Source organism: Schistocerca cancellata, chromosome 3, assembly GCF_023864275.1.
Source record: "Schistocerca cancellata isolate TAMUIC-IGC-003103 chromosome 3, iqSchCanc2.1, whole genome shotgun sequence".
NCBI classification, from domain to species: domain Eukaryota; kingdom Metazoa; phylum Arthropoda; class Insecta; order Orthoptera; family Acrididae; genus Schistocerca; species Schistocerca cancellata.
The window spans coordinates 477,774,440-478,351,155 of NC_064628.1; the positions used below are offsets into that span (position 1 = coordinate 477,774,440).

The 576,716-nt window shown below is 41.8% G+C and overlaps 1 protein-coding gene across 1 annotated transcript; it reads left to right on the plus strand.

Moving 5' to 3' along the window:
* The first annotated feature begins 6,935 nt into the window (after positions 1-6,935).
* LOC126176371 (neuropeptide F receptor-like) lies at positions 6,936-433,724 on the plus strand. Its single transcript, XM_049923527.1, has 3 exons — positions 6,936-7,774; positions 377,824-377,960; positions 432,297-433,724. The coding sequence occupies exon 3, from the start codon at positions 432,339-432,341 to the stop codon at positions 433,722-433,724; it is 1,386 nt and encodes a 461-aa protein (XP_049779484.1). The 5' UTR covers positions 6,936-7,774; positions 377,824-377,960; positions 432,297-432,338.
* The last annotated feature ends 142,992 nt before the right edge of the window (positions 433,725-576,716 follow it).

Here is a 576,716-nt window from a genome sequence, read left to right on the forward strand (position 1 = left end):
TTACCTCCGAAATATTTTACCCAAGAGTACGTCGTCGTCGTTATTTAACAGTACAGTAAAGCTGCATGCCTTTGGGAAAAAATTACGGCTGTAGTTTCCCCTTGCTTTAGCCGTTCGCATTACCAGCACAGCAATGCTATTTTGGTTGATGTTACAAGGCCAGTTCAGTCAATCATCCAGACTGTTACCTCTGCAACTACTGAAAAGCCTGCTGCCCTTCTTTACGAACCACACATTAGTCTGTCCTCTCAACAGATACCTTTCCATTGTGGTTGCCCGTGCGGTACGGTTGTCTATATCGTTGAGGCACACAAGCTCCCCACCAACGGCAAGGTTCATGGTTCATGGAGGTATGTTGAGATATAAACATAGGGTAAACGAAATAAGATAGACTAAACAAGTATACAAGACGACTGTGGGTAGGTTATTTGGAAGGAGATGCCTTAGTAGATTCATGTCAGTCAGAATGAGATTTTTACAGTGGGACACTTTAGCAGTGCCCTAAGTTAATAATACTGTACCCTTATAGCTACCGTTAAAAAAACTGGCTGCAAAATAAATTCATTTGTTGTACTAATATATTAGGCTCTGTTCACTGACGTGTTTGACAACCAGAGGCAGTTACTCGCCAGTAGAGGTCGTGTCTCGTGTTGTTGCTGCGTTCTGTTGGGATCTGAGGACTGGCAGCCAGGAAGGGGAAGTCTGAATCCCTCCTCTCTGTTCACGTTGTTAGAGCGTTATATTATTTCTATGGCTTCTCTGATCTTGCGTTTCAATCGCAGTTGCTTGACCAGTACGGATGCTTCCTTAAATTTTATTTTCTTGCCGCAACGTTACTGTTGTTCGGGCAGTGCAGATTTGCTGTGTTCCCCTAGACAAATATAGCGCTCGTGTTCCCTAATGCGTGTTACTATAGGCCTATCGGTCTCACCGGCGTATAGTTCTCCACGCTGACATTTATCCTTGTACACAACCACAGTGTGCAAAGCATCTACTTTGTCTATGGTGGTGCCTAGCACATCCTGCATGCTGCGGCTGCTGTAATAGACATGCTGGACATCAGCCCAGCGAAGGAGTATACCAATCCAATCAGTGAAATATTTCACATAGGGTAAGAGCACTGCCAGCTGCAGTTGGCCGATTTCTTGTCTATCTATCTTTCTCTGTGTCTTACCGTTGCTGTTTTTATCGATTTATGGTTGTAGTCATGAGCTACTGGCCAAGCATCCGAAATCGTCGAAACGCAAATAGTTGAAGTCAAAGAAACAATAACACATCCTAACAATATGAACAGCGAGGATGGACTCACAAGAAACGCCTTGAGTGCTACGTCACAAAAGGCCATTGATGTTAACGGCATTCGATATCCCACTTATTGTCTACTATGCTGCCACAGTATTGGTTGCTAATGGCAACAGGGGACAGAACTGGAAATATCCGATAGTGAGCGCAGCATGCGGCTATGGAGCGTAGGTGAAATGTTTAGTCGACGTGTAAATCAACCCACTAATACAGCGCTAGTGGTGTTACATTTCGTGAGAAATGAGCACGGCTTCTGGCCAATGACTGGAGAAAATAACCCGCTTTTTGTTGATTCCTGATCTGCATATTAAAATAATATTGCTTTAGAGCTAACTATCCCTCCTGAAAAGTGTTTAACTTTGGAATTGATACTACCTGAAACCACTGGACAAATTCAGCCTCTGGGTGTTTTTTTTCCGCGCTTGTAAAACATATTAGCGCTCTATCTGCAGAGCCCGTTTCACTGTAAAATCCACGGCGTATTTTCGCATTCGGTTCACGCCATCACATTACATCAGTACTCATCTCCCCTTTACACGAATATGATTCTATATGCATTCTTTAAGTGCGGACATCTAACTGAACATTTTTCACGGTTTGCCACTCCCAAGGAGTTCGCCTTTGGTCTTGATCGTGCGTACGTTTGTGATTGCTGTAACACGTCATTTTTCATTCAAACAGGCCTCACGAACAGTTCGTGACACGAATGCTGCTCGGCGAGAGAGGAAAGCAGCAGCGTATGCCTTATTAACAGCAGAAGGCCAGTCCTAGCAAGCATTGCAAGAAGTAACAAACAACAGCAGAACCCCACTGCCTCCACTATTGTAGGAACCTCTTATCATAAAGTTCACGTTCCTTCCACCTCGAGATACCAACCAACAAGTGGTTCAAATGGCTCTGAGCACTATGGGACTTAACTACTGTGGCCATCAGTCCCCTAGAACTTAGAACTACTTAAACCTAACCAACCTAAGGACATCACACACATCCATGCCGAGGCAGGATTCGAACCTGCGACAGTAGCAGTCGCGCGGTTCCGGACTGCGCGCCTAGAACCGCTAGACCACCGCGGCCGGCACCAACCAACACTACGATCCATAAAAACTGCGACGTAACGTCATTCTCATTGAGTAACTACGATGATGATGATGATGATGATGATGGTGATGATGATGATGATGATGTTTGGTTTGTGGGGCACTCAACTGCACGGTCATCAGCACCCGTACACATTCCCAATGTGTACACAGTTCAATCTAGTCACTTTCATCAGTGATGATGGAATGATGAGGACAACACAAACACTCAGACCCCGTGCATAAGAAATCCCCAAACTTGCTGGGAATCCAACCCGGGACCCCGTGATCCAGGGGTAGCAATGCTAGCCACTAGACCACGAGCTGTGGATAGTGAGCAGCAATGGCAAAGTGTAAGCGACTCCACACAGCTAAGCACACCAGTAGAACCAGAAGAAGGCCACTGTAACCGCGGCCAAACGTTGGCTCTCCAGTACAGTTTTTTACATTATGTGGCGGTACGATAAGCAGACATATTTTACGTCAGTTGACTCTGGCCGCAGAAGCCGACGCAGTTATATGTTCCATTCGGTAAACAAAAGTGGATATTGAAGATAGATTGCAGTAGTGACTATACCGCCTCAACAGTAGCCCCGATCACTTCCGATCACTTATTGGAAGCCACATCAAGAGTGAATTCTGATGCTTTTAATGCGCAGCGAGCATGGCTGATAATGTATAGGGGACGTCACAGATAATATTGACGTATGGAAATGTCACTTAAATTTTTTAATTACGCTTTTACTTAGTGGCTTTTACGTAATGTTTATGACTTCCTCTTCTTAACATCAAAGTATGAGAAACGTCTTCTTACTTAAGGAACTCCAGAAAACTACTAAATATGTTGTTTAGAAACACCAGTGAAACATCAGTATGCATAGATTCTACATAAACGTTGTTTCTTTCCTTTAAAAATATCATGACACAACACTGATTTTTTGCAGGTTGGATTTCTAAAGCATCTACTAAACGAGAAAAAAATAAATAAGTAACGAATACGCGTTTTCACGAAACAAACACATACATTCGTACCATTATTACAGTTAAAATGGTCAAATATCTTTCTGCTGCTACAATAGTGACAGACACTAACTCCATTCATGCAAAGTAAAGAAAAGAAGGTATTTGATCAAAGATAGTTGTTCCACATTACAAAAACGTAGAGTAAATAAAACAGAAGAAGATCTAAAGATCTGAACGCTTTTAACGTTCGTCTATCTCAGTTACGGAAAAACCCGCATCCAAAAACCATAGTGAAGTTTCAGATACGCGCTTGCACGGCAATAGTAATCCTAAAACTTATTTATGGATTCTTCTGTTACTTCTTGGTAGGAGAACTAGATATTTAATGTTGAATAACGAGTACACACTTTTGTTTGTCTGATTTTTGTTTATTTCAAACTAGGTTTCACGTTATTGTGCGAACGTTGTTGAACAAGGGAGCTCCTCAGCAGACAAGTCCTACGTTTCCCACGTTGAACCATACACACGTCAGTTATGCTTGCAGTGCGCATGAAATAATCAACTTTGGTGCATGGGACAATGGAAATATTTCGTGTGGTCGGATATTTCACGGTACTTGTTCCACCAGGTCTTGTTCAGATTTGCAATCATCCAGACGGAAGGCTAGTCGAAACATGTACTGCGGAGAGGTCACAGGCCGGTAGAAGTAGTATCATGACATGGCGGACATTCACCTAACCTTTCATGGGACTGGTATTTGTAGTCGAAGGTACCATGACAACCGTAGATCATGTGAACATTATTGCAAAAGACCTGCACCTCTTCATTCTTGATGTCCTTCCGGGCGTGAGAGGGATCTTCGAACAGGAAAGCTGGTCACGTGGCTGGAAGTGCTATAGTGGCTTGAGGAGAATGACAGTGAACTCACGTTGATGTTTATGCCACAAAAATTCGCCTGCTCTGAACCCAATGTTTTGCTGGGACGCTTACGCATGACAACTCCCCACCAAAACCATCGTCACAAAATTTAAGAGAATTACGTGACCTGCGCATAGGCATCTGGTGTCACACCCCTTCCAGAAACGACCAAAGACTTACGACATTTATTCCAGGCAGAATCACAGCTGTTTAGCGTTCCAAAACAATGACCAACAGGCTACTAAGCATAATGTTACAGTGTTTTGTGTCATCAGTGTTTGTGGACAAATGTATTTTGCTGGCTCCTTCTTCCTTAGCATTTATCATGCGTGATGGAAGCATCTGCTCGTTTGGATCTCTGTCGCCATTTTAGCCGATTTGGCCTGACCAGGGTGAAGGCTTGAATCTTGAGATGTTACTGGAGGGCTTCAAGCCAGCACTGCCTTGGTCGTCCTTCCTACCATTTACCATTTAATCTCAAATTAAAGTCAATCTTTACAATTGCTGTTGCCTCTGCTCGAAGAACATGCTCATACCAACGTTGATGGCTTTCACTAACCTTGTCTACTATTGGTGTGACTCCATATAACTTACGAACTTCATCATTTGTGACTTTCCGTGGAGTATTAATCCAGTTTTTAACCTCAGAATGTTTGTTTCCACGGCAGCAAATCGTTGTCCAGTTCTTTTGCTTAAGGCCATGCGGTGCAACTTAATGGAATGCACATTGGTATACTTTCGCCATGAGTCTGTCTGGCATCTGCCAGGCACGGAGTATACCAGTGACAGAACCCCATATCAACTATGTGCTGCACGGGAGGTTAGAGATTTCTGCACCGAAAATACCGTCAGTGGCGATTGTCTATCCTAGGCACTTAAAAGTAGTTGTTGTGGGAAGGTCAACACCATTAATTCCGATGATATACAACAAGTCTTTTAGATATGTGGCAAGATGGATCATCTGATGTGACACTCAGTCAAATGTCTTTTCGAGGGTGAAGAAGGCAAGGTGAATGTGCCTTGAATTCTCAAGGTGTTTTTCAATGAGCAGGTGAATATCATTTGTCGTTCGATTTTGTACGCTCTCTCTCTCTCTCTCTCTCTCTCTCTCTCTCTCTCTCTCCCCCTCTCCCTCCCTCTCTCAATAGGAGAGTGAATGATATGTGTGCTCTGGTGTTTTTGCAAATTCAGATATGAAATGTACCTACTCACAAAATGTTTATCGTAGTTCATTGACATAAAACGGCATTGTTGTTGAGGTCTTTTCTCTGATATAATGGATTCTTCAAGCTAGTCTATTCTCTGCAAACTTCTTCACTTTTGCATAGATGCTACAGTGTATTTCAGCCTATATCTATGAAACCTGCCTACTGAAACCGAACCCTGTTATGAATTTACAAATTTTACCTCCAAAACTTCCAACATTACCAAAATGACGATTTCTTGATACTACAGGATTTATCCTGTCAACCGTTTAAATAGGTTATGTAATAAATTCATTTTTGCCCCAGTTCGATTCAGTACCTCCTCTATAGTTATTAGATCTCCCCCTGAAACTTTCAGCATTCTTCAGCAGCCCACATGTCGTAAGCCCCTACTCACTTCTTGTCTGAAGTATTCATCGTCAATGTCTCACATCCATAGAAGTTCACTCCCCAGGATCTCCTTTTTGCAAGTTCTTCTGTGCTCTTCTGTTGGAAATCTGCACTTTATTCACTCGTCTTCGACCATCATCATTTATTCTGCTGCCCAAATAGAAAAACTCACCTACAAGATTTAGTGTCTCCTTTCTTAATCTAATTCCTCAGCTTCGTCTAATTTGACTCCAGTACATTCCAGTGGTAGGACAAATGGCGGCCGGTTTGGCCGAGCGGTTCTAGGCGCTTCAGTCTGGAACCGCGCGACTGATACGGTCGCAGGTTCGAATCCTGCCTCGGGCATGGATGTGTGTGATGTCCTTAGGTTAGTTAGGTTTAAGTAGTTCTAAGTTCTAGGCGACTGATGACCTCAGATGTTAAGTCCCATAGTGCTCAGAGCCATTTGGAAGGACAAATATGTATGATTGTCTATCATTGCTAGATTCACAACGTCTCACTTTAGAAGTCGGACATTGGGCTGCGTATTGATTCCATATGTTTATGCTCATTCTGCTATTGCATCTCTCTTTAGTTCATCAGATTTTATGTTACTAAGTCAAATAGGAAATGGGAAAGATTTGCCTGTTAGGTCTCAACGACAACAAAGCAGTTAAATTGGTCATGGATGGGGACTACAATTGCGTTAACATGAACATATTAACGAAAAGCAGTAACAACATTAATCTGTATTATTCAAAGAATGTTCGAAACGCGCTGCTCGTAAATACGCATGCATTTCCTTAATCAGCGCGGTCCCTCGATTGGTACCTATTATGTTCACTCCTTCAGGCCTCATGATCTGCAGCGCTTTGTATGCCGCCTCAGTCGCGGACGAGGACAGCGGCGGCAGGTAGTAATTGCCAGCCACCTGCTGACAGCCGCGCCACGTCGCTTCACCTTGCGTCCTTCCGCCTCCCCCGCCTCCCCCTCTCCATCGCAGAGCCGAGGCAGTGCGCGCGCGCGGGCCGCCCGCCGGCTGCTTGCATATAACGCGCGCCGCACGCTGCGCGTCGCAGAACCCGCCGCCAGCCAGCAGACGCCGTAGCACCGCGGGGACGACGACTCCGACAGAGGACGCGGCGACGAGGCTGGCGAACAGCTGCGAAGAGCTCGTCTCGTAGAAACGCGCACGGGAAGCGACCCACTACGCCTGCGAGCTGCGACGGCGACCAGTCCGCAACATTAGGGAAAGTCAGTTCGTATAATTCTGTCACTGTGCCTCAATAGTAAGTAACTAATTTGTGCACAAGTCGAATTCAGACTTACGTGGAAGGAATGTGATTTACACGGACATTTGACATGGAGGGGTTTGTTAAACTCTTGTGATTTTACTTCTAATATGATTGAATGCTAACCAGTGACTACCTGTGATCGTGTCCTCTTATCCACAACATATGTGTTACCTATTCGGAACTGATACGGATTAAGCTCCACTATTCTATATAATACTGAGGACTGTTGAGACAGAATGATTTGACTCATATACCGAATCACCTTGTGTCACGAAATATCTAAGGACTCAAGTATACTGAAATGTGCTCCGTTTGTTTTACTTACGCATATAAAAGAGACAGACCACTCTTTGAGGAAAAAATATTAAGAAGCGTCACCAACAGTGTTGCGAAGCGCTTTACTTTCCAATCTTGGAGGAAACCTTGCTGTTCCATATAAATACCCCAACGTAATACATTCAATAATTCCATCGGTTTTATATCAAGTGTCTTCAGCCAGACCTGCAAAAATGTAATCCAGACATTCTTCCTACTACAGTACGAAGATAAGAAGACAGTTATGAGCATGGGCATCTTCGTCGTGTAGTTGGAATCGCCCATCGCCGACTGGGGAAACGCCCTCACTGCCTACCTGTTTTGCAAGCCGGTGAGTACTAATCCGTCTGTTGCTGTTTACCATGAACACTCCTAATTGGAAAGTACTACATTTACTGTATATGTTCCAAGAATATAGGGTATTTGTTATCCAGTGCATTTCACTGTGACAATCTACAGTCAATTGCTCTGATGTTGTGGTACGGATTTTTAATTCCGGTGCTAGCACTGCATATGTTATGCGCTGACGGACTATGTTCTCTCTTTGAAGCTCACAGTGTCAAAGTAATTTATTCCTTTCCACGACATGTCTTTCCCCGACATGTCTTTCCACGACATGTCTCCTAGTAATGATGTGCCAAAATTAAGTTATCTTACATTGGCTAATTCATATTTAAGTACGATTTCAGAGCCATTGTTTGTGTGACAAGACAGCCAATGATGCTTGGCTTAAAATTTTTATGCATGAGATAAAAATAAAAGACAGAATGAAAGAGTGATAGAGTAAAACCGAAAAACAAGGTACAGAAAGCATATTGCTAATATAGGTCAACGTATGAAATACATGTAATCTATTGAATACTGCGGAATATTTTATTGCCATGCAACACAATGTGCTAACATTTTGCATCTTTATCTAAGTATCATATTAATTCGACTCATTTTCATAATTCGGACAAATTTTCAGCTTAAATGGTGAGCAGAAACTCTACTTCATACTACTAATGAACCATATGTAATTGAAAGTAATATATTTTTTGTGTACAATGAAACACTAATATCATACAGTAACGCGACGAAATAGAGAAAGAGAGTTATACGCTGTAATGATTGAAATATCTTTCTGTATGAGGTAAGCTCTATGCAACACAGAAATTATATGGAGTTGGTCTATAGGAATGTGCTTGTATCAAATCATAGTCACACACTTATGTGCTCTGTTTATCTTTTTTCTTAATCCTACACCACGTGGTTGTTATACACTAATGTAAAGATTTTCACGCTTTCTTATTGTACTGACAGATGAATAGTGTACTTGGAAACCGTTAACAAAACTGAAAGATCACAAAACAGTTGTAGATTTTCTCATTGTAGGATGTAAGACTCTTTAAAAAAAACGTGCCAACTCCAGACTTTATATTCTTCCTACGCCCATATCTTTTCAAAACTACCCTACTGGAAGTTATATGTCGCATTAGTATTAAGTTTGTAGTAAGTCCAGTTAATGTATACTTCCCTGCTGTAGTTTACGTCACATAACTATAATTAATTAGATCATCATGCAGTGTGTGTTCTAAAAACTCACAATACTTTGACAAGAAAGATCAACCCCAAGGACAAGAAGAATCCACCTCGCGCTCGCGCACGGTAGTGTGTGAGTATGTGTGTGTGTGTGTGTGTGGGTGTGTGTGTGTTTGTGTCGGCGCATTGTCTCTGGTGTTTCGGTAGATTTCTGCAGTTTAGTTTCTGCCAAAAGATATGCCACTCATCACGTCTTTCATGACATGCACAGCGTCGCTGGAACCTGGTTCAAACAAAATTATTTTTAATGTGGAATTCTGTTTGTCCATTCGGTAAACCGATCCCAAATTAGTCTACTGTGATATTTCTTTAATTGGTGTGTGTCAACCGACGTTCAAACAATAATAACCAACACCCCAGCAGCGGCAGTGCAGCAAAGCTGCCTGCAGGTAGCAGTCAGCTCGGACCAGGACAGTGCTGTCACTGCTGCAGTACTGAATATTCTTCTTGTTTTCCTCTCCCTATTAATACATATCAACAAAACCAATATTGCACTAGATTAATTTGGGACGCTCTGTCTGATGGGCGCATAAAATGCTGCTTTAAGAAACATAATTTTGTTTGTAAATGGAACATATCGAGCTCGCATAGAAAGACGTGACGAGTAGAATTTTTTTGGGTCAAAACAAAGTTGCAATTATCTGTCGAAACATGAAAGATAGTGGGCCTAACCGGCGCTAGGAGGAACGCCCTGTGCGTGCTGCATATACACGAGTATCTACCCTGCTTCCCCTCCACATACATGGATAAACACACGAACACAGCTACTTGTGTGCATTGTCTTCAACGCATATTAAACAAATTGTCAGTTTCATTTTTTTTCATTTGTAGCGTAGTGGGAATTCCACTTGAGCTGAAAAGCCACAAAACCTTCTAATTACGTTCTTGGATATGCACATTTCACAGAACGGCCTCCTAATAAAATTCTGAACTAGAGTGGGTTCGCACTATAACTCGGTGCATCTTAGCTTTCAGCAATCAGATGCTAAATACTGACAAGTTGCGAATGTAATCGGCCACTTTTCCTGACAAACTACTGACGTCATCTTTGTATTACATGACTATAACTTCTAAGAAAAACTCTTTGTGTTCATTACAATCCGCTCATTTCTGAACCTATGTCCATTGTCACGGCCTCAACTGATCTGTCAGAAAAACAGACTTTTCTGTAATAAAACTCCAGCTTAAAGAAGAAAAAATGACGTAATTTAACAACTTCGTAAATTACTTCAGCTTCGAAGAATATTCTTGAACAATCTTCCAGAATTCAGTAAGCAGTCGAAAAGAAAAATAGCCACTGGATATAAGTCCGCCTATGTCTGCAACAGAACACGATTACGTCTGCAAAGTTAGAATACGTATCACCTTTATAGCCAGATAATGATTTTCATTGTTTGACAACGCCTGGATGGCTGAACGCGTATTCTGTGTAATCGGCCGTATTGATTTGTCACTGTCCGAGGGAGGCAAACGCAAAGACGTCAAATGAAAGCATCAGCGAGCAGTTTTGATACACTGAGAGTATAAAGAGAGCGACGATTTAAGATAAATATGTTAGTAAGCGCTTAGAATGTTGCACATTTGGAAGGAGCTGACATTAGTGCAGGATGGAGATGAAAACAACTTTTACTGTCATTAGAGGGAGACACACTGTATACTAAACAGCTTTTGAAGGTCACGGCCAGCAGCTGCTGTGTGTTCTACGTGGGTGACACACAGATGTCTAGATGTGCTTCATTGGCGCTACTGGTTTCGCTTGATAGTCATCATTACTGTCAAATAGTTCATAAATTATTTACGTGTAACGAACGTTTTATTAATACCGATAAACTTTAAACAATAAATGATTTTGTAGAACGTATAAGACATCGCAGGCAAGATAACAATGCATATCGGTTACTACTAATCTCCAGTAACAGTATGGCATTGCTTTAACTGGCTAGATGGTTTATCAGTTCTGTTGGTTTTTTCACAGCTTCTGCGGGACTAAACGTGATTCTGCCACACAGCGCTATTGCGTCGAATGACAACAACAAATGAACCTAGAGAACACAATCGCGATCAAGAATACCTTGTGTTTTTGTTTCTGCTAAATAACGCTCGCCGGTAGCTTCCATTGAATTCCTTAACGAAAGCAAATATAATTTGAAATCATTCATTTACAGCAGTTAGTGCATGAAATTAATCAGTCCCTCCCTCCTCCGAATGTGGGATGCTAAGCTGCTACCACCGTGTGACAAGCAGCACATGTAAAGCAGCAACGACTCTTCATACGTACCAAATGTCATTGCGCCTGTCTATAACGATAGCATAAATGATATTTGTTTATTTCAATTTTGTGTAATGATACAGTCATCCAAAATAAACTGATTGGACTCCTGTCACGAATGTCTATATTCGTGGAAAGTCTTAAGGTATTCCCTGACAAAACCGTGACAACAGTTTTAGACCTTAATGTGGAACATAAACACTCAGTTGGATCAAGAACGGCACTCGACGTATTCGCCGCTTGTCTTTCACTCCCAGCTATCTACCGATATAATCCAAGAAAACAGGAATATGACTAAAAAATGGTTCAAATGGCTCTAAGCACTATGGAACTTAACATCTGACTTCCTGTCCCGTAGACTTAGAACTACTTAAAACTAACTAACCTAAGGACATCACACACATCCATGACGTAGGCAGGATTCATACCTGCGACCGTAGCAGCAGCGCGGTTCCGGACTGAAGCGCCTAGAACCGCTCGGCCACAACGGCCGGCCAGGAATATTGAAATAAAACAGTAATAAATGGAGCTGTACCAATTTGCTACAGAATTATTGAGCATATTATTACTAATTTAATGCATTTACTTGATACAGAAAGGCTTCTATGCACAGATCAAGACAGATTCATGAAGAGTAGTTCGTCTGAAACTCAGCTTGCCCTCTTCTCGCAAGACATCCTGCGAACCATGGATGAAGGGCCACAGGGAGATTTCTTTTTTCTAGACTTCAGGAAAGCGTTTAACACAGCGCTGCAATGCAGTCTGTAAAAACATCCAAGCCTTCCGAACAGGTTCTCAGATAAGTCAATGGCTCAAAGACTTTTTAAGAAAGACGTTGTCGTGAACGGAGAACGTTCATCGGAAAGAAATATATCATCAGGTGTGCCCAGGGTAGTATGATATGACCACACTTGTTCTCTGTTATTATATATAAACGTATGACGGATAGGATGAGCAGCAAGCTTCCACTGATTGCTGACTGCACTGTAGTGTAGGGGGGTACAGGATAAATTGGGCAGAATATCAATTTGGTGTAGTGAATGGAAGCTTGCCATAAATGTAGAAAACGTAAATTAATATATGAAAATAGCAAAAATAATTCCATAATACTCGAGTACAGTAGTCGTGATGTACTGCATAACACAGTCACATCGATTAAATTTCCAGGTGTGTTGTTGCAGCCGGCTAGTGTGGCCGAGCGATTGAAGGCGCTTCAGTGTGGAACCGCGCGACCGCAACGGTCGCAGGTTTAAATCCTGCCTTGGGCATGGATGTATGTGATATCCTTAGGTTAGTTAGGTTTACATAGTTCTAAGTCCTACGGGACTGATGACCTCAGACGTTAAGTCCAATAGTGTTCAAAGCCATTTGAACCATTTTTTAACTTTGCAAAGATACTTGAAATGAAATGAGAACGTGAGGTGGATTATAGTGAAGACGAATGGTCGACTTACGGTTAATGGGAGAGTTCTAAGCCCGTATAGTTCATCTGTAAAGAAGACCGCATATAGAACATCTGGGACGCCTATTCTACAGCAGTGGTCAAGTATTTGAGATCACCAATGGGTTGGACTAAAGGAGCACATCGAAAAAATTCATAGGTGTGCTGCCAAGTTTATTACCGTTCGGACAACATGCGAATATCACGGAAATGCTACGCGAAGTTAATCTGATATTGATCAGAAATACGATACGATGTTCCTCCGGGTATGCGTGCATATACGAAGGAACAGGCACTGCGGCGGCTACGGCCGTTATGATGTGCATCAAATGTACTCGTTGTTGCGAAAATGGACAACAGTCAGCAGTGTAGTGAAATGACTAAAGCGGGAACTTGTGCCGGGCTGGGACTCGACCCCGGTTTTCCCGCTTACCGCGGATGGTCGCCATACCTTTTGGCTCTGCTACCAGAACTTACGGCCATACTCAAACATCCATAAGTCGTCAAACATGTGTCAACAACCTGTATTCTTACATTCATTATGTATGTATCCGTACAGGTGCCAGCGGAAAAATTGTATATTGTAGTGCCTGTTTTGTTCTGAAATACGATGCAAACATTCTTCAGATATGCATGCATTCTGAACAGAGGCACTGCAGTATCGTATTCATCCGTCGATAACGGGCAAGCAACTTTCAGTTGAAAGTGTCGCCTATACGAGAATACACGTAATGAATGTACGAGTGCAGGTTCCTGATCTGTCGTTGACGACGTATGGAAGCTTGGGTCCGGCCGTAAGTCGTGCTCGTATAACTTAATTGTAAGGGGACCGCTCGCGATAAGTGGGAAATCCGGGTTCGAGTCCCGGTCTGGCTCAAAATTTTCATTGGCGTCATTCCATTATACAGGTGATGGTTGACCATATTCACAACTCTGAATATAGTACATGTACCAGAAGGCGTTCTTTTCATGAAACGCTGTTGAGGATCCTTAGAGAAACGGCATTTGAGACAGACTGCGGAACGATCCTACAAGCGTCAACGTACACGTCGACTGAGGTCCGCAAAGACAAGATGAAAGAAATCAGGATTCGCAAGGAAGCATACAGACAGGCGTTTTCTTCTCACTCCATTTGCGAGTGGAATAGGAAAGGGAATGGCCAGCAGTAGTATATTGTATCCTCTGTCGTTCACCATATGGTGATTGCTGATAATGTATGCGTGTATTTATAGCGACTGACATTATATGCGGATTGGAAATAATGCCAACAAGTGAAAATTATGTTTTCATATTTGTGTGACATAGCAATAATTTTCATTTCATCAACTCGTAAAAAATTTGAATAATAGACGTGCCTCGGTACACAAGGAGGAGGAGGACGACGCTGGAATCATTAGAGAAGGACAACAATGGGAGAGGGATCGGTTATAGGTAACTGAAAGGAAGAACACGGAAACGAGAATGGCTGAACGGAGAGTTAGGTACCACTCTTGCACAATGCAAATGCAGATCCTGGAGCCCAGATACTTGAGGCCTTTAGTGGCCACCTGTCCAGAGACTTAACCACTGAACGTGATGTGTGTGTGATCTAGAACAGGACTGTAGGTGTAGGGTACATCTCTTCTCACTTTCACAGCGCATTTGCTCATTCAGACATAGAATATGCTTTTTGCTACAACAGCTGGAGCCAGCTGTACTGATGGCTCTGTTGCACCAGATTATAGGTTATGGACTATCGCAGTCATTACCGCCGGGCTATTTGCACTTCATGTTTGTTCTCTTCTGTGTAATTAAACAAAACATAGGTACAATTAGAAGCATATATACAAGAATAAAACAACAGCGGTATGTGTGTCAGGAGGACAACGAGAATAAAAGAAAATGTTATGGAGATCACAACACGCTACACTACAGTGTGACTGAAAATTAATTAAAATTTTGTTAAATGACTCAAATTTATGTGAAGGAATAAAACGGAGCTGTAAGACTATCATCTTGAAAAACATTCATAAAGAAAGCCAACGTACTATTAATGAAAATAAGAGATACTACAAAAAATACATAAAACAATACATAATACACTATACAAAAGAATGTTTAAAAATCTAACACTAACGTACAGTGCTCAAGTGAAAATAATTTTTTTCCTAGCATAAACAAATTTCGTGTAATGGAAACTGGTAATCTGTCTGTCACCTTCATCTGTGACAGAGAACGTGCTTCTGTTGGGTCGTAAATATTTACTAACATATCAGCATGATAAGTGAGTTATTGCTGGCTACATAAAACACTTCAGTCACATGATTATTAAAGACATGGTTAATGATAATATTAAGAAATATATGATAATATACGGTAATATATGATAATATAAAGGAAGATAATATTAAGAAATTTGAAACTGTAACTGCAAGTGATGAACCGTGTGCTGGACGTCATGTCTGTGCCAAGTGAGGTGGTACAGCAATTAGACACGGTACTCGTATGTAGGAGGATGGTGGCTCAAATCCTTGTGTGGTCATCCAGATTTAGGTATACCGTAAGTCCCATAAATCTCTTAGAGCAATTGTAGAGTTGGATCCTTTCGGAAAGTGCTACCGATTCATTTTTTCATCCTTCGCCGATCCAAGCATGTGCTCCGACTAAGTCGTGAACGGGACATTAATCCGCTTTATTAATTCTGTGTCCACTGACTGACGCACCTGGTAAGAATTTGGTAGAGGAGTCGAACGCATGCAGTGTATACTTTTTGTTGGACACGTTTCATAGGGATCTCCCTTAGTTCTTTGTATCACTGTTACGTAATAACACCTCGCCTAGAGGCCCGTTAAATGAAATTCACTAACAGAATTGTTAACAGACCACTGAATATTTGCAACATCATTTGACTGCTTGACACTTTCCTTAACAAATTCAAAACTACGCTGTTTTATTTCCGTAGGATTTTTTCATACTTGTCTCTTTTAACTAATTTTAAAGCTGTAGGTATACTGTGTTTTATCCTTTTCTTACATACTTTTATTGGAAAGAAATATGTTATACGGACAAAATAGCAGGGGGTTCGCATTCATCCCGTCTCACTTCTTTTAATAGTTTTCCCTTACTTAACACTCAGCATTCATTTACTTTTTCTATACTTTATACTAAGTTAGTTAAAGACAAGTATACGAATGAGCTTAAAAACTGTGCCACTAAACTAGTCATTTAATTCTCGTCTCTTTCCTGAGTGGCGAAATTAATGCCATCATTTGCTATTTATAGTTTCATTATTATAAACTCATCATACTTTTCCTCTGCACAAGTAAATTTTAACGAATTTAAGTATACATTCTCCTTAGCCAGTGTATAAAATAAGCTGATTTACTATTTTGCTTGGAAAAACTAACTAGTCAAAATAAATCTTTTGGCAAATTATTTATTGGTCGTTGGGCAAAATTTTCCTTTTTTGTAAGGGGATTGCCTTAAGCCCCCTCTTCCCAGGAGTTAGAGCTGCCCTGTCCAAACTGAGGTATGTCCATGGCGGACGCCCTGCATTCTGCAAATATTATCAGAAATAAATAATCTATCGGAGATTGAATTAATAGCAAAGTTTGCTGAAAATAGAAAAAAATAACGAAATGTCAGACACTTGGAACATAGATGTAGTTTTGTCATATGTCGTTGGTCGCGTTATTTTGCTGTAACCAGTACAAAGTAAGACGACCAAAAACACACGACAAAACTGCATATTTGTTTCAAACGTCTGACATTTTGCTATTTTCTCAGTTTTCCATACACTGTGCTATTATTCCGCGTAAAATATTCTGTGGATTAAGCACATTGTTAGTTTTCTTTTCATTTGAAGAATGCTGGGCTACCGTCACGGACACCTCATTCTGGACAAAGCATCTTTAACTCCTCGGATTGGGGGGGGGGGGGTCTAATTATGGTTGACTTTCTTTAAAACGTCAGAGAAATATTATTCGAAAATTAATAAAGAGTGATAAAATATTTGTTGATTTCTGCATTAATTTTTTGAAGAAAAGTGATTGTAAAGTGGCTTATTTTAAAGCATGGCTGAAAAGAGTAGACAATTAAAGATCTTGAGTTGAGACTGGAACAAAAAGTAATAGTCTTACATTTTACCCTCTGATTTTATTACAGTTTAATAAAAAAAATTATCAACTGAAACGTTTAGATTTATTGGCACTCTCGGCATATTACGGCCGTTTACAAAGGTCTTTGGTAATGTGATGCAAATATAAAACTCGTCATAATTAACCTAGAAATACATTCTTCCAAGAAGCCTCCAGGAGTGATTGCCGAGCCTTGCGCAAGTAACATCAATAAGGCGATCGAACAATGGGAATACAAGGCTAAAATCAGCCCTAAAGATAGACTCTGTTCCTGTCAAGAAGGTACGCCATAAATAAGGCATTATGGAAGTGACAGTACATTACTAACGACAAATTAGTATAATAAAATTCATTTTCTGAATAATTTTAATTGAACAGAGGTAAAGAAAAATTTGAAATTAGCATCGCTATAGGGCATCAGCGGGATTCTATTAATTTGGAATGAATTTATATGCCACAAATATGTTTTTATCTTCCGCTTTCTCTTAGTTTCATTTTTTTGTACGATCGCCATACATTTCGCTCTAATACCTGAACGGGTGTGCACACTTACATTGCCAAGTATACAGATCCGCGAAATGAAAAAACTGCAGTTGGGACATATCCACATTTGGTAACACGAACAGACGTCTATTATAAAACTGAGTCTGATTTTGGTAGGGAGGTGACGTAGCAGTGTTACAGAGGGGCTATTCAGCTCGTAGCGCAGGGAAAGCGAGCGAGCGCAATAAAATCCGGTCGTCAGTGCTTGCCGCTGCTCTTGGGACGGCACGGCAATAACTCAGGGTCGTGGCTGGCGCTTTTGCTTGTCTCCACTCGATACGTTGAACACCACGTCCCATATTCTCCGAAGAGAAAAAAAGAAGCACGAGATATTCAGATAATTACTATTTATAGAAATACAGCCTCTTGTCACAAAGGCAAAGCAGTGTTCTTGTTTTACAGTTTTATGAACGAAGCATATGAAACATTACGTATTTTTCTTTGTAATGACTGGTTGCGGCCGAATTCAGCTATCGTAACATCTAAAACGCGGATAGGATGGTAGATATCAACGGTTTCAGTAGGTTGATACCGTCACAACCGCAGCTGATGTAGATAATCGAAGTAGGGTCCAGAATGTTTAGATTGATCCACCTTTCTTTACATAATGCAACAGGTCTCAACCGCACCTCACAGTCATCTTCGAACCTTCTGATAACGGACAATAGGAAATAATGAGAAAACGGTGAATGGGTTAAAAACTACACAAAATAAAATGACCAGTTGGGAATATTTGAAAAGCTCTAATGATTTCCACCATTTGCCACAGAAACAAGAGAGGAGTGGTCGGGCATTTTAATTTAATTTCAGTTATTCTAGACAAAAATGTTAAACTCTTGCGTATCTATAATCACCTCGGCTTACATCTACATTTGAAACTAATTTTGCGAAACCACCCACAAGTGAATAAAGTCGCAATAGAATGTCATACAAGCATAATTGGTGCGGCAAAAACTAAATCAAGTTTCAAAAAAGATTGTAAAGGCGTGCTAAATAAAACCACAAATATCAAAAGGCGATAAAGGTAGAAGATACCAAGCCATTACGAAAGTTTCAATGAAGTGCTAACCGTCGTTACAATTTTCCACCTTGTACTCAAATCAGCGCAAAAACATGTGAATGCATCGTTGTACAAACGTACATTAATTCGAAAGTATTCAACAGCATTCAGTACAGCAATTTGCGATTTAGGGACCTGACGAGTTACTGCGGCAATGACTGTATGGTATGTTGCGTATTTTATCCCGTGCAGTATTTTAACCTAGTGATCCTTTTCCAATGATTCATCTTTGATATCATTAGGTCTGAAAATGACAGCGAGCTGCACATGAAATAGGTCGCGGTTTAGATAGAATGGATAGCGACCTGGACATTAGGTTAACAAGTTTCATATATTAGTGAGCCCGCATGGGCCATAACTTTAATATTTAAAATTCCTTTCTTTAAATGCTTAAAGCGAATACTTTACATGAGAAGACTGTGACCGACTTTCTTTATTATTCTTCGCCTGCCTGTACTAACTTCCTTCTAATGATTTTATCGTCGGAGGTTGAATCGTAATATCCCATTTTATCCTTCACTGAGAAATAATGTTCTAATGCCAATAAAAATTAATCGCTTCATACACATCACTTTGCCTTCATTTCGTATGGGCAGCTACTTTCATTAGCGTCTGTGTAACTGATCTATCCCTTGAAACATAAAAGGTTTTAAGGCACGCAGTGGATGCATATACAGTTACATTTCTATTGTTAGTTACACTGAAACCTAACGCTTTACTAATTCCATAGAAGGCATACACTACATAAATTTGTTGCACACTGTCTTGAAGACAAGTTTCTAAATGAGGGTTTCTGTTATCTTTCGTTTGACACTCTTGTCTTTGTTCGAACTGCCATTAATTTCAAGAATAAATTTCATTTATTTGTGGCTCATTCTTGCTATCCGTATGTTACGTCGTTTTTAATTTTCTTTGCTAAAATACATGTTTATTCTGCAATTCATCTCTGCTCCGTTCTTACGTAATAGTAACACATTTCGTTATTTTGATTCCATTTGGTTTTCATTGTTTGCTCGCACCTATAATGAACACACGTAACGTTATTCAGTTCCTTCACTAACCTTGATTCTGTTTCAAGAATCTGCAATTAATATATCGTAAATAAATAAAGTTAGACGGAGATGCAAGGCATCTATGACCCCTGCTACGTTTATTTAGCCTAACGTGGGCGCAAAGAATATGAGCGTAGCCCAAGTTCTTAAAAAAAAGGAAGATTATGGTTTTAACATCCCGCTGACAGAGTCATTACTGATTGACCAGAATCCGGAATTGATAGATGGATGAGGAAGGAAATCGGCTGTGTCCTCTCAAAAGAACCATTTACCTGCCTTAGTTCCCTCAGACCACTATTCCATGTTCTCGTTCACTCACGCTGTAATACTCACGTTGCCATAATACGCAAATAGACTGGTTTTGCCGAGTTAGCCGTCTTCTGATTTGTTTGATGCAGCTAGTAACAAATCGCTCTTTTGCCACCTCTCCACCTTGGAGCAGCATTTTACACCTCATGTTCACAGTTAGTCGCTGAAAGTATTTCAGTCTCTATCTCACCTCCAATTTTTACCCTCTGCAGCTCTCTCTACTGTCTTGGAAGTCGTTCCTTTATGGTCTTACACGTGTCGTACTATCCTCTCCCGGCTTCTTGTCAGTGTTTTCCTTATGTTCATTTCTTCACTGACTCTGCAGAGAACATACACAGTCCTTGTCTGATCAGTTCACCTAATTTACAAAATGCTTCTACAGTACGACACATCAAACGCTTTGATTCTCTTCTTTTCCAGTTTCTCCGTAGTTCATGATTCGCTTCCATAGAATGCTGTGCTCCGTACAAACATTTCCGGAAACTATAACTCAAATTCTGGCCTACTTTTGATACTAGCAGACTCTGTTTGGCCAGGAATGCCTTCTGTGCAAGTGCTAGTTAGTTTCTGATGTCCTTCTTGTTTCACCCGTCATATGTATGTTGCTTCCAAGGTAGCAGAATTCCATCGTCCATTTCGCTCTCACCAACGATTATGCTAAGTTTGTAGCTAATCTCATTTCTGCTACGTCTTAATATTTTTGTCTCGCTTCGATTTACTCTCAGTTCATATTCTGTATACACTAAACTGCTAATTCCATTTCGGCAGGTCCTGTAACTCTGGGGATAGAAATGTCAGGAGAAAAACGTATCATCGATCTCCTCTCTCCCAGCACTATTTTCGCACTCTTACACGTTTCTTCCATTTCCCTCGTTGCATCTTGCAAGGACATAACATGGCAAACAATTTTTTTTTTATTTTTTTTTTTTTTGTAATTATGTTACGTGAAATTAAGAAACCAAATATCAGTCTTGCAAAACAAGTCAATGCGACTCTCAAAAATTCTCGAGAAAATCGATTTTGAAAAGTTTAAACCGTCCATATTACCCTAAGGCTAAGCCGTTTCCTCGATGGATGGCATGGTTCGGTGGATTGCTGGGATACCACCTGCTCGTCCTTCGTTCGATTCTTGGCTGTGGCGAATTTTTAAAGACATGTGAATATTCCACGAGCATTTCCGTGAAGGGTAAAACACATACGGATAAAAAAAATGTATTGTATTTTTTTTAAATTTATACCATTTTAACAATCGTTTACATAAGATTCATAATTAAAAAATTTTATTTGCAATGAAAACTGCAGACATCCGTAGCCGTCTGGTGAGAGCAACAGAGCCTCATGCAGAGGACGCGGATTTCGCTCCTGGTTCTGTCGGCTTTTTTTTTTTTTTTTTTTTTTTTTTTTGTTCTTGGTAGAAGGACTGGACTAGGATGATAACGTCGACAACGGACGGGTGTGCGCTGGGCCCCTCCCCCATTCTGCATCCGATGCTGAATGATCACGGAAGTCGGTTGACTGTGAGATGGTAGGGCCCGATTGCAAGGTTTCCATCTTTAATGAAAACTGGATTTATGTGTGCGATATGTAATTAAGTAAAAGAAGACGTGCATTTTTCATAAAAATGACAGTTATATGTGTATAAATTGGCATATATTTGATGAATTTTATATTTAAATTACGTAGGAATGTGAAATGAACGAAAAAAAAAGAAAAGGATATTGACTGACGTGACGCTCGAACCATCGATCCAGGGATTACCAGTTTAAGGTGCTGCTGATTTTTTTCCATCATTATGCATGCTCGTAGAACATTCACCTTTGCTTAAAAATTTGCCCTACGTGGCAAGCGAGTGCTCTACAACAGAGATACCCTACCCGTCGACAAAAACCTGATGTTCGTTCATGGTATTAAAGACGGTCAGAAAATATCAACGTCGATTTAAAGAAGAGTTTTCGAGAGTTGCATCAAACTGCTATGAGTGAACGATCTTTGATTTCTGAACTTGACATACGATCAGTATAACAAATTACAAGAATTCGACTACTGCTTGATCTCCTTATCAGATGTATAGACTGAGCAGGGGAAAGAAAGACTATCGTTGTCTTACGTCCAATTTAATAAGAGTAATTCGTTCTTGGTCTTACATTCTTATTGATCCCTCTTGGTATAAGAGTAATAAATAGTCGTAGCTGTGTTGAGAAAGTATCAGAGCTCCAAGCGCTAATAGAAGCACTGATGGTTAAATCATTACAGGCACTGAAAGCTGGCTAAGGCCAGAGATAAGTTAAGCCTACATTTTTGCGAAGGACGAAACGGCGTTCAGAAAGGTGTGTTTCTTGCTGTTAGAAGTAGTTTACCTTGTAGCAAAGTTGAAGTAGGTAGTTCCTGTAAGTTTGTATGGGTAGAGGTCATTCTTGGCAACCGGAATAAATTAACGGCTCCTGTTATCGACCTGCAATTTCATATGGTAGTTACTGGAAGGTTAAAAGAAAACTTGCGTCTATCTTCAGACACGTACCCGACTCATACAATTATAGTTGGTGGTGACTTCAAATTACCCTTGGTATTTTGGCGAAAGTACATGTAGGAATCCGGAGGTAGGCATAAAAAATCGTCCGAAATTGTGCTGAGCGCCTTCTCTGAAAATTATTTCCTGCAGTAAGTTCATGAGCACACTGGAATAGTATACGGGTGTGAAAACAGACTTGACCTCTTAGCAACAAATGATCCTGAGGTAATAACGATCATTAAAACGGATACGGGGATTAGTGAACACAGGGTTGTCGATGCTCCAAATATAAACGAAAAGTATACCTATTCAAAAAAAGATGAAAATTCACTTCATGCCTTCCGGAAAGAGAGTCTCCTCTCTTCCAAATAAACAATGCACCGATAAGTACTGACCAAATGTGGCTTGAATTTAAAGAAACGTATCGACAGCAATTGGAAGATTTAAACCAAATAAATTAACAAACGACGGAAGTGATCCCCCTTGGTACACAAAACGAATCGAAACACTGTTGCAGAAACAACGACAAAACACATGCCAAATTTAAACGGACCCAAAATCCCCAAGATTGGCGATCTTTTGCTGAAGTTGAAAGTTTAGTGCAGACTTCGATGCGAGATGCTTATAATAGTATCCATAACGAAACTTTGTTTCGAAACCTGGCAGAAGATCTAAAGAGATTCTGGTCATATGTAAAATATGCTAGCTGCAAGACACAGTCAATGCCTTCTCTGAGCGATAACAACGGAAATACTGTCGATGAATATGCTGCTAAAGCAGAGTTACAAAAACAGCCTTCCGAAATTCCGTCAACAAGGACTTCAAATCGAGGACAGCTGCCAACATGAGTAACTTAGAAGCAAGTCCTCGGAGTAGTGAAGCAACTTAAATCACCTAATAAAAGCACGTCTTCCGGTCCAGACTGTGTACCAATTAGATTCCTGTCAGAGTATGCTGATTCAATTGCTACATACTTAATAATCATATACAACAGACTGGAAAGTAGCACAGGTCGCAGTAATATTTAAGAAAGGCAGTAGGAATAATTCAATTAATAACAGAGCAATATCATTAACTTCAAAATGGAGCAGGGTTTTGGAACGTACATTGGGTACGAAAATAACGAATTACCTCTAAGAGAACTATTGATTGACACACAGCCAACACGGTTTTAGAAAACAACTCTGTTGTGAAACACAACTAGCTATTTACTCACGCGAAATGTTGACTTCTATCAAAGTATTTAAAATTTATTCCGCATTTTTAGGCTTTTGACACTGTACCTCAAAAGCTGCTTGGAATCAAATTGCCTGCTTATGGTGTGTTATCTCAGTTATGTGACTGGATTCGTAATTTACGGTTAGAGAGGTCTCAGTTCGTAGTAGCTCAGGGAAAGTCATCGAGTAAAAGAGAAGTGATTTCTCGCGTTCCCCAAGGTAGTGTCACAGGCCCTCTGCTGTTCCTTACCTACACAAACGATTTAGGAGCAAATCTGAGCAGCTGTCTTAGGTTGTTTGCAGATGATGCATTTATCGTCTGGTAAAGTCATCAGAAGATCAAAACAAATAGCAAAACGATTTAGTAACGATATCTGTATAGTACAAAATTTGGAAATCGACCTTAAATAATGAAAAGTTTGACGTCGTCCATGTGAGCGCTAAAATGAATCCTTTAAACTTCGGTTACACGATAAACCAGTCAAATATAAAAGCCGTAAATTCAACTAAATACCTAGGAATTACAAATATGAACAACTTAAATTGGAGAGAACACATAGAAAATGTTGTGGGGAACGCTACCAAAGACTGCGTTTTATTGGCAGAACAGTTACTCGTAGAAGATGGAACAGATCTACTAAAGAGACTGCCTACACTACGTTTGGCGGTCCTCTTTTATAGTACTGCTGCGCGGCCTCGGATACTTACTTGATAGGATAACAGAGTACATCGTAAAAGTTCAAAGAAGAGCAGCACGTTTTGTGTTATCCAGAAAATGGTGGAGAGAGTGCCACGAAAAAGATACGGGCTCTGGGTTGGACATAATTAAAACAAAGGAGTTTCTCGCTGTGGCGCGATCTTCTCACGAAGTTTCAATCATGCGCTCGCTCCTCCGAAAGTGCAAACATTTTGTTGACGCCGACTTACACAGGGAGAAACGATAATCATAATACAATTAGGGAAATCAGAGGTGACACAGAAAGGTATAGGTGTTGTTCGAGATTGAGGTAATTGAGAATTATTGTGAAGGTGGTTCGATGAACCCTCTGCCAGGCACTTCAGTGTGATTTGCTGAGTATCCATGTAGATGTAGATGGTTCCTGTACATACTGTAAGTTAACAGTATTTTCCTATAACTTACTTCTATTTTATCATAATTTCGAACATTCTGCACTATTTTATTTTGTTAATTTGAGATAACGCACAACAGTTCGACAATAAATTATTGTTACTTGAACGTGCAACGGTTCGATAATAAAATTCTGTTGCCTGATCATCCAACTTTGTCATGACTTTGACAGAAGTATGATGATATCACTAAAGCGCTGTCATTTTCTATACAGAGTTTGTGGGCCAGTTAGCCTCCTTATTACCAATTATAACTGTAGACCGCAAAACTGAGCCCACTACTTGGAATAAACTACTGCTATCATCAGTCTACAACAAGGTCAGGAGAAGTGTAAGACAGCACTTCCTTCCCATATTTACTAAGAAAGCACTTCCTTCGCATATTTACGACGCCCATCAGGTACAGAGTTATAGAACATGTTCTGACATTACAGTAGTGAGGTAACACAATGACCCCCTCCCTCCGATAATATCGGTCGCGCGTGTTGACCGAACCTTCGGTCACAAATCCATTAGCAAGACACTGAAATGATTCACGTCTTCTTTTAATCTTGTCCGATGGGGATTCTAGACTGTCGAGCACTCCTCGAGAGTGGGTACCACCAGTGTCCTATACGCCGTCTTATTTACAGATGACCTGCACTTTCCTACAGTTCACCCTATAAACCGGAAACGACAATTCCGCTTTCCATACTACCGTCCTTACATGCTCACTCCATTTCATGTCGCTTTGCAACGTTACGCACTGTGAGAACCAGCACACTACTGATGCTGTATCGAACACTACATGATAGTTTTTCCTACGCATCTGTATTAACCTTCATTTTTCTATATTTAGAGCAAGCTGCCATTCATCTCACAAAGTAGAAATTTTGTCTAAGTGATGTTGTATCCCGCAACAGCCAGTCAACAACGACACCTTCCCGTACACCACAGCGTCCTCAGCAGACCGCTATAAACTGCTGCTCTTCCAGTACATCTGACCATTTATATAGACGATAGAGAGGATAAGAGTGATTCTGTCACACTTTCCTGGGGCACTCCTGACAGCCACATCTCTGATGAGCACTCGCCGTCGAGGGCAACCTATTCAATTCTATTGCTTAAAACGTCTTCGAGCCACTCACATATTTGAGAACCAAATCTGGATTCTCGTACCTTAGTAAATAGTCTACAGGGGGCACCATGTCAAACGCTTTTCGGAAACCTAGGAATATGGAATATACCAGTAGCCCTTCATCCATGATTCACAGAATGTCTTTTGAGAATAGCACAAGACGAGATTCGCAAGAGAGATTCTCTCTAAATCACTGGCGATTTACGGTAAGAAGATGTACGGTAGTCGGCATAATAGTCTTGAGAGATTCAGAAACTGTATAGATATTTAAAACAACTCTCATTTATTGTTCAGCACATTTTTAATTAGATTACATGTTTTTATCCCTCCGGATCTTGTTCAAATCTAAGTAGTGTCGTCCCGACACCATCTTGTTTACTCAAACCGCATATCAGAATACTGTTGCCGCATGATAAGCTGGACGAAAATGAAGCTGTTTATGTGCGACGCAAAGTAATGGTGAGTCTGAAAACGCAAATTTTGTCGGTGATTTGACTTTGCATTACCATTAATATAGATCAATTTACCATAAAAAAACATATCGGTCTTGCCAAAAGCCGAGACGAGATTCTTTTTGGTGTGCTAGCTCTCAGGGGCACTTAGGGGTGCTGTCTGTGAGAGGCACCCCTGCGCTCTCTGTGTGTGGACTTGCTTAGTCTTCCGCGGCATAGTGTTGTACTTCGTGTATGTGACGGGGCCTAGCGTTCCTAGCAGACAGGGGTAGACTTTGCAATGTCTGGAGGTGATTTGTAGTTTTGATAACGACGAGCATATATAAGCTCAACGACATCCGGTGACTCTGGTATGTGGTTCTGAGTGGACAAGAGGGTTTCTGAAGCAACTACTTAGACCGCAGATGATCGATTGTGATCGAAACATGAAATCTAATTAAAAATCTGCAACTGAAACTGGACAATTTGAAGGAAATTTATTTATTCCAACCCTGAATATGTTGGAGATTTCTGCAGCAAATCGGTGACACACCGTAGTATATGAAACGCGCTGGACGCTTGTGATGACGGCGAAAGCAATGTGCCAACGTTCGTTGTACTCGGAGCCTTCTTTTGCGTCGTTACGTGCACCGCCTTCAATATACCACTCTCTGCTATCGCGTCGACGAAAGCCGAAACAATGCTCACCGTGCTGACAATCCGTGGTGCTCCAGACACCCTCGCACTCTCTATGTAGATATCTGTCTTGACGCAAACAAACACGTGTTCGTATGCAAGATACGTGGCCGCACGATTCTAAGAGGCCAAGAAACGCCTGTCTTGTAGGGCCTTTGGAATCCCGAATAACACTGGGTGTGACTCTCCTGAGCCCATGGATTCCACATTTGGATGACAGTTGGTGTACCTGGACCAATGCGAGCAACAATACCACGCAAAGATAAGCCAGTTCTGATCATGCTACAGTCGAATTTCAACATTTTCCGTTGTCCTTACATGAGTCATAATACTATCTTTTGGCCGGCCGTTGTGGCCGAGCGGTTCTAGGCGCTTCAGTCTGGAACCGGGCGACTGCTATGGTCGCGGGTTCGAATCCTGCCTCGGGCATGGATATGTGTGATGTCCTTAGGTTAGGTAGGTTTAAGTAGTTCTAAGTTGTAGGGGACTGATGACCTCAGATGTTAAGTCCCATAGTGCTCAGAGCTATTTGAACCAATACTATCTTTTCACAAAGATCCAACATTCCAGAGCGATTTGTGAATGAGAAAGGGACTGTGATACTTTTCCTTATATAGAGTGAACATTAAGAAAACCGACAAACTGCAGGAACGGATTCCTGTCACGAAACAGATAAAAAGAAGTCCCATTTTCATGTCTCCCGCAATGAACGCTGTGCATGCAACGACATCAAAACGTCCCGGAAAACAGTAGAGAGGTGCATTGCTTCCACATCTCAACAAATGTTCAAAGTGGTCTCTATAGGACTGTAGGTGACAGAGATAGTAGCAGTTGCCATGCGGGATATACACAAAAGTACATTGACTTACACCATGTTGGCGGGCAACTTGCCTGGTGCTGGTAATAGGGTTCGTCTCAATATGCTGTGGAACGTGGTCCTCCGGATGTGGTGTACGTACAGTCTGCTACCTCCCTGCACGTTCGTCTGTCTGAAAGGACCCACGATCGCACAAATGCGATAAAAAGGCTTGAAATGTTATGTGATGTGGTTGGTGTAGCCGTGCTGCCTCTCATCCTATTCCATCTTCCTGGCCGTACACAAACACCATCTCGGCTTGTTCCCGACATGAATACCGGACCATTGTGCTGCTTACAGTACGCTGCGTCAATCACACAAGGAACACACGGCACCTGGTCAGAGGAACTTTAGTCTATCGAGGCAACCACGTGTTTCCGGAGACATTTTTGTAGGACTTTCTTCCCTCCGTTTCCAGTTCGTCGGTTTATTAGAGTTCAACCTGTATAAAGAATACGCGATTGTGCTGAAATGCTAATCATTTATATACCCAAGCAAGCCGCCTTCACGGCTTTCCGATATTAATGGTGAACAGTTAACGTCCCCCTTTATTGTTAAATTTATTTCATCTACATTACATCCACCACAATGCATATCATTACGGACAAATATGAGGACCCTCTATATAACGGTCTCCGTGCTTTATTTCGCGCCCTTTGTCTTCATTGAGCCTCTGTCCGCTGGCAGTCGGTAGGACAGAGGCTCGGTCCAAATTGATCTGCGCGCCCTTCAAAGAGCGCGTGCGGTGGAATGACTTTCTCTCCCAACCCTGTGGGCATCATAGCGTCTTATTCAAAGCAAGCAATATAACATCCTAGTCACACGTAACGTATTAAGCTTCCTGAGTATTAACTATCCTAGATGTTTCGAGACGACGCATGTTAGACTTAACAATGTGTCTATACAGAGAAAATGCGTACTGTTTACCTACCACTACAGAGAAAAATAAGCGAAGTGCCCACAAGAGTAAATGCACTGTCACGTGTGACAGCGGAAGAAGCTACTTATAACCCTACGGAAGAAAACCGGTCGACTTATACAGGTCATTCCGGGTAATATTTGAAACCGCGTAACGATCGGAATACGTATCGAAACACAATATTAATTCATTTTGAAGTTTTATCTTTGGTACCTTTGCAGCCTTGCAGAGTTAATATATTAATAGTTACACAAACGTGCAATAAGCTGAAGTCTTTTTATTGAACTGTAGCTGTAATTTTTCTGTTAAGTATAAGAATATGCGATGTGTGACATCATTGTATCTTCTTTAGTGGGGTGTAATGTAACTTAATATCCAGTGTGCACAGGTGTAGGTAGCAATAAATGTACTTACCGTTTCCTGTAGTAAGTACTAATTGTATCGCCTCTAAACTGTTTATGTGATTTTGGACCAATTCGAAATACCGCTGTGAATAGGAGAGAGAGAGTAAATACAGCGACGGCACATGATTCCGTTTCGACGTTTTTAGACGAAAGCTGTATTATTATTTGTGTTTATTATTTACATTTAATATTACAAACGTTCACCGTATTAGAGAGCTATTAAAATAAACACTACGTTAAAAATACTGTTGTTTAGCCCAAATTACTTAACTGGTTTTGGAAATTGGAACGCGAGAGTAAAAGATTCAGATCTACAGTATTAGGAGCAAAACTTACTACGGTTCCATTTGGAATAACGAAATGATACCTAATTTCTTAAAATTAATAGTGTAGGGAGAATATTATAAGCTATTTAGTGAGGAATACCCTGCAATCTGTCTGGGCGAAAAAAACGCATGTAACTTTGCGCAGGTGTTGGTTTACTCATTTGAACAACATGACAACAGGGTGATATTCCCGGAAATGTCTTACGGAAGAATTGTCCAGAAATGTATACATCTGACAACACTGGTGACTCACAACGTGTATTTGTCAATAAATATCACTACGTTTATTTATGTATGAGGAACATTAACATGTCCTACTTTACGTAGACCATTTGATGTTAATTTCTGGGTAACCTAGATGAATGAATTATTGAATATTATACATTATGATTTCGTCGCCAAAATTATTTCTTTCAGTCCACGATCGACAGTCCTAACGATACTCTTAAACGATAAATGTAGCACATATAAATTCCAGCGCAGGTACAGAGTCGATCCACAGAGCTACTGTTTCTCTTCCTCAGCAGTTATGGCACTGTCTCCTGATCGACAAACGTACCTCATCATATTATACAGTAATAAATATAAAAGATCTTCAGTTACAGACGGAGCGTTTGCAGTTGCTGACGTTGTTGTTGTTATAGTCTCGGATGCACAGCATTTTGGCTACTAGCATTAACTAATATTTTCCCTTGATATGTTACCTTTAAAAAATAAAGCTACTCTAGAAATTGTTTTCAAACAATCTTTAAAGCAACAGTAGTAGAAAGAGGATGAAATAATATCCAATGAAAGATAAGAGAAGCTTAAATTGATAATACTGGGATTAAGTTAATTATTAGAATATAAATACAAGTTAATTACGATAACGCAGTGGTGTACTGATATTTCTTTCTTCGATGACTCAGTTACGCGAGTTATTGAAGACCAATTGGCTTGGAAAGTTCAAAAACAGGAATATAACATTAAATTATATGGTGTAGGTAAAAATCATAACTAGGACTCAACGACATATACTCTTGTATGTCTAAGATATAACAGTTTTAGCGAAGAAAAGTTACTGAAGTTCATAGAATTGTTAAGTGGAGATCCATTTACAACACAGAGGACTAAAGGATCTAAGATGTTTTGCGCGCAGCATGCAGAGTATGTTGCTCATCAAGAACTAATAACAGTAATGATTTAGAACGAGATCATCCTAAGTATTAGAACTATTCTTTGACTAAATTTTTTCTAATTCCGTTTAATGACGTAAGGTTCTATTGTTTGTGAAATCTAAATTCTGTTTACAATGCAAAAAAAAGCCTTTGAGGGATAATATACCAGAACAGCATGATTTAGAATAACTGACGTTTCTTGGCGGAAAATACTAAAGATATCCGGAGTGGACGAGTGGTTCTAGGCGTTACAGTCTGGCATCGCGCAACCGCCGCGGTCGCCGGTTCGAATCCTGCCCCGGGCATGGATGTGTGTGCTGTCCGTAGGTTAGTTAGGTTTAAGTAGTTCTAAGTTCTAGGGGACTGATGACCTCAGAAGTTAAGTCCCGTAGTGCTCAGAGCCATTTGAACCATTTTTATTAAACATAGAGCTAAAAAAGTTTAACCTACCAACACAGCGATGTTCCAGAAGTGTGGAATTCATGCCACATACCGTATAAGCTAGTTTTAATAGGGAAATCGATATTATGAAAAAAAATTTGCTTAAATCCCGGTTAGGTGTATTATTGAAATTATTGTAACGATGTATTTAATTGCGTATACCAGCATCTTAAATACTTGCTTGGTCCGAAGTTTTGTAGGACATACGATTTACAGTATCTTAAAAAAATACCCATGGAAATCCTCTGGGATTTCAATTTCCATCTCGATGTCACTACTTATATGACCTCCTTGCGTCCGTGCTTTGAGTTCACAGCGTTGCGGTTGATTCATGTTGGTAATGGGTGTAAATAACTACATTTCGTTTGATATTTTGTCACGACAAATAAAGTGTTATATGTAGTTCACACTTTGCCATGTATCAGTCCCTATTCAGTCACTCAACGTACTCTCATCTATTTAGCCCAAAGTTCCACAGTAAATGCTGTGACACTCGACAGGGAAAATGAAACTCAGAACTGATGAAAAAAAAAAAAAAAGAAATTGAGTATCTTTTTAACTGCAGCATTAAACTTCCAGAGCGAGAAGTTTGTTATCGTTAGGTGCTTTTACGCTTTATGACCTTTGCATGTTGTCAAGCTGCGCACGCCACGCACGCTTTCTACAATTTCTTGCGGTGCTCATTTTTATTGAGCTACGCATGACTGCCACTCGCTCGGGTGTAGCACTCAATGACCAGTTTACACGGTAGCAGGACCCTGACTGATAACATTTTTAAAGAGAGTGCTCAGGCTGTAATAATTAATATTACTTACATCCCTATGTATTTACTGGGAGCAAACTCACCGGACAAACCGTTAATCACCCCGTTAAAAGAGTGCACTGATCGCTTTGCAGCACAGCAGATGTTTTAGAACTAATACCAGCCGCCGTGAGACCTGACACAGGCGATGTAGTCATTATAGTGGTTTGGAGGAGCGAACGTGTTTGAACGTGCCACTGACCACACCGTCGTTGGTGACAGTATGCGGTTTGTTGGTTGGGTGGTTGGGTGGTTGGTTGGTTCGGGAGAGGGGACCAAAAAGCGGCGTCAACGGTCCCATCGAATTAGGGAAGGATGGGGAAGGAACTCGGCAGTGCACTTTCAAAGGAGCCATCCCCGAATTTGCCTGAAGCGAATAACGGAAATCAGTGGACACCTAAGTCAGGGGGGCCGGGCGCGGGTTTGAGCTGTCGTCCTCCAGAATGCGAGTGCAGTGTGCTAACCACTGCGCCATCTCGCTCGGTATGTATGGTTTGCCTGACGTCTGTACAAGGAATGGTGTGCTACTCGCAACTCTGTCACACGCTATAAGAAGCGCAGTTTCAGATCCTACAAGAACTGTGGCTGTCAGTGAAAGCAGGTCCCTTTCAGCCGGTTTCCATCCGAGCACTGAGAAAGGGAACTGCATGCAGTGGATATCTGCAGCTTATAAAAAGCACATAAAACTTCGACAGCAGCGCACCAAGTAACAGAGACTTCCGTGTAGCTGACGAGGGGACCGTACATACTTCCCTCACTATTTCATACATAATGACACGGCCTCAACATATTTGAACAGGAAGATGCAACTCTTAACAGCTTTCGATAAAATGGAAAATTTAACGCATATTTATTTTGTATGATCGCTAGTACTCGAAAAGCCAGCAGCCGAGCTTAAGCGCTCAGTTCTAACAGTGCGTGGTCCATGGATCCTGCCTCAAGTTTATATTCTTTACTGAAAAAGAGTATAAAATTTTCATCATGAGATTGGAAAGAAATAAATATACAAGAAATTTCAGTCCAATCAGCATAGACTACATGAGTTGCAATTACTGTATCGAGCACTGTATGAATCAGAATGATACTGATCATAGAAACGTAAGAAACAGTAACTTTTGTGACATACAGCACTAGCAATTAATGACAATCTTCGCATGTGCATGGCTTTTTTCAAATTTGATTGAATTCGTATGCGTTTATCGGTGACCATCCAATGTCGTGGCGTACACGCATATCTGTTGTTAGTAAAATAAAGAAAAGAGTACCAGAAAAGACAATCAGTCACCACACCTCGCGCTTATGAAATAAAGCCCTTACTTTCACGGTTGCGGAATGCTTGGTCGCTAAGGACCATAAACGTACATTGATAAGCCAAAAAATTGTGACCACTGCCCAATGCAAGATGGGTACGTTATGGTGGCATTGCAGGCACGTGGCCGGTAACAAAAGTATGTAAGGCGAGCAGAGACGGATGGGGGATTACCCTAGCGAAGATACGCGCTACAAATTGAGAAATCCACTGAGATAAGCGGCTTCACCAAAGGGAAGATTATAATTACGCAGAGAAACGAGTATCTCGAAAACGGCGAAGCTGGTCGACTGTTCACGTGCTGATGTCGTGAGCATCTACGGAAAGAGGCAGAACAGTGAAAGTAATACTAGGTGCTAAATGGTTGGAAATCCACGACTCTTCACAGAACGTGGAGATTGGACGCTTGTCTACTCTGTGGCGTAGGACAGATGGCGATCTGTGGCACCTGTGGTGGAGGTGGACAGTGCTGGTGAAGGAACATGTGTTTCGGAGCAAATCATTCAGCGCACATGATTGAACAAGGGGCTTCACAGCAGGCTATCTCCGAATGTTGGCACGTTGGCCCAACGACATCGTCAATTACGATTGTAATGGGCTCGGGACTATCGAGATTGGACCGTTTATTACTGGAAACGTGTCAACTCGTTGGATGAATCACGGTTTTGCTGCACCAGATCGTCTCCACAAACGTCATCACTGAGGCGGGCGGGGTCTCGAAATGTGCAGAGCGCCACGGACGCAGCCTGGTTGGTGGGAGCGGTGTTATGCTATGATACACATTCACCTGCGCTTGCATGGGACCTGTGGAAGTAATCGAGGACACCACGTCAGTTGCTGACCACCTCAGTCCCTTCGAGGTGCTTGATGTCTTCCCTGACGACGATGTTATCTTTCCGCAGAACGATTATCCGTGTCTCAAAGCCAGAACGTGCTGCAGTGGTACAAGGAGCGTGATAATAAATCACCTTAATATCTTGGCCAGAAAATTTCCCTGATGTGAATCCAATGGTTCACTTTTATGTTGCTATATAGCGCCATCACCGCATACACACACAATCGGCCAGTTATTTATGGGAATTACATGACTTGTGCGTAGAGACCTGGCGCCACATTCCTCCACAGATCCACCAACGAACTGTAGAATCGATGATATGCTGGAAAGATGATTACTGCATTATGAAGATGGCCCAATAAGCTATTAAGGAGGTTGTCATGATGTTTTGCCTTGTCAGTGTATGTAGTCACGCATAAAATGTTCAGACTTTATAGTGTCGAAAATGGTTGAGAATTGTGTACTGATATTTGCGTACATTGAATTCTTAGTCGTTTCCTGCATAGCCTCTCATTGTGAAGCAAATAGGCGACAGATTGTTCAACGGTCCCATTGTGAGTGGAGGCTTCCAGTGTGCTCCAACGAGTAGCCACTCCACTTCTTTTCCAATGGTGCAAGGCGTCAAGTGCACCAAAGATTCTAGAGGAAGTTAACTTGCAGGTTGTGGACATTGTACCAGCTGTCCCAAGCACTCCGTCGTCATTTGACGTTAGGTAATCTCGGATACCACAGACGCCGAAAGGTTTGCCTAAGCAGAAAAGTTAAGTGGACTCCACACCATCAAAGAGGAGATCCTGCTAAACGTTAGGACTAGTGCTTGAAAACAAACACTTTACAACTGTAACTGGTCCTATAGCTCGTCGCTTTAAAACTTGCATACTGTAAGGGGAGTGCCGGGTTCTATTCCTTGGCTCGAGAATTTTGTCCATGTACAAGGCTCAGCGTCCCTGACCAAAAGAATACCCACAAGAGCCTAACGATATTCATTACCTGTTTCAAGGCAAATCAACATACGGCTGCTAATTTATTAACAACACGTAATGATTCACATTTGGCTCTATTGCAAAATTGCTATCAAATCTTTATTTGCAATATGGAATAATGGATATAATTAGCATCATAAATGATATTCCTTTAAACCTATGTTACAGACTGACATATCTTTGTAACTGCAATATTCATAACAAAAATGTTCAAATGCTTGTCCGCCTTGTTGGATGTAAGCGCCTCTCGGAATTAACGTGGACACCTTACTGAAGCCCAGGCATCACGTATTCATTCTTTTAACTGAGCTGGATTTTCCGGTTCCGTCTCGTAAACTGTGCATTTGACATAACCCCATAAGAAAAAATCCAAGGGCGTTCAATTAGGCGCTCTCGCTGGCCATCGAATGCAACCACCACGACCTATCCACCGTTTGGGGTACACATTGCTGAGATATTTCATAATCCCTGTGCAATAATGGGGTGGTGCACCATAGTGCTGAAAACAGTGCCTCAAAGCTAACTGAAGTGGGATGTCTTCTAGGAGGTGCCTAAGATTCAGCTCATTCAGTAAGAATTGCAAATACAGCCGACCAGTTAGTCTGGGAGCCAAATAAATTATTCCAATGATGTGGTCTCCTAGAATGACGCCTCGAACGTTAACACCCAAGTGCCCTTGCATGTGATGTGGTCGTAACCAGTGAGGATTTGCAGCGGCGCAGTGGTGTAGATGGTGTCTATTGACAGTGGCGTCATTGCCGAAATAGCATTCATCTACCCATAAAATCTGACTGATGAAATCCAGCTTAAAGAGATGCCATTTTCACTCCTCGAGAGTCCTTTGTACTGATTACCTCGATAGCCCCATGTCCACTACAGCTCTTCTTTGTCCCAGTTACGATGAGAATTAGGTATTACTGGGCGAGATTTAATTACTATCGTAATATTAATAATAATGACCATATTATTATTGTTATTATTATATACGTACAAATAATACCGGAACCTAAATGTAGTAGCAGGATAACACGTTCGTTTGTACTACATTGTACGTACGCGTTATTTTCATTTAAGCTCTGCTTACCATGCGTGGGATGTCCTCCAAAATACTCAAAAACGTTACGTGATATATCGGGAATATCGCGGATTGATGTATCCACGGCATGTTGTACGTATAAATGTCCATCGGTTCTTAAACGCATTTCTTTACATCTAGAAACACACACGATAGGGCGCGTTAAAGACGTTGTGAATACAGCCTTTGGGCCTCAGCTGCATTGCTATGCGTCTCCCCATAAGTCTGTATATGTATCATTGCTTTTTAGTTTAGTTTAAAAGTAGTCATGTATAACAAATGTGAGTGTTGCCGTAGTATGAGAGAAACTCTCTAGGAGTGATTACAGCAGAAAGCCAGTAAAGCATGAGATGAGGCTCTGCCATTGAAATTTAAGTTTTGCACTGAAGGCTAGACAATCGTGGAACAGAGCAGAAACATTTCTGCCCTTCCAATAGATTTAGAAATGTCCTATTTCGGATTAGGATGAAGGGGGAATGAGTCAACGGAACCTCGTTTTCCCAGGTAAAAACGTAATAAGCATAAAAATCACTAAGCAAAAGGAGAAAACCTCAGAAATCACATTCAAAACTCCTGTTAGCAATCATTTTAACTGTGTTATCATAATTAACACGTATTTATATTCTAATAAGTAACCGAATCCCAGTATTATCAATTTAAGCTTGTCTTATCTTTCATTGGTAATTACTTCATCCTCTTTCTGTTTGAAAACAATTTCTAGAGTAGCTTTATTTTTTTAAAGGTAACATGTCCAAGGAAAATATTAGTTGATGCTAGTAGCCGAAATGGCTAGCTGAAATTGGGCAAGAGCCTCAACCAGTTTTTGAACGAAGCAGGTTGCAGAAGACTCATAGGAACAACTTTATGTCAAGTAAAAAGGAAAGAGTCCTGCTGTTAGATAACAGTTTTGCGACGGCTACAGGCCAACAGCTGCAAGTAAAATGAGATGAAAAGCACCAGCTCACAAGCAACATGACACATAGTAGCAAGCTTAGCCACATGACAAAGAGCACAGAGGAAATATGCAGAGATTTTGATGAAGGCACTTATAGAAGGAGGAGCAGAAAACAGCCTGTCTAGCAACTGCCAGAATTGAAAGTGGTCTAGAGAAAATAGGATAGATTCGTGTAGATTTCAGTGTAAATTTCATAAAACACTGTGACAGGATAAATTGACTAGAATCATTGTTGGTCTGTTTAGTCTCATTTCAGTCGTAATTTTCACAAGTCACATGAAGCAAGATAGCAGTACCCTGACTGATAACATTTTTAAAGACAGTGCTCAGACTGGAGTAATTAATGTTAACAAACTATCTCATTATGATGAACAATAACAGAAATAAACAATGTAGCATTTTACAGTTATGAGGCATAATCAGACAATGTGAAAAGGGTACAATGTTTGATAAGTAAGTTAAAAGGAGCAGTATGGGATGAGACATATACAAACAAAGATATGATAATGTGAGATTCAGTACAATCCATAGTAAATTTATGTCAATATGTGAAAGCAGCTTTCCCAAAAATGTATCCAAAAAGGCATTAAGAAATCAATAAACTACAGACAAATGAAAGGGAAAAAATTTACGAAGAAACGAAAACTACACAGAGGCCAGAATAAGTCAAGTTCTGATATTAATTGCATGTTGTGAAAAATAATGTAATATTTTAAAAAGATTCATTAAAATGTCCTGAAACATTCACATCCAGAAAGAACTTAATGATACAGATGGCCCGCATCTCGTGTTCGTGCGGTAGCGTTCTCGCTTCCCACACCCGGGTTCCCGGGTTCGATTCCCCGCGGGGTCAGGGATTTTCTCTGCCTCGTGACGGCTGGGTGTTGTGTGCTGTCATTAGGTTAGTTAGGTTTAAGTAGTTCTAAGTTCTAGGGGACTGATGACCATAGATGTTAAGTCCCATAGTGCTCAGAGCCATTTTTTTGATACATATGATAAGGTTACAATTATGTGGGAGACCGAGGAATGTAGGACAGTAAAATCAGTCAGTGTAGAAGATACGACAACAATTCAACCAAATAGCTGGTCTGTGACTCATAATTCGCAACTCACAAGTATTTTAACAAACACTTTAGAAATGTAGCAATAAAAATAGGATTAAATAGTTAGTGTAGAATCAAGAAATTATATTAAGAATGTCATTCCCCGTAGTCTTTACGTATCTAGAAGTAGCACCAATATCATTCACTGAAATAATAGACACATAAAAATTCTGAAAACGAAGCGCTCTTACACTGCTGATGAAAATTAAGAGTGAATTCTGAAAAAGTTGTTCTAACTTAAGAAGTAATCTTCTAAGTAATAATATATGTAATGCATCAGTAGCAGTGGGCAGTTTTCCTGACAGAATGAAATATGCAACTGTTAAATCTCTTCGTGTGAGGTTGACAAGAAAGCCTTAATAATTACCGTCCAAATTCTTTGCCAAAATAATCCCAAAAGCAATGAATTCAATAGACGTAGAAACAAATTACTAAGAACATCAGTACTAAGTGCTGAGTACCGTCTAACGAAATAGTTTTCTTAAATAACTCATCACTTCGAAAGGAAAAGTGAGTTGCACAAAAGCAGTAAGAATAGTATGTTGTGTCCAGCTGGGGTGGTCATTTAGGCAGTTTCTAAAGGAATCATGCATCTCAACTGCACATCGCGCTATATATGTCCCGTAATGAAATTCATCATAAAAATCCACCATCATGTGAGAAGAATAGTGATGCCTAAACCTGAAAAAAATGACATATTACCCATTACTAAAGATGGTGGCCTTAATCGGCAACAGAAAGTTTTCATCATTAGCCTAGTACCTAAAAATTTCTGAGAGCAAAGCAAGTATTACATGTAACATAAAATCATTTCGCTTTGACAATTGATTCATTTCTAAGTGTCGGTGCATGATAAGGACTAAAAAACTCTATGTCCATTAATATTAACGCTAATCGCATATACATACTCTGTAAACTGACTTGTGCCACATCATGTCGATAAATGCGTCGTTCAGATGAACTATCGAACTTCTAATTCACTAACTAACTGGAACATTCAGTAGCACATGAGGATCCTATCTCCAAACTGAGTTGCTGATAGAAGAAGTTGAAAATTAGTAATAAATTACAACGTCATGCCACATGCTGAAGTTTCATTTCATGAACATCGAAAATATACTACACTCCTGGAAATTGAAATAAGAACACCGTGAATTCATTGTACCAGGAAGGGGAAACTTTATTGACACATTCCTAGGGGCAGATACATCACATGATCACACTGACAGAACCACAGGCACATAGACACAGGCAACTGAGCATGCACAATGTCGGCACTAGTACAGTGAATATCCATCTTTCGCAGCAATGCAGGCTGCTATTCTCCCATGGAGACGATCGTAGAGATGCTGGATGTAGTCCTGTGGAACGGCTTGCCATGCCATTTCCACCTGGCGCCTCAGTTGGACCAGCGTTCGTGCTGGACGTGCAGACCGCGTGAGACGACGCTTCATCCAGTCCCAAACATGCTCAATGGGGGACAGATCCGGAGATCTTGCTGGCCAGGGTAGTTGACTTACACCTTCTAGAGCACGTTGGGTGGCACGGGGTACATGCGGACGTGCATTGTCCTGTTGGAACAGCAAGTTCCCTTGCCGGTCTAGGAATGGTAGAACGATGGGTTCGATGACGGTTTGGATGTACCGTGCACTATTCAGTGTCCCCTCGACTATCACCAGTGGTGTACGGCCAGTGTAGGAGATCGCTCCCCACACCATGATGCCGGGTGTTGGCCCTGTGTGCCTCGGTCATATGCAGTCCTGATTGTGGCGCTCACCTGCACGGCGCCAAACACGCATACGACCATCATTGGCACCAAGGCAGAAGCGACTCTCATCGCTGAAGACGACACGTCTCCATTCGTCCCTCCATTCACGCCTGTCGCGACACCACTGGAGGCGGGCTGCACGATGTTGGGGCGTGAGCGGAAGACGGGCTAACGGTGTGCGGGACCGTAGCCCAGCTTCATGGAGACGGTTGCGAATGGTCCTCGCCGATACCCTAGGAGCAACAGTGTCCCTAATTTGCTGGGAAGTGGCGGTGCGGTCCCCTACGGCACTGTGTGGGATCCTACGGTCTTGGCGCGCATCCGTGCGTCGCTGCGGTCCGGTCCCAGGTCGACGGGCACATGCACTTTCCGCCGACCACTGGCGACAACATCGATGTACTGTGGAGACCTCACGCCCCACGTGTTGAGCAATTCGGCGGTACGTCCACCCGGCCTCCCGCATGCCTACTATACGCCCTCGCTCAAAGTCCGTCAACTACACATACGGTTCACGTCCACGCTGTCGCGGCATGCTACCAGTGTTAAAGACTGCGATGGAGCTCCGTATGCCACGGCAAACTGGCTGACACTGACGGCGGCGGTGCACAAATGCTGCGCAGCTAGCGCCATTCGACGGCCAACACCGCGGTTCCTGGTGTGTCCGCTGTGCCTTGCGTGTGATCATTGCTTGTACAGCCCTCACGCAGTGTCCGGAGCAAGTATGGTGGGTCTGACACACCGGTGTCAATGTGTTCTTTTTTCCAGTTCCAGGAGTGTATAAGATAAACATTTTTTTTTTCTCGTCATTGTGTGGTGAGTGTCAGCGAGAAAATGCTTCGTACACGTTTAATATTTTGCGTAAAGTTTGTTGTTAGTCGCTAATTGCTGTTATTCTCAAATACTGGATGAATATAGACTCGGCATTTCAGTGCCATGAGTTACACGGCTTTAAGACATATATACACTTTACTACTGTAATACTGCAATTTTACTGTGCTAAAAGATTTAGTTTATTCCTCTTAAATTGTAGATTCAGTTTTTATTTTAAATTTTTAATTTCGGTCAATAATTAATGTGGAATATTGAACATCAAATTCTTGTTGTCCCTGGAACCCGTTAGATACTCAACCTGCAACTGAGACTGTCCACTAAGAACTCTGAAGCTGTTAAGTAACGTAGGTACTTAGCCGTCATCACTTGTACGCCACAAAAACGTAAGGCGTTAGCTGGAAACGAACAAATTTTAAGCGATTAAGTAACTCTCGTCAGCCTCTTCGTCATCATCCTGGGGGACTGTACATAAGAACATTGTTTTGGCCTTATGAAGTATACGGGGTTTCGATGTTAATGATGATGCTAATTATCACACATGATGAAGGGCGAGTACTTCAGGATCACAGGAGGACATTCTGCAGAGAATTAGTAGACTGTATTAATATTTCGGCTTTATTGCCTTCATCAGTATATCTGCAAACAGTCCCATTATGTTTTACATAATCTGTAGTTTTTAAAGGACTTTTGTGTTGGATATAGTACTCACGTCATGACGCTGTAGACAGGCATATGTCAACTTTGAGTAAACTGTTGCTGATGTCTGTAGTTGTTGGATGTAGTATTTTTTCAGTAACGTTTCAAATTCGTTCGATGAGTTGATGTTGCACGTAAATTATAATACGTATTTTATTATTTTGCCTGTCGTAAGAATTCAAGTTTGAAAGCTAATTGTTAGTCATAAATCGTTATATTGTTTCGATTCGTGTATCTATGGAACTGTTATTGATGTGTTTGTGATCTCTGGTGTTTTGGTTATCCGTTATCCCTGCATCAAAATTTCAATAAATTTGTTTGAAGACTGTGTGTGCCAGAAATCGTTTTTCTCATTTAGTACACTGTAAGGGTAATCCTCAGTGGGTACGTATATTTTAAATTTCAACCAAAATATTCATCAGTGGGCTTTTTGAGATTCTTTGTAGGAATTACAGTGCGTTTTCTGTTGTCAGCTTTGTTTTTTTTTTTTTTTTTTGAGGTTTATAAAGAAGATGGATTGGTTGTTACTTGCATCTCTCGTGTACACTCTGCGTCTGATATGAAATTTTTACCCGTCTGTCGTATACAATATTTACTAATATCCGGTTTTCTTATCAGTTCATTTTGTAAATTCCAGTGTTTAAGTTTTTCGGTAGTGTAGCTTTTCCCGAACATAGTGTTCTGATAATATTGTTTGTTGTTTTGAAGGCTAATTTCACGCGTCTTTTATATTGGGGCTTATATACAAAAATTAAATATCAAGCAGATACTGTCTACAGATTCTCCAAATAAAGTCCTGTTGTGACATAATATATGCTGCACATACCTTACTAAACGAACATGAATTCCAAGTACGAAATTTTGAGCTAGCCAATTTTTGGAATTTGGATATGATCAGGATGTCTTATATCGTGGTCAGCTCAATCCTTTGAACTGAAAACGTTTAATATGGTCTCCTGTGGTCAGGCAAAACTATGTTGGACGAGTTAGTTGTTCGTTGTACATAACTAGTATGAATAGCACTGTTACGTCAGAAGTTAGTGCAAAGATGTCTTGGCGCCATAGAAGTAGCAGGACAACGCTTTCAACACCTAATATAAACGTGTGCTCTTAATTTTTGGGTGTACATAATGATGAAAACTTGAACTGGAAGAGGTATCTCACTTAGCTTCTCAAACAAGTTCAGCTACTTTTGCTCTTCTCATAACTGCTAATTTGGGAAACAAACGTATGAACCTTCTGACATACATTGCGTGTTTCCACTTACTAATGCATATGGAATAATTTTCTTGGGTAACTCATCTCTCAGAAAGGAAGGTAAGTACTGATTGCACGAAAGCGAGCAGTAAGAAAGGTAGGTGGTGTTCACCCAGTTACGTCATGAAGGACCCTCTTCAAAGAGCTAGGCATTTTACCTCTACCATCACAATACATATATTAGCTAAAGAAATTAGTCATAAATAATCTATCACAATTTGAGAAGGCCAGTGATGTACATACCTACAACAGTAGAGGGAAAAATAGCCTTTATTTCCAATTGTTAAGGCTGTCATTGCCTAAGAAAGGACTTTAATATACAGCAGCAAAAAATTTTTAACATATACCCCATAATATAAAATGTCTGACAGGTAGTGAAGCAAGTTTTGAGTGTAATTTAAAATCACTTCTCATGGACAGCTCCTTCCATGCCACTGATGAATTTTTACTAACAATTGGTAACGAGTAAAAAGAGGAAAATATATTAAGTATATTGGTATAAGGAAGACTGAAAATAATAATGCATTCATTAATGGTAACTCTAATCATTCATATATGTATCCCGTATATTAACTCGTTCCACGTCGTTTACGAAAAGGAACCGTCCAAATTCCCTAATGAGCATGTAACAAACAAATTAATTAGTCAAGTCACTCAGTTGAAAACGTGGAATTAATATCGGTGAAATATTCAAGTAATTGAGTCACAGCAAAACATTAAATATTTCGGTAAAATATTTAATCATCACTGCTTTTAAATCATCATTGCAGTCTGCATGCGACACAGCTTTTAAATTTTGCGTCCTCCTCGGAGGTCTTGTAAACGTATAGGCACCACGATCTGCACGCTGCTAAATTTCTTTCTCCAGAACCTGAAGCCATCCATCACTGGAGAGCACACGGTACGGGAGAGAGATTTCATCCAATCTAGGGGTCCGGGATGGGGATGCACTAGATGCGATTGCAGGTTTGACCGACAACTTCTAATGCTCTTCACATCAAGCCAGGTGTTTGACCTCTAGGTTATGTCGAGTACTAAAACAATCAGGCTAATAAATTTATAGATTATCGTATTCTGTAACCAACGGCCTGTGTCTAAATGTGTGTCATGAACCCAATATGTGTTAGCGTGAGGTTTGGAAAATATTACCCATTCCGTCGATCAGAATCATAATCATCTCATTGAGAAAGTATGGCAATAAAAAAGGTGAAAATTTTTCGGACTCACATGAAATATTATCGAAATGCATTTATTATTCTACGTAGTATAGTTTCTGTCAGGTTTACCATATACCTATAATCTCGTCACTGACTGAAAACGTCTTTGAGCCTCAAATATATAAAATTTATAGCAGAGGGAGGGGGCCAGCGATCGCAATCCGAGGGTTTCCCCCAGCAATCGTATTTAATTTTTCCCTCAGTTTTCGCACTGCCACCTTCGGGGACAGCTGCACTTTCAATTTCCTTCTTGCAGTACAAATTATTAAGTATTAAAAGTCGCGACGTAGTCACGAAAATGTTGTCAGCAATTCAGGAAAATTTCCATATTATAATTCCAGTCTTAGATAACAATGTTTATTTGTAATCAGGTTATTAATTTACGTCGGTAATGGCCATTTTCAGACCTGAGCAGAAACATATTGCATTATACATATCATGTCATTACAACTGATAATGCAGTCAAAATTAGCAGACATTTCGCCTTCGTCAAAAACAAGTAAAACTGTGGTATGTAAATAGCACCATTGAAGCGTATACTGTATATTGCACATGACGAAAGACACAGTTATACCGTGTATAGTATACTGGTGTCTTTCTTATATGTGATTAATGATGCTCTTTACATACCACAATTTTATTTCTTTGACAGAACTGAAATGTTTAATAATTTAGACTGCACCATTACATATAACGGCGTGATATGCATAACGAAACGTATTTCCTAGATATTGTTTATTCCAATTTATGAAAATGAATTGAGTATTATTCCAATTTATTGTTTCAATATTTTTATAATAATCAATGAACAGATTCGTTGTTGCATAACAGAATGCATGGTTTTCTGTCGTTTCAGTTTCGATATTGAAACGCCACATACAGTCTGCTGAACTAATGGTAAAGCTGTCAAATCATAGCTCAGATATTCACCTGAAATCAGTTTATCAGCCCTTTCCGACTTAGATTTCTCATCGTCATTTCTCCACTTAAATGATAATATACTGTATGTTCGAAAATGTTTATTGTATGGGGTATTGCGCCCCTGTTTCATCGATTCTTGCCCACCTTAATACCGATCCTCTTCTCGATGTATTAATGTATTTTGATAGTTTTTGGTGTTGTTAACGTAGAACACCTTTAAGATAAGTATGGAGAGGTTTGAGGTTCTGTGCCCGTTCCCTAACTGTTGGAAAGTACAATCAGAGAAGTCTGTAAACCTTCATCAACGTTGGCAATAATTCGTAAGGAAAGAGCAAAGAAATTTAAGACTGTACAGTACTCTAATTTCTCCATTAACACGAAACACACAAACTCGATTATTTTACTAAATTCTGTAACTGAATCTACACCGCGGAGCAAGTTAATTCGTGAATTACTTTAATGTATGCATACGCTAGCATTACATACCACAAATTTTATAGATGTCAACACCATGTCCTCCAAGATTTCGATTACTCCTCGTTTCTTCTGCTCAGCAACTCGTGCTGGTGATGTAACAATTTTGATACCATTTATTAGTGTGGCTTGTTTTGCAGTAGATGCTGTCGGTTATCCTCAAAGAATAGATATATCTCGAGCAGTGAATTTTACATATCATTCTTAATGATTTTCCTTTGGTATGGAGTGACGCTCATATAAAGCTTTCTGAAAAATATAACCGCCATTTGACTGTACAACAGGTTTCATTTCACAATACAGATATCGGCTTAGGCCATTATCAAGAATTACCAGTATCAAAACTCATTTCACTTGAGTATAAGACAAGCCATTGTCAAAAATCTAGATTGTGGAATAAAATCGGTTGTAGAGTCGAGTTATATCTTCATAAACATATTATTCTGCTTGTCTTCGGCTGACCGTGAAAGTATCTATAGTCGGCCTCTTTACTGAATGGTACGGTAGTATCTGCGGGAACACAAGGATTCAGCACAATATAGATTTTCGTAAATAAATGCGAGTCTATTCCATAAAATGTCGGTAGAGCAGCCGCACGTCTCCAAGTTTCTATCACGATATTTCGGCACAGGCTCTTCTGGCCATCTTCTGGTGAATACTGACGAAAATGCTGACTGAGTTCTCGTATTTAAGACCCCGCTAACACATTTCGAGTTGGCGTTGCTTGAGAGGGCGCGCCTCTGCTGCTAGTCTGTGCGCTGTATCGCGCGCCCTCCCAGGTGAAAAATCTCCTCATGGGTATCAGATCGACTGTCCTCGTACGGGAAAATCGCAGAACAACGCAGGCTATTCAAAGCACCAAGTTTTTCAGTGACAGGATTGAGTCATATTTCCACTTGTTCACTGATGATGGAACTTCGAAAGTTTGACGTATGGGAAACAATTTTTTTTATTGTATTTAATCAAATGACCAGTGGAAGTACAATGTTCGGCGACAGCGGACATAATAGCCTGGAGGTGATGTGGACGATCCTGCACAATGCGCGTCGTTTTCCTATAAAACTTTTGCTGCATTCTCACGGAATTCTATGAAAAACTGCCTTGAGCATTTGCAAGTTGCCTTTAACACACCTTAACAGCGGCGATATTTTGGAAGCAGGACAAAAGATTTCTTAAATTATATGCCTTCTAATACTCTGGCTATTTTCGTTGAAACATTTCTAGTGTATGGTAGATAATCAGTTGTTTTCCAAAGCTTCATTCTCTTCCTTGTTCTGTCGTTTGTACGTTTGTAGCGCTCTCTGTACTTGCTGAGACGTACATCGATTGCTCAGAAACACAGTTCGCCAATGTTCCAGCTCTGTTTGTAGATTACTCTCACCACTGGTGGAACGGGCTCGGTGGGTAAGGGCTTTAGAAAGCCCATTGGTTGTGCCGGATGGTCGCAACCAGTAGCTTGTAAGTATAAGTCCGTATGAGTGAGCTTTCGGAACATCGAACGACCAACTGTGTCATCGCTCTTACGTCGCACCAAGACGTCCAAAAACGGAGAGCAACCATCTCTCCCTACCTCCATAGTAAAGTTAATGTTTTCATTTATGGAGTTCAGATATTGAAGGAACAGTCGGAGTCCATCCAAACCATGAGGCCAAACTATTAAAATGTGTTTAGCGTTTCGCCAAAATTCTGTTGGTTTTAAAGTAGACCGACGAGTGATCGCCCCTGAGTATCTTCCTCAAAATTATTGGCCAGCAGAGGAGACAAAGTACTCTCAATGGCGACAACGTCTGATTATTCAAAAAACTCGTAGTTATTTGGAAAGTATGTCGAGAACAGTGTGTGCTCGAACAACGTTGTATTGTCAGCCGCAACCTGTTGCCAGTGAACCCACCAGAGGCACTGTTGTGAAAAGCGAAACGACGTCAAAACTGACCTGCAAGTCGTTGCTTTCCAGCATAAGCGGATGAAATCTGCTGATAAAATCACTAAAATTTCATGTACCATGTGGACACTTGCCTACAATTGGTTTGAGTAAAGACTAAAAGTTCTTTGCCGAATCATAGGTAGCTGCCCCATTATTGGCCCACTATAGGACGTAAAAGCACCCCTGCCCTGTGAACCTTGCGCAGTCTATACATCATTGGCGGAACTGAATTATTTGGTCTCAGTCTCTAAAATCCCTGCTTTGGTAATAAATTGTGGTGCGGTCCTCGGCAACAAACAGCCAGAACCCCGATGCATTTTCTTTGCTGCGTCTGTTGCAAGATGGCGAACAGCATCTTCGATAGAACTAGCAAGTCCGCTAGTTGTGGTGAAATAGGCGTAGGAGCAAAATTAAAACCTTCTGCCAACAGGAGGTCTTCATTTTGCTCTTATACCTGATTCACCACTACTAGTGGACCTCACGGAATGAACCTCCTTTTCGGCAGAAAGAGGAAAGCAGCGTTACAGAACATTATTCCGAAATAGTAAGCAATACCACAACCCTAAACCTCTGGGACCATTGACATTGTCGTTTGTAAATGGACCAGGATGCCGTCAGCGTTATGTGATAAGCCCAGTAAACCAGTAAACTTTTAAAGGTTTTAAAACGTGTATGACGTATGTAAAACAGTGCTGCTTATAGCTCAGTGGCCTATGGTCAAGCACAAAAATTAAAACATCGGGATTTTGTTACAGCACATTCTTCGGAACACCTTGGTACTTATCGCGACTGACACCTTTCACACATTTTGGTATACGGTAGTTTTACATACTAATAGCATAAGTGACGTTCTATTACGACCGTCCGTGAATGTCATTTAGCTACTGCTAGTAATTAAATCTAGTATCTTTGCTCATCTTACCTATCATATTATCTAAATGATAATGTAATAGACATGCTGTCCTCAGGTATTTTTTCCAAGCATTCTTTGATATGTATCTTAAAATATCTTGCTAAATTATCGCAAACATCATTTCCTTTCATTTATGCTACTCAAGTTAATCGTAATTAGAGTTCCGATGAATGTGCCTACAACATAATGATGCCCACGTGTACTCTGTGACATCCGCTTTCTATTATGTGCGCAGCAAGATATGATATGTCTGGATGACAGCAGATGATATGTGATATACGTGATAATGTAATGAGTTTCTGAAGGAAACCGTTAGATTGAGAGCGTGTATTTAATATAGCTGAGGATGTTATTTGTAATTACTGGCACTTTTCATCATATTAGCGTATCAGCGCCGCATTAGAGGTATCATCAATTTGTATAACTATCTAAAATGTTACGTACTTTCATAGTAACACTCGTGACTAACTATTGGGTTAAAATATTATTGTTGTCGCCTTTGTGTTGGTATTGTACATAAGCGGTTTTATTTCGAAAATTCATTTTTTTAGTTTTGATAACCTGTCATGGAAAAATATGATTATATTTTAAAAATGTTGAAAATTAAGGAAAACTATCGTGATTGCATACAACTTTTGTCGATGCTGTTTTCATTCACTTAAGGAACACGTACATGTACGTAGAGCATCTTTCTTCAAGTGATGCTGTCTTAGAGAATGATTGACCAACGAATAATTGTTATAGATGTTGCCTTAAAATTCATGATACACAACGGTAATGTGCATTCTATGTTCATACTGAAATTTAAATTTTTTGTCCTCTTTATCTTCTGTAATATTACTTGGCTGATGCAGTTTCGCATTGTATTGTCTGTATTTTTCGTAGCCTCCTGGGAGTGGGCCAAGTATGTTGTAGATAGCCGTATATGCATTCTGACAACATGATGCTTTAGCTGAGAATATGTTGAGATCCTAAAAGCAAAATTTACATCTCATCTTTTCTTGTGCTATATTCATCGACCTACAGAACGGAGGTATACAATACATAATTGATAAGTCTGGGGCAAATGTGGTTTCATATATTACTTAAACTCTACTTCTAAGATGCAGTTAATCCATTACAAAACTCTACAAGTGAGAGTCAAGCTATGTGCTTCCATAACTTGACTTCTTGGTGTGTACAGCATTATAGGAATAGAATTTTTGACAAGGCAGCAAAAATCTGTGATAATATTCGTTCATCAGAATTTCTGTTATCCTGTTGAAATTAAGAAAGCTATTAAAGGAGAGTTTCCCGCATAGTTTAAGTAACACTCGGTTGTTTGTACACGTAAACTTCAGATGCATAGAAAAGCATATCTTTAGACAGATAAACAGGAAATAGTAGCCATTGCAAATCGAAATGGAGACACGTAATAGTCGAGGCGCCCAAACTGTTTGCTTGTTATTATTGACACACCGTACGTTTTGTGATTACATCTATTTCGTAGACACAGACTTAATTCCTTTGTGCGTCACCATATTGTACTTGGCGTAGAGAGAAAGGGAACTAGACTGAGCGAAGGCATCACGTCACTTTCGCAATAGAGGATGGTAACACTGACAGGAAAGAAATCGTGAGAATTATTAATCAATTATGTTAATAGTACTTGTAATATTCTGTTTTTTTTTTAATTTTATATAATGAAAGTAAATGTTTCGAATTTATTGGTAAGATTTCATATTATCAAATCCCAGTTCAAATTTCATGTGCTATTGTGTAATTTCTCATAAAAATGTCTCAGGTTTTCACTGAAATGGGTCTCTATGGATAAAATTTCGCATGGCGATCACATAGTAATTCGTCAAACTGCTTTGTGTTTAGCAAGTTCTTTTGTCTTGCAGGTGTGAAATTGGGGCATGTGTGAAGACGTACAAGAACTTTCGTGGAGTTGTACGCATAAGTGACAATAACTGAACGGGCAGTAGCAACAGTGTTTAACGTGTGACGAAGAGTCATGCGACTTTTGATGTGCGACGAGGCGTAAAGCAAAGATTTTTACTTCAGACAATAATTCCTGGTATAGAAATGTGACAGCTGGATCAGAATGAAAAATGGTTCCGAGTAACGGTTTGCATACATGGAAAGTCAGAAACGCTTTGCAGAACCGAAGACTAATTTACATCTGTTGAATGGAGTATACACACTCTGTGGGTTACAATTCAAATGCAGTTTTTTCTTTTCTCCAGCCATAATTTACGCAATGCATATTCAGCACGCATGCTCACAGTCATTTTCAGAAAATTTTGATTAAGAGCTAGTTGGCAGCTGAATACGCGAAACGTTCGAGTACCTACTTATCACAGTACCTTTTACTAAGTTAGTTACATGTTTCTTTAAATATTTTAACCATATTTTCTCGAAATGATGTGGAACGAGTCAGTTTACAGAACAATTATACATGATTATATTAACTAGATGGCCACAAGTTGGCTGTTTACAAATTCCTAAAAGACACACTTATATACTATTATACTTTTGATTTTCCATCTTGAGCTTACTGCAATTTAAATAAAGAGAATTACATCAGACGCGTTTCTCTTTTACTTATAAGCATCTTATGTGGTTATTCTGCAAATAAGATTCATACGTTTGTACATTTTTGGTTGTTTTAGGTAAAAAACAGCATTTTGTTTCTGAAGTTGGTGTGCAGGTTACTAAAGGTATTTCTTTACATATTCTGCGTCTTCCCTCCTTGTTAGTAGCAATTGACGTCGAAAGACTTTGATTCACATATGAACTTGGGACTTTTTGCCATGTTGCAGTATTTCTTGTGCTGCATTATTTACACTTTTTTTAAAAACTGAAGTGTAGCTTTAAGTGTTTCTCACTCTGCACAGTAACACTGTTTATATCTGTTCGTTTGTTTTCGCTGACACAGTGAGTACTGCGCAAGTGTGAAACAGCATTTGTATGTATGTATGTGTGTGATTGTGTGTGTGTGTGTGTGTGTGTGTGTGTGTGTGTGAGAGAGAGAGAGAGAGAGAGAGAGAGAGAGAGAGAGAGGGAGGGAGAGAGAAATGTAGTTTCACGTGTTGACAATACCCGCAATGTGAACGAAAACAAAAGAGCAGACATAAACAATGCTACTGTGCAGAGTAAGAAACACATATAACTTCAATTCAGTTTACAAAACTAGAGTGTAAATAATGCAGCGCAAGAAGTACTGCAGAATGTAAAGTGCCAAGTGTATATGTGAATCGAAGTTATTCGACGTCAACCACTGCTATCAAGGAGGGAAGGAGCAGAATATATGAAGAAACGCTGTAAGTAGCCTCCACACAATCTTTATAAAGAAAACGCTGTCTTCAGCCTAAAACCACCAAAAATGTACAAACATACGTATCCAATTGCTGAGTAGCCACGGAAGCTGCTTTATAAATAAAAGCGAAACGCGTTTGGCATAATTCTCTTTAACCGAACTAAAGTTAGCTCAATACGGAAAAGCAACAGTAATTGATTTTAACGGCTGCTGCGGAACAAGGCCATACAAACGAACGTATTATGGAGGCGTTGTCAGGCATTTTCCAGTGGCTTCTACATTGAATTTTGAAGAATACATCTCCACCTGCATAAAACAGATCAACATATAAAGTTTAACAACAATTTCCTATCAAATAATATTGTACCTAAGTATCTTAACGTATAGGTTAACTACAATTTAGCCAGTGCACAGAAAGCGATACAAATGGCTTTAAAAAATTAGACTAAACCACGAAATCAAGTCTTTTTATACCAGAAAGCAAACCCTAAATGGACATCTATATATGTGAAGCACAGATGACGAGAGTTCTGAACAATGCTGCTGTTTCCTCGCATTTTGTTAGCAAGATTGAAAATCGTGCAGATGTAGCGATAGCAAAAATGAATAGACTCACAAAAAACTGCAAATTTTAAAGTCAAACAAATATCCAAAACAGTCACAAACTGCACCCATTCTAATGAAAAACGTCACTTCTACGCAAGACTGGTCAACCTAATTGACACAGCTTTGGGTACGAAAGAAATAAAACTGCTCGAAAAAGGTCTGAAACACAACTTCGGGACACAAATAGACAAAATATACATAGTAAACAACATAGCTGCCTAGGAAAGCATTCTCACATTGGAGAACAGAAACGAAACAAGTGCGGTAAACACTGGTCTAAGGAGAGAGCTAAGCAGTAATGAAATCAAAAACATAACAACACAGATGAAAGAAGACAGAGGAAATCAAAACCATACAGATTCCATAACACAGACATAACTTAGAAAGAATATACATCAATACAACCCTCATCAGCGGAAGAGCATATAAAGGAAACACGGTGGTTGTCATGGATCGAAAGCAACTCATCAATAAGACACAAGAGTTCATCACAAAAAGTAAAATTACGAAACTAAAACGAGATCAACTAGGAGATTCCAAAAGAAGTTGACAAACACTCTGTAACACATTGAACATTCTATGGAAAACAATGAAAAAAGAAAACTGCTATAAACAAAATCCAGTGCACTTTCCTCTGATGCCAACAAAAGCTACACAAGAATTACCTCCCCATCAGAGGTACTGTGAATTATGGAAACGTTCCCACTTAGCCACTTGCAAGATACAAGTTGCAAATGTTATCAGCAAACTACAAATTACAAGGGGACAGAACTACATGAAACCCGACATAATTGATTCATTACAGAAAAGAGGTACAGATTCCAAACACAGCCACCCTCCTGTCATTTGATGTGGAGAATATGTATTCCAATATACCAATAACTAAAACAATAAATAGTACAAAACAAAATCTTAACACACACAGTACATATCCATATGAATACATCAAAGAAATATTCTGGATTCTAGAACTAATAACAGTCCAGAACTACTTTCAGTTCAATAATGAATTCAATTTACAAAGCTAAGGATTACTAATGGGCCCCCAGTGCCTGGAACCATAGCAAAAATATTTATGAGCCAGCTGGAAAAGATTATATTTAATTAAATTTTGCCAAATGGGGACAACATCCCCTGCTAGATTAGATATATGGATGATATCTTGTGCCAGATAGATGAACAAAATAAATAAATTCCAGAGTTAGATACATACATAGATCCTGTTTATGATAAGATACATTTAACAATAGAGAAAGAGCAAAATATTTTGTTAAATGTCTTGGAGATCACCATAAAGATTCAAAACAACCAATATACGTTTGAAATATACCGAAAACCGACCTCAGACACAATTATACACGAAACATCACAGCACTCAGTGCTCAAAAGCGGGCTCACTTAGATACACGTTCCACAGATTAAACACAGTATAATTGGGGTTGGGGAATGGGAGCTGGCTGTTGGCAAGAGATCTGCTAGGAGAAGAAGATTTTCAGATAGTTCTACTATTGGTGTTTACACTAGATATGACCAACTGTCAGAGTCTAGTGTACAGGAATCTCTAGTAGCTGTAGATGTAGGAAGTATGCAGCAGACCTCAGAAGTTACGGTGGCTAGAACAGTTGCAAAGTCGAAGAGGAAGAAGAAGGTTCTGCTGTTAGGTAGTTCTCATGGCAGACGAGTAGGCCAGCAGTTGCAGGAAGTGCTGGGAAGTGAGTACCAGGTCACCAGCATTGTGTAGCCTAATGCAGAATTGGCTCAGGTGACTGTTAACATAGGGGGGTTATGTAGGGATTTTACTAAAGAGGATCAGATAGTGATTGTGGGTGGGGCTGATAGTATTGATAGGGATGGGGAGTATGACATAGATGGTGACCTGGAAAAGATAGCTACTCAGACTGGCAACACGAATGTGCATTTCGTGGAAATATTTCAGCGTCACGATCGGCCTCATTTTAATACAGCCGTCAGGCGTAATAACATGAGAATTGGGGGTGCGCTGATGACAGAAAGCATGGGTCACATTTTAGTGGTGTCGGTGGAGTCTATCAGCAGGACGGGTTTCACTAGACATGGCCTGCACCTTAACAGGTATGGGAAGGGGAGGTTAGCAAAGCTTATAGGTGACAGCATTGGTGGGGTTGGTGGGATCACTCATGGGAAAATTCCTGCAGTAGTGGGTGTTAGAGCTGCACCTTTTTTAGATTGGGGTCAACTGATAGGTATTCCCGCTTAAGGGAAGTCTCTCTAACAAAGGAACCACTTTTGACAAAGCTTAGGTATCCGAGTAATGAGGGAATTAGTATATTTCATCAAAATATACAAGGTATTAGAGATAAAGTTAGTGAATTGCTTATAGATGTTGACTCTGAAATTATTGGTATATCTGAACACTTCTTAAATAAGGAGACAATTCAGAGGCTTCCTTTACCAGGATACAGGTTGGCTGGCAGCTTTACGAGGAGTGTGTGGGGGAGTAGCCATGTATGTGAACAACGGCATCCCATTTGAGTCAATTGATGTTTCAAAGTTATGCACTGAAAAGGTGTTTGAATGTTGTGCAGGTGTGGTTAAATTTAATGGAGATAAACTTCTAACTGTTGTTATTTATAGATCCCCAGACTCTGATTTCACAACATTTTTGCTGAAGCTAGAGGAGGTTCTTGGTTCACTTTATAGGAAATACAAAAAGTTAGTTATATGTAGTGACTTCAATATTAATTGTATAAGTGATTGTGCAAGGAGGAGGATGCTGGTAGACCTTCTTAATTCATATAATCTTATGCAAACTGTATTCTTTCCAACGAGAGTGCAAGGGAACAGTAGAACAACCACAGACAACATTTTTGTTCATTCCTCATTACTAGAAGAGCATTCTGTTAGCAAAAGGTTGAATGGCCTTTCAGATCATGATGCACAAATTTTAACTCTAAAAGATTTTTGTGCTGCAACACATGTTAAATATAGTTATCAACTTTTTAGGTAAGCTGATCCAGTTGCTGAGACCTTTGGAAACCTTATCAAGGAACAAGAGTGGCAAGATGTTTATAGCGCTGATACAGTAGACGATAAATATGATGCTTTTCTCAAGACTTTTCTCGTGCTCTTTGAAAGCTGCTTTCCGTTAGAACGTTCAAAACAGGGTACTATCACAAACAGGCAGCCTGGGTGGCTGACTAGAGGGATAAGAATATCTTGTAGAAGTGGCAATTATATGAAAACGTTAGAAACAGTCAGAATCTAAATGCAGCAGCCCATTACAAACAGTATTGTAAGGTGCTTAAAAATGTTATTAGGAAGGCAAAAAGTATGTGGTATGCAGATAGAACAGCTAAGTCTCAGCATAAAATTAAAACCATATGGTCAGTCGTAAAGGAAGTGGCTGGTCTGCAGAGACAGGTCGAGGATATAGAATCAGTGCATAGTGGGAATGTCCGTGTTAGTGATAAGTCGTATATATGTACAGTATTTAATAATCACTTTCTGAATATAGCAGGTGAACTAAATAGAAACCTAGTCCCAACAGGGAATCATATAGCGCTCTTAGAAAAAAGTGTTCCAAGACTGTTACCTGAAACGCTCCTCCATGTTACTGACAAGAGGGAGATTGAGTTAATAATTAAATCACTAAAGACCAAGAACTCTCATGGATATGGCGGGGTATCTAGCAGAATACTAAAGTATTGTTCTATGCATGTTAGCCCAGTACTTAGCCATAACTGTAACTTTTCCTTTACGAGTGGTCCGTTTCCTGACCGATTAAAGTACTCAGTAGTGAAGCCACTTTATAAAAAGGGAGACAGAGATAATATTGACAATTATAGACCTATTTCTATGCCATCGGTGTTTGCTAAAGATATCGAGAAGGTTGTATATACAAGGTTACTGGAGCATTTAAATTCACATAATTTGCTGTCAAATGTTCAGTTTGGTTCTAGAAATGGTTTAACAACTGAAAATGCTATATTCTCTTTTCTCTGTGAGGTTTTGGACGGATTAAATAAACGGTTGCGAACGCTAGGTGTTTTCTTTGATTTAACGAAGGCTTTTGTCTGTGTTGACCACAAAATATTACTGCAGAAGTTGGACTATTATGGAGTAAGGGAAGTAGCTTACAATTGGTTTGCCTCTTACTTTAAGAACAGAAAGCAGAAGGTAATTCTCCGCAATATTGAGAGTGGTAGTGATGTTCAGTCCCAATGGGGCACTGTTAAGTGGGGTGTTCCACAAGGGTCAGTGCTGGGGCCACTGCTGCATCTTATTTATATTAATGATATGCCTTCTAGTATTACAGGTGATTCAAAAATATTTCTGTTTGCTGATGACACCAGCTTTGTAGTGAATGATCTTGTGTGTAATATTGAAACAGTATCAAATAATGTAGTTCATGAAATAAGTTCATGGCTTGTGGAAAATAATTTGATGCTAAATCACAGTAAGACTTAGTTTTTACAGTTTCTAACTCACAATTCAACAAGAACCGATATTTTGATCAGACAGAATGGGCATGTTATAAGCGAGACGCGACAGTTCAAATTCCTAGGCGTTTGGATAGATAGTAAGCTGTTGTGGAAAGCCCATGTCCAGGATCTTGTTCAGAAACTAAATGCTGCTTTATTTACCATTAGAACAGTATCTGAAATAAGTGACACTTCAACACGAAATGTAGTCTACTTCGCATTTTTTCACTCGCTTATGTCGTATGGTATTATTTTTTGAGGTAATTCTTCTGATTCAAAAAGGGTATTTTTAGCTCAAAAACGGGCTGTTCGAGCTATATGTGGTGTAAGTTCGAGAACCTCTTGTCGACCCCTATTCAATAGTCTGGGAATTCTGACATTGCCCTTACAGTATATTTTCTCCCTAATGTCGTTTGTTGTTAGCAATATTAGCCTATTTCCAAGAGTTAGCAGCCTTCACTCAGTTAATACTAAGCAGAAATCCAATCTGCATGTGGAATGCACTTCCTTGACTCTTGTGCAGAAAGGAGTGCAGTATTCTGCTGCATCCATTTGCAATAAACTACCACAAGAACTCAAAAATATTAGCAGTAGCCCAAACTCTTTTAAGTCTAAAATGAAGAGTTTTCTCATGGCTCACTCCTTCTACTCTGTCGAGGAGCTCCTGGAAGAGCTAAAAAATTAAGCAAATTCCAGTGTTACATTGTAGATTTTCTTTATTTAAACTTACGACTTGTCACCTGAATGTTTTTTTATATTTCATTTTATCTGTTTCTAATATCGTGTTATAATTTCATGTATTGACTCGTTCCATGACCATGGAGACTTCTCCTTAATTTGGTCCCACAGAACAATAAATAAATAAATAAAATAAAAAATAAAGATACAACTACAAAAAAGAAATGAATACCATTATACAAGTAGCTACAAACAATGGATTCAAAGATAATTTAGTAACAAAGCGAGACAAAAAGATCAAGAAATAGAGAACACCAAACACCCAGCTACCAACAGCACAAAGACAAAATCACACATAAGGAAACATTCAAAAAACAGGAGTGGGAACAACACAATGTTTGAAAGGAAAGGGAAACAATAGATGGTACACAATGACATACAACCACTAACACACGCAGAGAATGTCAAATGTTTTCAAAGGACAAGGCATAAAAAAATCCACCAAATCAACAATTCAGTTTAGAAGTACTTCCCAAAAGCAGTAGGAAAAAGTGATGTATGTCAGAAATCAGGAATATACCAACTGAAATGCAATATTTATGATTGGAGATACGTAAGGCAAACCAGGAGGACATCTGACACGAAATACAAAGAGCATTTATGGAAGTACAGTACAAATCATTCAACTTTTCAGAGCACTTACACCAACACCAACATAAAATTACCACAACATACATAGCCATGGAAATCATCATGATAAACAACAGCAAGAAACACCTCCGCAGCCTACAAGGAAACGACCCATTCGAAAAATCGTAACAGAAAGGAAACCACTCATGAATGATCAGACTGATCTTGCAAACAACACACACTTGAAAATGATTGACAATTAATAAAACGTGAATTATACACATATAATCACACGCTCCATATACACTACCATTTCCTCACAGATCATGTCCTTAATCACCATCGAAGCCCATCTCCACCAACTCACCCCGCGAAAAGAGAAAAAGACCATCAAACGCGCCTTCTCTCGTCTCACATCTCTAACCTAAAGTACAAGACATGTTCACCAATACACACACACACACACACACACACACACACACACACACACACACAGCCCGCATCTCGTGGTCGTGCGGTAGCGTTCTCGCTTCCTACGCCCGGGTTCCTGGGTTCGATTCCCGGCATGGTCAGGGATTTTCTCTGCCTCGTGATGGCTGGGTGTTGTGTGCTGTCCTTAGGTTAGTTAGGTTTAAGTAGTTCTAAGTTCTAGGGGACTGATGACCTTCGCTGTTAAGTCCCTTAGTGCTCAGACCAATTTGAACCATTTTTGGAACACACACACACACACACACACACACAAAGCAGTTTCACAGAGTGGCGATACTCACTGGGCGAATGAAAAGAAAAGAACATACATAATCACTGTTACTGTGCGGAATGAGAAACACGCATAACTTCAGTTTACAAAAGTAGAGTGTAAATAATGCAGCGTAATAAATACTGCAGAATGACAAATATTGCCAAGCGCATATGAGAACCAAGGACATTCGACGTCAGCCGCTGCTAGCAAGGAGGGAAGAAGCAGACCATGTAAAGAAACACCATAAGTAACTTGCACACCAACTTTATAAACGAAACGCTGGTTTCAGCTACGTGGATCTTGTTATACTGCCGCTCATGTATAAATTTTTTCCGTGTACTGTGTTTAAGGAATTTGCTTGTTTGCACATGTGCAGCGGATTGCTTTTCTCCAACAGCAGGCCATATTTCCCCTTCACGGCAGTTGATTCCACCGAATACGACAGTTTGCAGTTTTGGACTTCGACGTCTCCTACTTCCAGTTTCTTTTTTACGCACGTAACACATTGATGGCTCTTAAAGGAGATATTTCTGTAACAGTAAATGGTTTCGACCTGTTCAATTCACAGTTTCTTTTTCTTAAAACCTGAGGATTAATATTATTCGTAATAATGTGTTCTAATTCACTATTGTCTGTATTTGATTGTATTTGGAGAACATTCTCCTGGTATGAGAATGTTTCTCCAGCCTACATTTTTCATATTCGGATCGTATTAATAATTTAAACATAGCTTATAGGTAAATAATTAAATTTGTAACCAGATAGAGCACAGCTTACAATAAGATCTTGGCCTTGATTTTCTGGTAGGATTATCTGCACACCAGTCGACTATTACGTAGTTTTACTGCCCCTCTAAACAAACACGAGGAAAGTTAAATGAAACACAGAAATACAGACGTGGTTGGTAGAGGATACAGTGGAGCAAATGATGAATATTATGTGTTGGCTTTTCATACACTTCAGCACTCTCACACATCGTCAAATACACCTTACATTCTCAATTTATAAACTCTACCTTCCAGTCTGTTAATACCATGCTTTTCAGCCAAGGAAGACATAAAAGTTTCTTGTAGAGTGGAGGACATTAAGAAATCTATATTATAGTTTCCTATATCAGTCTTTGGTACTGGGCTTGCGATTTGACATATAAATTCATTAAATTCCTTTATTCTAGAATTGGATCTCATCTAAATTAAAATGTCTTTTGCAACTGCCTTGTCACTGTTCACAAACACAGTAGACACAGTTGATGCAGAGGATCTTCAATTACAGTGTAAAGACGTATAACAGAATTCGACCTTGTTATCAATTTTACAACTATCCTTGATACTCGTCTATGAGAAATTCTTATGTATACCTTTGCTAAGGAACAACTGGAAATTACGATTTAAAACTGCAAACTGTATGATCTGTCTGGCCCTGTAGAATAATGTCCATCTCCATTAAACACCAAGAAGAAGTATTTAAAATGCTCTCCACTATATGTTCTGCTAATCACTTCTATGTCTTTAAACTATTCGAAAACTTTAAGAACAGTTTCTGTGTTGTATTGTATTGTGTTCTGCATTTTGTCAACTGGAGCAAGAATAATATACAAAATCTGACTAGTGTACATATAAATCTTCTAATTATGACTGGGAAATGGTTGTAAATAACGTTTCCATTATGTGTAATTGCGCAGTCTTACGCGGTCAGAGAGAGTTAACGCAGATGTTTTCTTTGGATGACACGGCGTCATAACGTGAAAAACTGTATTGAGAAACATATGTTTCGGCCACGGTTGCAGTAGCCTTCTTTGGGTCTACTCAAGAAGAATTGGGCGAAATATTGGCTGCTCCAGTATACATTCTTTCCGTTACGACGCAGTACCGTACGGAAAAATCTTTCATGTTAACTTTCCGTTATGTGTTCTATGTCTTTTGGGAAATGATTAAGAACCACGACATTTGTTAAGAATCGTGGGCAACATGCTTCTCATTCCCCTATTATACTTCTGTAAAGTGTCTTTAACTTAAGTTAAGGTACTCTATGTGACGGTAACAGATTGGTATATGTCCAGAAACACTGCAACGTCGTGTATAGGTGGGAACAAAACTATGGAAACACTAGAAACAACACGTAACCATCTTTGTATAATGTAGGAAAACCGTTGTCATTCAAAACTGGTACCCGTCGTCCCGGAAAGAGTACAAATCCTGCGTATTTTTTAAGGAAATCTTACACTGTTCTTTCATCAAAACAGTGCCAAATTCAGGTAACGACAATGGAGATGGACAGAGATCACGAACCCTTCTCTCCAAAGTAGAACACAAAGCCTCAATAATATTGACATCCGGTGACCTTAGTAACCAGGTGAGGGGAAAATTCATCCTCGTACTCAGAAGGTCAGTCCTGAACCATACGAGCTCTGTGAACAGGGGCCCCGCCTTCTGGAAAATCATCATAATCGATGGGGAACAAACACTGCACCATGGGATTGACCTCATCAGCCAAAACAGTTGCATAATTCTTGGCGTAATGCAACCTTGTCTAGTAGCCCTAGTGCCCATGGAATACAACGGTACGCCTTCCCAAATCGTCACGGAACCCCCGCCATACTTTACTATTGGTACGTAACGTTAGAAACAAGAGCGAAAAAAGACTCATCGGATCAAAACGCATTTTCCAATGTTCCATAGTCTAGGTTTTATGACTTTGGGACCACGATTTCCTGTTAGGGATTTTTGCATCAGTGTGCGTGGTTTTGGTATTCCATATCACCTTGTAATTCCCTGTAGATGGAGCTGCCTTCGTGTTGATTTGGTGCTGACAGGGCTCTCGAAAGCGACTTTCAGTACTGTAGTGGCTTTGCAACTGTCATTCCCTAATTTGTCGTCACCATGCTCTTCAATGACCATCTCTCACAATCACTCAAAGCACACTTTCGTCCGACTTCTGACCAAGTGGACGATGTTTTGGCACTTTTCTTCTACGCGACATAAAGGTTTGGTACTGTACTTTTCGAAACACCAAACAGTTCGGCTACCCAGGTTACCTAAGCACCCACCAAACGAGCTCCAACAATTTTGTCCACGTACGAATTCACTTAGGACCGACACAATGTAACCACAACTGCACACTACAGTGTTGTGACACAATTGACACTTGCAGGGTATTGACGACATTGCACAGGTGCCATCCGTGGTCAACTACAACAGTGCAACCTGCAGTCTTCCCTAATTTTTGGTTTTGTGGCTTAGCATGCGTTTCTTGCAGTGCTTCCATATTTTTGTTCCACTCCTGTATTGCCATTGCACGTAAATTGAAAATTACAATTGCTGTATTAGTACTTGCGTGCATATTTTTTCGAGTAGTTCTGGTTGTAATCAATGTGTTTTCTGATTCCATAAACTACCAATCAGGGGAGAAGTATCCACATATCTTTTTCGATGAACCGTTCTCAGATTTTCGCTTTGTCTCCGTATGAGAGTGGCCTTCATTATTTTCAAAAAACCTTCCTTTTTCTATTACATAATGCACTAGTTTTCATGCTTCATAAGTGTTGTTGAAGTCTAAAAGGACGGATTCTTATGGTAGTCCTCATAACATGCGATGTGTTATTACCATTTTCAAGCTGTGCATGCGAAATGCTGTTGAGTTGCGACTTCCTAATTCTTAGGGTTGGTTTTACTCACCTTGTAGCTTGTAACTGATAAAAAGTTTCTTAATTTGTTCATTGAAGAGAGTAATTAATGTCTCATAACTGTTTAGTACCACAGGCAATAAAGGGGAAACAACGAAAATGCTTCCTCGTACTACTTTCACCAACCCTTATCGGCAGAAAAGCACAGTGAAATTAATCGAAGCCAGTGTGGCCAACCTGATCGCTCTTGGAATTTCCTGGGAAGGCTTTCACCCGGAACACGTGCACATCTAACTCAGCTTCCGCAGCACTCACTCAGATTGGAAGCCGTAAACCTGTTTCCTTCCCCGTCTCTCCAGGTTCTTGCCTATAGCTGGAGTTAGTGAGGAATGGTTGTGCATTGGGAGAGAGACTTATACAGTACCTGAGAGCCCAATTAACTAAATTGGAAATTAATTACAAAATAAATAGACTCTCTCTCCATTACTCCTGTAGAGATACATTTATTGCTTGTATAAAGTGGTGTTCGGCATAAAATCAGTCGGGACTACTTAATGTCGGTGAGACCTGTCGATTAGTTTTGACTGACATGATCCTTGGAGAAAAACTGTTATGAGATACTGTAAGATCCAACTCAGCATCTAGGTTACTCCGTTCAAATGTAAGAGTTCTTATTGCATTTTGAATGTTTTCGTAACTGAGAGCACCGTGACGGTTAAATTTTGAAACACGATTTTTCACCAACACATTCACTAGGTAATTTTATAATGTTCTCCAGAATAGTTTGTACTAGCAAACAGAATACGTGTTGTCAGACTCAAAAACGCATGTATTTAATATGCACCTGGAAATCCGTGAAAGCCGTTGCACGACCGAAACAGGCAAGAGTGTGAAATCACGCAGTAACTGTATTTGTGAACTAACATACCGAGTGATGAAGAAGTCAGTACAAATTTGAAAACTTAATAAACCACGGAATAATGTAGATAGAGAGGTAAAAATTGACACACATCGTTGAAATGACATGAGGTTTTATTAGAACCGGAAAAAAAAACGAAGTTCACAAAATGTCCGACAGATGGCGCTGGACAGAAGAACGTCAGTGACTGCGCATCACAATCGTGTATAAAAGGAGCTGTAATGAGAGAGAGAGATTCTGTCCGCCGTGATCCCCCTCACCCCCTGGTGTCTCCCTTCCTCTCCACCCCCAACCAGTTGCCGCGCCTTTACCGTTGTGTCCCACCCTCTCTCCATCTCCACACCCTCCATCTTCTTTCCCAACAACACTTCCACCGTCTACCCCTCCCGGATGATGAGCTTCGCCCTGACATCTACACTTCCTACCAACTCTAACCCCATCTTCCTGCCTCCTCCTCAGGGCTCCCTCTCCTCCCCCTCCCTCCTCCTGCGCGGCTTCCTCCTCCTATTCCCCCTCCATCGCTTGTGCCTCTTTCAGTGTCTCTGTGCTCCCTCCTGCCCTATCTTCCCTCGTACTCTCCCACCCCACGTGTCTCCTGCCTCTTCGTGAACCCACTGATGCCCCTCTTCTCTTCATCCCGCCGCTTCATCAGCTGCGCCATGCTCTCCCCTCCTTTTCCATCCTCTCTGCCCTTTCCCTCGACAGGTCCCACCTGGCAGTTTTATTCTTCGTCGTGTGTGCTCCAAGTGGGTTTTAAGTGTGATGTTCCGAAGTTTTTTTAATACTGTGGCTGACCTTTAACCTGTGCATGCACATTAAGTGTCCTCTCTGTGTTTTAAGAATCGCCAACTGTGTTTTTTAACTTTCTGGTGACTTTTTTAACTGTCCCCCATGAACGTCTCCATGTCCATGTATTTTTACCTCCATCTTCTCCCCTTGCTCTGTTTTATGTTCCCCTTTCTTATCTCCTTATGTATGTATCATTTTATTCTTGTTTTAATTGTCGTGTCACTCAGCTGAAGAGCGGCGGATTGTGCCACTGACAGCCCTCCCTTGCCCCCTGCCCGTATGGGGCAGGGGAATGATATCACAATAAAGAAAAAAAAAATCAGATTCGCCAGCAGTTTCAGCATGTTGACGTTACCTGAAAAGGCGCTTTTAGTGAAGCTGTATTATCAGAATGGGGAATGTGCTAGTTCAGCATTACGATCCTGTCACCATTGGAAGGGGATTCGAACGGGTAAAGGTATGTTGACAAATGCAGCTCTGGCCAGAATAATTTCGAAGTTCGAAGCCACGGGTTGTTTAGACGATAGACCCCGTAGTGGCCGGCCGAGTACAAGGCGTAATGCTGCTGAGACAGTTCAGTAAGAAATGGAGACTGTAGCGGGTTCGTCTATGCACGGGGAAGTCAGCGCTCGTGCAGTCGCACGTCGCACCGGCATTCCATACATTACAGTTTGGTTGGCACTTAGGCGTACACTCTGATGCTATCCATACAAAATCCATCGGCATCATGAACTGTTACCTGGCGATTTAGTGAAGCGGAGGGCATTTGCGGTGTGGGCGTTTCAAAAGATGGCGGAAGACGACGATTGGTTGAGTAACGTGTTGTAGACCGACAAAGTTCATTTCACGCTCAGAGGGTCTGTCAACGCCCACAAATGCAGAATTTGGGCTACCGAAACTCCTAGAACTGTCGTGGAAACTCCATTGAACGACGAGAAAGTCACAGTATGGGTTGGATTTACCACATCTACCGTTATCGAGCCTTTTTTCTTCGAGGAAATGCGTGATTTTGGTATTGTAACTGCTACCGTGACGGGTGAGAGGTACGCCGATATGTTACAGAATTGCATCACCCCCAGCCTGGCTGATAAGCACCTGCTGGAACGTACGTTGTTTATGCAGGATGGCGCTCCACACCCCATATTGCTGGACGCGTCAAAGATCTCTTGCGTGCGTCGTTTGTTGATGATTGTGTACTCAGCCGCCACTTTCGTCATGCTTGGCCTCCCAGGTCCCCAGACCTCAGTCCGTGCGATTATTGCCTTTGGGGTTACCTGACGTCGCAAGTGTATCGTGATCGATCGACATCTCTAGGGATGCTGAAATACAAACGTCTCAAAAATGAGATCGACAGGAAGTGCAAAATGGCTAAGCAGGGATGGCTAGAGGACAAATGTAAGGATGTAGAGGCTTATCTCACTAGGGGTAAGATAGATACTGCCTACAGGAAAATTAAAGAGACCTTTGGAGATAAGAGAACCACTTGTATGAACATCAAGAGCTCAGATGGAAACCCAGTTCTAAGCAAAGAAGGGAAAGCAGAAAGGTGGAAGGAGTATATAGAGGGTCTATACAAGGGCGATGTACTTGAGGACAATATTATGGAAATGGAAGAGGATGTAGATGAAGATGAAATGGGAGATACGATACTGCGTGAAGAGTTTGACAGAGCACTGAAAGACCTGAGTCGAAACAAGGCCCCCGGAGTAGACAACATTCCACTGGAACTAGTGACGGCCTTGGGAGAGCCAGTCCTGACAAAGCTCTACCATCTGGTGAGCAAGATGTATGAAACAGGCGAAATACCCTCAGACTTCAAGAAGAATATAATAATTCCAATCCCAAAGAAAGCAGGTGTTGACAGATGTGAAAATTACCGAACAATCAGTTTAATAAGCCACAGCTGCAAAATACTAACACGAATTCTTTACAGACGAATGGAAAAACTAGTAGAAGCCGACCTCGGGGAAGATCAGTTTGGATTCCGTAGAAATACTGGAACACGTGAGGCAATACTGACCTTACGACTTATCTTAGAAGAAAGATTAAGGAAATGCAAACCTACGTTTCTAGCATTTGTAGACTTAGAGAAAGCTTTTGACAATGTTGACTGGAATACTCTCTTTCAAATTCTAAAGGTGACAGGGGTAAAATACAGGGAGCGAAAGGCTATTTACAATTTGTACAGAAACCAGATGGCAGTTATAAGAGTCGAGGGACATGAAAGGGAAGCAGTGATTGGGAAGGGAGTGAGACAGGGTTGTAGCCTCTCCCCGATGTTATTCAATCTGTATATTGAGCAAGCAGTAAAGGAAACAAAAGAAAAATTCGGAGTAGGTATTAAAATCCATGGAGAAGAAATAAAAACCTTGAGGTTTGCCGATGACATTGTAATTCTGTCAGAGACAGCAAAGGACCTGGAAGAGCAGTTGAACGGAATGGACAGTGTCTTGAAAGGAGGATATAAGATGAACATCAACAAAAGCAAAACGAGGATAATGGAATGTAGTCGAATTAAGTCGGGTGATGCTGAGGGAATTAGATTAGGAAATGAGACACTTAAAGTAGTAAAGGAGTTTTGCTATTTGGGGAGCAAAATAACTGATGATGGTTGAAGTAGAGAGGATATAAAATGTAGACTGGCAATGGCAAGGAAAGCGTTTCTGAAGAAGAGACATTTGTTAACATCGAGTATAGATTTAAGTGTCAGGAAGTCATTTCTGAAAGTATTTGTATGGAGTGTAGCCATGTATGGAAGTGAAACATTGACGGTAAATAGTTTGGACAAGAAGAGAATAGAAGCTTTCGAAAAGTGGTGCTACAGAAGAATGCTGTAGATTAGATGGGTAGATCACATAACTAATGAGGAAGTATTGAATAGGATTGGGGAGAAGAGAAGTTTGTGGCACAACTTGACCAGAAGAAGGGATCGGTTGGTAGGACATGTTCTGAGGCATCAAGGGATCACCAATTTAATATTGGAGGGCAGCGTGGAGGGTAAAAATCGTAGGGGGAGACCAAGAGATGAATACACTAAGCAGATTCAGAAGGATGTAGGTTGCAGTAGGTACTGGGAGATGAAGAAGCTTGCACAGGATAGAGTAGCATGGAGAGCTGCATCACACCAGTCTCAGGACTGAAGACCACAACAACAACAACAACAACAAAGATTTTATAATGTGTTCAGTAAATGTATAAATAGCTAAGTAGACTGGCCGTCTGGAATCTAAACTGTGATTGGTTTAGACTACTGTTATTGAACTGGTGGGTGACGAGCCTGCAGTACATAACCTTATCAAAATTTTTAGAAACTGATGAAAGGAACGACACTGGATGGTAGTTACTGACCTGTGCGCAGCCACTCTTTTCGGTACAGAACTAACAATGACGCCTTTCAGTCTTTCTGGGAAAACTCCCTGGCCATCCGCTGTGGCCGAACGGTTCTAGGCTCTTCAGTCCGGAACCGCGCTGCTGCTACGGCTGCAGGTTCGAATCCTGTCTCGGGCATGGCTGCTTGTGATGTCCTTAGGGTAGGTAGATTTAAGTAGTTCTAAGTTGGAGGTACTGATGACCTCAGATGTTAAGTCCCATAGTGCTTAGAGCCATCTGAAGCATTTTTTGAAAACTCCCTGTGAATGATCCATTACGTAAATGACTGAGAACTACTTACTGTCTTATTGGAGACGTCAGCTACCTCATAAAAACTTACACTTTATAGTGATGATGCCATTTGTTATTTCAGATATGGATGTGAGATTAATGTTTATTTCACTAAATGTGCTCCATATTGTTTGTACAGTGTAATATATTTCTTTCTTTCTGATCGATTTTCACTAATCTCCTCATCTATTTAAAAAAAATTATTATTAAAAACATCTGTTATGCATAAACTCTCTTTCACAATGCTCCCATTCTCTTAACGAGAAAGAGTGTCGCTTCCTATGGCTTCTATCCTTTGGAGTTAGCATTAAGCTCGTTATAAGCTTCTCGCCAGTCCACATGTTTTTAAGGCCCTTCTAAAATATTCAGTAGGTTTTTCATTAACCATTCCTTTCCTTGGAGTATTTCCAAGATGTACACAGAGATAACTGGGCGTCATGATCCGACAATCCGTTTACCACGAGATAGGAATGTTGCTCTTTAACTTCTGCTTATTGAATGAATATATTATCTCTTGAGCAACTCTTGTACGGAAATTTACGGCTGATAAGATTTATGGCTCACACCAGATTATATGTGGCTAAGAGCACCTCCAGATCACTTTTTCCTGTCAGCTGCTTGAAGAGATACATACTAAAATCTCAATCAGGTTAACAATCCCTTCCTTCTACCTGACTGTTTGGTAAAATTTTTCATGAAAATTCCCTGTTCGGGTGGAGACCTGAATACTGTAAAAATCAGTGGAAACTCACGAGCACATACTTCTGATCTAATCAGAATCTATTTGAAAGTTGTTGTAACAGTCTATATTGCAAAACGCATTTATTAAAAAAAATGGATCAAATGGCTCTGAGCACTATGGGACTTAACATCTATGGTCATCAGTCCCCTAGAACTTAGAACTACTTAAACCTAACTAACCTAAGGACAGCACACAACACCCAGCCATCACGAGACAGAGAAAATCCCTGACACCGCCGGGAATAGAACCCGGGAACCCGGGCGTGGGAGGCGAGAACGCTACCGCACGACCACGAGATGCGGGCCACGTTTATTAAAAGGTGATTAGTTTCGCTCGTCATATGATCATTTTCAGACCTACAGCCATATACACTCCTGGAAATGGAAAAAAGGACACATTGACACCGGTGTGTCAGACCCACCATACTTGCTCCGGACACTGCGAGAGGGCTGTACAAGCAATGATCACACGCACGGCACAGCGGACACACCAGGAACCGCGGTGTTGGCCGTCGAATAGCGCTAGCAGCGCAGCATTTGTGCACCGCCGCCGTCAGTGTCAGCCAGTTTGCCGTGGCATACGGAGCTCAATCGCAGTCTTTAACACTGGTAGCATGCCCCGACAGCGTGGACGTGAACCGTATGTGCAGTTGACGGACTTTGAGCGAGGGCGTATAGTGGGCATGCGGGAGGCCGGGTGGACGTACCGCCGAATTGCTCAACACGTGGGGCGTGAGGTCTCCACAGTACATCGATGTTGTCGCCAGTGGTCGGCGGAAGGTGCACGTGCCCGTCGACCTGGGACCGGACCGCAGCGACGCACGGATGCACGCCAAGACCGTAGGATCCTACGCAGTGCCGTAGGGGACCGCACCGCCACTTCCCAGCAAATTAGGGACACTGTTGCTCCTAGGGTATCGGCGAGGACCATTCGCAACCGTCTCCATGAAGCTGGGCTACGGTCCCGCACACCGTTAGGCCGTCGTCCGCTCACGCCCCAACATCGTGCAGCCCGCCTCCAGTGGTGTCGCGACAGGCGTGAATGGAGGGACGAATGGAGACGTGTCGTCTTCAGCGATGAGAGTCGCTTCTGCCTTGGTGCCAATGATGGTCGTATGCGTGTTTGGCGCCGTGCAGGTGAGCGCCACAATCAGGACTGCATACGACCGAGGCACACAGGGCCAACACCCGGCATCATGGTGTGGGGAGCGATCTCCTACACTGGCCGTACACCACTGGTGATCGTCGAGGGGACACTGAATAGTGCACGGTACATCCAAACCGTCATCGAACCCATCGTTCTACCATTCCTAGACCGCCAAGCGAACTTGCTGTTCCAACAGGACAATGCACGTCCGCATGTATCCCGTGCCACCAAACGTGCTCTAGAAGGTGTAAGTCAACTACCCTGGCCAGCAAGATCTCTGGATCTGTCCCCCATTGAGCATGTTTGGGACTGGATGAAGCGTCGTCTCACGCGGTCTGCACGTCCAGCACGAACGCTGGTCCAACTGAGGCGCCAGGTGGAAATGGCATGGCAAGCCGTTCCACAGGACTACATCCAGCATCTCTACGATCGTCTCCATGGGAGAATAGCAGCCTGCACTGCTGCGAAAGGTGGATATACACTGTACTAGTGCCGACATTGTGCATGCTCTGTTGCCTGTGTCTATGTGCCTGTGGTTCTGTCAGTGTGATCATGTGATGTATCTGACCCCAGGAATGTGTCAATAAAGTTTCCCCTTCCTGGGACAATGAATTCACGGTGTTCTTATTTCAATTTCCAGGAGTGTAGATGGACAACAGCTGTGCATGGAGCAGGAACTGCTGAATGACTAGTGACAACTGTATTGACTATCATTGACTATCGTCTTTCAGCGGTTCGTACTCAACGCACAGCTATTGTCGATGTATATGGCTGCAGTTCTGTAGATTATCACGCGATAATTGATAGTCTTCACCTTTTACTAAACTTGTTTTGCGGTCTAGACTGTTATAATCGGTTTTAAATATTATCTATCATCGTTGATTTTTCAAATAATATTTTCAAAAACAGTCTACTTGATTGTACATTTCTGTATTTATATCCACTGCTTTACTTCTGCGAGTACCTCATCATTTATCTTCCACACTTAACAGAAGCTCTCGTGCGGAACTTGTAGGAATAGCACTCCTGGAAGAAAGGGTATTTATGGAGACATGGATTAGCCAGAGCTTGGAGTTTTTTTCCAGAACTAAGTTTCAGTTTGTAACAGAGACAGCTCTTTTATGAAACTGCTTCGCAGATTAAAACTACGTGTTTAACAGGGACTTGGACTCGGGAATTTTGCCTTTAGCGCGTAAAAGCCCTACAACTGAGCTACCCGAGCTCGACTCTTGACCCGCCCTCACAGCACTCGCGAAAATGCTAGTCCTGCAAGTTTAGCACGAAAGTTTATGTGAAATCTGAAAGGTATGAGATGAAGTACTAGCGGCAGTAAACTTGTGAGGAGGAGTGGTAGGTCATACTTGCGTAGCTCAGTTGGTTGAGTAGTGTCCCGCAAAAGGCAAAAGTCCTGGGTTCGAGTCCCCAACCGCGAAACAGTTTGAATCTTCCAGCAAGTTTCATCTCAGCGCACATATCACTACATAGTGAAAATTTATTTTGACAATTATCAAATTATTTACTTTATTTTTTATTCATCTAACATTCTGATGAAGCATGTTGATTCACTCCTCTCTCTGTAGTTATGTACTGGGAGTCTCTGTCAGTTTAATTTCTTTTAATTCTCTGTGTCTCAATTCTGAATTAGTCCTGAAGTCGGTGTTTTACTTGACACCAATAACTACAGGGATTAGAATTTCGTGTGCTGGTGACCCCCAGTATCTTATGCTAATCGATACGCTAACTTGTCCTTATCCATCCTATTCAGGTATAGGCCATGAGAAGTATATCTCCAACATCCGTAGCAACAGAACTAGTGTGAGTGTTTAGCATCCATCTGAAGGAGCACCCGCCGCTGTGTGTTGCCTCGTTTTACAGCGCAGTCACGCCAGGAATGATCGCAGTGGCGCAGAACCTCCGTAAAACACAGTTTGTGTTGTCGGTAGCAGGTACAATTTTGTCCCTAAATACTGGATTTATCGCTTTAGTCAGTGTGTTTCCTGCTGTCCTGATATCAACACCTGATCTTCTCTGTTGAAATCCTTACACATTTTTTCTACGTTTTCTGTTGTCTGCCTAAAACTAGGACTAGGGTTTCACAGAACTAGCGAGCTGATACTCTATAACTGCTGTCCAATATTCCTTCCACGACTGCTACCTAAGAGCAGAACTCTTCTTTTCCTGTTTTCTCTTTCAGCCACTTACCAGTAAAAAACAGATTGTGATCTTACACACTACCTCCAACCAAAGTGAAATAAATGCCTTTAGTACATCAATCGTAACTGGGATATTGAATATGAAAAATTTTCATATTACACAGACAGAAATCGAATAGGATTGAAACATTTTGGGGAGCTCATTGTATGACTGCGGAATAGGCTCAGCTGAAGAACGGAGAACAAAGAGCTGTGGTAAACAACCCGACATTGTCCAGAAAATGAAGTTCTTGACGGGCAAGTTATGTGACATATGTACCTGAATGTCTTCAGGTCAAGTTTTCCTGAAAACGCGAAAGAACATGTCCTTTTCTCAGGTCTTTGAAACCGTGTGTGATTGAAAGAGTGAAATACGTATCACAATTGGCAGGATATTAAAAGACCAAGAAAAAGGAAAATTGAAACAACTGAACACTCTGTTACAAATCGAAACAGCCGAGATGTAAGTTTTTCTGGGCGAAGGTGACACTCAGTTTGGTGTTAGTTATTGGCTGTTAAGAGATGTTATCTGTTGTCTGTCAAGATTTGGTGCCATAGTACTTCGGCTATAGCTTGAGGAATATATGCATATATCGTTAAGTATGTGACATTATGTGTTCCCCAATATGTCCCAAACGGCCGCCCATAGAAACGGGATTTTTTCGAGGCTCAGAGGTCGGTCGTTATAGGAGACAAAAGTATGTTGTACAGCTTGTGGGCTACAGACCATTTGTATAGGAGAGAGGAGGATCGTCTTACTCCAACTATCCTACAGTACAAGCTCAAAAATTAAATATTACACATTTGCTCCAGATTAGGCAAACTGACAAAGCGGGTTGGTTCGTTTTGCATGATATGTGTACTATAGTGCGCATGAAGATGATTATTTAGACACAATTTAAATCGTGGGTGGTTTCTGAGAAAACCCGAAAAACATGGTTTTTGGATATCAAACTGAGCGGCGGATTCCAGGATCGCTAAGCGCCGCAAATGGCTGAAATTTTTCTAGGCATACCTAAGATCCGTATCTAGAGCACCCTTGAGATGTTTATTCGTTTCCAAGATACAGAGGTTCGAGTTTACCCTACTCTTTCACCTAAAATTCGGACGTAATTTCGGATGTCAGGCGAAAACGTAGTTTATGAAATGACGCAGCGTAGAGAAATATCATCAGAGGGTTTCTGCGGACTGCATTAGTACTGAAGCACATGCAAAATATTTGTGCATGTAAAATACGGTCTGATATGTGAAATTAGTATTGCGTTATTTCAATTTCACGTAAAAATCAAATTTTCACTGACCCAAAAGTTTTTTCTTTTTCTTTTTCATATGAGTGGTACGTCCTGATGTGGCAGGGAAAAGGAGGGAACTAGAGGACAAATGGTCCTATAGGAGCACAAAAAAGGCTAATCCGCAAGTGCTTTAAAAGACAGACTCAAAAGTGAAGTACCAGCTGCCTCATTCTAGTTCTCAGCAACTTTACAATATTTCTGAAAATTTTGGCATATGAACATATTCACGATATTTTATGCCGAAAAGTGGAAGTGGAAAAGAGATGGCGAAGTACTAAACACTGGAAGATAGTATACAGTTATTGTGGTAGAGGAAGAGCGAAGGAGGCAATTGCAGTGTTAGAGAAGCAGAAGGACACAGTGGCAGCGGAACATAGTTGACAGTGACAGAACTCTTCTAGGAAAAGAATGTAGATGACAGTGCCAGTGGGAGAAGAGCAGACAGAAGGCGGAGGTGTGTGGGAGCCAATGATAATGAGAGGCAGAGTCTATGATGGTGAAAAAGAGGAAGACAGGGATAGTAACAGTGAGGAGAGACAGCAGTGGGAAGGAATGAATGAGATAGTAGCAATGAGAGTGAGAGGATACAGTAGTGATAGAACCGAACGAAGGAGAGTGTGGTTGTGAAACAGGAGACAGGAACAGAGAGGCAAAAATTGATCTTGACCATTTGTTGAGCTAAATGAGTGAGGGTGAATGGGCAAGAGATATGAGCGATGGACTAATGGGTGTGAGCGAGTTACAGTCATGGGAACTTGTAGGAGTGATATGTGAGTTGCATGTTCACAATGCGAATATGTTCGCTTGCCAGAAGTCTAAAAAAAAAAAAAAAAAAAAAAAAAACTGCTGAGGAAGGTAGAATGAGACTGTTTGTACCCCACTTTTCAGTCAGAGTATTTTAAAAATGGATCACATTAGTCTTTATTGTGGTCTAATAGCAGCATTTTATCGCTGGTATAAAGTTACGTTATTAAACCCATAATCTTTGTCAAAGCTTTACTATAATATGTGCAACTAAAAAATAAATGGCAGTTTTGTTTTGAATCAAAACAGACCTAGTTACTGGGAAACAGGTTTTAGCAAAACCTGTAGAACTATACTGTGTTCTCGACGTCCTGCGTTTCTTCTCCTTCTCTTGTACTGGCTATGTATCTTGGGACAATCAACAGAGGAGCCAGCAACACAACGCAGCCCCTCAAACTACGCTGTAACTTTCTTCATGAGATTACAGAACTCCGTGACGAGGTAGCGCCTTCCTTAGCTGAGCTCGCCACTGAATGAAGCGCGAACGAGATTAAAAGCCTCGTCAGGACAGAGCCTGGCGGTGTAAGCCGCAGTGTGGCGGAAGTAATCGCTCAAAGAAGACTCACGCTAGACTAATTCTCGAAGGAAGAAGCTGAAACAATTTTGACGAAGCTTTGCAACAGGTACATCATTGCTACAGGTACATTACAAATTTTCTGAGTCATCATCGGACTAAGAAATCTGATGTAATCCAATCAATAAGCAAGATTAATCAACGGATCGGAGCAATGTCACATTATGATAAATTACGCTATGATGTGAATAAGACTTATAAGTCTGCGAAAAGTACTATACACATACAAACCAACAGGACGAAGAAACATAGATCCAAAACCAGCTTAAATGATTTACGTTAATGTCTACAACAAATACGTGCAGAAAATAGTGAGTGTTTAGAGCATGTGAGGTAGAAATACCTATTCAAATTACACATACAGTGAATTTTGTGTCTTGTTAATAATGTAATTGTACGTTCACTCTGTGAATACTCGTAAATGTAAATTTCGTGAGAGATAGCCCAAGATCTTATTTTAATTTCGTTGCACCGTCCCTTATTAGGATTATCTGATATGGGCGTGAAAACACGAAAAATACTGAAGTATAGGTTGTGCAAGTGGTGTCGAAAAAAATTAATATTTCTATAATAGTTAAAAGAATATCTTAAGTCGCATAGGAATCCTTTTATTCATTGATGACTAGTTTCGGACGGCTCATCCATTATCGTATCATCCTGAAGAACAAAATACCGTGCATATTATAATACATAGCAGTGAAGGCATAAAAATATTCCAAAACTCTCCGAACGCAGATAATGTAACATGTAAACAAGTTTTACCTTACAACCAGAGTAAGTGGTACATAATAATTAAATGGAGTTGCTGATGTGTGTCCGTAGCATTATCTGGGTTTCACAGTATTGCACCCTTTCAGATAACGATCCATGTATATATCTGCAGAGAACAATTACTGACATACACACATTATGTCGATAAAGAAGCGGATTACTTAAAAAGAGAGGCTCAGTTGGTCATATCCATGCGTTTCTGAAGTATTACTTAAACTTTAAATATTCCACAGAGTGGAGGGGTGTAATGAAGGAATGGCGTTGTGGGTGTGTTTGCTGGTGGGGGGGGGGGGGGGGGTAGTAGAGGGTGACGTGTGGTGGGAGCGGAACGGATGAGAGGGAACATGAGATAAATTTTTAGCTATATTTCTAAGTGCTACAAGACAGTCAAAGATGTATACAGCTTTATGCCAGACACAATCCGTCTAACATAAAGACTGAGAACTTTTCATTGTGATTTATGAATAGCTGGATATAGACGTCAACTTCCAAAGCGTCATTATAAGACACTGAGATAACCTTAATGGCAGAAACAAGCTAATTTGGATTGGCAGATCACAGGGAATACGTTGTCACATGGATACTGACCTAGTTTACGCCCACTAATAACAATAAGACTCTCTTTTTACGTCCTCCGTCGCTTTATCGACATAGTTTGTAATTGTCAATAATCGTATTCATGGATATGTACATCGACCATTAATACATTGAAACGTGTAATGCTACGGAAGCAGATGTCCAACTCCATTTTATGATTATACGTTACTTTATCTTGAACATATGCATCTTATATGAATATCGTTGTCTCTCCCCTTCTGTATTATGTTACCTCTCCAAATATGTTTGAACTCACAGATGTTATATACTATGTAACATACACTATTTACAATTTAGTATTTTACCAAAATTCTGCTCGGCGGCATGTGATGTTTTTTTTTTTGTAAATATCATAGTCTGGGGATGTAATCCTTGTAACTCCCACTAACTTTGCAGTTCTGCTTCAACAGTAGTTACGCAATGTTATGTACTGTTATCACAACGCTTCCTCCAACATGATTTCTTCTCTATGTTAGACTTACAAACGAACAGACCATACTGTATAAATCTTCTTTTCATTTTAATCAACTCATGTACTAGTATTTACTTCTGTATTTAGGATAGCTTGTTATTTCGTGTACATTTGATGTATAGACAGATCATAACTAGACCTATGACCTTTTGTGTTATAATGGACAAGAAATTCGCACCCTACTTGCGCCTTATGCCAGACTCTGTGTCGATAATTTATTTTTATTGTAGCTGGTCTGTCATAAGGCGTTTCCTTCTTTCCCTGTGTCACAATTGTAGAGTACGATGTGTGTGGCGTCATATACCTGGTGTACTATTCGCGACCTGTAAATATTGTACTTTAATAATGATTATTATTTGTATTACAATAAATACCCCCAAGACTTTGATGCATGCCACAACTGGCGCTCTCTGGCATAGCATACTTGATGACTGGAGACACCTCTGACTACCAGTTCGCTTTTTGACCATACAGCGATGCATACGTTGGCGCTACATTGTATAATGCCACGTAGACATGTTTTACAGTCTGTAAGGCACGGCTGGTCGTAGCGCAAAACTTACGTAGATGGTGTGTTATCGACCTTCAGGCAGTACTGGAAACTCTTGCACCTTAATTGCTATGTCTTTTAACTTTTACTGTATTAACTTTTACTGATTAATTTCGTTATGAACGAACCATCCGGATCTAGTGATCAGGGACTAAATAAAACTTCCTACGCATCTTAAGACTGTTCCTTTATCAACTATTGGAATCACTTAGAGTTGTTAACCTGTTCAGCTCTAGCATGCTGAAGATACACAAAATGAATTTGATGTACAAATCATCCTCGTGTACTCTTCACATATCGACTTCTTTATCTGAATCTGAGACTATGTGGTTGTTTCTCATCACAAGCTCAATACAAGGATTGATTCTTGGTGGCAGTCAATAACGTATATTCAGAGGCTAGTATGAAACACACTACTTTGAATTACTCTACTTTACGAGATTTTTCCCCAGTAACGACTTCATACGGAACGTGATCTCTCCACGGCCCCAAATATTCAGATGGCACAGCACATGACTTATTGCTTGTTGCCGAACATGGCATTTGGCATTGCTGCTATTTATGCGTGTATGTAATTTATTGAACTTTAATTAATGAAACTTAAATTATTATGACTAACTACTGCTTTACTGCTGACATTGAAACAGAATAAAGTAGTTTTCACTGCGTAGGTTAATTTGTATAAGCTTTGTTTTCTTCTCCAGTCTTGCTGTTACTAGCTAAGACGTTCACAGTGACGTATGTAACTTTCCTTTACTGCGTCTATTGAAAGGCTTGAAAGAGAGAGAGAGAGAGTAGTTCCGATATAATGCATCGTGGATGTTCTGTAGGCACATTTGTTTTCTTCGCCGGTCGGGCTTTCGTTAACCTAATACGTAGCTGTCTGCTCATGCTGATTTACACTTCTATACGTAAAGGAAGTTCTGCTTGGCAATGTAGATGACCTGAAAGTGCTTTTGTATATTGCTTGTACACTGAATCGCCAAAGGAATAACTCTTGTTATGATATTTCTAGCAATATTACCCAGGCATAGGCTTGAGCATAAATTGAGTATAGACCTGCAGATACAATACGTCTGGAAACTTGTACCGATAGAGATACTTTCTACATTTTGGCGTGCTGCTCCTACTATTATTTGGATTTGAGGCGGAAATCATATAATACAACCATTTAAGAGGGAAATTCTTAACTGAAATACATTTTGACATCATGTGTACATTTTTTATGTTCAGTTCTTCTCGACGACAGAAAGATATGATTTTGCGAGTGCGGTTTGAGCTACTTATCCTCCTTATTACAGTACTACTGTTCCTGGACTCCTTAGCGCATATGTATTACGTTCTTGTTCTTTGTGTTTAATTGCCAATCACGTCATGTCATGTCACAATACCACTCACCTGATTTCATTTGGATTGTAATGCTCTTGCAGCTAAACAAAAACTAAATGTGTAATGCCTTATCGATGCATTTATTGTATAAAAATCAAGTAAATCATTTGATAAGTGTGAAACAAATTTCCTTTAACCTGTGACTTTCAATTTTCCTTTATCTCTCTTGTATTTTCATTACCTCTAAATAGTACCATTTTACTAACAAAGCGCATAAATCAGTGACAAATAAGAGATATGTTGGCAAACGAATGACACCGCAACATCCTATTAGTTGTGTTCAGTATCAGAGTTAAGAAATGCCACATTTTCCTAAAATTGGCAGAATCGTCATAGTGCCAATAGAAAGTGACCAATTACACTGTAAGCTCAGTTTACTTAAAGGTTACTTACGTTTTACGTGTAAAATGTTTTCGTTACCTATGAACTGCATATTTAAAGTGAATACAAACTGAAAACTTAAAATAGATATAGATTTGCACACATTAAAATCTATTCGAAGTTATTGAGGACCAATTTACTTGTCATTTATCTTTATATTACTCTTCAAGCATCCATCTTACTTATGAAAGATTCTACACGCTAGTGGATGAAACGACACTTTTACGTAACAGCATAGGAGTTGATTAGTGTTCGTAATAATTCTAAATGTCATAGTAAAATTGATAGTTCTGAATTATGCTTACAAGGTAATTTCCAGTATTTGAGTTGAAATGTACCGTTCGATATTTTTACGAACTGCTTGTCTGTTCTGTCACTTTGAACATTTGCCAGGTTAGTATTACCTGAAATAGCGTTGTTTTTGTTATTTCCTAGTTGTAAAAAGTGGAATGAATGGGGAATTAGTAATGCACCGACTACTAACGATCAAAGGACTTTTCTGTGGCCGAATTTTTTCCTCGTGCTTTATTCTGCTTCTTTCCTGTGTTCATGCATTCCTTTCCCGATACCTTTGCAATGGAGCGGCGTCCAAGGAATTTCGGGATCGCATTTACATCGCAGTGGCTTGAAGTTCGTAGGAATGTGAAATTTCTCACGAAGAGGACGTGATTGAAATTCCTGGTAGACAGGCCTGAATCCGTCAGTGCAGTGAACCATGCCAAGCAGAGAGCGCTGTGAAAAATTTGGCGACCTTAATCCAGCGATTTCCTTAGCGTATGTCCTCGAACTTATGCTCATACTAACAGAAAACGTACGCAAGAATCGGCTGCTTTGTTATTTAGTTACATTCATTATTGTTAGCATATCTTTTGTCAGATAGGAAATTATCAACGTTCCTCAGCGTATTTCGTCAATTTTAAACAATGTCGTTGTCTCTGACCCTGGTTTCTCCTCGTGTATGTTTTTAGAGTGCAACAACTTAGCTCTAAAGCAAAAGAACTACTTCAGAAATACCTTTATGCAATTAAAGTTGGTTAAGCAGGTTGTAACACTATAGATGAAGTGTTATGATGAGGTAATGCCTCTACAGGAGGTAGAATCGCCACAGGCGCTGTCAAAAATTGCTACTATTTCTAATATAAATTTCCAGCTCATGTGCAAGTGTAGGGATGATCCTCCTAAACTTCAGGTATCCAACAGACTACATTTCAAATTCCGCCACACCGCAGCTTAGATACAACTTAACAGTTGGGTTAGTAGAAGAATTTAAAAACCATGATACTATTACATCTTTTGTGAAATTGCTCATTAGCTACTCAAAGGTAATAACTTATTACGAACTTTTGATGATGTGCTTGTATTATTAGTTTTTTCTCAAAAATCGTTATTTCCTGTTGTTTGTAGAAACATATAGAAACGTAGGTAAAGAAGACAGTATTTATAATAGAGTGACAGTTTACACAGTATGTTTCGTGCTTTAGGAGTCAGCCGTAGCTTCCGTCGTATTTTGCGCAATATCGTTAAGAATCCTGTGGCTACTGTGTATATTCATTATGGTTGTGCATGGAACTACTAAAATATTCACCTATGTATAGCGTTTCTTTGAACCGGCTACACGCACAGAAATTATCTTTGTAGTAACTTGTAATTATCATGAAATGCACAACTCTACTTGACAGACATACAAAGAAAAATATTTCCGTGTCAAAATAAAACGAGTTTCTTTGTTTTACCACAATGCTACTAGAAATCACACTGAACATGTTACACGTTTAGATATGAATGTACGTTATGCTCACCAACAACATCATAGACGTAATTTCTAAGACCTTCAAGTAGTAGCGTAACATCGGAACAAATGCCTCGCACGGACGCGTCTATCGAAATCCTTAGAAACCTGCCAGAATGTATACTGAATTTGCAACTATTAGACCCTATTTGAAACTTAGTTTAGTGCAGAGTCACAAACTGAAAACTGTGCCCAGGAGCTGAAAGAAAGCATCGGCTGCGCCGTCTACTAGAAGGGTAGCAGAACTGATCCATAGAACTACCATCCAATATCACTGTCGAAAGTTCGAACGTATTCTGAGCTAAGGTGAAATAAGACGTACGGAACAGAATGACTTTCTTCAGGCCAATTATCACGGATTCCGGAAACATTGGTCATGCGATATGCAACTTGTGATTTACAAATGGTTCAAATGGCTCTGAGCACTATGGGACTTAACTTCTAAGGTCATCAGTCCCCTAGAACTTAGAACTACTTAAACCTAACTAACCTAAGGACATCACACACATCCATGCCCGAGGCAGGATTCGAACCTGCGACCGTAGCGGTCGCGCGGTTCCAGACTGAAGCGCCTTTAACCGCTTGGCCACCCCGGCCGGCTGTGATTTACATCCTGAAAGATATATATGAAGGAACTCAAGTAAATCAAGCATTTCTTAACTTCCAAAACAATCTGGGTCAGCCCCCAGTGATTATTAATGAAATTGCTATCTTATGTAGTATTGAATGAAACTGGTAACTGCATTGAGAATTTATTGCTAGGGAGGACTAATATGTTAGTGTTATAACTTCCTTGCACACTGTGTGATTCTTTAATGGATACTAGAGCGAGGCACCATACGCCGCTCATGAATAGAGAAGTCAGATTTAATTTATTCTACATCTAACATCAAGTACTAAAAATAATAAGTATCTTCGTTGCTGTAGTTGCAGCGTCAGTTTCTAACAGTAGATTTGAATGTAGAAATATATAAAAATATAAAAGATTTATAAATTTGACACTGTTCAATACAATATCTATTCAGGTGTCAAGCCACAGTCACTTCGAAAGTCTGTAGAAAGCACGAAGTGGAGTCAGTACATGAATGTTCTAATTTCAGAATATCCGTGGTTGGAGCTCCGGAGGGGTGACGCGTAATCGTCCGTGACAGCGCCCTCGTGCCGCGGTGGAGGCTGTAGGAAGTACTGAAAGGTGGCTACACTGAGCCACAGCGCCAGAAATCGCGCCAGAGAGTATTGTTCCGTCCGCCGCCTCCACTGGCAGTGCTTATTGAGACGTAGCGGCAGGCAGTTCTTACCGAGAAGTTGTGGTGGAGACTGCTGGTCGTGAAGTCAGAGTGAGATGTGGTAGTGGAGAGTGTTGTTCCATGTTTTATGCAGTGGTTTGATGGGAGAGATAGCAGATGTTGTTCTAATGGAGATATTGTAATGGTCAGAGTGCATTTCGTCAATATATATGGAGGTATTTTCTTTTATTCTTTTATTCTTTCAGTGACCTGAATAATGTGTCATTACAGGTTCAGTCAACAAAGCATCTGGCGTGTGCTCTTGTATTAGAGTGTAATTTTGGTTTTCTTGCACAATTATAGTATTTCTAATTTTCTTTTATCACGTCAGTATAAATGGTATTTAAAATTTCTTGTCTTGTTGAAGAAGAACCGTGCCAGATGTGCGTTGAGTCACACTACCACACACAGAACAGCTACACTTGTGCCTTGTTGGCTTCGTAGAATTTATAGTTGCTGGGGACTTAATTAATTAATTGTATTAACTGAAATTTTCATTTCATTCTTTGTTGTTGTTCTATGCAGTCAGATTGCGTACTAATACTAGTCAGGGCCAGCCGTTTACGAGACTTGCGTAATCGGACTCACAGCTACTAAAACTAAAAAAATATTTGCATTTTATTAAATAAAGCCCCCATGCACGCACCATCAGGTGACGTCATTTCAGTAGAAGCAGTTCCATTTGTGGTACCCAGCAATGTTGAAGAGGTACACACAGCAACAAGTCACATTTCTCAGTAGAAGCAGTTCATCAATGGCACCCAGCAATGTTGAGTAGGTGCAGACACCGACAAATGACATCATTTCCATAGAAGTAGCTCCATCTGTGCACCCAGTATTGTTGAACAGGTGCAGACTCCAACAGGTGACATCATTTCAGTAGAAGCAGTCCATCAGTGGCACCCAGCAATGTGGAGTAGGTGCAGACTCCAACAGGTGACATCATTTCAGTAGAAGCAGTCCATCAGTGGCACCCAGCAATGTGGAGTAGGTTCAGACTCCAACAGGTGACATCATTTTAGTAGAAGCAGTCCATCAGTGGCACCCAGCAATGTGGAGTAGGTTCAGACTCCAACAGGTGACATCATTTTAGTACAAGCAGTCCATCAGTGGCACCCAGCAATGTTGAGTAGGTTCAGACAGCAGTCCATAATATTCACTATCACTGATCACACAGTTCATCAGCAGAAATTAAACATGTCCTAGTGGCACCAATCATGTAGAAAAGGTACAAGTAACAGTCCATAATATTTACTATCACTACTCAGACAGTTCGAGCATGAACAATAGTTTGAATACACATACAAATGCTTTTACAATGCTCTTACACTAAACATACAAATCATAACAAACACACAAATGATATCAGGTAATTGTCATATTACTATTACAAATACACAAACATCAGTAAACCTATAATATTTATGGGTGTCAGTGCAAGCCATTACAAACAAATAAAATAATATTTAGGAGATAGGTGGGTAGGATTAGGAAAGGAAAACACACAAATCACACTCACTCATCTTTCATCCACATTAAGTACTACTGTGTAATTGAATAGTGTTAACTGTGTGAATCCACTTCTGTCAAAATTTCATGTTCATCATGTGTATCAAGTAGTAGTGACAGCAATGTATAACAGTCAATAATAGTTAAGTCAACGTCATAGTCATCATGTCAAGACCAATGTTTGCCAAGCCAGATCAAAATGTACGGTTGCTGAACAACTGTCAGTGTGCCAAGATATGCAACTTCCTCTCTCCAAAAAAAAAAGTACATACTGCTTAGTGATTTAACAAAGTGTGTGTAGACAATCTTCCTTTCATTTTAGTGTTCTAGTCTGCTATCTTCATCCTCCTTGTTCCATATAGACCAACAACAACAAAAAAAAAAAAAATATGCACCTCACTTATTTTGCCTCTTATACACCATAACTCCAATCAACTTCATATAATCTCAATACCTCCATAATACCTCTTCAATACGTCGATACATATAAACCTTATTGCCAGTATCATTCCACTTCCATAACAACTCTTTCCTCTAGTCAGTCTCCTCGATCGAGTACAGATAAAATCCTAGTGCAAACCTCCTCATCCCATACAATCCGAAGACACACTGTCAACACACAACCTCTGTGTAATCCATCTGACCAAAATCTTCTACTCATTATGAATTATAAACAAAGAATGCATACATGACCTCTAACAGACTTAGTTCGAATAACTCTCAGTAATTAAGTACGATTACGGAGTGTGAATGATCCTAATATTTCACAGTGTGTACACCACTTCAAGAATTATGGCAAACAGAAGCAAACATGTGGAGTATTTCTTGTGTCAAGTGTCACTTCCTATTTCAATGGCTCACGAAAAATGCAGTGTAATAACTGTGTTGGTATGTCATGTCGTTAGCTTCCTTCCTATTGGCATACATTTATACAGCTTTCATAAAACCTCCAGCTCATGTGACTTCTATGATGTTTCTTGTACTAAAGTCGCTCGTCGAATTACTGCAGTTCATTTTCTTATATTAAAATATAAAGCACTGAGCGTAAGCAAAACAAGCAACAGCGAGTAAATATACCAGTAGTGAACAGAATGTCAACAAGTGGATGCAGCACAATTTCTATAACGAGGCTTCGCCAAGCGAACAATCCGTAACCCATACCACAGCGTAACCCACACTCCATGTCCGTACACTGTACATCAGCATTGCTATATACCAAATTAAAGTATAGTTATGACAACAAGCAGAAATGTGTAAATGTGCAATCCATACGCATAGCAGTAAACATATATCTTACGTACTAAACAGGTCATTAGCATCGTATCTTAATAAGTAAACATGAAGGCGCATGCAGATAAATCACAAAGTATAACTTACATACCTAACCACATCAGCACAATTAATCAGGTGACAATTATAATTTAAATAAATAAGCACAGCAGGCACATAATTAAAAAAATATAACATCAGTGAAAGAGCAGTGCAGTCAAGCGATGCATAATATACACAAGTTACAACCCAGTTAATTAATAATCATTGTCAAAATAAGTTAACGTACGCAAGCACGTCGCTTCACAAGTAATTTCATAGAACATGAAATTTAGCACAAAGTATGAATCACGTAATCGCGAGCAGCAAATTACGTCTAAAGTACGTACCTAAGTGGAAATATGTTACCTGAAAAATAAACTCGATTAATAATTACCTTTTTAGTTTATTACTTTCTTCTTGGAAATGACATTTTTCCTGAAATTTTCTCGATAGCAAGTCGTCTTAACGTCGGACACGCACAGAATTTACCTGAAGTTCTTAAATATTTTATGGAACCGTATCCTGAAAAATACTGAATGTTAATAACAGAATTCATCAAGTCACTATAGCTTTATACTGAATTCAGTCGGAGAAATTAGACTGTGTATTTATTTACGGCTGTCAGTGCATTCGCACTGAGCGCTCGATCAGCTGTAGGCGCGTGACGTAGGAAGTGATTATTTGCGGTCAACGACTGCCTTGTGCGGCGCGCAGACTTCACTGTTGCTTTGAGTATGTGCCGCCGCGCCGCCAAAACACAGCGCGGTATCCTTGTACTCTCCGCATGTTTACATGTAGCTGTTAGTTTCTCACAAGTATGTCATTCTACAAAAATTTTTCAAAAGTATATCATTCCACAAAAATTTTAACGTTAGATATATGATGTATTCCCTTAGAGCGTCGTGATTTAAGAGTTTCTACTTCGACAGTGTTATCATGAATAATTTTGCGAATTCTATATGGGCCGTTATAAAGCAGAAAAAATTTGCGACACAAGCCTTTTCCTTTGTGAGACAAACGATGAGACTTAATTAACACTTTCTGACCAACTGACAAGATTTTTAAACGACGAGGACGCTTAGCTGATTTCTCTCTTCTAGCAGCCGCAGATGCAATATTTCATAGAGCCAGGTTGACAATTTCAGAATGCCGCAGTTTCCGTGTAGGCGGAAAAGGAACGATTTCAGAAATGTGATTTGTCGGTGCTTTGTTTTTTAATATCAGTAAAGGCGGTAGAGAAGTTGAATCATTAGGGAGTTCATTCAGAATGTTTTGAAAAATATGAAGATACTGATCCCACGTTCTGTGATTCTGATGACAATAAAGACGACACAATTTATTGATTTCCTTCATCCATCTCTCTGAAGCGTTAGATTGGGGGTGAAAAAGTGAAATGAAAATTGGTTTAATTTTACGACGCTGTAGAGTACGAAGCCAAATTTTAGAACGAAACTGTGATCCATTATCTGATATAACCTTATCAACATGACCCACTTCTTTAAGAAAATGTTTGATGAAAGCGTTAGATACTGAACGAGCTGTTGCTTTGCGTAACGGTGTAAAACACACATATTTTGATGTCAACTCCACTGCTACGAAAATGTACGCAAAACCATTAGTAGATCGAACCACTGGACCGAACAAATCGACTGCAGCCATGTCCTTTAATTTCGCTGGAATGATAGGAAACAACGGTGCTCTGTGAGAAACTGTTGGCGGCTTAGCCTTTTGACATAATTTGCATTTGGCCAGAACAGATCGAATACGTTTTTCCATATTACTGAAGTAACAATTTTCCCGCAATTTATGAAAGCATTTTCTGGGACCAAAGTGTGCATAACTGAAATGCGTATACCAAATCAGCTTATTAACCCACTCATCAGGAATACAAACTAACCAAACAGAGTTGTCGACCGATTTTCGTTTAAAAAGAATGTCATTGCGAACTAAATAATGCTGTCTAATCGCTACGCTTTCCTTTCTCCTCCATTTCTCCTTAATGTCCTTCCAGATTGGATCCTTATTTTGCTCCTTAGCGATGTCCTGGAGCGAAGACGAAATAAAGTTCTCAAACCCATAGGTGCACGTGATAAAGCATCAGCTACAATATTTGAAGAACCCTGTATGTAAACAATACTAAAATCAAATTCCTGTAGGTACAACGCCCATCGTGACAATCTGCCATGAGTTAATTTTGTCGACATAAGAAACTCAAGAGCTCAATGATCGGTGTAAACCTTAGTATGTCTGCCAAACAAAAATGTGCGAAATTTTGTAAAAGCCCAAACAACAGCCAAAGCTTCAAGTTCCGTAATCGAATAATTCTTTTCTGATTTAGAGAGAACACGACTTCCAAATGCAATAGTCTTTTGTACTACAACGCCGTCTTCTTCTATCTCTTGAAATAAATGTGCACCTAGGCCTTTGTATGATGAGTCCGTCGCCAAACAAAAATCTTTAGATAAATCCGGGTGTGAAAGAAGTGGAGCAGCAACTAAAGCATCACAAAGTTGTTCAAATTCTGATTGAGCTTCCTCATCCCAACACCAATTAGATTTCTTCCCAGATAGTTCACATAAACGAGGTGTGGCCAAATCGTCCAATTTAACAAAGCGTCTAAGAAAATTACAGACACCAAGAAAACTATGAACATCACGTTTTGTAGTAGGAACAGCATAATTACGAATAGCGTCAAATTTTTCTGGATCAGGAAGAATACCTTCTGTAGAAATAATGTGACCGAGAAATTTCACCTGAGAACGACCAAATTCAGATTTTTCTAAGTTCACCGTAATGCCAACTCTCGCAAAAATACGTAATAATGAATCCAAAATTTTGTTGTGCTCACTCCAAGAATGTTTAGCAATAAGAATGTCGTCAACATATGAAGTAATATTGTCACGAAGATAAACGGGTAAAATTTCATTTAAGTTACGAATGAATGCTGCTGAAGATACAGTAAGTCCAAACGGTAATTTCCGAAACTGGTAACAGTTACCAAAGGCTAAAAAGGCAGTATATTTTCTACAATCAGGGTGGAGTTCTATTTGCCAAAAACTTGCGCGCATATCAATCGTGGATAAAACTTTAATTCCATGAAAATGTTGAAGAAGTTCATCTAAATTTTGTGGACGGTCAGTTTCAGGAATGATGATATTATTTATCTGTCTGGAATCCAGAACCAAGCGAATTGACCCATCCTTTTTTAAGAACAACGTGTAATGGGCTAGTATAAGGACTGACTGCAGGCTCAATAATGCCCTGATCTAACATGTACTGAAGTTCATTCTTAACCTTGTCTCTGTAAGCCAAAGGAATAGCGTACGTTTTCCCGCGAAATGGTGTGTGTTCTTTTACTTTAAATAAATATTGTAAGCCTTGTATAGTTCCTGTGTGATGACTAAATACTGTAGCATGTGAAGTCAAAATGTGGTACAGCTCTTCTCTTGCAACGTTATCTGGCACTTCGGCTTTCTTAACCTTTTCATTAATTAGTTCTTCGCTATTAATTATATCATCCATCGCGTCTCTGTATCTATTGTCATTGTCATGAATAAACACATTGTCGTCATAATGCTCAACGAAAACATCAGAAGTAAGAAACCTTAAACATTTTGTATCTGACTCAGATCTTGTTAAACACTCGAAAAATTTCAAACATTTCGGCATTCCGGCAACAGTCAAATTCACACTCCCTTCTTTAAAGTTCAAAATTGCCTTATGTGCGTTAAGAAACTCCATACCTAATATAATTTGTGTACTGAGCAATGGAACAATAATAAAATTAGCAGAAAATTCGTATCCTTGACAATTGAAATTTAGGTTGGTCTGTTGTTTAACTTCTACACCTTTTCCAGAAATCGCTCCTCGAATTGTAGTTTTAGAAATAGGTAACACAGGACAGGCAATAGTCCTTTCACATATACGAAAAACTGATTCACTAATGTCGTTCAATGGGCTCCCAGAATCTAAAACTGCAGTGAACTTATTCTTACCCACCCATACTTCAATAACAGGATGTAAAAATGCGTCTACATTATTTTCCTTTTCGTCTAGCAAAATGTCTCTCATGTCTTCCAGGCGTACGTAGTGTAAAGTCGTAGTGTCATTACTTTCTGAACCGTCTATATTGATGCCAGAAGCCGAAGCTGCTAGTCATTGTCGATTGTTTGCGTCACGTCTTTGATTATTCGCGTCATTTCGCGGATCCATTTCTACGATTTGCACTTGTCTCTTTGAAGTTCTGTCACGTGGAGGATGCCAATTAGGTCCCTCCTGTCTGTTAGATACAAATTCTTGGTTGTGTCTGTTATTAAAATTTCTGTTCTCCTGTCTGTCTGCATAACTACTTCTTGTGTAATTTCGACTGTCACTTCTGAAATTATGGTTGTATCTACTACCCTGATTATTTCTGTAGTAAGAATTTCTATTACTGTTTGAATAATTTCTGTCTTGATGATACCGATTACTGTTTCCGTATAATTGATCATTCCGGTACGAATTACCGTTACTATAATTGTCTGTGTAGTTTCTGTTAGAACGTCTGTTATTGTCATAAGGCTGGTATCTATTGTCCTGTCTGTTACGTCTGTCATTCTCAAAGTTCCCCATATAACGCCCGTTCCGATCACTATCCCTTTTCTCTGAAAATCTATTGTAATTACTGTTACTGAAAAAGTTACAAGAAGTCCCGTCGTCGTTGTCATACTCAAGTTCTTGCAACAAAGTCTTAAAAGTCTCGATGTCGTCTTTACATCTTCCAGCTAAAGCAATTTGTCTTATGGATTGTGGCAGCTTAGTTAAACAAATGCGAATTAATTCAGTCGGGCTATAAGGGTTGGAAAGGAACTGATTCTTTCGAATCATGTCTTCAAAATATTCCGCTGGCGTGCGGAATTCAGACTGTTTGAAATTACGCTGCATGATAAGACTGTGTTTGACTCTGTCTTGCGTGTTTTCGGACCAATATGCCGATAGAAATGCATGATAAAAATCATTCAGATTATTACAATCTCTAATGAGTGCGCGCATCCGCGTCGCCGGTTCGTTTTCTAAACATCCACACATAAATTCCAGTTTGTGACTTAGTGGCCAATTTGGTGGGAGTGCGTACATAAATTGATCTAACCATGCACATGGATGTATGTCATTCTTAGAATTGCGGAAGATCTTAAATTTCCGAACAGTCAAAAAGTGTTTATAGTCAAAGTTTTCGCCTCGTGGCGACAAAGACCTACCGCGTCTGTCCCAGTCCCAATGTCGATTATTGTCAAGTTCGCGCGCCTGGCGCTCTCTTGTTGCATCCCGTAAATGAAACAAATTATTTTCTTCAAACCCCTCTGGTATCTGTGATTCTAAATTTCTTTTGCCGTCTTTTCCTACGATTTCGCCTTCAATTTGTTTGACTTGCTTTTTTAATGCCTCAAATTCCCTTTTCACGCGTTCATTAAATTTTCCCTGATTTTCAACATGTTTATTTATGCTCTGGTACTCTTCGGTTTCTGAAAATGGCAATGGAGCTGTGTCATCTGAATCTCTGTCCCCATTTAAACTAAGATTTGTCAATTTATCTGAAATCTCCTCCACTCTTTCCGATAAGTCACCAATTTGTTCTTTCTGTTTATTTACGTCTTCCGTAAGTGTCGCGACTCGCGTTTCAGTATTAACGCATTTAGTAGTTAACTGTTCATACTGTTGTGTTACGTTATTTAATCTGTCATTTGGTACGGATTCCTCGATTCTCTCAAATATTTCTTCCTTATCTTTTGCACGTTGTAAATTTGACTCTGAAAATTTCTGTACTATCACGCGATCTCTTTCTTCCTGTTCTCTATCCTGTTCCCTTTGTCTAATCTCTACTGCACTTAATCTATTATTGTGAGAATTCAAAATCGGTTGTACCTCTTCTCTGATTTCTTTCTTTAATTCATCTTTCATATTTTTGAAACATGTCCCTATTCGTGAGTCTAACCGTGTTTCCATTGTTCCCATCTGTGTTTTTAATTCAGATCGAAACTGCTCCATTGTTCCCCTATCTGTTTTTAATTCAGATCGTAACTGCTCCATTGTTCCCATTTGTGAGTCTAACCGAGATCCCAAATTTAATATTGCACTCATTAACTTCTCCGTGTTAACTTGTTCAAAATTATTTTCGCCCCTAACATTTCCCGCACAACCAGTTTCCCTCGTCATAGCTGTAAAGCTATCTGTGTTCGATACTGTTCCAGAATCTTCTGTCGTTAATCTTGGATTCTGTGAATTTTCTGATTGCGAAAAATTTTGAAATGGTTCCGGACTATTTTCCCGACTTATTACATTGTTTTCCACTTCATTATCCATCATACTGTTGTCCTGTGTTGGCGAGTTCACCATGTCAACAATTTCGTTATTCTCACTATTCATCATTTTTGCCTTTTTCATTGATCGCGTAATCATTTACAAAATATACAAAACTCGTCACTATATGAAAATTACACACAATGACTCTTTATCTCCAACAATACCATTTACATGCAATGTTTCCCTCAAACACGATTAACGAACAATTGAAATAATTGCACTAGATTGTCAAACGCGTATACAAGACAACAAAATTAAATTATGAAATACCATTAGAAGAATGACAATTACCAAATCTACACATGCAATCTAGACTACAATTACTAAACTACAAATTACTACAACAATACTACTGTCTACTGTTTTTACAATCAGAAGATTCCAAGGGACGATCCGAAGCAGCGGTCGCCACGTGCATGGGGGCTTTATTTAATAAAATGCAAATATTTTTTTGTTTGTTTTAGTAGCTGTGAGTCCGATTACGCAAGTCTCGTAAACGGCTGGCCCTGACTAGTATTAGTACGCAATCTGACTGCATAGAACAACAACAAAGAATGAAATGAAAATTTCAGTTAATACAATTAATTAATTAAGTCCCCAGCAACTATAAATTCTACGAAGCCAACAAGGCACAAGTGTAGCTGTTCTGTGTGTGGTAGTGTGACTCAACGCACATCTGGCACGGTTCTTCTTCAACAAGACAAGAAATTTTAAATACCATTTATACTGACGTGCTAAAAGAAAATTAGAAATACTATAATTGTGCAAGAAAACCAAAATTACACTCTAATACAAGAACACACGCCAGATGCTTTGTTGACTGAACCTGTAATGACACATTATTCAGGTCACTGAAAGAATAAAAGAATAAAAGAAAATACCTCCATATATATTGACGAAATGCACTCTGACCATTACAATATCTCCATTAGAACAACATCTGCTATATCTCCCATCAAACCACTGCATAAAACATGGAACAACATTCTCCACTACCACATCTCACTCTGACTTCACGACCAGCAGTCTCCACCACAACTTCTCGGTAAGAACTGCCTGCCGCTACGTCTCAATAAGCACTGCCAGTGGAGGCGGCGGACGGAACAATACTCTCTGGCGCGATTTCTGGCGCTGTGGCTCAGTGTAGCCACCTTTCAGTACGTCGGTGTAACTGGCGGTGCGCGTGTTCGAAACTACGGCCGACGGTATGGGGGGCGATTTCGCACCCCCCTCCGCCCAGCTTGGAAGGTACGGTAGGAGGTCTGTGTCATGGACAGTGATGGGGCTGGATGCTTCGCAGCAGGCGGAGCAGACCAACCGGGGTCCCGACATTGCGCCTTACGACCGCCAGGGGATCTAGCACGGAGTACCAGGCACGGGACGGTATCGACGTCCATGGGAGAAGCGACCTACTATGCAAAGTTCCTTTGAACATGCATGCATTTCCAAAAGAACTATGCATCGTTTTCGGAATATTACAGACACTGAAATATTTATCCGCCTGAACGCCTATACCGGAATATACTGGCCATTAAAATTGATAAACCAAGAAGAAATGCAGATGATAAACGGGTAATCATTGGACAAATGTATTATACTACCCGGACATGTGATTACATTTTCACGGAATTTGGGTGCATAGATCCTGAGAAATCACTACCCAGAACAACCAACTGTGACCGTAATACCGACCTTGATACGCTTGGGCATTGAGTCAAACAGAGCTTGGATTGCGTGTACAGGTACAGCTACCCATGCAGCTTCAACACGATACCACAGTTCATCAAGAGTAGTGACTGGCGTATTGTGACGAGTCAGTTGCTAGGCCACCAGTGACCAGACGTTTTCAATTGGTAAGAGATATGGAGAATGTGCTGGTCAGGGCAGCAGTCGAACATTTTCTGTATCCAGAAAGGACCGTACAGGACCTGCATCATGCGGTCGTGCTTTTTCCTGCTGAGATGTAGGGTTTCGCAGGGATCGAATGAAGGGTAGAGCCACGGGTCGTAACACATCTGAAATGTAACGTCCACTGTTCAAAGTGCCGTCGATGCGAACAAGAGGTGGCCGAGACGTGTAACCAATGGGACCCCATACCACCACGCCGGTTGATACGCCAGTATGGCGATGACGAATACACGCTTCCTATGTGCGTTCACCGTGATGTCGCCAAACACGGATGCGACCAATCATGATGCTGTACACAGAACCTGGATTCATCCGAAAAAATGACGTTTTGCCACTCGTGCAACCAGGTTCGCCGTTGAGTACACCATCGCAGGCGCTCCTGTGTGTGATGCACCGTCAAGGGTAACCGCAGCCATGGTCACCGAGCTGATAGTCCATGCTGCTGCTAACGTCGTCGAACTGTTCGTGCAGATGGTTCTTGTCTTGCAAACGTCCCCATCTGTTGACTCAGGGATCGAGACGTGGCTGCACGATCCGTTACAGCCATGCGGATAAGATACCTGTCATCTCGACTGCTTACACGAGGCGTCGCAACGACGTTTCATCAGGCAATGCCGGTGAAGTGCTGTTTGTGTATGAGAAATCGGTTGAAACTTTCCTCATGTTAGCACGTTGTACGTGTCGCCGCCGGCGCCAACGTTGTGCGAATGCTTTGAAAAGCTAATAATTTGCATATCATAGCATCTTCTTCCTGTCGGTTTAATTTCGCGTCTGTAGCACGTCATCTTCGTGGTGTAGCAATTTTAATGGCCAGTAGTGTACATTATTCATGTACGAGTACAGGTTGTTCAAAAATGGTTCAAATGACTCTGAGCACTATGGGACTTAACTTCTGAGGTCATCAATCATCAATCCCTAGAACGTAGAACTATTTAAACCTAACTAACCTAAGGACATCACACACATCCATGCCCAAGGCAGGATTCGAACGTGCGACCGTGGCGGTCGCGCGGTTCCAGACTGTTACAGGTTGTCGACATATGGTTGACGACATACAGCAGTTTGGGTCTGGCCGTCAACGTGCACGGATAGCCAAATGGTAACGTTACAACATGCGATAAGCCGGAAATAAGGGTTTCGAGTCCGGGTCCGGCACAAATTTTCACTGTCGTCATTACATTCTATTGCTGTTGGTCGTCCATATTCGCAAATGCGAACGCATTTAATGTATTTCGTAACGACTATAGTCGCCTGAGTGCCTGTTCCTTTGGACATGCAAGCATACATCTCTGCATTGTATTCGGAATAACACAGTCACTACAATATCATATCATTCAGAAGTGATTTCGTGAGCACGAAGATGAACTGTCGCATCTGCCCTGGCCACAAGTGTCACCGTATCTCAGTAGAGTTGAATCTTCGTGGTTTACTTTGGAGCGGAGGATGCGTTTTCGCTGACGACCTCCATCATTTACCTAAACTTGCAACTATTTTACAGTAATAATGGTATGAGACAGGAATGGTATTGTGTTGTGCTTGTGGTGTTTACACACATTCATCGATCCCTTGTATGACTCACTTTGTCACATTCACTCTGCAGCGGAGGGTACATTTTTATGAAATACCATGTTACATGAAAAATATATGTCGAGCCACGAGCCTAGCATTTAGCTAGAGTGTTTTTACATTGTAAGCTATCGAGGCACGACCCACCCACGACTTGCCTCACAGCTTTACATCTCCAGACCTCTCTCAACTATTCTCGACGCTTCACAGTGATTTAGCACAAACGCTAGCGGCGCAAATATTTCTCTGATGTTTGGAGAGTAAGCAAGAGCTACTGGCGGATGTTGGGCTGTGACTGCGAGACGTGAATTTTGTCTCGATAAATCAGTCGGTAAGAACATTGCCCTAAATGGCACACACTTTTAATCAAACCATGAGTTTCAAATAAAAAAAGAGTTCGAATTATTGAGAAACCTATTCTAACAACGACCATCACCTGAATGGCGTGTAAATGATAACCACAATAATATGAAACCCACCGGAGTCGAGGTTTTTCTTCAAAGGTTTAATAACTTACCAATCCCCCCATAAAAGCTTCTCTATGAGCATATGTTGGAAATAATGTCACCGGCGTCAGAGTATTTCAGTTTCAGCAACGTAATCTGAGTTTTGTTGCCGATTATAGCGGTAAGTTCAAAAATGGTTCAAATGGCTCTGAGCACTATGGGACTCAACATCTGAGGTCATCAGTCCCCTAGAACTTAGAACTACTTGAACCTAACTAACCTAAGGACATTACACACATCCATTCCCGAGGCAGGATTCGAACCTGCGACAGTAGCATTGCTCGGTTCCGGACTAAAATGCCTACAACCGCTCGGCCACCGCGGCCGGCATAGTGGTTAGTCCAACTTCTATTGTTTGTTGAAGTTACTTAAGAATACTATCTTTGTCAGGAGGCGAATCACGTAAGTTTTCGTCACACCTGATATTTTGTTAATATTAAAGTCAATTCATGAAAGTTTATGTGAAAGGAAGACGAAATCTCTCATAAATTTACTGAACTTTGATTGAAAACCTTTCTGTTTATCTTAGTGCGCCAAACTAGTAACGAATACAATATAAAATCCCAGCAGGAAAGCAAGCAAAACTGTAAGGCCACACGTAGATGGATTTGTAATTAATCCGAAACCGGTAATAGTTTGATAAAAACTTTTTAAAACCATGTTTGAGGCTGGTTTCTGCTTATGAACTTCACACTTAACAATGAACAAAGTAGCACCTCCGACACATTCTCAGAAAAATTACAGGCTGGTGGTGAGAGGAGTGTCTGGTTCCAGAAGATTATATTATTTATTTATAAATTGTAGAAATGACATCACGTAACATTTTAAGCTGCTCTTCAAATCATTCTTAACTGAATGAACGGTTTGATTGAAGAGCATTTTCCAGCAGCTGGTCTCGAAAATTTAAGGTGAAAAAGGATTTTAAAATTTTAGTAAAAATTCCAATAATATGTAAATATTTCTTTTCAATATCAAGAATTGCATATATATACAAAATAGTGTTAAAACAGTGTTAAAATAGTGTTAATATAGTATGCATAAATAATGTATACTAAATCAAAAGCTGACACAGAAGTGTCAATTACAGACAAATAGGCTAAGAAGATACAATAAGCTATACATTCAGTACATTTAGTTCTTCGAGATAGTATTAACTTTTTAGCGATACAGTATATCTTCAAAACGTTCTAAATTGCTGTGTTCTTCAATTCGAGTTTTTCATTCTAAATGGAATTTTCTTCTCTGTCACAATGTGAAAGAAACCTCCCCGAGGTCAGCGGCCTTACTGTGGCTACAATATTCGAGCACTCTATTACGAACCAGAGAGCTACGCTTAAGCTCCTGCCAGAGGCCTCTTGGGCAGGAGCCAGAAGAACAGCAGTTGACAACGCAGGGGAGCTCTTGGGAGTAGGGAACCCGACCCCCTAGGGAAGACAGCATTGGTGAAAACCAGGGAAGGAAACACTAGAAAACCTGGAGAGATGGAAGTATAGCTGCAGTGTATGCACACTTCTGAGGAAGACAACCAAATCAAAAGAAACACAAGTGTGCTTGGATACCTAAAAGTGGCTACCTTGGATACAGGCCGGCATAATGTGAGGGAGAAATTGTGACATCAGTCACGAGGGAAGCTCCCCATCGCAGCCCCCTCAGATTTAGTGGTAATCTGGCCCGTTGGATAGCCCGTTAAAAACGGAACACAGATCAAACATGAAAACAGGAAGAACGTGTAATGAACTGTGGAAAAAAGAAGCAAAATAGAAACAGTGTACGGTCCAAATTTGATTTGTGGAATATTGAGCGACGTTAATGACCGTTGTGTCCTGGTCTTGTGGTCATGGTGTTAGACTGCTAAGGGGAAGAACTGGCTTCAAATCTCGCTCATGCCCGAAGCTGTTTTTTCTTAAATTTACGAAGTTTTCGTCCCGTCATTGACGTGTCTGTTTGTTGTATTCAGATTTGTGTATGTGCCGTGGTGTTGTTTCCGTCTCCAGAGGCGACGTGCGACAAAGGGACCTCAAGACGTTCGTGTCTCCTATTGTTCCACACAGGTACCACGTGTTATGCCTCTTGCGTTCCATTTTGAAAATTTTGACTCTTGAATTAATCCGTTGAAACATGGTTAACACTCGTTTACTCATTGCTGTGAGAGGTCTACGCATCTCCGACTATTCATCGCAGGACATGAGTCATGTGATAAGAATATATTACCGTCGCTAGGAAATGTGATGAATAGTGAGAGCAAGCGATATGTGACATAGACCGTTCACAGAAATGAAAACAAAAAGTAAATAGGTGTGAAGTACGTTACAATAACAATGATACAGACAAAAACTTCCTGTTTTCATGCTTGATCTGTGTTCAGGTTTTGACGGGCTATCCAATGGGCTATTTGATCACTAAATCTGAGGGTTGTGTCATGGGGAGTTTGCCTGGTCAGAATAGCCATAAATAAAGCCAGCCGCACGGATAAACTGAAGAATGTCTTAAAATACAACGATTTGGAATACACGCTGCATTCAGACTGTATACTTGGAATACAAACAGTTACAGAGATAAAAAAGCATAAATTGAAAATGAACGAAAATCACAAAATATGAACTTGGCCGTTATAACAGAAACTAAAAATGAATTAAGAGGTTTTACAAGAATAAACAAGTATGACAGGATATAGAGCGGAGTCTCACAAAAGGAAAGAACCTGTGCTGGAGGTGCTATTCTTTGAAGGGAGATTTAAAGACAAAAATACGCTCATACACCTTCATAAATGAAGGACAATTGTGGTCAGAATTAAGACACCTGGATGTTTTCAAAGTTAGAGGCATTACCTTTTTTCAGCCCCGGATCTACCGTATTTCCGAACAAGGGCAAAAACTTGATAGTCGCTCCCCTCCCTCCCCTCTCGAGCGTTCGAGCAGGCTGTCAAAAATTTAAAAAAAATCGGTTTTTCGAAAGTATGTTCATTCTGAAACGCACATCTTTCTGAAGAGTCTGATGTACAAATAAATATGTTCGAGGAAAGGTAAGACACGTTATTTGGTCTTAAGTGTGCCAAAGTTTAGTGTCACTCTTCACACAGCATTCTTCCGTCGCACTTCACTGTATTTAGCTCTCTGGAATTCAAACGTGTATATTTTGAAATGGAGGCCATCAAAACTATATTCAGGACAATGGAAATGAAAATATCATGAGATTCCTCTCCTGCTCCCAGACGGCCGGTTTGATATCCTAAACACGCTAAAAAAAAAAAAAATTAAAAAATGAAATCCTCGCAATTAATACTGGGTGGGATTATTTGTAGCTGGGGAAGTAAGAACTCTTCAGAAAGTTTGCTCTCTTTGTTGCCTATTAGCTAATAACTTTCTCTTTTGTTTGACATAAAATTAAATATAGGAAACACATAACCGTTAAAGACAATAGGCAAGCAAGACAGTACACATTTCTTCAATCCTTAGGTCACAGCATTTTTTCTCTCTAATTTTGCTACAGCCTTACACGACGTGCTTTCCTTTCTGCGGAAGAATCTATTACCTCACCATAGTTAAAAAATGGTTCAAATGGCTCTGAGCACTATGGGACTTAACATCTCAGGTCATCAGTCCCCTAGAACTTAGAACTACTTAAACCTAACCAACCTAAGGACATGACACACATCCATGCCCGAGGCAGGATTAGAACCTGCGACCAGAGCTGTCGCGCGGTTCCAGACTGAAGCGCCTAGAACCGCTCGGCCACTAGGGGCCTGCCTCATCATAGTTCGTCAAACGTTTTGTTACATGTAAAATCAAAATGTCGTTGTCTAATACTGAAATAGCTGTTAACGCGAATAGTACCCAAGACTGGAGTGGTTTCTCGATTTCATTAGGTCTATTCTGTCACTGTCTGCTAGATAAAAGGAAATAGGCCTTTCAGATAGCAATTAGAACACACGCCAAATAAGCGAGACTGTTGTGGAACAAACGGTCATTTTTGTCTACCTGATTTACATAACTAAGACGCCACAATATAATTCATGAAGTACTAATTTCAAATGCCTATTAGGCCTACTACAAGCAAAACGTTTTATATTAAGAAATACAATGAAATTCCATTCATAAGCTCCAGTTTCTCAAACATGAAATGAAAAAGTAGTAAAATAAAAATTTTATACGAATTTGGAATCGTCATATTCTTCCATGTAATTTGTGTGATGTCCAAGTTGCGTCTTCTTCCTCATTCTGGCAAACACACTTGTCATCAATATTTCTGTAACTATTGCTGCCATTGTAAAACTTAATCTGCGGTTCACCACTAATCCTGCCATTATCACCAGTTTGCTGTTCTCACAACAGAACTTATCTGGCTGCTAACCGGAGACTGTACAACTGGGACTTAGGGGCCAATGATGTGGCAAAACTTTTGTCAAAATTTCATTTTCTGGGACACAGCAATAGGATTAATATGTAATCTTTCTTACCTGTTATTCCCATTAGTTGTTTATTTCCGCTCTGATAGTCTGGATGTAAGGATTTAGTTAGTAATTATCAACGCTGACCATTCGCACTCCCAGTCAACCACATATACGAACAGGGATTGGCGTTCACCCATTCGGGTTTATTTGACTGAGCTCGTATAGCTCCGTCCCCGTATGTCTGCGGGAAAGTTTCTTATTTCTATATGCGACGATGATTGCCCTGGCAGAGACATGACGTACACTATGCAAGCAACTCAGAAATCAACTTATGATTCGTTCATAAATCAGCTTAGAATGTGTTCAAAAACCAGCAGGAATGCGTTTAAAATCATATGAATGATCGATAGACCAACATGCGCTGGATGCTAGACACTTCGCGAAACAAGGTTTTTTTTCTTAAAGAATATGAATTTGGTGACCCCTTATGTACAGAAGACCGGATACTGTCTTTGAAAGGGAATAATTTTATTGGGAGTTATATTTCAGCTGGTGTGACATGACAGTCTGAAGCACGAACCCGAAATTACTCCAGCGGCAGCAGTTCGCTACCGGAGCTGACATCTCCATTACGTCTTCAATTAGCAGGTGTCTCACCGGATCCGGTGCAACACGGCGCGGCGCGGAGCAGTTGCAACTCGCTTTAATGCGACGCCGCGAGCTACGGCCGGTGTTGACAGCCTGCGGCGTTGGCGGCACTGCGGGCAGAGAGGCAGTCATACAGCGCCACAGCGCCAACTCCTCTCTAAATGTAAATGTGCCTCCAAGGCCAGGAATTTCACAGGCACGCTCTCGCTGTTGAGAGAGATAGCTCGCTCACAAAATTTTTCCTTCATAACATTATCACTAAATTTTAACCCTCTTCTGAATGGAATACTGTGGCGTGGGATTTTGTTTGTACCTAGACGTCTCTCTGCTGGGCATATGTCAGGGTTATATGTACAGGGGAATTAGTATCTTTGGTCTTCAGATGAAAACGAGGACCTAATTGCTCTCCTCTGAAAATACGCCACCTACTATGTTCCTGTTCGCCTGTGTTATCTCAGAATGCAGAAAAAGCCAGTAGCAATATAGAGAGAAGAGAGAAGAAAAAAAAAAGGGGAAGAATGGTGAACAACTGTAAAGAAAGAAAGGAGAAAAGAACGATGACATAAGTTATTTCATGTGGTTGTCAGTGGACCCAAACAGTAAAAAAATGAAATATGTCCCCTCTTCCTAACATCTAAATTACCTTCAGCCGCGTGATATTTCGTCATTGTAAGGGTTAATAAAAAAAAATGAGAAGTTCGCTTTAGCGTGACAGCTCTTGCACGGAAGACTATGCACTGTTTCGTTACTTTCTTCTCAATGTAGTGTCTTAAATTGTTCGTTTTATCCTATCTTATTTGTCTCTCATTGAATTAATATGTTCACATTAGAATTTCCGAGCTATCCATGAGCGATGTACGACTTTGACTTCTGTACGACTTTGACTTCTGCCAGTTGGGTAGCTCAGCAGGCACACAAAAGGGAAAAATCTTCAGTTCGAGTTAATCACTCACAAAATTTGAAATTAGTGTGGAAACTTTGAATTTTGTCTGAGGTAGCAGCTGTGGCTACAGTGTATTGTAGTTTCGGATTGGTTTTTCGTGGCTAGAGACTTTATGCCAAAACAGTTACTGAACGAAGTATAGATTGAGAACCGCACCTTTTTAGGCGATCCGTATCTCCGTCAGATTGGCGATTTGTCATTTTGTTGTGGGAGATAAGTGACGTTATCACGTGAAGTCTCTATTTGAATATTAAGGTGGAGAGAGCACGCACTAAGGAAATAGTGCCTCTGCATTGTTGTATTACTAGATTTGAAGGCGAAACCAAGCACTTAGGAAATGGTGAGTTTTCGATATTGTGTTAGGGATTATTCCCACGCACGGGTTCCCGGGTTCGATTCCCGGCGGGGTCAGGGATTTTCTCTGCCTCGTGATGGCTGGGTGTTGTGTGCTGTCCTTTGGTTAGTTAGGTTTAAGTAGTTCTAAGTTCTAGGGGACTGATGACCATAGATGTTAAGTTCCATAGTGCTCAGAGCCATTTGAACCATTTTTTAGGGATTATTTTGAGACGTTAGCGTGAGCATCTATGTATTTTAGTTAAGGTTAACGAGAACCAATCTAAGTCAGTATGAGATCTGTACGTGCGGTCTCGAATTTTATAGCTTTTCCTATAAAAGCCTAATCGATAAAGTAGGAGGCATTGTAACTGATGATTCGCTAATTCTCTCACCTATCGTTCAAGTGCTGCATTTTAGGTAATGTCAATAAGCGTGTATCCGTGTAATGTCAACGCCGGAAGTCGAATTATTTTCGTGTCTATGTTAAAGTTCAAGAAGTTTAAAAGTGGCGGTGAGACCAATGTTCTTTTTTTTCCGCTGAGGGGTTTGTTTGATTGGGCAGTACTCGTACCTGTACATGAAAGAAAATCGGCAATAAAGAAAGAACAACTTCTGTTATAAGAATAAAAATAGCGTCCCGAGTCTTACTTGCTCCATATTTAATATTCAAAGCTATTTAAAAGTAAAGCTCAATTTAATAGCAAACGAACAAATCGCAAATATTGTACAGTACAGTGACAAAAGGAAGTCAAAGATTAGATAAAGGAAACTCTGTAATGTTGCAAAAAGCAAATATATTAATTCTCAAAAAATAGGAATATTAGCACAGATATGTTATTTTTCAAAGAGAGAAATTATTTCATATTTCTTATGTTAAAAAAAGGAGAGAAATTATCTCCAGCGTTTTATGTAAATGGAATTGTTGAGAGAGTGAGAATTTTAAAACGAATTAGTACACTGCTATTCAAGTAACGCAACGACATTTTTATATCGTGGGTGAAACGTTCAGAAGTTATCTATAATATCCTCAAGTAAACATGAAAATAAATTATTCCACTGAAAGTGCGACATAAAATAAATATTACACTATTCGCCATTAAAATTGCTACACCACGAAGATGACGTGCTAAAGACGCGAAATTTAACCGACAAGAAGAAGATGCTGTGATAAGAAAATGATTACCTTTTCAGAGCCTTCACACAAGGTTGGCGCCGGTGGCGACACCTACAACGTGCTGACACGAGGAAAGTTTCCAACCGATTTCTCATACACAAACAGCAAGTTGACCGGCGCTGCCTGGTGAAACGTTGTTGTGATGCTTCGTGTAAGGAGGAGAAATGCATACCATCACGTTTCCGACTTTGATAAAGGTTGGATTGTACCCTATTGCGATTGCGGTTTATCGTATCGCGACATTGATGCTCGCGTTGGTCGAGATCCAATGACTGTTAGCAGAATATAGAGTCGGTAGGTTCAGTAGGGTAATACGGAACGCCGTGCTGGATCCTAACGGCGTCGTATCACAAGCAGTCGATATGACAGGAATATTATCCGTATGGCTCGATCCCTGAGTCAACAGAGGGGGACGTTTGCAAGACAACCACTATCTGCACGAAAAGTTCGACGACGTTTGCAGCAGCATGGACTATCAGCTCGGAGACCATGAGTGCAGTTACACTTGACGCTGCATCACAGACAGGAGCGCCTGCGGTGGTGTGCTCAACGACGAACCTGGGTGCACGAATGGCAAAACGTCATTTTTTTGGATGAATCCAGGTTCTGTTTACAATATCGTGATGGTCGCATCCGTGTTTGGCGACATCGCGATGAACGCACATTGGAAGCGTGTATTCGTCATCGCCATACTGGCGTATCACACGGCGTGATGGTATGGGGTGCCATTGGTTACACGTCTCCGTCACCTCTTGTTCGCATTGACGGAACCTGAACAGTAAACGTTACATTTCAGATGTGTTACGACCCGTGGCTCTACCCTTCATTCGATCCCTGCGAAACCCTACGTTTCAGCGGGATAATGCACGACCGCATGTTGTAGATCCTGTACGGGCCTTTCTGGACACAGAAAATGTTCGACTGCCGCCCTGGCCAGCACATTCTCCCGATCTTTCACCAATTGAAAACGTCTGGTCAATGGTAGCCGAGCAAGTGGCTCGTCACAATACGCCAGTCACTACTCTTGATGAAATGTGGTATCGTGTTGAAGCTTCATGGGCAGCTGTATCTGTACACACCATCCAAGCTCTGTTTGACTCAATGCCCAGGCGTACCAAGGCCGTTATTACGGCCAGATGTGGTTGTCCAATGTTTAGTGGCCAGTAGTGTAATTCAAAGAGCAGACAAGCACACTGCAGCTAAGTTTCTTCGCAGTTTAGTTGTGATTATGAACTGGAAAGATATTTGTACAGTATTATAGTAAGGTGCGTTATTAATACTATTATTATTGTATTCCGATAGCTGTATAGCTTCTCAAACCAGTATCTGTGGCAATTTTGTAGTGCACAACATCTCCGTAGTGACATGCAGTGTGGGTTGTATCGAGAGAATTTCAATATCCACGTAGAAGTTTCTACGTTGATATCCGGACGGACGATACATCCAATACAGAAGTTTACGCACGCTGATTGTCTTAGGTATAGTCTTGCTATGAAGTCGAGTTACTTACTTCCTTAATAGAGCTAACGAAGCAGATTCTTAAGTTGTCTTTCCTTAGTACAGCTGAGCGAAACTAAGGTGTTGATTCCCACTGTGCGACGTTGCTCTCCTCCTACGTGTCGCAGTGCCTCTGGATTGTCTGATCGTTTTGTTGGTACAACGAGGGTGGTCGTGTCTGCAGGGTGGCGTAGTACACCTTCTGTCACCTTCATTATTTGCTGACGATATATCTTCCTAAGTAATATGTGTCATGCTATCTACATCGTCGAAGTCTTTCGTTGAGTCTAGAAATGCGATGTGTGTTTCCCTGTTTCTTTGTTTTACTATAATTTGTTTAAGTGTGAAAACATTATCAGTAAGGAATCTTGCTTTTTTTGGAACCATGTTGTGCTTCAGATAATAGATTTTTGGCGATAATTTATAGACTTAGGTTTATTGTCTTGACGAAAACCTTATACGCTGTGTTCGCTAATGTTATACCATGATAATTACTGTATTCATTTCGTTTATCTTTTTTAAAGTTTGAACTTAGATCTTCTCCCGTCCACGGTGTTGAATTTATCGCTTTGATAACACATATTGTATAAATGAAGATAGTTTAAAAGTTATCCCGCGTATTTAATTAACTCGGTGTTTATGCCGTCGGTGCCTTTTGTTTTCCATTATTTTGTTCCACTGAGGACCTCGTTTAGTTCTTGTATCGTTATGCGATTGCTGTCTTATGGTTCATTCATTTCGGGGGGGTCTTCATTGTTGTGACTTGGCAAGACAGCCAAGCCACTATGATTGGTAGCCGAAAGGCACGCGTTTAGTTCACGCAGGCTGGCGTGAGGTCTAGAACAGTTATAGGAGTTGAGTTTAGTAATAAAGGTACGTTGCTTCTGGAATACTTAACTTTAATCCACAATTGGTGAGCATCGGTCTGACGGTACATGCATCACAAGATAAATAGCAAAGGATAATGGCGCCTTGCTAGGTCGTAGCAAATGACGTAGCTGAAGGCTATGCTAACTATCGTCTCGGCAAATGAGAGCGTAATTTGTCAGTGAACCATCGCTAGCAAAGTCGGCTGTACAACTGGGGCGAGTGCTAGGAAGTGTCTCCAGACCTGCCGTATGGCGGCGCTCGGTCTGCAATCACTGACAGTGGCGACACGCGGGTCCGTCGTATACTAGCGGACCGCGGCCGATTTAAAGGTTACCACCTAGCAAGTGTGGTGTCTGGCGGTGACACCACATTCATCTTCATCTACACCTGTGTGATTAGCCTGATATTCACAATAAAGTGCCTCGCAGAGGGTTCATTGAACCATATTCAAGCTATCTCTCTAACCGTCCACTCTCGAACAGCGCGGGGGAAGAAAGAGCACTTAAAATTTCTTTGCGAGCCTTGATTTCTCTTATTTTATCGTGTTGAGCATTTCTCCCCATGGAGGTGGGTGCCAACTCGCAACGCGAGGGTAAAACTGGTGATTGAAATTTCATGGGAAGATCCCGCCACAGCGAAAAACACCTTTGTTTTAATGATTGCCAGTCAAATTCACGTGTCATGTCTGTGACACTCTCTCCCCTATTTCGCGATAATACAAAACGAGCTGCACTTCTCTGAACTTTTTCGATGTTATCCTTCAGTCCCACTTAATGCGGATCCCACACCACACAGCAATACTCCAGTACAGGGCGGACAAGCGTGGTGTTAGCAGTCCTTTTCGTAGGCCTGTTGGATCTCCTAAGTATTCTGCAATGAATCGCAGTCTTTGTTTTGCTCTACCCACAACATTATCTATGTGATCGTTCCCATTTAGGTTACCTGAAATTGTAATCCCTGAGTATGTTGTTGAATTTACACCCTTAAGATTTGTGTGACTTGTCATGTAATCGAAATTTAGCGGATTTCTTTTAGTACTCATTTAAATAACTTCAAACTTTTCTTTACTCGCCCGCAGTTTGTGGTCTTGCGGTTACGTGTTCTCTTCCCGATCACGGGGTCCCTGGTTCGATTCCCGGCGCGCTCTGGGATTTTCTACTCCATCGAGATCACGGGGTGTGTGTGTTGTCATCATTTCATCATCATTCATGAAAGTGGCGAGATTGAACTGAGCAAAGGTTGGAATTTGTACGGGTCCTGATAACCGAGCAGTTGAGCGCCCCACAATCCAAACATCATTTTTCTTTATTCAGGGTCAACCGCCACTTTTCACACGCTACATATATCTTATCTAAATCAATTTGCAATTCGTTTTGGTCATCTGATGATTTTACAGGACGGTAAATGACAGCATTATCTGCAAACAATCTAAATGGGCTACTCAGATTATCTCCTATGTCGTTAATACAGATCAGGAACAATATACACTTACTTGGGGAACGCTGGATATTGCTTCTGTTTTACTCGATGATTTTCCGTCTTTTGCTACGAACCGTGACCTTTCTGACAGCAAATCACGAATCTTGTCACACAACTGAGCGTTATTACATAGGCACGCAGTTAGCAGACGCTTGTGAGGAACGGTGTCGAAAGCCTTCTCGCAATCCAAAAATATGGAATCAATTTGACATCCCCTGTCAATAGCATTCAATACTTCATAAGTATAAAGGGCTAGTTGTGGTTCGAAATCCTACCGCAAATCGAAGTTAGTGATATGGGTCTGTAATTCAACGGATTACTCCTATTTCCATTTTTGGGTATTGGTGTGACTTTAGCAATTTTCCAGTCTTTAGGTACAGGTCTTTCTGTGAGAGAGCGGTTGCATATAATTGCTAAATATAGAGATGTTTTATCACCATACTCTAAAAGGCACCTGACTGGTATACCTCTAAAGCTTGGTTTTCATTACACCAGAGCTGTTAGTTCTGAAAAAAATCCCCAAGGTTATGGTCAAAGCAACTCTCCCCAGTATCCTTTCATCCAGCAGCACAATTCCCGCAAATTACGCAAGAGAACTGAGAGTCTTGGATGGGAGGGGAGAAAGTACGAGTGGAGGTAAAGCTGTGATAGCCGGTTGTGAATTGCGCCTGGATAGTTGAATCGGTAAAGCGCTTGCCCATGAAAGGCAGAAGTTTCTTCAGAGTCCGGTGTGCCTGGGAGTTGTTGCAGTATGTTCATACCAGTTTACGCACGGCATAGTCAGTGTAAAAGATTTTGTTCATGAATCAGATCACACTTTTATTTCCCGTAAACCACTTCATTGTTATGTTAACCGCAAGTCATCGTACAAGAACAGATATCAGAGAACATCATTAAACAAGCATATATTAAAGCTGAGTACAAAATAGTGTACGGTTTCTTAAAGACAGTTCTTAATTGCTGAGTAAACCCAGAATGTACGTAAACCGTTTAGACAAAGAGGCTGATTAGATATTTCAATTTGTAATGTTTCCAAGATTTGTTAACAAACCTATATTTAATTTGATGATTTTAATATATCTTATATTAATGAAGTTAGATAATATTTGCTGTTTAAACCTCATTGTTTGTGAATCAGTTGTGAGTAATGTAACTTCAACTGACAGATGCTTTTGAAAAGGCAAACCCAACTTGCAATATAATTTTGCTAAGAACTCACTGTTAGTAATTCGTCACAATCAGTACGGCCTCCCTGTCCAGGTCATATGTTTTTTAAAGAAGTTAGGTTTCCTTAAATGTTCTCGTTTATCAGCCATAACAATTTCATGCGCATTTCAAAGTATTACAGCTAGCCCTGCACATCGCTGAGCCTGTAGCTAGCACATTTACATTTTTGTGAGAGACCAGAATATATCGCGTTACTCCGTTACTTCTTTAGAGGTAAGACAACATAATTTATTTGCTATGAGCACAGGGACCAAAGTTACCAATTTGAACAGGGCCAGATTATGCATTGGCTAAGGGGCTGAATACATTTTACATTGACTGTATTTCTTTATTGGTACTGGGAGTCGCATTGTCCAATCAATTCGTGTAAAGTTTTGCAAACAATAACACAAGTAAACCATTTGCCCTTACAACACGCAACATGACAATTCGAGTTATGTATCCGTTTCACAGTTCAGACATTAACTCAACGAAAGCTTAAAGTATTAATTATTTTCAAAAGAACGTTACACTATTTAGTTCCGCATCTGCACAATTTACTTATGAATTGTCAGATCAGATTTTTTCCCATCCCTGTGATTACTGTTACATGGCCTGTATGAATTATACATCACTGCATCAAACACAGTGTCACACTGACTTTCCAATATAACAGACTTCTTTTGCAAAATATTCGTATCTTCATTCTTTATCAATAAGTTGTTAACAAAGGAAATGAATTTCGTATATGAGTCCACGATCACTCTGAAAATTTTGTAAATAAAAGGGAAGATACCGACACAGAACCTTATTTTAGAAGTCCCATGCCCTTTTAATAACTGATTGTGGAAATACCTGAAACGTCGTAATTAATAAAGAAATGTTAATAAATGATTTACAAAAATTATGTTGAAGTGCTATTTTCTGGGAATCTTTCTCCCACTGATCTTGGTTTTATAATATAAATTTTAATGTAAACAATATTAATATTCGTCCATTTCAAGAACACATCCAGCACTGATTGAGCTACAGTGCCTAGACAGAAAACTTGTCGGTCTGAAGACAGTGTACCTCATTTGTCAACGACTGTTGGAGTTTCAGCCGGATACCTCTAAGTATAGTTTGTTCTGTTGTATTACTGCCAGCTTACAGAAGTATTGCGCATTTTGCTCCGGATGAACTACCAACAGTAATCGTAGTTTTCAAGTGTGATGGCACAGTATTTTCTAAATGAGACCTTTACCTCAACACTACGGTGCTGGAGACATTGCTGCAGGTGTTGTGCTAATTTTTGTAATAGATTAGAATGCCCTTCGCCGACAGACTTGCTGCTGTGGTAGCACTGGTTCCTGTCAATTTCAATTCACCGTAGGCTTGACTAGCACTTTGGCTGGAGACCGTGCGGACCTGCCGAACGCCGTTGGCAAGCAGGGTGCACTCAGCCCTCGTGAGGGCAATAGATGAGTTACGTTACTGCGAAAACGGTCGCGAAAACTGACAACAGCCGGGACAGTGGTGTGCTGACCACATGCCGCACCATATGAGCAACCAGTGACCCCTATGGGCTGAGAATGACAAAACTTGTCGGTCGGTGCCGTTGGTCCTCCGAGGCCTGTTCTGTCCTTGAAGGACTTCCACAAGGATCGGTCATATGTCCACTGCTGTTTAATTTATATATTAACGACCTCCCGACGGTGCCACATGTTACTGCCAGTTTCTATCCCGACGACACAGCGCTCCTGACTGCAGGCACCAGAATGGACCACCTCGTCACATGGATGCAGCGCCAACTAGATTTAGTGGACCACTGGACCCACATGAACAAACTAACGGTCAATGAAGAGAAAACCACAGTTATTTTCTTCACACGTCGGAGACCCATCGTCAATGAACGCCTACGGATATCAGACCAGCCACTCCCCTGGGCAACAACTGTAAAATACCTGGGAGTGCATCTGGACGCCAAACTGTTGTATAGTCATCACATTATGGAGAAGAAGTCGTCTGGCCTCAAAATGCTGGGAGCTCTCATCAAATTTCTGAAGAGCTCATACCTCAGCCAACGCACGAAACTCCAGTTGTACCATGCCACAGTCGAACTATCTATTTTGTATGGATCGACCTCTAGGGGTACTACGTGTGCCACTAACTACAAGAAGTTACAGGTTGTACGAAGCAGATGCCTATGATGGATCACAAGAGCCCAATGGTGGATCCGAAATCATGACATTCATCGAGCCTTAAGCGAATCTTACTTCTCAGACAAAGTCAAGGAGAAGGCACGAACCTTATGTCGGAAGTTGGACATGATACGTGACAGTACACCACAACTCACCACAGTAGGTACGGTAGAACCCTTATACAACCACAAATATAAAGTACCGAAGGTGATAGTATTTGAGCCTCCGTAAATGATATCCCTACGTAATTCTCCATAATTTAAGGACATATAGTCCTTCAGCACTTCTACACACATGTTTTCAAACACACACCAAAAGCAGCGAGTTAAAGGACCCTTCTGTGTGCCCAAACTAAAGCTGAAAGGAGAATAAATAAATAAAGAGAAAATTTTTACCCCTTCCATTCCCTACAGAAGCAAAAATCAACGAAGTTGATCAGACTTCAGCACCACCACAAAAAAAAAAAAAAAAAAACCGAGGCCACTTCGGACGGAGAGCAGCACGCCCTTCAGTAGTGCCATCTGTCACGACATTAGAGCGTTGTCGAAACCCAACTACTTCCAGCTTACATCTCGTTTGCATGCTTCAAGGACCATAAAATTGCTAATAAATGCAGAGAGAAATACGTAAATATTTAGCACAGTCTGTAAAGTTTTTACTCGTGAAATCGCGTAGAACAATTGTTCTGACCTAGCTGCCAATTATTTTTGGCACTGTGCAGATTGTCGACACACCTTCGTCTTTCCGTAAGTATTCTATTTATTGGGCTCTAAATACCTTATACATTTTTCTACTTTCTGTTGCGCTGCATACGACCTACGCTCTATTGCTTAACGATTGTTGCGACACGCGTAATCACGGATACGTTCATCACGGTCAGATCGAACAACAGTGCTAATAGTTTAATGCTCGACACGACGTCTCCAATGGCAGCTGAGTATCGTGCATTTCACACTGCGCATTTGGTATGAATGGACAAGTGCAGCGCCGAGCGGCCTCCAATCGACACGCGCTTTACGCCTGCCTATTGGTGGGTAATGACGCCGCAGCAAAGTTCATTATGCACGTAACGGGGTCTGGCCGGCACTGGACTGCAGACGTGGTGGACGGCGGGTTAATCAATCATTGGCGCGATGGGAGCTACTGTTCAACAGACGCATAGAGAATGAGGAGCATGATCGCGGTTCACCGTCGCTATTATGTAAATTTTGTGCATTCAGTATCAGAATGTGCAGTGCAGAGCTCTGTATTACCAAAGTCTGTTGACGTTCAGATATTCGTACGCGTTACGTTCTAATCGCCATTCGTCTTGTTTCACACTAAATGCTCTTTAGATATGGTCTTAAGGATGAAATTATTTAAATGATACCTAAATGCATAAGTTCATTTTTCGTTTCGCATGTTCGTATTCCGGTTGCCACGAGTTTATTTAATTTTTATTGACTGTTGCCATTTGAGTTTACATATCGTTATTTCGTCACTTGCAGATACTGAATGGAGCTGTCGAAGCGAAGTGGAGAGAAAAGAACATTTATTTTTGGGTCCAGTAAAGGGGTGACGACAGCGGAGGAAGCCAGAAGCATTTACGTCGTATGTGGGGAAAATGTATTGGACAGTGCACGGCCAAAAAAAAAAAAAAAAAAAAAAAAAAAAAAAGTTCTTTTAACATTAGTGACTCTCCACGTTCAGGAAATTTGATGAAGATGATTTAAAAGCATTAATCCACAACGATCCACGTCACTGCAATCGACAACTTGCAGATGTGATGAACTTTGATCATTCCAGAATTTGCATACAATGGGGAAAGTTTACGAATCATGTGTATGGGTACAAGATACTCTAAGCCAAAATCACATAAATGAGCGTGAAGTGATGCTGCTCCAGGATAACGCCCGCCTGCATTACGCTACCCTGACAATAAGCAATATTCAAGAATTGTGATGCGGCCGCTAAACCCACTGGGCAGAATAGGTGATTAGGATTGTGGAGAGGGCCAAGTAAGGTGGCAGTCAGTCTCACTTCAAAATTGTAATTTAATAACACATTTAAACCAAAACGGCACATAGCCGAAACTTTACGAGTTTCAAAATACAGTTCTTTCACGGCTGAAGTCCTCCAAACAAGAAATCTTACAAACCAACAAGATAAATTTCTACTAACTGAAGACACGCAATTAAAATTGCAAATGAGATATGCAGGGTGTTACAAAAAGGTACGGCCAAACTTTCAGGAAACATTCCTCACACACAAAGAAAGAAAATATGTTATGTGGATATGTGTCCCGAAACGCTTAATTACCATGTTAGAGCTCATTTTATTACTTCTCTTCAAATCAAATTAATCATGGAATGGAAACACACAGCAACAGAACGTACCAGCGTGACTTCTAACACTTTGTTACAGGAAATGTTCAAAATGTCCTCCGTTAGCGAGGATACATGCATCCACCCTCCGTCGCATGGAATCCCTGATGCGCTGATGCAGCCATGGATAATGGCGTATTGTATCACAGCCGTCCACAATACGAGCACGAAGAGTCTCTATATTTGGTACCGGGGTTGCGTAGACAAGAGCTTTCAAACGCCCCCATAAATGAAAGTCAAGAGGGTTGAGGTCAGGAGAGCGTGGAGGCCATGGAATTGGTCCGCCTCTACCAATCCATCGGTCACCGAATCTGTTGTTGAGAAGCATACGAACACTTCGACTGAAATGTGCAGGAGCTCCATCGTGCATGAACCACATGTTGTGTCGTACTTGTAAAGACACATGTTCTAGCAGCATAGGTAGAGTATCCCGTATGAAGTCATGATAACGTGCTCTATTGAGCGTAGGTGGAAGAACATGGGTTCCTATCAAGACATCTCCAACAATGCCTGCCCAAACGTTCACAGAAAGTCTGTGTTGATGACGTGATTGCAAAATTGCGTGCGGATTCTCGTCAGCCCACACATGTTGATTGTGAAAATTTACAATTTGATCACGTTGGAATGAAGCCTCATCCGTAAAGAGAACATTTGCCCTGAAATGAGGATTGACACATTGTTGGATGAACCATTCGCAGAAGTGTACCCGTGGAGGCCAATCAGCTGCTGATAGTGCCTGCACACGCTGTACATGGTACGGAAACAACTGGTTCTCCCGTAGCACTCTCCATATAGAACGTGGTCAACGTTACCTTGTAAAGCAGCAACTCCTCTGACGCTGACATTAGGGTTATCGTCAACTGCACGAAGAATTGCCTCGTCCATTGCAGGTGTCCTCATCGTTCTAGGTCTTCCCCAGTTGAGAGTCATAGGCTGGAATGTTCCGTGCTCCCTAAGACGCCGATCAATTGCTTCAAACGTCTTCCTGTCGGGACACCTTCGTTCTGGAAATCTGTCTCGATACAAACGTACCGCGCCACGGCTATTGCCCCGTGCTAATCCATAAATGAAACGGGCATCTGCCAACTCCGCATTTGTAAACATTGCACTGACTGCAGAACCACGTTCGTGATGAACACTAACCTGTTGATGCTACGTACTGATGTGCTTAATGCTAGTACTGTAGAGCAAGGAGTCGCATGTCAACACAAGCACCGAAGTCACATTACCTTCCTTCAATTGGGCCAACTGGCGGTGAATCGAGGAAGTACCGTACGTACTGACGAAACTAAAATGAGCTTTAACATGGAAATTAACCGTTTCCGGACGCACGTCCACATAACATCTTTCTTTTATTTGTGTGTGAGGAATGTTTCCTGAAAGTTTGGCCATACCTTTTTGTAACGTTCTGTATATCACAGCTAGGCTGGAAGCTTCAAGGCAAAAGTGGGTAGAACAAACATAAAAAAGGTGCAATACAAACGGCAAAGGGCTACAATTAAATTTCAAAATATTAAAATATATTATCATAAACTTTTAAGGCAGAAGGCCGCAATGTTTTCGCTTAAGGGGAAATTTTAAGAATAAGGCTTTAAATGGCTAAAGGTCCACAATTGATTTTCTAAAAATTCAAAATACCTTAAACCTTTAAGTTTAAAGTGGCTGCAAGCGCACTAAATGAAAAGAAAGCACAACAGTAACTTTCAGCAAAATGTCCACTTGCCAGGATTCAAACTTACTTATACGGCTGAAGGCCCTTGATATATATATATATATATACTCCTGGAAATGGAAAAAAGAACACATTGACACCGGTGTGTCAGACCCACCATACTTGCTCCGGACACTGCGAGAGGGCTGTACAAGCAATGATCACACGAACGGCACAGCGGACACACCAGGAACCGCGGTGTTGGCCGTCGAATGGCGCTAGCTGCGCAGCATTTGTGCACCGCCGCCGTCAGTGTCAGCCAGTTTGCCGTGGCATACGGAGCTCCATCGCAGTCTTTAACACTGGTAGCATGCCGCGACAGCGTGGACGTGAACCGTATGTGCAGTTGACGGACTTTGAGCGAGGGCGTATAGTGGGCATGCGGGAGGCCGGGTGGACGTACCGCCGAATTGCTCAACACGTGGGGCGTGAGGTCTCCACAGTACATCGATGTTGTCGCCAGTGGTCGGCGGAAGGTGCACGTGCCCGTCGACCTGGGACCGGACCGCAGCGACGCACGGATGCACACCAAGACCGTAGGATCCTACGCAGTGCCGTAGGGGACCGCACCGCCACTTCCCAGCAAATTAGGGACACTGTTGCTCCTGGGGTATCGGCGAGAACCATTCGCAACCGTCTCCATGAAGCTGGGCTACGGTCCCGCACACCGTTAGGCCGTCTTCCGCTCACGCCCCAACATCGTGCAGCCCGCCTCCAGTGGTGTCGCGACAGGCGTGAATGGAGGGACGAATGGAGACGTGTCGTTTTCAGCGATGAGAGTCGCTTCTGCCTTGGTGCCAATGATGGTCGTATGCGTGTTTGGCGCCGTGCAGGTGAGCGCCACAATCAGGACTGCAGACGACCGAGGCACACAGGGCCAACACCCGGCATCATGGTGTGGGGAGCGATCTCCTACACTGGCCGTACACCACTGGTGATCGTCGAGGGGACACTGAATAGTGCACGGTACATCCAAACCGTCATCGAACCCATCGTTCAACCATTCCTAGACCGGCAAGGGAACTTGCTGTTCCAACAGGACAATGCACGTCCGCATTTATCCCGTGCCACCCAACGTGCTCTAGAAGGTGTAAGTCAACTACCCTGGCCAGCAAGATCTCCGGATCTGTCCTCCATTGAGCATGTTTGGGACTGGATGAAGCGTCGTCTCACGCGGTCTGCACGTCCAGCACGAACGCTGGTCCAACTGAGGCGCCAGGTGGAAATGGCATGGCAAGCCGTTCCACAGGACTACATCCAGCATCTCTACGATCGTCTCCATGGGAGAATAGCAGCCTGCATTGCTGCGAAAGGTGGATATACACTGTACTAGTGCCGACATTGTGCATGCTCTGTTGCCTGTGTCTATGTACCTGTGGTTCTGTCAGTGTGATCATGTGATGTATCTGACCCCAGGAATGTGTCAATAAAGTTTCCCCTTCCTGGGACAATGAATTCATGGTGTTCTTATTTCAATTTCCAGGAGTGTATGTACATATATATATATATATAAAGCATTATCAAGAGCCCAGTATAGACAACGGCACTCAGACGCCTCCAGGACGGGTTAGCGGGGGGGGGGGGGTTGGCGGGGGGGGGCGCGGGGGGCGCGGGGGGCGCCCGCCCGCGAAATATTAACCTTCATTTAGGTAGGACAGATGGTGGGCCCAACTACACTTGATCCGTCGGTAACCCAACCAGGAAACAGTCACGGACCGACCGACCAACCAAACGACTTGCTAGCCACCAATCGGTACATGAAAACTCAAAGACCAATCTGTTTGCCCGCATCTCGTGGTCGTGCGGTAGCGTTCTCGCTTCCCACGACCGGGTTCCCGGGTTCGATTCCCGGCGGGGTCAGGGATTTTCTCTGCCTCGTGATGGCTGGGTGTTGTGTGCTGTCCTTAGGTTAGTTAGATTTAAGTAGTTCTAAGTTCTAGGGGACTTATGACCACAGCAGTTGAGTCCCATAGTGCTCAAAGCCATTTTTGAACCAATCTGTTACGGACGTGATTATCCACAATGAAATATGTATTAAGCTGTCAGAACTACACACCGTGTTGAACATCGACAACAGGTGAGGAAAGGACACTGGCTGAAATTACGTTAGAGGCGAGGGCAGGTAACCGCAACACTAATGGCCATAAGGCAGAAAATTCCGCTCGTGCACTTGAATTGTAGTGAACCAATATAGTTAATTCCACTGCACGGCGGCTCGATTTCACCACTTCAACCCCTCTGTGTTGCTCACAGGAAAATCTAACGAACAGCGAACCACCGAAACGAACGACACAACATGAACGGACGTGGCTTTGGTACTTAAGACACCACTCAACTTATACGTCGTGTGTTGGTGAGTCTCGAAGCTCGTAGCGATTGGACAGCTTCATAGACGCTCCGACACTGCGCAGGGACCGCCAGTGGACGCAGCCGACTGCGCCGCATGGAGATTACTTCCCTGGTCCGCACCAACCGACCACCTGCCCTCAGAATGTCAACAACATCTAAAATAATCGTCAGTGGAAATAACGCCAACTACACACACAACCTGACAAACACTTGCATGATGACCTGAACCCGACAGTAACTAAGCACGCACGAAGACAAAACGGGAGTCGATATACACACACATACAGCCGATTCATGAACGATCGGCGACCGAAATCGCGTCGTCCGGTAGGACGGCTGACCAACGATCCACCAAGACTGTGACCCGGCTCAAGTGATGCGTGGCGGCAATGGTCGGGCGAGACATGTCGACTCAGACCTCACAGCTCCAATCCGACTACACTAGTGCAGCATTGCAACTCCCAGACTGGCAGGTCCGGCCGGCCGGCGGGGCCGAGCGGTTCTGGGCGCTACAGTCTGGAACCGCGCGACCGCTACGGTCGCAGGTTCGAATCCTGCCTCGGGCATGGATGTGTGTGATATCCTTAGATTAGTTAGGTTTAAGTAGTTGTAAGTTCTAGGGGACTGATGACCTTAGAAGTTAAGTACCATAGTGCTCAGAGCCATTTGAACCATTTGGCAGGTCCGGACTGCGCTCCAGAAGCGTTCCAACTGACTGGCAGCCCGAACTCGCGACCCTGACTGGCTTACAACAGACAACGACCGGGAAGAAAAGCAGTCGAGAAAAGATACTACGAGAGGGGATATATTGATACACACTGCTAGCGCCGCTCACGGTCAGGCAAAGCAGCAACTCAGTGACACCAGTAATTTAAAGTAACGTAGTGAGGTGGAAGTACGTTAAAAACAGGGTGTAAAATACATGATGGCGGGAACATGAGCCCAACTCAACCTCCCCCCCCCCCGCCCCCCTCAAACAAGAACCCGTGGGTGATATGCCGAAATAAATCATCTAGCAGCTTCTAAAAATTCACAAGACAGTGGCCGAGAAAGGTCGCAAGTGAAACACTCGGTCGAACCCACCCCTGCAGAGGAAACACGCCCATTAGCTACCAGACATATCTGCCCTTGGAAGACACCGATGTAAGTCCGGCAAGAAGAACAGTTTACAGCCATTGCTAAGCCAGCAACGAAAATAGCGAGATACCCGCTCGGACTTCAACAATGCAGAGGAAACATGCCCCAGGCAACCTGACGTCCCCACACAGTAGAAGGCACTGAGCTAAGCCTCACAAGATGACCAAAGGGATTACTCGTAGCTGACAACCAAGGAGCTACCAGAACTTTAAGACCAGAAGGTAATGTCTGAACTAACGTATTACCGGTGCCCGCACTCAATCCAGCGGACTGTGACCAATAGTGTCTTCAAAGCATTCAATACCCTTAAAGGAAACGGCATTGCTGCTCCTGCCTCTTTACCACCACCGACGTAACGTCAACCAGCTGCAGCATGGCAGCGCGCGAACATGCTACCAATTCTGGAGCACTGCCCTCAGTCGGTTGACGCCTTACTGACAACTTATTAACGTGATGGTCTCTTCTTAGCAGAACAATCCCTGGACACTGTCTGACTGAGATTATCTTAACACCTGAAGCAATAACAAGTCAAACAATACGACGCCACGGAGGCAATCCAAACAAGAGTGAAACTAACCGTAGCTAGGCTGGTAAGCACAAGTGTAAACACGCTCTGCTACCAGTGAAACGCCGCTAAACCAGCTGGGCAGAACAGGTGATAAGGATTGTGGAATGGGTCAAATAAGGTGGCGGTCAGTTTCACTTTAAAATTATAATTTATCGTAATTTAATAACACATTTAAACCAAAACGGCACATAGCCGAACCTTTACAACTCTGAGGTTCAAATTCCAATTCTTTCACTGCTGAAGGCCTCCAAACAAGAAATCTTAACAATTAACAACGACCAGGAAGTAAAGTAGTCCAGAAAAGATATTACGAGAGGGGATATATTGATACGCGCTGCTGGCGCCGCTCACGGTCAGGCAAAGCAGGGACTCAGTGACACCAGTAATTTAAATTAACGTACTGAGGTGGAAGTACGTTAAAATCAGGGTTTAAAATACATGATGGTTGGAACATGAGCAACGCTCGGCTCAAGTCACTCCATACCCACCTCATTCATCTGTTCTTGCGTCCTCAAATTTTCATCTTTTCCGCTCTATCGGACAGTCTTCCAGGAATTTTCTTTCCAGATGAAAATGCACCCCTAACTTGACGATTTCTTCGCCTCAAAACCACCTGATTTCTAGTGTCTCTGAATGGAAAAGTTACCCCGGTGTAGGCAGACTGTTGTAAATAGTGAAGGAGAACACGTTATTGATGACGAAAGTCTCTTTTATGTGTATCTGTTGTGTTTATTAAACTTATCGAAAAACCGAAAAACGCTGTGAACTTATGCACCAACCTAATATGAGACACAGGATTCAAATCGCCTTCCGTGGCTAAACAGTATCCACTCAACTGTGTGACTGGATTCGTGATTTCATTTCATAAAGGTCAAAATTGACGGTAATTGACGGGACGTAGTGTTGTGAAAACAATGTTACATCTGCGATTCCTCTAGGAAGTGTTGTAGGCGAGTTGCTGTTTTCAGTGACCATAAACAGTCTGGAAAGCTTGAAAGGTTTTTCAAGGCAGGTAGTGCTGCGAACTAATTGCTTCGAAAAAAAAATCGATACGTTTCGCCGTTTCCGAGTTTTAGCACTAAGGTAATTGTACACCTTATTAATATTACAGACCAACCAACCTCTAATAGTTCTTGGTAGAACGCTTGATTATCTACTTGATTAAAAATGTTATCGGCCAAAATATCCCAAAATGATTTTGTAATATGTTTAAACATATTCACATTCTTCTTGCTAAGGAGTGTGCCACTTCCAATGTAACTAATGTTTTCCAACGTGACTATCAAGATTGTCCAGGTTCTCCAATAATAACCACACACCAAAGCGTTTGTTGGTTTGTCTTATCTACTTCAGTAATAGCTGAGGCATGTTTAGTGTTTTGGAGTCAGACAAAATTTGCAGGACTACGTACATCGTCTAATAGGGTATTCTACAAAGAACTCTGTTTTTCATTGACTTCAGGGAACATATCCTGGAACAAACTTTATGTATCTGTATTTAAACACTTCTTACAAAAATACTGCAACCGAATTCCCAACGAGTCCACTCTCACGAAGAATTACCTGCATTCTCGCTATGTTGACACACTGTAAGAAGACAGGGGTGACCTCGGCATGTCGCCTGTAGGAATTTCTACTGATTAAACGATGCTGTAGGCCGTTTCACCGCTAATCTAACTCTGGTAAAGTTGGAATCTGACGCTGTATCTAAGCCCTTTTCAATTTACTCTCTACGTTTGGAGGCAACAAATAGTTCTGCATTTTCTGTATTCATTAATGATGGACGTAGGGTACTATCGCTACATGGCGTAAGGCAGAGAGAGTCATGATGACATACACATATGCAGCTACACACCTGTTGAAAGCGGGGAAATTGCTTAATGTAATTTATCCAAACTCAGTGCATGTTACACGTACCGCTAATGCATTGCAACGAGTTCCACATACAGTTAGATATCAGTTCCCAGAAGTAAGTACACTGATATCAGCAACGAAGAATTTTTGCAATGTTCTTATGATGTGCAACGCTACAAGCAGGAACTGCCTGACGTACCTCCGACTCCGGAACCAATGATACGGAGGAGGGCAACATGGACTGAGCTGTGATTTTCTACAATAATCACTCAAACTCTGAAGGCAGTGACGGAGAACGTTTCTTTTGATCCTGCAGTATATGTGAGTGAATGCTTGTCGCATTCAACAGTTCTCAAGTGTTCACTTCAGTTTCAGACATCGCAAGGCTCTTCAGTTGGCTTCCCGCCAGTATCAACAAGAGTGGAAGTAATGGAAGATTCTGTTTGGAACGTCAGGGTTGCACCAGATGAAATGAATGGTGCAGTTCCCAGTGAAATGCGATCTGTGCTGAATAAGAACCCTGGATACTCAAATCTTGTTATCTTAATAGTGAAATTGTAGAACCGCGTGATACTACTTTTACTAGCGTAATCTCTCTGTACAGATACACACCGTTGACTTCTTGTGACATGAGGGATCTTTCCCTATTTATGAATAAATTGTCAGACGGAAGACTATGCTTGGCATCAGAACACATGGAAAAGTATATTATAATAAACTGTGCATCTCATTTCAGTGTGACATAAATGCTTCAATAAGAGACACTTGAACTTCATTACCTTGTAGCAGAAGTGAAGTGATTAAGAATTAACGCAGGTATTTGACTAGTCTGCCTATGAACTTATATTTTCTAGCAAAATATTCAGGTTTTTATTTTACATTCACTTTCCACATTTCATACTTTTTACATATTTCACCAATTTCGGTTACATATATTTTTCATTTGTTTTAATTCGATATTACATAAATCAGTAATTGTCAACTCTATTGCGTTTTAAGCCATTTTATACTTGGCACAGTTTGGAGATGCCTGCAGCATGTGTTTTAACATCTTGGGCAAGCATGTTTTCATTGTAGTGGTCATATTTGTTCATAAATTATACTAATTAAGACACAGCTATCTTTGAAAAATATCAATAATGAGTCATGAATTATAGTGAGAAAGATAATAATGCCATAAATACAGCCATGTTGGGTATAAACTATAGTGATAAGATCCTATATCATATCCTAAATGTACAGGGTAAATCCGGCAACCTCAGCCAAAGGAGGACGCCCCATCTTCGATTTTGAATTTCCCGCCATTTACACTTCAGCAGTCGGCCTATAATGGCGGGGGAGGGTTGAGGGGACGGTGGTGGGAAGATGGGTGAGGGGAAGGCAAGGCAGAGGGTAAAGAAGAGGCTCACCTTGACCGTGACATTGGGGTATATCTGGCAATTTATCTACTAACTTCAGGCACTTAGTGCCCTTCTTCAGAAGCGAGCGTCAAAAATAAGCAGGTATATAACTGTAGTCATATGGATCGTAGTGCCTCTAAAAATATGGCAGATGGAAACCACACGTATGCAGAAACCGTGCCAGAAGTGGGATTCATCAGCTAATGATTAGCTGTATAGGCTTCTATGCGTAGTCCTAATTTTGTGCTTCTAAATTTGCGGATGCTGTTATACCAACCCACTGTTCAAGCACATTTCTTGACCAATGCATGTTTGCCGAATACTATGTAATCGGATAATGCCCTAAAAGGGTGGAACGTGGTATTAAATAATCACGATTTTACAGCCACGGCTTTTCTTTTTCTTTTCTTTTTTTCATTTTTTTAAAAAAGAGCTAAATACGTCTATGCTTCAGTTTTCCTCGTTATCTGCATCCTCATGCCGTTGATCACTGTACTTTTTCAGTTTATATCGGAAGTTTTCTGCCGTCATTGCGGATGATTACTATTCAAAACTTAAGGAGTAGCTGGAACGAATCCGATACTCAAGACATTGTGATTACTAATGATTCCTAGCCAAAGACGCTACCCCGCGACAACAGGTTTAAAAAAGTCAACCGGTCCTTGGTGGCCGAGCGGTTCTAGGCGCTACTATCTGGAACCGCGCGACCGCTACGGTCGCAAGTTCGAATTCTGCCTCGGGCATGGATGTGTGTGATGTCCTTAGGTTAGTTAGGTTTAAGTAGTTCTAAGTTCTAGGGGACTGATGACCTTAGAAGTTGAGGCCCATAGTGCTCAGAGCCATTTGATCCATATTTAAAAAAAAAAAAGTCATCGGTAAATGAAAACGAACTACACAGTGATTAGGTAAGATACAGGGCATCTTGTGAAAAGTCGTAACTAACCCTGAGAAATAAAGATTTTCATGTACTCTATACGAGCCCTATGTCCTCTACGACAATGTCCTAAAACAAATCGGCTAAATTTCGGTTACACCACAAATTAGACAAATTTCTATGTTGTCGATTCGACAGCATAAAAAGGGTTCTAAATTACGAGGAATTTAAAACTGACCTGTTACATAGAGGATGCTTTGGGGAAAGTGAACCAAATACTGACACTATTCGCTGAATACATGGAAGGTTCAACTAATGACGCTGCTTGCGTTGCTCTTGTTGGTCCTCTACCGTACTATTACAATTACAGCACGGCATGGGGTTCTTACCAGATGGGTTTGAGGGACGTCATCAACATTATACACTGAAGTGCCGAAGAAAGTGGTACACGTGCCTAATATCGTGAAGGGCCCCGTGGAGCAAGCAGACGTCTCGCAGCAGGACGTGGCTTGGACTCGACTAATGTGTGATGGGGGAAATGACACCGTGAGTTCTGCCGGGCTTCCATTAATCCATAAGAGTAAGAGGGGGTTGAGATCGCCTCTGAACAGCATGTTGCAAAGCATTCCAGATATGCTCAACAATGTTCAAGTCTGGGGAGTCTGGTGGCCAGCGGTAGTGTTTAAACTCAAAAGTGTGTTCCTGGAGCCACTATGTAGCACTTCTGGACGAGTGTGGCGTCGTATTGTCCTGCTGTAATTACCCAAGTCCGTCGGAATTCACAATGGGTCAAATGGCTCTGAGCACTATCGGACTTAACTACTGAGGTCATCAGTCCCCTAGAACTTAGAACTGCTTAAACCTAACTAACCTAAGGACATCACACACATCCATGCCCGAGGCAGGATTCGAACCTGCGACCGTAGCGGTCACGCGGTTCCAAACTGACGCGCTTAGAACCACACGGCCACATCGGCCGGAATTCACAATGGACATGAATGGATGCAGGTGATCGACATAATGCTTACGTACGTGTCACCTGTCAGAGTCGTATGTAGACGTGTCAGGGGTCCCATATCACTCCAATTGCACAGGCCCACACCTTTTACAGAGCCTCCGTCAACTTGAGCAGTCCACTTCTGACGTATTGAGTCCATGGATTCATGAGGTTGACTCCCCACCCGCACACGTCCACCAACTCGATACACTTTGAAATTGGACTCGTCCGACCAGGCAACATGTTTCCAGTCATCAACAGTCCATTGTCGGTGTTGACGGCCAAGGCGAGACGTACAGCTTTACGTCGTGCAGTCATCTAGGGTAAACTAGTGGGCCTTCGGCTCCGAAAGCCCATGTCGATGATGTTTCGTTTAATGGTTAGCACGCTGGCACATGTTGATTGCCCAGCATTGAAACCTGCAGCAATTTGCGGAAGGCTTGCACTTCTGTCACGTTGAACGATTGTCTTCAGTCGTCGTTGGTCCCGTTCTTGTAGGATCTTTTTCTGGTCGGAGCAATGTCGGAGACAACTTCATGAATCCATGGACCCTGCATGTCAGCAGGGGACAAAGCTGGTGGAGGCTCTGTCACGGTGTGGGGCGTGTGCAGTTGGAGTGATATGGGACCTCTGATACGTTTGATTACGACTCCGACAGGTGGTACGTACGTAAGTATCCTGTCTGATCACCTGCATACATTCATGTACATTGTGAATTCCGATGGACTTGGGAAATTCCAGCAGAAAAATGTGACACCCCACACCTCCGGATTTGCTACAGAGTGGCTCCAGGAACACTCGTCGGAAGTTAAACACTTTCTCTGGCCACCAAACTCCCCAGACGTGAACATTATTGAGCATATCTGGGATGTTTTGCAACGTGCTGTTCAGAAGAGATCTCCAACCCGCCCCCCATACTCTTACGGATTTATGGACAGCCCTGCAAGATTAATGATGTCATTTCCCTCCAGCCCTACGTCAGACATTAGTCGAGTCCATACCAAGTCGTGCTGCAGCACTTCTGCCTGCTCGGAGTGGCTCTGCACGATATTATGCAGGTGTAGTAGTTCTTTTGCTGTTCTGTGAATTAGCAAGGTGATTTACGACAGGGACCTAGCGTTTACATAAACATGTCGATTCAAATAGGTCTATTACGTACCTCCCGAAAAAATCCTTACCTTCCCTACCAGATGCTGAACAGAATGCTCTAACATATGAACAGCTAGTTAAACAGAAATTTAAAGTTGAACTACACTCCTGGAAATTGAAATAAGAACACCGTGAATTCATTGTCCCAGGAAGGGGAAACTTTATTGACACATTCTTGGGGTCAGATACATCACATGATCACACTGACAGAACCACAGGCACATAGACACAGGCAACAGAGCATGCACAATGTCGGCACTAGTACAGTGTATATCCACCTTCCGCAGCAATGCAGGCTGCTATTCTCCCATGGAGACGATCGTAAAGATGCTGGATGTAGTCCTGTGGAACGGCTTGCCATGCCATTTCCACCTGGCGCCTCAAATGGACCAGCGTTCGTGCTGGACGTGCAGACCGCGTGAGACGACGCTTCATCCAGTCCCAAACATGCTCAATGGGGGACAGATCCGGAGATCTTGCTGGCCAGGGTAGTTGACTTACACCTTCTAGAGCACGTTGGGAGGCACGGGATACATGCGGACGTGCATTGTCCTGTTGGAACAGCAAGTTCCCTTGCCTGTCTAGGAATGGTAGAACGATGGGTTCGATGACGGTTTGGATGTACCGTGCACTATTCAGTGTCCCCTCGACGATCACCAGTGGTGTACGGCCAGTGTAGGAGATCGCTCCCCACACCATGATGCCGGGTGTTGGCCCTGTGTGCCTCGGTCGTATGCAGTCCTGATTGTGGCGCTCACCTGCACGGCGCCAAACACGCATACGACCATCATTGGCACCAAGGCAGAAGCGACTCTCGTCGCTGAAAACGACACGTCTCCATTCGTCCCTCCATTCACGCCTGTCGCGACACCACTGGAGGCGGGCTGCACGATGTTGGGGCGTGAGCGGAAGACGGTCTAACGGTGTGCGGGACCGTAGCCCAGCTTCATGGAGACGGTTGCGAATGGTCCTCGCCGATACCCCAGGAGCAACAGTGTCCCTAATTTGCTGGGAAGTGGCGGTGCGGTCCCCTACGGCACTGCGTAGGATCCTACGGTCTTGGCGTGCATCCGTGCGTCGCTGCGGTCCGGTCCCAGGTCGACGGGCACGTGCACCTTCCGCCGACCACTGGCGACAACATCGATGTACTGTGGAGACCTCACGCCCCACGTGTTGAGCAATTCGGCGGTACGTCCACCCGGCCTCCCGCATGCCCACTATACGCCCTCGCTCAAAGTCCGTCAACTGCACATACGGTTCACGTCCACGCTGTCGCGGAATGCTACCCGTGTTAAAGACTGCGATGGAGCTCCGTATGCCACGGCAAACTGGCTGACACTGACGGCGGCGGTGCACAAATGCTGCGCAGCTAGCGCCATTCGACGGCCAACACCGCGGTTCCTGGTATGTCCGCTTTGCCGTGCGTGTGATCATTGCTTGTACAGCCTTCTCGCAGTGTCCAGAGCAAGTATGGTGGGTCTGACACACCGGTGTCAATGAGTTCTTTTTTCCATTTCCAGGAGTGTATATGGGTTGGGACAGGGTAAAACCTATGAGGCTATGGTACGGACATGGTGACCCTTTTGAAAACCGCCGTCTTGGATGCAGCTCTCAATTTTCAGACACAAACTGCTTCAAATGACCTCAGAATGATAGAGAACTACACGCAACAAGCGGCTACACGTGTGGCAGGGGTTGTGTGGCGTGGGCTGGGCGGTTTTTTAGGTTAGATGGCCTTGGGCAAGTACAGAAAGGGCAACAGCCTCAACGGGTGCGGGGTAAAGTCTGGACATGCGGGGACCAAGCAGCAATCGGTATTGTAATTGTAAACTGTCGAAGCTGCGTTGGTAAAGTACCGGAACTTCAAGCGCTGATAGAAAGCACCGAAGCTGAAATCGTTATAGGCACTGAAAGCTGGCTGAATCCAGAGATAAATTCTGCCGAAATTCTTACAAACGTACAGACGGTGTTTAGAAAGGATAGATTGCATGCAACCGGTGGTGGAGTGTTCGTCGCTGTTAGCAGAAGTTTATCCTATAGTGAAGTAGAAGAGGATAGTTCCTGTGATTATTATGGGTGGAGGTTACACTCAACAACCGAGCTAGGTTAATAATTGGCTCCTTTTACCGACCTCCCGACTCAGCAGCATTAGTGGCAGAACAACTGAGAGAAAATTTGGAATACATTTCACATAAATTTTCTCAGTATGTTATAGTCTTTGGTGGAGATTTCAATTTACCAGATATAGACTGGGACACTCAGATGTTTAGGACGGGTGGTAGGGACAGAGCATCGAGTGACATTATACTGAGTGCACTATCCGAAAATTACCTCGAGCAATTAAACAGAGAACCGACTCGTGGAGATAACATCTTGGACCTACTGATAACAAACAGACCCGAACTTTTCGACTCTGTATGTGCAGAACAGGGAATCAGTGATCATAAGGCCGTTGCAGCATCCCTGAATATGGAAGTTAATAGGAATATAAAAAGGGAGGAAGGTTTATCTGTTTAGGAAGAGTAATAGAAGGCAGATTTCAGACTACCTACCAGATCAAAACGAAAATTTCTGTTCCGACACTGACAATGTTGAGTGTTTATGAAAAAAGTTCAAGGCAATCGTAAAATGCGTTTTAGACAGGTATGTGCCGAGTAAAACTGTGAGGGACGGGAAAAACCCACCGTGGTACAACAACAAAGGTAGGAAACTACTGCGAAAGCAAAGAGAGCTTCACTCCATGTTTAAACGCAGCCAAAACCTCTCAGACAAACAGAAGCTAAACGATGTCAAAGTTAGCGTAAGGAGGGTTATGCGTGAAGCGTTCAGTGAATTCTAAAGTAAAATTCTATGTACCGACTTGACAGAAAATCCTAGGAAGTTCTGGTCTTACGTTAAATCAGTAAGTGGCTCGAAACAGCATATCCAGACACTCCGGGATGATGAAGGCATTGAAACAGAGGATGACACGCGTAAAACTGAAATACTAAATACCTTTTTCCAAAGCTGTTTCACAGAGGAAGACCGCACTGCAGTACCTTCTCTAATTCCTCGCACAAATGAAAAAATGGCTGACATCGAAATAAGTGTCCAAGGAATAGAAAAGCAACTGGAATCACTCAACAGAGGAAAGTCCAACAGACCTGACGGGATTCCAATTCGATTCTACACAGAGTACGCGAAAGAACTTGCCCCCCTTCTAACAGCCGTGTACCGCAAGTCTCTAGAGGAACGGAAGGTTACAAATGATTGGAAAAGAGCACAGGTAGTCCCAGTCTTCAAGAAGGGTCGACGAGCAGATGCGCAAAACTATAGACCTATATCTCTGACGTCGATATGTTGTAGAATTTTAGAACATGTTTTTTGCTCGCGTGTCAGTCGTTTCTGGAAACCCAGAATCTACTCTGTAGGGATCATCATGGATTCCGGAAACAGCGTTCGTATGAGACCCAACACGATTTATTTGTTCATGAGACCCAGAAAATATCAGATACAGGCTCCCAGGTAGATGCTATTTTTTTTTACTTTCGGAAGGCGTTCGATACAGTTCCGCACTGTCGCCTGATAAACAAAGTAAGAGCCTACGGAATATCAGACCAGCTGTGTGGCTGGATTGAAGAGTTTTTAGCAAACAGAACACAGCATGTTGTTATCAATGGAGAGACGTCTACAGACGTTAAAGTAACCTCTGGCGTGCCACAGGGGAGTGTTATGCGACCATTGCTTTTCACAATATATATATAAATGACCTAGTAGATAGTGTCGGAAGTTCCATGCGGTTTTCGCGGATGATGCTGTAGTATACAGAGAAGTTGCAGCATTAGAAAATTGTAGCGAAATGCAGGAAGATCTGCAGCGGATAGGCACTTGGTGCAGGGAGTGGCAACTGACCCTTAACATAGACAAATGTAATGTATTGCGAATATATAGAAAGAAGCATCCTTTATTGTATGATTATATGATAGCGGAACAAACACTGGTAGCAGTTACTTCTGTAAAATATCTGGGAGTATGCGTGCGGAACGATTTGAAGTGGAATGATCATATAAAATTAATTGTTGGTAAGGCGGGTACCAGCTTGAGAGTCATTGGGAGAGACCTTAGAAAATGTAGTCCATCAACAAAGGAGGTGGCTTACAAAACACTCGTTCGACCTATACTTGAGTATTGCTCATCAATGTGGGTTCCGTACCAGATCGGGTTGACGGAGGAGATAGAGAAGATCCAAAGACGAGCGGCGCGTTTCGTCACAGGGTTATTTGGTAACCGTGATAGCGTTACGGAGATGTTTAACAAACTCAAGTGGCAGACTCTGCAAGAGAGGCGCTCTGCATCGCGGTGTAGCTTGCTCGCCAGGTTTCGAGAGGGTGCGTTTCTGGATGAGGTATCGAATATATTGCTTCCCCCTACTTATACCTCCCGAGGAGATCACGAATGTAAAATTAGAGAGATCAGGGCGCGCAAGGAGGCTTCCAGACCGTCGTTCTTCCCTTGAACCATACGCGACTGGAACAGGAATGGGAGGTAATGACAGTGGCACGTAAAGTGCCCTCCGCCACACACCGTTGGGTGGCTTGCGGAGCATAAATGTAGATGTAGATGTAGACATATAATCAAATCTGCCTTTATAATTTGAGCATAGCTTCATTCTTTTTCTATTTACATCGCAGTTTGTACGGAACGAGGTTAGTGCTGATGATAACTCATATAGGCTACAGTGTGTGCTGTCGTCGCTGCAGTCTTATGAAGGTATATTACCAACTTTCTTTTGCATCCCAGATAGCAATAGAGGCATACATGGACATCAGATTTCCCTGGACATAGGAAAGTAGTACATGTCGGGAGGAGTTCCCACCATGATCACCGGATTTAAATCGTTTAGAGAGCTATCAATAAACCCCCAGTTCTTGAAACACCTGAACTCCTATGCATAAAACAGCTTAACATACTAAATATTTGTTTTAAGTTTGTAAGCAAGAAAAAGCTTAGGAAAGGTTTCAAATTACTTAAATGTTTTTAGAAGTCGCTAAGTTGTCTCATTATGAAACAATGGATGAATATAAACTCAGTAATTAGCACTGTATTTTGAACATAACTTCATTTACCACACATCTCAGTGTTTACGATACCTTGTCTCCTGAATATGTGTTGTACTATGGTCAGACAAACACAGATTTTCTAATTGTATTTCTTGTCTTATTGTGCTAACTACTAACATAAGGTTATACCTCTTAACGAGTAGACGATGACAGCACTTAAAATTTTTGTTTTCGTTCAATAATCATGCAAAAAAATGAAAATTAAATTTTTGCTTGTCCTAGAAGCCGTTAGATAGTTATAGTGCCCTAGGAGTCAGGATAATCGTTTATTAGTTGGGGTATGTGCAGGCAATTCGTTACGCCTTGTCTGCACAAAATGAGCCTAAACTCGAGAATTAATAAGGATACGCCGAAATTAAAGACACCATTACTTTTCTCTTGATTTCTCTGTTCAATGTTTGACGTGATCTCACCTATGTCTGCGAAAGTTACAACTTACATCCCACCATATTGGTAACGCAGACTCATTAGTTTTCCCTATAACCTTTGACATTAAATTCCAGTTTACTGATTTGTTTTAGAACAATGATGTAACACCTACGGACCTACCAGTATATTAAAAAGTATAACTGGTAGCTGTAATACCATCTGAGAGATGAGGAATGATAATCTAACCTTATGTATCGACTTGCGCGTAACTGTTAAGTTTCATTTTGTTCGTGTATATTATTGATGTAAACTAAACTGGTTTCCTCGTGTTAAGAGGATGCCTGACATAAGAATCGCCAGATCAGTCTGCAACTGTATTACTGTATTACTTCTGACCTAAAACTGTATCCTAAAGAAGCTGACCTTTGAAACTCTGTACTACCACAGCACTGTGAACAGTGCTGCAGTAAGTGACATCGCCAGTCGGAGTGGCAAGGCGGTTCTAGGTGCTACAGCCTGGAGCTGCGCGACCGCTACGGTCGCAGGTTCGAATCCTGCCTCGGGCATGGATGTGTGTAATGTCCTTAAGTTAGTTAGGTTTAAGTAGTTCTAAGTTATAGCGGACTGATGAACTCAGATGTTAAGTCCCATAGTGCTCAGAGCCATTTTAACCATTTGGTAGCACTTCAGGTTCGTGACAGTAAGGGAGTAAACAGTCCGCCATTTCAGTAATTATGGATCAGTGAAACGGACAACAGCGTGAGTTGCCCATAAAAATGTTTTATAGAAACAATGGTACTTTAGTAGAGTCGCAGAGGGAGTTTCCAAGTTTTTATAATGTAGGATGTCATGATGCCGTTCCCACGAAACACACGATAGAATGTTGGGTCAATAACTTTGAAGAGACTGGATCTGCCCTCAAGAAGAAACCAACATGACGACCAGTAAGTGTGCGTTCGCCAGTGAACATTGATGTTGTAAGCGAGTCTGTCTTACGGAACCCGCGGCGTTCAATTCGTAAGCAAGCAGCAGTGGTTGAAATGTCCGGGGGGAGTGTTTGCAGAATTCTTCATCTTGATTTCAAATTTCCTCCGTACAAACTACAGATGGTACAACAATTGTAGGACAACGATTACTGGTTACGATTAGGATTCTGTCAACAAATGCTAACAAAGGTAAACAATGACGAAAAATTTCTAAACAAGTTGTGGATGTCAGATGAGGCACATTTTCATCTCACAGGTTATGTGAATTAACAGAACTATCGTTACTGGGCAAACTAAAATCCTAATGACGCTCATGAATGCCCTTTATACACTATTAAAGTAGTGTGTTTCATTCCATGGGGCTATCGGGCCGTATTTTTTCGTAAATGATCAGGAAAACACGATAACTGTCAATGGAGATCGTTACATGGAGACGTTACAAACTTTCGTTACACCTGCACTGAACGACTTTCCAAACGTTCAAGTAGCCTGGTTTCAACAGGTCGGAGCGACATCACACACTGCACGATTCGGTAACATTCCCTACCCCACTAGATCGCCAGATTTATCTGGTTGCGATTTTTTTCTTATGGGGCTACCTTAAGAGAAAGGTCTACACGACCAGACCAAGAATCCTGGATGACAATGTTACTTATAATCCGTCTTGATTGCAAAAATGTGCATTCACATGACCGGTTTCGGTTCCTACAGAACCATCTTCAGATCTGAAATGACAATGATACTAATTTACTATTTCACAAATGCAAACCTATTTCATCCTATCTGACCAACATCAAATGTACAAGAACGTACCAGCACTTTCGGTTACGCGTCACATTAAATTGGTTGACTGAATGTACGTCATTTATAGTAATTATAAAACTCTCGCAGATAGTTGGCGCATACAGCACGGCGCTCTTACCCACGGCGATGGATATCAGACGACTGAACGGCTCGCAGCACAACACCGAAATACCGGAAACCACGGAAGCAGACCATGGAGAAAAACAAGTCTACACCAGCGCCATGGACATATAAACGCCCTTTGTTTTCCATCGTACAAAAATGATAATTTTATTGTGTATTTTAATTTTGACAAATACAGATTTTAACCTTGACTACTACAGATTTTAACTAAGTACTTTTAGAGAAAAAGCAAATTAGAAACATCTACTTAATACAGTATGTGCATATGTAATGTAACAAATGCACCAGACGTCACCTATCTGTGAGAGTCTTATAATTAATATAAATGACGTGCATACTGTCAACCAATTTAATGTGACGCATTGTGAAGGTTGCTGTGTATGGACGGGTTACTTCTGTAACCGAAAGTGCAGGTACGTTCTGGTACATTTGATATTGATCGGATAGGATGAAATAGGTTTGCATTTGTGAAATAGTAAATTAATTAGTATCATTGTCATTTCAGATCTGATGATGGTTCTAGAGGAACCGAAACCGGTCATGTGAATAAACGTTTTTGCAATCAAGCCGGCCGAGGTGGCCGAGCGGTTCCAGGCGCTACATTCTGGAACCGTGCTACCGCTACGGTCGCAGGTTCGAATCCTGCCTCGGGCATGGATGTGTGTGATGTCCTTAGGTTAGTTAGGTTTAAGTAGTTCTAAGTTCTAGGGGACTGATGACCACAGAACTTAAGTCCCATAGTGTTCAGAGCCTTTTGAACCATTTAAACGGATTATTAGTAACATTGTATAACCGGTGATTGCGTTATCCCATCAGACATCGTCTGTTTTTGCAAACCCTGGATGAGTTAAAACAGAGAAGTCGGCATGCAGTTCGCAGTATCCCAGCTGAGATGATGCAGCGGTCAATGAGGAATCTGAACAGCAGATTTCACGAATATATGCGTAGAGGAGGACGCCATCTAAAGGATGTAATTTTTAGAAAATGATAATTGCCATCAGTGTTTTGTAAATGGGCAACTTCTAGTTTTATTGGATTGCGGAAATGTTCCCGTTTTTCTCCGTAACGCTGTGTTACGACGGATCGCCCCTTGCTTCTTAGAACGAGTAAACTAAAAGAACTTAATCAGCAAACACATCTCTGTGTTCTCTTAGTTATTTTCAGACTGATTAGCAACGTACTCTACACCCGACTCCCTGACTTCAAAAATGGTTCAAATGGCTCTTAGCACTATGGGACTTAACTTCTGAGGTCACCTAACTAACATAAGGACATCACACACATCCATGCCCGAGGCAGGATTCGAACCTGCGACCGTAGCGATCGCGCGGTTCCAGACTGTAGCGCCTAGAACCGCTCGGCCACTTCGGCCGGCTTCCCTGACTTCCTTTGCATTGAAGGCTAGTGGCAAACGACAATGCTACTGACAACCGAAGACCACACTGTTTGTACTTAGAACCTCTGTGGCGTAACGTATCAACTATTGTAGACTTCTGTTCAAAAAATATCCAGTGCACTTATCTGAAGTATGACACATCGAATAAAGAAAGAGCTCACATCGCTTTGATTGAACAGCAAAAAACAAGTCACTTTTCAGGTTTCACGTTGCCCGGTTCCAGCTCGGAACAGCCACCTGCTTCACTAATGCACACGCTTCGCTTCAGCGCTTGTAGCACATATGAATTTGTAATCTGTGTTAATATGAGTGGCAGCTCGTAACGCAGCGGTGCGGAGCATTACAGCAAATTAAAACCCTTCTGCTGAGCCCCGGAAGCCATTTAACGCGCCCCCACAGGCTCAAGTGTTTAGCCCTGGCGCGACTCCAGCCGGCGCTGCCCGTCCCTCGTTGCGGGGATATCGCAGTCACCCGGGACTCGGCCGTATAATTCCGCGGGCCGAGCGCGGAACACGGCCTCCGCGCAACTCACGAAACATTACGACCATCCCCGTCCGCCCCAGCGCGGCCACCTTCTCCCATTAAATCGCAGCAAAACCCGTAGCTTACCGGCAGAAATACTTTTACGGGAAAAATTATACGCCCTGCCCTCTCAACGTCCTTCCTCAAGTTAAAAATTTAAAAAAGAAAATGAAAAGGAGATGGCTTTTATTACGATTAGAAACCTGCCTGGAATAGCAACGAGTGCTGATTGTTCAGTTACGGATGTTTCTGACTAGTTTGCCGTACCTGGGAATGTGCGAAGTACAAAGGCGGCGATTCTGTGCTGATGAGACAGTAGTCATAACGTAGGCTGGTTACAAATCGCAGTTGCAGACTGCTGTTTGCCAGAAGTACGACATAGTGAAACGGATGTGAGAGAGGTAAGGCAGGAAGAACCCAAGGGCATCCGATCTCTTAGAATATCACTGCGGTAAACCACCTAAGTCTCGAAATCGGGCTCGGTGGCGAAACCTGCCACGTTTACTGTGAAATGACGGATGAAGTTCATGCATAGAACATTGCTTGGAAAATTCTATCCTACTTGAACGTCACCGCGTAGGAATTTTGTCCGTACACAAATGCAGGTGACTGTGATGCCAACGGAATCGAAATTATTTGACGTCTTTTCTAGCGAGAAATATCCAATATTTATGAAATTAATGTGACGTTTCTTCTGTTTAGGGAGGCTGGACACCTTTTTAGGCTCGACAACTTTTCATTTTCTCCATGAAATGTCTCAAAATTAATTCGTTTTAGTTATGTTCTGTACAAACGTTGGAAATACAATTGTTTTTCATTGGGAAAAAAAGAAGAAATGTTTCCGGTAAATCAAATCACTACTTAAAATGCGTAACAGGTTTCTTACACACCCCTTAGCAAACCGGCCGACATTCCAACAATTTATCTGTAACTGATCTGAGTGGTGTGTTAAATTAGCAAGCTACTGATAGCAGTTACCAGTTATGATTTCAGTGATAATCTCTGTCAATATTTTATTAGTACAGTAAAAGCTACAACTCTTTACAAGCTAAGGACACCGCTTGTTCCAAAAAACAAAAAGAATGTCATCTGAAGTCAGGTCAAATGATCAGAATTTTGAATCAACTAATACTGATAGCTTGAAGATGAAGCTCCCTTTGATCAGGAAGGTAACAGATGTTCAGACACTGGTGGTCCGCACCATAATCAACTCACGTCTCTTAGCATCTCAAGTGAATTTGCAGTGAAGGAGTAGATGATACGAACTATATAGATTCCTTATCGGCTATGGTGGAACTTTCTAGAGTAAATCACTGCCACCAATGAGAATAATATGGCTGCACAATATCATCAGAAATCATGCTGCTCATTTAAGTGGTAGAGTGACAAAAAATAGAAAATTTCACCATAAATGATGGCTCCCAAATCCAAATAAGTTCTATCATCATTATTTTGGTTTGAAAGACAATTTGACAGTTCGTAATGTGGTCCAAAGAAGTGTGATATCGCAAACTCCCCTGCTCCAGAACCCACTCTAGACGGATGACATAAAAAGTCAGATTTTTTTATTCTGTAATGAATGTAAATCTGAAGTTGGTTTCCTGGCCATACGGCACGTACACACACTTGAAACGGATACTCAAGAATATAGTATTTTTTCTTATGGACATATTAAAAGTAATAGCTCACAGCAACTTCTCACCTACCTCGAAGACAGATCTGATAAGAGGAGAATATTTTTCATAAGAAGAAGAGAAAGTTCTACAATCGACAGCACGGTTTACCAACAGATGAAGATTGCGGTACCTGGAAACTCTAAGATTAGCAAAAAGACGGTGCCTCATGTGCCACGCGGATTAGACAGAAAAAATGGTGAAACATCTTACAAATGACAAAAAGTGTATGCAAAAAATCCAGTGAAGTTATTTCTGAATCTTATTTTTTCTGAGCAAATCTTCTGGTGTGGACCAGTAAAAGTCAGTGTCAGTTCAGAATGTCCAATAAAACACCTTTCAGGCGTCTAAATTTCCAAATTTCTATTTTATTAGCCTACCAATTTCGGCGATATATTACACTATTTTCAGGCACCCTGACCTACCTTTGGTCCAGTCAAAATAGGAACCAGCATTCAAAGAGTTGTATCCGTTGATATGGTCGGCGGGTGATGTTTGAAGTGATCGCTGTTTCAAAAATCTACGGATACCAGTCCGTATTTTGCCCCTATTTTGACTGAACCAAAGGTGGGAATCTTCTTACACATCGGTCAGGGGGCATGAGATGGGGTGACACCTTCCCAAAACTGGTAGCCCAAAAAAATAAGAATTTGTAAATTTAGAGCCGGCTGCTTTGGCCGAGAGGTTCTAGGGACTACAGTCTGGAACCGCACTGCTGCTACGGTCGCAGGTTCGAATCCTGCCTCGGCCGTGGGTGTGTGTGATGTCCTTAGATAGTTAGGTTACGTAGTTCTAAGTCTAGGGGACTGATGACCTCAGATGTTACGCCCCATAGTGCTTAGAGCCATTTTTGTAAATTTAGACGGCTGGAAGGTGTTTGATTTGACATTCTATACTTAACAGCCGAGGTCCCACAACAGTCTGTGAAAAGATGGACATACGGAGACTGTGTGCGAGTTATTCAATGCCAGGGGTGTTATAACCTAGTTTATAATACTGTATGTCATATTATACTAAAATAAAAGTAACAGTGTCACAATAAATGCTTTCTTGTTGATTCTATCTCACCAATACCTTCAAAATTTGATAATATTTCCGTTAATAGCAACGTTTTGTATGGGTTTTAAGATGGGACTCTGATAGACCCCTCTCATGCACTTTTGCTGTTACAGACACTCACGCATCCACGGGTTAATAGCTAACTGTCCCAACTGGAGTAACACAACATCAACATATACTCCAAAGTACACGGTGATTAGAAAGAACGTCACTTTTCAATTGTTCGTGAAAATTGTCTTCATGATTTACAAACGCAGGCGTGTTAATAAGTCGTTACAGTTTCATGAGGTATATATCACTCACTTCTTGAAGATCACATCACTCGAATGAACACCACCTTTATCGGAGCAGTCATATAGATGAATTACGAAGCTGTTACGCATTCTCCGGTACGGCAACAGCAATACCGGCGACTTCCCTACGGATGTTGGCCTCCAGCGCCTGCAGTTTTGCAACAGGATATTCGAACACTCTAGACTTAAGACACCACCGGAGAAAGAAATCGGAAGCCATTAGATCTGCGCACAAACACATCACCAGATCGGGAGGCGAGATGTCCTGGAAACCGTTCATACATTCCGTCCACTGACAAACGGGTGCGAAGTTTCACCGTCCTGATGAAACTATATTGGATGTGTACGCTAATGTAGCGCAGGGACGACAAAATTCCAGATCATGAACACATATCACTCGGGAGTCACAGCACATGTTGCACCAGTGTCGTCGCGAAATAAATGTGTACCGTCGGCCCCAGTTATAGTGAGTCCACTCCGCACCGTTAATTTCGGATGTGTAGTGCCTGTTCATTGACTTCACGTGGATTCTCAGCCCTAATAAAAGGCAGTCTCAGTTCTTAACTGCCCCTGACTATAAGAAGGGTGTCTAATCAGTGATCTTCTAGCGGTTAACAATGCCTGGATTAGCCGCCCACATTTCCAGAAACGTACACAACGGTACATTATTGCACTGACTGTATTGATCAGAAGTACGGTGCAATGTTTCTTCCATGCGTGCATGACCGAGGGAACATTGTATGATACTCCCCTGTACGGGAATGTGCATCATGTATGTACGGGTGCTGGTTATAGACACATGATTGACGACACCCTGAAGTTTGTCCGTGAAGCGTAATCGCGTAGCCTAATGTACGGCGACCGCTCGCTATAGGCGGGCAATTCGGGTTCGAGTCAAGGACCGGCACAAGATTTTACTGTCGTCATTCAATTATATAACTGATAATTCTCCGTATTCGCAACTGCTAATTCTTTTCACGTATTTCCAGAGACGTGTCGCAAAGACGAACACGTGTGAACTTGTCCATGAGCCTTATGCGCTGAATTACCTGTTTCTTGTACTGCCATAACTGCAAATGTAGGCAGAAAACACGACGTACACAGCCATAGGTCGTGTTTAATGCCTGAGATCTGCGGCGGAGCGATCGTCGAGGACTTGTTTGAATTAATGTCCGTACACAGTCCATGTTTCCCGGTGTCCTCTTATTTCGGGGTCGTCCAGGAGAGTTGCTATCACATGCTGACCGTCCCTACACCACTCAGGTATCGAACCCCATACGGTGTGGCTGCGATGGTTTAAACTGCGGAAAGCTCGTTGGGTCGCTACTGTGTCTTCGTTTCAGTGAAAAGCTCTACCAAGCGTTCGCGGTATTGCACATTCCACTTCTCCATAATAACTGAATTTCCCACTCCCTTAGGGTGATGTAGTATGTCACCGACTAGCTGCGCAGGCACTCGCATTCACAATCTCCATCTGAAAAGGTCCGTTCTACCTGACCCATTGTGCATTACAATCACTGTGCCTTATAATCCCCGGGTGACTTTTAAATAATTGATTCACTGTTAATAACAATGTCATTCGAATCCCTGGCTTGGCACATCCAAAAGCATTACGTCAGCTTCATACAAATACAGGACAATGACGGACGTGTACAGAGTTTAACTTAACACTCTTCAGAAGAGCCACGGCCCCGGACGTTATTAGTTTGTTGTGTGATTGTTGAGTTGTCTTCGTGCACCATTCTGCCGCGTGGTACTACATTCCCCAGGTAGTAGAATTACTGCATGGATGTTCGTATCTTTACTATAATAGTTTTCAAACAAATGTCCATGGCAACACACATCGTAAATAGAAACAATATCTCGACAACGCTACTAAAATTTCACGTTACTGATGCCAACAGTAAAATGAATTATTTAATAAACAGTAAAATGCATTAACGTAGATTATCAATCATTGTGTAAGTTCTTTAAGTTCACTTCTTGTGAGCAGAGTGGACTCGGAACACATACACCTAAATGTCTCCCACAGGGGAAAAACCACACCGCCTCGCTGAACGTTGCCGTTTTGTCAGACGTGATGCATGGACTCATTTGGTATTATAAACAGCAGCTGCCTGCTATCGGCATTTGCTAACGAGCTGCAGCTAGGTACGCTAAGATCTTTTGAATACGACTAGGCCTAAGTCTTTCCTCATTTTCATCATAACATTTTATGAAGTCACTGCCAATACGACGTTAAACCCTAATTTTCCCAGAGATTTTTTTTTAATGATAAACTACTGCTGTGAGCAGTTAAATGAAGACATGAACTATTAAGCTATGCTGCCAGACATGAACCTGAAGGTACCAGAAAGCAAGCTAGACCCCGAATATTTAACGGAGTACTCTCAGTCACATACCGCTTATTTAATACAGGTGCAACGGAAAGGAATTTCGCTTAGCTAACTATACAAACAGTAAACAATAGTAACTTTCCACCCAGACACTGTCCAAAAATTATAGACTGTACCTTTTGGCTTATAGCCCTGAGCAGAGCAAAAGATGATGTTCCGCCGGCCGTGGTGGCCGAGCGGTTCTAGGCGCTATAGTCTGGAACCGCGCGTCAGCTACGGTCGCAGGTTCGAATCCTGCCTCGGGAATGGATGTGTGTGATGTCCTTCGGTTAGTTAGGTTTAAGTAGTTCTAAGTTCTAGGGGACTGATGATCTCAGAAGTTAAGTCCCATAGTGCTCAGAGCCATCTGAACCATCTGATGTTCCCTCTTATTTCTGCTCACTGGTTCTAGACTGGGATGAGTAATAAAACCAATAATTTCTTCAGTCAATAAAATCGGCACACACCTTCAAAACATAATCTGCTCCTAATTCTTCAGTTAGAGAGCTCCTTGTTACTATGTATTCCACAAAAATATCTCAGTAATACGCCAAATCACTATGCATTGCATTCAGAATTTAGCAGTCTTCCAGAACAGGAGAATATGATTTACCTTTGATCACCTGAAACCTAGTCTCATCCAAGGAAACTATTTTTTGCTAATTGTCTGCAGTTGATGAATGTAATTAATTAACTGTTTGTACTAGCGCAAGCATTTACGTGACAAAGCCAGCAACAACCAGTATACCGGCAACTGCACGTGTGCACAATATGGCGGCGTTGCAGTAGGAAATGATTTGGTTTGGACGAAACAACAAGAGAGAAAAATACGTATATCGTTCTCAAAAGAATACTACCAATTTACGGGTAAGTCGAAACAGGGGGACTCTGTTGGTTGTTCTGTTTTTTCCCTTGGTCGTGTCCTCGAGGTCCGACTGCCTCTTAGATTCGAAAGTATATGCGATCTTGAGGACACTGGAGCAGATTAGACGTGGTTCGAAACCCAGCTCCTTGTCTGGTCCGATTCTCTGAGTGCCCTTTAATCGCTAAAACGCTTACATCCAGCAGATAGAGTAGTCCAGAATATTCCGGACACCCTCCTCCAACTACAGTGGCTGGGGTAGGAGGTGTCTTTCAGTTGGGTGCCAGGACACATGGATTACGCGGGAAATGAAAGACGTAGCAGCCAAAAAGGAGTGTTGTGGTGGTCAAAAGCTCGGTGTGTCATCACCTGCATGTTAACGCCTCCCTGTTGCGATACAGAGTTTGCGTCGATGAGAGCGTGAGTTGCTGGAAGTGACAAACAATTAAAACCGTCTAGTAAAGCCTACAACGCTGTCGCGGTGTATCTCCTTCCTGCCACGTCGCCGGGGCAAGGTCCTCCTTACTCGTGTTCGTATAGGCCACAGCCCTATGACACATGGCTTCTTGTTCCGGTGGGAGGACCCTCCAACATGTAGTGGTTGCGGCGTACAGGTCACTGTGCGCTACATTGTATTAGCCTGTGTTTTATTTTCCGACCAGCGCGCAGCGGCAGATTTGCCGACAGTCTGCTCTCCATTCTCAGTGACGTTCAAACGAATGTGGTGATAGTTTTAAAGTTCTTAGATTTGTCCAACACCTTTCCGAAAATTTTAGATAGATATTTGTAACCCGTTAAGCGTGTGACTGACTCACCCCTGTTTCTTGTAAGTGGTCATTCAGTCACATTTTCTCATGCCGATCTTTAAGCCCCTCTGTCGTCTTATTTCTGTTTTAATCTCATGTATAGCACATTTCACACTTGCTCTATTCTCTTAAGGCATGTGAAATAGAGTGTGTAGTCAATGCGAGTGAGGTGGGATTGTGTGCATGAGTGTCATTTTATAGGTTTCCTCCTCGTTGTATGATAACATTTTCGTAATTTTATGCATACTCTTTTCTTTAATGTGCGTAAGGGCGCTGATGACCTTGCCTTTGAGCACCCATAAGAACCAATCAGGAAAACACACGCTACAAATTTAAGAAATCTATATGGAGTCCTCAAAGTAACAAATTCAAGTAAGATTCTCAGAAAAAGTAAAGTGAATCACATGCTCACATTCCAAAACTTCTAATTGGAGAATAACTCTTTTATAATTGAGGATAGGATGATAATCTTGAAAATAAAGCAGAAAGAATTGAAAAGATATTATTCCATTCTGTAATCAGCTTCCAATTAAAGGAAATTGAGCCACTATTTCACCACGCGGAAGGATATCATCGCAAGTGTGAATACAGACTATTCGAACAATAGCACCTTGCGGTTCCTAAATCGCGAACAATCCCCAATGGCTGATGGCCTAAACCGGCCTGAAAGTACGAAATGGACCATTGAGGACGCAAAGAGATTGCTCAAAGAGATTATTTAGAATAATCGAAGCTTACTATAGTAGAAGCACATAAAGTATTGCAAATATTGTGAGCAAACAAAGTAACTAAAACTGAACAAGCAAGTTTCGAACTCTCCTAGAACAACTATTAGTGAAGCAGAGAAAAAGAATCTCGTATCAAAAGTCTACGATAGAAACCAGCTGTTTAGGTATTTTGATTCTCAGAAAGGTTACCATGCTAATGTGGACTTTCTGAATCTAAAAGAAAGTTCATGTTTGTGCCAAGCTCTTCAAATTTTCTGCAGGACTAGCACTTCCTGAGAATAACTACAACTGAATGAATGCTGGTATTATTTCATGAAAGAGCTGTGACTAAAGATCACCTGGTTAAATTTTTAAGTGCAATAACTCATTATTCGATATAGAAACTAGTACACTTAAGACAATGTATTCCACAACATCTAGTAATGCAAAAAATCTTAATCAGAACTTTACAGCTGAGTACATTCGCTTTCCTTTTCTTTTGAGTAGAAGTTGTTATACTCGCTAAACCTTTCACTACCTTCTGACAGCTCTGATTAAGTTTTTTGACAAGCCATCCGGACGATGTTCCTCACCGTCGTGTAATCTACGTAGGCTCTGCAAAGTGTCCTTCAGCTAAACGCCGACTTGGTTGTGGCAAGATTTTGTGATGTGTGGTAATGAGATCCACGAAACCACTCTGAGGCTTACTGCTATGTTTGAGAAGGGACTCGGCTGTTTGCTTTCGAGGCGGCGCGATATCTCGCTGCCGGCAGCTCGGCCGTCTTGCTCAGAGCCTTGCTTTCCCCCCCAGCCCCTCCCCCACCCGCTGCTCTTCTCTGGCTACGTGTTGCAGAAGCCAGCCTGCGGGTGGCGTCTCAAGCACGTGGGATGGTGCATATTGTTATTGACATTGGTATGACTGGCTTCCCGCGAATTTCAAAACAGAGTAGTTAAATTTACAGGTTCCTCTTTCTATTACTTTGAAAATTCTCTCAAGTCTTCAACTGTGTCGAACAGGTATTAAACGTAAGGCTCTTCCTGACCGAAGTATTTATGCATCCTTTTTTGATGTAGAAAAAAGCCTGCGATTTCGTATACATTTACATCTACATCCATACTCTGCAAGCCAGCTGATGACGGCTAGTGGCGGAGGGTACCTTGAGTACCTCTATCGGTTCTCTCCCAGTCTCGTATTGTTCGTGGAAAGAAAGATTGTTGGTATGCCTCTGTGTGGGCTCTAATCTCTCTAATTTCATCGTCATGGTCTCTTCGCGAGATATACGTAGGAGGGAGCAATATACTGCTTGACTCCTCGGCGAAAGAATGTTCTCGAAACTTCGACAAAAGCGCGTACCGAGCTACTGAGCGTCTCTCATGCTGAGTCTTCCACTGGAGTTTATCTATCATCTCCGTAACGCTTTCGCAAGTACTAAATGATCCTGTAACGATGCGCGCTGCTCTCCGTTGGATCTTCTGTATCTCTTCTATCAACCCTATCTGGTACGGACCCCACACCAGTGAGCAGTATTCAGACAGTGGGCGATACTGTAACCTACTTCCTTTGTTTTCGGATTGTATTTCCTTAGCATTCTTCCAATGAATCTCACTCTGGCATCTGCTTTACCGACGACAAATTTTACATGGTCATTCCATTTTAAATCACTCCTAATGCGTCCTCCCAGATAATTTAGGGAATTAACTGCTTCCAGTTGCAGACCTTCTATATTGTAGCTAAATTATGAAGGACCTTTCTTTCCATGTATTCGCAGCACATTACACTTGTCTACATTGAGATTCAATTGCCATTCCATGCAAAAATGGTCCAAATGGCTCCCGAGCACTAAGGGACTTAACTGCTGAGGTCATCAGTCCCCTAGAACGTAGAAGTACTTAAACCTAAATAACCTAAGGACATCACACACATCCATGCACGAGGCAGGATTCGAACCTGCGATCGTAGCGGTCGCGCGGTTCCAGATTGTAGCGCCTAGAACCGTTCGGCCACAATTCCATGCAACTTGCGTCAATTCACTGCAGATCCTCCAGCATTTCAATACCATTTTCCATTGTTACAACCTCTCGATATACTACAGCATCATCCGCAAAAAGTCTCAATGAACTTCCGATGATATCCACAAGGTCATTTATATTTATTGTGAATAGCAACGGTCCTACGACACTCCTCTGCGGCACACCTGAAATCACTCTTACTTCGGAAGACTTCTCTCCATTGAGAATGACATGCTGCGTTCTGTTATCTAGGAGCTCTTCCATCCAATCACACAAGTGGTCTGATAGTCTACATGCTCTTACTTTGTTCATTAAACGAATGTGGGAAACTGTATCAAACCCTTGCGAGAGTCAATAAACACACCACCTACCTGAGAACCCGTGTCTATGGCCCTCTGAGTCTCGTGGACGAATAGCGCGAGATAGAATTCACACGATCGTCTTTTTCGAAACCCATGCTGATTCCTACAGAGTAGATTTCTAGTCCAGAATGAGATTTTCACTCTGCAGCGGAGTGTGCGCTGATATGAAACTTCCTAGCAGATTAAAACTGTGTGCCCGACCGAGACCCGAACTCGGGACCTTTGCCTTTCGCGGGCAAGTGCTCCACCATCTGAGCTACCGAAGCACGACTCACGCCCGGTACTCACAGCTTTACTCCTGCCAGTATCTCGTCTCCTACCTTCCAAACTTTACAGAAGCTCTCCTGCGAACCTTGCAGAACTAGGACTCCCGAAAGAAAGGATATAGCGGAGACATGGCTTAGCCACAGCCTGGGGGATGTCCCCAGAATGAGATTTTCACTCTGCAGTGGAGTGTGCGCTGATATGAAACTTCCTGGCAGATTAAAACTGTGTGCCCGACCGAGACCCGAACTCGGGACCTTTGCCTTTCGCGGGCAAGTGCTCCACCATCGGAGCTACCGAAGCACGACTCACGCCCGGTACTCACAGCTTTATTTCTGCCAGTATCTTGTCTCCTACCTTCCAAACTTTACAGAAGCTCTCCTGCGAAACTTGCAGAACTGGCACTCCCGAAAGAAAGGATATAGCGGAGACATGGCTTAGCCACAGCCGGGGGATGTTCCCAGAATGTGATTTTTCACTCTGCAGCGGAGTGTGCGCTGATATGAAACTTCCTGGCAGATTAAAACTGTGTGCCCGACCGAGACTCGAACTCGGGAGCTTTGCCTTTCGCGGGCAAGTGCTCTACCATCTGAGCTACCGAAGCACGACTCACGCCCGGTACTCACAGCTTTACTTCTGCCAGTATCTCGTCTCCTACCATCCAAACTTTTTTTTAGATTTCTAGTCTCCAGAGAAGTCATTATACTCGAACGTAATACGCGTTCCAAATCTCAGCAACTGATCGACGTTGGAGATACAGGTCTATAGTTCTGCACATCTGTTCGACGTCGCTTCTTGAACACGGGGATGACCTGTGCCTTTTCCAATCTTTTGGAACGCTACGCTCTTCTAGAGGCCTACGGTGCACCGCTGCAAGAAGGGGGGCAAGTTACTTCGAGTACTCTGTGTAAAATCAAACTGGTATCTCATCAGATCCAGCGGCTTTTCCTCTTTTGAGCGATTTTGTTTTCTCTATCCCTCTGTCATTTATTTCGATACCTATCATTTTTTCATCTGTGTGACAATCTAGAGAAGAAACTACAGTGCAGTGTTCCTCTGTGAAACAGCTTTGAAAAAAGACATTTAGTATTTCGGCCTTTAGTCTGTCATCCTCTGTTTCAGTACCATTTTGGTCACAGAGTGTGTGGACATTTTGTTTTGATCCACCTACCGCTTTGACATAAGACCAAAATTTCTTAGGATTTTCTGCCAAGTCAGTACATAGAACTTTAGTTTCGAATTCGTTGAACGCCTCTCGCATAGCCATCCTCACACAACATTTCGCTACGTGTAATTTTTGTTTGTATGCAAGGCTTTGGCTATGTTTATGTTCGCTGTGAAGTTCCCTTTGCTTCCGTGGCAGTTTTTTAACTCGGTTGTTGTACCACGGTGGCTCTTTTACGTCTCATACGATCGTGCTTGACACAAACTCATCTAATGCATATTGTACGATGGTTTTGAACTATGTCCACAGATCCTCAACACTATCTATACTTGAGATAAAACTCTTGTGTTAAGCCGTCTGGTACTCTGAAACCTGCTTTTTGTCACTTTTTCTAAACAGAAAAATCTTCCTAACTTTTTTAATATTTCTATTTACGGCTGAAATCACCGATGCTATAACCGCTTTATAATCGCTGATTCCATGTTTTGCGTTAACTGTTTCAAATAGTTCTTGCCTGGTTGTCACTAGAAGGTCTAATATGTTATCGCCACGAGTCGGTTGTCTGTTTAACTGCTCAAAGTAGTTTTCACATAATGCACTTGAAAAAATTTCACTGGATTCTTTGTCCCGGCCACCCGTTATAAACGATCGAGTCTCCCAGTCTATATCTGGTAAATAAAATCTCCACCCAAAACTACAACATGAACGGAAAATCTACTCGCAATATTTTCCAAATTTTCCTTCAGATATTCTGCCACAACAGCTGTTGAGCCAGAGGGCCTATAGAGAAATCCAATTACCATGTCTGAGCCTGCTTTAACCGTTATCTTCACCCAAATTATTTCACACCTCGTATCTCCGTCAATTTCTTCGATACTATTGCACTTTTTATCGATGTAAAATCTCCTCCTTCTTCACTGTCCAGCCTGTCTCTGAGGTATACATTCCAACCTGAGTTTAGAATTTCTTTACTGTTTAAATCTGCTTTCAGCCAACTTCCGTCCCTAGTACCATGTGGGGATTGTGACCGTTTATTAATGAGAGCAGTTTTGGGACCTTTCTATAGACGCTCCTGCAGTTTACTATTACCACATTAATATTGTCATTCCCTGTTGCGTTTTGACTACTGCTACCTTGTCGCGTCTCAGGAGCCGTCTTGTCGGGGCTAGGGAGGGAATTCTCAAACGTACAAAACCCACATGTGCACTCCACACGTACTCCGCTACCCTTGTAGCCGCTTCCTGCGTGTAGTGCACGCATGACCTATTCAGGGGGACCCTACAATTCTCCACCTGATAGCATAGGTCGAGAAATTTGCACGCCAGATCTCCGAGGAATCGTCTGAGCCTCTGGTTTCAGCCTTCGACTGGGCTCCAAACCAGAGGACCACCAAGATGACGTGCTACAGACTCGAACTTTAACAGACAGGAAGAATATGCTGTGATATGCAAATGATTAGCTTTTCAGAGCATTCACACAAGGTTGGCGCCGGTGGCGACACCTACAACGTGCTGACATGAGGAAAGTTTCCTACCGATTTCTCAAACACAAACAGCAGTTGACCGGCGTTGCCTGGTGAAACGTTTCTGTGATGCGTCGTATTAGGATGAGAAATGCGTACTATCACGTTTCCGACTTTGATAAAGGTCAGATTGTAGCCTATCGCGATTGCGATTTATCGTATAGCGACATTGCTGCTCACGTTGGTCGAGATCCAATGACTGTTAGCAGAATATGGAATCGGTGGTTTCAGGAGGGTAATACGGAACGCCTTGCTGGATCCCAACGGCCTCGTATCACTAGCAGTCGAGATGACAGGCATCTTATCCGCATGGCTGTAACGGATAGTGCAGGCACGTCTCGATCCCTGAGTCAACAGATGGGGACATCTGCACGAACAGTTCGACGACGAATGCAGCAGTATGGACTATCAGCTCGGAGACCATGGCTGCGGTTACTCTTGACGCTGCATCACAGACAGGAGCGCCTGCGATGGTGTACTCAATGACGAACCTGGGTGCACAAATGGCAAAACGTCATTTTTTTGGTTAAGGTTCTGTTTACTGCATCATGGTGGTCGCATCCGTGTTGGGCGACATCGAGGTGAACGCACTCTGGAAGCGTGTATTCGTCATCGCCATACTGGCGTATCACCCGGCGTGATGGTATGGTTTGCCATTGGTTACACGTCTGGGTCACCTCTTGTTCGCATTGACGGCACTTTGAACAGTGGACGTTACATTTCAGATGTGTTACAACCCGTGGCTCTACCCTTCATTCGGTCCCTGCGAAACCCTACATTTCAGCAGGATAATGCACGACCGCATGATGCATGTCCTGTACGGGCCTTTCTGGATACAGAAAATGTCCGACTGCTGCCCTGGCCAGCACATTCTCCAGATCTCTCACCAACTGAAAACGGCTGGTCAATGGTGGCCGAGCAACTGGCTCGTCACAATACGCCAATCACTGCTCTTGATGACCTGTGGTATCGTGTTGAAGCTGCATGGGCAGCTGTACCTCTACACGCCATCCAAGCTCTGTTTGACTCAATGCCCAGGCGTATCAAGGCCGTTATTACGGCCAGAGCTGGTTATTCTAGGTACTGATTTCTCAGGATCTATGCAGCCAAATTGTGTAAAAATGTAATCACATGTCAGTTCTAGTATAATATATATGACCAATGAATATCCGTTTATCATATGAATTTCTCTTTGGTGTAGCATCTTTAATGGCCAGTAGTGTAGTTAGCTCAGATTCCTCCCTGTGAGCGAGGCTTGCCACCTTCACCAACTCCACCAAATGCCTGTATGAACTGAGGATGACCTGTGTGCCGAGACGGCAGGAGTCATTGGTGCCGATATGAGCAACAATTTGCAGTCGGATGGACCCACTGCTCTCTATCGCCGCCGGCAGGGCCTCCTCCACATCTCGGATGAGACCGCCTGGCAAGCAGACAGAGTGAACACTGGTCTTCTTCCCGACCTTTCCGCTATTTCCCTAGGGGACTCCATCACGTGCCTAACATTGGGGCTCCCAATCACTAATAACCCCCCCCCCCCCCCGTGACTGCTGGGACCTTGCCGAAGGAGCGGCCACATGTCCACTCAGGCAGAGCGGGCGATGCCTCATGGCCAGCCTCTCCATTGATCTCTGCTTCGTGCGACGCGAACACCATTGAACCCGCCACTCCCCTTGGGGAGAGGGTGGCCCAACTGTGCTCAGTACCCACGAAGATGTCTCGACAGCAGGGAGCGTGGGTGAAGCATGTAACACCTGGGGTGTACCATGCGACGCACTTTTGATGATCTACAAGAATTGTTAGATGACAGAAAACGTTGACAATTATTAAACAAACTTTGTCCAACTAAATTTTCAAAGTAAATTTTTTAGATGAAACCGGCTGAGTACTAGAATAAATCTGTATGAGTTCGTCTCCTCCGTCTGTCTTTCTCTGTCCTTCTCCTCCACCCCCCTACCCCATCAGCCTCCTTCTCTTGTTTTTCTGTCCGCCTCCCCATCCCCCTCCCACTCTCTGTCCCTCTGAACCTTCTCACTCTCTTTCTATCAAACCGCTCTATCAACGTCGTCCACCAGTTCCTTCGCCCTTCTCCTCGTGCCCCTCAATCTCTTCCTCATCCCCCTTATCTCCTCCTTCCCTCGCTATACCTCTTCCTCCACCCTTTTTCTGCCCTCGTCCTACTTCCCATCTCTCAGTCCCTCCCCTCGCTCTATCTCTTCCTCCAACCTCTTTCTGTCCATCTCCTACTCCCCATCTCTCAGTCCATCTTCTCTTCATGTCTACCTCCCTTCTCTGTATACCTCCTCCTGCCATCTCTCTGTCAATCTCCTCCTCCTCCACTCCTTGTCGCTCTCCTGTTCCATTCCTCTATCCATCTGTTCCTCCCAACTCTCTCTCTATCTATTCTCTTTCCTTTCTGTATCTGTTTCCCCCTCCTCATATCTTTATCCATCTTCTCCTCAACCATATCTGTGCCCATCTCCTCTTCCTCCCGCCGTTCTCTGAGTTATCACCCTATCCCAATACATTTGTCGTTCTTACCTCCATAGCTTTCCTTTCCGGACAGTAAGTAGTTTGTGTAGCAACTGTAGATGAATACGATCCAGGGGATTAAAGAGAGTATTTTATTGCAGCTTTACGTGCATACAAATCTCGCTCTGCAGCTTCGTTTTCACATCATATGGTTCCTGCTGAAGATCGCAGCTATGTGGAAAATATGTTTTCATGCTAGACGGGACAACACCTCATGTCGCTTGCAGAGAAGATCTGCTTAACGCAGTTTTTCATGAACGTGTCATCTCCAGATATATTCCAGATGCAAGGACTGCAAGATCACCTCATCTGAATCAATGTGACTTTTGGCTCTGCCGATAACTAAAAGAACGCGTTTACCGGGGACGCGTTCGGCCTTTACCCGATCTGAAGAAGAGTATAAGTGAAAAAAGTAGTTCGTATCATCAGAACTGGTGCCAGCAACTGTTGATCACGTCTTTTACGAATGCAGCACCTCGTCACGTCTGTGAGGTCATACTGAACAAATTGTGTAAGCAGCGGTTGATAATAAAATCAAAGTTATGCCTTTATCACTCGCATGACCTTTTCTGTCCATGTCCCATTCCTAATCCATTACACGTGGAATCATTTTTATGCGTCTTTCTCCCATTCACAGCGCCAGATTTTCACGTGGTATCCAAAACTGAAGCTATTTTTTTTCAGCGTAAATCGGATCCACATTAACGTATTAACATTTCCACCAAGTTTAAATGCAATACAGTAATCACAGACAACACTGGACCTCAGTGAGTAGCAGCACTTTAGTTATAACCACCCGGTATTCACATTATAATCATTCAATGTCATGAATGCCACTAGTTACATACTTGGTTCAATATGCTTCCGATAACTCTTCATCAAATGTGGTATTGTGAAAGTAGTTGCTCCATCGCTCCATGTAATATGTGTAACATACATCACATTTACTTATGTTCATATTGAAATGAAGATTCTTGTAGCAAACATGGATCCTCTGCATTTATTCCTAAATTTCGGTCCCATTTTGCGGTGGTCACTAACGCTCACAACAGTAATAGCGTGAACAGTTTCACGGAGGTTCCGACGTTTCACCATTAGTCACATACATGGAGGCAGAACAAAATTGGGCTTGAAAACATTTACAGTGGGGACTGAACCTTGTTAGCGAAAATCATGGAAGATGCTGGAAATGGTCGCTGTTGACGTCGATGCCACGGTATGCTCTGTTTATCAAACTGTGAGACACGCTAAGATGCTATGATGCGAAAGATAGGTCCAGTGTTCTTCTGTCCGTTGTGTGTGATTATTTGAGTACACCCGATTCTAGTATTTGCCCCACAGGTAAAAATGACAGGAAAAGAGATCAGGAGATCGAGGTAACCAGGACACTGCACTATCTCCTCTGACGGTCCCCTCTTCAGTTGAAGACCTCATATACTCGTGACAACACTGTCGAGATGGTGTGTTCTGTTGCTCGGTCTACTGAAAATATCCATAAAGTCTTTCATCTCTGGGAGTTGATCCACATATGGACTACACAGTTTCCGGACATACCGGTTGCTAATAACAGTTTCGCAAGAGAATAGTGTTACAATGTGGACATTATAAATTGCGCTCCAAACTTCAGATTATTCGACGGCATTCGAAGAAGTGATGGAAATTTTCTGGTGCATAACGCGCATGTTCCGCGAGTTTTCATATCCCAAAAGACTGAACCAGGCCTCATCTGAAGAAACGAAAAACTGAGGATCTAGATGTTTTGGTGACATTTAACGTATAAACCATCGACAGAACTCTACACGTGAAATTTCATCTGGTCACCTGAATCTTTGAAAAACAGAAAATTTGTGAGGGTAACCTGCTGGTCATTTTTGACAAATTTCCACTACGGTTTCTTAATTCACACTTGCATATACGTGTTTACTATTATTGCACTGTTTGTACGTACAAATGGTGTAGTACATTTACATTTTCTGTCTTCTACCACTTGTAAGCAATGGAAGACTACTACTCGACAAGTAAAATGGCGTATATGATATGCTGCTATGATTTAGCAAATGGACGTAGCCTGCAAGTCCGTGCCGTCTATGCGGAAAAATATCCACATCACATTGTGCCCTCTGATAAGCTGTTCGGAAGACTTTTCCAGCCTCTGAAGGATACAGGTACTACGCCTGACATGGAGGAGCGTGTGCTACGTTCGGTAGAAGAAACCGCTGGAACCAATGGGCGACGATTAGCAGAAGCAGAAGGCGTATCTCACTTTCTTATCTTTGGGGGCGGGGGGGTAGTTTAAGAACAATTGCTGTACCCCAGTCATCTACAGCGCGTTCAGGCCCTAAGGCCGCTGCAGAATCATCGTGGCAGACGCTGGTTATGTCAGTGCCTGTTTGCAGAAGTGTGACGCAGATCCACTATTCACATCCAAGATATTATTTACCGACGAGACAGACTTTACAGGAGATGGTGTTGTGAATCTCCGTAACCAGCATGTGTGGGCTAATGTAAATCTCCAAGCAATCCAGGAAAGAGGGCATCAACACCGATTCTCAATCAACGTATGGGCAGGCGTATTTGGCGATAGATTAATAGGTTTATAAGTGCTAACACAAAGGCTAACTGGGGCGCATTTTCTGGACTTTGTCATTAATGTGTTGCCTACCTAGCTGGAGACTGTGCCACTGCAGCAACGAATACAAATGATGTTCATGCACGATGGCGCACCAGCACACTTTCGTCACAATGTGCGCAAACATTTGACACAGATATTTCAGGACCGCTGGATTGATCTGGGGGGATTGATCTGGGGGGACGCCCCGCACCTTGGTGTGCGGACACTACAGGGTCGCTTCTTCAATGCATGACAGCAGGTACAGAAACAGCCGGGCATACTTCAAAGAGTGCGTCATTCCTTATGCCGGAGGGCAGAGGGGTGCATGAACGCTACGTTGAACCACTCCGGTAAACTCGTGTGCATTTCCGGACCCATGTTTATTGGACAGATTTTTCTTGTTTCGGTATAGCAAAGTATTCGACCCGTTCATTTGAACAGCCTGTATAAACTGCGCTGAGATGTCATCAGACCTTGTTCCTGGAATTTCTACACTCGTTTTCCAAGAATCGTGCTTCGCTTCGCATTCGACAGTGAACACGCGCTTTTTTATCGTTAGCACCATTCATTGTTGCATTCAGCTGGCGAAAACTTCTGCTCCACTCACTCACTGAAACGTAATGACGCTACTAAGTACTCGGGACAGAACATGCGGGGGATTCTCAGGCACGGGCACGTGACAGCAATCGATTGGGGCATCTAAATCACTGTCTCCTGCGTTTTCTATTATGTGTAGTCCCTTTCATTAAAAAGAGTCTATTTTGCTGGCCAGTTCCACTTTGCCATCCTGTACCGTGAACACGGGTAGTCCTCTTGTAGAGTACAGTTTGCATGTAATACCTTATCCTTTAAGGTCGGCGAGTGAAACGTTATTTACTAGGAACTGGTGACAGCAACAGTTGCATTTGTGTGACACATGACCACATGTCTATACTAGCGGGGTTGAAATCACTGCTCAGTCGGCTAATTCAAGTTTTGCATGATTTACCTAAATCTATTAAGACGGATACCGGGGTGGACGATTTTTGAAACAGGCATTGTCTATTTCCTTCCTCCGCTGGACGTTGTGCCCCGTCTCTATGGATCGGGGGATTAAGTATTAATTTCCTTTGTCGTGAAACATGCTGTTATGGTTTTGAAAAGGATTACTATAATTTATAACAAAGAAATTATCATCTGATCACTGAAACAAACCGAACTGTGAACACCAACAGTCATGATTAAATACATAAAAGCGGAATAGGTGAGTAAACTGAAGAAATTAATCAAACTGGTAGGTATTTCATACTGATTTCTCATAAGAATTGGAAAGGAAACTACAGAGAAGAAATATTTCTACAATTTCTCGGTGGGTTTGTAGCCACCCTCTATCGATCTGCTGTCATCGACTTCTCGGACGTAGGATATTGATGTTGTTATCTCCTGTATATGCCCGACTTTTCGTTACATCAATGTATCCGATTAAACTTAGGGCTTTCACAATCGTAATTAATGTTGACTTTTTGCACAGTCGATAACCCTTCATTTGTTGCTGCGTTACCGAAACGTCTTTGGATGTTAGTTATTCTTTCAGCTTACTATTTCCGACGTTACTACTGATCCACACTGTTTCTGATATTTTATCATTTCTGACCGATTACAAACAAAATGTTAAATAGCTTTTAAGACACAATTTACGCTTCGTAATGTTTCATAATCGAACCTTCCGTCATCCAGAGATGAAGTTTGCAGCTTGCGTATGGTTATCATTGGCTAATACACACGCAATTGTGGAAGTAACTTAAGTTTTTTATAAACAACATTTAATAATATTTAAATGATCATGAATGATTGTGTTTTGTAAATAGGGAAAAGAAGGGTGGATCCTACAATTACTCTCAGCAATTATGGCAACTAAAATGTCCGTGATTTTTACATTTCGTCACTGAAAAATATTATAACAAAGACTATGGTCCATTACTGTACTTCGATACAGACATTCAAACTTCGTGCGCTTTTACTTTCACAAAGCTAAGTGTCCAATTCCGGTCTCATATTCAATTTAACCTCCATTCTCATGGTCCACAAATTCTACTATCGATTATTCGGCATGCAGTAGAATTTAATACTGGGCGCTGCTCTTTCTCACGCACACAATTCCTCAGATATTCTTAGTCCGTGATCTCACTGCAAAAGTCTGTCCTGTGTAAATTAACTATAGACACTTTTCTTGCAGTTGAACTGAAATGCCCTTATCCCTTCTGTAGCTTATCACAGTGAATGCCAGCTATATCGCATGCCACAGCTACGTATACTTATTCAGAGCGCAGAAAACAAGACAACTAACAATATCGCTAATGGTTTATATAGTAGAATTTAGAAACAAAAGTAGCCGCATTAAACCCTCTGTGATTTCCCTGAAGCGCTACTTTACCGCGGGCGTTATTCTGATGAGAGATTATATATCGCTAATTTTAATTAAAACTTTTTCAGTGCTAAAATTAATTCCGATATTATCGAAAACCTCTCCCATATATGAGAATAAACCTGATAACATTGTTCTCAATTAAAAGAGTGGTTATAGGTTTCAAGTATTCGGATGTACAACGTACTTGTCAGTGATGAGGAGACGTGGTAAGATATCTAGCGGACTGCCTTATATTCCAAATTTGTTTTGCAACCATTTGCTGCCACCAACGCTTACACCACTTCGAAAATACTTTTTAAATCATAACCTAGTACCGATAAGCGATGAGGGAAATGCGATACTGAAAGACACCAATACTGGAAAAGGGAATGTGACGTCTGAGTTTTCGTTCCTTACTGGAGCAACATACTGAAGAAATTCAATGGAAAAAAAAAGAAAAAACAGCACACACATCCTAGGTAATCCTGCCCACAGAAATAGGTGCGCGAGAGATAATTTTCAGAAGACTTATTCTTATGGACGGATGTAAATTCACGTGCACTAGAAAATAGATACCTAGAGATATCTGTTAACAACGAAAGTGAAATATATCAAAAATTGTTATTGAAACGGTGAACGTTAGGGACGAGGTACGTATGCACAACAGTAATATAAAACATTTAGTCATAATTGGTACTAAGACGAATTTTTAAACTTAACCGTTGCTGGTGTGCAGGTGAGAGAAGGAAACATAAAGAATGTGAAAGAAAAGTCAAGGGGGGAAAACAAAGAAGAGAAACAGAGCAGATGCAATGAACTTTAACGGGAAAAAACCGTACGACGAAGAAGTTATGCAAATTTATCATAACCTGATATTCATGCAGGTCTCATCAGAACATGCAACATTGTAAACTTTGGCGAGCGATGGATGTAAGTGTGTCGCTGCAGCCCAGTTTCACCGCTCACCTGGCGAGGATCGTAAACAGGGGACATGTGGATACCAGTGTATAAAATCTTGACGAATTTCGTTCCATGTACGCAGTAGAACAATAACTATGCCTCGCAGAAGGGCGCGTGAACAATATTCGCTCTACAGTTCAGAGAGTACGTGTAGTAATGTTCAAATAAGCCTGTTGAAGTAATCAGCGTTTAGCTCGACATTTGAATAAGAGCGATGCCAATATCCGACGATGTTGGTAGGAATGCAAGAGACATAACCGAACACAGCATCAAGAAGGAAGCGGTCGATCTAGAGAGACGACAGACGCGAAGACTGAGCAAGAATCAGAGAGGCAGTCAGAGCCCCGGATTCATCATTATCATCGATATACCGTGCAACTGCTCCCCCACTGACCACAAGGACCATTAATAGGGGGCTCACAGAAACAGGACTGAACCACAAGTTCCCGGGCGGCGTCTATCATTGGCCACTCTAGAGCAAAAAATTACTTTTGCAGTGGCGTGGGGAACATTCAGCCTGGAATCTCATTGGCTGGAGTAGAATCGTCTTCATTGATGAGTCCTGCTTCGAACTGAGGCCCAAAGACCAGCGAAGACCCGTCTGGAGACGTCCCTGATAGCAATGGCATACCAACAAGACTATCGCCCGCGTTGCGTGATAGTCTGAGGTGCCATTTCATTGATAGTAGTCCTTTGGTTACCATCCGTGGAACCTTAGAGCAAGGCGGTACGTCGGCGATATTAGACGCCCTGTTTTGTTGCCATTCGTGACTTGCCATCGTGAGTTTACATTTCAGCAAGATAATGTTCTCTGGCACACTCCGAGTTTTTCTACTGCTTACCTTCGTGTTTTGCCAAACGCTACCTTGGCCCGCAAGTTCGCCGGATTTCTCCCCAATTAAGAACGTTTGGAACATTATCAGCAGAGAATATAATGCAGAGTTCGGCATTGTATCCCCAAGGAGAACTCAAACTACTCTATTAATCAATGTTAAGCTGAATAACTGCTTGTGTAAGGCTCAGAGGAGGACTAATGCGTAACTGACTTGTTAAGTTTGCGAAGCTCTTTCTCTTGAATAGATCATCCACCTTATCTTAAATTGTGATTATTTGTTTGTGTGTACATGTACATCTTATCTATTTATTTAAGTCCCCTTTGGACAACTTATTTGTGGTGTGCCTCTTCGGTGTCTTAGTGTGCAATCGTTTTGTATAAGAAATAATACTGAAACAAATTGCCAAATCAATAGCCACTTCAGAAATATAGGGAAACCGAGTGATGTTTACTTTATCGCAGCAGGTCAGCTGCCCTAAAATATTGGCATATGGCTGAGTAAAAATTTCTGTAGTGATATATTTGGAACACTTTTTTGTGTATTCTAAACATGCACTGACGAAATAGGGAAATGTACTCGAGTACCAAGTGAAAAAAGTTGACAAGCTGAAAGAACAGCTCATTTGGACATTTAATGGCAATGACAATAAAATATAAACAGTTGGTTTCCATCGAAGAGGATACCTGGAATAAGTAATAGTTATTTCTGTAACGATGGATCGGTAGGTAATCAAACAAAACAATATTTCAGGAGATTACATCAAGAGCTGGCAGAAGAAATAGAAGGGACCAAAAAAGTCTTCCGAAAGCAGAGCGTTCCTCTCGCTAAACCCTTTTCATAATACAGAAGCTTCATAATCTGAACATGCTATGCATTTAAGTCCCCCACGGTGTTTTTCTACCTATATGTCAGAACTAATGCACCGGTTTAGTTAGTAGTTAAAAGACAGAACGTTTCTCGACGGAAGTTTGTGTATATATCTTTCTACAGCTACCCCAGACAACTCGTTCAGTAGTAAATGCATAGTGCAAACCGTGTGATGACGAAACCAGCCGCTATTTGAGGGATAATGTTGATACACAGTTAATGTCCCGTAGCCATTTAATTAATATTCACTCAACAAAACTAACAAAAATGCATAGTCGTCACATATTGTATCTTTGGCCTCATAAGAAAGAGAGATAAGCAGAAAGTGAAAGGGACGGGGCGATTTAGTTTCAGTACTAATCTAGTCTGCGGAGTTGGTTCTAAGCTTTGCTTCAATACCAGGGAAAAGCTATCCCAAATAATTTCCAACATCTCTTGCAAAATATTACAATAAATAAGAGATTGTAAACTTTCGGGTTGAGTACTGTTTGTGTGAGGAAAGAAAAGCTGTGTATTACGTTAAAAGCGAAGACTTAAAGTATGAAATTTCATTAGTAGTCGTAAATGTCAGAGACAGTGGCAAATATAAAACGAACGAAAGAATTCGTGCTTTATGTGTATACTAAACGGTCTGTGCCTGTTAATGTTTTTCGTTTGTTTGGTAGTTTCTACGGCATAACATTATTTATTTTGACTTATTAAAGGATTTTGAAGCTCTATTCGTAGTTTTCCCAAGGGAATTATCACAAACTGCGTTTCACATGTTTCGTTTATTGAATTTACTTTATTTCTTAATCATGTCCTTTATAGAAAAGACCATTCTGGGTCTAGTGTTGTCGTTCAACAACAAAGGTATCACAAGTGCAAAATAATGAACATATTTAATCGTCCTATGGGATTAGTCATTAGTCTCTCAAAATATCAGTACCCAATTAATAGCAAATTTCGCAGAGAGACATTTTCAAAAGTGATCTATATATCTCGAATGCTCCCTAAGTCATAACAGTGACCACTGAAAGAGTAATGAAACCTAGCCATCACGTCACCATGAAACGCTTGCTTGGGACGAGTGAAGATAAGCTGGAGCTTGACTTATTTTACAACCGCCAGCAAGATCCCAGCTCAGCTCTCTGTTGCTTGGGAGATAACGTTGAGTTCTCTAATACTCTACATGCTGGAGTGTTAAGAACGGATATGATGTACAAGTTGGACAATAGGTTATCAGCTTCAACTTCCATTATGTCAACGTAGATTGTTACATTGATGATCAATTGAGAATGTCCCCCGATTGAAACAAACTAATTTATTGAGACCTATGCATTTTCATATTTCAGTAACTTTCCAATGGAAGTTCACGTTGAGAGATGTACTTTCAGTGCTCTCCAGACAACTCTGTTTGATAAGAAAAATATGAATCAAGATTAGATAAAATCTGGAATATGTAAGGGAGGATACTGGTGAGGCTTCCCCCAATTTGTAAAGTAGATGTCCATTGCCTAGATAATACGTAGTATTAACTTGAGGAAAATTACAAGTATTTGTTCTGGAAATTTATGTTCCAGATCTACAATGTGTGTTGAAATGGTGCTCCATCGCCTTTATTGCAACAAAAGCACTAGTTACCATTTCGTTATAGTTGAGAAATCGGTGCAGAGCACAGTGAAATACAGCGTGTCCGCGAATGAAGCTGAGGCTTGTACGACGGTTGAGAAGAGAGTAATGCACCGTTTTTTTTTTTCTCAGCAGAACACAATGCTACGAATGCGAAATGTTACGTGTGTATTGCTTCAATTCCCCTGAGTGAGCGCAATACGTTTCCGTCACTCCTGATAAATAGCGTAGCTGCAGCACAGTTTCAAAATGGCGTCTGTAGGTAATGTACCTTACAAGCAACGTGCCATCATTGAATGTCTCACTGCAGAGAAGAATAACTATTGAGAATATGCACAAACGCTTGTTCAAAGTCTATAGAGCATCTGCTCGCGGCAGAAGTACAGTTAGTCGCTGGGGTCGGAGGGTGAGGTCATCAGAAGGCTGTTCGGCCGAGCTCCACGATTTGCAGCAGTCGAGGAGACCATCCACGGCTGTCACACCTAACTTACTGCAGCGAGCTAATGTCACTGGCGACGACAGAAGCATTACGACTTGGCAGTTGGCGCTGCATCTATCAATCAGCAAAGGAAGTGTGAATGCAATTATTCACACTCTTTGATATTCAAAAGTGTGTGCAAATGGGTTCCGCGGTGTCTAACGGTGGTTCACAAATCTCACAGAAAAAAACATTTGTCTCGATTTGTTGCAGCGTTTTGAAGCTGAGGGAGGCACCTGCTTGTTTCGGATTGTGACAGGTGATGAAACCAAGGTTCACCATTTTGAGCCCGAAACAAAAAGACAGTCGCCATTCCTATTCCCCACAGAAGAAAAAATTCAAAGCAAATGCTTCCGCCCGTAGGGTCATGATCAGCATATTCTGCGACTGTGAAGGTATGAGTCTCATTGTTTTGATGCCAAGAGGCGGTACCATTAATTCACAAGCATATGTCAACACATCAACAAAACTCGAGGCTCGCTTCCAGCGACTTCGGTGCCACAGCAACCCAGGAGATGTTATCCTGCAACACGATAACGCTCGGCCCTACACAAGTCTGACGACTGCTGAACACATCGCAAAACAGGATTCGACAATGTTACCCCATCCACCCTGCAGCCCTGACCTAAGCCCCTCTGATTTCCACTTGCTTGGGTCATTCAAGGATGCCATTCGTGGAAGAAAATGGCTCTGAGCACTATGGGACTTAACGTCTGAGGTCATCAGTCCGCTAGAACTACTTACCTAACTAACCTAAAGACATCACGCACATCCACGCCCGAGGCAGGATTCGAACCTGCGACCGTAGCGGTCGCGCGTTTCCAGACTGTAGCGCCTAGAACCGCTCGGCCACACTGGCCAGAATTCGTGGAAGACTTTTTAGGACGATGAGGAGGTGATTCACACAGTGAAGCAATGGCTCCACCACAAGGACCGGGATTGGTACCAATTGCGCATACACGCCACTGTTTTACGGAGGGGAAGGCCGTAGAATGGGATAGAGATTACGTGGGTAAATGGGGTGTGTTGATAAAAAAACATCCTTTCATGTGTGTAATTCTCATTATGTTCAGTAAAGAATTGTTGAAGAAGAAAAATGCGGTGCATTACTTTCTGGGCAACCCTTGTAAGACTTCTATGAAAAATTTTGCAGGAGTCACATACAAAACATAGTACAAGATTACAGCGTAGTTTGTCAACAAGTGGGCATCAAGTATATATGTTGCAAGCATGTAGTTTGAATATGACATTTTGTTGTTGCCACTGGAAGCTTCATACCACCTTGGCCAGCAATTTCGCCTTAAGTCTCGCCCTACCAATCATTAGCTACGACATTGTGGTCATTATTTATATTTGCTTCTCATGTATGCTGTTAGTTTCCAAATTGTAACACAATTTTCAACCAATGACTGCTGCCATCAGCCAGGCAGTCAGGTTGGGATTCACCATCAACTCTGGACGTATGTGGTTGGTTGGGTTTGGCTGATGTCAGCAATCATTGAGTGGAAATGGGGCTACGACTCCAAAACTGTTATCCAGAATGAACAATAAATAAATAAAACCAAAACGAACTGTAACTCTGAAACGTCTACTAGCAAAACATATACTTTATCTGCTAGAATTGTCAGTAAAGTTCTCCTTAAAAAGTAATGAAAACCTACAAGAACTTACAAGGCTACTTCACGATCTTGCTGAGGAGTCATGCTATGCCACTGATAGACTAAACAGTGGTTGGACGGAGGTATCAGCGAAACATTGGACTGTAGACTGTTGTTCTGGCCATTAATGTCAGCTTTGGAAGCGGAAGGCAGTTCTTCTTTACGAAGTATAGTAGCTGCTGATCTCCCACAATATGCTTTGCAGAACCCGTTACCATTAACTACACTCATCTGTCCTGTATGAACACTGTTATTGTCTCTCAACATGTAAGCCTAGTTACCACTGTAATATACACTAATGCCCATTAGAATTGCTACACCAAGAAGAACGGCAGATGGTAAACGGTATTCATTGGACAAATATATATTATACTAGAACTGACATGTGATTATATTTTCACGCAATTTGGGTGCATAGATCCTAAGAAATCAATACCCAGAACAACCACCTCTGGCGGTAATAGCGGCCTTGATACGCCTGGGCATTGAGTCTAACATCTTGAATGGCGTGTACAGGTTCAGCTGCCCATGCAGTTTCAACATGATATCACAGTTCATCAAGACCAGTGACTGGCGTATTGTGACGAGCCAGTTACTTGGCCACCATTGACCAAACGTTTTCAGTTGGTGAGAGATCTGGTGAATGTGCTGGCCAGGACAGCAGACAAACATTTTCTGTATCTAGAAAGGCCCGTACAGGACCTGCAACATGTAGTCGTGCATTATCCTGCTGAAATGTAGGGTTTCGCAGGGATCGAATGAAGGGTACAGCCACGGGTCGTAACACAACTGAAATGTAACGTTCACTGTTCAAAGTGCCGTCAATGCGAACAAGAGGTGACCGAGACGCCGGCCGATGTGGCCGTGCGGTTCTAGGCGCTTCAGCCTGGAACCGCGTGACCGCTACGGTCACAGGTTCGAGTCCTACCTGGGGCATGTATGTGTGTGATGTCCTTAGGTTAGTTAGGTTTAACTAGTTCTAAGTTCTAGGGGACTGATGACCTCAGATGTTAAGTCCCATAGTCCTCAGAGCCATTTGAACCATTTTTATTTTGACCGAGACGTGTAACCAATGGCAGCCTATACCATCACGCCCGGTTATACGCCAGTGTGATGATGACGAGAACAGTCTTACAATGTGAGTTCATCGAGATGTCGCCAAACACAGATGCGACCATCATGATGCTGTAAACAAATGACGTATTTCTATTCGTGCACCCAGGTTCGTCGTTGAGTACACCATCGCAGGCGCTCCTATCTGTGATGCAGCGTCAAGGGTAACCGCAGCCGTGGTCTCCGAGCTGATAGTGCATGCTGCTGCAAACGTCGTCGAACTGTTCGTGCAGATGGTTGTTGTCTTGCAATCGTCCCCATCTGCTGACTTAGGGATCGAGACGTGGGTGCACGATCCGTTACAGCCATGCGGATAAGATACCTATCGTCTCGACTGCTAGTGATACGAGGCCGTTGGGATCCAGTTCGGCGTTCCGTATTACCCTCCTGAACCCACCGATTCCATATTCTGCTAACAGTCATTGGATCTCGACCAACGCGAGCAGCAGTGTCGCGATACGACAAACCGCAATCGCCATAGGCTACAATCCGACCTTCATCAAAGTCGCAAACGTGATGGTACGCATTTCTTCTCCTTACACGAGGCATCACAACAACGTTTCACCAGGCAACGCCGGTCGACTGATGTTTGTGTATGAGAAATTCGTTGGAATCATTCCTCATATCAGAACGTTGTCTCTAAAAAGCTAATCATTTGCATATCACAACATCTTCTTCCAGTCGGTTAATTTTCGCGTCTGTAGCACGTCATATTCGTGGTGTAGCAATTTTAATGGCTAGTAGAGATGTTTCACTAAATGTGATTGCCTGAGTAAGTTACGAGAAGTAATAGGCGACGGAAATATTTATTGTGGTAGGTCACCATAAGAAACGTTACACTGTCTGCGGAGCTATGAACATAGTTTATTGTGTTATTATCCAAAGCGGTACCGCAAAAAGGATTTAACTTTTTAAATGGAACAATAGTTGCTTTTCTCATGCACTGGAATCAGTAACAACAGCTTCGTATACATCAATTTAAATTACATTCCTATCACTTTTAATTTGGGAGCTACAACCCTTCAAAGTTTCAGGGGCAGATACCACACACGCTGCGTATAACGCAATGCGCCTTGTAAATGTGGTGCGGCCGAATTGTAACGTCGCCGGTATCACGGAGTGAGAAGCTTCCTCGATGCGCTGTTACACTGCCGACTGTCGCCGCGCCCTTATACCCGACAGTTGGAGCCACACAAACAAAAGGGGCTCAATATACCACAGTTACTGACATCGGATGAAGATGGCATACACGAACAGCGAGTACCTTGACGTGTTTCTGATGCTCGGCGAGTGCCGACAGGATGCCACTGAAGCAGTCATGGCGTACGCCGTGAGATATCCTAGGCGAAGAGCTCTGGGAGCCATTACGTTCTTACGTGTCGAACAACGACCTCTGGAAACAGGCAGCTTGGTAATGCGCCGCATTAACAGACAAAGAACTGCAAAAAGTGAGGAGACCGAGGTGTTTGTTTGAGCTGCAGTGCACCACGGTCCTCATGTCGGCTGCCTGTCATGTGTTGCTGCAGTTAGCCGGCCGGTGTGGCCGTGCGGTTCTAAGCGCGTCAGTTTGGAACCGCTTGACCGCTACGGTCGCAGGTTCGAGTCCTGCCTAGGGCATGGATGTGTGTGATGTCCTTATGTTAGTTAGGTTTAAGTAGTTCTAAGTTCTAGGGGACTGATGACCTCAGTAGTTAAGTCCCATAGTGCTCAGAGCCATTTGAACCATTTTTTGTTGCTGCAGTTGCTGGTGTCCGACTCACATCTGTCACTGACCCAGGATCTGCATGGGAACGATCTCCGTGCGAGAGTTACATTCTGTGAATGGGCCTTGCGTAATTTCACGCTGGAGTCTTTACAAGGTGTCGTGTTCTCTGATGAGTCCACGTTCACAAAATATGGTGCAGTGAGTCGCCATAACGTGCAATACTGGGCCACAGACAATCCTCGGTGGGTACGACCTGTTGACCGTCAACGTAGGTGGTCAATTAATGTATGGTGTGGAATCCTTGGGGATGAAATCATCGGTCCACACTACTTCCCAAGTACACTGACAGGAGAGTTACATCGCGCTTCTGTAGTCTACAGTGGGTGGTCTCCTTGAACATGTGTGTCTACACACGAGAGTCCATATGTGGATGCACCACGATCGTCACCCAGCCCATTCTGCGCGTGCTGTTGTAGAAGAGCTAAACAACAGGTTTACAGGAAGGTTGTTGGGACACCATGGTCCTCATTTATGGCCCGCAAGGTTGCCCTATTTAACACCATTAGATTTCTTTTTGTGGGGATATCTGAAGGATCGTGATTATGTAACTTATCCTACATCCTTAGATGATCTAAAACGGCGCTTAGAGGTTGCATGCTGCTCCATGACACCGACGATGTTACATCTCGTCCGCAGATCCTTTAGAAGGCGCATTGCATTGTGCATTCAGGAATATGGACACACATTTGAACATCTCATTTAAATCAAATTCCCACTACCAGAGCATCCATCACCCACCACACAGCCATGTATTATGTACAGCGTGTGGTATCTGCCATTGAAACTTTGAACTTCCAAATTAGAAGTGATAGAAATGTAATTTAAATTGATGTATACACAGCTGGTGTTACTGATTCCAGTGCGTGACAGAAACAACTATTGCTCCATTTCAAAATTTTATATTTTTGCTGTAAATCTTTGGATAATAACACAATAAACTATGTTCATAGCTCCGCGGACAGACAGTTTCTTATGGTGACCTACCGCAATATGGTAACTTACAGATGCAATCACATTTGGTGAAACACCATGTATACACACTCATGCTCATAAATTAAGGATAATTGCAGAACGTGCTGCCACACAACGTGGACTACACAAAACTGGCGCTAATAGTATAAGCACATAGGGAATACACACGAAACACACCTGTAAGTCCACGGTATTGATGATAAGTTGAGAAACCATTCCGAAACACATGTGCTACAAAACACCATTGTTTCCTGCGCATGTACCCCGACATCAATATTGGATATGATCACCATGCACGCATACACAGGCTGCACAACGGGTTGGCATACTCTGGATCAGGTGGGCGAGCAGCTGCTCGGGTGCAGCCTCCCATTCTTGCACCAGACCTGTCGGGGCTCCTGAAGTGTCCTAGGGGTTTGAAGACGTGCTGCGATAAATCGACCGAGAGCATCCCAGACGTGCTCAATGGGGTTTAGGTCTGGAGAACAGGCAGGCCACTCCATTCACCTGATACCTTCTGTTTCAAGGTACTCCTCCACGATGGCAACACGGTGGGGCCGTGCGTTGTCATCTGTCAGGATGAATGTGGGACCCACTGCACCCCTGAAAAGGTGGACTTTTTTTTGTCATCAGTCTACTGACTGGTTTGATGCGGCCCGCCACGAATTCCTTTCCTGTGCTAACCTCTTCATCTCAGAGTAGCACTTGCAATCTCCGTTCTCAATTATTTGCTTGCCGTATTCCAATCTCTGTCTTCCTCTACAGTTTTTGCCTCTACAGCTCCCTCTAGTACCATGGAAGTCATTCCCTCATGTCTTAGCAGATGTCCTATCATCCTGTCCCTCCTCCTTATCAGTGTTTTCCACATATTCCTTTCCTCTCCGATTCTGCGTAGAACCTCCTCATTCCTTACCTTATCAGTCCAACTAATTTTCAACATTCGTCTATAGCACCACATCTCAAATGCTTCGAGTCTCTTCTGTTCCGGTTTTACCACAGTCAATGTTTCACTACCATACAATGCTGTACTCCAGACGTACATCCTCAGAAATTTCTTGCTCAAATTAAGGCCGGTATTTGATATTAGTAGACTTCTCTTGGCCAGAAATGTCTTTTTTGCCATAGCAAGTCTGCTTTTGATGACCTCCTTGCTCCGTCCGTCATTGGTTATCTTACTGCCCAGGTAGCAGAAGTCCTTAACTTCATTGACTTCGTGACCATCAATCCTGATGTTAAGTTTCTCGCTGTTTTCATTTCTACTACTTTCCATTACCTTCGTCTTTCTCCGATTTACTCGCAAACCATACTGTGTACTCATTACACTGTTCATTCCGTTCAGCAGATCATTTAATTCTTCTTCACTTTAACTCAGGATAGCAATGTCATCAGCGAATCGTATCATTGATATCATTTCACCTTGCATTTTAATTCCACTCCTGAACCTTTCTTTTAATTCCATCATTGCTTCCTCCATGTACAGATTGAAGAGTAGGGGCGAAAGACTACAGCCTTGTCTTACACCCTTCTTAATACGAGCACTTCGTTCTTGATCGTCCACTCTTATTATTCCCTCTTGGTTGTTGTACATATTGTATATGACCCGTCTCTCCCTATAGCTTACCCCTACTTTTCTCAGAATCTCGAACAGCTTGCACCATTTTATATTGTCGAACGCTTTTTCCAGGTCGACAAATCCTATGAAAGTGTCTTGATTTTTCTGTAGCCTTGCTTCCATTATTAGCCGTAAAGTCAGAATTGCCTCTCTCGTCCCTTTACTATTCCTAAAGCCAAACTGATCGTCACCTAGCGCATTCTCAATTTTGTTTTCCATTCTTCTGTATATTATTCTTGTAAGGAGCTTCGATGCATGAGCTGTTAAGCTGATTGTGCGATAATTCCCGCACTTGTCAGCTCTTGCCGTCTTCGGCATTGTGTGGATGATGCTTTTCCGAAAGTCAGATGGTATATCGCCAGACTCATATATTCTATACACCAACGTGAATAGTCGTTTTGTTGCCACTTCCCCCAATGATTTTAGAAATTCTGATGGAATGTTATCTATCCCTTCTGCCTTATTTGACCGTAAGTCCTCCAAGCTCTTTTAAATTCCGATTTTAATACTGGATCCCCTATCTCTTCTAAATCGACTCCTGTTTCTTCTTCTATCACATCAGACAAATCTTCACCCTCATTGAGGCTTTCAATGCATTCTTTCCACCTACCTGCTCTCTCCTATGCATTTAACAGTGGAATTCCCGTTGCACTCTTAATGTTACCACCGTTGCTTTTAATGTCACCAACGGTTGTTTTGACTTTCCTGTATGCTGAGTCTGTCCTTCCGACAATCATATCTTTTCTTTGTCTTCACATTTTTCGTGCAGCCATTTCGTCTTAGCTTCCCTGCACTTCCTATTTATTTCATTCCTCAGCGACTTGTATTTCTGTATTCCTGATTTTCCCGTAACATGTTTGTACATCCTCCTTTCATTAATCAACTGAAGTATTTCTTGTGTTACCTATGGTTTCTTCGCAGCTACCTTCTTTGTACCTATGTTTTGCTTCCCAACATACTGGTGCAAAATGACGTCCCGATACACCTGGCCTGTTACAGTTCCTCAGTCAAAGACATGCTGGGGTGTACGTACACCAATCATAATCCCACCCCACACCATAAAACCACGACCTCCATACAGGTCCCTTTCAAGGATATTAATGGGTTGTTATCTGGTTCCTGGTTCACGCCAGATGAAAACCCGGTGAGAATCACTGTTCAGACTATACCGGGACTCGTCCGTGAACATAACCCAGGATCACTCTTCCAATGACCATGTACTGTGTTCTTGACACTAGGCTTTACGGGCTCTTCTGTGACCAGGGGTTAGTGGAACAGGGGTTAGTGGAATGCACCTTGCAGGTCTCCGGGCGAGTAAACCATGTCTGTTCAGTCATTTGTAGACTGGGCGTCTGGATACAACTGTTCCAGTGGCTGCAGTTGGGTCCCGAGCAACGCTACCTGCAGTACTCCGTGGACGGCTGCGGGCATTCATGGTGAGATATCAGCCTTCTTGTGGTATTGTACGCTGTGGACGTCCAGTATTGCAGCGACTGGACAAGTTTCCTGTCAGCTGTCTTGAGATCACACTTTGTGGCATACAGAGGGCCCGTGCTATGACCTGCTGTTTTTGACCAGCCTCCAGTCGCCCTAGTATTCTACCCCTCATAACGTCATCAAAAGGCGTTCTTTGAGCCATTTACAACACACAGTCACCATTAGCACTTCTGAAAACGCCTGCAGACATACTATCTGTACCGTACTCTGACATGCACCAACACAGCTCTGCTTATGTGGACTGCTACCAGCGTCACCGTTCGACGACCTCTTGTTTCACCATGTATCAGCATTATTTTTGAGCATAAGTGTTTATGTTGTGTGTGTGTGTGTGTGTGTGTGTGTGTGTGTGTGTGTGTGTGTGTGTGTGTGTGTGTGTGTGTGTGTGTCCAGCATGTTATCCTAATCCAATGGATCGATTACAACGAAATCTGATACACATACTGTTTGCTGTATGACAAACAGCTCTGTGTGAGCTATACTCTCCTAACTCCCATAAGAGCCGAGGTAGGAGGAAAAACGGTTATCTACCTCTGACATGTAGGCTGCCCTGTGCTGGAAATATCACTATGCCTTGCATGGTCTGCACCGTGGATGGGAGTGGCTGAGCAGGGAGGGAGGGAGGAAAGAAAGTGGAGGTTAACGATGTGGCCAGAGATAGGAGGAGGAGGAGAGAGGGATGGGGTAGAAGGTGATGGGCACAGGAGAGGGAGGAGGCGATGGATGGCAAAAGGGAGGATGAAATGAATGGAGGAAGTGGGGAAGAGACATCTTGATTTAGCAGTATTGGCAATACCTTGCAGGTGGTATACATGTGGATGTGCATGGCTGAGCAAAGAGATGGAGGAAACAAGATAGATAAACAGAGAAGGTAGATGGCGAAACACACTCAGAAAGAGATGACAGAAAGATATGGGTGAGGGGGATTGTGAGGGGGATAGGATGAAATGGAAAGAGAACAGCCAGGATGAGATGTAGAGAGAGAGGTCATGAGAAATGAACAAAGAGTGTGTGGAAGACAATATGGTGGACAGAGAGAGATAGCGAATTTGTGACCGATGGAGAGAGGGGGGAGGCGATGTGCAGAAGGGAATGGGAGATTGTCAGAGAGAGTGGGAAAGAGGTGGACAGACAGGTGGAGGAGATGATAGAAGGTGTAGAACAGTAATGGACAGTTAGAAGAGGAATTGGGGAAGAAGGTGATAGAAGGGGAGGAGGAAATGGTCGTAGAAAGGGTTGGAAGGAGGTGGACAGAGAGAGTGGAGAAGTAAGGCGATACAAGAGACAGGGAGAGGTGTGTAGAGTGTAGTAGGCAGATGGAAGACAGCAGATGAACTGAGAGAGGGAGAGGAGGATTTGGACAGAGGAAGGGTAAGAAGATATTTTCAGCGAAATTCCACTTAACTTTCATCAAGCAGAACTGGTGCGTTTTCCAGATGATACTAATATTGTAACGAATTCAATCAGACAAACAACTACGCTGCAAATTGCAACGATGCTTTCCAAATAACTGTTAGGTGGTTCTCTGTACAACAAACAGTGTCTATTAAAAATATTGATGTAGCACATGAACAGCAGTCAGTAGACAGGTTGGAATGGTACCCATATATTCGCCTACATACTGATGGAATATTGACCTGAATGAAACACATTACTGTGCAGCTCAAAGAATTAAGTTGAGATACTCTCGATCTTCATATAATGGATAATCGTGGAAACAAACGAATTATCCTCTTAATATAATTTGCATATATCAACTCGGTACTGATTTTGGGAATAATTTTGTTACGTAACACATCACTTAGAAAGGAAGTACCAATTGTGCAAAAGACAGCAATAACTAATTATTAATGCTGCCACTGGCTCTCAAGGAGTCAGTGTGCATTAACAAAAATAATTTATCATTTACCAAGTGTCATAGAACGTCTCGTAAGCTGTAAAACAAGTTTTAAGTCTAACCTAAAATTCTGTGGCAACTCCTTCTAGTTCATAGACGAAAGTTTGCTTAAAATCTCTTACAATCTGAATAACAATTTTTAGTGTAGTTGGATTAATGGGACATAACATGTTCGTTAGGTCAAAATAGGACTGTGTGCCATACAGATACTCGTAAATGGCCAGGATGTAACCATTCACTGAAATTAATCATGTATCCATTAAATGAGGAAAAGTACCTGGATCCATATTAGTGCACATTAATACTGTGTGTATACACACTTCGCCTTTATAAAGGCTTTGCCTCTGCTGGGGACAGTTTCTATGAGGTGTCTGAATGTCAGTGGAGGATCAGTGCCATTCTTTCTCAAGATACGAAACTAGATGTTAGTGATATTGGACGCTTTATTCTGGAGCGAAGTCTACGTTGAAACTCACATCAAAGATGTTCCAGTGAAAACTGGGCAAATCAGTCCATTTCAGAAACGTTACTGTCCACAAACCATTCTCACTCGTTTCCATTCATTCTCTTTGCAGTGGCATCGCTCTTTACACCAAATCGAGTGTCACTCACTGCTCCATATGGAAATGTGTGGTTAATGAGGAACAGCTTAAACATTGTACCCCATTTTTATAATTCTCGCAGTCAGAAAATGAGGTCTGTCTGGTCTTGGTTTAGCTGTTGTTCCTTCACGTTTCCACTTAACAAATATGGTTCAAATGGCTCTGAACACTATGGGACTCAACATCTGAGGTCATCAGTCCTCTAATTAAAGCTAACTAACCTATGGACATCACACATATCCATGCCCAAGGATTCGAACCCGCGTCAGTAGCGGTAGCGCGGTTCCAGACGAAAGCCCCTAGAACCGCTCTTACTTGAGTCACTTCCAAAGACATGTCCTGGTTATATAAGTCAGTGAACTCGGCCGAGTAACCCGTTCTGCTGTTACTGCTTCTCTACTTACAGTACTATCGGCCTCCTTTTACACCGGCAGGTACGTCTCTCATGATATACAGATGGTCAGCATTCATCTACATCTACGTCTATACTCTGCAAGCCACCTTACGGTATGTGGCTGAGGGTACAATGTGTGCTAGTTTCAAGTTCCCCCTTTTCCTATTTTCCCCGCGAAGCTTTCGCGCTTACTTTACTCACCTGTTACTAAACGTGCTGCTCTTCTTTGTATCTTCTCTATTTTCTCTATCAGTCCTGTATGGTACAGAATCCTCACTGACGAGCAATACTGAAGTATTCTCCTCGTGAATGTTTTGAAGGACTCTTCCATTGTTGAAGGACTACATTTCCTGAGGATTCCTCCAATGAATTTCAATCTGGCATCTGCCTTACTCTAGATTAATTTTATGTTGCCCTTCTACTTAAAATCGCTCAGTAACGATACTCCTAGACATTTTATGGAAGTAACTGCTTCCACTGCTTGTTTTGAAATTCTGTAATCATACAGTTAAGGATCTTAGGATCTATATGTTTGCAATACGTTACATTTGTTTAAGTTAAGGGTCAATTGACACTCCCTGCAGTAAGCATCGTTCTTCTGCAGATCTTCCTTCATTTCCTCTATATAACAACAAATTCGCATTTCGTAAAGATGTCCGGATACTTTTGGTCACATAAGTCCATTTGCTGTTACTTGACTTGTTCTACATCATTACGATAAGAAAAGTTCTTCAGACGTGCTATGACCATGCAGCAATCAAACCAAATATGAGGGAGAATCAGGAACTAGTGCTACTCAATTTTTTTCGGCCAATTTCATCCGAAAAAATGGCGGAATTCGTTGTGGAACATAGTAGACTATCCCTGTTCAACTCCTATAGTTTCATGAAGTTCCGATAGTTGTTGGAGATACGTAGCCTTCAGAATGGGGTCTATAACGAAGATAAATTCCGAGCAGAGAGCTGTCATTGAGTTTTTTTTTTTTAGGGGAAAACCAGAGCATGGCAGATATTCCTTGGCGCTTGCACAGAATGTCAGCCGAGACCTGGCAGTGAACCAAAGTATAGAGAGTCGTTGGGCGAGGCGTCTGTCATCATCGCAACTAGGTCTCATAAACTTCTTCGATCCCCCATCTGCCAGCAGGCCACACACAGCTGTGACTCGTGCAGTGTTGGAACGTACGGATGCTCTGATTTGAGGTGATCAAGAGATCACAATGAAACACCTCTACATCTACATATCTACTACATATATACTCCGCTAGCCACCAAGCGGTGTGTCGCGGAGGGTACAATTCACGCCAAAGTCACATCCCCCGCCCCAGCTGTTCCACTGGCGGATCGCGCGAGGGAAAAACGACTATCTGAATGCCTCAGTACGAGCTCTCATTTCCCTTAACTTTGAATCATGATCATTACGCGATTTGAAAGTTGGTGGTAATAATATACGCTCTACATCTTCGGCGAAGATTGGATTTCGAAATTTAGTGTGCAGCCCCTTCTGTTTAGTGCGTCGTCTATCTGCAAGGGTGTCCCACTTCAAACTTTCTATGTTATTTGTAACGATCTCGCGATGGCTAAATGTACCAGTCACGAATCTTGCCGCTCTTCTTTGGACCTTCTCAATCTCTTGAATCAGACCCAACTGGCAAGGGCCCCATACAGACGAACAATACTCTAAGACTGGACGAACTAACGTATTGTAAGCTATCCCCCTTGTCGAAGTACTGCATCGCTTCAGGATTCTACCAATAAACCGCAATCTAGAGTTCGCCTTACCCTTTACTTCTGTAATCTGATCATTCCATTTGAGATGATGTCGAATAGTCAAACCCAGATACTTGACTGATATTACCGCTTCCAAAGACTGATCATTTCTTTTGTACTCATACATTAATGGGGATTTTCGCGTTGTTATACGCAGTAGGTTACACTTACTAATATTGAGAGATAACTGCTAGTCATTACACCACGCATTTATTTTCTGCAAATCCTCAATGCTTTGTTCACAACTTTCGTGTGATACTACTTTCCTGTAGACAATAGCATCATCGGCAAACAGTCTAAGGCCACTGTCAATACCATCAACCAGGTCGTTTATGTAAATCGTAAAAAGCAGAGGACCTATTACGCTGCCTCGATGCTGAGCAGGATTCCTCTGATGGCTGTTCTGACACCAGTTGGTGCACTCAAAGTTATATGACAGCTACCAGAAGACCACAAAGAGCAACGAAGGATCATCTGTGTGGAACTGGTTGCACTTTACGATGATGATCGTGTAAATATTTTGTCGAACATAGTCACAGGCTATGAAAAATGGGTTCATCACTTGGAACCGGGAACAAAACGGCAATCCATGGTGTGGCGCCACACCACCTCTCCTCCAAAGAAGAAGCTCAGAGACGCGCCCTCAGCTGGCAATTCCATGGCGACAATTTTCTGTGACACTGATGGGGGGATTATCATGGTGGATGTCCTGCCTAAAAGTGCAACCATCAACTGCGAAGTGTATTGCACTACTCTCAGGAAGTTGAAGAAACGACTTCAGCGTGTTCGTCGCCACAAAAATGCAAACAAGTTTCCCCTACTCCACGACATCGCAAAGCCTTACACAAGTCTACAGATCCTCGAGGATCTCGGAGAAATTTCACTGGATTGTTCTTTGACATCCACCACATAGCCCGGGCGTCACAACGTCCGTCTGTTTGGCTCAATGAAGGGTGCACTCGGCGGGAAGCAGTACGTGGATAATTGGCAGATTATTGATGCAACTACACATTGATTCCGGCGTGGAGTCACACCACGTGGGCATACAGGCTCTCCTAGTAAGATGATGTAAAGCCGTCGTATTGAACGGAGATTATATCGAAAAATATGGTGGTGTAGGCAAAAGAGTTTGCAATAACATGTTGTATTGGAATTCGGAATAAAACCAACGTGCATTGAGAAAAAAAAACTGTTACATTACTTGCTGGATGCCCGTCGTTTATTTGCAAGAACAACGAGAGGCAGCAGTAGCTCACCGAGGTGGTTGTGGACTTGTGTGCAGGCGTCGCTCGCCGGCCTGTTGCGTTATTTGCGGCCGCACGGTGCCATTAGCGGTGCTCCGCGGAAGCGTCACTTCCCGGTCACCGATCAATGGGCAACCTCAGCAGGTGTCGGTCGGTGCTCCCAAACGCCGCGGCCGTGCGTGCCGCGCTTTTGTGCGGCCGGGTCGGCGCTACGACCAGGAACACTCCTTTGTCCACTCCGGCCCCGTTGTCCGCGGAAGTTTCGTCGTAAGGTGCTCCGATCCTCAGCTTAGGGAGAGCGGTAGGTCCAGACAGGTTCTACCATTTCACGGAGGCTGGAACGTGGAAGAGAGATTTCGTTCTTCCAGGAACCGGTCGCTTGGCCTATAAAAACCGTTCTTGAACTCTTGGAGGTCCTTTTTATTGGTTTCGGAGAGTGAAAAAGCTATAACTAACGTAAATTCTGTACTAGAGAAGCGACAACTCTTAGCACTGAACTTTTACTAGGAATGTGAATGACATCGATTCGTGACAAATTAAAATGCGCACCCAGTGCATATAATTGTGCCTGTAGTTCTCACCTGTGCACTCACAGCAGAACACGTACCACACAACAAAGATGAGACCACTCATTTAATCACTGGGCCTCATACATCTAAATTCCTTCTCCAAGATGTACAGCTACAACCAATATTATTGTTACTTCTCCATTATTTTAACAATTTCACTGATTACCAAAATTTCTTCACCATACATAATCTGCACCAAAACTGTGCACTGTTCTACCAGTCAGTCGGCACGTATTTACCTTTGTGACGCTAATGTAAATATCGAAATAAAACACTTTTTAAAACGGACTAAAAATATAAAATAATTTGTCCTACCCCATAACGATTCCTAATCCCAATGAGATATTGCTGGAAATGTGTGCGTCTGAATTTTGCAATAGCTATGAAAATAATTGTAGAACTTAGAACCAAAAACGTGGGGCACATGAGGTAGATAACAGTGAGGAAGTAACTACTTACGTACTAGTTAAGTAATGCATGCACTCCACGTTTTACGTTTTTAATTATACAGCTGCACAGCACAGCTACCAAAAATTCGGAAGCACAGAATTTTATGACTTTCTATGTGCTGTTAGAAATCTGTGTGGGCAAGGAGAAATTGTTTTATACTTTTTAATTCGTTTTGAAAAACGTGTTACATTCAAAAATATTTTAGTTAAATAATTATTTTCTGCTTTTCATTCTTCTGCGTGTGTAAAATTTTTCGATCGATTTTAACCATTTTGACGAGATTACAACAGCGACATGTGATAAATTTCAGGATTATTTTAATTTCCTCCTACAATGATCTCACGAAACGACCTCGAAAGTAAAAATTACAGAGAATCGAGCTCACACGTGCACTTACCAGAAACTGTTCTTATCACGAAACATTCGCAATAGAAAAAGGAAAAGGGATAAATAGTAATGGAACATAAAGTATCCTCCGCTACACACTACTGACGAAAGTGGGTTAATATCGTATTGTCATCGAATTTGAGCTATGCTGAAACCTTGAAGTCTCTGACTCATAGGGATGTGAAAGTGGTAAACAAAGTACCCTCCGGCTATTACCGCTTTGATAAACACGTGGCATTCGTTTCTGCATGATATTCGTTTCTACTGCTGTTATCGGCAGAAAATGTCACTCGAAACAGTGGCTAGCGCGGTGGCGTACCGACCATTGTATTCGCTGTCACCAAACATGAATTCAGTAAAACGTAATAAAGCGTTTATGCGAATCTTTGTATCGTGGGTAACACACCGTGTAGCTTGTGGAGAACCAATTTACATGCACATGCCGATATTTAAATCTAATCGAGTGGACTAAGGTTTGGTCTTTTCTGAATAAGCAATACATGTTTTATCCTAGGGCAACGTTTCATCATTGTTGTGATTCTGTATCACGACATAATATTTTTCATTCTGGACATACACTGATCAGCCAAAACATTACGATCACTGACTACCGCGACGCTGGATGGCGCCTGGTGGCGTTTCGGGCACGTGACGCGATAGAAAAAGTATGTAAGCGGAGCAGACACGGACGGCCAATCACCCCAGCGAAGATATGGGCTGAAAATGGGGAAATCGGTGAGAGAAGCTGAGGGCATGAGACTGCAGATCAATGTAAACCTGTCGGCTCTTCCGGTGAATCAAATTTTTGCTACACCAGATCGATCGTCGCATCCATAAACGTCGTCATCGAGGTGAACGGCGTCTCGAAAGTGCAGAGCGCCACCGACACAATCTGGTAGGAGCAGTATTATGCTGTGGGAGATATTCTCCTGAGCTTGCATAGGACCTGTGGTGTTAATCGAAGAGACGCTGACAGCTGTGGAAAACCCTTCATACTTGATGTCTTCTACCATGTCAACTTTCAGTAGTATAATTGTGCTTATCTAGGAGCCAGAACCGTGCTTCAGTGGTTTGAGGAGAATTATAGTGAACCCACGTTGATGTGTCGGCTACAAAATTCACCTGATGTCGCCGACCGGAATGGCCGTGCGGTTCTAGGCGCTACAGTCTGGAACCGAGTGACCGCTACGGTCGCAGGTTCCAATCCTGCCTCGGGCATGGATGTGTGTGATGTCCTTAGGTTAGTTAGGTTTAATTAGTTCTATGTTCTAGGCGACCTCAGAAGTTAAGTCGCATAGTACTCAGAGCCATTTGAAACATCACCTGATGTAAATCATATAGAACCCATCTGGGTCACTAAAGAGCGCCATCTCCACGTATCTGGGTCGCTATTGGGCGCCACCACCGCGTACCAAATCAGCGGCTCATTATTTATGCAAGTTACATGACCTGTGCGTAGAAATCTGATGACACCTTCCTCCACAAACCTACCAACGCTATTGATCAAGATCAATAGCCATAACAGCATTAAACCTTGTGTTTATGACAAACACCAACTTAGTCAACTTGAAATGTGTTTTAATACAACTTCTCAAGATATACTCCCTCAAATGTTCTTTTTCGAAAGGGATATGGAAAGCTGTCTTATGATTACCCGCAAAAGAAATTGTCAACTAGTGAATAAATATTCAGAGAAACTATTAAGCTTCGACGGACCAAAATATAGGCTTCTCACCTAAACTCCTAAAGGGAAGTTTCTGGAATCGATGCCATCAGATACGAAGGAACTTTTAAAAGTCATTCATGACATGAAAAACAACAAAGCTTGGGATGGTGGAAGAATAGTCAAAGAAGAAATGCGCTGATGGAAGTCTTTTGCAGACGTCAAAACGAATAAGGCACAATATGTGGTTAACAGCAGAAATTCCATAGTTCAGCAAGGACGCAAAATTCTCAATTTATGTAAGAAAGGAGATGAAATTAATGCAAACAAATGCAAAGGAATATCACAGCTATCAGTCACATACAGGATCACTTCCGAAGTGACACGTTATGGGCAAGACAATCATGAAGACGTCAACATTGCGGAATATCTCTGTTTAGTTCAGAAGAGAATGTCATATGTAGAACATATTTTGAGTCTTAAACTCACAGTCCAAAAAAGAATAGCAAGATGCAAGTCCCATATCGCTGTGTTTATGGAATTCAAAAGAGCTTACGAATCTCTGTTTCAGATATTCAAAAAGTTTGTTGTGGATGATAAAATTCTCGCAAAACTTTTAAAGAAACACAAAATTGAGTATCGGATGCTCTCGATATGCGAACCAGCGTTAGACAAGGAGATACTTTATCTCCTAGTTTGTTTAGTTCTTTTTTTTTGAACAGGTTATCTGTCAAGGGAAGAAGAATTCAGAATAATGGATTAAATAACGAGATAAAATTGGGGTGTAAAACAACAATATTACGGTTAAGTATTTAGCTTTTGTCGACGAACTGGGAATACTGTTCGGAGACGCACCAATGGCATAAAAAAAAGAAACGTTTTGGAAAGATCTGTGGAAAAGGTAGAACTTCAAATATTTAATACCAAATAGAAAAAAAACCCGACAAATATACATATGCTCCAAATTTAAAGAATTCAGTTTACAGGAAAATTGAGGGAATCTTGGTGACGTAATGCAGAAAAACGGCCATGACGGTAAGGCTAATAAACTCCGATCAAGGAAAATGGGACAGCCGATTCAGTTGACAAAAAATATTTACAATAAGAAATTATTTCCTCTCAAGCAAAGTTACACTTACAGATTCAGAATATTTATATGCAGCAGAATGCCTGGCTATGATTAAAACAGGGGCAACAGAAAACATGGAAGGGAAGAAAGAACTAAGAAAAAATTGTGCTCCAGTAAAGTACAACAATGAATACAGGAACAAGTGTAATTAATATCTGTAAAAGAACATTAACACCTAAATGCAATGATCAGAAAACGTAGAATGGTGTTTTCCAGCCATGATGGGATAACTGAAACAGGACACACAAGAGAATTTATGATCATGTCAGTAGTAAAACATCTCTCCGGTGCGAATGGTTCCAAGCAAGTGGGAGTGTTGTGGAAGATGTAAAGACTGAAGAACATAATACTTTTAAAAGGTTTAATTTTAAAATAAGATTTTAAATTCCCATCTACAGAGGAAAATGTAAAAAGAAGATATGGAGCATAGTGGTGGCAGCTCTGAAACATCAGCACTCTGATTTAGTGAAAAAAAAGTTGGTAAAACTCGAAGTTAGTTCAGAAGTTATTTCCCATAAGACGCCTATATCAAAGGAAGAATAATACTAATAAGCAATGAAATTTATGGAAGAATGACTAAGGTAAACGCATTGTGTCAGGGAAATACAGCATGAATCTCGGTGTGAAACATCAGGTCGCCCGATTTCCAGTTTCATGCTTGCACAATTACTTATACAAGAAGTGAATGCAAATATCTTGCTGCGGAAGGAGCATGCTTACTTGCTGGTATCTCCCAAACTCGCCGAAATCTTGTCTTGTTATTCTAGCACACTGCTACAGGAATGTACATAAGCGACTTGCGAAGAAAATGCCCCTCACCTGAGACGCATAAACATCTTGGTTTGAATAACTGAATGTGGAATAACCCGCTTCCTAAAACCAGACATTGTATATTAACTCGACCAGAACTTCATGGCTGGTGTGACAGGAGAAAGCGCTGTAGTCCTGCATTTAGTGGCCGCCATGTCACAAGTTTCACATTTGCTACCAAGGTTAAAAATATAGCAGATTGTAAGGAATTCTGGCAGCCGAACTAGTAAGCTGTGGCAAGGAAGTGGATGAATTTTAATAAATGTGATTTCCACCGTGTTAAATCTGCCAGGAAGTTCCGTATCAGAGCACACTCCGCTGCAGAGTGAAAATTTCTTTCTGGGAACAGTAGACTTAATCCTACACCTAGCTTCCACTTCAGGAATACTATTCTTCCAGAGAACTACTCTTTACGTGGCAACTGGTCCTCTGATTTACTGTGTTCCTAAGTCGGTAAGATATAAATGGGCACCAAGACATTGAGGACGGTACTGTATAACAAGATTAAGTTAGATAAGCGTAAGGTAGATTTGACCATATCAGTTCTTCACAAGCCTTTTTCTATAGAAAGCATCGCTCATGCGAAACTCAGCTTGGCCTTTTCTCACATGATAAACTAAGAACTATGGATGAAGAGCAACAGGCAGAGACTATATTTCTAGATTTCCAGAAATCATTTAACACGGTGCCCCATTGAAGGCTGTTAACGAAGGTACGATGGAAAGCAATATTGAGTGGAACGGGCATGTGAAAAGGCAGATGGTCGACTTCGGTTTATTGGAAGATGTTTAGGAAAGAGTGGTTCACCTGTAAAGGAGACCGCATATGGGACGCTGTTGAGATCTATTCTTGAGTACTGTTTCGGATCCGTAGCAGGTCGGATTGAAGGAAGACATCGAAGGAATTCAGAGGGGGTCTGCTAGATTTGTTACCGGTAGGTTAGAACAAAACTTCAGTGTTACTGAGATGATTCGGGAACTCAGATGAGAATCCCGGGAGGGAAGACGGCGTTTTTAACGGGAAAACCTAGTGAGAAAATTTAGAGAACCGGCATTTCAAGCTGACTGTCGAACGATGCTGCTCCCACTAACATACGAGGGCTGTTCAGAAAGTAAGCTCCGATTGATCGCGAAATGGAAACGACTATGATAATCCTATAAAGCTTTGCACAGATGTGTTGGGCAGTGTCTCTAGTATGACCCTAGATAGCATCACGTCACTCCTCTCATTTCTGAGCTCACAGTGATCGCGTAAAGTTGGCTAGAGAATAGTGTCTCCCGCCAAGTACGAGGACCTGGTGAGAAATTTCGCCTGAAGCTATACAGCCAACATTATATAACTGTCGTGCAGTTTCTTCTACAAGGCAATATTCTCAGCCGCATTCTGAAGGGGCAATGAAGATGCTCCTGCATCGTTTTCAATTGGAAATGTTTGACTACCCACAATACAGCCCGTAATTGACTCCCCCTGCGTTTCATTTCTGCTCACATGAACCGCTGGCTATGAATACAACATTTTGGCACAGAAAACGAGCTGTAGGCCAGCGTAGAGAATTGGCGGAAAGCACTGGCGGCTGTCTTTTATGATGAGGGTATTGGAAAGTTGGTACAACGCTACGACAAATGTCTTAGTCAGAACGGCAACTACGTCGAGAAGTAGCTGGATGGTGTAGCTAACTGTTAAAAATAAAACATTTCTAATTTTCACTGTGGTTCCCATTTCGCGATCAATCGGAGCTTACTTTCTGAACAGCCCTCGTACATTGCGCATAAGGACCACGAAGATAAGATACGAGAAATTAGGGCTCGTACGGAAGCATACAGGCAGTCGTTTATCCATCGCTCTATTTGCGAGTGGAAGAGAAGGGAAAATGACAAGTAGTGGTACAGGGTACCCTCTGACACACACCTTACGGTGGATGTAGATGTAGACGGCTACATGCTGCCTGCTAGTCCCAGCCTGCAACTTGAGGCCTGTGCCCATGCGGTACACAGCCCGGCTGGCTCGCCAGACTACACAGCGAAGTCCTCAATGCCTTGGTGCCCATTTATATCTGGAGCAGACCGGCCAGGTTGCGCACTGTGGTCACTCCCCGAGCCTGCCTGACAATCCATTAATCCGCACTGAAATTTCGTTTTCTATTTGCTATGCAGTGTCTTGCTGTCAGAAGAGTCAGAGAATGTTGCAGTTTGTTCGCGGAACTGTAGTCTCAGTACACGCATTTTCTATTGCTCCCAGTCATTTAGGGCTTTCATATAGGTGTTTCTATTATTATTATTATCTCTATTATTATTATTATTATTATTATTATTACTATTGTTATAATTAGAAGAGTTACAGGGCGTCATCACTGTGAGTAGATTCATAATTACTAAATATCGCAAATCAAGCTTACAATGACTGAATTAGGTCCGCCCCCGGTAGCTGAGTGGTCAGCGCGACAGACTGTCAATCCTAAGGGCCCGGGTTCGATTCCCGGCTGGGTCGGAGGTTTTCTCCGCTCAGGGACTGGGTGTTGTGTTTCCTAATCATCATCATTTAATCCCCATCGACGCGCAGGTCGCCGACGTGGCGTCAAATCGAAAGACCTGCACCAGGCGAACGGTCTACCCGACGGGAGGCCGTAACCACACTACATTTCATTTCACTGAATTAGCAACATTTCATCCTCGTAGGTCGAAATTGTAGATATTCAGGAGTGGAATTAAAAGTAAAGGTGAAAGGATGTCAACGATACGATCGCTGATGCCATTGCTATCCTGACTAAAAGTGAAGAAGTATTACATGAGATGCTGAATGGATTGAGAGTAAATTGAAGAAAGACGAGAATAGTGAGAAGTAGCAGAAATCATAACAGCGAGAAACTTACATATCAGGATCGATGGTCACGAAGTAGGTGAAGTTACGGAACTCTACTCGCTAGACAGAAAAATAACCAATGACAGTCGGAGCAAGGAGGACGTTAAAAGCTTACTTGCTCTGGCAAAAAGGGCATTCCTGATCAAGAGAAGTCTATTAGTATCAAACATAGGCCCCAATTTCAAAAAGAAACTTCTGAGAATGTACGTTTGGAGCACAGTATTGTATCGTAGTGAGACATGGACTGTGGGAAAACTGGAACAGAAGAGAATCGAAGTGTTTGAGATGTGGTGCTATAAAGGAATGTTAAAATTACGTGGACTGATACGGTGATGAATGAGGAGGTGCTGTGCTGAATCAAGGAGGAAAGAAATATGTGTAAAACATTGACTAGAAGAAGGGGCAGAATGATGGGACATCTGTTAAGACTTCTTTTAATGAGTTCCACGGTACTAGAGGAAGCTGTAGAAGACGATAGGACATAGGACATAGGTTGCAGGGGCTACTCTGAGATGAAGAGGTTGGCACGGAAGAGGAATTCGTGGAGGACAACATTAGACCAGTTAGAAGACTCAAAATGTGTGTTGATGCTCGGTTATTGTAGCGTAGACAGGAATCGACAGTATCTCATAAATGTCCAAACGGTGTTATGACCGGACAATTCTGTACGCCAAGCAGTACAGCAGAGACTTTTCTCTAACTTAGGACAACGGTTGCAGAAGAAACGACTACAGCCCTAGGTCGCTGACAAAGAGATACTAATTAAATACAATTTACACTTCCAATCACAGATCGGATGGTGCAAAATATTACGAATCGATTGACATTGCCTACAGGTTGACCTGATTATCACTTCAAAATTCGACGAAATTAATTGTCACACTAAGGTATCAAACCAGTTTTCTCCATCAATTAGAGACCACCGTAGACTTGACTAGTTAGAGGATTGTTATATCGTGGGGAAGAAGTAATTGTTTGAAATCGAGATTGATTGTTACAAGCATATATACAAAAAAAAACACTATTGACGATGCATAGCTGTACTAAATACTCCGAAATTGATTCTGGATTAATTATTTCTAATATATTGATAAAGGCGAAAAATCCACAAATGCTGGCCGAACGGTTACTTATAAATTCATGCCATGGCTTCTTCACGACGGAGGGACCATAGACCGTACCGCCCTTCTCAGAATTGCTGTCACTCCAGTAACCACAGCCTCTGAACCTAAAAGACCAGCTTCTCTGGCTGGAAGAATTCATTACTGCCACCCTGGTTAGGCTGGCAAGGGGGTGATCTGCTTGTGCATACTAAGATCCGGCAACCTCGTTAACAAATTTTGAGAGAGGTGTTTGACGGACCAGTTGGTGGGACGGAGACGATGGTGCTTTAATATCAAAGTAATATGCAAATTAATTAAATTGATCACTTAATTACACCCCAACCATTCCCACCCTCCCTCAACACTCCCAGATGACGATGTATGTTTTCGTCGGCTTACAAGTGGATCCCAGCACCCTCCCCACACCTCCCACTCTCCCCCTCCCATGTACCCTCTTTGTGGGAATTTCTAATTTTGGTGGGAGTTTCGAATTTTCACAGTAATTTCTCTGTCCCAGAGCTGTGCTGACATCCCAACCCACCCACTGGAATTGCCGAGAAATTAAAAATGGCGGAGCCCTTCCTGGGACTCAAACCCTGCTCCTTCTGGATGGAAAGTCCAACTGCACGCTCCAATAAGTGGAAACAACCCAGATGCAAGAGAGGAAGGTTAGGTTAGGGTACTGTATATATTTTCGTTGGGCAACTGAAGTAAGGATCGGTCCTAATTACGAAATTAGTCATAAATATCAAGCCTAATTACACAGCTATATGCAAAGTGTTGCACAAGGAATGTCTAAAATCGCAATACAGCTCAAAAATTGACGATGCCATACAACTGGTGTGATCCTCGTGGGAAAAAATTTCACAATATGACTCAAAGCTAATGGCAGACGTACCCAAACCTACCTTCACCTACAACTGGCAGGAGAAAGGCCGCGGTGTAAAGTACTATTTTTGCTTTTTTTAATTTAATTTTTTATTTTCTTTGGCAGGTAATATATTCAACTGACTATATGCTAGTGTTGGACGAAAAGGTGTTTAATAAGTGTATTACCTGTAATCATACAGCTGAGGACTCGATCTATCACTGTTTCACGTCAAAGTTCGCTAGCCTGCCTGCTCGACAATCACCCTGCAGCCCAGGTAATCAAGGTCACTACACAACTAACGGAAAATGCATCACTCTTCTAATTATAGATCGGATTTGTCGTGGAAAAGAAAAGAACTATCACTCATAACAAATGGGTCATAATGCAACACATGTACTCGCGATTGGGAAAAAGTAATTGAAATAACACAAATACCGCAAAAACCGACTCAAGAAGATTGTAGAGGGCCAGCAGTTTTAGCTGTGTCCTCCTCGATGGGCGCCCTCCCTCCCTTCCACCCCTCATCCCCCCCCCCTCTCCTCAGTGTAGGTAGGCATAGAGGCCTGTTCTATTATACCGCTGGTGGTCCGCAAAGAAATCCTTCTGGTGGTGTCGATATATATTCTTTAGCCTGCAGAAGTCACAGACAAAAAATAAGAAAAGGACGCTTCATGAAATCTGTTAAACACATCTCTCGGAATGACTCGAACCACTCCTCCCTCCCCCCTCCACGGAACAACAACGACTTCGAAAACAGGGAGTCCTTCACGTAAATCGACCACAGACCCCTCTATACCTGGGAGCTCAGTCTTCCTTTGCCGTGCCTGGACCCCACACTGTCAGGCCACATCCTGGTCGGGGCTCATTTGTCTAGCATGACGTCCCTTCCACAGAACGCACACACCCGTCCAACCCCCCCCCCCCCACACACACACTACACACACACACACACACACACACACACTCACAAACACACACACTGTCCCACAGACTGACCCATACATGTGACCTTCGTTCAGCGATGGAGAACACGTTTATTTAATGTCAACGCATTTCTCATAATCAAGCTTCTTTTAGAAATGGGGATATAATCGCCACGATAGTAAATGTTATCTTTCCACAAAAAGAGATTTAATCCATTTTCTTTTAGTTTTATGAACAAAATCGGTATAGTTTTGGCAGTTGATTGTAGGATACAATATGCATCTCAGTATTTCGCGATATCCAGTGAAGTGTTCCACCACCGATTACAAATGAGGCCTATACCTGTCCACCATTCATAAAGTTGGGGATTAAAACTCTCACTATTTTGCTGCAACAACTACTGATCCCTACAAAATGTCCTCGTTATTTCGTAAACATCATCAAAATAAAGAAAAAGTGAGAATTTAAACTCCCAAGGAAATACATATATATTAAACAATTCCTTTTAGCGTTATGGACAAATTACACAACCTGTGAGCGTCTCTTGCATTCAAATCAGTGTCTGTAAATGAACTGCGATGCATGTGTGTATTACAAACATTTTAGACATATGAAATAACTTTAGAGTATACAAGCTTCCATGCCATTGGCTCACATGTCAGAACAAACACAATAATTTTCCGTTCAACAATTTCAAGCTATAATTCAAGAGGACATTGCTGTTTTGTACTCTATGGCAAGTCCAATTTAATCAGTGTGAAGCTATATCACGCCAGTATTTACTAAACAAATCGTGAATGCTTGTCTTGTAATAGAACCTCCTATAAAATTTTACAGCATCTTACCCTTCTGATATATCGATAAAAGAACAAAATCGTCTGTGTGTTGACATCGAACATATTACATATACATGTCCTGCCCCATTGGAGCATGTGGCGAGTGTTTGAAATCGCTTTCGCAAGTCTGTGTAAAGTTTAGTCGACTGTACTGGAAGAAGACCATATCCAACAGCCTATCAAACACAAGAGAGAGTTCCCGTATTGTTCCTTCATAAGCAGTTTAATACATTGTATTTTCAGTTGTAACACATCCACACATTGTGCGACTACAGTTTTGTACACTGCCATACACTTTTTTTTGTTCTAGCGTGACTTCGCGGTCTGTGTCAGGTACTAAACCGACATTAACTCGTTTCAGTCCATTAGCTCTCACAGAAAGCTGACCACTGCCTGGCGAAAACCGTACAGCCCCCACCACACAGGGTACTAGAAATGAAACGCAGATGATTGTTTCTCATTAACAAAAATGTGAAAGACATCACAACATGTGAGAAATGGAAGAGTTTGCGGAATTGTAGAAGGTTTCCAACAGCTATTCAAAGGTGATGACATGTACAGTTAATCTCATCTTCCACAGCGACACGGTAGCAGATGTCTAGGTGTCCCGTTTCGATGAGCATTGTTTCTTCAATGCGCAGTCATGAACGCGATAACTGTTGAAGTGTTGACCCATCAAAACACGCGATAGAGAACAGAAATGTAAAGAGGCACTGTTATCTTACTGATGAAAAAAGAATTAAAAAAAAAACATAAAAACATGTGGAGGGAATCGCAGCACTTGGAAACAGGATGAGTCTCCAGCATCAAGGAACGCTTTCAAACAAGTATCTGAAGGTAATAATCTCTACGTTTAATCCCACGCTCCACAATGACAAGTAGCAGATATCCAGTGTTCCACCAAGACTCCCTCCATCTCAGCCAACTGTGTCAGTCAATCATTACTTTCTAATCTACAACGTCCAGTGGACGGACAGAATGTAAAAGGTATGGGGCGATGTATGGTAATACACATCACAGTTGGTAGTATGGTAAATTTTAGCAGTTTTACCAGTTGGTAGGTAATTTCAACGCCAGTCGATGAAACAGCAGAATGCTTTCCGATTTCTGCATCATCAGTAAATCACCCTACCATTACTTCGCAAGCACAATATCATCATCATCATCAGTTATCTTCTATATTAGCAGGTCCTTTGCCTCTCCATTTTCTGCGATCCATTGCTTCCTTCTTAAGGCTGCTGTATGTTGTACCGTCCATCATGTCATCCAGTATCTGGAATCTCTTCCTTCCTCGCTTCCTTTTCCCTTCTACATAACCTTCTAAAACTATTTTTATCAGTCCGTCATTCTTTCTTAACATATGCCCAATCCAATTTCTTTTTCTTCTCTTTATTACATCTAGTAACTGTCTTTTCTCTCCCACTCTTCTCAGTACCTCTTCATTTTTTACTCTGTCCATCCAACTTATTCTTTCCATCTTCCGCCATGTCCAGATCTCAAAAGCCTCCAGTCTTTCTCTGTCTTTTTTCCTCATAGTCCATGTTTCAGCTCCATATAGAAGAACACTCCATACAAGACATTTTATGAGTCTCTTTCTGAGTTCTCTGTCCAGACCGCTGCAGAAGATTCTCCTTTTCTTATAAAACGCCTCTTTTGCCATCGCTATCCTTGTTTTAATTTCTGTGGTGCACTTCCAGTCGGTGTCTATCCTGCTTCCAAGATACTTAAAATTTGCACCTGTTCTAGTGTTTCTCCATTCAGCACAATTTTTATTTCCTTATTTCCTCCTATTGTCAATACTTTTGTTTTATTTGTGTTAATTTTCATTCCATATTTTTTTCCGTTAGTTGCAATGGTGTCCACCAAATCCTGTAATTCTTTTTCCCCTATGGCTAGAAGGACCATGTCATCAGCAAATCTCAAGCACTCTACTCTTCTTCCTCCAATATCTACTCCTTTGTCATCTATTTTCCAAGTACAGGTTGAAAAGAGTAGGTGATAAACAGCATCCTTGTCTTACTCCTATCCCTAGTCTGATCCAGTTTGTACTTTCTCCTCTCACTTTAACTGAAACTTTTTGATTAAGGTATAATGTGTTTAGAAGTCTTCTGGTTTTCCAGTCCACTCTCTTTTCCCTCATAATAGTCGCCAGCTTGTCCCAAACCACATTGTCAAATGCCTTTTCTAAATCGATGAAGCACATATATAGGTCTCTTCCTTTTTCAATAAACCTTTCTCCCAAGATTCGTAGGAGCCCTATTGCATCTCTGGTGCCCGTATTCCGTCTAAAGCCAAACTGCTCCTCGGCGAGATTCTCCTCTATTACTTTTTCAAGTCTTTTATTAATTATTCTTAACATCACTTTGGCTGCATGTGAAATGAGGCTGATTGTCCTGTGCTCGCTGCATTTCTTGGTTCCTTGTTTTTTTCGGTAATGGAATCATTACTGTTGTCAAAAAGTCCTCAGGCCATTCACCACTGTCATATATTTTATTACATAATCTCAATATTTCTCTTATTCCATTGTGGTTCAAGCATTTTAGTATTTCTCCCGGTATTGTATCTGTACCTACTGCTTTGCCATTTTTCATTGCAGCAATGGCAGCCTTTACTTCTTCCATTATGATGGTTGGTCCTTCCTCTTCATCACTTACACTGTTGTGTGATTCAAGCTCCAGAGTTTCTGGTTTGCTATTTGTGTCACATAGCTCTTTTATATATTCTTCCCATCTCTGGAGGACATCGTCACGATCTTTGTACACTACCTCTTCGTCTTTACTCAAAATTTCCATAGTAGCACTTCCTGCTCTGTTGATACAAGATGCAAGAAAGATATACCGAAGGTTAAATAACGAACTGCGAAGAGAAACAGAGCAGGCTAGGAAAAAATGGCTAAAAGAGGAATGTGATGAAATTGAAGAACTGGACAGGAAGGGAAGATACGACTTACTATACAACAGAGTAAAGCACAATATACTAGATTGCAAATGGAGCTACATTATTGTGCGGTACATCATTTCGTCCATATACGCCAAAGTATACCAGAAAGCGTCCTATACCGATGCAATTAGGTTATCTACCGATTTCCAATGCATCAGTCATAGTGTAGAATTCATGATTAGGACGGGTCATCTTTCCCTCTGTGGTTGGGAGTCACAGAGAATGCTCGCATTCATAGGGTAAAGTCGGAGATTGACAGGTCCCTCCAACACTGTCCATGACCACTCTCCCTGCAGCAAAAATCTTAACCATGGCACTCATGCAAATGCACAGGATCTCTCCAGATGCATGCGTGTTGAGGAGGGTAGTGCCTCTTATCGGTGTATAGTAGACGTGAGAGTGTTGCAGTGATATAACAGTTGGTTAAGAGGAAACATGTGGTTTATACGTGGTGGAGCTCCAGATGAATTGAGTTTGAAACATTTCACATATATCAACTGTGATTTATATTCTGACTCATTATTCCACAGTCTGCAGTCAGTACCAGGAAGGTAGTGGCATGAGAGAAATGATCCTAGAGCATAAACACATAATCCTAAGGTTACACTGATCTGTACCTAAGAAATGCTTTATGTTAATGCTATACGGATGGAGTTTGAAACTTTTCGTGTAAATAAACGATAACATCTATTCAGAAGTATTATTCCACTATCTGGAGTCAGTAGCAGGAAGGTACCAGCATGAGAGAAATGAGTGTAGAGCATAAACACAAACTTCGAAGGTTACGCTGCAGTACACATAAAAATGCTATATTATTAATGACATATGGTTTGCGAAGTATTAGTCGTGCAGAATGCAACTCTCTTAATACTCTAATGCAGTATGTATTTGTCCAACATTAGCCATAGAACCAACCCGGAAGTTTCCTACCCCAAACAGTGCATATCCTGCAATTAAAGGAAAAAATGTACCGATTTTGCTCGTAAGACTAAAAGGAAATGGATAGCGCCGATTTTAGTGGAAAAAGGACTTTTATTATCATCAAGGACACTGTGAGCTCATGCAGTGCCCTGCAGGCTGCTCCAGCCACAGCTGAGGAAGGCTGTGCTTCCAGATACAGCGGGGTCTGCGGTCACATTAGGCAGAGGGCTTTCTGTTTTCCTAGCTGTTGTTATTCATTGGGGGGACTCCAGTCTTTTCGAGAAGTACGTTTAAGACAGTGCATGATGCGTCTTGCTCTTACCTTTTGTCTATCTGGGCCAAAATGATGATGGTCATTCCTCTTCAACTGAACTGCATACTAAGCTATTCATTATCGCAATAACTATAGCAACTCTCTACATTCCTTAATATTTCCGTATCCCACAACATTGTGCCTGATTCTTCCTGGCTCGTCTCTTGGACTACAGCCTGCACTTCATCAATACTACGTTTTGTTCTGAGTCTATATCTGCTCCTAGGTATGTCTTACAATTCAGTAACTGACTTCAGAATGTAATGTAATTGAAATCTTCCCGTATCTCCCGGCCTTTTCCATGTACATCCCACCTTTTGTTTCTTGAACAGAGTATCCTCTATTACTAGGCGAAATTTGTTTCAGAACTCAGTTAGTCTTTCTATTTTCTCACTCCCAGTACCAAGCCCATATTCTCATCTAACCTTCTTCTGACCCTTCCGCTACATCAGCTGCATTACAATCACCTGACTGTTAGATTTCAATCTCCCTTTATGTACTGAGTTACCCGTTCAACATCCTCAAACACTTCTTCTGTCCCTTCATCTTCAGGTTGTGATGTCGGCATGTATACCTGAACTATCGTCGTATAACGTATAGCTTCTTCAGTAGCAGGAGGCATAGACCGCTCCCCTGCCCATGCTTCTCTGCACGCACCGCTCGGCTGCATCGATGTGTGTGTCTCCATGTCGCACAGGGGCAATTGGGAACCTGTTGCTCATCACGAGCTGTGCTTACCCGAACAAGCGCAGCAATAGTTTTCTTACTCACCATAAAACATCATAACAATTGATATTTGAGACCAGCCACGGGTAACAGTGATTTCTTTCACAATCTCTAATACGTTGTGACTCATGCGTCTTCTTCGATTATCATACCACATTAAATGTCGAATAACTCGCGACGTGCTGTCATATTCATTATCCACATACTCTGATGTCATTTATACTCTCCAGGCATACCCCACATTTAGCTACACGTATAGAATATCTTCAAATGGGAGACCCGTCCCATTGTAACACAACAGCTGGTCTAACGCCACTACTATGACGATATTTGTCAAGATGATGACTGTGAATGTTGTAACATAGAACCTTATGACACGGAAACCCATTTTATGATTAATATGCAAGGCTTTAGTTTGCATTAACGATGCTACAAGAAGACCGGTGAAACTACTACTGAAAAATTTCTTTGAAGCTTGCTTACATTGGAGATATATTTTCACCTCCTGTACTTTGTGATCGTTATTTTCACAGAAGTGAGAAAAACTGGTTTAAGAGAATGATGGGAACAGTAAGAGGTAACAAGCGTCATTTGTGTGCGATATCAAGTACTCAACGTCGCTGCAAATACGGCGTAGTAATAGCATTACAGCAGGATATTCAAGCGGCATTAAGCTGCTTACCGAGCGGCAGGGCGTCTCAGGTCCCCTACAGATGCCACTAAAGCCTCTCAGGAGACATAAATACGACTCTCGTGTTTCAGGAGTCAGGCAGAAAGCTTCTGCAAGTATATTTCCCAAGTATTTGAGTTCATTCCATTTTAGGAACAAACGTCGCGAAGTAATGCAACTCACAAGTGAGAGTGCAGTATTTTGTATCTGTGCAGGTGAAGCAAATAGATCTGTAAAAATTTGAGACACATTTATCATAACTAAACGTGAAAAGAAAATGGAATACAAATATACGTCCTGGAACGTTCTGCCTGAGCTATTGTAAGAAGATTATTATGTGTGCTGATATTCTCAAATATGAAAACATGAGAAATCGTCATGTGATTCAGGCAGATATCCTTCAGATCGTTAAACGGGTAAAGTGTAATAGGAATCCGGATATTGAAACATATTTAAAACACCCTAGTTTAGCTGATAAAACTCGTTGGATGTAGTGTAGGTAAATGTCAACAAAACAAAGAATTTAGTTGCAATTGGTTTGATGGAAAATGAATTAAAAATAGATTAGAGTAATGTACGTTTCATTTAACACAAAACGGTACAGATAAATAATGGATTAACAGCAAAAATTGATACGTTTTATGTTTAGGATAGTAGATGACAACAACGCAGTGAAATGAAGAGGAAATAAAAGATTTAAAATCGACAGAACTGATACTGTTATTAACGTTGTAAAATGTAAGCTTCCAAAGCATCTGAAATCAAAGGCTGTATTCAGAGTGGTTTACTGTAATCTGCTGTCACGAAGTTTTCGTTTGGGGCTGCGGTATATATGTGTAGACGTAGCGCGACTCCGATGCCGCTATATGAGCAGCGACATTTAGCCAAGGAATCAGTGGGGCATTAGTGGCTTTCCGACGCGCGTGCGGTAAATGCAGAAATGTGAAGTATGAGGCATTATTAAGGGGACCTTCACGTGAAATGACTGAAATTTTCGAAAACATTTTTTGTGACTACCTGAAAGACTTTTTTATCTCGTTTCAAAAATTGTATTTTTATCTACTTTTCAGTTGTTGATTTGGTCTTAAACGCTCTTTGAACAAATGTCTGCAAACCAGCCACGCTCATGCGACAGGCAAGGAATATCACTATAAACATTTCTTGCGTGCCACTGTCATGCAAACAATAAAGCCAATATACAAGGAACTTGCAGATACAAAATTACTTAGCAAATGTCTACATGGCCGTACACAGAACCCTAATGAGAGTTTCGACAGCTGCGTGTGGCAACGAGTACCAAAAACAGTGTTTGTAGGATAGACTGTACTCAAAATGGGTGTGATGGATGCTGTCACGTGTTCCAATGATGGTGTAATCAGCAGGACAAAAGTAATGGACAAATTAGGCATCCAGCCAGATAGCTGCTCTGCCTGCCATAGATCGTCAGCGACTAGTTGATGCTGAAAGGTCTGTGGAAGCCACTACTAAAGAGTCCAGAGTAAGGAAAAGGCTCCTGAAGAAGTTACAGAGGAAAAGAAGCAGCTGGCCAGCAAGATTGTGCTGCTGGAATGTTCTGAAAGAGGCATACGATGAGTCAAAAATACTGTGAACATTCTTTTCTCATTTTCCCGAAACTACATTTTCAGAACATTTGGTACATGTAACGTCAAAATGGTTTTATCCATATTCACCAAATTTCTCTCAAGTGAAGAATGGGATAGTATCTTTGTATTAAGCCTAAAACATCTAATACATCGCAGAAATGATCTATGTTTGTCATTCTGTATATAATTTTAACGACATTTTTTAGACGAAATGTGGTATAATAGGGGTTTTTCTGTTTCCTCAGGACAGCAACCTGCCACAGTCTGAATGCTATCAGACTGATGGTGGACCAGAAAATGGTACCAGAATGGGAACGTGTACTATAAAAACATCTATTAGGCAAAATACTGCAATTCTTTAACTATAACAGATATCTCAATAAACTTCCTTTTACAGCTTGAGTTAATATCATTCATTGTTGGTAAAAAACCACGACTTCCTCCTCATTGTAGATCAAGAGTAATGTGGACTGAGAGCGAGGTATAAAAATGCCGCCCGTTCACGTCCAAGTCGCCTTAACAAATGGGTCCATACAGGACCACGGGGTTGCTGGTTGCCGATAGACAAACACTAATAGACATACTTTGGAGAGTCAATAATGTATGTGAGGCAGCAGGTCTGCTGAAAACTTCCATTTTGGAATGGTGATCCTGGTCACGATTCTACACAAAACACCAGCTGATCTGCGAGGGCAGCCTCAACTGTGAGACTCAAGTGAATGATACCCGAACGCCCGCCCTATAGTCCTGATCTCTCCTTAAGCTACACTACCGGCCATTAAAATTGCTACACCACGAAGATGACGTGTTACAGACGCGAAATTTAACCGACAGGAAGACGATGCTGTGATATGCAAATGATTAGCTTTTCAGAGCATTCAAACAAGGTTGACGCAGGTGGCGACACTTACAACGTGTTGACATGAGGAAAGTTTCCAACCGATTTCTCATACACGAACAGCAACTGACCGGCGTTGCCTGGTGAAACGTTGTTGTGATGCCTCGTTTAAGGAAGAGAAATGCGTAATATCACGTTTACGACTTTCATAAATGTCGGATTGAAGCCTATCGTGATTGCGGTTTATCGTATCGCGACATTGCTGCTCGCGTTGGTCGATATCCAATGACTGTTTGCAGAATAAGGAATCGGTGGGTTCAGGAGGGTAATACGGAACTCCGTGCTGGATCCCAACGGCCTCGTATCACTAGCAGTCGAGATGACAGGCATCATATCCTCATGGCTGTTACGGATCGTGTAGCCACGTCTCGATCCCTAAGTCAGCAGATGGGGACGTTTGCAAGACAACAACAATCTGCACGAACAGTTCGACGATGTTTGGAGCAGCATGGACTACCAGCTCGGAACCCATGGCTGCGGTTAGCCTTGACGCTGCATCACAGACAGGAGCGCCTGCGATGGTGTACTCAAGACGATCCTCGGTGCACGAATGGCTAAACGTCATTTATTCGGATGAATCCACGTTCTGTGTACAGCATCATGATGGTCGCATCTGTGTTTGGCAACATCGCGGGGAACGCCATTGGTTACACGTCTCGTTCAAAAAAAAGAAAATGGTTCAAATGGCTCTGAGGACTATGTGACTTAACATCTGAGGTCATCAGTCCCCTAGAGCTTAGAACTAGTTAAACCTAACTAACCTAAGGACATCACACACATACATGCCCCAGGCAGGATTCGAACCAGCGACCGTAGCGGTCACGCGGTTCCAGACTGAAGCGCCTAGATCCGCACGGCCACATCGGCTGGCGTCTCGGTCACCTCTTGTTCGCATTGACGGCACTTTGAACAGTGGACGTAACATTTCAGATGTGTTACGACCCGTGGCCCTACCCTTCATTCGATCCCTGCAAAACCCTACATTTCAGCAGGATAATGCACGACTACATGATGCAGGTCCTGTACGGCCCTTTCTGGATACAGAAAATGTTTGTCTGCTGTCCTGGCCAGCACATTCTCCAGATCTCTCACCAATTGAAAACGTTTGGTCAATTGTGGCCGAAGATGTGGCTCGTCACAATACGCAAGACACTACTCTTGATGAACTGTGGTATCGTGTTGAAGCTGCATGGGCAGCTGTACCTGTACACGCCGTCCAAGCTCTGTTTGACTCAATGCCCAGGCGTATCAAGGTCGTTTTTACGGCCTGAGTTGGTTGTTCTGGGTACTGAATTCTCAGGATCTATGCACCCAAATCACATGTCAGTTCTAGTATAATATATTTGTCCAATGAATACCCGTTTATCATCTGAATTTCTTCTTGGTGTAGCAATTTTAATGGCCAGTAGTGTACTATCACGCCGCCGTACCTTTAAAAATGCCTTGAAGTGACGATGAATCCTGTCTGACGAGTGTGGGCAGGAGGCACTTACGGACTTTTTCATGCAACAGAACATTGTGGGTATTTTCAAACTGGTGTGTCGGTGGGATGATTGCGTCAATACCCAAGGCGATTTTGCCTCCTTCTGTAGTATACGGCCTTCGAATGGAAACTTTTTGGTCGCTCCTTCCACTGTGGAATTTGAATTGAAAAGCATTTCAGAATCTTTTGGTGGGACATAAAACAGTAAAGATGTGTCAGATTACTTGGAGAGACAGAAATACAAATAAACGACACTACTGACGTGCAAGATGTGATTATTAGTGCACCTAAGACTTCATGGAGAATACAATATAGAGAAGGGAATGAGTGGCAATAGGCCAGGGAAGTTCTTTGCTGATGATCAGAGAACATTGAGACGAGAAGGTAATGGAAGAAGCGTGGATGACACTGGATAACATACAGGAGCAACGTGGGTACGTGAAGCTGAGAACGGGAATAAAATGAAAAATGTAAATGGTGTTTTCATCAGCAGTGAATTTTCAATGGTTTTTGTTGCTCAAGATACCAATGGAGCACCAACGGAATCATCACAGCGTCAAAAAACGACAGGGTGATTAGTACCACAGCAATCATACAGACTAAGGAAGATTACGTTCCACCGTCACAGACGTATAGTCGACAATTTCTCTTTAGTTTTTTATTAGGGACAGCTCCTAAACCAATTACTTGATTAGATGCATATTTAAAATACAAAACGGTTTAATAGCTCATCACGGATATTCCGGTTTTCGCCTATGTATTGGGACGGTTAATTTTCCTAGTAAGATTGCAGAAATCGTGTGCTGACGATTGCATGTATAACTCAGAGATTGATTTTCGATTAACTAATTCATGACCATTCTTCTTTTGGCATTGGGGCCATCCCTTCAGTATTTAATATCTCGGGAAAGCCCTGAAAATCACCTTTTATTGTGATCATCATAATCAGTTTTCTGCTGTATTAGCAGGCTCTTTGCGTCTTCACTTCCTGCGATCAGTTGCTTCCTTCTTACTTTTGCTATTCGTGCTGCTGTCCACCACATCATCCAGGATCTGGAATTCTTTCCTCTCTCGCTTCTTCTTTCCTCGTAATTGTAAGACTGTTTTCGAAATACCCTCAATCTTTCTTACTATAATTACCTCCGATCCAGTTTTGTACTTCTTTTTATTACATCCAGTTATTGTCTTTGCCCTTCCACGAGTCTCAGTACCTCTTCATTTTTCTGTCTACCCATGTAACTCATTCTTTACATCCTCCACCATTTCCATACTTCAAAAGCCTTCAGCCTTGCTCCTTCTTCTTGAGTCTCCACGTTTCAGCACCATACAGCGTTTCTCTCAATTATTTGCCCATATTCCCGCAGAAAAATGTCCTTTTCTTATAAAATGTCTGTTTTATCTTTGCTATCCTGGTTTTAAATATTATACTGCTCTTCCTGTCGATTTCTATCCTGCTTCCGATGTATATAAAGCGTTCCACACGTTCTCGTTCACAGGGACGTAGGAGGCTCTACATAGCGGTGAAAACATTTGCATTTCTGAGATGTATGTTGAAACCAAGACATCTGAATTTCCAGGAAGGGTAAACCATGATGCACTGGGTGCCATTTTAGGACCATCAGGAGGAATGCATTCAGCGCTATTCTGGGCTATTTTCGTAAACAGGTTCTGTTAGGACAGGAATTTCCATGCGGACAAGCTGAGACATCACGAAAGCTCCTACAAAATCAACCATTAACTATTTCTGCAGCACTTTATCAGTTTCCAAGATGTGGACTTCGCTCTTATTTACATAGCCATGTGATGTCAGAATGGCATTGAGAACGATATAGAAGGTGAGTTGCCACATGAAAATTTCACGGTGATGCATCTGCCACTCTGGAGAGGTAGGCGCGTGCATGGCTAGATGCAGCTCGCATGTCCCATTAGGATTGCTAGGAGCAATGCATCCTCTGCTATTCTGCAAATCATTGGAACAGATTTCTACATTGTGACGTGTGACATCAGTATACATGGGTAGAAAGGTAACGCACCAGCAATGGTAAACACTCGCACGCATTCTAGAAGGTGAATAGGCTCAGAATAAATTGAAGAACTCTAACTGTATACCCGATAATGACTTTACTTGCTTGCTGTAGGCGGCAGCGGGCTGAAATTAATGGCTTGCACTCTGGCGCTGGCTTGCGTCCGGCGGTGGCTCGCAGCAGCGTCGATGCGTGCATGCGTTGGAGCCTCTGCAATGTTGTGGTTGACAATTGTTCGAAAGCAATTTTTACATGCGCTGGGTGTTTGTGGAGTGCTTTATTTTCATCCGTTTAAGCGTTGTGAGCACGTTGGCGGGGCATTATAAACGCATTATTTCGGTGATTTACGACTTGTTTTTGTGTCTGTCACATTATTTCGTGAACAGATTTGTAGGCTGTGCAATGCATTATTTCGACAGTTGAGAATTAGGAAGCATGTTTGCAGAGCCTTTTACATGCGTTGCTTTGAAAATTTACGAGTTTTTTGCGTCTCTGCACATCAGTGTACCGGATTCTTTCGGTGATTTAATAGTAGTTTGTATGTCTGTAAACTATTTACTTCGACTTCAAGCACGCCAGGGTGAGTGTTTTGTATCAGTGTAATAAATAAACTACGTGAAATACGTCCCTAAATAACGACAGTTTATAATTAGTGAACCTGTCTGCACATCAGTGAACTCCATTATTTCGGTGATTTACGAGTAGTTTGCAGTTCTGGTAGGCTGTTCATTACATTATTTCGACAGTTTACAATTACCAAGCGTGTTTGCAGAGCCTTATACATGTATTATTTTGACAATTTACGAGTTGTTTGCTTGTCTGTACATCAGTGTAGTTGATTATTTCGGTGATTTAGGAGTAGTTTCCAGATCTGTATGCTGTGTACTGGATTATTTCGGTAATTTGAGTCGTTTGTACGTCTGCCCCCCCCCCCCCCCCCCATGAACCATGGACCTTGCCGTTGGTGGGGAGGCTTGCGTGCCTCAGCGATACAGATAGCCGTACCGTAGGTGCAACCACAACGGAGGGGTATCTGTTGAGAGGCCAGACAAACGTGTGGTTCCTGAAGAGGGGCAGCAGCCTTTTCAGTAGTTGCAAGGGCAACAGTCTGGATGATTGACTGATCTGGCCTTGTAATAATAACCAAAACGGCCTTGCTGTGCTGGTACTGCGAACGGCTGAAAGCAAGGGGAAACTACGGCCGTAATTTTTCCCGAGGGCATGCAGCTTTACTGTATGATTAAACGATGATGGCGTCCTCTTGGGTAAAATATTCCGGAGGTAAAATAGTCCCCCATTCGGATCTCCGGGCGGGGACTACTCAAGAGGATGTCGTTATCAGGAGAAAGAAAACTGGCGTTCTACGGATCGGAGCGTGGAATGTCAGATCCCTTAATCGGGCAGGTAGGTTAGAAAATTTAAAAAGGGAAATGGATAGGTTAAAGTTAGATATAGTGGGAATTAGTGAAGTTCGGTGGCAGGAGGAACAAGACTTCTGGTCAGGTGACTACAGGGTTATAAACACAAAGTCAAATAGGGGTAATGCAGGAGTAGGTTTAATAATGAATAGGAAAATAGGAATGCGGGTAAGCTACTACAAACAGCATAGTGAACGCATTATTGTGGCCAAGATAGATACGAAGCCCACACCTACTACAGTAGTACAAGTTTATATGCCAACTAGCTCTGCAGATGACGAAGAAATTGATGAAATGTATGATGAGATAAAAGAAATTATTCAGATAGTGAAGGGAGTAGAAAATTTAATAGTCATGGGTGAATGGAATTCTAGTGTAGGAAAAGGGAGAGAAGGAAATGTAGTAGGTGAATATGGATTGGGGCTACGAAATGAAAGAGGAAGCCGCCTGGTAGAATTCTGCACAGAGCACAACTTAATCATAGCTAACACTTGGTTTAAGAATCATGATAGAAGGTTGTATACATGGAAGAATCCTGGAGATACTAAAAGGTATCAGATAGATTATATAATGGTAAGACAGAGATTTAGGAACCAGGTTTTAAATTGTAAGACATTTCCAGGGGCAGATGTGGACTCTGACCACAATCTATTGGTTATGACATGTAGATTAAAACTGAAGAAACTGCAAAAAGGTGGGAATTTAAGGAGGTGGGACCTGGATAAACTGAAAGAACCAGAGGTTGTACAGAGTTTCAGGGAGAGCATAAGGGAACAATTGACAGGAATGGGGGAAAGAAATACAGTAGAAGAGGAATGGGTAGCTTTGAGGGATGAAGTAGTGAAGGCAGCAGAGGATCAAGTAGGTAAAAACACGAGGGCTAGTAGAAATCCTTGGGTAACAGAAGAATTATTGAATTTAATTGATGAAAGGAGAAAATATAAAAATGCAGTAAATGAAGCAGGCAAAAAGGAATACAAACGTCTCAAAAATGAGATCGACAGGAAGTGCAAAATGGCTAAGCAGGCATGGCTAGAGAACAAATGCAAGGATGTAGAGGCTTATCTCACTAGGGGTAAGATAGATACTGCCTACAGGAAAATTAAAGAGACCTTTGGAGATAAGAGGATCACTTGTATGAACATCAAGAGCTCAGATGGAAACCCAGTTCTAAGCAAAGAAGGGAAAGCAGAAAGGTGGAAGGAGTATATAGAGGGTCTATACAAGGGCGATGTACTTGAGGACAATATTATGGAAATGGATGAGGATGTAGATGAAGATGAAATGGGAGATACGATACTGCGTGAATAGTTTGACAGAGCACTGAAAGACCTGAGCCGAAACAAGGCCCCCGGAGTAGACAACATTCCATTGGAACTTCTGACGGCCTTGGAAGAGCCAGTCCTGACAAAACTCTACCATCTGGTGAGCAAGATGTATGAGACAGGTGAAATACCCTCAGACTTCAAGAAGAATATAATAATTCCAATCCCAAAGAAAGCAGGTGTTGACAGATGTGAAAATTACCGAACAATCAGTTTAATAAGCCACAGCTGCAAAATACTAACACGAATTCTTTACAGACGAATGGAAAGACTAGTGGAAGCCTACCTTTGGAAGATCAGTTTGGATTCCGTAGAAATACTGGAACACGTGAGGCAATACTGACCTTACGACTTATCTTAGAAGAAAGATTAAGGAAAGGCAAACCTACGTTTCTAGCATTTGTAGACTTAGAGTAAGCTTTTGACAATGTTGACTGGAATACTCTCTTTCAAATTCTAAAGGTGGCAGGGGTAAAATACGGGGAGCGAAAGGCTATTTACAATTTGTACAGAAACCAGATGGCAGTTATAAGAGTCGAGGGACATGAAAGGGAAGCAGCGGTGGGGAAGGGAGTAAGACAGGGTTGTAGCCTCTCCCCGATGTTATTCAATCTGTATATTGAGCAAGCAGTAAAGGAAACAAAAGAAAGATTTGGAGTAGGTATTAAAATCCATGGAGAAGAAATAAAAACTTTGAGGTTCGCCGATGACATTGTAATTCTGTCAGAGACAGCAAAGGACTTAGAAGAGCAGTTGAACGGAATGGATGGTATCTTGAAGGGAGGATATAAGATGAACATCAACAAAAGCAAAACGAGGATAATGGAATGTAGTCTAATTAAGTCGGGTGATGCTGAGGGAATTAGATTAGGAAATGAGACACTTAAAGTAGTAAAGGAGTTTTGCTATTTAGGGAGCAAAATAACTGATGATGGTCGAAGTAGAGAGGATATAAAATGTAGACTGGCAATGGCAAGGAAAGCGTTTCTGAAGAAGAAAAATTTGTTAACATCGAGTATAGATTTAAGTATCAGGAAGTCATTTCTGAAAGTATTTCTATGGAGTGTAGCCATGTATGGAAGTGAAACATGGACGGTAAATAGTTTGGACAAGAAGAGAATAGAAGCTTTCGAAATGTGGTGCTACAGAAGAATGCTGAAGATTAGATGGGTAGATCACATAACTAATGAGGAAGTATTGAATAGGATTGGGGAGAAGAGAAGTTTGTGGCACAACTTTACCAGAAGAAGGGATCGGTTGGTAGGACATGTTCTGAGGCATCAAGGGATCACCAATTTAGTATTGGAGGGCAGCGTGGAGGGTAAAAATCGTAGGGGGAGACCAAGAGATGAATACACTAAGCAGATTCTGAAGGATGTAGGTTGCAGTAGGTACTGGGAGATGAAGAAGCTTGCACAGGATAGAGTAGCATGGAGAGCTGCATCAAACCAGTCTCAGGACTGAAGACCACAACAACAACAACATGTACGTCTGCACATTAGTGTACTGCATTAATTCGTCAGTTTACAAGTAGTTTTCAGGTCTGTAAACTGTGTATTGTGACCCCAAGTACGTCAGAGCAAATGTTTTATATCAGTGTAATAAATATACTGTCAAATGCATCCCTAAATGAGTTGTTCCAAAATAAATAACGGATAGTTGTTGCTATCCAGGATCCCAGAACAAGACGAGTCCTTTTCCCGCCATTTCCCGCCCCTCCCCAGACCGCGATCTTGGATTTCCTCACGAGAGGGAAGACAGTGCCCTCTGGTGACAAAGCTGTGTATTACATCAGTTGGTCTCTAGACCTCATGGTGAACACACTGGATGGAGCTAATACCTCAAATTGTTTAAATAAAGACAGCCTGCAAAATAAAGACTTATGTCCATCCAATCCAGCACACGCTGAGTCCTTTCCCCGCCAATTCCTTGGAAGAGGTGGACGTCGGATGACTTCCCTCAGTGGAGGTTGCCCAAGTGACCTTTTTTCGAGCCATTATCTTAGCTTATTGGGTGTCGCTGTGGTGTGTTGTCTTGTTCTGCTGGAATTTGAACTTCCCACCATTTTATGGTGAAGGGAGAAGGGTAGGGGAGGGAGGATTAAGTTAATGGAGGTAGCCCAATTAACCTACTTTCCAATCAATGTTTGGACTTTCCACTATGACGTTATTTCAGCATTTCTGTATCTACTGCCGCCATCTTGGATCCGCCCTCTTGAATAAACTTAGCAACAATTCAATGTGGGGCCATACAAACATTGTTCCACTACTCTTGCCAGCTTGCCAGCTTTGTTAACAACCCGCAATGGGGCACCATGTCAAATGCTTTCCGGAAATCTGGAAATATGGTATCAGCCTGTTACAGTTGATCCATAGTTCGCATTATATAATATGAGAAAAGGACTAGCTGAGTTTCACGCTAGCTGTTTTTGTGGGCATTAACTCCTCAGTCTCAAGAAAGTTTTACATTCGAACTTAGAATTTGTTCAAGGATTCTGCAGAAAACCGAAGTTGAGGATTTTGGTCTGTAATTTTGTGGGTCCGTTCATTTACCCTTCTTATGTACAGGAGTCACCTGCCCTTTTTGCATACCCTTGGAACTTTGTGCTGAACGAGAAATTCACGATAAATGCAAGCTAGGTAAGGGGCCAATGCTGTAGAGTACTCTTTGTAAAACCGAATTGGGATTCCATCCGTATCTGGAGATTTATTTACTTTCAGATCTTTCAACTGTTCCTCTATGTCATGGATGTTTATTAGTAAGTTTTCCGTACGGCAGTCTGTCCGAAGGTCAAATGACGGAATGTTTGTACGATTCTCCTGTCTGAAAAATGTAAGAAGGTTTGCTCACATTTTCTTGTTTTTATTTGTGCGTTCTCTTTTGAACCGTGAATGCAAAAGGCTGTGGTTGCTCAGATTCTTATAAATTACTTTATAAAACCGTGATGAGCCTTTACCATTCCTTGTCCACATACTATGCACGTAGTTATCCACACAATCAGCTTAACTTTACCTTAATTCCTCTACGTCCATCTCATTGGAACTAAGTGATGTCAGTTCACTATCTAAATGAGATGTTAACAACTGCTTATTTGCTCTATTAAGTACTAACAGCCTTCTAGCCTTTTTGACTGATTTATTAACTTCCTCTTGCATTATCTAAAACAGTCTGACAGCGCTCAGATAATCTACTGATTCCATGCCTACTTACTTGATTGGTGTTTACGATTTTGTCGAACCGGGTTTGAATGGCATTTTCGTCGGGAGAGGAATTTTCTTGCCTCTTTTTCGACAGGGAGCTTGAATGGGAAATATTTGAGGGCATTAGAATAAATACATGATGGATGGATTTTCAAACTCCTGGTTGGTTTTGTTACTCGAATGAGCAGTGTGTTTCACCTGGTAGTATCAAAACGTGATGAGGTTTTGCAGGTCGTTATTCTTACACTGCGACCGATACATGTCTTAAAATACGTGTGTTAATGGTTGACAGAAAACACTGGCTACTTTGTACTCTCCTCTAAGGACGTTTTCATAATGCAGAACTCCCTCTCTCAGACATCGTAGGCGACATTTTTTGTTCGCGCTACCCTTTGCTCTAGAATATGTCTTTTGTTAGGGCTCAGCCACTGATTCTTCTCAAGAATTTGATATAAATTCATCAAACTAGTTACCAGTAGGAGTATTGCATTGTAATTCTCAATGAGCCAACTGATGACAATCTAGCAACATTCATTAATAGTCACCCCATTTGATTTTTGTTGTTTTAAATTAGGGCATGCAGTACTGCTGCTCCCCTCACTGAACCTTGCCGATTGAATGTAAACATCGCACTACACGTAAATGGTCGCCCTCCATCACATATGCTTGTTATTGAGGCTTCCTGAATGTCCTAAGTCGTTCATGACACATTGATATTTCTTGAAGCAAAAAGTCTATTTGTGATTTGTTTTGCCCACAAGCACTTGCCCCACACACAATACAAAGGTTCAAGGATGCCTCTGTTGCTTTCAGTCCTCTACTAAACGCAAAGCCAATAATATGTCGCAAATGTTAGACTATTTTCCACTTGCGACTATAATTTATCACACTTGAACCACATTCTTAAGTTTCAGGTTGTAACTGTGAGATAATTATCCTCATAGCGCTGTATAGCATTTACCTAGTCGGAGGCGTCTGACGTTGGCAGCGAGTGGCGTGTGGTCCGTAGCTGGTAGTCAAGAAAATCTTAAAAAAGGCTCCAAGGGACCATTAATGACAGTAGTATTTGTGTTGTTTCTCACTTATGGAATCATCACCTGTGAGAGATGTAGCGGAGGTAATGAACTACTGAGGAAAATCTAGAGGTAAACAACATTATGAATAGCAGAATTGCACACTTTTTCATATCTTTCTTTTGTATCTGCGTCAGAATAAATACGCATTCCTTGTACATATAAGTGTCGATTTCTGTGTGATATACTTGAATCAGTTCACATCTTTACATCAAATGTTCGTTAATAAGATAGATACCATGAATAATTCAACTGCATTTCAATCATGCTTGTAAAAGGTATGCTTCAAAGATCCTTAAGCCCTTTTTTGAACGAGAAATTGCCCCACGAGTAACTTCACCCCACAGTGTTGAAATTTAATGACACTTTAGTTAACACTTAACACCTATTAGATTCTCACACTCTCCCATACCCGGACCCCCAAAACTAGCAGATCTGATAAAACCCAGCAAATACTGAATTTGCCACATTAAATTACCTTACGCTCTTCGTAAATCCGTTCATTTAAGTAAAAGTCAGATGGACTGTCTGCATTTTCGTCGAAGATGTGCTGCGCCAGTTCCACACAGTATATCACTTGTTTATCGTGGAAAAGGTGTGACATTACAGGCCATACCATACCATACCATTCTCTAAACGTAGCGTACGCGAACGGTAGAATGGTGTAGTGGATAAGATGGTCAGTTTCTAATCTGCACGTAGTGGTTGTGAACCCTGTCACCATCATGAGTTTTACTTGTTGGTCTGAGTTATTAGTGTAGGAGTACAACGACAATTATTAAGTATGCATATTTTTAAACTATCACATCTACATCGCCGGTCTTGCACCACTTTTTCTCTAAGTACTGTGAATTCTGCTTGGCATTAAAAGAAAGTGATATCTCTTTTGTACTTTCATCAGTATGCTTTTCCTCGGCGTAGAAAACCTAAATACTTTTTCTTAGAGGCCTTCATCAGCACTGGTAACACGCGCCACGCCGTAAAAAAAAATCTAGTTTCATGTTTGTCTCAGTCTTTTTGATGAATGTCGTAGAATAATTTAAAATCAGGAGTCTACTGATTGATTGAAAGGAGGGAGGTAGACCGCCTAATTTTTATGTAAATTCAGCTCCTCCTTATTTTTCTTCGAGGAAGAACGAGACACTCGTATCTCATAAACAATTTCTCCCTAACATCTCAATATTTCAGTACCGTGTCAAGTTTCTGTCCTCTTCTACTACTGAATTTAGCAGCCAGGAAATAGAGACCCCAAGTTTCCGGAGGAATCTGTTATTCTACAACCGTTCCCATGCGTCATTAACTGCTTCCGACAACGCTGTCTTGATTGTCGGTGCTTGTCTTCTACATGTAATAATTTTCTCCATCTCTACCCATACGTGCTCTATGGGACTGAAGTCAGTACCTAAAGGAGACCAGTCCAAGAGCTCAACGTCTCCATCTGAAATGTTTTACACAGTTCACTGTATGGCCAGGAGAACGGTTATGACGGATGATTATTCTGCCTCCGGAAATTCTCTGACGAACAGAAAGAAGCATTATGTTCTTCAGTATTTCGTAGCAGCAAGGTCTAGTTATAGAACGGTCCAGTTGCCACAACGCCCCAACTATTTTTTGCGAACTAAGTATGTCGCTGTATTTAGGCCACTGCTTCTACAAATCAGCTAGAAGCATTATATGTTCTCTTTATGGCGCCTGTAGCAGCAGGAGAATGAAGACGTTAATAGTGATAATGACAGTAGCGTTGGAAGTATTTGGTAACCCCATACACATGAAAGGTGTTTATCGATCTGAGAACTTTCTTGAAGTAGTGAAAATTTCAAAATAGCTTCCAGTAGAGACTATGATGCCTAAAAGCACCTTTACGTCCCCTAGCTAACATGAGACTAGCATAAAGTCAGAAGCCTTCATATAATTAACCAGTTAACACAGAACTGAATTTTTTCACAGTATCTAATTTGTAAACTAAGCGCATCATAACGTTTTGACGCAATCATGATCGTAGCAAATGTGAGCTTCAGTGGTCTGGTGGATTGATCATATTTTTTTAATTGTGAGACATGGGTTCTATTCCCACTTCTAGCATGTATTTCAAACATACACGGACAGATGTCCTTCACCTCTAGCAATGCTAAGTGAAGAACTCCTGGTTACACCGTAGTTCAGAATCCGCATTATAAGGATTACATCGCTTTTCTGCCAAATGGGACAGAGCCAGATTACGCTGGGCAATAGCAGAGGCGGAAATCGCGGCAAACAAAATCCCTGTTTCAAATGAGCTTCCTCACACTAGACTAGAAAGTTTATTTTATTTAATGAGCCAATTTCATTTAACGTCACAGGGTTCTTTTTTTTTTTTAACTTGAGACGAAAAATATGGTGTTGGACTGGGATTCGAATTCGCACATCCTCTTTCGTTGTATCTGTCCCACATAGAACTCTCTAGTTACATCATTTCGTTGTTTTCCACAAAATGGCAAACTTCTCTAGGTCTCCACGAATGGCAGACATGTAGGTCTGAATCCAGGTCCGACACAAAAATATCCATGGTTTCATTTCAAGCCATATTATTTGCACACCGAATAACGACTGATAAAGTAGTTTTCATTATCTATATCTCTTCATTTGTTCTAAATAACAACGATAGTAGCCGATAGTTTTAGTAAAAAGTAGACAAATCTCACTATTCGTGAACAAGCAATTCGTGGATAGAAAAACGGTAGTAGATCCTGCCTGGGTTCGATTCCCGGTCAGGCACAGATATTGTATCCTTATTTCAAGTGCAAACATTTCGTTGCTAGAGAAAAAATTCGATATCTGACATCTGATTCTACTTAGTTATCAATCTGGTTACGTGTTGGGTTCGAGTACCTGTTACAAAACTTTTAACGGTGGTGAGAAATGTTTCCACAGTTGTAGGGGCTATAATTGTTTGGTTTCAAAACAGATCGAGAACAGAGACGTTCGTCTTGACGTTGAAGACCAAACATGTGCACAAATAACTGGTCAGTTCTGAGTATAGAGAAATTACGAATTTTGAGGTTCACATACAACGCTTGTCGCAGTCCATCGCATTGCTTTTAAATGGTTAGTTCAACATCGAGTTTAGACAAACCACTCGTATCAGCAACGACGTGTCATAGCTGAGGGAGAACCTTTTAAAAAGCGAAAGTGCTTCGAAATGTCATACTATTTCAGAGTGCAGATATTATCTCAAAAGGAAAATTTAATTATACTTAAAGGTTGCTGGAATGACTTATGCGACGGAGATAGTTAACTCAGAATCTAATGAGTCTGGTAGTGATTTTGATATATTACTTCCTGCAGTACAATTAAGCAAGGACTGCCGGCCGGAGTGGCCGTGCGGTTCTAGGCGCTACAGTGTGGAACCAATTCGAATTCTGCCTCGGGCATGGATGTGTGTGATGTCGTTAGGTTAGTTAGGTTTAATTTGTTCTAAGTTCTAGGCGACTGATGTCCTCAGAAGTTAAGTCGCATAGTGCTCAGAGCCATTTGAACCATTTTGAAGCAAGGACTCACTCATCTCTAATGATGCATTCCCTAGTATTTACAACACCATAGTGTGGTTTTACATCTGGAATGATTATCTTAAAGAACAGTGTTCTCTTGTGGTATCTATTATGAGTCTGGTAGTGATTTTGATATATCACTTCCTGCAGTGCAATTAAGCAAGGACTCACTCATCTCTAAGGATGCATTCCCTAGTATTTACAATATCATAACGTGGTTTTACATCTGGAATGATTATCTTAAAGAACAGTGTTCTCTTGTGGTATCCATTTTGTATATTCAAACGACTGTACAACGAAGATATTAGAGGACCTTCGAAACTTACTTTATGTAGACTGCATGCTGGCCAGGCGAATCGCAGTTCAGGTAAATCGGATACTTCTGGATGTGATTGTACGTTGGCAGGGCAGTAGGATCTTTTTGCAACCAGCTTCAATTGCCAATTTTCTAAATTTTCTCAATTGCATTCTTTGAAAAGAACGTTGTCTTTCATCCGGTGACTCATATTTGAGTTCCCGAAGAATCTGCATAATACATATGTTTTGATCGAAGACACGGGTAACAGTTCTAGCAGCGCGCCTCTGAATTGCTTCGATGTGTACCCTTAATTCGACTTGGAGGGGATCCCAAACACTCGGCCAGTAGTCAAGAATGGGTCGCACTAGTGTTCTATACGTGGTCTCCTTGACAGATGAACCACGCTTTCCTCGAACTCTCCCAATAAACCGAAGTCGACCATTTGCTTTCCCTGCTGCAATAGCTCCATACTCACTCCGTTTCATATCGTCTCGGCAAAGTTACGCCTAGACACTTCACTGACGTACCTGAGAGAATAACACACTACTAGTATTGTATTTGTAATCATCTGCATTAACATACGGTTTTCTACATTTAGAGCTAGCTGCCATCGATCACACCAACTAGAAATTTTATCTCAGTTATTTCCTATGCTCATGACGACCCTTTCCCGTACGCTTCAGCATCATCATCAAACAGTCAAAGATTGCTGCTCATCCTGGCCTTTCATAATTTATTCACGCAGAGAAGAAAATCGGTCCTATCATGCTTCCTAGGGCACTCCTGGCGATACCCTTGTATCTGATCAACAATTGGCGTCGAGGACAACACACAGGGTCCTATTACTTAAGAAGTACTTTTAGGAAATCTAGAAATATGGAATCTGTCTGTTGCCCTTCATACATAGTTGCCAAGATACGTGAGGCACGGGCAACGTGAGTTTCAAACGAGCGATGCTTTCTGTAGCTATACTGATTTATCGGCAGAAGCTTTTCAGTCTGAAGGAACTTTATAATATTCGACCTGAGAATATGTTCAAAATTCTACAGTAAAGCGATGTCAAGTAAATTGGTCTTTTTCCATTAGTATATACAGGTTTAGTCTGAGTTTTCTTCCGGCAGGTCGGGATTTTGCTCTGAGCGAGAGATTCGCTATAAATGTAAGGGTCAGTGCCGTGGAACTTCCTTTGTAAAACCAAACTGTGACTGCATCCGGACTAGGTGATTTACTTGTTTTCAACTTTTCCAGTTGCTTCTCTACGTTTGGAAACCCTATTACTATGCCCTGCATACTGTAAGATTCCTCCACCCCCCCTCGCGTTTTTAATTATTTAGTTTACTTTTCCAAGGAAATACTGTGCTGTTAGGCAATCAGACTTTAGTTCAATATGGTAGCTGCACGGGGAGCTTATGCACAAGGAATATGGGTCTAACTGTAAGTAGGCTGTTTAGGTTTTTACGTTGGTAACGCCATGTAGCGCTCTATATGAAAATCACTGACTGTGCTGTGTGCAGTCTGTGGCTGGTTTGCATTGTTGGAATAGTCGCCATTGTAGTGTTGGGCAGTTGGCTGTTAACAGCGCATAGCTTTGCGCAGTTGGAGGTGAGCCGCCAACACTGGTGGATGTGGGGAGAGAGATGGCGGAATTTTGAGAGCGGACGATCTGGACGTGTGTCAATCAGAAAGACTAAATTTGCAATATTGGATATCATGGACTGATATATATATATATATATATATACACACACACACACACACACACACACACACACACACACACACACACACACACATATATATATATATATATATATATATATATATATATAATGACTTTTGAACAATATTAAGGTAAATACATTGTTTGTTCTCTATCAAAATCTTTGATTTGCTAACTATGCCTGTCAGTAGTTAGTGCCTTCAGTAGTTAGAATCTTTTATTTAGCTGGCAGTAGTGGCGCTCGCTGTATTGCAGTAGTTCGAGTAACGAAGATTTTTGTGAGGTAAGTGATTTGTGAGAGGTATAGGTTAAGGTCAGTCAGGGCCATTCTTTTGTAGGGATTATTGAAAGTCAGATTGCGTTGCGCTAATAATATTGCATGTCAGTTTAGTGTTGATCAGAATAAGTAAAGAGCGATATGTCTGAGTATGTTCAAATAACGTAAGGGGTTAACCAGCATAGTAAATCATAAATTTTTCTAAGGGGACGTTTCATAACTTATTAGTCCTCACAGTGTACCTAGTAGCCCAAGTCCATTTACTCCTTCCATCCTTTCGCTCCTTCCACCTCCTAAATAAAACATCTTTAGTCCCTTTCAGATAACTGTCATTACCGTGAACGGGTAGCTAAGATAAAGACTGAAGATTGAAACACAATCTTTCAATTATTTAAGCGAACAGTATCGCACTTAAATTCCCCGTCTACACTAGCTCTTTCATACTAACACTTCCAGACAGGTTTCTCTATCAGAAAAAACCTTTGCCACTATAGTCCGCGTAATTAGGAACTCTCTACATCGTTCCGTTTTATCGCTTCGCTCGCTACCACCGGACTACCTTCCCGCGCCCTGCTTACGGCTTCAACGTTTCTTTTGGTGTCTTGTATGGCCAGACCAGAATGGTCAACGATTGAATGGATAAAAGCTGTCGATCCGCTTAACGATTTTATGTTTTGACTCATCAGTCTTCTGACTGGTTTGATGCTGCCCGCCACGAATTCCTCTTCTCTATCAATCCCTTCATCTCAATGTTAGAGTAGCACTTGACCCAACATCCTCAACTATTTGTTGACGTATTCCAGTCTTTGTCTTCCTCTATAGTATTTACTCTTTACAGCTTCCCCTAGTACAATAGAAGCTATTCCCTGATGCCTTAACAGATGGCCTGCCATCCAGTCCCTTCCTCTTGTTAGTGTTTTCCACGTAGGACCAGTATTTTCCCGCATTCTAGGCTAGATCCTTTGCTAAGTTATGACGGAGGAAGTTGTGCGCTTCGTGCATCTACCTTTTTATGCACGAATCTCTACTAACTTTGACCTGTCGTCATTTGCGCGTTCTCTTTTGAATCGAAAGGCAACATTCATTGCTTCTTCAAGATTTTCCGAACTTTATTATTCATCCACGGTCCTTAATCCACTTACCCGGCAGCGTGATTTACAATCCGTTTAAACTTTGCCCATGATCCCTCTAAATCCGTCATAGTGCAAATTAATGATGTTCATTCATGGGCTAGGTGTGATCCAGCAACTGCTTGTCTGCTCTTTATAGTAAAAAATACTCTCTTCTTGCCTGGTTTGTTAACTTTAGTAACCATCGCCCTAACGATGACATCATGATCACTAATCGCTGACTCTGTGCTGACACAATCGATAATGTCAGACTCCTTTGTAACTAGACGTCTGCATAATCTGGGCGTTTCCGCACTATTGAGCGTTAACTTTGTTTGAATGATTCTAAAACTGTGACATTTTAAGTGACATTTCCGTTTTCCTCCTTGGACGTATTATGATTACAGCAACTTATTCTCACGGTATCGTCTAATTTTGAGCGTGTTTCATTTTCATGTACCTACTTATTTCCTACGAATTTTACAAAGGCACCACACAGCATGCATTCATAGATTTCCGAGGACATATACAAGCACTTGAAAATATGGGCAAGCACTTGAAATTGGCACATCCTCAGAATTCGTTGGCACTGTCAGAATAAATGACTGTGACCATAATACAGTGTAATCGCCGATAAAGATATGTCGTTCCATTCTCTGATATACTAAAAATTAGGCTGCTTAATTCGGTGGTTCACCCGAGCAAAATTATAAAAACAGACTTACATATTTGAGAATCAGTAACTCTCGCGGATGAAGACTGTGGATTAAATTTTAAATACTACATTCTTGTTTTTATGGAAGGGAATCGCCAAAAGAGCAACTGTGACAAAAATGTATTATTATCTTTGAATAAACTTGCGGCTGTGGAAACAGATATGAAAAAGAGTATAGAAAAAGATACTGTACATGAGAATGCCTATAATTTAAATATAGTGAATTTCAATCTAAAAAGAATGGCAGGGGGAGTACAGAAATAATGGTGCGAAGAAAATGAGTATCTGACCACAAAAGGAGCTCCAATAAATATAAAACCCGTTCATCCTCAAAGAAAATTTGTATGTATTTACCTTGTATGAATATAAAGAGCTCAGATGGGAACCCAGTTCTAAGCAAAGAAGGGAAAGCAGAAAGGTGGAAGGAGTATATAGAAGGTCTATACAAGGGCGATGTACTTGATGACAATATTATGGAAATGGAAGAGGATGTAGATGAAGATAAAATGGGAGATATAATACTGCGTGAAGAGTTTGACAGAGCACGGAAATACCTGAGTCTAAACAAGGCCCCGGGAGTAGACAACATTCCATTAGAACTACTGACGATCTTGGGAGAGCCAGTCATGACAAAACTCTACCATCTGGTGAGCAAGACGTATGAGACAGGCGAAATACCCTCAGACTTCAAGAAGAATATAATAATTCCAATCCCAAAGAAAACAGGTGTTGACAGATGTGAAAATTACCGAACTATCAGTTTAATAAGTTACAGCTGCAAAATACCAACACGAATTCATTACAGACGAATGGAGAAACTGGTAGAAGTCGATCTCGGGGAAGATGAGTTTGGATTCCGTAAAAATGTTGGAACACGTGAAGCAATACTGACCTTACGCCTTATCTTAGAGGAAAGATGAAACGCAAACCTACGTTTCTAGCATTTGTGGACTTAGAGAAAGCTTTTGACAATGTTGACTAGAATACTCTCTTTCAAATTCTAAATGTGGCTGGGCTAATATACAAGGAATGAACGGCTATTTACAATTTGTATAGAAACCAGATGGCAGTTATAAGAGTCGAGAGGTATGAAAGGGAAGCAGTGGTTGGGAAGGGAGTGAGACAGGATTGTAGCCTATCCCAGATGTTATTCAATCTGTATATTGAGCAAGCACTAAAGGAAACAAAAGAAAAATTCGGAGTTGGAATTAAACTACATGGAGAAGAAATAAAAACTTTGAGGTTCGCCGACGACATTGTAATTCTGTCAGAGACAGCAAAGGACCTAGAAGAGCAGTTGAACCGAATGGACAGTGTCTTGAAAGGAGGTTATAAGATGAACATCAACAAAAGCAAAACGAGGATCATGGAATGTATTCGAATTAAGTCGGGTGATGCTGAGGGAATTAGATTAGGAAATGAGACACTTAAAGTAGTAAAGGAGTTTTGCTATTTGGGGAGCAAAATAACTGATGATGGTCGAAGTAGAGGGATATAAAATGTAGACTGGCAATGGCAAGGAAAGCGTTTCTGAAGAAGAGGAATTTGTTAACATCTAGTATAGATTTAAGTGTCAGGAAGTCGTTTCTGAAAGTATTTGTATGGAGTGTAGCCATGCATCGAAGTGAAACATGGACGACAAATAGTTTGGACAGGAAGAGAATAGAAGCTTTCAAAATGTGATGCTACAGAAGAATGCTGAAGATTAGATGGGTAGATCACATAACTAATGAGAAGATATTAAACAGAATTGAGGGGAAGAGGAGTTTGTTTCACAACTTGACAAGAAGAAGGGACCGGTTGGTAGGGCATGTTCTGATGCATCAAGGGATCACAAATTTAGCATTGGAGGGCAGCGTGGAGTGTAAAAATCGTAGAGGGAGACCAAGAGATGAATACACTAAGCAGATTCAGAAGGATGTAGGATGCAGTAAGTACTGGGAGATGAAGAAGCTTGCACAGGATAGAGTAGCGTGGAGAGCTGCAGCAAACCAGTGTCAAGACTGAAGACCACAACAACAACAACAACACCTCACATATAATAATGCTAGCACGCTTAAGACCAAACCATTCTTCTAGAATGACCTTGGAATTAACGCTGATAAATTTAACGCTATCAAGCACACGAAGACCAATAATGTAAACCGTCTTAAGGCTTTTCACGTAGTATCTACGTGAAATGCAAGATGCGATGTAGATTTGAATGTAGTGGCCACGACGATCTAGAATGTAGGTTCTAGATTCCCATACGTATCCAACGTCCCAGGAACTGTGCTAACGAGTAAGTCAGTCATCGTTAGCGAAAGTTGATACTACCTGGCAAATGGAAATAAATAAAGAGTTATTAGTAAGCACATAAGACATTTAAACAATTCCTAGAAACAACCACGCTTTAAGACACAAGTTTTATCACAATTAAACATGATCGTTGTTATGGAGGGTCCGCGATCTTTATTTATACAAAACTGTCCAATATCAGTGTGCAAATGGTTTCTCTATATTTTCAGATAACCGGTTTCGCGCCAGTTTGCTATCTTCAAATCATTTGCTACATACACGTGCCGCGCGGGATTAGCCGCTGAGTCTAGATCTGTGCGGCTGGTCCCGGCGGAGGTTCGAGTCCTCCCTCGGGCATGGGTGTGTGTGTTTGTCCTTAGGATAATTTAGGTTAAGTAGTGTGTAAGCTTAGGGACTGATGACCTTACCAGTTAAGTCCCATAAGATTTCACACACATTTCAACATTTCTACATACGCGGAATAAGGCGTCAATATGGAACTGTAAGTCATAACTGACAGTGAAATGATAGTCCTTTAGTAATAATACATGACTTGAAGACAGGCAGCTAGCCCTAAATGGGTTATCTGAAAACGAGACGAGGTGATCTGGTGATCGAAATTAGACTTTTGATCAAATTTCATTCCCTAGTTTTTGTATTGTATTTTTTGAACTTCAACGTTATCACTTTTGGCTGTACGGAAAAAATTTATCAAAAGATCTATGGCCAATCATATAAGGGTTATAACAATAATGCTGATATAAATATGGCGTTGTTTACAAAGCTGTACAGGAAGATCGAGTTACTCCAGAAGACTGGTGTGGCCACTGCATTGTGAATTCGGTGGCTGCTGGAAGTTGCAGTATTTATTTCGGAACTATTGGTTATTGTCCCCCTACAACTTCCATCCTCTGTAGTTCCGTACCTTACCAAATGCACACTTCCTTGATACCTCGGGATGTATGCTATAAACTGTCTCCTTCCTTTAGTGAAGTTGTGCAACAAATTTCTTTCTATCACAGTTCGATTCAGTACCTCCTCATTAGTTATGCGATGCACTCGTCCAGTTTTCAACACACTTTTGTTGCATCGTGTTTCAAAATCTTTTATACTCTTCCTGTCTAAACTGCCTAACGTCCACGTTTCACTTACGCTCAAGACTTCACTCCATACCTACACCTAACGCTTAATTTATACTCGACATTAAATAATTTCTCTTGTCCAGAAATGTTTATGTTGCTAATTCCAGTATACATTTCATTTCCTTTCTAATTTGGCCATAGGTATTTTGCTATATGAAAGAAAATAAAACGACGCACCGCGAAGGAATTATTAGAGAGGAGGGAAATCGGCAGATGTGATGCAAATGTACAACAAACAAATGATCACAATTTCAGAAGAAATAGTGTGATTTATTCAAGAGATGGGGTTTTACAAATCGTGCAAGTCAATAACGCGCAGGTCCATCTCTGGCCCTCATGTAAGCAGTTGTCGGCTTGCCATGGATTTACAGTATTGTTTGATGTCCTGCTGACGGTTATCGTGCCAAATTCTGTCCAGTTGGTGCGGTAGATCGTCAAAATCCCGAATTGGTTGTGGAGGGCCCTGCCCGCAGTCATCCAAACGTTCTCACTAACTCTGAAGACATCCGACTGGTCGTATGGCTCAATATGATTGTCAAGATGGTATTCCATCACTGTTTGTGGCGCCTACAGACACGTCTTCGCTGGTCACTGGGGCTTAGTTTCAAGCAGAACTCATCACTGAAGACAATTCTACTCCTGTCTTTGAGATTCCAGGCCGAAGAGATGTCTGGAGACATCCCAGACAGCGGTGGCATACCAGCCTGAGTGTCGCTCTCCATACGGCCCGTACACCCAGAAGTGATGGTCTGGGCTGACACTTCATTTCTTAGCAGGGCCCATTTGGTTTTCATCCATCGCATCCCTGCAGCACAGGAGTACGTCGACAATATTCTACGCCCCGTTTTGTTACCCGTCATGACAAGTCAACCTAGACTTATACACTACTGGCCATTAAAATTGCTACACCACGAAGATGACTTGCTACAGACGCGAAATTTAACCGACAGAAAGAAGACGCTGTGATATGCAAATAATTAGCTTTTCAGAATATTAAAACAAGGCTGACACCGGAGGCGACACGCACAACGTGCTGATATGAGGAAAGTTTCCAACCGATTTCTCATACACAAACAGCAGTTAACCGGTGTTGCCTGGTGAAACGTTGTTGTGATGTCTTTCCGACTTTGACAAAGGCCGTACTGTAGCCTATTGCGATTGCGGAATATCGTATCGTGACATTGCTGCTCGCGTCGGTCGAGATCCAAAGACTGTTAGCAGAAAACGGTATCGGTGGGTTCAGGAGGGTAATACAGAATGCCATGCTGGATGCCAACGGCCTCATATCACTAGCAGTCGAGATGACAGGCATCTTATCCGCATGGCTGTAACGGATCGTGCAGCCACGTCTCGATTCCTGAGTCAACAGATGGGGACGTTTGCAAGACAACAACCATCTGCAAGAACAGTTCGACGACGTTTGCAGCAGCATGGACTATCAGCTCGGTGACCATGGCTGCGGTTACCCTTAATGCTGCATCACAGACAGGAGCACCTGCGATGGTGTACTCAACGACGATCCTGGGTGCACGAATGGCAAAACGTCATTTTTTCGGATGAATCCAGGTTCTGTTTACAGCATCATGATGGTCGCATCCATGTTTGGTGACATCGCGGTGAACGCGCATTGGAAGGGTGTATTCGTCATCGCCATACTGGGGTATCACCCGGCGTGATGGTATGGGGTGCCATTGGTTACACGTCTCGGTCACCTCTTGTTCGCATTGACGGCACTTTGAACAGTTGACGTTGCATTTCAGATGTGTTACGACGCATGGCTCTACCCTTCATTCGATCCCTGCGAAACCCTACATTTCAGCAGGATAATGCACGACCGCTTGTTGCAGATCCGGTACGGGGATTTCTGGATACAGAAAATGTTCGACTGCTGCCCAGGCCAGCTTATTCGACAGATCTCTCACCAACTGAAAATGTCTGGTCAATGGTGGCCGAGCAACTGGCTCGTCACAATACGCCAGTCACTACTCTTGATGAATTGTGGTATCGTTTTGAAGCTGCATGGGCAGCTGTACCTGTACACGCAATCCAAGGTCTGTTTGGCTCAATACGCAGGCGTATCATGGCCATTATCACGGGCAGAGGTGGTTGTACTGGGTACTGATTTCTCAGGATCTGTGCACCCAAATTGCGTGAAAATGTAATCACATGTCAGTTCTAGTATAATATATTTGTCCAGTGAGTACACATTTACCATCTGCATTTCTTCTTGGTGTAGCAATTTTAATGGCCTGTAGTGTATTTCAGCAAGATAATGCCCACCCGCACATGGCGAGACTGTCTGTTCATGTACATCACAACTACCGATTTCCGTCCCATTCGCATAATTGTTTCGCCGGGAGCCGTTTCCATTTATGTCTCACTATATATTTCGTTTGATAATGTAATTGTATCAGCATAACCCGATTTAATTCGACTAAATATCACTACACTTGTTTTTATTTTGTTGCTATTCATCTGGACACGTTCTTCACAGACACTATACATTTAATTCAACTGCTCTTGAATGTGCTTTGCATTCTCCGACAGAATAACAGTGTCAACAACCACCCACGTAAATTTTTTGTGATATCTCTGAGGTTTAATTCCCTTAGCCAAGTTCTTCTTGGTTTCGTTTGTGGTTTCCTCTATGTCCAACTGAATAACCCTGTCTCACTCCTATTTCAGCTGCTGACTTTCATAACCTTCGATACTTGTAACTGCATTGTGGTTCCTGTACAAGGTGTACCGAAATCCCTGCGGATTTTATCACTTCTAACGTCAGAATTTCAAAGAGTGCGCCCCAGTCAGTACTGACAAAAGTATCTCGCTCTAAGTCGAAAAATGCTATGAATGCAGTTTTAGCCTTCATTTAGTCTATCTACTCCGACACGGTCAGTACGTCATCCGTGTTCCTAAATTTCTTCAGGACCCAAACCGATCTTCCCCGAAGTTAACCTCTACATATATTTCTGTTATAATTCGTGTTAATGTTTTCCAAAGATGCTCTATTAAACTGATGGCTTGGCAATTTTTCATAAAAGATATGGGTAAGAATGAAATCTTAGCTATTGGATTAAAAGAGAAAAAATGGAAACGATTTCTTTTTAAGTAGAGTTCGTTTCCATGTAGAGGAGAATTAGTTCACACCATAAAATGTTACACCTGAAGAGAAACTCGTGAATATATTTTGCATATTACATACAACAAATTAAGTGCCTGTAAAACCAAAATCTTCCTTCGTCTCATCGTCTCTGTAACTCTATTTTCACTGCCCGCGAATCATACATTCTTGCTTGCAAAGAAACCAATCGCGGACTGACTTAGTCTACTCGGATAACTTTCATACCAACGCAAATACGGGTGCCAAGACGACGCAGGAAAGGCAGTCAGAAGTATTTTAATAGCCACTTTTTGCTGAGGGAAGCTGATCTAAGCGAATGTGCCTTGTCTCAGTTAGTAATTTCGTATGTATTTTGTAAAAAGTAAGAGAGAATCAAAACTAGAAAGTATATATCGAAATATCATGACTACTAAGTACGTAATATTCACCTAACACTAGTTAACACTTTACAATTTCTATACTTTGAGGTCATTAAAAAATCACTACGGACGTTTCATTCCAAATAGAACCTCCATCGATATATCACAGTCGCAGTAAATGTTTAGGGGAAGACAAAACAAGTAAGTGAAATTGGTGAATGCAAAAAGAAAGTAGGTATATTTTGTTGGCTCGAGTTTGTAGCTGCACTTTCACCATTATACTCTCCACCTCAAGATCATTTGAGACCAATATTTAAAGCAACTAATATTTCTAGCACGGTATATGAATGTCATACAATATTATGTTTTGCCACCAACTGAAGTTTGCATGAAATTTTCTGATCTGCAAAAGATTATGTTAGATTCGAAGCACTTTTCAATAAAGATTGTGAATTACTCATGAACGACTCTCACCTTGTAACAGGTAATTAGTTATTAAAAGTATATACATCAATTTCATACTTATATGAATGTTTGTCCCATCTTCCATCAGATTCTATGTTCTGCCAGCAACATTGACACTGAAAAAGATATATCTCTGGCTTCATCTAGTAGAAAAATTTCCAATGGTCTCTATGCTGAAATCTTTGCAACGACGCGCACTGGTCAACTATTTGTCTGAGGTTCTGTGAGCAGTTGTCTTAATTTTCAGGTACAACTGATAAGTGCAGATCAAGAGTGTTTATCGCAGGTTTCCATTAGACACTACAAGTTGTGGACTCTATTGATTCATGAGTCCTATCGAGCTGTAACACTACAACTCAGTGTCAGAAACACATTAGCAGCATAATTTTTTTTTTACCTTTTCATAGTTAATGTTTGTAACAGTATGTGTAACTTAATTGAAATTTTCATGCGAATGCATCGAATCTGATTTACTCACAATTTTGTTGAAAACGGATTTGTTATTAAATGTAATGGGAAATCGCTAACGCAACATTTATGCAAAGTTAGGCAGAGTACATTTCTGATGTAAAATGATGTTCGAAATTCTCAGAAAAACGAAAGTAAACTGTAAGCTGTAAGAAATGATGGGTAGTATACATTACGTAAAGAACCGAGAAGGAACAATAAGAATAGAAGGCCAACATCAGAGTGATAAGATTGTAAAGGATGTAAAACAAAGATACAACGAAGCAGTCTTCCTTCTCTATCGTTCAGTTTGAAAATCGCAGAAGGGATGACTGAAATAAAATATGGATTCAGCAGTAGATTAAAATTCAGGCTCAAAACATGTCAAAAATAAGATTTGCTGATGGCATTACTATCCTCAGTGAAGCAGAAGAGGAGTTACAGGATGTGTCGAGTGGTATGAACAGTCTAATGAGTACAGAATAAGAATCGAGAGTAAACCGAATAGAAGATAGTAATGAGAAGTAGCAGAAATGAAATTAGCGACTAACTTAGTCAAAATCGGGAAGCAGACGAAGTGAAAGAATTTTGTTACTTGGTATCAAAAGAATGTGTAACAGAAGAAGCAAGAAGGACATTGAAAGTAGACTACCACAGCCATGAAGGAATATCTGACCAGAAGACGTCTACTAGAGTAAAACAGTGACCTTAATTTAGGGAAGAAATTTTTGATGCTGTACCTGAACATAGCGCTGAATGGAAGTTAGTTATAGACCGTAGAACAAAAGAAATAGTAGAAACTCGAAGCGTCTGAGATGCATTACTATGGAAAGATTTTGAAAATTAGGTGGACAGGAAATGAGAAGGTTCTCAGCAGAAACTGCGAGGAGAAAAATGTCTGGAACACACTGTCAAGAAGAAGGGTCAAGACGTCAGAGAATAACTTCCATGGTAATAGAGGGAGATAAACGGTAAATGTATGGAAATCGCACTATCGTTCGTCTACGTTTTATAAGTGCAGAGAATAGATTATGGATGTAGGTCTCCCCCATACAGTGGCCATATTTCTTCGTAGTTTTTTAAATGTATTGAAACGTACTATCAGACTGCGACAAAGAAAAATAATATGTGTTTAAACATCTGTTCCTGTTGTAACTAACGTTGATTTCTAATCCGAAATCTGAAAATATCCATGGACAAATGTAAACAGTAATGAGATCGAAAAGGGAGGGAGGTATATGGCAACAACGTTCGCAACTCATGAAGTGTAACACTTACACTTACGAGTAGTACACAGAGTAGTTTATTACCGTAGCCAGCAAAATTTAAAATCCACTTGAAGGTGAATCTATCTAGATTCGAAGCGATCATTCCCAAATATCAGTGACGCAAAAGAAAGTCTTTCATCAACACTGAGCAGCTGATATCTCCGTCCATTCTGCTAGCGTGGAACAGAGAAGGTGCGTGGTAAAACAATGTTTTCTAACGCTACACTGATTTATTATACCTTGTCGATTTCAGCGCTCATTAACAGTGGCCAAAAATTTTCGTATCAGCAAAAAATGGAAAACAGAACTAGTAATGAACATTGAGCATCTGACCCCCTTCCTCTCCGACCCGTTACTAAGCACTCAACACTGTGGACATGGACTGGAATTTTGGTGCCCACCGAAATTAATAGTTCTGTGATGAGAAGTCTGCTCAGGTTGATTTGAATTAAACAGTCCGCCAGAGAGGTATCAGATAGTGATTCATGTCAGATTTTGTGCAGTTCATCAGTTCATACAGTTGCCAATGAAGTAGGATAAATGGAGGGTGTATCTGAAATCTTTTGAATTAAAAATCATCATGCATTTGGATAAGTAATCATTACAGGTAACAAACAAATTTTCTAGCAACAAAACCGTCGGAAATAAAACGGATTTAGATATGGATTAACCAAGTTTTTAATTGCTGATATCTGTATGACGTTAAGACACAATTGCGTTATTGTGTGAGACAGCATTGTGTCATAGATGAGTAGTTTACAGCTTAGGTAAAACCAAGTATGGCATGTTATTGATGCAATGTTGAATGTTGCTTTTTGCTAGCTTTCGTTTTTATTGTTATCAGTTTTAGACAGGTAATTTAATATTTTTAAACTACGCAATGGCAACAATTTTGACACAGAAATGGCGCTTGATAAAAGCAGTAAAAGATAAAACAAACACAGAAATTAGTAATTCCGAAAACACTTTTATTTAAATTTTATTCACCGGAAGTACTTCAACACCCGTAATCATTATCTTTGTCCATTGATGGTATCGACAACTGTAGGTTCAGAGTGGCTGTATATTCCTGGGAAACTGACTCATTGGAGAGGGATGTCTCCTCCGTGCAGTTGCTGCAGCTTCCTTCCCAAGCATTAACACACTGAATTACTGTGTTTTGATGTTGATACGAGACCGTTGGTTTGGTGTTGTTGTTAAACAGTTTAAAGGCCGGCTCGGTCACAGTTTCGTAACAGTTTCTTAAAGGCTGTGTCTAATGCTGTGATTAGGAACATCGTGAAGATATCTTTTGTAAGTAGACTGTTTATGTTTTCTTATTGGCAACGTTACGTAGCGCTCTGTATGAAAATCACTGGCTGTGCTGTGTGCAGTCTGTGGCTAGTTTGCATTGTTGTCTGCCATTGTAGTGTTGGGCAGCTGTATGTTAACAGCGCGTAGCCTTGCGCAATTGGAGGTGAGCCGCCAGCAGTGGTGGATGTGGGGAGAGAAATGGCGGAATTTTGAAATTTGTGAAACTGGATGTCATGAACTGCTATATATGTTATGACTTTTGAACACTATTAAGGTAAATAGATTGTTTGTTCTCTATTAAAATCTTTCATTTGCTAACTATGACTATCAGTAGTTAGTGCCTTCCGTACTTTGAATCTTTTATTTAGCTGGCAGTAGTGGCGCTCGCTGTATTGCAGTAGTTAGAGTAACCAAGATTTTTGTGAGGTAAGTGATTTGTGAAACGTATAGGTTAATGTCAGTCAGGGCCATTCTTTTGTAGGGATTTTTGAAAGTCAGACTGCGTTGTGCTAAAAATATTGTGTGTCAGTTTAAGCACAGTCATGTATAATTTTTCTAAGGGGACGTTTCACTTTGTGTTTTTGGTTATTTTCATTTTTTTCATGTTGATTGTGTAATAATGTTAGGAATTTTGATTTCCGGTGTGTCACAGGTTAGCGACTGAGAGCTCTGAGTGGGCTACTGTTTGTGTGACGGCTGATTTCTTCTACATCTACATCTACATCTACATCCATACTCCGCAATCCACCATACGGTGCGTGGCGGAGGGTACCTCGTACCACAACTAGCGTCTTCTCTCCCTGTTCCACTCCCAAACAGAACGAGGGAAAAATGACTGCCTATATGCCTCTATACGAGCCCTAATCTCTCTTATCTTTGAGGTCTTTCCGCGAAATGTAAGTTGGCGGCAGTAAAATTGTACTGCAGTCAGCCTCAAATGCTGGTTCTCTAAATTTTCTCAGTAGCGATTTACGAAAAGACGCCTCCTTTCTTCTAGAGACTCCCACCCGAATTCCTGAAGCATTTCCGTAATACTCGCGTGATGATCGAACCTACCAGTAACAAATCTAGCAGCCCGCCTCTGAATTGCTTCTATGTCCTCCCTCAATCCGACTTGATAGGGATCCCAAACGCTCGAGCAGTACTCAAGAATAGGTCGTATTAGTGTTTTATAAGCGGTCTCCTTTACAGATGAACCACATCTTCCCAAAATTCTACCAATGAACCGAAGGCGACTATCCGCCTTCCCCACAACTGCCATTACATGCTTGTTCCACTTCATATCGCTCTGCAATGTTACGCCCAAATATTTAATCGACGTGACTTTGTCAAGCGCTACACTACTAATGGAGTATTCAAACATTACAGGATTCTTTTTCCTATTCATCTGCATTAATTTACATTTATCTATATTTAGAGTTAGCTGCCATTCTTCACACCAATCACAAATCCTGTCCAAATCATCTTGTATCCTCCTACAGTCTCTCAACGACGACAGCTTCCCGTATACCACAGCATCATCAGCAAACAGCCGCACATTGCTATCCACCCTATCCAAAACATCATTTATGTAGATAGAAAACAACAACGGACCTACGACACTTCCCTGGGGCATTCCAGATGATACCCTCACCTCCGATGAACACTCACCATCGAGGAAAACGTACTGGGTTCTATTATTTCAGAAGTCTTCGAGCCATTCTCATATTTGGGAACCAATCCCATCTGCTCATACCTTAGTTAGGAGTCTGCAGTGGGGCACCGAGTCAAACGCAAGATATCATGTGAAAAAAGGGCGAGTTGCGTTTCGCAGGAGCGATGCTTTCTAAAGCCGTGCTGATGCATGGGCAGCAGACTTCTCTGTCTCAAGGAAATTCATTATATTCGAACTGAGAATATGTTCGAGAATCCTGCAACAAACTGATATTAAGGGTATTGGTCTGTAATTTTGAGGACGTGTCCTTCTACCCTTCTTTTATGCAGGCGTCACCTGCGATTTTTTCCAGTCGCTCGGGACTTTACGTTTGGCAAGGAAGGCTCAGTGACTGGTGCCGTGAGTAATGTCGCCTCACAATGGTTTGGTGTGACTCTATTGATCAGGCTGAAAATTTGTGAAGCAGTCTGCTACCGATCGACACAAATTCTGCTCCTCAATAGAGTCTAGTTCACAGTAGGTTTTGCTGGCGTCTGTCTGGGTCAGTTATATGCCTGCAAGTTTTCCAGTGGACGATTTCGTGCAGTTTACATCCTTGCAGCACGTGCTGCTGACTTTTCGTTGTATGAAACGCTCGTGACTTTTCGTTGTATGAAACGCTCTTGGGCGAGTGCTGGGCATCTGCAGGACTGGGACGCAGCAACAGTGCAACCCGTTAAACTCTGGCTCACCGCGCAGCTGTGTGGGTACTTGTAGCTCACACGCGTGGCAGAAAAACAGCGGGCCAATTTCGCTCTGCTCGGTAGCGGCTGGCGGAGCGACAGCTGCTGTCCTGCAGGAAGACTGGAGAAAATTACTCCGACATGACGCAAGGTCGCCAAAGCACTCATTTGCGTAGACCATCAGGAAACTGGTCATGGTCACTGGGAGTGGGATACCCTGTCGTATACCGACTGTAACGATCCCGTTCATTTTTCTTACTTTTTAGAGTTTCCTACAACGATGGCCTCTCTTCCAGCTTCCTCGATAAAGTACTTCCAGTTTCGTTCATCATAGTAACAATGGCATTATGCTTTGTCAGACACGATGTAATATACGTGATGTTTCCGCTGTAACGATAGTAACTCTGTGGGAAGACTGAGAAATGTATCAATTTTAATTTCCCAGGTCAGGGAACGGCAGCACAGGAAGTGACGAAGCCAAACATGTCGTACCCAGGTACAGCCACATACTTCCGGAAACTTAGGATGTACTTGTGGAATCCATGCTTTACAGAATTGTTAGTGTATTGCGTTGTTGCGTTCCGCAGTTGCACCAACACCTTATTAAGCTGGTATTCATAAAGTTATAGCTCGTAATGTGTGTGTGCGCGCGCTTGCGTGTATGTGTGTGTGCGCGTGCATGTGTGTGTGTGTGCGTGTGCATGTGTGTGCACGAGCATGCGTGTGTGTGTGTGTGTGTGTGTGTGTATGAGATTATATATATATATATATATATATATATATATATATATATATATATATATATAGAGAGAGAGAGAGAGAGAGAGAGAGAGAGAGAGAGAGAGAGAGAGAGAGAAATCAGCTAAGCTTTTCGCATCAAATATTTCCGGAAGCGTTTGACATTGCTTTCACCTACATGAACTGTGAGTAAATCCTCACTAAACGATGTTTAGTCTCTTTCAATACCTACACAAAGTGCAGGGATATTGGTGTGAGATTTTTCAAATGGAACTGTAGCAGGCTTTTGCTGCGAGTATTATAGAGAGGCACACATTAAACCACGTTTTGCTCTTGGAAATCAGATAAGTAGTTTAGGAGTACTTACAATCATGGAACATTATTTAAATAGGTAAGAGAATCGAAAATTGTTCTCGTTACAGTCTATTACGACTGACATACTCAGAATTCCTGAAATATATTCCCGGGTCACTTCATTCTATGCTGAAGAACAAAAAGAAACTGGTACACCTGCCTAATATCGTGTAGGGCTCCCGCGAGCAATTAGATGTGCCGCAACACGACGTGGCATGAACTCGACTAATGTCTGAAGTTGGGTTGGAGGGAACTAAAACCATGAATCTCGCAGAACTGCCCGCAACTCCGTAAAAGTATGAGGAGGGGGGTGGGGTGGGGGTGTTATCTCTTCTGAACAGAACTTTGCAAAGCATCACAGATAAGCTCAGTAAGATCCTGTCTTTGGAGTTTGGTGGCCAGCGGGATGTAGAAGGGACAGGAATGGATGCATGTGATGAGACAGGGTGCTTATGTGAATGTACGATGGACAGGAACGGGTGCAGGTGATGAGACAGGGCAATTATGTACGTGTTACCTGTCAGAGTCGTATCCAGACGCATCAGGGGATGCATGTCACTCCAGCTGCATACGCCACACACCATTACAGAGCTTGAACAATCCCCTGCTGACATGCAAGGTCCATGGATTCATGAGGTTGTCTCCATACGGGTACATGTCCATCCGTTAGGTACAATCTGAAACGAGACTCGTCCGACCAGGCAATATGTTTCCAGTCTTCAACAGCTCAGGCGAGGCGTAAAGCTTTGTGTCGTGCACTCATGAAAGGTACACGAGTGATCCTTCGGCTCCGAAAGCCCACATCGATGATGGTTCGTTGAATGGTTCGCACGCTCACACTTATTGATGGCCCACAATTGAAATCTGCAGCAATTTGCGGAAAGGTTGAGCTTCTGTCACGTTGAACAATTCTTTCAGTCGTCGTTGGTTCCGTTCTTGCAGGATAATTTTACGACCGCAGCTATGTCGGATATTTGATGTTTTACCGGATTCTTGACATTAACGGTACGGCACACTCGTGAAATGGACGTACAGGAAAATCCTCACTTCATCGCTACCTCTGAGATGCTGTGTCCCATCGCTCGTGCGCCGACTATAAAACCACTTTCAAACTCACTTAAATCTTGATAACGCAACTGTAGCAGCAGTAACCGATATTGTTGTCTTATACAGCGTGACCGATTTATCTTGACCAACCTAAAAACTGTTTGTCCAGATGCAAATTACAAAATGTTTCAAGCAAATGTACTGTAGCCGTGAGGGGGACATCAATCAGTACGATTGCCTTCGTTATAGCTTTGTCTTCTACAAAGATATGAACAGCGGTATGACTTATTTAAATGGCACCCTGTATTTTTTATTCGGTACTGCATTTCCTGTCCTAAATACGGATTCAAAATTCTATCACAGTGTACCATTCACCGAAACACAACGTTATTAATTACATAACACAACATTGACGTTGACGCTTGCAGCGCTGAGTGCAGGTACTCGGGGTAATGGAGCGCATCCACGTGCTGACGTTGACAGAGGACAAATGTAAACATAAGTAGAATACACACCCTTTATTCCGTCAACTATCGTCAGTTGAAGAGTTGTGTGAGTGGAATGTACACCACTGAAGAGGAGGTAGAAATGCTACTCATCTATGGCGAATGTAAGTCAGCAGAACAGTAATTGCCATAGTGTTATCTTATGTACGGATACATTTAGTACAGTGGTTTAGTTCTTTTAAATACTAGTCTGTAGAGTAGGCATACAGTAAAAGTTGTCCTTCCTACAAACTGCATCGACATAACGTTTCTTTTATTGTTGTTGTTGTAGAAGGTACGCGAAATTCTACGCAGGCAGCGGAACTGTACAGAGAGTGATATCCTGACAAGAATCCATCTTCCCGACGGGTGTTTTCTCGTCTTATTGCACGCTTCAGGAACCGGAAAGTTTCAACCCAAGGCAACGCAATCGTCGTAGCACTCACACAGACGAAGCTGCCAAAATTACTGTTCTCGCTCTCGTTGCTATGAATCCACATGTGAGCACACGACAGCTTTGACAAGAGATTGGCATTCCTAGAACCAGTGTACATCTCATTCTTACACGTCAGCGGTTCCATCCTTACCATGTACGCCTGCATCAGGAATTGCATCGGAATGATTTCCAGAATCGTGTACAGTTCTGTCGTGGGCACAGCAGCAAATCCTCGCCAACCCGATCATCTTCTCCAGTGTTCTATTTACCGCTGAATATTCCTCCTCAAACAAAAGACAGGTAAATACATGGAACATGCATTATTGGTCCATCGACAACCCACGATGGCTTAGACAGGTGGAACATCAGCGTCACTGGAGAGTTACCGTCTGGTATGGGATGCTTGGTACTACAATTATTCACCGTTATTTCATCAATGGTAATCTAAACGGCGCAGCGTATGCCAACTTCCTCAGACGAATTCTTTCTCTTCTTCTGGATGAAGTGCCATTAAGATACAGAAAGCTTATGTGGTATCAACGCGATGGATATCCAGCACATAATGCCTCGCGTGCACTTCGTATTCTGAACCGAAGGTATCCTGCCAGATGGAGTGGTCGAGGAGGATCAGTTACTTGGTTTGTTAGGTCTCCTGTTTTAAATCCTCTGGACTTTTTTCTTTGGGGCTGCATTAAAGACGTTGTCTACCGCGATATTCCAACAACTCCAGGGGAGATGCAGGAACATATCGTGCTTGCTTGTAATTCCCGACAGTAGGTAACAATGGAAGCAGTAAATGATTCCTCCATTCAACGAGTGCACCAGTGTATCGGTGTCCAGGGTCACCAGTTTGAGCGCCTTGGAATGTTCTACTCCTGGGTAATCGTACAGAACAGTCAAAGTCAATTTTACGTTATGTTTTTACTTGGTTTTGATTTGTTTTCTGACAACTCCAACAAATGTACGAGTTTGTGATCCTGGGCTCAAAGTTTGTGTTGTGTTATATAATTAATAACATTGTGTTTCAGTGAATGGTACACTGTGATACATTTCTGAATAGGTCTACAGGAGAGGAAATGAATTACCGAATAAAAAATACAGGGTGCCCTTTAAAAAAGTCATACCGCTGTTCACATCTTTGTTAAAAACAAAGCTACAACGTAGGCCATTATGCTGACTGATGTCCTCCTGACCGGTAAAGAAATGGTTGAAAGGGCTCTGAGCACCATGGGACAACTGCTGAGGTCATCAGTCCCCTAGAACTTAGAACTACAGAAACCTAACAAATCTAAGGACATCACACACATCCATTCCCGAGGCAGGATTCGAAACTGCGACCGTAGCGGCCGCGCGATTCCAGACTGTAGCGCCTAGAACCGCTCGGCCACCCCGGCCGGCCAAAGGGACTGTATCTGTGATACAATATCCACAGTCAACGTCCATCTTCTGGAGTACTGGGAACTGGGGTGATGCAAAACTTGATGTGTGTATTAGTGACCTCACCGAGCCCATATTTCAGTACCGCACTGAGTGCTAACAGCAAGAAGTAGTATTGGTGATTCTGAACAAACAACTTCATATGGACGTATGCCCTATTCCGAATGGTTTCCGAGATAGAACACATTTAATATCACTTTTGTACGTTTTTCTTGAATAACTCGAAAATCGAACCCTCAGCGAAAATGTGTCACAGTACAAAATTAAACTATATTGAATGTCCTACAAAAAGGTCATCCTCATTTTTTTCTCTAGAACTAACGGTTTGTGCGAAGAGGGAGCGACAATGTAGAAAAATTCGCTCGACGCGCATGCGCTATATCTTACGTAGTTTTTTTTAGGCCAATTTGAGGCAGTTTCCCGACTTGATAGCCCAAAAGTGTCCCGTATCAGACTGTTCGTCTCAACTTGTTACCTCAATATGCTACGTCAAATTGGCCTACAAAAATACCTAAGATACGCCGCATGCGAGTAGAGCGAGTTTTTCACCATTCTCGTGCTCTCTTCGCACAAACCAATAGTTCTAGACAATAAAATGAATAGGGCCATTTATGTAGGAAATGTAATCTAGTTTCATTTCGTACTCCAACACTTTTTCGCTGGATGATGCTGTTCTCGAGTTATTCGAGAAAAACTTACAAAAGTGATATTAAATGTGTTCTATCTCGGAAGCCATTCGGAGTAGGGCATAGGTCCATATGAAGTTTGTTGTTGAATATTAATACTATCACCCCTCAAAGCATGTACATTTCCTCCTGAGTCACCCTGTATTAATATATATATCTTAACTTGGTGAAATTTATTAACCGTCTGAAGGCTTGAAACCTTTCTATTTGCACAATTTTGAGGCTTGATTCCGGGAGGCGGAGGGAGGCATGGGCAGCCAGTCGTTGACTCACCTCGGAAGATGTTCTCCGTAGTTGAGAACGAAACGTCAGGGAGAAGAAGTTCTACAGATCGACCACGGCAACTTAGCCCGGAAGAGTTTACTGATGAAGACGCCGGCCGTAAAAGCCTATATGGAATGACATTACTTCCTTACTCGTAAATCTATTCACAACATTTTTTCACAGAAAGTATTCTCTGGATGCGCCTTCAGAATTATATCATTGTACGATAAACTGTGCAGGAAATACTACGTCATAAGCACTGAGCGCCATGGAAACGAGACAGCAGAGTGAAATTCGCAAGAGATATTGGTAAAATATCTGTACAAATACGTGTGAAATATGTTCAATAGAAGGTCATTGTAAATGATTCAAGAGATTTCACAGATTTGCTGTAGCCATTTTATTTCACTATTGTCACAGGGCTCTGCACTCACACACATAAACTGAGAAATTTTTTGTAGACGTATTACAACCATTCCGTATGTACTCCCCAATTGATTTATTAGATATCAAGTCGATCATCAAGTGCTTCCACGTTTAGTGCAGTATGTCTATATTAATCTGTTCAAAAGCGCAGTTGGTGCGAGCTTGATGATCTGGTCTGCACTCTCGTGGCAGAAATCTGTAGTGCGCCTGCAACAATAGAGAACTACGTGAGTTTTACTCTGTGAGTAGTGAGTTTTGTGGCGTTGTAGCTGCACTGAATTTATGAATTCCCTTGAATAACTTATAATAAACTTGTATACGTGAAATGTCCGTGACACTGGTGAAAAGCTGCTCCTAAATGTTTGGTTTGATTGCATCCAAACTTGGTACGCATGTGACATACTGTTAAAAAATACTTTTAGGATAAAAACAGGCAACCTTTTGTTCGTGTGGTGGTAATAACGTGGAGAGAGAATAGGGGAAGAAGGAGATGGACAGACAGAGGCAGGATATGATGATCTAAGATAGGGGGGGGGGGGATGGGAGTCAGCAAGATATAGAGGGGGAGTGGGAAATGGACAGAAAGGACAGGAGATGGACAGAGAAAGAAACCAGGAGGAGATGTACAGAGAGAGGGAGAGGTGAATATGGACAGGGAATGGGGTGGAGGGTGTTGAGGAAAAGGACAGAAAGAAATAAGACGAGGAGATGGAGAGGGGATATTTTCCAACACAATAACGCTTGACCACATGCCGTTGATGCAAGCCTGCATGCTCACCCAACATGTCCCCATCGCGCCCATATCGGACATCATCGACCGACGACTACAGCGTCGTCCACAAACAGTATTAACAGTCTCTGTATTGACCGACCAAATGCAACAGACACGGAACTCCATCCCACAAACTGAAATTTGGTACCTGTACAAAACAATGCAGGCAAGATTGCATGCTTGCGTTCAACATATTGGCGGTTATCCGATTAATAGAGTATCAGCATTTCACATTCGCAATGTCTTATGTGGCGCGTACATTAAACTGCAATCTTGCAGTGTTAATCACTTAAATATTTTGCCTAGACAAATGTATTCCCGAAATCTCGTTACTCTACATTAATCAATTTTCTATGTAGCGACCAGTGCACTTACCTGGGCAACGCCAGGTACTCAGTTCTAAGACAATAAAGAATTTGCTTATGTCATGTGTAAGAGGTAGTAAGGATAACCTTATTTTGCTGTAAATTATCACAATAGTGTTCTTCGGCGCACCGTGATTGTCTCTAGAAATGCGAAGCGATTTACACCGAACCATAGCATGTAACTCCAGCAGAGAAACGTCTCTGGTGATGGTATGCTGAAGGGTTTAGAAACGGGCACAGAAGAACGCTTGATAAAGACCTCGCTGCTGACGCTGGCCTGTTTTCGTTATTAGTACCCGTCGCTCATAATTTCCTGAACGCTGTATTAAATTTCCTCAAGGGTAGCGCCACCACAAAGTTACACGGGAACAATATCGTGGCAAATGACGCAGTTCGTTAACGCTGACGGTTGATTAAGACTGGCCAGCTCTCGGACGGGCGCCACCGGTCACCGCGATGTTCGCCGCCGGAAATTTTGGCAGCAGTGGGGGTGGAGGGTGTGGGGCGGACCGGGTGGGTGGAGGACGAGGAAAAGGGGCAGGGTGGGGGCCTATCTCTGTTCATCCTGCGGTGTCCTTTGCAACTTTCATGCATTCCATATTAACTGGGTGGTAGCTGTGGCGTAGAACATTACCGAACTAAGGGCGTTTTGCACGGCGCTCAGCAGTAGAGCAAGTCGTCCATGGCACGTGTTGTACCGTATGTGCCGATGACAGTGCCTTTAATGCTGTTTCACGACGTATCTGCGCACTAAGCATCGCTGTATGTAAGATCTATAGCTCCCTCGTCTGAACCTGTGACCGCAACTACGAGAAATTTTGTGAGTACTGACACGCAAAAGGAGCATTTCGACAAATTTCCGCATCATGATGCAGCGATGCTGCACTGTATGTTTATTATTTGATCGTGGAAAACTTCCGATGTCATGAATTGATGGCATTAAAAATTTGAAAGTAATTGAAATTATTAAAATATTAAACTCGGCTTATTAACATTGCCATGTACTAAATTATTTCAACAATAACAAAAATGAGTTTCATGTCAACACAATAATCAGTAAATCAGTTTTACAGAAGACATTTCAATTATAAACCAACATGTTTCTTGGGCAAATACAAAACAACAGCCGGCCGGGGAGGACGAGTGGTTCTGGGCGCTACAGTCTGGAACAGCGCGACCGCTACGGCCGCAGGTTCGAATCCTGCCTCGGGCATGGATGTGTGTGATGTCCTTAGGTTGGTTAGGGTTAAGTAGTTCTAAGTTCTAGGGGACTGATGACCTCAGAAGTTAAGTCCCATAGTGCTCAGAGCCATTTGAACCATTTTTGAACAAAACAACAAGGGAAATGTAATAACAAAATTAAATTTATTATATACTGAAATACATTCCAATGCATTCCATTCAAGTTACCGTCTTACTACTGACTATAGTTGTAACTTCTGCCCAAATATCGCATCTGCCATAATGTGGAATACAGATTTTGAAAAAAAAATGTTTGGGACCGTTTTCAACTGTTTTTAGAACGTTATCATCCGCCCCTAAGCTGCGTTTTCCGGCACAGTAGCTCAGCGCGTTCGGTCAGAAGGCTGGCTGCCCTCTGTAATAATAATAATAATAATAATAATAATAAACCCCGTGTGACGAGACCAACGATGAACTTGAACAAGTGTCTTGTGTAGTCCGCCCCGACCAAATGCACCGAACAATAACGAACAAAATGAAGGGAAACAAGTGTTTGTTGGCTTAGGGTGTCGATATTGCGTTGTCCAGTGTGGCGTCAACTGAAAAGACTTGCAAAATCCCCAGGCGCCACATTCCTAGCCATGAATACCATACCATCGTTTTTTCCATAATGCTGTTATTACGAAAATAAAATATACAGTTTCATAAAAAATTACATATCCCTTTTTAAGCACATTTGGTAATTTCATAAAGGAATTTTAAGCTCTGTTCCTCCGCTTGGAAAATAATAATAATTTAAAGAGGTTTAGCCTTCTTCCAACTTTCTTCCTTTTGATTTTTCTCCACAGTGATGGTATCTTCAGTGGGATCTTCTCTTTGCTTCAGTGTTTCTCAAATATACACGTACTATTTCATGTAGGTTCACCAGAGCATTGAAAGTCGTCAGTGAATCCACCTTTCATATAATGTTGTGGTCTTACCATGTTGTGTGTCTATTGCCTGTCTGTGTCTTCTCATAATTTTTCTTGCTAGGGAGGAAGATCACAGTGGGAACCGAAATTTAGTGTGTTTAATTTTCATTTTCATTACACTTCATATTCAGCACACCTTGTACCTGTAACCAACTGCCTGGATTGGATGGGTGTGGGTTAATTGCAAACTCATGCAACTTAGGGAGTTTAGGTGGCTTATTTGCTTCATCTACGCAGCAGAGGCTTGAGAACGGCAGTTTCGTTTAAATTTCAATGGTGGCTTGAGACGCCACTCTCGAGCGTTATCTGTCAGTGTTTTCGATACGGTCGCCCTTGCGATTGGTTACTTCAGACCCACGCGACGGAAGCATTTGTTAAAATTTTAGGAACTGAAAAGGTGTAAAATTCTGAGGATGGGTAAACAGGCGACACGTCACCTGTCATGTGATTATAGGTGGCGTCCGAGTGCGATGAAAAATTCTTCGTTTTGATTTGTCAGTTGGCACCATCCGACTTTTTTGCCGTACGTACACGGAGGCGATGCAGATACGATTTTGTACAGAGTTAACAACTTTTATAACAGTCGCTTACATGGTCTTTAGGGAGTATGATGTGCCACTTCCGTGCGGGTTTAGACAGCGATTTTGGACTGGAATTAGCTCAGATGTTTCGGGTTAGGAACTCCCTGTAACTGTAAAGTCATTTGGTAGAAGTTTTGTGGGGCTCTCGCCAGTGCTATTCTAAGCGCTACAGTCTGGAACCGCGCGACCGCTACGGTCGCAGGTCCGAATCCTGCCTCGGGCATGGATGTGTGTGATGTCCTTAGGTTAGTTAGGTTTAAGTAGTTCTAAGTTCTAGGAGACTGATGACCTCAGAAGTTAAGTCCCATCGTGCTCAGAGCCATTTGAACCATTTTTTCGATTCTGCTGTTTAATTTCACTTCATACGTCGCATTTCCGATTGAGTGTAGTGATTCCTGCTACTATGAAGCTCAAATTAGCTGTGACGGGTCAACTTTGGCTAAGAAAATTGCGAATATCATCTTCGATGATTCCAAGAACATTTGGGGCTTTGCATGTGAGCATATCTGCTTCCATGTTGCATGACTAATCCTCCCTACTAGCCACTGTATTATGTAGGTTAATACGTTTTCTCGTAAGGAACCATAGTTTTAAGATTTTTTTACGTGTTATATGATTAATGAATATCAGGAGTACGCTGCACTTTGTGAAAAAGTGTCCTGTATGAAATGAGACCTTTAAACTTTTCCACAATGTGTCTACCAGCACGCCTTCCCTGCACTTAAGGTCACTGATCTTGGATTGACTAAGTTCAATCCCTGATCGGTCGATATAAAGTCCAATAGCTAGGTTTCCGTTGTGCGATTTCTTTGTGTCTGAACTCAGGAGTAAAAATATTTCCGGGGCTTCAAACGACTTGGCACTCAGGGAATTGTGGAGATGATTAAGTACTGTATTTTTTCGACAGGGAGTTCGCGGCAACAAAAGTCGCTGTTAAAGGGCGAAAAATCGTCCCACTGAAATATCAACTACATACGAGGAACGATAGGTCGCGAAATGGAAACCACAGTAAAAAGCAATATTGTTTTATTTGCAACAGTTAGCTACAATTTCCAGCTACTTATCTCCATAATTGCCGATCCGACTTAGACGTTTGTCGTAGCGTTGTACCAACTTTCCAATACCCAAGTCACAGAAGGCAGCCGCCAGTGCTTTCCGCCAATTCTCTACGCTGGCCTACAGCTCGTTGTCTGTGCCAAAATGTTGTCTTCATAGCCAGCGGTTCATTTGAGCAGAGATCAAACTCAGAGGGAGACAACTATGGGCTGTATTGTGGGTAATCAAACATTTCAAGTGGAAAACTATGCAGGAGCATCTTCATTGACCCTGTAGAGTGCGGCTGAGAATTGTCTTGAAGAAGAAAACGCAGGATAGTTATGTAATGTTGGCTGCATAGCTTCAGGCGAAATTTCTCGCCAGGCCCTCGTACTTGGCGGGAGGCACTATTGTGCTCCTTGTATGCTCAGAACTAAAAAGAAAGACGTAACGCGATCGACGGGCATACCAGAGACACTGCCCAACATACTTGTGCAAAACTTCATCGGACTTTCACTGTTGTTTCCATTTCGCGACCGATCGTTCCTTAATTTCCGAATAAGCCTCGTACATTCAGACGTTCTTTTGATAGTAAAGAGATAGTGGGCGTCTTTTAACATGATTAAGGACTAGGCAGAAAAAAGTGTTCTTGCAAGAAGATGGACCATGTTTATTTCATAATCGCTCTCAAACACCTGTGGTGGTCACGTAATGTTATTATAAAGTCACGAGTTACTCAGCATTTCACAACTAAAATGTAGTGCGTTTGACTCAGTGCCAGTCTTAATTTGACGAGAAGGAGTGCTGTTTCTAGAGGTGGACTTTATTCATATCACATTTCCATCGAGTAACTCAGTGGAGTGAGTACATTTAAATTAATCACGTATATGTCTATTACGATTATTGGAGGCCCCACACTATCCTGTTACAACAGAAACATAATTTTTATTTTCAATTTTTAATGTGCAGGTCTCTAGATTGATCCTTCTGTTGGCTGCGTGTAAGTGCGAAACTGTCTCTAAGTACGAAGTGTTTCGTATTTCGTATATGTTAACTTATTCGAAATACTTCTGGACATAGTGCAATTGGAACATGTGGAAATGTAATGATTGGAAGGCGTTATGTCAATTAAGCACTCTCCATTTTCTTATCACTGGTAAATTCATCTCCTTATTCTAAATTTATTCAATTATTCGGCATGCACGCTTTTCTCTATACCTTGGTAGGTAGAAAATATATATAGACGGGATACTTCGACATGCAATAGGGCGATATGAATATTTAATGGAGCGTCGTTAAGCAAGGAGAGAGAGAGAGGGACGTTCACTACAGGAAGATGACAAGGGGACTGAAAGCTTGGGCCAGCTGCGGCTGTAAAGTTTATGACCGTAAGGTCTTCCTGATTTTTGAAAGCATTCTGAGATGCAGGTAGGAGCTGTTGGCGAAATAACGCTATAGCTTGTAACCTCCCCACAAAAATTTACAAGACAATATTATATAGAAATGCTAATGGACATTGCGCTAAGTGTAACCTGCCCACCAAAATTTTTAATGACTGTATTTAATATAAATGGAACCAAAGCGTAACCTCTCTAGCAATTAAATATAATGACAATAAAAATGTGAGAATCGCAATCTGACCCAAGTATAAGCTCCTCACAAAAAAATGAAAGTCGATTCAGTGATAAGAAAATCTCAGTGGTAATGATAATTCAATTAAACCGAAATATCGGTCTTTGGCCCTGTGCAAAAATCAGAATTAAATTCTTACCTCATTGTAACTGCTAGTCAAATTTCTGCTCTTATTCTTGCGCACAGCTTGGAGGAACTGCATTGCAAATAATAATATTCCTTTTTTTTTAATTTAACTGAAATTTGTTTAAGGGAAGTGGAACGAAATTTAGCTCAATAAAATTGCTTTTGAAATCATAATTATTATTGGGGCACTTGTTGGAAATTAATTACAATAAATGAACTTTAAATTATCTGATGATTACCTTAATTAACAATATACCTCATTCAGCATCTTGACCAGTGTTGCCGACAGACCACATCACACAACCGCACTGGGCTGCTACTACTGACCGACCGCTCTGCATGACGACTACTACAGAACTGCTCTCAACGACTACTGACTGAGTACTGCTCAACTCGACGAGTACTACTGAACTGCTTGCAACACTCGCGCGGTCAAGCGCAGACTCTCTGGTCACAGATGCTACAATGCCTCGCCATCGCTGCTATGTTACATACGTGTTTCATAACCCTCCACTGGGGGGGCAAAAATTTGGCAGCGATGGTGAGTCATTTGGACTTGCCAAGCGCGGCAAAATTTTTCTTTAATTAACAAACTTCTACAACTTACAGAATATTTAGATGTAGTACATGAATTAAATGTTGTGCACACGCACTAAGTACAAAATATATCAGACAAAGACAAAATGTGAGTACAAAACATAGTAGCAAATCAGAAAAATGTATATACAAATTATTTGACAGATAACAAAGTGCACAGGCACTGAAAAAATTCTTTAGCATATTCAGAACAAATAAACAGACTGGCAAAAAATATTATGTTGACAAGTGACATGAGTGCACATGCACTGCAGTTGAGAACATATCAGTAAATGATGAAATGTATATACAATTAGTAACAAATGACATAAGTGCATACGCATTGAAGTATTGAATATACAGAATGAGTACAAATCATATTGAAAATGCACAGGCACTGAAGTTCAGTAGAAAACATTTTAACACACAACATAAGTGCACATGCACTGTAGTTCAGAACATATCATTAAAATAAAATAATAAATAAAAAATGTATATACAATATAAAAGACAAGAGTGCACATACTGTACTTGAGAACAAATCGAAAAAATGTCTTAGGCATTTTTGCAATAAATAAACATAATGGCAAAAATCATATCGACAAGTGACATAAGTGTACTCGCACTGGAGTTCAGCGAATCAAAAAAAATGTATAACCCATGAACATAAATAATGTTAGCAAAAAAATGATTTTCACTATGTGACAAGAATTAGGATAGGAAAGGGAAGGATTGCATCATGGTTGTAGCACTTTAGATTGCACACAGCTGTTCTGAAAGTCCATATCTTTCCACAGAAGTACAACACCAAGTGACACAATTTGCAGATCTTTTCCCATCAGAATTCATCAGTGTAGCCAAGACACTGAACTCTCGTAGTAATATTTCATGTTCTCATTTTGGCAGTACATTAGGTACACCAAACAGTGGGACCATAATAATGTCTTCATCGCTCATGGTGGTGGACAGCATGTCGTGTCAACACCACGCTTTTACAAGGCACACCAACGTAGAAGTAGTGCAAACCCAAAGGTAGTGCTCCATGATCACTAGGACAGACAGGACAAATGGACATTGCAGTAATTCAGGGTAGTTAGCTCATGAGGTGAAGGACATTAAGTCACATAATATTGACAATTACAGTCTTCATTAGTAGTTTGGGGCATTCATAGCCCAGTGATTGAACATTTCTGTACCAAGTATGTAGTATTACAGAAAAATGTTCATAAATTGTTTTACATAGAATCAGTATCCTTCTTTTCCTGGTTACAAAGCATTATTAAATAATCGCATTCTTTTTCAGTTACAAAGTATACCATAGTTAATTAATTATTTGTCATTTCAATAGTATTAATTATTAGCCTTTTCCTAATTACAAAGCATTATGAAACATCATATTCCTTTTCCAATTACAAGGTATGGCATAGTCAATTAGTTAATTAATTATTTGTCATTCCAATATAGTAAGAATAATTAGCCTTTTCCTAATTACAAAATATTATGAAACAATCATTCTTTTCAAGTTACAAAGTATGGCATCGTTAATTAATTACTTGTCATTCCAATATAGTATTAATTATTAGTCTTTTCCTAATTACAAAGCATTATTAAACAATCACATTCTTTCCCAATTATAAAGCATAATTAATCATTTGTCATTTCAATATAGTAAGAATCATATTCTTTTCCAGTTACAAAGTATCAACATTGAAAACAAGAGCTAATTAATAGCACAATTAATAACCTAATTCATTGAGTGACATTAATTATTGGCACTCAGTGGCCATCAAGTATCGAATAGTATAAAACATTGTTCCTCATTCAGTATTATTCAGATCATTAAGAAGTAATAACAATTCATTGAGTGACATTCAGATCATTACAAAGTCATTATTAAAAATCAGCTAATTACAGTCATAGCATTAATAATCATGGGCATTATAAGTAGTCTCATTACAATAAACAGTGGCAGTTATTAGCCAGTTACAAAGCATTATTTTATATATATATATATATTTTGTATCATTACGAAGTTATTACTGAAGTGACATACTATTCAGAGTTGATCAGTATTATTCAGAACTTTCTCAAACTGGTATCACTATTTGGGACTGGTAATACATTTTTTTGTTAGCAATGCATTGCGTTTGGTAATTATAAGAGAAAGCAAGAAGAGAAAAAAGGGAAAAAAAATTGGTAGTGGGTTGTTCCTGTAAATCAAAATGTGTAACGTCATTCGTCATGAGTCAGCTGTAGCAAGGTTATGTAACAAGGCAGTATATGTGATCACATTTATAAATGATAAACACAAATGGGTTAAAAAATGCAAGTACTAGAACAGGTATAATAAGTAACAGGTTTAGTATGTATCATGAAAAACTTCTCCTGGAAAAAATACAAAATGGATTATTGACCTGAAAGAAGAAACGCACACTATGCTGAAAAGTAGTGAACTTCGAATTAACAAGTAGTGAAATGTGTATAAAATGTGTTCCATAGCTGTCCTTTCCAAAACTTTCCGTCATCCTACTATGCAATATAACACCTGCTGTCAGAACAAACTGCAACAAATACTTAAATAACTATGTAGCATAAATACATAACTTCAACATTATCCTTATCTGTAAAGAAAAAACTTCATTATTCATCACTTCATTATTCATAACTCCATCATTATCATCACTTGTAAAGAAAAACTTCATTATCCATAGTAGCACACTCTTCATCATTATTCATCATCACTCATTATCATCTGCAAAAAATCACTTCATTACTCATTACACAACTATTCCTTATCTCTAGCATATTTCATCACTAAAACTAAGATGTGTAGTTCTGTCCGACAGCCTGCATCAATCACCTTGTATTCTGAAAGAAAAAATTAGTTAAGACTGCTATTCTACGATGAGTATAGTATATTCTTGTTAATGCTTGTTAATCCTGATCCATTTACTCTTCCTCATAAAGTTATTGCATCTTCTATCGTTTATTCCGTAGTTGAAATACCCATTTCCGTTTAATTTATTTCGCTTTACACGTTATTTCTTTCTGAAAATGATGAACAAAGGTTAATGTCTTGCATTTACATCATATACCCATTAGATAAAAACTGGTTTATGGTAACATAATTAAGCATACAGCATAACATGACAGAAAACGTAACATGTGAAAAACATAGATAGTGTTCAGAGGCAAAAATGTACACAGAATATCATAATGCAGCAGCAAAAAAAAATGTAAAATAGTCACGATGTTGAGATATCATAGGGCAAAAATGTCAAAGTCAACTGGTGTTTGCTATATCTTAACTAATTCACAGTGCATACAAACAAAACAGGAAAATAATCATACATACATAAACAAATGATGACAACTTGCCAGGAAAAAAATACGATAATCATTAATAAGTAGTCACTTAAATATAACTGCAATAAGTGGTCAAAAATGCGTAAGTTCATCTGGAAAAAAGTGTACGGTCTGATGTGTAATGACAAGAAGAGCGACCTGCTAACCTTACCTTGCCAGGCACTTGCCAAGACAAAATACGATAATCATCAGTAAGTGTTCATGTGAGTATAATTGCATACGTAATCATAAAAAAATTAGGAAATGGCATTACTGTGCGATAAATCATAAAGTATGTTTATTGAATAAAGGGTTTGATGTTGGAGACGTGGTGATTGCCTTTACTTTTTCTCGTTTTCAAAGTTTCGACGTGTACAACATTGGGATGAGGAATGCTGCGAATCCGATATGGACCTGCGTATAAAAGTTCAAATTTACTGCACTTACCTTTTATTTTGTTGGATAAATAGTGTGTTCGTACTAATATCTTCTGTCCAACGTGGAAGTCTCGGCGTGTACAAACCTGTTTTTGCTGTCTTCTCCGGCACTCTGCGGCACGTTTGATGTTGTTCAGCGCAATGTCAATTATTTCACGGTGTCGTAGTCTACGAGATCTAGGAAAGTTTATTAATTCTTTAATTTTGTTTGGTGGTTCAACGTTTTTCAGTATAACAGACGGAGATAGCATAGTGGATTCATTTGGAATGGAATTAATTACATCTTGGAATGAGAGTATGTGTGTATCCCAATCAATATGTCTTTTGTGGCAGTATATTCTACACAGTTTACCAATTTCTTTCATTAATCTTTCACAAGGGTTCGAAGAAGCATGGTACTTGGATATATAGATCGGAGAAATGTTTCTGGCTCGTAACATGCGTGTCCATATTGCAGATCGAAACTGTGGTCCATTGTCGGAAATTACTTTCATCACATGCCCTACATGAAATAGAAAATGTTTTACAAATGCTTTCGAAACAGTTTTAGCAGTAGCTTTGCGTAACGGAGTGAAGGTAACAAATTTTGAAGTGAGCTCAACAGCGACAAAGATGTAGCAAAAACCTCTGTTAGTTCTCGGAATCGGACCAAAAATATCTACTGCGGCCATGTGTCTTAATTTAACAGGTACAATGGGATATAAAGGAGGAATATGTGAAGTGGTGTCTGATTTAGCTTTCTGGCAAATTTTACAAGACGCTAAAACTCGTCGTATACGTTTCTCCATGTTGTTAAAATAACAGTTCTGTCTCAATATAAGAAAACATTTTCTTGCTCCGTAATGTGCGTAACTTAAATGAGTGTACCAGATTAATTTGTTAACCAGTTCGTCAGGAATACATAATAACCAATTGTTGGTGTCAGGGTGAGAGCGGCGAAACAAAATGTCATTGCGTACAGTGTAATGGTTTCTAGTCGTAACATTATTCTTATCTTGCCAAAGCCGTTTAATTTCTTTCCACACGTTGTCTTTACTTTGCTCTTTTGCTATGTCCTGTAATGACGACGAAATAAAATTTTCAAATGCAACTTGTTGGATGTACATTACGCTGAAATTTGCTTTACAGAAGTTGGTTGCGACGTCTTGCTGATTGTTGCTTAGAGAACGGGATAATGCGTCTGCTACAACATTTTGTGTGCCGGGAATGTGAACAATTGTGAAATTAAATTCCTGCAAGTAAAGTTTCCATCTGCTTAACCTGTCGTGAGTGAATTTAGCTGAAAGTAAAAATTGTATCGCTCTGTGGTCTGTGTAAACTGTAGTGTGTCTTCCATAAAGAAAGTGCCGAAATCTCGTAAAAGCCCAAACAACACATAATGTTTCAAGTTCAGTAACGGAATAATTTCGTTCAGCAGGTGACAGAATGCGGCTTGCAAATGCGATGTTTTTAATTACTGTAGAACCATCTTCTTCAATTTCCTGAAAAATATGTACGCCTAAAGCTGTGTTGGAACTGTCGGTGGCAATGGAAAAATTTTTGGTAAGATCTGGGTGCGATAAAAGTGGAGCATTCAACAAGGCTTCTCTCAGTTTCACAAATTCAGAATGAGCTTGCTTATCCCAAGACCAAATACTGTTTTTACCTGTTAATTGGCATAACCTGGGTGTGTCTAAAGCGGAGTGATGAATAAATTTACGAAAAAAGTTAATTAAGCCCAAAAAGCTGCGTAATTGTTTCTTCGTCGTAGGAACAGTAATGTCACGTAGAGCTTGAAGTTTTTCCGGATCAGGCGCAATGCCTTCTGCTGAAATTACGTGTCCAAGAAATTTTATAGAAGTTTTGCCAAAATGCGATTTACTGAGGTTAACTGTGAGTCCTTGTGCATGGAAAGTTTGCAACAGTTGTTCAAGAATCAGATTGTGATCAGACCAGTTAGCTTCTGCGATAAGAATATCGTCTACGTACGTCGTAATTCTGTCCTTAAGTTCTGTCGGAAGTATTGTGTTCAAACCGCGAATAAAAGCTGCAGAAGAAATAGTTAAGCCGAATGGTAATTTACAAAATTGATAACAGTCGCCGAAACAGAGAAAAGCTGTATATTTTCTGCAATTTGGATGAAGTTGAATTTGCCAAAATCCCGATTTCAAATCTAATGTAGAATAAATAGCAGTACCGTGAAATTTCTGTAGCAGTTCCTCTAATGTCTGTGGTCGATCTGTTTCATTAATAATTATGTCATTAATGTGACGTGAATCAAGTACGAGGCGAAGTGAGCCATCTTTTTTCTTAACAATATGCAGCGGGTTTATGTATGGACTAACTGCTGGTTCTATAATTCCTTGATCAAGCATATCCTGCAATTCTTTTTTAACTTGTTCTCTGTGAATATATGGAATGGGATAATGCTTTGCTTTAAATGTGTCGTGCTGTTTCACTTGAAATTCATACATAAATCCGGACATAGTACCAGGAATGTTGTCAAAAACTGGAGCTTGCTGTAAAAGAATTTTGTATAGCTGCGTGCGTTCGTCGTCTGTAGTTGCACTGCTTTGTCTAACTTTATCGGAAATCATTTGCATCACGTCGTAGTCAGCTTCGTCTGGAGTATTACCGTTGTGTACGTACGTATCCGTGAACAATGTGGGATTACAGTCTATGCCACGTGATACGGAAATGACCTCTGTGCGATTAATTGTTTGTTCTTCCGCAGATAGTGAGTACTGAAATTCTAAAGGCAATTGTGCATCCTCATCCTTTAACATTAAAAAGGAATTTTGAAAATCAATAATAGCGTCGTGTTGTACCAGAAAATTATTACCTAAAATTACGTCTGTTGTCAGTAAAGGAACAATCCAAAAATTTGAGTGGAAAGTATGACCTCCAATACAAAATGATAAATGTGTCTGCAATTTAACGTCTACTCCTTTACTCGATACTGCTCCTTTCACTTTTGTTTTGCCTAAAGGTAATGTCGGATAAGTATTCTCTTTGTTGCACTCGTTAAAAGTCTCCTCATTTATTACTGATATAGGTGATCCGGAATCAATTACTGCTGAGAATTTTGATAAACCAATTTTAATTTCGATGACAGGATGTGAAATAGTTTTCTGAACAAATGGTCTTTCCTGCAAGAGAGTGTCTCTGATATCGTCAAAAGTAATTACATTTTCGTGAACAACATTTTGCGTGTCAAACGTAGTGCTTGTGTTATTGGAAGATGCGTCCTGTACAGTATCTAGTCAGATTCTATCTGACGTGTTATTATTATTAGGAGGATTCTGTGGCATTTCGACTATTTGAACTGTCCTATTACTTCTTCCCGACGTATTACGCTCTGGATGGTACCTACTGTCGGGTTCATTCATGAGAATAGGTTCTTGCGGATAATTTTGCTGTTGGTGAGACCGACTGTTATTATATGTACGCTGATAATTGTGCTCATCGTTTTTACGTCTGTCGTGATAGTCATTCCTATACGGTGTATTGCGATAGGAATTGAAATACTGCCTTCTTTGTACGTAGTTGTTTCCTTGCTGCCGTACGTTACTATTTGTTGTATCAGGGACTATACGTGCTCGCGGCGAAACATTAAAGTTTGGTTGACCTTGTAGACTGCATTGTTGGTTACATATGCTAAGCGGCTGACTTTCATGCTGTTGTGGAGAAAAACGTCGATTGTTACAAAAATGTGTTTACTGTTACTGATAATCTTACACGTACTGATGATTAAAATTTTGTCAGTTATTAAAATTACGCTAGTAGTTCTGGAGTGCCTTATGAAAATTGTCACTTTCGGTAAAAATTTGTCACATCGGGTTTTCATTACATATTCTTAATTCTAGGTAGAGCAATAGTTAAAGAGCGGTTTTGATAGATATAAAGTATAGTAGAAGAGAAGGCAGCAGTGCAGAAAACTAAAGATGAAACAGCACTACTACAGCTCGGGGCCCTATGCTCGCTACGGCACATCTTCATTAAAGTGTAATGAATCCCCTGAGGTTTATTACGCACTGCAAATACTTTTCAGCTTTTGCGTTACAGGCAATGGCGGTAAAAATTCCGAAATAAATTGCTGTATCCATACTAATTCAAGTTTTTGCATTACACGAAATGTTGGTAAAAATTCAAGAGCAAATTGTTGTATCCAGTTCAAAGCTAGTTTCTGCGTTACAGATAATAGCGGTGAAAGTACAAAAATAAATCGACGTATCCAGTTCAAATCGTGTATCTGTGCTCTGTCATTATTAAATTCCTTAGTTTTTCTTATGGATAAAAATTGCTCGTAATCAACGTTCTCGTCACTGAATTTGAGAACACGTTCACGTTTGTGTGAGAATCTATTTGTCTGTGTCATTTCGGATTTCAAGTTGCGTAGCTTTTCAGATTTTAAGTCGCGTAGCTTTTCGGATTTTAAGTCGAATAGTCTCTGTAAATTGCTCAAATCATACGCGCTGCGTGACTCTGACAAATGTTCGCTAAGTGGCGTCTGCTGTGCTGCGTTATTAGCTGAAATATTTTTAATCTGTGTTACTTCTTCCTGTAAACTCGACAGTTTTCTACGCAACGTGTTGTTAGACGAGTCGATCTCATTAATTGTCTGTTGCAAATTTTGAAATTCAGGTGTTTGGTTAAATGAAATCGGTGCAGTATCGTCTGATTTATTATCATTACTACTTTCAATAGCATCAATACGACTGGCCAATTCTTCATATTTTTCAGTCAGTATTTTTGCCTGATCATCGGTTTTAGAATCGGACGCATTAATCTGTTTTTGCAACTTACGCGTAGTTTCGCTCAGTTTTTTAACATCAGCTTTGATGACATCGCAATCCTGTGTTAGTTCTAATTGTTCGAATCTGTCTGTCACTGTTTGAATATTTACTGTGTGTGTATCTGTTTTTGATTTAAGATCAGAAATTTCATCCCGTAATTCTGTGTTCGACTGTTTGATGGAATTAATTTCGTCGGACACTGACGCAATATTGTTGTCTACATACGTCTTCGCTTTCGCGAACATTTTACGTTTGTCTTCTTGTCTCTGAGCCGTGATTGTTTCCATGACTTGACGTTTTACTTTGTTTTGATCTTGAATAAATTTGCGAAAACGCGTATCACTGTTCTGTATGTGCTGATTAAAGCGTTCGTCAATCTGAGTGTTCTGTTGTTCGAATTTCGCGTCTATCTTTGCGTCCACTGTGCGCGAAAGTTCTATCGTCATTGCTTTAAACTCGTCGCGTAATTGTGTAGCTTTTTCAGAGCATTGTTTAGCGACTCCGCTAATTTCGTCTCTGAGTGTTTCTGTTGCGGCAGTTTGCATTTCCCTTAATTCCTGCGCAACAGACTTAATTTCTTCGCTATTTTTTTGTGAACAAGCCTCAATTTCTGCGCGCAACTGTTCCTTAGTGTCATGGCACTGCGCGGCAACGGCTCTAATTTGTTCACTAAGCTGTCTGGAATTGTCGTCTAATTTTTCATTTAACTTGTCTTGTTTTTCGTTCTGTTGTTTGACCTGTTCACTAAGTTCTTTGTGATTTTTGTCTTGTCTTGCATTCTGTTGTTTAAATTCTTCCCTAAATTGTAGCAGTATTGCCAAAATTGGATCCGAGCCTAAATTAGCATTTCTATTATCTGTGCTGTTTAATGGTGGATCTGAAATTGTTTCGCTTTCTGTAACCATTTGGTTACTCTGAGACTTACAAAAAGGTTTGCCAGTCAAATGTACACTGTCGGACACTATTTCGGAATTAAATGGATCCGTCGTACTTTCAGTATCCTGTTCATTTTCATTAGACAAATTTGTCTGTACGTTACTTGAATTTTCCAAATCGGGTATATTAAGCTGGGCAGCGCTCATTACAATAGAGCGTTCCGCGTCATCAATTGTCGTCAGATTAACAGACGAGACAATTGAGTTCGTTTGTTCATCATTAAGATAAAAGTCATCATTAGTGGTTGGAATACACTGATTGTTAGTGAACGCAGGATTGTCATCACTACACTGCGTGTCACATGTCCTATCGATCACGTTGTTTAAGTCGGTAATTTCGTTCATAATACCTCGCGATACACTATTCACAGTCTTTCGCGGCATTTTTACAATAGTCACAAATATTCACAAAACAATAAACACAAATGCAAAAACAACACACAAATACAACAGAGCAACAAATTGCCGTTGACCTGTACAAAGAAAGTCACAAGATTAGTAAAAGCGTAGCGCCAAATCCTAATTATATCTAAGTAAATAAGAGCAGATATCTGACTGTTGTTCAAAAGATTCTCCACGAAATACGATCCTGGACTGGGTGTCGCCAAGTGTAACCTCCCCACAAAAATAATGAAAGGACAGAAATATAAAATGAATAGGAGCCAAGAAGCAATATCGTCCCCACAGAAATATTTAAATAAAATAATATAATAATAAATGGGAGCCAAGTGTAACCTCCTGCAATGAAATCTACTGACAATGACAATTAAACAAAAATTAGCAATCTGACCCAAGTATAAGCTCCTCACAAAAAAATGAAAGTCGATTCAGTGATAAGAAAATCTCAGTGATAATGATAATTCAATTAAACCGAAATATCGGTCTTTGGCCCTGTGCAAAAATCAGAATTAAATTCTTACCTCATTGTAACTGCTAGTCAAATTTCTGCTCTTATTCTTGCGCACAGCTTGGAGGAACTGCATTGCAAATAATAATATTCCTTTTTTTTTTAATTTAACTGAAATTTGTTTAAGGGAAGTGGAACGAAATTTAGCTCAATAAAATTGCTTTTGAAATCATAATTATTATTGGGGCACTTGTTGGAAATTAATTACAATAAATGAACTTTAAATTATCTGATGATTACCTTAATTAACAATATACCTCATTCAGCATCTTGACCAGTGTTGCCGACAGACCACATCACACAACCGCACTGGGCTGCTACTACTGACCGACCGCTCTGCATGACGACTACTACAGAACTGCTCTCAACGACTACTGACTGAGTACTGCTCAACTCGACGAGTACTACTGAACTGCTTGCAACACTCGCGCGGTCAAGCGCAGACTCTCTGGTCACAGATGCTACAATGCCTCGCCATCGCTGCTATGTTACATACGTGTTTCAAGCTTGCTTTCGGAGTATGTACTTACGACGGATTGCGTTAACAAATCAAACTGAAAACACACGCTAATTTAATGAAATGGATCATTTAGTGGTTTGCTGCAGGTACGAGAATAGAGGGAATGATGATAGCAATTGTAAGAACTTCTTTCAATAATAAAACTCTGCTTATTAGAGTACGGTAAAGTTTGTTAAAAATGTAAAATAAATACAAGCGAATAATTTAATTCTAATCGTGAAATGAATGAATGAGTAATATCTAGGTTGGGACATACCTCTACACAGTAAATACCGTACAGATCTCAGTGTTCATGGCGAGTGTATAAATGGCTAACTGTGGGCAGGTAACACCATCCTTCCTACACATCGATTTGGAAGTACCGTCATCTCTATGGTCCATCTCTGCGAAAGTCGATGTACAAGATTTAAGTGACGATACAAATAACGTGTTGTTGTTGGTATTGTTGTGATCTTCATCCCAGAGACTGGTTTGATGCAGCTCTCCATGCTACTCTATCCTGTGTAAGCTTCTTCATTTCCGGGTAAACTACTGCTCGTTACATCCTCCTGAATCTGCTAGGTGTATTCGTCTCTTGGTCTCCCTCTAAGATTTTTACCCTCCACACAGCCCTCCAGTACTAAATTGGTGATCTCTTTGTAACGCCAGAAATGCATATCCTTCTATTTCCATCTATTGTACTCTAGATTTTTCCTTATTTTGTCACCTGAAGATATGACATTTCTGTCTCTTTATATATTGTAATTGTTTTACTGTTTTTGTATATATATTTATGCATTTATGTAGGTTTGTTTTGTGAATATTATTTGTATTTATACGCTGGGTCTGGCCTAGGAAAACTATGCTATCGAACGAATACATCGATAGGTCGTGTGGAGAACCAAAGTGTTTAGGATCTTTGGTAGTGTTAACTCTATCTCGTGGAGCGCGGGCAGAGAGAGAGTCTGGCTGGGATCGTGCAGTGGAGCAGGTGTGTTGTGTGACTCTCCCACGAGTTGTCGCGTTTTCGGGGTTGGGCAGCATGTAATTGTGCTCGATTTGCTATAATAGTTTCTGACACAGTGTCGCGGACGGGAAGCATTAGCTGGCGCACATCAAGAGCCCGTTTCACCTGGTGACCGTGTCGAGAAGAAGGCGCGCCAACATCCAGCTTCTGCAACAGCGACGGGCGACAATGAGTGACTGTCGCCACCTCCTCGATCGACGGCTTCAAACCTTCAATCAACCAACAAGGAAGACTGGAAGCACGTAAAGTTTTAGAACTGTATGGCAGACCTCAGCTTTTCAGACTGTTCCGTTTTCATAACTAAATTACAGCAACATAGCATGAACCTTTGTTGCTCATTGTCCCAATTGCATTACCAAGCAGGGTCCCTTCCTTTTCCGGAATGAACCCGAGTGTCGTTGAAATTCAAACGCCAGCATCATTCGATTTCACTGCTTTAATTTCAAAGTTCAGTTAAGGTATTCATAGCTGGCTACAATATTTAGATTACACAAGCACAAATTATGAGTGCGAGTTTTGTTACCATATTTTAGCTTACCTGTGACTACAGCTCAGCTTGGTACGTAGTAAATTTTACTATTGTTAATTTTTCAGAATCATTAAATTCAAGTTCAATGTTAAATCTCTTATTTCTAAATTGCGTAGATTCAAGTAGCTTTTGAAATGATTGTTGAGGTAGCCCAAGACTAACCTTATTTTATTGAATTTCGTAGTGCTTCAGAAACAAAGCTCACTATTAATTTCAGTCACTAAATTAACTTTCAATTTTCCGGTTTTATTAATTCTTTTGCTAAATTAAGTCAGAGTGTAGCGAAATTTATTACTTCTGACAAACTTTCAGTTTCCACACTACACGTGTCAACCTTCAGTTGCCACGCTTCTAGTGCTAATTATATGTGCAAAAACCTTTCTTTTTCAGTTACTATAGTAATTGTCCATAGTACTGGCGACCGTAATTTTCCCCAAATCTCAAATATATAATTACCGCTAGTTAATTGTTAACGTAACGGCCGCACATTTACTTTCTTTATTAACTTTACCCTTTTTCAAAATTAATTTCCACCAGTTTCATTTGCATTTTTCCTTTCATTTAGATGTAACCCTTTCCTCTCTCTTTACCGACAGCTTAACTTCGGTGACAATTGCTTTTCCCAAATTTCCATTAGGTACACGCGGTTTAATTTTTCATTGTCATTAAGGTCGATAAGTGAAGGGAGGTTACAAATTGATTCCTCACAACATGTCCTACCAACCGATACCTTTTTCTAGAAAAGTTGTGCCACAAATTCCTTTTCACACCAATTCTATTCAGTACACCCTCATTAGTTACATGATCTACCCATCCAATCTACAACATTCTTCTGTAGCACCACATTTCGAAAGCTTCTATTCTCTTCTTGTCTAAACTATTTATCGTCCATGTTTCACATCCATACACTCCATGCAAATACTTTTAGATACGACTTCCTGACATTTAAAGCTATACTCGATGTTAAAAAATTCCTCTCCTCAGAAACGCTTTCCTTGCCATTGCAAGTCTACATTTTATATCCTCTCCACTTCGACCATCATTAGTTATTTTGCTCCTCAAATAGCAAATCTCATTTACTACTTTAAGTGTTTCATTTCCTAATTTAATTCCGTCAGCATCACCTCAGTTAATTCGACTACATCCGATTATCCTCGTTTTGCTTTTGTTGATGTTCATCTTATACCTTCCTTTCAAGACACTGTCCGTTCCGTTCAGCTGCTCTTCCAGGTTCTTTGCTGTATCTGACAGAATTACAATGTCATCGGTGAACCTCAAAGTTTTAATTTCTTCTCCATGGATTTTAATTCCTACTCCGAATTTTTCTTTTGTTTCCTTTTACTGCTTGCTGAATACACAGACTGAATAACATCGGGGATAGGATACAACCCTGTCTCACTCCATTCCCAACCACTGCTTCCCTTTCATCCCCCTCGACTCTTACAACTGCCATCTGGTTTCGCTGCAAATTGTATATGGCCTATCGCTCCTTGTGTTTTACCTCGTCCACTTTCATAATTCGAAAGAGAGTATTCCAGTCAACATTGACAAAAGTTTTCTCTAAGCTTACAAATTCTAGAAACGTACGTTTGCCTTGCCTTCGTCTAAGATAAATCCTAAGGTCAGTGTTGCCTCACGTGTTCCAGCATTTCTAAAGAATGCAAACTGATCTTCCCCAAGGTCGGCTTCTACCATTTTTTTCCATTCGTCTGTGAAGAATTCTTGTCAGTATTTTGTAGCCATCACTTATTAAACTGATAGTTCGATAATTTTCATACTTGTCAGCACCTGCTTTCTTTGGAATTAGAATTATTATAATCATCTTGAAGTCTCAGGGTATTTCGTCTGTCTCATAAATCTTGTTTATCGGACGATAGGGTTTTGTCAGGGCTGGCTCCCACAAGGCTGTCAGTAGTTTTAGTGGAGTGTTGTCTACTCCCAAGGGTTTGTGCTCTGTCAAATTCTTCACGCAGTATCGTATCTCCCATTTGATCTTCATCTACATCCTCTTTCATATCCATAATATTGTCCTCAAGTACATCGCCTTTGTATAGACCCTCTATATACTCCTTCCACCTTTCTGCTTTCCTTTCTTTGCTTAGAACTGCTTTTCTCTCTGAGCTCTTGATATTCATACAGCGGCTCTCTTTTCTTCGAAGGTCTCTTTCATTTTCCTGTAGGCAGTATCTATCTTACCCCAAGTGACATATGCCTCTACATCATTACATTTTTCCTCTAGCCATCCCTGCTTAGCCATTTTGCACTTCCTGTCGATCTCATTTTCGAGATGTTTGTACTTCTTTTTGTCTGCTTAATTTACTGCATTTTTATATTTTCTCCTTTCATCAATTAAATTCAATATTGCTTCTGTTACCCAAAGATTTCTCTTAGCCCTCGTCTTTTTACCAACTTGATCCTCTGCTGCCTTCACTACTTCATCCCTCAGAGCTACCCATTCTTCTTCTACTGTATTTCTTTCCCCTGTTTTTGTCAATAGTTCCCTAATGCTCTCTCTCAGACTCTCTAAAACTCAGTTATTCCAGGTCCCATCTCCTTAAATTCTCCCCTTTTTGCAGTTTCTTAAGTTTTAAACTACAGATCATAACCGATAGATTGTGGTCAGAATCCACATCTGCCCCTGGAAAGTCTTACAATTCAAATTGTAAGACATTAAATTGTAAGACAAATAACATATATACTCTAAATTCAGTGAGCTTGAAGAGTTGATGAATTTAACCCTGTTCATTTGTATCCCGTGTGACAACACTTCTTCCCTGCTGCAAAAATAGGCGATATAAACTCATGCAATGTTTCATGAAACTGCATTTCCCTATACCAGAAAATCTGTCGCCTTTTATCACAGGTCGTTAAAGCTTCTGCGGCTGTGAGTCGATATTATTTGTAATGTAACGTGCTTACACGAAAGATAATGACACAGAGCAAGAAAATGGATTTTTTTTCCTGCAATATTTTATCTTTCACGAAACTCGATTGAAAAACAAAATCTGAGCTGCACACTTCTACCCATGCAAGGATAATTAAATTCATGAATTCTCTGCCGAATTATCCTGCACGTGAATCACATAGTATACATTTCCAAACTCAAAGAAACGGACATAGTTTTCTTCGCTACAGCTCAAAATGATTGAAATGGCTTTGAGCACTATGGGACTTAACATCTGAGGGTCTTCAGTCCCCTAGAACTTAGATCTACTTAAACCTAACTAACCTAAGGACATCACACACATCCATGCCCGAGGCAGGATTCGAACCTGCGCCTGTAGCGGTCGCGCAGTTCCAGACTGAAGCGCCTAGAGCCGCTCGGCCGCACTGGCCGGCTTCGCTACTGCAAATTCACTGGAGTCGTTCTGGCTCAAGTTATCTTTCAAGAAGTTGAAACAAACTTATTCATAGTTAAAAAGTATCCTTTCTGACCTCTGGCTCTTCTTCCATGTGAAGCAGGAATGTAAGCGTTAGCTGGAAACAATAAAGTGCACTGAGATCTTCGGGAACACAAGAGGTAAGGAATAGGGTAGCGCGGCGGTCGCGTCCCAGATCCAGCAGACCATGATTCAGAAAGAAGATATTTACACATCATGAATTAATCATTTATGGGTTGAATCGGAGAGAAGTCCGTCTTAAATATTGCGACGCTAACCTCTTTCCCCTGCTGCCAGGAGAAAACTTTCCTGCTTCGAGGAAACGACTGAACAATTTATTTAAGCAGTGAACTGGAGCGGTAACTTACTTGGTTTTCATCAATGTAAATGTTACTTTTAAGATGGTAATTCTTTTATAATTGAAATCTTGCCTCAACATTTCATTACATCATGAATAGTTTCCTCTTCGACATCATTAAGCGATTGTGTCATGGAAGGAAATGTTTAGGAACTTCAGTTTGGTATTTATCTTGTTTAATGATCTATCTCAGTTTTTTCTGTCAGAAGAAAACAGGCCTTCATAACCATAAGGTTTAAAAAATGTTTAAAACCTCCGTGTTTATGTAATGATTCATGAGCTAAAAATTTAATGTTCAACCGCAGATATACAAAAGGCAAGCACTAATAAATAAGATATGGACAAAGGAACGCGTGCCAGAGAACTGGAGAACTGTGTTTATTCAAAAGTTAAAATGTAGAGACTGCTGCACGAGTTCAGTTTTCAATTAATCAGCCCTGCACCCAACACTATGTTTGATTTAATCCTTCTTGACCGTGTTCGGATTTCTGTTACCCATTAAACAAGACATGTGCCCCTCATGCAATGCTTTCTAACTTTCTATCAAAGAATGTTACTCGTCGGCAGTCAGTATTAGTATTTATTTTTAAATATTTCTCCCACCTATACAAATATTACTGTGATTATTGTCCTCAGTTTGACTGACTGTACTTAAACCTATGGCTTAATCCTCATTTCCTCCATGAAATCATATCATAATTATTCTTATTGATTTATTATTGTTTCTAAAGTTTAAAATAATAGTCACTCCCGCGTCTTCTTCTTCTTCTTCTTCTTATTATTATTATTATTATTATATGGAAACAGATTTACCATTAACAGTTAGTAAGGGACTTACAAAATTCGTATGACTGATTCTAACCAATCGGTCGGTAAAATCCTTACAAAAATAAACAGGAATTCTACTACCTGAGGTGCATCGTACTCACCTGGTTCTTTCATCCCAGACCTCAGAATTTTTTGTCTTCACTTGACAATATCTGCCACCTCTATTGTTACACCTTTTTAACTGGAATATCTTACTTATTAAAATCATCTTTATTACTCCTAAATCTTTCGGCTTCCTGATCTTGTTCAAAATTCAAACTATTCTTGATGATTTGCCTTGGACTTTTTTTAACCTTCACGTACACAGGCATACGAGTCATTAGTAGGCCTACCCTATTCAGTGGCTTCCACTGTAGGGTTCATTTACGCATTTTCTTCTGTTTAAATACTACCCTCAACGTCACCTGCTATGCGCCCAGGAAGGACTAGCTCCAGTGTGTGAGCTTCTGTTGCTCGCCTCCTGACCACTTCTTACGTTTAAATTGTTGCGAAAAATCTGACCATTAAAGTTTTATTTGTGAAGGACTGCCCATTTCTCCGATTCGGCCTTCAATTGTCCTATCACTAACTTAATTAAGTTCTAATAGTCCCATTTAGAGAGTAAAGATCCCTCAAATGTTCTTAAAATATTATAGGGTTTATTTCTCCTTCAGGCTCGAAACTAGGGATACCCACGTGATTACCAATAGCCGAATTAAGTTATAGAAACTTGGAACATACTCTGAGCTCAAACATTACGAAGTATCTTGAACAGAATGACCTCCTGAATGCCAGCCAGCATGGATTCCGAAAATATCGATCACGTAAAACCCAACCTGCACTTTTTTCAGATACGGAAAGCTTTTAATCAAGGAAATCAGGTAGATGCAGTAATTCTTGATTTCCGAGAAGCATTAGACTCAATACCACACCTACGCTTATTGTCAAATGTGCGATCACGTACGGTACAAAGTGAAATTTGTAACTCGATTGAGGACTACGGTCACAGGTTCGAATCCTGCCTCGGGCATGGATGTGTGTGATGTCCTTAGGTTAGTTAGATTTAAGTAGTTCTAAGATCTAGGGGACTGATGACCTCGGAAGTTAAGTCCAATAGTGCTCAGAGAAATTTGAACTATTAAGGACTTTTTCGTGTGAAGAACGCAGCATGTTATCTCAGATAGAAAATCGTCGTCAGGCGTAGAAGTAACTTCAAGTGCACCCCAGGGAAGTGTGTTGGTACCCTTGCTGTTTATGTTGTGCATTAGTGATTTTGTAGACAATATTACCAGTAACGTCCTATAATGTGGTAGTATCTGAGGGAAGCTGCATAAACGTTCAGACATATTTTGATAAGTCTTAAAAGTGATGCAAACATTAGCAAGTTCGTTTGAATTTTCAGAAATGTGAAATTGTGCACTTAACAAAGTGAAACAATGTAGTACATCATAGCACAAATCAGTCGCAACTCCTACAAATGCCTGAAAATAACACTTTGTAGGGATATGAAACAGAATGATCACGCATAGGCTCAGTCGTGGGTAAAGCAGGTGGTAGATTTCGGTTTATTGGTAGAACACTGGGAAAGTACAATCAGTCTAGAAAGAAGATTGTTTACAAATCACGAGTGCCACCCATCTTAGAATATTGCTCAAATGAATGTGGATCTTATCAAACAGGACTAATAGAGGATATTGAACGTATACAGAGAAGGGCAGCACGAATGGTTACCGGTTTGTTTAATCCGTGCCAGAGTGACACAAGGATACGGAAGGAATTGAACTGAAAGACTCTTGAAGATACCGTAAGGTATTCCGAGAAATATATTAACAAAGTTTCGAGAAGCAGCTTTAAACGACGACTCTAGGAAGATACCCTATCCCCTACGAGTCGCTCATACAGGGATCTTTAGGATAAGATCAGAATAAGTACTGCACGCACAGAGGCATCGAGTATTTCTTCCAGCACTCCACAAGTGAGTGTTACAGGAAGAAAGCCTAAAACTGGTACAATGGGACATACCCTCTGCTATGCACCTCACGGTGGTTTGCGGAGTAGAAATTCTTGCCACCACTCGCTCGGTGGCTGCGATTTGGTCTTACAAACTTAATGGGAACACTGCAAAACAGTTTTGCCTATTTCATGGTTCTGTGACCTTACCGTATCATTTGAAATAATCTGACACTGTTTCGCCTCCGTCGTTCTATGTTAACACTACCACCTACCGCAAGCGGACTTATTGATGTGTGAAACTCAGACCTGTTTTAACACCTCCTGCAAGTGGTTCTTGATACATTCTAACCGACCAAACAGTGCTGCTTTTACCATCCCGTAGTCTCCCCCCCCCCCCCCCCACACACACACACAATATGAGCACTATTTGTTGTTGTTCTCTTGCAGCACGTTTTAGGCATGCAGTTAGTATGAACCTGGGATTCAATTTTTTTCTGATTCACTGTATTTCTCCTCCAGACAACTAGGAACAGTTGCTGATTGTGGAATTCTGATCTCCCGATATATCGGTAGATACCTCTTTCAAGCGTTCTTTCCTTCCGATCACGGTCGGGTTGATCTTGCCTAATAATATTATTTTTAATAGTTTCTTCTTGGACTACGATTCTCACGTTCCCTACCTTTTCACTTAACTTTTGTATGTCCTGTTTTTTCCCTAGACGCACTAATATGCTATTCTAATCTAGAATGCGTGTTTACCACCTGAGTGCTTACAAGGGAACTGTCCAATTCGACATGTCGAAACCTGGTATGTTAACGATGGAGATAAAACAGTTAATTTTCTTAAAGTTCTCTTCGTATGTGCTATATAATAACATTTGTCTTCAGCATCTACATCTACTTCATCATCTGCTTGACTGCTCTGGTAGAGGGTTCATGAAATCTCCTTCATAACAATCCTCTATCATTCCACTATCGAACAGCGCGCTAACAATACAAACATCTATATCTATCCATGCACGGTCTGATTTCCCTTATTTTATTATAATGAATATTTCTCCCAACGTAGCAAAATATTTTTACAATCGGAGGAGAAAGCCAACAATTGAAATTTCGTGAGAAGATCCCGCCGCAACGAGAAAGACCTTTGTTTTAAAGACGTTCATCCTGAATCCTGTATCATTTCGAGACACTATTTCTCCTATTTCCCGATGATACAAAACCAGCTGCCGTTCTTTGAACTTTCTCGATTACTCCCTTGACACTGTCTGATGCGGATCCCACACCGCGCCGCTGTATACCAAAAGAGTACGGGTAGGAGTAGTAGAGACTATCTCTTTAGTCGATCTGTTGCACCTTCTAAGTGTTCTTCCAATAAAATGCAGTCTTTAGTTCTCCTGACGCACAACATTGTTGAAATGTCCTTTCCAATTTATGTTGTTCGTAATTATAATTCGTAGGTATTTAGCTGAATTTACGGCCTTTGAATTTGATTGATTTATGATGTAATGGAAGTTTAACGGACTCCTTTTAATACTCATGTGAATGACCTCACTTTTTTCATTATTTTGGATCAATCACCAATTTTCGTCTCATACATATATCTTTACTAAACCTTTTTGCAATTTTTATTTTTATTCCGATGACCTTACTAGACGATAAGCGACAGCATCATCTGCAAACGAACCTAAGACAGCTACTCAGATTTTCTGCTAAATAGTTTATACAGCGTGTTACAAAAAGGAACGGCCAAAGTGTCCGCAGCTCGTGGTCGTGCGGTAGCGTTCTCGCTTCTCGCGCCCGCGTTCCCGGGTTCGATTCCCGTCGGGTTCAGAGATTTTCTCTACCTCGTGATGACTGGGTGTTGTGTGATGTCCTTAGGTTAGTTAGTTTTAAATAGTTCTAAGTTCTAGGGGACTAATGACCATCGATGTTAAGTCCCGTAGTGCTCAGAGCCATTTGAACCATCTTTTTGAACGGCCAAACTTTCAGGAAACATTCCTCACACACAAATAAAGAAATGATGTTATGTGGACATGTGCCTGCATCAGCGCATCAGGGATTCCATGCGACGGAGGGTGGATGCATGTATCCTCGCTAACGGAGGACATTTTGAACATTTCCTGTAACAAAGTGTTTGAAGTCACGCTAGTACGTTCTGTTTCTGTGTGTTTCCATTCCATGATTAATGTGATTTGAAGAGAAGTAATAAAATGAGCTCTAACATGGAAAGTAAGCGTTCCCGGACACATGTCCACATAACATATTTTCTTTCTTTGTGTGTGAGGAATGTTTCCTGAAAGTTTGGCCGTACCTTTTTGTAACACTCTGTGTATATAAGGAACAGCAGAGGGTCTGTAACACTATCTTGAGGAACGCCTGATATATTGCTTCTGTTTTACTCAATGACTTTCCATCGATTACTACGAACTGTTACCTCACTGGCAGGAAACAACGAATTCAATCTCATAAAGGAGACAATATTACATTACCATGCTATTTGATTACAAGGCATTCTGGAAATCTAGAAATACGAAATCAATTAGAAATGCCTTGTCGATGGCATTCAACACTTCGTGTGAGCAAAGAGTTAGTTGAGTTTCACAAAAATTATGTTTTCTAAATCTCCGTTGACTATGTCCAATGGACGGTTCTTCGAGATAATTCATAATGCTCGAAGTCAACAGATGTTCCAGAATCCTGCTGCATATCGACATTAATGATACGGGCCTGTAATTTAGTGAACAAATCCTTCTACCTATCTTGAATATTCGTGTGACCAACGCAACTCTCCAGTTTTTGCATACGGATGTTTCCTCGTGCGAGAGGTTGTATATAATTATTGTTAAGTATGGAACTATTGCATCGGCGTACTCTGAAAAGGAGTATAACTCTGGACCAGAAGACTTACTTTTATTAAGTGATTCAAGGTGCTTTACTACTCTGAGAATATCTACATCTAAGCTACTCATTACGGCAGCTGTTCTTGATTCGAATTCTGGAATATTTACTTTGTTTTTGCACAGGTTTCAAAGTTTCACTGGAATGTAAAATCCAATTAATGTTTTCAACAGTGGAAATATGAAATGTGAAGAACGTGGTATACAATCAAACCCGTCTGCTTCTCCTGAAATCCTAGATACGTTTTATTTACTAGTTAATTTCCTGGACGCTCATTCGAACTATTTCAAGATTTCGGTACTAGTTATGTAACCGTTACAAGAAAAAGCAAATAATTGAAAATTCCGTGAACAGCAGTTCGAGTGACGGTTGTTGTGCTAATTAAAGTCCTAAACAAAAACACACCGAGAGAGATGACGCGGTGGTTAATACACTGAGCTTGGATTCAGGAGGACGACGGTTCAAATCCGCGTCCGGCCATCTTGATTTAGGTTTTCTGTGATTTCCCTAAACTGCTTCAGGCAAATACCGGGATGGTTCCTCAGAAAGAGCACGGCTGACGTCCATACTCATCCTTCTCTAATCAGATGGGGCCGATAACCTCACTGTTTGGTCCCCTCACGCGAATCGCCGGCCGGGATGGCCGAGAGGCTCTAGGCGCTACAGCCTGGAACCGCGTGACTGCTACGATCGCAGGTTCGAATCCTGCCTCGGGCATGGATGTGTGTGATGTCCTTAGGTTAGTTAGGTTTAAGTAGTTATAAGTTCTAGGGGACTGATGACCTCAGAAGTTAAGTCCCATATTGCTCAGAGCCATTTGAACCTTTTGAACCTCACGCGAATCAACCAACGAACAAACAAAACACAGTACTATCCTAGGCTAAAGAAGACGTGTACGGTAACAGTTTTCAGTGTCAAAGAGAGGTCTGTAGATCTTATGTTAAATGAAGGAGGGAGAAAACGCAAATAGTTAAGCAATGTGAAAAGCCTGTTTCGTTTCATAAAATCTGAACAGGAATGCTAGAAATGGAACAAAACTTTCCACGAAGTGTGGAATACATTGCGAAATGAAACTCGCAAAATTCTGGGAGAAAAACCTTTCAAAATATTTTTAACTGCTCGTGAGAGCCAATGGACCGCTACAATAAGGAACCCTCCGAATTGCAAATGAGATTAACGTTACTGATTTCCGGGTGTACCTGACCTACGTAAGTAGATTCAGGACAAGGGAGGGACAAAATTGCGCTGTTTACTTCAAGCAGTTGTGTAGAAGAGATGAGATTAGTGGTAATACTACAGAGAAATTCGTACCCGATATGAAGACGAAGGGCCTGGTTATCTTCTAAAATGCTGTATATAAAACCAATGTGTCAGATTTCGCAGGTTTTGTGCAAGAACTGCACATAAACCGGACTTTATCATTTCGAGTACAAGGAAGACAATGTCGCTTGTGCACTCGATGAATGCCATGACGCATAGTCGTAGACAACATGGCCACTGGTGAGTACCACTTGATTCCTTTCCCGCAGCTTTATATCTGTCTTCAGGCATCTCAAGGCCAATTAAGAGCAAAAATTTTTTTAAAAAAAGGTGTTTACTGGCAAAAGCCTTGTAATCGATGGAGGAGAATGCGGAAAATGGAAGAGCATCCAGGAAGTGTTCTTACCAGTGGTAACGAATAATCTGTTACTTCTGTAGGACTCTTGGGGGTGGACATAACGTGACCTGTTTTTAGAAAAGATTTTCCCTCTCCGTGTAAAAAATTTTTCAAAAAAATTGTTGGACAATATAATTTCCGTCATTTCTGGTTTACCGGCAAGGTAGTGTTGTTAAACTTCAGTCCCTTGTGTATTGTCACCTTGTATCACCAGTTTTTACGAATTGGTTCAAATATGCCTGGTACGCAGCATAATGTGCAGAAAAATGGCCACGATTATTTCTTACTCCAGCCCAGTTCTGTCTAAATAACGTTAGTAATTACTGTGATGTGTCTACATGCATTACGCTTGTTGTCGTCATCCAATAGACACTTCGAATTTTTGCAACAACTATTGAAAATAATTAGAGGATTTTTTTCATTTTTAGTAAAATATATATTATTGAAAAATGTTTGTAAGACTTGTGCTACAGAAACTGTTAGAAAGTATTTCATGTCAGCATACTGAAGTCCCTATTGCTGGAATGTAACATGATACAGTGCCTTGATTGTCTTCCTTCTGCCAGTCACTTTTGTAACTACATCTTCAGTAATTTATCTGTTGATATTAACTGCAAGTTAATCAAAAAATGTATGATTTGACGCACTTTCGGTGTGGTTTAAGTGCTTAAAATACGCGTATGTGCACTTTTGACTTCGAACTACATGGCACTACGTTCTCCTCTCATGGTTGCGTCTGTTTATTCGTCGATTAGAATGTCAGGAAAGACGCGCTCTACAAAAACGTCTGTTATAAGCGGTTTCCCGTAGGGCACAAATTAGTAACTTTAACTTTAAAAAAATACTTGCGGTTGCCCTTAGCAGCAAAATTTTTGATCGAATTTCTGTCGGGAAATCTTCCTGTAAGGAGTATTTAATATTTATTATTCCCTTCTTAGACTAGTTAACTCAGTTTTTGTATATTCCATCTGCTGGCCAAAGTGACAGCTTAACTGTGCATACGAACTGTCTATCTTCTAATTAAGTTTAGTTTGTAGACTAATAATGTGTTGACATAAGTGGCTATTTTAATGTGTATTCCAATCGTCTACTCTGTGATCAAGTTCAGTTTGAAAATATTAACATGTTGACCAAACTTATTGACCATGATAACACATCGTCTTCTTCTTTTTGTCTGCGAAGTTGCTGGCGGAAGGGGGCTTCCTTTCTTGTGCAGCTTAGTTGATTTTCAGCCTACGGCCATCCAAGTATCTCTTCGTCTCTTCGACTTTCTGAAGGCATCGCTCGTGCGATTTTGCGCTCACAGATCGCTGAATTATCGCCAAGAGCTGTGTGACAGCCACTGGTTCCGATGTACAAGTACAGCACCATCTCAGTTTTCAGTTAATCAGCTTCATATTCCAACAAATATTTGATTTAAGCTGTCTTTGCAGTTTTTCTCTTACCTTCTGAGATTTTCAGATAAGGTATTAGCAGATTCGGAAGTCAGCAGACTATATCTTGAGCGAAAGCACTTTCAGCCGTCCTGGAAAAAAGGTTAACTTGTCAGTGATAAAGATTATCCTAGGAATGGGCAGCGCCGCAAGTAATCTCCGGCTGAATTGTTAGATCTTCGTAGACTGCAGATATCCGTTTATCTTCCAATATCCACAGTATTTGTCAATAATCAGAAATAAATGAATTTCTCTTTCATACTATTAATAATATCGATGTGTGATTCGTGAATTATAGATCGCACAGCTTATTTATACATCTTGTGGACTTCATTACACACACAAGCGTAACAGTTCTTGACCTTAAGACGTCAGTCAGTATATTGACACTTAATCTCATTACATATTAACCAGTTAACACAACGATATTGATTTTTTTTCAGTTACAATATTTTTCGTAAGTAATTAAACTGTGGGCAGAGATCGTCTTCTCCACCTTGACCGTAGGTTAGTGCCTGGCTATGGTCGGCTTACTATCACCGGCGGCAGCGACGAAGATGCTGCCGTCGACATGCACAAAAAACGCTGTCCTCTTTAACGTATCATTTCACAGTCTGATACAAAGAGAAGAAGATAGGTAAAATAAAGACGAGGATGGTACTACAATAATGACACTAAATATAAACACCGGTACGGAAATCTACGAAATAAATGTTTTGAAGGTGTCAGCTTCTCCCATTGTCTAGGTGATCTCTTCAACTAATGAGGTAATGCACACTGAAGTGCCTAAGAAACTGGTATAGCCATGCGTGTTCAAATACAATGATACGTAAACAGGCAGAAAACGACGCTGCAGTCGACAACGCCTATATAAGATAACAAGTGTCTGGAGCAGTTGTTAGATCGGTTACTGTTGCTACAATGGAGGGTTATCAAGATTTGTGTGAGCTTGAACGTGGTGTTATAGTGGCGCACGAGCGATGAGACACAGCATCTCCGACGTAGCGATGAAATGGAGATTTTTACTTACGACCATATCACAAGTGTATCGTGAATATCTGGAATCCGGTAAAACATCAAATCTCCGACATCGCTGCGGCCGGTAAAAGATCCTGCAAGAACGGGTCCGACAACGAGTGAAGAGAATCGTTCAGCGTGACAGAAGTGCAACCCCTCCTCAGCTTGCTGCAGATTTCTATTCTAGGCCATCAACGAGTATCAGCCTTCGAGCCATTCAACGTAGCATAATCGATATGGGCTTTCGGAGCTGAAGGCCCACTCGTGTACCCTTGATGACCGCACAACATAAAGCTTTACGATCGCCTGGGTCCGTCAACACCAATATTGGACTGTTGATGACGGGAAACATGTTGTCTAGTCGGACGAGTCTCGTTTCAAATTGTATTAAATGGTTCAAATGGCTCTGTGCACTATGGGACCTAACTTCTGAGGTCATCAGACCCCTAGAACTTAGAACTACTTAAACCTAACTAACCTAAGGACATCACGCACATCCATGACGAGGCAGGATTCGAACCTGCGACCGTTGCGGTCGCGCGGTTCCAGACTATAGCGCCTAGAACCGCTCGGCCACTCCGTCCGGCTTCAGAATGTATCAAGAGTATGGACTTCACGGGTATGGAGACACCCTGATGATTCAATGGACGTTGCATGCCAGCAGGGGACTGCTGAAGCTGGTGGAGACTCTGTAATGGTGTAGGGCGTGTGCAGTTGTAGCTATATAGGACCTCTGATATGTCTAGATACAGCCCTCGCGTAAGCATCCTGTCTGCATCCATTCCTGTCCATTGAGCATTCCGACGGCCTTGAAATCTGACATGTGCCTATTCATCTAATGCTTCATACCTTCACAAACCTACAAGAAAACTGTCGGATCTTTGATACGCAGAATTAGTTACGTATTTTGTTCAAAAGACGGACAAACCAGCTATTAAGCATGTGGTCATAACGATTTTGGTAATCAATGTACGTAGTTGTATAAACGTAATACTCAGTCTAAATGCTTAAATTGCCAATGAAAAGCACTTATGCAGCCACTGAACTAAACAGCATCAGAATGTAAGTCAGACCAGTTACTATTTCACTGAATCTAATCTGAATAGACACTGACTGTTTCCCAAGTGCACTAAACAACTCCCTAATAATGACTTTGGCTTACCAGTGCAACAACGGATATGCCTTGTAGACGCACTGCATTGCTGTGCGCTGAAATAAAATTACTGGTTAATGCCTCTTGCCATGCGCAGTGCAAGAGTATTACTGACAGGCATAACACACAGTTAATAGTGGACTCTCACGAACTGCGAGGCAGTCGGCAATGTTTCTAAAATTTTTGTATTAAAAGTTCAATAGCAATGGGACGTGGGGCTTAATGTCTAATAATTTAAAAACTGTTTCGGTTCAGTTGTAAATTAATCAGCGAAATTAAATGAGTGTGGACAAGACTGCGTTATTGATCGTTGTTACTGTAACGTGAATTCCAAACAAAAGGTTATCGAATTAATTCCTTTGCCGAAGCTTCAAACGTTTATAAAATTAACTCATCAAACATAATTTACATTCAGTTTGTGAAAAAAAGGAGGTAAAGGGTGAAGTATTGCATTTCTGACTCTACGCATTAACGACATACTGAAAAAACAGTACGAAATAGTCAAATAATGCATGTTACGAAATTTAGAAAACCAAACTGAAAATATTCCCGTTAAACGATCTCCAACTTTGCACAAAGTTAGCGCTCGTGGCTGGATATTATCTTCTTTAACACATTCCAGGTTACTACAGTAGCTACATTCCGAAATAAGACTTCCAAACCCGTACTCACGTCTGATTCGAATCGCGCTCGGCACCCAAGTCCCTCTATCACGCGGAATGATTACTTGACAAAAACACAAGCTTTGGAATGCAGAGAGTCTCGTTCATACGTGTACCCAGGAAAAGTATCTTCTGTGTACAACATCGTAGGCAAAACTGTCTCTTCTCATACTGTAACAGCTTCTCAATTGCACACTTCCCAACTGTACATTTTGCGATACTTTTTACTCATTACACTTTACTTAACACTTTCTCCTTTAGCCTTCTCATCGTCCGCTTCCGAGTCCTAAGTTTCAAAGCTACATACGAGACCTAAATTTACATTCCCCTATTTCTCTAACGTTGCCCTATTTCTATACTTCTTGATATCGACTTCTTTAACAGTCCGTGCCCGGTGATCAAAGCGGGTGCTAGGCCTCCGGGATTTTTATCGATAGAAGCTGTCATAAATATATATATATAGATATTACCTGGGAAGACATGATTCCCTTACTCTTTATTTGGCCGTAATTTAGTAGCTTAACTTTTGCACACTTGTTCGATTTATCACTGTTGATATTTCCGACCTAAGGTGCAGTTTCCCACACCCAGAGCGATCTTCCACATCTCCACCAGTTTTTAACAGTACTGACAGTAATAACAGTGGCTTCTAATATCGATACACTTCCACAGATAATAATTTATTCTTAATGAAATTTGTGCAAAGGTTGTATGCGAACGCGGGATCCACGATTTTTAGTGTACTGCAGTAGAAAAGTAGTATAGTCCTTGGAAACGATGGTATGAGGTGCACTGAATATGAGCTGTGATACTGCTCCGGGCGATATGTTGTGATGAAGTTTATCAGAAAGGTTACATTAATCTGTTTCCATTAAGCCCCTAATTTGTTAATGGCCTTCAGTGGAAATGGCGTAACAGTAACGAAGAGGTAGAGCGTAAATTAGAAAGATGGTGAAGATGATCTAAGATCAATGACTGCACTAGCGTTTGTCCGGTCTCTCTGTCTTCCTCTTTCTCCCTCCCCCCCCTCCCCCCCTCTCTCTCTCTCTCTTCCTCTCTCACTCTCTTTGCAATTGCGCCCAAGTGCGAGCGCGCGCTCGTGTGTGTGTGTGTGTGTGTGTGTGTGTGTGTGTGTGTGTGTGCCAACTGGAGATCAGGGACGGAAACATCCAAATCAGCTGAGAAATATCACCGCTTGCTAAACGGACGGTTGAAGCGAAATGGCTTAATGCGTACAAGTCTCTAGTAACCACGTGGTGTTTTTCTAGGCGACTTTCCAGCACTTTACTAATGAGCACACTTTTATCTGATCTGAAGTCTGCCTGTCTCTTTTGACGAAGTTTTCAGAAACGTAAGTAATTAAAGCACGTAAAGGTTCTCTTGTGGGATCAAAGGACAGTATACTCCCTGCTCGGTAATTCACGCAGTTTTCTGTAGCGCCAGAGCTACGCTGTGTCTAAACATAGGTAGCGGTATCCACAAGGAGCTGGGGAAATGGAAGATGTATAGAACTGGTATTACTGAGTTTTAGACATGTGGACAAATCCTTTTTTCGCAGTGTTTCAGATATCAGCACGTTGCTGCGAATATATTGTTAAGAATGATGAAAATCAAATTGTTTTTAGCAAATCACTTCATTTTTCACTCTAGAATGACTTAATATTACTGATACGGGTCAGAGTAACGAGCTGTAAAGCTGCGATACAGTTAACATATGTCAGGTTGTTACTGGTCTCTTTTCATCAAAAGCGTGAATTCGTCTGCTCGTAAGGAATTTGGTGCCCCCATTTGCTATATGAATGGAATTTTTAGCAGTACATGTTCTTCCCAAGTATCAACGAAATTCAGAGAGGTAATGATGGGTACAATCAGTTACATACTGAATGAAATATGTTATTTCATTCTGTTTATTAGACATTATGGTGTATAAGATTTTACTGAAATGGAATTCTGACAGACATATCAGACTACAAGTACAATTAGGCAGAGACGTTCAGAGAACCGTAACGCAAATTCTCCCAACTCACACTCTGATCCTAGAATTGTATCAACAAGTCACTCTTTATAGATATTGGTTGCACTGAGAAATAAAAGAATGTTTATCGTTCATGAGTAATTTCACTCATTCCATAGAAATGCAAATTCTAACCTTCAAAAGATTACTTTTCGTCTCGCAAACATGCTTTAGAATGTAGCTTGTCGATATAAAATGAAGTCAATGTATCTTACTATGTCTTACTGGTATTGATAGATTGTTCTTGAATGAAAATCTAGAGACTTGATTACTTCTGAATTCCTGCAAAGGAAGAGTCTCTCTCGTTATAACGTCATACGTTTAAGTATAAATGCTGTTAATGAAAATCTTGTATTTTGCTTCATTGGTGATACTGAAACGCGCTTAGAAAAATAATATATTACTGTTAATTTGCGGTTTTATGTGTCATGAAAAAATAGATATAATGTGTGGATGCTAAAATACTGGTATATAATTGAGACATATACAGCATACAACTTTATCATAGCGTGTCATGTCCACTTGGAGTTGCTTGTGAACTGTCTGTATGCTAATCAATCTAAAACAAACGTTACGAGAAATTGAATATATGTCGTGATACAGCCGGCCGCGGTGGCCGTGCGGTTCTAGGCGCTTCAGTCCGGAACCGTGGGACTGCTACGGTCGCAGGTTCGAATCCTGCCTCGGGCATGGATGTGTGTGTTGTCCTTAGGTTAGTTAGGTTTAAGTGGTTCTAAGTTCTAGGGAACTGATGACCTAAGATGTTAAGTCCCATAGTGCTCAGAGCCATTTGAACCATTTCGTCTTAGCTTCCCCGCATTTCCAATTTATTTCGTTCCTCAGCGGCTTATATTTCTGTATTCCTCAGTTTCCCTGAACATTCTTTTACTTCCTTCTTTCATCTGTCTGTCAGTATTTCTTCTGTTACTAGTGGGTTCTTCGCAGTTACCTTCTTTTTATCCATGTTTTTCTTTTCGACTTCCATGATTGTCATTTTTAGGTACTTCCATTCCTCTTCAACTGTGCTGACTACTAAGGTATTCCTTACTGCTGTAGCTATAACCTTAGACAACATCAAGCGTGTCCCGTCATCCGTTAGTACTTCTGTGTCCCGCTTCTATGCGTAATAATTATTCCTGACTAATCTCTCGAACTTCAGCCTACTCTTCATCACTACTACACTGTGATCTGAATCTATGTCTGCTCCTGGGTACGCCTTACACTCCAGTACCTGGTTTCGGAATCCCTGCCTGGCCATGATGTAAACTAACCGAAATCTACTCGTATCACCCGGTCTTTTCCAAATATACCTCCTCCTCTTGCAATTCTTGAACAGAGTATTCGCTATTACTTGCTTAAAGTTACCACATAAGTCAATTAATCTTTCTCGTCTCTCACTCTTTGCCCCAAGCCCATATTCTCGTGTAACCTTTTCTTCTACTCCACTTCCTAGAATTGCATTCTAGTCCACCATGATTATTAGGCTTTGATCTCCCTTTATGTACTTTATTGTCAACGGCCTTGCCGCAGTGGTAACACCGGTTTCCGCCACATCGCCGAAGTTTAACGCTGACGGGTTGGGTTTGCTCTTGGATGGGTGACCATCCGTTCTGCCTAGCGCTGTTGGCTAGTTGGGTGCACCCAGCTTTTGTGAAGTAAACTAAGGAGCTACTTGACTGAGAAGTAGAAGCTCCGGTCTCGTAAACTGACGTAAGGTAGGGAGAGCGGTATGCTGACCTCGTTCTCTCCATATCCGCATCCAGTGACGCCTGTGGGGGTAAGGATGACCCGGTGGCCGGTCTCTACAATTGGACCTTCATGGCCTCTTCGGGAGGAGTTTAGTTTTTGTATGTATTTTATTACCCTATCAGCGTCCTCGTATATTTTCTCTATCTCATTATTTTCAGCTTGCGATGTCAGCAACTATACCTGAACTGTCACTGCCGGCGTTGGTTTTCTGTTGATTCTGAAAAGAACAACGCTATCACTGTTCACAGTAACACACTCTTTGCCCTACCTTTCTATTCATAACGAATCCTATTCCCGTTATACGATTTCCTGCTGCTGTTGATATTACCCTATACTCATCCGACCAGAAATCCTTGTCTTCTTTCCGTTTCAGTTTACTGACCCCCTACTGTCCCTAGATTGAGCTTTTGGATTTCCCTTTTCAGATTTTCTAGTTTCCCTGCCACATTCAAGCTTTTGATATACCACTCACCGACTCGTAGAACGTGCCATTTCGTTGATTATTCTATCTTTATCTCGTAGTCACCTGTCCCTTGACAGTCCCCTCCCGGAGATCCGAATCCGGGATTATTGTGGGAACTTTTGCCACAAACAACATCATGACACTTTTTCAGTTACAGGCCACATGTTTCGTAGATTCTCGTTATGTGTCTTTAATGCAGTGGTTTCCATCACCTTCTGCATCCTCATGTCGTTGATCATCATTGGTGCCTCCGCCTTTAGGGGCAGTTTCCCACTCCAAAGACGAGAGAGTTCTGAACCTCTGTCCGCTCCTCTGCCCCCTTTGACAAGGCTGTTGGTGGAATGAGGGTGACATCTTACGACGGAAGTCTTCGGCCGCCAATGTTGATTATTAATCAAAATTTCAGCGGTGGTGGGTTAGAACCCGGGACCGAGAACGTTTTGAATACTAATCGAAGATACTACCCCTGGACCACGGGTATCTAGGCACAAAAATTATAAGTGATCGTCAGAGTAAGGAGAACATCATAAGCAGAATAGCACTGGCTAAGGGGAATTCCTGGCAAAGAGAAAGCTTCTAGGATCAAACTTAGGCCTTGATTTAAGAAAGAAATTTCTGAATACTAACGTTTGGAGCACAGCATTGTATGGTAGTGAAACATGGACTGTGGGAAAATTGGAACAGAGGAGAATCGAAGCATCTGAGATCTTGTGCTACAGACTAATGTTGAAAATCAGGTGGACTAATAAGGTAAGGAATGAGGAGGTTCTCCGCTGACCTGGACAGGGAAGGAATATGTGGATAACTCTGACACAGAGAGAGGACAAGATGATAGGACGTGTGTAAGGGCATCAGGGGGCTGCAGAGGGTAATAACTGTAGAAGCAGAGACTGGAATTCATGCAACAAATAATTGAGGATGTAGGTTGTAAGTGCTACTCTGAGATGAAGAGGTCGCCCACACGCCAGAAATTCGTGGCGAACCTCGTCAAACCAGTTAGAAGATAATCCAGAACGTGAATAAAAGTGAAATATTGCGCGTAATTTCGCGAAAATTTTCACATTGTTCGATTATGCTACTGGGGAAAGAGCACTGGTAAAATTAAGAAACGTAAGAAATTAAAGTAAAAGCAGTGGCCAGGGCGCGATTCGTTGGAAAATGTAATTCATGCATGATAAAATTGGCATACAAAACACTTTCAGAATGACTCTTTAGTACCGTTTTTAGTCCGGAAGTCTTTCCAAGTAGAATAAACGGAAGAGATGGAGAAGATCCAACGAGGAATGGCACGTTTGGCTAAGGAATCGTTAATCGTTCCAGGGTTACGGAGATGCTCAGCAAAAACTGCTGTGGCAGTCGAAAAATGGTTCAAATGGCTCTGAGCACTATGGGACTTAACATATATGGTCATCAGTCCCCTAGAACTTAGAACTACTTAAACCTAACTAACCTAAGGACAGCACACAACACCCAGTCATCACGAGGCAGAGAAAATCTCTGACCCCACCGGGAATCGAACCCGGAACCCGGGCGTGGGAAGCGACAACGCTACCGCACGACCACGAGCTGCGGACTGTGGCAGTCGACACGAGAGGTCCATGTGAGTCACGCATAAGTTTACCGTTCAGTTTTCCGAGAGCGTAACTTCCAAGGAGATCTGGGAAACTCATCACTTCCACCCTCGTAAGTCATGCGAAACGAGCAGTCAAATAAATCAGGGATATTAGAGCTCATACGGCTTACTGACAGTACTTCATCCACGCTCCATTTCCTAATGGAAGAGAGAGCTAGGTCGTTTTAGGAGTACAGATGTAAATATTGACACAGATCATTGGTGTCAGTATTTTGAAAAAAAGGGTAATCCAAGCAGTTATGTGAACCGTTGTGACAATGTGGCTTAGTGACTAACGCAGTTGCCTAGTAAACAGGAGACCCGGTACGATTCCGAGCCTTAGTACAAATTTTCACTCGCTGTATCAGTCTGCACACATAGAAGCAAATCCGTCCAATGGCTCCTATGAGTCACTGTTCTGACTGCTACTACAGTGAAAAACAAAGGACAATCATCTACCATAACTGAAGCGTCAGTTCAAGGATGATACATTCCTTGAAGATCATTCTGTCATGTTTCTGAGGGAAACATATGTCTTACCTCTAATGAGTTTCATACTTTTAAAGTTGGCAACTGATTTGTGTGTATACCCCTATACAGTTTGGAATAGTATGATGGGAAGCAGAAATACTAATAATATGTCATTTCTGACGGTTAAGGTGGTATTGTATGAAATAAGGACGTAAGATTGATGGCATCAAACTAAGTACAGCGCTGGTGTGTACAGGGAAAAGCTTTGGCTGGTCTCACTTGCTGTGGAGTGGGAGGAAGATGTTTCGCGAAGGATCTATATATGTTCTGTAGTTTGAGGATGTGGAAGAGTTGGAGGTTAAGGTAATGGTTTCTGTCTGTTTGTGCCTTAAGTAGTGCTGTTGACCTCAGCGACTCATATGTGATTTCCCAGTCCTTAAAAAAGATGCCTGCTATACTGGTCTTGTTATGGAAGAAAGAGTGTTAATAATGCATTACCTTTAGAAGTTTAGTTCGTGCCCCAATGCTACAATTACGTTAATATCATAATAATAATAATAATAATAATAATAATAATAATAATAATTGGAATTGGAATTAAGCAGAAAGGAAGGAGGAAGGGGATTTATCGACATAAAAAACCTACATTATGGACAGGTAGACAATTTAAGAAAATTCTTTCTAGAACGAGCAGAAACTAGCAAAATACACAAAGCAATCACTCATATAAATACATCGGCTACACCACTGAAACTTCATAATCACTTCTACAACCCTTTAGATCACATAACATCAAAAGATACGAAGAAAGTAAATTGGAAAAAGAAAACACAACATGGCAAGCACCCGTATCATCTAACACAGCCACACATCGATCAAGACGCATCCAACATATGGCTAAGAAAAGGCAATATATACAGTGAGACGGAAGGATTCATGATTGCAATACAGGATCAAACAATAAACACCAGATATCACAGCAAGCATATTTTTAAAGATCCCAATACCAAAACAGATAAATGCAGACTTTGCAAACAACAAATAGAAACAGTAGATCACATCACAAGCGGATGTACAATACTAGCAAATACAGAATACCCCAGAAGACATGACAATGTAGCAAAAACAATACATCAACAGCTTGCCTTACAACATAAACTTATAAAACAATACGTTCCCACATACAAGTATGCACCACAAAATGTACTGGAGAATGATGAATACAAATTATACTGGAACAGAACCATTATAACAGATAAAACAACACCACATAACTAATCTGGCATCATACTCACCAATACAAAGAAGAAATTAACACAACTAATCGAAATATCCATACCCAATACAACAAATATACAAAAGGAAACAGGAGAAAAAATTGAAAAATACATCCAACTGGCTGAGGAAGTCAAGGATATGTGGCATCAGGATAAAGTTGACATTATACCTATTATACTGTCAACTACAGGAGTCATACCACACAATATCCACCAGTACATCAACGCAAAACAGCTACATGCTAACTTATATATACAACTACAGAAATCTGTAATTATTGATACATGTTCAATTACCCGAAAATTCCTAAATGCAATGTAACATATACCGTACAGTTAAAAGGAAGTCACGCTTGATCAAGGTCCGCGTCACTTACCATTTTGGACGAGAAATAACGTCTGAGAAAAGAAAGGTGTCTTGATACTTATGGCAAGTAGAGTAAGTAACATATATATAGATTGCACATAGAAAATTCCCTGTCGGTTTGTTTTTTAAGACAGAAGTCAGGAAGATAGGTATTGGCGACGTTAATGCTATACATCGATGACTGAAATCTTAATGGAAGAATTATTACAGGCGAGAATTTGAGGAAAATCGGTTTCAGTCTCGAAAGAGAGGCTTAGAAAACCCGTTTTTAACTGATTACAGCATCCCACGTGTCTTACGAAATGGTTGCAACGAGAAAGACATTCTTTCCGTCCGTCATTTGTATAAGTACGAAACGAAGATTGTCCGCAGCTCGTGGTCGCGCGGTAGCGATCTCGCTTCCCGCGCCCGGGTTCCCGGGTTCGATTCTCAGAGGGGTCAGGGATTTTCTCTGCCTCGTGATGACTGGGTGTTGTGTGATGTCCTTAGGTTAGTTAGGTTTAATTGGTTCTAACTTCTAGGGGACTGATGACCATAGATGTTAAGTCCCATAATTCTCAGAGCCATTTCAACCATTTTTGAAACGAAGATTACGACACTTCCTACTACTTCCTTTCAACTACTTAGCAAGGTCATCCAGTAGCCACTTTTAACTTAGTTTCAGTGTCAGATAACCACTTTTGAATACCATCAACCAAAGACACGTGTAGATAATCTTAGTAGAGGACTATTAATTTTCATGGAATTGCTGTTGCATTTGTTTTTCAGGCTGTTACAGCAAAGGAACGTTTATTTATCGAAAGCAAAGTGTTAATGCCTGGCGTCCCCCTTTTCCTACCTACGAGATGGGAATCACTAAGAACGTCATAAATCACTCAAAAGGAGCCTCCAGTTGCTTTTATAATCAAGAGACATGAGAAACCATTCCTGGATTTCCGTATATAGATGTTCCAACAACTCTCAAGTAGACTACGTGTATAACAGACAAATACAGATCACATACCACCTATAATTAATTTCAAAGCCATCGATACTATTTCTGTCCCTTTGACCCACCATGCACTGTACAGCGGCTTGTGCAATGTGTGTATGGATGTAAGCTCTTGTCTATACAGTACAGGAAAGCTGCAGCATCAGTAAACCATAGCGATTTAGAGGAAATCCTGCATAGGCTCTTTGGCTGGTGTAAGAACTAGGCCGGCCGACGTGGCCGTGCGGTTAAAGGCGCTGCAGTCTGGAACCGCAAGACCGCTACGGTCGCAGGTTCGAATCCTGCCTCGGGCATGGATGTTTGTGATGTCCTTAGGTTAGTTAGGTTTAACTAGTTCTAAGTTCTAGGGGACTAATGACCTCAGCAGTTGAGTCCCATAGTGCTCAGAGCCATTTGAACCATTTTGTAAGAACTAGTTCTCCTCTTGTTGTGAGCAGTATATGACTTTCTATCAAATTTGTAAAACCATGACCTGTGGTGGGTGTCACAGGCCTTATGTCTTTAGCGTATCGGAGTTTGCAATGAAAGTTTGTGCTTATATCTTTATGTAGGTCAGGACTTTTTCTATTTTTCTTATAGATCAATATAATAATAACAATTTAATAAGAATAATTTCGTCTTGCTAACTGGCCCGTTGCTAGTCTTTCAAAGGGACTATTATTTCCCTAACCTCAGTACCTACCCCCATGAACCATGGACCTTGCCGTTGGTGGGGAGGCTTGCGTGCCTCAGCGATACAGATGGCGGTACCGTAGGTGCAACCACAACGGAGGGGTATCTGTTGAGAGGCCAGACAAACGTGTGGTTCCTGAAGAGGGGCAGCAGCCTTTTCAGTAGTTGCAGGGGCAACAGTCTGGATGATTGACTGATCTGGCCTTGCAACACTAACGAAAACGGCCTTGCTGTGCTGCTACTGCGAACGGCTGAAAGCAAGGGGAAACTACAGCCGTAATTTTTCCCGAGGTCATGCCGCTTTACTGTATGGTTAAATGATGATGGCGTCCTCTTGGGTAAAATATTCCGGAGGTGAAATAGTCCCCCATTCGGATCTCCGGGCGGGGACTACTCAAGAGGACGTCGTTATCAGGAGAAAGAAAACTGGCGTTCTACGGATCGGAGCGTGGAATGCCCTATCCCTTAATCGGGCAGGTAGGTTAGACAATTTAAAAAGGGAAATGGATAGGTTGAAGTTAGATATAGTGGGAATTAGTGAAGTAGGTGGCAGGAGGAACAAGACTTTTGGTCAGGTGAATACAGGGTTATAAATACAAATTCAAATAGGGGTAATGCAGGAGTAGGTTTAATAATGAATAAAAAAAGTAAGAGTGCGGCTAAGCTACTACCAACAGCATAGTGAACGCATTAATGTGGCCTAGATAGACACGAAGCCCATGTCTACTACAGTAGTACAAGTTTATATACCAACTAGCTCTGCAAATGATGAAGAATTTGTTGAAATGTATGATGAGATAAAAGAAGTTATTCAGGTAGTAAAGGGAGAGGAAAATTTAATAGTCATGGGTGACTGGAATTCGAGAGTAGGTAAAGGGAGAGAAGGAAACATTATGGGGGAATATGGATTGGGGGAGAGGAATGAAAGAGCAAGCCGTCTGGTAGAATTTTGCACAGAGCATAACTTAATCATAGCTAACACTTGGTTCAAGAATCATAAAAGAAGGTTGTATACATGGAAGATTCCTGCAGAGACTAGAAGCTTCAAAATGGTTCAAATGGCTCTGAGCACTATGGGACTTAACTTCTAAGGTCATCAGTCCCCTAGAACTTAGAACTACTTAAACCTAACTAACCTAAGGACATCACACACATCCATGCCCAAGGCAGGATTCGAACCTACGACCGTAGCGGCGCCGCGGTTCCAGACTGTAGCGCCTTTAACCGCTTGGCCACCGTGGCCGGCAGACTAGAAGGTATCACATAGATTATATAATGGTAAGACAGAGATTTAGGAACCAGGTTTTAAATTGTAAGACATTCCCAGGGGCAGATGTGGACTCTGACCACAATCTATTGGTTATGAGCTGTAGATTAAAACTGAAGAAACTGCAAAAAGGTAGGAATTTAAGGAAATGGGACCTGGATAAACTGAAAGAACCAGAGGTTGTACAGAGTTTCAGGGAGAGCATAAGGGAACAACTGACAGGAATGGGGGAAAGAAATACAGTAGAAGAAGAATGGCTAGTTCTGAGGGATGAAGTAGTGAAGGCAGCAGAGGATCAAGTTGGTAAAAAGACGAGGGCTAGTAGAAATCTTTGGGTAACAGAAGAAATATTGAATTTAATTGATGAAAGGAGAAAATATAAAAACGCAGTAAATGAAGCAGGCAAAAGGAAATACAAGCGTCTCAAAAATGAGATCGACAGGAAGTGCAAAATGGCTAAGCAGGAATAGCTAGAGGACAAATGTAAGGATGTAGAGGCTTACCTCACTAGGGGTAAGATAGATACTGCCTACAGGAAAATTAAAGAGACCTTTGGAGAAAAGAGAGCCACTTGTATGAATATCAAGAGCTCAGATGGAAACCCACTTCTCAGCAAAGGAGGGAACGCAGAAAGGTGGGAGGAGTGTATAGAGGGTTTATACAAGGGCGATGTACTTGAGGACAATATTATGGAAATGGAAGAGGATGTAGATGAAGATGAAATGGGAGATACGATACTGCGTGAAGAGTTTGACAGAGCACTGAAAGACCTGAGTCGAAACAAGGCACCGGGTGTAGACAACATTCGGTTGGAACTACTAACGGCCTTGGGAGAGCCAGTCCTTACAAAACTCTACCATCTGATGAGCAAGATGTATGAGACAGGCGAAATACCCTCAGACTTCAAGAAGAATATAATAATTCAAATCCCAAAGATAGAAGGTGTTGACAGATGTGAAAATTACCAAACTATCAGTTTAATAAGTCACAGCTGCAAAATACTAACGCGAATTCTTTATAGACGAATGGAAGAACTGGTAGAAGCCGACGTCGGCGAAGATCAGTTTGGATTCCGCACAAATGTTGGAACACGTGTGGCAATACAGACCCAACGACTTACCTTAGAAAATAGATTAAGGAAAGGCAAAGCTACATTTCTAGCATTTGTAGACTTAGAGAAAGCTTTTGACAATGTTGACTGGAATACTCTCTTTCAAATTCTAAAGGTGGCAGGAGTAAAATACAGGGAGCGAAAGGCTATTTACAATTTGTACAGAAACAAGATGGCAGTTATAAGAGTCGAGGGGCATGAAAGGGAAGCAGTGGATGGGAAGGGAGTGAGACATTGTTGTAGCCTGTCCCCGATGTTATTCAATCTCTATATTGCGCAACCAGTAAAGGAAACAAAAGAAAAATTCGGAGTAGGTATTAAAGTCCATGGAGAAGATATAATAACGTTGAGGTTTGCCTATGACATTGTAATTCTGTCAGAGACTGCAAAGGATTTGGAAGAGCAGTTGAACGGAATGGACAGTGTCTTGAAAGGAGGGTATAAGATGAACATCAACAGAAGCAAATCGAGGATAATGGAATGTAGTCGAATTAAGTCGGGTGATGCTGAGGGTATTAGATTAGGAAATGAGATACTTAAAGTAGTAAAGGAGTTTTGCTATTTGGGAAGCAAAATAACTGATGATGGTCGAAGTAGAGAGGATATATAATGTAGACTGGCAATGGCAAGGAAAGCGTTTCTGAAGAAGAGAAATTTGTTAACATCGAGTACAGATTTAAGTGTCAGGAAGTCGTTTCTGAAAGTATTTGTATGGAGTGTAATCATGTATGGAAGTGAAATATGGACGATAAATAGTTTGGACAAGAAGAGAATAGAAGCTTTCGAAATGTGGTGCTACAGAAGAATGCTGAAGATTAGATGGGTAGATCACATAACTAATGAGGAGGTATTGAATAGAATTGGGGAGAAGAGGAGTCTGTGGCACAGCTTGACAAGAAGAAGGGACCGGTTGGTAGGACATGTTCTGAGGCATCAAGGGATCACAAATTTTAGCATTGGAGGGCAGCGTGAAGGGTAAAGAGACCAAGAGATCAATGATTCAGATTCAGAAGGATGTAGGTTGCAGTAAGTACTGGAAGATGAAGAAGCTTGCACAGGATAGAGTAGCATGGAGAGCTGCATCAAACCAGTCTCAGGACTGAAGACGACAACAACAGCAACCTCAGTTATCCAACTAGGGTAAAGACAACTACCGTTTAACGTAGAAACTGAACCACTTGTCGCTTCTGAAGTCTTCTCTCAACGCTGAGAAGTGAAGGCGAGGTTAAATAACGGCCTGGAAAATCCAAAATCCTACCTGAGTTCAATCCAAGGACCTCTTGGTTTCTAGTTAAACGCTTTAGCACTAGACCAACAGGCCCGGCTGTATCAATATGTCAGAGACAGATAGAAAGCAAGAGCAATAACACTGCCGCATTGTATCCTCCACCAAGCACTGTACAGAGACTTGCAGGGTATTTGTTTAGATGTACGTGTAGGATAATTTGTGTGTTTATATGACTGTAGCAACGAATTGCAGGTAGACCTGTGGGGGATCGGTGTAGGAACTGGTGGTTGATCTCATCGCAAACAGTAGCAAGCATTACACCAAATTAGGACCAGATATCTTCTACGCTATCGTCGGAAACATAAACTGCTTTAATAGAGTTAAAGGACTGGTAGTTGTCTCTAAACATAATGTAACGTGCGTATAAATAGACCGAGAAATCTATTACTATTCGATTACGATATCTATAAGGCGTCAAAGATTATTATGCGCCGGCCGGAGTGGCCGTGCGGTTATAGGCGCTACAGTCTGGAACCGCGTGACCACTACGGTCGCAGGTTCGAATCCTGCCTCGGGCTTGGATGTGTGTGATGTCCTTAGGTTAGTTAGGTTTAGGTAGTTCTAAGTTCTAGGGGACTGATGACCACAGTAGTTAAGTCCCATAGTGCTCAGAGCCATTTGAACCATTTTTTGCGTCAAAGATTATTATCGTCATTGGTCTAGGGAACTAACAGAACTTATAACCCACAGCTCTCGAGTTCTCACCTTTAGCAAATGATTCACAAAAAAAGAAAAAGAAGCTATAAGCTTCTTGGGGGGTAAAAAAGCGAGGTGTATGGAATTTTTTTATGTATTTATATATTTTATGGGTTTGCTATCTCTTATACTGTATGTTGTGGGAATAAAAAGCAGTCTTCGGCCAGCATATCCACGAACTCTAAACACATTATTTCGTCTCTGTCTCTGTGTATTTTGAAGACACGTTAAGCAACGTCGACATGTTACTGTTGATTCCTAGAGGGTATTAGCCACCTGAAAAAAAATACTTAGAGTGCACAGCAATACCCACACGCACATCTCAAACTTGTGCTTCACAATTCTTTTCCCCCTCTTAAAATATAGCATGGGATTTGACTAGTGCACAGAGTATTAATGCCCGTAGATAAGTGTCCGGATAATTTCGATCAAACTGCTCATCAACAAACTGGGAGCAAACTCTCGAATTAGTTCTGTTACACATTGTCTCTGTGGTCTCACCTGCCCCGCCCCCCTCTCTCACTCTCTCTCTCTCTCTCTCTCTCTCTCTCTCTCTCTCTCTCTCTCTCACACACACACACACACACACACACACACACACATACCATACACACACAGAGCAGCAGCAGCTAGAGCGTCGCCAGTGGCGGCAAGTCTCAGTCCAGCTCTGTGCATGTGGGAGGTGGGATGACCACTGCCTACGTTATTTCATGCGTAGCTGGTGCTGGCTGCCCTAGGCTGAGATGGCGTCAAGCAAGGAGTTAACAGGCATGATACCAGTGCATGTTCTCTGGGTTGCGCGGTGCGAGGAAGACAGGGGTGTCTATGTGTAAAACAGCGTGTTCTGTGGTGCAATAGAAATGCATTGTGCAAAGTAAAGAAGCATTTATTTTTTGCTTGCCTTTAAATAAAGTGCATAGCACTCCTATTTCTTTTCCTTAGTAGTGGTGCTAGCTGAAGCACAAATATAAATTTTAACAGTTATTTAGTAACGTCTCGTGTGTGTATGTGTTGTCTGGAAAAGTTGCAGAATGCTGTAAAACAGCAGCAAATTGCCCTTAATCTGTAAACAGGGTCATAGTAGTTGTGCTTTCAGGGCATACATAGTGATGGTAGCTGTTAAACATTAACATATCGCATTTACATGTGTTCTCTGTAAGTGGGAGAAATTCTGCAAAATTGTAACGAATCCCGCCAAAGCAGTAAATAACATCATACATCGAGGCCTGCCGGGGACATAGTGCGGTGGTATTTTTTTTTTGGTCATCAGTCTACTGACTCGTTTGATGCGGCCCGCCACATATTCTTTTCCTGTGCTAACCTCTTCATCTCAGAGTAGCACTTGCAACCTACGTCCTCAATTATTTGCTTGACGTATTCCAATCTCTGCCTTCCTCTACAGTTTTTGCCCTCTACAGCTCCCTCTAGTATCCTAGAAGTCATTCCCTTATGTCTTAGCAGATGTCCTATCATCCAGTCCCTTCCCCTTATCAGTGTTTTCCACATATTCCTTTCCTCTCCGATTCTGCGTAGAACCTCCTCATTCCTTACCTTATCAGTCCAACTAATTTTCAACATTCGCCTATAGCACCACATCTCAAATGCTTCGATTCTCTTCTGTTCCGGTTTTCCCACAGTCCATGTCTCACTACCATACAATGCTGTACTCCAGACGTACATCCTCAGAAATTTCTTCCTCAAACTAAGGCCAGTATTTGATATTAGTAGACTTCTCTTGGCCAGAAATGCCTTTTTTGCCATAGCGAGTCTGCTTTTGATGTCCTCCTTGCTCCGTCCGTCATTGGTTATTTTACTGCCTAGGTAGCAGAATTCCTTAACTTCATTGACTTCGTGACCATCAATCCTGATGGTAAGTTTCTCGCTGTTCTCATTTCTACTACTTCTCATTACCTTCGTCTTTCTCCGATTTACTCTCAAACCATCCTGTGTACTCATTAGACTGTTCATTCCGTTCAGCAGATCATTTAATTCTTCGTCACTTTCACTCAGGATAGCAATGTCATCAGCGAATCGTATTATTGATATCCTTTCACCTTGTATTTTAATTCCACTCCTGAACCTTTCTTTTATTTCCATCATTGCTTCCTCGATGTATAGATTGAAGAGTAGGGGCGAAAGGCTACAGCCTTGTCTTACACCCTTCTTAATACGAGCACTTCGTTCTTGATCGTCCACTCTTATTATTCCCTCTTGGTTGTTGTACATATTGTATATGACCCGTCTCTCCCTATAGCTTACCCCTACTTTTTTCAGAATCTCGAACAGCTTGCACCATTTTATATTGTCGAACGCATTTTCCAGGTCGACAAATCCTATGAAAGTGTCTTGATTTTTCTTTAGCCTTGCTTCCATTATTAACCGTAACGTCAGAATTGCCTCTCTCGTCCCTTTACTTTTCCTAAAGCCAAAATGATCGTCACCTAGCGCATTCTCAATTTACTTTTCCATTCTTCTGTATATTATTCTTGTGAGCAGCTTCGATGCATGAGCTGTTAAGCTGATTGTGCGATAATTCTCGCACTTGTCAGCTCTTGCCGTTTTCGGAATTGTGTGGATGATGCTTTTCCGAAAGTCAGATGGTATATCGCCAGACTCATATATTTAGAAACCTTTTTTTCCACGTGTCTTCTCGTAAATTTGAGGGAAAATACATGAAACAGCAATGAAACGCGTATTTACGTGTGTGTTTAGAAAAAGGGGATAAAAGTCTGCAAAATAGCAACGAGAAATTACCCAGTGACCATAAATGGTGTTATATGTTACAAAAAGTCATTCGCCGTGGTACTACGTCGGGAACTGCAAAATAATAAGACAGACACCACTGTATGGCAAACTCTGCTTGGAATTCGAAATTATCGCCTGAATTTACTACTGCTGCTACTGTCGTTCGAGCATGGTACAGACTGCAGGAGCAGAGTCCCATCTGGGGATGCTGGGCATGTCCTAAATAAACAAAACAAGATCCCAAGAAATCGGTTTCTTATATTAGGGTCATTACACTAGGCAAGGGCAAATGACTAGTTTATTTACGTAAGAGAACAAGAGGCCCCTTAGCCCCCCTCCCCCTACTACCACTAAGCACTCAATAGAAAAATACTGTCGCCAAATAAAAGTTAACCAGACCGAATTACATATTTGAAAATATCAAGGCTGAGTTCAATGAACATTTGTGAGTTTGGCAACGAGAGATGGGAAACGTTTTAACAGTGGCAGACACATTGCTCGTAGTCGACTGGTTGTACATACTCATTAAGTCAAGACATGTTTCGATGTGCGATGTGTCACAGCGGCCGGAAGAGTTTGAACTACGTGAACTTGTTATATTTCTGCATGGGTTTGTGAAGTCAGCAAGGTTTTCGACAGATAGACTCAAACTCTGAAAAGAAGCATCATGCTAAGGGCTTGCAAAATTTTTGCACAGATTCGTGAACTAAACTAACCTTTCCACAATAGGCGTTTCTGGACTAACGACGAATATTGGTGTTCATGACGTGGTAAATTCTTGATCAGGCTCGCCGAACTATCTGTCGTTGCACATTGTCATAGCTCTTATGTTTCAAGCTAATCACCAATTATTAGTACGTGAACATATATTTAAATTTTGTTACAACTCGGCGTCGGTTATTCCGATATCGCCACTGTCATATTTTCAGTAAATTAATGTATTTAGTAGTAAATCCCGACAGCAGTGTTACAACGGGACTGATTGTAATTCTGCCTAAATTTTGGTATGCGTTTGAACTACGTGATGTGATAATGAAGAAAATTTCGCAAGGGTCACACTCTTTGAATCAGGCTGACGCTTTCTTTGTGCAATGTTCATGGAAATGTTAGGTCTACAAAGTATTCGAGATTTAAGTGTCCGACAGTTCTTGGCGAATATTTTATTGCAAAACGGCTCCGAAAACCTACTGTCTCTGCCTTCTTGCGAACTCTCACCAGCTCTGTTCCTCTCTGTAGCTATCACAATAAATCTCGTTCTGTTCCTCGTGTAGAGCCCTTCATAACAGTCATTACATTTGAGTAAGTAACTGCAAAAGTTTACACAAAATGAAAATATAGCACACACAAACATACACAAAATAAACAGCTTAAAAGATACGTTCAGCCTAAATATAGCACACACAAACATACACAAAATAAACAGGTTAAAAGATACGTTCAGCCTAACAGATGTTATACATTTCAGCATACACTGAAGAGCCAAAGAAACTGGTACACCTGTCTAGTATCGTGTAGGCCCTCCGCGAGTGCGCAGAAATGCCGCAACAAAACGTGACATGGACTGGACTAACGTTAGAAGTAATGTTGGAGGGAACTGACACCATGAATACCGCAGGGTTATACATAAAACCGTAACAGCACGAGAGGATGGAGATATCTGTAAATAGCACGTTTCAAGGATCCCAGATATGCCCAATAATGGCATGTCTGGAGAGTTTGGTGGCCAGTGGACGCGTTGAAACTGATACGTGTGTTCTTGGAGCCACTCTGTTGCAATTCTGAACGATTGTGGAGTCGCATTGCCCTGCTGGAATTTTCCAAGTCCATCGAATGCACAATGGACATGAATGGATGCAGGTGATGAGTCAGCATGTTTACGTATGTGTCACCTGTCAGAGTCGTATCTGGACGTATCATGGGTTCCATATCATTCCAACTGCAAACGTCCCACACCATTGCAGAGCCTCCACCAGCTTGAACAATCCCGTGCTAACATGCGGGGTCCATGGACTCATGATGTTGTCTCCAAACCCGTACACGTCCATCCGCTCAATACAATTTGAAATGAGACTCTTTCAACCGGGCAACATGTTTCCAATCATCAGCAGTCCAATGTCGGTGGTGTTGACGGGTCCAGACGAAGCATACAGCTTTGTGTCGTGCAGTCATCAAGGAAGGACGAGTGGGCCATCGGCTCCGAAAGCCCATAGCGATGATGATATGATTCGTTCCACAGTTCGCATGCTGACACTTTTTGACGGCCCAGCGTTAAAGTCTCCAGCAATTTGCGGAAGGGTTGCACTTACGTCACGCTGAACGATTCTCCTCAGTCGACGTTGGTCCCGTTCTCGCAGATTTTTTTTCCTGCCGCAGCGATGTTGGAGATTTCATGTTTTACCCCAGTTCTGATACTCACGGTACACTGGTGAAATGGTCGTCCGGGAAAATCCACACTTCATCGCCACCTAGTTGACGCTGTGTTCCATCGTTCGTGCGCCGACTATAACGCCACGATAAAATTCACTTCAATCTTGATAACCTGCTATCGTAGTAGCAGTAACCGATATAATAACTGCGCCAGACACTTGTTGTCTTACTTAGGCGTTGCCGACTGCTGCGCCGTATTCTACCTTTTTACATATTTCTACATTTGAAAGCGAATGCCTATACCTGTTTCTTTGGTACTTCAGCGTAGAATAGGCACATAAACTTGTAAGTAAATATACAAAGTAAAGGAAAAAGTGGTACGATCTGGCCAAAGGGGGAATTGGGCCAGAAAGACCGCTTTGTCATCCTATGCAACGGTGTCATTCGATGCAGCATGGATTGGCATGTCGTCAGTACACAACTGCCCCACTCGTTGTCGCGTTTTTTGATCTTGAAACTGCTACTGATCCGTCTAATAGCTCCTTAGTTGACCACACGAGGCTGAGTGCACCTCGTACTAGCCGTCGTACCAAAGAAGAATCCCTGGCAGTGTCGGCAATCGAAATCTGTTCCCTCACAAGGCAATCAGAGGCAACCGTATGAATAGTGCCGTCATACTGCGTCCGCCGGGGTAGATGAGTGCTCAGCGTCGCTCTCTGCTCTGTGTAAGATTCAGGTTAGTTTACCGGTACTGCCAGAGATCCTACCTTGGTAGGAGGACTGGCACGAGGTGCAATCGGCCTGCGGTACAGACTGTGAGGTACTTGAATGAGAAGTAATTGCTCCAACGTCTGCAAAACTGACAACAGCTGGGAAAGCGGTGTGCGGATAACACGGCCCTAGGACGAGGATGGCATGGCGATCGGTTTGTCCCGATTGGATTGAGACCGCAGTGATGAGAGATTAATTCAATTCTGTAATAAATTTTAGCAAGTAATAACGAAAACATTGCTGGAAAATCACAAGAAAACGAGATATGTTTGGTAACGACCTGGAGACACGTGACGACTCCAGCTGGATTACATCATCGTCAGATTGCGATTTGAGACATTGGATAGTGAGGTGTATCCGAGGACAGATATAGCTTGAAGTCAAAATTATGTAATGATCACAAGTAGTCACTAGAGATTGAATGCAAGCTCCCAACGTTTCAAGGATGGCGAAAGAAATCGTTCACACCCTTTAAAAGAAGCCATCTCCGTAACTGCCTGCGTAGAGTTAGACAAATCTAGGGAAAACCTGAACGTGCATGGCTGGACGTTGGTTCAAAGCATCGTCCTCCCAAATGGGTTACAGTCTAAGGGAATAGTCAGGAAGAATGAGTGTGGATGGAAGTGGGATGGAGAAGTACGGCGAAATGATGATTGGTTCAAATGGCTCTGAGCACTATGGGACTCAACATCTGGTGTCATCAGTCCCCTAGAACTTAGAAATACTTAAACCTATCTAACCTAAGGACGACGAACTTGCGACCGTAGCGGTCGCGCGGTTCCAGCCTGAAGAGCCTAGAACCGCTCGGCCACTCCGGTAATAAGACAGTAGGCAGTTCTTAGGAGAACAATCACAGAAGTTTGACGAAGGTACAATGAGAGTAGCTGTGAAGAGAACATGAATAACAGAAAGAAAACTTCAGCTGATCCACGTGAAAGGGTGACACTAAGAATCTACAGGGAAACAAAGGAATGCAGCAATAGATGTCACTTAAGAATCTAGTCAACATGATTTGCGAGGACGCTAAAGCGAAATGGCTGCAGAATAAATTTGAATAAACAAATACATAAATAAAATTGTTATCATAAGGTATAACTCAGCATATAGCAAACTCAAATTCGCTGAAATGAAGAGAAGAGCGTTATAAAAAGGCATGTCAGAGGAAATCACTGTCAAATGCAGAGCACACTGAATGTAGATATAAAGAGTACTTTGAGGGTCTATTAGTGATAGAAACGTGATTTTCCATCTGGAAGCCACAGGGGATCCAGTATCAGAGTTCGACGATGCTTCAGAATACTTGTGAACAAATAAGGCATAAGGTACAGATAGCATTCCTTCCGAATTTCTAAAGTCTCTTTGGTAAGTGGTAACAAAACAATCTTTTAGGATAGTCAGTAGAATGTAGGAGATTATAGACACTATAAATGACATCCGAAAGAATATCATCCACAAAATCTGCAATATATCAAAGGCTCTTAAATGAGATAACTATCCTATAACAAGCTTATCAGGCCATGAAGTCAAGTTGGTGAGAGGAACAATAAAGAGAATAACTAAAAAGGAAATTGAGGAAGGTCAGTTGGGTCCTAGAAGAGGCAGTTAGCACGTTATCCATAATGGCTCTGAGCACTATGGGACTTAACATCTGAGGTCATCAGTCCCCTAGAACTTAGAACTACTTAAACCTATCTAACCTAAGGACATCACGCACATACATGCCCGAGGCAGGATTCGAACCTGCGACCGTAGCCGTCGCGCATTTCCTGACTGAACCTCCTAGAACCGCTCGGCCACACCGGCCAGCTATCCATGATGCAAACGAAACAAAAGTCATGATTCCCTTCCACTTTAAAGAGCAGTTCGACAACGTAAAATGATGCAGGCTTTTGGAAGTTATCATAAAACTTTATATAAGCTTGTACCCCTACGCCTGCTCTCTGCTTGTACACACATTCCACGCTTAAGCCGTATGACCTATTTTTGAACTTACTGGGCTATAATGGCATTCAGAAATGATGACTAAATTTCAGCACTCTCGATAATACTGTTCCATTTTTATGTTCACGTAATTGTAACTGTCATGAGCAAAGAGAGCAATGACAATGGAAGGATGACGTGAAGTAGCTAACGACGTGTTACACTGAATCGCAGATCACATAATGATCTAGTTCAAAATGGTTCAAATGGCTCTGAGCACTATGGGACTTAACATCTTAGGTCATAAGTCCCCTAGAACTTAGAACTACTTAAACCTAACTAACCTAAGGACATCACACACACCCATGCCCGAGACAGGATTCGAACCTGCGACCGTAGCAGTCCCGCGGTTCCGGACTGCAGCGCCAGAACCGCTAGACCACCACGGCCGGCATAATGATCTAGTAGCGTAATAACCACTGTAGTTATTAGGTTACTAGATTATTCTGATCATCGTGCACACACATTAAATAATTTTCGTAGACTGATAGTATATTTGCTCATACAGATATTGTAGTGCAGTTGCTAAACTGAATAATTTACAGCCAAGTCGGTAGCACTACGCTCGTAATGAAACTTTTGAGAGCCAAAATCATTTGTAACGAATGATGGTGGAGATAGTCAATTAAAGAAATGAGTTATTTGCACTGTATTTAATGCTCTGGTTTCAAAAGCGTGAACACAAACTGTTAGCGAGAAGCTACATTTTACAAGTAAACGTAACTGAGCTGTTGCTCTGGCGTCGCTGTTCAGTGGCGATAAATAAATTCCAAATCCTTCCTCGTTCCTTTCCCCGCCATGTTACGTTAGCTGTTTGTGGCACATCTCTTCTTGTGGATTCTCTGTGTGTAGCTACGTTACAAATATCCCTAGATACAAATTGAATTGATCATCACAGAACGCTTATAGTTGCACAGAGACCACACGGCGTAGCCACAAAGAACAAACTTCCACAGACTACTTCTCTCAAAAGGTGTTAGGATAAAGAAACTCTCCGCCTAATCAGTGAACAAGGTCAATAAAATGTTATGCGTACTTTGTTCCTTTCTACCACAGAGTCCACTTCATAGTATAGTTTCACATTTTAAATAATTGTTTACAAAAATAATACTATCTGTAAACACTAAAGTGAGAGTAAAGACAGTTTTACCCGCGCGGGATTAGCCGAGCGGTCTGGGCGCTGCAGTCATGGGCTGTGCTGCTTGTCCCGGCGGAGGTTCGAGTCCTCCCTCGGGCATGGGAGTGTGTGTTTGTCCTTAAGATAATTTAGGTTAAGTAGTGTGTAAGCTAAGGAACTGATGACCTTAGCAGTTAAATCCCATAAGATTTCACACACATTTTTTGACAGTTTTACGCAAATAGTTTTGTTACGCTGCTAACAGATGGCATTACTGGTTGCAATTACAGAATATGACCGATACTTTGAAATACCATACCCCAGATCGGATTATGAACTGCAATGAGTAAACATTCAAATAAAAATTATTCTCGGCTTTTGTATTTGAAAGTGAGTCATTATGTGTATGATACTGTCTTGACATAACTAAATTATTACAGGTGTAGTTTCTAGTAAAATGTGTCGGGTCTCGCTTTGAGTGGAGCCCTGAATGTGATGGAGAGAATGGATGGAGAGACAAGTAGTTGGAATGGTCTGAACGCTACAGCAGTCTGCTGGCAAACCAGCGCAGCGGCCCGAGTGCTACTGCAGTGGCGAGGACCCTCCACGCCGGAGAACACGCAACGGGTGCAGCGCACACATAACGTACTGGCAGTAGCTGCCTGGCTACCAGCCCCCGTCGGTATGGGTGGAATGGGCGTGTTTGCTGGCACAACGGTTTCCGCGAGTAATCACACAACTCAAACGAACAGCAAATGGACACGGAATCATGTCTCCGTGCCCAGTTGTCGCCAGCTCCACATACATTCGAACTAACTGACCTAGTGTGTACTTTGACAAGAGAATATGCCCATAGTTGTCCGCGAATTTCAACATCGCGCCCTGCTTCTGAGTTTCTAATAAGAGATGAGCAAAACCAATGCAGAATGAGATTTTCGCTCTGCAGTTGAGTGTGCGCTGATATGAAACTTCCTGGCAGATTAAAACTGTGTGCCCGACCGAGACTCGAACTCGTGACCTTTGCCTTTCGCGGGCAAGTGGTCTACCATCTGAGCTACCGAAGCACGACTCGCGCCCGGTACTCACAGCTTTACTTCTGCCAGTATCTCGTCTCCTACCTTCCAAACTTTACAGAAGCTCTCCTGCGAACCTTGCAGAATTAGCACGCCTGAAAGAAAGGATACTGCGGAGACATGGCTTAGCCACAGCCTAGGGAATGTTTCGCAAGTTTCAAAACCAATGCACTTTAGTCGCGGCTTTTCGGGTAACGACTGCACTGCAGACTTCTGAACTGACTTCATGTAATGTTATCAGGGCTGTTGGTCGGCTAAGAACAGTTTATCAGTAATAATTATTGGCATTCAATCACTTTAATAGCACTGATACGATTCAACTAAGTTTTTCGAGACACATTGCTCTTATCATCAGGATTTTGTCACACAGTTAGTTTAAATGAAATGAAAAAACGCAATTACTATAAATTGCACTTCTTCTTACAAAAAATATTCCATAACACAGTGTAGAAGATCATTTGGAAATTCCGCACATAGGAGAAAAAGGAAACAAATGCCATATACTGGATGAATTAGGAACAGCCATTGACAAGAAAATATTCAGCAATCGTCTTAATGTGCAAATAAATTAAAACAGAACATGATTTTGTAATGGCTTTTACTTTTCTTTTAGTTTAGTTGAACAGTTCTAAATATTCAGTATTCCGTGGAAATAATAGCTACACAAAGCACGCCGGAGGAAAGCGACCGCTGGTGGCCGCAATGAACTCCCGAATGGCACAACGCACCCTCTCTGGCCTAGTGCATTTTTGATTTTATTTAACTATCGTAATTTACTAACGTGAAATGAACTTTCAGTCGGTACAGTTTTCCTTTTTTGTACCTGGCTAGTTATTGTTTTATCTGCTTATATATTCTCTCCACATTTTATTATTTTCGGTGGTTGAAGCCTTTTGCCACAATAAGTCAGTTTTCCAACTTTCCTTTGGATAATTTTTAATACGATAAATGAATGGTTGAACGTAAATAATTGTTACTTCTTAAGTATAAAACCGCTATTTTACATCCTTGTAAGGTATAGCAGACTTGAGTTTATTGTCGTCAGAAAGCAGATATCAGTAGATTTCCGAGAGGCGCGCTATCGCATATTTCGTATGTGGTTCTGTTAATCTGTGTCACTTCTGTAACAAAGTACATTTCAATTCAATGTCATTTCTTTCATATTTTTGTTTATAAATTCAATGACATAAACCAGTTCGCTTCGCAGCGTCAGATTTTTAGTTTGCACTTTGAATCTGTCAGCATTTTGTAGTTCACAAAGTATTTTGTAGTTCAATTGTATTGTAAGGAAGCGGTATATATTATCTTTGTTCTGTAGTCTTCTTTGGCAGATGCATGTTTTTCACTCATTCGAATATACATATTCTCCAATGTATTTAAATAGTTTAAGGCAAGTAGTGGGAAGGTACTTTTGAAACAGGTATGGCCGATTTCCTTCTTCATCCTTTTCTACACTAGCTTGTTCAAATGGTTCAAATGGCTCTGAGCACTATGGGACTTAACATCTGTGGTCATCAGTCCCCTAGAACTTAGAACTACTTAAACCTAACTAACCTAAGTACATCACACACATCCATGCCCGAGGCAGGATTCGAACCTGCGACCGTAGCGGTCACGCGGTTCCAGACTGAAGCGCCTAGAACCGCACGGCCACACCGGCCGGCCACTAGCTTGTCCCCGTAACTAATAGCCTACTCGTCGACTGGACACTAAGCCCCAATGTATCTTCTGTTTCATTCCTACAATTAAACATGACTTGGATCGACATAAATACAACAACAAAGCTTAAAAACATGCTTAAGATTCAATGTCATTCATCGAATGTAATGTCTGTGGCTGGCTTACGCTTTAATGATTTATTGTTACACCTACCTGTCTGATTATTACAAGTTAACTACCAGAATTGCAGTTACTGTAAGAAAATGGTTCCACTCGTTGGAACATCGGTAAACATACAAACGGCTTGGTATTATTAAAACCAAGTTAATTTCAAACTCACAATTTAAACTGAACTCCGTCTTAACAGACCTTGTAGGTCCTTCATTACCGATCGCCGTGCCATCCTCGGCCCATAGGCATCAATGAACGCGGTCATGACGGGGCATGTGGTCAGCACACCAAACTCGCAGCCGTTGTCTGTTTGCGAGACTGGAGTCTCTACTTGTCAGACAAGTAGCTCCTCAATTTGCCTCACAAAGACTAAGAGCACGCCGCTTGCCGACAGCTCTTGGTAGACCCGGACCGTCACCCATCCGACCGATACCCGAGTCCAGCTGCACTTAACTTCGGTGATCTCTTTACGTCACCAAATAAGCATCCATCTCTTAGTACTTCTCACATTAAAGGTAATTTTAGATATGTGGGTTGTCTGAAGAGCATGACTTATTAGCATCTGCTGATTTATATGATAGCCCAGCGTTTTCACTTTTTATCCAGCCAGACTTCTTTCCAGTAGCCCGATATGTCAAAATAATTACACTAATAAGTTTCAAATTCAGCTGTTGATAAATAAGACAAGAATAATTGTGGGATACGACATGCTAATTTGCGACATCGGTACTGTGTACTTTACGTTTCAACATATTTGACTTTAATTTGTGTACATTGTGTTGTACTTTATGACATATTTATGTATAATTTACATATTCAGCTTTCAAAAACAAAATTAATTATTTGTAGAGCTTATTTCCTTTATTTCGACTAGCTAAAGATGACCGTTCTACAGAATGCAGGAAAGTTGCGACTGAGTGAATTCAGTCAAGGCCAGAGTAGGGATTTAGCATTTCAGACGTAGCACAGAGACAACGTCGTTCCAGATGCCACTCAGTAAAGTACCATCGTACATTAGGCCACGTAAATGTGGAGTCTAGATTTAATCACCCCAACTTGCGTATGCTTTGATCATTGAAGCTAGAATACTAACCTACCCTCCGATTGAGTACCTGAGAGTTTTTTTCATTGGTTGAAAAAGCAAATTTATTCTTCACCGACTCAGTGCATTGACCAGTTACGACTATGTAGATTGAAATGAGCTGATGAGGATTTTTAATAATCATTATTTCCTGTGATAAAAAATTTTGATGTGTAGAGATAACAATTTTGATTATCGTCATTTCAATATGTCAAAGAACTACATATTTTGTTATTGAGTGTCAAAAGCAATTGAACATGATTGTTGTTTATACTTGGCCCCTGAAAGCAACAGTTGATAAATTATATGTAGAATAACAAAGGTAAAAGCTGCGTTATCTTTCTATAATAGACGCAAAAAATTTCGCTTTTATTAATTCATGCATTCTAGGTACATTACAGCAGCATTACTAATGATTTTTTCTACGATCTGCACCTGATATTAGCTGCCTTACAGGGTCAGGCTCGTATTTAATTAGAATGTCACATTGACATCCTGGGCTTGAGAAGAGTTCAAATGTTTTGTCCATTTGTGTACAAAGTGGTAAGCTAAGTTTGCACACATTAGTATACTCACTGTGCAGATACAAAGGTTTCGCGTACGACAGCTATCCAAAACTGGCGGCAAGACAACTGTAGTGTACCACGGGCCGAGATAACAGGGATGAACCTTGGCTGTTGAGTAGTGTACGGAGGAACAGATGTGCAACTATTGAGCAACTGAAAACACAAGTCATCGAAGGTTCATTGAACAGTGTCTCTTCTCTGAACATTCAGCGAACGATACTGCATTTGGGCCACCGCAACAGGCGCCTGGCTCGTGCGCTCGTGCTACTGCTGTTTACTGGCGATGAAGGCTGGAATTTGCACGCCAGTACCTCAACCGAATGTCCACTGAATGGAGATAGGTGGCCTTTGCAGATGAATTGTATTTTATGCTCCATTGCATAGACGGTTTGTGGTGTGTATGGCGTGAAATCTCTGAAAGCAAACGCTCTGCAACAATCAAGGAAGTGTGATGGTCTTGGGAACGTTTTAGAGGCATTCCCTGGATGGTCTCGTCATACTGGAAGGCACAACAGATCAACACCTCTATGCCTCTATCCATGGGGATCATGTTCACCCGTACATGCAGTTTGTTATTCAGTCGCACGATACCAGCATGACAATGCAACGTGGCATACAGCTCTCAGTGTACGTGTATTGTTCGAAGAGCACCAGGTGAGTTTGTCGTGGATTGTTAACAGAGGAAACCAGCACAGTTGGTGACGCACTGGAGTCGCCATAGCTCCACATCCTTGTAGGTACCCCTCAGAACCTCACTAAGTCTCTTCCTGCGCTACGAAATGTGGTTACTCATTCTTCTGACAAGTGATAAAATTAATGTGGCTTTACATTGTACTTTCACTGCTGGCAGACACCTACGTTCGTGGTGAAGCACACTTTGATCTCTTTTTCCATGCATCACAATTGAATCCAGAGGATAGTAATGTCTTATATTGAATTGGATTGGCCACATATCAGCTTTAAAAGCATCAAGTTAACATTTTTAATAGCCTGTAGACGACGAGGTCATTAGAAACATTACAAACCCGGATGATTCGACAGTAGAAAGGAAAATTTGCGTCTCGTTTTTGGAGGAGCAATTACAGTATTTACCTTAAGAGATTAAGAGATAGACGGAAAACTTCAGACTACATTACCAAGAGCGAATTTTATCCCCGACTTCCTTACTCGAAAATTGGAAAGAATCACCAGAAGGCTGCTGGATGAATTATTCTGCGATTGTCTGAAGATTCTCTAAGGAAAAATTTCGAATTAATAGGCTTAATTTTTCTTGAACATATAAGGGCCCATATCATTCTCACCGATGAGATTTGATGTAAAACAGTTCTACCAATTTTCTATTCTGCAGCGTCGAATGTGGTCATGCGATGAGTTATCGAGGTTTCGTTACAGTGGACCTGTTTATCAACGAGAAGACATTATTAACAGTGTAGTTCTTTTTAATCATCTTTCTGGAAATCGCAACCAGATTACTGTCTCGTAACTTTCTTTTTTTCTTTTTTCCCTTTTTAAATATCATTTGGAGGGAGTTGGAAACTAACTGAAACTCGACTTACTACTGAACCACTGGTCTACATTAAGCGGCAACTGTCTTCTAGACCATTTCACAGAAACTTTGCTCTACACAGAACTCATTAAACTTCTTTTCCGGCTTGAATCGGTGAGTCAGTTAAATTACTAGCCACTTGCACGAGAAATAGTATAAAACTAAGTTCCGTAACTAATTATATTCCCACCCGTGAATAAAATGTGCTCTACTTGTATGCACATTAGTATATCCAATAAGATAAACAAACCTCTACATTTGATCTAACGTACTAATTACAATACATTATCGCGTATCAGTTGCATTATGATATGAACCGTTTCGAATCTACCATTTGAAATATTTCTATAGGGGACACAAAAACTACTGTTTTTTACCCAGCTGGATCCATCCGATACAATCTCGCTACACAAACATTTACTGTAAAAGATATAAATGCAGATTGTTTCAAATACATGTTCCGTGTTTGCTCACAACCATCGGTAGTAATAAAGTGTTTGCGTGGCCAGTGCACTCAATTGCTTTTCAGATATTCTCCATAAATCCAAACGCGTATTTTCAGCGGAAAAACGATTAAATAGAACAGCTGTTATACTGAGTGACCACCACGAAGCACAGAAGACCTGTGGTACTGCCTACAAGTACTTGAAATTCTATACGTTCTGCAGAACCCTTTGTCACATTTGCAAGTTCTTTTAATCTCTACAAATTTGTTTGTAAAAATTGCAAAGCACCAGGGGAAGGTCGGATGACATCGGATAGACTATAATTTTGCTGGAGATTTTCTGGGAATGTTTTCCACATTAAAAACTGAGTGATATGTTACCTAACGCAATTATAAAACTCAGTAGAAAATACTATACGTTCGTTGGTTTATTTATAGTCGTCCATCCTTTGCATTTTGGTTGTTTGAATATTTGGAGGGTTGCATCTAAAATGAAATTGTAAAGTAAAGAAGTCATTTTTGTAACAGAAAGTTTGCCTTCTTCTGACTTTCATAGATGAAGCCTTTTTACCTATTCTTGTTTCAATTCCTTGTAACTAGCCGTCGTTCCTCTTTCCTTTCTGTTGGTATGATGAGGCTATCTTTGGAATCTTTGTTTCCTTCATTCTTTCCTGTGTACCTTCCAGTTTTACTTATGTTTTTCTGTTTTGTGATTTACTGTAAAAATATGCAGCTCATGCAATGTTTTCATTAGGAATTCTATCCAACTTAGTGCGTCCTTTGACTGCTTGTATAAATTCCGTCTCAAATGCCGGAACACGGGTAAAATCTTTTCTCTCCAAAATATAGAAGTCACTGCCGTACGTGGAACAGATTCATCCATCACCTTAAATGATTTCATTTTTGTATCTCTTCATGTAGTTTTAATGTCCTACTTATAGTTCCACAAATACTGTGATATTTCTGTAACCTGATATCTACGTCCTTATCTTTGTTGAAAATAATAGGTCCGTAGGTAACTGAAGTGCTGATCTTGTTCTAAAATCTGATCCTCGATTACAATTTTGCTTCGTACTGGGTATTCACAAAGAATGCCACCGTCTCAGTTTTATTCGCCGATGTATTTAAATTACAACCCTTCCGAATTCATTTTGAAAGATAGCTGATTTTGTAGTTCTTCTCCCGAATTAGCCATTAATACAAGGTCGTTGGCATATTTTAGTTGGCCCATAAATGGTTATAGACATTAATTTTAAGTATGTAAAAGTTATACGTTTTAATACTGAACTTCTATCAGTAAAGCAAAAGTACCTAATAAGATAAAAATAATATAGTTAAAGTTTTGAGCAGTATGAACGTAAATCAAAATATTAGTTAAAACCTTGGTAAAACGGTTGTTACACATGTAGCAGAGACTTTTCAGCTCTGCACGGACACATTTCTCCTGAGCCCAATCCTCAGGAACTTATCGTTGAATAAAACCATCTCCGAAGGTTTCATTCATCGTACAGTATTATTCCCTGTTCATTACTAAATGTTCTCGAGAAGAAACATTTCCTAAAAAGGTCTTTCGTTTCCCGTAACACTTTCAATCTATCACAAAATTTACTGTGTAGATACTTGCATCGCTGAGATTTTCTGTACCGTTGTTATGAGCTTGGTTTTGTTGCTCTACTCTTGCGTCTTTTCTTCCGTCCGCTTGGGTTTCATAGTTTCGCCTTGCTACTTATTGGATGGAGTTCAGTATTATGTTTCGTTCCTCCTCCGTATTCTCCACTTTCTCTATTTGTATTAGATATTGTGACAATGTGCTCTGATAAAGCTTCCTGACATTTTCCTCTTGCAAATAAGTAAATTTTTATGTACTGTCTTCTTCTTCTGATTAAGTTTTGTTCTCTGAGGTCTGACGCCATCATATAGACCCATTAATGTTTGAAAGAACAGCGAAATGTGGCAATGCAGGCTTTCTCGGTGAATCTAGGTGATGAAGTTTTCTCGGGTTACGAGCCGAATCAAGGCATCGTTTTGTGGCAACGTTTCGACAACGTTCCAGTTCATTATCTTCAGGCGAAGAGAAGATGGTAGGAGTCTGGAACAGGTCAAAGGCACAAACTCTGATGTAATGAAGAAAAGGGAGTAGAAGACCTAATGTACTGCTTCGAACTGAATATTTCCCACTCGCTGCACTGTCTGCGTATTTAGGAATTCCCACTTTCTCTACTGCTTTTTTCGTATTATTTTTAGCCCATTTAATTCGTGACATCTCCATACTTTGCCGTTAAAGGTAAAACATTAAGTTTTATGAATCTGTTTTGTTCTGCACAGCGGAAAATGGCATTGTCCGATACAACTCGATGTAATATGCCACACTCTGTCTGGCTGAAACGTATTTAGCGATTTCTTTAAAAGGGTTCCGTATATCAACCGGTAAATGCGAAACCTTTATAGGACCACTTTGTCGTTCGTGTGTATGTCTGTCTGTTAGAAGCTCTTTTCCTCAGGAACAGATAGAAGTATCAGTTTGAAATTTATGTCAAATAATAAGGTCTGCGGTAACTAGGCATGTAATGTAAGCTTCAAATAAATACTATTAAAATACACGGCCATTTATTGTAACATAAGTTGATATTCGCGAAGTTACTCATCAAAAACTACAGAAGAACTATCTAGGTACATAGCGGGGTCTGTACTGAATCCTCAGAACGCAAGCCCTACTAGCACACTAGCACTTGCCTTTTTTTTTTTAAAGTTACTCGAGCAATTTTCATCTCTGCTGCCAGTTCATTTTCATTTGTCAAAAAGTAAATGAGAAGAGGAAGAGGCAGTTGTAACTTGTCTTCTTCTGACAGCCGAGAATTATAGTGGACGCCAAGAAAGGCGTGTTAGTGCCTGTGAACTGTTATTGTGAATAAAACGGTGAGTTTCAGAGTGCCTATGGTATGGATTACATTAGCAAACTAATAATCATCTATGCTGCTACACTTGTCTCCAAAATTGAAGCAACAAACGAAAAGTTTGCAAGGTAGTGTTTACTTTTCCACAAAACAGTATAAACACGTGGCAGTGAATTAGGAATAATGTAAGGAGTACAGAAGGTAAACAAATGCAACATGCATAACGGAAGACAAAAATGTTCTTCGTTTTTTTTCAACTTAACGGATTTGCATATACATTCTGACAACTGGTTAATATGTTTAGTGTGGGATGTGACCAACTCTGGCAGCAATACAGGTCTGACAAGGATGGTGAAAGCTGTGAATGATGTCATCAATTTCATTTTGGGCCCATAATGCCCATTCTTCCTGCAGAGCTGCTCGCAGATCTTGGAGAGTGGCTGGTGGATACTGACGTGATGCAATCCGTATCCCTAGCGCACCCCACACATGCTCTATGGGGTTAAAATCGCAAGAGCGGGCAGGCTACGCCATGTGTGCAATATCTTCTAAGAAAACATCAACCACCAGTGCTGTGCTGTATGAGGTCGAGCATTATCCACAGCGCGTCGCAACAATCGCACGTGAGACTCCAAGATCTCCTCACGGTATCTGACTGCAGTTGAATCTTCCTGCTTCATCCGTAAAATTTCATGAAGAGGTGTCCAAGTGGTCAACATTAAAACATAATCCTTGCCCACACGATTAGGAATCCTTCTCGATTTCCGCTCTCTTCCCACAATGTTTGAGTCCCGAGATTGTGTTCCATGTTCCCTCCAGATACGAATCCGTCGAGAATTGGTCTTGAGAAAAATTTGGACTCATCTGTGAAAAGAACGTTGGCCCATTGTTCGACCGCACAAGTAGCATGTTGACGACTCCCCTCTAGACGTTCCCTTCTGTGAAGACGTGTCAGAGGTACACATGCAGCAGGTCTCCGATAGTAAATGGCACTCTGTGGAAGCCTTCTGTACACCGTTTGCCTCGATACAACACTTCCAGTGGATGTTGCGAGGACAGATGCCAGTTGCCGTGCAGTTCTAAGGCGGTACCGTTTTGCCCTTACAGCCCTTACAGCCAAATGACGGTCCTGTCTTTCAGATGTCACTCGTGGACGGCTTTGTCTTGGTCTTCTGGATACAGTTTCGGTCTCTACAAAATGTCGCCACATCCGAGAAACAACAGAAAAGCTCACATTAAGTTATCGGGTCACAACATGTTGCGACTATCTTTCTTCCTTTCTTCCTATAGGCCTCCACTGCAAAGAGTTTGGTAGGCGTTTTCTCTGTGCCATGCTGCACCGTCTGGGTTGTGCAGACAAAAATTGTGGATGTGGGACTACCCTGACGTCATCGCTAGCGTGGCTGTCCGTGACCGGAATGCCATCTTCCGTGCAGAACACGATCGAACGGATATCTGTTGACAGTTTGTTTGATTATACTGTGAAGACACAGGACGAGGAAATAGCGGTCAGCTGCTTTAATTTTGGACCCCAGTGTATGTAAAGACAAGTCGTTGTTTAAGGCTGTTACTATAAATCTAGAAACACACTTGACAGATTTTTATAGAACACTCTAATGGAGATTTGGACTGATATAGGCTACATATTTTTAATATATGTATTACATAAAAATATCTGTAACATAGAAAGGGGAAACGTTGTTGAGTGCTTGACCAATATACATGTAATGTGCAAATATGAAATGTTACCAAAACTTTCGAAAAGTTTTTGAGCGATTTACTTCAGATTTTTATGTGACAGGCTCATGACCATTCGGAGGGACGTAGACTAAATATTATTCTAATATATATGATTAGATATGTGATACATAAAGGGGAAATGTTACGAGGGGAAGAGTTCTTGACCGATTTTCTTCAAGTTTTTACAAGATACTGGAATGAACATTCAGATGAACATTTGCTAATTTTTTAAATATTTATAACGCAAAAGACATTATTAATAATTTCTTATTTTTAGTCAACAATGTTATCAATCTAGTTGACAACAACCTTTTTCTATCTAGTGCACAAATTTGCAATGCAGGATCAATAAAAGTTATTCGGTGTTTGGGCAAAACATCTGGTAATGGGATTTTGAACATCATCCCATTTTCCACATTTTTTACCACTTAGACAATATGTGGTGATCGAAATAAATAGGAATCCGATGGCGCAATATCTGCCGAGAATGGTGGGTGAGACAATATCTCGACCTCCATTTCATTAATTTTTTCCAGTGTTCATCTTGCGCAGTGCGGTCTTGCATTATCACGTTGGTGAACAATACCTTTTCTGCTGACAATAGTTCGGCACTTTTCAATTAAAGATCGATTTACTCGATTCAGTTGCTCACAATAATGGTCTGCATTCACAGCTGGTCCACGTTTCAACGCTTCAAAATGAACGATCCTGCGAAACTCCTACAAATACTTAAAAGCACCGTTTGGGGTATAAACGTCGCTTATTTCTTCTTGGGGCGATTCATTCGAAGATAGCCGCTGCCTTTGGATTATCATAGAGGACCCATTTTTCCTGTCCAATGACCAAGCAATCTGAAAAGGCTACTGTATTGTGGCACTGAAGCAATAAGTAGCTTGTGGTGGATCTGTTAGCTCTGTCTCTCTGTTCGTAACTGCAGCAAATATTCATAGGTGTCGGATCAAGTTTGGTTAAAGGCATCTGACAGTTCCTCTATTGTTGTGACAGATTTCCTTTCACTCTTATCATTCCATTGTGTAAAGTTGTTGGTCGTCCTGATAGATACGAATCGGAACGATTTAAAATTACCCAATTTAAACCTATAAAACCATCTCGGGCATTTACGAGCGTCTAGTGCGCTTGGATAACCATCACAAATATATTTGGTAGTAACTGTCATGTTAATACACTTACGTAACTCAAAAAGCATGTAATGCCTTTATGTACCTCTTCCAGTAATTAGCTGGTCATTTCACTATAAATTGTAAGAATATTTAAGATTTAATTATTTACCAGTAAACGTGTCCCTCTAACGTTAAAAATACCTTTGCCACGATTTTGAAGTACACAATGAGGTGATGAATGAGAAACGAAAATCGACATGTGAAGAAACGATTTACTTTCCGGTACCTCTAATACTTCAGACTCTAGTGAAGTGAACAATCGGCTGAATATAGGCTATATCTCTTAAAATATATAAATATATAAGTAATGTACAAAATGGGAACTTTGTTACGAAAAATCTCGACATCTTCTTGGCTGATTTGAGTCAGATTTTTACACGCTACTCTAACAAATGTCCAGACGGACACAGGCTATACATCGGGTGGTTATAATTAAACTGACAGTGTTCTGAATACTGCAGTGCGGGCTGTGCAGGACGCTGGAATATCAGGGGTGGCATTGATATCAGTGCATAAACAATAACGTCTGGTACGGTACAGTTCCAACTTAGGCGCTAGGAGCTCTGCTTTCAAATGACTAGACAGCCCTTGAGGTTAAGAAAGCATGGCCCGCGGGTTACAAAACGTTGCACATGCCTGGCGTAAAGGGTTAAGAATCTCAATATTTTCCATACGAAACACAATGGTCATTGAGAAGAAGGACCGTGCACTACTGATAATGTTCTTTTGTGAGAACGGTAGCAATAACAACTCTGCATTGCAGGAATAACACCAACGCCAGCAGCTGCGAAGAGGTCCAACGTTCTTAAATGGACTAATGAAGAAATGTGAGGAACAAGGTGAATTAGGTGGTCCAGTAGTGAGACGGAGGTGGCTCATTCCCAATGCAGTTGTTGATGAAGTTGTTGTAGCTACAGTGAGTCATGCAGCATATGCCTCAGATTCTGCATCCGGTGGTTGAGCTGTGTCACGGGAATAGTCTCTTCCCTTGCCAACAGCACAACATATTTAGAATGGCCACCAAACGAAGCTCGAACGTAGGCTACAACACCCTCACTTTGCCCCTCATTTCCGGCAAGCATGAAACTGGCGGTTGTATAGTGGGGGAATATTATTTGGACGGACGAGGCACATTTTACTCTCCACGATGCCGTGATTGCACACAACTGTGGTATTTGATGTTCACCTCGGCCGCATGTTGTTCAGGAACAGCCACAGCACTCAGCTTATTTGAGGGTGTGGTATGGTTTCGCGAGCTCCTTCAACCTCGGTCCGTTTTCATGCAGGAGATGACTCGTCGCTGGCCTGTTAAGTGAACAGTGTCATCTGCACTTTATGAGAACCTTCTTGTGTAGCACGTTGTACCACCTTTGCCAGAACGCAACTGTGTCCACGCCACTGTTTTCATGCAAGATACGGCGACATAAAATGTCGCTTATCAGGTGAAAGATTTGCTTCGAGAAACCTACGGTAACGACCACATCATCTCTAGGCAATTTTAAGATGCATGGCCTCCTATATTTTTCAATATACATCCATGTGGCTTCTCAAAAATGGTTCAAATGGCTGTGACCACTGTGGGACTTGAACATCTATGGTCATCAGTCCCCTAGAACTTAGAACTACTTGAACCTTACTAACCTAAGGACATCACACACATCCATGCCCGAGGCAGGATTCGAACCTGCGACCGTAGTGGTCACGCGGTTCCAGACTGAAGCGCCTAGAACCGCACGGCTACACCGGCCGGCTGTGGCTTCTCATTGAGGTGATATCTGAAGGATCGAACTTGTCAGGTATGTATCCGGACTCTTCCTGATTTGAAGGATAGCATACCACGACTTAACATTCTGATTACGTCTGATATGATGATAGCAGCTGTCGACCATGCCATATTACAGATGTTGATGAGTTGGGGACCATATTGAACACATATTGTAACTGCCGCATGCCACAACCATTGTTATCATGTGCACGATTCCTCCTCTCCTTTTCGTGCACATACACCACATTCTGATTGCTTACAGCGCCATTATTTCACCAGGTAGCAGAACGTGGAGCTATTATGTTTCCAAGCGGACTCTGCGAGCGCACCGATAAATGAAAATGCCTACGATGTTTTTTCGTACTGTTATGCACACAGCCCTCACTGCACCACACACAACTGTCAGTTATAGATCCTGGTATTTTTAATACGTATGTATATAATAGGGAAAATTTGATAGTAATTATCTCCAAAAGTTCTCAATCGATTTACGTCAAATTTTTAGAGATGCTCTAATGAACATTCAGATGGACATAACATTCAGATGGCTATAACCTATATATTTTTTAAGCAACAATAAAATAAAATCTGCTCAAGGGCACAGATAGGATTAAGGGAACACGGACTGTCAGGGCGTGGTGGGCGTGGGAGTGCGTGTGTGTGGGGGGGGGGGGAGGAGGAAACTTGTGATTTCATACCCCGGAAAGATACAGACGAAATCATGACACTGTTCGATGAGAAGGTTGAGTAAATTATGTTATCGCAGTAAAATCTACTCTTTATCCATAGTCGCACTTCATTTTTTTTAGATTAGGGGTGATTTTCACAATTACTTTCTGCGATTATTTTAAAGTTTTTGACTTTTTAGTTGTTTTAGATTTTGCAGTTCGTGTACAGTAAATTTCATTTTATGTTGAGCTCATCGTATCCCACAACAAAAGTCACAAACAGAATTTCTTATTCTGACATACGTCAGTAACTGTTTCATGTTGGGAATTTCCAGTAGGAAATTGAAGCGTACGTAGCTTTGGGCTGCACCAGCCGTAGAGATTACGGCACTGGAAATCTTATCAGGCGGAAGTGAGTATTCACAACACGGACCGAAGATCGATGGAAACCACGCCAAATCCAAGGCTATTGACGTCAACACACCCGTCATATTGTACTAACAGTGTACTGAGACAAGGTTTCCAGGATAAACGACCTAAACCGAGCCACTAATGAACTTAAACATTACTATTCTCTGTGGAATTCGTTACTAAGGTTAGGGAACGTAAATGTAACAAACTAATTTCACTATTTGTTTGCGGTGTCCGACTTTTTAACTATCTCGAATGGAACCTGAAAGAGAATTATATGTTTTCGAAGATAGTGGACGCTGGAATCGGTCAGATTTTCGCCCTAATTCATGATTAAGATTTCGGTCATTTGCAGCTGCTTGGGGAAACCACATTCCTCTAGAGATCAATAAAGTAACATTTCCGTCCTGTTTTTGTACCACGATTCGGGAGCATTCGGTACCTATTATGTAATTTTCACCAACCGAATCTATATCTGGGTGTGAGACCAGTTAAAAGAAAACACATGGAGGGAGGGGACTTAAGGCATGGGATAGTGACATGCACATATAGAGATGGCGGTAGAATTTCGTACAAAGGTATAAAAGGAAGGCACGTTCGCGGAGTTGCCATTTGTACCCAGTGATTTCTATGAAAAGTTTTCCAACGTGATTACGGCGTACGGAATTAACAGAATAGATGCAAGGAACGTTCGGTGGGGAATTCAATATTCCAAGACCCACAGTGTCAAGAGTGTGCTGAGAATATCAAATTTTAGGCATTAACCCTCACTATGGACAACACAGTCGCTAACGAACAAGACAAGCGTTTGCGCAGAGTTGTCAGTGCTAACAGACAAGCGTCACTGCGTTAAATAACAGCAGAAATCAGTGTGGGACGTAAGATGAAGGTATCCCTTCGGACAGTGCAGCAAAATTTTGCGTTAATGGGCTACGGCAGCAGACAACGGACTCGAGTGCCTTTGTTAGCAGCACGACATGGCCTGCGGTACTCCTCCTTGGCTCGTGACTATAACGGTCGGACCCTAGATTAATGGAGAGCCTAGGCCTCGTTAGATTACTCGCGATTTCTGCTGATAAGAGCTGATGGTAGGGTTCGAGTTTGGCGCAGACCCCCCGAATCCATGGACCCAAGTTGTCAACAAGGCACCGGCGCAAATACACTCCTGGAAATGGAAAAAAGAACACATTGACACCGGTGTGTCAGACCCACCATACTTGCTCCGGACACTGCGAGAGGGCTGTACAAGCAATGATCACACGCACGGCACAGCGGACACACCAGGAACCGCGGTGTTGGCCGTCGAATGGCGCTAGCTGCGCAGCATTTGTGCACCGCCGCCGTCAGTGTCAGCCAGTTTGCCGTGGCATACGGAGCTCCATCGCAGTCTTTAACACTGGTAGCATGCCGCGACAGCGTGGACGTGAACCGTATATGCAGTTGACGGACTTTGAGCGAGGGCGTATAGTGGGCATGCGGGAGGCCGGGTGGACGTACCGCCGAATTGCTCAACACGTGGGGCGTGAGGTCTCCACAGTACATCGATGTTGTCGCCAGTGGTCGGCGGAAGGTGCACGTGCCCGTCGACCTGGGACCGGACCGCAGCGACGCACGGATGCACGCCAAGACCGTAGGATCCTACGCAGTGCCGTAGGGGACCGCACCGCCACTTCCCAGCAAATTAGGGACACTGTTGCTCCTGGGGTATCGGCGAGGACCATTCGCAACCGTCTCCATGAAGCTGGGTTACGGTCCCGCACACCGTTAGGCCGTCTTCCGCTCACGCCCCAACATCGTGCAGCCCGCCTCCAGTGGTGTCGCGACAGGCGTGAATGGAGAGACGAATGGAGACGTGTCGTCTTCAGCGATGGGAGTCGCTTCTGCCTTGGTGCCAATGATGGTCGTATGCGTGTTTGGCGCCGTGCAGGTGAGCGCCACAATCAGGACTGCATACGACCGAGGCACACAGGGCCAACACCCGGCATCATGGTGTGGGGAGCGATCTCCTACACTGGCCGTACACCACTGGTGATCGTCGAGGGGACACTGAATAGTGCACGGTACATCCAAACCGTCATCGAACCCATCGTTCTACCATTCCTAGACCGGCAAGGGAACTTGCTGTTCCAACAGGACAATGTACGTCCACATGTATCCCGTGCCACCCAACGTGCTCTAGAAGGTGTAAGTCAACTACCCTGGCCAGCAAGATCTCCGGATCTGTCCCCCAATTGAGCATGTTTGGGACTGGATGAAGCGTCGTCTCACGCGGTCTGCACGTCCAGCACGAACGCTGGTCCAACTGAGGCGCCAGGTGGAAATGGCATGGCAAGCCGTTCCACAGGACTACATCCAGCATCTCTACGATCGTCTCCATGGGAGAATAGCAGCCTGCATTGCTGCGAAAGGTGGATATACACTGTACTAGTGCCGACATTGTGCATGCTCTGTTGCCTGTGTCTATGTGCCTGTGGTTCTGTCAGTGTAATCATGTGATGTATCTGACCCCAGGAATGTGTCAATAAAGTTTCCCCTTCCTGGGACAATGAATTCACGGTGTTCTTATTTCAATTTCCAGGAGTGTAGGTGGAGGCTTCACATTGAAAGGAATGGACTGGGTTCCCTGGTCCAGCTGAAATGATCATTGACTGGAAATGGCTATGTCCGGTTACTTGGGTTACTTGGAGACTATTTGCTGCCATTCTTGTTCCCAAATAACGATGGAATTTTTACGAATCTCAATGCGCCACGTCACTGGACACAGTTGTTCACTATTGGTTTGAACGACATTCTGGACAGTTCGAGCGAATGATTTGACCACCCAGATCACCCGATGTGAATCCCATCGAACATTTATGGGACCTAAACGAGAGGTCTGTTCGGGCACAAAATCCCGCACCGGCAATACTTCCGCAATTATGGACAGCTACAGAGGCAGCATGCTTGGTATTTCCCACGACTTTTTGAGCCCATACCACATCGAGTTGCTGCGCTTCGCCGGTTAAAAGGAGGTCCGACACGATATTAGGAGGTATCCCACGAGTTTTGACTCCTCTGTGCACATTATTTTCTGTTTATTCTCCTGTTGACGTCCTGTTAGGATTTCAACAATTTTCTCGAAACGTATGTGTTAACAAGTATACCTATGACTGGATACAATTTGCGTGTGTTATTTTGCCTTTGTGTGTTCGTACCTGACATTTTGAAAGTGTTGTTTCCCCTGAACTTACTTAAACCAAGCACAGAGAAATAAGCTAATGGTTAGTGCACTGTAATCCTGCTATGGAGGAACGTTACTGAAATATGTGCCTGTTACTCACATTTAGGTTTTAACTGTTTTTTCGCAAATAATCCATCGCAAAGCGCGGGCTGTAACTACAACGGAACGAAAATACTCGCATCAAATTGTTTTCAGATTAAAATGGTACGCCGAATCACTACTCGCTTCTGAAAAAAGATAAACGTAAAATTCCTGCCTGTACTGTACAGTCATCCACATCTATACTCCACAAACCATGCTACGGTGTCTGGCGGATAGTACTTTTTGTACCAGTGTCATTCCTCCTTTTCCTTTTCCACTCGCTAATTGTTAGCGGGGTAAGCGGAATTATGGCTTTCTGGTAAGATCTTGCGTGGATGCGAATCTAGTTTAACCTTCATGATTTTTTCGCCTGATACACGTAACAGGAAGCATTATATTCGACGAATTTTCAAGGAACGTACGCTCTTGGAACTTTATCACCAAACCACATTGTAATGCAGAACACCTGTCTTGCAGCATATGCCACTAGAGTTGGCTGAGCATTTCAGTGACGCTTTCATGTCTACTAAATGAACCTGTAACGAAACGTGTCGCTCTTCGTTGTATCTTCTCTTTTTCATCCATCAATCCTATCTGGTATGTATTTCAGACTGATGAGCGTTACTCAGGGACTGGTCAACGAGAGTCTTGTACGTTTATCTCGTTCCTTGATAAACTACATTTCATTTGGTTCCTCCAATGAATCTGTCTGGCATCTCTCTTATGTGGTCTTTCCTCTTTAAATTGCTCCATATGCATACTCCTAGATACAGTCCTGGAAATTGAAATAAGAACACCGTGAATTCATTGTCCCAGGAAGGGGAAACTTTATTGACACATTCCTGGGGTCAGATACATCACATGATTACACTGACAGAACCACAGGCACATAGACACAGGCAACAGAGCATGCACAATGTCGGCACTAGTACAGTGTATATCCACCTTTCGCAGCAATGCAGGCTGCTATTCTCCCATGGAGACGATCGTAGAGATGCTGGATGTAGTCCTGTGGAACGGCTTGCCATGCCATTTCCACCTGGCGCCTCAGTTGGACCAGCGTTCATGCTGGACGTGCAGACCGCGTGAGACGACGCTTCATCCAGTCCCAAACATGCTCAATGGGGCACAGATCCGGAGATCTTGCTGGCCAGGGTAGTTGACTTACACCTTCTAGAGCACGTTGGGTGGCACAGGATACATGTGGACGTGCATTGTCCTGTTGGAACAGCAAGTTCCCTTGCCGGTCTAGGAATGGTAGAACGATGGGTTCGATGACGGTTTGGATGTAACGTGCACTATTCAGTGTCCCCTCGACGATCACCAGTGGTGTACGGCCAGTGTAGGAGATCGCTCCCCACACCATGATGCCGGGTGTTGGCCCTGTGTGCCTCGTTCGTATGCAGTCCTGATTGTGGCGCTCACCTGCACGGCGCCAAACACGCATACGACCATCATTGGCACCAAGGCAGAAGCGACTCTCATCGCTGAAGACGACACGTCTCCATTCGTCCCTCCATTCACGCCTGTCGCGACACCACTGGAGGCGGGCTGCACGATGTTGGGGCGTGAGCGGAAGACGGCCTAACGGTGTGCGGGACCGTAGCCCAGCTTCATGGAGACGGTTGCGAATAGTCCTCGCCGATACCCCAGGAGCAACAGTGTCCCTAATTTGCTGGGAAGTGGCGGTGCGGTCCCCTACGGCACTGCGTAGGATCCTACGGTCTTGGCGTGCATCCGTGCGTCGCTGCGGTCTGGTCCCAGGTCGACGGGCACGTGCACCTTCCGCCGACCACTGGCGACAACATCGATGTACTGTGGAGACCTCACGCCCCACGTGTTGAGCAATTCGGCGGTACGTCCACCCGGCCTCCCGCATGCCCACTATACACCCTCGCTCAAAGTCCGTCAACTGCACATACGGTTCACGTCCACGCTGTCGCGGCATGCTACCAGTGTTAAAGACTGCGATGGAGCTCCGTATTCCACGGCAACCTGGCTGACACTGACGGCGGCGGTGCACAAATGCTGCGCAGCTAGCGCCATTCGACTGCCAACACCGCGGTTCCTGGTGTGTCCGCTGTGCCGTGCGTGTGATCATTGCTTGTACAGCCCTCTCGCAGTGTCCGGAGCAAGTATGGTGGGTCTGACACACCGGTGTCAATGTGTTCTTTTTTCCATTTCTAGGAATGTATTTTATGGGAGTAACTGCTTTCAGCGATTGTTCTGCAATTGTGTAATCGTACATATTGGTTCTTTCCATATATGTATATGCAATACATTACTTTTATTTGTGATGAGGGTCAACTGGCAATCCCTGCACCAAGTGTCGCTCCTCTGCAAATCTTCCAACATTTCGATACAGCTTTCTAGCGTTACAACGTCTCTGTGTAGAATATCATCATCTACGAAACTTCTACTGGAACTTCCGACACTATCTGCCATGTAATTTATACATACTTTAAACAGCAATAGTCCCACATCACACCCTGGGGCTACTCTCGAAGTTATTTTTACGTCTGAAGACTTCTTTCCGTAGAGAATGAAATGCTCCGTTCTGTTTTCGAAAAACTCTACAGTCTAGTTACACTGTTGGTCTGATATTCTGTGTACTCGTATTTTGTTCATCAGGAAGCATTGCGGAACTGTACCGAAGGCCTTTAGGAACTCAAGGAACACGGCATCGACATTAGCGTTTGTAACTATGGCTTTCTATGTCTCATGGATGAACAAGTCTAGCCGGGTTTCGCAAGATCGCTTTTTTCGGAACCCATGATGATTGCTACATAGGTTTTTGGTTGCCAGAAATGTCATAAGACGCGAGCATAAAATGTGTCCCATAATTTTGCAGCAGACCGAGGACAGAGTTTTGTGCGTCTGTTCGGTGACCCTTCTTGAAAACTGGAATGACCTGTGATTGTTTCCAGTTATTAGGAACGCTTAGTTCTTCGAGAGACATAGGGTGCAATGCTGCTAGAAAAGGGGGGGGGGGGCGCACGTCCCTTCGCGTTCTGTTTACAGAATCGAATTGGTATCTAGTCAGGTCCATTTCCATCTCCTCTATTGAGCGATGCAGGTTGCTTGTCTGTCTCGTAGTCACTTATTTCGATATAGTCATTACGTAGTTCGTGCGGTTATTTGAAGAAGGAACTACAGTACGGTCTTATCTGTGGAGCAATTTTGGGAAAAGACGTTTGGTATTTCGACCATTTCTGTGTCATCGCCTATTTCAATGCCAGTATGATCACAAAGTGTCTGTCAAGATGGCTTAGATCCTTTTGCTAAATTAGCATGGGACCAAAACTTCTTAGCCGCGAAGGGTAGCCGTGCGGTCTCAGTCACCTTGTCACGATTCGAGTCCTCCCTCGGGGATGGATGTTTGTGATGTCCTTAGCGTAAGTTAATTTAAGTTAGATTAAGTAGTGTGTAAGCTTAGGGACCGATGACCTCAGCAGTTTGGTCTCATAAGACCCTACCACAAATTTGCAAGGCTTTTGCGAAACGTCTTACGATTTTCTGAGAGCGACAGGTAGAGTTTTGCTTCTAATTCGAATAGTTTCACCGTTAGCTAAGAAAGGTTTGAATTAGCAGAACAGAAATAAAGTGTCATTATTGTACCATTATCAAATTAATTCATTTTTCGAATAAATTTAATCACGGGAAGGGCCAAAGGATAAAGTTTTAACTGAAGTTTATAGGCGATCGTAACTATAATGACGTATGTAACAAAAACATATGCTTCGAATCCTACCAGAAATTTATATAATACAGCAATAAATTGCTGTAATGCTATATTTCCGAAATGGGATCCTATTTCACCAATGCGATAGTATTTTGGTATTTCAGAACGTAAATCGTATACGTGTATGTAAACAGATACTTCCATTATTTTGTTCTGCTTATATGAGTGGTGTAGTGAAATCGATGCATGTTGGTATGTAACATTCACAACTACTACCAGATTCATGAACACAATTTAAAATTACCGAGGTGGAACGACGTTTGCTGCAAGGCAGATGCTGAAACACACATTCTCCACATTCTGAACATGTTTCGGTAAACATACCTCACAGACTGTGTTGCCAGTGCTCGGTTTTTTACCGAACTGTTCGATATTTCGGACCCGTATTATGTACTCGGTACCGAAGTATGAGTGGTTCGGTACTTTTAGGAATCCGTTCATATCACTAATTTATATATTGATTTGCAAAATTATCAAAAGGATAATGGCGGTTCCAAGCAACAATGGCAATGGCGGATGAGTCTCCAGTCACGTGGATCATATACCGTCTGACGGCAGAAACAATTTGAGTGTAGGCATGGTAAAAGCGGAATGAGGAGTTCGTTGTCTTTTGAAGTTTTCAGGATGCAATGACTTATAACAAAAATTTAAATATAACAAAAATGTGTCGAATGTTTTAACAAGCAAGAATAAATATAATTTACAATGTTTGCTCAACCCTCAGCCCAGTAAATCCTTTCACCAGGTAATATTGAGCAATTGTTTCTGTTTGTTCTGGTAAAATGCACGAAAGATGGTAGCGTCTTAACTCAGCTATCCTTCGTCAGAGTGCGCCTTTAGTACCTAGTACAATTTTTTAGTGACTGCTCATTTCAGTGTATATGTATATCAATGGGAATGTGAAATTCTTTCTCATTTCTGTGAACGTAATTAGCTTATTCTTTAACAATACCCTCATGGTTATGTGACCGGCGCGCTAGTGGTATTGAATTTATCCGAGGTTTAACCTAATAATAGACCAATGTATCTGAACGTTTTGTTTGATTTAATACCGAAATTGAAATCGAGGAATTTGTACACCACATGCCTATATGCGTCACTGGCTCCTCCTAACTGCCGTGTTGCAACGAATTTAAACTGCACGAATGGACGCAGTTAATTAAAAAACTCAGTCATCCAAGTTCGGTGTTCAATGGCATTTCGCATTTGAGCGCATAGCGGTTAGCGATTGCGGCTGTAAACTGGAACAAATGTAACAACATCCTGACGAAAACTCAGCACTAGTAGCTCATATGATACACCACGTTGTACGTACTAGATTAATTAACTTACGAGTATCAGATTGCCACAATTATTCACTGAGCGTCAAATATAGTTCGCGATCCTTGGGAATAATTCGTGACGAGTGACCACATCCTCAGATACATTTAAATCAATAAAAGTAGGGTGAGTTACAACAAACGCAAGTACGGTACATGACGGACAGGGGACTAATTTTACTATCCTATGCGTGTTTTATGTTGGATCCTCCCACCCAACATTAATATAACGCCTGTTTTTAAATATTTGTGTGGTGTCTATTCTGTACGTCACTAGACTGTTAACTCAAAAGTAAAAATAAAACATTATTATTTAAAAGTAACCGTAGTGCTACAATGATGAACCATACGGCCATTACCACTGTTAGGTCGGGGTCTCATTCTCGAGTCAGCTGCTTAGAACAGGTGAGACACTACGAAAAATAAAATCATGCAGCGGCATATTGATTAGATTCGCTCAACAGGATGGTTGTAGAATAGTTAGCCCTTTTTTTGTGGTACGTAGTCAAATGAGACAATACGAGAACATTCAACAATGAATAAATTAAAACGTTTTCTTATCTTAGGTATTCATCAGTGCTAAAGATGACACCGGACTATTTTCAATCCTACTAGCATTATACCAAGCCGTAGCGAAGAAGGCGCTAAACGAGACTTGTTGAGACTTCGCAACTTCAGTTTCCCGATTCACGTCACTGAAATTCCCTATCGGAACAAGACACATGAAATCGATTTTCTCATACGTGGATTGTGGTGTTACAAAATAAAAGTGATGTTGTTATTCAATGGAAAGTTGGAAATTGAGATTTAACTAACTGTTTTATCAATCACAATTGGCGTAAGAATCATGGATTGACCATTGTCATAAAATATTGCATTATGAGATGTGATTAGTTTTTACTTGCAGTTTCGCGTGGCTTGAGGCAGTCACAACTAGCGTGCTATTGATTAAGAAATTGCGTTATCGTCTTTCTAATTACTTCATGATCGTAGATACGATCATACCCGGTTGTGAAGTTATTATTATGACAAAACAATTTCCTAAGGGACCAGAAAGTTCTTAAGGGCGCAGAAACAACTGTAACATCACACAAAAGGGAAATTCAATATTAAAGCTGATGCAAGAAGACGATAAAACAGCTTTCTTTTTATCAATGTAACACGCACATTGGACTGCTGATCTTGGAGTCTCTAATATTAGCAAAATGCATAATTAAAATGAAAATAATACTGAGGAGATAATAGAAATGAGCACTGCTAAATGACTCAGTATTCCCAGAACAAATATTTATTATAACTAAAACAAATATCGTACCTTAAGCTTAATACTACAATGACGGTAGATTTTTATGTCCATATCATGTCCATTGAGCGCTCCTTTATATAGCCATTGTCCTTTTGAGTCACCCGTGCGTCGTCACGATAAGTTTTAACAGTTCTTCTTACACTTCACTCAAACTTAGACATAACACGTTTATATACATTTAGTAAAAATTAGATCAGACCGCTACAAATCTGCGTCCGTCTTACTCGAGAAAAACAGTACAAGTCTTTTCAGCGCTCAAGGCTTCATTTGTTCTCCAGCGAACAAAATAGTGAAGGATCGCATATCTATCCGTATTTTCCTGTTTATATTGCCGCCCAAAGACGACGAATTTCATTATTTAGAAAATTCCACCGTCGCCATGCGACGCCTCATTATACATTAATCATTATTTATAAACAAGTATTTGCCTTCTGGCTGAAAGTATTAACTACTCGTATTTGCTGTTTTAATGAAGTCAAAAATAGCGAATATCACAGGATCTAACAATAAAATTTGTTTTACAACACACAGGGATAGTCAAAATGAAAATTTTTTCTCGTATCATATTACTCTCACACCCTACTTTTTGGTATCGACACTGCCGTGGCAGAAGTATGCTGCTTTAGACATGGGGAAGTAATACAATGTCAGAATAACATTATACGATGAGTGCACCGTGTTCAAACGTTTGGAGTTTAGTACGCCCACGCAACGTTATGCCTCTCAGTACTATTACGCGTGGACCAGCAAAACGTCCATGTTCGACAATGCTGGACGAACCCTCACGTGGCAGTAGGTAGGAACACGTAAAGGACCCGGGAACGTTGTCGAACATGACCGTTTTCGTAGTACAGTTGTTGTGGTGTGGGGAGGCCATGATGTTGCTTGGGCGAACTGTCCTCCAAATCAATGAACAAGGTACAGTAAGCGGCAAACGTTATTAGGTCTTCTCACGTGTGCATTCGGTCCAGACTTTATTTTTAATGATGACAGTGCGCCACCGCATCGAACAGCTCTTGGAACGAGAGGATTTTCGGCGAACGGACTGACCTGCCCGTTCCCTCGACTTAAGTTGCGTTGGGAAGATGTATGACACCACATCCACATGCTCCAACGGCCATCCAGCAGGTGCCAATCGGCCAGTTGGAGGAATGGAACTCAGTACCACAGGAACTCATTACCAGCTTTGTGGTCACCTTGGAGCACGTATCAGAGCATGAACTGCCGTTTGTGATCGTACGCTCTTTCTAGAAACATGTCCCACCGTTTGTAATGACCAGGGCATCGTCACAGATCGTGGTTACGTCAGTGAAATGATTGTCAATGTGTTCTCTCATTGCGTGTTTCTTTCATTTACCTTCTGTGCTGCACTGTCATTTGTCAGTGAGACATTATGCGACAGTTACTTTCGGCTTTAAGTTTTGAGCACCAGTGGATTTTACGTACATACTGCTGACCACGATTTGTTTGCTGTTTTTTAGATCTTTGAATCACGAAACGAACAGGTTAGTTCGAGTTGGTAGTTCAAGACAGAATTAATCACGTCTAAAATTATAATAGTTAAATATTGAGAAGCCTGTACAGATCTGGCGTAACTGCATAAAGCCCGTAGGAGAGTACGATGAAAAATAAGTATTGTATTCCATTCTCGTAATGGATTATGTCAAAAAAAAAGAAAGAAAAAAATTCCGGTTTCTTTACTGAAAGGCCCTTATTTTAATGACCTGGTGGATAAAGTAGGAAGCTCCATTAAGCAGTTCGCGGATGATGCGGTTGTTTACAGAAAGTCACAACATGAAACTTAAGTGGAGACCTGCACATCATCATCTAAGCTTGGTGCAGTGATTTAAAGTGGAACCACGACATAAAAATAATGGTAGAATATGCATATCTCACAGTCCTGAGAATCCTCTGCACCTTTGTCCACCCACGAAGCATTAGCTTAGAAAACCCTTTCTCGACCGACTCTTCAATACTGATCGTCAGTCGTGGACTCGGACCAGAAAGGTTTCGTAGAAGTAGTACAGGAAGTTCAAAGAAAAGCATTTTGTTAGACCTTTGTTTTGTTAGAGAAAAGCGTCACTGAAATACCGTCCAGGAAGCTACAAGAGAAGTGTCGGGCATAATAATGAGGTATATTGTTAAAATTATTTGAGCATGCTTTTCTAGAAGAGTCAAACTATATCTGCTTCATACTACGTATGTCTCGTGAAAACATCATGAAGAAAAAGTTACAGTGATTCAAGTTCATATGGAGGCTAATAATCCTTCTCCCCTCGCACCACTGCCGGACTGAACAGAAGTGAGAATGGTTGCCCTCCGTCAGCCACCTGAAGTCTGACTTGTGAAGTATAGATAAAGCTGAGCAATGCTTAGTACAGCAGTCTTAGTATGGGGTTATCAGTCTAGTTCCACGTTGCATTGTTTCCTAACACAGGCCGCCTGCTTAGCTGAGTGCTAACGTGCTTCCCTGTCATGCAGCTGGCTCGGATTCGATTCCCGGTCAGATTACAGATTTTCTCCGCCTGTGGACTGCGAGTGGTGTCACCTCAAATAAGACCTGCACCCGGCGGTCAAACTTCCCCGGACGGGGCATCCCGGCCAACAATGCCACACGATCATTTCATTTTTTCCTTGTCTTCCAGCTCTCCCTTTTTTGGTCAGCATATCATTCATACTCCTAGTTGTGAGTTATTTAGTTATTAGATATCAGGCAGCGACAATATCATCATAAGAGTACATATTCGATTTTAGTTCACTTGCTTCAGTCAGACGTCTACGTTGAATAAGTAGAACAAAAGTGTTAAAAATATGACACATTATACTGAGGTGACAAAGAACATGCGATCCCTCTTAATAATGTGTCTGGCCTCCCTTTGTCCACTGTAGTGCAGCAACACGGCGTGGAATGGACTCAACAAGTCGTAGGAAGTACCCTGCAAAAGTACTGAGCCACGCTGCCTCAATAGCCGGCCATAATTACGAAAGTGTTCCCGTTGCAGGACTTTGATCACCAACCGACGATTTGATTATGTCCCATACATGTTCCACAAATGTTCGGTGGGAATCACCTCAGACGATCTGGGTGGAGAGATCATTCGCCCGAACTGTCTAGAATATTCTTCAAATAAATAGCAAACAACTGTTGCCCAATGCCATGGCGTATTCTGATTCACAAAATTCCCATTGTAGTTTAAAATATGAAGTCGATCAATGGCTGCAAATTGTCCCCAAATAGCCGAACATAACTATTTCCTGTCAATTATCGGTTCAGTGGGGCCAGAGGACGTAGTCCTTTGCACGTAAACACAGCCCACACCATTATGAAGCAACAATCTGCTTGTACAGCCTCTTGTCGACAACTTAGTACGTGGCTTCGTGCGGCATACGCCTACCTCGAACCCTACCATCAGCATTTACCAACTGAAATCGGGAGTCATCTGACGAGGCCAAGGCTTTCCATTCATCTAGGATCCAACCGATATGGTCACTCGCAGAAGGGAGGCGCTGCTCGAATCTGTCGTCTGCTGTCTTAGCACAATAACACCAACTTTAGCAGTACTATCGAAACAGATACGTTCGTCTTACGTTCCACACTGATTTCTGCGGTTATTTAATGCAGTGTTAGCACTGACAACTCAGCGCAAACGTTGTTGCTCTCGGTCGTTACGTTAAGGCCTATGGCGACTGTGTTGTCCGTACTGGGAGGTAATGCTTGGAATTTGGTATTCTCAGCACACTCTTGACACTGTGGACCTTGTAATACTGAATTCCCTAGTGATTTCGAAATAGAATGTCCATGCATGTAATCTTAATTCCGGTAGTGGGCCATAGTCACGTCGGAAACTATTACACATGAATCACCTGGGTACAAATTACAGCTCCAGTAATGCACTGCCGTTTTATACTTTGTGTAAGCTGTACTACCTCCGTCTGTATAGCTGCATATCTTTATCCCACATTTGTGTTACCTCAGTGTAGATCTTTATTGCCAATCTCAGTTATTAAACCAAATAATATCAGACAGTATGCAGACGATTGTCCATCTGCTGTTTTAGGCAATCACAAAATCTGTGGGCCTCAAGACGTCTGATTTTTGTTCCCATTTCGAGTATAATTTCTGAGACTTTTAGCTTTTCTGCTGCTTCCAGAGCTTCACAGCAATGAGAACTATTGCTCAGTTTCCTATCTTCGAAAACCAACAGGTGATTTATAAACTTGTGTTGGGCAGAGTACAGTGACTCGTGACTGTTGTTACAGACTCATTTCTGACAAATGAAGAGCATCACACAGTAGATACTAGTACGGAATGAAATCAGTTTTAGTGGTGCTCTTCAATAAGCCTCCGCACGTGCATCTGTCACTTGAGTTCCTGCCTTGATCGTCTTTCGCAACTATGAAATGAGCAACCAACGCTTTAACGTTATTCTACACTGCTGACATATCTACGAAGCTTAATGCTACCCAACTGGTACGCAGGTTCCGCCTATTTTCAGAATTTCGATTTCAAGTAGCTCTGCATGCTGCTTTACCTCTCAAGTGTGCTGCGCTGACTGGTGGTACATTGAATATAACTGACAATTCAATTGATTGCTCTGTTGGAAATGTTGTTTCCTTAATGCAACAACATATTATTTTTCCTCCCATCATCTCTGCTGCATCGTCTATTGCAAATGAAATAAGATTTGTTTCAGCACCTCATTACTAAACCTCATTCGTTGCAAACAGTTTAGCAATGTGTTACAAATTGCTTCAGCAGTAACATTACTTAACTCAACTGTATCAACGAAAATATTTGTGTGTTCTCTCACGTTAGGGATTTCGACTCGTAAAGAAATTATTAAAGATAATTGGCCGATTGCTGTGGTCCCATCAGTAATTAATAATATTTTTGACCTTATCTCAGTAACTGTTTCAATAACTGCGTTTTTAATTTATTGTAAAATATGGTTAATACCGTTAGTATATGCGTTTTCAGACTGTCAAATACGACCCCCTGCCAACTCTGTTATATTCTTGCAGGTTACCTTCAGTCTCAGATTGAATGAAATTTTGATTCTTTTTCACAACTTCAAAAGCAACACGAAATGTATTTGCTGTCACCTCTTGTTTCTTTTAAACATTCTAGTGCAGGCATTTTGGAAAGTCTTTTCTCTGGCACAAAACAGTATTTTGGCATCATCTTGATGAGTGGAACTTTCTATACGTTTAAATATTTTTCCGCAAAGAAACCACCCCTTCCCTTCTTTAATCACCTAAAGATGACACAAATTCCTTGTTTATTTCCTTCTGTGCACGAATTCCCTACTTCTTTGAAAATTATGCAACCACGTTTTTTGTTTGAAATGATTAACCGGTCGTTTTATGTGATTTCTTGAATTTAAGTGTAGCATTCTGGACGACCTTTGAATTACTGTCGTACACACGTTAGTTCACTGTATTTTCACACGTGAATTTATTTGCAGGTTTTAATTTTTTTATCACCCACCGACAACGTCGTTGTTCCTTACTTTCCACTCGCATAAGAATTATTGGCAAGTTTCGGCTTTTTAAATGTAGAAGAACAAGCAAAATACATTGCCCAAAAAAAAAAAAAAAAGAATTAGCTCTCCTTGAAAGAAGACACCGATTTTGATCCGATGGCAGCATATGCCACCTGTATATGTACTCATGGTTTAAACGTCGTCCGCCAACAGATGGCGTAGTGGCGCAGTTACCAGAGAACCACCTGCGTCTGCCTTTTGATAGGGAACGCTCTCGACCAAAAGGCTTAGTGTGTTGCAAACGTGTGAAGCAAGCTGGCAACCATGCCCTGGAGACACACTCGTGCTTCCTATAGCCAACTGGGAGAGTCTGAAAGTTAAATTGTCGCCTTCAGAGCAGTGGGATGATCCTTTCGGAGAATTGCCATGCACGTATGACGTGCGGCATCAGTTGTGCAACGATGCCGGTATAAGTGGTCACGTGAACATTCTCATTCGCGTAGACAAGTTTCTGGGCTTCCACGCAGCACTGACGCCCGCCAGGATTGTCGTATCGTAAGAGAGAACTAGCAGATCGTACAGCTACCACAACACAGATAAAAGGGATTGGTAGCCAGTCGTGTCATCACGAACTTTTGCGACCTGGTTACTAGCAATGGGACTATGGACTCTAGCCTGCAGGTCTCGCCACAGCATCGACGTGCACTGCTGATCCAGTGCCGTCAGAGGATGTCTTGGAATGGCGCGCCGTGGTCTTCAGCGATGAAAGTGGATTCAGCCATCAGGCAAGTGATAGTCGTTTACGAGTACGACGTAAACTAGGTGAGCGATGTCTCGAAGAGGGTCCTGTCCTCCCCTCCCCCCCCCCCCCACACCAAGGGCTTATCATCAGGGGTGCGATAAGCTACGACACTCGTTCGCCTTTCGTGTTTCCGGACGGGACGCTAACCAGTGCTCAGTATGAGCAGAATATTATTGTACTTGTGCTTCTGCCGTTCTTGCAACAAGAAGGTGATGTGTTGCTCCAACAGGATAATGCTCGCCCACCCACTGCCTGTGAAACTCAATGTGCTCTGCAACACTTGCACCAACTTTCCTGGCCAGCACGATCTTCAGACTCGTATGGAGAAGGTATGGAATACGATAGGACTGTAAGTAGGCTGTTTAGATGTAAGTAGTCTGTTTAGGTTTTCATGTTGGTGACGCCATGTAGCGCTCTATATGAAAATCACTGACTGTACTATGTGAAGGCTGTGGCTGGTTTACATTGTTGTTTGCTATTGTAGTGTCGGGCAGCTGGATGTTAACAGCGCGTAGCGTTGCGCAGTTGGAGGTGAGCCGCCAGCAGTGGTGGATGTGGGGAGAGAAATGGCGGAGTTTTGAGAGCGGATGATCTGGACGTGTGTCCATCAGAGACAGTAAATTTGTAAGACTGGATGTCATGAACTGATATATATATAATGACTTTTGAACGGTACTAAGGTAAATACATTGTTTGTTCTCTATCAAAATATTTCATTTGCTAACTATGCCTATCAGTAGTTAGTGCCTTCATTAGTTAGAAACTTGTATTCAGCTGGCAGTATTGGCGCACGCTGTATTGCAGTAGTTTGAGTAACGAAGAATTTGTGAGGTAAGTGATTCATGAAAGGTATAGGTTATTGTTAGTCAGGGCCATTCTTTTGTAGGGATTTTTGAAAGTCAGATTGCGTTGCGCTAAAAATATTGTGTGTCAGTTTAGTGTGGATCAGAATAGGTAAATAGCGAAATGTCTGAGTACGTTCAGTTCTGCTCAGCTGTTTGAAAATCAAATAATGTAAGAGGTTTATCAGCACAGTAGTTCATTAATCTCTCTAAGGGGACGTTTCAGGACAAGGAGTGACTTGTGCTACTAGTCAGCCAACAACTCCTAAAGGATTACGTGAACAGGTGTAGCAGACGTGGCATAATGTATACGAAACAGTATTCTCCATCTGTACGGTCGATTGGATGCCAGGGTCAGTGCCTGCTTTGCCGCCTGTAGAGGCTACACAACGAACTAATTTGGACGTTGCACATGAAGCTATACCTGGTACCTCACAACCGCTTGTGATATTGACCTGCAAATGTAATCATTTCATGTACCCTATACGCACTGTTTCAACAATAAATTGTAAGTGCAATCTAGAAAAGGGTGCACTATTCTTTTCCGGGTCCGTAGTTTCTTATTTTACTGCTCATTTTACCTTAGCTTCTAGCGTGCAACGAAAGGCAGGCCACAAAGTTAAATCACGCATACTACCAATAAGAATGGAACATTAAGTGAATGACGAATTATGCCGTCCCCATGTGTCGGTTGACTCAGAGAACAAGAAAGTAGACTCTGACTGGCTGCCAGCGATTCAATTGTCGAGTAAAGTTGCCTGCTGCCTCGAAACGTTAGTTGAACATATTACTTTTCCCACCACACACTGCACAGACATCGTTCATATTGCGATTACCGCTGTGAAAAAAACAAAAATGAAATGAAACCCTTCTTACATCAGTAACATAAATGTTTGGGAAGCCTAAGCTCTCCGACATCGTAAAGAAGTTACTTATCGGACAAAAATGTCATTCAGCGTTCCCACAGAAAAAAAAGTCTATCTATATCCGAATCCCTCTCCAGCTACTGCCGGGTCTGCGTGCTGATGAGTCCTCTCCATTTGGCTCGGTCCTCCCATCACTTTTCTTCCTCCACTTGCTCCCAGGTCACACCTCTCCTTTCTACAGATATTCTCACTCCTATTTTCCACCGTGCTCTTGGGCGCCCTCTAGGTCTTTTCCCATCCATCTTTAGTTCTTCTATAATTTTGGGGCGTCTCTTTTTTTAGTTCTTCCAAAAAAAACAGTACTGGTTATTATTATTATTATTATTATTATTATTGTTATTGTTATTAGTCGCAGTAGTGACACACGAAGCATTGGAATTGTAAGGTCGTTCAATTTCTGCCAGTTCAGTAGTAAAGACTCCAGGTATCGAGTTATTTACAAATAGTAGGCCAAAGTGTTCCCATTTTAATTTGTTTCAGTTATACGTGGGGTGCAGGATGCATGTGTAGCAAGTGTCGCTACGCAGAGGACTGATGCAGAAGAAGCACGTTTTGTAGTAAATTCTACCCTTAATATGGATAGTTAGCTTTCTTCTTTGAGAATGAGATTTAGATACTACACGCTAAAGTTGGTGGTGGTGGTGGTGGTGGCAGTGGGGGGGGGGGGGGGGGGGGGGGGTACCAGCTAACATATGATTGAACTGAGGTGTTCCAGTCTCAGAAAGTTTGGGAACCAGTAGTTTGTCTGGTCTGTGATTCAGACGAACAGTACTCCTCTACAACAATTTGAACCATTAGGAGTCTGGTAAAATGTGAATAAATACAATGCATAGTTCGATAAATTTCGAAGCAGTTGCTGCTTCTACTTTCACCAAAGAAAATACCACAAAGTTTTCCGAACCTCTTCGTCCTTACACTGAGAATAATGGAAGAGAAAACCTGTGAAAGTAGATGAATCTCATGCTTAAAAGTGTATGAACAGCTAAATATGAACTGACAGTCAATTGCTTCCTCGCGTCACAAATCATTCTTTAAAGCCCGTTTGTCGTATTTTTCTAGCACAAAACAGACAAAAATATTTCAGCTCATGCGCTCCTCCACAGTTGCTGTGGAGCTGGCTTTAGCAGCGAATGAAAAAAAAAAAAAAGAGTGAAGGACATTCAGACTGGTTTGAATTCGAGCTCTCGAAATTTGTTCTGTCGTTCTGCCGGAAGTCTTCACGTAATAGGCGCTTCTCCTATTAGTTCCAGTCGACTCGACGACGCGATTAAACGTCCTTGCAGGGAGCAAATATCGAAAGCTGAATCTATCCAGTGGAGCGAAGGGTTGGTGAAAGCGATCAATATTCATTATCATTCCATTATTCGCCGCACGCTTCGGCGGGCGCACTTCATTTGTCACTCTCGCTGCATCCATGTCACTTAGCGAAACTGCCTGACACACAGCAGATAAGAACTCGCTCCGGTCGACAAACAGCTGAAGGTTTCCGACTTCCTGCCATGTGACACGAAACTAATGAAGCTTGTTATTAACTTGCGAGTATATCCTTTAAGGGAGTCATAATGTAGTGGCTAAGGACTGCTGACATGAGCTGAAACGGTATTAGCGACATCTCTCACAAGCATTTCTTTCTATATTCCAAACAGACTTTCTTGTTACGAATATTACTGACAAGGGAACGTCCACAACTGTCAACAAACGATCTTGATGAAACTTGTCAGGTGTGCAGAGGGGGCAAAATACTGCAATATGAATTTTTTTCTTTGTGCCAAAATTCAGTTTTAAGGGGTAAAACACACCCTGATGTGTAAGTTAGCCTTTTATGCTTAGGGAGGTAATATCTTCGAAAGGATTTAGCCTTTTAGGCTTAGAGGGAATGTCTTCGAAATGATGATACATAAAAAATGTTTTATATAAATACTGACATGAAATTAATATTCTTGAAAACAGTACAATCAACATTTGTAATATTTTGAATTCTTGCAAAATCCCGCAGCACTATTAATACTGAAAAACAAAACTTTTGTTACAACAAAACTTAATCAAGCTTTCAAGCCACATGTATCCGTCTGTAATAAAGCTGGTTTCGGAAGTAACAGTTTTGGAAAATAAGTTGTGCATAATGTACTATAGGAGTGTTTTCAAAGTACCCAATTAAAGTATCCAAACATTCAATACTAGCCTAAATGTTTATTTTACATATTTTTTATGTTTTAAATTGTTGTTATACGTTTCCAATTCATTTTTATTAGTTTACCGTTTCACTTCTGTGTATTTTATTAATCGAAGATAATAAGTAACTGAGTACTATTGTAGAAATTAATTACAGTATTGATAACATATAAAAATATGTTAAACGTAAAGTGTTTTTTACACCTTGCACATAAATGAATGAACTTTCTTCACTTAATATACACGATAGAGAAGAGAATATAAAACAAAATTAACAGGATTACAAATTTTTTGGGTTATCACCTAAATATCCCGATTTGAATCAAGCATATTTCAGTACATTTGTAAGTGTTAACGTCAGAATTGATTATGAAGTAATGTCTGCAGTTTCATTATATTGTGTGTCATGTGGAGATTGACACCATAATCGTTCACCGGAACTACTAGATCTGAAAGTCTTCACACGAAGTTCTTCCAACATCGAAATCTGTATACATGCCACGGCTGTACCTGTGCCGTCGCGCTTCTGGGATCACCAGATAAAAAAGTTCCTTGTCCTCAGATGCGATACTATAAACGGTTCTTTCACATCGACCACTGCAAGAATCTAAGAACAATGCAGACATTTCTCCCTTAATGCCGGCCGGAGTGGGCGAGCGGGTCTAGGCGCTACAGTCTGGAACCGCGCGAGCGCTACGGTCGCAGGTTCGAATCCTACCTCGGGTATGGATGTGTGTGATGTCCTTAGTTAGGTTTAAGTAGTTCTAAGTTCTAGGAGACTGATGTCCTCAAAGCCATTTTCTCCCTTAATGCCAAGGAAAACATCTTTTGGTGAGTGTGTGAGCGTCGTACCCGAGTATCACTAAGGTTAAAATGGCACAGTTACGACCGTAGAGCGTATACAGTTTCCGATTCTGGAAGACTTTGTGAGAAGATTAAACAGTTTTTCAAGATCCTTTGTTGCATATCAAGTTTTATATGAAAAAACATTTTTATGTATGATCGTTTCGAAAATACTTCCTCGAAACCTAAAACTCCAAGTTTCCTTTCGGCATATGTTTTACCCCTTAAAAGTGAAACTAGGCACAAACAAAAAATTATACATGTTGCTTATTTTGCCCCCTTTGCACACCCGGCAACTTTTATCAAGATCGTTTATTGACACTTGGGTATGTTATCTTGTGACCTAAGAGCACCACGGACCGATCTATGTCTTTCTGAGTTACTTATGCAGTATTTCTAGATCACTTCTTCACTTTATAATTCCTCCTCTTTCTCTTGTGAGAGTATTATAACGGGTTTCATAGTATTATGCTAATGTGTTCCATTACTCAGGACTCTGGAACCACTTACACTTTGTCATTTTGAAGCACAGAACAACATAATAGAGCCACCGTATCTAGGTAAATATAGCACATGACTTGGCTTCAGTTCAGATGGTTTTCCTTGAGCATATTCTGAAATGCTCTGCCTCCGTATCTGAGTGGTCAGCACGACTGACTAACAGGTGGAGGACCCGAATTCGATTGCCGGTACTGCCAGAGGTGTTTCTTCAGTGAGAGAACTGGAAAGGAGAGCAACAGCCTCTTGATGCCAATTGAGGTGCCGCTCGATTGAAAGGTAGCGGCTCACGGAAACACAACGGTTGGAAGAGCTGTGTACTGGCCCCAAGCGGCTCCACGCTGCGCCCTATGAATGCGTAGGCGTAAGATAGTACGGCTGTCGGATAATAGCGATGGGCCCGCCAGGGCCTGTAGACTAAGGTTATACTTTGAAATGAAGATCTACATTTGCTTTTCGGATCTACACTCCTGGAAATGGAAAAAAGAACACATTGACACAGGTGTGTCAGACCCACCATACTTGCTCCGGACACTGCGAGAGGGCTGTACAAGCAATGATCACACGCACGGCACAGCGGACACACCAGGAACCGCGGTGTTGGCCGTCGAATGGCACTAGCTGCGCAGCATTTGTGCACCGCCGCCGTCAGTGTCAGCCAGTTTGCCGTGGCATACGGAGCTCCATCGCAGTATTTAACACTGGTAGTATGCCGCGACAGCGTGGACGTGAATCGTATGTGCAGTTGACGGACTTTGAGCGAGGGCGTATAGTGGGCATGCGGGAGGCTGGGTGGACGTACCGCCGAATTGCTCAACACGTGGGGCGTGATGTCTCCACAGTACATCGATGTTGTCGCCAGTGGTCGGCGGAAGGTGCACGTGCCCGTCGACCTGGGACCGGACCGCAGCGACGCACGGATGCACGCCAAGACCGTAGGATCCTACGCACTGCCGTAGGTGACCGCACCGCCACTTCCCAGCAAATTAGGGACACTGTTGCTCCTGGGGTATCGGCGAGGACCATTCGCAACCGTCTCCATGAAGCTGGGCTACGGTCCCGCACACCGTTAGGCCGTCTTCCGCTCACGCCCCAACATCGTGCAGCCCGCCTCCAGTGGTGTCGCGACAGGCGTGAATGGAGGGACGAATGGAGACGTGTCGTCTTCAGCGATGAGAGTCACTTCTGCCTTGGTGGCAATGATGGTCGTATGCGTGTTTGGCGCCGTGCAGGTGAGCGCCACAATCAGGACTGCATACGACCGAGGCACACAGGGCCAACACCCGGCATCATGGTGTGGGGAGCGATCTCCTACACTGGCCGTACACCACTGGTGATCGTCGAGGGGACACTGAATAGTGCACGGTACATCCAAACCGTCATCGAACCCATCGTTCTACCATTCCTAGACCGGCAAGGGAACTTGCTGTTCCAACAGGACAATGCACGTCCGCATGTATCCCGTGCCACCCAACGTGCTCTACAAGGTGTAAGTCAACTACCCTGGCCAGCAAGATCTCCGGATCTGTCCCCCATTGAGCATGTTTGGGACTGGATGAAGCGTCGTCTCACGCGGTCTGCACGTCCAGCACGAACGCTGGTCCAACTGAGGCGCCAGGTGGAAATGGCATGGCAAGCCGTTCCACAGGACTACATCCAGCATCTCTACGATCGTCTCCATGGGAGAATAGCAGCCTGCATTGCTGCGAATGGTGGATATACACTGTACTAGTGCCGACATGGTGCATGCTCTGTTGCCTGTGTCTATGTGCCTGTGGTTCTGTCAGTGTGATCATGTGATGTATCTGACCCCAGGAATGTGTCAATAAAGTTTCCCCTTCCTGGGACAATGAATTCACGGTGTTCTTATTTCAATTTCCAGGAGTGTAGATAATGTAAATTCTACGTTACTGGTTGGATTTCTCTGACATACAGTGACAACATAAAGTTTACATTTATGTAGATATACAATTCGTGCTGTCTTATATAGTCTCATCAACTCTGCCAGTTTACTTTCGGCTTGCTAGATGGTCTGAACAATACTGAACATAATACAGGATTTTCGGAAATTCCCATTACAGACGTCCAAGACTTGCTGAGGGGAGTGTGTATGTAATATTTTAAATAGGAGCCGATGTCCGGAAACGTACCGTTTTCGCGCTACAGCCTTTGGGAACATACTTGATAGGTAGCGTTGCAACAGGATAATCATGATTATTTTTCGGGGGGGGGGGGGGGGGGGGAGGACGTTCTTGCGTTGGATCAGCTGACTTCATGTCTGCCCTACCTCTCTGTTCTCGTTCGAGCCTCATTCACGTGTCTGTGAATGTTAGAGCAAAAATGGTTGAGCACATATTTGCAGACTTACACGGACGTGATCCTTCAGCATGGCTAAGCTCACGGTAATGGGAGAGCTGGTCCTCGCCTTATCAGTACAGCTCTAAGCAATGTCCGACTCCATCGCATACCCTTTTCGCCACAATCACTAGACAACTTCGGGAAAGAGTACGTTCACCGACAGCTGGCATGACTGTCGTACTCCAAGCAGACGATGCACACCCGAATTGGGAGACATTAAATGAATTCGTAATTACGAATAAGGACAACCATCAGCTGTAGAATCCAATGACAACAATGAAAATCTGTGCCGAATCGTGACTCTAAAGCAGATTTCTCGCTTATCGCGAGCGATTATCTTTCCATTTGGCTACCCTTGCACGACTCACATCCAGACCCAAACCTCCGTATGTCGTCCACCATTCGTCTACGAACAGTACTCATACATCCATTATGCATACGTATATGTTGTAAGTGAAGGTCGCTTGTCCGGTATCGGCAGATAAATATGATATTGCAGTGCCTTGTTATTTTGATTGCGATGTGAAGTTCCTTTGGACATGCATGTGTCCAAAGGAACTTTGTATCGTAAGCAGAATAATACAGGCACTGCAATATCGTATCGTATCGTATGGAAGAGATCGTACTCCATTATGTTGAATAGAATTTGTCAACCGACAATTACACGTGCAAGGGATGTTGCTTCCATCACCTTCTGGTATGTTTTGGATGACCGACAAGTACATCCATACCACCTCCAACACTCCATACCAACTCTAACACTCACAGACACGTAAATGATGCTCGATCCAGGTGAGAGAGGTACGATAGACGTCAAATGACATCAGACAGTTCGACGTAAGAACCTCCCACCAAGACTACCCCGTAGCAAACCTGCCTAGCAAACATGTTTTCAAACGGCTGTAGCACGCTAATATACTTTCCGGATACAGGCTCCGATACAAAATATTATGTACTCATTCCACTCTACAAGCCTGAGAAGCTTGTAACGGGAATTCCGGAAAACCCTGTAAATGTCTTATAGGTTTTGTCTGTTTCTTTTTTTCTTATGATGAGACAGTGAATGCCTCAAGATACAATTTTTTTTTTTATGTAGAGAACGTATCCTAATTGCGAAAACTTACTCGGGCTAAATGGAAATGAGCGTACGGCATTGTGGGCCGGGAGTCCCCCATTCGGGGAAGTTCGGCCGCCGAGGGCAAGTACTTACTGCATTCGACGCCACATTGGGCGCCTTGCGCGTCGGAGATGGGGATGAAATGATGATGAGGACAACACAACACCCAGTTCCTGAGCAGAGAAAATCTCCTGCCCCGGCCGGCTATCAAACGGGCCCCTTGGCGTGGCATTTCGCCGCGGTGACCACTCAGCTAACGGGGGCGGACACCTGGGCGAAAATATACAGCAAGAAGGCAAGTAAAAATGTGTTCGGAAGCGATGCCATCTGCGAGTTGTTTGGGAATTTGTGGTTACGAGCCTCCACTGAGCTAGTTATGAGATATTGATCGTGTCAGAATAAATATATTTCAGATTAAACTTTTCACTGAAATCCCCTTATAATTAGGCTCAGTTTTCTCTTACGTGGAACACTTCCTCTAGTTAACCTCTTGACGTATCGTAAATGTTCATTTATCGATGACGAAGAGTAATGAATATACTTTAATCTGCCACGAGTTATGCTTCTTTCTGATTTAGTTTCTCACTCAGCAGTGTCTCTTTCCAATTCCTTGCAGTGCTCTTCTATAAATTTCTCTTCCCTCTCTCTCTACTTCTTCTGCCCTTCTATAACGTCCATTGCTGGCAGACATAGCATTTCAGTCTGCCGATAAATTGGCTTTATTTTTTACTTTACAAGAAACGATGTAAAGTATATTAGCTACCTTCGCGGTAGCTACTAAAGTTTCCAATATCTATGTTAGTTATTTCTAAGCATTGGATTCAGTATGAGGTGCAAGACCTCTTAAAACGTGTTGTGTATGTTTGTGTAATATTGAATGTAATCTAATGTATGTGAATTGCGTGGTTCGATTTTGTGAAATATTTCTGATTGTTCTAATCTTGGAAGTCAAAAGATATCAGTAAGTATAAACTTTTCCAAATATACCGCCGTACTTAAATCTGACTGGCTCTGATTATTCAAGCAGATTTGACTGGTACTGGTAATTTAAGTGTAACTAAATAATACTGGACATTTAGGTGCATCTGACTAACCGTTGTAGTGTTGCATCTGGATAATACTGAGACCTGCATATGACTAAGATTTGAATGTGTTCTGGGAAATGTTTAACTGCAACGAACAACTATTTCATCCACTCAATGGCTAATGAGTAAGGCCCAGATAAACGCACAGAAGACAAAACCATGACTCTCTACGAAGTTGCTTTACCAGACGTTCACACCGGATAACGATTCTCCCTCCATGGAAACTACTCCTACTATCTATTATTCTGTCCTGTATCTAACTAGGTGTGAAACAGTGGGGTTAGGGATCAATTCGCCATCTACCTGAAATCCTACTTGTAGACGTCTTTACACTGGAACAGAAAACTGAAAGAACATTGGAGCTCTGCCGTAATATGTGATCATGCAACGGACTATCTTGGGCTGGATCACGTAGTTTCTAAGATTTTCTATCTGTATATTCTTATAAGGACTTTGTTCGTGTAGATTGCAATGTAACATCTGAATTTTCTGCCAAAATTGCGAGTAAATTCTGAGAAAGAATGTCTGCTTTAACATGAAGGAGCGAAGCTGCGGACAAAGACGGCACGTAAGATAAGTCCACACATATCCATCATGAGGGTCCGTTTCTTTTCTTTGTAACTCATGCAGATCTGCAGTTTCATTTATCTTGATGACCTTTTGCATACTTTACCTACAAGGCAAGAGAAGGATCACTGTCTATATAAGATCTCGTAACTGACTTGAAACACATATAGAAAGAGGGGAGTTTTTACCAATAATCTCTTAAGGTTCTTGGCCAATTGACTTCAGATCTCTACACGACATCCTAATGCACATTTGGGCGAACATCGAGAAGTACCTGATTCATTTGTTTCAAAGTTATTGGCCTGTTTACTTCAAATTTCTACGTTCAGATGAAACATTGAAGAAAATTAATGAAAAATTAAATGCCCAATAATTGAAATATCACATCACTGGTTTTTACGAAAGCCGCAAGTGAAGACGTATTCATTCGTCGCATACCGTTTACACCCAGTGATTTAAACATGTCCTTAATTAAAGCGATTGCAGTTTCTTATGAGGCTTGAATTCGCTATGGCTATGAAGGTAAGAGTTTCTATAATGAGAATTTCACTCTGCAGCGGAATGTGCGCTGATATAGAACTTCCTGGGAGATTAAGTATCACAAAGGTTTCTCTTTCTCTCTTTTAACCTAATAAAATCACTGACACAAACGACTTGATGTTCGAATGCAATATGAGAAGGAATTTGTTTTTCGTAAAGACTGCAATGATCCAGGTCTCATTAACCATCGGCTGGTAAGCGGTCGCTAACAGCCACGAGAAGAAGAAAACTCAAATTTACAATGACGAATAATTCTACGAAATTTTAAGAACATACACAAAAGTGACAAATTCCTAACCATCTAGGAGTTACACGGCTGTAACGCGCCCGCAGTTCTGGCGTTTGATTTCACACACGAAAGCAAGTCAAGAACATCCAATCATTTGCTTGAAACACAAATAATTATACATACATAACTCATCTATATTATTTATTTATACAAGTAGTAGGCTTTCAGTCCGTTCTCTTTCAGCCATCTCAGTACGACAGGTGATACGACAGTGTATTGCAGGCGAATTTCGTGATACTTACACTCACCGAGCACGAGAACGAACTCGGGTCTCTGCGGCCCTGATAGGCAGTTACGGAGGCGGACAAAAGCAAAAGCAGTGAAAAATTAACTCTGTGTACTCGCACAAACATAGTGTGCCATAGCGAAGGTCTCTTGAGTAGTCCAAAGCAGCGGCAGCGTGAACTTCCAAGGCGGCGTCTCCGTCACAAGCGTGTGATCCAACGGCTCCTTTGTTAGCTATTTCCGGTTGGTGTACCTGTACATGCAGTGACCAACAGTGACAAATTCTCCTGCTTTCATTAACTTCACTCGATTCAACCGTCTCTTGTCTTACCGTGACATTACTGACCAACACGACGGCCAGAATGTGTGGGTAAGAAACGAAAAGCTCTTTACGAGAAATGGAAACGCTTCTGTCCGTAATACCAGTTATAGAAGCGACACGGTAGGCAATTTTGAAAACAGTCATCCCGTACCCTCTATAAAAATGCCTGATTATATGCTGTTATTGGGTCACTTTCCACTTTAATCCAACGTTTAGGATAGCTTTAAGCTAATCTAATGAAAAAGCGAAACAGTTAGCATGTCAGCGATAGAAAACGTTGCGTCATGAACGACCAATGTTTGTGGACAGTGTAGGTCGACGAGATGGTAAGGTAGCTGTGACACTAACAAGCAGTACATTACAGTGAACCATCGACACCGACCCACACTTGTTGTAGACCTCATTGTGACTGATATTTCAGCAAATAAATCTTCACCCACTACGAATGACTTACCTATATTAATTCTTTCATAAAATTATCATCTTCAACATCATCATCCAAGCATAACTTTTTTAATTATGCCACAAAGTATGTACATAAATGCGAAAACACCATATGGTCATTACGCACTCAATAAAGAGGCTTTAGTTACAATTTTGACAGAATTAATAGAGGTGTCAAGCGCAGCATTACAATATCTATTCACTGAAATATTATCATCGGTTGTGAACCACTGATGATTTCTCCAGCAAGAATGCAGAATGATACGAAAAACTGTGGATACCTCAATACAGTCAGATGACGATCATATAGTGATGTTTTCACATTGCACACGATCATCGCGTCAATCCACCATATTCTCGAAATTGCGGTTAGTTTAAGCGGGATATGATTGAGGCGCAGGTAGTTCGTCCTGGTACCCCAAGAACCTCAGTTAATGCGACATCGACTCGTACGTAAACGATGTTGTTGAAATATCCAGGAAAATATTCAGGCCATATTATGATTCCAAAAGGAGAGGTTTACAGATTATCTTTGGATGAGTGGGGGCCAAACTGATTTCTTAAGCAAAAGTAGATTTGTGTAGTGTCATATATGTACATTTTTTTGCATTATTATGTTTAACCTGTAGTATGAATTTCACAACAGTGTTTTATATATGTTTTGCTGTTGTAATTTTGATATACACTGGATATATAAATATCACTTAGCTAACAACGTATTACAAAACTGTCTACCAAGCGAGGTGGCGCAGAGCTTAGCGCACTGGCCTCGCATTCGGGAGGACGACGATTCGAACCCGCGTTCAGCCATCCGTATTTGGGTTTTCCGTGATTTCCCTAAGTCGCTTTACACAAATTCCGGGATGGTTCCTTTGAAAGGGCACGTCAGACTTCCTTCCTCGTACTTCCCTAAGCCGATGGGACCGATGACCTCTTCTTTGGGCCCCTCCCCCAAATCAACCAACAAACCAGCAAAAATCTAAAATTCCGCAGTGAGTCAAATAGAGTGATTAGCCATAGGCAGCACTTCAGGTATTGGCCAGGTGCACCATTTCAGCAGTTTTGATACAAACAGACAATATCCGGCATCTTTCTCAAAGTCTCTGGCCCAGAAATTACGTAGTTTATGTCAAATCGTAGCCTCGGTGCTGCACTCGTCGGGCTCTGCCAACGGGCATTACGTCCCACAAATGTGTAAAGGCCGAAAACTGATTTGCAGAGACTTTCTGCCCCTGTGAACTACACTCCTGGAAATGGAAAAAAGAACACATTGACACCGGTGTGTCAGACCCACCATACTTGCTCCGGACACTGCGAGAGGGCTGTACAAGCAATGATCACACGCACGGCACAGCGGACACACCAGGAACCGCGGTCTTGGCCGTCGAATGGCGCTAGCTGCGCAGCATTTGTGCACCGCCGCCGTCAGTGTCAGCCAGTTTGCCGTGGCATACGGAGCTCCAACGCAGTCTTTAACACTGGTAGCATGCCGCGACAGCGTGGACGTGAACCGTATGTGCAGTTGACGGACTTTGAGCGAGGGCGCATAGTGGGCATGCGGGAGGCCGGGTGGACGTACCGCCGAATTGCTCAACACGTGGGGCGTGAGGTCTCCACAGTACATCGATGTTGTCGCCAGTCGGCGGAAGGTGCACGTGCCCGTCGACCTGGGACCGGACCGCAGCGACGCACGGATGCACGCCAAGACCGTAGGATCCCACGCAGTGCCGTAGGGGACCGCACCGCCACTTCCCAGCAAATTAGGGACACTGTTGCTCCTGGGGTATCGGCGAGGACCATTCGCAACCGTCTCCATGAAGCTGGGCTACGGTCCCGCACACCGTTAGGCCGTCTTCCGCTCACGCCCCAACATCGTGCAGCCCGCCTCCAGTGGTGTCGCGACAGGCGTGAATGGAGGGACGAATGGAGACGTGTCGTCTTCAGCGATGAGAGTCGCTTCTGCCTTGGTGCCAATGATGGTCGTATGCGTGTTTGGCGCCGTGCAGGTGAGCGCCACAATCAGGACTGCATAAGACCGAGGCACACAGGGCCAACACCCGGCATCATGGTGTGGGGAGCGATCTCCTACACTGGCCGTACACCACTGGTGATCGTCGAGGGGACACTGAATAGTGCACGGTACATCCAAACCGTCATCGAACCCATCGTTCTACCATTCCTAGACCGGCAAGGGAACTTGCTGTTCCAACAGGACAATGCACGTCCGCATGTATCCCGTGCCACCCAACGTGCTCTAGAAGGTGTAAGTCAACTACCCTGGCCAGCAAGATCTCCGGATCTGTCCGCCATTGAGCATGTTTGGGACTGGATGAAGCGTCGTCTCACGCGGTCTGCACGTCCAGCACGAACGCTGGTTCAACTGAGGCGCCAGATGGAAATGGCATGGCAAGCCGTTCCACAGGACTACATCCAGCATCTCTACGATCGTCTCCATGGGAGAATATCAGCCTGCATTGCTGCGAAAGGTGGATATACACTGTACTAGTGCCGACATTGTGCATGCCCTGTTGCCTGTGTCTATGTGCCTGTGGTTCTGTCAGTGTGATCATGTGATGTATCTGACCCCAGGAATGTGGCAATAAAGTTTCCCCTTCCTGGGACAATGAATTCACGGTGTTCTTATTTCAATTTCCAGGAGCGTATTATATCTCCGTCATGCCCACACTCTCTGACAGTCTCTACGCGCGCGTAGCAAACACACACACACACACACACACACACACACCTCTTTTAAAAGCCCAAACAAAAAATCCAGATGATCAAAGAGAGACGTGAGGCACAGGTTTTTTAATTATGCAATTTCAAGAGGAGCTAACAAAAATGTTCATATAACGAAAAGAAATAAATTCTTGAAATTATTCATTATTTACATCCAGAACAAGGTGAGTAATGAAATGTACCAAATACTTCTTAAGCCAGACAGAGTTTCACGTTTATTATACAATCTCTGTTTTTTTGTGATATAATTCCATTCAGATCACCGTTCTTTTCATAAATCCGAGGGCTACAAGGGCCATTCGAACGATTCTAAATCGACAGCTTGAGGTGAAATTATTTTGTTCGTCATACCCCAAAATCTACTTAATAAGTGTTGCTCCTGATGTAACACAAGAGACACTTCCGAGCGCTACATAAAATTACTTGAAATCATCTGATCCTTTCCTTAGCGATATTTACAGTTTTTACTTTTATTAGCTTTTATAAGCTTTGTTTGCGTGCTCCCGGACTTCGTATTTAGTTTCTCAACTAGAAATTACCCCCAGCTTTTCTAAGAGATGCTCGAAGTCAGAACCATCTATTTCTCCCAGTCATATAACTGGTTTTGCAGGGAGTAGCTACCATTAAATAATTCTGCAAAGATAGATGTAAGAGCACCAATAATCTCAATTTTAGCATTTTCAAAGTAATTTTAATCGAAGCACAAGTTTAAAATACCTCGATTGTGGAAGCCCCTAATTAGTTTTACTCAAAAGACTATGTTTTTGCTAATATTAACAGTAACCATCGATAAAGATATAAAGATCATTTTCGTAATACTGTGCCTAGACAACAGACAATTGCAGTTTTGTAATCGTCTGATCAAATGAAATCGTTTCATGCACATCACGGTGACTTGCTGTTTCATTACTATGTTGACATTTTATAGTGAATTTTGCTTTGTATGTTTTTAACTTTTTAGATCATTTCCATCGTCTTTCAAACTCGATGAATCAGTACATTATTCGATCAGAATTGGCAATTTGTGAGGCACTTCCAATATCAGTTGGATTTACTAAACTATGTGTGCAGTTGGCCACTATAATACTTTTACTTAGTTACTTTATTTATTTGCAGCGTGGCCCAGTGCAGTATTTGTACTACTACATGTATGTACATGTATGTATTGTGTGTGTGTGTGTGTGTGTGTGTGTGTGTGTGTGTGTGTGTGTGTGTGTGTGGGTTTGAGAGAACACAAGAGCGCGCATGCGTGTGTGAAGTTAATGTTTGTGTTATATGATGCTGCTGATGCTGATGATGATGAGAAAATGGAAAGGGAGGAACGGGGTGCCGGAATATAGCCTACTCCTCCCGAACAGCACCAAGGGAGCCGTCAGGCTGAACATCCCCAACCTATGGACCGCTCAAAATCAAGTTTTACATTCTTTCACTTCATGAAATACTGCGGAGAGGTATGGTATTCCACTCAGGACACTGGCGGAATTTGTGGTGATCATGAAATTTATGTCGCCACCTCTCCTCCCCCTGCCGGTCAAATATTGCATGTGAAAATTTTTGCACCAGCAAGATTCGAACCGGATTATCCCTGGATCGAGCGCCTTCGCAAAGTCGTGCCATTATAACAGAAAAATCCATCATGCTATGCTGGCTACTTCACAGTCATTTTACTGTGTTCCAAAATTTATTTATTTGTTTCTGGTAAATTTGCCGAATAGAAGACTTTAGCTTCTGAGCAATTCGATTTCGAGGAAGATAATGGAACGCTAGCTACAAAATTTGGAAAATATAGGATAAGTGAGGGAGACAGCACGCATCCTTATATCTACAATCTAAGAGTGAGTTCAATTTAAGAAATAACTGGCTTGTGAACTGTGCATGGGGGCTTAATTCTTATGCGATAATTTCAGTAGCTATGTGTCCGGTTACGAAGTCTCGTAACCGGTTGGCCCTGACTAGTATTAGTACGCAATCTGACTGCATAAAATAACAATAAAGAATGAAAGGAAATTTCCGTTAACACAATTGATTAATTAAGTCCCCAAAACTATAAAAGCTACAAAACAACAAATCACAAGTGTAACTGTTCTGTGTGTGGAGGTGTGATTCAACGTACATGTATCAGGCACGATTCTTCCTCAATACGACAAGATATTTTAAACACCATTTACAGTGAACTAATTGAAAAACCAGAAATAATTGCACATAGAAACCAGAATTACAACTCTAATACACGAACACGAGCCAAATGCTTTGTTGACTGAACCTGTGACCAAGAGGCATTGTCATTAAGGAAATGTGAAATAATTTTTTTTTCTTTTACCTCCATATATATTAACGAAAAGTACACTGTGATCATTGCAACATCTTCCATCTAAACGTTACATCAACCAAATAGCATCTACTGTCTCGCCCAATAGGGCAACAGCTGAACACAACAACTTCTGAACTAGTACTCCTCTCGACATCCTCTCAACAAGTACTGCCCTCGGCAACCTCTGAACTACTACTGCACCAGTGAAGGCGGCGGAATAATAATCTTTGGCGCAATCTCTAGCGCTGTGACTCAGTGTAGCCACCTTTCAACTGTCATAAACTCCCAGAGAAAAAGACTGCTGCAATCAAGAAGCGTATTGGATGGCGTGTTACCTAATAAAACTGTCACTGGTGGAGTCGTCAGTCATATGTTAGTTTTCAACGTAACAGCATCAAATATGATCTCTCTTAGAGATAAGAGAATCTCGATTGAAAATTTTACTGAAAGATACTTTTATAGTTACACATATGAAATTATTTTTCGTAGACTTTTCGGGGAAATGACGGCTTGTAGAAACGCAGGTCCTACTATACCAATTTTAAATTAATTTCAGTGCAGTTGGTTTAGAATGGAGTTCTTAATTTAAATATAGAAATACGTGCAGAGAAGTAAACGAATATTTGGATCAAGACGATATATATCGTATCTTCGATTTTATTCTCGAAGTTTTGAAAGAAAAGTAATCTATAAAAGACGACAGAGAATATTCAGAATTAACTGCAATTTTTCTTTAAAAATGGTGCGCTATGAGTTATCCACTGTGCAAGGTGGACGGCGGAAGCTATGTATTACTTGAATTTTTTTTTTTTTTTTGCAGTGACGAATTCAAACTTTCGTCGCAAAAAGAGAATTTAATTTGAGATATCTGTAATTTTCTTGTCGGTTATGTGTTAAAGAATAGTTGTATGCCCCTTTTGCACCCACAACTCTATATTGGGTTTCAGAACTCGTTCGAAAACTTATATTCATGTTTTCGATTGTGTAATAAACTGAAAAGCTGTGAAGGTAGATTGCGAGTCATGCTTGGATAGCTCATTTCCCCGCTAAAGGTAAACCTTCCAGTTTCGAATCTCACTTCCACACACAGTTTTAATCAGTCAGGAAGTTTGAACTGAACAGTTATTTAATTTCCTGATTCTATTGCCTTGTTATTCTTTGTTCGTAGCAGTCTCTGAATTAGAAATAAATATGCTCACTACATTGATTCGGAGTCGGAATCATTAAATGAAATTCTACAAATGTTTCAAGTAGCAAGAGACCATAACCCAGAAGTCACCAATAAACCCAGTATACAATATCTACCTTCCGAAACAGTAATATTTGTATTAGGTTTTATTTGTGTGACAGTCTGATTAATCTAGATTCTTCGCAAAGACACGAAACAGGATTTCGTCAAAACTGTGCACGTAGCTAGTAAACTGGAGTTAGTTACTGATTTAGCTGAGAGAGGAGTTAGACTCTTTGACAAATCCGCAAGTTGGTTACGAGAAAACGAAAAACAGAAGTAGCTTCTGCTACAGATACTGGGTATCCCCATAAATTTCTGGGACATAAGAAGCAGACCTCGTCTCAAATCAATGTTATAAGTTGTTTTTAAAGTTAAAGCAGTATTATTATTCATTAAGTTTTGAGAAATAAAGCTACAGAGTAATCAGTAAATTTTCTCTAATAATCTTAGGTAAAAAGTAAATCATATTTTCTTGGAGTAGATTAAAAAGTAGGCTACTAACGTATTTTGCAGCTGATGCAAAAATGGTGTACCACCACTGACATTCGTCAGAATCAGTAGACAATTTCGGTTACTGTTTTTACAGTAACAACAAATTTAAACTGAAGTGCTTATCCAAAACTTCCAAACTAATGGACTGATTTCAAACTATTTATAAGCTGCAGGTGCTGAAATTCCCTTAAGCAACAGTATGGCTCCAGAAGGAATTGTGGTACTTTACGTATTCTAATAAATATACTGTTGCCATGTGGATTGTGATCCTTGCCTAGCCTTTAATGTCATTTACGCTCTTCTTACACCTATTTATAACAGGTAGACTGAAAAAATTTTAATGTTTTTTCTTTTATTTAAAAACTAGAGTTAGCATACGCACTATTATAAATGTTAAACCAAACAGGGAATTTCTGTATGATAAACTTCGTGAATAAAACATTTTAGAAAGCAGTTACGTACCAATTGTAATAATATGAATTTTCTGATTGTTTCTGAAAGAGGTAAAGACGCAGAAGTCAAAGCAGAAACAGAATTCCTGATGGACCTTGGATCAGACCGGAAGTTTCATAGAATGTTGGGTGTAATGAATGTTGGTCAGTGTGAAGACTATTGTTAATGGGAGTATATTGTCAATATCAGATAAACGACGTCTACCAGATAAAGGAGCGAGCGTGAAATCAGACGTATATGAGACTAAAAGTTTTGACAGTAGCTTCAATCTGATTACTCCAACGGTAGCATCTCGGAAGCGTTTAAAATACTGCAGTCTGGATTAACGCTTTCAATACCAATGTGTTTTGAATAACCTTTTTTATGGTGGGGGGGGGGGGGGAAGGAGTAGGAGGTTTACTTTACGCCAACCCTACAAAAATCACAATAGTTGTTATTGACTGTATTAACGACATACTTTCTTAAAAATTTGATTCATTGCTGTCAGTGTCTCTTACGTGACTATATTACTTTCGTAAAATAAGTGCCCGCTTAGTGCCTGAAGGTGAAGACATAATGTCGATACAAACATTACGGGATAACTCTACTGTTGAAGTATCGCTCAGGGTTTTGTACAGGTCATTAACGTGCTTCCGTTACTGCTGTGGTTTATTTTTATTTTATTATTTTTCTCATCCTATTGAAAAAAGAGGAACAAAGGAGTAAAACGTACATTAGTGTTAAGCCGTCCCGTCGCTGACAGTGTCATCAGAGATGTAGTATGTAATCAACTGCAGAACGATGGGGAAAAATGTGCTTTGAAAAAAGCGACTATTTCACCATCAACAATTCTGGAGAATCACTGAAAACTGAAATGGGAAGATATGAAATGCTGTTTAAAACTGATTCCTCGTGACACAATGATAGTGTTCAAACTAAAGCGCCAGCACAAGTTAAAACACAAGAAGGAGGAGACATTATGAGATTTTAATGGCGGCCTTCCCGGAACCCCTAAGACTGTCAGCTGACCCAGACTGGAACCGCCGGAATCGTAACTGGGTTTCCGTTGTATGGTTTATTTACGTTGCCTGAAAATGCGATCGTTTCCCTCGTTTTATTTTTAGGCTCTAGTCACACGCCGCCTGTTACACTGACAGCTTCTGACTATCCAAGTGTATTTATTGACTAATCGCGAACAGTTTTTTTTCCCTTTGCTTCGAGCCAAAATACAACCCAAATGAAATGCTATTCAAATGACAACTAGTAAATCTACAACTGCAATCTATTTAAAGCATCTCCTGATAAATGCCGTTTTTCTTGTAAAGTACGAAATCATGCTGTAAACTGACTCAGAGAGTCACAACAGAGTGCTCAAATGCAACTTATTTCCGCTTCATAAGGGATATAGTCTTTAAGTTAGTAAATAATGTCGATATCTAGAATTACTGAAAATGTTCAATCCATTGAATATGAATTTTTTAGTTTTATGGTGTAATAAACTAAAATATTGAGTGCTCCAAAACAAAAATTTTGGTTTCGAGTCTCAAATCATAGATGCACCTGCAAATAAAGTGTTAAAAAAGATGCGCTAACACACACAACTGTTTTAAGCTTATTGCCGAATTTGTAGTCCGACAGGGTTGAAATTGGTAAGTCATTAAGCTGTTACGAGACAGGTATTAACAAAGTGCCAAATAATATGAAATAATCACATACACAGGAAGCTAAATTTGGAGCTAGAGAACAATACCCTAATACCAGAGAGGCTCAATAAGCCAGACCAAATGGCTTTAGCGTTATCGTTATCTGCGGTGTGTTGGTAAGGGAGTTTTGTGGTAGCCCGCATGTTGTAAAGATATGCCTACTAGTGAGATTTATGACATACTCGTGCAGATCCTCTTTCCGATAGTCAATGTAAGCTTGCCGTAGATATTGCGTGAAACATACGAGGTGGGTTGAATATTTACACTATCGGACACAGTTTACCTCATAATTGTATCGGACACGTGATAAGCTTGTAGATGAATACATATATAATTTCAGCAATACCTATCGAATGATAAGCATTTCTTCGTTTCACATTTCCAACAAGAATTACCAAAACACAAGTATAATAATCACTTACTGGAGACATATAGCTACTGTTGTATTGTCTGCGCAAATGAATGTGTAGAAATTTCTACTTTGTACTCTTTCCCTTACGAAATACAATGCTGACTTTTTCCAGGAAGTCATTACGCTACAGAAGCGTTTACGGTACAACAAAACGAGTAGTACGCTGTACAGTAATGTGGGCAAGAAGCACGATTATTTGTGACCGTCAGTTCACAGATCAAGGACGGTACGGCGAAATTAGATCTTTTGTTGAAGACAAACACACCAGTCTGAGAAGAAGCAGACTTCAATGCGTTAGGATGCTTCCACTGGCTGTAATAGACTGAACTAATAGATTCAATGGTAAACACATTTGATATAGTTTCCTGATGAAAGCGGGTGAAAGCCCTGCGCGATTCCATGACTTTTCTTCATCGCGATCGGAAAGTTCCTTCGAAGAGGAGGCGGATGATTATTTCCCAGTTTCTCCCGTGGTTTTTCTGAATCATTTGAAGCGAATGAGAGAACAATTCTCTAGAAAAACTTTTCCCATCTCTTTCGAATCCAAACGTACCATTTGTTGAAACCCTACTCTTCGTTCGCATTGTGCTACCTCGGTAAAAACGTTCCAAAATGGATCGTGTTCTGCTAAGAAATACACCACGAGCCTATTCTGAGTCTCTGAGTGTTACTATCACTACTGAAATATCATTGATGACAGCGATGTGACATCAGTTAATAGTGAGGCAACAACTCTGTAACTTGACAATAAGGTCAATACATGGTTTTAAAAAATTACCTAATTTTAATTTTTTATTTTTATGCAATGAATTTAAAGAGAAAGACACCAACAGCAAAGTGTTTTTTTTTTCTGATATGCACGGTAACTATTAATGCACTGCTCTTTGGGTCACAAACCTTACTCCACTCATCTCGTATGTAGTAAGCAAGTATGGTTTATGTTATCTGACCTAGTAGTCATTTGACGTTGGCAGTCACGAAGTGGATTAGAGTTTCCCCTTTTGAACCTTATTCTGTCTTACTTTGACGATAAGGCTTATAACCTCATAGACAGGACATCGTAAGCTTCAATAAATCATTCCTGGAATGGTGTGAAACTGGATAACTGCGTTTTATTTGGAGAAAATCTGATTTACATGACAAAATTATCCAGCTGCTGATGAAGCTAACTGTATTAGGTTTCTGCTGGAATCTACTCCAGTTGTCAAAATAACGGTTAGCAAAGGATTGTAAAAAAAAAAGAAATACTAAAAACGTTTACTCGACGACGACTGTCAGTTTCATGCTTTCTAATAAAGGCTTTCTAATAAATAACAAAACCGAATTCATTGACAGTGAAAGACACTGTAACAGAATGTAGTTCTAGGAATTAAACAAAGACTTTTGGCTGTCCAGTTGTCCTGGTAGAAGAGCTGAAATGAAACAAAACTGAAGAATGTGTCTCTTACAGTTTTCTTTCTATTGTGCCTTTGTCCCGCAGTGGCGCACGTTCGGCATGGTTATTAACAGGTTTGACAGGTTGATTTAAGAGGTGGCCAGGTGACCTTCGTTTCGCCAGATCGTTAACTCTCCTGGGACGGAATATGTATACCCTACCTGTCTGCTACTAGTGTTATTCATGTGGCAATGTGCGAAAACTTTCTCAATGTTGGCGAACTGCACAAATGAGGCGGGACTTGGGTACCAGCCCGGTATTCGCCTAGAGAGGTATGGGAAACAGCCTAAAAACCACGTCCAAGCTGGCCAGCACACCGACCCTCGTCCGGCGAGCGGGCTGGATCCAGGGCCGGGTCACCCCAGCGGCCCGGGAACGGCACTTTAATACGCACGGTTGTCTGGGAGGTTATTAGTGCCTCATAATCTTCAGACTAAAATAAAATTGTGGGCCTTTACTCTCACATATATGCAATCCTTTTGCACCAAATGCTTTCATCATATCTGCAACGCTCTCCTGCTTTCAAAAACCCAAACTGCTTCCTACAAAATACTGGGTGTACCAAAAAGAATCATCCAATTTGGCACGTCCATTTTTCTGAAACTAGTAAACATAAACAATGAATTTTCGTTTTTGATGAACGGGAAACTTTGATTTTTTTCATACCTTTTCATAGGTGTTCAATATGCCTCCCTTTGAGTTAGACGGCATATGTCAATACGGTATTCAGGCTGTTCCTGCACTGCAGCGAGCAGTCTTGAGTTACAGCCTCCACAGATATTGTTATGTGATGTCTCAGTTAATTCACTGTTGTTGGTAACGAAGGCACATAAACAGAGTTCTTTATAAACCTCCACAATAAATAATCACATACAATCAGATCCGGTGACCTTGGAGGCCAGTAATGTGAGGCTGAATCATTTGGCCCAGTGCTACCGATCCATCATTGAATAATCACTTGATTTAAAAATTCCCGCACTTCCAGATGCTGCTACCTTGCGGAAAACATGTAAAATGCGAGCGTTTTCTCTTTCTAACAGTATGTTGTTCACGAAATCTCAAATAACGTAATTTTTTTAAAAAATCGGATGATTCTTTTTGATACATCCTGTATATCATGAGACAAATTTTTTCATGTGTAAAATTAAAAACCTAGAAAAACAACGAGAATGAGAGGCTGATTCCGAATGATTACACATTTAGACAATGTGGCTTTATTCTGCACTACATTCTTTCTTGTCACATTCTCATCTATTTCATGTATGTGTACCGTATATATCAAATGTCGCCTCGGACATTTTCTGTGCAAGTATTTTTTATATTTTCTTCAAAGACACAACTTTTCTAAAGTTTTCAGTTTGTTCTTTACGGGATGTGCAATAGTGCCTATTCCTCTTCCATACAATAATATGCTCCATATGTGCAACTTCATGCAGTAAGACCTCAGTTCCGTGCTAATATTCGAGATCAGTCGAATTCATTTTCTTGTACGGCCTACTTTTGATGTAATTGAAAACTTTGAACGTCCTGTGCAATCACGCTTCCTACATAGGAGGAATCTTCCAGTTCTTCTGTTCCTTCCCTAATTTTTATGTCAAGTAATTGGTTATTCTGTTACCTCATACATATAATTTGGTATTTTATTTCCGCTCACCTGAGGTTTTCGACGACCTTACTCCACATTTAATAATCGAAGGTACGAACTTAAAATTATTCATCTTCTTTATCAGTTCATGACTAAGTGAAACTTCAGAATTAAATTTCTTGTAACTTTCATGAAACAAAGCTTATATGCTGGCAGCATCTCTTTTCAATGTAATTAGCAGTTGAAGAGGTCAGAGCGATCGATGAACAATTTTAAGATCTTTTACATCATGCTCTCTACGATAGAGATTTTTCTGTTTTCTACATCATGGTTGTATTAATATATGTTCACCAATTGTATTTGATTATAGATTTGTGAGCCGAAACCTGTATTTAAACTCCTAGAGTCTGTATTTAATGTCACAAAACACCAGCTTCAATGCTAAAACAGCAATATCTCTATGCAGACCTGGGTAACTGTCTTAGACAGGCAGCCAGTGAAGATGAAACTAGAAAGTACGGAGTTGTATGGGTCATGCCTGAAAATATGATGTTGTAGAGAAAGGAACACCAATAGAAGATATATATCTGGTACTGGTGACAGCGGCACTTAAATCCTTCGAAGGTTTAAACATAGAGGTTGTTTCGTCACCTTATAGTCAGGTAGTTATCTAACTGATTATTAACGTACGAGGCTACATCAATTCTACTTTCTTTAGTAATTACAAAGAAATAATTCGGCTGAAATTGCCGCGGCTTTTAGGAGTGAACAGCTGCAGAAGCCGCACATAAGAAATAAAAAATAATATGATGAACATTTTCCAAAGATACATGGACTGCAGTAAAAACTGTCATGACGTATTAAAGTAGTCTAAAGCTCCTCTTTGTCTCTGTTTCAAGCTGTAATTGTGACTGACTTATGGATATAAGCACCTATTCCAAGGCAAGAAGACAATTACGTCCGCTGGCAGAACACCTGAGCCCTTGGTCTAATACAAGGCTTTTTATGTGCATTTAATTCGGCACTAGACTGGCTCGTCGTCATAATTATGGATATGCTCGTAAACAAGGATTAATACGTATTTTTCCCTAAAATGTGTGTTCAGAATCTTGTTGTGGATTACTGGGCCGCCAACACCGTTACGTGTTTTCCAACAGAAAGTAGTTAGGATGCATAACTAATATCATTTCACTACATTTGAGGAAAGACGCTTGAGAAAACAGTTCTTAAAGACGGTAAAAAGTACCAAGGAATGCTATGTGACTGTCGGAAGAAAGACTAGAAGTATAAAGGTCGTAGGATTTTATAAATGTTACCAAAGGTATAGGTTACTTCATGACTAGTATACAGAGAGTGAGGCAGCAACGACATGCCACCCCAAATGTCACCAAAATGAACAAATATATCGAGGTGCGGGATTCTCCAAGGAAATTTTCCATACTGCTTGCTATAACTTGGCGTAGGCCGCTCGTCGATATATGTATTCATTCTGGAAATATTTGGGTTGCCTGTCTTCGCTGCCTCACCCTCTGGAATTCGTTTTAGCTTAAAGCAAAGTTCACAAAATAATACACATTGGTGTGTGTGTGTGTGTGTGTGTGTGTGTGTGTGGTGCTTAATACGGGGGAATGAAACTGATGCGCCTGCAAGAGGCACAAACAACACTGAATCATATTATCACGATATCTTCATCAATGTGATTCGTATTGAAATTGAATGTTAATGTGTACTTCATGCAGCGAGAAAAGTAGGTGCTTCGATACTTATGCAGGGTTGAATGTACTGCCACTTTGATCGATTGATATGTAACACGTAATGACTATACAGGATGATTCAGATGCCCCTAACTGTGGGTTTTATGCAACCAGTAAAACCCTCAAAAACCATGTACAGGATTTTCGTATCTCTCGCTCACTGCACGCAGTCTGTTAGTCCTACAGAAAAAGATGAATGTCGGAAACTTAATGCAGTTAAATTTTGTACTGGGATACGTTTTCCCTGGAGGCCAGGGTATTCCAGATATTCAAGAAAAACGCGGGTCACTTTTGCAGATTTTTCTTGAATAATTTAAAAACTATAGCAAAAAGTCTTCTTGTATAAAATTTCCGTACATTAAGTTTCCTTTAAAACGTCCTTCTCACTTTTTTGGAGGGTTCGTAGTTTGCACATAGTGAGCCACAACGTATGGTAGTATAGCACGTAGTTTTTGAACGCACTGCATTTGCATAAAACGCGTAGGTACGGGCAGCTGAATCACTCTGTCTAAAGGAAATATTTTTGATAACAAAGGTTACTATCGTTCTAAAAAACTTTAGCATTTCAAAAATACCATCTTTCTGACCAAGCTGCAATCAAAGAGCCTGCAAATAGCCTATAATGCAGAGTGAAAAGCCTAGGACAGGTTACCACAGATATATCCTGAACACATAAATACATCTGAGTGCAGTTTTTGTTAAGTTACAGCGGACAGCGTGACAAATTTTCTGATTTCAAATGGTTCAAATGGCTCTGAGCACTATGGGACTCAACTTCTGAGGTCATTAGTCCCCTAGAACCTAGATCTAGTTAAATCTAACTAACCTAAGGACATCACAAACATCCATGCCCGAGGCAGGATTCGAACTGCGACCGTAGCGGTCTTGCGGTTCCAGACTGCAGCGCCTTTAACAGCACGGCCACTTCGGCCGGCCATGTTCTGATTTACGTAAGCAATTTTTAACGACTGTAGCTGCCGAATTACGACCCCGACATTTTCTTTCTGTTAATCTATGAGTATTCTAAAACGCAGATACGTAAACAGGCAGAAATCGGCGCAGCGGTCGGCAATGCCAATATAAGACAACAAGTGTCTGGCGCAGTTGTTGGATCCGTTACTGCTCTACAATGACAGGTTATCAAGATTTAAGTGAGTTTGAACGTGGGGCTATAGCCAACTCCGAGGTAGCGATGAAGTGGGGATTTTCCGGTACAACCATTTCATGCGTGTACCGTAAACATCACGAATCCGGTAAAACATCAAATCTCCGACATCGCTGCGGCCGGAAAAAGATCCTGCAAGTACGGGACCAACGACTAGTGAAGAGAAACATTCAGTGTGACAGAAGTAAAACCCTTCTGCAAATTGCAGCAGCTTTCAGTACTGGGCCATCAACAAGTATCAACGAAACATCATCGAAATAGGCTTTTGGAGCAGAAGTCCCACTCGTGTACCCTTGATGTCTGCACTACACAAAGCTATACGCCTCGCCTGGACCCATCAACGCCGACATTGGATTGTTGATGACTGGAAACATGTTATCTGGTAGTACGAGTCTCGTTTCAAAGTGTATAGAGCGGATGGACGTCTACGGGTGTGGAGACAACCTCGTGAATCCACCATGGACCTTGCATGACAGCTGGGGACTGTTCAAGCTGGTGGAGGTTCTGTAATGGTGTGAGGCGTGTGCAGTTCGGGTGATATGGACCCGTGAGACGTCTAGATACGACTCTGACAGGTGACACAAACGTAAGCATCCTGTCTGTTCACCGGCATTTATTCATGTCCATTGTGCATTCAGACGGACTTGGGCAATTCCAGCAGGACAATTCGACACCCCAAACGTCCAGAATTTCTATAGATGGGCTCCAGGAACACTCTTGTGAGTTTATCACTTCCACTGGCCACCGAAGCCCCCAAAATGAACATTTTCGAGCGTAACTGGGATGCCTTGCAGTTTGCTGTTGAAAAAGAGATCTCCACCCCCTCGTACTCCTACGAATTTATGGAAAGCCCTGCAGGATTCATGGTGTCAGTTCCCTCCAGCACTACGTCACGCATTAGTCAAGTCCACGCCTAGTCGTGTTACCGCACTTCCGCCCGCTAGCAGGGGCCCGACACGATATTAGGCAGGTATACCACTTTCTTTGGCTCTTCAGTGTATATATTTTCTGTGTGATACATCCTCCATTGACTTGTGTCGTCGTACATTTCCCTAGCACTTCTCAACATGTCGTACAGTTAAAGAGACGTCCCACGGAGTTATTGTTCTCAGTGATTTCGAGCAATTCACTGATTGGTCAGACTTTATGTTCACATCTGAGATACAACATAACTACCCCTTCAACAGCTAAGTGTCTTATGATTGGTTCTTGTTGTTCGCTTGGAGTTCAGGGTCCTCTACATGCTAATCTGACACACCTACCAGAACTGCGACTGTGCTAGTTCTACCATGCGTTTTCCAAATCATTATTATACCTGTAAAAGTTGATATGATGACTCGAAATTCCTGTGAGAATAATTTGGCAGAATGCCGAAACACTTTACCCATTACAATCTTCCCTCTTACTATTCTTCCGTTGTAAATATCTCCGTGAATGAGTTTACATAATAGCTGCCTTCCGAACGGCTGTGGGTCTGAATCTGAGAGATAATATTGCAGTTAAAAGGAACTTCAGGTTTTTAGACCTTCGCTGTTTCTATTTCGCTGTTTTTTCACAGTTCAGTATGCTTTCTTCCTGTTCTCATGCTTGATCTGTGTTAAGTTTTTGACGGTCTATCGACTGAGTCATCTCACCACACAATCTGAGGGTGGTGCAATGGGGAGTTTCCCTTATGAGTGTGTGTTTAAAATCTACATTTCTTCATTGTTTCTGCCCTTTAACCCTCTTACACAAAATTATGTTTCCTCCAAGATCTTTAGGGGAACGATCAGGAATGAGTAAACTGTAGAGTGGTGCATGTTATCAACCTTCTTTTCTAGCAAATGTTCTTGATACCTTACTTTGATCACCCTGCCAGTTTCTCCTACATAGTACCAGGAGAAATTATTAAAATTTAAATTACTGAATTAGAAAATGCGTTACCGACATTGTTTAATGTTTATGCACTGAGGTGAAGTCATGGGATAGCGATACGCAAGTGTAGGGATGGCGATAGTATCGAGTACATAACGTGTAAAAGGGCAGTGCATTGATGGAGCACTATCGTTTGTACTCAGGTGATTCACTTGAAGATGTTTTCGTTGAGAGCATGGCCACTCGAAGATAATTAACAGACTCTGAACGCGGAGGGGTAGTTAGAGCTAGACACATGTCACATTCATTAGAGAGTTCAATATCCCGACATCCACAGTGTCATGAGTGATCTGAGAATACCAAATTTCGGGCATTACGTCTCACTAGCGACAACGCAGTGGCCGACGGCTTCCACTTAACGACCGAGAGCGGCCATGTTTCGTAGTACCACCACATAAGCAACACTGGATGAAATAACTGCAGAAATCAATATGGGATGCACGACAAACGTATCCGTTGGAACAGTGCAGCGAAATTTGACGTCAGTGGGCTATGGCAGTCGACGACCGACGCGAGTGCCTTTGCTACCAACACGACATCGACCGCATTGCCTCTTCTGTGCTCATGGCTATATCGGTTGGACCATATACCTGGTCAGATGAGTCCCGATTTCAGTTGGTAAAAGCTGATCTAAACGTTAATGTGTGGGGCAGGCCCCACGCCACCATGGGTCCAATTTGTCAATAAGGCACTGGTCGTGGCTACGTAATGCTGTTGCCTGCGTTTACATAGAATGAACTGAGTCCCCTGGTTCAACTGAACCGATCATTGACTAGAAATGACTTATGTTCAGCCACTTAGAGATGATTTGCAACGATTCACTGGCTTCATGTTCCCAAACAACAATGGAATTACCATAAATGACAATGCGTCGTGTCACCGGGCCACAGTTGTTCGCAGTTGGATGGAAGAAAATTTCAAGCGAATGATTTGGCCACCCATCGAACATTTATGGTAAATAATAGAGGGGTCAGTTCACGCAAAAAAATCGTGTGGCGCCAATACTTCTGCGGATGTGAATCTCTATAGGGGCAACACGTCTTAGTATTTCTGCAGGGCACTTGTCGAGTGCGTGCCAGGGTGCCTTGTTGCACTACGCCGCGCCGCGCAAAAGAAGGTCCGAAACGATTAGGAGGTACCTCATCACTATTGTTACCACAGCGTAGATACTTGCTGATGGTAGAACATAAACGTGCATCCACACTGGAATTCATTGCCACTCGAGGCGAACCAATTATATGAATGTGTGGTGTCTATTCTTTCGGGTACGTCTTAAGGAACAGACACCACGAATTCATATAATTGATTATTCTCTTAGGGTAATGAATCCACTACCTTCACAACGGATGCACATTTACGTTCGACCTCCAGCAGGAATCTAATACTACCTACGATGGAAGACATGGCCGGGGTATGCGGAAAGGCGGTGCAAAGGGGCAATGTGTGTGGAGCGGGGAGCGTGCCGAGGCAGTCGGCGCACTTGCGATAAACACCGTGTCAGGGTGGCGCAGTGGTTACCGCAACTGCCTAGTGAGCAACACATCCGAGATTCGTGTACTGGTGCAGCACACGCGTCGCCGCTGATTCCACATAAGGTCCTGCTGATATACTTAGCCCTTCCCTTTCTTTTCCTTCCTTCTCACCCCTCCACTTCAATGTACAGCACTGTTAACTGTGTGCAGTAATTGTCCTTAGGCTATTGTCAGTGGACAAGGTTACAATATATTCGTATTTATTCGCTAGTAAGCGGATTGTAGAAAAGCTATAATACCTTTTTAGCTGAGAATTTCCCTCTTCTCACATACTCAACCTACTAACTGCCAGCCGGCTAGTGTGGCCGAGCGGTTCTACACGCATCAGTCGGGAACCGCGCGACCGCTACGGTCGCAGGTTCGAATCCTGCCCCGAGCATGGTTATGTGTGATATCCTTAGGTTAGTTGGGTTTCAGTAGTTTTAAGTTCTAGGGGACTTATGACCTCAGATGTCAAGTCCCATACTGCTCAGAGCCATTTGAACTAATTACCCGTCTCACCTGATACGCCGTTGCGCGTAGGCTAAAGGAAAAACAGTAACTGATAGAAATAAATAAAACTCGACAGGTATTTTTCAAAATGGTTCAAATGGCTCTGAGCACTATGGGACTTAACTTCTTAGATCATCAGTCCCCTACAACTTAGAACTACTTAAACCTAACTAACGTAAGGACATCACAAACATCCATGCCCGAGGCAGGATTCGAACCTGCGACCGTAGCGGTCGTGCGGTTCCATAGTGTAGCGCCTAGAACCGCTCGGCCTCCCCGGCCGGCCAGATATTTTTCGCCGTAAAATTTAGACTCCTAACAGCGACACTTAACAACTGTGACACTTGAAAGAAACAGTTCGTACTCGTACATTCCACGCGGCTTGAGTGTGTCTAGCCGACTCGGTATCCAAAGTTTTGTGAAGGGAAGATTGTCCGTAGGAGAAAAAAACTGAACGCCTGTGCAGAGCGCTACTTATACATCCGACTCCTCCATATATCGCTTATTAATGGCAACGTGGTTCTTCTAAACCGAAACTGAATGTTGTTACTAATCTGTCTTGATTCTATGTTCCGATTAAGGCACTTCCACCTCTTCTTTCCATCTCTATGCAGACAGTCGAGCACGTAAATCCTTCCCGGGTTCTAAAGAGCGGTAATTAAGGTGGATTCATTTAGAGATATGGCGAAACTGTCCTGTCACCGAAGAGAATTTCAAAAGGGACAGGAGTGCCCTCTCCAGCGTCGTAGTGTAATGGTTCCTACCGTGAACAGGTCATGGGTAACGTGCTACAGGCATTTACCGTGAACTGGTTATGTATTACGTGCTACAGGCGTCTCAGAACTTAAGTTCCTTAAGGAGAAGCAGAAGCTGAAAGCTCTGTCGTCGGTGTTCATTTCAGCAGCCACTTATTGGAGCTAGAAAGTTTCATAATAACTCTGGGGACGACTACATTGGCAAATTGTTCCACTCTTCTCTGGGTTATACCTCTCATGTTGGCTTCTGACCATGTTCCCATTAAAGCAGGAACTGCGCAACTCCAGCTTCTCCCAGAAATTAAAAAGAAAAAAAAATGGTTCAAATGGCTGTGAGCACTATGGGACTTAACATCTATGCTCATCAGTCCCCTAGAACTTAGAACTACTTAAACCTAACTAACCTAAGGACAGCACAGAACACCCAGCCATCACGAGGCAGAGAAAATCCCTGACCCCGCCGGGAATCGAACCCGGGAACCCGGGCGTGGGAAGCGAGAACGCTACCGCACGACCACGAGATGCGGGCCCAGAAATTCACATGATGGTCCATTCTCACTCTTAGTAAAAGAGTTAATGTTCAAGACCCATCTCCTCGATTTCTTCCCTGAAAGACTGGTAGGTTGCAAGATCAGATGAAGGCAGGCTGTTGAAACTATGAAAAGCCGAATGCCTGTATCTTCGTAAATAACTCTATCAAGGGAGAGACTGCCTACTTAGCCACAAGACTGTAATATATTACTTAACAGGGTACGTTAGCATCGGTTCCATAATGGACAATTTACCTGAAGCATTATCGGACGTATATTTTCATTATAATTCCACGGTTGTGACATTAATTACACCTGAAAATAAAACGTACATCCATATCATCACGATACAGTAATGTCTTTACCCGACATACGAACTGGCTATCACGAAAGGTGAAAGCCCACTGCTGTTACACGAACATCATTTACCTCAAGCCAACTCTTACATTTCTCTTGTCGCAATATCACTGGTGAGGTTCGTGGAAAAGTTCTCCATTACTTCATATGCTACTTTGAGGCCAGTTAATGATGTAGGCAGTGCACAGTGCGTGTCACTTTAGTGAGGCTAGTGCGCCATACGAATCTGTTTACCCACGGAAAGTGCTACAGCAAGCGCAGTTATCTGCAAACACTTACCTGCGTCCAGCACGCACAGACCAAACAATGTCACCACATGAGTCAACAGCAGACTGCTTATCGCACTGTAACTTCCCCACATGCGTTCGTACAACAAAATAACTAACTGTGCGCACATGCTTTGCAAACAATGTGGCGCAGTTCTCACGACGCTAGCTTAATTTGGAAAAGGTCGATGTCCAGTGCCCACAATGCAAATCTGATATACGTTTTCCTTAATAATTTTTACATGGGAGAGACCTGGCAGTCAAGACGACATGTTGTAGTAATGTGGTTGTTCAACGTCAGGGTACGTGCTGTCACTTGGATGTTGTGAGCGCAGAGCCATTCTTAGATGGGCAGAAGGATGGCAGGGGTGTAACGAATTGTAAGCTGTGGCTATTAAAGTCAATAACGTAAATTGGTGGTACATCCTTCCAGCCTCAATGAGAGCTAATTTTCTTCTGACTTGGATGCGAATATGACACAATCAAATGACGACAGTCTTCTTGCTCTCGCGAGACCACCCGCCAGTGTGTGACGTGTGTGTGCGCGGTCAGATGATTTTAGCTGTTTTATTTTAAGACTAGGTCCTGGTGCTACTTTGCCTGCATATCTGCCACCTGATTTAGATGAGAGAGTAATTCGATACAAATCTGAACTCTCTGTGAAATGGCGAACTTGCTTTTTGAGGCAGTGGCAAGGTAACTCTTCAAAGAGTTTTAAAAATATTTTACTTTATTTCTTTTTATTCAAAATTAGCGAGTTCCACATCCATACGTCGTCCCCTTTGTGGTAAATTTAGCCCCATTGTTATATTTTGTTTTTGAGTCAACAGTCTTCTGGGCTATCTGATGTGGGCCGCCACGAATTCCTCTCCTGTGCCCAACTTTTCACTTCAAAGTAGCACTTGCAACCTTCGTCCTCTTTTAATTGCTGGATGTATTCCACTAATTCTCCACTAAGTTTTTCTCCACTGCAGTTCCCTCTAGTATCACAGAGGTCATTCACTAATGCCATAACACATATTATGTCGTCCTGTCCCTTCCCCTTGTCAATGTTTTCCACATATTCCTTATCTGTTCGCCAGATTTTCAAAATTCTTCTGTAGAACCTCATTTCAAATGTTTCGATTCTATTCTGTTCCGGTTTTCCCACAGTTCACTCCTCATTGTCATACAATATTGTCGTCCAGACGTACATCTTCAGAAATTTCTTCCTCAAATTAGGACTTATTTTCGACACAAGTTGACATCTCTTGGTCACGAATATCCTTCTTTGGACAGTGCTAGTCTGCTTTTTATGTCGCCCTTGCTCTGTCAAGGATTATTTTTCTACCTAGGAAGCAAAATTACTTAAATTCATCTACTTCTTGATCACCAATTCTGATGTTAATTTTCTCGTTGTTCTCATTGCAACTACTTTCATTGATTTCCTCCTAATCCATATTCTGTATTCATTAGATAGTTCATTCCGTTCCATGGAACCTGTAATCCTTCTTCACTTTCACTGGAAATAGCAATGTCAACAGCGAATCTTATCATCGATGCCCTTTCCCCTTATAGCCCCACTCTTCAACCTTTCTTTTATTTCCGTCATTGTTTATTCGATGTAGAGACTTTACTTTCACTCTTCCGTGTCCAGATCAAATTTTATTTCTCCAATAGTTAGCCACCGCTACGGCTTTGTCGTTGGCTTGCAGCAGTTCACTAAAACTGCAGGGCTCCGGCAGTAGTCGGCACATGAGCAGATGTGCCTCGTCTTGTGCCTCTCCGCATCCGCAAAGAAAGTCGTCAGCGTTAGTCAGCAGTCCCCACTTGCACAGATTAGTTTTGCATCTGGGTACACCAGCCCTCAGCCTATTTAGTGTTCTCCACACTGAATAAGGAAGTTTGTTTCCAGGTGCCATTTGCTCTTTTGGTATTATCTGCAGTGCGGTTTGTTCGTTCTCCCATTTACGTACTCTGTTATCTTCCTGTGAACCGTAGAGACTAAACAGTAGGGACGAAAGAATACGTCAGTGCGTTACACTCTCCTTAATCGGACCCCCGCTCTTATTGTTCCCTCTTGGTTCTTGTATGTATTGTATATTTCCCGTCTCTCCCTATAGCTTATCCCTATTTTTCTCTGAAAATTTGAACATCTTGCACCATTTTACGTTGTCGAACGCTTTATTGAGATCGACAAATCATACGAACGTGTCTTAGTTTTTCTTCATTCTTACTTCCATTATCAATCGCAACGTCAGGGTTGCCTATATTATGTCTTTAACTTTCCTAAACCCAAAACTGATCATCATCTAGCAGGTCCCCTGCTTTCTTTGCTACTCTTCTGTACATTATTCTAATCATTAGCTTGGACACACGTGCTGTTTGGTTGACTGCGACAATTCTCGCACGTTTCGTCTCTTTAAATCTTCGGAATTGTGTTTCATATATATTGCATGTCTTAAAAAGGATATGCAACATCTGACCTAAGGTACAGTAATTGCAGGTTGATGGGAACATGCAGATACATGTGAGTGAAAGTCAGTCAGTGTGATTTTAATTAATATTTCTTTCGTTTAGAATTTTTAAGCCATGCGTTTGAAATATTGTAAGAGAGATGCAGAGGATCCCTCTTAATTAACAACAACAAACTTACAAAGACGCATACACACACACACACACACACACACACACACACACACACACGTCGTACCAGCGCGAACTCGTGTGCGGGAGAGGTGGTATAGCGGTTCAGACATTTGAGTCGCATTCGAAAGGACGTGGGTTCAAAACTTCAGCCTACCATTTATAGTTTACTAAATTTTACGTAAACCACGAAGGCTAACGTCTTGGTGATTCATTTGTAGAGGTTAAGGCTGAGTTCCTTCTCCATCTGTCTATACGCTTCAGATATACGGAAATAACACAAAAACAGAGTGATTCCGTGATGTTAGAAATTATCAGGGATGATGGAGAAGGGTGAATTTATCAATATGAGGTAAGGGACGCTGGTCCGGAAGTTATAAGTGGAAATCGTTCTGATACCTCTGAAAGCGGAATACCGTTTTTGCAGGTTACTGGGCCGCAATGGAAAAATGGTGGAGCGATTGACTGAATAGGGAGAACATTAATCCTTTAAGCATGTAGATTAAATTGCAAAGCCACACAAACTTCGTCTCTTATAACAACAATACTCCAACAATGAAATTATTTTCTTAAAAAAATAGTATTTTATAAAACAATTACAGTTACGCCAACACTGATAGTAAAATTTACAAAATGTCTCTGCACTAGTTTTGATAGAGCTAGAAATGAAAACTTTCTCCTCTTCTAGTAACGTCTGGCTGTGTCACTACCGCTGCTCCATCACACACATTGTCCAATGATATGGCCATCCATCTACCTCAGTCCACAAATACAAGACAAAGTGATCTCTTGCAGCTAAAATACTTTAGTGTCAGAGATAAAAAAATAATAGCACTTTTTAGAAGGTAAATAGCGTCAACTAGAGCAACCTAATACCACAGTCCACGTTAGCGGCCTTGACCAGCGTGATTAATAAACAACTAAACACAAATGAACATCAACTAGCTCGGTAATTAGTGAGAGCCTCACTTCACGAATGTCTTTAGCACAAAACAATCAAGGAACAATTTAGTCTGCAAGTGAAAGGCTTTTCATGCCACATAAGACAAGACTCTAACCACAAGGTTGGGCAATGTGATACCAACGCGCCATAGGCTAATGTGTGATCAAGATTACGAGCCCATAATATTGGCGAACGACAGTATCTTTCGCAAACTTTCCATCAACCTGGCGGCTGCATTAACACTTCTCGTTTCGGGCCACTTAAGACACATCACATGAACCGCTGTCTCTCCTTAGTCACCGTAATTCTAACTTCCTGCGTGGACGAAGCTAACCTCTGCTGTCAGTGTAAATTCATCCCTTAAGAGCTACGGAGACTTGTTCAGTAGGAGAGATGTGATTCATAGTAATTAAGACGAATAAGTGCACGTAGCTCTTCGGGCACGAATTTTAGAGTCAGTGTTTAATACGACGTTTTCTCCTCTAGTATCCCGTACATTCAACTGTATGCCTTTACGTCTTTAATTACCTCTGTATAAAACTGTATCACGTTACATAAGCACCGAACGTTTTCAGTAGTTTCACTTGAACTGTAAGGATGATATTGTTTCCGTATCAGCTACAGTGTCAAGAGAACATTGTAAGCTGTTGAACACGGTTACCATGGCGACACGTATTCTGTACCTACCGAGGCCGCGCTGAAGAGTTTACGGGAAGCTGCTGGTGCAGCGGGCAGGCGGGACGAGAGCTCGGCCGGCGGCGACACCCTTTTGGAGCGGCTCCCCTTACAGACCCGGTGGCGCTTGTGATTGGCTGGAAATGCGATCGAGTTTGCAAAGCACCATCCCTCGTTTGATGCCACCGCCGCGGAGAGGACAGCCGGCTGGCCATTCGACAATAAGCGGACTACGGATACAGAACTGTGTTTGTTCCCGTTCTCTGCACGCGAGACAACGTGTGGAGCGCACACACAGTTATTATAGTGTGTAGCACTAGGTACGCGTTGTTCCAGGAGCATTAACACTATTTAACAGTGTACAAACAGTGATACTTGCCGCTTTCCTAAGTTCAAAACATACCAAATAACGTGATAGTACAGTATTTTAGCGGTGTCTGGTAAATGAAACTCGTCCCTGTAGACTTATTCTGGGCGGCATTCAGTTTCATATCAGCTGGTCATTGACGTTCAGTCATTCTGATGGTACCCACAAAGGCGAAATATACCATTTTCCGAAGATGTCCTTCCTATATATCAGTGATTCCCAATCTTCCTCAGATCATTACCCGTGAGCGTAGACAAATATTAGCTGGTGTCACTCCCTCCCTCCCCATTATCAACATTGTCGCTTAACTTAACTTCACAATGTAAGGAATTTTATTTGAACACTTTCATTTCTGAAATGAAAAAAACATAGATGATATTTCGTTTTAGTATGTGTTTCATTATACTGCGAACTAATAGTGAGTCAACTGAAATATTAATAGACTTATTTCTGAAGACTGATGAAGTAATTATCAGCCCAACGCGAGTGCCACTTACAAGTGCTTTTGAGAAAAGAAAGCTAACTATACACATTGATGATAGACACTGCGCTTACTCTGCACCACTCCTTTCCGTAGCGACATTTGTTACCCCATTCCCTGCACTCTCATTAAAATTTGCGCCCTACCTTGTGCTTACTGTTTGTTAATCACTTGATTGCTGGACTCCTTACTTCTGAAATGAGCGAAATTTGAAGACTTCAGACGTCCAGTGCTTTGTATCTGACCACTGCCACTAATAACAATAATGATAATAATAATAGTGATAACACAGTAAAAGCCCTGAAGCAGTACAGTAGCTACCACACAGCCACTGTGGCGTTGAGCTCTCAATTAGTTCGTTTATTGTTACCAAGTGAATAATGAAGAAATTATTGGACATCGCGGGAACTATTTCATGAAGTAGATAAGCGTATGTGATGTACTGAGTGGTCAGAATCAGTCTGAAAAGCTTGTAACCATCTTGCAGGTTAGGTTGTGCTGAGAAATAATTGTTAAGAAAAAAATTCGTTACGTTTGTGCAGTTTCCGAGTTAATTAGCATTGAAGTGAGACAATTAGGTCGTCGTGCGCACAAATACAAGAGGTCCGTCTGAGACGGTGTCGCGACTCGTTTTGTTTCCTAAAACGATAAGTAATTTGGACATGGGACGATGATACCTATCGAAACCAAGTGAAAGACTGAGCAGTCTCATACCCTGTCATCTACGCTATGAGAACAACTGACGCAAATCTCGAAACTTTCATAAATTCATAACGCCTAAAACCCCTAAAATAAATATAGCCCTCAATCAGAAGCAAAACTTAGGCCTACGCTTTTGTAAATCTTGTATGCTGTCCCAGTGATCTCATTTCGATAATACTCATGGAAGGCGTCGTACAAACTGGAGCTTACGTTAGAATAAATTAGGTATAATTACTTTCACTGTCAAGGATATCCTCAATATGGCAACAAAAAAAAATCGCTCCAACTGTTGGTTTGAACCCTATAAGTTACTAATACAATGCACTACGTTCATTCTACCTCTCGAAGTCTCTGCCTTACAATAACACAGGTGGTTTCATGTGAAAAGTACTTGTACTTCAGAAATAAGAAAAAATAAATGAAAACTTGATTTCAGGCAGAAACCAATGGTACTCGTGGGGTTAAAGCTGGTTAGATGAGGAATTAAATAAAAAAGTTTTAATTTCAAATACACTGGTTCTAACTATAACAGTACTTCATGTCGATGTCAATCACGGCAAGGAACCTCAAAGTAGCAACTATCTAGTAAACGGCTCATTTGTGGGTTCGTGTTTATTCGACCTTTTTGATACTGCTAGAATATAATAGTAATTATGAAACACCATGCAGACTAGGGTAGAACAAGCGAAGCGAACGAAGCAGGTCAATTGTAAACATTCATTAATGTTGAATGATGATAGCGACACATGGCTCTCATTCACTACTGCACAAAAACCGAGCGGAAGACACTAGGTGTTCTAATATTTAGCAGGTTGTCATTTGCTGGAGATGAGTTCTCAATGGATTGTACTTGGGATTAATATCTTTTGTCACTTGCTAACTGATCTTTTAACTCAGGGACCCATTGAAGAGCCTCCCAGGTACATCAGTGTTCCTGTTAAGCCTCCTGTCACACCAGATATTCCTTATACTTTTCCTGTGTTGATATGGTATTATTCCTTTTGTGTGGTAACACATTTAAGAGCAATAAGGTGAATACGTAAATGTGCAACCCGCAATATTGTGAGTATTGCTTCTTCAAAATCAACTGTTTTTAAGTTATCTCCTCTGTTCTTTGTGTGAAAGGAAATTATGACAAAGCGATGTACGTAGCCATCCAAAAATGCTTCCAACAGACCTTATTTTACGTATGAATTACCGGATTTGCACCAGATTGAGTCTTGTAGTGTCACGATGCACTACAAATAGGAAATGTAAGAGAAAATCTCGCCCTAAGATTACACAATTACAATTGTAACTTAATTCAAATGTCTGCAATTCATTATTTGAAACTTCCATTATCACAGAACTTCCGAATTAACATTCTATGTCGACAAGCAAAGGTTTTCAGTTAAATAAACGGCGTCAAGAATAGGCGTGTTTGTACCTAATAGTTAAAAAGTTAAAATTAAGGTTTTCCACTTAATTTAAATTCTAGGACACCAGAAACGAATCGTTTCTGTGGATGACTCCTGTCATACAAACGCAAATATCCGTCGTTGACACAAACACGCGCGCGTGCACACGCGCGGACACACACATACCTGTACAACTTGAACGAGTTTTTTCGTAAGCAAAGCAATGCATTTACATAATCATATTCTTCGGTCCACGGAACACACTGTATATAACTGAAATAAGTCAAACAATAGAAAACGGTTACAGACGGTATAATTCAAGTCCGGAACCACATTAAAAAAGGACAGGACAACTAGAGCTTCTGAAACAGGAGACTGGCTGCAGCTCCCGTCATCGAAATGAGTCCCTCATCTCTGTCTTCTGAGCACGTGCGATAGTAATAAGTGTACCACCGAGTAATTAAGGGTGAAAGAGAGAGAGCGGAAGCAATCTTGCCTCTCTCAAAGCTCCTTATGTTCTCCACCTTATCGTTGGCGACATCATTTCGCAGATCCAGAAGGTAATATTCTACGTGCCCTAGCGGCGGAGACGGTGACACATTATCCAAGCGCCGCCCGGGATAGCTGCGCGGTGTAGGCGTCTTGTCACGGTCCGCGAGGAGATTCGAGTCCTCCCTCGGGCATGGGTGTGGTGTCGTCCTTAGCGTAAGTTAGTTTAAGTTAGATTAAGTAGTGTGTAAGCTTAGGGACCGATGTCCTCAGCAGTTTGGTCCCACTAGACCTTACCACAAATTTCCAATTTCCATTGTTCAAGGCCATTGCTTGAAGAATGCTCCCAGAATGCGAGCTTGCAGTAAAATAGGAACAAAGGGGGTATTAATCAGGCTCTTTGTGACGACTGTAACTGGTTTAGACAGGGGACGTCAGGGTGCCGAAAGAAGTACACAAAAGACAGAGAACGCGCTGAATAACTAAGTTGCTTCTCTACAGACCGTCAGATCTGAAGTATAGAAAATTAATGTATTTACTGAGTAATTATATTAAATCATTATAACTATTTTCTCTTACCAGCACCATATCTATTCTCTGATACCCTGAAAAATTCCTGTTAGTCGACTCTTTTGTCTATTCACTATATACTTATTTTACGTTTTTGTGAACTATAACATTTATCTTACTACTATTTTGAGATGTCACATTAATCATTTACAATATGTGTTGAAATAGACACTTCCGGAGACTCTTTGCAAGATCACTGCAACGGTATAAAGTTATTGGCGAGTCGCTTTGCATTCAACCAATAGAATTTGTTTGAGAGTTCAGAGACATTTGGCATCCTTGTTCGAAGTTAGTTAGCCATTACATTACACGCCGAGTGTAGTTTTGCTCCGGTTGTGTGTTGTAAAGCTACTTACGAAGTCACAGGCTGTTCTGATGAAATCATCTTGTTTTGATGTTATTGAAAGGCATGACGACGTAAAAGATATCTGATAAGATGAATCCAGTTTACGTTTAGCGCTGGAGTTGGTTTAGCCGTGTGACGTTAGCTGTATTTGTGTACTAGTGTCGCTCCACGTGGTAGTACTCGGTTGTGTTTCCGTGCGCCGGAATATGCTATGTTCAAATGTGTATGAAATCTTATGGGACATAACTGCTAAGGTCATCATCCCTAAGCTTACACACTACTTAACCTAAATTGTCCTAAGGACAAACGCACACACCCATGCCCGAGGGAAGACTCGAACCTCCGCCGGCACCAGCCGCATTACTGCTGTAAGGGGAAAGCTAACACGCAAAGCAATCTGTGTTTTTCATGAAACTGTTTCTTACTCTAATATTATACGATACTTAGATTATCTCGATATGTATGCCTAGTCTTTCCGTTGCGCGGGACTTAGGAAGTATGCTGTGCCTCACAGATCGAGTTACTAATCTATTCTCTTGGGGATTACATATTTGTAGTCTGTGCATCATTAAAGTGTCAGTGCTTATTTTTCGCTACGTATGACATAGCAATTCTGTCAGACACGGCAACGGACATGGAAGAGGAACTGAACGAATGAAAAGTATCTCTAAAAGATGTTACAACGGGAACATCAAGAAAATTAACACTAGAATAATGGAATTTAGTCGAAATAAATGAGGTGATGTTGAGGGAAATAGATTAGGAAATGAGACACTAAGAGTAGTAAATGTACGTAGCTCGTGGTCTCATGGTAGCGTTCTCGCTTCCTCAGCACGGGATCCCGGGTTCGATTTCCGGCTGGGTTAGGGATTTTTACCTGCCCCTACATGATTAGGTGTTGTTGTGTCGTCTTCATCATCATCATTCATCCCCGTTACGGTCGGAGGAAGGCAACGGCAAACCACCTCCATTAGGACCTTGCCTAGTACGGCGGTGCGGGTCTCCCGCATCGTTCCCCTACGCTCTGTAAAGAAGAATGAGATTTCATTTCCAAGGGCAGTGAATGAGTTTTGTTATTTGATAGCAAAAAAGGGCGTTGCACTAAGTGGAGAAGATATAGAATGCAATCTGGCAATAACAAGATAAGTGTTTCAGTAAAAGCGTTCGAATATAAAATTAAATGTTAAGAAGTTTTTTATAGACTGTATCATTCTAAAGAAATGACACGTAGACGATAGACATCGCAGACAAGAAGAGCATAGGAACATTAGAAATGCTTTGCCACCTAAGAACGCTGATGATTAGGTGGTACATCGCATAGCTAATGAGAAAGTATTGAATCGTATTGGGGAAAAAAGAGATTTATTGCACAGTCTCACTAAAAGAAGGTATTATTGGTTTGTTATTGGAAAGGAGTGAATTTAGCAATAATTGTACAGGAATGCCAAGGCTTGATAACAATAATCAGGTACAAATGGAAGTAGTTTTGCAGAGATGAATAGTCTTGTACAAGATGGAATAACGTGAAGAGCAGCATTAGACCTGTCTTAGGACTGAAGACAACAACAACAACAGTCTAAGAATGGAACATCTTTGTCACTTTTCAGTCTGTGTAGGAACGGCAGTCCGCGTTGAGAAGTATCCAGTGAGATAGTCGCAGTACGCCAGTCTCTGAATTATCTACCCTTTCATATGACCGTCGGCAATGTTAAGCAGTCAACAAGTAACATCTTTCGAAATTTCAGTGTTAGAATTGTCATGTATTCAAATAGTCTTAGTTGACTTTTCCGCACCATCTCCCATCGCCGATAACAATTAAAATCTGTTATCAACAACGTACAGATTTCTTAACTATATGGTAGCTCACTACAGAACTCTTTTACACAGCAACTTAAATATCTGAAAGCGAGAAACAAATGTACTTCTAATTTCCTGAAGCATAACCTTAGATTTGTTTCTTTCCTTGACAATTCCTTCCCTCTCAATTTACGGCTTTCGGTGAGCCTTCATGTGGCATCCCGCTGCTAATATACCACGTGCTGGCACTGATTGGTTACAAGGTAGGACGTCTAAGGAATCTACTGTCCATATTTAGGAATGAAGTTTTGTAGCTGTTTCCTACCATTTGAGTATTGACTACATTGATCGTTTTTTATTGATGCCATTTTGTACACTTCAAAACGTTTTGGTTACCGAATGTTTGATAATCATATAAATTCACAATATTTATCACATTCTAAACTATTTGCTATGTTCTATTGATTTTTGGTTCAAATGGTTCAAATGGCTCTGAGCACTATGCGACTTAACTTCTGAGGTCATCAGTCGCCTAGAACTTAGAACTAATTAAACCTAACTAACCGAAGGACATCACACACATCCATGCCCGAGGCAGGATTCGAACCTGCGACCATAGCGGTCGCTCGGTTCTAGACTGTAGCGCCTAGAACCGCAACGCCACTCCGGCCGGCTGATTTTTGGTGCTTCCAACTATTGACGATATCGTGGAAACCGCAGAGTAAGATTGTAGAATGAGATTTTTCACTCTGCAGCGGAGTGTGCGTTGATATGAAACTTCCTGGCAGATTAAAACTGTATGCCCGACCGAGACTAGAACTCGGGACCTTTGCCTTTCGCGGGCAAGTGCTCTACCATCTGAGCTACCGAACCCGACTCACGCCCGGTACTCACAGCTTTACTTCTGCCAGTATCTCGTCTCCTACCTTCCAATCTTTCAGAAGCTCTCCTGCGAACCTTGCAGAACTAGCACTCCTGAAAGAAAGTATATTGCGGAGACATGTCTTAGCCACAGCCTGTGGGAGGTTTCCAGAATGAGATTTTCACTCTGCAGCGGAGTGTGCGCTAATATGAAACTTCCTGGCAGATTAAAACTGTGTGCCCGACCGAGACTCGAACTTGGGACTTTTGCCTTTCGCGGGCAAGTGCTCCACCATATGAGCTACCGAAGATTGTAATTTGAATAAGATTTAGTTGGTAGAATATGATGACATGAAATATTTATCGAGGCAGCAGTCACTTGTCGTAACAATACAGAAAAGCATTAGAACTAAGTAAATAATGTGGGATTTTCAGAACACTCATCCGCATTTAAATTTCTCGTACCACAGTTGTATGGTAAAAGAAAAGACTAAAGATTACTTCATATTAAACTCCATCCAATCACGACAGTGTCGTAGAAACTAAGTATAGACAGTAATTTCCAATATTTTCGTGTCGTGGCATGTTAAACTCTTATCTTCCTTCCTTCGTTCCATTATCTTTCCATCTACATATTCTAAGTGGTACATAAGTTTACGGAAATTTTCATATCTTGTGAACTCTCACTAAAATATGTTTACCAACCGTTTAAGTCTAGTTCTTGACGAGACACAGGCATCCTCTTAGCGTCTCTTACGAAACTAGTTTGTCAGTAACTTCGTTCCCCTTCGTCTCCTTTGACACAGAAGTGTCGTTTACCACGTGTCAGGAATTCCACCCGATATTTTTCGAAGTTGTGGGGTAGTATCAGAGTGTTTTTCACTACATTTCCTCGGGCAACATGCCACTTTTAATCAATTTTAATGTTAATTATTGTTTATCTTTAGCTGTTCCATGTCTCTAGATTTCACCACAAATGTTTCGTCGAAATTTCGCCACCTGATTTGATTTCTGCTACCTACCCCGATTTTTTTCTTATTTTGGGAGGTCTGCTACAGTAACCATTACGCCCCCATGAGGCCAAATATCTGCTTGAATGAAGACGCAGAGGTATCATCAGTATTCTTCTAATGGCAAAAGTGGCTGGAGGGATTAGCGACAAGTTGTTCACATGTCCCGCTATCACAGGTCGCTTCTCGTACTGCTCTGCAGGCAGCAGTTAGCCAGTCGGAAGATGCCTGAGGCCTAATCCCATGAGTCATATCTACGCTTAAGAAATTTTTTAGCCTCATGTCACGTAACGTGATGTTCTCGAGTCATAAGGGTAAATTCCCGCTACGCGGTGAGCGGTGTCTGCCTGTGCCGGCGGGACCAGCAGCTGCATAGCAACGCTTATCACTTCACATATTGCCAGCCGAGGGCACTCCCACCGCCGCTTGCTCCAGGTGCGCCCGGCGATATGCTGATACGGCACGCCTCCACACTGTTGTATAATAGCTTCTGCTCTCTGTTCCATGTCTGAAAAATACCCCACCGCCTCATCTTAACCTGTCGTTTTGTATGTAGTTTTATGCACCAAACAGCTTCAACTACACTACTGGCCATTAAAATTGCTTCACCACGGAGATGACTTGCTACAGACGCGAAAAATAGCCGTCAGGAAGAAGATGCTGTGATATGAAAATGATTAGCTTTTCCGAGCATTTACACAAGGTTGGCGCCGGTGACGACACCTAGAACGTGCTGACATGAGGAAAGTTTCCAACCGATATCTTATACACAAACAGCAGTTGACCGGCATTTCCTGGTGAAACGTTATTGTGATGCCTCGTGTAAGGAGGCGAAATGCGTACCATCACGTTTCCGACTTTGATAAAGGTCGGATTGTAGCCTATCGCGTCTGCGGTTCATCGTATCGCGACATTGCTGCTCGGGCTGGTCGAGATCCAATGATTGTTAGCAGAATATGGAATCTGTGGGTTCAGGAGGGTAATACGGAACGCCGTGCTGGATCCCAACGGCCTCGTATCAATAGCAGTCGAGATGACAGGCATCTAATCAGCATGGCTGTAACGGATCGTGCAGCCACGTCTCGATACCTGAATCAACAGATTGGGACGTTTGAAAGACAACAACCATCTGCACGAACAGTTCAACGATGTTTGCAGCAGCACGGACTATCAGCTCGGAGACCATGGCTGCGGTTACCCTTGACGCTGCATCACAGACAGGAGCGCCTACGATTGTGTACTCAACAACGAACCTGGGTGAACGAATGCAAAAGATCATTTTTTTCGGATGAATCCAGGTTCTGTTTACAAAATCACGATGGTCGCATCCGTGTTTGGCGACATCGTGGGGAACGCACATTGGAAACGTGTATTCGTCATTGCCATAATGACGTATCACCCGGCGTGATGGTATGGGGTGCCATTGGTTACACGTCTCGGTCGCCTCTTGTTCGCATTGACGGCACTTTGAACAGTGAACGTTACGTTTCAGATGTGTTACGACTCGTGCCTGCACCCTTCATTCCATCCCTGCTAAACCCTACATCTCAGCAGGGTAATGCACGACCGCATGTTGCAGGTCCTGTACGGGACTTTCTGGATACAGTAAATGTTCGACTGCTGCCCTCACCAGTACATTCTCCAGATCTCTCACCAATTGAAAACCTCTGGTCAACGGTGGCCGAGCAACTGGCTCGTCACAATACGCTAGCCGCTACTCTTGATGAACTGTGGTATCGTGTTGAAGCTGCATGGGCAGTTGTACCTGTACACGCCATCCAAGCTCTGTTTGATTCAATGCCCAGGCGTATCAAGGCCGTTATTACGGACAGACGTGGTTCTTCTGCGTGAAAATGTAATCACCTGTCAGTTCTAGTATAATATATTTGTTCAATGAATATCTGTTTATCATCTGCATTTCTTCTTGGTGTAGCAATTTTGATGGCCAGTACTGTATCTTCACAAAAGAGTGCTGAAGCAAACATCGATTTCCTTCTCGTTTCCTAGGGTAACTTTCCACAGCTTGTTAGGCTCTCGTGATCTATACTGAAGCGTCCAGTATAATGAGTCATTCGCATTATTATTCACATGGGTATAAATTAACCCATCAAAAGCATCCGGACATCTCTAAGTAATGCGAAGTCTACCTCTAGACGTCACGCTATGTAAACCCGCTGGTATAAAACGAGGTGGGGAGTATTGTGTTGTCAGTAGAGAAAACATAAACAGCAGAATGGGCCGGTCATGAGAAGTCAGAGTCTTCCAACGTGCGCTAGTCATTCCATGTCAACAGGGTAACAACTCTAAACAATTAGAGAGCCACTCAAGTTGACTGCTGGTGTCCATTGTGTTGTGAAAACGCGAAAAAGCAACCAGAAGTAAATCAATACCAAGCAGACCTCATGTACAGTCGTAGAGCATCTCGTCATATTCTACACCTTTCTGTAGTTGTGCTTAGGGGCGCTTAACGTCTGTAAAGAATAACGCCTTTGACAGTGGATGACTGGAAACGAGTGATTTGGAGTGATGAGTCATTATATAGCCTTTGGCAAACCAATGAAAGAGTTCGGGTTGGCTAATACCTGCACAGCGTTACCTGCTGTCACGAGTAATGTCAACAGCGAAGCACGGATGAGGTGGTGTCACGACGTGTCGGTCTTTTTCGTGGTTAGGATGTGGGCCCCCACTGCGCTTAAGAAAACTCTAAATGTGGAACGAGATGAATACGTTTTACAGCAGAGGAACAGTCCAGTGTCGATGCCTGTATCGGCATAACGATGCACCTTGTCATAAGGCAACAACTGGAAGGAAGAGGTTTGTGGACAGTAACTTTCCTGAAATGGACTGGCCTGCTGTGAATCCTGACTAAACCCTATGGAGTACTGTTCCGGCGTAACCACAAGCGCCGGCACGACGAACAAGAACGGAAGAGCAGAGAGGACTGCGAGAAGACGTCAGCCAATAGTACGCTGACGAACCCCTCTCTAGGGCGACACCAAGACAGGAGCGGCATCTACACGAAGAGAATATAAGCTCCACATGGGCTAGCCGCGACCGCAGTGGAAGACGAGCCGTGATACAAACGCTATGGCAGTGGCTTACGAACTGTATTGCTTTGCTTGCAATGAAATTGTATTTACCGAAGGACACTAATTATTTGCATGTTGACATTTGCTTGCGACACACCTTTGTGAATACGCAAAGTTAAGTATTTTCAATTCAAATTACTGTAATAAACTCCATTGATACGATTTGCTTGAATTGTTGTCTAACGATCCGAGAAAACAGCTTCCTGGGCACCTTATATAGACGAGTGGACAGAACACAATAGAGTACATTTGGGATGCGTTAGAATGTCCACTTCACTCCAGACACCAGCGTCTGACTCATTGCTTTCTCTGATTTCAGCACATGAGGAAGAATGGGTTGCCACTCCTGCACAAACATTCAGATCCAATTACTGAAAGTAGTCTCAGCATTGCTCAAGCCGTCACAAAATCGAAGAGTGAACATATCCTGCAGTAACCTCCGCTAATAGGCGTCCGGATACATTTGATGAGATAGTGGTTTTTGCTACTGAGGTAGTGGATTCCACGTCCATCATCCATCAATACGTTATGTTCTCGATTATTTTTGAAGGAGAATTCCAATTGCGGATCCTTATACGATACAGCAAATTTGTGAAATAGAAGTTCCACATTGCACTTCGCTGTTATTTCGTTTACTGATATTTGATGAGTTTGCGACTATTTTCGAGGTGATTCCAACATTCTCAAGAGCTCACAGAAACCATTGAACTGTAATATGGCATCATCATCATTCAGCTCGACCGTTTGGCTGTATAAAGTTTGCAGTTACGGAAATATTTCCATAACATCTATCGGTATTAAGAGACCGAAAGTTACACGAGGTCATTATCATCATAGTTGTCTATTCCGATTACTAAGTAAGCGCTATTCCTGTGGTGTGTCAAATCTTTAAACATATATAGGTACATAGTTCTTCCGTGTCGGCCGTTGTAGCCGAGCGGTTCTAGGCGCTTCAGTCTGCAAACGCGCGACCGCTACGGTCGCAGCTTAGAATCCTGCCTCGGGCATGGATGTGTGTGCGGTCCTTAGGTTAGTTAGGCTTAAGTGGTTCTAAGTCTAGGGGACTGATGACCTCAGATGTTAAGTCCCACAGTGCTTAGAGCCATTTTTGATTTCTTCCATAAACAAGGTTCTTCCATGAGTTCTTCCATAAACAAGAGAGCCGACGTGTTTTCTATTTCAAGAGGCACCATGTTGAAGATTTATATCGCGTGGGAAAAGCGCTGAAACATCATCAGCCGCGCGGGGTAGCCGCGCGGTCTACGGAGTTAAGCCACAGTTCGCGCGGCTCCCCCCGTCGGGGGTTCGATTCCTCCCTCGGGCATGGGTGTGCGTGTTGTCGTTAGTGTAATTTAGTCTAAGTTAGATTAAGCAGTGCGTAACCCTAGCTAACGATGACCTCTGTAGTTTGGTCCCCGTAGGAACTTACCACAAATTTCAATTTTCAAATTATCACCCTCTAAGTCGCAAGGCGGATGAAAAAGCATGTTTAGAGTGATCGCGAAGGACGTCACTGAAGAGGACTGTGGTGAAAACTGAGGGAACGACATCGGAAAACATTTATGTAGAACTGAATGCCACACTCACGATTACTGGAAGCACGAAAACAACACGAAAGGATCTCCATAACTAGGGAACTACAGAGCGCGATGAAATTCCAAAACCACGTATCAGTCATTCACATGCCCACAACAGGAAAGTGTACTACCGAAGCAATGGAATTTGAATTGTGAAGCAATGGAAGAAAGCCATTTGGTCGGATCACTCTTGTTGAACTGTGTTTTCAAATTCTGGCTGAGTTTTCGTCCTCAGAGTGAAACTCGGCGAGGGATTCGGTGATGATATTGGCAGCCATATGTGGTATTCCATGAGACCCAAGGCAACTCTGAAAGATAACGTTACTGCCAAGATCTATAAGACAATTTTGGCTAATGAGGTCAATTCTCCAAAGATGAAGGTTTGTTCCAAGATGACAGGCAGTTCACAGAGCTCGCATCATCCGAAACACCGTATTAAGCATGGTAATATATAGTGTTTCACGTATTTCCGTATTTGTGTTCAGATCGGACTGCGAGCAGACGTGGACCTCTTTCCGCGACTAGTAGCTGGCATCACCTGTGTAACTGAGCAAAACTGACACTCAGATTAGATGGTTTATACGTATATTATCGAACTCATCTGGTGTTTCTCAAACGGTAGCGTTTATGGTCTGTAAGGTACTACAGGCTGCAGCTGCTGAGCTAATCACTGGACATTTACCCTGGCGTTCCTGTCCTGTTAGATCCTCCAGAAGCTTTATCAATGCTGTAATGTGTCGCAGCTACGAATGTCAGAACAGTGTGAGCATACTGGATACGTCTCTTTGTGCTATAGCTCCTGGTTACCAAACTGACTAACAATATTCCCTGCTGAGCAGACGCAGGAGCCACTTGCCATGTCAAACGACTGTGGCGCAAAATTAAGAAGGACGGGTAACCATATCGGGATCAGAATGAGGTTTTCACTTTGCAGCGGAGAGTGCGCTGATATGAAACTTCCTGGTAGATTAAAACTGTGTGCCCGACCGAGACTCGAACTCGGGACCTTTGCCTTTCGCGGGCAAGTGCTCTACCATCTGAGCTACCGAACCACGACTCGCGCCGGGTACTCACAGCTTTACTTCTGCCGTATCTCGTCTCCTACCTTCCAAACTTAAAGAAGCTCTCCTGCGGACCTTGCAGAACTAGCACTCCTGAAAGAAAGGATACTGCGGAGACATGTCTTAGCCACAGCCTGGGGGATGTTTCCAGAATGAGATTTTCACTCTGCAGCGGAGTGTGCGCTGATATGAAACTTCCTGGCAGATTAAAACTGTGTGCCCGACCGAGACTCGAACTCGGGACCTTTGCCTTTCGCGGGCAAGTGCTCTACCAACAGTTTTAATCTGCCAGGAAGTTTCGTATCAGCGCACACTCAGCTGCATGGTGAAAATCTCATTCTGGAAACATCCCCCAGGCTGTGGCTAAGCCATGTCTCCGCAGTATCCTTTCTTCCAGGAGTGCTAGTTCTGCAGGGTCCGCAGGAGAGCTTCTGTAAAGTTTGGAAGGTAGGAGACGAGATACTAGCAGAAGTAAAGCTGTGAGTACCGGGCGTGAGTCGTGCATCGGTAGCTCAGTTGGGCAGTCGGCTCTCAGCCGTGATACCGTGCGGACGGGCTCGGCGCGCCGGGCAGTGCTCCGCAGGTGTCGTTGTTTACCCGCTAGCGTGCGGTCGCGTCGTTGTATTGCCCTATGGTACCTGTATCGACCCGCCATGGCGTTCTCCTATCGAAAAGCTACAATCAAACTAACGTTCAACGCATCGTACACGAGACGGAAAGCCCATGAAATTAAACGGTTTCTTCGAGACATCATGCACATAGAACCACAAGAACTGATAGGCATTCATCTGTCTATTGTAACCAGCATAGTGTACCTCAAAGTGATCGACGAAGCGGCGTGCGACAGATTGCTCCAACGATCTGCAAACGACTTTCGCTTCTGTCACGCAGACGGTAATGTGAGCGTGGTAGGAGTTGACCATGCTGGTCTGGGGGTGCGTACCGTGCGCATCTTTGAATTACCGTTCGAAGTTCCTGCCAACATAGTTGTAGATGCGCTGCGGCCATACGGCACAGTTCTGAGCCACACAGAAGAGAAATGGAACACATTCGAAACGTATCCTGTCCTTAACGGGGTACGACAAGTGCGCATAGAACTTAAGAAGCACGTTCCATCGTATATTTTTTTTGGTGGCTGCCGCGCAATTGTTATATATGATCGACAACCGAGGACCTGCACGGGCTGCGGCCAGGAGGGCCATGTTAGAACTGAGTGTCTGCAGCGCCGCCTCGTTCAGGTGCCCCGCAATGAACTTCCCCAACGATTCACTATGACCTCTCTCCCGCTAACATATGTGGAGGCGGCACGACATGATGTGATGGATGTTCTCCTCAAGCCGCGTCCAGCTCCGTTGGAGAGTCAGCGCCGTCGATGACGCCGCAGCCCAACGGTGCAGAGGTTCATACAGCCTCTGCTATTCGCAGCGTAGTGGGCACCCAGCCACCGTCACTGTCGGGATCGGACACAGGGGTTCCTAGCGACCGAGAGTGTGTCGAGTCCCGCCCTCCTGTGGATGTCGAACCTCGGACCCGAAAGCAAAAATCACCCAAGCGACACAAGAAGAGGCGATTGTCAGCTGAAGAACAGGAGAGGGATGTGAAGCCGGCGGAAGACATCGACTTCGTTGACTCGTCCACAATTGCAACGGACTCCAGTGGCATCATTCACCAGAAGGTGTCTGAAGACAAGGAACACTCTCCTAAATTTGGTGGCCCAGAAAACGAGGCGCATTGCGTCGACTCCCAAAATGTGGGCGCCCCGTCACCAATGACATCACAATCGTCTCTTGGTGATTGGGCAGACGATATGGAGGCAGATGATGCACAGCAAACGTCGATATCTCCACCAGAGCCCATGGCTGACATTGAGCCCGGAGGGCTCTGCCAGTCAGGGACTCATACGGCACAGTAATGAACAGCATGCAGATGGATGGCTGTGTGGTGTGTGTGATCACTGTGGGCTTGCACCGGCACACTGCCTCCGCCACTTGATATGTCTCAGTCTTATCGTGTGGGAACAGTCAATGTAAATGGTGTCCACTCCACTGTCAAGACCCGCATGTTACACGACAAGATCAGAGCGGCAGACTTCAACATTGCCCTTCTCCAGGAGGTCCGTACCGAGCTGCGTTTAGACCTGTATGGCTACACCACCTACAGCCTACCCTTAGGTGATGGCGCAGGAGGAACGGCCATCCTTCTCCGAGATGGCATAGACGCGACGGACGCGACGTACTTGCCGAACGGGCGAGGCATCGCACTCACACTTGGCACAGTCCGCCTCGTTAACGTCTACGCTCCCTCCGGTAATTCGCACCGCGGTGAGAGGCATGTCTTCTATTCGGAGGAGGTAGCCCCACTTTTGCAAGGAAATATGGACCATTACATAGTGGGCGGCGATTTTAACAGTGTTCTGCGGCCCGAGGACCAGATACCGTATTACGTCCCATTCCCGGCTCTACAAGCATTGATACGTGACCTCGCGCTCCACGACACATGGCTCTTACATCATGGGACCCAGAGTGGATATACGCACTTCACCAGCCATTCTGCCAGTCGTCTGGACCGGATATACGTCTCGCGTGCCCTCCGCACAGCAACCCGTGATGCAGAACTCTGGCCGACGGCCTTCACGGACCATCTCGCGTACATCTGCACTGTCACCTTACTCCGACAACTCACAAGACGCAGCAGGGGCCCGTGGACGCTGAAGGTGTCCCTCCTACGCGAGGAAGCGTGTCGGCGAGCAGTCACTGACACGTGGCGTCGATGCATCAGGCGTCTGCCCATGTATGCTTCCACGTTGCTGTGGTGGCTGGGATGTGTCAAACCTGCACTCCGAAAGACCTTGATGGCCTACGGGCGTGACAAAGCAAACAGGCAAAGGGCAACATCGGAATTTTACTATACAGCGTTACGTGAGCTGGCGACGCAACCGCCGTCTCCCGAACGTCAGATGTCCGTACAACGCATCAAAGCTCGTCTACTTCGCATCAGGACAGAGCAGCTAGAAGGTGTCCGCATCCGTGCGCGAGTGCAGGACTGTATCCCCAACGAAACGGCATCAGTGTATCACATTCTGCGCGAGAGGCGCCACTGCAAACGCCAGCTCATTACGGCGGTAAACACGGAGGAGGGCGGCCGCGCAGTGACACAAAGTGACATAGCGCACACGTTCGCCAGACACTATGGGACCTTGTACATGGAAGATCCGTGAAATGTAAGTGACTGTGACGAGCTGTTGCACGATTTTCCCGCCCCTCGGGACGTGGCACCCGATGATAGTCTGCTGTTGCCCATTACACCCGACGAGCTGACATCGGCCTTGGCACGTGGAGCACCGAACAAGTCGCCTGGACCGGACGGTTTAATCCTGGAATTCTACCGCACTTTTTACGACCTTATGGGCGACAAGTGGCTCCAAATGTTTTAAGACCTGATCCGCCCGATTTCACTGTCCCCACAGAATTCACAGAAGGCATCTTGATCCCAGTACCGAAACCGAATGGTGGTTGTAGGTGGCAGGACTTTCGCCCACTCACACTCCTCAACAACGACTTCAAGATCTTCGCTCGTATCCTCCGCGCGCGTCTCGACACCGCTATCAGGAACGCCATCCACACCGATCAGACATGTTTAGGTCGTGTCAGCAACATTCATACGGCGTTAGGAGCATACCGCGACGTAATTGCTTTGACGGCGGCCTGCAAAATACGAGGCGCCCTTGTCGCCGTAGATTTTGACCACGCATTCGACCGCGTCGACCACGGCTTCTTACGCGCAGTTTTGCAACACATGGGCCTCTCTCCGGAGTCTGCACAGGTGGTCCTTCGACTGGTCCACGGAGCGCGCTCCCGCATGATGGTCAACGGTTATCAGTCTGGTCACATTGTTGTTGGACGGTCAATGCGACAAGGGTGCCCCCTGCCGGGTATATTATTTGCTGCAGCGCTTGAACCAGCTTTACATGGTCTACGGCATCGATTAACTGGTATCTCCTTACGGGACGTGACCTTTAGTTGTGGTGCATTCGCCGATGACGTGGTGTTCCTGGCCAGATCAGAGGATGAAATGCATATGGCGCTACAGTGGCTACGCCAGTACGGGGCGGTCGCTGGGAGCGTCATCAACGTGAAGAAGACAAAATATATGGATGTCGGAGGGGGGCTTTCCCACACAACGGCGGTGCCCTTTGACAAGGTGCCCGTACTCAAGTGTTTAGGAGTGCAATTCTATAGCAATGTCCGCCGCACGGCGGCGGCTACGTACCGCCGGCTCCTACACCAGACACGTGCTCTGCTGCAGGACAACAAACTGCGTCGCTTAGATATGCTCCTCAGAACACGTTATGTCAACACCTATCTTGTCTCAAAACTGAACTATTTTGCGCATATCCTTCCCTTGACGCCTACGATGGCCGACAGATTTCAAGCAGCATATGGACATTTCGTAAGCACCGGTCTGGTTTTAAAGTCCAATACGCCATCCTGACACTGCCGCAGCGGGCGGGCGGTATCGGTTTAATTCATGTATATAACCGTACGCGATCGCTTTATCTCAACACTATGCGTCGCACATGGACCTCTGCCCACGCCACTCTGACGGGCACCCTGATAGCGGTAGTGGCACCACACTCTCTGCATCCCCCGGTTTCTGTAGGACACTCACCCACATCAGAGAGTTCTTGATTGACTTCAGCTACTTACGGTCAGAACTTCCGACGACACGGAAGCCCAGCACAAAAGACTATTATCGCCTCTTTCAACAGCAGCAGCCTGTGAATACCGTCGCCCACAGACATCGTGAAGTTGCCTGGATACGGTGTGGCGAGCAGTACACACGCCTTTTCTACCTACGACGGTGCGTTCATTGTGGTACGTGGTTGTGAATGGGAAGTTCGCTACTCGTCAGAGGCTACATTCCATACATCTGACGGACGACCCCTTGTGTCCGACATGCTCCGTCGCTGACTCAGATGCACACCGTCTGACGTGTGCCGCGACCAGCGAGTGCTGGCTACTGACGCAGCGCATGTTGGCGTTACTCTTGCGGCGATTGCCGGAGTCTATCTCCCCTGATGATGTATTGCGCCCCGTCGGCGTATACTTTCCATCAACCAGAACGAACGCCGTTAACTGGCTAAAAGGCATGGCCGTTTACTACATATTTTGCGATGCTCCCAAAGGCACACTCGACTTTTGGTCCCTATTGATGACGACACATGCAGCTTTCAGCCGCCACCCGGAGTACAGAACTCGTTTTGCAAATTATTTAGGTTCATTATTTGCGGATCCTCCTGCTCACTGGGGCGTTCCGGGTATGAGACGCTGAAAATGAAGAAGAATCCTGGAGCATATTGATCCTCTACGGGCGGAATAGGGGGGAAACCCTCCCTACAGACGAGAAGACGACTCGGACGCTCGGAAACGGCAGTTGTAGGATCTTTCTTTGTAATGAAACAAAAATAAATCTATAAAGACAATACAAAATGAAAAACAAATTTAAAAATAAAATAAAATAAAATAAAAAACGTTATAAAAATTAAAGAAATAAATAAATAAAACAACATCGACAAACCCATTACATCCTCTTCCTGATCCTTCGATCCTCGAACTCGAACACGTTGCTTGGGCGAGGCGGCGGGATGGCCAGCCTTCGGGTGTCGACCCCTGCCCTACCTGTCGTCCTGCTCCTGCAGCGGTTAAAAAAAAAAAGTTGGTAGAGCACTTGCCCGCGAAAGGCAAACGTCCCGAGTTCGAATCTCGGTCGGGTACACAGTTTTAATCTGCCAGGAAGCTTCATATCTGGATCAATTTGCAAACGAAAAGAAAATATAATTTTTCCATTGGACATTATTTTATTAACAGAAGAGCTAACACCATTCTACAGAAACTACAGTATGCTTACCAAGAAGTGGAAGAAGTGATCATCGGGCTATTGGAGTCGAGGTCAGCAAATATAGAGCGGAAGTTGATAGTTACAAAGCCGCTGAATACCATACACAGGAACTGCTAACTTTACTTCACTGCTGTCAATCCCTACTAAATAAATACTGAGGAGCTATGGATTATTCCTTGTGCAATAGCAACTACCGTTTTCCTACGAATATAATGAATTTCATCACAGGATGTGTGAAACCAATACTGGGAAGAATTCTTGAAATAAGAACATATTCACAATAGTACCCTTCGCTACCAGTGGGTAATAGTATGACATTTCGAAGCAGTCAGTCTTATTTACTGAGAACTTATTTGCTAATTGTTTTCGTTACGCAGTTACATCTATGTAATTAATATCACGAGAGGTGCCAATCAATTTCCGGCACTTGTTTTTAATTCTTATTACAGTTGCCATTCGTCTGGATGATGTAGAGAGAACGGTAAAATTATGGCTGCTACATGTGAAGTTATCATTTAATTACATAGAAGAATTTCGGAATGTGGATCACTGCCCCAGCACATGCGCTTTCATATTTTACTTGCAGTGTCAATTTATGATAGTGAAACACAGTAACTGATAAGTCTTGGTCTCACTATGTAGTTTGATGAAGACCTATTGTTCAACTAATCCTGATCTTTGTTTAGAAGCTTATGATATCTGCGTGCTAAGCGACCACTTCTGGTACGACATGCAAACAGATTTGGATTTCGGACCTCACTGTGTCCTAAAAGAAATGAAATCCTAAGGGAAATTCAAACCTAAAGCGCATAATTCAGAGTATTAGTTCACGTTGATGGTTCTGTCCCTCAGTCGGTGAAAATGGAACCATCATAGGATAACTACTGTCTGTCTGTCTGTCCTGTTAAGATCCCTTTTCTCAGGAACCGGTAGAGCTACCATGTTAAAGTTTGAGTGTGTGTGATTTCGTAAGGGACCAAATTGCTGAGGTCATCGGTCCCTAGACTTACACACTACTTAAACTAACTTAAGTTAAGAACAACATACACACCCATGCGGGAGGGAGGATTCGGCCTCCGGTGGGAGGAGCCACGCAGTCCGTGACATGGCGCCTGAAACCACGCGGCCACTCCGTGCGGCAAAATGTATTTCAAATGCTGAAGAGGACATTCACTTCGTGGAGTAAAAGCATTAAGCTTCCAAGTCAGTGCAATCAAAAGGTACGACCATTTGGGTCACATATGTTGATCCTCACAAACTCACTTACCAGAGTCTGGAGGGTGCTTCCCGTTGACCCATCATAAGACAAGAAGCAAATCTTCACAGAACAAATAAATGAAAATTGTTAATTTGTACCCATAGCACGTAGAAATGCCTGAAGGTAAGGAAAAAAAAACTATGTCTCCAAGGATGTGCTATAATTTTAGAAAACATAAAGAGATATTATTTGGTCAGTAATAAACTGTATCATGACATAGAGCATCCTTTGCAAACACTTTTCCAGCCATTATTTTCATACTAAAAGTGGTTGTAATAATGGTCAAGTATGTAAAAAATATCACTTCGAATCACAATGTAAGTTACTTTTAATTTATCCATGACACCGTATGAGGCAAGTTGTTCGTTCTTTTGGTTTCCTTCACACTTAATGCTTTATATATATTTAATTTCATCAGCTATGTGTGTACGCCTTATTTTATAAATTTGTACACGCGCGGAGCCGTACATATTAATATTCGTAAGAGATGAACAACTTTAAGTAATCAGTTGGAATAAAAAATGAGTTCCGTATACAGAGGAAAGGAAACAAATTGTACTTAGAGCACACAGCTTAATTACTTCAGGCAAAGATGGAAATAATGTCACCTAATGTTCACTTGTTCAGTGTATAGGCGAATAAGACAATGCTCTACACGATATGTCACCTTGGTCGTGTATCAGGTATCGCAGAAACTTGACGCAATCAAATCGCTTACTTCCTCAAGAGTAAAAGATTCTTGTTAGAAATATAGATTTATATGTACAAGATTTCGTGCGATTAGGAACAGAAAAAATATTCTAATTACCATTTCTCTGATTTCAGACATCACCGAGGTCGAGAGTTCACTCTAAGGAATCAAGACGAAACTCATGTAACAGCGGAACCGCCCTTGGTATTATCGTCATCCAGTTCCTGTGAAGTCATCTACATAACAACCCAATAAGAGCAGACGACGAACTGTAAGTAACACACAGAATAATTGTCTTTTTTGACATAAGTTCTCAGCTTGTATAACAAGTTTCATTATTTAAACTCGTTTGGAAGTTAAGCTTGCTGTGGTTTATAAAATGAAAATTTAAGAAAACACATTAAAATCGATAATTTTATTTAGCCCAGTAACTGATTAGGAGTTATTTTACTCGTGAACAAACCGATTATCGAATAATATTTCACACATCTTCAGAGAAAGGTTTAGTCTACAAAGGATTCATATCATGACTAAAACGCAGTTTTGGATGTATGAGTACATATTTGTAACCATGTTGCCTAGATACTAATTTAAAGAAATACAGGAAATCTGACTCACAAAGGCTCCTATTAATATCAGACAACACTTCAAGCTTTTATGATTCATTTTCTGTTTTCACCACTTGTTTTTAGTATGCAGGTTGATATCTGTGGGATAAATTGCAAAATTTGAGTCAATTTGTCACAGTCGTGAAGTTAAAATAAATTCACGTGTATTTTCTCTAAATCTTCGCTTCTTGCTTGCTCAACGCTTAAGAAGTACAGTATCCTCACTGCAGGCATCGAATTTCACAGCCTCAGGCAAAGTCTCGACGATACAGACAGTCTTAGTGTAAAATGTGCAGCGTTATGGGAAGTGTATATATGAAGAGGCCAGACTAAAATACGGTTCATGAAGAGATACAGCAGCATTTTCAGTGCAAGCAGGGACAAAAGTCTGAATGACTGATTAATCTACATTTGTATAGTTAGCCAACGTGGCCTTCCTATGTAGGTAAAACGATCGGCTGTAAACAAGAGCAAACTATAGCCGTTGTGCTTCTCAATGACCTGCAGCATTACTAAATGGAGACAAGAACATCGCACTCTCTTGAGAGAATTTTTCGGGGATAAGACAGCGCTCCATTCGTATCTTCTGTGGAGAAATTCTCAGAAGGCGGCTGTCTTCATGCAAAAACAATATAAACAAAATCTGGCTTTCTGTGGGCTTGAATGGGTCGTGTTGGATCCCCTAATTAGATAGAACGCAAAATCCCAAAGACAGGCAAAGTTTTGCCGAAGCTCGATATTTAGGACGTATATCAATGCGAGATGCTGGTAATCGTTTCCACAACTAAACTCTGTCTGGAAATCTGGCAGAATATTCAGAGATAATTTGGTCGAATGTGAAGTGCACCAGGGGCAATCACTAACTAGAAACCACTAACTAAAATCACTAACTAAAGGCTAGTCTTCTGGTCTAGACTGAATACCAGTTAGACTGGATTAAATGGCTCCGTACCCAGCAATCATACACAACCTTCAATCGAGGAAAGATCCTTATAGAAATTCTTCCTATTCATATGTGGCATACAGCAAAACAGTGCTTAATAGTATTGGTTAAAAAGAGTCTTGCTTGCAATTTTTTTTTTATTTTTCAGCTACGCGTTTCGCCTTATTTAGGCATCTCCAGGTTGATCTTAATTTGGTATTTCTTAGAACAATCCTTTAGACAGTGTGGCCAAAGAGCATCGTCGAATGCATCAGGCCAACATCGCCTTCGTTTTTACTGAGTTTAACGAATACGATGTTGGCCTGATGTATTCAACGATGCCCTTTGGCTACACTGTCTAAAGGATTGTTCTAACAAGGGAACCTCCCCATCGCACCCCCCTTCAGATTTAGTTATAAGTTGGCACAGTGGATAGGCCTTGAAAAACTGAACACAGATCAATCGAGAAAACAGGAAGAAGTTGTGTGGAACTATGAAAATAAATAAGCAAAATATTCAAACTGAGTAGTCCAAGCGCAAGATAGGCAACATCAAGGAGATTGTGAACTCAGAAGAGCCGTGTTACCGTGGTTAGCGTGAGCAGCTGCGGAACGAGAGGTCCTTGGTTCAAGTCTTCCCTCGAGTGAAAAGTTATCTTTATTTTCGCGAAGTTATGATCTGTCCGTTCGTTCATTAACGTCTCTGTTCACTGTAATAAGTTTAGTGTCTGTGTTTTGCGACCGCCCCGCAAAACCGTGCGATTAGTAGACGAAAGGACGTGCCTCTCCAATGGGAACCGAAAACATTTAATCGCAAGGTCATAGGTCAACCGATTCCTCCACAGGAAAACACATCTGATATATTCTATACGACACTGGTGGCGGCATGTGCGTCACATGACAGGAATATGTTGTCGACCCACCTAACTTGTACACTTGGCGAATGGGTAAAAAGATTCTTCTACCTTGCCCGATTTAGGTTTTCTTTTGGATGTGATAATCACTCTCACAAAAGTGACGAAAACATAAGAGTTTGTGACATAAACTGCCGCAAATGAATGCAACAGTTTCACAGTCGCACAGTTTTCCCTGTGCTCTGTCAAAACATATGTTTTTAACGTTTTCAAATTTTTCCGTGTGTACACCGGCAAATAAAAAATTAAAGTTTTCGCTAGAGAGAGGACTTCAACCAAGGACCTTTCATTCCGCAGCTGCTCACGCTAACCACGGGACCACGGCTCTCCTGAGTTCACACTATCCTTGATGTTGCCTATCTTGGCATGGACTACTCAGTTTGAATATTTTGCTTATTTTTTTCATAGTTCCACGCAACTTCTTCTGTTTTCTCGATTGATCTGTGTTCAGTTTTTCAAGGCCTATCCACTGTTCTAACTTATAACTAAATCTGATGGGGGTGCGATGGGGAGGTTCCCTTGTAAGAAATACCAAATGAAGATCAACCTGGAGATGCCTAAATGAGGCGAAACGCGTAGTTGAAAAATAAAATAAAATAATATTGAAACCAAGACTGTTTTTAACCAATAAAAATCCGTATTTAAAGGCTGGTAAGTAGCACAGGTCACACTAATATTCAAGAAAGGAAATAGGAATAATCCGCAGAATTAGAGACTCGTATCATTGACGGCGAATTTGGAACACATGACGTGTTGGGGCAGTAGGAATTTTCTCGAAAAAAAATGAAAAAAACGTTCTCTTAACACTTAGCACGGATTTAGGAAACATCGCTCTTGTGAAATACTACCTGCTGTAGAAGGCCTTTGATACCGTTCTTCAAGTATGCGTCGGGAAGGTCACCGATAGTGACTTCTGGGAAGTCATCGTGGTCATCAGTGAATGTAACCACTGTGAACATACAGTGTGATACTGTTTTTATAAAATGTATTATTTATGAGCGGTTCTGTGCACACTGTAACGTGTGGTTAGCCTACGGTGACCGTAGCCTATAGCGGTCGTCGGACTGGGTATGCCACCCGACATCCAGATGCGCAATGTGTTCAGGCCTGTTAGCCGTCTGAGCAGGCAGATCTCTTGATTCTCAAACCTGCGGAAGGATGAAGTCTGTTTGATATGCTGGTTCTTCGTCTTAAGATCTGTGGAATAACATTGCTTGTTGAAACTAACCCTAATTCAGAAATCTATATTTTCTGGTTTAAGAAGAATAGTTTTCTCCAGCTATGATGTAACTAACACTCATGTACAGGTTGGAGCAGATTTAAGTAGCTAATGTGAGTATAAAGGAAATGAAGTGTAATTACAGAATCGAAGAGGTGAAATGGACTTACCATTTACATACAGTGAAAAATACAGTTGTATAAGATGATGAAAGTGACATCCAGCAACATCTATACACAGCTGTGCACGCCTAGGCATATTCAGATACACCCGCCATAAATTTCGGATATCGATGGAGGCAACTTAAATGGTGATGTTTTGTCTTTCAATTCCCCTACTCTGTGTGTGGATTTCTTTCACAGACCATGCTCTTCAAGTTTCCTTAGTGGAAAAAGTCACATTTCTTAGGTCCGGCGAACATGGTGGCCATAAATGTTTGCTGGTAGTTCGTTGCTTATTGGACATCGTGGACTCGTTACAGAAATACGTCATACACGTGGCATATTGTCCCACCTTGCTGGAAGAAGCGGTATTGTCTTTCATATTCACTGAGTTCAGCACAAAACGTATCAAAAATTTGCACATATTCAACCGTATTAAGGGTAGTGTCAAAAAATATCGGTTCATTGATGCCCGTTCCTTTAACACCGCAACAGACGCCGTTTCTCTCATGGTTGCCGACACAAAGTGTTAGGGCTCTCCACTGCCTGGTACCTCGTGTTCTTCTAGTTCACATGAGCGGAAAGTTGAAACCATAATTCAACACTCATGTTGTAATGGAAAGGGCTAACAAACCATCCATGATGTTATTCAAAAGCCATATGAAGTAATCTATATGTTTCTGACTGTCATCCTCCGGTAATTGCTACAAACCCATCACACGATGTGGCAGCAAATTAAGACTTTTCAATATCCGCTGGCAACCATTATACGTACATGGACCTGCTGGGTCAATTTACTTGTAGACTTCTTTGGGCTCTGAACAGTTCATACATTCATAGTTCAATACATTAAAAGAATATGTTAAAGAGGCATTATAAAGAAAGAAACCGTTAACATTCGACGAGACTCAAGGGGCCCTATGTTGGGACTTGTGGAATGTATATATAGGGCATACAGGGTTCACAAAAACATCACAAATAACCATTGTAAAGCTATGAAAATGATATCTCAGGTCAAAGATACGAAGGGTGGCTTGCAAATTTCGACTCGTAACGTAATCATAATTTTACGCAGAAGAGGTGATAAGTACATTAGATACGTCAGGAACAGTACCAGTGTTCTAAAAGAATATAAAGGAAGTGCCAAAGAACAATACAGCAATAAACTACTGACATTAGAATTAGACACAAAGTCCCCTCTACGCGGACTTGCATGTAACATATTTAGATGAAAGAGAGTTTAAAAGGACGCCACCAGTAACCATGGCCACGGTATGAAGATAGACGTACTCCGATTTCAAGTCAAAGGTACAGATGTGTGACTTACAATTTTTTACTCGGAAATAATCTTAATTATATAAGAAAAGGAAACGCGTAAATTTAATAAATGGAAATAGTACCAATGACGCTGAAAAGCATAAATCAATTACAAAAGGACAATAAAACGACAAATAATTGACATTAAAATTAGGCACATAGTGGCTTCTATGGGACTTGCACATAACATGTGTACATGTAAGATAGCTTAAAAAAGAACGCTAATAGTAACCGTAGTAACGGTATGAGGATCAATATGTTCCGATTCCAAGTTAAACGTAGTTAAGTATGGATTCCAATTTTTTACTCAAAACATAATTTTAATTACATACAGAAAAACATTTAGTGCAATAGAAACAGCGCCAAAGCTCCTAAATACACAAAGGAACTACAAAAACAACGTGCCCTTGACAGTGAATTTGGGCACAAGGTACCTGCGTCAAACAAACGCATGGAAGGATAAGAACAGCAATCACAACCACAGCGGAAGCTCTGACAAGCCACCGCCAGTAACCATTGTTACAGCATAAAGGTTGACGTGTTCCGATACATGTCACAGGTTCAAAAGTATTTCATTATTATTACAACTTACATTCAAAACAGCATATGCACCGTAATATTATAACATGCAACAGAGACAATAGGCACGCTACGTACAATAGAAAGAGCCTGAATTTAAGACATATGATATCCTCTATGGGGCTTGTGTGTAACGTTCGTCTATAAGAGGTCGTCGAAAGGGACGTCACTGGTAACCATGGTTACTTGATTGGTTCCGATTATACTATAAGTACTGACCTGTTATTTCTTGATTTAGCGCAATATGTGCGTGAATATATATTTACATACTGTAAAAATAGTAGGTTCATTAGATACAACAGGAACTCAAGTCATTACAGCAATGAAAATACACTTCGATATAAAATTTAGGGACTTGCAGGAAACGTGTACACCACAAACTGAAAAAGCCAAAAAAAAAAAAAAAGAAAATGGCCAGCTGGCGTGAACGGTGGATACACTGAGGCGTTTCCTGTCACCAGTCACGGAATATAGAAGCACTGGCTAGTCACTGAAACGTTGGCTGGACCAGATACGTAATTTTATAAGAAATATAATATCACCAACTCACTTTATCTTTCAAATGCCAACAATCATAATGAACACAATGTTAGGTATAGCATGGATTCATCATGAAAATAGTTACTATCTGATTACGGAGCAAAAATCAGTTTTAGTTGCCAGTAATTTTCTTAATTTGCTTCAAGAGCGGTTTCGAAACATAAACCTTGATATACAAGTGCCACCAAATAATTATGTGAACATAAATGCATGGCGGTCGGGCCAGTCACGCATAGTGGATGTTACCCACGTCAAACAGACGCCAGGAACCATAGCGTTCGACTGGACAGCACGACACGGACGTGAATAACGCAAGAATTATTTGGTGGCACCTGAGGATGAAGCTTTAATCTTCGAATGGTGGAATAAGTTAAAAAAGTTACTGGAAACTGAGGCGAATTTTATTCTATAAATATGTTCTTCAGCTGTGGATGCTCATCTTATAAGACTTTCCCACTACTTTACTTATGACGTAAAGAATGTAGACGTGTTTTGACAGGCAAAGTATTCTGTCACTAAAATGTTGGATATGGAGCAAAGTAGGTGTCATTTGAATAGTTATATAGTTATACAGCATCAGTAAGTAAGTACTGACAACAGACAAAAACAGTACACAGTTAGTCTCAATAAGTGAGAGATTAAAAATAATAAAAACAGAAGAGGAAGTAGTTTCAGAACAAATCGTCATAGAGATCAAACAAAGTAAAATCTGTCTAATATCCAAGTGTTCGTTAAGCAAAGACAATGCTTTCTTTACGATGATCGTAAATTTCTAATTCTTGTAATGCGTTAAAACTATGCGTTTGGGTCATTGTGAACAATTTTTAGGTTATTGGAAATAGACTCTATGGAATGGTTATTGCGTGTGATATGTAGGTCAAAAACAGATTTACTGCTGGCCATTCCTGTTGTACCTTCAGAGAATATGATTTGAAAATTACCACCTGTTTGTCCAACGTACATTTTATCACAGGTATCCAAACTAATTTTATGTACACCAGAGTTTATGTAATTCCCAGCGTTATGCCTAGGCTTGTTGTGCAATGAATTGCTAGTTATGAAGACTAGATTTAAATTTGAGTTGTCAAAAACTTATTAATTTCATAGCATGTGATTGATGAGTAAGTCATTTTAGTAAATTTATAGCTGCTACTATCATTAGGCGGAAGGAAATTCTTGAAAGACCTCTGTAATTTTCTGCATAAAGAAGCAATACTGTCAGTTTTCTAATCATTGTATTCTGCGATGTATTGAAGAACTTTAATCTCTTACCGAATAATACAGAGGGGTCCATAACTGTCAAACTAACTGACGGAGTTGTCTCATCTTTGATAGTGTAATAGTTGGTAGTTCCGGAAATCGCCACACAAGCGTTGTATTGCGTTGTTTTGTTTTGTCAGATGACAGTCGCCAGATAGTCAGTGTTTTGTTCTTAGTTGCACCTAGTTACTCGAGTAAATATGGCTGGCGCTAAGCTTACATTCGATGACAGGAAGTCAGTTTTGAAGTGCTATTTTAAGTACGAAAATATTAATGAGGTTCAACGGCAATGGCGAAATGAGTATCAAACAGAGCCACCGACACGTTTAACGATTCGTCACATTCGAGACAAATTTGAAGTCGAAGGCTGTGTTAAAGATGTACACAAACAACGATCTGGACGACCTGTAACAGTAACAAGTCCAGCTAACTCCTGTAGTGTGTTACAACAATTCACTCGCTCACCACAAAGTCTGTGAGACAGTGTGCCCGTGAAACTGGAGTGAGTCGCTCAAGTGTTCAGCGACAGACAGAAAAGTGGAAGTGCTATATCCCACGATTGCTAAACGCAATGAACGAGGACGACCACTGCGAGTGGTTTACTAACATGGTATGCAACGATGAAAAGTTAGCAGAGATGATTGTGTAGTCTGATGAGGTACAGTTCAAACTCAATGGTACAGTAAATAACCAAATTTCATCTACTGGGCAGCCGAAAATCCGAACGTTCATATAGAGAAAGCCGTGAATTTGCCAGGAGTAAATATGTGGTGTGGGTTGTCTTACCGGGGCTTGATTGGGCCATTCTTCTTTGACGGCACAGTGACCGGTGAGGTGTACCTTCAGAAGCTTCAGACATCCATTTTATCTGCCAATTGAGACTTGTGTGGAGACGTAAGAGTTTACTTTCAACAAGATGGTGCCCCACCACACAACCAGAGGTTCTGGTTCATCTGTGAAAGAAATATGGGATGCTACATTCTCAAACATCAGCAGAGGTTAATTTTACTTTCTCAACAATGGTATCATGTGCACTAGATATAGTGGCAGAGTGAATGATTTTGAAACAATCAATTGCAAGACTATTGATACGTAATTCTGGGTATCAAGTAGTAATAAACTGTGAAAATGAATGTGTATACTAGAATATCAATTTCTGTTCATGAAGTATATGATATACTAACATTAGACCTCTACATGGCAATTGTTGTGCCTCCTTGTGTACTTCGCAAGGTTGTTTAATTCTCATTGAATATCTCAGTTATACGAGGGCGAGTCCAATGAAAACCTTAAATTTGTAATAACAAATCGAAATTTCTCGCCGTTATCCTATAAGTTGGTAAGCGTGCTGCAAACAGGCTCAGAATGGCTTGTAGGTGGAAGCATAGGGCAGATGCAAATATACCGTCGCAGTATCAGTATAAAGATGGCCGCCCCACTTGCGACGTGCACCAGGGAAGAACAGCGTTCTGTTATTCGGTTTTTGCGTAGTGGAGGTGTGAAACCTATTGAAATTCATCGACGAATGAAGGGTTCAATACGGTGATGCATGTTTGTCACAGCAGAAAGTCTACGAATGGAGTAGGATATTAGCAAATGGTGTGACTTCAGTGGAAGGTGGTCCTCGTCCAGGTCAGGCACAACGAGTTGTGACTCCACAGAGCAATGCAGCCGTTGAAGCCATAACGAAGGAAAACCGCCGAGACACAGAATGACATTGCAGCATGTTTACAGATTATTCATTGGTCAGCACACCACATTGTGCATGATGTGCTCCAGTTTCACAAAGTGTCTGCAAGGGGGGTGCCACGGCAGCTGACTCCTGAAATGAGAGAATGACGTGTTGATGCTTATAAAGAACTTCTTCAGCGCTTTGAACGAGAAGGTGATGGCTTCCTTGCAAGAATCGTTACTGGGGACGAAACCTGGGTTCATTTCCACCAACCTGAAACGAAGAGAGCGAGCAAGGAATGGCGTCATTCCTCATCACCAAAACCAAAGAAGTTTCGAACAGAACCATCAGCAGGGAAGGTTATGCTGACTCTCTTTTGGGACGAAAACGGCGTCATTTTGGAACATTAAATGCCTAAATGGACCACTGTCACCAGTGCATCATACACAGATCTTCTAAAAAATCATCTGCGGCTGCAATCAAATCAAAGCGACGTAGATTGCTGTCAGCAGGTGGCCTTTTGCAACATGACAATGCAAAGCCCCACACAGCCCGTACAACAGTTGCAACAATCACATACTTGCATTTTGAATGTCTTACTCACCCACAATACTCACCAGACCTAGCACCAAGTTCTTTTCCATATGTTTGGACCACTCAAAGACGCAATGGGAGGAAAGAAGTTCTGTTCTGATGTAAAGGTACGCCACACAGTGCATGAGTGGTTGTGCAGACTACGAAAATAATATTTTTCTGAAGGAATTTATGCACTTTTTAAGCGCTGGAGGACTTTCATTGAGCGTGGAGGAGATTATGTTGAAACGTGATACAGCTTTGTACCATTTCTGCACGATAAATAATATTTAAAAAAATATTTAAGGTTTTCATTTGACTCGCCCTCGTAGTTGTAGGAGGATAAAATTTTTTTTCTCACGTTTGCTTCTGACTTCAGGACTGTTCTTACCAAATAATGTTTTTGTAGAAGCCCTCTTTCATCGTACAATAGTTATTTATATCTTTCTAGACCATAATATCAAGCATCCGGTTTTTCAGTATTAACACTATCTTGCATTTCCTCTCAAATCTAAAAAAAAAAAAACATATTTGGAAAGAAAATTAAATAGCGTTTATTGTCATATATCGGTGATAAAGGAAATTTTAGAAAGACTTCGATCAGTATTTCATGAGGTGGTTGTAAGAATTATGTTTAAAAATAAATCATCAGTAACGTCGAAACGGCAAACATATAATTCAAGGGAATAAGCAGGTCACCATGTGTGTATATCATCAAAATTACATCATCGCTATGAAAAAGGTTTGTTTTTAATTTTATTGTCATTTCACTTTTCATTGGAGAAACTCAAACTTCGTTATGAGAATATTATCGCTGGCTCATTCGTGCTTAGTACGGATTAGCCACATGTACAACAGTCGTCAGTTATAACTTATATTTTTGTTGTGTTTACCAGAGGAATAGCGTCAAAATCAAAAATCACTACATAAGGGAAATGAAACGATATCTAGTAAGTACAACACGTAACCTTAAACGCCTTTCTAGCAGAGGTTGCAGCCTACGGCCTCACGTCCATTTTTGGCAACATTCAGAGAAAACGATCTAAAGCTATACTTTTTTACGATAAAACTAAAGTAGAGAGTACTCAAAGCACGGCCTTCCCAGTAACGGAAAGTCACTTTCTTCTCACTACACAAAACTCTAAGAGAGAAAGTTGTGGAAACGGACGAGATAACGCCTGAAAGTACCGCTAGAAATCATTTCTTATCTCTACTGGCTTTCTACGCTGGACCTTCAAAAACAAGTAATATCTCACGCTTCAACGACTTGTTTAACGGCTTGTGCAATACGATCTTTGTTCTTCACTGTCTTATCATTCTAGATTAGTAGTCGTGAAATAAAGTATAATGACAGGCTTCATTTTTAAATTTGAGAAGATCTTGCTTGAACTGCGTCGCAATTTTAGCTGTTACAGGACTCGATGACGAACGAATTCAGAAGGTAGAACATGTGCTGTATACTACGATCATCCCATGGCGAGGTCCTAATTTTGATAACAAAATTCGTATTTATTCTCTAATTAAGAAGTTGAGGAAAAGAGTGCTATCGTTTTGAAAATAATATTAGATTCCGTCTGTCGCTTACAGCGACTGTAATCTATTGTACAGGATCATCGAAAACAAAAAAGGGGAACACTTTAGTGTTATCATCGTCTCGAATATGGATCCTGCACTAAATTTATTGAAAATTTTTTCGATGGTATTGAGCCACAGTTAAGCAATATTTAAAAAAAAAAATTAGCCGCCATTTGACAGTGTATCATTGTATCTTCTGTACTATATAGATTTCGGCGTTTATACCATTATCAAGTACGATGCTAAAACACGTTAGGCTATTATTATGTCATATCTGTTAAGGCTTGGGACGGCCTTTAGAGACATGATGTAATAATAGATTAAAAACGTTCAGCAATACAGCTATACACAGTCAAATGGCGACTGTAATCTATTGTACAGGATCATCGAAAACAAAAAAGGGGAACACTTTAGTGTTATCATCGTCTCGAATATGGATCCTGCACTAAATTTATTGAAAATTTTTTCGATGGTATTGAGCCACAGTTAAGCAATATTTAAAAAAAAAAATTAGCCGCCATTTGACAGTGTATCATTGTATCTTCTGTACTATATAGATTTCGGCGTTTATACCATTATCAAGTACGATGCTAAAACACGTTAGGCTATTATTATGTCATATCTGTTAAGGCTTGGGACGGCCTTTAGAGACATGATGTAATAATAGATTAAAAACGTTCAGCAATACAGCTATACACAGTCAAATGGCGATTCACTCTTTAAAAAAATTAATTTTATTGCCATATGATTTGAAATTGTAAAATGTGACGTACCCTTGTCTGCTTTGATTTGGATCACATATTGTAGGAGACAGTCAATTCGAGCAACTGTGTGGGCCATATGGTGGTCAAATAACGTCTGAATGAAACATCCAAACAGTAGCACAGTGTCCTCTTTAACCACACACTTGCTAGAATTCCAAAATTGCTTTCATGTTAGACCTGTTGTTTGATCGGTCATTTTCTATCATTGCTGTACTATCTCTTTCTGTTTCCGTTAGGATGCATCTGGAAGGAAGCAGCTGACAGTTACTGATACTATATGTATATTCCTTACTTTTCGGCTGGCTGACGGTTTAGAGTTTCTACGTTTACGTTTAAAGTTATCTCAAAGAAGACTGAATGAAAAATATACCCTGTAACTTCTTTGAACATTAATCATTACAATATCCCATGCACGTGATATTTTTCTTTCAACGTCCTAGCTTCGCTCACTGAACCTAAAATTTTCTGCGGAGGTGGAGAAAGAATGTTGTTTGCCATTTATAGGCTGGAACGTAACAGCGATGACACATTCGGACAACCGGTATAACGAAAGCCCACTCGTGTAGATCTTCATTTAGAGGATACTAGCTGCCGTCATTCGGCGTAAACACTTGGCGTTCTCAACACCTTGACTTACCCAGTTGTTTTCGTCTCAGATATCGATAGGCGAAACAGTGTTATTTGGAAATGAATGTTCGTCATCAGGTACGGAGACTGCTACAACGCATGACTGTCAGAACAAAGAAGATATTTAAACCGTGAAGAACACCTAGTGGCCCTACTTGCCATTTACTGGAAACGTACGATGAAACGGAAATTGTGGCAAATACTTCAAAGTTTGGAACACTGTAATAAGTGAATCGGTAGAAATGAGATTGTTGAGGACCTTATCAGCAGAGACAGTCGTTTTCAGTTGGATCTAGTCAGGAATCCTGTCACTGAAAAAGCTCATGCTCTGCGTAGCCGACGTCGTTCCGCCGTTTTATCGAATGAATGTCGATAAGGCGAGCATCCACAACAGAGGGTACTTGAAGCAACGCACAGACTTGACAGTAGAACACGTGTTTTCACATAACGCTTGTACAGAGACATTCAAATGTACCACACATGCGTCGGTGGAATCAGAAACATGGGAGGGAGGTGGGGACGGGGGGTGGGGTCCACTGGACTTTCGCCAATGTACATATGGTGATGGGAAGAAGACTCTGCGTAGAGATATCGTGTCAGGAATTTACCGACATCCACCAGTTGAACCGAAAGTTCTGTGGAACAATCCATACGCATTTTAGGATCAATTATGAATTCTGGGTTATAAAATTACAATTTGGTTATATTTTTAAAAACTCTGAACTACAATGAGAAATTAATGAAACTCCTGACTGTCATTTGTGTGAAATCCTGAACTATGAAGTTGTACATGCTCTGAACTGCATCGAAAATCAATAATTGTAGGTTAAGGCCCTCAACTGTGACGATTTGCATGCTTCACTTCTCATATTAAGCGTAACGAAAATTTTTTGTTCACCTACCCTCTGTCTCACTGATTTTTATAGCGGCGAATTTACTGTACCAGCTAAGAAAAAGCTTTATGTGGAAATCACACAGCTCAACATGTGCGGGATGGTATGATTATTACATTGCGAGCAATAAGATAGGCCAGAATGAAAATAATTCTCGGGGTGTAGAAAACATTACCATCAACTTTGACGGAATAGTTTGTATTAAAGTAAGTTATAATTAAGAAAATGACATTCCAATTATACACATTAATATCAACTTATGTAACTAATACCAGAAAGTTCACAATGCGTGACACGTGTTACTAAGATACAATCTAAACACTTTATTACCATTTCATTTATTCCTTAATGTCGTAATTCGTATCCTATCGTCGTCTTCCTTATTCTTGTCAGTTTCTCCATGAGTTCCTATCTTCGCCGAGTCTTTGGAGAACCTCCTCATTCCTTACCTTACCTGCCCACCTCATTTTCATCAGCACTATACCTCAAATACTCCAATTTACTTCTGTTCCGATTTTTCCACAGTAGACGATGACCTACCATGCTGTGACGTTCTACAAACGTACATTCTTTGTAATTTCTTTTTAATTTTAAGGCCTATGTTTGATACTAATAGACTTCTCTTGGCCAGGAATGTCTTTACGGGGACTGTGCTAGTCTGCATTGAGTTTCCACCTTGCTTCTTCCGTTATTTATTACTTCCAAGGTGCCAGAATTCCTTCGTCTTTGTCTTGATCATCAATTTTTATATTAAGTTTCTGTTCTCATTTCTGCTACTTCTCATTACTTTTGTCTTTCTTCGGCTTAACCTCAGTCCATAGCCTGTACGCATTAGATAGTTTATTCCATTCAACAGCTCCTGCGATTCTTCTTCACATTCATTGAGGGTAGCAACGTTATCAAAGAATCATATAACTGATATCTTTTCCGCCTGAATTTTAATCTCACTCTTGAACCTTTCTTTTATTTCCGTCTTCGGTGTATAGACTAAAGGGGCGAGAGCCCTCATCCCTGTCTTGCAAGTAAGGAGTAGAGTTCTTGGATTTCCAGTCTTATTGTTCCTCATTCGTTCTTCTGCATGTTGTATATCACCCTTCTTTTCTTTCAGTTTATGCGTAATTTTCTCCAAATTTCGAACGTCTTCAAACACGTAATATTTCTGAGCGCCTTTTTCCATGTCGACAACTCTTGTGAACGTACCTCTTGTGCCTCTTTATTCCTCAAGTAGTTGCCGGAGAGCTGCTCGAGTAAATATTTAGTGATCTTAAGGTCGAATCGGAATAAAGTGCAATTTGTCTACTCTTCTTTGAAAACGACAGAGAGACTGAAAGGTAACTCGTTGTGCATAATACCAATGAAAATAGTAGTAACCATCTGCAACGTGCAGAGCGCAGCCGGCTCAGGGCAGCCCATGTAATGAGTCCAGACTTCTTCGACGACGGCGACGCGCATGCTCCTAATTCCCACAAAACGTGCAACGCTATTATCGATATTACCTATATTTGTCGTATCTAACGGCCTTGTCTGCTTTTACTTAATGTGACTTCTGTATCACCAACCTGTTTTATGTAAAATCTACTTAAATGTTTTATTCATTAATTATGTCAATGTAAGGACTCTACAGATTGAATTTTAGAACATAATGTTCTGTCAAAGAATGAAAATAAAAACCTTTACTTGTAATACTGGCTGATGCATAGGGGAAGTAGGTTTTTGATAAGGTAAAACATGTAGGGAAGTACCTCCGCAACGAAACTTGCTGGTCGAGAATAGAAAATGTGGGTTTGGTGGTCGAGCTGCATGGCACCTTTGTGGCAAGTGTTAGACGGTGGCTAGCACGCCAAGTGCTGGCATCTTGTGAGCTCAACCAGACAAGAAGAACAGCAATATTATTTTACATTACCTTAGACGTGGAAGAAATTGTGCTATTATTCATGGCATTCACTCGGTAGCTCTGAAATACGAAAATACGACGCAAAGAACTGAATTTTCAAAGCGTGTTATAGAGCAATATCCATGGATATTTGTGACACAGGAGTCAGATACTACCACCACCTTCATCTCAAAGAATCAATTGAGAACTGTATAACTACATGGAACAGTAACGTCCTTTATCAATCAATAATACGTTTGTGTTCTATAAAACTTTTATTGGTCACCTGTAGTTTAGCCTTAGTCACTTACCTATACAAGGTGCTGCAATAATCCGAGCATCCTGTTTTCGAACTGAAAAGCAGTTACCTTTCTTAATAAACCCTAATAACTTTTGGAGAATAGTAAACTGCATAATAGTAAAGATAACCTAAGTTTTCATGTAAGCAATGTACTTTTCATAAAAACGTAGTTAATGTATTATTAAATTATAATTGCCAAGAAAAGATTTCAAGTATTCCTGAAATATCAGGACAGTTATTTGCAAAATTGTGACACTTCGAAATAGTTACTGGCCACTAGACTAAAAGGCCAGCATAAGGATAAATTATTGTGCAGGATTGGAAGTAACAGTATTTAAATTTTCATGTATATACTGCGCTGTGCAACGGGTATATCGGTGGTTCCAGAAGGAAGGTAGGAGACGAGGCACTGGCGGAAGTAAAGCTTTAAGGAAGGGTAGTGAGTCGTGCTTGGGTAGCTCAGTTGGTAGGACACTTGCCCGCGAAAGAGAAAGGTCCTGTGATCAAGTCTCGGTCCGGCACGCAGTTTTAGTCTGCCATGACGTTTCATATCGATGGTTTCCTGGGTACTTATATACCCATGGCTACAATCTTTGCTGCTCGACTGAGACCAGAGAGATTTAAGGAGAGTGAGAGGATGGAGAGGAGAGGTTCCGGGCAGTGCCGTTGTGGCTGTTGGTGTAAACTGGACTGACGAGAGATGGCGGCGGCAGCCGATGTGCAGACGGCACGGGTAATTCTGTTGGCATTGACAGAACCTGGGGCAACGCCAGGCTGCTCACTACTGCCCTTGTGAGATTACAATACCTCGAGGAAAGATCAGTTCTGGGAGTGTCAAGCCCGAGGGTTTCACTCGCTTTAATGTTCACTGCCAGTGTCACGGTAGTGTGATAGCCTAGTTTAAGTGCGTCAGCCAGTTTATTGCTTGAGTGTGTAGGGTTGGTCAATGCTCAGAAATTTGTGGAGCAAACAACAGATTTATACCATTTGTAGTTGAAATAACTTCAGTAAATTTATTTACCAAGTGTTTATCTCAGATGACTAATGGAATTAGTAAAAAAATATAACATTAGTGGGGCAATCTAAAATAACTAAATAATTAGTATACCTTGAAACATCAGATGACTGAATGGTCTCTTAAACCAAATCATAGTAAATTAACGCCTACTTCTGATGAATTTTAATCCACATCCCTCAAATATCCCCTCTCATATGATTCTCTGTATTTATTATATTTTCAGCCACTTTAATTCTATTTGATCAAATAAACTTTTTATCTTTTAAATCAAATCTTATTGAAAGAGCAGAAAAAAAATTGAGATATAAAAGCTAGCCTGAAAACGTTAAAAACCTGTTCTCAACATTTGATCCATCTACTTATATCTTTAATTTATCATTAAATTGAATTAGAACATTCCTAGGACTATTACTAATTTCATCATTATTTTGACTTACACCATCATGAGTTAATATTACCTGAAGCAAACTAAATTTAACGTTGTATAACGAATTTAAAAGAGTATTAGTACCAAAATCATTCAACAGAACAATATTCATATTTATTTCAATTTTTATTATAATATTATTCAATAATTTCATAGGTCTGTTCCTATATATTTTTACTAGAACAAGACACTTAGCATTAACATTCGCAATCGCTTTACCTATATGATTAACATTTACATTATTTGGATGAATTAATCACACTAATCATATATTTACAGTATTTACACACCTTGACCTCAAGGTACACCACCTGCACTAATATCATTTATGATACTAATTGAAACAATTAGAAATGTTATTCCACTAGGTACATTAACAGTACAACTAGCAGCAAATATAATTGCCAGACACTTATCATTAACTTTATTATAAAATATAGGGCCATCTATAGCAATAAACTTAATTTCACTATTAATTATTGGACAAACACTTCTATTAATTCTAGAATCAGCACAAGCTATAATCCACGCTTACGTTTCAATGGTCAGGTATTTTCAGACACGGTTATGTGGAAGTAGTGCTCATTAACATAGATGAGTGAAATTGTAGCCCGCACATAGCAACAGTCATTTAGAGGCATCTAAATAAGTTACATTGAATTTTGCCCAGGAAGCTTCTGTTAGTATTGCTATACCATAAGTAAATCTTTTATTTGTAATGATCATTACATTGCTGCTTTATTATACAGATAAGAAGTATGATTGAAAGCCAGTGTGTACAAAAAATGAAGAAAAATGAAAAAGTGTTTCATAGTCTTGCTGTGTTGCTCATGCCAAACTACTTTTACACTGCTTGCTGAAGTGTACTACTGTCTTCTATCTTACTTTAAAAAGAGACTACGTCATCAAATACGGTCAGTCCCGATATTTCACTTCCTTTATGATCAGTGCTGGTACTTAGTACAACTTTTCTTAATTAGGATGCAGAGAGATCTTTTTTACATAACTGCAGTTTACTTATAGCTGATAGAATTTTGGATAGAATCTCATTTGTTTTACTATTACTTCCTTTCAGTAACAAGCTTTTGAGGAATGAAATCAGTAAACAGTCCCATACCTTTCCATCAAGCATAATCACGGTCAAATTAAAATCTTTTTACAGGATCAACATGATCGGTCTATTACTAATTTAAGAAGAACCTGCAGATTTATAAACGCTTATCTGTGATTCCGAAAATGAAAGCAGGCGACACGTTACTGGCTTAGAAATCAAATTATGCGGGGCCCATGTCTAAGCTCTAAATAGGTGGACTGTGAGTCAAGTGAGGACCTCTTTCATATCCGCACATCGGTAAACTAACTGGAACTCTAAAGCCGTCTGTTAGAAACGTCTCTCATGTACCTAGCAGCGAAGTACTCGTATGGCTCAAGGACTACTTACTCTTGTCTGCTAGAGAAGTCCTATCTTTTAATGTGTTGTGAGGAGGATAACTTCAAGCTGCACTTTAGGAACGGAGTCTTGTTAGCCGGAAAGCTTGCTTGGCGTGGAGCTTCAAGTTCCAATAGGGCCACGTGGAGGCACTGCTCCCGCAGCCGCCTCGTGGAGCAGTTAACGTCGTTCTACGTCCTGACGATTTGTTAAAGCGAGTTGTTGAGACGGGTATTGACACGGTAGAGCGTTCGGAACTTTTAGCAGTTGTTAACGTCAGTAACCAGTGTGAGCTTAGCTTATTGCGACTGATTTGCCTTCAGTAGAATTAACGATTCTACAACCCACTTTTAGCGGACAGGAAGTTCAGCCAAAGAGGGTAGTTCTGAATTGAAAAATCCTTCAAGAAACATATTACAGCCTTGAATTACTCGAGCTTTTGCATTTTTGTGATTTATACTTTTTTTCATTAGGTATTTGACCGCACAAACTGCAGTCATATCTCCATCGCACCGGTCTTTTCTACAAGAAGGGACATGTTTACACTTATAACTTGATTTTGAAACGTTGAAATCGTTGTTGTTAGTTGGATTCTTTCAAATCATTTTAAACGCCTTCTCTACGCATTCCATTAATCTACGAAAATAAGCGTACTGTATCATATTTCATTAACTGTAGTCATATTGAGCTGTCACTGATTCATGGGGCAAACATTATACACGGGGGAACATCTTCGAAACCCGAGTTGTTACTGCTACACACTGTCAAGTGAAACACTCTGTCAGGTGAAGCTGTAACAGTTAGGAACGCTCTCAAACTGTAAAGCGTGATGGTAGGTTGGGAACACAGTTGGCCTTTCAAATCAAACATAGAGAAGAATGACTGATGATGAGGAAGACACTGCGCTGTGTGGTGCGTAGAACGGAAAAAGGTGGACTTATTCGAGTGTAGAACACGAATGAATAATGGAAAAATTGCTATAATGCCAATAAACTTCCTGTTTCGTAAAGTATCGATCTCTCGTACATAAAACAGCTTAAAAAGTCTGACTAATTTAGAAGTGCGTTAATGTGTTAAATATTTGACGTTCAGCATGTAAGTTTGGGAAACGTTTGAAATTATTCTTAAGGTTTGTTCTAAATCGCTAAATGTACTCGTTATGTACCAACGGATGAAAACAGACTTTGTAATTTGTGTTCCATTTGAAGCTAAGGCTAGCTATTCACTCATTTTAATGTTTATGACGTCCTACCTGCTGAGCTATGCTGTACAATAATATAATTTTGCGGGTACATTCCGTGATATAAGCAGATACTATCAGCAAAGTCTATTGTGAATAGAGTTAGTAGTGAAGAAGTAATAAATTAAAGGTTATCCCTGATGCTGATATTTTAGTGCTCGCCATTTTAGGCAGAAGCTAGTTTTTCAAGCATGTAAAACTCAGTTGTGTCATGTCTTCTGAACCAAGTCTCCTATAATGATATGAAGCTGGACATATGTTCATTGGTACATGTGGATACTGTCCGCAAGCTTCGTTGCCAATGGAGTCGGTAGTAAAGAAGTAATAAATTGAAATGCCGTGCCTGGTTGTGAAATTTTACTGAACGAACAGCAAAAACGCGTGAATAAACGATAAACGTTTCCTTTCATCATTCTGATGAGGGTGTCAGCTACAAAATGTCAAGTAGAGGTTTGGAACTATATGTAAAGTATTTGGGAATCGCTAAGTGCTGTCAGTTTCAAATACTGGATGAATGAAATCCAGGAATGTAGCGCCGACATTTAACTTTGGCTCAAGGCGAACACATAGCATCTAACTATATGCTTGTCTTATTGTGTTAAACGTAACCATAACATGGTGAGTAGACGACTCTACAACAGAACCAATTACTGTTAAAAATTCAGAACTCAGAGATACATAAAGTACGAGTTGTAAATAAGATTATATGCAGTCTTGAAAACCCAGTTCCATTAATTTAGTTCTTTACCGACGATATTTGAAAGTTGATGAAAGTTTCATATATTTAGTTTATTTCACACTCTTTGATTCACTAATCACTTAAAAAACCCTAGAAATCACGTGTATGTTAAACGTAGAGGTCCACTAATGGTTTATGTGCACAAGTTTACATAAAATAACGGTCTGGAAAGGGACCAAATGTTTGAATAAGTTTTGTCTTGATCGCAAGAGTTTTTCAACATAACTGTCTGTTTCGGCTATGCGAAATCCATGTTGAGAACCTTTCTTCAGAATACTTTGAATGCAGGACAACTGAATAAAAAATGGTACTCGTAGTGTATACTCTCAAGTGTTCAATGGCTAAATCTTTGTTACGGACACAGACAGCAGTCTTACAGCACGTAACGACCAGATGGCGGGTTGACATGTTACTTTCATAACAAGATACTGGTTCTATTCCATTTGATTCACTACTGACTTAAGAAATCTTAGAAACCACGTATATGTTAGGCGTAAAGGTCCAATAGTGGTATATGTATGTAATTTTACGTTAATTTTCAGTTAGGAAATGGACCATATGATACCCATTAGGTTAGCCGAGACTGCTAATGCCCTGCTTCCTGGACTCTGGTAGGTGCGCTGGTCCCGGATCGAATCCGCCCGGCGCATTAACGACGAGGGCCGGTGTGCTGGCCAGCCTAGATGTGGCTTTCAGGAGGTTTTTCACATCCCTCTGGGTGGATACCGTGCTGGTCCCCATGTCCCGCCTCATTTACACGACTCGCAGATATTTGAAATGTATTGACACTATTTCATGGGTTACAGTAGACGCAGATAGCTGAAGTGCACTCATTCCGTCCGTGGGGTATAGTTTGGCGGCAGGAAGGGCATCCGGCTATTCTTTAAGATTAACGACGCCAAATCCGACCTTAACCATGCCGACCCTGCCCAACATGCGGACCAAGGCACTAACAAACGAAGAAGATGGACCATATGACGTAAATAATTAATTATTCTTTTGTCTTGTCCGCAAGGTTATTTTGAACAGAACTACCATTTTCGGCTAAGCGATACCCATATTTAATTTTTTTTTTTTCGAAGTACCTTGCAACAGGACAAATGAATAATACTGGTATTCTTAGTGTACACTCTCAAGAGTTCAGTGATTAAATCTTCATCTACAACATGAATGCGACGATTAGATGATGACTGGTCTTGCTGATTTCCTAATAATATGCTGGGTCTGACGATGACTTGACTCATCTCGAAACGGTCTGTCATAATACCATCAAATATGTTCAAGACATAAGTGACGAAAAATGTATTTCTCACGATAGTTCGCATGCTGGAGTTTAATAATGTCAAATTTGCCCGGTTCGTCAACTCGAACTCATTTCACTAAGCAACGAGCGCGGCAGAAGGTCCCTCCCTGCGCTGAGCGGCATTCTTGAATTAGCTGCAGGCGTAGATGGGAGAACGCGCGCGTATGCACAGTGGATGACAGATCTCACAGTCCAGGTAGCATGCGTGCTGTCGACGTGTAATGCGGGCTGGAGTGTCAACGCGCAAGGCTCGCCAATGGCCAGTGTGCGAGAATGGGCGGCATGCGTAAGAGGCTCGCAGAGGACCCGGCCGGCGCCGTGCTGACAGCAGCTGATGAAGTGGCCCGGCGGCCGCGACGCGCAGTAAATTAGGCCCGGCCTGGACGCCGCGCCGCGCCACGCCGCGCCGCGCCGGGGTCGCATGTTGTGCTCTGCTGTGGGTCTCCGTGCTGTGCTGTGTTGTGTTGTGCTGTTCTGAGGCGTCGGCCGCAGCTGCCGCGCAGTGGTGAGACGGCCGTCGCCACCACACGCCTGACACTCCGGCAACCCGCGTCGCAGTAGCGGGAGACCGTACTGCTGACGTTGACAGCTGCCACCATCACGTTGTTTCGTAATACATGCTACACATAACGTGCAAGACTTTCAACTGAAACGTGGAACAGGGCGTCTTGATAGAATTTTAATATACTCGACACAAGTTCTAAAATAGGGTTAGCCTTTTATTTCTTCTTCTTCTTATTCTGCACTTCATGGATTAGCCAACGTTGCTTCAAAACAGATCTGACCAACGTTTCCTTAGGCTCATAGTACAACAGTGTTCTGGTGATCCTGTAATGTTATGTGTGTCTCACTGCTTTTTTAAACTAATTTGTGCCTGATTTTATTCTGAGAAGCTCAGTAATGTATGTAAATAATACCGTAAATGTGATTCAAAAAGTACTGGAAGTGAAGTGAAGCGCAGCTGGACAGGAAGAAACTCTTTAGCGCGCAATGCTTGCAGCGATAGTAGTTGTGCACCTTTGAGTATGGACTCGAAAAAAAAATTATTAAAAAAAAGAGGACTGTTAATGTGTATCTTGTGGAAAGAGGACGTTTTGCTAGGCCGTCGCTCAGAACGTATTGTTACATTTAATGAAAACTGATATTTTAGTGATAAAACCGAGTAAAGTATGTGTAAGAGTTGCCAAACATTTATTTATGTATACAAATTTTCTGGATGTGAAGAACAGAAATATCTTGTTTTTGGAAAAGGAGGTGAATTTCATTGGTGAACTTCATTGTCGTCGCCGTCTATCAATCGATAGAATTGTAAGTGTACAAAGTTCACTAAAATACAGGAAAGGAATTCTTTCGCTATTGTTTTCATTCAATAAGTAACAACCTCTCATAGTTTATTAATTACAATCATTGGATTATGTTCTTGTACAATAGTATGGTGATGAACTCCACTGTCAAATTTTGATGTAGCAGGACGTGTAGTTTTAAGGAAGTTTGTGTGCCAAGCTTTTCTCACGAAAAGCAGATTGCTATTTGATCTTATTTACTTACAAAAGTGGTCCCTTAGGTATGAAAAACTACGAAAACTTGGGGTCAAAGCTATCCGCAATACGGCCAAGTAACTAACAGAGTCGTATTTTAAACCTTAGAGAACAATAACTTCCTCGAAATTGTAGAACGTCACCAACTGGTGCAGAAGCTGATCATTCAAGTAGGCAGCAACCAAAATTCAAGTACAGGTTACGACTTAAAGTAAAAATCTCAATCAAAAATCAACCTCTCTCTCTCTCTCTCTCTCTCTCTCTCCAAACACATATATAAATATTCATATTATTAAGATAAAACTCATTTTATAATCCTCTCCCTAGGTATCGTTTGAAAATGCTGTGAGTAGTAATTTCTAACTTTTACATTATCTTCTTTCGAAAAATTGAAGTTGTTCCTATTTTTTTTGTTTTATGTTTCATCCGAAAGGGTACATCCTTTAACTGTTGTTGAGAATCTCTTTTTGGCAGACTGTATTTTGTTTCCTCAGCTTTTCCCGACGTACAATCTGTTAAGTGCGTGTTCGCCATTACCCACACATGGTAAAGGATATCGCCTTAGTTCCCTCGCAGCCAGGTATAGGGAACATTTGCCATTCATGCAATGTCCATAAAGAATTCGTTTACTTTGAAATCTTGACTCAGATATACAAGAAGAGACATGAGTGCAGCTTACGGGTTGCTTTTTGAGGCTGTTTTTCTCTGCAGCCAATTCAAAGGTCCGAAAATGGTTCATACTGCGGCGTCTAAGAAGAAATCAATGTCATTTATATAAAAGGGGGAACACGCTATAAATTGGTTATAAACGTGGATGACTTTTAGGAACACATGTCAGTCGGTAGAGTGACCCCAAAAATGGAGAAAAGGTGATTATTACTCTTTTTTCTGCAAACCTTTTCTTAACATTGCGTTAAGCGCAAGTAAATTCACTTTGAAACAGCTATCAACGTAAATTAGACGCATTTGGACAGCTCTTCCACATAAATACGCCAAAAACTTTGTTTCAAACATGCCTCGGAGACGCATGTAATTATCGACGCTGGGGGTGGCCGGACAGATTATTAATCTACTTGCATTTTTCTTTTCTTCATATAGGTTACATGTATATATTTAGTTTGTTGTCAAATACATTTTTCTACTGATTAACCCGGCCACGATCTTATTTAACAGACTGTACATGTTCCATAGAGAAAAGATGCCACAACCATTACTTTGTAGAGCGTCTTTTGTATTCCTTTTCTGGTGTAGTTTTTATGATTCTATTTATTGTACTGCATGTTTGCTAGAATATGAGTAACTAGTTTACAAAAATCGTTTACACATTTATAACTTCATGTTTTCCTAAGGAATTAAAACTCCTAAGCACTTCTAATACACAATCACTGATTACAATTTTGGTTCTAACATTAGATTTACCTTTTAATGCCACTGTTTTTGTTGTATTTGTGGAAAGTAGAAATTTTTTTCGCATAACATTATAGCGCTGTTGGCAGCTCGTTTTCAGTTTTATTTATCTGATTATCAGCAGATAGCATCATCTTAAGCTTAAAGTCTGACGCAATACAATTGCCTCCGATAATTTATTACACTCATCACCTAATCAAATTACCTATAGAAATCATAAACAAAACAGGCGTCCAGCTGCAACTCCGCCTGACGTAGGAATATTTTTGCTATATGTTCCGTTTCCAACATGTGCAATGATCGTTGCCACTTAATGTATAAGTTTCAGTACTTTATTTTGCTGATTCGTATGTTAACTTTGAAACATAATGTCCCATAATTTTTCCCTAGTTACTCGGTGGAATGTTCTTCAGTAATCAGTAAAAGCTATGAGTTTCATGATGATATTCCCTTATTTTTCCTATTATCTGCTTAACTGTGAAAGTCGCATCAGTGCAAGATCGTCCTTATAAAGCCGCTTTATTGTACTAACAAACTGGCTGGGATGGTTTATAAGTTGACGTTACTTCCTAGATTACCTACTTAAACATGAGAGGAAATGAGGTCGCCGGCTGCTGTGGCCGAGCGGTTCTTGGCGCTTCAGTCTGGAACCGCGATCGCAGGTTCGAATTTTGCCTTGGGCGTGGATGTGTGTAATGTCCTTAGGTTAGTTAGGCTTAAGTAGTTTTAAGTTCTACGGGACTGATGACCCCAGATGTTATGTCCCATAGTGCTCAGAGCCATTTGAACCAGTTTGAAATGAAGTCGCAGGAAAACGTGTGTTGCAGATGCACAGAAGGATTTTGGTAGATGTGACTAAAATAAACCGTTTGAGAAACGAAATAAAATTATGAGAGACAGGATAAATAAGAGAATCAGTCACATTCTACAGAAAAATTAGAATGCGGGGATCAATATCAATGACACTAAGAAAGAGTCTTGGATAAGAAATGCCTGACGAGACTGCTCTTTCTCTCTCCGTAAATCTCAATAGCAGTACAATCTTCTTTTCTATTACATGTAATTTTCTACTAAAATTCGCTAGTACATCCATCTTGGAGAGATTCTGGTTCACTTTGTTACATGGAATCCTAATGCCTCATGTTAAACCTCTGTCGATATCTCATATCTCATATAAAGAGTACATTGTAACGAATGCATCACTACCGACGGAGATGGCACAGTTATTAGTAGCACACTGGTCTCGCATTCGGGAGGACAACAGTTAAAATCCGAGTCCGCTCATCGAGATAGGGGTTTCCCGTGATTTCCCTACATCGCTCAAGGCAAATGCCGGGTTGATTCCTTCGAAAGGGCACACCCAATTTTTTTCCCATCCTTGTCACAATCCGAGCTTGTGCTCAGTCTCTAATTTTCTCGATGTCGGTGGGACGTTAAACCGAATCTTCATTCCTTCTTTTTCTTATGTCATTATCTGTCCACATAAAATGTCTAACAGTATCGTAGAATGTACTAGCTGCCGACATCGTATTCACGTTACACGTTAGAAACTCTTCTCTGCAGTGACCCGCTAAGTTACACAACGCACAAGCCTGCAGCCTAGGAGAAAGCTGCGTTACGGTGCCAGATCGATGCTGCGTACGGGTACAATGCGTAGCGGAGGCAGCTTTTGTTTGCATATTCTGCAGTCATTAGCGGTACCTGCATGACTGCAGGCCTTTAAGACGAGAGAAAAAGCTCTCGCCTGAAAATATTCAAACAGTGAGTAAAGATATTTGAATATATTTGACACCAGTAGCTTTGAGGTCTAATTTACGGACACGATATAAAAGCGAAACATTAACGGACTGTCTAAAAAATGTTACGAAGCGCTTTTAGCAACTGTCATAAGTACATGACTGCCAATGAATACAGGGAATTTTTAACGGGTTTGCTTTGCTACGAGTATGCGTACGAGAACTGTCGTGGAGGTTTAGGATAAGTTTCTTAACACCTTCGCAATGGCCGTAACCCTGACATTTTTCTTTCTCACAAGTTGATGTAGCGAGCTGCGGTTATTTCCAAACAACTTAGAGTCCGATTAGAAGATCATTGAGCTAAGGACTATGTTATACAATCGTCTCTATTTACGTCTCAACGCTAGAAAATTACAGCGAAATAACGAAAGACCTGCAGAAGATCGAGAGGATATACACTAAACGCAGAAGTGGTCCAAAAAAGTAATGTACTACCCATAAACAAGCAGAAAGACGTATGAATGTTTTATCACACGATTTCCGGAAAATCACTGCACATAGTCACAACCATTAAATAGATTTAGGTGCGAAGCTATTGGAAACTGAACGAAGACATTAAACGCACCGCTGAAAAGGCAGATACCATTTCCATGAATCATCAAAGATACAGTCCATTTACGGGAGAGGTACGTACCAAGGTCTTCGACTGTTCCTGATGAACTGTTCCTCACTCTGCGATTGTTACCAAGTAGAATATAGAGAGGAAACAGAGACTCTCCCGAGAGGAGCAGAGCGTTTCGTTCCGTTCGTTTAGCCAGCGCGAGGTCATCATAGATACGTTTATTCAGTACCAGAGTCTGACGTCATAACAGAAGCGCTTTCCGTCACGGTATGGTGAACTGTTAAAAATTCCAAGAGTTAACGTTCCTATAAAAGTCGACCTACATTATTCTTTTACGTATAACTCGCGAAAATATCACAGTGGTCAAATCATAGAGATTATAGCTCATACAGAGCAAGCAGATGACCCGCCAGACTGCCATCCGTGACTGGAAGAGCAGGAGCCATGGCCAGCGGTATACGAATTACCTTGCGCCGCACACAGATGGCTTCGGGGTACACAGGGTGTTTCAGGACCTCACCGACAAATGTTGAAGGATCATAGTTCACTCAAAGATGTTCAGAAACACATACGTTTTAGACCGCCTTTTATGATTTAAACGGATCGTCAAGACGCGCACCGCTATCTAGCGATCTGCTGCGCAGCTCCTACTCGAAATTGTTATTCCTTGGAATCGTAGCAGTCCTATCACTAAGACTGTGTTGTTCTAACACTATCTCTTAACTAACGTGCACCTAATTATTTCTGACTTCAGAATTTCTTCCTGTTAGCACTCAGTGGAGTGCTGAAGTATGGGCTCGGTGAGGTAATTAACACACACATCACGTTTGGCATCACCCCGGTTCCTAGAACTCCTGAAGAAGGACGTTTACTGTGGATTTTATGCCACAGACACAGTCCCTTTGACTCTTCAGGGATGTCACTAACGCCGCCCAGAGATGTACACAAACATAGATGAGCAGAGCCTATTAGACGGAGGGGGTCATACAGCCGATCATATCTAGCCATTCCACCAGGAAGGTTGTACACGGCTCTGTAGTTCAACCGCGCCTGGACGTTCAATGCCTCTGTTCCATCGCGTCCGCTTTGTTACTTTGTGCCAGCAAGGGCTCTCACCAAGGGAAGTCTCCAGGCGTCTCGGAGTGAACCAAAGCGTTGTTGTTCGAACATGGAGGAGAAACAGAGAGAGAGAGGAACTCTCGATGGCATACCTTGCTCAGGCAGGCCAAGGGCTACTACTGAATTGGATGACCGCTACCTACGGATTATGGCTCGGAGGAACCCTGACAGCAACGCCACCATGTTGAATAATGATTTTCGTGCAGCCCAGTACGTCGTGTTACGACTCACACTGTTCGCAACAGGGTACATGATACGCAACTTCACTCCCGACATCCATGGCGAGATTCATCTTTGCAACCACGAAACCATGCAGCGCGGTGCAGATGAGCCCAACAAAATGCCGAAAGGATCGCTCAGGATTGGCATCACGTTCTCTTCACCGAAGAGTGTCGTTCAACGACATAATAGTCGGAGACGATTTTGGAGGCAACCCGGTCAGGCTGAACGCCTTAGACACACTGTCCTGCTGTTATTGGGTGGCATTATATAGAGCCGACGTACGCCGTTTGTTGTTATGGATTTCACCTTAGAGGCTGCACGATACGTGAATCCCATTCTCCGACCATTAGTGCAACCATATCGGCAACATATTGGCGAGGCAATCGCCTTCATGGACGACAATTCGCGCCTCATCGTGCACATCTTGTGAATGACTTCCTTCAGGATAACGACATCCCACGACTAGAGTGGCCAGCTTTTTCTCCAGACATGAACCGTATCGAAACAGCCTGGGATGGATTGAAAAGGGCCGTTTATCGACAACGTGACCCACCAACCACTCTGAGGGATCCACGACGAATCGCCATTGAGGAGTGGGACAATCTGGACCAACAGTGCCTTGATGAACTTTTGGATAGTATGCCACGACGAATACAGGCATGCATCAATGCAATAGGACGTGCTACTGAGTAATAGAGATACCAGTGTGTACAGAAATCTGGACAACCACCTCTGAGGGTCTCACTGTATGGTGGTGCAACATGCAATGTGTGGTTTTCACGAGCAATGAAAAAGGGCTGAAATGATGTTTATGTTGATCTCTGTTCCAATTTTCTGTACAGGTTCCGGAACTCTCGGAACCGAGTAGATGCAAGACATTTTTTGATGTGTGTATGATTATGTGTTACGGTGAGACGAGAGGAAATGGAAGAGCATTTCCATATATACGAAATTCTGATTCCTATCAGAGGACACCAACAGCACAGGACCATTGGTGGAATATATGAGCTCTTACTGAAACAGGTAGTACGCATCCTCAGGATGTTGGTGGTGACACGTGTGACGTGAGAACACTAGATTTTGAGGGTCAAGTAATACATAAATTTAGCAACGAACCTTCAAGCAGCTGTGGCAACATATTCAGTATGTATTTCGAAACTATTACTGGAGCACAACCCACATACGTACTATCTTCAAAGAGTGCATATTGTAGAACCAGCTGATTACTCACATCGTAACCAATTTGGGCAGCGGTTCTTACACCAAAGAGTGAATGATGCGTTTCACATATATGTTTTGTTTGTAGATGAGGCCTCCTTTATACGGGACAGGTATTTGAACAGCAAGAAGAGCCACATCTGGGACTAAAACAACCCTCATGCGGTTGCGGTTAGATCGCATCAGAGAAAGTTTTCTATAAACATGTTGGCACCTAGGTTAACTAGAGGAGCTTACTTGCAGTCCCTACAGTTAGCATTTCTGTAACTGCGCAGAGTCCTCTGGTTCCAGAACGATGGAGCCCCAGTACTCTTCCGTGTTGATACACGAGCACAGCTAATAGTCGACTTTGGGTAACATTGTTTAGAACGAGGAGGACCTCTTGCGTTTCCAGAGCGTTCACCTGACTTGAAGCCCATTTATTACTTCTCAGGAGTGTGGTTCACGTTACTCCAATTACCACTGTAGCTGAGCCGATAGCCCGAATCGCTGACGGACTCCACCAAATCCGACAGAATCCTGACGTACTCATGTTTGGAAGAGCGTTGATACGGTGTGCAGATGTATTAAGACACGTGGCGTATTGTTTGAACTATTTGTGCAAATTACTGTCAAATCATGGACCTCTGTCCTAACAGGCCTCTTAAAGCCCAAAAAGCATCCTCAGCCTGTAGGCGTCACTGGATGCGAATGTGGCGAATGTGGTGGTGGTGGTGGGGTGGGGGGGGGGGGGGTGTTGGAGGCGGTTGGCGTGTGGTCAGCGTACCGCCCTACCGGCCGTTGTGTTTACGTGACCGGAGCCGTCGCTACTTCTCAGTCAAGTAGCTCCTCAATTTTTCTCACAGAGGCTGAGTGCACACCACTAGCCAACAGTTCTCGGAAGATCCAAACGGTGACCCATCCAGGTGCTAGCCAAGCCCCACAGCGCTTAGCTTCGGTGATCTGACGGGTACCAGTGTTACCACTGCAGCAATTCGTTGGCAGGGCGTTAGCACATGACTAATAATAATAATAAACAGCAATTTTTTGCACTCGTATTTTACCAATGCTATAACCTTCAGAGGGCATTTAATACGATATGACCCTTAATAAGAAAACGATCCTCTTTGTGTGAACGATCAGTCCTCATGTTTCGTCATTGAGGTTCTGAAACACCCTGGAGATGTAGAGGTTGTATATAGTTGCCGGCCGCCGTGGCCGAGCGGTTCTAGGCGCTTCAGCACGGAACCCCGCAGCTGCTACGGTCGTAGGTTTGAATCCATTCTCGGAAATGGATGTGTGTCATGTCCTTAGGTTAGTTAGGTTTAAGTAGTTCTAAGTCTAGGGAACTGATGACGGGACTGATGACCTCAGATGTTAAGTCCCATACTGCTTAGAGTCATTTGAACCATTTTTTATATATAGTTGTTGACGTAGGTGTAGAAATGCAAATAACCAGCGACAGACTCGACCTTCTCACTCGACGCATCATCTATTCACTGTTTATACAGGCGTGAGACGTCCAAGCGAAATACTTTCTACTTTGTCAGGCCTTAGTACTAAAATATCCTTAAGAAAACATTTTACTTAAGCTATAGTCTGTTTTGTCATACGTTTAGAACGCAGTAAGCAAACATTAATATAGTTAAAGAATACGACAAACCCTTTTTTGGTATATATATATATATATATATATATATATATATATATATATATAACTACCGTATCTGCGACCCTAGCTGTTAGATCTACTACAACAGCTGTGGCGTATGATCTTTCAGGTTCACAATAAACCTCGTGTCAAGGTATTGAGCATGCTTTAGAGTAGTCAGAAATAAGTTTCCGCCACGTGAAAATCATAGGATGTTTTACGACCAGAATACCGGAAAAAGACGTAATGATGTTTCTGATACACACATGGAAAATAGAGAAATATTTCCTACCGTAATTCTTCTACGTAACGTGCAGTGGGATACGTTACTGATCTATAGTACTGCACTAAGAAGAACCGAAATTAGGATAGCTGGCGCCACTCACAAACAATAACTTCTCGCGCCCGGCCCATCCCCCACCGTCATCGTCTCAGTAGAAAGTACCCCTTTCGTTTTCTTTTAATACCCACAAGAGAAGTCTCCTCTCAAATCATTGTCAGTTTCCTATGTTTTCAAGCCTGAATAAAGCAAAATGTAATTTATCATGTTTTCGTTCATGATGAGTATTTCAGGAAAGTGTTCTTTTAAGTCTGATACATTTCTCTTACCGCTTCCGGATAAAAGTCACCAACGTGTGACACCACGAAACAGCCCCCAGGGCACGCACTACATGAGCGCTATCCTATTTGCGCCTCTGACACTGGTCGATTTCTTTATACAGAATCAGGATCTGGTCACAAAATTAAGACGTCGATCATATTCAACAAAAATATATTTTCCAGATTAGACTGTGTGCTACAGTATGATAATGTCGAATACCTTTGAATGAAGAGTCTCATGAAACTACTTTCGTTTTGTGTTGCTTAATCATAAAGGCTGTAGATTTCTCGACAAGTCCCACAATATTACATTAAAATTCTTATTTCATACTGTTTATACACATATCTGTCAGCTAAGCACGCAAATAGAACGGGACAGCAGGTGCAAGTAGCGTGCGTTTAGGTTGTGCGAACCTGAGCAGGGGCTCTTCGTGTAGGACTTCGTCGAGAGGAGAGCCGTGCCCTCTTTTACTTTCAGATAGCGCGAACTGTGGCTTCACAACTTGCGCGTGGGGGCAACTTGCCAAGAACGGGAGAGCAAAATAAGGAACTAATAAAAGGGGCAGTAGAAAGTGAGAGATACAACTGGTCACGGAGACGACAGAGGGCGGTCCGGGTGAGGGAAACGGGTGGAGGCGGGGGTAGTCTAAAGGTCGGTGCCCTGTCCAGGCCCCGCGCAGAGAGGTGAGAAGCAACGAAATGCGAGGGCGCACAATTTATCGGCCTTGCTGCAGACACTGCATCGGAGGGGGTGAGTCTCGGCAGAGCACGTGGGAGAAAGGCTGCGGGAACTGGTGGCTAACAGGATGGGTTGGCACTCGCAAGAGGAGGCACGTGCCTGCAGCGCCGTCGCGTTTATCAGTTCAGATTCGCGTCGCCGGCAGAGAATGTCCTTCCTCTGACCACCTCGAAGTGACTGACATCGGAATGACAATGTTTTAAACAATGCTTGTGAGTATGTCTTCCATTGTGATACGCCGCTATGCAGAAACTTAAGCAGGAAAGTAACTTTCGCGTGATGTGTCACTGCCAAGTAGAGTAGCTCGATGATTTTGTCCACACATAGAAAGCATACTTGACCTTTTAGCAACAAATAATCCTGGACAAATAGTGAGTGTTGTGACGAATTCAGGGATTAGCGACCACAAGGCTGTTGCTGCTAGGCTTAATACCGTAACACATGCAACCATCAAAAAGAAACGATATCTTTTAAAAAATCTGATAAAAATGCTCTTAACGCCTTTTTAAGAGACAATCTTCACTTTTTCCGATCTGATCATTTGAGTGTAGAAAAGTTGTGGAATGTTTTCAAAGTGATAGTATCAACATCAATTGAGAGATATACGTATGTATGTATCGCTTGAGCCTTTCCCACAGGTACGCAGGGTCAGCTATCATTAATCGGATGTTGCAATTAATGATAGCTGACCCTGCGTACCTGTGGGAAAGGCTCAAGCGATACATACACATATCTATCAATTGATGTATATACCACATAAATTAATAAGTGATGGTACTGATTCCCCATGGTACACAAAACGGGTCAGATCGTTGTTGCAGATGCAACGAAAAAAGCTTGCCAAACTTAAAAGAACGCAAAATCCCCAAGATTAGCAAAGTTTTACAAAGTTAGAAATACAGTGCGTACTTCAATGTAAGATGCTTTTAATGATTTCCACAACGAAATTCTGTCTCTAAATCTGGCAGAAAACCCAAAGAGATTTTGATCATACATGAAGCACACCAGTGGCAAGACGCAATCAATACATTCACTGCGCGATAACAACGGAGAAGTCACTGATGACAGTGTCACTAAAGCAGAGTTATTAAACACAGTTTTTGGAAACTCCTTCACCAAAGAAGACAAAGTAAATATTCCTGAATTCCAATCAAGAACAACTGCCAAGATGAGAAACATAGAAGTAGATATCCTTGGTGTAAGCAGCTTAAATCACTTAATAAAGGCAACGCCTCTGGTCCAGATTGAATACCAGACAGGTTACTCTCAGAATACGCTGATAAATTAGCTCCATATTTAGCAATTATATACAACCACTAGCTCACAGAAAGATCCGTACCTAAAGACTGGAAAACTGCTCAAGTCACACCCATACCCAAAAAAGGAAGTAGAAGTAATCCACTGAATTACAGGCCTATATCACTAACGTCGATTGGCAGTAGGGTTTTGCAACATATACTGTATTCGAACATTATGAAGAACCTGGAAGAAAACGATTTATTGATACATAGTCAGCACGGATTCAGAAAATATCCTTCTTGTGAAACACAACTAGCTCTAGACATTCATGAAGCAATAAGTACTGACGACAGGGGATGTCAAATTCATTCCATATTTTTAGATTTCCAGAAGGCTTTCGACACCGTTCCTCACAAGCGTCTTCAAACCAAACTGCGTGCCTATGGACTATCGCCTCAGGTGTGCGACTGTATTCGTGATTTCCTGTCAGAAAGGTCACAGTTCGTAGTAATAGACTGAAAGTCGTAGAGTAAAATAGAAGTAATATTCGGCGTTCCCCAAGGAAGTGTTTTAGGCCCTCTATTGTTCCTGATCTATATTAACGACATAGGAGACAATCTGAGCAGCCCATTTAGATTGTTTGCAGATGATGCTGTCATTTACCGTCTTGTAAAGTCATCAGATGCTCAAAACGATTTGCAAAATGAATTACATAAGATATCTGTAGGTGAAAAAAGTGGCAATTGACCCTGAATAAGGAAAATTGTGAAGTTATTCACATGGATACTAAAAGAAATCAGCTAAATTTCGATTAAGCGATAAGTCACACAAATCTGAAGGCTATAAATTCAACTAAATATTTAGGGATTACAATTACAAATAACCTAAATTGGAAAGATCACATAGATAATATTGTGGGTAGAGCAAACCGAAGACAGCGATTCATTGGCAGAACACTTAGAAGGTGCAACAGGTCTACTAAAGAGACTGCTTAGACCACGCTTGTCCGCCCTATTCTAGAGTACTGCTGTGCGGTATGGGATCCGCATCATGTGGGACTGGTGGATGACATCGAAAAAGTACATAGAATGGCAGCTCGTTTTGTATTATCGCGAAATAAGAGAGATAGTGTTACAGACATGATACGTGAATTGGAGTGGGAATCATTAAAACAAATGAGTTTTTCGTTGCGACGGGATCTTCTCATGAAATTTCAATCACCAGTTTTCTCCTCCGATTGCGAAAACAATCTTTTGGCACACATTTACATAGGAAAAAATGATCATCACGATAAAATAAGAGAAATCAGGGCTCGCACAGAAAAATTTAATTGCTTGTTATTCCCGCGCGCCGTTCTAGAGTGTAACGGGAGAGAGACAGAATGAAGGTGGTTCATTGAACCCTCTGCCAGGCACTTTATTGTGAATAGCAGAGTAATCACGTAGATGTAGATGTGAACTGATACTGAACACTACAGAAAGTAGCTGAATGAAATACGCATTGTGACGAATCGAACCGACACTTTGGTTCAAAGACGATAATTAACTGAAGCTATCCTATTCATGATAGTCCCCTGGACAATTCAAAAGCGCGAACATCGTTCGTAATAGGGTGTGTGATCACAACGGAAGGCAGTGATTGCTCGGAAACGTATTCTTACACTGGCCACAAGGTTGCTAAGGAGTAGTTGTGAAAGGACGTTCCATTCCTCGATCAGTGCGGTAAACAACTGGTTGGCGGTTATCGGTGCCATGTGGACTTGCTGCAGTAAGTCTTACCAACGCACCCATACATGTTTGAGGGTATATTAAGTTGGGTGGAACGGGCAGGCCAAATATCCTCTCGTTCCTAGCGCTGTAGGATACGTAGCGCAATGGCATCCATAAAAGTCTGGTTCAAAATGGTTCAAATGGCTCTGAGCACTATGGGACTTAACATCTATGGTCATCAGTCCCCTAGAACTTAGAACTACTTAAAACCAACTAAGCTAAGGACATCACACACATCCATGCCCAAGGCAGGATTCGAACCTGCGACCGTAGCAGTCGCGCGGCTCCGGACTGAGCGCCTAGAACCGCTAGACCACCGCGGCCGGCCAGTGAGGTCTGGGCAAATGCTTGGCCTAAAAGATCCACATAAGGAACGAAGGGTGTGTCACAACATCGATGGGCTGGCAAGGGTATCTTTCCACAGATTTGGAGGTCAGTACGCTCGTGCAACATTTAGCGTCGCCACACAATAACGCCTGCACCACCAAAACGATCACTTCGACGATGCTGAAGCTGTGGGAATATGTCATTCAGCCAGGAACAAATTATAACCTCATAAATGCTCCTTTATTGCAAAGGCGCTTTGTCATACTGATATAAATAGTCATCTTGTACCAACAGTTCCTCTACTGCAGGCAGAGCACCATTGTGTAAAATGTGTTTCCATATCCGCCCAGATTTAGCGTTTTCCTAAGCGCAATAAGGGGGCTTCCCGTAACCACGAAAAACATCACCGTACCGTAACGCTACTTCGTCCGCACCTCACTGTTGACGTAATGGTAGGTATCGTTCGTCAGGTATTCATCGGACCAACACCATCCCGTAGCATTTCCACAGGGTATAGCGTGATCACCAAATCACTCGTTTCCAGTGGTGACTATCTTTGCAGCACCTCCAGCGTCGCTTAGAATTGGCTATGGCAGGCGTTCTCTTCTGAATTACAGGTAATTTTGCCCCCCCCCCCCTACTTTTCTTTCCTTCCTCAGTATTTCTAACACTTGCCACAAAAATTTTGTTTCTCTCTAATTTTTACAACTATCTGTTTCAACAATACTAACAGTTACAACAACGAACACACCAAACATTTTTTGAAAAAATTATCATACATTTGTAATTTTTGAAATTTAGCGGTTACAACTAGTTTGTAACTAACCATGGATGTATGCATGCGAGTATTGGAATTGAGCAAATGCATGAATTTCTTTACATATATTTACAAATTAGTTAATTATCGAATTTTACCTGTTTCCATCTGTATTGCTTCTAATTTATATAAAAAGTGTTAATATTTGTAATACCACTAAGCACAAGACGCAAAACGAAAATCAACACCTAAAAGTCAGTTTAAAACTGATGTATTCGAAATGATAATCCTAAAAGGAAATACACAGGAGTAAAAATGAGCACGATTGAAATTTCGGAGACTCTTTGACAATGGCACTTTTAGTGCGACGCGTGTCCTTGAATTTGTGAAAAAAGCAGATGCACTCTGGGTTGCACTTCTGAAACAGCAGCTCGGAGGTCCCCTTCCAGTTGCAGTCGAGGCCGAAGTTTCATGTTAACTAATGCCACTGCGGAAAATGTAGACTCACACACACTCCGTTCTTGCTAAACAGGCTAATCATCCCGTGCCTGCATCGAGAAAGTTTCAAGAGACTTCGATTTAAATTCATTTCTCAGCGTTCTGTCATTTCAAAGTTCTATTAGCTCCTCATCTTCTATTTCTGACAGGAGTCTGCTTTGGTAGTATCGAACGGGTTGTGGATACAGTCATGATCGAATGAAGGCTCTGGAAATTTATCCTACAATTGTTGACGGAGCTTTCCGAGGCGTACTACGTACGTTTTCTAAGTCCGCCTACATCCAATTCTTTTTCCTTCACGAATCTATTGAGACCAAAAAACATCTCGAAGTTATCCGTCTCCATCGCGATTTTTCAAAATACGATTGTTCTCTTAAACGCAAGCAATTTCTCGCTTAGAAAGTGATGTTACTGTTTTGGTCATGAAGTGATTCATTAACATCACTCGGCTCTTCAAAAGCGTCGGCCAAGTAAAACAAACTTAGAAGCCATTTTTCATCCAGAAAGAGAGCCGCGAATATAGGACTACGGTTCAAGAGAAAAGGAACAGTTCGTCCTTCATGTCCACAGCTAAGAACTTTACTATGAGACAATCAACGGACCTCGGTGTGCAATAGAAGCGATTCGTGAGTAGAAGCCATCTCCTCTCAAAGAAACGAAAAAAGACGTTTAAAGCTCTTGCGTCTATAAAATTTACAATACTCACTGCATGGTTCAGGCCTTACTGAGTTCAGATTGTAGTACTTTAAAAACCAGAACTACCCTATATATAACACGCAATGAGTAAATTTTACAGAGGGAGCAGCATACACTCCCCTGAACCTCATTCTTGTTCGAGAACATCGGTGTATTTACCAACACAATTTGTTCATTACAGACTGTTGTCAACAAAAAAGAAATTCACTATCAAGAAAATACCTTTTCCTGTAGTCCTCCCTTCAAGATCCTTTCAAAATAGAAAGTTATTGTGCGTTTCATTTTCATAACAGTAAGTACAAAAAGAAGACAATGGGAAAATTTCTGATTTCAGTGTTGCAGGTCGGATATCGGACCATCAGAAAGACGTGATAGAAATTAATTTTTCATGTTACAGGCTATTGTATCAATACGACGACGACGGTGTCATCTGGGAGTTGTATCGATTTCAGACTCTGGTCAAATATTTCTCCACGCATTTTGACAGCTACAGGAGGAACTAATTTCTCGCCAGTAAAGGGTTGTGATTTGGATTTCAGAATTAAGTAGGATGCGTCTCGAATACTCGTAGAGCTCTCATAGAAACTGATAGTGCTTTTTTGTGAGGAAGCTGACATTTCCTTTTACTTGTTGCTCGTAACACCAAAAAAATTCGACGAGTTCACTCACGTGGTCTGGATGTTGTTTCTGCATGTGTCTCTTTAGTTTTATAGTCTTCAAGATACCGTTGGCTAAAATCAAACACACATCGTGGTCTTCCTCGTTCTTCAATAGAATGCTAGTAAATCCTAAAGTGAGATAATCAACTTGATATTTGCGCCCTTTGGTTTTTTGTTTAAAACTAACGTTGCTGATAAGAACAGGGGAACAGAAATTATTATAACTGCATACCTTCGAAGAGGAGACATTCGATGAATCACTACCACGGGAATCTTGTTACCACTGGAGATCTATGGAAATGGCGGAATTTGTATCACTATAAATCCGGTTATCTACTTCCACTGAACACGACTAGAATTCAAACCCTAGCTAATTAACTACCATTTAGTTAACTTTGGAAGCCAAGCTGAAACGGTGTGGACAGTCTTTTACAGTATCCATCGATGCAAGGAATTCGCGGTCACATCGTCAAGCGGCTTACTGTCATTAGTGGCTGCTAAAAGCTTAGTATGTAGCTAAGTCTGAGGGTGATCAGTGGTAGTTTCTCAGTTTTCCTGCTGATTGGATTTACTGGTCACTTCTTGTTAGATAAGAGTAAATTAATGATGGGGAGCTACCTAATTGGGTTCTTGGAAATTAGAGTCTGATGTTAGCAGTATTTGTTCACTGGAAATCTTTCACTTACGTAATATGAAACCCAGGTACTGCAATGGAAGTCGGCAACCCCTCTACTACTCTCTCGCCCCGACCCCCTTGGTGGCGCGCCCCCTTCTCTGTGGAAGGCTAGATTACCAAGAAGCTGTCCGACCACTGTACCATATTCTTAACTTCCTACGCGTAACAATTCTGCTTGCCGGACTTATGGAGCACTTTGGATCTTACGAGCGATTCGTTCCGCTGATTTCATTTGGTTTTCCATAACCACCCTTCTCAGTGCTCTGTGGTCCCAATCCAGCAGTAAATGAGATCTGCCTGGTCTTGGTTTTATTGTGGTTGTTCCTTCGCGTTCGTACAGTCTAGTTGGGCAGTTTTAGGTTTGAAATGTCCCTGAGAATTTGTTACATCCATTCTGCTAGTACTGTTTGTCAACTGAAAACACAATACTCCTCGCCTCCTTTTGTTATGGTGTGTTCGCCTCTAGTGACGCATAGTGTTCAGTTCTGCATCACACAGTGGTGTCCATGTACTTTTGATCAGATAGTGTGCATGGGACAGTGACAAGGCAAAGTAAATGCGATGTACCCTGGACAGAACATTTTCCAAATAGTGGGCAGGTATACTTTCCTAAATATGCTAAACTTTCTCAGTAATAAAACTATGTGCGGGCGTAGGATCTTTCCCGTCACGTGTAAGGTCATTTCTCTGGCCCATCACACAGTTTTAATGTTCTCGGAATTTCAGATCCCAACACACTTCGCTGCCGAGTGAAAAGATGTTTCTGGAAACAATACACCAGCCTGTGACTAAGACATTTTTTAAATTCCCTTAACAGCTTTTCTTCCAAGAGTCCCGGAGTGCTCGTTGCGCAAGACACGCAGGAGAGTTTTTTTGAATTTCGAAATGTGTGTGTTTAAATGTGTGTGAATTACTAAGGGACTAAACTGCTGAGGTCATCGATCCCTAGACTTACACATTATATAAACTAACTAAACTCATGCTAAGAACAACACACACACACACACACACACACACACACACACACACACACACACACATGCACGAGGGAGGACTCGGACCTCCGGCGGGAGGGGCCATGCCATGGCGCCTCTAACCACGTGGCCACTCCACGCGGCTTTGAAGTTCGGAAAGTTGGAGAAAGACAATGGCTGTGTAAGGCATGTCGTGTGTCATCTGTGTGTAGCTCACTCGGATAGAACACTGCTGGGGAAAGGCAATTTCCAGCGAATCCCGACCCGGTACATAGTTTTAGACGGCCAAGGAGTTTCTGATCAGCGCACACTCTGCTGAAGAGTGCAATATTCGTCCTTAAAGATGGTCTGCTTAGAGCAACTTACCGGATATGTAACATTTGTAGAAATGCCAGAAGGCCGAATTATGAGTTACGTAGAAACATCATTAATGGGTGTTCTACAGATGGTGGACGTAATCTTATGTGATCCATATGGTGGTGACCGACACGTTTTCGCCTGTCAGTTAGGACCCTGAATAACTGCTTGGTGGAAGACTACGCGAAAGTGTGTCATTTGTTAATTAGTCAGACAACCTTTCGCATATTTTTCCCGTACGCTTCGTCTCTAATGGAGTAAAAAAATGAATTATGGGTTTGGGAGATACAATATGGTTTTACTTTCCGTCAGCGAGAAGATCGTTGGAGATGGACTATAAGCTCAGGTTGGGTAAGGATCCTGAAATGAAATCCCATTTGTCCTTTTCAACATACGCATAAAACAGTTTAGTGGAACTTAGATCTGAACCACTGGACGGAGAACTGAACCGTCGTTCTCCCGAATACGAGTTCAAAGTCTTACCAAAGCACCAATCCCCAGGATTCTAGTGGAAAAAGAGCGTATTATTCTTGTCGTTTTCGTTCTTTTCTGACGATGGTACGATCGAGGCGGTAGCAACAAGTAATAACAACTGCGACATGGAGGGGCCGGCTCTGGTTTTGGTCTAGCTTATGCCTTTGCTGTATCTAAAACGTGCTCTTCCAGCAAAACGCATATCGTACTTTTTATATGCGCTTCGGTAAATTCGGCTTTTCCACTCAGCATTGTCACCGGACAGGATTCCTTGCGAGCATTTGTAAGACATAATGGGACAATTATTGGTCCAGAAGGTCTTACTGGCCTTACTGGCAACGACATCAGGTGGAAGCTGTATATACATTCTCATATTGATAGTCTATACGCGATACTTCAAAACTATATAGCAGGTTGATTTTGTTGTGTTTTTCAGTCCGAAGGCTGGCTTCATGCAGCCAGATCTGCATAGTCCACCAAATCAAAATTCTCTCGCACTCTTTAATATTCGAAAGTTTTTCATTTGGTGCGTCATGTTTTCGAACATCATTCAAAGGTAAATCAAGTGTGTCTCTGTTTCATTTCTTACATTTAGATGATTTCACAAAACATTCGACCAGTTTTTTTTTTTTATTTTCATTAAATACAATATATTTAAGTATCGATGGGTGTTCTATTATCATTAATATTATATAGCATGAATTTCTTTTATTTCCGTCAGTGATGAAGAAACTTTTTGTCCTTAGACAACTGGTTTCAGTCAGCAATGACAATCTTCAGCTCATTGGTGAGCGAAACAGATAATGTAAGGACGAAAGATTTTGTGTTCAGTGACTAAAATAAAAGAAATTCGTTCTACGCTTCCTGGATCACTGTTTTAAATCGACGACCATGCCGCGACTTGTAATATCATGTAGACCAAGTGGAAGTATGGACGTTTCAATTGTTGCTGTGGTTTTCCATCATCAGGGCCAGAAATATTGTTATCTACCTGCAGCTTAGTAGTCATTTTAGTACGTGCACATCATACGAAAATGTGTGGAAATATCTAACGATCGCAAACTTAGGAACTTCGGCAACTGTTAATACCGGAAAAGAATTTTGTCACTACTCTTTCAGTTAATTTCGCACTCCTGGACAATCTTTTCCGTTTTGGTCATTCTCATTGGCTTCTCTGCCTTCAATGTTGCTGGAAAACCTTCCCTATTTAGCAAGCATCTTTGCTGGTCAGCCAGGCTTGTGCATCTCAGAGACATTCTACAGTCGACTCAGTTTAAGAAGGTCCCTGACAGCTAGTAGCTCTGTTGCCGCATTTCAGCTGGGAAGCGCTAACGGCTGCGACAGAAACAATAATCATCATTAGAACTGCGACAACGCTAAGGCATTACCATAGAGACGTTTCCATAATCACATTCATAGCCTCCAATGTTCTCGCAATGTCCTGAATCTAATACCTGTTTGGAAGGAAGCCATTTTGACTGTCAGATGTAACACCTATGCGTAGAACAGCTAGGTCTTCAAGAGAAGAACTTTTTGATACCTTATTTGTCTTCCTTGTGTTTTCTATCCTCTACTTGTATAAAACTTGGTACTTGATTCCAAGGGAACCTTTTTATAGTTTAATAACACACCAGTGCCATTTTTTATGTGAAAAATATCTAAGTCTTGAAGAGATGAACGTGTTGACAATTTACATAGGTGGCAGCGTCTGTGACTGAAATATTTCAATTTACCCTAAAATCAGTATTAGGTTTCTACTATTTACCCTAATTTCTTTGAAGATATTAGATTTTATTTAGCAAAACTACACCTCACGCTTGTGTATTTGTTACACCATTTCTCTATCTTTGGTTACTAAAATTTATATAACCAATCGTGTAAATTTTAGAGAGTCATGTTCTGGTTACACTCGGACATTTGACCAGCAGTTATTTATATGCAAACGACATATGCGTAGTGTAACACTGGCGACGTACTTACGAATGGATAAGCAGTTAAGAAAATGATTTAGTGCGAGCAGTACAGCGATTAAATACAGGTCGTACCATAAGCTGTGGCACAATTCGTGGTAATTGGTAGACAGGTGCCATATGAGCGTATTGTGTTAATAAACGTAAGTTCGAAAACTCCAAGCTTGTGCGGTAACGTCTCTGAACTTTTGGGGGAAGACGTCGGTAGTCTGGACCGCACAAGCTAAGCAAGTTGTAATGGAGCCAATGTACTTTACTGTCGGTAAACACCAGTTTAATTCACTTACAGTTGAAAATTCGACCGCCACCAGCTTCGAAACGTTTTGTGTATCGCCTTATAATGCCTTGCCAAAGGCTTGGAAAGATACTCGGCATAGAACGGGTGACTCCAGGTGCTACTTTTGTTCGTGCTACAAGATCTGGTGGCTCTACGGGTGTCAAGTACACCATGGCTTACATGTACCCCTTGAAACAAAAATCCAGTGGCGTCAGGACCGATGAACGAGGGGGGACAGGCTCTTCGGCCTCCACATCCAATTCATCTGTTGCCAAATGTGTAATTCAACTCGTCACGTACCATACGGCCGAAGGGTTCTGAAGCGTCATCCTGCTGGAACAACAGAGTACGACAGATGACCAAAGCCGCTTCGTCCAAGAAATACAACGTAAAGGGACCATCAACACGCACGGGCATGAGCTGTGGATCTGTGACATTGTTGTCAATGGGACGTGCCCAACGAGCTGACATCCAGGCGACGTTGGTGTACTCGGGTATGCCACTTATGAGGATTATCTTCGACCGAAACATGGTTATTACTGGTGTTAAATATGCCATCCTTCGTATAGGTGCTCTCATTAGAAAACAGGGATCATCGTAGGAAGTTAGGATCCTTTCTACTTTGATGGATCAGCCATCGGCAGAAGTTGATGCGACGAGGAAACTAATGATGTTGTCGCATGAGTCTTTTGGAGATTTTAGCAATGGAGGTATTCATCGTGCCGACCGTGCAACGTTGCCATGTGGCTCACACCCTGGTGTGTGCTACAGCGCAGGTACTCGTAGAAGGCAGCTCTGCTAAAAGGTGACGCACAGCTTCTTCAAACACATGGAAGTACCATTGGGACATAAGTCACGCGTTTCACGTAAACGCAACTCCAGTCTTGCAAACATGGAGTGGGCTGGGTGACGCCTGCTGGATTAGAGTACTTCATGGAGCCAGCATTCCTCTCTCGCATTTCTTTGCGATTTCCCTTGCACGAGAAGCACATCGGTATACTCTGGAGTTGTATACACGACCGCCATTATTCATTTTCGTTTCTACGATAGCCACACGATTGACTTAAAGCTATGTGCAGTATGAAACTACATAGCACAATACAGTATTGTGTTCTACTGTTGTCTACGGAAGACTTTTGAGTGCCGTATTTGTGTGTCGTGTAGCAAAGGAAGCACTACCATTGGTGAACACGCCGACCCCACACAGTACACAAAGTGTTTATCCTCTGTTGTTTGTCTGTGTTTGTTTGATTACGTGCAGTTCCGTTTCAGAGCCCATAGCACGACAACGGTCACAGAGCGATTGCAATTTACATTGCCTCATTTACTTTCTGCTTAGCTTGTGTGATTCAAACTGTCTACATTCTCTTGCACAGTTCAGAGGCGCTAGCACACAAAGTGTTTACAAACTAACGTTTCCAGGAAAATGGGCATACTTGATACCTATTTACCAACAACCACGCCATCTGAAATACCTTTTTATACAACCTGTACTCGTGTCAGCCCAGTCGACCCACCAAACGGAACGAAAAACTATGAAGATATCCATTTCTCAGGGTATGATATTGGTACGCTAATAAGTGCTTCGAAGATATCCATTCGCCAAAGTGTCATATTGGTACTACCCATGCAGATATAGAACATTCGAAACAGCAGTATTATTCGTGAATGGAATGTGGAAGTTTGTTGTATACTTTGCAGACAGTTATATAAAATACCTTTGATGTGTTAAGATAGCTCTCACTATATGTGTAAAAAATAAATGAATTACCTGAAATATCGATGTAGAAAACAGACGAGATGAAATTATTGAAATAAGTGTCCAGTAGACAGCATACAGATTGAGAGATTGGCGGAATGTGTAATGTAGTAGTATGGGCTAAAATATTACTTTTGTATGGGAGATTTCGACGTATTAATGCAAAATATCACTAACGGCGTTCCAGAAAATATATTTGAAATACCTCACGCATAATAAATATCTCGAAAGCTGCTACTGTAGTTGTATTCTTAGAAGTAGCAGGCCTGCTGCAATTATTTTCTGATGCAGTGAAATACGTAGTGCCTCAAAGCGGAATAACAACGTATGGGAGGCGTCCGTTTCGGTAGACTCCTTTGTTTTTCCCCGTCGCTCGAATCACCAATCAAAGAACTGGGAGTTGCTGAATTCCCGCAAGCAATTTTGTCACGACGCGACATCTAATAGACGGAGAAGTTAATAAGACTGGGCGTGTCGACCGAACAATGACAAAGACAACACCAATTGACTTCACGCTTTGTATACTTGGTCAATACTCCGTTGATACTGCAAACTGTAATAAACCAGTTGGCAGAACGAATGTTTTACTCATTTTTTATTCTTCCTCTGAAATGCACTAGTAAAGTTAATTTTTCTGGATTTATTATATATATTTTAATTTGTTTTGTAAAGTGGTTACCGCATTCGAGTCAGTCTGTCAGAAATTAGCAATACTACCGAAGGAACAACGCAGAGGGACTAGATGATATTCGTTTAGAATTTCTAAAAATGATAACTAATGCTAATTAAACAATTATTCGAGTTATTTCCGGTATCAATGAAAATAGAGACATACTATACGACTTCTAGGAAAACCCTAATCCAAATTACCCCAGAAGTATTAACAGCAGATGACATTATCAGGCCATGCGTCCATGTTGACGAACAGAATGATACACAAAAGAATGGAAAAGAAGCTGATGATCTGCTACATAATGACTGATTTGGTTTAGGAAAGGTAGAGAAACTTGAGAGGAAATTCTGTCATTGGATTTACATTTGAAATAGGATAGAAAAAGCAAGACACTTTTTTTTTATAATTTATGAAAATTCAAAGCGTCCGATAGTGTAGATCGGTGTAAGATATTAAAAATCTCTCCCGAGATAAATCTAACAGGACTAAGTGATAGCAATAAAAATGCAATGCTGGAAGTACTGTGATTCAAACGGGCATAAAACATGCTTGTAATTTTCCTCGTGTACTTTCCAAGCTGTATATCGAAGAGGCAATGAAAGAAATGAAAATCGGTTCTGATCTATGAATTTACTCAGAAAGATAGATAATTGATGAGAAGATTACGTACCTTCTGTGAAAGTAAAAAGAAGTGTATAACCTGTTGACTGGAATAATAAACTACTGCGCATAGACTATGGTACGGGTATGGATAGACGAAAGACGGAAGTTTTGAGGAGCAGCGACAAACCTAGAACAATAAGTGAACATGTAATACAAAACGCGAAGGAATTGTGCCACCTATAAAGGAAATTAACGCAAAACATACGAAACAAGGATACAGGAAACAGATAACCAAAGCGAAAGAGAGCATTCCTTGCTAAAGGAAGTCAAATTGTACGGAAAGTAGGCTTTAATTTGGGAAATATGCGAGGGGCGTATAATATGTAATACACTCCTGGAAATTGAAATAAGAACACCGTGAATTCATTGTCCCAGGAAGGGGAAACTTTATTGACACATTCCTGGGGTCAGATACATCACATGATCACACTGACAGAACCACAGGCACATAGACACAGGCAACAGAGCATGCACAATGTCGGCACTAGTACAGTGTATATCCACCTTTCGCAGCAATGCAGGCTGCTATTCTCCCATGGAGACGATCGTAGAGATGCTGGATGTAGTCCTGTGGAACGGCTTGCCATGCCATTTCCACCTGGCGCCTCAGTTAGACCAGCGTTCGTGCTGGACGTGCAGACCGCGTGAGACGACGCTTCATCCAGTCCCAAACATGCTCAATGGGGGACAGATCCGGAGATCTTGCTGGCCAGGGTAGTTGACTTACACCTTCTAGAGCAAGTTGGGTGGCACGGGATGCATGCGGACGTGCATTGTCCTGTTGGAACAGCAAGTTCCCTTGCCGGTCTAGGAATGGTAGAACGATGGGTTCGATGACGGTTTGGATGTACCGTGCACTATTCAGTGTCCCCTCGACGATCACCAGTGGTGTACGGCCAGTGTAGGAGATCGCTCCCCACACCATGATGCCGGGTGTTGGCCCTGTGTGCCTCGGTCATATGCAGTCCTGATTGTGGCGCTCACCTGCACGGCGCCAAACACGCATACGACCATCATTGGCACCAAGGCAGAAGCGACTCTCATCGCTGAAGACGACACGTCTCCTTTCGTCCCTCCATTCACGCCTGTCGCGACACCACTGGAGGCGGGCTGCACTATGTTGGGGCGTGAGCGGAAGACGGCCTAACGGTGTGCGGGACCGTAGCCCAGCTTCATGGAGACTGTTGCGAATGGCCCTCGCCGATACCACAGGAGCAACAGTGTCCCTAATTTGCTGGGAAGTGGCGGTGCGGTCCCCTACGGCACTGCGTAGGATCCTACGGTCTTGGCGTGCATCCGTGCGTCGCTGCGGTCCGGTCCCAGGTCGACGGGCACGTGCACCTTCCGCCGACCACTGGCGACAACATCGATGTACTGTTGAGACCTCACGCTCCACGTGTTGAGGAATTCGGCGGTACGTCCACCCGGCCTCCCGCATGCCCACTATACGCCCTCGCTCAAAGTCCGTCAACTGCACATACGGTTCACGTCCACGCTGTCGCGGCATGCTACCAGTGTTAAAGACTGCGATTGAGCTCCGTATGCCACGGCAAACTGGGTGACACTGACGGCGGCGGTGCACAAATGCTGCGCAGCTAGCGCCATTCAACGGCCAACACCGCGGTTCCTGGTGTGTCCGCTGTGCCGTGCGTGTGATCATTGCTTGTACAGCCCTCTCGCAGTGTCCGGAGCAAGTATGGTGGGTCTGACACACTGGTGTCAATGTGTTCTTTTTTCCATTTCCAGGAGTGTAGAACACTTTCTTTTTCTCTCGGCCAATTTCGGTTGAAAAGAATCTTCAATTTTGTGGGACATCGTGGAATAATCCCATTCCAGGACCTATAGTTTCATGAACTTCTGACAGCTGGCGGCGCTATGCATAGCCTTCAAAATGGCGCCTGTAACGGGGATGCGTTCCAAGCAGCGGACTGTCATTTGGTTTCTTCTGGCGGAAAACCAGAGAATCGCTGATATTCAAACACATGTCTGCTGAGATCTGACCGTGAACAAAAGCGCGGTGAGTCGTTGGGCGAGCAGAAGTCATCATTCCAGCAAGGTCGCGCAAACCTGTCTGATCTCCCGCGCTCAGGCCGGTCGGACGCAGCTGTGATTCCCGCAGCTGTGGTTCCCGCGGACACTCTCATACAAGGTGATTGACGGATTACAATCCGTCAAACACCTCCATTTTCCTGCATTTATTTATTTCTGTTTATCTTATTGATATTGCTTAAGTTCCTTATGTATTCTGTATTTTCATTGATAACTGTCTCTTCTTTTAATTTGTTGTGTATCACTCTCCATGTTTCATACCTCCTGATGAAGCCTTGTCTAGTACTAATTTTATTTTATTCTATTAGTTTTGTTTATTAAGAGAAACTTATGTAGGCATGCTATTCCTATTTTGTGCTAAAGGTTTTCCTGTCTACCCCATTGTTATTCATGTACAGTTCAGTTTTTACTTTTTCATTGCAAAGATGTTACTTACTGTATGTTTCTACATCAGTCTAGATGTGTTACTTCTCTTCCAATGTTGTCCGCTAGTATTTAACTTTCTGGTGATAATACTCAGTAAATGTCTGAAGATGGCATTTAAGCCGAAAACCGGTTTACAATAAAAGTAATATTGTAGAACAAAAGCAAACTGGTGCTTTTCATTTATTATAATTTTGTTCTACCAAGAATCGACGGAAGATTCTGTTAATGTGATAAAACACCTCGCTGCTGAACTCCACGTCTCTTTTGGTAGCGCTGACACACCCGTCCACCAGTTGGAGTGCTCAAAGACGTGCGCCCACTGGATTCCTCGTCATTGAATAGGTGACAATAGAAAGCAAAGAAAGAACGTCTGCACCGAACTGTCAGTGGAGGATACACTCCGCGGGAAGTAGTACAAGGATGATGGAGAGATTGGTCCCGTCGCCGACCAGTACAGTGACACCATGCGTGCATACAGGCCCTCCTAGGAAGGTAGCGGAAGACCATTGCATTGAATAGAGATTATGTTGCAGACTAGAATTGTGTAGCCAAAATAGTGGGGTATAGTACGGTGTATTGGAATCTTGAATAAATCCAACCTATTTTCACAATAAAAACATGTTTTATTACCTACTGAACGGCACTCGGTTTCTGCAAATAGACATTCAGACCACATTATGGTGAGCTAGGGTATCTTGGATTGTTGGAAAGAACTTAAAGTGGTGGATTGCCGTCTTTGAGCAGAAGACCTACAGAATTATGCAGAAAATAAGGTGGATTAACAGTGAATGAAGGGGTTTGCCATAAAATTGACTGTGAACAGATGGACAACATTAACTAGGAGGGCAACTGTATGGTAAGGTGTATGTTAAGAAAGTAAATTATGCTATAAGTAGACAGAAAAAGTTGGAAGGCAGAACAGAGAAAATTAGCGACGCTGGATGTGAGAATCTGAGCTGCGCAATTTTCGTGTTTAGAAAGGTTGTATGAGGGTAAATCAAAAACTAGAGAAAAGGTAAGTGAACAGTTTATGATTTCGACAGAACTTGTTAATATACTTATACCAGAATGAGAAAAGGTGATAAATGCCTTCACGGGAAAATGATTGTATCCAGGCCCGCACCTTTTCGCCCGAAGCAAATTGATGGATGCGAATGTTTTCTTCATGGCTTTGAATATTTGAGAACTGAATGGTGAGAGATCGAGACTACACGGAGGTTATTTAAGGGCTTCACGGTAAAACTTCTGCAGCGTGTCGAAACAACTTTATTCGAAAAAACTTTCTCAACGTGGTAACAGACCCTTACTCATCTCCCGTACTGTCCCGACCACTCCACATGCCACATCCATATTTTTGAGATCCTGAAGAATGACATTCGTGGTCATCGATTTGCTTCGAACGAAGAAATACACGCCTATATACAATCATGGTTCCGCAGACAACCGCAAAATTTTCTTCCATTGAGGCATTTACAGTCTTATATCAAAGTGGGAGAAACGTATTAACAGTTATGGTGATTACGTTTGGAATAATAAACTTTAATTATTGTTTCACATGTGTCTCGTTTTTATTTCACTGCCCCTTATATAAAATCTTATTGGCGTTCAGGCCATGTCATATGGAAGTTAAAATTCAAGTTTACGAAGGTTAACGTAAGCTTCTTCGCTACCTCCTGACATATAAAAGTTCGGGTCAGTCCGCGGAGTGTGCATTGATAATCGAATCTTGTTAAGGCGCCCGCTCGCAATAAGCAGGAATTCCAGGTTTAAATCCCAAAAATTGTTCAGGTGGCTCTAAGCACTATGAGACTTAACATCTGAGGTCATCAGTCCCATAGACTTAGAACTACTTAAAACTAACCAACCTAAGGACATCACATACATACCTGCTTGAAGCAGGATTCGGGAGGGGAGGAGGGGGTGGAGGAGAGCCGTGCGAACCGTGACAACGCGCTCCAGACCACGTGGCTACACCCCGCTGCTTTCCTGCCAGGTGGATTTGAACTCGTAGGTACAGGTGAGAGAGTTCATTTTGGAACGTAATTTTGAACGCCTGGTTAAATGAAATGTGTAGCGAGGGCCTCCCAGCCGATGGACCTAATTGCCTGGTGAAAGTCTTTTTGAGGTAACGCCACTTCGGCGACTTGCGTGTCGATGAGGATGAATTGATGATGATGATAAAGACGACACAAATACCCGGTTCCTGAGAGGAGAAAAATCTCCAACCGAGCGGGGAATCGAACCCGGCTCTCCTGGCATGACGCACCTTCGTGCTGTCCACGCAGCTACAGTGGCGAACTGAACACCTGGGGATAGCAGAAAAGGTGATTTGAACCCTTCAGAGTTTTTGAGTAGCTGAGGTGTGCTGGAGACAGTGGCCGTGGCAAAGATAGACAAAAGGAGACATGTAAATAAGAGAAGAGGCATTGGCAGTGGGATGTACTGTAAATCGATTGGAGAAAAAGGAGCTGATGGGAGAGGGACATAAAAAGAATATGCAGTGGCAGTAAGGGGGAAATGCTGAGTAACGTGGCTTAACTACATAGACTGGGTAAACGGATTTAAAATTCTCTGTGTTAAAACAGAGCGAATATTTCCGAATGCCAGAATTTTTGGTGATAAGGCAACTTTCCTGTCAGAGGTTTTAAAGAGGAACATAATCACCTTTTTGTGCTAAGACATAAGCATTCCGCTGTTTACTGCGTTACAACACTGTTCTAGGCTCATACAATCTCAAAATTTAAAAAGTAAACCCCTCCATGGTGCACAACGCCTCTGTTGTTGCGCTGGAATTTATTGAGTATCTTAATAAATGACTCCGTGACGTAATGCGCGGCTCTTCGTTCTCTCTCTCTCTCTCTCTCTCTCTCTCTCTCTCTCTCTCCCTCTCGCTCCCTTTCCCTATTTATCCCACTGAGTAAAGAAACCAGACTGATTAACAACACCCAAGGATCGGTCGAACAGGTGACAAGTGTGTTGTAAGCAGCTGCTTTCGTGGATGAATTACATTTCCTTAAGATTCTCAGACTGGCATCAGGTTTTCCTACTATTAGTTGTACTTTGTCATCCACTTTAGAACCATCCCAATCACTACTGCTTAGTATTTTATGATAGTTTCTGTTTCCAGTAATTTGTCGCCAGTTGCTCATTGGAATAGTCTTACGAATTAGATTCCTTGGTTTGTGAGGCCATGTCATTACCTATCTCACTAAAGGGTTACACAGTGCACGGCACACGATCCCAGTTGCAGGCTGCCTATCGACGGCTTCAGGGCAATAAATATTTAATTTACAATATGCCATGTAATTATTGATCGAACTTAAAGATTTAAAATACTGAAAAAGTCTACTCATTAAGAGGTATAATCTTATGTTACACGTTTAACACAATAAGACAAGTATTCCAGTGACGTCTTTGTAATTACAAATTTATTTACTAAAAATTAAACCACAGTAGTTAACAAATGTATCAGATGCTGCTGCAGATATCGGTGGAAATAAGGGAACTGTCAGTAAAGTGCGCCATGCGTGATGGTAATTTTGACTCGGGAAACGTTACGCTGATCTCAACAGAATCGGGCGCACCGTCATACTTGTGGTTCTCTAAATAGTGTGAACAATCTCCTAATCAGTGCAGTGATAGATAAATTTCCACATGCTGAGTTTGTTGTATAGTGAGGTGGTCCTTTATTTCACTTGGGCCAATAAATACAATGGCATATATTTACTTCAAGTGAAATTGTGAAACATTTTTGTAGTGACTGTAGTAGGAAACCTAAAGCCCTTGCTGGATGTCACTGATTATAGTAGTAAGTCAGAAACTGCGACGTACGAAGAAGAAATCCAGTGGAGACAACGGGGCAGGTTTATAAGATAGAAGAAAAACTGTCCTCTTCTCGAACAGCCGGGAAAAGCACCAAGTGCAGACGTAAGATTTAGTATCATTTTATCCCACGTTGCCTCCATATGCAACTTCACGTAAGGAGCCACTTAGTGTGTTAGCAAATTTAGTTGCAGTGAAGCAGCACTGGTGGAAGATCCCCTGAGTGCCCGACGACCCAGACTGCAGATATCTACTTGAGGATAAACCTATAACATGGCCACCGTTAATGTGACGGCAGGCCTTAGGACGACTCCTTATCAGTCACCGTAAACGCTGAAACATCCCATGCGTGTTCCTAATACACTGGCAACCATTCACAATGCGTTCCTGGAGTTCATCATCACTGACTGCTGGGCTGCAATAATCGAAGATTTTAAATATTCACCCACAATAAAAGCAACGATTTCACTTTGGGAGACCTGAAGGCCTTTGTATTGGCGAGCCACGATAAAAACACTTGTTGTCGAAGATTCGCGCTTCGTACTCCAGAATAATTGGATGAAAATGCGTTGGTACACCATTACGCATGTGTACATATAATATATCCTTTCATCATAAGGAAATCAGCCATAAAGTCGATTAGCTTGTGTTGTAGGACATGAAGGTACACACGACCAGTAAGGCTGCCAAGTAGAAAGTGTCGTCTTATCTACTGGTCTATTGGTTCAAATGGTTCAAATGGCTCTGAGCACTATGGGACTTAACATCTATGGTCATCAGTCCCCTAGATCTTAGAACTATTTAAACCTAACTAACCTAAGGACATGACACACATCCATGCCCGAGGCAGGATTCGAACCTGCGACCGTAGCAGTCGCGCAGTTCCAGACTGTAGCGCCTAGAACCTCTCGGCCACTCCGGCCGGCTTACTGGTCTATTGGTCTGTGTCTACTAAGATTATTTGCTTCTTTCGTTATTCTCTTCTCACGCCCTTCGTTTGTATAAATAAGCGCCCTGTATAAGGAAGACTATCCCCAAAATGTAGCAGTTACTGGTTTTCAAGACTGGAGGCTGGAATAATCAAAGGTTTGAAATATCCCTCCACAATAAATACAACGACTTCATGTCGGGAGACCTGCAGGCCTTAGTATTGGGCGAACCACGATAGAAACATCTGTTGTCGAAGATTCGCGCTTCACACTCCCGAACAACTGATTGGAAATACTGTGGTAGACCGTGAACCATGTGCCAAGTGTAGGAAATCGTCCATATAGTCGATTAGCTTGTGTTGAAGGAATAGGAGGTTCACACGACCAGTAAGGCTGCCAAGTAGAAACTGTTGTCATATCGGGGAAATAATAGGTGTATTGGTCTATGTTTAGCAAGATTATTTGCTTCTTTCATTATCCTCTACTCACGGCCCCCGTTTGTACCAGTAAATATCCTGTATAAGTAAGACTATCCCCAAAGTGTAGCAGTTACTCTTTCTGAAGAGAACCCCAGCGAAGACAGTCGAAACTTCTGCGATTTAGTAGTTTCAGAGTGTTTAACAACGACGACGCCTTACAACAAAAATAATTTTAAACAAAACGACATTGACCGTGGGTGCCTACAAACACGTAGTTGTGAATCTCTTCGGATTTTTATGTGAGATAAATTACATTTATCAAGACTCATGGTCAACTGGCTGTACCTGAGCAGACTGTGTGCTGACCTTCTGCTGCATATTGTGAGGAGTTGTGACGGCGACTGTTGCAGAGGCGGTGCGCTCAGCGCGGGGGCGGTCGCGGCGGAGGAGCCATGGCCGAGGTGCCGGGGGTGCCGGGGCCGGTGCTGCTGCCCACGGCGGTGCCGTCGCTGCCTGGCGTCGCCCGCAACCTGTCCGTGCACATTACGCGCATCCTCAACTCCAGCCAGGTGAACCCGCACATCTTCGACCAGTACAGCCGCAACCGCAAGCTAGACGACTCGGCCGCCTTCTACGGCCTCATCGCCGCCTACTCGCTGCTCATCCTGATCGGCGCCGCGGGCAACTCGCTGGTGGTGTGCGCGGTGGCCCGGAAGCCCGCCATGCGCACGGCGCGCAACATGTTCATCGTCAACCTCGCCGTCTCCGACCTGCTGCTCTGCCTCATCACCATGCCGCTCACTCTGATGGAGATCCTGACCAAGTACTGGCCGCTCGGCAAGCAGGTGTTCATCTGCAAGATGCTCGGCGCGTTGCAGGCGACTAGCATTTTCGTTTCCACCATCTCCATCACTGCCATAGCGCTCGATCGCTACCAGGTGATAGTGTACCCTACGAGGGAGAGCCTCCAGAAAGTGGGCGCCATCGTCATCTTGGGCTGCATCTGGCTGGTGTCGCTCGTGCTCGCATCGCCCATGTTCATCTGGAGGGCTCTCAAGAACCACGACATCAACCTGCCCGACCTACCGTACATCTCGTACTGCCTGGAGGACTGGCCCGTGGAACACGGCCGTCTCTACTACTCGATCTTCTCCCTCATCGTCCAGTACCTGCTTCCCATTATCACAGTCACAGTGGCCTACTCGAGGATATGCCACAAGCTGCGATATCGCTACGTCAATTCGTCCATCGCCAACGGTAAGAGCGGCAGCGGCGACGCTAAGGCTTCCTGCTCAACGCACACATCCGTCAGGCGCAAACCCAAAGACGACAGGCGGATGAAGCGCACCAACTCGCTGCTCTACTCGATCGCGCTCATTTTCTGCATCAGCTGGCTACCGCTCAACATCTTCAACCTGGTGATGGACCTGTGGAACCCGCCGGTGCACGACGAGCAGACAATGATCATTTGCTACGCGGTATGCCACATGATGGGCATGTCGTCGGCGTGCTCCAACCCACTGCTGTACGGTTGGCTCAACGACAACTTCCGCAAGGAGTTCCACGAGATCGCCGCCGCCGTCTGCCCCTGCGTCAAGATGGAGGTGGTGCGCGAGCGCGTAGGCTCTCTGCGCTCCAGTATGACGCGCCGTCGCCATCGCCGCCAGGGTGACGCAGACTCCAGACCTGCCACCGGCGTCGTGGCCGGCTCCACTGGCCGCACCTCAAGTCGCCGGAGCGAAGGTAGGGTCGAGAGCGTATGTACAAATCAGGCAGAAGATACTCGTATTGGATATGTTATCTTTTCCGAAATAACGAGGAATGATGGGGAAACATGAAAGGAAGAGCATCGAAGATATTATAAGGGGCAGTGGAGAAACTGGGAAAGAAGAGAATCGAAGCTGTTGATTGTCGAAGCTGTTGACTGTTGTGCTACAGAAGAATGTCGAAAATTACGTGGAATGATAAGGTAAGGATTGGAATATATGAAATACACTGACAAGAAGAAGAGACAGGAAACTATCTATTAACACATGGTGGAACAACTTCAATGATAAAGATTGTAGAGGACGCCAGATATTTGAATACATCCAGCAAACATTGAAGACGTAGTTTGCAAGTGCTTCTCTGAGATGAAGAGGCTGGCCCAGTAGAGGAACTGGGGGTGGCGGGTGGCATCAAAGCAGTCAGAAGACTGTTGACTCAGAAAGAAGGTGGAGTAAGAAAAAAAAAATAGACCGCAAAAAGTAAGTAGTTGGGGCTAGACGCACGGAACATTCCGTTTCCGAAATCGTTAGGGAATTCAGTATCCCGAGATCCAAGAAAAGTATGGTTAAAATGGCTCTGAGCACTATGGGACTTAACTTCTGAGGTAATCAGTCCCCTAGAACTTAGAACTACTTAAACCTAACTAACCTAAGGACATCACACACATCCATGATCGAGGCATGATTCGAACCTGCAACCGTAGTGGTCCCGCGGTTCCAGATTGTAGCACCTAGAACCGCTCGGCCACCCAGGCCGGACAAAAAAAGTATGCCGAGAATACCAAATGTGAGGCATTACTTCTCACTACGGACACCATATGACACACAGCGGTGGCGTTTTTGTAGAGTTGCCATTACCGACAGACAAGCAATACTGTGTTAGAGAAGAGGGACTTTTCCGTTAGGATCTAGGAGCGGAGGGGTGGGGGCACCACTCTTCTGAGTGGTTTACTGCGGACTGCCACGAATTTCTCTCCCGTGTCAACCACTTCATCTCAGAACAGCACTTGCAAATCTACGTCCTCTATTAATTGCTGGTTGTATTGTAATCTCTGTCTTCCTCTACAGCTTTAGCTTTTGACCTCTACAGCTCTCTCTAGTATCATGAAAGTTCTCCCCTTATGTCTTAACAGATGTCCTATCACCTGTCCTTTCTCCTTGTCCGTGTTTCCACATATTCCTTTTCTCGCTGATTCTGCCCAGAACCTCCTCATTCCTTATCATTTCACCTAGTTTTCAACATTCGGCTGTAGACCACATCTCAAATGCTTCGATTCTTCTCTGTTTGGATTTTCCCACAGTCCATGTTTCACTAGCATACAATGCTGTACTCCTGACGTACATTCTCAGAAATTTCTTCCTCAAATTAAGGCGTGTTTTTGATACTACCAGACCTCTCTTAGCCAGGAATGCCCTTTTTGCCAGTGCTAGTTTGCTTTCGATGTCCTCCGTGCTCCGTCCGTCATTGGTTATTTTGCTGCCTAGGCAACAGAATTCCTTACATTCATCAACTTCGTGACCATCAATCCTCATTTTAAGTTTGCCGCTGATATCATTTCTGCCAATTCTCTTTACTTTCGTCATTCTTCAATTTACTCTAAATCCATATTCTATACTCATTAGATTGTTCATTCCATTCAGCATACCATGAAATCATTCTTTACTTTCACTCAGAATATGAACGACGTCAGCAAATCGTATCATTGATATCTTTTCACCTTAAATTTTCATTCCACTCCTGAACCTCTCTTTTATTTCCATCATTGCTTCTTCGATGTACAAATTGAACACAAAGCGCGAAAGACTACATCCCTGACTTACACCCTCTTGAATATGAGCACTTCGTTCTTGATCGTCCACTCTCATTATTCCCTCTTGTCTCTTGTACATATTATATCCTACCCATCTCTTCCTATGGCTTACCCCTATTTTTCTTTGATTTTTGAACATCTTGCACCATTTTAAAATTTCGGACGCCTTATCCTGGTCAACAAATTCTATGAACTTGTATTGATTTTTCTATAGTCTTCCGCAACCTCAGAGTTGCCACTCTGGTGCATTTACCTATATTAAAGCCAAACTGATCGTCATCTAATACATCCTCAATTTTCTCTTAGATTCTTGTCCTTACGACAGTCATTTCTTTATCGATTTCTTCACATTTTTCTTGCAGCCATGCCGTGTTAGCTTCCCTGCACCTCCTATTTATTTCATTCCTTAGCGACTCATATTTCTGTATTTTTGAATTTCCCTGAACATTTCTTTACTTCTTTCTTTCACAGATCAACTGAAGTATTTCTTTTGTTACCGTTCGCAGTTACTTCCTCGCACCTATGTTTTTCTATCCAACTTCTGTGATTGCCCTTCTTAGAGAAGTCCATTCCACTCCAGTTGTACTGCCTACTGAGCTATAGTTATTGCTCTCTCGTCATCTCTTAGTACTTCTTCTTTGCTTATTGATTCTTCCTTACTAATCTCTTGAACTTCAGAGTACTGTTCATCATTATTATATTGTGATGTGAGTTTATATCTGTTCCTGCGTACGCCTTACAGTCCAGTATCTGATTCCGGAATCTCTGCCTACAAATGATGTAATATAGCTGAAATCTTCCGTATCACCCGGTATTTTCCAGTTATACCTCCTCCTCTTGTTATTCTTGAAGAGAGTATTCGCTATTATTAGCTGAAATTTATTACAGAATTCAATTAATCTATCTCCTCTCTCATTCCTTCTCCCATACCCATGTTTTAGAGTAACCTTTTCTTCTACTCCTTCCCCTGCAAATGCATTCCAGTCCCCCATGACTATTAGATATTCATCTCCGTTTATGAACTGTATTTCGCTTTCAATATGCCCATATACTTTCCCTATCTCTTCGTCTTCAGCTTGCAATGTTGGATGTGTACCTGAACTGTCATTGTAGGTGTTGGATCGCTATCGATTATGATAAGAACAACCCCAGCATCGAAGTGTTCACTGTAACACATTCTTTGCCCTAACTTTCTATTCACAACGAGTCATTCTCGCGTCATACCATTTTCTGCTGTCTTCTTTCCATTTCACTTCACTGACTCCAACTATAGCTAGATTGAGCCTTTGCATTTCCCTTTTCAGATTTTTCTAGATTACCTAACACATTCAAGCTTCTGACATTCCACACCCGACTCGTAGAACATTATCCTTTCGTTGATTCTTCAGTCTTTTTCTCACGGTCACCTCAGCCGAGGTAGTCTCCTCCCGAAGATCCGAATCGAGGATTATTCCGGAATCTTTTGCCAATGGAGATATCATCACGACACTTTTCAATTATAGGCCACATGCCCTGTAGATACATGTTATGGGTCTTTAATGAAGTAGTTGCCATTGCCTTCTGCATCCTGTTTCCCACCACAAGGACAAGAGAATGCCCTGAACCTATGTCCGCTCCTCCGTCCTCTTTGACAATTCCGTTGTCAGAATGAGGTTGACTTTTTATGCCGGAAGTCTTCGGCCGCCAACGCTGATTATTAATTACGATAGTGCGGTGAAATTTGGCCTTAATTATCAATGGCAGCATACGACTGACGCGACTACCTATGCTAACTGTGCGACACAGCCTGCAGCGCCCCTCCCGGGCTCGTGACCATATCGGTTGGACCCTAGACAACTGGAAAGCTGTAACTTGACCGGATGAGTCCCTGTTTCAGTTGCTAAGAGCTGATGGTAGGATTAGAGTGTGACGCAGGATCCACGGAGCCATGGACCCAGCTGACAACAAGGCACTGTTTAGGTTGGTAGTGGCTTCGTAATGGTGTAGGCTGTGTTTACGTTGGATAGGTGGGTCCTCTGGCCCAAATGGCTCTGAGCACTATGGGACTCAACTGCTGAGGTCATTAGTCCCCTAGAACTTAGAACTAGTTAAACCTAACTAACCTAAGGACATCACAAACATCCATGCCCGAGGCAGGATTCGAACCTGCGACCGTAGCGGTCTTGCGGTTCCAGGCTGCAGCGCCTTTAACCGCACGGCCACTTCGGCCGGCCCTCTGGCCCAACTGAACCGATTATTCACTGGATATGGTTGTCTCTGTTGATCCATTAGGGATGCGGGACAGCGGCTGGTGAAATATTTAACAACTAAATTAGCTAACAGCCGAGCCGTTTTCGCCACACGTGGTAGCCACGCAGTCTGACGCGTCTTGTCACGGTCCGCGCGGATCTCTCCCGTCGGAGGTCCCTCGGGCATGGGTATGTGTGTCGTCCTTAGCGTAAGTTAGTTTAAGTTAGACTAAGTAGTGTGTAAGCTTAGGGACCGATGACCTCAGCAGTTTGGTCCCATAAGACCTTACCACAAATTTCCAGTTTCCGAGCAGTCTGAGAAGTTATTTTATTTTACTTTCACAGCCAGTGTCGGCAATTCTGTATGCCATCTTCAATCCCCATATGCACCTAACATTATGGTGTTATCAGTTGTTGAAAGACCTTCCAAGGGTGCACTTGGAATATGAATTCACGACATACAGATACTGATGGCTCCATATGCCAATATCGATACGATTGAGTGTCTGTTCATGAGGTTCATGTGGGGCCTGAAGGTTGCCTTTGAATTGCCGAAACTGGTTGTTGTTCTGGTTGTAGAGTGCATAAATAAAAACTTGAGTATCCATGAACATGTTGTAAGGCAAGATGAGAAGTTCCATAGCCCACACATTCAGTAAGGAGACCAGCTTATAAAAGTTCCATTACGAATAAAGCGAGGCACATTGACTGTAGTCTTCTGCGTTCGATAAAAACTGTTTCATCATTTTCACTTTTAGTAAAACCCTAAGGTCAGTATTATTTCATCGCTGTTCTTTTTCAGCAGCAAAAAGCTTAGAACAAGTGAAATATATGACAAAACACGAAATTACAAAATATCTTACTAAAAGTGGTGCAACCTCTCTTGTAGATAAAGCCAATCGAACACACACACTTCTGATGACAGCGCATTTGCATAACACAGAATGGTATAGAACAGTGTTATTAAACTAATAAAAATGTTTCAGATTAGAAAACTAATGTAGTGACACGTGTACCTGAACATATCACACAGCGCTCTGCCTTTTTACTCTGAGCTGCATTGAACTCTCATAATACACAACATAATTTTGTAGGTTACTACATTCAGATGGCTTTATTCGCAGGTACGTTACTAACTGCCTTTTAATTATGTTAAATCGCATCAAGAAAAATATGTTCTTGGTGGATCTTCAATCTGCCGTTGCACTGAAACGGCGCACTTTCATAACGCACAAGTAACAATGCAGGAAATTATTTAACCACCAGTATGACGTTTCCCATCATTTTATAAAAAGAAACCGTAACAATAAGCGAATCATTTTCGAGAAATCAACTTGCTGTTGTTTTGAAACGACATATGTTCATAGGATGTAAGTTATAACATGAAACCCACCAACTACGGGTTTCTACTGAAAGCCTTTGTGGCGACTCATGACTTTACTGAAAAGGGACAGCATGCATGTGACGTAGTTGGCTTCCTTCCATCTGAATGTTCTACGTTCAAATGCAGGTTCAGAATATTAGCCGTACTTCATATTGTTCTGCATGTTCGGGAAGACTTAGCAACGTGCTTTCTAAACGCTATGACGTCAGAAACTCAGCACGCTCAACGTTAACGTTCAAATGCAAGGTCCAGGTAAAGGGCTTCCAGCGAAACTTCTGCAGCGAACTCGAATCAACGAGCACGTCATCTCGGGAAAGGTCGTGATGAACTTCTCCTTTGATTGCAAGGGACCGTTGTTCGTTGACTTTCTGGAATACGGCGTCACGATTAATGCACAGCTGCACGTAGTCACTGCAGGAACTGAGGTGTCTCTTCAGGTGCAAGCCGGCAGGAAAGCTGATGGACGGCATCATTCTGCTGCTGGACAATGCCTGTCTAATGGTGCTAGATTATTTCTACCACGCAGCAGAAAATTCGTTGGGAAGCCCTCACACATCCTGCATCCAGTCCTGATCTCTCCCCATGCGATTTCCACATCCTTGGAGCCTTGAAAAAGGCATTCTTGGTCGTCGATTTTCTTCGGTCAAAGAGGGATAACTGCGTACAATTATGATTCCGTAAGTAACCACAAAGTTTTTTCCATGAACGCATTTACCATCTTGTCTCACTCTGGACTAATGCATTAACAGTTATTGCGATTACTTTTGAAATTGTGGACAGTTTACCTATTAATAATTTTTTCCATCTGCCTCGTTTCCTTTTGACTAACCCTTGTATAACATTTCCTGACTGTTGTACTGGAAGATTTTCACATTAGACAATACTACAATACTTTACTTCATATAATTATAAGTCTATTACATGATCTATCAACTTGTTCGTTGTTGAAACCTGCTGCTCTTTGCAGACTTGTGGTTTCACGTCTCTTTAGCCTGAATTGTTCATGTCTTCTCATAACATCATAGTATTAGTCTGAAGCTGCTTTAACTTCGTTCTTACCCAATCGACGTTTTAGCTTCAAATGCTCTGCATACTTTTACACTAGATTTACGAACTCATCCTTACTCAAAAGTATTACTGCTACCTAAATTTTCAACATAATTGTACAATGCTGTTCACTTTTAATCACTAATTGTTCTGGAAAAAAACTTATTATTTCCTTAAGGAGGGAATCCACATTACGAGGCTGTTTGACACTGATTTTTTGGATGAGAAGAGTTAATTAGAATGTAATAAAATTTTAATTCATATTTCGAACAGTTATTGTGAGTTTTTTTGAATATTTTCAGCCAAAGGTAAGAAAGTTACGATGAGATGTACGCTGAAGATTGTGAGTATAGATCTCCAACTGCGTGCAGTGTAGCCATTCCGATTTTCATCTGATGCCACAAAGGTTTCAATTTTACATTAATAACACATTTTCTAAGAATATGAGCTTCATTGCAGGCGAAAATAATGAAAAGTAAAAATTTTGTAGGCGTTGGAACAATTAACATCGATTTGGCGATTTTTTCTCTAATCATTCAAATAAAAATACCCTTAAAATCTAGATATCATCTCAAAGGTAGGTTCATATAATTCGTAATTTCACAACGAATAATACTATAAGCTTCCATTATGATCGGGTCTATACTTTTTGAGTTAGACTGCATGAAATTGTGAAAACAGTCATTTCGAGATAAACGCGCGTAAAAATAAATTCTCGGAAACTAGGAATTCAAGGAAGTTAACAATAATGTAAAATGCTTACCGATTAATCTGCGATTCCAGCACCAAACAGTAATCCTTCTTCTTCCCCAGTAGGCTTCGGTTTGCACATACAGCAGTGCTTTCCGAGCTTTTCGACCTTCCTTCGATTCCGATGAACTATGTCGATTCTACTGGCTCGCCCGTTGGTTATCCATTTTTTCGGCAAACTTGAAGCTTTGCGGGCCTACTACAATTCATGCCTCCCTTATGACCACCAGAAGAAATAAATTTCCTTCCTTGAATAAGTCCGCTGCTTAATACGATGTCAATTCAACGACTTTTAGTCCGGAGTTTAAATGCTTAGGAGCTAATCACCAAATAATGGAATTAAAACTTTCATTCACATTTTGTTCAAATGGCTCTGAGCACTATGGGACTTAACTTCTGAGGTCATCAGTCCCCTAGAACTTAGAACTAGTTAAACCTAACTAACCTAAGGACATCACACACATCCATGCCCGAGGCAGGATTCGAACCTGCGACCGTAGCGGTCGCGCGGTTCCAGACTGCAGCACCTAGAAACGCTCGGCCACTCATACCGGCCTGACCGCCTAAACGTCTCTCCAATAATGCATCCCTTGATAAATCTTCATATATTGGAAGAATTGCCCTCGGTCCTATGCTCATAAAATCTAAACGAGTGCGAATTTCGCTTTGAAATTTTGACAGCGTATTCTTGGGTAGTTAAGCTAAAGGTTTATGCAGTGAAAAAAGTAGCAATTTTTTGTTTTCCCCCTTAAACAAGGTTGATGACCACCTCTTTGTTTTCCTGTAAAGCATTAAGCTGGCAGGCGGTGGCAGTGAACGGAGCAGGCGCTATAGCTTTATGAACGCTAAATTGTGTTAACCGTAGACGGAGGAGGCGCTATAACTTCACGAACGATAACTACTGTGAGCAGGTAGAGTTCAAGGGGCTGAAGTGCCTCCTACATTCACGGCCACCGACTAACAGCATGCTGTGAGGCCTGAAAATGGTCTAAAAGAGACCGAAACTGGTAACCTCATAAAAAAAGTTTCTTGCGGTTGTGACTGATCAAGTTCGCCATTGAGTCTTCATGCATTGTGTATACTGAAACCTTGTAACTCCCAGTAGCTTCCCTGATGACACCGGCCAACGAATTTTTTTAAACTTTTTTACTTTGATAGCTGATCTTTATAGATTCTTATGAGCTGAATCCAAAACTAGCCTTAATTTTTTTTGTATCACCCATAGTTTTAGACCAATATGCTTTTTATGATACAGTATAAAAATCCTATGCTATACGGTAAACAGGGAAATTTTTAAAACACTTTGTTACAACATAACCACGGTTTGTATTTACAGTAAGGTACTTAAAACAATGATATGAGTTAATATAGGTTTCACTTGTCAGCTGGAATTGGTTTGTACTTTCGTTCTCTTTTTGCTTTGAAGCTTCTTGTGTAGCATTTTCTAAAATCAGTCGCTTGCTGAACTTCTCAATGAAGTGACCAATAGTAGTCTCCCATCATGTAGGTGTTCCAGCTGCCTTGCTAGCGTTTCTCCACTTCAATGTCCTGGTGAAAACGCTCTCATTGCTCCTCACCAACATCTCCCATATCATCCAGGAAGTAATCAAGGTGACTGTTCAAAAAGTGAACTTTCACGCTCATCCTAAGGTCGTAAACTTCTTTAACATTCTAGCTATAATAGAAACATATTCTGGGTCATTTTCATGTCCTAAGAACTTTGTAACCACTTGCTTGAATGATACCCAAGCTTCTTTCTCATTTAAGGTCATTGTAGATTCAAATTTAACATCAAAAATAATTTTTCTAACTTCAGGGCCGACAAAGACGCCTTCTTTTAGTTTAGCTTCTGGAAGGTGTGGAAACTTTTGCCACAGATGCTTAAAACGCGGTCCATATTTAGGTAAAGCCTTTACAAACAGTTTCATTAGGCCTAACTTCATATGTAGAGGTGGTAGGAGTACGTTTTTGGGACCTACATGGATTTTGCGTAGACTGTTTTTCTCACCAAGTTTTAAAGGCTCCCTCACAGGCCAGTTCTTTCTGCATTAGTGTTGATCCCTAGCCCTACTGTCCTATTCACAAGAAACATGGAAATTTGGTAAAACCATCTTGCTGACCAAGGAGCATGCACGTTACTTTTCGATCGCCACATATCATCCAACCATGAGCAGAATAGCCTATTTTACTTAGCACTATTTCTAGGTTTTCATAGCTTTCTTTCATATGTACAGCGTGTCCAACAGGTGTAGATGCATCATGTTACCATTGTGTAACAAAGCAACCTATAAACTAGTTTTGGATGTATCAATAAACAGCCTCCAGACTTCCTTTTTGTATTCAATACCAAACTCATTCATCAGACAGGGAATGTACACTAAATCACCTTCTTGTTGAAAAAACTTGGAAAATTGTTCAGCTCTCTTTCTATACATTTATATGCTGGGTGCAGTTGCCAATAAGTTCTTTTCTTTTAATCTAGATCGAAGCAATTCAGCTTATCTTTCGTTAAGCTCAGATCCCTAACCAAATCGTTGAACTCGGTGTGAGTAAACAATTTGGGCTCTAGACTTTCTGTATTACAATGGAATTCATCATCGTCCGGTTCATTTCAATCAGATCGTACATCAGAAAATACTTCTGTTGAAATAGAATTTAAATCATCTGGTGGTTCAGGAACCGGCAAATCTGCACCATGCCCTACTGGTCGAATGGCGGACAGATGGCTAGGGTAGAATTATGACCAGCAATATCAACACTGCAAAAGTAGCAATCATGGGAATGATTTCTTGGATCCTTCCATATAACAGGAAAAGCAAATTTAAACACTATTTTCTCATTTTTGCACCGCTTTCTCAGATCTTCAAGACACACATAACATATATTATGCGGCGCCCAAGATTTATCTTGATCACGAAACTTAGATCCAAAGTATGATTGATAAACCTTTTTCACAAAGTTTGTAATGTTTCTTTGGTGTTTTTTAAACACAAATTCACCACAAATATAACAAAAACTGTCAGTAGAATTTTTACAACCACCATTAGACATTCTACTGAGCACATGTACAGGAAATGAGAAAGTGAGGTTATGTTGACAGTAAGCAAAACACCCTCTGTTGACAAAAAAATAGAATGGATCTTTCTCTTGCCAACAAATGTTTTTCAGCAGCGCTACCAACGTCATCTACAATCTACATTCATTACACCTCCTTTTTAAATTATTTTAACTATATAAAAGCTGTTAAATTCCATAAAAAATCGCTTAATTCAATAAATTCAACTGTAAAATGTGAAGAAACAGTGGATGGTACAGTTTTTTAGGTATCATATTTGGATTCCCCACCCTGAAAAACATAAGAGTAAGGTTTTCTGAGCAAAAACGTTTTTCCATTGTTGATGTGTGTTATCATTTCAAGAAGATCAAATTTTTATGCAGCTTCGTTTACATTATTTTCACCTCGTTTATGTCCAGATTTTTATATATTTTCCAGTGAAAACTTAAGTTTTTGTGTTATTTGTTTTGTCCTATACAAGCTGAACGTGCTATTGCGATAGTCTAAATACTGTCAACGGTTATTACTTAGGCTACATGTCGTCATAGCCTACATTGCAGAGTCGGATATTAGTTACATCTACACATAAAAATGTAATATTACTAATGCACTGTGTCTGCCTTTTCACCAGCAAAGCAGAGCAAAAAAGCAAGACTTCCTCGAGATTAAACTGTGTATATTAATTTAGTATTGAACTTCAAGCAAATAACACACCTCAAGAACTATCACAAACACAAGAGAAAGAAAAAATCTGCATTCTAAATCGGGAGAGCTAGGAACGTTGCCCTGAGGTCACAGAATTCCAAATTCACAGCGCTTTTTATACAGCTTTATGTTAATTAAATATATGTGACAAAAACATTAATTAAAAAGCTCTTGAGCAAATGTATTACAAACGGACACAACATTCCCCTCGGCGCCATATTATAGCGACAGCGGACGCCTTCACTGTCGTGAACAGTCTGGTTACAGGCTGGTACAGATAACTTGTAAAATCTGAAACGAACATACATGTAACAAAAGTACGATTGTTTTAAAACCACACAACACACCACCAATAAACAATTACAGCAGTCATCATTAAAGAATATTTTCGTGGATAGGAATAAGCTTTACATTTCATTAAAACTAACTGTGAATAAAAGATACGTGGCGTCAGCTAAGGACGCCGCAGTATCTATTCAGCAGTTAATTTGCTTGTGAGAAATGAAACTAGCACTTGCCTTCTTGGTTTTTGCGTAGTAGAGTTTGTGTGGTCGTCATCTGTGACCCCAGTGGTACGTCGACGATATTCTGCTCCCGGTTTTGTTGCCCCTCATGGCAAGCAACCCTGGGCTTATATATCAGGATGGTAATGCCCGCCCGCAAACAAAGGGAGTATATGTTGCTTGTCCTCATACTTGCCAAATCCTACCTTGGCCAGCAACGTCGCTGCATCTCTCCCCTGCTGAGAACGTTCGGAGCATTATGGCAGGACCCTCCAACCATCACGGGATTTTGAGATGTAACGCGCCGGTAGGATGGAATTCGGCCCCATATCCCTCACGATATGTGGCCTTTAATGATAAAGTGTCAGGATGATCTTGCCAATGGATAAGATTCCGGAACAGTCCCCCTTTCGGATCTTCCGGAGGGGACTGCCAAGGGGAAGTGACCATGAGAGAAAGATTGAACTACAAAATGATAATGTTCTACGAGTAGGGAAATGTAATGTCGGAAGTTTCAACGTGGTAAGGAGACGATAAAATATGAAAAGGGAAGTGTTAAGACCAGTCAAGATGCGGTGGTGGTCAGTGAAGTGAAATGGAAAGAAGACTAGAATTTCTGGTCAAATGACTACAAGATAGGATTGTTCTCGTCAGAATCGATAGCAAACCAACACAGATAACATTATTTCAGGTATACATGCCGACGTCTCAAGCTGAAGATAAAGAGAGAGAGAAAGTATACGAGGACTTGAAGCGTATTTGTACGTAGTGGGAGATGAAAATCTAATAGTCATAGACGATTGGAATGCGGTTGTAGGGGAAGGAGTAAAAGAAAGGGTTACAAGCTATTACGGGCTTAGTACAGAGATAAAAAGAAGAATAATTGAGTTCTACAATTAATTTCTGATGTTGTTGTTGTGGTCCTCAGTCCTGAGACTGGTTTGATGCAATTCTCCATGCTACTCTGTCCTGTGCCAGCTGCTTCATCTCCCAGTACGTACTGCAGCCTACATTCTTTTGAATCTGCTTAGTATATTCATCAGTAGGTGTCCATCTACGATTTTTACCCTCCACGCTGCCCTCCAGTACTAAATTGGTGATCCCTTGATGCCTCAGAACATGTCCTACCAACCGATCCCTTCTTCTAGTCAAGTTGTGCCACAAACTCCTCTTCTCCCCAATTCTACTCAATACCTCATCATTACTTATGTGATCTACCCATCTAATCTTCAGCATTCTTCTATAGCACCAGATTTTGAAAGCTTCTATTCTCTTCTTGTCCAAACTATTTATCGCCCATGTTTCACTTCCATACATGGCTACACGCCATACAAATACTTTCAGAAACGACTTCCAGACACTTAAATCTGTACTCGATGGTAACAAATTTCTCTGCTTCAGAAACGCTTTCCTTGTCATTGTCAGTCTACATTTTATATCCTCTCTGCTTCTACCATCATCAGTTATTTTCCTCCCCAAATAGCAAAATTCCTTTACTACTTTGTCTCATTTCCTATGAAACGTCCCCTTAGAACAATTTTACATGTGAAACGTCCACTTAGAACAATTATACAAGCCTGTGCTTAACCTGACACACAATATTATTTAGCGCAACGCAATCTGACTTTCAATAACCCCTACAAAACAATGGCCCTGACTAACTTTAACCTATACCTTTTACAAATCACTTACCTCACAAAAATCTTCGCTACTCAAGCTACTGCAAAACAGCGAGCGCCACTATTGCCAGCTAAATAAAAGATTCAAACCACTGAAGGTACTAACTACTGATAGGGATAGTTAGCAAATGAAAGATATTAATAGAGAACAAACAATGTATTTACCTTAATATTCATAATTGACATTCAGTCTTACAGATTATCAAAACTCCGCCATCTCTCTCCCCACGTCCACCACTGCTGGCGGCTCACCTCCAACTGCCCAACGCTACGCGCTGTTCACATCCAGCTGTAGCAGTTCATGACAACAATGGCAGACAACAATGCAAACTAGCCACATACTGCACACAGCACAGCCAGTGATTTTCATATAGAGCGCTACGTGGCATTACCTTTGCTCTGTTGTGGCCCATTACCTGTCAGCATGTCAAGAGTCAGCACTGTCTTACTGTTGGAAGGACAATACTACTTCTTCAAGACTGCATGGAAATCCACTACTTCTGTGTGCATTGTATTCTACTGCTCAGACTTTGAGCAAACAAACTGCAGGTTTACTCTTATGATGAATGATCAGGACTGTCTTTATTGACTGTGAAAAAATTTTAGCTGTTGACCAACATTGTATCAATAAGTGTGTGCATTTGATATCTTTGTTATTGTAATTATGAAAAATTTTATCAAATCTTTATTGGCCACTGCCCAAAAATAATTTGTAAAATTTTTTGTGGGGAGCATGGGGGCTATGTAAGTAGGCTGTTTAGATTTTTATATGGGTAATGCCACGTAGCGCTCTATATGAAAATCACTGGCTGTGCTGTGTGCAGTATGTGGCTAGTTTGCATTGTTGTCTGCCATTGTTGTCATGAACTGCTACAGCTGGATGTGAACAGCGCGTAGCGTTGGGCACTTGGAGGTGAGCCGCCAGCAGTGGTGGATGTGGGGAGAGAGATGGCGGAGTTTTGTAATACTGGATGTCAATTATGAATATTAAGGTAAATACATTGTTTGTTCTCTATTAATATCTTTCATTTGCTAACTATCCCTATCAGTAGTTAGTGCCTTCTGTAGTTTGAATCTTTTATTTAGCTGGCAGTAGTGGCGCTCGCTGTATTGCAGTAGTTCCAGTAATGAAGATTTTTGTGAGGTAAGTTATTTGTGAAAGGTATAGTGTAATGTTACTCAGGGCCATTCTTTTGCAGGGATTTTTGATAGTCAGATTGCGTTGCGCTAAAATTATTGTGTGTCAGGTTAAGCACAGTCGTGTATAAATTGTTCTAAGGGGACGTTTCACCTAATCTAATTCCCTCAGCATCAGCCGACTTAATTCGACTACATTCCGTTATCCTCGTTTTGCTTTTGTTGATGTTCATCTTATACCCTCGTTTCAAGACACTGTCCATTCCGTTCAACTGCTCTTCCAAGTCCTTTGCTGTTTCTGACAGAATTACTATGTCATCGACGAACCTCAAAGTTTTTATGTCTTCTCCATGGATTTTAATACCTACTCCGAATTTTTCTTTTGTTTCCTTTACTGCTTGCTCAATATACAGGTTGAATAACATTGGGGAGACGCTACAACCCTGTCTCATTCCCTTCCCAACCACTGCTTCCCTTTCGTGCCCCTCTACTCTTATAACTGCCATCTGGTTTCTGTAGAAATTGTAAATAGCCTTTCGCTCCCTGTATTTTACCCCTGCCACCTTCTGAATTTGAAAGAGAGTATTCCAGTCAACATTGTCAAAAGCTTTCTCTAAGTCTACAAATGCTAGAACGTAGGTTTGCCTTTTCTTAACCTAGCTTCTAAGATAAGTTGTAGGGTCAGCATTGTCTCACGTGTTCCAATATTTCTACGGAATCCAAACTGATCTTCCCCGAGGTTGGCTTCTACCAGTTCTTCCATTCGTCTGTAAAGAATCCGCGTTAATATTTTGCAGCCGTGTCTTATTAAACAGATAGTTTGGTAATTTTCACATCTCCCAACACCTGCTTTCTTTGGGATTGGAATTATTATATTCTTCTTGAGGTCTGAGGGTATTTCACCTGTCTCATACATCTTGCTCACCAGATGGTTGAGTTTTGTCAGGACTGGCTCTCCCAAGGCTGTCAGTAGTTCTATTCAAATGTTGTCTACTACCGGGGCCTTGTTTCGACTTAGGTCTTTCAGTGCTCTGTCAAACTCTTCACGCAGTATCATATCACCCATTTCATCATCAACTACATTCCCTTCCATTTCCATAATATTGCCCTGAAGTATATCGCCCTTGTATAGACACTCTACATACTCCTTCCACTTTTCTGCTTCGTTGCTTAGAACTGGGTTTCCATCAGAGCTCTTGATGTTCATGCAACTGGTTCTCATTTCTCCAAAGGTCTCTTTAATTTTCCTGTAGGCAGTATCTATCTTACCCCTAGTGATATGTGCCTCTACATCCTGTCGATCTCATTTTTGAGACGTTTTTATTTCTTTTTGCCTGCTTCATTTACTGCCTTTTAATATTTTCTTCTTTCATCAATTAATTTCAATATTTCTTGCGTCAACCAATGATTTCTACTAGCCCTCGTCTTTTTACTTACTTGATCCTCTGCTGCCTTCACCACTTCATCCATCAAAGGTACCCATTCTTCTTCTACTGTACTTATTTTCCCCATTCTTGTCAATTGTACCGTTATGCTCTCCCTGAAACTTTGTATAACCTCTGGTTTAGTCAGCTTATCCAAGTCCCATCTCCTTAAATTCTCACATTTTTGCAGTTTTCTCAGTTTTAATCTACAGTTCATAACCTATAGATTGTCATCAGAGTCCACATCTGACCCTGGAAATGTCTTATAATGTATAACCTGGTTCCCAAATCTCTGTCTTACCATTATATAGTCTATCTGAAAACTGTCAGTATCTCCAGGCTTCTTCCATGTATACAATCTTCTATTATTCTTGAACCAAGTGTTAGCTATGATTAAGTTATGCACTTTGCAAAATTCTACCAGGCGGCTCTCTTCACTATCTGAATAATTTCTTTTATCTCACCATACATTTCTTCAATTTCTTCGTCATCTGCAGAGCTAGTTGCATATAAACTCGTACTACTGTAGTAGGCGTGGGCTTCGTATCTTTCTTGGCCACAACAATGCGTTCACTATTCTGTTTGTAGTAGCTCTCCCGCACTTCTATTTTCTTATTCATTATTAAACCTACTCCTGCGTTACCCCTATTTGATTTTGTATATTATAACCCTGTATTCACCTGACCAAAAGTCTTGTTCCTCTTGCCACCGAACTTCGCTAATTCCCACTATATCTAACTTTAACTTATCCATTTCCCTTTTAAATTGTCTAACCTACCTGCCCGATTAAGGGATCTGACATTCCACGCTCCAATCCGTAGAACGCCAGTTTTGTTTCTCCTGATAACGACGTAGCCTCTGCCTGGAGATCCGAAAGGGGGACTACTTTACATCCAGAATATTTTACTCGAGAGGACACCATCATCATTTAATCATACAGTAGAGCTGCATGCCCTCGGGAAACATTACGGCTGTAGTTTCCCCTTGCTTTCAGCCGTTCGCAGTACCAGCACAGCAAGGCCGTTTTGGTTAGTGTTACAAGGCCAGATCAGTCAATCATCCAGACTGTTGCCCCTGCAACTACTGAAAAGGCCGCTGTCCCTCTTCAGGAACCACACGTTTGTCTGGCCTCTCAACAGATACCCCTCTGTTGTGGTGGCACCTACGGTACGGCCATCTGTATTGCTGAGGCACGCTAGCCTCCACAGCAACGACAAGGTCTATGGTTCATGGGTTCTGATAGTAGAAGCGAATTCTCAATTCAAGGATCACAAGAGAGGTAGGTATACTGGGAAAAGGCTGAGAGATACGGAAGAGTTCAATTAGATTACATCATTTTAGAGACAGATATTCCGAAATAAGATATCGGGTTGTAAGGAATACCCAGAATCAGATGCAGACTTTGATCACAGTTTAGTAGGGATGAAAGGTAGGCTGCCGTTGGAGAGATTAGTCAGGAGAAACTAATTTGCAAGGAACTGGAATAGGGCAATATTAAGAAATGCGGATATACGCTTGAAGTTATCTGAGGCTATAGATACTTCGATAAGGGATAGCTCAGCAGGAAGTTCAGTTAAAGAGGAAAAGGGCATCATGGAAGTTGGAGGGAAACATAGTAACAAAGAAGGTGAATGCGCAATATACAAAAGATACTCCAGGTGTTCGATGAAAGAAGAGAGTGCAAAAATGTTTAGGGAAAATCAGGAATACAGAAATACAAGTCACTTAGAAATGAAATAAACAGGAAGTACAGGGAAGCTAAGGGGGATTGTCTGCAGGAAACATGTGAAGAAATTGAAAGTGAAATGATTGTCGGAAGGACTCACTCAGCAAATACAAAAGTCAAAAGAAATTTTGCTGATTTTGAAAACATGGGCAATGGAAATTACTCTGTTAAATGAAGATGAGGGAGCAGATACTTTGAAGGAGTGCACTGAAGGCCTCTATGAGGGATAAGATTTTTCTGATTTGATAGGAGGAGAAACAGGAGTCGATAAAGCAGTGATAGAGGATCCAATATTAGAATCGGAATTTAAACGAAATTTGGAAGAGAATAGAATAAGGCAGAAGACAAATTCCATCATAATTTATAAATTCATTGGGAGAAGGGACAACAAAACGACTGTTCACGTTGGAGTGTAGAATATCTGAGTCTGGTGATACACCATCTGACTTTCGGAAAAAAGATAGTCCACATAGTTCCTACAACTGGAAGAGCCGACGAATTGCACAATCAGCTTAACAGCTCATGCATCCAAGTTGCTGACAAAAATGGTATGCAGGAGACTGGAAAAGAAAATTGAGAGTTGGTTAGATGATGATTACTTGGGATTTAGGAAAAGTAAGGACTCCAGACAGGCAATTCAGATGTTGCAGTTGATAATGGAAGCAAGACTGAAGAAAAATCAAGGCACATTCATAGGATTTGTCGACCTGGAAAAAGCTTTCGACTATGTAACGTTGAGCATGATGTTCGAAATTCTCAAAGCAGTACGAATAATCTATAGGGAAAGACGGGTAATATACAATATGCACGAGAACCTATAGGGAATAGTAAGAGTGGGAGACGAAGAACGAAGTGCTCGGATCAAAAAAAGTGTAAGACAGGGGTTTAGTCTTTCCCCCGTACTCTTCAATCTATAGATCGTAGAAACAGTTAGGGAAATTGTTGCTGAAAGGATATCAATGATAATATTCTCTGGTGACATTGCTATCCTCAGAGGAAGTGAAGAAGAAGTGCAGGATTTGATGAATGAAATGAACAGCCTAACGATTAGAGAATATTGATTGAAGTAACTCGAAGAACGACGAGAGTAATGTGAAGTAGCATAAATAAGAAAAGCTAAAAACTTAACGTCTGGATTGGTGGTCACCAAGTGGATGAAGTTAAGGAATTCTGATAGTTAGGCAGCAAAATAGTCGACTACCGACGGAGCAAGGAGGCCATGAAAAGTAGGCTAGGACTGGCAAAAACAGCATTCCTAGCCAAGAAAAGTCTAGTGCTATCAGATATAGGCCATAATTTGACTAAGAATTTTCCGAGAAATTGTATTTGGAGCACACCACTGTATGGTAGTGAAACATCGTCTGTGGAAAAACGAGAAAGAAGAGAAGAGAGGCATTTGAGTTGCGGTGTTACACAAGAATGTTCAAATTAGGAGTCGGTGAGGAAAGGAGTGAATGGAAAACACTAACAGGAAGGAGGATCAGGATGGTGGGACAATCTCTTACGACATCACGGAATAATTTCGTTGGTACTGAGGGAGCTGTAGAAGATAAAAACTATACTATAAGATAGAAATATACCCAGCAAATAACTGAGGATGCAGACTACTGTCGCCAATATGAGATGAAGAGGTTGGCACAGGAGATAAATTTGTGGCGGCAGAAGACTGACGATTGAAAACAAAGAAAACAAAAAATCTATCAGGACATCCAGCAACTCTACCTGTTTCCATAAGGCAAGAGGCGGACGAAAGCATAATTGACTTTCCCAGTTTTGAAGATGTTCTTCTTGAATGTATTATCCAATTTTTCTGAAATTATAATCAATTGATTGTTTGCACATGTACATCGGATCTACGGATATTCGTCCCATTCTCATAACTCCTTCTTGGTGCGCCTCCTTTTTTTGTATTGGGGTGTACAATAGGAGAGCGTCCGGCGTCGTGTAGTGGCATGATTTAATAGAAAATTCCAACAAATCAGAAAATTTTTAAGTATTTTTGTTTTTATTTGTATTTCCATTTTCTAGAATAGAAGAGTGATAGTTATTTAGAGCATTGTACAAGAATGTTGACGCTAAGCGATGTTAATCTATATGATCCACTGAACTAAAACATCGATAAGATACCAATCAAGGTTTTTTTGTGGGGTTGTGGGGGGTCGTCAGTCTTCTGACTGGTTTGATGTGCCCTGCCACGAATTCCTCTCCTGTGGCAACCTCTTCATCTCAGAGTAGCGCTCACAACTTAGTGCTCAATTATTTGCTGGATGTATTGCTATCTCTCTCTTCTCTATATTTTTTTACCCTCTACAGCTCCCTCTCGTGCCGTGGAAGTCATTCGCTGATGTCTTAACTGATGTCCTAACATACCGCCATTCTACTTGTCATATTCCTTTCCCCTTCGATTCTGCGCAGAACCTTCTCATTTCTTACCTTATCAGTCCATCTAATTTTCAACATTCCTCTATAGCACCACATCACAAATGCTTCGATTCTCCTCTGTTTCAGTTTTCCCATAGTCCATGTTTTACTAGCACACAATGGTTTTACTATAACACAATGTTGTGCTCCAAACGTACATTCTCAGAAAATTCTTTCTCAAATTAAGGTCTATGTTCGATACTAGTAGACTTCTCTCGGCCGGGGTATGCCCCTCTAGCCAGTTCTAGTCCGCTTTTCATGTTCTCCTTGCTCCGACGGCCGTGGGCTATTTTGCTGCCTAGGAAGCAGAATTCACCTACTTCATAATCATCAAATTTGATGCTAAGTTTCTCTCTGTTCTCATTTCAAATACTTCTCATAATCATCGTCTTTCTTCGATTTAGTCTTAAGCTACATTCTGTAGTCATTGGACTGTTCATTCCATTCAGCAAATCATGTAATTCTTCACTTTCACTGAGCATAGTAATGATACCAGCGAATCGTATCATCGATATCCTTTCTCCTTGAATTTTATTTTCAGTCTTGAATCTTTCCTTTATTGCCATCATTTCTTCTTCGAAGTATAGACTGAACAGTAAGGCGAAAGACTACGTCAGTGTCTTATACCCTTCTTTATATGATTCTTATTTGACCGTTAAATGTTAAGCATATAAAATTTAGATTGAGAAGTGCACAACATTCGCAGTGTTGTACGCCTAGTACAATATCAAGAGATCATTTTGAATTCATGTCCTCTTTTCCTTCTCTTTCACTCTAGGGAAGCCTGGATGTTGTGCATTATGTTTTAGCACAACGTCTGTTCTTTCTTTGTGGAGGAGGTGCGCACAGTTGCGAAATGTATGAAAAAAATCAACCCGTCGCAGTAGGAGTCTCTCTCTGAGGGTTTGGCACACACCTAATTATGTACACTGATAAGCCTAAACATTATGAAACTGTCCATCGCGACGCTGGCTTTCGCCTCGTCGTGTTGTGGGCACGCGACGCGGTAACAAAATTATGTAAGCGGAGCAGACATGGACGGGAAAACACCACAGAGAAGATATGGGCTGCAAATGGGAAAATCCATTGAGATAAGCTACTTTGAACAAGGGCAGATTATTATGAGGCAGAGCTTGTGAACGGCTATATCGAAAATGGGGAAGCTGGTCGAATGTTCACGTGGTGCTATCGTGAGCATCTACGGAAGGAGATAGGACAGTGACATTAGCACTGGGCGCTAAATGGATGGAAGTCCACGACTCTTGGCAGAACGTGAGGTTCTGAGGCTTGTTTGCTCTGTAGAGTAGGATAGACGGTGATCTGTGGCACCTCTGCTGAGAGAGCACGGACTAGTGTTTCGTAGCACATCTTTCCTCGTACATGGTTGAACATGGAGCTTGCATCAGACCGCTCCTACGTGTCCACAAGTAAACCTAATGACATCGTCAGTTAAAACTGTAGTGGGCACGGGGCCACCGAGATTCGACCGTCGATCAACGGAAACGTGTCCACTCTTCTGGTGAATAACATTTTTGCTACACTACGCCGATGGTCGTCTCCACAAACGCCATCAGCGAGGTGGGCGGCGGCTCGAAACGTGTCAAGGACGTAGGTTGGCGGGAACAATCCGTATCTCGGAGCCAGAACTGTGCTACACTAGTTTGAGGAGCATTACGGTTAATTCACACTGATGTCTCGGCAACCAAATTAGTCTGATCTAAATCCTATGGAACCCACTGAGTCGCTATCGGGCGCAATTACCGCGTACGCAAATCAGGGGGCCGTTATTTACGCGAAATATACGATCTGTACGTAGACGTCTAATCTCATATACCTCTACAAATCTACCAACAAATTGTCGGATCTCTGATATGCAGAATCAGTGATGTATTACGTTCCAATGACGGAAAAACAAAGTATTAGGCAGATAGTCATCATGTTTAGGTTGATCAGTGTATATAGTTAATGATAATGATAAGTTAAAGGTAGATATAGTGGGGATTAGTGACGTTCGGTGGCAGGTGGAACAAGACTTCTGGTCAGGTGAATACAGGGTTATGTATACAAAATCAAATAGGGGTAATATATGAGTAGATTTAATAATGAATAGAAAAAAATATGATCGCAGGTAAGCCCACGCCTGCCACAGTAGTACAAGTTTATATGCCAATTACCTCCACAGCTGACGAAGAGATCGAAGAAATATATGATGGGATAAAAGAAATTATTCAGATAGTGAAGGTAGACTGCAATTCGATAGTAGGAAAAGGAAGAGAAGGAAAAGTAGTAGGTGAATATGGAATGGGGGTAAGGAATGAAGGAGGAAGCCGCCTGGCAGAATTTTGCACAGAGCATAACATAATCATAGCCAACAGTTGGTTCAAGAATCATGAAAGGAGAGGACTGGAGACACTAGAAGGTTTCAGATAGATTATATAATGGTAAGACAGAGATTTAGGAACCAGGTTTTAAACTGTAAGACATTTGCAGGGGCAGATGTGGACTCTGACCACAATCTATTGATTATGAACTGTAGATTAAAACTGCAGAAACTTCAAAAAGATGGAAATTTAAGGAGATGGGACCTGTATAAACTGAAAGAGTCAGAGGTTGTATAGAGTCTCAGAGAGAGCATTAGGGGACGATTGACAAGAACGGGGGAAAGAAACACAGTAGAAGAAGAATGGGTTGTTTTGAAAGATGCAATACTGAAGCCAGCAGAGGATCAAGTAGGTAAAAAGACGAGGGCAAGTAGAAATCCTTGGGTAACAGAAGATATATTAAATTTAATTGATGAAAGGAGAAAATATAAAAATGCAGTAAATGAACCAGTAAAAAGGGAATACAAACGTCTCAAAACTGAGATCGACAGGAAGTGCAATATGGCTAAGCAAGGACGGCTAGAGGACAAACGTAAGGATGTAGAGGCATATATCCCTAGGGGTGAGAAAAATACTGCCTACAGGAAAATTAAAGAGACCTATGGAGAAAATAGAACCACCTGTGTCAATACGACTAGATCAGATGGGAAACCAGTTCTAAGCAAAGAAGGGAAGGCTGAAAGATGGGAGGAGTATACGATCTATACAAGGGCGATGTACTTTAGGGCAAAGTTATGGTTATGGAAAAGGACGTAGATGAAGATGAAATGTGAGATATGATACTGCATGAAGAATTTGACAGAGCACCGAAAGACCAAAGTCGAAACAAGGCCCCGGGAGTAAACAACATTCCATTAGAACTACTGACGGCCTTGGGAGAGCCAGTCATGACTAAACTCTACCATATGGTGAGCAAGATGTATGAGACAGGTGAAATACCCTCAGACTTCAAGGTGGATATAATAATTCCAGTAACAAAGAAAGCAAGTCTTAACAGGTGCGAAGACTACCGAACTATCAGTTTAGTAAGTCATGGCTGCAAAATACTAACGCAAATTTTTTACAGACGAATGGAAAAACTGGTAGAAACCGTCCTCGATGAAGATCAGTTTGGTTTCCTTAGAAATGTTGGAATACGTGAGGCAATGCTAACGACTTATCTTAGAAGATAGATTAAAGAAAGGCAAACGTTCGTTTCTAGAATTTTTAGACCGGGAGAAAGCTTTTGAAAATGTTGAATGGAATACTCTGTTTCAAATTCTCAAAGTGGCAGGGGTAAAATACAATGAGCGAATGGTTATTTACAGTTTGCACAGAAACCAGATGGCAGTTATAAGACTCGTGAGACACGAAAGGGATGTAATGGTTGAGAAGGGGGTTATACAGGGTTGTAGCCCATCCCCCATGTTATTCAATCAAACACTGAGCAAGCAATAAAGGAAAAAAATCAATAGGAATTAAAATCCAGGAAGAAGAAATAAAAACCTTGATGTTCGCCGATGACATTGTAATTCTACCAAAGATAGCACGTGGCTTGGAACAGCAGGTGAACGGAATGGACAGATTTTGAAAGGAGTATATAGGATGATAATCCGAAAAAGCAAAAAGAGAATAATGGAATGTTTTAGAATTAAATTAGGTGGTGCTGATGAAATTAGATTACGAAATGAGACACTTAAAGTAGTAAAAGCGTTTTGTTATTTGAGAAACAAATTAACGGATGATGGTCGAAGTAGAGTGGATGTAAGGTGTAGATTGGCAATGGCAAGGAAAATTGTTTCCGAAGAAGAGAAATTTGTTAACATCGAGTATAGATTTAAGTGTCAGGAAGTCCTTTCTGAAAGTATTTGTATGGAGTGTAGCCATATATGGAAGTGAAACATGGACGATAAATAGTTTAGACAAGAAGAGAATAGAAGCTTCGAAATGTGGTGCTACAGAAGAATGCTGAATATGAGATTGTTAGATCGCGTAACTAATGAGAAGGTGGTGCTACAGAAGAATGCTGAAGATCAGATTGTTAGATCGCGTAACTAATGAGGAGGTACTGAATAGGATTGGGGAGAAGAGGAATTTGGGGCACAACTAGAAGGGATCGGTTGGTAGGACACGTTCAGATTCATCAAGAGATCATCAACTTAGTCTACATCTACATCTACTTTTATACTGCGCAAGCCAACCAACGGTGTATGGCGGAGGGCACTTTACGTGCCACTGTCATTACCTCTGTTCCAGTCGCGTATGGTTCAAGGCAAGAACGTCTGCCGGAAAGCCTCCGTGCGCGCTCGAATCTCTCTAATTTTACATTCGTGATCTCCTCGGGAGGTATAAGTAGGGGGAGGCCATATATTCGATACCTCACTCAGAAACGCACCCCCTCGAAACCTAGACAGCAAGCTACACCGCGATGCAGAGCGCCTCTCTTGCAGAGTCTGCCACTTTTGTTTGCTAAACATTTCCGTAACGCTATCACGGTTACCAAATAACCCTGTGACGTAACGGGCCGCTCTTTTTTGGATCTTCTCTATCACCTCTGTCAACCCGACCTAGTACGGATCCCACACTGATGAGAAATACTCAAGTATAGGTCGGACGAATGTTTTGTAAGCCACCTCCTTTGTTGATGGACTACATTTTCTAAGGACTCTCTCTATGAATCTCAACCTGGCACCCGCCTTACCAACCATTAATTTTATATGATCATTCCACTTCAAATCGTTCCGTACGCATACTCCCAGATATTTTACAGAAGTAACTGCTACCAGTGTTTGTTCCGCTGTCATATAATCATACAATAAAGGATCCTTCTTTCTACGTATTCGCAATACATTACATTTGTCTATGTTAAGGGTCAGTTGCCACTCCCTGCACCAAGTGCCTATAAGCTGCAGAACTTCCTGCATTTCGCTGCAATTTTCTAATGCTGCAACTTCTCTGTATACTACAGCATCATCCGCGAAAAGCCGCATGGAACTTCCGACACTATCTACTGGGCATTTGTATATATTTTGAAAAGCAATAGTCCCATAACACTGCCCTGTGGCATGCTAGAGGTTACTGTAACGTCTGTAGACGTCTCTCCATTGAGAACAACATGCTGTTTTCTGTTCGCTAAAATCTCTTGAATCCAGCCACACAGCTGGTCTGATATTCCGTAGGCTCTGACTGTTTATCAGGCGACAGTGCGGAACTGTATCGAACGCCTTCCGGAAGTGAAGGAAAATGGCATCTACCTGGGAGCCTGTATCTAATATTTACTGGGTCTCATGAACAAATAAAGCGAGTTGGGTCTCACACGATCGCTGTTTCTGGAATCCGTATTGATTCCTACAGAATACATTCTGGGTTTCCAGATATGACATGATACGCGAGGAAAAAACATGTTCTAAAATTCTGCAACAGATAGATGTCAGAGATATAGGTCTATAGTTTTGCGCATCTGCTCGACGGCTCTTCTTGAAGACTAGGGCTACTGGTGCTCTTTTCCAATCATTTGGAACCTTTCATTCCTCTAGAGATTTGCAGTACACGGCTGTTAGAAGGGGGGCAAGTTCTTTCGCGTATTCTGTGTAGAATCGAAGTGGTATTCCGTCAGGTCCAGTGGACTTTCCTCTGTTGAGTGATTTCAGTTGCTTTTGTATTCCTCGGACACTCGATGTCAGCCATTTTTCGTTTGTGCGAGGATTTAGAGAAGGAACTGCAGTGCAGTCTTCCTCTGTGAAACAGCTTTGGAAAAAGCTTGACGCGTGTCATCCTCTGTTTCAATGCCATCATCATCCCACATTGTCTGGATATGCTGTTTCGAGCCACTTACTGATTTAACGTAAGACCAGAACTTCCTAGGATTTTCTGTCAAGTCGGTACATAGAATTTTACTTTCGAATTCTCTGAACGCTTCACGCATAGCCCTCCTTACGCTAACTTTGACATCGTTTAGCTTCTGTTTGTCTGAGAGATTTAGGCTGCGTTTAAACTTGCAGAGATGCTCTCTTTGCTTTCGCAGTAGTTTCCTAACTTTGTTGTTGAACCACGGTGGGTTTTTCCCGTCCCTCACAGTTTAACTCGGGACGTACCTGTCTAAAACTCATTTTACGATTGCCTTGAACTTTTTCCATAAACACTCAACATTGTCAGTGTCGTAACAGATATTTTCGTTTTGATCTGTTAGGTAGTCTGAAATCTGCCTTCTATTACTCTTGATAAACAGATAAACCTTCCTCCCTTTTTTTTTAGTCCTATTTACTTCCATATTCAGGGATGCTGCAACGGCCTTATGATCACTGATTCCCTGTTCTGCGAGTACAGAGTCGAAATATTGTAGGGAAGCGCGGAGAGTAAAAATTGTAGAGGGACACCGAGGCAAGAATAGAGTAAACTGATTGAGAAGGTTGTAGGTTGCAGTAGTTACTCGGAGATGAAGAAGCTTACACAGGATAGAGTATCATGGAGAGCTGCATCAAACCAGCCTCTGGACTGAAGATCACAAAAACAATAACTTCGTACCGCTCAGTGGCTTCGTGGGGTTCCACTTCGTCGAATTGCGTGTCTCTGACATAATCCAAACGAGGAAAGGGTCTACCGTATCTCCCTTCGCCGTCGGCGTTGTCGTTGTTACCGTGAGATACCGTTATACCAAGAGGAAAGGCGCGTCGATCTTAGAGCATGAGATATGATGACCTTAAGCCATTGACAACACACAACGGTCACGGTAGCATCTGATTCCAGAATAGCTGCAGTAGTTAAGATCTACGAACTATCCCCTGTTGACCAGGTCCCCAAAACTTAACTCGTAACGAGATCCCTTCAATCTATATTTTGCTCATTATTGATAATACTTCTTCAGGTCTATGTGAGGGAACAAGCCTTTAATTACATAAGTATCACAATCTGGCAGGAGGTAGCTCCCTTCATGAGGTATTTTCATTATTTTGTATGGACCTGTATATAAATATTGCCATTTCTTATTCAGTCTTTTGCTGGTTGATGCTTTTGGGTGATTTCTCAATAAAATTTCTTCCCCTACATCATATGTGACTACTTTCTTCACATTTTTATCAAAACGGGTTTTTCTCAATTGTGCTTGATGCTTCAGGTTTTCGTATACCTTCTTCACCATATCTTCTTTCTTCGTAATCTTTTGTTCTATCGCAGGTAATTTCTTCATCCATTCTGGCACAATACTTTCACCAAATACTATTTGGTTAGGTGAATAACCAGTCGATAAGTGTGGTAAGTCATTATACACTTTCTCAAATTCATAAATCCAATCGATCCATTTATAATGTTGTTTGGGTATGTACGTCCGTAAAAATCGGTTCAACTCTCGGAAGATTCTCTCAACCGTATTTCCACAAGGGTAAAATCTTGAGATGTAAATGTGCTGGATTCCTTGTTCTTTCATAGTGTCTCTCCATACTTTGCTTGTATAATAAGCAGCGTTGTCTGTCAAGACCATTATAGGTTTGCCAAGCTCAGTTATATAGTTGTTGATAAATTTGCGTAACATGCGTCGAACGTGGAGATTTTTCAAAGGATATAATTTCACATATTTTGAAAAGAGATCATAGAAAGCCAATACATATTTGAACCGTCCACGTGTCATGGGTCATGGTCCAAAGACATCACATGACACCAACATTAAAGGTTGTTGTGGGATGATAGGATGTAATTCTGTCTTCCGACAATAGTTTATGGGTTTCGCCTTCTGACATATTTTGCACTTCTTAAGAATATTTGTAGCTATACATCCCAAATTTGGATGATAGCAGTATTGTGCTATTTTGGCTGTACATTTAGCGGCACCAAAATGACCCCAATTCAAGTGAGTGTACCATACTAGTGATTCTAAATATTTATTTGGAACACAAACTTTCCAAACATCTTCTTCATTCTTCTTTCGATACAATATTCCGGATTTTAATTGATACTGTTCTTGAGAGTGACTTAGCGTTTTGCTTTCAACAGCATGCCTAATGGCTTTCCACAACTTATCGTCTTCTTGCAGTTGTGGATGACTTCGACATAGCTGTGAAATCTGCCTCTCACAATATTGCCTTGATAAATTCATGACTTTAAAGTCAATAGTCCGTTCTTCACACTCGTCATCATTCTTTCTTTTCGGTAGTCTTGAAAGAGCATCGGCTATGATGTTGTCTTTCCCTCTGATGTATTTGAGCGTAATATCATATTCTTGCAGTAGCTAGGCCCACCGGGTTAAACGTGAATGGAACATCCTTCCTGTTAAAATACAAGATAAAGCTTTGTGGTCACAGAATACAATGATCTTCTTTCCATATACAAAATAGCGAAACTTTCTAAGGGACCAGACCACGGCCAGTACTTCCAATTCAGTAGTACAATATGCACGTTCACAGCTAGAGAGTGTTCTGCGGGCAAACCCAATTATTTTGATGGTACTGATATCTTCTGGATTGTCCATCTGGAAAAGAGTGGCACCCAATCCTGTTTCAGAAGCATCCGCAGCAATATAAAAATCTTGATCAAGTCTCGGATGATCTAACAGTGGAGCATTAGTCAAAGCATTGCAGATGTTATCAAAAGATTGCGTGCATTCGGAGTTCCACTCCCACATGACATTTTTTCTTAACTGCCGTAACAAACAGTCTTGGCTTCCTAACTGATTGGGTAAAAATCGTCGAAAAAATGAAACTAAGCCGATAAATGACTTTAATTCCATCCTATTTTTTGGATAAGCACATCTGTTAATCGCATCCATCTTTTTAGGATTTGGTTTTATCCCTTCAGGAGTGATTATATGTCCAAGAAATTTCAATTGGTTATGAGCAAACTTGGATTTGCTCAAATTTACAGTAACTCCGTATTCCAAAAATTTCGCAAAAACTCTTCTTAATAAGTCCAAATGTTCCTCCCAAGTTTCAGAAGCAATTAGCAAATCAACCACATATAACGTAACTTCATTCAAAAGGTCTCTGCCCAGTACGGTATCTAATGCCAATATGAAAACACCGCCGCTTATTTTCAACCCAAATGGCATGACGGTAAACTGGTAACTTCGGCCCAGAAAAATGAATGCAGTATATTTTCTAGATTCTTTCGATATTCTAGTTTGCCAATATGAACTACGCATATCCAAAGAAGTTAAGAAGCGGGCACCATAAAACTTTTGTACTAACTCTTCTAGGTTCTCCGGTTGCGTTTGTACAGGTATAATCATCTTATTGATCTCTCTGGCATCCAACACCAATCTGATGTCACCATTGGGTTTAATTACCGCCACAAGAGGGTTACAATATTCGGAATCTGAGGGCTCAATAATACCCCATTCTAACATTTTATTGATTTCCTTTCTGACTACTTCTTTCTTTGTCCATGGGATAGAATAGGAAGTATGACAAAAGGGTTTATGTGCATACGTCTTTATATGGAATTCAAAGTCTTTTATTATACCCGGACGTTTACCAAATATCGACTTCCAACAAGTAGTACAGTTCGTCCATTTGGATAACAGATAAATATTCTGATTCTAACACCTTTTCCTGCAATGACATTTTATCAATCATTTCTTCAAAACATTCAATAAGGCATATATCATACACATTTTCATCATCAATACTGACATATTTTACCATTAGATTCATACACAACTGATTTGGAATTACTCGGCCCTTACTCAGGGTGGCTGTCAAAACATTACCATTGGAATTAAATATACATTCACCTTTCTCTAAATTAATGATTGCACCGGTCTCACATAAAAAATCCAAACTCCAGATACATGGTACTGTCATTTTAGGAACAACCAGGAATGTACTTTCTATTTGAGCCCCCCGTATTGTAACGTCGACACGTACCTGTTTCACAACTTTTTGCATTTTCGCGCTGAACGCGCCAGACACGGTACATCCTGTGATAGGAAAAGTGGGTATTTTTACCCCTCGGCTTATCTGTTTTAAACAGTCCAGCGTCATGACACTAATAGTTGCTCCAGTATCAATTAATATTTCAACATCAACGTTATTTATACTTGTTGGAATTATTGCCTGTAAAATTTGTCCACATTTATTACAAACTTTAGGTTTTTCTTCAATTAATTCATTCCTTATATCCTGATCATTATTGTACCTTAATACTCTTGGTTCAAATTGATGCCTGCCTTCCTTCTCCTTTCCAGTCATCCTAGGAAGGCATTTGGTGACTGGTATTAGTTTAATCTATCTCGTTGAGTCATCGGTGGGGGTTCATGAACTTCCACAATCCGTACAGTATGATCCGAGTTATGGTATTCACCCCATCGCAAATTGGAGGCTCCTTCGCCCATTGGTATAACTCCTTGTGCTGGATGAGGACTCGAGGCATTTGTTCCATCCTGCCGATGAACATTATGCTTCGAATTATCTTCCCAAGGTCGAATACAATTGGGATCATCACTTGAGTACCTGTTACTCTTATTAATATCACTACTATGCACATTCGCGTCACCATATCGAGGTTTACCTCTAGCGCAGTAAGTATCTCTTCTATATTTATTATAATCTTTGTTTTTATTGCAACCATAGGATGAAGGTTGTCCACGCTCCTGTGATGCGGGTTTGACCTGGATTTCGGTATTATTATTATCATACGTTAAATTATTATTATTATTATTATTATTCGTATTACTATGAGTGTGAGTCGACATTTGATTACCACTCATTTGTATTGCGTCTTCCATAATCATATCTATAGAGTCAATCACCGACAAGAACTGTTCTACATCGTGGTCAGGAACATTTATTAAATTTTCACGTATATTTATGGGCAACCTTCCCTTCAAAATTCTGATCACTTCCTTGTGAGAAATTGGATCACTCCAATAACGTGTCTTATTTATGTACTTTTCAAAATATTGCCTTAAAGTACTCCTTTTACTGTTAAAATACTCAGGTTGGTAAACCTCTTTTCTTAATTTCTCTTGTTTACTCGACGACCAGTATTTAGCCAAAAAAAGTTGTTCAAACTCAGCGCAAGTATGGCAACTTTCACTTACTTCAGCGGCCCATAATGCGGCTTCTCCGGTAATTTTGGATACTATAAATTGAAGTCGGTCGTGTTCTGACCAGCTACGTGGAAATATTCTTTTGAAATTATTGATAAAGATTTTCGGATGCAGGTTGTTCTTTTCAGTGGAGAATGTTGCGAATTGTCTACTTTTAAAAATGCTGTTCTCCACCTTTAAAGAAGACAAATATCCTCGCTGACCAAATGAATCATCATCTTTACCAACCGAATCATCAACTTCCCAATCCAAATTTTCACCACAATTGTACTTCGTATTTTCACATGTTCGGTTGTTTTTCGACCTATTCTCCGAACGTTCGTCCTCTGTCAACAAATTTTGTGATGACTTTCGTTCTAACTCCGCCAATTTATGATTGGTTTCCTTTTGCCATTTAGGTAACTCATCAACTATTTTCTCTTTTATTTTCTGAATTTCGCTAGTGAAGAGCTTAATTAATTCATCATTTCTACTTAGGTGCTCATTGATATTTTCATTTGGTTGGGATCCAATAGTAGTCTTAACCTTGTCTACAATTTCATTTCCTTTTATTTCTATCCATTCAGATAGATCTTCGTCAAGTCTTTTAGTTTGATCTACTAAATACTTGTCAATCCCCTTGCGAGCATCGGACTCAAACTCGACTATTTGTATCGAAAGCTCTTCTATCTGTGCGCTAGCATTGAAACAGCTGCTTTCACACTTAACCATCCTATTGGACAGGCCATCATAACTCAAACTACCTTATACATCTTTTCTACGTCATGAAGTTTTCCCATTAAATTATTATATTGCCTTTCTAAGGTGTTAGAAAACTCTACACCTAGTTCTCCAAATCTCGCATTTAATTGAGTCTCCCAGTCCGCCTTTAATTCTTTCTTAGTATTTTCCAGTTTATAATCAAAGGTGTTCAGTTTGCTTTCCAAAGAATCCATTTTAACTTCTAATGATCCAAATTTGGCCTCAAATTTTTCGTTTAACTTTTGATTGTCCTCTTTTAACTGCTTATTATCTTTTTCTAGTGAACCAAGTCTTCCATTCATTATACCCATTTAAGTATTTATTGATACTAGCATATCAAACATTTTTTGATTAATATTTCCATTTTGAGGATCAACTTGCTGATCTACTTCCGAAACCTCAAGATCTTTATGTTCTCCCACGCTGCTTACCTTACTTATCATTGTATTTAAATCTCCTAACGGCTCTAAATCAATAACTGTATTATTATCTGTACATGTCTCCTGTCCCAGATTGAGCTCATGGGATGCATCATCCATATCTTCTTCACTTTCCTCTCTTTCTCTACTCATTACTCTACTCAACTGCACATTATCATGTATTCTTTTCGTTCGTTTTGACATGATTATTCACTACCAAGACATACACTTATTTTCACTATGTATTTATATATATTTATCTACCGAAATCACAAGTCTCAACTTCTTTTTTTTATAATTATACAGTTATTTTAATCATACCTGGTAGTATCGCTCACTTTTAGCGATTATTGAAGAATACCTCTTTCATTGGACAGATTCACTGGCTGCTACAATATTTTCCAACTCTATGGTTCGTGAATCCGGATGACACTCGACTCGATGCAGCAATCCGCACGTTGTGGCGCCACTTCTACCGTATCTCCCTTCGCCGTCGGCGTTGTCGTTGTTACCGTGAGACACCGTTATACCAAGAGGAAAGGCGCGTCGATCTTAGAGCATGAGATATGATGACCTTAAGCCATTGACAACACACAACGGTCACGGTAGCACCTGATTCCAGAATAGCTGCGGTAGTTAAGATCTACGAACTATCCCCTGTTGACCAGGTCCCCAAAACTTAACTCGTAACGAGATCCCTTCAAAGCAAATGGTCATAACGATCGTCTATAAGGGCTTCGTACAACGAGAAGAAATGTTACGGTTTATGGAATAATAACAGATACGACCAAACTGTCTTGTCTCTTCTGCTTTATTTAACATAACTTCGTTCACAGTTTCATTTCGCATTCACCACTCATTCACCGAAACCCTTTGATGAACAGTTTTGGTTGCTTAACACCAATAGTCAATGATAATGATACAGCTTTTCTCCTTTTTATAAATTGAAGCCCGCTCTCCGTGATATAATAAAAAAAAACCGGTCTCAATACCGCGTCCCTCGTGAGATGCGAATAGACTTATCCCGGAATTGATCGCCCTGTAGGTGTACTCAATTTAATGACCACACTTTGCTGTCCGCTATTCCGCGTAACTGAATGTCCATTTGTTAGTCTGATTATACACTGTAGCTATTTAAAATTCGCTCCTATATTTTTCACAACGCACAATTAGCACTTCGTTATTTGTTTTTTTTTTTTTTTTTTTTCTAAGAGTAAACGAAAAAAAGACGCCGTATCATCGGCTTAGTCGACATAAAGCAAAACACCTTAATATGCCCAATTTCGCCTCTTCTTATAGGATCGGCTACCTTACTCATTAATTTACTACATATTATTTCCAATAACACTAAACAGGTATCGCCGTTATATTTTAATTGTATTCAAAAGCATGTTACTACTATTATGACCAACCAAATCGTCACAAATCACGCGGCGTGCGTTTTTAATGATAACTTTACGCTATTCAATTAAATCGCGCGGCGTGCCTTTTTAATGATAACTTTACGCTATTCAATTTCCGTTACAGCTATCTTTACTCGTAATGTTACAAGGGGACCTACAGTTTAAGGGTTAATCCGAAACACGTGCTGTATCCGGCGACTCCTCACACCTTCGTCAGGTAAAGGCTAGGTTAACGTGAAGTTTGGAAAATCTCTTGTCCGACCGAAATACCACCCCGCGACCTGTCGAATTCCAAGCATGCACTTTACCCCGAAATCACCGGACCCCATATTTAGACAAATAGTGCGTCCACAGGTTTTCGGGTGTGAGTCTTCGAATATTACAATATATTACATGAATGGCCATGTCTTTTGTCTCAATTGACGTAGAAACTTAAATGTCTCACATCGTCGAGCGACTGTAGACTATAGTATGTGACAAGAGTTTCAGCCTGATGTCTCTAACCATTCCTGAGAGCCGTAGCGTTAACAGTCGGACAGACAAACTGCTGTAATCGAGTTTCGAATTCAAAGGGTTGGTCCACACATGGGGTACCCTCTCTTGAACACGATAGTGCTAGACGAAGCACGTACGCTGCGACAGCTGCAGCTATCCGACGCCCTGGGTGGACTGTCAGCCATTATCCTCCGTACAGTCACGAATTGGCCTCATCCGAATTTCATATGCTTCCCAAATTTAACGAACATCTTCGGGTACTCCACTTTGATAATGAAAGAGCGGTGCCGGTAGAGTTTATGTTGTGGCTCCGTCTACAAACTTTCTATGTTGATGACATCACGAATTGGTCTCTCGCTGAAAGAAATATATTCATCGCCAGGATGACTATGCTGAGAACAAAAATGTATAATGTTAATAACGTTTGTTGTATTTAATAAGCTTCAAGAGATTTCACACATAAAATTCGGAGGCATCACTTTCCAGCATGCCATCGTATTTTTAATACATATAAATTATTAATAAAACCATAAAAGATGCTGCTACGAGAAAAATCCGTACATAGAGTCTTACGATTACGAGCTTTTTATACTACGAACAATTATGTCAAGTAGTTCTAAATAGTTCATGTTTGTCGGTCATCTAAATTACTCTAATATTTAGAAGTGTTTCTTTTTTTCATTTTTAACTTCGTACTGCTGCAGGAGACATGTCACTTATCACTTACATCCGGGATGTAATCCTGCCTCTGCATTCATCTACAGCTTTTACCCTTACTGCTCCGTCTAGTATTGTAGAAGTTATTAGATAACGTCTTAACAAGTGTCCTATTCTCTCCCTTATACCTTGTCATTGTTTTCCACGTATTCCTTTCCCCTCCGAATCTGAGGAGAACCTCCTCATTCCTTACCTTACCAGTACACCTAAAAGTCAACATCCGTCTATATCAAGTAGTATCAAATGCTTCGATTCTCTTCGATATTTTCTCGTTGTTCTCATATCTGCTATTTCTCATTATTTTCGCCAATTTTCGGTTTACTCTCTGATGACGTTCTGTACTTATTAGACTGTCCATTCCATTCAACAGTTCCTGTAATTCTTCGTCATTTTCACTGAGGATACCAACATCATCTGTGAATATCACCACTGACATCCTTTTACAGTTTAATCACACTCTCGAAACTTCCTATTATTTCGCTCACTGCTTCATCAACGTATGGACTGAAGAGTAGAGGCGAAAGACTACATTCATGTGTCACACACATTTTATCCGAGCACTTCACTCTTGGTCTTCCACTCTTGTTGTTTCATCTTGATTCATGTATTATTGCATATTACCCGTCGTTCCCATTAGCTTACCGGAATTATTCTCACGATTTCAGACTTCTGGCCGTTTTAAATTATTCAACGCGTTTTCCGCGTAACATATCCTATAAACGAATCTGTATTTTTCCTAAATCTTGGTTCCATTATCAACCGGAACGTTAGAAACGCCTCTCTGGTGCCTTTACTTTTGCTAAAGCCAAACTATTCGCCGTCTAACATTTACTTCCTTTTTTCCGTACAGAAAGTAGGATGCATGTCCTGTTAAGCGAACTGTGTTCTCGCATTTACCGTCTCTTGCTGTCTTAGGAATTGTGTGGATCGCATTTTTTCTCATTCTACACATCAACGTGACTGGTAGTTTTGTTGCCACGTCAGCCGATGTCTTAGAAATTCCAATGGAATGTTGGTTATTAATTCTGAATTGTGCAAAGATAAAAACTTTCTAAAACCATGTTCGCATAAATATTTCTTTATTTACACATACTGGTTTCGATAGTATTTACTGTCATCTCCAGTACCTAAATAAATTGTTAAAATGTGTTCATTTTGAGTTTATGTGATGTCGGCTTTAGAAAATTTGTATCAAGTAAAACAGCCAGCTCCAAATTTCTCAGTACGCAAAAATTCAGTTATATGAACACATTTTATACCATAGATTTTTGAATACATGAAGATGACAGCAAAGTCTGTCGAAACCAGTTGTTAGTAAATAAAGATATATTAATACGATACTGGCTTTACGAAGTTTTTACCAGGTAAATTGGAACGTTCGTAGTAATTTCTCATCATGAGAAAAGTCGAGTGTCCAAAAACGTTTTAAATTCTGATTCTAATACTGGCTCCGATATCTTTTCCCTGTTGACCCCTGTTTCTTCTTCCATCGCCTCATCTGACAAATGCTCCCACTCCAGGATGTCTTCAATGTCATCTTTAGAACTGTCCGCTCTTTCCTCTCCAATCAACAGTGGAATTCCCACTGCACTCTTAATGTTACGGCCCACGCATTTAATTTCACAAAAAGGTGGTAACAATGAAAATAACTGAAGCTGACCAGCTCGTAAGCTGCCCTCGTCAGCGGGAGCATCGCTCAGCGTGGCGCTGTTGCAGGTGGCGGCGGAGGCGGCAGCGCGCGCGGCGCCGGCGACTGCGGCAGCCTGGCGGCGTCGCTGTCGCGCAGGAGCCGCGGCGGCAGCGAGGAGGCGGCCGACACGGAGCAGACGGCGCTCACCTGGCGCCGCGGCACGGACACCACCGACAACGGGCTGGCGCAGGCGCTCGCCATGCGCGAGACCACCGCGCTCACGCTGGACGACAAGTAGGCGGTACGTCGCGCTGCCACACGCTACCCACACTCGAGTACCGTAGTGAATGTGCACTGTCTGAAAGTATCCGCACACTTCGTAGTGGACTTTAACCCTTTCGCTGCTGTGGGCGTGCTTACACTCCTGACACGCTATTCCCCACCTGCCCTAGGTCGTATATCCGCGCGCGCTTGGGTTTTCTACAGTGCTATGGTCACCTGATTGCGTCCAGTCGCTCATCCCACACTGCTGGGTACTTCCGTATCTCTGAGAATAAAAAAAAAAGTTTAGAGTATTTATCACACAATATACGTGCCTCACTGCGTGCTATCATTTGCAGAAAACCTCGTTTCGATATTTTTAATCGATTGTGAGATAACGATTGTTACTACCACACTATTCGCGATGCACAAGGACGTGAATGGACGCGTCACAAGCAACCTTCCTTCCGAAGTAAAACCAAATAACTCGAGAATAAATGATACATCGTTCTGGTCTCAATTTTAAATAAAATTTCGTTATCTTATCTACATTTCATTCACTGCAATGTCGAGCTAAAATCAATCATACGCAAAGTTTACGCCATGCATTTTTACCTCCTCAATTTTTTTTATTTTCCGCAATATTTTACTTAATTTCATAAGCACAGTAAATACAGCAAATAACGAAACGATATTCAGTCCTTTATCGAGCGAAGATATCAAACCGCAGGATGTACAAAAATCAAATTTTACCACCTCCGTTTTCTTATAAGCGGATGGTAAGTATTTCGTAGCAGCCGGCGACTCCACGACGACGGAACTGGGTACATTGCAACCGAACGCCCGTCGGATACAAAACCCAATATCTCGAGAACAAAATCTAATAACGTTCTGCTCTCAGTTTTAAACAAAATTTAGATACCTTATTTACATTTCATTTACTGCAATGTACGAGCCAAAATCAATTATATGCAACCTCTGCGAACTCTAAAATTTTGTGCCGTGTTTTACTTAATTTGATGCACCTCTTTATCGAACGAAGCTGTCACGCTGTAAGAAATGCAAAAATCAAAATTTTCTGCCGCAACGCCTTCTCTCAGCATAGGCACCAGCATATACAATCAGTACAGCCATAACAGAAGACGCCTAGCTCAATATGGCAAAAACACGTCTGTTCCAGCGAAAGTGGTAGTATGGGGTACGTCCGACCTACCAAATCTGCTGGGAACACTTTGGAGGTGTGGCAGGCCATTATTTTTCAAGAGCCGAAACCACAGAAGGTAGTGCTATTGGACGCAAGGGTCTCGAGCGAAGTCGGCGTTCTAACCTATCCCAAACTTATTATACGCACTTCTTGTTGGGACTAGCGCACGCCAGTCAAGTTCAGAGATGATATTGTCCACAAACCACTCCCTCACAGATACTGCTTCACGACGTGTCTCATTGATATGCTGGTACAGTCATGGTCTCCGAAAAGTTCCTCTACTGCTGGCAGTACACAATGCTCCACAGTGATTTGGTATCCTTCCGCAGTAAGCGTTTTTAAGCCAAATAAGTGGAGCAGTCCTAACTACGGACACACATCATACCGTAACACCAGTCCTCCATTTCTACTGTTGACACTATATATGATAGCTCCAAGCATTTCCCAAGTCCACAACGTTCCATCGCATTGTCGAAGATTATATGGTGGTTCGTCACCCCAAATCGCTCGTTTCCCGTCATCCACTGTTCACTGGTGTAGCCCTTAACACCACCTCAAGCATTGCACAACACTCACTACAGAAATTTGTGGCTTATAAGAGGCTGATCGAAGTGTACCTCATTTATTTAACTGACTGTCCGCTAGCATTTTTGGAAATGACGAGTGATTCCTTCCCCTGGTTTCATTTTGATGTTTTGCAATCATTCTCTGCGATGCACAGTGGTCTCTTTCTGTCAGTACATGAGGTCTGCTAGACTTGGTTTGGCTGTACTTTTACCTGCCATATCCTCTTCGTAAACCCATCATCAACATTCAGAAGAGATGACATGATGGGTTCGTCATTCAGGTGACATATAAATGCTCGTCCAGTTCTAAGTCAGTGAGCTCTCCTGACCCACACATTCTTCTGTTACCCCTTCTCTAACGCGAAGACAATACAGCCCCTTCCTTTTAATCCGACGAGTCTGCCTCTCGTGACACCTAGTGATCGTTTCCACACTACGTAGGGGTATTCAGATAATTTTATCAGATTTTGTAGTTCACACACATGCTAACGAACATTTATCATTTATGTCACGTCTCGCTATCACATAGACATATTATACATTCCATAAGTACGAAGCAGTTCAATGCACAAAAGAATTTAATTTTTTTCTGGAACCGTGGATTACTTTGTCGTAGAAAGATATTTAAACAGCTCCATCCCTCCAGTTCTGACCAAGGTTTTCCTTCGTCATGAGCCAAACGCCGGTACGGGATACCCCATCCAGTTTCTTCCCAAATGGGAAACTCTCCTTACCACAACTACCTTGCCCGCTATTTGAAAAGAAACTGGACTGTACATTGAGTAACGGACAGTCAAGCGGAGAATAGTCGATCGTCGCTTGCTGAAACATTAGCATAGAAATAGGTTTCTGATGTCCCACGCTGGCCGTTGTGGCTGAGCGGTTCTAGGCGCTTCTGTCCGGAACCGCGCTGCTGCTACGGTCGCAGGTTCGAATCCTGCCTCGGGCATGGGTGTGTGTGATGCCCTTACGTTAGTTAGGTTTAAGTAGTTCTAAGTTCTAGGGGACTGATGACCACAGCAGTTGAGTCCCATAGTGCTCAGAGCCATTTGAACCATTTTCCTACGGTCGCAGGTTCGAATCCTGCCTCGGGCATGGATGTGTGTGATGTCCTTAGGTTAGTTAGGTTTAATTATTTCTAAGTCTAGGGGACTAATGACCTCAGATGTTAAGTCCCATAGTGCTCAGAGCCATTTGAACCATTTGAACCATCTGATGTCTCTCGTTCAAAGCTTTGGCGATCTGATCTAAACTCGTACGATACACAGCATCTAGCAGCAACATTCGGGAGTCATTCTGATAACATTTCAGATGGAACTACCATTCCTATGATCGAGAAAACAAACTATGCGACATCGGTATTAGTCTGCATTTATGTAAATCAATTGGGTTACACGTGTACTGAGCTTTCACATGTGGTGTGTTTCATAATTTAAAGTGAATTTCGCAATTTTCCGTATTATATTCGTTCGATTCACGCGATCACGCAAATTTGAATAGAGGTTGCTTCACCTCAGTACAATTCCTCAATCAGTTAAAAATGGCATTGATGTGAAAGTTGTAACCGGTCGTGGACTGACACAGGCTTTTAGGTGTACCGGTACAGATACTGTAATAATTTATACGTGAATATGCAAAATATTCTTCGTGTTAGTTCTTTTTCTCTTCGTCTAACAATCTACCAGCAAACACGTATCACAATTTACTCACATATTTTCGAAAAACATTTGCGTTAACAGCGTTCAGTTTCACAGTTGCACTTAGAAAAATATTCTACATCGCACAAATCACATTTATTGGGGACCTATTTCAGTCCAGTGGCGTATCATCTTCAGACTGTACTCCAAAGTTGTTGTTTGGAGACAGGTCCACGGAGCAGTCTCCACATACCGTCAGCTGCAACTGACGTCAGATTTGGAGTACTGCATGACGATGGTCCATCTTTGGACTGAAATCGATCACCAATAAATGTGATATGTGAGCGCTAGATTGTTTTTCTAAGTTCACAATTTACTACTTGATGTTTTGTGCACAGTCGTAGCTGCGCCGTGAAGTAGACTACGCCTATCAGTATAGACTTTCCATTTTGCATCCATGTGTGCACCGTTTAATACCTGACATGCTACACCGGGGAAAGTAGACATTAATGGCTTGCTTGTGCCACATGTGCTTGAAGGTAGTAACGAATCTCTAACAAATCTCAAAACATACTACTCGCCATACAATTGTTATTAGCCAGCGAACGAAGTAAATACTGTTCTAATGCTATTCATACAGTGTCCTCAATCGTTTACAGAAATTTATGCACTTACACTCCTATTAGTCCGCACAAAGAAAGGAACCGTGATGGCATTTCAGTAATCTGGAGCATGTGGTGAAGACATACAACACTGAACCGATCCTGTAAATCTCTTGCTAACTCAAGTTTCCAGGTCATAGTCAATTCGACGGCAATGCGCTATGATAATCAATTGTGGCGCCGGCTTACGGTAAGCAGCTTACGTTCTGCTACTGCAAAGCGCACTGCTTGTTATCGGCAGCAGCGCTGGAGGTTCCGATAATTCACAGCTCTACAAAATAAATTTTTTGTTTCGTTGCCAGGGAAGTTTGAACGAAAATGGGATATTGTTATGATACTCATACCGAGTATATTTGTACTTTTTCCAAATTGGCTCTGGTTTTTGAGATATAGGTTATTTGTGGAAATGAGAGTTTCATGTGGATAATATCGACTGCAGGGTCCTTATATGGCGTAATGTATTTGCTACCTGTTTTTTAATTAGTGATATTGTACTATCTTTATTAAACAATTGTGCTCAGGGAGTGCATCTGTGTGGTTGAGGATTACATCATGCAAACATCACACTGTCAGCATGTGTTCAGTCCTGTTGTGCGGTGCGTGTGTTGAAGACATTGAGGGTTGTGCAGATTTGAATTCGGCGGTACTCGACATTCATTTGTTGGCCGAGGTAATCCCCAAAACAGCCGATAGGTAGCGTTCAGTGTAAACAAGAAAAATGGCGATGGTCGAAAGTCACACACATGTGCAGTGCAGCTTCAAGGAGATAGAACCTTTTCATCGTGACGTAGCAAATAAGAGGTGAGTATTCATTTCACACAAAACAATTAATGATGTTTGTTGGATGTGATTGACATGCAAATACAAGAAAGTTCTGCATAATATGTACACTCCTGGAAATTGAAATAAGAACACCGTGAATTCATTGTCCCAGGAAGGGGAAACTTTATTGACACATTCCTGGGGTCAGATACATCACACGATCACACTGACAGAACCACAGGCACATAGACACAGGCAACAGAGCATGCACAATGTCGGCACTAGTACAGTGTATATCCACCTTTCGCAGCAATGCAGGCTGCTATTCTCCCATGGAGACGATCGTAGAGATGCTGGATGTAGTCCTGTGGAACGGCTTGCCATGCCATTTCCACCTGGCGCCTCAGTTGGACCAGCGTTCGTGCTGGACGTGCAGACCGCGTAAGACGACGCTTCATCCAGTCCCAAACATGCTCAATGGGGGACAGATACGGAGATCTTGCTGGCCAGGGTAGTTGACTTACACCTTCTAGAGCACGTTGGGTGGCACGGGATACATGCGGACGTGCATTGTCCTGTTGGAACAGCAAGTTCCCTTGCCGGTCTAGCAATGGTGGAACGATGGGTTCGATGACGGTTTGGATGTACCGTGCACTATTCAGTGTCCCCTCGACGATCACCAGTGGTGTACGGCCAGTGTAGGAGATCGCTCCCCACACCATGATGCCGGGTGTTGGCCCTGTGTGCCTCGGTCGTATGCAGTCCTGATTGTGGCGCTCACCTGCACGGCGCCAAACACGCATACGACCATCATTGGCACCAAGGCAGAAGCGACTCTCATCGCTGAAGACGACACGTCTCCATTCGTCCCTCCATTCACGCCTGTCGCGACACCACTGGAGGCGGGCTGCACGATGTTGGGGCGTGAGCGGAAGACGGCCTAACGGTGTGCGGGCCCGTAGCCCAGCTTCATGGAGACAGTTGCGAATGGTCCTCGCTGATACCCCAGGAGCAACAGTGTCCCTAATTTGCTGGGAAGTGGCGGTGCGGTCCCCTACGGCACTGCGTAGGATCCTACGGTCTTGGCGTGCATCCGTGCGTCGCTGCGGTCCGGTCCCAGGTCGACGGGCACGTGCACCTTCCGCCGACCACTGGCGACAACATCGATGTACTGTGGAGACCTCACGCCCCACGTGTTGAGCAATTCGGCGGTACGTCCACCCGGCCTCCCGCATGCCCACTATACGCCCTCGCTCAAAGTCCGTCAATTGCACATACGGTTCACGTCCACGCTGTCGCGGCATGCTACCAGTGTTAAAGACTGCGATGGAGCTCCGTATGCCACGGCAAACTGGCTGACACTGACGGCGGCGGTGCACTAATGCTGCGCAGCTAGCGCCATTCGACGGCCAACACCGCGGTTCCTGGTGTGTCCGCTATGCCGTGCGTGTGATCATTGCTTGTACAGCCCTCTCGCAGTGTCCGGAGCAAGTATGGTGGGTCTGACACACCGGTGTCAATGTGTTCTTTTTTCCATTTCCAGGAGTGTAGTATTTGTGCAATTTTGTTTTAGGAAAACATGAGTTCTTCACGCCGTCTTTGCGTGAACCATCCAGATGAGTTCTGCTACATTTGTGGTGAATACGTTCTTCAAAAGAACAGGAAGAATATCACTCCTTTTGTGAAGGAAGCGTATCTGGCATATTTCGGAATTAAACTTGGAGATCAAGACAAGGCGTGGGCACCCCATAAAGTTTGTAAATGCTGTGTGGAGTGCTTACGGCAGTGGACAAAACGAAAAAGGAAAAACTTAAACTTCGGAGTGCCTATGGTATGGCGAGAGCAGAAGAACCATACAGATTATTGCTATTTTTGCATTGTTAATGTGAAAGGTTTTAATAGGTTCAAAAAACGAAAGTGGGAATATCCCGATTTGGAGTCAGCAAGAAGACCGGTGGTGCACAGCAACGATGTTCCTGTACTAACCTTCACAACATTATCCACGCTAACATCATCAGATGACGAGGTGCACGGCGAGGAATGTACAAGTAGTGGTTCGGAATACGAAGGACGTGAGACACAACCCCAGCAGTTCGACCAGAAGGAGCTCAGTGACTTGATACGAGAACTCAATCTTTCAAAGCAAGCATCAGAACTCTTAGCATCCAGGCTTAAGGAAAAGAACTGTCTTCATCCAAGTGTTAAAATAACAGCTTACCGGACGAGAGAAGAAAACCTTCTTCCATACTTCAACCAAGAAGAGGTTATAGTGTATTGCAGCAATATACCTGGACTTTTACTTGAATTGGGGCTGCCGGAATATAGACCAGAGGACTGGCGTCTCTTCATAGACAGTTCCACTAGAAGTTTAAAATGTGTTATCCCACACAATGGCAATCGTTACGCATCTATTCCAATTGCCCACTCAACAAAACTTTGTGAAGCATATGCTAACATCAAGATGGTTCTGCAGAAAATTCAGTATATGCAGCACCAGTGGTTGATTTGTGTTGATTTGAAAATGGTGAACTTCTTGCTTGGACAACAAAGTGGATACACAAAGCACCCATGTTTTATCTGCATGTGGGATAGTAGGACAAAGCACGAACATTGGAAGCAGAAAACATGGCCTCCAAGGTAACATGTGGCTGTTGGTGAAGCAAACATCATTAATGAACCTCTGGTTAGTAGGGACAAGATTGTTCTTCCACCATTACATATTAAGTTAGGACTAATGAAGCAATTCACCAAAGCTTTAGACAGATATGGTAATTGCTTCACATACATCTGCAATACGTTCCCTGGACTCAGTAGTGAAAAACTTAAGGCAGGAATATTTGATGGTCCTCAAATTCGCAGGCTCATCAACGATACCAATTTTACAAGTGTCATGACTGTCACTGAAGCATCGGCCTGGAACAGTTTTGTCGCTGTTGTAAAATGTTTTTTGGGCAATCATAAAGCTCCCAATTACGAGGAACTGGTCAAAAACATGCTCACTAACTTTCAAAACTTAGGAGCTGACATGAGCATAAAATTGCACTTCCTTCACAGCCACTTGGATCGATTTCCTCGTAATCTAGGTGATTTCAGTGAGGAACAAGGAGAGCGGTTCCATCAAGATATGAAAGGAATAGAGGAAAGATATAAAGGAAGATGGGACAGGCATATGATGGCAGATTATTGCTGGAATCTGCAACGTGACTGTTCTGAAGAGACCTATAAAAGGAAAGCGTGCAGGAAGCGGTTCATCATGGTCGGAAAATGATATACTTATAGAGAAACTTTTCAATTATGTTTTATACGTGGACAAATGCCTATCAGGTTTTCATAGAAGCTATTTATAAAGATTATTTTCTTTTTTCATTGTAGTTTGTAGTGCTCGATTTCAGTATTAGCAATTTTTTCTAATATTTTGAATAAATCATGCATTATCTCAAAAACTAGAGCCAAACTGCATAAATGGTTGCTATATTCGTCCTCAGCACCACTAACCCATCCTAAAGCCACTCAAATATCCTTGGCAAGAAAATGAGTGTTGACCAGTGTAATAGATTCAGATCCAAGCGGTCTTATTAACTGCTTTGTCCTTACACTCATTATACAGCACGAGGTTTCGACTTATTCACCAATCACGCCAACCCGACTAAAGATTACGTTTCGTAGTGAAATATTCCAAAAGTAATAGCTTGGCGTACCTCTGCCATTGATTTCGTTAAGGAAGATGAAATATATTTTGTGGGACGAGGCATACCAACAGTTCACGCATGGAATACTATATTGCCAGAGTTAAAGACCTTGCGGTGGAGTGGTTCGTTGGCCTGTACACAATATTCCCTACACTTTTGCTGAGCTCTTCCCCAGATCACGCCTGCCGTAGCGCGATGTACATTTCTCTCTACCAAACCAAGCAGCAATACACTGAAGAGCCAAAGAAACTGGTACGCGTGCCTGATGTCGTGTAGGGCCCACGCGAGCTCTGAGGAGTGCCGCAACACGACGTGGCGTGCGCTCGATTAATGTCTGAAGTAGAGCTGCAGAGAATTGCAGGTCTGTCCATAGATCCCTAAGAGTACGAAGAGGTGGAGATCCCTTCTGAACAACACGTTACAAGGCATCCCAGATATTCTCAATAATGTCCCTGTTTGGGGAGTTTGGTGGCCAGCGGAAGTTTTCAGATTCGAAGAGTGCTCCTGCAGCCACTCTGTAAGAATTATGCACGTATGGGGTGTTGCATTGTCCTGCTGGAATTGCCAAGTCCGTCGGAATGCACAGTGGATATGAATAGATACAGATGATCATAAAGGATGCTTACGCACGTGTCACCTGTCAGAGTCGTATCTAGACGTATCAGGGAGCTCTTATGACTCCAGCTGCACACGACCCGCACCATTACAGCTTGAACAGCCACTGCTGACATGCAGGGTCCATGGATTAATGAGGTTGTCTCCATATCCGCACACTTCCATCCACTCGATACAATTTGAAACGACCGAGCGGGGTGGCGCAGTGGTTAGACACTGGACTCCCATTCAGGAGGACGATGGTTCAAACCCGCCTCCGGCCATCCTGATTTAGGTTTTCCGTGATTTCCCTAAATCACTCCAGGCAAATGCCGGGATGGTTCCTCTGAAAGGGCACGGCCGACTTCCTTCCCAATCCTTCCGTTATCTGATGAGACCGGTGACCACGCTGTCTGGTCTCCTTCCCCAAACCAACCAACCAACCAATTTGAAACGAGACTCGTCCGACTACGCAACACGTTTCCAGTCATCAACAGACCAAAGTCGGTGTTGACGGGTCCAGGCGAGGCGTACAGCTCTGTGTCGTGCAGTCATCAAGGATAAACGAGAGGGCCTTCGGCTCCAAAAGCCCATATGGAAGATGTTTCGTTGAATGGTTCGCACGCTGACACTTTTTGATGGCCCAGCATTGATATCTGCAGCAGTTTGTGGAAGGGTTGCACTTTTGTCTCGTTGAAAGATTTTCTTCAGTCGTCATTGGTTCCGTTCTAGCAAGATCTTTTTCCGGCTGCAGTGATGTCGGAGATTTGATGTTTTACCTGATTTCTGATGTTCACGGTACGTTCGTGAAATGGTCGTACGGAAAAACCCCAGTTAATCGCTACCTCGGAGATGCTGTGTCCCATCGCTCGTGCGCTGACTACACCACCACCTTCAAACTCACTTAAATATTAATAACCTGCCATTGTAGCAGCAGTAACCGATCTGACAATTGCGCCAGATATTTCTTGTCTTGTATAGCCGTTGCCAAACGCAGCGCCGTATTCTGCCTGTTTACATATCTCTGTAATTCAGTACGCATGTATATACCAGTTTCTATAGCGCTTGGTGGCAATGTACGTGCCTACAGCCACAAAATTATTTCCAGTTTCACGCTTCCTTAAGTAGTAAATGACTGAAACTCGAGTAATCAAAACTCCCATTTATTGTCACCTTTTAATTAGAAATTTATGGCAGCAAGTTCGAACTAGTTCCTAGTTTTCACCATAAATCACGAAACCGAACACAGTTAGTACTAAGACACTCACAAGAACAACAATCTCTCAGTAGCAGCCAGTTTAAGATTTTCACCCCGACCTTACAATGAAAATACGCAAGATATTTTCATGGTTGGAATGCTTCCAAAGCGTTCTGCAAATATTCACTTTGAATTCGGAGATTTATCGAATACAACTGCACAGCACGCCACACGCAGTGTAGTTATTCGGAATAAAATCACAGTTTAGCAGGAAAATCACGGAATTTGCTTGACCGTCATTTAAGTTCATTCCTACTTTCAGATGCTTTCAGTGTCATAAATTTCACAATTACCCGGAGTTCACTGTCGGCATGACTGACCGTCATCAGAGATGAACACAAAGTCCTCATGGCTCCAGCCGGTCGGTATGGCCGAGCAGTTCTAGGTGCTTGAGTCTGGAACCGCTCGACCGCTACGGACGCAGGTTCAAATCCTGCCTCGGGCATGGATGTGTGTAATGTCCTTAAGTTAGTTAGGTTTAAGTAGTTCTAAGTTCTAGGGGACTGATGACCTCAGATGTTTAGTCCCATAGTGCTCAGAGCCATTTGAACCATTTTGAACCTCATGGCTCCATATCGCAATCCCCCTTATAGAGCATAATGCGCGCGAAATATCTCTCTTCTCTTTGGTCGATTCCCTATATAGCCAACCACTTTAAGATTTTAATCCACAGAATCCTACGTTTTACGCCTTGAAGCAATTCAGTTCTGTATTTACTTTAGACATGATTATTAGGCACCAAGATCCAGAAAAACAAATGAAAGCGAATGAACCTCGTCATCAATCGACTGAACGATTGAATTAGGTATTATGACTCCAAAGTATCGTAGAATGACTGCTTCACAATACAAGGCTACCTATTTATATATGACGTACAATCAGCATCCCACACTCAGATTCACGCACTTGTCTATACTTCGTTACTTACGATTTGAAAAATTCACATCAGATGTATACCACACTCATTCCCTCAATCATTTAAGCAACAAAAAAAAATGAAAGCGTTATTTTTAACAGAAATAACCATAATGTCAGCAAAATATAAAATTATTAATAAAAATTGTCTTTCAAAATATGTGGTTTGATATTTCACTGAAAATCTAAGCACAAATGTATTCAATGAATTTTACCTAATACACATGAAGTTGACAGAAATTCATTTACTCGTTTAAGCTCTAAATTCTGGTTTTTGTGTGACTTTGTGTGTACCTGCTGTACGAGGTGCATTCAAGTCCTAAGGCTTCCGATTTTTTTTCTAATTAACTACACACCCTAAATCGATGAAACTGGCGTTACTTCTCGACACAATCGCCCTGCAGACGTACACATTTTTCACAACGCTGACGCCATGATTTCATGGCAGCGGCGAAGGCTTCTTTAGGAGTCTGTTTTGACCACTGGAAAATCGCTGAGGCAATAACAGCACGGCTGGTGAATGTGCGGCCACGGAGAGTGTCTTTCATTGTTGGAAAAAGCCAAAAGTCGCTAGGAGCCAGGTCAGGTGAGTAGGAAGCATGAGGAATCACTTCGAAGTTGTTACCACGAAGAAACTGTTGCGTAACGTTAGCTCGATGTGCGGGTGCGTTGTCTTGGTGAAACAGCACACGCGCAGCCCTTCCCGGACGTTTTTGTTGCAGTGCAGGAAGGAATTCAAAACATTTTCGTAGGATGCACCTGTTACCATAGTGCCCTTTGGAACGCAATGAGTAAGGATCACGGCCTAGCTGTCCCAGAACATGGACACCATCACTTTTTCAGCACTGGCGGTTACCCGAATTTTTTTTGGTGGCGGTGAATCTGTGTGCTTCCATTGTGCTGACTGGCGCTTTGTTTCTGGATTGAAAAATGGCATCCACGTCTCATCCATTGTCACAACCGACGAAAAGAAAGTCCCATTCATGGTGTCGTTGCGCGTCAACATTGCTTGGCCATATGCCAGACGGGCAGCCGCGTGGTCGCCCGTCAGCATTAGTGGCACCCACCTGGATGACACTTTTCGCATTTTCAGGTCGTCATGCAGGATTGTGTGCACAGAACCCACAGAAATGCCAACTCTGGAGGCGATCTGTTCAACAGTCATTCGGCGATCCCCCAAAACAATTCTCTCCTCTTTCCCGATCGTGTCGTCAGACCGGCTTGTGCGAGCCCGAGGTTGTTTCGGTTTGTTGTCACATGATGTTCTGCCTTCATTAAACTGTCGCACCCACGAACGCACTTTCGACACATCCATAACTCCATCACCACATGTCTCCTTCAACTGTCGATGAATTTCAAATGGTTCCACACCACGCAAATTCAGAATACTAATGATTGAACGCTGTTCAAGTAAGGAAAACGTCGCCATTTTAAGTATTTAAAACAGTTCTCATTCTCGCCGCTGGTGGTAAAATTCCATCTGCCGTACGGTGCTGCCATCTCTGAGACGTATTGACAATGAACGCGGCCTCATTTTAAAACAATGCGCATGTTTTCATCTCTTTCCAGTCCGGAGAAAATAAATCGGAGGCCTTAGAACTTGAATGCACCTCGTAGATAAGAAGGTGAATTGAACATGGTTGTTAACTTTTAACTTAAAAATATTGTAGCTGGATATTTACCATTTGTTATTTTACAAAGGTTTAATTTAATGTATAACGATGAACGTAATATTTCCTCATTTGTAAGGTGGTGACACCTCACGGCTACCTAACGTGAGAACCACCTCTCGCCGTGGAGTCATGGCACTACGCACATGTGAAGCTAGCTTCTGCCTCAGTTCCTTTGGACGGTGTAAGTTGGTACGCCAAAACGTCTTTTACTGTAGGACAGCTAATTTGTTGCTAAAAATACCAGGGATGGTAATTAGCTTAGTATTATCACCACGAAAGAAGATACGCTCATGAGTTACGATCCTGGTGGCAATCTGTCCTTATAAATGCACTCTAAAACTGACATGGTTCTCCAACATGTGGATGGGCTTGTAACTAATTGAGTGAAGAATTGCTCATTTAAGTTATTTGAAAACTAATCTACGTCCTTCCCCCTCCCCCCCCCCCTCCCCCCACCTCCTAGCAAGAAGTTGTCGTTCTTAAAATGTCTTTGGTATAGCAACTCTTTATGCGAGTAAAGGGACCAGAGTCACCGGCTGCCATGTAGGACTCACTAGGAGATTGGTACGAAATTTCACACCCCGAAAGAACCGCAAGAGTCACTGTTTGCTGTAAATAATGTGCCAGTACGTTATTCAGCATACGAACTCCCATGGACAACTTTCCCAGATTGCTGGCGTACACCAAGTTCATCAAGACAATTTAGGAATTTTGCAGGCAGTCGTCTAGTCCTTACGCGCGTAACCAGTCAACAGCAACAACAAGCCACCACTGTCTACTTTTCTAAGAGATGTGCTGAACATGACTATTCTCGAAAATGTTGTGTGTTCATTTTCTTATTTTTGTTTTTAATTATTTGTTGCTACTAATGGCAGTCCTGCTTTCTTCCACTGCGTGGTGTTCTTGTAATAATTATGCTTTTAACAGTGGTGAAAGTTGATTGCACGAGAAACACATTAGTGTTAAAAAAATTCTGCGCCGCTTGTACCTTGCCGTGAGTGTTTAAGGTACTCAGCAGGCAGAGACCGTATCCAAACGCTGCACCCTGCATTATTTTAACCTGGTTGCTGTTTGCATGTATTATTCTCGTCAACACCGCCCAGTTTTTACCCAACAGACTTCCTTCCATTAGAAAAAGAATTACTCCTTGATAATTAAGAAATTGTTCTCCTCAGTTCGATGGAGAGCTGTTTCAGGAGCTACCCTGTTTACCCATCTAAACTTTAGCATTTATATGTAGTGCCACATTTCAAAAGCTTCTATACTCTTTTCGTCTGTATCCTTTATCGTTCAGTACCTTGACCCGTACAAGGTTGTAATTTAAACAAATATTTTCAGAAAATATCGAGCAGAAGCGTAATCGGATGTTTGAAGTTTCCATGGAAACAGGAGAAACCGTTTCAAACGTGGCACTGCTATCACGTCAATTTAAGGGGAACACCGTGCCAGCCAAGGCGTCGGTGGTTTTTTACTTCTGATGGCGATGGCAGAGACAGCTGTCAGAAGCTCCAGTGTTCCGTTCATAGCGCCTCGGCGTCAAATCCGAGGTGATTTTATTTTTAAATTCTAACACTTAAATTTCTGTTCGAAGTTAACTAATTTTTCTTTTTAAAAATAGTAGTTTTTGCTGTTTCCAGTCTATGTTTTCTACCGTCATTATTTTTGGAGATTAAATAACAAAACTTTCTCTGTACGATGTTCTGATCCAGTTTCCTCAGATTCACTAGATGTAAATGGACTACACTTCATCAAACTAACTCAAACTAACTCCAGTGTACGTACTGGGGCAGAAGTAAAATTTCAGAACTGAAAGATAAGGGGCGTGCAAACGATCGTTCTTCCACACGCTCCTTCTGTAAATGGAACCACTAAGCCTTCAGCCCTTTACGTTACACTTATTTTTGAAAAATGTTAATATACGCAATAGCGGATACTACTTTTTACAGTGATAAGTGCTGTCACCGAATGGGACTGAATTATTCCACGCTCCAAACGATTCAAGTAGTACGCTGCCACAGGCGGATAGAATGTGCGTGATATTAGCAAACCAAACATCCCTTCGTCGCTTGATGATCATTTTGCTTCATATCATTCGGATGGACATGTTCGGCTTTGTGTGCACTGGGTGCTAATCAAGCTGTCTGCTGCACATGGAGATAAGCGCGATTGCTCCAGTTTGACATCTGACACACTTCGTTGCTTTGATATACGTGCGTGATACATTCTAACACTGCTTTTCAAGCACTGTTTACGTGGTGTCCGATAACTGCGGCAAAACCAGCAACCGCACTGTTCTGCGGTCACTGCGGTTGAGAGCTTTGAACTGTGGTGAGTATGAAGGTGGTCATCAGTGGAGAAATTTCCCATTAAATGTCATGAAATCCATTAAGCGATATGCTAATGTTTAGCTGTAACGCCGTTGTTCAACGAATGTGCCAAAGTTTCTCCGTGTGTCTTACATGGAGAAACAATAATGGAAATAGGTTGTAGAAATGAACAGAAATTATAATGTGTTAAATGGGACGACACATAAGAAGGAGGAGGAGATTTGTGTTTAACGTCCCGTCGACAAAGAGGTCATTAGAGGCCGACATATAAGAAACGCAAAGAAGAAAGATGAACAAAAAATAGGATTAGAAGAAATGAGACAACGGACAGATCAAGTTCTGTTGACCTAAGTGCCCTCAGCTCTTTCTCGATTTAATTATTTTAGTATTCTGAAGATTAGCTAAATCAATTATACTGTTTCCACGCGATATCTTCAGGATAATGGGAAGTTGACAACTGAAAGAAGCGTCAGGCAGTGGCATTCCTTATCTTATTAACTTTACTCAGTAAACCTACAGAAGATTTCAGGTTTCTAAACTGACAAAACGTAACGAAATGTGTGCCAGCGGAATTTACCCGAAGAACCTTCAGTTGCCTGGAGACTGTTTAGCTCTCTATATCAAAGAACAGAAGAAGCAGGAATGAAAATCGTTTATGGAAAGCGATTGATCCGCTCCTTCCGCCTACTACCCACGCTATATGAAAAGGGACCTCATATACACAAACGGATGTCTACATAAAAAGTATAAAAGGCCTCAAGTCTCTAAGATTATTAGTTGTATACTAAGCACGACATACTGAACCCAGGTTGTTTCCTACAATTCTTGTTCATATTGTCCGACTACAAGAATTATGAAGTGAAAAGCATAGTTCGTTAGGTTGGAGATAATGTACAACATTTCTTATAGAAAATTTTGTACAAATAAATAAATTCGATAGATTTTGTAGAATCAAATGTGCAGTCGGATAAAAAGTTTCAGGATTCTCTAAAGGGTGCTGTTTCTTACTTCCATATCGCATTTTTAGTAAATGCAAATAATCGGTAGTAGGTAAGTTGAAAACATGGAAACTCATACGGCCCCTGCTGTTACTTATGTACCGTAAGCAGCAACTCCATTCGATTAAGTTACATGTAAGCTGTCATTCATTTGACGATGTAAATAGGAAGACAACTATGCTCCAAGAAATTCAGAAATACAGAAACAAAAGTCACTTAGGAATGAAACAAATAATAAGTGGAGGGAAGCTAACAAAAAATGGTTGCTTGAAAAATATGAACCAATCGAAAGAGAAATTACAGTCAGAAGGACAGACTCAGCATTGAGAAAAATCAAAACAACATTTGGGAAAATTGAAATGGTAATAACGTCATGAGAGCAATGGGAATTCCACTGCTAAATGCAAAGGAGAGAGTGAACAGTTGGAAAGAGTATAGTGAAGGCCTCCTTGAGGTGGAAGACCTGTCTGATGAAGCAGTAGAAGAGGAAACAGGAGTCAGCGTGGAAACCATAGGGGATGAAGTATCACAACTACAATTTAAAAGAGCTCTGGAAGACTTAAGATCAATTAAGTCAGTAAGAATAGATATTTCATCAGCATTTCTAAAATCGTTTGGGGAGGTGGCAACAAAACGTCTATTCATGTTGATGTGGAGCATGTATGAGTCTGATGAGATATCATTTGACTTTCGGAAAAGCATCAATCATACAGTTCCGAGGATCATGTGCCGTTAAGATCGAGTATTATCGCACAGTCAGCTTAACTGCTCGTACATCCGAGTTGCTGACAAGAACAATATACAGGAGAATGGAAAACAAAACTGAGGATATGTTAGATAATGACCAGTTTGGCTTTAGGAAGGGAAAAGTCACCAGACAGGCAATTCTGAATTTGCGGTTGATAGTGGAAGCAAGACTAAAGAAAAATTAAGACACATTCGTAGCATTTGTCGACCTGGAAAAAGAGTTCGGCAGTATCAAATGGCGCAGGAAGCTCGAAATTCTGTGAAAAACAGTGGTAAGTTATAGGGAAAGACGGGTAATACAACACGTTCAACAACAAGAAAGAAGTAATGACAGAAATAAAAAGTTTAAGAGTGCAATTAAAATTCAGGGTGGAAAGATATCAATGGTAAGATTCGCTAATGACCTTGCTATCCTCAGTGAAAGTGAAGAGGAGTTACCGGATCTGTTCAATGGAATGAACATAGTCTGTTGAGTACAGAATTTGTATTGAGAGTAAACTGAAGAAGTACCAAAGCAATGAGAAGTAGCAGAAATGAGAACAGCGAGAAATTTAACATCAGGATTGACGATCACGAAGTAGATGTAGTTAAGGAATTCCTGACAGCAAAATAACCCACGACGGACGGATCAGGGAGGATATAAAAACAGATTGGCAAAAAGGGCATTCCTGGCTAAGTCTGCTAGTATCAAATATAGACCTTAATTTGAGGAACAAATTTAGGAGAATCTACGTCTGGAGCACAGCAATAGACTGTTTAGAGACCAGAGGAATATCGAAACGTCTGAATTAAAGAGTGTTAAAGATTAGGTGGACTGATAAGGTAAGGAATGATAAGGTTCTGCAGAGAAGCGACGAGTAAAGCAATATAACGAAAACACTGACAAGAAGAAGAGACAGTATGATAGGACATTTGTTAGGACATCATGGAGTAACTTTCACGTTACTTGAGAGTAAAATCTATAGAGGAAATGCATCCAGTAGCTAATTGAGGACGTAGGTTGCAGGGGCTGCAAAAAAAAAAAAAAAAAAAAAAAAAAAAAGGATTTGTTGATTTTCTGGAGTTGGTGGCTTGATATGTGAAACTTTGTTGGATACCAAAACAATGAAAACGGAGTTCGACATCTTCAGAGCTACACGAAGATCTCAATTAACTCAGTTTATGCCACAAAAATGCAAAATAAATGTTCCGACAATCCTTAACACGAATAAAACTAGTTCTTTGGCAAAACTGTACAAGTGATGAACGAGTATCAGGATAAAACATCGTATTAAATGAAGGTTAGTGAATAGAGAAGGAAAGCGTTACAAAAGGGTACGCATGTGCATCTACGGCCGAAGTTGGAAAGATGTGGAATATTAAGTGCAAACAAGACTTCAGAATGAAAAGTGTAATTACAGTACATCGTGAAACATGACTCAACTTTCCGTGCGGTTCGACTGGCAATTATGGCTGCATCTCACGGTAATCATAATCCGCAAGTGGTGGCTAAGTGGCTGCAGAATCAGTCAGTGGCTCTGTACCAGTAAATTGCATCTATAAGCTTGGACAGATTAGAGCCTTAAACCGCCGAAGTGAAGTCTGCGTGATGGGTCGCCTCGCTGTCGTTCACTGCCCGAGCTGGCGCTTGGCTGAGGAGAGTCTTACCTATGAACTCTGTCGGTGAAGAAGTCAACCTACCAAGTAACTTTCTGCGTTGCGCTGCTGACAGGGAAGACTAGATTCTCCGCGGTTTCCTAGTGCCAAGTAATTTTGATTGGTTGAGCGAGAAACATTATGGCTGTTGATCGGTGAGAAGCGGTCTTAAAAGGTATAGTTCTCCCTCCATTGCTCTTAATTCAAATGGTTAACAAGTTTCGAATTTCACAATACTTGTCCTGCAAAACTAAGACCCCCCCTACAGTGTCCCTCTCTCCGCCTTTGTTTGCGCATCGGCCGGTAAGGTTGAACCTCTGTGAGCACGGTTCTGTTTCTCACTCCCGCTTCTACATAGTTTATGTTAACAAATGACAGCTGTTTTGATAGTTCGTTAACCATTTTGTCTTATGGCTCCTGAGCACGTGGCAGTGTCTCACAGCTTCAAATGCGTCCTAAATGCTTTGGTTGTCAATCAACTCTCTCAGATGCTAGCGGCCTGTGTATTTCGCCGAATTCTGACTGCCAGCTGTAACGTCCACAACAGGAGTTCTTCCGCGACCTTGACAAAACAGACCTCATCCCCCGGGCCACACACAGCTCGCTAGAAGCAGTCTGTGTTGTTTCTGCACAGCCTGGAGATACAATCTGCGTTTCTGCCGAGTTGGCTTAACTCAAAGATCTTACCTAGCTTGGCCCACCTGCCGTAGTTCCTTGCACATGTTCGTCTGCCTCTTGTGAATTCTGCCAGGGCTGTTTCCATGCATCCCCTCGCCTAAGACCAAGCGAAAGATGGTGTCATAGAAATTTATTATTTAATATAATATATTGAGAACTACATAGCTAAGTACAGCAAATCACTGGTATTCATATTTCATCTATTGGTGGGGATTAATTTATTCCGGTTTGATAAGTCCTTCCATTTCTGGTTTACGTCAGCTATGAAACAGTTTGGGAAAAACGATCAAGTAACAAACAATAGCGACGAGACACGAAATATTAATGTAGCACAAACCGATATTCACTCATTTGGCAGGTTTTAGGATTAATGAATTAATCAGACCTGTGCATTATCTAAATGCTTTAAGTAGCAAAGAGTGGATAAAGCTTTTTCGAAAAACAAAACCAATAAATGGAGCTATGTGTGAAGTTCTTCCTCCGCAATTCAAAACCATTTTGTAAGTGAGGAAATACTACTGAATTTGGTTGCTGTGAATGCTTCCCCACGAATATAATATAATGAATCGTTATCGTCTATCCATAAACACGCAAAAGGGGAAAGCTGTTTCATTTGTATCATATATAAAAACTACAGCTACATCGTTTCGCAGATTGTGCCGCTGTTTCTCTCTGTAACGATAGACAATAGTTCCCTTTTGATACCTATCCTCCACAGAAGCGAGAAACAAAGATGAAAGGCCTTGTCCTGGCAACGAGCGTCAGAGGTACAGAGAGGAATGCCATTATTGCGAAAACACGAAAACATCCAAAGAAAGTATTCTTTTTACAAGAGCGCATTTTCACACTGAAGTAGTGGAGTCTCTATCTTCAAGCAACAGACCATTAACGAATTACGTTCCGGTTTACGAACCTAACATTTTAGTCAGAAAATATTTATGCTTCGCAAATTGAAAAGTTTGGAAACCATTAGGAAATATGGATACATGTTTTTGACACAGCAATACATTTCTGCAGAGCATAAAGAACACGAATTTAGTAATACTGCAAAATATTTAGTTAACTTCTTTGTTTGCAATAATTGTACTGTTGTATTACCACTGAAAATGACAAAAACCTTTCAGCCTGAAGCTAAAAAATACAAATTTTCAAACCAAGTTTATGTAATATAGACCCTAAAATAATCAGTAGCCTACTGGTGTAAATACAACTGAAACAGAATATCCAGGGAAGGGAAACCACCTAGGTTCTAAAACAGTTATTTTGATTTCCGCTAGACACTATCAGAAAATTTCAGCCCTAAATATTTATGGAACATTTAACATCACTAGTTATATTTATAGACCCACCTAACGTACATTCCAGTGAACAAGCATTTGCACTATTACGTTAACGATACAGACCATTGCACAGCAACTATGTGAGGACACATAGTCATGCAGTAACATCCGCTAAAATTCGCTTCAGTTACTTCCAGGATGCAACTTCAAAATGGTCTCCTGAGGTAACAAGTTTTAAATAAATTAAGCATGGCTGAACAACTATATTTGCCGCTACAAGCGCAATCGTGATTCCGAAGAACTTAATACACAATTACGAGGGAGTTACTGAAGCTCATTAATTTTTAAAATTTTTAGTACGCATCATTTTAATGCTTCATTTGAGTACTTTTTTCCTCAGAAGTGCAGTGCTGTTACAGATAAGACAATATTGCCCGCCTTCAGAAACTAAGTCAGTCAATCTGTTATATTTAAAATCAACCGCCAGTTCTAATTATTTCATTTCTTGTTTTACCATTTTGTCGCCAGTGTAGTGATTCCTGGAGCTTTCCAACTTAAAGAAACATGAATCTGCTGAAACAAGTTTTAGTTTACTATGTTTATATCAGCACCAAATATGTTTACTCTTTCCCAAATGCAGCTAAATTTCTGCATTTTACTAGAATGAATAAATCGACTGCAAGATTCGGCACATAATGATAGTGAAATAACTACAGAAAAGGACATTCCTTTTACTAAAGCATTAAAAAAATATATTGAAATTTAGGATTCTTGTAATTTTATTCAACTGTAGCTGCACAACATAGCTAACATTTAATTTAGTTGCCACATTAAAAATGTGTAAATCAGAACATTGTAATATTTTATGAAGATACTGCGAAAATATTTCACAATACTTTTTCCTTTCCACAGTAAAAAAATGGAAAAAAATATGATGAAAATTCACTTTATAATTACAAATAAAGTAGCAACATTGAAATAAACAGGTGTCTGTCTTTTTCATACACAAGACGCAAGCATGAAAATACTCCTTGTTCCAAACATATTAAATTACACAGTTCATGGTCAGTCTTACAATTATAGCTATGACTTCAAAAGATCAGCGTTGTTATACAGAAAAGAGTAATATGGAAATGGTCCTGTTAATAGTTTATTCCATGCAAAATGAACGTAATTCTCTGCCAAAGTTATTTACAAATTAGAATTAAATGTTGATTACAAAATAAAGTCCACCAGCGTAAAGCCTGTAACATGAAGGATCAGTATAGTGATTGGTTCGAATCTTACATTACTACACATAACGTCAAGAACAACATAAAATATTTGTCGTAATAAATACCAAGTATTAATGGACTGCCCTAAAATGTCTCTTCCCCAAATCGCAGTCAGCAAAGCCAAATTCAGGAATCTCTTACGACAGTACAACAATCGCTAGTATTCAACATATACCACACATTAAAGGAGATTAATTCTATGTCTTTCTAATTTGTAAGTCCTTTATCATTAAAGTTTTGTAACACTTTGCTAATTAGTAAGAAAGTGTAACGTTTCATTTACTGAATAAAATGTAGAATTTATTAATTAACCATCCTCATTTAACAACTTTTAAATTAATTCTTTTACATAAATCAGCGATTGCTTTTAAATTAAGGAAAGCAAGTTATAACTGTATGTTTCATATTCAGTAGACCTGTCACCAAGTTAGAAGATAATTTTAAAATCTTACGAGTACCACTTTCTAAAAACGAAGTTCCTATGTTAAGTTTTGTTTAACACAAATCACTGTCAATTATTAATGAAACAACCACCACATTTTAAATTTCCACATGTTAAATACAACTGATCACTCTGTACACCACGCAAATTAATAAACAGTAGGTGGCACAACACCTGTAGTTCCGCTGATTGCACATTTAATCCCATTGCTCTATTACAACTGTTACTGCCCTTCTTTTATTTACTATTAATTACAACAATTTAATATATGTAGGTAGACTGGAATTAGTTTCAATTACTGCTAAGCCAATCTCTATCTGACCGCCCTCAGAAGGTTCATTAGTATTGTCTGACCACCATGTCATACTTACCCTAATGACATCATCAGATGTGGGTGTGGAAGAGTTTGGTACTAGCACACTGCTCTCCCAGCCATTCTTAGTTCTCGTGGATTCAGTGTCTCCTCAATTACATTGTGAGCCTATGTCAGTAGCACATGGCATCCCAGATGTCACCCATCCATGTGCTGTCAATGTCCAATGGTACTTCACTTCATTGATCCGATAGCAACTGCTGTATCCACAACAGAACAGCAGTTAACAATTTCAATTATTATCAGAAAAAAATTATATGAAATTATCGTGCACAGAGACATGATTTACCAAAAGACAGACATTAAATACTTGATTAAAAGCGATGAAGGTAAAAAAAGTGGCATGAACGTTCATTTACGGAAGGCGTTCGAAGTGATGTCCATTGGTATCAATGCAGTGCTGCAATCTTCTTATCATGGATTGAGTGATATTCCTTATCACTTCGGCACTAATCGAAGCACATGCTCTGACAATTACCTCTCGTAGATCGTGCAAATAGTAAATATTCCCCGAATACGGCGTTTCCATCTAATGTGCCTTTGACATGGAAATACCATTCAACGATTTCGCAATACAACACTATTTTTTTAATAGTAAAGGTAAGACTAGTACTGTCGAATCAAGCGAATGTGAATGATGTATTTCTTCGAGGAACAAGTCCATATGCTTTTCATTTACGGAGAGTGCCAACGAAATTCAGTGAGAGTTAGACACTTATACGCTGAAAGATATCCTCAAAGTACTCATCCTACACGTCATACACTTACATATGTGTATGATGAACTTAGAACAACTCAATCATTAACGCGTAGGAAACATATCCGGCGAAGGAAAGTTACTAATTAGGAAACGGAAATTGCTACTCTTGCCACTGTGGTTCAAGATCCTGGTGTTAGTTCGCGCCAAATAGCAAGGGAATCTGACATGAGCCAGAGTAGTGTTTTATGTGTTTTGCATCGCCATAAATATCATCATTACCATATCAGACTCCACCAAGAATTAACTGGTACGGATTGTATGCGTCGCATAGAATTCTGCCGAAGGGCTCAACTTCAGATTCAGAGGGACGATGCATTTATTAATTTGATTTTATTTACTGACGAGGCTACATTCACGAACGATGGAAATGATAATTTGCATTAGATGCAATATTGGGCAACTGAGATCCCATGTTGGCCGCGGCAAGTTGCACACCAAAAACCGTGCTTAGTGAATTTATGGTGTGGGATTCTGGAGGACAGAATTATAGGCCCTTATTTCATTGAAGGAAATCATAATCTTAGGAAGTACACCACATTCCTGGAAGAAACATTAGGTCTGTTATTGGAAGAAATGCTTTTAAGAACAAGGAAGAGAATGTGGTATCAACACGATGGGTGTCCGGCACATTTTTCGCTGATAGCTAGAAATTAGTTGCAGAGACAATTCCAAAAACGGTGGATTGGACGCAGAGGAGATGTGTCGTGCCCGGCTCGTTCGCCAGACTTGACGCCCCTGGATTTTTTCTTGTGGGGATTCGTAAAAGACATTGTTTGTAAAGACGATCGGACTACTCCTGAAGATATGCGAGAAGGAATTGTCAGAGCATATGCTTCTTTAACTGCCGATGTAAGGAATATCTCTCAATCCAGATATGAAGATTGCAGCACTGCGTTGATACCAGTAGTCATCACTTAGAATACCTTCTGAAAATGGACATTCATGCCACCTTTGTGATCTTCATTCACCTTCAAAGACCTTAGTGTTACACATCAGTGGATTCGTCTCGATTACCGCTATCAGAAAATAAGTACCAAACTATAGCATCCCATTAAAAATATATATATATGACCTTTGTATTTCTGAAGCCACCCCCCCCCCCCCTCCACCCATAGCGACAAAAACCAACGTCATATTAGGTCCCCCGTTGTCCCATGCAACTTTTTACCCACAAACCTTTCGGCTCCAATCATACTTTCTGGGTTATTCTTGGTGGCAATAATTAGTGACCCACCCTGTATAGCTGTTACAGCACATCCACTCTGTAACGGTATTGAAACATGTCCGTTCTCACAATCTACTGCCCAAATGCCTGATCACTCGTAATTACTGCCACAAAACATAACGTAACACAGTCCAGAGTAACAGGTGACTTTGTTATCAGCATACCCAAACTTCTCTTATTTTAAACATATTGATTGACTGGATTCTTCTTCTAAAATATCTGTACATTTGTTCTCAATTAAAATGCCTAAGATTCGTAATCAATTTTCCATCCTTTTACCACAAATACTCCCCAACAGTTAATTCTACTTCACCTCATGCTACTATAAGTGATTTGTGTGTATGTGTGTCTCAATATCTTCAAAGTCATTTTTCCTTTGATGGTGTTGCCATTCGCCGTCAGTAAAATAGTGCACCATCTGTTTTTAATTAATTTATAAAAAAAAACAAGAATACGTCGAATTCTTCCTGTCTTCAAACTAACACTCGTTTACAACCATGAATAACAGAACAGACAACAGTATGACTATATTAGCAATTGACATATACAAGTATTTGATGTGAATAATTATTTATGTTCATTCAAACTCTATTTTAGGTGTTTGGTTACGTTTGTACATTGGCAGAGTATGTTAGCAATAACGGATAATGGAGGCTAACGTGACACAAATACGAAATCGCGCTTATTGGTACCAACTTGGGCCTTGTGCAGCCATCCCAACATCCATACCTCAAGTAACTTTCATCACTATACGAACACGAAGTGAATTTCGCGTTCACTCAAATGTAATCTTACGGTAACAAAATGAAATGCCACAATTTGATACGTTACAGTACCTTCATATTCTTTGATATGAGGCAATTTCTTGTCCTTAGTCCTCGAATTGTTGTTGTCGGGTCTTCATTGCATCTTAACATTGCAACTGTGTGACTAAACGTTGGCTTCGCTCTTCACGAACACATCTGTGCTCGATGTGGCAGAAGCATTAGCACTGCTTCTATCTCTTGATAGAAAACCACGATCAGAGTATACTGGTATTTCCCATCTGGAGAAGATCCGCTTGTACAGAGCCGCAGTAACTACCTAGTTAAGAGACAGTTTAGCAACCATCATTGTATTGCAAAGAAGTACGAGACTCATTAATTATTTCACTGAGGCAAATCATAGTAACTGTAGTATAAATCTTACTGAAAGTCGTTAGTGAAACTTGTCAAAAATCCTCCCTACATTTCAGACCAACAGCTATTCCACAGTGGCTATCGTTTTCCCAGCGACGTGAAAATGTGGACATTCAAAGAAGGACCGTACAATGTCATACTCTGAATGCCACTCCATTTTCATCCTTCCTCCACTGGCCAAAACAGTGCACTTCATAGTTCACGGGCTGCGTACCGACCACTTAACGACGAACAGCTCACTAAATGCGTAGAAATTATGTTTTCACGAAGCTCGTAACTGGAGATCAACATAAAAAAGAGAAAAACGTGCAAACCGAGGACACACCACAGACCACTTTGTTGCGAGTTTCACATATCAGTGCTGTCATTTCGATTTTTGGTGTCTGAAGGTTTGCTCCATATACAATACGATAGTTTCACCCGTGTCTGACATACAGCTAACAGTGCCATGTATTTCCAACTACAAAGTCGATGTGGAGAAAATTAGACTACATCAGGATTAGCCATTGGGCGAAATTGTTAATTTTCCTCCGCAGATAATAGTTATATTATACTGATGATAATCAGTTGTGCTTCAGTGTAAAGTCGATTAATTTGAGAAAATCCATCTAGAATGTCATTGCTAACTGGTGCGTGTTGTCGCAATAGCCACAATGTTCAGTGTTAAAGCTTAATGCAGTCTTTAACCCGAGATGCTTTGATTTCTCAATTAAGATACATCAGACGAAATAAATCTCGGGTGAACAGCCTGGGATGAGTGTGCATAGGACACAATATTTCGGCAATCGACCACGTTGCCATCATCAGGTGCGCTGATGTACTGACCAGCTGTGGGCCGGTGCCATCTATATATAGGACAATTCCCCTCCTCCCTCAGGCGCTTCCTATGAGTCGGTGGGGTCGGCGCCCCACGCCCGGTCCAGGTACAGCGTCCGTTCTCCCGCCGTCTGGGCGCTGCGTCCTAGGTCTTCTCGTTCAGGAGGGTCTGCCGGCACCGCTCTCGTTATTCTTCCCTCCTCCCCCGAAGTCGGTATACTCTGGGAAATATCCTTTTTCTTCTTCATCTGGGTGATCGCGGGTTCCCACGCCTTGCTAAGGATGTAACCGCTGTCACTATTTAGTTGTGGCTCCCTTACTCTAATCTCTATGGCTTCTTTGATGACACAGTCCCAGTATTTTGAAGTATGTGTCAGGACTTTGGTTTGGTCATAATCCATGCTGTGGAGTTCCGACAGCCAATGCTGAGCGACTGCCGACTTACTGGGCTGTTGCAGTCTAGTGTGCCGTTGATGTTCTCGGCAACGGTCCTCAAAGGTACGAATGGTCTGACCTATGTATACACTGCCGCACTGGCAAGGTATCTGATAAACCACCGATTTACGTAGGCCAAGGTTTCCTTGACACTACCAGGAAGGCTCTTGGTTTTGCTTGGATGACGGAAGATGGTTTTCGCTTGGTTTTTACGTAAAATGCGTCCAATTTTTCCCCACAAAACGGAATAATAGCTGAGGCCGCCTCCTTCTGAAGTTCATCCTCAGTTTCCGCCGGTGCTGCAGATGTGGGATGTAGAGCCTTCCTTGTAACCGTTCCTCCGAAACACGGTCTTCAGATGGTCCAATTCTTGTTGGAGACTGTCCCTGTTTGAGATGGTGTGAGCTCTGTGTAATAGAGTTTTGAGCACGCCATTCTTTTGTGCCGGGTGGTGGCAGCTATCCGCATGTAGGTACAAATCGGTGTGCGTCTTTTTCCTATACGCGCTGTGGCCCAAAGGGCCGTCAGCTCGTCTTTTAATCAAAACATCCAGGAAAGGAAGCATCCCATCAGTTTCGATCTCCATGGTGAACTTAATATTCTCGTGTCTGGAGTTGAGATGTGTGAGGAAGTCTGCCAGTTTATCTCTTCCATGTGGCCAGATAACGTAGCTATCATCCACATATCTAAAGAAACAGGTGGGTTTTAGATGTGCTGATTCAAGAGCTTCCTCCTCGGAATGTTCCATGTACATATTTGTGACAACGACTGGGAGTGGACTCACCATGCTACTCCTTCTGTCTGCTCGTAGTAATCACCGTCAAATAAGAAGTAGGTTGATGTCAGAACATGTCTGAAAAGGTTGGTGGTCTCTTCGTCAAATTTGTGGTTGATGAGTTCCAAGGATTCTTGTAACTGAACTTTAGTGAATAGAGATACCACGTCGAAGCTCGCCAGTATGTTAGATTCCTTAAGCGTAAGGTTGTTGATGCGTCCCAGGAAATCCACGGAGTTACGGATAAGGTGTGTACGTCTCCCAACGTAAGGGCTAAGCAGTTGTTTGAGGTGCTTGGCGAGAAGGTACGTTGGGGCACCAATATTGCTGACAATGGGACGTAACGGAATCGATTCCTTGCGCACCTTCGGCAGTCCGTAAAGTCTAGAAGGAACCGCAGCCCTCGGGCGTAGCTTCTTGGTAATTTCGCCAGGGAAGCCGGAATCCTTGAGAAACGCTAGAGTCTTCCTCTCGACCATCTTGGTAGGATCGGTGTCAATCTTGCGGTATGCGCTTTCACCAAGTAGGCCTCACATATTCTCAGCATAATGCTGTCGGGACAGAATCACTGTTGCGTTGCCCTTGTCTGCAGGTGGTTTTACTATGTCTTGAACTTCTCTTACCTCCGGTATGGCAGCCCTTTCCCTGTAGGAAATGTTCGGTTTCATCAGCTTTGGTTTGGTTAGAGCTCTGCAGGTTTCGCGACGAACTTCTTCAGCAGCTTCAGCTGGAAGTCGAGCAGCTGTTTGTTCCACTGTGCTAATGATGTCAGCAATGAAGAATCACAAGATACATCAGACTTACGTTTTGGGAATGTTTTCTCGTGTCCAGACCTAAATGAGATACTGTACCAACACGAAAATCCCAGAAGTGAAATCGGATGAATTACTCATGAAAGTATCGGTTCAACACATTTAGAGGTAATACAACCGGAGTTTGCTACCAACAATTAAAATTCCTTTTGTCAGACAACAATTCATGCATATTAACGGTGCCGTCAACCGCTTTGTGCACTTACTCTATTCTCGGCGGTGGATTTTTACTATGAAGGAATGTTGACTCGCTACGGTCGCAGTTTCAAATCCTGCCTCGGGCATGGATGTTTGTGATGTCCTTAGTTTAGTTAGGTTTCAGTAGTTCTAAGTTCTAGGGGACAGATGACCTCAGAAGTTAAGTCCCATAGTGCTCAGAGCCATTTTGAATGTTGACTAAAGATAATGTGGATTTGAATGTTTTTATCCCTAGAATATTTTAAATGGTTCAAATGGCTCTGAGCGGTATAGGACTTAACATCTGAGGTCATCAGTCCCATAGAACTTAGAACTACTTAAACCTAACTAACCTAAGGATATCACACACATCTATGCTCTAGGCAGGCTTAGACTATTTGACTTTTGTGGTAATTGACGTACGATATCCATTTCGTGAGCCGACAGACCACGATAATCGCAAAGGAAACGACAGTCTCACCGCATCAAAACGCGTTTTCAAGCAGAACGCAGCCGAATCGTTAGGCCGTTGCTGCAGTTTATTGTCGGACTGCTGAATTAATGAACTTAAAATAGAATTTGTACTCTCATTACTACATTTAACTTTTGACTGTAGCGAGTTGTACTGCAAGGACATCCCGATGAAAGCTAGCAATGAACACTAGCATCATGATATTTCCCAAATTTTGTGCAGCTACACAGCCATCGTGAAATCAAGCACAGAGGTTCCCGCATACTCTGTCTGACTTACTGCCTTATCAACGCAACAAGCGCATCCTAGATCTCCTCTGTCTTAAAACTCTTGACAGTTTCAACATAGGGTTAAACAGCCAATCAATTGCACATAAACTGTAGGTACATTGACATGGGTTTCAACACCTACTTGGGTTGTCTTCGTCAAAATGAAATGTTGCTTAAGTGTAAAATTACATTGCTTAAAAGCAATAGCCAGAATTTGGAGGAGCTATGCTCCTGTGAGTTGTTGTTCCCAGCTGGGCACACGTGGCAAAGGCTAGAACGTTATATTTTAATTTTGACAGGAGCCTAGCTGCTCCAGATTCTGAATACTGCTTTTTAGCAACGTAATTCTACGATTTAGCAACATTGCATTCTAATGAAACCATTCCTAGAAGGAATCGAAACCTAGGTTAACGTACCTAACATTTATGTGCAACCTGTTGGCCATTTAATCCTTGGTTGAAACTAGTATACAGTTGCTGAATCACAGCCATGTTCAAAACTGTACTTCTGACAGTATAACAGAAACACTCTTTCCCATTAGAGAAAAAACACCTTTCGCTTCTATCCATCACACTATGCCGTTTTTTATGGTACTTTTCCGAAACTATTCTCATCAGAATACTTGAAAAACGGTCACCTCCAGCCTTTTACATATATGTTACGTGTTTACAAAAACATCAGTGATGATTTCATTGGAAGTTCAATGAAAGCTTTGTCTATCACAAATAGTTTCCCACAAGCATCCCAAATGCTGAAACCTAAAGTAGCCATTTGAGTTTCTCCCTCTTACAAGCTACGCGTACACTAGGTTTCGTCGTGGGTACTATCATTATTTTGTGACTCGTTGATTTTATCAACCGAAATCTTAAACTGTAGCATGACTCGTTGATTTTTATCAGCTGAAATATGAAACCGTAGCATATTCATCCTTTCATTATGCAAGGGTTCTTACCCTTGCATAATGACATTGCTGACATTGAAATAAGTGTCCAAGGAATAGAAAAGCAACTGGAATCACTCAACAGAGGAAAGTCCACTGGACCTGACGGGATACCAATTCGATTCTACACAGAGTACGCGAAAGAACTTGCCCCCCTTCTAACAGCCGTGTACCGCAAGTCTCTAGAGGAACAGAAGGTTCCAAATGATTGGAAAAGAGCACAGGTAGTCCCAGTCTTCAAGAAGGGTCGTCGAGCAGATGCGCAAAACTATAGACCTATCTCTCTGACGTCGATCTGTTGTAGAATTTTAGAACATGTCTTTTGCTCGAGTATCATGTCGTTTTTGGAAACTCAGAATCTACTATGTAGGAATCAACATGGATTCCGGAAACAGCGATCGTGTGAAACCCAACTCGCATTATTTGTTCATGAAACCCAGAAAATATTAGATACAGGCTCCCAGGTAGATGCCATTTTCCTTGACTTCCGGAAGGCGTTCGATACAGTTCCGCACTGTCGTCTGATAAACAAAGTAAGAGCCTACGGAATATCAGACCAGCTGTGTGGCTGGATTGAAGAGTTTTTAGCAAACAGAACACAGCATGTTGTTCTCAATGGAGAGACATCTACAGACGTTAAAGTAACCTCTGGCGTGCCACAGGGGAGTGTTATGGGACCATTGCTTTTCACAATATATATAAATGACCTAGTAGATAGTGTCGGAAGTTCCATGCGGCTTTTCGCGGATGATGCTGTAGTATACAGAGAAGTTGCAGCATTAGAAAATTGTAGCGAAATGCAGGAAGATCTGCAGCGGATAGGCACTTGGTGCAGGGAGTGGCAACTGACCCTTAACATAGACAAATGTAATGTATTGCGAATACATAGAAAGAAGGATCCTTTATTGTATGATTATATGATAGCGGAACAAACACTGGTAGCAGTTACTTCTGTAAAATATCTGGGAGTATGCGTGCGGAACGATTTGAAGTGGAATGATCATATAAAATTAATTGTTGGTAAGGCGGGTACCAGGTTGAGATTCATTGGGAGAGTCCTTAGAAAATGTAGTCCATCAACAAAGGAGGTGGCTTACAAAACACTCGTTCGACCTATACTTGAGTATTGCTCATCAGTGTGGGATCCGTACCAGATCGGGTTGACGGAGGAGATAGAGAAGATCCAAAGAAGAGCGGCGCGTTTCGTCACAGGGTTATTTGGTAACCGTGATAGCGTTACGGAGATGTTTAACAAACTCAAGTGGCAGACTCTGCAAGAGAGGCGCTCTGCATCGCGGTGTAGCTTGCTCGCCAGGTTTCGAGAGGGTGCGTTTCTGGATGAGGTATCGAATATATTGCTTCCCCCTACTTATACCTCCCGAGGAGATCACGAATGTAAAATTAGAGAGATTAGAGCGCGCACAGAGGCTTTCAGACAGTCGTTCTTCCCGCGAACCATACGCGACTGGAACAGGAAAGGGAGATAATGACAGTGGCACGTAAAGTGCCCTCCGCCACACACCGTTGGGTGGCTTGCGGAGTATAAATGTAGATGTAGATGAGACAACTTTTCGTAACTCCAATAGAATATGCACCACTACAGCGAGCAGTGAACTTCAGTGATTTGACTGACATACGAGGCGAACTGCGTTAAAAAGTTTTGAAAGTGTGAACGGCTTTCCCACCTTTTTTCCTCTTCGAGGGAAGTGAAGCTATTGTAGCGAGGGAGAATTCGCGAGTAGTATGTAACTCCTATGGGTGGGTTGTGAAAACTTGGCCTTTTGCGTAGAGAGGAGGGTTTAAGGTCTACTCAGAATTTCAGAGCAGCTGTCATCTTGAAAACCTAGTTGTAAGGTGCCGGCTCAGAATATCTGAAAGGTTTTGAAACCGGCCCACATTCCGTATGCCACAAATAATGTAGAATTCCCAGACATTCGTTGCGACAGCACAAAGCTGTGCATCTGACTGTCAAATGTTTTTGAACTTTGTCACCACACTGGGACGAGTATTCTCGAAGCAAAGAGCTTATTGGATTTTTATACTCGCAGCTTACTCCGGTCCCGGTGCAGCTCCCTTGCTCGCATACGCTCACACTGTTTCTTCCCTCCTTAAGACTACTTCGTCTCATAAAACCTACATGGCCGAAGTTATAAAAACCGAAGTTGCAAATAGAAAAGTGAAGTAGGAACTTTTCCTCAAACCTATGACAAAGGCTACTGGAACGCTATAAGCTATATCTCCTGCAGACTATTATTCCAATTGTTATGGGTTTCTTTTTTCGTAATCCAATGAGTTCACAAAGCGACCATGATGTTCAACGATTAGCTTAAATTAAAAACTGGCATTAACCCATTAGTCACAACTTCCGTAATTGTGCAGTTCTTTTCACTCTTGCCTCTAGTATGTGCTTGACTTGTTACGGGATATTTTGACCTCCATCGTCTTGTGGTTCAATGTAATTATGGAACATCTCGGTTTTATTGACGTTTTAGATTCTCCTCATTCCAGCATGTCATTATTCACACAAATTTGATACATTTGTTTCTCCACCAAATAAGGAGCCTTGAGCTTTATCTGCTAGGATACATGAAGTAGAAGTGAAAGTATAATGTCAGACACGATATCCACAGACAGTCATTAAATTTGCTTATGCTTACGCAGATGGTCAAGGATCCTCTATCTTCTAAATCGACTTCCGTTTCTTCGTCTGTCACATCAGACAAATCATACCCCTTATAGAGGCCTTCAGTGTACTCATTCCACCTAGCCGTTCTCCCCTGCGCATTTAACGGCGGAGTTCCAGTTGGATTCTTAGTGTTACCACCCTTTGCTTTTAATTTCACCGAAGGTTCTTTTGACTTTCCTATATGCTCAGAAAGTTCTTCCGACAGTCACTTCTTTTTCGATTTTTTTTCACATTTTTCCTGCATTTTTTGATCTCCCTTTACGTACTATATTACCCTTTCAGTATCCTCATGTACTTTCTCTGTCTCGTCATCTTCAGCTTGCGACGTCGGCATGCGTACCTGAACTATAGTTGTCGGTGTTGGTTTGCTGTCGATTCTGACAAGAACAAACCTATCACTGAATTGTTCACAGAAACACACTCTCTCCCCTTCCTTCCTATTCATAACGAATCCTACTTTGCTGTTGATATTACCCTACACACATCTGACCATAAATACTTGTCTTCTTTCCATTTCACGTCACTGACTCCTACTGTATGTAGAGTGAAATCTGTATTTCACTTTTGAGATTTTCTAGCTTTCCTACCACGTTCAAGCTTCTAACATTCCACACCACGACTCGCTGAACAATACTCTTTCATTGGTTATTCAACCTTTCTCTCATGGTCATCTCCCATTTTGCCCGCATCTCGTGGTCGTGCGGTAGCGTTCTCGCTTCCCACGCCCGGGTTCCCGGGTTTGATTCCCGGCGGGGTCAGGGATTTTCTCTGCCTCGTGATGGCTGGGTGTTGTGTGCTGTCCTTAGGTTAGTTAGGTTTAAGTAGTTCTAAGTTCTAGGGGACTTATGACCACAGCAGTTGAGTCCCATAGTGCTCAGAGCCATTTTGAACCTCCCATTTTTCAGTCCCCTTCCGTATATCCGAATGGGGGACCATTCTGGAATCTTTTGCCAATGGAGAGATCATCGTAACACTCTTTCAATTACAGGTCAGATGTCCTGCAGATCCACGTTATGTGTATTTAATGCAGTGGTTTCCATAGCATTTTGTATCCTCATGCTGTTGATAATTGCTGATTCTCACTCCTTTAGGGGCAGTTTCTCACTCAAAAGACAAGAGAGTGCCCTGAACCTCTATCCGCGCCTCCGCCCTCTTTGATAAGGCCGTTGGTAGAATGAGGGTGACTTCTTATGCTGGAAGTCTTAGGGTCAATATTAATAAAAGTTTAAGCCGTGACGGGTTGTCAACCTGCGACCGAGAACGTTTTAATTACTAATCAAAGCCACTACTCGTTTTTTTTAACTCATTTTGTTCGTTGCATTTGTTCATTGTGTACGTCCCATGATACCCGTTCAAGTTAAACGTTGATCCGTCCACTCAGTTTTTTTTTATTTCAGAGAGTAGCTAACTCTCTGACCGAACACATTTAGCTACCGTGCCAGCGATCCCTAGACCACGGGTTTCTGTGTCCTATGTCTGTATGTAATGCGTTCGAGTTAAAGGCGCGAGAAGATGAAAAACCATTAAGGACCTGAAGAGACGCAAAAAATATGAGGTCCGGCGTAGTGCCAATGAATAATAAGAGAAATATTGTAGAGTCTAGCTGCTGGTCATGAAATCAAACGTCTCTCGGATGTAGAGTCCTAGCTGGTAGCTGCTGGATGGGAGATTTGACATGGGCGGCGACGTCGAGGGGGCAGTGGCTCAAGAGCGTGGTGCCGTTTGTGTGAATGCTATTGTAATCGTCGCCTGGCGTCGGCTGGCTCATCATGGACGAAGAACCAGCCTAAATACTTCTCATGGTCCATGATGCTGGTGGTGCTATTTTCTGTCACGTGGCCGACGGAGAATAGGTCCGTGGGTACAGTGACCTCTGGTTGCGCTCGGGTTGACGCCTGGTGGCACGGGAGGAGTACTGCCCTCCCATCTCTGTTGTCCGCAGTTTGGTCTGTTGCTTGCACAGTACATCTGTATTGTCGGCTGCTGCCTGAGTAGGCGCACTGTCTTGGTACAGCGTAAAGGTTCTTGCGGCGCTCATGTAGAATTAAGCTCATGGGAGAATTGCAATTGTAGCTGAAGCTGCAGAAAATTCTTTCCTATATATCAGTTTGCTGTAACAATGGAGCCGCATATCGATTATCTGCCTTTACGCTTCCAACGACATTCGATAAATATATAGGACTAGACGTAGACCTCACAGCTAGACACATTTCATCTGCCTAATTAAACCCAAAAATCTTTGTCTGAGCTGTGAGACTAAATGCGCTGCGCTGCTAAACATTGCACTTAATGTGGAGAAATCATCCTTGATCACTGCTGGCTGGCTTCCACCCCGAACGAACTTAAAGACAATATTCCCTTATTAAACCGGTAAAATGTCTACAAAATTTCAAATTTCCTACCCTCTTAACTATAAAAATATTTCCGTGATGGGCTCACAAGAAAATAAAGTAATATTCTATGCACATTCGTTTATTAAAAACTTTCATTTTTATACAATTCAGAGTAGTGATTGACTACGTTCCTTCTATTTTACACGTTATAGCCATTCTTCCGTACTTTTTCACGATTTCTCTGATGCTCTTTACACAACAGTTCCTGACTGCTGATCGGATGCGTGTATATAATCCCCCATTTAAGCCACTTCCCTTCAAGGGGGTCAGTCACAAATAGTGTGTCCTTTAGCTGCCCCAGGCACTGCATTGTACTTGTTCAAAGTGTTTCAAAAAAATAACAGGACGTAAATTTCTCCTTGGCTTGAACGTAGGAAATTTACGTGCAAAGTTGTTACTTGTTCCCATCTTTAAATCCTCAAACCATTCCTTAATTGAGAGTCAGTTGAAACAGTCTTGCTTTGCATGACGTTTAGGTGAATCTAATATTGGTGTGACACCATTACTATTCTTATAGCTGGTTTGACTATCAATTTTTGTTTCACTACTTATCATCTCAGGAAACGAGTTTACTCGTATTTCTGTGCCAGACGTTACTACACCCTTTTCCGATACTACTTTATTCACTTTTGTTGGCCATTCTTCCACCTTGTATATGCCTGCTGACACTTTGCTTAGAGCATCGTGTTGCAGATTGATGTCTGTCACCAATTGGTCTGTCCTAGATGTTTTCCTAACGGTGAGGAATGTAATGTTTGTAGACTTCCTTAATCACAGTACAACTTAAAATACATGAAGGTGTCGACAATGGATAGATGGACTACACAGATACTGCTCCTTACGGAAAAATTTTGCTTGGTGCATGAGAAAGTGTATCTGAGTACACTGTGGAGATTTTATGCATTGAACTGTACTGTCATGAAATGTACACCCTACTAGCACACAGCCCACGAATGGAAAGGATCAAATTTCTAGTGCGGGCTCAACACAAATTTCGACATATCATAAGATATTCAAGAATGTCAATGTCTTCAATGAAACAACGACAACCTGTTTTCTCCTTTTCACCGATAATTAATCAGACCCCGGGAGAATATCAGCAACTGGAGTGCCGCAAGTTTTAGTCGTAGAATTGACATTGTGAAGGCTTTCTGCAAGACTATTGCCACATCTGCAAATATGAAGACGATTTTCTCAGAAATGTTTTGATAATTTTCAATAGAATACTACTGATCTCGTGTAGATACTTTCCGCTAGTGTTTTGATTTGAGTTCAAACTTTACGTATGAAAGAAAACAGTAACCACATCAATGGTTGACATCCACTATCCCTGCGTCAAAAATGGTCGAGTCGATTTCGTATCCCACAAAGGTTTCGGTCAGTGTATCGAGCGGAGTGAAGCCGTGTACCCATTACATTGTTAAGAATAAAACAGTAACTTCAGAGTACTATGCAACTCCTCTAGACAGATTTGAGTAACATAAAACTCAAAGTAGCCCCAGTTGGAAATTAAATCATCCTCTTTTATTGGGCAACTTATCCAATCCCCAAAGATGCTATGGTAATGTGAGATTTCTGCTACTGGAAGTTCGAAGTGTATGACTACCTATGAGGTAGCTGTGACCACTGCTATAAATAAGGGCATTTCCAGCTGGTATTGAATTGAGTGGTTCTCACACTCGTAGATGCTATTTTTCTAACCCTGAAAAATTGAATGGATACACTTTGAACTAAGGAAAATGAAGAAAAATAGGTACGATTTAAATCAAAAACAGAAGTCTTCATTGAAAACTAAGAAATTTTGTCCCTGACCCCATGAATTTCTAATGTTGCCCGTTCACAATACCTGTGTCTAACGTAACTGGATTTCCACAAAGCACTGTGTCAGGTGTCACTCTGTTACATGACAGATGGTAGTGTTAGCTTCGTGCTGTAATGTCCTTGTTTCTACTTTCATCTGCTTTAGTTAGACTTCTGGGATGTAGCATCGTGGACAAGGATTATTATAGAATTTAAATCCACTAGTTCGTAATTTCATAAAAGAAACTCAAAATATATATTTATATAAACTAAACGCTACTATGTGTGGTTTCTAACACAATAAACAAAGTGGGGCAATAATACCTCGCCAGAACGCCTTACTATTGAGTCTTACAGAGGAAAATTAAGTGAAGCCACTTTCATCTACTCGTATTTACTGTCGGAAATGGCATGTGAAGGTATCACGATTAGAAGCGACATACGCGCTACAGAGAGAATCATCGTCCAGATATAGATCGCAGCATGGTAATTTAATTACAAGGTCAGTCTGTATTATAGGATCATCAACAGCGGCAACAATTGAGTGGTTTATTACAGGACGAAGTAATGTGCCAATTGGGGATGGTGGGGGGGGGGGGCGGGGGGAGAAGGTAGGATGGAGGAGGAGATGGAGCAGAAAGGAGGGAGTGTGTGTCGAATGTATACAGGCGAACACATTGGGAAAAGTATGTATAATATCTGTGTGTGTGTGTGTGTGTGTGTGTGTGTTTGTAACTAAAAGCAGCATTTCGAGAGCGTAAGCAAAATGTCAATTACTAGCCAGTCGACGAAGCTTTAAGAAAATAAGAATACTCGTGTTAAAATAACGATTGTAAAACAATGTGTTTGAAGATTGAAACTGGTATCCTCAAATAGCGGCATGGAAAGGTGTTTTATTTAACGACTTGTGACTTCATCATAATTTAGTATCAAGCCACAGAGTATACGATTATTAGCGGCTACCACTTCAAGGAATATGACAATGCTCTAAAGAATAGACAAGAGAATCTTCCGTAAAATTAATAGCAAACATGTCGTATTAAGAGTACAATAGGACTTCCACTATTCAAGGTAGAGGAAAAAGTAGATATTGGAAAGAGTACACTTGCTTGTTTCAAGTAAGCGTCTTAAGATGTAACAAAAGAAAAAATGGGGTTCGATATATAAGGTACAGGGAATTCAATACTAGAGCTAAATAGCACTTCGGAAGGCTTGAGATGAAATAAGGCGGAAGGCATATATAATATTCATTCGGAATTCCTAAGCTGATTGGAGAAACCAACAGCCAAACGACTATTCAAATTGATCTGTAGAATCTATGGAGGTACATCATCAGACTTCCGGAAAAAAATCATACAGCCCCGAACACATAAAAGGCACATTTAATTCGAAAACGCTCGTACATATAGTTTCGTGAAAAATGGATCTAACTTGCTGATGAGAATAACGTACGAAAGACTGTAAAAGAAAACTGAGTGACCAACAGTTTTGCTTTAAGAGAGTTAAATAACCAAAGAGGCTGTTATGTCGTGGCTCTTGATAATGTAAGATAGATTTAAGGAAAATAAAGATACGTTATATGATTCGTGGTACTAGAAAATGCATTTGACGAAGTAAAATAGTTAAGAAGCTCAAAAAACTGAAGAAAACAGGTGTAAGGTGTGTGGAAAGACGGATAGTATATAACAGGTACAAGAACCAAGAGCTTAAAAATGAGATAGAAAACCGGGATAGAAGTGCCGGAATTACAGAGGATGTAAGATAGGAACATAGTCCTTCGCTCAATTTTCAGTCTGTATATCAAAGGAGGAATAACAGAAATGATAGTTAAGAGAGTGGAATTAAAATTCAGGGTAAAGTATGTCAATGATATGATTTGTTGAGGGCACTGCCAACGCCAGTGAACGTGAAAAAAAAATTGAAAGGGGAAAAAACAGGATGTGTTGAATAGAATGTTCAGTCTCACAAACACCGAATGGGGTCTGAGAGTAAATCGATGAAAGACAAGAATAATGAGGAGTAACGGAAATTAGATTACCGATAAACTTGACATCAAGATTAGTTATCGTGAAACGATGAAATAAAGGTATTCTGTTATCTTGGAAACAAAATAACACATGACAGACGTAGCTAGTGGGATATAAAAGGGAGCTTAGTACAGGCGAAAAGGGCATTCGTGGCTGAAATACGTTACAGTATCAAATATCGACCTTAATTTAAGAAAGAATTTACGCTTGGAGCACAGTATTGTATGACTGTTATCCACGGACTATGGAAAAACCAAGAAAGAAGGGGATCGAAGTGATTAAGATGCACTGCTATAGAAGAACGTTGTGATTGTAGGAAGATACAAAACAACTTAGACAAATTTTCGAATTGATGTGATGAATGGTAGCTAACCCTAAACGTGGAAAAATGTAAGTTAACGTGGATCAATAGGAAGATCAAAGCTGTAATGCTCGGATCCAGTATTACTAGTGGCCTGCTTTACATAGTCGTTTAAATATTTGGGAGTAACATTGCAAAGCGATATGAAGTGGAACGAGAATACGAGAAATGTGGTAGGGAAGGCGAATCGTCGACTTCGGTTTATTGGTAGAACTTCAACAAAGAGCGGTTTAACTGTAAAGGAGACTGCATATAGGAGGCTGGTGCGACCTATTCTTGAATGGTGCTGAAGTGTTCGGGATCTGTATGAGGTCGTATTGAAGGAAGACATCGAAGCATCTCAGAAGCGGGCTGCTACTTTTGTAATCGGTAGATTTCAACAAAACTCAAGTGTTAAGGAGATGCTTCGGGAACTCAGATGTGAATCCCTGGAGGCAAGGCGACGTTCTTTTCCCTACTACTGAGAAAATTTAGAGAACCGGCATTTAAAGCTGACTGCCGAATAATTCTACTGCCGCCAACATACGTTGCGCTTAAGGACAGCGAAGATATGATACGAGAAGTTAAGGCTCATACGGTGGCATACAGACAGTCGATATTCTTCCTTCTATTTGCGAGTGGAACAGGAAATAAAATGACTGGCAGTGGCGCACTGTAACTTCCGCCTCACACCCTGTGGAGTATCTATGTAGATGTACGTAGATGTAGAAAAACAGATGGACTGATACAATAAAAAATGTGTTCTCCGCAGAATCGACGTGGTAAGAAACATTTGAAGAAAACTGGTAACATGAAGGTGTAGGATGATAAGGCAAGTGTCAACTCATCCGGGAATAACTACCTGGGTTAGTAGGACGAGTACAGGGAAAAGAAGCTGTAGGGGAAGACAAATACTTCCGAGAAACAGTTGAGGACGTGTGATGCAAATACTAGAGATGAACAGATTATGACAGGTTTGGAAGTTTTGGTGGGCCACATCAAACCTATCAGAAGACTAAAAGGAAGGCTGGTTTTGCCGTAGTTGCAATTAGTGTGTTATATTAATTTTTGTCGCAGCAGCCGAAATGCTGCTGAGAGTCAGCATTGTTTTACGATTCAAAAGAAATACAACGTCTCGAGAAAAATAAATTCTCTCGTGGCTCTCAGCGGAAAGATAAAAATTTAATTTCCTGTCTCTTTGAAGACCTGTTTCGCATAAAGCCGCAGACCTCAGGCGTAATGAAATTAAACCTACCTTTGCAGCCTCCATATAAGGTTTTGAACTGTTTCAAGTACATGAATGTGTTTGAACAACATACAAAGATATTTAACGTTTGATTTGTCAACGTCACATGCAAGGAACCAGTATAATCTCTAAACATTAGGCTGAAAGACTAATCACCTGTATTATCAGGTGGGTCAGTCACGGGGGTAGTCATTGCGGTCAAGCTGGAGGTCGTGACTTCATCCCTCGATGTAGTAGCTAAAGGACGGCTTCAGGTCCTTTCAGCCTGTATCACAGGAGGTTTGGGGATCTTTCCCGGGGGGTAATACGGCCGCGCGATGGGCGTGCCAACCTCTCTCTTCTAATGTCACAGCCAAGTAACGCTGTACTCTCTGTACATGAAAATCCATTTCAACAGTTATTATCTAGATGTGGGAGTAGACAAATGGTGTTCCTTGAATCTGGAAAGCAGTGTACACTAATGGGCCAAAACATTTTTTCTTTTAGTAGTCTGTCTTCGGAATGGTTTGATGCGGCCCGCCAAGAATTCCTGTCCTGTGTCAATCTCTTCATCTCAGAGTAGCACTTGCTGTCTGAAGTGTTTGGTGGATGTATTCCAAGCTCTATATTACTCTACAGATTTTACACTCTAAAGCTTCCTGTGCCGCCATGGATGTTAATCTGTGATGACTTAACAGACGGCCCGTCACCGTGCTTTTCTTCTTGACAGTGTTTTCCCTGTATTTTTTTCTTCTCCGGTTCTCCAAGGAACTCATTCCTTTTGTTAACAGTCGACCCCTAATTTCAACACTCTGCTTTAGCACTGAAAGGTGATTGCAGAGCACACAGGCAGTTAATAAAGGAAAGGGGATATTATTAAGCCAGTTTTTCTAGGTGGAATGCAACTTGAGCTCTTTAACAGTGACAGTTATCTTAACTGAAAGCAAGACCATGCATGCGAGATTACTTTGGACCTTCAAGCCAGTAAATACTCGTGAGATTTAAGAAAGGGGTAACTATGTCAATAAATGAAAACGACTGGTTCTACAATCTAAATAAGTAAATTGATTTATCTGCAACGTAGTGCAACGCAGGACAGACTATCCAATATTAGGATTCACGATCCAGCTCTGAGAACTTTAAGTTTCATCAGAAATAGCATTTAACACGCAACAGTGAAGTTATCGATTAAGGTTATTGAAACAGTTTCAATAAATACTTGTTTGTTTCTCGTGTAACAGGATTATGCTAAGCAAAACACAGACACACACCTCCACACACGGACAGAGAGCAGTATGTGGGTTCGGGTTTGAACATACCTGAGCCTAATGGCACGTAGCTTGCAAATACTGACACCGAGAATAAACAGTGACAGATGTCTAAAATAATTTTATAGTCTTAAGTGTTGCACTACAAGCTCGAGATGCTCGCCGTTCGAATAATCACAATGCCCGCAGCTCTTGCGAAGGCACCAGACGCGGTGTACTGCCGCAGGCGATGTATCGGCGTGTAACGGCACCGACGGCCCATGGACAATACGGCTCCTACCGCGTGCCATTGCTAATCCTACTTCCGCAATGACAGGAAGACCATTTACATCCGCCGTCCAAACTCGCCATCAGCGACACAGACTTCTCTCAAGGACTACAAATTAAAGACAACAACTGATACTAGTAGACTTCTCTTGGCCAGGAATGCCCTTTTTGCCAGTGCCAGTGTGCTTTATATGTCCTCCTTGCTCCACCCGTTGCTGCATGGGTAGGAGAACTCATTAACTTGATCTACTTCGTGATCACAAGTTCTAATGTTAAGTCCCTCACTGCTTTTCTGCTACGTCTCATTACTGTCGTCTTTCTTCAGTATACTCTCAATCCATTCCCCCGCTCATTAGACTGTCCTCTCCATTGTAATTCTTCTTCACTTTCACTCAGGATTGCAATGTCATCAGCGAATCTCATCCTTGATAACCTTTTACCGTGAACTGTATTTCCACTCCTGAAGCTTTTATTTCTGTCATTACTTCTTCGAGGCATAGATTGAACACTAGAGACGAAAGATTACATCCTTGTCTTAACTTTTTTCAAACAGAAAGTATCGTTCTTGGTCTTCCACTCTTACGTTCCGTCTTGGCTCCTGTGCATATTACCCGTTTTTCCCTGCAGCTTATCCTTATTTTCCTCAGAATTCCCAATATCTTGCACAATTGCTCATTGTAGAACCCTTGTTCCAGGTGACAAATCCTATGAGCGTGTCCTGATTTGCCTTTAGTCTTGCTTCCATTATCAACAGCAACGTCATAACTGCCTCTCTGGGGTCTTTACCTTTCCAAAGGAAAACTGATCGTTGTCTAACGCATCCTCAATTCCCTTTTCTATTTTTCTGTATATTATTCTTGCCAGAAATTTGGATGAATTGGGTGTTAAGCTAATTGTGCGATAGTTGTGCACTTTAGGACTCTTGCAGTCTTCGGAACTGTTTGTATGGTGCTTTTCCGAAAATCAGGCGATATATCGCCAAACTCATACATTCTACACAACAAGGTCAATATTTGTTTTGTAGCCACTTCCCCAGTGATTTTAAAACTTTTAATGAAATGTTTTCCATCCCTTCTGCCTTATTCGATCGTAAGTCTTCCATAGATCTTTTAAATTCTCATTCTAATACTGGATTGCCTATTACTTCTATGTTATATCCTGTTTCTTCTTGTATCACGTCATCAGACTTGTCTGCCCCCTCAAGGAGGCCTTCATTGTACTCTTTCCACCTATCCGCTCTCACCTCTACATTTAGCTGTGGAATTCCCATTACACTCTTAATGTTATTATCCTTGCTTTTGCCTTTTCCACATGCAGAATTAGTCCTTCCCCAACATGGCTTTTTTGATTTCTTCACATTCTTCATGGAGCCATTTCGTCATAGCTTCCCTGCATTACCTATTTATTTCATTCCTAAATGAATTGTAGTTCTTTGTTCCTGAATTTCCCTTAACATTTTTCTTTCCAACTTCTGTGATTGTCCTTTTTAAATATGTTCTTCCCTCTTCAACTTAACTGCCTTCTGAACTATTCATTATCTCAGTAACTATAGCCTTAGAGAACTTCAAGCGTACCTCTTCATTCCATAGTACTTCTGTACCCCACTTCTTTGCGCATGGATTCTTTGTTGTCTTAAATTTCAGTCCACTCTACATCACTACTAAATTGTGGTCTGAGCCTATATCTGCTCCAGGGTACACCTTAAAATCCAGTATCTGATTTCGGAAATCTGCCTGACCATGATGTACTCTACAAGAAATTTTTATGTATCTCCCACCGTTTTCCAAGGATACCGCCTCTTCTTACGATTCTGGAACAGGGTACTCACTATTAGTCTCTGAAATCTATTGTAGAACTCAATTCCTTTATCTCCTCTGTCATTCGTAGATGCAAGACCATTTTCTTTCGTAACGCTTTCCTTCCCTCCTTTCTGCACAATCACATTTCAATCCCCCATGACTATTAGATCTTCATCTCCCTGTACATACTTACTTAATCCTTCACTATCATCACACACTTTCTCTATCTCTTAATATTTGGCTTGCGAAGTCTGTGTTCCTTTGCTGTCGATTCTGATGAGAGCAACGCTATCACTTAACTGCTTACAGTCTCACTCTCTTTCTATTAATAAAGAATCCCACTCCAGACGTAGCTTTTTTGCCATTGTTGATATTATCCTATTCTCATATGACCTAAAGTCGTTCTGTTCTTCCTATTTTACTTGACAGACCCCCACTCTATTAACGTTGAGCCTTAGCACTTCCTTTTACAGATTTTCTAGCGACTCTACCACGTTCAAACTTTTAACATTCCACACCCCGACTTGTAGGATGTTACCCTTGGAAATGTTATTGAATCTTTTTCCCAAGGTCACCTCGACCTTGGTAGTCCCATCCCGAAGATCCAAATAGGTGACTAGTCCGGAATCTTTTGACGATGGAGAGTTCATCATGGCAGTTTTCCCATTAAAGGCCGTATGTTCTATGGATACACATTATATGTTTTTAATGCAGTCGTTTCCACTGCCTTGTTTATCACCGCTGACTCTTCCAGCTTTATGGGCGGTTTCCCACCCAAAGGGTACGAGAGAGCCATGAACCTGTGTGTGCTCCTCAGCCCTCTTTGACCATGCCGTTGGTTGAATAGGGTAAATTCTTATGGCGAAGTCTTCGGTCACCATTGCTGATGATTTTTATTCGAAAGTTAAACAGCAGCGGAGTTCGAACACGGGACCGATGAAGTTTAGATTATTAATGCTCTAATAAACGTCTGGACGCTCATTGGCTACATACTTTTTCGTAAGTGTACGATATAGGAGGGTAAATATTTTAGCAATGATCTTGAAATGTTCTGGACCGATTTAGTTCAAGTTTTGAAACGATAGCCTTCAAATGTGAATGGGCTATATTTCTTTTAAACAACTTTTAAAAGTTTTTATATTAACTGAGAGCGAAAAGGAAAATGCTATACAGTACTGTGAAAATAGAACTTTGTTTTCTTTCTCACAATCACTTTTAACTAAATAGCAGAGTATACTTACACAAGAAGTATCACACTCCGTATACCAGAGCTCGCAACCAATTTCCACATTCATTTTAAGCTATTTCGGTTTCTAATCAAGGTTCATTTGCAGTAACAAAAAACAAAGCTCAAAGTCACCGAAAAGGGGGGGGGGGGGGAGATAGGAAAGGGAGTAGGAATCGGACAAAATGTTTCAAACGAGCACTATGGGACTTAACTTCTGAGGTCAAAAGTCGGCTAGAATTTAGAACTACTTAAACCTAACTAACCTAAGGACATCACAAACATCCATGCCCTAGGCGGGATTCGAACCTGCGACCATAGCGGTCGCGCGGTTTCAGACTGTAGCGCTTAGAACCGCTCGGCCACTCCGGCCGGCAGGAAACGGACATATAGAGGCGGTAGGTGAACAGGGGAAGACAGCAGGAGCGGATGGAGAGATGGATAGGAGGACATGGATAGGTCAAGGGGCAAGCAATGGAAAGAGATGATGATGGCTAAAGAGATGGGAGAGGAGGAGACAGACTGGAAGGAGATAAGGACGTATACCTAATTTACACAGATACTCAATAAATTATTGCCGAATTCTCTAGTGTACGTAAATAAGCAGTGTGGATACGATTAGGAAATTATTTTAACAACGATACTGGCTGAAAATTCGTAAATACACTGACGTAAGTGACTTTGGCGAAAGCGCACATTTTTATTGCCCGGGTCCTGGCGACAAACGTTGCAGAAACTGAGAAACTCTCTGGCTGTTCACGTGCTACTGTCGTGAGCGTCTATGGAAAGCGGTTCACGGTTATTGAAACCACGAGTGAGCTGTGAACTATTGGATGTCCAAGCGAGGACTGGCAGGAGATCCGACTAGAAAGTGCAGTGCAGCAGCAGGCACAAGTGTTTGTGAGCACACCGTCCAGCGCATTTTATTGAACATGCAGTTGTGTAGAAGATGATTCCTAAGTGCCCGGTTGTTCACTCAACTACTTTCTCAGTTATGATCGCAGTGGGTACGAAAAAATTGAGATTGGACCGTTGGTCAATGGTAACGTGCCTGCTGGTCGGGTGAATCTCGTTCTTGTCACCCTAGTCGATAGTCACATTGGGATATTGCGTCATCAAAGAGAACGGCTGGTCAAAACGTGCACTGCGCCATGGATACAAGCCTGTGACGGTAGTATTATGCTATGGGGGATGTAGACCTGGGCTTCTAGAGTACCTGTCGTAGTAATGTAAGGCACCATTACAACTTTGGACTACGTGGACTTTATTTCGAACAACCTACATCCCATCACACTCGATGTCCACCGCAATGACGATGATATCTTCTAGCAGGATAACTGTACGAGTCACAAGAGCAGAATCGTACTACAGTTGTTTCATTGACAAAGTTTCCCCGTAGTTTGGAGGCCACGGTTAGCTGATTATGTTCTATAGGTTTTACAAGATTTACAGTTTTTGCATGTTTTACAGCATTCCAAAGTGATGCAGAGTAAGTCGAGACGAACAAATCGATGTGGGACGCTTGTGGTCTATCAAGACAAAAAACATTCACGAATTGGTCTACAAGAGCCATAGCGCTTACAGCGCATAAGCGTCTTGTTTCTCTTCGCACAAACTATTAGTAATATAGAAAAAAGAGTAGTACCTTTCGTAGAAAATTTAGTACAGTTTAATTTTGTACTCGGACACGTATTCGCGATTTTCGAATTATTCAATAAAGATGTACGAAGTCATATTGAAACACACCATCACCCCCTAACTGGTCAGGAGGTTTGGTATGCTGTTCATTGGACTCCTATTATTTTATAAAAATGTGCTACTACATGAATTATTTTCATATTCGACTTTACTTGGCTATTTAGTTACTATTATTAATTTTAACTTTCCACGATAATGAACGATAAAAGCATTCTGTGAACTTTATGTGAAGTTTCATTACAAGCACAGTACTTTCTCAGTAAGAAAACCAGACAATCAAAACTGTTTAATCTTTAATGCTATGGTGTTAAAATTCATTTTATTTTGAAGTAAAATTTACACAAACTTCAGTTCGTAAGTTCACGACCAATCGGGAGGTGTAACAGCCCAGTCCATGAAGACCGAAAAAAGAACAAGTACGTGAAGTAATTCAGGTAGCCGTAAATTTTTGTGCAATGGTTAAGGTGGAATGCCTTGAACAACATAGTAAAGAAGGGCTTGTGGATAGGGAGTGGTTGAGGTTAAGTGGTGGTTGGTACTGAGGAGGGGGGGAGGTGGAGAAGAGTTCGAATGAAGGTGACATATGTACGTATTTGTTGAAGAACTCTAAAACCGCTGCCTGGAGCGAAAACGTATCCTAGGACATAATTCAACTACATGGAATTTCCTACAAAAAATTTTATTCCTCTGTTCTCTAGGATTCATAGTTGCACGAAAGGAGACAGAGAATATTGAAAATCTCGCGTGGCGCTCATGCGTTGTAGCATAAATGGATTTTGCAAGTCCATTTGGGATATTTTGCCTTTCTTATGCATCACAAGTATCCTGTATCAAGTAACTGTTCATCTTGATTTCCTCTGCACTATTGTGTTACGTTACAAACAGATATTGTTTCATCCTGTATTCAATCTATCTCAGTGGTGATGATACTTAATCTCGGTTGTGATATAGGTGGATGAATGCAGCTGTCTGAAGAGACGAACCCTGCTGTGCAAACAGCTAAGTTGAAAGACATGAAATCAGGCGTGCGGTGAGATAATATTGCTGTCTAAGATCCGCATGCCACAGCTGTGATGGATGACCTGTCAACATAAAGACAGTAAATTTTTGATCGGGGTCCACCAGTTATTGGTTAATGAGCTTTTGTCCCCATTTGCTGGACTATGCTATACAGTGTTCATAAAACAGACACACACACACACACACACACACACACACGTATTATGTTGTTCAAAATATTCCGTTCAGTACTCGTTCAGGTATGTGGTACAAACACAGTGGAGCCTCGACTCAAATTACCCAACCAGCTCGTGAACGCTTGAGTCAGATGGATAGAGAATGATGGACAGTAAAAGTGGGGCCCTGCTTCGTGATCAAGTCATACACTTGATTTGCATTTGATATATGTCGAGACAATAAGCGGGCAGGAAACCTTCCTACTTGTGATATTGTCCAAAAAATTCTGGTACTGTTCTAAAATGTACTACGTAACTTTATACTATTCGAGGTAGAACACATTTGAATGTATCACTTTGATCGAATTTTCTACAAAAATTAACTCTAGCGAGTAGGGTCTATTGGGACTATTTTCTTCACAGTTGTCCTGTGGTTGATTTTAAAATTCCTATTTTTGCTTCCACCTTTTGACTCAATCGACTCTGAAAAAGGTTTAGGTTCTTATTAACAGAGTTTGACATCGTCATCACTCTTCAGTTAGGTGTCATTATCACAAGAATGCGTTGTCAGTTCGTGAGAATACGTAGAGTAATCTTCTTTGCAGAGGAAAAATTCATATTCTAATCGAGAGCTCTTCAAAGACAATGCAATTTTCTGTTAGACATGAACTAATATTAATTGAGAATTAGAAGGAAAGGTATAACACTGGCATCACAGCCCGAAGAGTAATAAGAGTCTTCGACATGGCCAATCAAAACGTAATAAGAACTTTTAGAATCATGACGAAGGGAACGTAAAACGGCTAGACAAGGTTTGGAGAAAACATCTTCACCCTTGAGTTTACACATTCTATTTAAACAAGAAACGAAATGATTCAATGAGAAAACCTTTGAGGTAATTTAAGAAATATAAGAACAAGATTTAAAAAAATTAAATAAAAAAAACGTAGCGTAAACTAATGGCCTACTGAAGCGATTGAGAAAGGTTTACAATTGCCCAATCCTAAAAGAAGTGTTAACCACTTAAGAAAAAGCAATTTAAGAGACTCCGCAAACATGTGTTTTCAAACCCATTAAAATTTAAGATGCGTGCAGAATGTTTAGCAATAAACAATCAACAGGCAATTTTATTTTTAAAAAAAGTAATTACCATTTAAGAAAAACAACCACTTAAGGAACACCCAAAATGAGCTTTCACGGCAACTTCCAATTAAGTACTGTAACTTTAAATATTAAAATATCAGTGATTCCACCACACTTTAATTGAAAGATATTTATGATTTTATTAAAAATCTTAAGATATTAACCGTTTAGAGAGACAGCCATTTGAGAGACAATTTTGCTAATAAGTATAAAGTGATTTACCTAACTCTAGATTATGTGAGCCGTTTGCAGAGCTACTGTCCATCAGTTGGCTCTGCTCCGAGCCTCATTGCACCCCATCAGAGCGGCATCGCCTTCTGCAAATCGTGGCCCTCACGGCAGTAAAACTAGAACATACCAAGGCGTGTGTTAATAGTCGGTTCCATACCATTAGTCCAGAAGTAGCCTTAATAAATATGCATGGCAGGGGAATATAAGTGGGTGCAAAATAGCACAGGTCCTTTGTGAAAGCACAGTGAATAGGGAAGCACCAAGCTCATTCTTTCGGGAATTCGGCTAAGCAATCAATGAGAGTTAGCCTCTCACGCCTTTCTCATTAACATTGGTGTTGCGCACAAAAACCCGATCACCTACCTTACACCTAAATACCCTACGCCCCTGAATACAGTACTCGACCGACCTTCTGATTCGCCGGCTGAATATTTCGACACGTCTTTCTCTGGTTCTCCTGCAGTACCTTAGCGCCAATATGCTCCTGTAGGAAATCGTTAACTGACCACAGATTGGCCAGAGGAGAATTAACTTGATAGTCCAACACCAAGGAAGAGGGGCTGCTTTCAGTGACTCATGTTGGACCATATTAAAGGCAAAATTAAGTCACTCAACGGAGCGTTCCTACTCACCCAGAAAGTTACTATGGAAGGCAGTAAGAGCCTCTTTCAAATATCGATTAACAATTTCTGAAAAACATGATTGGGGGTAATTGAGATGTGATGAATAGATTGCTCAAAACAAAATCTCCTCAAGCCCTTAGATTTAAAAGCCGGGGCATTATCGCTGATCAAATACCTTGGTGGACCTAAGATGGAAATTATCCTCGAGAGATATCGAATAATAACAAGAGCCGTAGCATTGAGACTAGGAATTGACCAAAACAAGCATGATGAAGGTGTCCACCACCATGACTACATGCCGGTTACTATCGCGAGTGCATGGCAAAAGACCAATATAATGAATGTACCACTTATCTACAGAATAAGTTTACCTAGTGGCTAGAATTTGGTTTTGCTCTTCTGTAGACTTCAGACGCACTCACAATTCGCCGGACATCTTTGTATACGGAAGGCAAAGACACATGTCGCGTAAAATTAACGATAGTTTGCTGACACCTAGATGCTCTCCAACCTCCGTATGATGTAAGTACTGGAGCACAGAATGGACGAGCTGACTGTGCAAACTGACCCAGAGAAAGCCTGACGCAGCCTCATGAGAACTGTCCGGGTCTTATGCATGAGATGACCGCCAACCTGCTCTCCACTCAGCAGTTAATGGTCTTAATCCTGGGATCACTGTCCTTTCCTTGCCCTAGGTCCCCGAAAAGTTCTGGGATTTCGAATAGTATCCCGCCTACGCGATTTGGAGACTAGAATGCGAACTGAAATAGAAATTAGCGCTGCTTGAGAACTCTGTTCATTTATATTATGCAGAATAAGACTCTCACTCATCAGCGGAGTGTGCACAGATATGAAACTTCCTGGCAGATTACAACTGTGTGTCGGACCGAGACGCGAACTCGGGACCTTTGCCTTTCGCGGGCAAGTACTCTACCATCTGAGCTACCCAAGCACGACTTATGCCCCGTCCTCACAGATTTACTTCTGCCAGTACCTGGACTCCTACCTTCCAAACTTAACAGAAGCTCTCCTGTGAACCTTGCAGAACTAGCACTCCTGAAAGAAAGGATCATATCAGCGCACACTCCGCTGCAGAGTGAAACACCCCCAGGCTGTGGCTAAGCCATGTCTCCACAATATCCTTTCTTTCAGGAGTGCTAGTTCTGCAAGGTTCGCAGGAGAGCTTCTGTTAAGTTTGGAAGGTAGGAGACGAGGTACTGGCAGAAGTAAAGCTGTGAGGAGGGGGCGTGAGTCTTGCTTGGGTAGCTCAGATGGTAGAGCACTTGCCCGCGAAAGGCAAAGGTCCCAAGATCGAGTCTCGGTCGGGCACACAGTTTTAATCTGCCAGGAAGTTTCAATTATATTATGCTCGTCAGATCACCAACGAACTAAATCAGACTGAACTGAGAAGATACATCACGAGTCCACATCTTTGGCTTGCATGCGTGGCCAAATGCAACTGTTCATAATGTTCCGAAATTAACCAGAAAAATTCCATATACCGCTCAACAAGCAATTAGCGATGAGAGCAAGACGCTAATTTTCACTGGAGCTTAAAAAAAATGGCTCTGAGCACTATGGGACTTAACTTCTAAGGTCATCAGTCCCCTAGAACTTAGAACTACTTAAACCTAACTAACCTAAGGACATCACACACATCCATGCCCGAGGCAGGATTCGAACCTGCAACCGTAGCAGTCCCGCGGTTCCGGACTGCAGCGCCAGAACCGCTAGACCACCGCGGCCGGCACTGGAGCTTAAATCTACAAAAATAAGATAGTGAATTAAACATGAAAAGGCACACTCATACTTAGTCAGTGTCGCCCACCTTGCGTCTCCCAAAACACTGCCTAGCGACCTCTTTTGGAAGCAACGCGTTTCGTTCCTCTAGAAGTGCCCAGAGAGTTCACCATTGTGTGGTGCTAATATGTGCACGAGCTTCATCCAAGGCGAACAAACACCTCTTTGCTACGTGGTAACGTGCTTTATAGTGTTAGTTATTCTGCCACAATAGCACACTACTTTTACTCACACAGATCTAGATAATGAAATCTGTGTGGTACACTCTTACTCATGCTTTTCATTTATTAGGTGAGTGGAGAAAAGGATGTATATAGTCACTTATTGGACATAAATTTATTGAACATACGTGTGGAGATCCAATCATTACCAAAACGTTAGCAAAATATGAACTGAAATAAAGTTAATATACCTAGTGGCCTTTATAGACACACCCAGCCACTAATTTTTTTTTAATGTAGTTTATAGTTTGGGCCCAGAACTGAGGTGCCAAAGGTGGGTACATTAAGTTAAATATCAAGCAAAATGAAGGAAAGGCTCATGTAGGGACCCTTCATCAGGTATTACGATCCGGGACAGCATGGGGCATACTGGCTTCCGAACCTTTGAACACAGTACACTAGCCGGTCAACGTTATTGTGACAGCGTACATGTCTTTACATGGGTGCATTCAGCCCTGACTTCATTTTTATAGATGACAGTACACGACCGCATCGAAAAGCGTAGGTGGAGGAACTCTTGGAACCAGAAGATATTCTGTGAATGAAGTGTCCTACTCTCCTCCCCTCCCCCCTCCCCTCATCGAGCACTTGTAGGATGCTTTGGAGAGACGTATTACAGCACGTCCACATGCACAAACGACCATTCAGGATTTGCCAAGCGTGCTCTTGGGTGGCGGAAGACACTACCACAGGAACTCCTTACCAGCACTGCGGCCAGCATGAGAGCGCGTTGGTTGACCGTTGTGGCCGACCGGTTCTAGGCGCCTCAGTCCGGAACCGCGCTGCTGCTACGGTCACAGGTTCGAATCCTGCCTCGGGCATGGATGTGTGTGATGACCTTCGGTTAGTTAGATTTAAGTAGTTCTAAGTCTAGGGGACTGCTGACCTCAGATGTTAAGTCCCATAGTGCTTAGAGCCATTTGAACCATTTTTCGAGAGCACGTTGCAAAGTAGCCGTGGTGGTCACACACCCTGTTAAGAACCATATACCGCTCTTTGTAGTGTCCAAAGGGCCGTCATGAATCGCAGTACTTCATTGTAATTATCCTCTGCGAACGTATGTATCATTCTGCTCATATCATTGCGTATTTCTTTCTGCTACCTTCTGTGCGATAGTTATTTCAATTTATTATCCAAGTTCCATCGAGTTGTGTCACTTGGCAGTGACACATCATGCGAAAGTTATTTTAGTCCTTAGTTTTTCGTATCAATGCACATCAAGATACACGGCACAGGTTCAAGTACTTACATTCCTTACAGTAAGGGCGCGTGCTTATATGGAAAAAGAAATTATGACAGATATTCGTATAACGTAGTTCGTACAGTAAACTGAAAGAAAAGTACTTTTATAGGAACGGTTTTATGAAAGAAAAGTACAGCAAGATGTAGAACTATTCTGAGTACGGTGATGTAGCTACACTTAAAAGGTGCTCTGTTAATATTACTCGAATTTCGCGTGGTCAGTATCAAACCAGATTCGCAAGTTGATAAGAAACTTAAATTTGCACCGCTAAAGGGATGACATATCCTGTTGAGTTTCATATTCAGTTCCTCCTGCTCTTGTATCCTCTATTAACACAAATTGGCGAGGGTGAAGTCCATACAGAGGGTGCGCGCGCATCTCGTTCCGGTGTCCCGAAAGAGGGCTTGGAATCTCGGCATTGCCACTCCCGCTCCGAGAATCAAGTGTCTTCCGTCTGCACAAACGCTTCGCCATCCAGCAGTCTCGTACCCCTCGTCGTCTCATCTTGTCACGCAATTTTGATGCCTGGATATTGCACTGGGCTCAGACAGCCGTTTCACTGCCAATTTTCTCATATCATGTGCGCCGATTTAATTCGTTTTCTGCCACTTATCACAAGAACACGAGAAGGGCAATCTCAGAGCGTCTAGAATTTACGATTATAGTCTCCGCGAAACATGAAATAAGTCCTGTTAAGAAGAAATTCCTTCTATAAAAGAAGTGTTCTCCTGTAAGATTTCATAGGGAAAGGCAGGAATACCTTGATTCTTTTTCCCCCCTCTGTTAGCTCCTCAAACTTTCTGTTTCACTGCAAGGTAACCAGTAATGACGTGCATGAACTTTTACACGTCTTTCCCTTATTTGTAATTATTTCTACAGTAAGGGCGTGTAATGAAGAGTTTTACACTTAATCCATGTTTTATTTAGACTACGCATGCGACTTACAAGATCCCAGGAGAAAAAACATTAGCCAGGAAATGTGAAGAGCTTTATAGCGCTGTACATTGTATGAGAGTTGTACTAAGTGGTCACGTGGCCTGCAGCAGCTGACCTAAGTTAAGACAGTGAAGTGTAAGATCACACCGTAAATGAAATTGCCCGATTTATCGGCGTACCAATGCTGATTGACCAACTTATCTGCTGTGTTCTCTTTAAATCCACATAACACGACCTAAGAACTGTGGTTGTAAAAATGTTCTAACCGACATGGACTGGAGACGAATGTCGTGACTGGTCAGTGACAATAGCTTTCAACCCCGATAGGAATTTGTAAGACCTCATACGGTCGGGTCAAGCAGATACGGCAATCTGTATTATTTTTCTACAATATAACAGTATTGATCGCAATGAGAAATTAAAATTGCAGGTTATCTGTTACGGTTGATTAACAACCATCTTCCGACCACGCTAATATTTTGTGTAGATACTAATTCCTTAGTAAATATACTCTGAAGATGGTTGTTGATCAAAAACTGGTAATAAGCAAATTGTAATTTTAATTTTTACAAGGCGAGTACCTGGTGTTGCCCAGGTATGTATTTGTTCCAGTTCATATTGGTTGACCTCGAGACCCTCACCCTCTCTCTTTTCATGTCTTCCTCCCGCATATCTGAATCCCATCCTTCCTTGCCCTTTACTGTATGCCCGTCTACGTATCCTCTCCTCTCTCACCACGTTATCATCCCCACCCTAACAGGAGTTCACTGATACTTCTTAGTTTTCACGCAACTCAATGTTTATGACGCCATATGTCCTGAACTATAATTTTGCAGGTACTTCCAGTGCTATATGTGGACTCGTCTGCAAACTGTAAGAAAGTAAAAAATTAAGACGTCATGCTCGATACAGCAGTCTGTCACACACACTATGTTTATAACTTCATACCTCCTAAATTACGTGTCCTACAATAATATATTTTTGCAGGTACCTTCAGTGGTATATGTGAATAATGTCTGCGAAATGTGTTTCGATTACAGTTATTATTAAGGAAGTAATAAATTAAAAGGCCACGCCTGATGAAAAGCTAAAATGTGTAAGCTCTAATCTTTATTCCTCTCCTCATTTTACGGGACGAGTGAGGAACAAAAAGTCTCGTAAACGTTTAAGATAATGCGTAAAGCTTGCTGCAAGTCACTAAGTATTCTCATTGCCAAATACTTGATGAATATAGTCTACCTATTTGCGCATCCAGAGCAACACTTTTTTCACTCCCACCCCACCCCTTTGAAACCAAACACTGTGGTTCTTTCCAGGCTGAAAGTAAAGGGTGTATCAAGTCTGGTTGAAATAGATCGACTGGTTTAGGAGGAGATTTCGAACGTACAGACATATAGACACTTTTATATGTATCGATTTCAATCAAGAGTATTAAAATACCTTAATTGTCAGAAATTGCGGCAGTCAGTAAATTGATGTGCTGAAGCAGATAGTTACAGGCGGATACGCCGGTTAAGGACATTGTTCACAGTGGCACACAAAGCCTTACATTTGCAATGGGGGAAACAACACTGAAACAGTGTGTTATCTGATCTCAGGGGTATGCTGTGGCCCAGCCAATCGCGATTTTGTCCCTTTTCAAAATATTAAGGGCGTCCCAATGAGGCCTTTAAACCGAAGGGTGTGGCCTGTGTAATTCAAGCACAAGTTTTTCTATGATGTTTTTGGGGGCGTTGTTTGATTATCGGTATAGCCCACTATATCCAGTAACTGTGGATATGAGCGACGATTTTCACTTCAGTCGCTTTTACTTCTATTTCCTCACGATAAGTAGGCTGCAGACACACTCTTATCTTCACAAATGCCAACGTGTTCACAGAACTGCACGCATAACCTACACTTTTGACGAAGATTCAAAGTACCTGTCACAGCTTAGACTGGCCTGCTGAATACTCGATCTCATAAGAAATCCTCGTACTACAGGTTGGCGCACGAAATGTGTTACCATTTTGTTTTTGATATAAACTTTATGTCAATAAAATTTCAAAGGAACGTATACTACAATGAAGAGCCTTCCATGGAGATTTGTTCTAACTCAGCACATGCTCAATATGTCCACCATTTCGTTTCCTAACTTCCTTCAAACGAACACTGAAGTTAGTGATTACCCTGCGGCACTTGCCTTCCGTAATTTCACTGCAAGCTTCAAGAATAAGTCTTCTGAGCTCCATGAAATCACGTGGACATTTCGGGAGAACTTTTTCCTTTAGGTACCCCCAAAGAAAAAAGTCACATGGACTGAGGTCTGGACTATTGGGGGGCCGCTTTAGTCAATCACTGAAGCGACCTGGAAACCTGAGTGAAATGATCCGCAAGTCGAAATGTTAGTGTAAAACCTCCAACACAGTGTTTGCAGTATGTGGCCTTGCTCCATCTTGCATGAACCACTGCGTGTTGAAGGGCAAGGCAGTAGCAAAAAGCTGTGGAATGAAGCTATTGCGAAGCATGCTCAAATAACGCTCGCTGTTCACAGTTTCCTCAAAAAAAAAGGGTCCAATAAGTCCGTGATTGGAAATTGCTGCCCACGCTGTAATCCTCGGAGCATAATGTTGTCGTTTATGAAGCACTTGTGGGTTTTCAGTGGCCCAAAAGCGTACATTTTGTTTGATAACCACACCGCCTAAATGAAAATGCGCCTCGTCTGAAAACCAAACGTTGTTGAGAGTTTCTTCCCTATCCTCCGCCCACTGAAAAAACAGTAGACTCTGCTGCTTGTGTTCTTCAATGAGCTTCTGTGCACAGGTCATCTTGTATAGGTACATATGGAGGTCACTTTTAAGAATGCGTTGAACGGAGCGTCTGGATATTCCCAGTTGCACTGCTGCCTTTCTACACGATTTCCCTGGACTTCTCTGTACAGCAACTCGTACCGCTTCAGAATTCTCCGGCGAACAAACAGGCTAAGGCGAGGTCTCTTCGCTTCCAATACTGTTCCTTCCTGTACAAATTTATCGTACAACCTGTGGATGGTCTTCTTGCAGGGGACCCATCGTGTGTTAAACTTGTCGAAAACGCCTCTGAGTCACCACAAGGCTTTTCGTTTCATGAAAAAGTAACACAGTTGCCGAATGTTGCTGTCTTCAATTGTCAGCCATTGCTGCTTACTAGTCTCCTAGCGGCAATATCGTGAATTACACGTCATTTCGTAACACATTTGTTTTTCCAAGCTCTGCTGGTATTTCTGCAGAGGTCCCACCGGGATATCTTAGATATGCATCGTAAATTGTGAAAGAAACAATTGGTAACACATTTCGTGCGATAAAAACCGAACAGCAGCTATAACTGGACCATGGAATAGTTCAATTCAAAGTAATCACCATCCGTGTTAACACATTTATCCCACTGGAAGACGATCAGTTCAGTTTCGTAAAGGACTTCCGGCATGAGAAGTCACCGTTAGTCTGGCAAAGCCTTTCAAAGAGTGGACAGCAGCGTACACAGGTGGAGGACACTCTTTAGTCCTTGTGGTGGAAACTGCCCTTAAAGGCAGAAGAATCAGCAGTAATCAAGGGCATGAGGATGCCGAAGGCAATGAAAACCACTGCATTAAATACAGTTAATGTTTATCCACAGGAAGTGTGGTTTATAACTGAAAAAGTGTCACCACGATCTCCCCAACGGCAAAAGATTCCGGAACAGTCTGCCTTTCCGTTCTTCGGGACAGGACTGCCAAGGGGAGGTGACCATGAGAAAAAGATTGAATAATTAAGGGGAGCGTAACGTTCTACGAGTCGGGGCGTGTAATGTTAGAAGTTTGAAAGTGGTAGAAAAGCTAGAAAATCTCTATCTAGGTGCAGTGGGTGTCAGTGAAGCGAAATGGAAACGAGACATAGATTTCTGGTAACACCAGTATAAGGTAGTAACAACATCAGCAGAAGATGGTATAACTGGAGTAGGATTCTTTACGAATAGGAAGGTAGGGAAGAGAATAAGTAACTGTGAACCGATCAGTGATAGGGTTTTTCTCATCAGAATCGACAGATAAGCATCACTGACAGCGCTAACTGTGATACATGTGCCGACGTCGCAAGCTGAAAATAGAGAAAATATATGACAATAATGTGCGGGTAGTTCAGTACGTAAAGAGAGATATAATTTAGTAGTCGTGGGGCACTGGAATGCCCTTTTCGAGGAAGGAGTAGGAGTCACGGCTACTTAGAATATGGACATTCTATTAGGAATGGAGAGGAGAAAGACTGAGTTCTACAATAAATTTCAGCTCGTAATAGCGAATACTCTGTTCAAGAATCACAAGAGGAGGGCGTATACTTTGAAAAGGCCGGAACGTACGGAAAGATTTCAGTTAGATTATATCTTGGTCAGGCAGACATTCTGAAACCAAACAGTGGCTTTTAAGGCGTACCCAGTAGCATATACAGGCACAGGTCACAATTTAGTAGTGATGAAGCGTAGCCTGAAGTTAAAGAGAAGAAGAGTCAATATGCAAAGAAGCGGCATACGGAAGTTCTAAGGAATGAAGAGATTCGTTTTAATTTCTGTAAGGCTATATATATAGCCGTAAGAAATAGCTCAGTAGACACTTTAGTTGAAGAGGAATGAGACTCTAACAAGAGCAGTCACAGAAGTTGGAAAGAAAACATAGGTACATAGAAGGTAACTGCGAAGAGCATAGGTAACAAAAGAAATAACTCGGTTGATCGATGAAAGAAGTTGGTACAAAAATCAGCAAGGGAACTCAGGAATGCAGAAATACAAGTCACTTAAGAATTAAATAAGTAGGAAGTGCATGGAAGCTAAGGCGAAATGGCTGCATGAAAAGTTTAAGGAAATAGATAAAGAAATTACTGTCGGAAGGACTGGCTCAGCATATAGAAAAGTCAAAACAACCTTCTGTGAAATTAAAAGCATGTGTGGTAACATTTACAGTGCAACAGAAATTCCACTGCAGATGAGAGAGCGGATAGATGAATAGTACATTGAACGTCTCTGTGATGGGCAGACTGGTCTGATGTGACAAAATAGGAACACGAGTCGATGTAGGAGAGGTAGGGAATCCAGTATTAAAATCGGAATTTAAAAGAGTTTTGGAAGAATTGTGGTCAAGTAGGGCAGAAGGGACCCATAACCTTTCATCAGAATTCCTAAAATCGTCAAGGGAAGTTACAACAAAACGACTGTTCAAATAGGTGTATAGAATGTATGGGTTTGGCAATATACCAGCTGACCGTCGGAAAAACATCATCCACACAATTCCGAAAACTGTAAGAACATACAAGTGCGAGAATTATCTCATAGTCAGCTTAACATATCATGCATCCAAATTGCTAACAGGAATAATATACAGAAGAATGGGAAAAGTTGAGGATGAGTTAGATGACAATCAGTTTGAATTTAGGAAAGGCGAAGACACCAGAGAGTCAGTTCTGACATTGCGGTTGATAATGGAAGAAAGTTAAAAAAAAAGGACACAATCATAGAATTTGTGGATCTGAATAAAGCGTTCGATAATGTCAAATGATGCAAGAGTATTTCAAATTCTAAGAAAAATAGGGACAAGCAACAGGGAGATATGAGTAATATACAACATGTACAATAAGAGAAGTATGAGTGGAAGATCAAAAAAGATGTGTTCGGATACAAAACGGTGTAATATTGGGATGTGATCTTCCGCCTCTAATGTGGAATGTATATATCAGAGAAGCGATGGTGGGAAAAAGGGTTCAAGAGCGGAATTAAAATTCATGGTGAAAAGATATCAACGATAAGATTTATTGATAACGTTGCTGTCCTTAGTGCAAGTTGAGAAGAATTACAAGGTGTATTGTATGGAATAAAGAGTCAGTCAAATGAGTACAGAATATGAACTGAGAGTTAATCGAAGAAAGACGAAAGTAATGTGACGAACCAGAAGAGAGAATTGACGATCACAAAATCGACGAATAAATTTTACTATATAGGCAGGAAATAACCCATGAAGTACGGTGGAAGGAAGACACCGAATGCAGACTAGCACTGGCAAAAAGCGCATGGCTGGCCAATAAATGTCTGCTAATACCAAACTTGGCGTTAATTTGAGGAAGAAATTTCTGAAAATGTACGTTTGGAGTACAGCATCCTACGGCAATGAAACATGGACGGAGGGAAACCCAGAACAGAAGAGAATCGAAGCATTGGAAATATGGTGTTACAAATGAATACTGAAAATTAGGTGGTCTCATAAGGCAAGGAATGAGGGAGTTCTCCGCAGGGCTGAACAGGAAAGGAATGTGTGGAAAACACTGAAAGAAGAAGGGATAGGGAGTTAGGACATCCGTTAAGAGATCAGAGAATAACATCCATGGGACTAGATAGGAAAAATGTAGAGGAAGATAGAGATTGGAATACGTCCAGCAAATAATTGAGGACACAGGTTGCAGGTGCTACTCTGAGATGAAGCGGTTGGCACACGTGAGAGATTCGTGGCAGGACGCTTCAGAGCAGTAAGAAGACTGATGACTTCGACTGCTACCGATGTCCACACACATCTTCTTCAGTTCGCCAAGGATGTGAAAATCGTACGGTGAAAGAACAGGGTATTAAAATACAACAGGTTGATTTCGTCCGACAGCATTCCTCGGCGTTTGAGCCTCATCACCCATCATTTCTTCATATTTTACAGTTAAATTCATTAAATTAATCGATTTTTAAGGAATTTAACAGCATTTATGTAGTTAAAATAATTTAAAAAGGAGGTGTAATGAATGTAGATGACGTTGGTAACACTGCTGAAAAACATTTTCTGGCAAGAAAAAGGTCGATTCTATTTTTTTTATTAACAGACGGTGTTTTGTTTACTGTCACCTTAACCTCACTTTCCCGTTTCCTATGCATGTACTCAGTAGAATGTCTAATGGTAGTCGTAAAAATTCTGCTGACAATTTTTGTTATATCTCTGGTGAATTTGTGATTAAAAACACCAAAGAAACATTAAGGACTTTGTGAAAAAGGTTTATCAACCATACTTTGGATCTAAACGTCGTGATCAAGATAAATCATGGGCGCTGCATAAGGTATGTTATGTGTGTTGAAGATCAGAGGAAATGGTCCAAAAGGAGAAAAAAGACCCAGAATATGTTTCTATTATAGTTACAATGTTAAAGAAGTTTAGTACTTTAGGATGTTTAATGAGCCTGAAAGTTCACTGTTTGAACAGTCACTTTGATTACTTCCCGGACAATATGGGAGATGTCAGTCAGGAGAAAGGAGAGCGTTTTCACCAGGACATTAAAGTGATGGAACACGAACATGATGGGGAACTACTGTTGGCCACCTCATGGAGAAGTTCAGCAAGCGACTCGTTGTAGAGAAAGCTACACACGTAGCTTCAAAGAAACAGGAGAAGAAAATACAAACCGATTTCAGGTGACAAGTGAAACCTCTATTAACATGTTTGATTGTTTTAAGTAGATTACTGCAAATACAAGCCACGCTTACGTTGGAACAAAGCATTTCATTTATTTCCCCGTTTACCATATAGCACCGAGCGAGGTGGCGCAGTGGTTAGACACTGGACTCGCATTCGGGAGGACGACGGCTCAATCCCGCGTCCGGCCATCCTGATTTAGGTTTTCCGTGATTTCCCTAAATCGCTCCAGGCAAATGCCGGGATGGTTCCCTTCAAAGGGCACGGCCGACTTCCTTCCCCGTCCTTCCCTAATCCGATGAGACCGATGACCTCGCTGTCTGGTCTCCTTCCCCGAAACAACCAACCAACCATATAGCATAGGACTTTTATACTATATGGTAAATAGTATATTGCCCGAAAACTATGGATGATACAAAAAAACTAAGGTCAGATTTGGATTCAGCTCATAAAAATCTATACAGATCAGCTTTCGAAGTAAGAAAAGTTTAAAAAAAAAATTCGGAGGCCTCTGTTATCTTTTCCAGTCAGTGAGCTTATACCGTAATATTACCGAACGTATAGATCTTATAATTACATTTTTCCCTGTGATATTTAGGTCTCTTCTTTATCTACGATAATGATTGATTGAGAAGGATTAAATTAAGATATGTGTTGCGGCCGGGACTCGACCGTGCGTTTTCTAGCTTGCTGGGCAGAAATGCTAACCATTACAGCACCAAAACACTATGGTTAACATTGCTGCACGAACTACCCAAGTTGAGTGCCCTCCCCAACACAAACTTCAATTCATATCTTCACCTTATATTCCCTTCCATTGTCAATACTGGCAGGGCTGTCTGCAATAGCACCACAGCGTTAAACGTAAAGGGAAAATCCTGTACCATACGTGATCTTATAGATCTTATAAATGTATTAGCTTCGAGTCCCAGCTGCAGCACAAACTTTAATTCATTTCTTCTGATTCAGTCATTGTCGTAGATAAAGAACAGACCTAAATGTCTCAGGGAAAAATATAGTTATAAGACCTATAACATCACCCATGGTACAGGATTTTCCCATTACGTGCAACGCTGGGGTGCCATTCCAATGCCGGAGAGCCCTGGCAGTAGCGACAATGCAAGTGAAAATAAGCTGAAGATATGAATTAAAGTTTGTGTTGGGGAGGGGACACAACTTGGGTAGTTCGTGCAGGAGGGTTAAACGTAACATTGTGGTGGTGTAGTTGTTAGAATTTTTGCCTAGCAAGCAAGAAGACCCGGGTTCGAATCCCGGCCGAAGCACTAATTTCAATTCATTTCATTTGATACAATTACCAAGCATGTTACAAGTGTGACGTGTACTTTTACATGTAGCTAGCGTGGTAAACAAACGGCAACAAGTGTGAAATTGTCTGTTCCACTGAACTGTCGAGTCTAAAGAAAAGTTCAGTTGACGTAACAGTTAAAATTGCAGGGAGGGGAGGATGGTTTGCCATTACGTAGCTCTAGGAGACGAAATTATTCTTCTAAAGAGGAAAACAAATTGTGAAAACTAAACTGAAAGTTTTTGTTGTGGATATACAGGGTGAAGCAAAATTCGCGCTTGGGCTTTGTAGCGCGACTCCTCACATGCCAGCGATAAAAAAATGTCTGTCACAAAATCTTGTCAGGCGAGTACGTCCGGCAGAAAAAGGACATTAAATAGTGGCAATCTGGCAACACTGTAACCACATGTATTGTAGCGGCCTCTGTCAGTACGCGGCAAATGTGCTGTATAGTGAATAGCAGTGAATAGCGTTTTGGATTTGCATGCAAGAGGTCGAGGGCTCGATCCTGGGTTGGGGGTGCATTTTTTATGGCTAACTTCATACTGACATTTCATACTATAATATACACGGTTTTTTATTTCATATGTATCCTAAATTTACAACATTTTCTAACGCTGAACATAACAGATACGTGGTTAGACAAATAAGAAACATACAGTGGAAACAAATGACCTATCATAGGACAGAATGACAACAAAAACAACATCAACTTTGACATGCTAAAGATGATAGCACAGTGCAATAACACAACATCTACTTGTCATTTATACTACGTGTAACACGAGCGCTCAGATGTCGCACATTAGCAACCAGCGACAATAACAATGTCCATATTAATGACCGAAATACCTTCACAACAAAATACGTCGTCCTCGGAACAACAAATGCTGAAAGCGACATCCATGCACGTCCAAACATTGCGAAAGCCGCCGGATCATACATCTCTGGACCCTTCGCAGAAGAGCTGCATCCACAGTGACAAGAGCAGCATGAACACGCGCTACCAATTCATCCACATTCGTCGGCAAAGTAGAGTACACGTGCTCCTTCAGGTGTCCCTGCAGGAAGAATTCCAGGGGATTTAGGTCATGTGAACGTGGTAGACATCCAACAGGACCTCCACATCCGAGCCGATTCTCTGGAAATGTTCTGTCCAAATGCTGATGGCAGTCTGCAGGATGCAGGTTTTGCTTGAAAGCATGACGATAGGGGTGCAGCCCATGGTCGTGCAGCATGTTAACGACCATGCATTGTGAGACACACATCTCCTTTGCTACGCTCTGTGTACTTCACTGAGGTTCTTGGTGTATGACCTCCAGAATAGCTTCCTCAGTAGCTGGAGTACGCGAGTCCGTGAACGACCTCTGTCACGCAGTGGTGGAAGTAGAGAACCTGACTCCCGAAGGTGCAGCACCTGACGACGAAGCACATTTTTATTTGGATGGCGTCAACGAGGATATCTAGCAGCATATTAACGAGCGGCAACACCAGCCCGATTATCAGATGCACCAAGGACCAAAGCATATCCATATATTCATCGTTTGTGTATGCAATACGTCTTCCACACTGGTTTAAAGGTTTGCAATGAGAAAATTCGATACGTTATGGATATACATTGGAGTCTGTCATAGGCACGTTACTCCGCTCGCAACTAGTCCCTGTTTGGTGGACAGCACATATAGTATTAACACGCCGTCATCATTATCCCTCTGACAGATATTGTTCTGCGCCATTCATCCCGACATCGCTTACTGTGAAATGTTCAGTTTCGTATTACACTGTCTCCCTTACGGTAATAGAAGTGATGTTCCCAAAATCTCATCTATAAAATAATAAAAATGCATGAGATACGTACTAAATAGCATGCAGTCACCAGACTCAGTGTTGAAAGGCATAATTAGTGTGACCATGGCGATAACACATACAAATAGTAACCGAGTTTGGACATTATTCGCAAAGTACGTTGCAAGTCCTGTTGGTAACGTAAGGCCCTAACGAAATGTAATGCACCTGAACGAGGTAAAGATATTAGTTGGTACTAATCTGCGGGGCCGCTGGGGGAGGATACAAAGTAACAGGTTTCGCATGTAATAGATGAAGAGGTGCGCTAAATTCACGCCCGTGACGTGGAAAGGGCATCTTTCAAAGTTGACCAATCTTCCTTTTCTGCGACTGTAGTATGCAAGTGCAAAATTTGGATATTTGTGGTAAGATCTTAAGGGACCCAACCACTGAGGCCATCGGGCACTAAGCCTACACACTAGCCGGCCGCGGTGGTCTAGCGGTTCTAGGCGCGCAGTCCGGAACCGCGCGACTGCTACGGTCGCAGGTTCGAATCCTGCCTCGGGCATGGATGTGTGTGATGTCCTTAGGTTAGTTAGGTTTAAGTAGTTCTAAGTTCTAGGGGACTGATGACCACAGATGTTAAGTCCCATAGTGCTCAGAGCCAGTTTTAGAGCCTACACACTACCTAATCTAACTTAAACTAACTTACGCTATGGACAACATACGCACACACACACACACACACACACACACACACACACACACACACACACTCTGCCCAAGGGAGGACACGAACCTCCGACGGGAGGAGCCGCACAGACCGTGACAAGGCGCCTGAGACAACACGGCTACCCCGCACGGCTATGCAAGTGCAGTTGTATTCTAGATGACCCGCTGCAATCGCTGTTGACGAATAAAATGCCAGATACAGTACTACCTGACTACATGTACCTAGTAAAAGGCATATGCTTCAACCCAGGATCGATCCATCGACCTCCTGCACACTAACCCAAAACTCTGCCCATTACAGCAACTGTACAGCACAGCAATCGTGTAGTGACAGAGATGGTTACAACACATGTGGTTAAAGTGTTGCCAGATTACCACTCTTTAATGTCCTTTTTCTGCCGGATATACTCGCCGGACGACATTCGGTGAGAGACATTTTTTAACGCTGGAATGTGAGGAGTCGCGCTGCGAGGACCGAATGCGCGAATTTCGCTTCACCAAGTATAAAGCGTATTTAGATGAAAAGATACGAAACGTTGTAACAACGAAACCAAGAGAAATTTTCTGATGTCGCTTTCAGATGACATAATGAGAGCGTTAGGTAGGGGGAAGTACTCCTCGTCACATCCCCCTAAAAAATTCAAAGCTATGCCCTCAGCAGGAAGGTGACGCTCACCGTCCTTTTCGATGTCCGAAGTCCGATACCCGTCGAATTCCTCGAGCACAGAATAACCATTAACAGTGACGCGTACTGTGAGACTCTTCGTAGATCACGCAAGTCCATCAAGAGCAAACGGCCTGGGCTGCTCGAAGAGGGAGTGATTTGGTTTCACGATACTGCGCGTCCACGCATCTCTGTCACACAAAATGTAATGGTCAATAATCATCTTGTGGTGCAGTTCTTCTTGTTGTCTCCATGCTTGCTAAGAAAACTGCTTTGCTTTTCAGTGCTCTGAGGTATTCATTATATCTGCTTCTGAAGGTCCTGCATGTTTGGCCCACATATACAGATTGACATCACTTGCAAGGAAATTGGTAGATGCTGGACTGCCTGTATTTGTCAGTGTTGGTGGTAATTCTTCCGAGACTGCTCTGTATTGTGTTGTTGGTTCTGTATGCTATGTTGAGTCCTTGTTTCTTTAGTATATTACCCACCCTGTGTGTGACTTGTTCGTTGTAAGTCATTATGTGCCATTTGTTGCTTAATGTCTGCTGATTTGTTGTGTGATGAGTTGTGTTTGTATGTGTGTGTGCTTCATGGTTATGTGCTGTTTGTTTTTGTATTTTGTGGTTTATTTTTTCTACTCTCTTTGCGTCATATCCATTCTACTGTGCAATTTGTTTTATTGTGTTCAGTTCTTGTGTGTAGTCATGCTTATTCATGGGTATTTTGTTCATCCTGTGAAGTAAATATCTGAAGCTGGCTTCTTTGTGGGTTATGGGGTGATTGGATTGGTTATGTCTGTTGTTTCTCTTGTGAATAGTGAGATCTAAGAAATTAATTTTTTCATCTGTTTGTGTTTCTATGGTGAATTGTATTTGTGGTTGGATGGAGTTTATGTTATCATGAAGTTCTTTTATGCGGCACAGTGGTTCATCTATTAAGCAAATTATGTCATCTATGTATCTGTACCAATATATTATTTTGTACTGTTTTGGTATTACTATTTTGTCAAAGATTTGTTTTTCTATCTGGTTGAGGAAAATGTCAGCTAGGAGGCCACTGATTGGGGATCCCATGGGTAGTCCATCTTGTTGAGAATAAAATCTGTTGTTGAATGTGAAGTAGTTCTGTTCTGTGATGAGCCTGAGTATGGCTAATATTTCCAAGAACGCAGGCCGCGGTGGCCGTGCGGTTCTAGGGGCTTCAGTGCGGAACCGCGTGACTGCTACGGTCGCAGGTTCGAATCCTTCATCGGGCATCGATGTATGTGTTATGCTAAGGTTAGTTAGGTTTAAGTAGTTCTATGATCTAGGGGACTGATGACCTCAGATGTTAAGTCCCATAGTGCTCAGAGCCATTTGAACCATTTTGATCCATCCAAGTAGGACATATTTATTGACAATCGAGGGCCTGGTATTGGCGAATAAATACCAACAGTAGTGCCTGTGTTATTGAGAAGCGCAATGATGCATGCACGCATATCCAAAGTAACTTAGCGTCGTACTTTTTAATGAATAACAAAGCACTGTTTTTTTTTCGTCTTCAGTCTTCTGAGTGGTTTGATGCGGTCCCACAAACTGTTTGGCTCAGAGTAGCACTTTTAACCTACGTTCTCAACTAGTTGCTGGATGTATTCCAATCTCTCTCTACAGCTCCCTCTAATACCATGGAAGACATTCCCTCACATCTCAACAGATATCCTTTCATCCTGTCCCTTCTCCTTATCAGTGTTTTCCATATATTAGTTTCCTCTCCGATTCTCATTCCCTTTACCTAATTCTCGTCATTCGTCTGAAGCACCACATCTCAAATGCTTCGATTCTCCTCTGTTCCGGTTTTCCCACAGTACATGTTCCACAACCATACAACGCTGTACTGCAGACGTACATTATCAGAAATTTCTTCCTCACATTATGGCCTATGTTTGATGCTGGTAGATTTCTCTTGGCCAGGAGTGTCCTTATTGGCATTGCTAGTCTGTTTTTGATGTCACATCTCCTTCCGTCACAGATTATTTTACTGCCTAGGTAGCAGAATTCCTTAACTTCATCTACTTCTTGACAATCGACCCTGATGTTAAGTTTCTCGCTGTTCTCATTTCTGCTACCTCTCACTACTTTCGTCCTTCTGCGATTTACTCTCAATCTGTATTCTGTAGTCAATAGGTTGTTTATTCAATTGAGCAGATTACGTAATTCTTCTTCAGTTTCATTCAGGATAGGAGAGTCATTAGCGAATCGTATCGTTGATATCCTTCCACCTTTAATTTTAATTCCACTCCTGAACCTTTCTTTTTATTTCCATCTTTGCTTCTTCGGTGTACAGATTGAACAGCAGGAGCGAAAGACTACATCCCTGTCTTACACTATTTTCAATCCGAGCCTTTTATTCTTGGTCGTTCACTCGTATTAGTCCCTCTTGGCTCTTGTGCATATTGTATATTACCCGTCTCTCCCTAAGACTTACCACTGTTTTTCTCAGAATGTCGAACATCTTGCACCATTTTACATTGTCGAACGTTTTTGTCCAGGTCGACAAATCGTACGAATGTGTCTTGATTTTTTTTTAGTCTTGCTTCCATTATCAATCGCAACGTCAGAACTGCGTCTCTCGTGCCTTTACCTTTTCTAAAGCCAAACTGATCGTCATTAGTACATCCTTAACTTATTTTTCCATTCTCCTGTATATTACTCTTGCCAGCAACTTGGATGCATGAACTGGTAAGCTGATTGTGCGATAATTGTCGAGTTTGTCAGTGTCAGCTCTTGCAGTCTTCGGAGAGTTAATTCGTAAGTCGCCAGACTGACACATTCTACACACCAACGTTAACAGTCGTTTTATTTCCACCTCACCCAATGATTTTAGAAATTCTGATGGACTGTTATCCATCCCTTCTGCCTTATTTGGTCTTAAGTCCTCCAAAGTTCTTATAAACTCTGTTTCTAATATTGAATGTCCCATCTCTTCTAAATCTACTCCTGTTTCTTCTTCTATCACATCAGACATATCTTCCCACTCTTAGAGGCCTTCCATATACCCTTTCGACCTATCCGCTCTCTCCTCTGCATTTAACAGCGAAATTCCCAGTTCCATTTATAATGTCATCACCCTTGCTCTTAATGTCACCGATGGTTGTTTTGACTTTCCTGTATGCTGGTCTGTCCTTCCGACAATAATTTATTTTTAGATTTCTTCACGTTTTTCATTCAGTGATTTTGTCTTAGCTTCCCCGTGCTTCCTATTTATTTCATTTCTAAAGACTTGCATATCTGTATTCCTGAGTTTCCATGAACGTTTTTGTGCTTCCTGCTTTCATTGATCAACTGAAATATATATTTTGTTACCCATAGTTTCTTCGCAGTTACCTTCTTTGTACATATGCTTTTCTTTCCAACTGACCCCTTTTAAAGATGTCCATTCCTCTTCACCTGTACTGCCTTCTGAGCTATTCCTTATTACTATATTTAAAGCCCTAGAGAACTTCAAATGTATCTCGTCATTTATTAGTACTTCAGTATCCCACTTTTTTGTGTATTGATTCTTCCTGATTGATGTCTAAAACTTCAGCCTTCTCTTCATCACTACTACACTATGTGATCAAAATATCCAGACACCTGCCTGAAAATGATTTACAAGTTCGTGGGGCCCTCCAACGGTAATAGTGGAATTCAGTATGTTGTTGATCCACCCTTAGCCTTGCTGACAGCCCACACTCTCGCAGGTATACATTCAATACGTGTTGTAAGGTACGTTGGGGAATGGTAGGCCATTCTTCAAGGAGTACTGCACTGAGGAGAGGTACCGATGTCGGTCGGTGAGGCCTGGCACGAAGTCGGCGTCCCCATACATTCCAAAGGTGTTCTATAGGATTCAGGTCAGAAGTCAGTGCAAGCCAATCCATTACAAAAATGTTATTGTCATGTAACCACTCCTCCACAGGCCGTGCATTATGAGCAGATTCCCGATCGTGTGGAAAGCTGCAGTCAAATGGTTAAAATGGCTCTGAGCACTATGGGACTTAACTTCTGATGTCATCAGTCCCCCAGAACTTAGAACAACTTAAAACTAACTAACGTAAGAACATCACACACATCCAAGCCCGAGGCAGGATTCGAACCTGCGACCGTGGCGGTCGCGCGGTTCCAGACTGTAGCGCCTAGAACCGCTCGGCCACTACAGCCGGCGAAAGCAAGAAAGTGCTTAAAACATCAATTTAGGCCTGTGCTATTTTAGAGCAACAAGAGGTACAAGCCCCCCCCCCCCCCCTTCCATGAAACCACACCGTAACACCACGACCTCCGAATTTTACTGCTGCCACTACACACGCTGGCAGATGACGTTTACCGCTCATTGGCCATACCCACACCTTTCCATCAGATCGACATGTTGTATGCTGTAATTCGTCACTCAACACAACGTTTTCCCACTGTTCAATCGTCCAATGCTTACGCTTCTTACACCACGCGAAGCGTCGTTTGGCATTTACCGGCGTGATGTATGGCTTATGAGCAGCCCCTCGACCATGAAATCCAAGTTTTCTCACCACCTGCCTAACTGTGATAGTAATTGCAGTGGATCGTAATGCAGTATGGAATTCCTGTGTGATGGTGTGGATAGATGTCTGCCTATTACACGTTACGACCCTCTCCAACTGTCAGCGGTCTCTGTCAGTCAACAGACATGGTTGGCCTGTTCGCTTTTGTGCTGTACGCAACCCTTTACGTTTCCACTTCACTATCACATCGAAAACAGTATATCTATTGATGTTTAGGAGTGTGGAAATCTCGCGTACAGGCGTATGACACAAATGACACCCAATCACCTGACCACGTTCGAAGTTCGTGAGTACCGTGGAGCACGCCATTCTGCTCTCTCTCGATGTTTAATGACTACTGAGGTCCGTGATATGGAGTACCTGGCAGTAGGTAATATGAAAAACGTATGTTTTTAAGGTGTCCGGACACTTTTGATCACACGTGTATGTTGTGGTTTGAGTCGAATATGTTCCTGAGTACACCTTACACTCCACTATCCGATTTCGGAGTCTCTGTCTGACCATGATGTAATCTACCTGAAATCTTCCCGTATCACCCGGTCTTTGTCAAGTATAATTCCTCCTCATTGCAAAAGATTCCGAAATAGTCCCCCATTCGGATCTCCGAGAGAGGACGGCCAATGAGGACTTGACCATGAGGAAAAGATCCAATAATCAACGAAAAGGTAACGTTCTACGAGTCTTGTGTGGGATGTCAGAAGCTTGAACGTGGTAGGGAAACTAGAAAATCTGAGAAGGGAAATGCTAAGGCTCAATCTAGATATAGTAGCGTCATTGAAGGGTAATGGAAAGAAGACAAGAAATTATAGTCAGATATGTGTAGGGTAATATAAACAGCAGCAGAAAATGGTGTAACGGGAGTAAGATTCGTTCTGAATAGGAACGTAGGGCAAAGAGAGTGTTACAGTGAACGGTTCAGTGATAGGGTTGTTCTCATCAGAATCGACAGCAAACCAAAACCGACAACGATAGTTCAGGTATACATGACGGTGTCGGAAGTTGAAGATGAAGAGACAGAGAAAGGATATGAGGATAATGAAAGGGTAATACAGTGTGTAAAGAAGGACGAAAACCTAATAGTCATGGGAGACTGAAATGCAGTTGTAGAGGAAGGATTAGAAGAAGAGGTTACAGGTGAATATGGCCTTGGGACAAGGAATGATAGATTAGAAAGACTGATTGAGTTCTGTAATAAATTTCAGCTGCTAATAGGTGCTCAGAGCCATTTAACCATTTTTTTTGTGAGTGGCTCGAAGACTTCTTAAGTAACAGAACCCAGTACGTAGTCCTCGATGGTGAGTGTTCATCGGAGGTGAGGGTATCATCTGGAGTGCCCCAGTGAAGTGTACTATGTCCGCTGTTGTTTTCTATCTATATAAATGATCTCTTAGATAGGGTGGATAGCAATGTGGGGCTGTTTGCTGATGATGCTGTGGTGTACGGGAAGGTGTCGTCGTTGAGTGACTGTAGGAAGATACAAGATGACTTGGACAGGATTCGTGATCTGTGTAAAGAATGGCAGCTAACTCTAAATATAGATAAATGTAAATTAATGCATGTTAATAGGAAAAAGCATCCCGTAATGTTTGAATGCTCCATTAGTAGTGTAGCGCTTGACACAGTCACGTCGATTAAATATTTGGGCGTAACATTGCAGAGCGATATGAAGTGGGACAAGCATGTAACGGCAGTTGTGGGGAAGGCGGATAGTCGTCTTCGGTTCTCTGGTAGAATTTTGGGAAGATGTGGTTCATCTGTAAAGGAGTCCGCTTATACACCACTAATACGACCTATTCTTGAGTACTGCTCGAGCGTTTGGGATCCCTATCAGGTCGTATTGTTGGAGGACATAGAGGTGGGATGCTAGTTTGTTACGAGTAGGTTTGATTATCACGCGAGTGTTACGGAAATGCTTCAGGAACTCGGGTGGCGTCCCCGGAGGAAAAGAGGAGTTGTTTTCGTGAATCGCTATTGAAGAAATTTAGAGAACCAGCATTTGAGGCTGACTGCAGTACAATTTTACTGCCGCCAACTTATATTTCGCGGAAAGACCACAAAGATAAGATAAGAGAGATTATGGCTCGTACAGAGGCATATACGCAGTCATTTTTCCCTCGTTCTGTTTGGGAGTGGAACAGGAAGAGAAGATGCTAGTTGTGATACTAGGTTCCCTCCGCCACGCACCGTATGGTAGATTGACGGTTCAGCAATGCCACTAAACCCGGTTCGATCGCGTCCGCATTGTTACTTTGTGCCAGGAAGGGCTCACAACAATGAAAGTGTCCAGGTGCCTCGGACTGACCCAAAGCGGTGTTGTTCGGACATGGAGGAAACAGAGACAGGAACTGTCGATGACATGCATCGCTCAGGCCACCCAAGGCCACTACTGCAGTGGATGACTGCTACCTACGGATTACGGCTCGGAGAAACCCTGACACCAACGACACCATGTTGAATAATGCTTTTCGTGGAGCCACAGGACGTCGTGTTACGACTCAATAGGCTGCATGATGCGCAGCTTCAATCCCGACGTCCACGGCAAGGTCCATCTTTGCAACCACGAAATCACGCAGCGCGGTACAGATGGATCCAACAACGTGCCGAATGGACCGCTCAGGATTGGCATCACGTTCTCTTCACCGATGAGTGTCGCATATGCCTTCAACCAGGCAATCGCAGGAGACGTGTTTGGAGGCAAACCGTACGAGCGCAGCAAGGTAGATGTCCCCTGCTGTTTTGGGTGGCATTATGTGGGGCCGCCGTACGCCGCTGGTGGTGATGGAAGGCGCCGTAACGGCTGTACGATATGTGAATGCCATCCTCCGACCGATAGTCCAGCCATATCGGCGGTATATTGTCGAGGCTCTCGTCTTCATGGACGAAAATTCGTGCCTCTATCGTTCACATCTTGTGAATGATTTCCTTCAGGATGACGATATCGCTCAACTAGAGTGGCCAGACTGTTCTCCAGACATTAAATCTATCGAACAAGCCTGGGATATATTGAAAAGGTCTGCTTATGGACGACGTGACCTACCAACCACTCTGAGGAATCTACGCTGAATCGCTGTTGAGGAGTGGGACAATCTAGACCAACAGTGCCTTGATGAACTTGTGGATAGTATGCCACAACGAGTGCAGGCATGCATCAATACTAGAGGACGTGCTACTGGTGTATTAGAGGTGCCGGTGTGTATAGCAATCTGGTTTACCAATCTGAAAGTCTCGCTGTATGGTGGTACAACATGCAATGTGTGCTTTTCATGAGCTATAAAAAGGGCGGACACGATGTTTATGTTGATCTCTGTTCCAGTTTTCTGTAGAGGCTCCGAAACTCTCGGAACCGAGGTGATGCAGAACATATTTTGATGTGTGTACATTCTGATTTCCTTCTCTCCATAGTCTCTTCTCTCCTTAGTCTCTATCCAGCTCCCCCCTCCCCCTTTCTTGGTCTACCACCAACACCTTCTCGCCCTCTCTGTCCATTACCTCCTCCCACTCTCTCTATCCAACATGTCCTCCCTTGCTCCATCTCCTCCAGCTACCCTCTCTCCCTCTCTCAGTACATCAACTCCACCCTCTTTGTGCATCTTCTCCTCCGCCCTCCCCCACTCTCTCTTTCTCTTTCTGACCCCTCTCTCTGTCCATTTCCTCCTTCCAGTTTTCTACGTCCGTTTCCTCCCACACACCTATCTCCTCTTTCCTTCTCTCTCTGACCTTGAGACTTATTTTATCGATATTGCAAAATACAGAGTCGGTACTAGTATAGTAATCATTCGCTATATATGTGTATATGTGTGTGTTTTTATGTGTTTGTCTAAATGTTTATTACAGTAATTTGTAAAAATCTTAAGTCAAACGAAAAGGTACATTTTGAGATTTTTGGTAATATGTCATGCGTATTCAAAATATACATATATTAAAAATAGGTACTTAAAAACAGCACTCCCCCCCCCTACCCGCCCAATATTAGAATTCAACGTTGTGTCAAAATTTCAGTGTAATCGGTCAAGAACTTTTGGAGATTAAGATTCCTAACCAACCAACATTTACATTTTTGCAACGTTTCTCATTTTATTACATATACAGCAGATAGCGTTCCAGTATGATATAAGCACATGCGAGTATTCGAATGCAATGATTTGTCAAAAATTCAAACAATTCGTAAAGAACTTTGGGAAATTACACATTCTGAAGAAACGAACATCCAGATTGTGTTTGTACAGAAACTGTAAATCTGTGAATTTTTGACCGAATGCTTTAAAATTTTAACACGACGTGGCATTGGAATGCGTATATTTTTGTACACGTATACTTTGAATACTTATAATATGTTACTCAAGAAAGCTGTGTCAAGGTTTCAAAGCAATCAGTCAAGAACATTCGCTGGTACACGGTATTGTATAAAGAGAGATTTACATTTTTATTTACATAGAAGATATTAGGGCTACTGAAAAATTAATGTATTAAAGAGCGTTTCTTTTCCTATGCAACTCTGATAAAACCAACTTGTCGCGGCGGCTCATAAGTAGCTTTCTTTGTTTTAGTTCACGAACTGCATCACTTTGAAAACTTTATACGCTATTTAAGTCGTTAGACGCATGATCTTTTGCAAATGTACTTCTTACCAAAACCGGTAGTGGTAGCCGAAGTCGGAGGTTTTTGTTAACCCTGTCTTCTGAGTTTTTGTGGTGTTATTTCCATAGCAACTATGTCGCCTAACAAATAATTCTTTCTTTCTAACCGCTAAGTCAAATACCAGTTCTCAAGATTTAGCGTTAGAAATATTTTCATAAAAATTTTGATCTCGTATTTCACCCACTGAGGGCCTGAATTTCCATAAGCTGCTGAAACACGTATACGTTTTAAATTTCAGACCGATAAACCAAATGCAAATTTTCGTAGTTCTACCTTCGAAATTTCTTTAATAGCGGTATTTGGAGAAAGACGTGCCATGCCCTATTTCGCCCCCTTGGAAGTAGTATTTCGAAAAACTACCCATTTGAACGGAACCTACAGTGTATGTCAACAACGTCTCTAAATTTCTGGCTTTTGTACTTAGCGGTTTGGGCTGCACTGTTATGTGCCATTAATCAGTCAGGACATTTCCTTTTATAAATGCAGCTGAAACAAAATGACTTCCACTGTTCACAACTAAACATGACTCTTACAAGATACAGCTTCTGGATCCATAAAAACACTCGACGACCATCGTGATGGTTCAAAAACGTTTCTTGCAGTAAATGCAAAAAAAACTGTAATATCTATTTTTACAGACCTATATCCAAACACATTTACATTTTCTGTACTTGTTATAACTCATTGCAAGATGCTGTTTAAGCTGTTGATGTTACTTTTTCAGCGGTTCCCATCTATCTTTATTGTAATACACTAAGAACGTAGTGGGAGCGGAAGTATTACGATTTAAGATGGATAAATTTCTTTTAATGATTTCATAAGTTGGCACGCTGTATAAACGTATTTGTTTTCCATGTTTCAGGCCGACTTGCAGACTCCAAAGGAGAGCGGAGGCTGAGTGGTCGAACACGGAGTTTCAAAATACCTGCTTCGACCCAGAGGTCTTGTTTCCAGAGTCTTCGTTCCGGACTGATTGAATGCTCCAACGATTTAATTGTCAATGTCGCAAAAAAGTGTACAGCGTAGCACAGTGAACAAATATTTATTTTCGTACGTAGTGAACTACAAGTCTAAAAGTACAAGAACAATTGTAACAAATATCTCCACATGAAAAGTGTTTGAAATGCGTGAAATTTGTGTGGTTGTATCGTGGTGCTATTCTCTTCGACGGATTCTTTTTTCAGAGGCGAAGCCAAGAACGTAGTTCCTCACTTTGCAGAGAATGCTTTTGGTACTCTAAGGTCTAGACAGAGTCACATAAATTTAAGAATTCCGGCATTTATGTTCCTTTATTACTCTAGTAAGAAAGAGAATTAGCCAGTCTCCAGTAATTCAACTCCATTTGACAATATCTTAATATTATACGGTTCGATTTTGAATAGCGCATTAATGTTCGCTCAGACGTTCCGTTAGCGAGATCCCTAACTACTTGTCTTTGTAGCTGCACGCAGTATTATTGTGATTGATCTGTGTGTGACAACTCCTACGATGGGCAAGTACATTACGAAATCGTCTCTTGCTCTTCTACCAACGCGCTCTGTAATATTTCACAGGATTAGGCTAAAAAGATGGAGAGTAATTTAGTGCTTTTTGTCGTGGGGAAAAGAAATTGTTTTTGTGTACCTGTATTACTACTGTGTGACGAAAGCTAAACCGAGGAAATTTAAACCCTTTAGTATCCACAAACAGTTTTATTAAAGACATCCATGAGACTTAGGTGTTTATAACTACCTGTGTTATGTACAGTGTCGATGTTAGTGCTCACACACTCCTTACTGTGAAAGACGACAGACTTTAAGCGTATCAGTGACTCGCTCATCTCGGGGACACTTCCCGTAGCTGCGGTTGACAACTACAGGATGGTGGCCGAGCCCTTCTCTTTGCCGCAAGACGCGCCCCCTGGAGTTCAATCAGAGCCCCAAGTGTTACACGAGAAGGATTGAGCTCCAGTTCGACTCGCGTCTCCCGGCAGAGATGGATATTTTTGTAACTCCATGCATTCCCTTTACCCGCTTATTATCCTGTTTATCGTGTAGCTATTTGATCAGTTCGTTTTGAACTGTGTGCTGCGAGTGCAAATTACACTTTGAATTTTAAGAATCTTTTCGTCTCTATAAATGTGTATAATTACTGTGTATATACAGACGATGTATGTAAATCTATGTGTATAATTGTTATTGAAATATATGTGTAACTATTTCGTTAAGAATGTTTCCTTCGAATGACTTGGACAGCTTTCCCTACCTTATCTGAAACTCATTACAGATTGTATTTGTCAGATGATGTCGTAGGCTATCTCTAGTTAAGAATTTGTGCCACAGTTGTATGCCTCAACAAAAACCACGAATAAACAAAACGCCAGCTGCGCACAAAAGCAAGGAAACATATTATGTAATCGTATGGCATAAAATGTTTCCCTCTTGAACTACAACGACACATTACATGTTTGGGATTGTTAAGTCAAAAATTTTTCGAGACTGGTTTAATAAAAATGTAGAGAGCGCCTAAGATGGAGCTTTTATGCTTCAGGTGTTCCGCATAGTGTCCCAAGACTTGGCTACAAACCACTGAACGTTCTTACGACCTTGTGGAACTGTCAGATATTTCCTACTTTGCAATGTTGTTCAACACACGCGTCACATTGGCTTCAATGTCAGTTACATCGTAAAAGTGTTGACCTTTCATGCTGATTTCTACACCTTTATTTGCGATTCGTATCGGGAACACCAAGTGTTGTCGTCCGTGATGATTTCTTTTCCAGGGAGGTACTGTCCGCGTTTTTCGTTTCAAGGAAGTCGCGTCATATCTTTGTATCGTTGCTTTTGTCTAGGAATCAATGCGTACGGGACAAATTTTACACACACCTTTTTCTCCCTTAGATACATTCTGTGGAATGTCTTCTGCACTTGATACAGAGATGATGCTCCATTGTCATTCGTGACACAACTATTTTGACACATTATGGTCACACTGCGACGTTATATCACAGCTCGGCGATCTGATTTTGCGCCGCTTTTAAACATTACTGTATGTAATAAATTAACTCAGGCACCATGTGCTCTTTCACGAACTAAAGTGAAATAAAGTTCAATATATCGCCGTTCATAGGTCAAAATGCGTGGCTGAACCATGTAAGGGGCTTTGTTACAGTCTACAGGTGCCAAACACATACACTGTCGCAATCACCCTAGAATTAGTCACACAAATAAAATACAGGCAGGAATTATTGCGGTGAGGAGATCACAACTCTACTCCCAATGTTTGTAGTTTTAACAGTAACTGGCGTTATTTTCATTTTTGGAGCATTGTCAAATCATCTGATGCACACACATCTGAAATATCACTAAGTAGTGAGGTCATAATCAACTTGGCTGCTATCTCGCCTAAAATTTCCAAACGGTTCGGAAAAATTCTTCGGAGATCAAATCTTAAACCTAAAGAAACTCAATGTGCAATCAGTCTCAGTAAGTGCAAGTCACCAATCAATGATAACATGAATTCAGTAGTTCAGCTGATGTAAAAATACGACGAAGTCCACAGCCTATCACTGCTTAAAAATATTCTCAGTATTAAGCCGTACTGGAGCATTAAATACAAGTCCCAGTCATTACACGGTTTGCAAACAATTTTGAAGTTTACCTTATGGAAAAATATATCTTAGTGCCAGCCTACGGCACTTGGTGAAAACCTTTTTAGTATTCCGCGGTACTGGATTCGAAAACAACTAGTTTCAAAATCACTGCTCATAAAAGTTCATCACTGAAACTAAACCTGATTTTGTCATTGCTCCAGACGCACGATCGACTCAGACAACCGTCCAGAACAGACTGCAACGAATCACGCCAAAATTCCCGATAAAGGTGATGGCCGCCTATTTAAGATGTCGCTGAACTACTAGCCAAATTAACGATTTTTCAATTTTTGGTATATTTCAAATTACTAAACTCTACTTTACGTACATATATTACACATAAATAATTTCCTTAGTATTAATGAATTTGTCCCTTGCGAACTTTCTAACAATAAATGAAATGATGTGGTGGTCTTCCTCAACTACGTACCCTCCGACCCAGAGTTGAAGTTTTAGCTGGTTTGGTTGTCTAGGGGCCGCATTATAGGCCTAATACTGCTGAGTCTACAGTATACGATAAGAATACACATATTAATCGAATGGTCGAAGGCTTCTATCACTCGGCAATTGAGAATTATGAATGTAGCATATAAATTTATAAATGAAAGATTGCAATTAAATAAAACATGCAGGTACTATCTTAACGACTTTAAATGACGAGTACGATAGTAGAAGTACTTTAGAGAATGCGGTATACTTCTGCATAACACTTATTGGTGTCGATAGTCCAGCAATTAAATAAAATATGAGTTGTATAACAGGGAAACAATAGATTCCTACTACACGTTATTAGCTATGAACGACAACATAGCTCGCGAGGTATTCTCTTCTAAACGCATGCTACGTCTTCACTGTAGAAACATCGGAAATCTCACAAGTTCACAAGTCCCCACTCCGAAATATTTCTATCATTCGCGAGCACGCGCAAACCGCTCCACACTCCAAGTCTCTCTCGCGACCGTGCGTCCCTTGCGCCGTACTCCAGCTCCTCCCGTGTCCTGTGCCGTACTCTCCAGAACTGCCGCCCTGCCAGAACTTCGGTAGTCGCCTCCCTTAGTAACGAGCGCTGTGATTGGCTAGAGCGCTCCCTCCACGTCTCCAAGCTAACGTACACTCACAAACATAAAACACATTTGAAATACTGGATTTACGTTTAAATAACTTGAAATTAAATAAATATTCCTACTGCTGAACCATAAACACGCTTTGACACACATTATTAGATACATAAACATATTAAACGAACATATATCAAAGGAACAGAACAAAAGGTAGGCCAGTAGCCTAATGTCTCTGCGCTTTCTATAACACAGTAAATATTTAACTAATTTCTCCATGATTAGTGTATATCAAATATAAACAAAGACATAGATGAATAAATATATGTATAAGCATGCTGCTACCGTTTTTTCGTGTAATTGTGGAGTACTTATGGCCTGAGGCGATCGATAGTAATCGGCCACTTTGACCTCCAATAACTCATGTACTATTTAAGTTACATGCCTGTAATTCATACCAATTTAGGTTTACAGTAAAAGCTTTCTAAAGACACGTAGATCGACGAAATAGGAAGAACCGTTTAGATTTTGGAAACTCATTGCTGGGTGTTACTTGTACAATTTATCGTCAGATACTAAACTTTAAACTAATAAATATATTGAAAATCTGATTATACCATCAGAATCGTCGTGCAAATAATGGTAATGTACATGTTTATTTTTGAGGTATCATGATTCACCTGGCTACTATTAATTTCTTTACGAACTGTGAAATGTCTGGCAGTAAGGTTTCACAAAGTCCGACTTCTTTGGCACTCCTGACGTGACTCCTTCATCAACATAGCGTCTACAAGGAATTCGCAGCCACGCGGCTGGACTCCTCTTCGTTCGGCCACCGCCTGGGACCACGTGGTCGGCCCGCCAAGCTGCCCGTGTGGCCACCGCTTCCTCCGAACTTAGAATATTTTTCAGGGCGCAACGACACGCCCGTTACCTCACACCCTGCTGGAACTACTTTCCCTTGCTTCATTACAAAAAAGTTAGTAATAAAGTAAAAACATAATACATACATATATAGTTACTGTTATCACTATCTGCTACCAATACTTGTGTTGTTTAAGTAGCAGGTTCGGCTGGTCCCGGCAGAGGTTCGAGTCCTCCCTCAGGCATGGGTGTGTGTGTTTGTCCTTAGGATATTTAGGTTAAGCAGGGTGTAAGCTTAGGGACTGATGACCTTAGCAGTTAAGTCCCATAAGATTTCACACACATTTGAACATTTTTTGAGTAGCAGGATTTTGTGGCTCAGAATGCATATTCCGCACTGTAGTTCAAACGTGTACAGTTTAACAAACTTACGTTAGTGTCTCTCGATAGTGCTCGTTGTGCCCTATACACAGACACTTCTTTATGAAAATCTAGCTATGTGCTCCGAGATATTAATTTTTCACTTATATTTTATACGTTATATCTTTAAACTTAAATAACTTAAATAGCACTGCTCCGATTAAAGGCCCATGGCCCTGGTCTAGGGATAGCGTCTATGAATAGTAAGGCAGTCATGGTCTAGCGTCTTTGACTGGCAATTAAACGCATAGGACACGTGGTTCGAAAATGGTCAGTGCTTAAATTTTTAATTAAAATCATCGACGATGGCGGCCAAATATTTCCGCCAATAGACCTGTCAAAGAGAGCGGAGGAGCGGATTGAGGTACAGAGGATTCTCTTGCCCTTGGGATGGGAAACCGATCAGAAGTAATCAACAACATTAGGATACAGAAGGAAATGGAAACCACTGATATAAGAGACATATTGTATCTTCACAGGACATGTGGCCTGTAATTAAAAATAATGTCATGATGATCTCTCCATTGGCAAACATTTCGAACCAGTCTCCAATTCGGATCACCGGTAGGGGATTGCCAAGGTGAAGGCGACCATGGAAAAAAGACGGAATAACCAACGAAAGCGTAACATTCTACGAGGCGAGGCTTGCAGTGTCAGTCATTTGAACTTGGTAGAAAAGCTAGAAAATCTGAAAAGGTAAATGCCAAGCCCCAGTCTATATACAGTGGAGGTCAGTGACAAGTTGTAAGAAGACAATGTTACCTGGTCAGACAAGTGTAGAGTAATTGGAATAACGGGAGTATGTTTCGTTATGAATAAGGAAGTGGGGCAAGGAGTGAGTTACTGTGAACGGCTCAGTGATAGTTTTGTTCTCAACAGGGTCGACAGGAAACCAACACCAACAACGATAGCTCAGGTATACGTGCTGGCGTCGCAGGTAGTAGATCAAGAGATACAGAATGTGTATAAAGATTTTGACCGAGTTTTCGCCAGCCAGCAATAGTTACGAGAGCTAGGGGACAGAACACAAGTGTTTCTGATGCCGACTGTGTCCGTCAATGCCTCCGCTCCAGACATGCCGCTATATATCAGCGCTGCCTGCACGCTCTTCGGTTCGCAGCTCCACTTAAGTTCAGCCGTGGTTAGCTCTCTAACGGGTGAGCTAGGACAGACGCGCCCACGGTCACACCAACACAGAACAAGCGCGCTCTTCCCCGGTGTTTTTTCATCAGTCACCAACAGTTGGTGGAGAGCTGTGCCCTCTCAATACGGTCACTGCTTGACACTGTCTGCTCACAATTGACTGGTTGTTTACAGTTGTTAATTCAGGCTGATATCATAGTAACTGCGCTGACGTCGCTTATACGCCAGGTGTAACATCAGTCCCGGAACTTTTCGGACGGATGTCTTAAACACGAAGTATACATAACGAACTCTTCACGTTTCTACGTACGTATGAAGTCATTATATCGTGAATCATAGTACCCAACTAAAATCCATCACAATCGGAACTGAAAGTGCCTTCTCTGCATGACCAACGCCTATGTTGACAGTCAATGCGCGATAAACACTCACAGACGGCAGGTGGCAGCACTAGCAGTGGAGGATGTATAAAACGTGCAAGAAGGGCCAGACGTGGAAGCATTTTTGAAACGACTATGTCCATGTGCTGCCGTGGTTAGTGTCAGTATAACGGCACTATCCAAAACCTGTGCCGAGGCACCCGTGGTGCACCATCGTCCATAGATGAAACGGGTGAACAATGGCTGCGGAGATGTGTACGGGCAAACAGACGTGCAAATGTTGAGCAACTGACCGCCCAGGTGGCTACCAACAGTGTTCCTCTACAGCCACCTCGTCAACGTTGCTGCGTCTGAGCCTCTGCAACAGGCGCCAGGTTTGTGCACCCGTGCTCACTGTTGTTTATCGGCGACGAAGGTTGTAATGTACACGCCAGCACCTCGACTGGACGTCCACTGAATGGCGACAGGCGGCCTTTTCAGACGAATCACGTTTTATGCTTCACTGGACGGATGGCCGTTGGTGTGTGCGGCGTGAAACATCTGAAAGCAAACACCTTGCGACAATCTTCCGCAGGGTAGGTCGGAGGAGGGAACGTTATCGTATGGGGAATCTTTTCATGGCATTCCCTGGGTGTTTTCTTCATTCTGTAACGCACAACGGATCAACCCAAGCAAGAATCTGACCCTGGAGACGACATTCAGGGTTTTGACAGGTGGTCATATTAATGACACTGGAAAGTTATCATATTCACAGACAGAAACACAACGAAGTGATACCCGGTGAAGTGAAGACTATTTGACTAATTCTTAGCAATGTTATCTACGTCTACATCCCCGTCCATACTCCACAAGTCACCGTACGGTACGTGATGGGTACCGTGTACCACTATCAGCCGTTCCCTTTCCTGTTCCACTCGCAAAAATGCATAGAAAATCGCGTTGACCATTAACTTTTTTAAAATCATGTTTAGAATTACTTATATCATACAATACGCCTCTACAGCTTCCATCACCCCCGATTCAACCCTGTAGCAAGCGAGCCTGGTCTCTCAGTGTGCGACTCCAAAGGTTATGTGTAATGAATAGTATGAATGTGACATACCATCAATTTGAAACCTGTACTCTGTGTTTTTCATTTCTTTTCCTTTCTTATCCTTAGAGGAAGAAAGGGATTTTTGAGTAGTGACCCACTAAAGATATAGGGACTTTTTAGCAAAACAACAAGCGAAATGCCAATAGCATGGAGGAAATTTGTACTGGGAATATTTGGGAAGCAATTTCCACTTCTGGCACTTGCCTTACAACCAAGGGAAACTTCTCGAAAACCTTGGTCAGAACCAGTGGATGCCAGCATTAAAGATAACCAGCTGAAGAAAGACTTTCTAACAGGAGTACGTCAACCGTAAAAATTGTTTAATCAATGAACAGAGGACTGAGAAAGTAAAGTGCAGTTATGACTCTTCTAAGACGTATTGGCTGGAGACGACAATCGACGTAACCGACAGTTGACGAGGAGAATATGATGCAACGTGTCATCTCGTGAAACTCTGTGAAACAGGGCATCTCAGCACTTCATTGGAAATGATACGAAGTTCTATGATGGAAGTACTGAAAAGAAAGCACAGTCATCCCGTTTACTTACGGAATAAGGAACTGTTTCTGCAGAGAGATAAACGACAAGGGCTTCCTTTCTGCAAATTCGTTATTGGTAATCAAGTACAACGACAGCATTGTTCAAAATGAATCAGATTCAGGTAAGGAAATAAATTAACGAATGTTTATGTAGTGAATTCTTACAAATTACACGTAGGGGGAAATGTAATCCCAAAGGGACCCAGTTTTAAAACAGTGGATTCCAGATTCGTCTACGAAGAGCCGAAATTTGGCTCAGAGGTGACACCTATTCAGCAAAGGACGGGTTCGTGAACAGAAGTGAAATCTTGAAACATTTGTCAGTTACCTAAATAGTGTAGCTTAAAGAATAAAATTTGTAAGCCCATGTAATGCTTACCAACCTTTTAATAGATCTTTTGATAACAATATGATGGGTCAACCAAAGCTTTTGGTCTTAAACATTTTTTTAATTGTATTCTGTTTTGCAAGTGGAATAAAGCATGTTAATTATTTATGTACAGTTTATGTACACCATATCTCCAAACAAAACGGAGTAGAAAATTGATTCTTTTTTCCAGAAGTTTTTCGACTATTCTATTTCAAGCACACTTTTGAAAAGATGTTGCCGTCGTAAAGTATGGGTAATTTATTTAATAATGATTATCAGAAATATCACTAATGAACTCATATTTTTTTCACAAATGCTTTAATTTTCATATTTAAGTCAGCTTTTTATTAAGAAGCTTTTAATGCATTATAACAAAATTTCAGTCCTCTATATTTAATAGTTTTTAACCGAAGAATATGAGAATACCAAAAAAGTGAACGTCTGGCAAATTCAAGTTAAAGTGTGTTTCTCTGCCTACCCTGATTAAAGTTAATGCATCCCAGGTGCATATTCACCATATTTCTGGTGGTGTTCTCATTCCCTTTTCTTTGTCAGACTATTTATTCTTATTCTGGCTTCTCTAGTGACTTCCAACACTCCTAGCTTTGCTTTGAAGAGTCTCTAGCGGTTAGTGGCAATTAAAGTTGAATCTTCCTGGCAGATTAAAACTGTGTGCCCGACCGAGACTCGAACTCGGGACCTTTGCCTTTCGCCGGCAAGCGCTCTACCATCTGAGCTACCAAAGCACGACTCACGCCCCGTCTCACAGCTTTACTTCTGCCAGTATCTCGTCTCCTACCTTCTAAACTTTACAGAAGCTCTCCTGCGAACCTTGGAGAACTAGCACTCCTGAAGGAAAGGATATTACGGAGACATGGCTTAGCCACAGCCTGGGGGATGTTTCCAGATAGAGATTTTCACTCTGCAGTGGAGTGTGCGCTGATATGAAACTTCCTGGTAGATTAAAACTGTGTGCCCGACCGACACTCGAACTCGAGACCTTTGCCTTTCGCGGGCAAGTGTTCTACAAACTTTTTTTTGTTTCTGTTTTTTTCGTTTTTTTCTTTTTTTATCTTTTTATGAACATAGTATATATCATTTCTAGGCTGCCGTTGCGCAATATAAGAAATGAAATGTCTTCTTGAGTTTTTTTTTTTTTGCCAAGTAGTAAACAGAAAATTTTATGGTGCACAAAAGACTATCACTTCATTGTTGAAGGAAAGTAGCTCCGCTGCTCTGCGAGAGAAGGAAAATGTTAAGACGAAAATGGGAAAGAAAAAATGCCTTCTCCATTGGTGAGCATCTGAATAATATCTTAAAATTCCGACAAGGAAGCAAATAGGATTCATACATACCGGTAACTGGCAACATCTGCTATCCAAAATATTGTATTTGAAGCATTTAACCTTTAATTATGATTTTCAGCATATTTCCAAATATCATCCTTTAGTCACAATGTTGGCTTATTTTAAAGTGTTCAATTTCTGTTTAAGAATAATAGTCTAGGAAAGTAGCATGCCTATTCTGCATAATAAACGATGCTGTGTGGCCCATGATCCACGTTGCAGCGTTGTTTCTTGCTCGCGGATATCTCAGTTTTTGTGGCTGAATGATCTCTAAAAGGTCTACACCACTGGGCGTCGTACGGTCTATCACTGACAATTGTTGACGAAGAAATGTGGTAATTTCTTCTGCATGTCCGCACGTGAACCTATGAATAAGCGTATCGACTCTTCCGCATGCGTCACAGTTGGGCGTTGGATGAAGGCCTATGTTATGTAGCTTTTCATTCGTTGCTACTTTATCGTTGACTGTGAGATACCAGTCTGCTATGGCGCGTGATGGTAACATGTCGCACATTCCGCCATACTATACTCCAATGTGTATGTGGATATTTTTCTTCGAGACGATTCCTGTGGTTTGTTGTCATGAGAAGGTCATAAAGTTTCCTGTTCGTCAGGCTTCCGTTATCGACGATGTTGTGCCGAATGTAGCTCATTTCCATGTAGTACAGTCGCACATGTCGGTAAGAAAGTGGAATGCCGGCGGTATTAACGGGTAGGTCAAAGCTATGAGGCTTCCACCGCTGAATGAGGTTTCTTATGATACTGGTCCTCCGGGTACGAAACTCCTTCCTGATGCGATTTAGGAGCAGGGTGACACATTTTTTGTGTACTTTAATGAGGTTAAGGCCACCTTTGGACGAAGGTAAGGTTAAGGTATCGAACTGAACTTTGAAAATATGCCCCCTAAAAAGAAACCAACATAACGCTTGTTGTATACTCTCGGCTAGATGGTCGGAGATTGGAAGAATTTGTGCCAAATAATTCATCTTGCTCGTAATGGAGATCTCGATGGTCTTAACTTTCTGTAGTATGTTCAAGTCACGGTCTGAGTGAAGTATCAAAGCAACACGTAATTTATTAGGCATGTGTGACCAGTTCTTCGTCAGGAATTTGTCTGATTTGGCCTCAAAGGTAACACCGAGGGTTGTGTGATAATCCTTTACCTTGCACCAGGTAACATGGGATATGTCTCCGATAGCGCCCCCGATCTGCAAAGCTGTGGTTTTAGTTCTATTTAGTATTGCTCCTGAAAGAAACGTGAATGTTTGTAGAAGAGTTTCTGCTGACAGAAGTTGTTGCGATGATGACACAGTTACGCATATATCGTCAGCATACGCTATGCATGGGATAGTGACAGACTCGACGCTAAGCCCGATCCCGCTATGTGCCATGTTGTTCAGTAGCGGCTCTACTGCAATGGCGTACAGAATCACTGACAGAGGACATCATTGGCGGATAGACTACCCAATGGAAACTTCTTTTGTAAAATGGCCATTAATGAGAATCCGTGAAGAGGCGTTTGTAGTAAGTTTGCGAATTAATTCTATGAGATGAGGTCCAAAACCTAGTTTCTTCATGTTTTTAAAGAGGGAATCATGACGTACACGGTCATAAGCCTTCTCAAAATCTAGAAAAATCAGAGCGCCCTGTCCTTTGGTTTCAGCATATGAACAGATGATGTCCCTCAAATCGCAGGCAGCTGAGATTACACTTCGGCCTTGCACTGCACTGTACTGGTAACTGACTAAAACCTTGTACATAACGGTTTGCATCCTTAGCTTAATCGATCTGGTGATGATTTTGAAATCGGCATTCAGGAGTGTGATGGGTCGCATGTTTTCGACCTTCCTGCTGTTACCTTTTTTCGGTAAGGGCAGGATGATACCTTCCGTAAATGCCTTGGGTATAACTTCCAGGTGCCAGAGTTCATTCGCTATCTCGAGGAGTGTCGTACGGAGGAGGTTCCAGTATCGCTGGTAAAACTCAGCGCTGAGACCATCGGGTCCAGGTGATTTCCCTTTCTTTGCACTGTGGACCGCCAGTCGGATTTCGTCCTCTGTGAAAAGATATACCAGCTTTGCATTATACTGTTGTGACAAGCGACAGCTCAAACTCCTAAGAAAATCGTCGCACGAGTGTTCATCAACGGCTTGCTTCTTGTAAAGTTGACTATAAAAGTCGTAGACGTGCGAGATGATGTCACGTTGTTTCGTGACGGCATTCTCAGCGTCATCAACGACGGCTTCAATCAACATGGCTTTACACCGTTTCGTCGTTCTCAGGATGTGGTACAGAGAGGCCCGTTCTTCGGCGGCAGCGTCCTTGGGGTGGGCTCGCAAGATGATGCCTTGCATTCGTTGACGTTGTATCGCCGTGATTTTCGCTTTATATCGTTTGATCTTTACGTCGATGTCGCGAGAAGGATTGTTAGTGCGACTGTACAGTGCTCTCAAACAGCGATAATAAAATTCAATAGTCTGTTTCTGCCAAAAGCTTTTTTATCGGGCGTAGCTCATGAGGGTGAGGCGTAATTTAGGCTTAGCACACTGAATCCACCACTGTAGAACGCTAGCGTAAGGACGTCGGTACCGCTGGAGCTGTTGCCACGTTATGTTCACCTCCTATTCAAGTTGGGCATCCTGCAGAAGGCTGACATTTAATTCCAGTAGCCCTTCCCGGGGTAAATGTGCTGGCGTTGTAGGTTAAGGTAACACTGATACGCACAATGGTCGGAGATGTTGACAGGAGCTATGTCACAGTTCACAGTGTGTCGCTGGAGGGCATCGGACACATAGATCCTATCCAGCCGACTGGCAGAATGACTGGTTTCAAAGGTGTACGCTACCCGTTCACCGTGCAGTTGTTCCCATGTATCGTGAAGACGCATGCCATGAATTAAATTTTCAAGTTCGATACATGTGTTCGTGTTAGGAGTTTGGTCTCTGTCGTTAAGCACACAATTGAAGTCACCACCAAGGATGAGATTTGCAGGAGAAGCACTAAGAAGAATGGGAAGCTCGGTTTTATAAAATTTTGAGCGATCTCTCTTATGAGTGCTACCTGAGGGGGCGTACACGTTAACAATCTGCACACCATTCACTCGAAGAGAAATGCCACGACCACTGGGCAGCCGCTGCACATCCGTAAAGGGTATACCGTCGCGCAGAAGTATGGCAGTGCCGACAGCATCCTGGAGATTTATGTTATCAATAAGAACGTAACCGGGCACTTCTAAGACTGTGACTACCTCCTGTAGGAGGGCAATGTCAACGCTGGCACCATACAAGAAATCATTTAGCGAACGGAGTTTCACCGCACTTTTAATTCTATTGATCTTAAGTGTGGTAATGTTGTAGGTTTGGCTGTCACACATGATGGTTCAGAGGACAATGAGCTCTGAGTTTTGGATCGTCCTTCTCGCCGGCTTTGAACCAAACTCGTTGGTAACGTTTGGAGTACGAAACGAAATGTCAAAACCAATAACGGGTCAGGGAGGGAAAGGTCGCAGCGCGTTGGTCATGCGCGAGAGCAGCTACTGCAGCATCTCCTCGTTCTGCTGCCACCACGGCTCATTGCTGTCGGGGCGCTGCGCGGTGCGCGCGCCGCCCTGCCCGCCACCGCCGGCTGAGTCTGTCAGCGTTGTCGCGTCCGCCTGGCCACCACGCGGGGCAGCGACTGACGTCAGCGAGTTCCTGCGGGAGCGCTGCTGCAGCTGCTCGCTGCTCTGTCCGCTCTTCCTCTTAGCCGTTACGGTGCTCTGTTCCCTCTCAGCGCTCAGTAGTGTCGGCAGGTGTTTGGTTTGTTCACGAATGCGTTCTTGCCTCGCGGTGTCCTCGCAGCGCACGGAGCAAGAAGATTGAGGTTCAGTCTCGCTGCCACTTTCTGATATGTGTACGGGTCTCAAATCATCCGACTTTTCCTCTTTGCTATTATTCCCTTCGCTTCTCCTTCGGCGGCCTTTCTTCGTGTCTGCTGCAGTCTCTACCGACAGGGGTGGTTCAGGCAAACTGATCTGCACCCGCTCCCGTATCTCACACGGCTTAGTTTCAGAGGTGGCTGGCCCATCGTTGATATCCAGCGATAACTGCCCCGGTGAGGATGACGGTGCCAGATCGACGGCCGTCCTACCGCAAATGTCTTGGGCACTGCATTCCACCTGAACTGGCATCTCCGCATCGCTAACACGTTCCGGCTGCCGAGGTGGTGGTACCGTCCCCGCGACTACCTCGCTCAATAGTGGAACAAGCTTTTCACTACCGTCTGCAGGACGTTCCCGTGGAAGTTGAAATGGACGTCGACGTATACAGTTCATCCGCAGATGTTCTGTTGAATGGCAGATCGAACAGATAGGGGGTTGTCCAATGTAAGTTACCTGTGCACGACAGCCGTCAATGGCAACATACGAAGGTATATGCTTTTCCAAGTCTACACGTACACTTCGCACCCCGCTGTTAACTTGGTAGCGATATGCACTCGACCATTTTTCATTGGTAACTGACAAAACAGCGCCGTACAGTGACAGAGAACGTGCAATCAGATCATTAGGGCACTCAGGTGGCACATTAAAAACCCTGACGGTACTCACTCCGTATCCCGAAGGCACGATTTGGACATTACTAATACTGCCATCATTATGACGGAATGGTCTCACACCAACATGCTCCTCAACGAATTTCTCATAAGTGTCACTCGAAATAAATTTGATAAATAACGAGTACTGCACAAAGTCCAACTGGAACGTGTCGACTATATCTTCAGGCAACTTCAAATCCGCAAAGATCCACTCGTGAATTTCAAACGCAGTCGGTCGCAAGGCAGCGCGATCGAAATCACACTGAACGCTGTTCACTCTGTTAATTGCCGACATCTTACTTACAACAGTTATACAGAAACAAACGTTAACAGCGCTCGCACACGATGCTCAGATCTCCACCTCAGCACTGCTCGCGACGTAAACACTGGCCCGCGCTACCGCCCGTCATCGCGCGATGTGCACTGGCCGAGTGCCGGAACACGACTGACTGAGCTACCGAAGCACGACTCACGCCCGGTCTCACAGCTTTACTTCTGCCAGTATCTCGTCTCATACCTTCCAAACTTTACAGAAGCTCTCCTGCGAACCTTGCAGAACTAGCACTCCTGAAAGAATGGATATTGCGGAGACATGGCTTAGCCACAGCCTGGGGGATGTTTCCTGAATGAGAATTTCACTCTGCAGCGGAGTGTGCGCTGATATGAAACTTCCTGGCGGACTAAAACTGTGTGCCCGATCGAGACTCGAACTCGGGGCCTTTGCCTTTCGCGGGCAAGCACTCTACCATCTGAGCTACCGAAGCACGACTCACGCCCGCTCTCACAGCTTTACTTCTGCCAGTATCTCGTCTCCTACCTTTAAAACCTTACACAAGCTCTCCTGGCAGATTAAAACATGTCTCCGCAATATCCTTTCTTTCAGGAGTGCTAGTTCTGCAAGGTTCGCAGGAGAGCTTCTGTAAAGTTTGGAAGGTACGAGACGAGATACTGGCAGGAGTAAAGCTGTAAGACTGGGTGTGAGTCGTGCTTCGGTAGCTCAGATGGTAGAGCACTTGCCCGCGAAAGGCAAAGGTCCCGAGTTCGAGTCTCGGTCGGGCACACAGTTTTAATCTGCCAGGAAGTTTCATATCAACGCACACTCCGCTGGAGAGTGAAAATCTGATTCTGCAATTAAAGTTAATTGCGTATATAGTACACCAGTCACTCCAGTGAAATTCCATAATCATAATTCTTGGCACTGCACCATCACTGAAACATAGCAGGGCATGCAGAATACCTATCTTAAAAGTAATTAGTAATACAAGAATTATTTTTGGTAGCCGTTACCATAAACCATTGCCAAAACTTTAATTTGGTTTTGAGCCGTACCACGTACTTACTGCTATAGCAATCTAGTGTCGATACGACAGTAGGGACTAAAAGCTCACGGGGTGTCGTCATGTGTGGTGACAATTCGAAGTTCCTCTAAGTTTTGTGCTTTCTATGGTACAGCTTTCTCAAAGTGAACTTGTTCTTGTTTAAAGAACTACAGAGAATATCTTTAGCAAAAATTAAAAAATAATTTTTGACTTTTATTCATTTACTTAGCCCTCCTTAAAGTCTCGTGATCTTCGTTGTTTCCGATTTCCGCTGTTGTATCCATCCGTCGGTATTAGTTCCTTGAAAGTTTCCATTTTCCTTGACAACAAGCATACATGTACAGTAGGAGATAGTGCACAAAGCGACACAATGATGGTCACACACTTTTTGATCGTACCCAGCCTCCTAAACGGTTCCACGAGAATACAACTCTTACATGCTAACTGCGGAACACATCATGCTTCAAGTATGAAGTCTATTTCAATGCTGAATATTGCACAATACTGAGGTACATGCACATATATAGGTCTTGGGTGCACTATTTTGCGACCAAAAATACGAATCTCGTTGTTGCTGATGCAAAATGTTTCTCCCCTTTCTTACTATTACATGTTGTTTCTAATGGACCGCTGTATTTGTCTACGCTGTACTCTATGTGAGTCTGCTATTATCAGTTTCTAATAATCAATATAAGCACTGTAGCAACGTCTTTGCAGTTATTTATTTGCGAATGTTTATTAGGATATCTTGTAAGACCTAGAAATTATCGTACATAGTAGAGTCCTGCAGGACCGAGTAAGCGAGCACAAAATACGAGATGGGGCGAGCACACCCTAACTGGATAGGCTGCCCGCACTAGTTCTAGTGACCGAGCATAGAAGCCGTGACCGAATACGTAGCACGCAACTTCAAACACATTACACGTGTCATTATCCGTGTGACACTGCAGCCAGTACGGGCTTCTCATTTTTGGTCTCTCTCTCTCTCTCTCTCTCTCTCTCTCTGCAATCATGCAGTGCGAGGAAACCAGTGCAGTAAGACGTAAGATTGAAATCAATGTTTACACGTTGAAGAGACGGGAAGGTCTAAAAGCCAAGTACGGAGCATATTTTTGGTGGTTGTAGACGAAAACAGTGCGTCTACTGGGTACGTATCGTGCATAAACTGCTACACATTATTGTGTTTCCAATCGCGAACCACTCTTTTTCAAGAAACACAGTTGCAAGAAACCTCACAAAGATACAGCTCCTTCAGGAATACCGGCAGTAATAAAAAATAGTATTACAGCAAAGTGTGTTGCAATGTGTGCTAAAGATATGAGACCTTTTAATGCTGTTTGCGGCGAAGGTTTCAGAGAACTAGGCCAAGAATTAATACATCTAGGTGCGCATTATGGAAAAGTTAACGTGGCAGATGTCATGCCACATCCCTCTACTATAAGCAGACATGTCAAAGAACAAGCTGATGCAATACGAAACAGTATAATGCCTTCTGTTATTGTGGAAGTTATTAATAAAACATGTGCTGCGACAGTTGACATGTGGACTGATTCGCATAATCAGGTGCACTATTTGACGCTTACAACACATTACATTAACACAGATTGGTCTCTTGTGATCAATGTTTTATTTACAACAAAATTCCCGAACGTTAGGAAGACGGTAGTAAATATTATAAAAGAAAGTGCTCTATGAATTTAGCTGTGTTACGAACCCGTTCTTGGAAACGTTACTTTTGTATTAAAAGAGAGAGAGAGAGAGAGAGAGAGAGAGAGAGAGAGAGTGACAGGGATAAATACATTGTGTGTGTGTGTGTGTGTGTGAGAGAGAGAGAGAGGGAGAGGGGGAGACAGAGAGAGAGAGAGAGAGAGAGTGACAGGGATAAATACATTGTGTGTGTGTGTGTGTGTGTGTGTGAGAGAGAGAGAGGGAGAGGGGGAGACAGAGAGAGAGAGAGAGAGAGAGAGAGAGAGAGAGAGAGGCGTTGGATTTGTACAGCACAGTGCAGATGCAGCGAGCCGGGGCGAGGCGAGATGAGGGAAGACGTCAGCGGTGACCGGTCATGCTCGGTTATCCGCGTGTCCGGAACCCGGACATCAGACATGGGACGAGTACGTGACCGAGCCGAGTCGTGTGGGGCCGGACACGAGCGGCTCGGTCCCCCCGTCAACAGGCGAGACGTGACCGGTCAAACATGGAGCGTTGCAGCACTCTAGTACATAGATGGTACTTCTATGACCGATTGCTTTATGAGATATTGTTTTTTTAACATTTTTGGTAATGTCTTCAGTAGCCATTGTAAGTAAAAATTGTGCCACTGTTTATAACACCAAATGTACGTTTTGAGTTTATTTTTATATGCTGTAATTTCCACATACGTAATATTTGCTGTCATACCTTACACGTTTTTATGCCTTTGAGCTTTGATTTTGTCACTGTTAGCAATCTGGATGTACAACTTACATAAAATTCCCTTTTGATACTGGCGGCTGCACAACATGGGATTGTATTAGCATGAGGTGTCCTTTAAGGGACACACGCGCGTTAACTGCAGCTCTGGCTCTGTTACATTTGGTTTCTGTCCGTGAGAGTGGAAAGTTGTTGCACCTGATATAGCATATGCATTTCTTGATATATGGCATTTACGACTGCCCCATGAGCTTATATAATTGCAAATGGTATGCAATTTTTCGCCTCTTTTGGCATATTCAATTTTTTATTATTTTTATAACTGTGTGAACCTTTCAACTGGGTATTCTTATATTTGTGTTACGGGATGAGTTTGTAGTACCAAATTTTAATTTCTAGTAGGTCACCATACGATGGACTGGGCCTGAAACATGTTGTGAAACAGAAAAAACTCCAAAAACAGCTACGAGATTTATTGACAACCAACAAGCATTTTTGGAGTAATTTTTATTACATTTGTCTTCGTTGCCTACTTCTACCAGAACTTTCAGTCTGAAATAAATATTCTATAAGTATCTCAACAAGGTTACTGTTTCCTTGGTGTGTGTAAAACGAACAGAGCGAAAGCGCAACCTGTTATTCCATACCGGAAATGGTAGATTGGGTACTCTACTACGTTTTAGCGAATACCGGTAATCGAGAGGAGCAGGTCATGTACGCCGAAACACATCAGTGCCGCATTTTGATGAAAAAAAGTATGATCCCCAGGCTCTTCAAACAACTTGCAGATAGCGGATCATCCGCAGCAGAGCACACTTAGAATGCATGCCGTACACAATAGGAGCCAAAGTATCCGGACACCTCCATCAAACGCGCATTGCGCATTAAAAGTCACGATAGGCGGACCCACCACTATAAAAGAAGGTGGGGAGTACTGTGTTGTCAGTACAGAAGAAGTAACAGCAGAATGGGTCGGTCAGGAGAGTTCAGTCACTTCGAGAGTGGATTAGGATTCGTGTAACACATCCACCAGGGTGCTGGAAACCGTCTAAAGATGCCCAAGTCGAATGTTAGTGATGTGATTGCGAAATGGAAACGTGAAGGAATAACAACAACTAAACCAAGCCCGGACAGACCTGAAGTACTGATCGATAGGGGCCGTTGACAGTTGCGGAGAATGGTTGTAAAAATCGCATGAAATCAGCGAAAGGAGTGTGTTTCAAAGTGCTACGAAGAGTTCATCTGCAACACTAACTGCAAGTAGAGAATTAAATGGAATGGCGTACAACGGTAAAGCGGCTCCTCATAAGCCACATATGCCTATCGAGAGGGGTAAGTGATTTTGGAGGTGGTGTAAAGAGCGACGAAATTTAACAGTGGATTTTGCGAATGCCTGGAGAACTGAATTGCCCTAATAAACTCTTGTTAGTCCAGTGGGACAACCATCTGCCTAAGAATAGTATTGTTTGAGACACTAGGAAGGATTATTTCAGAAATATATACCACGTGCGGCTTTCAGAGACAGTGCAGAGTGAGAAAGACTGTCTCACTCAGCAATCAAAACACAAAAGAGTGCTTTTTTCGTATCAATGTAATAGCGTTTCTGATAGGTTATTTGTGTTTGTTTCTGTGGGGCGCATGCGCTTTTGTGTATGTCTATAAGTAAGTCTTTCAATTCGTCAGCTTCAGAACTGGGCCATGAAGTAAGAGAAATTCCTCTTCATGGCACGGTAGCATTTGTTGTCAACAGCAAAATCTGGAGTAGTAGTAGTTTGTTCAACTTATTTACAAAGATATTATTGGACGGGACTCGTAATGTCTGCTGCTGCTGGCTGGTGAGATCATTCACTGGCATAATCACGAAGTTTCAGATTGTTTATATAGAGAACACGTGTTGCTTATTGATTGTAAACACACTTGCTGCTAGGAGATGGAACAGTAAAGTGTGGTGGCTGGTAGTTCGGTGAGATGGTTCTCAAGCCATACAGAAGGATGCTTTCACTTTAGTACTGATTATAGAAAGCAAGCTTGAATCAGAAATCCCAGCAGTTAACCCCACTGTCTTCTACCTGCATGACCATGGTAAGAATGGACAGCGCTGCAGCCGTAGGGGCACAATGTCAATTAACCCCTGTCAGGGACTAATTGCACATTTGCAACGTTTTACAACCAGCTAGTTTCTTCCATCATGGCCTTTGGTGACCTTAGTCGTGTTTGTACATGTTTCTCCAGATTCTTTCCTTCAGCCATTAATTTTTCTTGCAGTCATCGACCTTATCCGCAGTCTATTATCTTAATCATTCTTTTGTCATGATCTCCTAGTAACAAGCGGTTTACTATAAGAATCACGTTTATTATCATAAAGCATCAGTGACATAAGTAAAAAAAACATTTATTTAGTACACAAGGGATTATAACTGTGAAATTTATTTCACAATTATAATCCCTTTTGTACTAAATAAATGCTTTTCCCCCTTTTGCTTATGTCAGTGATGCTTTATGATAATAAACGTGATTGTTATAGTAAACCGCTTGTTCCCATTATAGACAGATGATCCTTCCTTTCATTAATATATCCATGTGTGGAGTGTGACCCACATTTCCGTTCTTGATTCGGCCGTCTTTATTATTTATCACTGAATGAAATGTTTCCTTTTCTGCAACATTGTCATTACCTTAACACGGTCCCTACGGCTCGGCCCACCACATGTCCGGATGCAATTCTTTCCAGTCCATCGCCATGAATTTCGGCGAAATCCCAAAATTCCAGAGGTGATTATTACGTCAAATTCGAAGCTGTTAAAGGCACAAAAATATATATTTGTTCACCCTGAGATAAATAATTGAAATATGTCATTACTTCCGTTGGCCCATCTGTGACCTAACTACAGTTTTTCATGCTGGTTTTCAATTTATCAGGTCACCCTGTGTCCCAATGGTTGTGCTGCACTCTTTTAACGGCAGCCGCTACAGAAAACAGGTCACTTATTGTTGGACATTAACCCTTAACTGAGACGAAGCAGTCTCGTAGGACGACACTAATTTCTTATCGCTTCCCTTTGTTGAAGTACTTAGCTACAACCTCCACCCTCCATCAACCTTTCTACCTGAATGTGGAGATCGTGCAGTTAAGAGCTTGTGTGACTACCATTGTTAGTTTCCACATGGTTGTGTGAAACAGTCTGTGAGACTGTGCACCGCACTTACGTAACTTCTATTAGGTAAATTGTTTTCTGTATATTGAAATTAATTTTTATTTCTGTAGCTTCAAATATGGTGTAATAAGGAAATTTATCTACAGGTATATTCATTACAGAAATGGTAACAGCAAGACCATGTAAATGAAGAATTTTAAGGGAAATGATGCTAATTTTAATATCTGTCTTCAGGGTTGGCTTGCTGAGTGTTTAGTCAACAAGAGTGTCATGGAGTAACCGTTTGAATTTGAAAGCAGTCATAGTTTAGATTATGAGCAAGAGTTGGAGCATAAAGGACTGCTAATGGTAGTGGTAATGTAGCGCTAGTGAAGATGCTGTATTTGTAGGAATGATGACTCTCACACATACTTTTCCAGAAAAAATAAGTGTCTCAAGTGGAGGAAGGAACAACTTACGTTGAATGTAAGAACTTAAGTTACTGGGTAGAAGTTTCGAAAAAATTCAGAAATAGAATCCATATGGTATCTTCTGTTTTCTGAAAATATCGCTTCAGAAATAATCACATGGACAAAAACAGAAATATCTAAATGAGAACACATTATGAACACCATGAGGGACTGACATATATTCATGATATTGACATAACCGAGCTAAAGGCATTCATCTGTCTTCTTACGTATACAGCGATTTTCAAATCAGAAAATGAGTCTCTAGAGTGTCTCTTTGCAACTGATAGCACAGGACGTGATATTTTTAGATGTACCATGATAATAAATAAGACGTTGTTCCTTTTGGCTGCTCTTTGAAAGAAGAAAGTACATCCAGCTGCAGTAGTTTCAAAGATTTTTAGTCTTTTTTTTTTTGGGAACAGTCTACAATTTATTACCTTGGGAGCTACAGTGAGTGTGGATGAGGTGCTGGTACCGTTCAGATGGCGTTGCGGCTTCCTTTTTGTACATGCACAAGAAATAGGCGAAATATGACATAAAAACAATGTCTCTGACAGGTGGAAAAATTCAGTACATTCATAACGTATACCTCTTCTGTGGAAGAAGGAGTGAGAGTTTCACTTTATCAAATGAAGATAAATGGCTGAAAATACTAACTGAAGCTGTGATGAGACTGGTGAGACAAATAGAAGAAACTCATAGAAATGTGACAGCAATTATGAGTTTGGTCCGTATAACTGGTTCATCATCTTCTTAAGAAGAATAACCGGAAATTTCCAATAACTTTGTTCCTCAAAGGGGGCGACTCGAGAAGACTGCTGTGTCCGGCTTCACGGAAGAGAAGTCAATGTTCTGTTACGTTCCGAAGAAGAGCAAAGCTGTAATCGTGATCTCCGGTATGCATCCAGAGAGTGGTAAACCAGAGATTATCTCTTTCCACATTGTCACAAAAGGCAGTGTGGATTCCCTGTATCAAAGATGTTGTTCTTATACCTCAGTCGAAGTATAACATCATCGCCTGTAGTGAATTTTTTCGCTCTGGTAGACATTTCCTGCATAGTAAACGCTTATACCCTGTAACAGTCCTTCAAGAAAACGCTTATACCCTATAGCAGTCCTTCAAGAAGTCTCCAGGCATAACACGCCTTTACTTCTGAAACTGTCCGCAAAGCTGCTAACATATCCTCTTACGACACGCAGACTGTAGACAAAAAAGTCCGCAACGGAACTTATTATTTTAACCAGACGCATGTTGCATATACCAGATGTAGAACATCCACAACTTCAGGCTCCAGATGAGAGTTTTGAAAACGGAAAAGCCTGTAGTTTTTGGCCTGTGAAACTGAAGAGAGGTTTAAAGATCCTTGCCAGCAGGATAGACGTGCAATATGTTTTGAATGTGCACGAAAAATGTGCAAATTGTGCTTTGAAACGAAAAAATAGTAGTTCTTCCTCAGATGGTACAAATTGCAGTTTAAGGTTTAGAAAATGTGTAATATGTGATTTGAAACGAAAAAATTAGAGAGTTTTTCGTTATTCACAGACTTTAAGTTAAAGTTTAAAATGCCTATTTGGTCTCAGTATGTATTATTTTTATCTTGATAATAACAGCCGGCCGGTGTGGCCGAGCGGTTCTAGGCGTTTCAGTCTGGAACCGCGCGACCGCTACGGTCGCAGGTTCGAATCCTGCCTAGGGCTTGGATGTGTGTTATGTCCTTAGGTTAGTTACGTTTACGTAGTTTTAAGGCTAGGGGACTGATGACCTCAGATGTTAAGTCCCATAGCGTTTAGAGCCATTTGAACCATGTTCGCTGAAGATCAAAATAAACACACCGTCACGTATTCGTGTGAGCAGGGAAGAATAGCTGCTTTATAATACGAACACCGACATTTTTTTAGTGCTAGGAGATAAGAATAGTTGCTTTAAGGTATGTAACAAAATATTATTTACGGTTATGAGATGATCGTTTATCTTCTACAGCAGCTATGGCTGGCACAAGTTGTAATCACGTTTCATTGCATGTTTAGCTAAAAAAAAATAGATCCATCTACTTCTGGGCTGCCAGAAACTGTGAAACGAACATGTAGTACTTCATTAGATGAAAAGGGACTGCGCTACTATCTCTACTACTACCTAAATAAAAGTGACTCCAGACACAATGACATCCCCCCCTACATCTGACGATGATCCAGCTTACAAGACCCAAGATTAAAGAGTATCTAGGGATTCAAATGTAAGTGATAATAACTGGTATTCTGATGAAGTTCATGATACTGTATGTAATTCTGATTATAAAAATAGTTTGATGAAAGTGGTACTACAATTTGGAAACCTGCTGAAAAAAATATAACAAGAGTAACATTTAACTGGAATTCAAAAGTTAATATTTCCACCGATTCTGACATTCATTCCGACGTTTACAAAAAGTTCGAGACACAAGACACATTTAACATTATGGTTTTGCAAACAATCAAACATGTACCATAGAAACTGTCAAAATGTCAGGCAAAACAATATCGCTACTATCCAATTGGGTTGACGTCTGTCATAAAAATAGACATGTTTTTTGGCATAATACTAATTATGGAGTTAAATGAGGTCCCAGAAATGTACTTTATTGGTCAAAGAATCCACTGTACGAAAATATAGTAATAGAAGCCACTATGCCTTGTAACCGATTTCTAGTGTCGCTTGCTGGTATTTTGTAGATAATAATGTCTCTAGAAACGTAAACGACAGGACTTACAAAGTACAGGTATTAGTTGAATAACTACAGAGTAACTTTTAAATGGCTCTAAGGTCTGGAAGAGATGTGGCAACTGACAAATCTATGGTTCCATGGAAAGAAAGACAGATTTTTAGGCGGTATATCCGCAACAAGCATGTTGTAAAACTGTACCAAATTTGTAGAGAGGAAGGTTTCGCACTTGCCTTGCGTATCTATCAAGGAAAAGACGACGAGCTACAAGGTGCAGGTCGCGATGAGGCTATCACTATGAAAATGTGTGAGCTTCTTTTTGAAAAAGGTTGCATTCTGTATACCGACAAATTCGGTACAAGCATTTTTCTAGCGCCCAAGTTGTTAGATAAAAATATGCTTCTCTGTGGAACAAATCGTCCAAACAAAGCAGAACTTCCAAAGAATATTGTGAAGAAAAAGCTTAAGAAGAGGGAAATATCTGGAGCAGAAAACGATAACGGTGTCAAAATTTTTGACTGGTGGATGAAAACAGAGTTCTCATGATTTCAACGGTTCTTGGACATAGTAATGTTTTGGAGGGCACTGTGAAAAGAACTGAAAGGAAAAGTTAAAATGAAATGGAAAGGTTTTTTTTTATGCGGCCCGCCACGAAATCATCTCCTGTGCTAACCTCTTCCTCTCCTATACCTAACTCGTCTTCTCAGAATAGCATTTGCAACTTATGTCCTCAACTATTTGCTAAATGTATTCCAATCACTGTCCTCTTCTACAGTTTTTGCCCTCTACGGCTAGTACCCTGGAAGTCATTCCCTCCGATGTCCTATCATCTTGTCCCTTCCCGTTATCAGTGTTCTCCACATATTTCTTTCCTCTCCGATTCTGCACAGAACTTCCTCATTCCTTACCTTATCAGTCCACCTAATTTTCAACATTCGTCTGTAGCACCACATGTCAAATGCTTCGATTCTGTTCAGATTTTCCCACAGTTCATGTTTCACTACTATACAATGCTCAAATTAAATTCGATATTTGATGTTAGTAGACTTCTCCTGGCCAGGAATGCCCTTTTTGCCATTGCTGCTCTGCTTTTGATGTCCTCCTTGCTCAGTCTTTCATTGGTTATTTTACTGCCTAGATAGCTGAATTCCTTAACTTCATTTACTTCGTGACCATCAAGTGAAGTGACCATTAAGTTTCCCGCTGTTCTCATTTGTGCTACTTCTCATTACCTTCGTCTTTCTTCGATTTACTCTCAATCCAATCTCTGTATTCGTTAGACTGTTCGTTCCGTTCAGCAGATCATGTAATTCTTCTTCACATCCGCTCAGGATAGCAATGCCATCAGCGAATCGTATCATTTATATCCTTTCACCTTGAATTTTAATTTCACCCCTGAACCTTTCTTTTACTTCCATCATTGCTTCCTCGATGTACAGATTGAACAGTAGGGGCGAAAGGCTACATCCTTGTCTTACACCCTTTTTAGTACGGGCATTTCGTTCTTGGTTATCCACTTTTATTATTCCCTCTTGGCTCTTGTACTTACTGTATATTACACGTCTCTCCCTAAAGCTCTCATATATTCTACACACCAACGTGAATACTCGCTTTGTTGCCACTTCCCCAAATGATTTTAGAAATTCTGGTGCAATGTTATCTATCCCCTCTGCCTTATTTGATCGTAAGTCCTCCAAGTTCTTTTTTAAATTCTGATTCTAGTACTGGATCCCCTATCTCTCCCAAATCGAGTTTTGTTTCTTCTGCTATCACAACAGACGTATTTTCTCCCTCAAAGAGGCTTTCAATGTATTCTTTCCACCTCTCCAGTCTCTCCTCTACATTTAACAGTGGAATTCTCATCAACTCTGCTTTTAATGTCACCGAAAGTTGTTTTGAGTTTCCTGTTTATTGAGTCTGTCCTTACGACACCCAATTCTTTTTCGATATCTTCACATTTCTCCTGCAGCCATTTCGTCTTAGCTTCCCTGCACTTCCTATTTATTTCATTCCTCAGCGACTGGAGTACGCCAAAATTAAAAAAAAAAAATGTTATTGATCTCAGGGACCAAATGTCTTCGAGTTATTCACCATTGAGAAAGGGGGTGATATGATGGAGTAAAGTTGCAATGGAACTTCTACTAGGGACGTCTAGAGTAAAACCTTGCATTCTGTGAGCATTGGATGACAACTTTACACTGAAATTCAATGAGCTCATGAATGTTCTCCGCCAACATCATAACAAAACAGTTTGAATACGTTACGAGCACGGTAATCACGTGTGAAGCAAGTCATTAAGTACGCTTTATTGCGGGCAATAATCATTGCTGATCGACACCTAATGCCACTCACTTTACTAAACAAGCTAACAGGTCTTGTTTGCCATCGATTTCTGCATAACAGATTATGCTCGTTATATGAGGCCGTTAACCCTACGAACCTGATAGCTTTTTTTTTTTTTTTTTTTTTTTTACATAGGCGGGTTATAGTACAGTTTTTCACTCCTCCTAGGACAATACAGATAACGAACCTTAAATGTGCAATGGAGTGGTAGAGGAATCTCAGCAACATCACCCTACTTTCACGTGATATTAACCCCCCAGTCTTCCAGCAATGGGTCGATTTAAAAGCATTGGTGTAACTCACACCCATGGACAACGCCCCTTGCGCATGTCAGCGTCGTTTGAGCCATGCTTGTGAACAAATCGGAGGAGTTTGTGTTTTTTAATTATAGGTGGTTAAATAGTGTGGAAAAGGAGTGGTAGCTAAACACATAAGACATTTTATAAGCTTTATTGAGCACCCTTGTTTTATAAACACTCTTGTATACTGTTACGTTAATACAAATCTACCTATTTGATGTGAAGTCACATTTCTGTGTCTCGAGCCCCTTCTGTTAATGATGTACATTTCGTGTCCACCACATATTTGTAAGAGTCGTAGGTAGTTCGTTGAACTCATAAGCAGTTGATGAGTGTCACTAACTCAGTTTTCACGAACCCAGTACTTAGAAGTCCAGAGTCCTAAAAGCTAACAAGATGCCTGCTGGTGCTGTTCACTATACGATAATTCCTCATCTACAGAATGTGTAACGGTTTCACGTTCACCTCTCACAGGAGCTGATGGTGATTCACAGCAGTTTGCCATACATTTTTAGGATGAGAAATCGTCTTCACTGAACGGAAAAATTCGTAGTCCTACAGCAGGCGTTTCATCTGCTGATTTTAATTCTCGGGAGGGGGGGGAGGGGTAGGTACAATATGTTTTCTCTTTTACAGACTTCTGAAACAAATTGTGTCTTTTCCCAGCTGGAACAAAAGACATCCATTATTAGTTACTTCTTGCTTGTCAGGCAACTAATATCAACAGGGAAAATATTATCTACATTCCAGCAAACACGGCACGAACTATGTTTCAGACGTCGACGAATGTGACGAATGTGTTTTAGAAATACAATAGTACACCTATAATTCAGAAATGAGGATAGGTAGGAAGGCGTGGTTTTGCGGCATAATGTTGATACACATCTAAAGTTCTATTACGCATTAAGTTTGTGTGCAGGATATCTGAGTTTTCTTCCATTTCTTTCCATCTCCAGCTTAGCACGTCCTCATCAATGTGTGCAGTTGCTGCTGCGATGTGAAATCGTAGTTCCTCCAGGTGCCTCACAGAGGTGCTGGAGAAAGCACCCTTCACAAAGACTAAAAAGAAACTCCAGTTCGTTTGTGCAAGTATAGCTCAAAGGTATTAAAGTTGGCCTGCTCTGATAATCCATCGACCTGCAAATGTGTCTTCCAAAGCCGTTCCAACGATCGTGGACGAATGAGGAGGAACGCCATCTTACTGTAGCGTGATGTTAGGTTGCATTTCTTCAACCTGTGGAAATACAGACAGTTCCAAAAAGTCCACATAAACAGTCGAGATTCCTGATGCCTCTGCAAACAAGAATGATGCTCCAAAAAGTCATAAACCAGACCGCACCACAAGTATACCACTGGACTGTAGCACACAATTTCTACGCTAAAACGTGATTCTCGGAGCCCCAGATCCTTAAATTGCGTCTGTTTACGGTCTCAGAGCTAGATAGTTTGTAAGACATGGTGCAACAAACTCTATCTCTTACACAAGAGCATGTAGCAAGGAACCAACACAGCTGTTATAGCTCTTGTAGGATAGTGTGGCCGATGCACAGTGACCAATTTTCGTCCAAATCGCAGGGCGAGTTCATTCGTTTGTTTGGAAGTGGAGGCTGACAATTGTAAGGAATGTGTCAGAACTCTCAACTACATTGATTAACTATTAAATTGAGTATCGTAAACAATGTAGCCAACTTAAGGCCGTTCTTTGCATTGTGCAAGACTGGAAATAAATAAGCACTTAGATACTGACAGTAACAATGTGAGACCTAAATATGGGAGCGCGATTCTAAGCGTTGTTATGGGATGAGTCAGTAGTGTTGGTCAAGGCCTACAAGAAAAAAGATATGTCACGCTGCCCTCACGTCGGTAATGGTAGATCTTACCACACTCAAAGCCTGAATGCTTTCATATGGCCAGGAGAGATTTAGACGACTTAACTACGCTTGAAGATGGAATTCAAGGTAAAATTCGCAATCGTAGTGTAAAGTGCTGTTGCAGAGTTAGGCTCGTGACTGTTAGTCCATGTTTGCAATAATGTCATGTTTTCCTTGTCAGTTAATGGATCCTTCTTATCCACAAAATAACAATAATTATTCTCCACATCTAAATCACAAAAGTTCTGTGGTTATTAAATGTTAATGAAACATTGAAAGAATTTGTTAATCTACCACCCAGCCACTATCGATGATTATAAAGCCATTGTCAGGCATTTCACCACTTGTCAAACTATTATTGGTCATGATGATTTATGAAGTTTTTAAATAGA

What these genes read in the sequence shown, in the direction of transcription:
- LOC126176371 (XM_049923527.1), top strand. Translation starts at nt 432,339, where the DNA reads ATGGCCGAGGTGCCGGGGGTGCCGGGGCCGGTGCTGCTGCCCACGGCG.